The sequence below is a fragment of the Cynocephalus volans genome, chromosome 4 (genome assembly GCF_027409185.1).
Source record: "Cynocephalus volans isolate mCynVol1 chromosome 4, mCynVol1.pri, whole genome shotgun sequence".
Classification (NCBI taxonomy): Eukaryota; Metazoa; Chordata; class Mammalia; order Dermoptera; family Cynocephalidae; genus Cynocephalus; species Cynocephalus volans.
The window spans coordinates 100754322-101305477 of NC_084463.1; the positions used below are offsets into that span (position 1 = coordinate 100754322).

Genomic DNA, 551156 nt, shown 5'->3' on the forward strand with positions numbered 1-551156 from the left:
TTTTTTAAGTAGTAGCCATCCTAATGGGTATGAGGTGATATCTCATGGTTTTGATTTGCATTTGTCTGGTGATTAGTGATGCTGAGCATCTTTTCATGTATTTGTTGGCCATATGTATGTCATCTCTGGAGAAATGTCTATTCATAGTTCTTTGATCATTTTTTAGTTGGGTTATTTGATTTTTTTGTTCTTGAGTTCTTTATATATTCTGGATATTAGCTCCTTATCAAATAGATTTACATTTTTAATATATAGTATTGAGTATAGAGTGAACAGATTTAGCAAAGGAGTCAGAAATCTTATTAGAAATTTTCTATGTATTTTATTGCTGAGAGCTAAACAGATTTGGGGGATTGCAAAAATATCCTTACTTTACCTCCTGAAGTATAAGGAATCCAGTGGTAATAGGTATGAGAAATCAAAGACAGGATTTCTTTAAGTGTTTGTATGAAATTGACCCCTATGCTTCATTTTGTCTCCCCTCTCCTCAGCGCAAATCACATTGCTTTGTGTATCATTTGCCTATAATAAATGTTGAAACACATTAAAAGATGTATAGAGAACTGAAGATAAGTTCATGGGTATTTCTTGTACTATTATTAATCTTTTGCAAATAATTTATAAATACATATTCTTTGTATCTAGTTAGTATTTATTAAAGAACATTTTTTTTTTTTTTGTCTTTTTCGTGACCGGCACTCAGCCAGCTAGTGCACCGGCCATTCCTATATAGGATCCGAACCCGCGGCAGGAGCATCGCCGCGCTCCCAGTGCTGCACTCTCCCGAGTGCGCCATGGGCTCGGCCCAAAAAACATTTTAAAGTCAAAAAAGGGCTTACAGTACTATGCAAACTTAAATTACCCCGTGAGTTTTTTGTTTTTGTTTTTCTTTAATGACCAGAGGATAACTACTCTTTTGTTTATTTGGCCTCTAGTTATTCTATAGAATTAGATCGTACTTCTCACCCTGTTCTGTTTTTTTCATTTACGTATTACTTCAGCTGGCCTCGGTTCTTTTGTTACTGTTGGATCCTGTGCCTAATGTGACCTTCAAATAATTACCAAAGTTTCTTTCTACCATAAAGAGTTTTTATAATAATCCTTCCAAAGAACTTTTCTTAACAGTTAACATGAACATTAAAACTCCTTTTTCACCGTCTTCAATCAGAATAAAAAGAAATCATACCTGTGACAATGACAGTATATAACATGAAGTATTATTTATTTTTACTTTTTTGAGATATAATTCACATAACATAAAATTCACCCATTTAAAGTGTATAATTCAGTTTTTTTTTCTTTTTTTAGGATAGTCACAGTGTTGTGTAACCATCACCTCTATCTGATTCCAGAACATTTCATTTTTCCAAAAAGAAAAGGCTAATATGTAGCCTTTTGTGTCTGACTTCTTTTACTTAGCATAATGCTTTCAAGGTTCAGCTATGCTATAGTGTGTATTAGTACTTCATTCCTTTTTATGGCTTAATAATAGTGTATTGTATTGATATACCAGATTTGTTTACCCATTCATCAGTGGATGGACATTTGGGTCATTTTCACTTTTTGCCTATTAGGAATTATGCTGTTGTAAACATTTATGTACAAGTTTTTGTGTGACCTATGTTTTCAGTACCCTTGGATATATAGCTAGGAGTGGAATTGCTGGGTCAATTTCTTCTAAAAGATGTTTAGTAACAATAGAAGGTAGCATATGATTAGTGCTCAGTGAGGGACTGGCACAAACTATAAAAATTAAGGAGTAATGGAGAGGGAAAGATCACTGTGGCTTGGCATGAAGCTTTTCAGTACCTTAAAAAATTCCATTATAGGGGCTGGCCGGTTATCTCATTGGTTAGAGCATGGTGCTGATAACACCAAGGTCAAGGTTTGGATCCCCATACCAACGAGCTGCAAAGAAAAATTCAATTATACTTAATCAAAGTGATATATGTACACAGCTTTATAAGGTCTAACAGTGCTAAAATGCTATTTATATTTGCCTAGTTTTTACTGCACTTACTAGTTAGTTTTTCTTTACTTTTCAGTTGTCTCTTAACTCAATTTCCTTTCTTTCCTTTTCTGGGGGGGCCGGGGAGGTGGCTGGCCAGATCCAAACCACAGACCTTGGTGTTATAATACCATGCTCTAACCAGCTGAGCAAACCAGCCAGCCCCTAACTCAATTTTCTATATGGCCAAATTAGCCTTCGTTTTTCTGCTACTTCTGGACTGATTACTCTCTAGACTGGCTGTAAAACTCCTTTTTAAAAAATTATTAAAATTTTTTCTGGCCTCCTCTCAATTTTATTTTTTAATCAAACATCACATATGTTTAAATTTCTCCAGTTCTTCCCCCCCACCTCCTTTTTTTCTTACAATTGATTTGTTTATATCAGGATCCAAAGTTCTGCTTGTTGCATTGGTTGCTATGTCTGGTTGTAAAACTCTTCCCTTGTGACTTTTTTTTGCCTTTCCTGGAATTCCTTTTTCTCCTTTCTTGTATAGGATTTACTATTCCTCGATCTATAATTTCTTTATCTTTACTTTAGCTCCTTGTTTAGTTATTCAGATAGCTTTTTGAAAAAGAGAATATGGGAGGTGAATTTTTGAGACCTTGCATATCTGGAAATATTTTTGCTCTACCACACATTTAAATAATAGTTTGCCTGGGAATAGAATTCTAGAGTTGAAAATCCTTTTCATTAGGTGTTGCTTCATTGGTTCCACATTTCTAATGTTATTATTGAGGAAGTTGATGCCATTTTGGTTTTCAGTCCTTTCATTATGTCCTGATTTTAATTTCTGGGAACCTTTAATAACTTTTATCTCTGATGTTGTGGAATTTCATGACAGTGCAACTTGATGCGAGTCTTCTCTTATTTTTGCTGAGCATTTGGTATATCCTTTCAATCTGGACACTCATGTCCCCCATGTGGGGAAATTTATTTGTATTATTTCTTTTATAATTTTATCTGCACTAAAGTTTTCTTTGTTCTCTTGCTATATAATTTCTGTATTTGTATAATGGATCTCCTGGATTAATCCTAGATAATTTTCAAATTGTCTAGTGTCCATTTCTTAGATTTTTGCTATATTTTTTGGAACATTTTCTAATGTTATCTTCCAGCTCTTATTATTTTTAAAATTTGGCTATCATTTTTAATTTCTAAAAAAGCCTGTTTTTGTTTCAGTGTTCCTTTTTCAAAAATGTTTTTCCATAAATACAATAGCTTTCCTCTTATAGACCTTCCTAATTGTTTCCTGCTTGTTTTGTTTTCTTTATTTCATATTGGAGATCTTTCTTTAATATTTGGTGAACCTTTAGAGTTTGTTCATATTTAATAGTCAACAAATGTATTGTGAGTGGGGTGGCATTTATTGATTAGAGCGGTTCATTACAGGATGATTTGGTAGTGAATCGGCTATTTTATTGAAGGACCTCTATGTTCAGAATTTATAGGTCCTTTCTCTGGGATGTTTATCTAGAGAAGAATCTTTTAGTCTCTTTTTTGGGTGTATGAGACTGGCTGCCAGTGGTGTGGGAGGTGCTTGGAGAGAGATGATTGGTTATCACTCCCCTTATCTTCTAGCATCACCTCACCCTGGTACTCTACTGTGCCTGGTTAACTGAGCCTAGAGCCTTTTGTGTTCAGTTCCTCCATAGAGAAGGATGGATTTATAACTGCTGTTTATACAGTCTTTGATACAATTCCCTTGTTTTTGGCCCTTGCCTTAACCCTACCTTATGTTGGCACCTGGTGTTTCACATTCCTGGGCCTTTCTGGGGTTCTGCTTGACTGATTGGCTTGCTTCTTTTTACTTTCTCCTTCAGTATGCACTTTCTAGGCTCTGTTTAATCAGTTACCACAGCTCCATCTTTGTCTCCCAACTTAAAATATTATGGCTCTGGGTTAGAGAAGTCAAAGCTAAAATTTGCATTTTAATTTTTTTATTCTTGTTCTGAAATGGCTTCAGAAAAGGAAGGAGACAGGAACATCTTTAATCTATCTCCCTAAAACTGGAGGTTTGTTCATGTTCACTCGTGATGTTGTGTCATATCTCACTAGATAGTTTGAGCTACAACTTCTATAACGACCTTGACATCTTTTGATTTTTATATCAAATAAAGTCCTTAGTCACCTATGCTATTCAAAAATCTGAAATGTGAGGGGGCAGGGGAAGGAGGAATTAGTAAAGGGGCACGGAAATCAACTACATTGTATACTGATAAATTTAAAAATAAAATTAAAAAAAGATTAGTTCCCCCTAGAATCTATAAACAGTCATGTAGCACAATATACATTAAAAAAAATCTGAAATGTTCAGATAGTTTCTCTTGGCTTCTTAGACGAGTTACAATTTGGCTATACAGTCTGTTGGTATTTTAGTCCAAACAGTGTTGGTCTCACTTTTCTGTCCCAAGATGCTCTGTTCTTTATATAAGCAGAAGTAGAATCAGTTGTTGTCTTCTACTTTGAGAGTGATTATCTCTTAGTAGCAAGTGGAGTGATTCATTCTTCTGTACATTTTAGAAGAGACTTTATTTGTGGGGGATAGAATGCAGGGAAAGGAGAGCTCCAGCAATGTGTCAGGTATTACACATTCTGCACTAACATGAAAAGAAGCAACTTCACCCACGGCAATTTTGAAGCTTGGAAGTAACACCCCACTTATAAGTCTCTGATAAATCACATTATTCATAACAGGGATCATGATTCACATGAACAGAACAAAATGGAATCATCAAAAATAGATTCTGTAGATCAATCTGTAGCAAAAATATCTTCTGACTTAGGTATGAATTGGCTATAATCGCAGGAAGGACCATTCCATTTATGTCCTACAACCTTCTCCTCCACTTTGACTGAATAATCTTTATTCCTGGCCCATCATTATAGATCAAGGTACTTGGAAAACAAGATTTTTGTTTGTTTGTTTGGTTTGTTTTATGGCTGGCCAGTACAGGGATCCAAACTCGTGACTTTGGGAAAACAGATTTTAACATTAGCCTCTCCCTCCCTTTTTGTCTTGTGGTCCTTTTAAAATGAAACTTACTTAAACATACCTTGTGTTAATTGTGCTCATTTAATTGGTCGCCTTGAATTATTGAGCATTTGTCATTTTTATGCTTTGTATATTGACCCACTATTATTTTTAGTAGCAATGATTATAAATAACATGCAGAGTGGGTTAGAAGGGCTTCAAATTTGATGGAATTTGAATTCCTGCCAGAGCTATTATTTGTTTCAAATATGAGCAATATGATTTCAGTCCTTTTACCTAGACAGTTTTTCTCCTTCTATTGATTTCTGGCCTCTCCAAAAGTAATGAGTCTTTTTTAGGAAGTAGGAAACAGAAAAAGGCAATTCCAGTTTGATAACGGCTACATAACATATATACACACATACTATTGAGTGCCTAATGTTCAAGGAACTGCACAAGGTATTTTGAGGGATCTAAAGTTGCGAGGGCTAGCTGGTTAGCTCACTTGGAAGAGCGTGGTGCTAATAACACCAAAGTCAAGGGTTCAATTCCTATTGGCCAGCCACATTAAAAAAAAAAAAAAAAAGAATGTCAGCTGCAAATAACAGTAACAAACAAAGACATTTATTATTTTACAAAAAATAAATCTAGAGAAAAGCCAGTTCCAGGGTTGGTACAGTGACTCAGTGTTTCCTTTTACCTTTCTCCTTAGCCATCATCAATGAATTGGCTTTTTTTCTTCAGAATTATGTATTAATGTTCACAAGAGCTGTCTTAGCTCTTAATATTATGTCCTTACACAACTATATCCAATGCCAGAAAAATAGAGGAGTTTTTCCTCATCTTTCCCATTTCATCGAGGAAGAAAATTTATCACAGAAGCCTCTAGAACATTTTCTTCATCTCCCATTGGCTCAGATCGAGTCATGTGCCTATACCTTAGCTGAAGGGAAATTGGAAAAATATGTCATCTTCAGTATCTGAGGTTACTTCAAAAAGTTCAGGAAAGATTTGTATTACCTTTTAATTCTATTTTCCACAGACTTTTTGAGGTAGTCTCATATATTGTGGAAGTGTGTGTGTGTGTGTGTGTGTGTGTGTTTGTGTTTGTTATGTTTGTATTGTCAGATAGGCAACCAATAGTGTCTGCCACTACGGATAAGATGAAATCTCCTCCCTCGGGAAGCTTCTTGTCTCTCAAGGCAGAGACAGCACTAATTTTATTACAATTTCTATGTGGCAGGTTCCTGGACACACCCATGGGCTTCAGATTAGTGATCTCCTTTAAACTGATCAAAGAGAACTGTTCTAGGTACTTTGAATTTGGAGCTGCCAAGTCTGTCCTCTCCCATTGTTTCCCATTTTTTATGTATGAGATCTGTTCTAGGCATCTTTTTCATAAGTAATGTTTAGGGGTGAAGTATCAATTTATATAACATGTTTTTGGGTGATGTTATCTTTTTTCCAAAATGCTCTTAACCCTTCCTTCTCCACATGTTTGAATCCCATTCATCCTTTGAAGATAGCGAAAAACAATTCCTCTCATTTATTTCAATTATTCAGCAAATATCTTTTGCATGCTTAGTATGTAGCAAGCACTATTCAGTTGAGAATATAAGACATGATCTTTGACCCCATGCAGTTTACAATTAGGTAGGTAGGACTGACAATTAACTATAACAATTAAGTAATGGGGAAGAATAGGGTACAATAGGAGGACAGGTGGGTTAGTCTGTTTCTGTTGCTTATAACAAAATACCTGAAACTGGGTTATTTATAAAGAAAATGAAATTTATTGCTTACAGTTTCTGAGGCAAAGAAGTCCAAAGTCCAGGGAACAAAGCTCGTGAAGTTCTCCGTGGTGGTGACAGTAATGGTAGGGTATTACACTGTGAAAATGGCAGAGCAGAGTGAGCAGAGAGACAGACTCTCCTCTTCCTTTTAAAGCCCTCAGAACCACACTCCTGACCACCATTTTTAATGCATTCACTACTGCATGGTTCTACAATCCAATCACCTCTTCAAGACTCCACTTCTCAATTACCATAATAGGATTTCCCGCCCTCTTAACAGTCACAGTGTGGGCTGTTTCTAATACATAAAACTTGGGGACACAATTCAAGCTTCAGTGAGTTTTGGGGGGACATACTCAATACAGTACAACAGGCAAGAGTACTTCCACTGTTGCTGGGGATGGGAGCAGACAGGGAAGCCTTCCTGAAGATTTCTGCAGTGGATTGAATGTTTGTGTCCCCCCCAAATTCATATGTTGAAACCTGATTTCCCAATGTGATGGTTTTAGGATGTGTGGCCTTAGAGAGGTGAGTAGCTCATGAGGGTGGAGCCCTCATGATTGGGATTAGTGCTCCTGTAAGAGACCCCAGAGAACTCTCCCTCTCTTTCTGCCTTATGAGGACATAGCGAGAAGATGGTTGTTTATGAACCAGGAAGTGGGCCCTCACCAGATGTGAGGTGATCTTAGACTTTCCAGTCTCCAGAACTATGAGAAATAAATGTTTGTTGTTTAAGCCACCCAGTCTATGGTATTTTGTTTTAGCAGCCCCTAACAGACTAAGACAACTTCTTTCAGTGATAACTGAAGGATGAGTAGGAATTGGGGAGAGGGAGATATTGGGAAAAGTACTCAAGGTAAAGAGGTGTGTGTAGGAAGTCATGGAGGTGAAAATGTTGGTGAAAGTGTCCTTTAAACAGTTCTCTCTAATTCTACTTTCCTCCAAGTAAGTTTTTCATTTGCTGAACTCTATGACACTTAATGTGCAACTTTTGGACCATAAGCTCTCTTAAGGCAAAACATATGACTTACACAGAGTACTTAATAAATACGAAGGCGTCAGAGGAGAATGAGGCTATATAAGTGTCAACATAAGATGAAAAGCTTAAAACATTAAAACATTTAAGGTAAGAGGTGGACCAAACCACATCTGTCTTCAAAATGATAGGGAACAGCCCACCTGTGTAGGTGACTGCAGAGACCAAAGTGGCAGGGAGGAATTGATTCCTAAAGTTCTGGAGGAAGGTCAAAGTATTTATATAGTTCCAATCTTCAGAAAGAAAAAATAGCCAATCACTTTTGTTTGCAAGACCTTTTTAGAAATAGTTTCTTGGTACTTTCTGTTCTTTGTGTGCACCAGGGTTCTGGGTTCTGGGTGGTTAGAGTGCTACCAGAACTGATGAGCTACTTGTAAAATCAAATATTTTAAAAAATGTATCAAAGGTCCATGTCATTACTCAGTTTTTAACCATTTCACTTCAAATACTTGTTCCAAAATCCTTCTACCACTTGGCTGAGAGGAATCAGAAGGGAATAAATTTTGATAGACAAGGAGATTTGAGGATACACTAGGTATTGCCTTGACAGGCCAGAATAGATGATATTTTAAGAATCTCAATTCCTGCCTTTAATTATCTTAGGTCAGTAATTCATCTCTGGGCTTGAGAAGCCACTTGTTTTATCATGTCATTTCTATAGCTAAGTAAATAATAACCCCCAAATAATGAGAAAATGTATATAAATGTGTTTTGTAAATGATAAGACACTATATACAAATGTAAAGACTTATTTTTTATTATTAACTTGGGAAGTATTTTTGGTTCCAGTTTTTGAGAGTGTCCTCTTCAAGAGCAGGGATTTCTTTTTTGGATCCTGTCCCACAGAAAGGTGAGGTGTGGCTGAAGTTGTGTGGATGCCATATTCTCAAATTCGATGGTTCTCAACCTTTTATCTTTTATTAATAGACTTTAGTTTTTAGAACAGTTTTAGATTTACAGAAAAATAAGTGCAGAAAGTTTCTATATACTCCCCCTCCCAGTTTCCTCTATTATTAACATCTTACATTAGTATGTATGATACATTTGTTACAATTAATGAACCACTATCAATATATTGTTATTAACCAAAGTCCATACTTTATTCAGATTTCCTTTGTTTTTGTCTAATGTCCTTTTTCTGTTCCTGGATACCATTGAGTTTAAAACTTATATTCAGTTGTCGTGTTACTTGTCATGTTAGTTAGCATTGTATTAGTTAACATGTTATGTTAGTTGTCCACATGACATTTAGTTGTCATGTGTCCTTAGGTTCCTGTTGTCTGTGCCATTAAACTTCATTTATTTGGATTATGAACCAGGTTGAAACTCTTATGAAGGCTATGGACCCTCTCCACAGAAAAAATGCACAAGTTTCAGACAGCTAATATAAAGGAGGTCCACCCATAGCACATTCAGAAGCCCTGCTTTAGCTGTGTTAGGAGGAAAGGGTGATCTTTAATCCCCTTCCCCAGATTTGGGCTCTAGTTCAGGCTTTCCTTCTAATTTGTCATGTGACCTTCCGCAAAGCTGTTTTCTATGTGGGTCCTCAGTTTTATCATACGTGAAATGAGGGGTTTGATTTACACCATGTCTAAATCCTTTTTTAGCAAGGTAGAAGGTGGGCGTAATCTAGAGCTTACAACATCTGAGGAACAAGGCCTGGTTAAGAGAAGACCAAGCCAGGTTAGGCCAGGGAAGTGAACGGGCTTATCAATAAGCAGGTTGCAGAGGAGAAAATCTGCGTTCCACTTTATGGCTCTGCGGATTTTACAAGTCATTTCCTCCCTCTGGACTTCAGTTTCCTCATCTGCAAAATGGGGAGGTCCTGCTGCTGGCAGTTACGAACCTCTTGGGAGCAAAGAAGAACGTAAAAGGTAAAATGCAGTGAGAGAATTCTCATAAGAAAATGGAGAAAGTACGGTGGGTGCAGAGCTGAAGGATGGTTGTGAGTAATGTAAAGCAGGGCTGAGGGATCAGGAGAGAGACACCTATCACACACCTTAGGGCTTTCCGACCCCACCCGCACTTTGCTGGGGTCATTCCACCTCTGTCCCAGCCCCACCTCCGCCCCTCTCCTCCGGCTGAGACGCGCCGCGCTTCCTATGGCTGCCACGGTGCTCCGCTCTCCACCGCTCGAGGGCCGCGCGCGCTCTCGCGCCGCCACATCAGTCTCGTCGCAGCCCGCCCTTGGCCTCTTCCGATTGGCTCAACACGTAAGTGACATAAGTGCTCCATTTTCCACCCCCTCACCTACCCCTAGCTCTGCCCCGCTTCCTCCTTGCTTCTCCTGACGCAAGCCGATACCCAACCTGCTCTGGTCTCCGTTGCGCCGCAAAAGCCAGGAGAGAGGGCTGAACCAGGAAAGCGGTGGCGCGCACGCACGCACGCACGCACGCCGGCGGTCGGCGGGGCGGCAGTCTCGCGCCTGGGCTCGCCCCGCGGCGCGCCAGAGGCTCGCGCACTCAGCAGGTTGGGCTGCGGCGGCGGCAGCTGGGGGAACTGAGGTGCTGCGTGTGAGAGGTCCCAGAAGCGTCTGCGGCTCCACCTCCGCACCCTCCGCCTCTCCTACCCCAGTCCCCGTGCGGAGTGCTGCGGAAGGGAACGGCGATAGCCTGGGGGACCCCGAGCACACCCGTGGCTGCTTCCAACACCGCCCTACTTCCCTTCCCAGCCGCGGGCCTCGCTTGGTGCTAGGCGACTCTGCGGGGAGGCGGCGGTGACGGCTGCCTGTCTTTGGAGAGACCTGCTGCCCTCCGGCCTTGCTTCTCCGCCGGGCCCTGCAGGGGCCGAGAGAGCTCGGCGCCCTCCCTTCCGCTCGCCTTCGACTGCCGGTTGGAGCAGCGTCGGTCCGGGAGGTCTCTGGGCTGAGCCAGCGTCAGCTCCTCCGGCTCCAACATGTCCGCGGGCGGAGACTTCGGGAATCCGCTGAGGAAATTCAAGCTGGTGTTTCTGGGGGAGCAGAGCGGTGAGTGCACGGCTCCCCCACTCCTGGCAGCTGGCCGCGGCGGCCTCCCGCACCGCCCCCGGTGCGGCTCTTCAGTCCGCGGAGGCTCGCTGCTGGCTTCGCGTCAGCGTTCCGTCCCACCCCAGCCCTTCCCCGTGTTCTCCGACCCCTCCTTGCCACCGGCTCCTTGTCTAGATCCGTTGGTCGGATTTTTTACTCTAGTCTCCTGGCCCTTCGGTCCCCGACTCTTCCGTCCTCGCAGCCTGGCCCTCTCCCGTCGCACTGCCCTCCCTTGCCCAGTCCTCACCCCGCCCAGCCTCCTGTCCATCCCTTTCTTCCTCCGGTCTCTGTCGTCTCCCTTACCCCAGCCCCCTTTCTTGAGCTCCACCCTTATTCTTTGCTCTTTTCCCGGTTCGTCAGCTCTGTGAGGCCCACTCCGGAAAGCCCCACTCCTGGCACTGGGCTCTTTTCAACCTTGGGCAAAGAGGGTGGGATATGGGCGTTGTTTTCCCCAGAGACTTGACCATGAGAAGTGCGAATCTCATGGAAGGTGGGAAACGGTGGTTGTAGGAAAAATTCTTGGATGATTTCCCCCTGGCTGGGGAGTAAATCTGGGTTATTGAAGAAATATGTATGAATTGGGGGTGACTTGAGAATGGGTGGTGGAGGTGAGAGGAGTGGCGTCGGCGGTGGCGATTTTAGCTCCTTGGGTTGAGCTGTCTTTTCGGAAAACCTCATTTTCGAATCTTGACTTTCATCACTGACGATTCTTTTGGCAGTGTTGATGCTTTTTCGATCTCTGCTAGATGCTCTGTCATGATCATTTTACTTGGAATTTTTCACATTTCACCTCCCCTTTTTCTCGTTTCAACATGAAGCAGTGTCTGATTTTCATGGGGGTGCAAACAGGAATTACTGGGGATATGTTACTTATTCGTTTCTTCTTGAGTATATTCCAGTTATATATTTAGGATTCATGTGGGAGAAGGCTTAGAATAACGAATATCTTTGTTTTGTAGGATTTCTTTTGGGTGATGGAATAGAGTAGGAATAGATTCATCATCTAGTTATCTAAATTAGATTTAAATACCATTTGGGCCAAATGACTGTTTTATGCTTAATATTCCATACTATCTGACGAATGAAATTGTTATGTCATTTACTTGGTCAGGTTCTTCTGTCTCTGTGCTTTGTATTAGATACAAGATCCTAATTTTGGGGTGGTTGTCTCTAAGGTTACTTCTTCTACAAGAAGTAATTATTCCAGTTTTATGCTGTATTATGCAAACTCGTAACTCGACAGTTCAGAGATTATGATTCTCCTTTGTTTTTCCCACGCTTTATATGACCGTCTTTAAAATTCAGACATAGAAAATTAGTTCCAAGTCATCAAACATTGGGTACCTACTAGATGTCTTAGGAGAGGTTATAGAAAACATTAGTTTTGACTGGAAGACATTTAACTTGATATAAATTCGTAGCATTTATTACTGCCTTGAGTTGTTCATACTAAGTCGAGTGATATTACAGTAAGTTAATACTAGTTGCAAAATTGCCTCCAGTTGGGCCTGGGGAATAATTTTTCTCCTTTCATAGGAAAATTATCTTCCCCTCCTCCCTTACCAGGCAGAAAAAATACAATCCCTCTCCTCTTTGCTTATGGATTTTCCTGAAGTAAACATGTATAAGTTTATTTCCTTATGTGAGTAACTTGGTAGAACCTGTGAAGTTGATCCTGGTCTGGCTGTTATGTGGCAATTTCACGACAGTGCCATACATAAAATGTAGCTTATTGGCTATTATCGATAAATAGGATCTAAAGTGCTTATTGTGCACTCTGGGGATGTTATTGCCTGCCTTATGTTGCCTGCAGAGCTATTTAGTTTGCATGAAACACCCATTAATCTCTCTGTCTAGGAGGATTTTAGCGTGAATAGAGATCTTAACTTCTTAGGTTTCTGCAGGTTTCCTTTGAATTTTTTGAGTATTCACGTGGCAGAGTTTTATGGCTTCTCATATCTTACTTTCTTTAAGCCTTTACTGACTCTCCCTCCCCCCAGGTAATTCCTGAAGCCTTGTTAGATTTTTATTAAAAAATTGATTTTATTTTTTAGAACACTTTTAGATTTACAGAAAAATTGAATAGATACTGTGGAAATTCTCGTATACCTCAGTACCCAATTTCCGCCATTATTAACATGTTACATAGGTACGGTACATTCATTACAATTACAGAATCCAACATTGGTACATTAATATTAACTAAAGTCTGTAGTTTACTCAAATTTTCTTAGTTTTTACCTAATTTCCTTTTTCTGTTTCAGCATTCGATTTCAGGATGCTACATTATTAGTTGCCTTGTCTCCTTTGGCTCCAATTAGATGTTTTTGGGGGATTGTTTTATACATGCTTTTCTCTATGTGGAACTGTTATGTTAATTATTTTTTGAGGCTACTATGTTGCTATGTAATGCCATCCAATATCTTTGGCAATGAAAGATTGATCTCTGTTTTCATGGTCAGTGTCTGTAGTTTCTTATGCATTAGCAAAGGTCTGTAGAATCCATGTCATCTTGATGTAATTCTTCATGAATTATTTATTTTTAGGTCTATTAGAATTCCACAATTCGGCTTTCAAAGACTGTAATCTGTGGCAAAGCCTTGTTTCCTTGATAGCATTTGCTGCATTTATAATTATTTTGGTTTTTGTGTGTTTGTCTGTTTCCCACAGCAGAATGCAAGTCCCATGAAAATAAAAGGTATTACCTTTTTTGTTCATTGTATCCCCATTACCTAGCATAGTGCCAGGCTCATGGTAGCTGCTCAGAAGTATTTGGTAAATGAATGATGGTTGAATATAGTAGTAACTGAAGCTAGTAACATATGTTACACTTTTTGCTATGGAAAAGTCTACATTTTTATTTTATTTTTTTTAAGGATGACTGGTAAGGGGATCTTAACCTTTGACTTGGTGTTGTCAGCACCACGCTTTCCCAAGTGAGCCAACCGGCAATCCCTATACAGGGATCTGAACCCATGGCCTTGGTGTCACCAGCACCACATTCTCCCAAGTGAGCCACAGGCCGGCCCTACATTTTTTTTTTTATGCAACTAATAGTTTAACGATAATTTTTTATACTTACATCATTTTAGTGTATATAGGGACACTCCAGATGTTCACTGGGGCAAGGAAACCAATAATTTAGGGGCCTAATCATTCATTTTGTACTTTTTTTGAGTTTAGCAAAATTAATCTTGTTAAAGCTGTTGTCAAATTATTTGCTCTTAATATAACACGTAAAAGTATGTCAAGCTATATTAAAGGTGTGTTAATGGGACTGATTTGAAATTAGGTACATTGTGTTTATTTAGCTTATCAAGAATTTAAAGTACTATGCTCCATAATGAAGGTGAATTGTTTCAGCACATGAAACAGATTAAGTGACATCAGCCTTGATGATCTTCGTATAAACTCTTATGGTTTTTTTATATTTCAGTAGTATACTGGTTTATAAAGGAATGTTGAAATATACAATTTGAAGCTTCCTTGAGGAGTCTCTCTTGTTACTACCTCTGACTATTGTCTTGAAATACAGAGGTATTTTTAGGAATGTCACTCAGTGGTAGTAAAAGATTTTATTCTATACAAGTATTTTTGATTATAAATTAGGAATTGTAATGACAGGGAGGAGCACATAATCTAGCCTAGTACTGCTTCTTTTTTCAATTTATATTAACTTTTTAAAATATCAATTCTTTGGAATTACAATATGCTATGCAGAAAAAAGTGTTTTACTGTCAGAGACCAGCAGTACTGAACATGCCAAAAAAGAAAAAACCCACACAAAAAGTCATAACATATGGTAAATGGATTTAGTCTCCTTGTTTTTAATAGTGTTTGTACTCTAGCCCTCAATTGTATTTTGTATTTCCTACTCCAGAAACCTTGTTTTCCTTTCTCAACAGCATAATCTTGCAATCTCTTGAGGTGAAGGAGGGATCTGGCTATGTAGAATAGAGGAGGGGATGTAAGAGGGTGTCAGTCTACCTGTTATTTTTTTTTAAACTTTTTGTTGCAACATATTGATTGCATGTATTTATGTATGGGGTACAGAGTTACCTTAATACATGTATGCAATGTGTGGTGACCTTTCAGGGCAATCAGCATTTTCGTCCTTGCAAAACCCGATAATTACTTTGTGATGTGCACATTTAATCTCTCTTCTAGTCATTTGGTAAAATGCAGTAAATCATTGTTAATTATAGATTCCTGGGTTGACTGTACACCAGTAGGACTTATCTTTCCTATCTAGCTGTAATTTTGTGTCCATTACCCAGCGTCACACCATCCCCTCCCCTCTCTCCCCACCACAGTTCTTTTCTCTCCATTTTACAGTTCAACTTACTGTTTATTTGTTTATTTTTGTTTTATTCTCTTTTTTAGCTCCCACATGAGTGAGAAAGTGTGGTATTTCTCTTTCTGTGCCTGGCTTATTTCACTTAACATCAGTCTACCTGTTAAATAGACTTTTATCCATTCCTTCTGTTTATGGTTCCATCTTCCCCCTTACTTCTAGATCTATTTGGTGCCAACAATTTTGGAGCCATTTGGGGTTCTGGGGCACAAATCAGAATGTTTCTCAGTTTTCCCCATTGTCAATTTAGAATCAGTCTTCACATAGTCTGTTAGGTCAGTTACCACTTTTCCATTTGCTTTCTAACTTCTAATTTGGCTAATTTAGATTTTCTGAGAACAAACATTTACGTTTAGGCATTTTGAATTGCTTTGGGTTTTCAGAGTTTTTTAAATAAAACTAAAACTAACTCATTTACACCCCTGTTCATAGTAACATCATTCACAGTAGATAAATGGTAGAGGAAAACAAGCGTACATCCACAGATGCATGGATAAACAAAATGTAATATATACATACAGTGGCATATTACTTAGCCTTAAAAAGACAGGAAACGTGCTATAACATGAATGAAACTTAAGGACATTATGCTAAATGAAATAAGCCAGTAACAAAAGGACAAATACAATATATATATATTTTAATTTAAAAAAAACAACAGAACCCTTTATATATAATTTCTTTTTTCTCTCTTAGAAGGAAGTCCACGGTTTTTCCAAATGATCTGTGTGGCCCACATTGCATTATGTGGCTCCTCTCCATCTGTTCATTCTTATCTTGACCATATCTCCCACCTTCTCTCTCTGTTCAGCCATACTGGCCTTTTTTCAGTTGTCAGAACTCCTTCCTGATCTCCATCTTGTTACATATCTGCTCTTTCCCTTAACTTGATTAATTCCAGCTTATTTTAGGTTTCATCTTCAAGTCACTTCTTCAAAGAAGCCTTTGCCAACTTCCTCAGAGTAGTTTAGATTCCTCTTCTTTATATTCTGAGTACTCTGCACTTCTTCTTGCTGTCTTTAATACAGTTGTAATTATTTACTTATTTATTAAAATATTTGGTGTTTTTTTTGGCCTTTAAGTTCCACAGGGATAGTGTTCATGAATTTCTTGTTCATTGCTGTATTTTGAACACATTGCACAATGTTTGGCATATAGCAGGGGCTCACTAAATATTTTTTGAATAAGTGAATGACTTATGATTTTTACCCTAGTTTCCAAAGGCCTTGAGTTAGCTTATGATGATAAATACACAGAAAAGAGGATACTTAAAAGGAAAAACAATGAAACAATGTAAAAAACTAACCTAGGAGGAGAGAGATTTGCTGTCCCAAGTATCTGAGATGAATCAGTGGCTCAAGTTGAGGAAGATTACTACTCAGAAAAGGCCATTGGTTTTATTGAGAGCTATTGATAATTTTTAGAAAGTAGTTTCAGTAGAATTTTGGGGAGTCAAGAAGGATTCAGAAGTAGGCACAGGTATAAATGGTATATGAAAAGTGAATTTGTGATTTAACTAAATTTTATGCTTTGAGGTTCTTTTTTTTTTTTTTTTTAAAGATGACCGGTAAGGGGATCTTAACCCTTGACTTGGTGTTGTCAGCACCACGCTCGCCCAGTGAGCGAACCGGCCATCCCTATATGGGATCCGAACCCGTGGCCTTGGTGTTATTAGCACCACACTCTCCCGAGTGAGCCACGGGCCGGCCCATGATATGAGGTTCTTACAGATACTTTTAAACTCTTTATTATAAGAAATTTTAAACATATAAAAAAATACAGAGAAACACCAAGGTCAAAGGTTCAGATCTCTGTACTGGCCAGCCACCAAAAAAAAATTAAAAAGATAAAAAGTACAGAGAATAGCATCATCAACCCTCATTAACTGTTACTCAGCTTCAACAATTATCAACTCATGACTTAGTTTTGTTTCATATATATAGTACCCCCTACCTCCATACCAAAATAAGTTATTTTGAAGCAAATCCCACATATTTTATTGTAAATATTTTGGTATGGCTGCTAAAAGATGAAGACTTTCTTATTGAGTTATTATATACATTTGTGTGTATAATTGAGGCTTTTATTTTTGGGATACTCTCCATTTGCATGTTTTTGAGACTTACTAAATATTTCGGGATGTCTAGATTAGTGCTGTCCAATTGAACTTTCCATGACGGTAGAACTGTTCTATATCTGTGCTTTGTAATATGGTGATGGTTAGTGTGTCTAGGGAACTGATTTTTAAATTTTATTTAATTTTAATTACAGTAGCCTTGTGTGGCAAATTAATCCTTTTTCTGGCCTTCACTCTTCTCTTAAAGAAGAATACCCTTTTGGAAATTACATAATCAAGGTGAATTAAGTTGAATATAATAGAAAAATAGGGATGCAATGACTCATATGTTTAAATAGATTTTAGGCCACCTCTGGATTAATGATACTTTGATCTGTAGTATTTAAGGCTACAAAAAAAAATTCTACCTTTAAGCCTTTTAGATCTCTGTTCTTGGTGTCTAGCATAATGACTGTATACGCAGCCATTAAATGTTGCATCTGTGCAGTCATTAGGAAGCTGGATAAATAGGTCTTTCTTTCTTTTTTAAGGTGGTGACAGATGCATCATCGTATTGTCATTAAGTAAATAGGAAAAGACTAGATGGCTGTTGAAGTGATAATGATAGGATATTGCTCTTCATTTGTAAACCTTTTACGTTTATTTATCAAGTAGTTTATTATGGAGCATTTCTTTCCTTTTGCCTATGAAACATTTATAGTTATTATGATATGGAGGGAAAATACTGAAGTAGGAGTTAGGAAAACTGAACTCGAGTCTTTCCTCTGAACTTATAAATTATGCGCTCTTAAAGAAGTTAGTTTAATCTCTGTGCTTTGGTTTCATCATATGTAAAATGAGAAGAATCTTTTTTTTCCCTCCCATATAGCATGGCCTGCTTAGGTGGTCCTCTGTAGGCTCCTCCCAGGGACTTACTGTCAACACCATCTCATATTCCTACCTACTTAATTCTCATTAAGCTTTCAGCAATTGAAAATACATCCATTCTTAACTGTAGCTCAAATTTTGTACTTCACTCAAAATTCTTTAGTTGGGACTAGCTGGTTCTCTCACTGGATTAGAGAGTGGTGTTGGTAACACCAAGGTCAAGGGTTTGGATCCCTGTACTGGCCAGCCCCAGAAAAACCAAAAACAAATTATGTGTTCAAAATCTCTGATATTGCAATAATTATAGTCCTGCAGTCTAAATACTCACTTCATCCGCAATTTGATCAATATTGTCCTGAATACTGTGATAATTTATTTTTATTTTTCACAATTTTTACATTTGTCCTTGTTACGCATTGACTTGTGTCCCCTCCTAAATATTGGAAAACAAACTTAAAAAAAAAAAAGACAACATTCCATACTTCTGACACCAAATATAGGGGTGTTTTTTTTCCCACATCAAGCAATTCTCTAATTTTCAGTGGACATTGACTAGGTGTCCTGCGATTTAATTCAGTTATAATACTAACTGGAGTTAGTGCAGACCCCACAGGTTAAGGGCTCAGTCTTGCAAGACTTCAGTTCAGATACAGTTTGTAAGTAGTGGGTCCCCAGATTAATCATAACTTGTTTTTTATTTTATTTTTTAACCAAAAGAACTTCAATAAGCTTTTATGGCACTGCAATTAGAGGAACATTAACCCATAACATGCAACAAAAATGATTTTGCTTTTTGGAACTATTTAACAAATAAATTTGACATTACAATTAACAGCAACATACTGTTGTATTTTTTTTTTTTTTTTTTGAAAGATGACTGGTAAGGGGATCTTAACCCTTGACTTGGTGTTGTCAGCACCACACTCTCCCAAGTGAGCTAACCGGCCATCCCTACACAGGGATCCAAACTCACAGCCTTGGTGTTACCAGCACCACACTCTCCCAAGTGAGCCATGGGCTGTCCCAACAGCAACATATTCTACTGAAGAAAACAAACGCAACTTATTTCAGCTTTCAGATTAAAAAATGTATGTTCTTTCTTCAAACTCAAGTAGCATTTAGAAAGTTTGGTTTTCCCTTTCTAAGCTCTAAAAGGCTAAAATTTTTAACACAGTTGCACACAACTATTTTCACATTGGAAATGATCATGAGGAATGGACAGGTTTAGTCTAATTAAGATTAATCACAGCTTCTGTCTGAGCTGGCTACAAATTGGAGGTTCCATGACTTCCTCTTTGGGTTTGAGCATTTGCTAGAATGACTCTCAGAACTCAGGGAAACACTTTACTAATATTTTCCTGTTTATTATAAAGAGGGGAACAGCCACATGGAAAAGATGCATATAGGGCAAGGTATGGGGGAAGGGGCGTGGAGCTTCCATGAGCCTGGAGCATCTTGTGATGGCAGAAAGTAAGGAGGTGCTTAAAAGGATAGAGTCATATTGAAAGGGCACAAAAACCAATGTGAAAGAGTTCCCAAAAGGGAAAACTGCAGTAATTCGAGCAACAAAATAAATAATGATAGTGTTGGATTATAATCCATAGAATTAAAATGTCCGTGAATATGTACTAATATAAATAAATAAATAAGGGACAGCTCTTCCTTATAAAAGAATTTAATTAATAAATGTTGACAGAATGAGGTAAATAGAAAATCACCATTAGAACGCCACAGTAATAATTGCTGCAGGTAAAATCCCTTTGATGAAAGCTCAAATTAGTGGGCAAAAGTTTGAGAACAGGATATTTGCATAGCCTCAACGTATGTCTCCCAAGATACTTATTATTTACAAAGGGAAAAACATTACCTTTATGGTAGAGAAACCCTGTAGACATCACCAATAATCAAGTGATCAAGGTTAACATCACCAAAAATAAGACATTAGTATGACATCTCGTACCCATTGCTGTCATGTACCTGGAAGAAAATGGTCAGTTGTGGTAGTTTTGCCAAAAAAAATACATGACTTCAGTCTAATCATGAGAAAACATCGGACGAAGGTACATTGAGGGACTTTATGCAAAATAACTGACCAGTATTCTTCAAAAGTGTCCCTCTCAGGAAAACAAGGGAAAATGGAGGTTAGAGGAGACAAAGGAAGCATGAAAACTAAATGCAATGTGGGATCCTGGATTGGATCTTGCAACAGAAAAAGGACATTAGTAGAAAAATTGGTGAAATACAAATAAGTTCTGTAGTTTATTTAATAACATTATATCACTGTTAATTTCTTAGTTTTGATGATTGGTTAAGTAAGATATTATGTTAGAGGAAACTGAAAGGCATATGGAATTTTCTGTACTACTTTTATAACTTTTCTGTGAGCCAAAAATTACTTCCAAATAAAACGTTTAAACAGTCCTGTAGGTACTACTGTTATTCCAATTTTATCATGAGGAAACTGAGACACATAAAGGTTAAGTAACTTCTTATGGTTGCATGGTTAGTAAATAGCCAAGCTGGGATTTCAACTCAGTAGTCTGGTTCTAGAGCTCAGGTGCTAAAACACTAAACTATACTACCTTTTCTTTTCTTTTTTTTTTTTTTTTTTTGTCGTTTTTTCGTGACCGGCACTCAGCCAGTGAGTGCACCAGTCAATCCTATATAGGATCCGAACCCGCGGCGGGAGGGTCGCCGCGCTCCCAGCGCAGCACCCTACCAAGTGCGCCACGGGCTCGGCCCTATACTACCTTTTCTTGATAAAAATTTTATGTAGGTGGAATATGTGCAGAAAGTACAGGATACTTAGGTGTTCTTTAAACCTTAAATGTGAAAAAAACTGTAATCACCTCTGGAAAGCAGAGCTATACTAGCTAAATCTGTTAGAAAAGGTAAAATCTGTTGAATATTTCTCAGATACTTTGCAGTACTGGACTTTTGTCATTTGTATGAAAAAACTTTTTTTTTTTTTTTTTTAAAGATGACCGGTAAGGGGATCTTAACCCTTGACTTGGTGTTGTCAGCACTACGCTCTCCCAAGTGAGCTAACAATCCATCCCTATGTAGGGATCTGAACCCATGGCCTTGGTGTTAACAGCACCACACTCTCCCAAGTGAGCCATGGGCCAGCCTGGTTTTTAAACTTTTAATTACGTGTAATTTACAGTTAAAAGAGTAAGGTGAGCAACATTATAGTTTTTAGTAAAGTTCAATGGCTTTGATAAAATTTGCTTGTCTTACTAACTCTAATACTGAGTTATCAGAAACATATCAAAATGCTGTCTCTACAGAAGGAAAATAATAGATTTACTTTATTATGGAATTAAAATGTAATATTCAAATGAGAATTTTTCAGTTTTGAAGAGAAGGCAAAGGGGCAACTGAAAAAAATCTTTAGATTTGTAATGATATCTTTTAACAGAGAAGATAATAGCTGGTGACTTTGCAGTTCTGAGATGTGAACAAGAATAGAAAGGCTTAAGCTGAAAACTAGTGAAGTTAAGTCAGATATATGGAAGAATTTCCTGACTGAAAGGGTTGTAGAGATATTAGAGTTAGTTATGAAATCACCTGAAGAGTATTTTCTTTTTCCAAATAGAGAAATGATTTCTTGGAAGAGCTAGAAGTGCACAGACGGAACCAGGAGTATACATATGATACTTAACAGATCCTATATTGGGTTCTATAGAATCATATTTGTTTATGATTAAATATTCTTGTTTGCTAGGTTTAGTTGGTCTTAACTTGTCTCAGTATAGGCTTCCTTTTTATCAGAACTTCTTAATGATTCATTTTATTTATTCGATATTACATAAATCAATTTATTATATGGTATTGGTGGGATAGGAAGAAAAACATTAGAGCTTATTGTTGTATGATGTTTGTTTGCAAAGGGTAGTAGGGAAAAATATAAAAATATTGAAAAAAAAACCGAATAGCTACAGTATCCAGGATAAGATTAGTTAGGCTCTGATTTAAATGATCATTTAAACTTCTTTATCTAGGAGAATATAATTAGTGCACTATTACAGATTTTGAAAACTGACAATATGTTGGAGAGGAGAGTAAGCTAAGGAACTTTGAATGAATACAGAAGAGATGCAAATTATGTTTGTTTATTTTTGCATCTGGCCCAGTACCCTGGACCTTGGTGTTATGAGTACCACACTCTTAACAAACTTAACAAACTGAGCTGACTGGCCAGCCCTGCAAATTATGTTTTAAATTTAGATGAATAAATGAATGAATAAATAAATAAACGTGTCTAATCTTTCTGTGAAAAGGAGCTATTTTAATTTCTGAAAGTCTTGCGATTGTAAGTGGGTAAGAATATGTGAAAGGAAGCTAATGTATTGAAAATACACTGTAAAGGGACCGAATATACACTGTAAAGGGACCATTTAAGTGGACTTTTCTCTGGAATTTTGGGGTAATCTAAATACAAGGAGGAGACACTGGCTTTAATGCTGACCAGGTAAGACATTGAAATCCTGATCTACTATTTGGAGAGAACTTTAAAACAAACAAACAAAAAAACTACCTTGAACTAGTAGAACAATTTATGCTCTATGCCAAAGTGATATATATCTATATTTTAACGTGTTTATTGCCAATTTTAAACTCCGTGAGAGCAAAGAATCTCATTTACTAATTTCTTGCGATTTTGAAAAACTTGATGTGTAAAATTTGTTGTTTTGCTGGAGTTCGAGGGAGAATATTTTCAAGCTTTGTTTTTCTTCCTTCTTGGGTTTTAAGTTTTGATTACTTCATTATTGTAATATCTAGAAGTATTTTTCCAAAGTCAGAAATTATTTGCTTAAAATACTCCATGGGGAGAAAATTTAAGGTACACGTAAAAGAGATGGCAGTCATGGTTTTGAGAAACAAAAAGTTTTAATCCATTTCACAAATAAGCACTAAGTGGTTGAGTCTTGTACACTGTTGCTTCATCCTCCTCCAAAGCTTGTATTCAAAAAGAGAGATGGTGTTTTTTACTGAACAGACCAACCTATGCTTTCTTTATTTTTTCACTCTCAGTGGCAACTTCTTCATAAACAGAATATGTTAAATTTAATATAGATAAATGTATCAATCTTTTATCTATGGTTACTGATTTTGTCCTATTTTAAGAAGCTTTTCCATAGCCTGAGTAATGAAGGCAGTCTCCTGTATTATATAATATGTAGGGTGTTTTTGTTTTGCTTTGCCTTTCACATTTAAGTTTATAATTCACCTGAAATTGATTTTTATGAACTAAGAAGTAGTCAGATTTTGTTTTTTTCAGTATGGATATGTAATTATCTTATATCATGTATTCAGAAGACAGTGCTTTTCCCCACTGCTCTGTCATGTCAGTTTTGTAATAACCAAGTGTATACGTAAATTCATTGGGCTGGTTCTGGAATTTCTATTCTGCTAATCAGTGTATCCTTGGCAACAGTACCAAACTATCTTACACTATAACTTTATATCAAAATTATTGATTTCCCAGAGAGCAAATCCTTTTTTATTGAAGAGCACCTTGGCAATTCTCATCTTTTCACCACCATGGGGAAGGTTTTTAAATTAGGGCTTCAGTTTCTTTAGTAGACATAGGACCAGTAAGATTTTCTTTTTCTTATTTTCTTTCTTTTTATTTTTCTGGGACTTTGTACATTTCATCTAATATTTCAAATTTATTAGCACAAATTATTCCTATTACTCTTATGTTTTTATGTCTGCAGGATCTGTAATGATACCTTCGTTATTTTTTAATACTGGTTATTTGTCTTGATTAGGGTTGCTAGAGGTTTATCAGTTTAATAGTTTTCCAAAAAACTATTGATTGACCTTGTTTGGCCTCTCTATTGTGTGTTTTCTACTTCATTGTTTTCTGCTATTTCTTTTCTTGTTTCTTTGGGTTTATTTTGTTGGTCTTTTCTAACTTCTTGAGAGATATATTGTACATAGCTCATTAATTTTTAGCTTTTTTCCCCCCTAATATATGCAATATATAACTGTATGTAATTGTATAAATTTCCCTTTAAGTACTACTATAATTGTATTTTGGAAATTTGACATGCAGTATTTTTGATATTCAGTTCAAAGTGCTTTCTAATATGTATTGTGATTTTTCCTTTATCCCATTGGTTATTTAGAAGTGTATTGTTTTATTTCCAAACACTTGGGAACTTTCTAGTTTTCTTTATATATATATATATATGTATATATGTGTATTATATATGTATATATGTATGTATGTTTGTGTGTGTGTGTATATATATATGTGTGTATATATATATATATTTTTAAAGATGACCGGTAAGAGGATCTTAACCCGTGGCTTGGTGTTGTCAGCACCATGCTCACCCAGCGAGCTAACCGGCCATCCCTATATGAGATCCGAACCCGGGTCCTTGGTGTTATCAGCACCACACACTCCTGAGTGAACCATGGGCCTACCCGTAGTGTTCTTTATATTTTTAATTTCTAGTTTAATTGCAAGAAAACATAATTTTGGTGTTAAAATTCCTGAGACTTTATGGTCCATCTGTCATGTCAGTTTTAATGACTATTCCATATTTGCCTGAAAATAATGTATTTTGCAGTTGTTAGGTGTAGAATTCTGTATGTGATTACTTAGGTCAGTTTTGTTAATAATGTGGTTAAAATCTTCTGTGTCCTTATTGAATTTTTGTCTGTTCTGTTACTAAGAGAGTATGTTAAAGTCTCCCGTTGTGGTTGTGGCTCTGTATGTTTATCCTTGTAGTTCTTTCCATTTTTATTTTATGTGTTTTTGAGACTTTAATATTAAATGTATACAAGTTTAAGATTGATATATGTTCTTCATGAATTGAACCTTTCATCAAGTGTTCCTCTTTATTTCTAGGAATGCCTTATGCCCTACAGTTTACTTTGACATTAATAGAGGTATTCCATCTTTCTTTGGCTAATGTTTGCATAATATTTATATTTTTCTGTCTTTTTAATCTTTATATGTTGTTAGGTTTCAGGTGTGTCATAGTAAACAACATCTAGTTAGGCTTTAAGTAAGTTCAGGCTGTGATAGTCTGTTTTAAAAATTGGATCATTAATACATTTACATTTAATATAATTACTTATATATTTGGATTTAAAAATAAATCCATCTTATTAATATGCTTTCTTTTTGTCCTGCATGTTTCTTTTTCTCTCCTTTCTTACGTTATTTGGATTTATAGTCTTTTAAAAAGCATTTTATATCCTTTATTAATTGGGAAATTATTTTTTTTCCTTTTAGTTAGTGGTTACCCTAGAAGTCGTGTCATGCATTCTTGACTTATCAAAGTCGACAGTTATTGACACCTTTACCCTTCTGGACAATGCAAGAACTTTAGAATGGTTTAACTCTACTTACCACTCCTCCTCTTGACTTTACTATTATGCATATAAATTGTGTGTATGCTCATGTGCTGCGTAAAACCCCACTAGACCTTATTGTTTCAAATGGTGATTATTTAGATTTTTTGTGTGTGTGAGGGAAACTTTTTATTGAAGTATAACATATACATATGAAAAAGCATACAAATCATAAATGTACAACTTGAATCAGAAAATTTTCTCATCCTTACAAAAGTTATGTCTTACTGTATGTTAGTAAATTTGACCTTCTGGTTTTATACCTCAGCTTCTTGAACTTAATTTTATAAGTATGTTCCTATGAGAACTGTATCTACTTTCATTTTTCTGAGAATGCAAGGCTGTTGTAGGCTAGACTTTGGACCACATTAACTGTCTAGGAAATTAATAATAACTACTTGGTGTTGAAGTTTCTCTTTCTTAATTAACTAAGTAATTCAGTGCCAGGAAGGGACTGACACTGAGTATAGCTATGAACAAGATAGATAAAATTCCTGTTCTTCATCTTACCATTTGTAGTGGGAGAGGTAAACTAGTAAATAAATGCACAGATAGGATAATCTGAGATAGTGTTAAGCATATCTTATTATATTGCCAATTTAAAAAAATTTTTCCCCAAACGGAAAAGCAGACCATGCTTTTCTTTAACTTTCTACACTTACACTTCAGTTTTTGAATTAAGTAATACTAGTAAAGTGAGTCTTATGCTAGTACTTATTTTAAACTTTTCATTGGACTGTTCTTTGAGGGTATAGATTGTTTTGACTCATCTTTTTATCCTTATGATACATTTGTAAAAGTATGTTGACTTTGCTGTAGGAATAAAATAAAAGCCCTGCTGCCGTCTAAAATAGTTGTAGAGAAACAATCTTAGGCCAAATGTAATTTTGAAAGGTAATTTCGTTTTTCTTCCCTTCAGGCTGAACCATATCTGATATCAGATTTATAAGCTCATAATGTAACCAGGAAAGAAAAGTTCCACAAAATTATATTACATGAGCAAAGGCTCAGAGGCTCCAAAGTGTGCTCCATGGTATGCTTGGAGAATAACTAATAGCTTTCCATGATTGACAGATGAAGTTATGTTTGTCAAGGGTAGGAGATAAGACTAGAGGCTAGGCTGAAGTTTTATTGTAAAGGTCCTTGAACACCTTCTAAGGGTTTTTAAATTTTATCTTATGGGTACTGGAGAACCTTGGAATATTTTATAGATTGATGAAATATACCACTGGCAATATGGAGGTTGGACACTGCACAGTGCTTCCTTCTCTTGTTCGTTCTTTTATATGTGTGCATGTTTGTTTCCGTTAGTAGGTTGTAAACTCATTTTAGTTCAGGGCCTTATCATATTTGTTTTTGCATTCTCATCCCCCAACTTCCTTATTCCTAGCATTTAGTAATTTTGGAATGAAGGGAGAAATAAATAAATAGTACCCATCCAAACATTAACATATTTATTTACTTTTTATTTATCTTTGGTAAGAGTAGCCAGTGGGTCTTTGCCTTTATGTATCTTTCTTGTCTTCAACGTTTATGTAGTAAAAAAGTTTTTTAAGATTTATTTTTAGATCAGTTTTAGGTTCACAGCAAAATTAAGAGGAAGGTACAGAGATTTCTCGTATATCCTCTGCCCCACACATGGTTAGCATGACATCCCCCGTTATCAACATCCCTCCCAGAGTGGTACATTTGTTACTACAATCAGTGAACCTACATTGACACCTCCTCGTCATCTAAAGTCCATTGTTTACATTAGGATTCACTCTTGGTGTTTTACATTCTATGGGTTTGAACAAATGTATAACAACGTGTCCACCAATATAGAGTCATATAGAGTATTTTTACTGCACAAAGCATCCTGTGTGCTCTGCCTTTTTATTCCGCACCTCAAACCCCTGGCAACACTAGTGTTTTTACTGTGTCCTTAGTTTTACCTTTTTCAGAATGTCGTATAGTTGGAATCATACAGTATGTATGCCTTTTCAGATTGGCTTCTTTTAATAGTATGCATTTAAGGTTCCTGCATGTCTTTGCATGGTTTGATAGCTTATTCCTTTTCAGTGCTGAATAATATTCCATTGCCTTGGTATACCACAGTTTCTTTATTCACTCATTTCCTGAAGGACATCTTGATTGCTTCTAGGTTTTGGCAATTATAAATAAAGCAGCTGTAAAGATCTATGTGCAGGTTTTTATGTGGACGTAAGTTTTCAGCTCTTTTGGGTGAATACTAAGGAGCATGATTGCTGGATTGTATGGTAAGGGTATATTTCATTTTATAAGGTAAATATTTTTTCTTTTTACTTTGAATGTCTCCATTTCATCTTCCTGGAAACTCATATTATAGATCTAATAAATATTATTGTAAGGAAGTAAAGCACCTTTATTAAAAACAACTTCTGAGCCTTGGATGTGAAATTATTTATTTCAACAAATATGCTATACAGTAATACTCTCTTATTTGCAGTTTTGTTTTCCAGGGTCAACTGAGGTCTGAGAAAATAGTGAGTACAGTACAGTAAGATACAGTGTTTTGAGAGAGAAAGACCACATTCATAAAACTTATTACAGCATATTGTTGTAATTGTTCTTTTTTATTATTATTGTTTTAAATCTCTTACTGTGCCTAATTTATAAATTTAACTTTACCATTGGTATGTATGTATAGGAAAAAACTATATATTGGGTTTGGTACTATCTGCAGTTTCAGGCATCCACTGGGAGTCTTGGAATGTGTCCATGAATAAGGGAGGCTACTGTAAAACCGAACTCATTCTCTCCATTTAAAAATATCATTGTTCAGGGCTGGCCCGTGGCTCACTTGGGAGAGTGTGGTACTGATAACACCAAGGCAATGGGTTTGGATCCCTTAGCTCACTTGGGAGAGCATGGTGCTGACCAACACCAAGTCAAGGGTTAATGTCCCCTTACCGGTCATCTTTAAAAAAAAAAAAAAAATCATTGTTCAAGTGTGGTTGTTGTTTGTTGTTTTTTTTTTAACTTTAGGAGAAACAACATCTTTATTCAATTTAGGTCTTTAGAGAAAGGCTACTAGATTTTTAAACTTTGGTGTTATTGACTAGGTTAGCTAATTGAAGTAGCATTAGCTTGGTTTAATAGGTTTTCTGTTTTGCTATAGAATTGCATCAGCTAGGTGAGATGTCCTTGGATATGATATTGCAGTGAGATTTGATTGCAGCTGAGCTTTTCTGCTGTGATCCCTAGGTCCCTTTCTCCTCTGTCGTTGTTACCATAATGGAACAGTGAGTACGGATAGTGGTTTTTTCCTTAGCTCTGTTCTTAAAATCATAGCTTATGATTTGAGCTACTATTATCATACCATATTAATCTTTTTTAAAAGTGGCTTATTTTTGTGGAAAAAAGAAAGATAATTATCTGATTAGTCTGATTCAGTACTATCTGGCCAATGTAACTGAACAAGAATTATGAAGCAGGTCATAACTTGTCATATATTATATAGGTTATATAATAATTGAGACTTCTCTTTTTATGTAAACACCAGTCTTACATTCTTTGAATCCCAGGTATTTTTGAAGAGTTTATTATATATTATGTGAGGAGTTACTTTCCCTCTTATAGAAATTATCTCCTAAATTAGTATCCCTTGGTTTTCTAGAGGCTGAATAATTAGTTGTAATAATCAGCCTTTTTTGGCTTTCCTGTTATCTTTAGTTTTCCAATATTAGTTTTTATTTTTGTTTTTGGTGGCTGACCAATACAGGGATCCAAACCCTTGACCTTGGTGTTATCAGCATCACGCTCTAACTCAATGAGCTAACCAGCCAGCCCCCAATATTAGATTCTTTTAAAAATCTCCCATAATTTTTTGCTATTGTTTTTTTTAAATGTTGTGGTAAAATATACGTAACAAAATTTACCATTTTAGCCATGTTTAAGTGTATAGTTTAGTGGCATTAAGTACATTTACATTGTTGTACAACCATCACCACCATTCATCACCCCCATAAATTTTTAATAATAGCTTTATTGAGATAAAATTTGCATATCATACAATTTACTCATTTAAAGTGTACAATTTAATGTTTCTTTAGCGTATTACAGAGTTGTGCAACCTCCAAAAGAATCCCAAACCCCTTAGCCATCACCCCTTAATTTTCCCACCCTCCACAGTCTTAAGCAAGCATTAATATACTTTTTGTCTCTATTTGCCTATTCTGGACATTTCATGTAAATGGAATCATATAATTTGTGGTCTTTTGTGACTGGCTTCTTTCACTTAATATAGTGTTTTCAAGGTTTATTCTTTTTGTAGTATGTATCAGTACTTTATTCCTTTTTGTGGCTGACTAGTATTCCATTGTATGGATAAACCGCATTTTGTTTATTTGTTCGTCAGTTCACAGACATTTGGCTTGTGTCCATTTTTTGGCTATTATGAATAGTGTACGCCATATCTAATAATAGTTTTATTATCATTCAGTTCAGATTATCTTAAAATTTCTATTGTGATTTCTTCTTGAATGCATGGGTTAGAAGTGTATTACTTTATTTCCGTACATTTCAGGAATTTCTAGATATCTTTTAATTATACATTTCTTGTTTAGTTTCACTGAGGGAAGATAACATTCTGTATGGTTTCAAACCTTTGAAATTTGTTGAGACTTGCTTTATGGCCCAGCACTTGTTTTTAGTTAGGGGATACTTACATCTAGAATTATCTTTACTCTTCCAGTGAAAACATAGCTTGTTACAAAGAGAACTGTCTTCTAAAATGCTTTCTAATAATTGCCTACTACATTCACTGAGTATGTCCAATCATATTAACCACTTTATATGTATTAACCACTTTGTGAAATAGAAATTATTATTGACCTTATTTTATAGATGAAATGGTGGGCTGGAGAATAGGCAAATCCATAGAGATAGATGGTAGATTAGTGGTTGCCAGGGTCTGGGGAAGGGATATGGGGAGTGACTGCTAATGAGTATGAGGTTTCTTTTTTGGAGTGATGAAAATATTCTGGAATTGCTAGCGATGATGTTGCACAACTTTGTGAATATGCAGTCATGTTCTACATAACAAAGTTTTGGTCAGGATAGAGTGTATTACATATACAGCAGTGGTGCCAAAAGATTATAAAGGAGCTGAAAATTTTCTATTGCCTAATGACTTCATAGCCCTTTCATAGTGCGATGCATTACTGACATGTTTGTAGTAAACAAACCTTCTGCAGAATATGATGCGTAGGAGTACCTAGTTTATCTACTGGGTGACTTTCCCAAAAGTAGCTCAGACCTTTAAGACAAAAAGCCAAGCAGTTGACACATTAGGTCTGACCCCAAGTGAAAAGGTTGTTGTCTGCTTTAGAATTATTGCATTTTTAAAAGATGATCTAACCCACCGCCATAGCAAGATAATAGTTAATAACAGTTTGCTAACATTCACTGAGTGCTTGCTGAGTGCCAAGCACAATTCCTACCTGCAATTTAATTTTCATAACTTTGTGGGGGTTGTATGATTCAAATTCCATTTAACAGATGAGGAAAGGGTGGCACAGAGAGACTTAGTAATATAATTAGAGGTTCCACGCTTATGCAACTAGCGGCCAGTATAGATAACAGAAAAATTCATTGTTGTTCTTTTTCATAATACATTTTTGCACAATGACAAAATCCCTTAATGATGCATTTCTCAGAATTGTTAATGATGCATGATTGTACTAAAAAACAATGAATTTTATGCTTTAAAAGGGTGAATTTTGTAGTATGTGAATGATATCTCATTTTGTAAGAAAGGCAGGGCTGGGATTGTAACCCTGAAACTGCCTCCCTAAATATTGCTTATTCACCCAGTAGACTTTTGAGTTTGGCATAGGTTCAATATTAGAAGTAAAATCCCATCAGAGAGCCTGTAACGTGAGGGTTATAACCTGTATATGATTCATTACAGATTTGCTTTTCTGGTTTGTTTTTGAAGAATTCAGGTAATCTCATATGTAAGTAGAGTTACATATTTAAATTTCTTTTTAAATGTATTCTGTTGGTTAGAACGCAACCTTATAACACCAAGGTCATGGGTTCAGATTCCTGTACTGATCAGCTGCAAAACAACAAAAAAAATGTATTCTAGATAAGACTGGAAAAATAAATTAAGCTCCATAAGGAGCTCTCTAACACAGGGTAGCTTATGGTGCTTGTTAAAGGCCTAAGATATCATCTTCTCTGTCTCTTTTAGCTAACCTCTCCTTCATATCTCAGCTTTAAAATTGTTTTTCTCTGGGAAGTTTTTCCTTACCCTTCCTGCCTCATTATAGAAGACTGTCCCTAACCACAGCATACTTCTGCTGTGCTTTTTATCACACTGCAGTAATTTTTTCTGTCTCTCTCACTTAAACTTAACAGGGACAATATTTTAGTTGTTTTTATATCCCCAGCATTCTTTCAGTCCCTGGTATTTAGTATGTGCTCATTAAAATGAAGAAATACAAATGGTGTAGGATCATTGTTCTGTTTCAAACATATAGTCCTATCATTTGGATTAGATTTTATATCTATGTTGTTTGCCAGTGGTTGTTAGTACAGTAAGATGGAGTAGGAATCCCACTGAAATCATTGTCATGCCTTCATAGAATTGCAAGAGGTTATATTTAGCATGTTGCAAATGGTCCAATTTCAGAAATGTTATAAATGTTGGAACTGAGCTAGAATTTCTACTTTATTTCTGGAAGTGGCATTAAGGCAGTATTGTGAATGCCACTATAGTTTTTTTTTTAGGGATTATTTACAAATATATGCATAAGAAGGGGATATTTAACATTTCATTACACTCTGCTAATCTAAAGTAAGCTATTCAGTTAGTTGTTTTTTGAGTAAAGTACAGCTTTTTGTACTTGAAACTATTGCCTCTTTATAAAGGAGTACAGTAGACATTAATGTTGATAATTTATTGATCAACCAACCAAAAGTCATGTAATGTGGAATGATGACAAATTGTACCTACTTTAAACATCTTATTTGAATTAAAACATATAAATGGGCATACATTTGCTAATCTGATGTTGGAACAAAATTTTTGTTTCTTCCTTGGTCAGTGATTGCATTTCAGAGTCTTAATTGCATAAACCTTACCAGTTTTAGTTTCTTTTAAGCAGAGTGCATGTTTAACAGTTAAGGAAAAAATCAGTGCAGATTTAACTACCTTTTCTGCCAGTATTTTATAATTGTCTTGGTCCTATGTAATTTTATTGAGAGAACTGTTCTTTCAGTTTTTTTCTGCTAACTTTTAGATTTTTACCATTAGAAATTGTTTTGCTTTTGTAATTTTTAATTGATTATAGCTATAGTTTTTCTTGATTATGAACGATGAATAGATATTTTTGCTTTAGCAAAATTGGAGTAATAAAATTAGACAGCTTTTTTTGGCTTGATTTTTACATTAAAATATTTTTACCCATTTCCTTTTGCACTAAGATTTCTGTAGCAAAACTTCGAATACATATATAATATTGTGGACCTTATGAATCCATCATAATTTATATAACCACGGCCCTGTTGAATAGTAGGCTTTTTCTTTTTCTTTCTTTCTTTTTTTGACTGGTAAGGGGATCGCAACCCTCGGCACAGCGTGGTCCACACCACGCTCAGCCATTGAGCGCACCGGCCATCCCTATATAGGATCCGAACCTGTGGCCTTCGCGCTACCAGTGCCGCACTCTCCTGAGTGAGCCATGGGGCCAGCCCGAATAGTAGGCTTTTATAAATAGTGTTACAGTGAACAAACTTAAATTTATTTATTTTATTTTACTTTTTTATTATTATTATTTTTTTAAAAGATGACTGGTAAGGGGATCTTAACCCTTGGCTTGGTGTTGTCAGCACCAAGCTCTCCCAAGTGAGCTAATTGGCCATCCCTATACAGGGTTCTGAACCCGTGTTCTTGGTGTTATCAGCACCACACTCTCCCAAGTAAGCCACGGGCTGGCCCAACAAACTTAAATTTAAATCTTTATGCACATCCTTTGGATCCAGACCCATGACCTTAGTGTTATAAGACTGTGTGCTAACCAACTAAGCTAACTGGCCAGCTCCTGGATACCTGTTTTGGTTAGACTGCATGTTGAATCTAACTGCATGTTACTGTTTTGATAAATACTACCAAGTGGCCTGAAAAGTTGTTCCAGTACAAGTTTAGACTCCCACCCAAGGAGTATGAGTGTGTCTATTTTCAAGTAGCTTTACTAACACTGGAATTTGAAATAAAACACCCAAAATGCTTCTCCTGTTTTAAATGACAAAAAGTCATTAGATGACCTAACACTACACTTACAGTTTAGAATTCATTGCCTTTGTTAACACAGTCAGGGTTGTTCTTTCATTCATTGTGCTTCTTGGGCTGTGGCAAGATAACTCCAATCTCTGCCTCTATCTCACATGGCCTTCTCCTCTGCGTTCCTTCTGTGTTCCTGTGTCCAAATCTCCCCCTTAAAAGGACAGTAGTCACTGGGTTAGTAACGCCAGCACAACCTTATTTTAACTTAATTACAGTAACTTGAAATAGGCAAGACCCTATTTCCAAGTGAGATGGGTTCTGAATGGACATGAATTTTGAGGGTATAGTGTTAAACAGTTTGGTAGCTTCTTGGAGAGGGAGGAGGGTGAAATTGGGATGTTTATGGGTTTTGGGATCTGATTTAAAATGGCTGTTTAGGGGCCAGCCCCGTGGCGCACTTGGGAGAGTGCGGCGCTTGGGAGTGCAGTGGCGCTCCCGCCGCGGGTTCGGATCCTATATAGGAATGGCCGGTGCGCTCACTGGCTGAGCACGGTGCGAATGACACCAAGCCAAGGGTTGCGATCCCCTTACCGGTCACACACACACACACACACAAAATAAAATAAAAAATAAAATAAATAAAAATAAAATGGCTGTTTAGGATTGGGTAAGGATTGTGTCGCAACAGTTTAAGACTTGTGGGCATAACAGAATGAGGGTTTTGAGGCAGGGTTGAATGAATCTTGGATAGTAAACTGTCATTTGATGCTGTCCATTGACAGCATGAACAGTTTTATGTTCATTTGAATGGGCTTTGGGAATTTCCTGAAAGGAACAATAAAGTTATTTGCAACATTTATTTTCTTAGACAAGAATTTCCTGGGGTATAAAGTCAAGTTGATAACACTAGAATGATAAAGTTATGTTTATATAGACAATAAGCTTTGTGAGTGTAATTAGTTTTGGTTGGTGTTCAACTCCTGAATAATGTCACAGAGCTTCACTTACCAACATTTTGCCAGTTTTTGTTTTATTTTTCTCACCCACTGCCTCTCTGCTACTCTGGATTAGTAGCCAGCCAGGCAGCTTCTTTCCCCCCTTTCCTCCCTCCTTTTTTCACTTTTTTTTGCTTCCCTTTCCTGCCATAAAAATGGACATTTATTAACCATTTATTAGCAAACAGGCATAGAAAAGTTTATTATGTAAGCTTTCTGATTTTTATGGTAATCCTACCCAACTTGAATGAAAAGTTTACTTGGGCAGATAAGTATACTCCAAAGGCAAGACACTTTTACCCTTATTGTTGGTACCAGGTAATCAGAATCTTCTGACCCACTGTTTAGATATACAAGATTATTTAGGGATGAAGTCATAATATAGATATGGGCTCTGGGGATTGTCAGATTTTTTTTTTTTTTAATTGAGGCACGACATACATAAAGTACATGAATATTTTATGTTTATTATTTAGGGATATTGTACATGTAGTAATGCACTTTAGTTTTATTAATAAACTTTAAATTTATAGAATGGTTGCAAACATGGTGCAGAGCTCCCATAACCCCTCATTTAGTTTACCCCTTAGTTAACATCTATATTACTATGCTACCTTTGTCCAAACTAAAAACTGACATTATTACATTATGCTTCTTCTTCTTTTTTTTTTTTTTGGTGGCTGGCTGGTACAGTACATTACTGTTAACAACCAAACTTCAACCAACTCCAAATCAGACTTTATTTAGATTTTAACAGTTTTTTCATTAATGTCCTCTTTCTGTTTCAGGGTGCAATCCAAGGTACCACATTGCATTTAGTCTCCCTAGTTTCCTCTGATCTTTGACGGTTTCTCAGTCTTTCATTGTCTTTCATGAACTTGACAATCTTGTGGGCAGGTATCCTGTAGAATATCCTCAATTTGGGTTTGTCTGTTGTTTTTCTTGCAATTAAACTAGAGTGGACTATAGCAGAGGTGAAGTGCCTTTCTTGTCACAACAAAGCAGGGGTACATGATAGCCACATAAATATACACTTTTTATTGAGAATAACATATATACAATACAGTGTTTTATCCTTTAAAAAAAGATTTTTTATTGAAATATAACATCCAGTAAATAGCATAAAGTAGACACATCTTAAATATATGTCATGTTGGAAGTTTTATGTATAGATGTCCTGCCGTATTGGTGGGAGATGGGTTCCAGGACCTCTCACAGGTACCCAAATCTGAGGATGCTCAAGTCCCTTATATAAAATGGCATAGTACAGTATTTGCAAATAGCTTATGTATATCCCCTTATATACTTTTTTTTTTTTTTTTGTCTTTTTCGTGACCGGCACTCAGCCAGTGAGTGCACTGGCCAGTCCTATATGGGATCCGAACCCGCGGCGGGAGCGTCGCTGCGCTCCCAAGCGCTGCACTCTCCTGAGTGCGCCATGGGTCCGGCCCCCCTTATATACTTTAAGTCTTTTGGGGGGGATGGGGGGGGGCAACTGGCCAGTATGGGAATCTGAACCCTTGACCTTGGTGTTATAACACTTGAGCTCTAACCACCTGTGCTAAAAGGCTAGCCCTTTCTCCCATATACTTTAAGTCATCTCTAGATTACTTATGATATCTAATATAATATAAATGTTATGTAAATAGTTGTTATACTGTATTGTTTAGGGAATAATGATAATAAAAAGAAGTCTGTAAATGTTCAGTGCAGATGCATTTTTTTTAAAAAATATTTTTGATCTGCAGTTGGTTGAATCCACTGATGTTGAACCCATGGATACAGAGGACCAATTGTGTATTCTTTTGTGTCTGGCTTCTTTTACTCAGTGTAATGCCTGAAATTTCTCCATATAGTGTTCTATACAAGGATACTTCAAAAAGTTCATGGAAAGATTTTGTATTATCTTTTAATTCTGTTTTTCACAAAGTTTTTGAAGTACCCTCATATTAGTAGCTTATTCCTTTTGCCTGTGTAATGTTTCATTATATGACTATACCTCAATTTATCCATTCTTTTATTGATAGTTGGATTGTTTCTGGTTCTTGGCCATTATGAATAAATCAATTACAAACATTCTTCATGGGTTTTTTTTTTTTTTTGGTTTAAATACCATAGTTTCTGTCTTTTCTTGCTGAGTTTTAGTAGATTTCCTTGAGTAAATGTTTTGTCTTTTTTTTTTTTTTTTTTTAAATACTTTTAGGACTATTTCCAGAGACTTTAAGTGTTTGTTTTTTAAAATATTTTTTTACCAGTTTCACTGGGAAGTGCATTTGCAGCTCCTTACATTGTTAGGCTGAAACTATTTCCTTTGTCAGATATTTCCCAATCTGGGTTTGCCTTTTCACTTTCTTAATTGTCTCTTTTGATGAACACAAGTTCCTAATTTTGATAAAGTTCAATTTTTAAGTTTTTTCTTTTATAGTCAGTGTGTTTTGAGTCCTGGTTTAGAAATCTTTGCCTATCCCAGATTATGAAGATAGTATTCTGTTATTTTCTATTGAAGGTTTGGATTTCAGCTTTTACAGTTAAGGCTGTGATTCATCTCCTATTAATTTTTGTGTGTGTGAAGTGTAGGGCTCATGGTTCATTTCTTTTCCATTCAGATGTTCAGTTTATCCATTTTTTCCTCACTGAATTCCAGTGGTGCCTTTGTCATAAATTAAATGGATATGTGTAAGTGTGTCTGCTTCTGGACTATATAATGTTCTATTGGCTGTTTGTCTATTTACTGTAGCTTGTAATAAATCTTGAAATTTGGTAGTATAATTTCCCCAGTTTTGTCCTTCAAGATTGTCTTGGCTGTTCTAAATTCTTTATTTTTCCAAATAAGTTTTTGTATCATTTTATCAGTTTGCACTGAACAACCAAACCAAAACCCTGATTTGTTTTGACTGAGATTGCATTGAATCTTTAAGTCAATTTGGAAAGTATTGATACCCGAAAAATATTGAGTCTTCCAATCCTTGAATATGGCATCTCTCTCCATTTATTTCTCTGAGTCGTGTTATTCAATTTTTAGTGTAGAGTTCTTGCATATATTTTTTGTTAGATAGATAGCTAGGTATTTTGTTTTTGATATGGTTGGTCATAAGTGGAATTTTATAAAATTTCAGCTTCCAATTATTGCTAGTATATAGAAATAGTTGACTTTTGTATGTTGACCTTGTGTTCAGGGTCTTGCTAAATGTACTCATTAATTTAAAAATCTTGTAGATTCTTTTGCATCTTAGGTCATGAGTAATTGGCCTATAATTTTTCTTTTTTTATACTATTGTCAGATTTTTAGAAATCAGGGTTAATGTTTGAAAGTTAATCATTCTAATTCACTGCATTAACACAGTAAAGGAGAAAAACCATGGAATTATCTCAATAGGTACGGGAAAGGCATTTCACAAAATTCAAAACCTATTTGGGATTAGCTCTCTAAACCTCTAAAGCAAAACATTCTAAATCTGAGAAAAAAAACCCCAAAAAACTGAAAACACGCAACAAAACTACACATAACATCATACTTAATGATGAAATATTGACTTCTTTTCGCTTGAGTTTAGGAAATAGACTGTGATGTCCAGAGGAGTATTTTAAAGCCCTGAATTCTATCTACTGATTCATTCTATCAGTAAATATTTCAGCAATTAGCTTGTAGAACAGTGGAAAATACCAGAGTGTATTATCCATAGTAAGCTAGTTTCATAAAACTTGTATTTCAGTTATATAATTGTGTACTGATTTGAGATTTAAAATGTATTTCTTATTTTGGCATTATGGGTCAGAAAACCTAGCAGACCACTGTCCTAGAGATCAAGTGTTTTAGAACTTTAAATAGTGGTGTCTTGAAACTTCACTTAAATGAAATCTATGCTATTTGTCTTATTGAGGCCTTTTTGTTACAGATTTTTTTATATCACTTTGGTTGAAGAATAACTTACATACAATAAACTGCATCTATTTAAAGTGTACAATTCAGTGAGTTTTGACATTGAAACATTATTGTAAGATGAATGACATTTTCATCATCCCTGAAAGAGTTCTCCCTTTGCCTTCTAGCCCCAGAAAACCAATAATCTGCCTGTCTGTTTTGATTTTTTTGAAGGGTATATTAATATTGAATATATGAATATAAAATTTTAAAATAACTTTATTTTTTAGAAAAGTTTTAGATTTACAGAAAAATTGAGATCATGCAGAGTTCTCATAAATATGTACCCAGTTTCCCCTACGTCTTTCTTTCTTTTTCTTTTTGGCAGCTGGCCGGTATGAGGATCCAAACCCATGACCTTGGTGTTAAAAGGCTGCAGTCTAACCAGCTGAGCTAACCAGACAGCTCCTAACATCTTTCATTAATATAGTATACAGTATTTTCATAATTAATGAACCAGTATATTAAACATTAATATATAATAATAATAATAATTAAACATATTATTATTATTAAGCAAAGTCCATACTTTATTCAGATTTCTTTCATTTTACCTAATTTCCATTTACTTCTCCAGGCTTCTATCTGATATCTTAATATATTTAGTCATCGTGTCTCCTTAGGCTCCTTTTGGTTGTGACAGTTTTTCAGACTTCTTGTTTTTGACGTTGACAATTTTGAGGAGTACTGGTAAGCTATTTTGTGGGATATTTCTCTACTGGAATTTGTCTGATGTTTTGTCTTATGATTAGACTGTGGTTATGAGTTTTTGGAACTGATCTGCTCGTCATAAAGAAGGGTTCTTTAAATGTGGATATAACGTAACTTCTTAAGGCTGGAGTGGCTGTGAGATGAAAAATAGTCCTCAAAAACTATTTTTTGGGGGAAGGAGGGAGGGTGAGTGGGACGGGGAAAGATTGGACAAGGGGAATAAAGAATAAGTATGATTTGTAACACTGAATATACTAATAAAAACTTTTTGCATCATCTCACATAGCATAATATAGTGGGGGAAAAGTTTTTTTATAATTTCTGCTTGCTTCATAGGCACTGCTCATTAAAACGTTTTAATCCCTTTTTTTATAAAGACATTTTACCTGCACCTTACTAAGTTTGTTTTAATTATTTACATAAAATAAACTTATCTTAGGCCCTAGATCTTATTACAGTTTTAAAGGCAAACATCCACAATTAGAATATGATGTTTAATTCTACATGCGGCTTTCATCAGTGAAAAGAGTGTTTTTATTTTCATTTTTTAATTTTTAAAATTTAAAAGAAAAATGATGCAGCTGGCTGGTCCAGGGGTCTGAACCCTTGACCTTGGTGGTGTAACACCATGCTCTAACCAACTGCACTAACCAGCCAGCCTCTCCAGAGTGTTTTAAAAGAATTGAGGCAATAAAGAAATAAAGCAACTTGAGATTTTTCCTGAAATTTTTTTTTTTCCTATCAGTGAGAAAATTTCCCTTGTTCGGATTAACTGTGTAGTATTAATCCCATCCCAGTGCTACTTTTCTCTGTTGTAAAATTAAAGATATTTCTTAAACAGAAGAAGTTGACAGAAAAGAATTAGTTCTGTACCTCACTGATTTTGGAAATGTTAAAGATTAGGATGAAAATTCAGATTACTTGAAATTCCTTGTGATATTCACAACAGTATATCATTATTGTGGAGATGTTTGCTTGGGAATAAAATGTCATAATTTCATTTTGGGAAAATTGTTCAGTTACAACTCTTTGTTTATCAATCTTAATTTTCTTATAATATCCTTGAGTTGCTAATATGGAAGAAAAAATGATAATTGTTCTGTGGCCCTTTTGGAGTGGAATTGGGTAGAGGAAACAGAGTTTTGGTTTCAGAGAGGTGGGGGTGTTTAGTCAACTACCTAGAGTTTTGTCTGTTTCTGGACTTTATTCTGTTCCATTAGTTTGTCTTTAATCCAGTGCCACACTATCTGGATTCCTGTAGTTTTATGGTCAGTTTTGAGGTTGGATACTGTAGGGTTTTGAGATTTGTTCACTGTTTTCAAACTGGTTTTAACTATTCTACATTCTTTGCATTTCCATATAAACTTTAGAATCAGTTTGTCAGTCTTTATTTTAAAAAGGCTGGTGGGATGATGATTGGGATTTTGTTGAATGCATAATTTGGAGAAACTTGACATCTTAATATTGATTCTTCTCAACTACTTATATGGTATATCTATCCATTTATTCAGACTTTCTTGATTTTCCGTCACAAGAGTGTTTCATTGTTTTCCATGTAGAGATCTTACATATCTTGTTAAGTTTATTTGTAAATATTTTATATCTTTTGATGTTATTTTATATGGAGTTTTGTTTTGTTTTTTTAATTTTCCAGTTGTTTGCTTCTCATATTTAGAAATGTAATTGGTTTTTGTATATTGACCTTCTGTACTGAGACCTTGCTAGACTGACTTACTAGTTTCAGTTAGATTTTTTGTTTATTTAATAGGATTCTTCTCCATAAGCATTTATGTCATATAAGAATGGCAACAGGGTCATTCTTTGGGCCTTTTATTTCTTTTTCTTATCAACATTGCACTGGCTAAGACCACCATGCCGAATAGAAGTGATAAGATCATCCTTGCCTTTTTCCCCTTCGTTGGAAGAAAACATTTGGAGTTTGACCACTACATGTGATTTTAGGTGTAGGTTTTTCATGATGACCCTGATCAGATTAATGAAATTTCCTTCTATTCTGGTTTGCTGGTTTGCTTACAGTTTTTATCTTAATTAGATGTTGAATTTTGCCAAATACTTCATCTGTATCTGTATCTAAATAAGGTGATCATTTGGATTTTCTTCTTTATCCTGAATTGTGTTAATTTATTTTGTATAGTTAAACTAACCTTTTATTCCTAGGATAACCCTCACCTGCTTATGAGGTTTCTTTTTTTATGTATATAGGTGGATTTGATCTAATATTTTGTAAAGGAATTTTGAGTCTGTGTTGGTGAAATATTTTTCCATAATTATTTTCCATAATTTTGTCCATAATTTTCCTTTTTTGTAATGTCTTTATCAGATTTTGATACTAGGGTTATGCTAGTCCCACGTTAGGAGTTAGAAAATGTTCTTTCTTTTTTTCTGAAAGAGTTTGCATAAGATTGCTGTTACCAGGGTAACAGGGTACCTTTTTTACTTCAAAAAGTTTGTGGAAAGATGGTATTGAAAGATAATACTAATCTTTTCATGAACTTTTTGAAGACTGCTCCTATTCCTTAAATGTTTGATTAGAATTCAGTAGTGAAAACATGTAGATGTGGAGTTTTCTTTGTTGGGAGGTTTTTACATTCTTCTACTTTTAAATTTCTTTCTTTTTATTTAAAGTGTATTCTTAGAGCCCGTAAATAGTTGTATATTGTTTTCATATCCAGTCTGACAATCTTTGTCTTTTAATTGGAGTTTTGAAATCTGCTTTTTATATACTCTACATATTGATATGACTGGATTTTGGTCTGCCACTTTGCTTTGTTTTTTATTTGTCTTAGTTGATTTTTCTTATTTTAATAATCCATTTTGATTTCTCTATTAACTTCTTAGCTATTCCTTTTTGCATATTTTTTAGTAGTTTGGTAGGGCTTAAAATATGCATCATTAATCTCTCACAGTCTATACTGTAATAGACACATAAACTGTAGAAACCTTGCAGTAATATAGTTGTGCAAATCTCTTCCGCCCTTTGTGTTGTATTTGTCATATATATATGACATCCATGTATGTTACAATCATCTATATATGTTACAAACTCTATAATACATTACTTTAATTTTTCCTTTAAACAATTATAAGTCAAATAAATAAAAAATGTAGCAGATTTTTTTCTTTCAAGGTATTAATCTCTTTGTAAATTTCCTCCTTCATAGTCTGGATTTTTTTTTCTTGTTTCATTATGTTGTCTGAGTCTTCTGTATCTCAGTGAGTTTCCTTAAGATTGATGCTTGGAATTCCTTTTCAGTCACTTCAAGGGTTTCCTGCTCTATAAGGTCTGAGAATTTGAGTAATTTGAGAATTACTGTATTCTTTTGGTGGTGTCATATTTTCTTGGATTTTTGTATTTCCAGTATCTCTATGTTGATGTCTGGTCATCTGGTAGTAAAGTAGTTGCTTCTACTATTGCTCTGGAGAGGGATTTGAGAAGAGACATCATCTTTTTCCGGTCTCTATTGGTGACACTCCTTGTGTTAGTGCACTCGAATGTCTGGTGGGCTGCCTGCACAGTGGCTGTGGCTGGAGCTGTGGCTTCAAGCTGCTTTTGCGGTAGCCATGGCTGTGGTGGATCACCTGCATGGAAGTGGTGTTTTTGTCATGCCCCTTGCCTATTTCCAGGCAGGCGATGCTGCCCTTGGCTCCTGCTTAGGACCCCGGGCATGCTCAGCTGCTTGCCTGCTTCTGGATCAAGGGGGCCGTTGCCCTTTCTCCCTGTCTAAGCCCCCTGGGCCTGCTCTGCTGCTTGCCTGCTTCTGGGCAGAGAGGGCAGCTTGAAAAAATATATAATCTGTGTTTACCATTTACAGTTACTATATGGTGTCATTTCATTTGTCTTCAACCTGAAAAAGTCCTTTAAGCTTTTTTGTAGTACAGATCTGGCAAGGAATTCTCTCACTTGTTTATCGGCAACAATTGTTATTTAACCTTCATTTTTGAAAGGTAATTTTATGGGAAAAAGTATTTTGGGGTTGAAAAAGTTTTTTTATTTCAGCAGTTAAAAAATGTCTTTACATTGTCTTCTGTTTGTTTTCTCTGTGGAGAAGCTAGTGAAAATTTGTATTCGCTCTCCCTCTGTGTCCTCCCTTATCCACCTCCCCATGAATTTTGTGTTTTCTGTTGGCTGTTACCAAGGTTTTCCCTTTGTCCTTGGGTTTTAGCAGTTTCCCAAGGTGTGATTTTCTTCATATTTATCTTGCTTGGAGTTCATTGAATTTCTTGGATCTGTAAATTCTTCTCTTTCCTGTATTTGGAATGTTCTTAGCTGTTATTTCCATGAATGTTTTTTCCTCATTTTCTTCTGTCTTATCCTCCTGGAACTTCAGTTATACAAGGGTACTTCAAAAAGTTCATGGAAAGATTCATATTACTATTAAATTCTGTTTTTCCATGAACTTTTTGAGGAACCCTCATACGTATGTTAGACTACTTGATCTGTTTTTAACTTCACTTAATTCTTTGCTCTGCCATCTCCAGTCTGCTAAGTCTAAACAGTTATTTTTTTTTTTGTCAGTTATTGTAACTAGGTAGTTTACATTTTGTTGGGGGGTGGGTGGGGCTGACCAGTTCTGAGATCCAAACCCTTGACCGTGGTGTTATAACACTGAGCTCTAACCAGCTGAGCTAACTGGCCAGCCTTTACATTTTTGTTTTCTTCATTTCTATTCCTATATGTGGAGATTTCCTTCTGTTCATTTCTTTTTCTTTCTTTCTTTCCTTTTTTTTTTTTTTTTTTGGTGCTGGCTGGTACAGGGATTGAACCGTGGACTTTGGTGTTATCAGCACCACTTTCTGACCAACTGCGCTAACCGGCCAGCCCACTTCTGCTCATTTCTTATGCATATATCTTCCTTTAAGTCATAGAACATATCTGTGGTAGCTTTAAATCCTGTCTGTTTAGTACAACATCTGAGTCATCTTGGAGCCTGGTTTTTACTTTTTTTCCTTGAGTATAAAATATATATATTTTTTTGTTTGTTTGTTTCTTCTCATATCTACTAATTTTTGATTGGATATTGAACATTATGAATAATACATACAGAGACTTTCCAAAGAGTTACTTTTGTTCGAGAAGGAGGTTAACTTGCCTAGATTCAAACACCAAACTTCCTTTTGGAGGACAACAGACTCTGTCCAGTTCTTTCAACATCCAGCTGCTCCTTTTTTGCTGGGAACCCTGAAACCGCCCCAACATGTCCTCATAAATAGTTTAGAAAATCAGCCAAGGATTTGAACATATTTTAAAAGCAGATTTTATAATTCATCCTGTTTGTGATGTCCTCCCTTCCCTTTCCCCAGTCTTTCTAACTGTTCTGCAAGCCCTGAACTTTGTCCTCTGACTACTCAAGATTGTTGTCCTTTGCTTTCGGAGGCTAGGTAGTGTTTTAGGCATAAAATTACAGACTTGCAAATATCACCCTTTGCCATTTTCTCTTCAAAGATATACTCCCCTTTCATTTTCTGTTTTCTTATAGTCTGTGTTCAGACTGGGTAGGTAATGTAACGTAGCTCTTCTGCCATTATGGCTGTGCTGCTTTAAAAAATATATATAACCTTTTGTTATTTTGTTAAATATATCCAATATACTTAAAGAAAGTATACTGAGAAGAACATGATCTTTGGTTAAAAATGGAATGTAATTACATCTTTGCAGAGAACTAACTGATTAACCTTGGGCAATTTACTAAACTTGTCTGAGCTTGTTTCCTTTTCTTGAAAAATGGAAATAAAATTTCCTCTCATGTGGAGTTGTCAAAAACACCTAGTGACACTTTAAAAAAACATGAGAGGTTTTGTTTTTCTTTCCCATTATTCTACATGGAGATCAAACCCATAACCTTAGCCTTACAAGCAAAGAGAAACTTAATGTGTAGTCCTTGTATTTAACAGAAGTCATTGTCATTGGTCATCTTTTAAAATATAAAGTATATGACTAATTTTATTGTGTATTATAATAGCAGTATGTTTAATAAAATCACTTTAATTAAAAATAAGATTTACTTTTTAAAAGAAACTATTTTATTAATGTTATTTCTTACATTCTAAGATGTTGCAGAGCAGGTGGGAGGGAAGGGGAGAGGGGAAAGGGAAGGAAATGGGATGGAAGAAGGAGGAAGGAGGAGGGGCGGGATCGAGGCCTGTGGCACACCCCTCATTCCCACAGGGGAGACTGGGGGCTTCCAGTGGTGGCTTGGTCATTGCCAGGCTGGGTGCAGATGTCAGGGGGTGTGGCAAAAGCCCTTGCCCCCTACCGTCCCAGCTCGGGAACCCGGGGCCCTTCTTGCTGTGGCTTGGTGGTCATAGCTGGAGTATTTACTTTGAATACTCCTAGATATATATTTTTTACCTTCTGAAAAAGTGTTTGTTGTCAATTCAGTGAACATTTGTTTTTCACTTAGTATAATGTGCCAAGCATTGTGTTAAGTTCTGATGATATGGAGTAAACAAGACAAATATGGAGCATATAGTCTAGCATAGAAAACAAACATTAAGTAAATCATTATCAGTTTGCATGCCATTAGTATAGTATAGGTATCAGTTTGCATACCATTAGTATAGTAGGTTTTGGGGTGATCAATAATAAATTTTTAAGGACTCCATATTGAAAAATCATATTCAAAATGCATAATGTTGCATTATTAACCCTTTGAATCACAAACTATTTTAACAAACATTTTGAATTTCTTCATTTATATTTTATATGCTCCTTTGCTTTTCCCACATTTTTTTCCTCCCCATGAAATGTACAATGCTTTTTATCTCTTCATATTTGCAGATTTACTTTTTACAGAATGAGATTAATGATAAATAATAGTAGTATGTATATTGTTCCTGACTTTACTGTGAATGGTTCTAGAGTTTTGCCTTTAAATACATGTTCTTATATGTAAAAATATTTTGAAAAAACATATGCTGAAGTTTTAACATTGGTTATATGTGGGTAGTAGTACGTAAGTTATTTTCACTTTGTTCTTGATCTTTTCTGTACAGTCTCCATTTTGTTTTTTTATGTAAAAAATTGGTATTTTTTAAAACCAAATAAGAACTGTATGTGTTGTTTACTAGTGAAGACGTGTATAGGTCAACTCATTGCTCTGTAAAGGAGACTTTTTTCCAACATGTTTGCTTTTGACTAGTGTCTAGGGAAATTAGCTCTTTAACCTGCTATTTTAGGCTCTATCCAATAAGACATTTGGGAGTAGGTGATTTTATGGTACACTTCTGTGTTTGGCCCAGTGTTTTCCTCAGGTTTTTATGTGAAAGGAGAGAACTGTAAAGGCCAGGATCTGGTCTCTAAAAATTGGGTTGAAATCAGAAGTAACTTTAAGTTCATACTAAAATATAAATGAGTAGGTACAGTTTTTATCCTCTCCAAAAGTATTTACATTTTCAGGAGCATTAGGGATGTTCATTTTTAGTTTCTTTCTAATTGATACAATTTCGGGCCGGCCCGTGGCTCACTCGGGAGAGTGCAGTGCTGTTAACACCAAGGCCCCGGGTTCGGATCCCATATACGGATGGCCGGTTCGCTCACTGGGTGAGCGTGGTGCTGACCACACCAAGTCAAGGGTTAAGATCCCCTTACCGGTCATCTTTAAAAAAAAAAAAAAAAAAAACTAATTGATACAATTTCTTGCATTAATTCAGTGCATATTGAGTCTGTGCCAAGCTACTGGAGAAATAGAAAAATAATTAGATATGGTTTGTGCTCTTGAAGAACGTGCTCATTGGTAAGGAAATTGTCAGTATTCCACTGTTTTTGGCCTAGAGGTACTTTCATATGGATTAACTTAAAAATATCAATACTAAGTAGAATTGTGGATCTTTAGAATTGCCTTGCCAGAAGTGGAGAGAGCTGATCCTGAGATGAGTTTCAAAACAGCTTCTCATGTCCCTTCTTTCTCACTCTTCAACACTTTAGTTCTTGTAACCCTCATACCCCTATTAGGACTTGCTCTCTTTTGTCTTTCTACTTCAAGGGATTTTACTTTGATTCACTAGATGAAGGCCCTGAGCCTCCATTAACTCTTTTTGTTAGAGCCCAAGGAAATATCAGCTTGGCCTTTTGTGAATTAAGGATGTCAACATAATTGATTGTTTTCCTTCATCCTGTCTTTTCAGTTTCCTCAGCTCTTAACTAAACATTAAATACTCTTTACCCCTGCTCTTAATTTGAAAGATTGTTTTTTGTTATTAAAGAAAGACATGTCAACAAACTTGGGGCTATGTAGTTTTTAATTATTATTAGTAGAACCATTGCAAATATTTCCCATTGAATTTAATTGCAGTTCTCTGTAGAAGAATTGCCTGAGAACTCAATGTAATGTGCTCACTGAGCAAATCTTTTTTCTTTTCATTTCAGTTGGAAAGACATCCTTGATCACCAGATTCATGTATGACAGCTTTGACAACACCTATCAGGTATTTTGTTTTTGCCATTCTATTAGTTGTCTATTTTGTGTTAAAAATAATATTTAAGATATTTTTAAAATTTCATTTATTTCCATGCAGTTGTGGACATGGAAGCACTATCTGTAATCTGTAAATTGCTGTATAAGTGCAAAGTATAAATGATTTTGCCCACAGTCCTCAACTTTATCTTTTTTTTTTTTTTTTTTTTTTTGTCGTCTTTTCCAAAGTCTATTGAAAGATTATTTCTGATACTGTCTGGGAAGGAATTAGAAGTGATGGTGGATATTCTCTTATATTTTGTCCCAGTCTAGGATTCTATAACATTCAATCTACACTCGAAGTCAAGAATAAATGAGTAATGAAATTAGAAATCATATACAGAAGGAAATTTGAGAAATTTACAAATATGTAGAAATTTAAAAATACACTCCTAAATAATAAATGTCAGATGAAATCACAAGGGAAATTAGAAAGTACTTGGAGATGAATAAAAAAACACACATACCAAAACTTACGGGATACAGGTAAAGCGGTGCTATATAGAAAAGAAGAAAGACATTAAATTAATAACTTAATCTTCTACCTTAAGAAACTGGAAAAAGAAAAGCAAACTAAACCAAAGCAAGCAGAAGGAAGAAGCTATTTTTAAAATACGCTTTATTATTATTCAGGTATAATAAGGCCAATAGATCAGGAGATGATTGCCATTGAAAAGATAGTTTGTTATACTCACACATCTCAAGAGGAGAGGGCATGCCGTGCTATGGAGGGGCCACATGGGGAAGCACCAGGGTCAGTTAGGAGGCAGGGGGTTGGGGAAATGTAAGCAAGAGCCTTTATTGTGTTTTCTGTGGGAATGAACAGGTAAGACATGGTCAACAAATTTAGGATTGGCTAGGTTGAATAGTTTTAGAGGCTCTTATGTTGAGAGGCTGTTCCTAGTTGTCTGGTATCTGGCCCTGGGCTGGTTAGGACAGGGTAATGATGGCTCCCAGTGTGATGTGGTGGGGTATTTACTCTGGATTGGTTGGTTGGCATGTGAAAGGCATACTCACAGGTCATTTTACTATCTTCAGGGAAAAGGTTACCTGAGGGAAGGGGAGTCCCTCCAGTGTTAGCAAGGCCCCTGTATTAGTCCATTTCCTGTTGCTTATAACAGAAAATCTGAAACTGGGTAATTTATAAAGATATACAACTTATTTCTTCCAGTTAGGAGGCTGGGAAGTCCAAAGTCCAGGGAATACATCTGATGAGGGCGTTTTTCTTGATGGTGACTCTCCACAGCAACACAGGGTATCACATGGCAAATAACTGAGCAAGAGAGAGCTAACCTCCTCACCTGCTCTTTGTTGAAAGCCATCAGAACCATGTCTGTTATCACCCACTAAACTACTATGGATTGATTAATCCATTCGCAAGGGTATGGTCCTTAGAGTCAAATCATCCCAAGAGGCCCCACTTTTCAGTTACCGTGATAGGATTTCCCAACCTCTTAACACTGTTACAATGGAGATCAAGTCTCCAACACATGAACATTTGGGGGACATATTCAACCCACAGTAGCCTCTGATGTAAAAGCATCAAAAATACAGAAAATAAAAAAAGTGCTTATTTTTAAATACGGAAGCCAATAAAGGTTACAACAGAAGTGTATGAAAGAGAGAACAGAAAAACAATGGAGATAATAAATGAAACCAAAAGTGGAATTTCTAAAAGATCAACAAAATTGTCAAACTATAGGCTAGACTGATCAAGAAAAAAAGAGGATTCAAATACAAAAATCAGGAGCAAAAGAGGGGACATTGCTACCAACCACACAGAAATAAAAAGGATTATAAGGGAAGGCTGTGAACAATTATATGACAACAAAAAAGATAACCTAGATAAAATGGACAGATTCCATGAAAGACACAAACTACTAAAATTAACTCAAGAAATAGAAAATCTGAATATATCTTAAGTAGAAAAAGAGAATTAGCAAATAAAAAGCTTCCCACAAAGAAAATCCCAGGACAAGATGGTATCACTGGTCAATCCTATGAAACATTTAAAGAACACCATTCGTGGTCTTTTGTTATTCCATATAAATGTTAGGATAGTTTTTTCCATTTCAGAGAAAAATGTCATTGGAATTTTGATGGGGATTGCATTGAATTTGAATATCACTTTGGGTAGTATGGACATTTTCACAATGTTAATTCTTCCAGTCCAAGAGCATGGGGTATCTTTCCATCTTCATGTGTCCTCTTTAATTTCTCTAAACAGTGGTTTGTAGCTCTCATTGTACAGATTTTTCACATCCTTGGTTAACTTTATTCCTAACTATTTTATTTTTTTGGTGGCTATTGTAAATGGGCTAGCTTTCTTGATTTCTTTTTCTGCGCATTCACTATTGGAGTATAGAAATACTACTCATTTTTGTGTGTTGATTTTGTATCCTGCCACTTTGCTGAAATCATTTATCAACTGTAAGAGTTTTTTTTGTAGAAGCTTTAGGCTGTTCGATATATAGGATCATATCCACAAACAGGGACAGTTTGACTTCATCTTTTCCAATCTGGATGCCCTTTATTTCCTTCTCTTCTCTGATTGCTTTGGCTAGTACTTCCAACACTATGTTGAATAGGAGTGGTGAGAGTGGGCATCCTTGTCTAGTTCCTGTTCTTAAGGGAAAAGCCAAAGCAATTCTGAGGAAAAAAACAAAGCTGGAGGCATAACACTACCTGACTTTAAACTGTACTACAAAGCTATAGTAACCAAAACAGCATGGTACTGGCATAAAAACAGACACATGGATCAGTGGAATAGAATAGAGAATCCAGAAATTAACCCATACACCTACAGCCATCTGATCTTTGACAAAGGCACCAAGTCTACACACTGGAGAAGAGACTGCCTCTTCAGCAAATGGTGCTGGGAAAACTAGATATCCATATGCAGGAGAATGAAACTAGACCCATTCCTCTCACCATACACTAATATCAACTCAAAATGGATTAAAGAATTAAATGTATACCCTGAAACAATAAAACTCCTTAAAGAAAACACAGGGGAAACACTCCAGGAAGAAGGATTTGGCACAGACTTCATGAACACAACCCCCAAAGCATGGACAACCAAAGGAAAAATAAACAAATGGGATTATATCAAACTAAAAAGTTTCTGCACAGCAAAAGAAACAATTAACAGAGTTAAAAGACAACCAACAGAGTGGGAGGAAATATTTGCAAAATATACATCTGTCCAAAGGATTAATATCCAGAATATACATGGAACTGAAACATCTTTACAGCAAAAAAACAAGTAACCCAATTAAAAAATGGAAAAAGAAGCTAAATTGGCATTTCTCAAAGGAAGATATACAAATGGCCAACAGACGAATGGAAAAATGCTCAATGTCACTCAGCATTCGGGAAATGGAAATCAAAACCACACTGAGATACCATCTCACCCCAGTTAGGATAGCTAATATCCCAAAGACTGAATGATAAATGCTGGTGAGGTTGTGGAAAAAAAGGAACTGTCCTACACTGTCAGTGGGACTGCAAAATGGTGCAGCCTTTGTGGAAAATGGTTTGGAGGTTCCTCAAACAATTGCAGATAGATCTACCATATGACCCAGCTATTCCACTGCTGGGAATATACCCAGAGGAGTGGAAATCATCATGTCGGAGGGATACCTGTACTCTAATGTTCATTGCAGCACTCTTTACAATAGCCAAGAGTTGGAACCAGCCCAAATGTCCATCATCAGATGAGTGGATACGGAAAATGTGGTACATCTACACAGTGGAATACTACTCTGCTATAAAAAGGAATGAAATACTCCCATTCGCAGCAACATGGATGGAATTAGAAAAAATTATATTGATATAATTCAGGTACAGAAAGAGAAATGCATGTTCTCACTTATTTGTGGGAGCTAAAAATAAATAAATAAATACACAAACAAACAGGGTGGGGGAGGGTGGGAAGAAGACACACAATCACAATTCCTTGAAGTTGTTAAGACAAGCTAACAGATAAGATGTTGATGGGCAGGAAGGGAGAGAGGGAAGTGGGGAGGGAGGATTCGGTAAAGGGACACAAAAATCAACCACATTGTATATTGATAAAAATGAATGAATGAATGAATGAATGTGAAGAACACCGTCAATACTTTATCACCTCTTCTTAAAAAAAAGCAGAAGAGAACACTTCCCAACTCATTCTGTGAGGTCACTATTACTCTAATTCTCAAACCAAAGACATCAGAATTAAAACTAAAGACCAATATCTCTTGTGCATATAGACACAAAAAAACCTCAACAAGGGCCGGCCCGGTGGCTCACTCCAGAGAGTGCAGCGCTGGTAGCACGGAGGCCGTGGGTTCGGATCCTATATAGGGATGGCCGGTGCGCTCACTGGCTGAGCGTGGTGCAGATGACACCGTGCTGAGGGTTGCGATCCCCTTACTGGTCAAAAAAAAAACCTCAACAAAATATTACCAGACTGAATCACCAACATATAAAAAGGATTATACACTATGTAGCAAGTGGGATTTATCCCAGGATTACAAGGTCGGTTCAACATACAGAAAGCAATCAGTGTAATACACTATATAAATAAAGGACAAAATCACACGATCATTTAAATAGACGCATAAAAAGCATTTGGCAAAAATCCAACAGCCTTTTGTGATAAAAACACTCAACAAACCAGGAATAGACCTTCCTTCAACATGATAAAGCATGTTTGTGAAAATGGCACAGATAATATCATACGTAATGATAAAAGGCTGGATGCTTTCTCTCTAAGATCAGAAACAAGACTAGGATGTCTGCTCTCATAGCTGCTTAATTGCAAAACAAAACAAAAAAAATTAAAGCATAAACAAACTAAAAAGCATAAATTAGTAATCTTACTAGTTTATTAGGAGGCCCTAAGCACATTGTAAATCTTTTTCTGCATTAACTTTTTGAAATGTTTTTGTTAAAATAAAAAAAATTAAAAAGGCATCTTTAGTCTACTTATCCATTTTGCATCTGTATTTATGAGTTGGTAAAAAACTTCAATTGCTTTGTCTTAGTAATCAAATGTTAATCAGATTAAAGGAATGGTTAGTTTTCCATAGAGTTATTAACTGTCACTGCCTCAATTATTTTACCAAACCATTTTTATTTTTCAGGAAGCTTTTAGTATAAATTTAAAACCTGAATCCTTTTTTAGTATGTATTTTCCCACATTTGAAATATTTACTTTATTTCAGGAGTATGCTTTCTGAATTGAATCTTCTTGAAAAACTGAAAATTTTGGGCATTTCCTTTCTGCAAAAGCCATATAAGGAGCCTGAGATTTGAAAGGACCTTTATTTACATCTTAGTTCTACCATTTAGTAGTTGGGTGGTTTTGGACCAGTTATTTAATTTTTCGGAGTCTGTATTTTCACATGTGTAAGTGAGATTCATAATCCCTATGCAAGGTGACTACTTGCATTTTGGAAAAAAAATCCTATTCTTTTGTGCTTATTGTCATTTACCATTTAGAAAAACATTGATTGTTTTTATTTACTTCTTTCCTTGAAGACTTCAGTACTTGTTTAATAGTATTCCTTTCCATTCTCACCTGTTAGCATTTTAGGCAACTGTAATATTCCCATCAAAGATCTGCTAGCCTCCTATACTTCCATTTTTATGATCTTAACCTTCTATAAAAATCATTGGCTCATATATTTTGTGCTCAAACCACAGTCTTCTATCCTTCCAGTTTTTAAGTTTAGGTACCCTCACTATAATAGTTTCTACTTTAGCAGTTCAAATCAAAACTCTTGTGGGGCGAACGCACAGAGGAATCCAAGACCGGTGTCAGTGTTGTAGTTTTATAGCTCTTTATTTTAGTGTTGTAGCTCTTTGTTCAGTGTTACAGCGCCTCTTTTTGCTTGTAAGCAAGGAGAGCACTGGGGAGCAAGAACTCCTAAACCAATGTCTCCCAGAACAAAGGAAAAGACCTCCTTATGCAGCCTAAATTCCTGCCCTTTTTCCTCCCAGGTTCCCATTCAGGTCCTCTTATGTAAATGAGGGATTCTGTTCTGCTAATTTGGATTGGCTGATTGTGGGACACAGTCCCTTGGTCACTTTAGGAGCCTAATTTGCCTCTGCCCCTGGGGGTGTGTGAGACTGCTGTTATCGCATAGAGGGTAGGCCCAGGAAGCAAGCAGGCTAAATCGCAGGGGCCAGAGTCTGCAGTGGAGCATAGTTTCTAAAACAGTTTCTCAAGTGGAAAAGAGAAAGGCTTAACATTTAGAAAACGCTTAGGGTTCCCTGCAACAAAAACCTCAAATCCATTAACTCCCCCATGTTATTTGTAAATATCAGGTCCTGTGTCTGGTGTCTTTCTTTTCTCCTTTTCTAGCTTAGGCTCCATTAGAAATAGCCTTAACTTTCTAGCCTTTCTTCAGTTCAATCACATCTGCCTGGCAAAATTCATATTATTGTTGAACCCAGCCATTTCATTTCTCTTCATCTGTTTGTGACTACAGCAGCATTGCTAGTGTCAACTAGGTTATTAGTTTTACCAAGCACCCTTTGGGGTAACTATTTCATGGTTATTCTGTATTCCTTAAACCTGACCTTTACCACTATTACCACTCTTCCCTGACTCTTACCCTGAAGACCTTGCTGCTTATCTCAGAGAAGTGGAAGTTATCAGACAGTAATACCTTTATATACTTATTTTCCTTACCACATCAGCTGTGTACATGTCACTGTGTTTATACCAATCCTCTCTCAGTGTAAAATAATAAAGATCCTCTTTCTGTCAAAAGCCAGCCCCTAACTGTGCTCTAAGTCTCATTTTTTCCGGCATTTGTCATTCTTAACTGCTTAATTATTCTTGAATTTATTTCCTGGACTTTTCGTTATATGCCACGCACTATTCTACATCCTGGATACATAGCAGTGAACAAACAGACCAAGCCTTGCTCTCATGGAATTTCTAGTGGGGAGAAGTTGGACAATTAATCCAACAATTAATCGGACAATTATCAATTTATCAAATAATTTATTCGCCTAGTCAAAAGTGCTATGAAGAAATAAATGCCCTTAACAAAAAGTGATCACAGCATGATAATGATTGTTGGACAATTAATCCAACAATTAATTGGATAATTAATTATCAATTAATCAAATAATTTATTCATCTAGTCAGAAGTGCTATGAAAAAATGCCCTTAAAACGTGACCACAGCATGATGATTGTGGTCTTTATAGTATCTAGCTGCATAACTTACAAGTCACAGTTTTTTTATTAAGGAGGGAGAGGTACTGCTCTTGACTAGTATGTATTGTAAAATTTAGTTAATTTTATACTGTTTCGTGTGCATATCAATAAATGTACTTTAATGTTTGAGTTCATATATCCACCAGTGAATATTTTTGTCATGGAAGAGAAATGAAGTGTTTAGAGGGGTATCCTTTTTTTTTTTCTTTTGAAACACCTTTTGAATTACTGTTATTTTGCATGCTTACGTAACTTCGTGAGAGTGGACTTTTTACAGCCCATATTCAGTCATCCTATATTTAGTCAAAGTAGAAGAGAAATGCGTAAATATTTATATGGAATTAGAGAAACAGTCCAGTTTTTTCTTTAAATACTTATTTGTTAAAAATACTTATTTACTATATAGGAATTGAAATACATAAAGTTTGTAGGATTTTGTTTATGTAATTAAAAAACAAAACATGAGAAAAGCAGGATGCAGGTTTAGGATATGTATATAAGTAGGTGAGGGTGGGGAGAGTCATTTTCTTAGAATTCATTGAGTATCCTGTCTAAAAATATCAACACCATACCACTGTATTTCCTATTGCCCTTTCCTTGCTTTATCTGTTCTTTTTTGTACTAATCTCTGAAGTACTGTATATATTACTTAATTAGCTTGTTAATTGTTTGTCTATCTTAGTAGAATGTAAACTCTGCAAGGGCATAGATTCTTGTCTGTTTTTTATTCTTTTACCCATGAATCCTCAGCTCCTAGGGATGGTGCCTAATAGGTGATCAGTAAATATTTCTGATGAATGTGAACAGATTTACATGATTTTAAATGTCTTGTCTTCCAATTTGGGTAGGGACCAACTGCATCTCTGTTTACCAGTCTATCTGTAGTATCTAACACAGTAATTGCAAATACGTGCTTAATAAATATTTGATGAATGAATAAATGTAATATATATAAATTGGCACTTAGTAGGTGATCAATCTCTTGAATGTAGGTAAAAATATGTGAAGACTTACTAATGTACTGGTTTGCCATGTAAAGATAGTATCTTTAGTAGTTTGGAATTGCTTGAAATCTTGATTTTGTCCTGTTTATAATTAGTTAAGTCTCACATTTCAGATACTAATTGCAGAGTTGACTTTTTTGTCTACCAGTCTTAAAAGTTTTTGAAAGAAAAAGCATTATTCTTATTTGTTGTAAACCTTTTCCTGCATATTGATGTGATTAATTTTAGAATTGATGGATATTCTTATGCTGTGTAGGAATTCTTTATTTCATAAAGTCATCTGTCAAAAACCTGGCGAAAGACTGACTGCTTTCTCCCTAACATCAGACAGCAAGGCAAGGATATCCTCTCTTGCCACTTCTAATTAGCATTATACTGGAGGGTTTAGCCAAGCTAATCAGACAAGAAAAATAAATTAAAGGTATTTAGATTGGAAAGGAAGAAGTAAAACTTTCTTCATTCTCAGATGACATGATCCCATCTATTAGACTATCCTAAAGAATCTCTTTTTTAAAATATAGAATATGAGTTTAGTGAGGTTACAGGGTACAAGATGAATATACGGAAATCAATTGTATTTTTATTTATACACTACCAATAAACAATTGCCATCTTAACAATTTGGCAATTCTTTCTATAAAGGACTTGATAGGGTCTCTATTAAAATCCCAGGAGACTGTTTTTCAGAAATCAGTGAGCTGATTTTAAAATATATATGGGGGGCTGGCCAGTTAGCTCACTTGGTTAGAGCATGGTGGTGTTACTTGTATCCACCAGCTACCAACAAACTAACTAAATAAATAAAAATAAAATATATATGGAAATCCAGAGGACCCAGAATAACCAAAACAATGTTGAAAAGAATAAAATTGAAGGACTTATATGTCCCAGTTTAAAAACTTACTATAAAGCTTTGACATTCAAGACAGTGTGGTAGTATAAGAACAAATATATACATCAGTGGAACAGAATTGAGAGCCCAGAAACAACCATACATTTATAGAAAATTGATTTGACAAAAGGACCAAGGCCATTTAATCAGGAAAGGATAGTCTTTCTACAGTTGATTGCAGGAACAATTGTATATTCACATGTGAAGAAATTAGTTTAAACCCTTACCCTATACAATGTATTAAAATGAACTCAAAGTGGATCATATTCCTAAATGTCAGAGCTAAAACTGTGAGATTTCTGAGAAAAATTTAGGAAGAAACTTTATGATCTTGAGTTAGGAAAAAATTTCATATGACACCAAAAGCATGATTCTAAAAGAGAAAGAATTGGTAAATTCCACTCTATCAAAATTAAAAATGTTTGGGGCCGGGCCCGTGGCGCACTTGGTAGGGTGCTGCGCTGGGAGCGCGGTGACGCTCCCGCCGCGGGTTCGGATCCTATATAGGACTGACCGGTGCACTCACTGGCTGAGTGCCGGTCACGAAAACGACAAAAAAAAAAAAAAAAAAAAAATTAAAAATGTTTGCACTTCAGAAGACTCCATTAGGAAAATGAAAACAATCCGTGATTTATGAAAAAATGAATAAAAAGAGAAAGCTACAAAAACGAGTCTGATTTTCACATTTGGGGACAGCTGGTTCATCAACTCCTTACTATGAAATTGGGAATTAAAAGGAAAGAAGTATCTATATGAATTTGCATTTTCCTGTGCAAACTGTACTTTAGGGTAACAAAATAGCTCTGCTTGGTAAATTCTGTATAGAAGAATTCCATCGAGTAAATGTACAGGAATGACAGAATTTGGAAATTACTGTTTTGTAACTCTAAAGAAATAATTGATTGAGATAACTATTGTCATGGAATCCCATGAGGTGAAAAGTTAATGGGAAATTAGGTATTTGCAGGATCCCAGGTATCATCTCATAGATTATTTGTTGATCATGAGTGAAAAACACAACTTTACAATGGAGGAATCACTGAACTCACTAATCAATGTTAGCTGCACTAAGAGTGGATATTGTGTGCCTTACTGTATGGATTAATGTGATACAATATGAAATATCCAGCATTTCATACAAACCGAGAAAATGTTGAACCTAAATCTGACCAAGCTTTATAGCTAATTCGTAAGAAATACAGAGGGTAGAACAAATAGACATCACAAGTAAGAAAGAAGATAATTTTGGAAAATGGATCACTCTGTAGGACAACTGACTCATCTCTTCAAGTCAGTTGTGTGGGGGAAAAAAGTGGGGGCAGATGAGATATTTCACAAAAGATTCTGATGAGAAAAACAGCTAAATGTAATTTGTGGACCTTGTTATATTAAAAACCATAAAAATGGTAGTTGAACAGAGATGACTAAAACAAACCTGACATTTAGGAAAAGCCACTTAAAAAAATGAAAAACTTATGAATATGTACTGTATATATTATTCTGAATATTTAGACTCTACAGGTCGCAAAGACCTAGGAAAATTCACTCAGATGACCTTTTCTTGTTTATAGTATTTTGAGTGAGCAATGCTTCTGTTACTCTTCAGCCGAGGTGCCAAAAATACCAGTCTCAGGGACTAAAAAAAGCATTGGGGCTATTGAGCCAGATGTGGAGAGTTCCTGAGGGTGTAAGCTCAAATCTTTGAGCTTATAGTATGAAAGACCACAGTATAAAAAAATCTCAACAAGAGGGTCGTATGCTAAAGAATTATGAACTACAGACCGTAGAGTTCTTTGCATTTTTTAAAAAAATTATTTCACGATTTATTAATATTCAGATTGAAAAAGGAGCCTTAGAGCCACAAGTTAAGGTAATTGGCACATTTGTTTTATTTACTTATTTAAGACAAACTAGGTTTTTGAATTTTTTTCCTTTTTGTTCATTCTATCACACTGAAAAGGAGGAAAACAAAAATGGTCTTTGGTTGTATTTAAAGTACTTTGTTACACTCAAGTTCTCTGTGAAACTGAAGAGCCCTTTCAGGCACACCTGAAAGTACCATTGCTATTTCTTCATGCACTGACACTATTGCTTCTGTGTAGTCAGAAAATAAGGTCAGTGATGCTACTGATGGGGTGAGGTTATATGGAATTTGACAGATAAGGAGAGATTTTGATTCTTTGTGGAAAAGTCATTGCTAATGAAGCCAAATTGATAGTGTGAGTGCAGGTATTTGTAAATAATTAGGTACAGTCCTAGATCCGGAGATAATGCTCTATCAAAATTTGGATGATGTGTCGCTCCCTACATTTTTACTTAGAAAAATTGGCTTGAATGTATGTCAGGTATTATCTTTGAATATGAGGAATTGACCACGTGGTTAGCTGCCAACTTAGTTATCAGGTGAAAAGTTCTTCAGTGAATCATTTGAATTTCCACTCCCCCATACACACACAACAGAAAGACTTCTGAAATGAATAATTAAAGAGTGCTAGTCTCATGTTAGAAGTTTATTACTGAATTTATATGAACCATGTGTAATCTGGAACTTAAAGTGAAGTTTTATTTCACACACAAGAAATGATTTCTTTGCATTGAAATAATTTCACTTAAAAAAGAAGAAACTGGAAAAGTCCTTAATTGGCCAAATTTTTAGGTATTATCTCCAAGTGAAATGAAAAAACTAAGTTACCAGAGAAACTGTTCTTTCTACCTAGACTCTAGAAGTGATTCCCTTAAGTTGCTCTTGTTTTTCATAGTTCTTCTTTTTCCAGTTATAAGCACATATATTTTGTAGGAATTTTTTAAAAAATTTTTGTAGCAGTTTTAAATGTGCCAGTTTGAACCATATTTTTACCATTTTTATAATTCAAAAATGGTAGAATTATGGCGGTTTTGTATAACTCAATTTAAATAAGCTCAAGAAAGATTCTCATGGTTGGGGTAAATCCTTTTTTTTGGTGGCTGGCTGGTACGGGGGAATCCCTTGTTCTTGGTGTTACAATACCATGCCCTAACCAACTGAGCTAACAGGCCAGCCAGCCCAGTAAATTCATTCTGTTATTTGAAGAAGATAATGTTGCTCAGAGTAACTTTTGAGATTACTTTGAATTTAGAGAATTTCTTATTACTTGTTATTTCTTATTGTTTGTTATTGTTACAATTTGACAAGAAACATAAGATGGCATAGATAAAACAGTGGGTTTTAGGCACATAATAAATTTGTCCACAGAGATGATGGTAATTGAATACATCCTTAAGTTAAAGCTGTAGATTATGATACACAGAATTATAGTTTTATAAATAAAATCCCCAAAAGGATGGACCACTTTTCTATCCAGTGTTTGATTTCTTGTTTTATAATATTCTTTAATTTTTAATGTCTTGTTTTTTAAACTCCAGACTGTACCTTGTTTCTGTCCTAAGTAGTGTGGTACAGAGATATTTCTGGGGACAAGGGGACTTCAAAAAGTTTGTGGAAAATGGAATTAAAAGATAATAAAAATATAAACTTTATTTCTCAACATAAACTCCATCAAGTTTAGGACACTTGTAGTAATGATATCAGCTATTTAGTCCTTCCCTAAAGAAATGAGTGTCCTGGGAATTAACTATGTCAATGCAATCTTTTTTACATTATTAACTGGAGAAAAATGGGTGTCTTTTAAAGATTTTTTTTTAAGATTAGGAAACAAAAAAGTCAGAAGGAGCCAGATCAGGATTGTAAGGTGGATGCCTAATGATTTCCCATCAAAAATCTTGTAATATTGCCATTGTTTGATGAAGGAATGAGCAGGAGCATTGTCCTGGTAAAGAAAAACTTTCTGGTGAAGCTTTCCCAAATGTTTTTCTGGTAAAGCCTTGGCTAACTTTCTCAAAAGTCTCACGTAGGAAGCAGATGTTATTGTTCTTTGGTCCTCCAGAAAGTCAAAGGCAGAATGCCTCAGAGCATCCCAAGAAACTGTTGCCGTGACCTTTGCTCTTGACCAATCTGCTTTTGCTTTGACTGTGGACCACTTCCACGTCTTGGTAGCCATTGCTGTGATTGTGATTTGTACTGGTAAAGCCATGTATCATCTCCTGTTACAGTTCTTTGAAGAAATGCTTCCAGGATCTTGATCCCATTTGTTTAAAATTTTGATTGAGGGCTGATCCCGTGGCGCACTCGGTAGCGTGCTGCGCTAGCAGCGCGGCTACGCTCCCGCCGCCGCGGGTTCGGATCCTATGTAAGAATGACCGGTGCACTCCCTGGCTGAGCGCCGGTCACGAGAAAAAAATAAAATAAAATAAAATAAAATTTCGATTGAAAGCTCTGCACTTATCTGCACCTGATCTGGGTGTTTTTGCACCCATTGAGCTGAAAGTTTGCTCAACTTTAATTTTGCAGTCAGAATTATGTAAACTGAACCAGTTGAGATGTCTGTGGTATTCACTATGTTTCAGCTGTTAATTGTCAGTCCTCTTCTAGTAGGGCAAAGACAGGATTGATTAATTTTTTCTTTGCAAATTGATGTGGATGGTTTGCCACTGCTGGCTTCATCTTCAACATTGTCTTGTTTTTTTTGTTTTGTTTTTTGTTGTTGTTGTTGTTTTTACTTTCTGGCCTCTGGCTGGTACAGGAATCCAAATCCCGTGACCTTGGGGTTATAAGGCTGCGCTCTAACCAACTGAGCTAACTGGACAGCCCTGTCTCATCCCTTCTTAAAACAAGTTATCCATTTGTAAACTGCTGATTTCTTTAGGGCATTGTCCCTTTAAACTTTTCGTAAAGCATCAATGATTTCACCCAAGCTTCACCATAAATTTGATGTTCTTGCTTCAATTTAAGCAGAATTCATGTTGCTCAGATAGGGGCTCTTTTCAAACTGATGTCTTGTCCTTCTTAGTGCCTCAAACTAGATTCTGTTCAGACATTTTATAATGTTAGTACAAGTTTCTTTGGGTACAAAAAATTTTTGCAATACATGCATAGTTTTTTTTTGTAATACTCATTTTCCATGACCATTTTGAAGAACATTCTTATAGGATGTACACACACAGAGATATACATAAACATTTATTAATTGGATGATTAACCTTCTAAAATAGAACTTGCATCAGGATTCTCTTTCCAGGGTCCTTTGCCTTCCATTTTTAAAATTTATCTCCCATATTTAATTTTGAATTCTTCTTTAACTTATTCACTTTTTTCCTCCTTTATTCTAGTCTTTGCCTTCTTTTAGACTCTCTTATTATTTTTCCATTTTCTCTTGCTAGGGAAAGCAGCAACCAGGCAACAGAACTTTACATATTTTTGGACCATAGAAGGAAGCTGATTATCATGGATTGGTACAGAGGAAAACTTATTTTCATTACCTAATTACTTTTATTTTATATTGGAAAAATCATATTCCTTATGGAAAATCATGATGTTTGTGTGTCTCTGGATATCTGTGGCATCAGGACAGTTGACAAACCACTATGTAGGAAATCAGGCAGAATGCCTATTTACATCAGCAGTATTTTATAAAATTGCTGTTGGGGGTAAGTAAGCACCATTCTTAGTGGGGGAATATTCATATATTCAAACTAAAGTTCAAATACAAATATTTAAATATTCAAATACTGATATTTAAGCTAAAGCTCTTATTATCTTGTTATCTATAAAATGAGGAAAATAGGGATGAATATAAGGTACCAATTAGAGATGATCATATAAAAGGCTTAAAACAATCCCTAACACAAAGCAAATGCTCAGTGTGTGGAAGCCATTATCAGTGAAAATTTTGTTTGTTCTTTCTTGGCTGTGGTGGGTTTATTCATTATTTCTTCCACAATCATAATTCCCATTTTGAATCCTAAATTGCCGGCCACCATTAAACTGTTACTTGTTAACTTCTTTGTTTTGTTTTACAGGCAACAATTGGCATTGACTTTTTATCAAAAACAATGTACTTGGAGGATCGAACAGTGAGTAATGTTTTCAGTGTACAATTTTCTGCAATACTCAGGATTAGAAAACTATGATCAAAGATATAATCAGGGCCGGCCAGTTAGCTCAGTTGGTTAGAGCATAGTGCTGATAATACCAAGGTCCGAGGTTTGATCCCCATACTGGCCAGCCACCAAAAAAAAAAGCTATAATCAATGATTGTCATCATAAGAAGTACTTAGCAAAATTACCAAAGTTAGTTTAGAGGCCTTGAAAAATACTGTTATTACAGAGTGAGCAGTACCTAGCACTGTCATTTCTTATCCCCAAGTGAGATCCAAGGGTGGAGAGAAAGCCAAGTTATTTGTAAAACCCTGATATCCCTAGGCTTGTTAAACAAAATTTGTTGTTTTGATTTGGAAAAATAACAGATATCTGTAAGAGAAAATTAAAAGAGAATTTTCATGAAGAAATCAGAGCTGCTGACGATCTTTTAATGCCACACGTGAGGCATTCAGAAAGATTTCATTTGAATGTCAGATAATTTGTGAACTTCAAGATATTCTTGTCAGAATAGGATGTATACCAAAATGACTGAATAGAAAGAAGTAATGTATATTTATTTGTTGTATTTTGTCTTCTGTCCTTTGGAATGTTCCCTTTAAATACAATGTAAATTCTGTATTCTAGCCTACTACTCCTTGAAGAGATTACTGTCACCTGAACAATGAGTATCTTAAAATGCACTATTTCAGGACCTACACCCTAAAAACATTATTTTATCTTACAAGTATATGAGTTTTTTCTTTTGGATGTTTTTTATTTTCTAATATATATCCTGCCATTTCTTAAGATTTGAAAGCTTGGAAACTTCTTTATAATGGTAAGAGAACTTGAGGCCTGTTTTTAGGCATTTTTTTCCTGTAATACAGATGTGAGAAAGTAAGTAATTTTCATGTATGGTTGCAAAAGGATATTTCTCCTTTTTGTTACATTTATATACAGTATTCTGGGGAGAATCGTATGGGAGAAACATAAGCACAGTAGTCAGAAGACCTAATTTCAAAGTATTCTAGACCCAATAGGAAAGAAACATTTTAGTTTCAGAGAGGCTTTCAAAGAAGCGTTAATTCCTTTACTGTGCATTGACATTTACCTTAGTTTTTCTTTTATGCTCAGTATTTGATCATAAACAGTCTACTTTTTGCCATCTGGAAGGCATAGGGATTCAAATAGGAAGGGAAAAAGAGACGCCATATTTCTGTTTCTCTGAAATCTTTCTCAGTGGCATTTTTCCATCATGTACCTTTAGAGCCAGCAAATTTTTGTATTACTCCTTTTTGAAAAATGAGTTTTGTTATTTTCATTCCTCACCCCCCTGCAACCTCTTGCATGAGTCTGTTTTGTACTTCCTTTCCACCCTCCCCCTTTTCAAAAACATTATTTTTTTCTTTTTAGTATTAGTTTTGTTTTTGTTTTTGTTTTATTTATTTTTTCCCATCCCGCAGATCAGGCTGCAGCTGTGGGATACTGCGGGTCAGGAACGGTTCCGTAGCCTCATTCCCAGTTACATCCGTGATTCTGCTGCAGCTGTAGTAGTTTACGATATCACAAGTAGGTATATTGCAACGGGTTGACCTTTCTTATTTTTCTTGCTTGTTTGACTGATTTTGTTGTTAGGTACGATTGCAATTATGGGACACAGCAGGTCAAGAGCGGTTCAGGAGCTTGATTCCTAGCTACATTCGTGACTCCACTGTGGCAGTTGTTGTTTATGATATTACAAGTGAGTGGGGGGAATTATGCATTTCTCATCTTCTTTCAACCTTTAGCTAAGCTGCATGCATGTTCTTGTCTTGTGCTTGTTTTCCTTACTGGCATGTAAAAATAAGTTATATCGTAGCAAACCTTATCACAGACTAGCCAGCTCAGAAATATTTGCCTGGATGTTTGTTATCGATATGCTCTATTTCTACTGTGCCAGGTTTTTCATCCCAGAAATTTTCTTTCAGGTCCAATTATGAATCCTCTTCAAGGCTTTCTTAATATCCTAAGCCATACCATAATTATAGTTGGAAGAATATCTTCTTTTCATTTAATTTGATCTCACATTTCTCCATAACAAAGTACAGTAATCTGCATTTTAAGCCTCTTGCCAAGTTTTTCAAATTCTCCAAGGCTTCTGTTGAGGCTATTAAAAGCTTCCGCTAGCCAGCTTTTCTCTGCTTTCCCCTTCCAGCCATTCCCTCTCTATAGAGGAAGACAGAGAAAACATGATGTACAGCTTCCTATTAATCATTTTTATTTGAGTCATATCTGGATTCTGTGACTGACTGTTACTTTGTTGCTAACAAAGTAAACTTTCATTTCTTTCCTCGAAAAATCTAAAATTGGAGATAAAAGAAGTAGTGATTTGTCTTTTTCTTTTCCCCAAAGACTGAATAATGCCTTTGGCCTTTTAAGTGACTCTCAAATTTCCGTGGAGCATTGGTGACTGACAGGAAAGTGCTCTCTGATTGAAATTCTTTGTAAATTGGTTTATAACATACATTAGGCAACATTAAACATCATTACATATAGTGGTTTATAATTTATAAGAAATGATATGTGTATGTATCTTGGACTTCTTTAAAAAATCTTAAAAACTGTTGATTTGACTTAATACTATTACCATACATATTTGCATATCTGCTCAATCAGAGGTCATATCTAGTAAACAGTAATTGCAGTGGCAAAATTAGAAGTTAGATGATTGCATTCAGGGACTCTTTGATAGATGCTATATGCAGTCTTTCTTCTCGCAGCTTTACTTCGGGTTGCTACTTGTTTTTTAAAAAATGTATGTTTGTTATTGTGCATTGGCAAGTTTTGTAGCTTTAAAATGTTTGTGCTTACTTTAACCAAGGCAAATGAAACCTGGTGTATTATTCTTTAAAAACTCCAGAAATTTGGTTAAAATATTAGTAAATTGTTTCTTTTAGCTGCTGTAAAAAGTGTTGAAGTACTCAGAATCCCATGCTAGAAAAGATGTATTTTGTTACAGGTGATTCTTATGCGTTAAGCTAATAAACTTCAGGTTAAAGTGATCACAAACTGAGTAAGCAATGCAAACAGAGTGGTGTTGAAAGCTAAGGCTTTCTGGATGTGTTGGGACTTACTTGGCTGACATACTTTTGGAAATGCTTTCTTTGTCGTGTTTGGTATGTGTAAGTGATCAAAAAAGCATCGTGGCAATGTGACACCATATTATCTGCCATAGCTGTCCTTATATTTTAAAAAGTTTTGTTTTTGTTTTTTGTTTTTTTCAATTGCATAGTGCGTTGCACTCATTTGGTCATGTCCAAAAAAATTTAAACTGCTCTAAACGGAAACTTGAGGATTTTATTCTTGTGATTTGTTTAGACCACTGACAGTTGTAGTCAGATAAAATGGAGTTATGTTGCAGGCACATTAAAAGTGAGCTCCTAATGTGCCAGACCCCTTCCAGCATCTAGGTCTTTTTGGTGGGGTGTGTCCATCACTTGGGGGAGACATTTTCAGTAACACTGATCTCTCTATCCACCCTCCTATACCAGATGTTAACTCATTCCAGCAAACCACAAAATGGATTGATGATGTCAGAACAGAAAGAGGAAGTGATGTTATCATCATGCTAGTAGGAAATAAAACAGATCTTGCTGACAAGAGGTATGGAGTGATTTTGTGTGTGAAATGTTTGGTTTCTGTGTTAAGCAGTCTTGTTATTTTTGTTCTGTGAAAGATTTTTTCGAAAAGGAGTCATGTTTGATCCTTAAATTTATATCCCCCCTTTCTTTAGTGTGGGAACCTGAAATATAATTGTAAACATTAAACCCAGTCCTTAAGAGGAAATAAGTTTTATTTTGTATAAGCCCATGTGTAAATAACTCTTGTGCAAGATTGTTTACACATGAAGCCAGTAAATATTTTGTATTTTTTAGGTCTCATAAGCATTAGCTGTGTTTTGTTAAACAGCAAACCATTTTAGAAAACACATCTAATCTTTAAAAATTGTTTATGATGATTAAATGCACACTCTTTTCTTAGTAGTCTTCTTGTAAACATTCATTGTAATTCAGTGGTGTAGAGTTTGGTTTTTTTTTTTTTTGGGGGGGGGGGGGTTAATTGTATGGTTGAGCCAGACTGTGTAGATGAGCTGAATAGCTTGATTGTGATACCTTAGTCAAATGAGCAAAGCCTATTCAGGTCACAGGATGCAAAATGTGTTAACATTCACTGTAGAACCCATGGCTTGAATATCTGCTTTCAGCTTTCTTAACCAATCTACTGCATATTGTTTCTGTTTTAAATGGTCTTGACCATACTACTTAATAATAAGAGCTTTTGCTATTTTATTATTTGCTCATTCATGACTTTGGACATTAAAATTCATATAATGAACTTGTGGTATTAATTAAAATATTGCAAAGAAATCCAGTGTTCAAATGTTTGTGGAGGTGTTAAGCCCATTTCTGCCCATGGAACCACAGTTAGAATTGTTAGTAAAGTTGCAAAAGAATCTTTCTTAATTTAAAAATAAATTCAAAGTATGATTTCATCTTTTCTTTATGAAAATTTGTTTGGACATGAATTGCTGTGATATAAATTTTCACTCTTTTATTTATCTTCAATTTGAGAATTTGAAAAATTATATTGGTATATTCACTCCAGTAGAGTGCATAGGTACCTTTATTTTTAAATAGAAAAGTTGTATATCTGAATTACTTCCCTTTATAGCTAAAGTTATCTAAGGAGGATGCCTATAAGCATCTGTTCTTTTATTGCTTAATATTTCAATTTAGTGCACAAATGCTAGAAACTTATCTAAGTTATATTTACAGTAATTTTTCTTTAAGGTAATATGTATTGGTTGCTTTGGAATTACTGTCTTTCTCAGCAATTTTTCCAGACTGTCACCTCTAAGCTATTCATATTTAAAAGATTAGAGCTTGTTCATTTTACTAAAATAATTTTCAAATGAGTAAAAGATTTAGATGCTTTTTAAAAAAAATATTAAAAGAAAATCATTCGGTAATAGGTGGTCTTTTATAAGCATGACATAAAATCCTGAAACCATAAAGGGAAAGATTAATAAGTTTGTATATATAAATATAAAGAGCATATTCACCTATTCAATTGGCCAGGATTCATAAGATTGATAATATACAGTATTGTCAAAAGTTTGGATAAACAAGAGCTCTCATACACTGAAAATGTAACTATATACAATTTTGGGGGAAAACAGTTTGACAGTATCAGAAGTTTTAATTTTTGCTTTCTTGTGTTTTGCTTTTTTGATGGCTGGCTGGTACAGGGATTGAACCCCAGACCTCGGAGTTATTAGCACCATGCTTTAACCAAGTGAGCTAACTGGCCAGCCCCCTGTATCAGAATTTAAAATACTTATTGACTCAAATCCACCTCCAGTATCCCACAGATATGCTCACAGGAATGTGAAAAGATGACCATACTGGAATGTTTCTTACAACATTATTTGTAATACTAAAAAATTAAAATCAGTCTCAGTGTCCCTCACTAGCAGATTAGATATATAAATAGTATTTTATAAACAAAATACTTTGTAGCCACTGAAAAGAATGAGAAGAATTTATTGATGTGAGACCAAATGTCTAATGCATGAAGCTTAGAAAAGCACTTGATCAGTGTCTATAGCATGCTATCCTGACATTCTAAAACCAGGAAGGATTTCTGCCTGTAATCTCTCACGTGTAGGGTTTACAGGCTAGTGTTATACGTATAACTTTTAAGTCTTAAAAGAAAATTGTCAAAAAAAATGATAAAGACATTTAACTTTGAATTTTTTTGTTTTTATTAAAATATCCTTTTCTGATTATAAAAGTGCTCAATTTAAAAGATCAATCAATAATAAAATTCTTTCTATTAAAAAAAGATGGCAGAAATATATTTATTTGCTTAAAACAAATTCGGATATGAATACATGAAATGTAACTGTGGTTATCTTTGGGAAGGGAGTGGGATTATGGAAGATTTTGTCAATCCACAATTGGGACCATTGCTATAGCTAACCTTCAGCCATTTTATTAGGATGACTTATGGTTACCCAAGTGAAATACTCAGGATTCTTAAACCAGGAAGGATTTCTGCCTGGAATCTTTCACATGTAGGGTTTGCAGACTAGTAATCTTTCATTCGATAAGTATTGGAGGCTGGCCAGTTAGCTCAGTTGGTTAGAGTATGGTATTATAACACTAAGGTCAAGGGTTTGGATCCCATAACAGCCACCAAAAAAAAAAAAAAAGTTATTTATTGAGTTTCACTTATGTTCCAGATGCTGCTGTTCTGTCATAGAGTAGTAAACAAAAAAAGACAGGTCTTAAAAGAGCTTTTATTTCAGAGAGTGACCCAGACAGTAAGTCAATAAAATTTATAGTATGTTAGATAGTGATACATGCTAAGAGGAGAACATAAATAAAGCAGGGAAAGGGGATATGAAATGGCAAGGGTGGGTTTGAAATTTTAGATGGTTGGCAATGGAAGACCTCATTGAGAAGGTAACTAGTGACTTTTGAGTAAAAATGCTAAGGAAGTAAGAGAGTTAACTAGGTATTGGGAAAGTTAACTAAGTAACTATCTTGAGGGGGAAGAGGTTCTAGGCAAAGGGCTCAGAAAATGCAAAATCCCTGAGTCAGGCATACACTTAACTTATTCGAGGAACAGCAAGGAGGCCTATATAGCTGGGTAGAGAATGATAGTGTGGAGTATGCATAAAGCAAATGTACTTCACAGGGCCTGGTTTTCCTGAACCTTGCAGTTTCAAATATTGGCCTTGCAAAGGACAGGAAATTTTCCCCAGGCTATAGTCTCTGTTGTAAGGTAAAGAATTGTAACACAGCAAGATTGCTGGCTCAAAGTCAGGTTACTGATTGATATGTAAAGATATTGGGAAATTGCCGTAAGAAGAGAATGCTTGCTAAGGTCAAGCTTATGTTGGTGGATCAACTTACTTCTTAAAAATTGCATTACTGAATGTCACCTTTGCTTGTCTTACTGAATGTTACCAGCTTCTATTGTTAAACTTGTTAAACTGCACTTAGCAAAAACTCCACCTATGTTCTCCTGTAATTTCCTGGTCTGGAGAATAAATGCAGGAAGAGAACCGCAATTTGTGGTTAACTTCCCAAATGGAAGGAATGCCTCTATCTTGAGGGTTCTAAGAGATTAACCCTTTTCGGGGCTTCTCACTGCTCAGAAGAGGTGAGCTTTGAGTAATCTTTGGCAGCTCCGTCACCCAGGAGGAAAGGGGTGACAAATCTGTGGGAGGCAAAGCAACATGATAGAGTAGCAGGCAATGAAGTCAGAAAAAGATAATGAGGGCCAGATCATGTAGGGCAAAGTAAGGACTTTTTCTAAATGAGATTAGAGGGTTTAAATAGAAGAATAACTTTTCATGGATCATGGTTTGCTCTACTGAAAATAAAGGGCTAAGGGTAGAAGTAAGGAGACCAGTGAGGAGTCTAATGCAGTCCATAATCCAAGCAAGAAATGATGATAACTTGGACCAGGGCTGGTGTAGCCTATATGGTGATAAGTGGTTAAATTCAGATATATTTTGAAGATAGAGCTGTCAGGATATACTCATGCAGTGGATGGAATACATATTGTTGGGTGGAATGTAGGGTCTGAGAGAAGGAACTGTTGAGGATGATACCTAAATTTTTAGCCTAAGTAACTGTCATTAACTGAGGTGAGAGAGACTGCCTAAAGGACTGATTTGGGAGAGAATATCATGACTTTAGTTTGGTCATGTTAAGTTTAGAATTGCTATTAGATATCTAAGTGAAGATGTCAGGCAGTTGGATATATTAAAGTAACGGTTCAGGCCAGATATATATGTTTGAGAGTCAGCATATAGATGGTATTTAAAACCGTGAGACTGCATGAGATCACCAAGGGAGTGATTGTGGGTAGAGAAGAGATCTAAGGAGTACATTTTAGGGCATCCAATATTTAAAACAAGGTTTCTCAACCTTGGCGCTATTGACATTTTGGGCCAGATAACTTTTCTAGTGGGGGACTGTCCTGTGCATTGTAGGATATTTAGCAGCATCCCTGGCTTCTGACAAGTACTAACAGTAACACACACACAACACCAGGTTATGACAACTAAAGCTTTCTCCCAAAATTTCCCGAACCACTGATTTAGAAGTTAAGGAAATGAGGAGAAACTGTCAAAATAAACCAGAAGGAGAAATTGGCCACAAAAGTAGGATGAAAACCAGTTAGAGTGTTCTGGAGGCCAAGTGTAATAAATGTTTCAAGAAGTAGACAGTGTTTAATTGCACCAAATGCTCTTCGAGGTCAGATAAAATGAAGACTGAGAACTAACCATTGGATTTAGAAGTTTGGAGATTATTAGTGACATTGACAAGTACTTACACTGTAGTAGTGGGGTTGAAAATCTGATCGTAGTAGAGTCAAGATAGAATGCCCCCTCCCCTCTGAAGTTATAAAATGACATTATTTGTAATAGCAAAAAAACCCACTAGGCATAGCTATAACATATACTACTCAAAACTCACGCAAGGATAACTATAAAACATTAAGGGCTCAGTATAAATTTGAACATATTGAAAGACATATTATGTTCTTTGATAGGGAAACAATATAAAGATGTTAGTTTTCCCTAAGTTCATTTCTGATTTAACAAATCCCAGTAACCAAATGCTACCAGTTGTTATTTGTTCCTAGAGCTAGACTAATTTGAATCAAGAATAGCCATTAAAACCCTGAAAACAAAGAGCTCTGATGAACTCCTGGCCCTTTCAGATAAGACATATTATAAAGCCTCTGATTAAAACAGTATGATCTTGGTGCATGAATAGTATACAGAAAAATACAACAGAGTAGAAAATCTAGAAATAGACCTGATTGTATATGGAAATTAAGTATAAAGATGGCACTTGAAAGCAATGGAGAAAATGAACTTTGTAATAAACTGATTGGGATAATTGATTAACTGTACAGAAAAAGATAAAATTGGTTCAAGTCCTTATACCACACTAGGACAATTCCAGAGGGATCAGAGATGTAAACATAAAAACAAAATAAGTACTAACTGAATTCTGGTACTTAATAAGATAGTTTTTAACTATCTGAAAAGAAGCTCAGTCTTGTGCTTACTGAAATACAAATAAAAACTACACTGAGAAACATTTTTGCCTCTCAGATTGTCAGAATTCTAAGTTTGCTGAAATCTTCTGCTAGCAAGGCTGAAGGAGAAACAGGTACTGTGATAAACTGTTGGGGCAGTGCAGAATAATATAACCCCTGTGGGGGAGAGAGGGTGAATTTTGGCAATATCTAACACATGTTTATCCTTTGATGTGAAAATCCCATTTCTAGGAATCTCTCCAAGATGCATTGGTAAGAATACAAAAAGACATATACAAGACTACTTGCTGTAGCATTATTTGTAATATGTAATATCTAAAGACTTTAAGCAACCCAAATGCCCACAAAAGGGAAGTGATTTGACAAACACATACATCCTTGTAAATGAGTACTAGGCAGGTGTAAAAAGGAATGAGAAATATGTATATTACTATGGAGTGAATCTCCAGGGTATATTTCTACGTGAAAAAAAGTGAGGTGAAGTAGTATGTAACATATGCTACAGTTTATTTAAGAAAGGGAGATACAGATGTATGTACATATTATTAAAAACAAAATGAAAAGACAAATTATAAGTTTAAAGAAAATGTTTATCTATGGGGAGAGGGAGAAATTGAGGTGGAGTGACAGAGATAGAAACTTGTTTTGTAGATTTGACTTTGGGATTGTGTATTATAATTTTTAAAAAATTAAATAAAATAAAAAGCTGTTGCTAAAAATGAAAGTGAAACTATTTAAAGTAACCTAAAAATAGTACACTGACTATACATCCATAGAGATCTCCTGGGATAAAAAGAACTGCAAAAAATCTTAATTGTTTTTTGTAAACATGTTGATGATATTGTTGAGTATTGTTATTTCAAAACTGCTGTGTGTATTCTGCATAAAATAAATGAATAATTTGTTTGATTATATGTCTTTGGGAACTGCGATTTTGGGCATGGGAGAAACATACAGATCATTAAAGTTAAATAAAAACTTGTAGAACTGAATGTAAGTAGTAAAGTGTCAGTATGAATTCATGATTTTTTTAAGCATGAAAATACTTAATATTTTCTAGCTTAATCTACTAAAAAGACCCAAACTAGGATCAGTGAGCCTAGACTATATCTAAATACCATTTCTCTCTAATGGAACCAAGACTTCTTGAAGAAATGACAAATTTGGAGCCTGGGCTAGAAAATGTAAAATATAAGTCTGGAATATTTTGTCACACCATAAATCAAGAAAGTTATTAAAAACTTATTGGGGTCTGTCAAAGAAAGCTCTACTGGTCAAAGTTACGAAAATTTGAGAATCAGTAATTACAAAATATGTTTAAATCCATGAGTCATAATGATATTATACTTATGGGGAAAACACATTGGTGACCCTTGGAAGATACCAGAGACTGACTTGAACTTTATTCTCCCTTTCCCTTCCTCCCTTCTTTATTTTCCTGTGTGAGTACCTCAGATAACCAAGTAGTTGAGAAAATTTCTCTTTAAAGAAGTATTTCATTTGCAATAAGTGACATTTTGGGATAAGTGACAGAACCCAAATAAAATCTATAGATTCAATGATAATATATTTATGTTAATATCCGAATTTTAATAATTGTACTGTGGTACAATGACCTCGTTTTTAGGAAATTCACACTGTGGAAATATTTAGGGCCTGAAGGTCTACAGATTGACCGTTTATTTTCATACTGTTAAGATGTGTTTTTAAGAATTTATGTATACACATATACAGAGAGAACAAAAGGATAAAACAAGCAAATGTAGTAAAATGTTAGCAGTTGGAGTGTTATGTAAGAGAATGTCCTTGTTTTTAGAGAGTGGAAAATTTCTAGAATATCTAGTAGATGAGAAAGGAATGGGATCTAGTATGTAGGAGTAAGGACAATTCCTTTGTAGTAATGGGATTAAATGCAGAATATAAGGGCACACATGCAGGTAGATCAGTAGATAGATGTGATGGAATCTTGTGGAAATTCTCTTCCATTGCTCAATTATCTGTGTGATAGGAAGCAGGGTTTGTCAGCTGATAGTTTAGATCTGTTTAATTAGAACATTTGCATATATGTTGTACACATGTGTACCAGCTAGGCACTAGGAATGCCAAGATAAATGAGATAATCTTGTACTTGAAGAGCTCATAATTTGAAACGCACTGCTTATTATAATGTATCACAAAATGTCCTTTAAAAGAAATGTTAAAGTATTATTATTTTGTATTAAGAGGCTTTACCATACATGTTTTTCACTTACTTGTTCCACTTATAGAAACCTATAAAATCCAACCCAAGGAAATAACCCATAGTGGACAAAATATTAAACACAAAGATATTTACAGTAACATTTTATATAGTAGTGTAAAATTTGAAAACAACTTCCATTTTGTAGAGATGGTTATCTAAATTATAGTAGCAAATCAACAGATTGTCATACATAAAAATTATTTTACACAAAGTTTTGAATCACAAGACTAAATGTTTATGATCTAATATTAAGGGAAAGAAGCAGGCTATTAAGTTTTTAGGAGTAAAAAAATTACCGGATGAGCTCAGCCAAGTAAAAGCAAATCAGTTAAAAATGTCTTTTAAGAAAATTGTTTAGTTAAGTATAACATACACACAGAACAACACAAAAAAATAAGTGTTGTAGATTAAAAAATTTCAAACTAATCTTGCCTGTATAATCAGCATCTATATTAAGAATAGTTATTTTCAGAATTTTGTTTATAATCTTTACAATTTAACTTTCAAAGATGAAAATTATTCATTTATTAATAATTCATTTGTTTATCTTTTTTATTTTTCTACAGGCAAGTGTCAATTGAAGAGGGAGAGAGGAAAGCCAAAGAGCTGAATGTTATGTTTATTGAAACTAGTGCAAAAGCAGGATATAATGTAAAGCAGGTAAGTAGGTTGAAGCCAAATTGAAAAACATAGCATGAAATAATTGTATGAGTGTTGTGTGAGTATTCTGTTTTCTAGTGTAAGGTTTTTTTTCCAATTAGCAACACCAGGCCTCATAGAGTAGCAACATGTTTGAACAGTGAAAAAATGTAAATGTGGTATATTAGTCTGTTTCTGTTGTTTATAACAAAATACCTGGAACTTGGTAATTTATAAGAAAATGAAATTTACTGCAGTTTCAGAGGCTGGGAAGTCCAAAGTCCAGGCAGGGAACACATCTGGTGAGGGTCTTCTTTGGTGGTAGCTTCACAGCAATGCAGGGGTGTCATGTGATAGAAAATAGCAGAGCAGAGACAGAGAGACTCTCACATGCTGTCCTTTTAAAGCCCTCAGAACCATGCCAATGAACTAGGGCATGGCCTTCACCTTTCCAAGGCCCCACCTTACAATCATAATAGGATCCCCATTCTCTCAAGACTGTCACAGTGGGGACCAGATTTCTAGTACCTGGAACTTTAGGGGACACAATTTAAGCTTCATTGAGTTTGGGAGGGACACTTAATCCACAGCATTCTGCCCCTAGCCCCCCCAAACTCATGTCCTTTTCACATACAAATACATTCATTTAGTCCCCAAAGTCTTGTTTCAACTCAAAAGTCCAAAGGTCACAGTCCCATCTGTGAAATCAAAACGAGTTATCTACTTCCAAGATAAAATGGTGGAACAAGCATAGGGTACATATTCCCATTCAAAAAGAGGGAAATAGGGCAAAAGAAAGGTGTAAAAGGTCCTAAACAAGTCCAAAACCTAGTTGGACAGGCATTAAATATCAAAGCTGATGAATCACATACCTTGATTTTGTGTTCGATGTCCTCTGCATGTTGGTGTGGGGTTGGGTCCCCAAGTCCTCAGGCAGCTCTACTCCCATGGCTTTCCTGGTCTGAAGCCGTGCTTCAGCTCACGCAGGCTGGCATTGCATGCTGGTAGATTCACAGTTATAGGGTCTTCATGGTCGTCTTGCTCCCACAGCTCAACCAGGCATGGCCTTGGTAAGATTTTTCTGCTGCAACTCCAGCCCCCCATTTCCTCTCTGCATCGCTGTAGTGAAGACTCTATGCTCTGACTCCGCCTCTGGGACAGATCTCTTCCTGGGACCCCAGGCTTTTCCATACATCCTTTGAAATTGAGGTGGAGGCTTCTAAGCCTTCACATCTCTGGCATTTTGTGAGCCTGCAGACCTCATACCACATGGACACTGCCAAGGCTTCTGGTTTGTATTTTCAAAAGCTGCAGGTCCAGGCACACTTGGAGCCAATTTATTCACAGCTAGAGCAGCCAAAGCAGCTAAGGTCCTTGTATGGGGAACAGTATCCTGAAGTGGCCCTGGGCAGCAAGCCCATGGAGGGCACCTCGGGCCTGTTCCAAGACCATTCTGTCTGCCTAGGCCTTTGGACTTATAATGGAAGACACAACCTCCAAGGTCTCTGAAATGCCTTCAAGGTCTTTTCTTCCTTCTCATAGTCCCTATCTTATATACTCATCTCCTTAGTAAAGGGTCCCTGGATACACCCTTGCTTTTGTGGCCAGGCTGAATGTTTTCCAATTTTTTGTTCTCTGCTTTTGAATTATAAATTCTGGCTTTACCTCATGCCTTTTCTGCCATAACTCAGCATAGGCTGTTGTAAGTAGCCATGCAGCTTTCTTAATGCTTTGCTGCTTAGAAATTTCTTCTGCCAAATACCCTGGTTCAGTTCCACATTCTATAAACCTTTTGGGCATGGACAGAATGCAGCCAAGTTCCTTGCTAGTTCATAGCAAGGGTGATCTTTGCCCCAGTTTCCAGTAAGTCCTTTCTCATTTACATCTGAGATCTCCTCAGTATGGCCTTTGCTATCTGTATTTCTATCAGCATTCTGCTCACCATCATTTTACCAGTCTTTAAGAAATTCCAAACTTCCCCTGGTTTTCTTGTCTTCTAAACTCTCACCAGCAGCTAGGCTTTTTCTAGCCTGCTCCTTCAAATTCTTGCAGCTTCTCCTCAACACCCAGTTCCAAAGCTGCTTCCATATTTTCAGATATTTGTTATAAGCAACACCCTACTTCCCTGGTACCAATTTTGTGTATTAGTCTGTTTCTGTTGCTTATAACATAAATACCTAGAACTGGGTAGTTTATAAGAAAATGAAATTTATTGTTTATGGTTTCAGAAGCTGGGAAGTCCAAAATCCAGGGAACACATCTGGTGAGGATCTTCTTTGGTGGTGGCTTCACAGCAATGCAGGGGTCTCACATGGCAGAAAATAGCATCGCAGAGAGATAGAGACTCTCATGTGCTGTTCTTTTAAAGCCCTCAGAACCACACCCATGTACTAGGGCATGGCCCTTTCAGTCCAGTCACATCTCCAAGGCCCCATTTTTCAATCCTCACAATAGGATTCCCCACTTTTTCAATAGTGTCACAGTGGGGGCCAGATTTTCAATACCTGGAACTTTAGAGGACACAATTAAGATTCATTGAGTTTGGGGGTGGTGGGCATTCAACCCACAGCATGTGGCATTGTTTTTAGAAAAAGAGAAAAGACTTGTCAAACTTTTCAGGTTATACACAGAACAGCTATTTCGTTACAATTGCAAGATTTATGGTTGCAAATTTGTATACTTAATATTTTCATTACATTCCTACCGCATTGTTTTAAAGGTAAATTTTCCTTATTTCAGAGTTTGACGGCAAGACTGTGATAAGTTAAACCAAGTATTTGCAAGTATTTGTTGTCAGTAACGGTGTTTTGCTTGTCGTTGTGAAAGTACATCCTTTTTACTTTCTCCTTAATATACTGCTGGTATTTGAACAGTCTTTATAACAAGTGTTTTGTGGGGAAAGAGGGCAGAAAAATATCAGGAGATCTTGCATTATCAGACTGTTTTCTGCAAGATGCATCAGCCAAAAACTCACCTGATTAATTCTTCAGGGCTACATATACAGTGTACTGGTCCCAGATTTCTAGGATTTATAGACCAATAATTATTTTTAAATTGAAGGTGACCAGCATAGGGTTAAAGTAAAATCCTTTATACTTTATAGCTCACTTGGTTAGAGTGCGGTGTTAGTAACAACAAGGTGAAGGGTTCAGATCCCTGTACCAGCCAGTCACCAAAAAAAATAAAATCTTTTAAATAAATAGAGCTTTATGAAAAGTTCTTTATATTTTTTCATTTTGTCACCTTATTTCCCATCCATTCTTGCCTTGAACCATTATGTAAGTAGTACTGAGGTGTCACTAATTCCCTCCTCATAACTTATTTCATGGTTCCCTATCTTTGCTCATGCTATTGTTGCTTTTGCTTAGAATACTATTTTTTCTTTTCTTACTAATTCCTATTCCTCCTTTTAAAGTTTCAGATTAGATGTCAGCTCTTCAGCAACATTTTCTGTGACGTTTCCCTCACTACCTTCTGGCTATGATAAATGACTCTCTTCAGTGTTTTCACAGACTCCCAACCACTGTGAAACCAGTGTCATTGCTTACTGCAGTATATTGAAAATGTCTCTCTCTCTGATCAAAATTATTTATTCCCAGAACTTAGCAATGTGTATGGAATGTAGTAAGTTGATAAGTAACTAAACCTATAGGAACCACAGATGATTATATAATTTGAGTAACAAGTTACTACAGTATTATCATAAGCCACTGTTACAGGACAGCACAGTGGGTAATTCATCTGGCTTTCTCTATTAGAGACAATTTGATAAGGGTGTGAGCTAGTTGCTTATATGTTCTGTTATAGAGTATCTTTTTCTGGGTTAATGTCTGAGAAAGCATTGCTGTGGCCCCCTAGTCCTGACACTAAGCAGTCTCATAGATTTGGAAGCCCTAGAATCATCAGATAGCGTATAGTGAGCACTACTGTTGGCTAGTATCTTCATGGTGCTTAATTGCTTTCAAGTTTAAATAACTCCTTGGATGTTGAGAAAACACAGTATGTCATTCATTTACTATTTTATAAGCACACAATTTTTTTTTTTTTTTTTTTTTGTCTTTTTCGTGACCAGCACTCAGCCAGTGAGCGCACTGGCCATTCCTATATGGGATCTGAACCCGCGGTGGGAGAGTCGCCGCGCTCCCAGCGCAGCACTCTACCAAGTGCGCCACGGGCTCGGCCCAGCACACAATTTTTTAACTGCTTTATTGAAGTATAATCATACCATAAAATTCACTTGTTTTAAATGTACAGTTCAGTTATTTTTAGTAAATGTAGTGAAACCATTACTACAATCCAATTTTAAAACATTTTTTATCACAAAGCGCATAACTTTTTCCAAAATCCTGACCTGTACACACAGATATAGCTAACAACTTATGAGAGATTTTTTTTACAGTACAATCTTGTCCTGAATTCAAAAACCATTTGCTACTGAACATCTGATTTTGCTGAAGTTCATAATTCTATTGAGATTTGATTTTATTATCTTTTAAATATAAATATAACCAAACTTACTATTTTTAATTTTTGTAACAGAGCTACCATTTAATTTTTTTGTAGGTTCCTTAATTCACAAAAACTATCATAGCCATCCCTCAGTATCCACAGGGGATTGGTTCCAGAAACCCCTCAGGTACCAAATTCTGTGGATGTTGAAGTCCCTTTTATAAAATGGTGTAGTATTTGCATATAACATCCACACATCCTCCTACATACTTTAAATCATCTCTAAGTTACTCATAATACCTACTACAGTTGTAAATTCTTTGTAAATAGTTGTACTGTATTTTTTATTGGTATTATTTTTTGCCGCATTGCTAATTTTTATTGGGTTCCCCTTCTTCCCAAATATTTTTGATTCAGGATGTGGGAATTCATTTGGAGGGCCAATTGTGCTCATTTTTTCATTTTATAGGGAGTACCACAGTATATTAGTTAGGATTTTCAGTATTTAGAGACCATATTTTTTCAGATCATATAATTCAGTCAAGGAAGAAAAATCCTGGAATCCACAAATGAGGGGAAGAAACCAAAAACTAATTAAAATCTTATGTTAATAAGCACATTTAAATAATAGGTTAAAATCGTCTCTGTTCAACTGGCAGTAATTAGTCATGCAGAATATATTTTTGTCGTGTTGGAAAATGACTTGCTGATTTGAAGTATTAGCTAAGAAATACATATTTTTTAAGGATTGTCTGTTGAATTTTTTTATTAAAATGTTTTTTATAAAGAGCTTCAGTACTAATCAAGTAGATATCGTTTAAAAAACATAATTATTTAAATAACTGGAAATGAGGTGTTAGTTGCATTACAAATCATCCCAATATTTAAAAAATTATAGCCTTTGATATCACTTGATATGTTAGGTGTATAGATAAATTCAGATTTTTTCTAAGTGAAATCTGTATCAAATCTACAAATTAATTCCTGATTCTGGACAATGTACCTCATAATGGTTGGAGTTCAGTGCTTCTATTCCAAATCTGATATTTACCATGGCACTGGAAATTTTGGTAATGGGAAAAAAATGACAAAAGTTTTCTATACAGATATTTCTGTAGCCATATAGTTAACTGTTGAGGCTAGGAATGTATTTTTCCTTCACTCTATTATCTTAGGGAGAGAGTAGAATATCTAATATCCAAACCTAAGTAAGAAAGGACAGAGGTTTTAGAATGGCAAATTGTCCCTAAGAAGAGGATTGGGGAATTGTTTAATGGATCTAAACTTTTACGTGAAAAGTAGTTGCCTGGAAGTTTATTTAAAATACAGGTTTCGGGGTAGGGTAGTGTCCTAATATCTACATTTTTAACAAGAATTCCAGGGGATTTCTCATGCACATTATACTTTCAAAAAAAGACTGGTATAAAGCATAGGGATAGATCAGCAATTGTGTCTGTTCTGTTCAGTTTGATAGTTGTTTGAACAAGCATTATTTCCCTAACCCCTGCTGGATACAGAAGACAAGCTTCCTAAACTCAAACTGCTCAGTCTTTTGTAAGAACCAAGTTTTACACAAGAAATTAAATAATTATGATGTAGCCAAATGCCAAAATATGTCTCTTGGTGATGAAATCTTTCAGCTTTCACTTAGCCAGAAAGGCCATTTGAAAGATAATTTTGAAGATTGCTTTTTATTGGTTATTAGATTTTTTCTTTTTCAGATTTTTTTCCCCCCAGTATTTTAAAGATGCCACTCCACATCTATTGGCTTTCGTTGTTTCTAATGAGAAGTGAACTCTCATGTGTATATGTAATGAGTAATTTTAAAGTATTTGTTGGCCCTATTTTCTTCTTTTTTCTCCTTCTAGAATTCCAGTGGCATATCTCTTAAACAGCTTGACATTGTCCCACTGATCACTGAGGCTTTGGTTATTGTTTTTGATCTTTTTTTTCAGATTGGATAACACTAATCTGTCTTAAAGTTCACTGATCCTTTTTCTGCCATGTCCATATTGCTATTAAGTCCATCCAGTGAATTTATCTTTCAGATATTGTACTTAAGTCTTAGATTATTCATTTTCTATTTTGTTTCTATTTCTCTGTTGAAATTCTCCATCTGTTCAATCATTATGATCATTGTTACCTTCAAGTTCTTGAATATATTTATAGTAGTTGCTTTGAAATTCTTGTCTGCTGATTCCAACGTCTGGGTAATCTCAGAGTCTGTTTCTATTAACTACTTGCTTTTTTCTCTTAACTCTTGGTTAGATTTTCCTGTTTCTTCACATGCCTAGTAATTTTGAGCTGTATGTTTGGCATTGTTATATATGTATGGATTCTGGTTTCTGTCATTTTTCTCTGCAAAGTACTGGTTTTTATTATGGAAGGTTGTTATATTGGTGGCTATTCATTTAGAACTTGTAGAGCCTTAATATGTTTGTTTACTGGGATTGGTAGCCTGAGATATTTATCATGCTTTTCTGTCTTGGTGGGATTCAAACTCCAAACTGTTTGTGGGGCTGGCAGTAGCTGAAATTTCTGCTCAGTTCTTTCAGTCTTCTAGCTGTTGCTTTCTGATGGGCTCTTTGCAGTCTGTCCTACATATGTACCATTAAAGAATCAGCCAAAGATTTGCAGGAAGTTTATATGTAGATTTTAGGCTTCTTCCTCTGTGTCTATCTCCTTTTTGTTATTTCCTTCCTCAATCTAGCCATTCTGGTTTCAAGCCTATAAAAACTCTAGGTTTCTGCTTGAGTTCTAGCCACCCCATATTGCGCAGGCTAGGAAGTGCTCTCAGGGGAAAAGCTGTATAAACATGGATCTCACCCAGTGTATTAGGGTTTTCCAGAGAGACAGAACCAAAAGAATATATATAATATATACACACATACAGTCAGCCATCTGCATCTGCAGGTTCTGCATCAACAGATTCAACCAACCACAGATTGAAAATAAAAAACATTAAAAAACAACAGTATAACAACAACAACAAAAAATGCAGTGTGACAACTATTTACATAGCATTTACATTTGTATTATGTATTATAAGTAATCTAGAGATCATTTAAAGTATACTGGAAGATGTGCATAGGTTATATGCAAATACTGTACCATCTTATGTAAGAGACTTAAGCATTCAAGGATTTTGGTGTCTGCAGGGGTTCCTGGAACCAATCCCCCAGGGATACCAAGGGAGGACTGTAGATAGATAGATAAGTAGATGAAAGGGGATTTATTAGGGGAACTGGCTCACATGATTATGGAGACTGAAGTCCGATGGTTGCAAGCTGGAGACCCTGGAATGTGAGTAGTGGGGCTCAGTCCAAGTCTGAAATCCTCAAAACCCAAGCACTGGATGGTGTGATTCTCAGTCTTTTAACCTCAGACTGAGGATGCAGGGAGCCTCTGGTGTAAGTCCTGGAGTCCAGAGGCTGGAGAGCCTGGAGTTCTAATGTCCAAGGGCAGGAAAAGAAGAGTGTCCCAGCTCCAGGAAAGAGAGGAAGTCGCCTTGACTTTGCCATCTCTGTTCTATCTGGCTCCCCAGCGAATTAGATGGTGCCTGTTCACATTGAGGGTAGATCTTCCCCAGTCAGTCCACCAACTCACATGCCAGTCTCCTCTGAAAGCACCCTCACAGCTACACCCAGAAGTAATGCTTTACCAGCTCTCTAGATATTCCTTAATCCATTCAAATTGACACGTAAAATTAACCATCACACTTTTAGTTGAATTCCCTCCAGTTTGTATCTGCTTTTGGTTGCTCTGGAGAGTCTTCAAATTGTTGTTTTTTATATCCTATCCAGAGTTAATCATTGCTATCTGCAAGTGTTAATCCTGTACAAGCTACTCTGCCATTACCAAAACTGGAATCTATACTGAACTTAGAGGGGTAAAAATTAAAATATCTGATCAAGGAAATAAAACCGATTGTGATAAAATAATCTCTGGCCCCTTTTCAGTTTTTGCTATAGGTCAGTCACAATTCAGGAGTGGTGCTGATATTCAGAAATCTACCAGGTGAATTTCACAGTCCAGTCACTGTCTTAGAAAACATTGGGAATCAGTCTTCACTGTTAAATAAGCATTGCGTGTGTTTATTCAGCCATGTATGTTTGCAAACAAAGATGCTTTTAATCTTTCTGCATTGTACTCATTTCATTTGACAAAATCATGCCTTTTCACTAGACTGTACACAGAAGTCTTTCTATATATAGAGTAGGTGTATATCAGTATTGAAAGTATCCTTTAGTTGTACTTTCCATGAGATGTTTTCTAGCATTCTGCTAATCTGCTAATTGGACTCCTTCTCCCCATTCTCTCAATTACTAGGTTATAATGCACATGATGTAATAAAACTTAAAAATGGGCTTTCTCTGTTCCTGCTCTTTTTTTTTTTTAAACCACTCTGGGAGAGATTTCATTAATGAATCATTTAATGTCTGACTGTGGTTCAAGTGATTGGACCTCAGTACTCAAGAACCTTGGCTTAAAATAAAACAATTTATTCTACCCAATACTACTACTTTTTTAAATTTAAAAATGTAAGCTGGCTGGTTAGCTTAGTTGTTTAGATTGTGGTGCTGATAACAACAAGGTCTGGAATTCAGTCCCTGTACTAGCCAGTCACCAAAAAAAAAAAAAAAAAAAAAGTCTGGCCAGTTAGTTCAGTTGGTTGGAGCATGGTACTGATAAAAATGCTTAGCTCCTTCTGCTCTTTCTTCTGATTTAAGCACTTGACCCTGAAACCCTATTTCTTATAGAATATTGTTGTAGTTTTTAAAATGAAAACTATGAGGACTAGAACTAGAATAAATGGTAATATTTAACATGATCATTTGTATTATGTAGGATATTTGAGTAATGTTTTTCATTCCATCCAATATTTCATAAATAAAGCCTAAAAAAAGTACTTTTACCCCTTATTTTTCTAACTCTTTTTTTAAAATGCAGAATTATTGCTTGCTTTTTGGAAGTAGTATGGTTTTGAAATTGCTGAAGAAATGGTAATAAGGTGATTATTTTAGCCTTCACCTGACTTTTCATCTGATAATTAGTACATTCTTTTAGTGAAGTAATAGGTATATAGGTTTCACCTTTAACGTTATATTCTCTAATTTTACAGTACTGAAAAATGGAAAAAGAACAGGAACACTCGTTGACCTTTAGCTTCTAAAACTATCAGTATTTGTCAGAAGAAAAAGATTTGTTTGAAAGCGAGGAGAGGACTTTTGTGAGAAATAGTGGTAGCTGGTGGGCATCAGCTCAAACAGGTCCATGAAAGCTTGTGAACATGTTCAAAGTGGAATGCTATTGTATAAATACATAAAAGGAAAAATACTGGCTGAAAAAGCATATATATCTTAAGCATTAGTAGTGATCTTGTCTTTTCCATACCACTATATCTCCCCTGTCTACTACAGTTCTTGGCTCATGGCCAGTGTTAATCTTGGACTGTATCATGTACCTTATTCCACAGATGTCAAGTACAGTATGCAAGATCACTGTAGTTACTTTGGAAAATATAAAGTTATGTAATATATGTTTCTTGATTTCAAGAAACTTATGACATAGTTGGGAAGAAGAGTCACATTCTCATGAAGACTGTGTATAGTAAAGGATGGGTAATACATGATAAATGCCTAACAAATGCTAAAGACAGTAAGATCCACAGTAATTATCAAGAAGCAAAATGAATGCTGACAGAGGTGTATATCAGTGTTCGTTGAAGAAATGAATGAAATCACATACAGTTAGGCAAGGAATGGTTTGTTATAAAATGGCAGAATCTGAGCCAATTAAAGAATATACAATTAACCTTGGACAACACAGGTGTTAGGGGTGCCAATTCCGGTGTATTTGAAAATCCGCTTGTAACTCTACTTCACTGACTTGCGAGCTTCCCCCCAGGATCTCTGTGGAGCTGCACTGCTGGCCCCAAGCCTCCATAATGGCCCAAGTAATGAGGGGGCATCTCATTACTTTTAAGGTAGTAGTTAAGTATTTAACTACTTAAAGCTAATAGCCTACTGTTACGTAGTCTGCTTAAGTATCAAAAATTTTTTTCAGTATATTTATTATATAAGTGGACCGGTGCAGTTCAAACCCCCATTGTTCAAGGGTTTGGTGTATTTGACTTGGATAGGAAATAGACAAGGGATACTCCAAGGAAGAACAGAAATTAACATGTAATACAAGACCATCCAGCACATATAGTATAAATATTATGCCACAGATATTAACTTTACAGTGTTTGTTTACTGCCTTCCTACCAAGTATTTTATATACAATATCTAGGTGGTACTTACAAAAACAAAAAAGGAAATGTCTATTCAAGAGTATTGATGAAGAGGGTGATGATAGGAGGATACTTCAAGAAGTTTGTGAAAAAACAATTACAAGAGAATATGAATCTCTCCATGAACCTTTTGAAGTACCCTCTTATGTTGATGTTTTATAAAAGCTCGTAGGGGACAGCCTCTCTGATATGGTGATATTGGAGCACAGAACTGAAGGAATTGAAGAAGTGAACCATTAATATATATGGTGAAGAGCATCAAGTGCAATGACAAGTTCAAAGGTAATTGGCATGTTTAAGGAATAGTAAGGAGATCCATTAAGGTTAGACTGGCATTAAGGAGAGGGGAAAGTGATATAGGCAATGAGCTCACAGAGATAGTTCTGGGGGACAGAGGTTTAAGACTATGTAAACTGTAATAAGGAATTTGGGTTTTTATTCCCAATGAGATAGGAAGTTGTTGGAAGGTTTTAATCAGAAACTTTTCATGATCTGCCTTATGTTTTTAAAAAGAAATCACCGACTATTCTGTAACAATAGACTGTAGAGGGTAAGCGTGGAAGTGAGACCATTAAGAGCAATTGAAAAAAATGCAGGTAATAAAATAGTAATATCTCATTTAACAAATACTAAACTACCAAAGTTAAAATGGAGATCTAGCAAAAAATCAAAGTCAACAAATAATTTATTGAGCACTCATCATGTGAAAATTACCATGGTATGTAAAACATTCCCTTTCCTTACAAAGTTTACTTTCATAATGGAAGTTTTTCTAATAAGTTGGTCAGTTGATTAGCTTAGTTTGTTGTTTGAAGGATGGAATTTCCTCTTGTTTATAAAATAGTTAACTCTATAAGATAGGAAATAGTGGCAATTTACTTTGAAATCTACTTCCAGATGCACCCCTTTAAATTAAAAGTTTTATCCCTAAAATTATAGCCCAAAATATTGAGCTTGAAGATTTCTGCAGAGAGCCAATTTTCAGCTTGTCATCGTTCCTAGAACTAATTCCTGTAGCTGTCCCTGCAACTTTAACCTTTTCCGCCCCTAGGAATTTCAACAAATGAAATATCACACACCTGGAGGCAGGGTGGAATTGATAACATTTTTGCAGGGAAAGAAAATGTCTGGCAAGGATGCCCCAGAATGCCTTATAGAAAGTGCACCCTCAGTAAATATGTGTGCGAGGATTTTTTATTTGGCAGCTGGCCAGTAAGGATTTTTAAAAATTATTACCTGCTGTACTGGCCCCTTACTTAGTCAACTATGATTCCTAATATAGAAGAAACCTCTGTTAGCGTATCATTGGCATTTAAGAAATACATTTTCCTTTAATGTTTATTTAAAACAATTTAAACCTTTAGGGTTTTCTTTCCTTTCTGTCTTACATATATTTTTATAAAGGTAGAATTTGACTTTTGTAAAGAGTTTTCCTGGCCCATTTTGGGATGTCCTGAGTTGAGTGTAGGTTAGTGACACTGATTCCTTTAATCTTATTGGACTATTTTGGGGAAACACCAAGTTTGTCAAATATATTGGTTAAACTATATGTAAAATTTTTAAGTCATGAAAAAGGATCGAATTTGTATCTGTGTTGTTTGTGTATAATAGTGTTTCACAAAGCAACATTCTTGTACCCAGTATTGTTAGCTATTTCTTCATGTAGCCCTTTCCACAGTGCTTTGCATAGAAAAAGCACTTTCGTTTATACTGGGCAACATAATGTAGTATAAAAAACATGAACTTTAGAATCTCAGCTCTGCCATTTATTTGGTCTATGGCAAAGTCTTTCTTTTTTTTTTTCCTTTGGTAGCTGGCCAGTATAGGGATCAAACCCTGGACCTTGGTGTTATCAGTTCCATGCTCTAACCAACTGGCCAGTCCCAGCAAATACTTTATTAAGTAGCCTTAGATTTCTGTAAAATGAGGTTATTAAATATCTTCCTCACAACTTACTGTGAAGATTAAAAATGAGAAAATATGTAAAGATTCTGACAAAGTATTCAATATTAGCTCTTTTCTTCCATTATTTGATTTGATTGCTTCACACTCTTTTATCATTACAGCATTGGTTTTTAACCCTGGCTGCACATTAGAATCATCAAGAGATCTTTGAATAAAATGCTAATGGCCCAGCCCCACCCTAAGCCAGTTCAATGAGTTTTTGGGGATGGGGCCCAAGCATTGGTATTTTGTTTGTTTTTAAGCTTCCCAGGTAATTTTGATGCACTGTAGTTATTGAGAACCACTGGTCTAGAGAGAAGAGGGGCTTCACACATTATCTTCCAAGAAAGCTTTCCTGAAGTATTTCTTTCTAATTACTTTCAAAGGTAAAAATAAGGATGGGGCATGACCTGTGGGGTCACTTTAACCTATTGTTCTTCTCCGTAATATGTGCCACATATTTTTTAGTTAACAAAGGATCACGTATACAGTAATTGTCCCATAAGATTATAATGGCCATCCCATAATATAGGTATGTAGTAGGTTATACTATCTAAAATTTTGTGTAAGTATACTCTATGATGGTTGCACACTGATGAAATTGCCTAACAGTGCATTTCTCAGAATGTATCCTTGTTGCAACACATGACTGTATTTCTCTGATTAATGTATCTTCCAATTAATCCTCTGGTCTCTTAATTGTTATTACCTCCAGTTGTATTTGTTGGTGTTAATTAAATACTTTTTTATATTTGATTGGAGGTAGTGTTCAGTGACATTTGTTTTCTGTATTAGTCCGTATAACAAAATACCTGAAATTGGTTGATTTATAAAGAAAAACGACATCTATTGCTTACAGTTTCTGAGGTTGGGAAGTCCAAAGTCCATCTGGTGGTGGCGACAGTGACCCAGGGGTCTCACATTGCAAGATGGTGGAAGCAGAGAGAGCAGAGAGTGACAGTCTCCTCCCTTTTCTTTTAAAGCCCTCAGAACCATGCCCCGATCACCATTTTTAATCCATTCACCACTTCATGGCCATATTATCTAATCACCTTTTCAAGGCTCCACATTGCAATTACCATAATAGGATTTCCCACCCTCTTAACAGTCACAGTGGGGGCTGAGTTTCTAATACATAAATTGGGGGACACAATTCAAGATTCAGGGAGTTTTGAGGGAACATAATTTAGTCCACTACATTCCACCCCTGGACTCCCAAAACTCATGTCTTTTCACATGCAAAATACATTCATTTCATCCCCATAGTCTTAACTTGTTTCAACTCAGAAGTCCAAAGCTCAGTGTCCCATCTGTGAAATCAATACAAGTTATCTACTTCCAAAATACAATGGTGGGACAAACATAGGGTACATATTCCAATTCCAAAAGGGAGAAATAGGCCAAAAGAAAAGGGTAACGGGTCCTAAACAAGTCCAAAACCCAGCAGGGCAGGCATTAAATCTCAAGGCTGGTGAATCAGGTACCTTGATTCCATGTTTGACCTCCTCTGCATGCTGGTGTGGGCGTTGGGTCCCCAAGTCCTCTGGCAGCTCCGCTCCTATGGCTTTCCTGGTCTCAGGTGATGCTTTACCAGAGGTGTTGCATGCTGGTAGCTCCACAGATCAGAGGTCTCCATGGTGGTCCTACTCTCATGGCTCCACTAGGCATGGCGCTCGAGGGGTTTCTCTGCTGCAGCTCTGACCCCACATTTCCACTGGGCATTGTTCTAGCGAAGGTTGTCTGCAGTGACCCCACCCCTGCAACAGATCTCTTCCTGAGCCCCCAGACTTTTCCATACTTCCTTTGAAATCTGGGTGGAGGCTCCCAAGCCTTCACAGTTCTAGCATTCTGCGAGCCTGCAGACCTAACACCACGTGGACACCGCCAAGGCTTCCAGCTTGTATTTTCCAAAGCTGCACGTCCAGTCACACCAGGGGCCAAATTAGCCAACGCTGGAGCAGCCAAAGCAGCTGAGGTGCTGGTGTGGGGAGCAGCATTCTGAGGTGGCCTTGGGCAGTGAGCCCATGGAGGGTACTTCAGGCCTGTCTCCATAGACTTTGGGGCCTGATACGGAAGGATTGGCCCCAGAGGCTTCTGCAATGCCTTCAGGGCCTTTTTCCTCTTCTACCGTTGAATTTTTCTTCTGAAAATGCACTCTGCTTCTCTACCACAAGGCCAGGCTGCAAAATTTCCAAGTCTTTACACTCTGCTTTCCTTTTAAATTCTGGCTTTATGTTGTGCTTTTGCTGCCATAACTCAGAGTAGGTTGTTAGAAGTAACCATGCAGCTTCCTTAATGCTTTGCTGCTTAGAAATTTCTTCCGCCAAGTACTCTGGTTCACAATTCCTAAATTCCAAGTTCCACAAAGTCCTAGGGCGTGGACACAATGCAGCCAAGGTCCTTTCCAGGTCACAGCAAGGGTGATCTTTGCCCAAGTTTCAAAAAAACTCCTTCTTATTTCTATCTGAGACCTCCTTAGAAGGATCTTTATAGTCCATATTTCTTTTTTTTTTTTTTTTTGTCTTTTTTTGTGACCTGCACTCAGCCAGTGAGTGCACCGGTCATTCCTATATAGGATCCGAACCCGCGGCGGGAGCATTGCCGCGCTCCCAGCGCCGCACTCTCCCGAGTGCGCCACGGGCTCGGCCCTATAGTCCATATTTCTATCAGCATTCTGCTCGCCACCACATAACCAGTCTCTAAGACATTCCAAACTTTCCTTCATCTCTTTGTCTTCTTCTGAGTCTTCCAAACTCCTCCAACCTTTGCCTAACACCCACCAAAGCTGCTTCCACATTTTCAAATATTTTTTATAAGTAACTTCTCTGGTACCAATTTTCTGTATTAGTCCGTTTTGTGTTGCTTATAACAGAATACATGGAACTGGGTGATTTATAAAGAAAATGAAATTAATTGCTTGCAGTTTCTGAGGCTGAGAAGTCCAAAGTCCATCTGGTGGTGACGACAGTGACCCAGGGGTCTCACATTGCAAGATGGTGGGAGCAGAGAGAGCAGAGAGTGATAGTCTCCTCCCTCTTCTTTTAAAGCCCCCAGAATCATGCCCCTGATCACCATTTTTAATCCATTCACCACTTCATGACCCTATTATCTAATCACCTCTTCAAGGCTCCACATTGCAATTACCATAATAGGATTTCCCACCCTCTTAACAGTTACAGTGGGGGGGCTAAGTTTCTAATACATAAAACTTGGGGACACAATTCAAGTTTCAGGGAGTTTTGGGGGGACATAATTCTATCCACTACGTTTTCTTACCAAGTTTTTTTTTATCAAGTTGAAGTTTATGTAATTAAGTCAGTCTTCCCTCACTGTCATTCTCTTGTACCCATAAATTTCATATACTCTTTATACTTTTTTCTACAAAGAACTGAGTAAATTGATTTCTTTGTTGCCCTGTTTTTGGGGTCAGGAGGATTGAATGGACATAGATATTGCCAGATTTTCTTTCACTTGGTAAAAGAATAAGGTTTCTCAGGTCTGTGATCATTTGCTAAATAGTATCATGGATAGTTATACCTAAAGTATTATTTGAGAATTCACATTCAATATGTACTCAAACAGCTAGCAGGTAAAGGCACCGAGGTCAACTATTTGTACTGTGCTTTATGTTTTCTAATTTGGTTTTGCACCCATTAGTCACTGTTTAAACCAACATTTAAGAAAATATCTTGCATGTCAGGTACTAAGATAACAAAGATGAAATGAGAGCCTTGCCCTCCAGAAATTTAGAGGGAAAGACAGAGAAGTAAATAAGCCATTATAATCGGTGCAATAAATGCTCCGAAAGAAAAAATGCAAGGTGCTATTGGAGTTTATAGAAATATTTTATTAGATAGGAGGAGGATGGGATTTAAGGAATCAGGGAATGAGTTAGGGAAGCTTTTTAAGGAGTTGTCAGAGAATGAATCCGAAAGGATAAGTGTCAGCTAGGCAAATTGCACTGGGAGCTGGGGAGGATATTCCAAGGAGATGCAATATCATTGTGTTCTTTGAACTTCATAACTATGTCCCCTTTTTATTATAGAGAGATTAATATTCTTGAGATCACAAAGCTGTTATAATGGGGGTAGTCACTACTAGAATTTCTAGGCTCAAATGCCATGCTTTCTATAAACATTAAATGCTGTGAATTATGGGAATAGGGAGATACGTGATATATAATAATACTTGCCCTGAAAGACCTCAAAACTTGTAGGCCTGATTTTATTCCATTTTCATAAGCTGTGCCCAGAAAGTAGCCAAACTTTTCCTATACCTCCCCCTTGAAAAAATTTTCAGTTTCTAAGCTAGCCAATAATAAACCTGGTATCCTTAGGAATCAAAAGATTATGCGTCTTGAACAGGCAAGCAGTTTAATAAATATTCCATGTCAGAAGCAAGCTATAAGATCATGGGGACAATTTCTGGATATTCCTGAGTAAGAACATTCCAGTTCTGATCTAATATTTTCAGAAGGTCTCCTTCAACCCCCACACTTTTCCCACCAGTTTTATTTAGTTCCTTCTTACAGCAGAATCAAGCCTGTGGGTGTTTTGCTATAGTTCTAGAATTCCCTGCAGAATCAGAAAACATTTGGAAAAGCTCTCTTTTCCCCAAGCCCATAGGACTATGAGTGTTTTTTGTTTGTTTGTTTGTTTGGTCTCTGGTAAAATTATTGTCTCTGGTAGAAACGGAGCTACTTTTTATTAAAGATTTTCTCTATATATAACAGGTTAGTCCTTAGCACTTTGCATGATTATTTCCCTTAATTTTCACAGTAATCTAGTCAAGTTAGTATACTATTATTTTAAGTCCATTTTACAGGTGAGGAAGCAGAGGAACAGAAAGATTATATGACCTGTCTCACCTAAGTGGCCTACCTAGAGTGCAAACACAGGTTGTTTAACTACTACCCTGTACTGCTATCCATACTTCACCTCTTAGTTTTTAAATTTTTGCCATCCTATCCCAATACCTTCCACTTTGACTGAGATTTGTTATGTCCTTGTAGTCATACTAAGACACTGGAATTATTGATAGGAGTCCTAGAGCAAACTACTTTTTTAGTGACTTTGTTTGCCCATAGGATACAAAGGAAGGTCTTTCTTAGGCTTACAGTACATACTAATCCTTTTACATATTTTGTGCTTCAGCTCATTTGGACCACCCAACTATTCTTAAATATACCTTGTGCTTTTCCATCTCTGAATATTTGTTCAGGTAGTTCTTTATTCTGAGATCTTCCCCACCTCTTTTCCATTGCCCTCATCTCTACTGAAATCAGAAATAAGCTGAATATACATTTTGGCTAGATGGCCAGATGTTAAAATCATTGAAGCCAAAACTGAATATCACCATTATAGGGTAAATTTCTGGGATACAAAAATAAATCTAAAATTTTATCCCCAAAACACTATCAAAGTTTGATATGGTGCCACATTTTCAGCTGCTAGGTTGTTTCTGTAGTCACTATACATACTACCCATTTTGTTTTCAGTTATTGTTGATAGGGAAACACATTTATTCTGCTCTCTTATTTTCTGTAAAATATGTTTTCCTTCATACTTTATACTCTTTATCTCTGGATCAAAGGTGATTTATTAATGGGTGTTGGAGTTTTTCCTGATGCATGAAATTTTGAGCCGACAAAGTTGGTATTGTGCTTTTAACTCACTGTCTCATGCTAATACACCAGAACTTCAAAAAGATTAGAATTGTGTAACCTTGTATTAATTAAATCTTAATGAACACTTGCTGTCTTAAAAAGGGAATAATACTTTTCCTGAAGTTATCTAATGTGCTCTGTCAATCTATTTCTCTGTTAACTTAGCTTTTTTAAGGTTTTAATTATTTTTATTCATAAAATTAATAGCTTTTATGGCCGTTGATTATTGCAGCATTTATTATATCTAGGATGTTTATCTATATTTGAAAGTGAGTATTCATATATTAATGCAGATGGACCTACCTTAAACAATTAATGTTATATTGATTTGATATGATGGTAATTTATACAGCTTCATGACCTTTTGATCATGCACAATTTCTGGCATACCAGAAATGATGGTATGGTAAGCATTCTGCTGATTTGGGTTGAATGTTAAGGCTAAAGCCTAACTTTGGTACATCTCTAAAATGCTACTAAACCTTATATAAACAAGACAATTACAGTTTTTCCCAATCATCCGTACTCCTATCCTATCAGGCTGTTGTCTAACAGATCAAAATTTTACAATTTGCTCCTTTCGTATACTTTTTCCCTAAACATACTACTTACAGTTCTAGCCTCATCTCTGTTCTGTTCCTTCTCAATTTAATTCAGCAACATTTGTGAAGCAGTTAAACCCTGAGTACTTTACACGATGTTTTTCTGCCATGTGAAATTTTAAAACTGCCTTTAAATCCCAACTCAGATGTCTCCTCCTAAAGACTTTTCCCAGCCTCCTGAGGAAGGCGTTCTTACATCTTTATTCTCATATCATTTTGTACTTCCTTGGTTTGTAACACTCATAACATTGTGACAGTAAGGCATTGTTTGAGTCTGTCTTGTCAGCCAAATTGTGAGCTCCTTGAATAAAAAAATTATATATTGTTCATTCCTGTGTCCCGAAAGAGCCTGAGATAGTGCCTCAGTAAACAGGTACTTGGTACAGTGGAGTTACATCACATGTGCAGTTAACTTATAGGACTTCTACACTGCATGCCTAACTGAAAGAGACATAATTGAAATAATAAGGCAGTTTCACCTGCTGTTCTACTCAGTAGGTGTATGCCTAAAATTGGGCACAAGATAAGAGGTGTGAATTTGTTGTTCCTTCAGTCGGTATCTGTTCCCACATTGTTCTCAACGTAAACATCTCACCAGGCTTGCGTGTGTTTCTCCTGTTGAAGATATTTTTCATAACATCACATCTTAAATACAAGTCAGCCACTTTCACTGGTACTCATTCCAATGATGGTGGAAAAGCTAGCTGTGTTGGACTTGAGAGGTGATGTGGTGTGTTGATCTCCAGCATAGTGCTTTTCTAAGGAATTATCAAGAGTAATTTTGACTAGACTGACTTTCACTATATATTATGCACTGACTTTGGAACCTAACCTTTTATGAAAACTAGGAATATACAGTTTTACTAAATGAACGATTTTTCCTTTCTCTGAGTTTCTATAGTACTTTATGTTTATGACTCAAATGATATTTTTGTTGCTTATTTCATAGTTGTTTGTTCATGTCTTATTTCACCAGTTGGAAAGCAGGGATAATACTTCTTTGTATTTGGCTTACCGCCTTTCATATATTCATTTATAGAATGAATAGACATTTTAATATGCTTTCATGGTGCTGATGTCTTAAGTGAGGAATAACCCAGAAGCCATGTCCTCTAACTCATCATCTAATGGTCATCCACCTTGATACCGTTTGCTAAATTTTCCCTCTCAATTATCGCGTTTCTTTTTCCCATAGCTCTTTCGACGTGTAGCAGCAGCTTTGCCTGGAATGGAAAGCACACAGGACAGAAGCAGAGAGGACAGTATCCTTTTTGTTTCTTCAGAAAAGTTTAATGTTAACACTGGTATTTAGATCCCCACTTGGTTGGCTAAGGAATATCGTGCCATTACCTTTTATAGCCAGGAATTGATGGCACAGGGGCATAGAAACTCAGAGGTTTTCTATAGCAAATGAGGTCTAGTTATTTACAGCCTGTTGCTCACTACAATCAGCGAAAGGGTTTTTATTTGTTTGCTTGCTTTTTCATGATCAGGAAGCTCTTAGAATCCCAGTCCCCTGCTTCTTCATTTTGATTCCCATTGGCTTTAGGCATTTTCCCCACGAGATATCATTTTTCTTTTCCTGTTTTTTTTCTAACAATTGAGCTTTTTACTTGGCACAGGCAAGAAATAACTCAGAATGGAGCTTTATTGTGGACTCTACCTTCAGAAACAGGACGTAATGAAGCACATCTGATATTATTTCCAAGGATTTTGAATTTTGTTTTCATTGTTTGTATTTAACTCCTAGTATTTTTCCATATACAGACATTTTTTTATTAAGCCATAGAGTTCATAGCATTTTATATTCAGCGACTTCCACACTTCTAAATGTTTTCTATTTTCCATGCTTTTATTTCTTTTTCCTTTTCTTTCTTTCTTTCTTTTCTTTTCTTTTTTTTTTGGCAGTTGGCCAGTAAGGGGCCAAGCCTTTATTACTTTTAATGTCATAATGTGTTTTACTCAGTTGAGTTGAAGTCGTCATTTATTAAATTTTCCCTGTTGTTGGGACTGTCTTGTAGGCTATTTTCAGGTTTTTATTAGAGATAATTCTTTAAGGAACATCATCTTAATATGGTTTCTTGCTCCTGTAGAATAATTATCTTAAGATTGCTTCTTGTGAATAGAACTTGTACCTCATTCTGACCCTTGCTTTGTAATTATAAGCAAGTTTATTTCATTTGAACACCTTGTATAGTAAGTTAGCTATATAGAAAAATAGTGACTGTAATCTGTGAATCCAAATAGGAATATGAGGGGCTTGCTAGAGACGTCAGTGTACAGCAAAATTGGAATTGTATTTTCTTGTTTACAGCTCCTTAACTTTTGTTTCAGTGATTGACATAAAACTGGAAAAGCCTCAGGAGCAACCAGTCAGTGAAGGAGGCTGTTCCTGCTAATGCCCCATGGTATCTTCAACCCTTCTTCAGAAGCTCACTGCTTTGGCCCCCTTACTCTTTCATTGACTGCAGTGTGAATATTGGCTTGAACCTTTTCCCTTCAGTAATAACATATTGCAATTCATCATTGCTGCCTGTCTCGTGGAGATGATCTATTAGCTTCACAAGCACAAAAAAAGTCAGTGTCTTCATTATTTATATTTTACAAAAAGCCAAAAGATTCCAGCATATTCCAGTGATAACTTTAAATATTAGATACATTTTCTTAACATTTTTTCCTTTTTTAATGTTATGATAATGTACTTCAAAATGATGGAACTCTCAACAGTATGAGTATGGCTTGGTTAAGGAACAATATGTTCACAGTAGCACTTGCCTACCTACTTGATCTCTCCCTCCTTTTCTCACCTCTCCCTTATCCCCATCCCTATTGTTACCCTCCCTCCCTTAAAACAAACAAAAGGAGGCAAAGCAGCAGTCAGACCAAGCCCACTGGAAGTATCCTTCACTTTTACAGATACCACTTTCTGTAGGCCATGGGGCTAAGATGCCCAAAATTATTCTTGAGCACTGATATAAATTACTTAGACCTTCTTTGAGGTCAAAACTCAGCTATTATGGTGGGCAGTGCTTGAATGAGAAAAGGGTTCTGGTTCATCTTCAAAATAAGTCCTAATGAACATTCTGAATACAAGTAGAGGAACATAAAATGTATTTCTGACCGAAACAAATGACCCTTTCACGTGTGCTTTATTAGACTCCGGGAGAAAAGAAAAACCAGGTACTTTAGAACAGATTTTTAATATTTAACTCTTCATGATAAAATTGTATAGTTCTAATGAACTGTTTCTCCCAAAATTTTTAAATTGTCAAGATAGGGTTATTCTGTTTGTTTAAAAAGAAAAAGAGCCTTTTTAAGCAATAGAATTCACTTTTTCTTTCTTTTTCAAAAATGCTATGCAGGCAAGGCAGTATAAAAGTCTAATTTCTTTAAGAAGAGCCAGTGGAAGAATTTAAATTTGGTACCATGATCAAAACTACTGTAACTAGTGGAAATAATGATATCTAAAGCTTACCAACAGAAGAACCCTCAGCAGAACAGCAAATACTTTGCTCTGGACGTTTGAGGTCAAATTGAGGATGGAAACAGCTTTCTTGTAAGCCCCTGGAGGCAGATCAGAAAAAGCATACATAGAAGAGGGAAAGAAGAGAATGGAAATAAAACTCAATATTATGCAGATTTATGCCTTATTTTTTAACATTTTTTAAATGTTGGGTCTTTCAGGCTGGTTTTGCTTTTTATTAGATCTGTATAGTTTGGCTAATTAACTAGTGATTTAGTTTTATATTTAAGCTACAATTAATCTTTTTTCTTTGGTGATATTTATTTCTCTGCCTTTTTTAAAAAAACTACTTCAGTTTTTAGATGTTTTGTTGAATCTGTTTAGAGCTTCATCACCATGGCAATATGTACTTCCCTTAAAACACTGCAAACAAACATACTAGGAGTGCACCATTTTAATCTTTACTAGTTATTGTGAGATTGCTGTGTAAGTTAATAAACACATTTGTAAATACATTGTTTGCAGGAAGAACATTTCTGAGTTACAGCTCAGGAAAAGCCTGCTGAATTTATGTTGTTAGCATTACTTAACACAGTATAAAGATGAAAAGACAACAAAAATATCTTCATACTTCCTTATCCCCTCATTGCAACAAAACCTTTAACTGGGAGAACCTTATTCCCCTCTCTTTCTTCTTCCTCCTCCACTTCCCAGTTATTGTCATCTTGTAATATTCAGAGAGCACCTGGATTATGGACCTGAGTAGAGAAATGCTTTCAGATAATCATTAGCCCACATACCAGTAACTTATACTCAAAGATGGGATGGAGTTGTAAAGTGCTTTTATAATACAATATTGTTGTTAAAGGCAAGGGTTCACTCTTTTGTTTTATTTTGACATGGCATGTCCTAAAATAAATATCAATTAAATATGGCAAATGGGTCATATTCTTTATTTGGAAGAAGTTGTGATTTCTGACAAGGGGGTGATTGTCTTCCTACACTGTTGCATTTGATTCTTTTTATGTATCTTTAAGAAAGTTATGCTGCTTTTAATATTGGTCTTTTTATTTGGGTTGGGGTTCTTCAACTGAAGCAGTGAAGTGTGTTCATAGTGCAGATTTTTTTCTAATAAACACAATTTTGCTGCTAAAGCTATATAAATAAAACACAAAAGAAAACAATTATTGACTTGGTTTCCCATTCCTGCAAAGGTGGTGAATTAGCATGTGCTTCTTACTGCCTCCATAGAAGAATTACAAAGGGACCATGGAGTCCAGAAAAATAACAAAACAACAACAAATGTGAGAGATCCCTGGGGGGTCAGAAGACTTTTCAGTTATTGGAAGTGGGAGAGAGTAGCTGCAACTTGAAAGACAGGGCCCTGGTAGAGGTAGTAATAGGATAGATTAAGAAAAGTAGTTTAAAGTTCTGCTTTTGCCTCTTCACTCCTAATCAAACCTTGCGTTGGGACGGGGGCCAGCAAACTAGGGCCCTCTCACCAAATCCAGCTTGCTACCTGTTTTTAAAATTAAGTCTTATTGGAACTGAACCGTACTTTCTCACTACAAAGGAAGAGTTTAGTAGTTGCAACAGACCTTGTGCCCAACAAGCCAAAAAAATTTACTATATGGCCCTTTGCAGAAAAAAGGGCAACCCCGGCATCAGGACAAACATAGCTGACCCCCTTGCTGGAGAAATTAAGGCCACAGGCTAGAATACTCAATGCAGGTGTTTACAGGGGTAATATCAGGGCAGTGCAAAAGCCCTGATAAGGAGTTGATGAAAATAAAGATAAGGCCCTGAAATGAGATGTAGCTTTGGGGGGATGATACCAAATGGGTGCAATTACATGTAGTCTTGTGGTTCCTAGAAATCTTCACCCCAAGGTTTGTCCCCTCCCCTCCTTGACAGTCTGGTCTTTGGCCCTTGTCCAGTTTACCTTCACAGACTAGTAGCCTATACACCAGGGAGAATTTGAACTCACAAGCCAGTGTAGTGGATACCTGAAAACTGCCTCAAAAGAAAAAATGAGTATCATCTGTCTGCCATTCACAGCAGTATGGATGAGCCTGTAGGAAATTGTTAAGTGAAATAAGCCAGACACAGAGAAATACCACATGTCCTCATTAAGTGGGAACTAAAAAATCAACTATAAAGAACAACCGCTATAATATGCTGAACTTTCAGAAGGTGAGATCAGAACTGTGGTTACTATAGGTGGGAAAGGGAGGGGGATTAGCAAGAAATTGGTTAATTGACACAATGATTACATTTTTGTAATGATGAATATACTAATTATTTTAATTTGATCACATTGTACACAAGTATTGGTATGCAACTCTGTACCCCACAAATATGTATAATCAATTGTTTCAATAAAAATTTTTTAAAAATTAGAAAAAGTGAATACCATCTGAAGCAGAAATACTTCCAGAAAGACAACCAGTGATTTAAAGATGACATAATAAGTATCAAGGAGATAAGCTATTAGCAATATGGGACAAGAATAAAACATCATAAGATAACCAAAATAAGTGAGAAAATGTAATAGTTGAAATAAGGAACACATAGAAGGGATAAATGGGAGAATGGATTCCGTTGAGTGAATTAGTGAGTTGGAACATTAAACTGAGGAACTCATTTCTTAGAAAGCAGAGAAACAAGAAAGATAAGGAGGATAATAGTTTGAAGTGACAACATCCAGTAGCAATTCCAGAAAGACTAAACAGGAAGAATTCAAATACTAAAAGAATTCTGAACATGGTATGTATAATAGGCATCGGCATATCTTCTGAATGCAGCTTCTGAAATGGCTCCTGATCCCTGCCTCCTGGTATTCAGGCCTTTGTATTATTCCCTTCCCTTGAGTATAGGCTTGACATAGTGACTTGCTTCTAAGGAATGGAATACAGCAAAAGTTATGAGATGTCACTTCAAAGATTAGGTTATGAAAGACTATATCTTCTGTGTTGTTCACACCATCTCTCTAACGCTTTTCTCTTGCCTCTCTATGAAGCAACCTGCCATGTTTTATGCTGCCTTTGGAAAAGCCCATGTAATAAGGAGCTGAGGGTGGCCTCCAGCCAGCAACCGATGAGGAACTGAGATCCTCAGTAAAACAGCTCTCAAGAAACTGAATGAAAAAAAACGATGGATGAGAAAATATTTGCAAATCTATTTGATAAAGAGCTGATATTCAAAATATATGAAGAACTCTCATAATTTGGTAGGAAAACAATCCAATAAAAGCAGGTAAAAGATTTAACCAGACACTTCACCGAAGAATATAGACAAATGGCCGAAAAAAAAAAAGAAAAGATGCTCAACGTCATTGTTCTCTAGGGAAATGTAAATTAAAACCACAATGAGATTCCACTGTACACACATTAGAAGAGCTTAAATTAAAAAGACTAACTATACCAACTATTGGTGAGGATGGGAATAATGAACTCTCATGTACTGTTATGTGATTTTGGAAAAACAGTATGACAATTTCTCACAAAGTTAAATATGTACTTATCATACAACCCATCCATTCCATGCCTAAGTATTTACCCATAAGGAATGAAAGCATGTGTCCATATGAAGACTTGTACACAGATGTACACAATAGCAGCTTTATTTCTATTGGCTAAGAACTGGAAACAACACAAATGCCCATTAAAAGTTGAGTTTATAAACATGGTACATTCATACTATGGGACACTGCTCAGAAATAAAAGGAATGAACCATTGATACCCACAACAACATCGATGAGTCAGGAGAACTATCCTTAGTGAAAAAAGTTGGGCAAAAAGTACGTATTTTATGATTCCATTTATAAGAACTTCTAAGATATACAAACTATAGTGACAGCCGATCACTGGATGCTTGAGGATGCAGGAGATTCTAGGAAGAGTGGGAAAAGGATTACAAAAGGACATGGAGAAATTTTGGGGGGTTATGGGTATATTTATTACTTGATTGCAGTGGTATAGTTTCATAGGTGTGTACATATGTCAAAAGCTATCAAGTTGTACACTATAGATACACTAAATATGTGTAATTTTATTGTATGTCAATTGTATCTTGGTAAAGCTGTTAAAGAATATATAACTAACAAGCTCATAGAGGAGGGAAAATTGAATAATAAAACAACTCATCTGAAGACCATAAATAAGAAATTGACATCCAAACACTACTGATTCTTCCAATTCACATACATGGCATATTTCTCTTTTTATATAGGTCCTCCTCTAATTTTTCCTAGCATCTCAATAATATTTGCTGGGGTCTTAAGCAAATTTGTAAACTTATACCTAAATAGTTTGTTTCTTTTTATGGTAATTAAAGGGACTTGTGTTTTGTGCTTGTTTTTAGTTTCAGTTTCCAGTTGCTTGCTACTGGTGTAGACATACAATTGATTGCTGCATATTGACTTAAACTTGCTCAACTCATTTATTAGTTCTAGTAGTTTTTAGTTAATTCCTCAGTGTTTTTTTACATAAACAATCATCTCATCAGCATATCTTCCTTTCCAAACCTTATGCTTTCTATTTTTTATTTTTTTCTTGCCTTATTGTATTGGCTAAGACCTCCAGTACAGTGCTGAACAGAAGTGATGAAAGCAGGTTATCTTTCCTGTGTTCTTAGGGGATGACGTTCAGCATTTCAGCACTTATTAACAGCACTTAATGTGTTAGCTCAGTGTGTGTTTAGTAGATTTAATGAGATATAATTTACATAGCATATAATTCACCCTTTTAAAGTATACAATGTAATAGTTTTTGGTATATTTAAAGAGTTGTGCAATCATCACCACTAAATTTTAGAACATTTTCATCACTCAAAAATGAAACCCTGTACCCATTTGTAGTCACTCCACATTTTCAACCAACCCATGCCAACCACCACCCCCAACCCTAGACAACCACTAATTTATTTTTGGTCATTATTCTGGACATTTTATGTAGAGGGAAATCATGTGATACTGATATATGGCCTTTTATGACTGGCTTCTTTCACTTAGTATAATGTTTTCAAGGTTCATCCGTGTTGTAACATGCATCCGTACTTCACTCCTTTTTATTGTATGGATATACCACATGTTCGTTTATCCCTCAGTTGGTGTATATTTGTTTCCACTTTTTAGCTATTATGACTAATGCTGCTATGAACATTTGCTTATAAGTTTTGTGTGAACATACGATTTTATTTTTCTTGGGCATTTACCTAGGATGGGAGTTGCTAGGTCATATATAACACTGTTTTGTTTTTATGATAGACTTTTTTTTTTAGTACTATTTTAGATTTACAGAAAAATTGAGGAGAGAGTTCCCATATACCCCACACCCAGTTTCCCCTATTAAGAAATCTTTCATTAGTAAGGTACATTTGTTAAAATTACTGAACCAAGGGCCAGCCCCATGGCTCACTCGGGAGAGTGTGGCGCTGGTAGCACCGAGGCTGCAGGTTTGGATCCTGTATAGGGATGGCCAGTGCGCTCACTAGCTTAGCGTGGTGCAGGCAACACCAAGCCAAGGATTGCGGTCCCCTTACCGGTCAAAAAAAAAAAAAAAATTACTGAACCAATATTGATACATTTTATTAATAAAAATTCTTACTTTATTTAGATTCCCTTAGTTTTTAATTTCATATCTTTTTTCTGTTGTAGGACCTTATCCAGGGTACCACACTACATTTAGTCATATGTCTCCGTAGTCTCCTTGGGCTGTTAATAGTTTCTCAGATTTTTCATTGTTTTTGATGACCTTCCTGGTTTAGAGTAGTGCTGGTCAAGTATTTTGTAGGATACTCCTCTATTGAAATTGATGGCTGTTTTCTCATAGACTGAGGCTATAGGTTTTTGGGAGGAAGACCACAGAGGTAAAGTGCCATTTTCATCACATTTTGTCAAGGGTACATACTGTTAACATGATTTATCACCTGGCTTGTTGACCTTCTTCACCTGGCTAAAGTAGTGTTTGTCAGGTTTATCCATTATAAAGTTCTCTCCTCTCCACCTCCAGCCTTTCCATATGCATTCTTTGAAGGAAATCCCTGCGTGCAGCCCACACTTAAGGAGTGGGGATTTATGCTTCTCCTTAAGGGGGTAATATCTGCATAAATTATTTGGGATTTTGCAAGGGAGATTTGTCTCTTCTTCTTCATCTATTTATTTTTTCAATATCAGCATGGACTCATGGATATTTATTTTATACTTTGGTTTATAATACAATACAGTATTGTTCTGGCTTTGGCCATTGAGAACTCTTTCAGTTGGCTCTTTTGTGCTTTTGACATACCCCCATCAATGTGGATTTGTTTTATTTTTCTTTTGTTTTTGAGCACTTCCTTACTTTATGGCACCACAGGATGCTCCAAGCTCATCTTGTTATTTCCTTACCCAGTTCTAGAATCAGCCATTTCTCCAAGGATCCCTGGCTTCTTTAATTGGAAAATTGACATTAGAAATTTTGTATTAAAAAACAATGTGTGCGTGCTTATTTCTACTGGGGTGTTTCTTCTAGGCCCTCTCAGCTGACAGAAGTAGAAGATACATGTGTGTGTACTAACATGGTGTATACCCATATCTGTAAATATTTCTATATGTAGCCATCTGTCTATTAAGGTAACGATGAATTCATACCGATGTCTCCAACCCTAATCCATTACCACACGGATCATTCCAGCCTCCTCCACTCGCTTTTCTGTGAATTCCCGCTCTACCAACAAGAAACCTGGACCCCAGTTGCTCTAGGGATTCTTTTTTTTTTTTTTTTTTTTAAAGAAATTAGCTTTCTTTATTATTATTTTTTTTTTTTTCTTTTTTTCGTGACCGGCACTCAGCCAGTGAGTGCACCGGCCATTCCTATGTAGGATCCGAACCCGCGGCCACTGGGAGCGTCACCGCGCTCCCAGCGCCGCACCCTCCCGAGTGCGCCACAGGCTCGGCCCTGCTCTAGGGATTCTGATGTGCATCTTTGACTTAGTTTGTACTTAATATTGTACCACTTCACATAAGGTACAGGAAACTTACAACAGTATAGTTCTATCTTCACACCCGTCCTCCCTGTCCTCTGCTATTTTTTGTGATTCATTCACCATTTTGCATATACTTATCAATAATGAATTCTCATTGTTAAATATTCCGTTTTATAAATGTACCAATGGATTCATCTTTCTAGAATTTGAGTTGTTTACAGTGCTACTATGAACACTTGTGTACCTATTTTTTGGTAAATATAAGTACACATTGCTGTTGGATGTACCCTAGGAATAGAATTGATTAGTTATAAGGTATGCATATGTTTGGCTTTACTGATCAATTCCAAAGAAATTGTACCAGTTTACACTCGTTCCAGCAGTGTATGAGATTTCTAGTTGTTTCTCATCAGTACTTAATGTTGTCTGTCTTTTTCATCTTTAGCCATTTAGGTGGAAGTGTAATGCTACCACATTTTAATTAAAAACTTTAAAAAAACAATGTGCCAACCAAACCAAATGATAGATGGGCCAGATGTGGTCCGTAGGCCCCCTCCAGATCAGACTGTATCGTCTATGAAGATTAATGTTTGTCTTAATACATTTGTGTAAATAATTTTTAAATTGTCTACTGGACAGCTGGAAGAATAAGAAATTCATTTGGCAATCCTACTAATGGAGAGATTTGCAGCAAACTGCATCTGGAGCATCCGTTTGCACTGTTACTGCTCTGTTCAGTGGGCTGAGTTGAGAGCACCATGGCAGAAGTGTGGAGAGATGCTTTTGGGGAAAGCCAGGACAGAGGACAGGGAGTAAAGTGAGGAAGTAGTGACTTCTGCAAGTGGACCAAAAACATATCCCTTTATAGGGGATAAAGGGTAATTTAGTTTTGTTTTTTCACTTCTTTCTTTCCTTTTTGGTTTCCTAACCAATTTTTTTTCAATTTTGTTTGTATTTATTTTTGTGGGGTACAGTATGTTATTTCAATACATGCATATACTTAGGGTAGATAGCATATTTTATACCTGTTAGTTCACCTCTTCACCTCCCCCCTTCTCCCTCCCCCATCCCAGCCTCTGGTAACCATTTATTCTACACTCTACTTCTATGGGAATCACTTTTTTTTTTCTTAGATTCCACATATGAGTGAGATCATGTGGTATTTGTCTTTCTGTGCCTGATTTATGTCACTTAACATGATGGTTTCCAGTTCCATCCATGTTGCTGCAAATTTCTTTTTATAGCCAAATAGTATTCCATTATTTATATATACCACAGTTTTTTAATCCATTCATCCATTGATGGGCATTTAGGCTGATTCCATTTCTTTGCTATTGTGACTAGCATTGCAATGAACGTGGGAGTGCAGGTGTCTTTTTGATATATTGATTTCATTTTCTTTGGGTATATACCCAGTGTATGGGATAGCTGGATTGTAAGGTAGATCTATTTTTACTTCTCTGAGGAACGTCCATGCTGTTTTTTCCATAATGGCTGTAACAATTTACACTCCCTCCAACAATGTAAGAAGGTTCCCTATTATCCACACCCTTGCCAGCATTTGTTATTTTCTGTCTTGTTGATAATAGCCATCCTAACAGGTGAGTTGATATCTCATTGTGGTTTTAATTTGCATTTCCCTGATGATTAGCGATTTTGAGCATTTTTTCATGTCCTTATTGGCCATTTGTATGTCTTCTTTTGAGAAATGTCCACTCAGGTCCTTTGTCCATTTTTTAATTGATTTTTTGTTGTGTTGTCATTTTGGTGTTTTTTGGTGTTTGTTTGTTTGTTGATTTTTTTGAGGTTTTTCCTGTTGAGTTCTTTATGTATTCTGGATATTAGCCCCTTGTCTAATGTGTAGTTGCAGACAATTTCTCCCATTCTGTAGGTTGTCTCTTCACTTTGTTGATAGTGTCCCTTGCTGTGCAGAAGCTTTTTAGTTTGATGGAGTCTCATTTGTGTATTTTTGCTTTAATTGCTTGTGCCTTTGTCGTCTCACTCAAAAAAGCGCTGGCCACTCCCATTTTGTATAGCATTTCTCCTATGTTTACTTCTAGTAGTTTCATAGTTTGGGGTATTAAATTTAGGTCTTTAATTCATTTTGAGTTGATTTTTGGTATGGTGAGAGATAGAAGTCTAGTTTCAGTCTTCTGCATGGGGATATCCAGTTTTCCCAGCACCATTTATTGAAAAGTTGGTCCTTTCCCCACTGTATATTCTTGGCATCTTTGTCAAAAATTAGTTGGTTGTAAGTATGTGGGTTTGTTTCTAGGCTCTCTGTTCTGTTCCATTGGTCAATTTGTCATTTTTATGCCAGTACCATGCTGTTTGGATTACTATAGATTTGAGGTATATTTTGAAGTCAGGAAATGTGATGATCATATGATTTCTTTCCTTCATTCTGTTGATGTGATGTATCACATTTATCAATTTGCATATGTTGAACCATCCTTGCATCCCTGGGATGAATATCACTTGATCGTTTTGAATGATCTTTTTAATGTGTTGTTGGATTCTGTTTGCTAGTATTTTGTTGAGGATCTTCCCATCTGTGTTCATTAGGGATATTGGTCTGTAGTTTTCTTTTTTTTGTAGTGTATTTTTCTGGTTTTGGTATAAGGTTCATGTTGGCCTCATAAAATGGGTTTGGAAGTATTCCCTCCTCTTCAATTTTTCAGAAGAGTTTGAGAAGAAATGGTATTAGTTCTCTAAATGTTGGGTAGAATTTGGTAGTAAAGCCACTTAGTCCTGGGGTTTTCTTTTTGGGGAGACTTTTTATTACTGCTTCAATCTCATTACTCATTATTGGTCTGTTTAGGTTTTCTACTTCTTCATTATTCAATCTTGGTAAGTTGTATGTGTCCAGGAATTTATCCATTTCTTCTACATTTTCCAGTTTGTTTGCATATAGTTGTTTGTAGTAATCTCTTATGATCCTTTGTATTTCTGTGGTATCAGTTGTAATGTCTCTTTTTCTATTTATGATTTTATTTATTTGGGTCTAGCTAAAGGTTTATCATTTTGTTTAATCTTTTCAAAAAAACAACTCTGTTTCATTCATCTTTTGTATTGGTTTTTAAACCACTGATTAATTTATTTCTGCTCTGATCTTTGTTATTTCTCTCCTTCTACTGAATTGGGGTTTGGTTTGTTCTTGTTTTTTTAGTTCCTTAAGGTGTAATGTTAGGTTGTTTATTTGAAGTCTTTATTTTTTGATGTAGGCTCTAAACTTCCTTCTTAGAACTACTTTCATTGTATCTCATAGGTTTTGGTATATTGTGTTTTTGTTTTCATTTATCTCCAGGAATTTTTAAATTTATTTTTTGATTTCTTTTATGACCTATTCGTTGTTTAGGAGCATGTTGTTTAATTTCCATGTATTAGTACAGTTTCTAGTGTCCCTTTTATTGATTTCTAGTTTTATTGTGTTGTGGTCGGACAAGGTAGTTGATATGATTTTGGATTTTTAAAATTTGTTGAGGCTTGTTTTGTGACCTAACATATGGTCTATTTTAGAGAATGTTCCATGTGCTGCTGAGAAGAATGTGTATTCTGCAGCTGTTGGATGAAATGTTCTGTATATGTCCATTATGCCCAATTGGCCTAGACTAGAGATTAATTCTGATGTTTCCTGGTTAACGTTCCATCTGGATGATCTGTCTTGTTGAAAGTTGGGTGTTAAAGTCCCCAGCTATTATTGTGTTATAGTCTATTTCTCCCATTAGGTGTAATAGAAATTGCTTTATAAAACCAAGTGCTCTGGGGTTGGGTATATATATATTTAGAATTATTATATTTTCTTGTTGAATTGATCTCTTTATTATTATATAATGACCTTCCTTATCTTTTTATACTTTCCTTGGCTCTATTTTATTTAATATAAGTATAGTTACTTCTGCTCTTTTTTGGTTACCTTTTGCATGAAATATCTTTTTCCATTCCTTCACTTTCAGATAGTGTGTGTCTTTATAAGTGAAGTTTCTTGTAGACAGCATGTTGTTGGTTCTTGTTTTATAATCCATTGAAGACTCTGTGTTTTAATTGGGGCATTTAATCCATTTACATTTAGAGTTATTGTTGATATGTAGGGACTTGTTACTGCCATTTTGTTACTTTTTTTCTGGTTGTTTTGTTGATTCTTTTTTTCTGATCTTAATGTTTTCCTTTGTGATTGAGTAGTTTTCTCTGGCAGTGTATTTTGATTTCTTACTATTTATTTGTAGTATGTCTCATAAGTTTTTGTGTTGTGGTTACCATGAGGCTTATAAAAAACATGTTACAGTTATAACAGATTTTTGTAGACTAATAACAACTTAACTTTGATATTTAAGAAAAATGAAAGAACCAAAGCCAACTCTACACTTTGGTGTCATTTCCCCCCCAACTTTTTGACATTTTGTTGTTCCAAGTCACATCTTTTAATATTGCCTATCTCTTATATTTTTGTCTTGTTAGGTTTGTCCTTTAGTCTTCGTACTAAGGATATAAGCAGTTTATTCACTGCCCTATGACATTGTTGTATTTTGAGTTTGTCTGTAAACTTACTGTTTTCTTGCTGCTCCTTAGTGTTGTCTTCTTTCAGACTGGAGAACTCCCTTTAGCATCTCTTGTAAGGCAGGTCTAGTGTTGGTGAATTCCCTTAGCTTTTGTTTGGGAAAGACTTTATTTCTTCTTCATACTTGAAGGTTAGTTTTGCTGGGTAGAGAATTCTTGGCTGACAGTCTTTCCTCCAGCACTCTGAATCTATCATCCCATTGTCTTCTGGCCTATAGGGTTTCTACTGAGAAATCCACTGAGAGACATATTGGAGTTCTATTGAATGTTGTGTTTCTTTTCTCTTGCTGCATTCAATATCCTTTCTCTGTCTTTCGTTTTTAATAATTTGATTATGATGTGCCTTGGGATGTTCCTTGTTGGATTCAATTTGATTGACAACCTTTGAGCTTCCTATACCTGGATGCTGTCATCTTTCTCCATATTTGGGAGACTTTTCAGCTGTTATTTCCTTGAATATGCTTTCTATATCTCTTCCTTTTTCTTCTCCTTTGAGTATGCCAATTATGTGGAGGTTATTTCACTTGAGGAAGTCCCATATTTTCTGCATTTCTGTTCCAGTTTTTTCTTGTTCTTTCTTTTTGCTCCTCTGATTTGATAATTTCAGGTTTTCTATCTTTAAGCTCACTCTTTACTCTGATGAAGTCTGCTGTTGGAGCTTTCTATCAAGTTTTTCAGTTCAGATAATGTATTCTTTATTTCTAGAATTTCTGTTTGTTTTTGTTGCTGTTGTTTCTTTTAATTGTTTCAGTTCCTTTGTCAAGTTTCTCATTTTGCTCCTGGACTGTTTTCCAGATATCATTACGAGGGTTATTCTGAATTCTCTGTCAGACATTTCATAAATCCACTGTTCCTCTGGGTCCCTTGCTGGTGTTTCATTTGTTTCCTTTGTTGGTGTTATATTTCTCTGTTCTTTCTTGATCTTGTGTCTTTAAATTTTTGCCAGGGCATTTGAGGAGGCTGCTACCTCTTCTAGGTTTTATAGGTGTTCTTTGTTGGTGTTAGACTTTAATTGATTAATATCAGATCTGTGTCTCTGATCTGTGGGTTGTTTTGTTTTTTTCTTTTCTTTTCATATCTATGTTGGATTATTAGCTACCCCCATCATTTAAACTCTGCACTGCAACTAATGTTTTTGTCCTTTGGTTAATTCCAAAATTGTGGGAACTTCTCGTGGGGACCAGTACTTGAGTCCCGTGGTTGAGCTAAATTGCTACTTTGTTGCTGATTCTCTGCAGAAGGCTTTCCTGTGGCTCAGGTCTTAACTGTTTGCCTTTTAATCACTTCCTGGTCTTTTGAGATGAGATACACCTGGGCTTTGTGGACATTCTAGCCTGGGACTGAGTCTTTCCAGAAAACTGTGCCCCTGCAGTTCTATCTCCCTGACCAGCCTCCATTGAGTGAGCCTGTCCTGATGGGAAGGCAGATGTGTTGCCCTCACTGTGCCCCAGTGCTTCCCTAGTGGGCCAGCCTCCCCCCACACTCCAGAAATTCCTGTGGGGTGGACCATGTGCTAGTCCCTTGAGATGACTCACCAGCCTCTAGGTGGCTCCTTTCTTTGGTTGGCTGCAGCCCCTTGCTTGTATGTGGGTTCATGGGAACGTTGTTAGTGGTCTCACTGGCCTGAGTCTGGTATGGTGAGCTCTGAGGCCCTCTTCTCCCTTATAGACTCCAAGCAACTTCACATGAAGGGCACAGCTGCAGCTTTTGTTGGCTTCTGCCCCGTGTGCTACATCTTCCTGCCCCTCACTGGGGCTGGCCCTGAAGCAGCCGGTGCTCAATATGGATGGAGTGGTCCTTTGTTTCTCTCACTGTGACTTCTTTTGCCTTCAGCAACTCCACCGGTCTCTCCTACTCTTCCCCCTAGCTCCAGCAGTCCTAGTTTGGCAGTCTAGGCTTTTTAGTAGTTGTTAACTGATTGGTTGTGGGAGAGAGTAATGCAGGAGACCATCTATTCTGCCATCTTGATGACATCTTGTCTACCCAGCCATTTTATAAAGTCTGATGCACATGTCTCGGTGATGGGGCCAGTAATGATATGGAGAGTGAAAAGCTAGGGCAGTAAAGAGAAACCATCCCACACCAATCCCTTTCCTGGTGCCCGGGTGGAGAGAAAAGGCATCCATTTAAGAGAATCTTGCCAAGATTTTCAAATGGTGACAAGTGGGCCCAGGCAAACTGAGGTGTCGGGGGAGAGCAGCTGGCCAGTGGAGAAGCTCTCCTGCCTCCCATGACATACTAGAAAGTGATTCCCTTGGAGAAGAGAAGGCACACATCTGCTTTGTACCTGTAACTCTTTCTATATTCGGCATGCTTTCCCTGCCTTCACATATCCTGACCTTAGCTTGTTGCTTTTCATTCTCCATTCCACAAGGCTGGTGACCAACCTAGAAAAGGTCAAACCTCAAGTTTCTGTGCTTCAGTTTTGGGGGAAATGGACTGGTTAGAATGTGACTCTGGAAATGAAGACTCCAGGGGACCACTTAAGATGTCTGCAACCCTCTGTGGGAAGTTCTAAGGCTGAGGAGTACTGTGTTCTGAGGCCCATATGTAGAGCTGGGACCAAACTCCTAGTAGTTCTTGAGGCAGATCTCAGCTCAAGCTGAGAAAGGAGGTCCCACAGGCTGAGCTATCCCACAGGGAAGGAGAGGGAAAGAGTAAGTGAACTCCCAGTTCTTATGGGTGGCAGAAAGCTTTAGAGTGGTCCCCATCTGGTGGAGGAGTCATCAGTTTTAAAGGACATCTAAGGTCCTTTCCAGCCAGGTGTTTGGGATATCAGTATCTCTAGTTCTGAGGTTGAGTCATACACTGTTTTGGAGAAGTACTTACTACCAGGGCACTCAGAGTGCAACAAACCCTCACTGTCTATAGAATCTCCTCTAGTAAGGGGCTGATGGAGGTGAAGTGGTCTCAGGAATGGACCTGGAGTGCAGAACCCCCACTGAGCTGACCGTGAAAAACCAGGCAGTGCCTGGGCTGCCCAGACAAGACAGTTTGCAGAGACGGTTTTGTCTGAGGTTAGACTGTGTTGTCTGTGAGGATTATTTGTCTTTGTGTGTGTGATTTTTATAACTTCCAAGTCTGACCACATCCTTCACTTGCTTCAGATCTTTTCAATGCTTTCTGTGGCCCTTTGTACGTATAGTTCAAGCTTCTTCCATAGCATTCAAGGCCCCTGGTGGTCTGACCTTGCTGATCTCTTTCTCCACCATTAATTCTCTCTGCTGCCTGATCACACTGCAGATCTGGCCTCACCCAGTGAACCTCCATCACTGACTGAGTGAGTGCTGCCTTAGTTTCTTGCTTTCTATTCACTTAAGTCAACAGCCCCCACTAGAGCATAGCTGGAAGAGTAGTTATGTTTTAAGCCAGCTAAAAACAATTCCTGCCTCATCTTTCTCTACCTCACTTCCTTTCACACCTGGATTAGGGACTCCTTTGTCTGTGCTCCTATGACCCTCAGGGTTGTCATTTGCCACAGCGCTGATGACACCATGTTGTCAAGTCTGTGCCCATGTCTGAGACACACACAGCTCCTTGAGTGTAGGGCCCAGCTCTCATCTATCTCCCATTACCCACCTCCCAGCCCTGTCTGCCCACAGAAACCTCTTGGGAAAGGATTTACTAAAAGAAAAGAGAACTTTGTGCTATATGACTGACCCATGGTCCTAGTCTCCTCTCTTGGAATTGTTTTCCTGCCAGGTAATGAGCCACACAGGATTTATAGTGCAGAAGCAGTGTGGTGTGGTGGACAAGGTCAAGTGGCCTGCATTTGAATCCAGATTCTGACACAGCATGCATTACCTTGGACAATTTACTTTCCCTCTCTGCATCTATTTCTTTGTAGGTAAAGTAGGGATAGTAGCACTTGGCCTGTGGGGCTGTTGTGAAGATCTATGAGATAAATAAAGGGCCGGCCCGTGGCTCACTCGGGAGAATGTGGTGCTGGGCAGGTTCGGATCCTATACAGGGATGGCTGGTGCGCTCACTGGCTGAGCGTGGTGCAGACCACACCGACCATGCCGAGGGTTGCGATCCCCTTACCGGTTAAAAAAAAAAAAAAAAAAAATCAAGGGAAGCTCTGGGCAGTGAATGTGAATACCTCCAGGTCTGTTTGGTTGAGACATGCCCAGCCAGCTCCCTGATCCTTGTTTAACCCACATTCATGGGAAGGACTCTGGATGGTTTGGGCTCTTCCTACATATTAAATTGACTCTCTAAAAGCCCTGAGCCTGAGTACCAGAGAGCAGGCCCAGAGGAAAGGTCATTCCCAGAGCCAAGCTCAGAGTCCCTGCAGGGGTATACAGGTCACCCTCTAATGAGATGGCTTAATGGGGAGATGCCACTAAAGGAGAGAGGGTAACTGGGCAACTGTTAAAAAATTAAGGCTGATTTCCCAAGGTGTGGACTGGGTCTGATCCACTGCTGGGTTGTCAGAACACAGTATAGGCCTTGGGACACACAGGATGTCTGACCTCTGACTAAGCAAATGCTGACATACTTTCGGATTTTTTTTTTTTTGCTGGCTGGTACAGGGATTAAACTCTGGACCATGGTGTTATCAGCACCATGTTCTAACCAACTGAGCTACTAGTCAGCTTGGCTTCTTAAGAGGCTCTTTCTTGCATACATCCATTTGCTTATGTTGGTGCCACTTCCTAGATTATGCCCTATACTGACTAGCCTGGCCCATGAGCTTCTCTATAACTTGCCCCACCTGCCACCCCTTCTCACCATGTGACCTGCTGTGACATGCGACTGGCTGCTGAACTTCACGGTACTCTCAAGCCTCTAAGGCCTTTGCTCATGCCCTTTCTTCTGGCTGTTCTTTCGATGTGGAAAGCTCTCCCTCCCATCTCGGACTAGTAAACTCCTACTCATCCTTCAAGGCTCAGACTAAATTTCTAGTTCCTGTCCCAAAGCTTTCCCCACTTCAGATATCTCCTCCTCAGAGCCCCCACTGCACCGTGTTCCCCTCTTACCTCATTGAATCACTGCCATTTGTTTATATGCCTTCCCTCTAAGTTGGTATCTCTGGATATATGGCTGAGGTGGACACCTGATATTTTTGCCAACCAGCTCTCATTTATTCATCCTACTTCTGAGAACAGTGCCCTAAATTTCCTTTGTGACACTATCCCCCACCCTCCCCCACCCTCCCTGCTGTAAGCTCTGTTGTTTTAGACTATCCTTTTCCAGACCACTGTGATTGATTCAGGGATGGCCATAGGACCCAATTTGGGCTGATGTCCAGCAGGCCCAGAATTTTTATTCACACTGTTGGAGGAACAGAAATTCTCTTGGTTGAACATGAACCTAAGAGCTAAACATTACTGCAGCCTCCAAATGAGCCAGCCCAGTGACTGTAAAGATGGAAACAAAGTCTAAGTAACACTGTTGAGCCCCTGGACCACACAGTTCTTGGACTTCTAAGTTGTGTGATCCAATGTTTTCCCTTCTCTGGCTTAATTCAGTTTGAGCAGGAGGTTTCTGTCACTTGCAACCTCAAGAGGCCTGATGCAAGATGGTTGTATTTTCTTCCTTGGCCACCTGGTCACTGTGAGAAAAATTCATTAATTCAAATCTACAAGGATGGGAACCTACTGAAAAAGACTCCAACACCACAGGACTCTCAGAAAGCAGGCAGAGCCCTGCCTGGATCATCCATCAGCTCAGACAACAGAGACTTGATGCAGCCTCTCCTATCAAGTCCTCAGGGATGGCCAACTTCAACCTGCCATGTTATGGGTAAGGAAAGCAAGTCTCAGAAAAGTTAAGTGACTTGCCCCAAATTATTCAGCTAACTGTCACCAGTTCCACCTGACCTCAGAATCCACACTCTTCTCACCATACCAGAGAAGGCACTAGTAGATGCTGGGTCATATACATGTCCAGGTAGACAGAGCCTCCTGGAGCAACAAAGCAAGCCAGAGCCAGCACTAGAGCCAACCACATCTTTATTAGTCTCTGCAGCAGAGCCAATGGAGCCCCCATATACAGGGGAACTTTAGTGGGCTACTCTACTAGGCAGGGCGTTAGTATTTTACATTGGTGATTTGGACAGGATGGGGGAAGAGACTGGAAAGGGAGGGACCAAATGGGGAGACTGCTGGGCCACCTGCAGGCAGGTATACAGGGCTTCCCAGGCTGGTACAAAGGTGGATCAGGCCCCAGAGGGGAACACTGCCATCTCTTCCAGAGTGAAGGAAAAGACAAGCCTGAGATGGTGACTGTCACAGCTATGGACAGAGGACAGAGCTCCAGAGATCAGAAAGGCATTTCTTGATGGAGGCAACTTCCTAAGGCTGGAAAACAAACAGAGCTCACCTGCCCTCCAACCAGGGTCCCCCAGATTCAGCTCAATTGCTGTCATGGAGAACAGGGATGCACGAAGCTGTTAATGGGAAGGATGGGACTGAATTCAGGGAGTGTTTGGTGTATGGGTTTGTATGTGCCAGTTTAACAAAACAGGCAATATATTATAGGTGCAATCATGAAACTTCCCTCCATGAAAATCTCACATCTCTCCTTACCCAGCAAGCTCCTTAGCCTGGAAACCCACCATGATCTGGCCCTTGCCTCCACCCCATCCCAACTGAACTCCTTTAATTCCCTGGACATGCCATGACGTTCACAGCTCTGCATGCCAACCGTACTACCTGCCTTGCTCCCTGCTCCCACATGTCCCTGTCAAAGGACTGGTAACTCTGCAGTTTTGTCAAGTGTTTGTTTACTCCTATTTTTCCCACCAGGCCTGGAGATCCCCAAGGAGAGAGCAGAGAACCCAAATCATGTTGTCTCCAGAGCCTGGGGAACGTGATGCCAAATGAAGTTGTGTTTGCTGTGTCCAGATGTGTTTGGAGGAAATATATCCATATGTCTAGGACTTCTGGGTGTCTGGCAGTAGATGAGAGGATTCCGAGCAATGTTTGTGCTTCTTTGTGTGTGTGAGGTGGGGGGTGGGGGGGGTGGAGAGACGGGTGGGGGGGCGGGTAGGGTGTGGGAGGAATGGTCCAAGCCCAGAAGAAGCTAATGGGGAGAAAAGGGCCAAAGTGGGACAGGGCATTGATGGGAGGGTGGGGTCCAGAAGGAAAAGGGGTCTAGCAGTGTACGCGCAGGGTCCAGCGCTCAGAACCAGCAGGGCGACCACATGAGCGAGCCGAGCGCGGCGCCTGTGGCGGCTCCCGCGAGCATGCCCATGGCCAGCGGGGCGCCCGCACTGTAGCAGGGATCCTCCCGCACTATCACGTGCGTCACGCCGGGACCTGCGGAGAGAGCCCGTGAGGATCGGGAGGAGTAGAGTGACCTTGCTTCCCTTCCTGCGTGACTCCAGCCCAACCTAGCTGGGGAAACCGAGACCGTGATGCAGGAGGACTCCAGCCCACGTCTTCCAGGCCTTGGATCTGCTCCAAACGTTCTGGGACCGTGCGACTAGGGCGGGGCGGCCAGAAACCCCCGGGGTCGCTCAGTACTAACGCGCTGCACCTGAGGATGTAACGCGCTGCACCTGAGGATGGGCGGTCACTCCCGCCAGGCCCTGGAGTCAAGAGGCTGCCGTTTCCGCATCAGCCACCAGGGGTCGCCACCGGCTCAGGCATGGGTACTGGGGGCGGCCCGGCTGGGTAGGGGCGGGCCTGGAGAGGTGAGGTCAGCTCTGGAGTGGAGAGCGATTGAGTCTCAGGATGGGGAGGGGCCTGCGGGGTGTCCTGCCTGGGAAAATCCGTGAACAGTAAAAGGGTGAGAGGCCTGGTCCTGACTGACGGACTGTGGGCGGGGCCTGGTGCTGGATTGAGGTGGGTCGTGGGGCTGGCAGGGGACCGGGAACTTACCTGCGTAGGGCGGTCCGTAGTAGCTGCGGACATATGTGGCCTCGTGTGCATTGGGGGGCACCACCTCGTAGTAGTCCTGGTATGGGCTGTAGACGCGCACCTGGGGAGCCCAGCCAGGTCAGCTGCCCGGGAACTCTCTGCCCCGGGTTTGGTACCCTACTCCCCATGCTGGGCTCAGGCCCCACTGGGCCCCAAGGAGCCTCCTCCCCAAGATTAGAAATAAGCCACCAGGCACCAGCAAGCTCCTGGAGAAAGGTCCTGCCTCCCTACAAGGTCCACGGTCCTTGTCCTCTAAAACTTCAACCCCTACATCCATCTCCCAGTGGTGCCCATTCTCCTGCCCTGGCCTCCTACCTAGCTCAGAAATTCTCCACGGCTCCCAACTTCCCTTCATAGATAGTCTAATATTTGCTAGCAGCTCTACAATGGCTCCACTTGGAGAAACCCAATGAATTTCTCTACTCTTATTCACAGGGAGGGGAAATGGCCAAGCCCCAGGCCCTGGAAATAAACAAGGGTTGGGGAGGAAGGAAGGGAAAGGAAAGGTAGGGATGGGAAGTAACTAAAGTAACTATTATTGGGCAGCCACTATGTTCCTCGTCCTGAGGGAAGTGCTCATGTATGTCACTGCCTCCAATCCTCAGGGAAGGTATTATTATCTCCACATTGCCACAGAGTTGAGGACTGAGGTTCAGAGAATGGTCAGTGTTCTCTCCAGAATGTACTCCCTGCCCTCCCCTCTCCCCCATTAGATTTCTACCAACCCTTCAAAGCCTAGCTCAAAAGTCACCCACTCCAGGAAGCCCTCCTTTCTTTCTTCCTGAGTTTTCTGTGGATTTTGTGCCTCTCGTTGCTATCTTTTCTCCTGGCCTTTCATACCAGCACCTCAAAAGTGAGCCACCTATGGGCAAAGACTCTTGATTCATTTGTTTCACCAGCAGGGCTAATGTATAGCAGGAACCAATAAATATAGTCGTATGTGGAATTAAATGGAAACTCCCAATCCAACCCCCTCATTTGACCCATGGGGGAGCAGACCTGGAGAGGGGGCAGGATCCCCTTCTCTTCGGTATCCTTCTGCTTAGCCCCTTCCACCCTGTTCTATTCACACCTGAGTAGTCTGACTCCCCTTAGGGGTCCAGTTGTCTCAGACTTCACTGGCATTAAGGTGATTGCAACATCTCTCAATCCCCCAAACCTGTTCATCTTCCTGTAAATGGTTGTCTCTGTAAATCCCACCACCATGCACTCAAACCAAGAAATTAAGTTGGACCCTTGTCTTTGCACACTCGCCTTCCATGTCACATCAGCCACCAGGTCTCATTATTTTAACCTTCTAAGTATGTTCTTCTGTCCATCCTCTTGGCCAATGCCAAGACAATAAGCCACTGATTTTAGCAACTTGGAAGTTATGGGTGTCCTTGGAAAAGCACTTCAGAGGAATAGTTGGGGGAGGGAAGAAGCCAGACTATGCGGGGTTGAAGAATGGTTGAGAGGTGAGGGATGGAATCAATGTGTCATGACATCTCTTCCAAGAAATTTGGAGTTCTCCAAGCACACCTTGTGATTTCAAGTCTCCATGCCATTTCCCTTTGATAGGGATGCCCTTCTCACCTTTTCTCATTCAACCACCTAACCTGTCCTTCAGACTCAATCGAATTATCCCTCTCCCTGAACCTCAGGTTCTGTTGGGGTCCCATCTGGACACCCACAGGCCTTGGACTTCCCTCCATCATAGCACCGATCACACTGTATTGTCACTGAGTCCCTGTGAGTGTGTGTCTCTCCCATCAGACCTGGAGACCCATGTAAGGGCAGAGACTGGGTCTAATCAGAACTGACTAGAACATGGTGAGTTCTAATAAATTCTTACTGAATTTATCTCAAGTGAATCAAATACAGAGCTGGACTGGAACTAAGGTCGCTGAACTCTGAGTTCAGTTTCACGTTAGAGAGAACAGTCTCAGGGCAACACAGGGGGCTCAGACAAGCAAAGCTATAGGTCCTCAGTCCCAAGTAACCTTATTTGATGTGCTCCCTCCTAAAGGGTGATCTTATAATGCTTTCTGGTGGGGGGTGGTCAGGAACTGGGCTCCATGACCAGAAGGAGCTGGAGGGATCTAAGCACTCAAATCCAATTTTAGTGGTAGGGAAGTTGAGGTCCAGAGCCTCCACCTGCCCTGCAGCTGCAGAGTGAACCAGTTGCCTCATGAGGCTCTGGAGGGGGTGGAAAACACCACCTCATGTCCCTCTGGGGCACCTGTTTCTACTCTCCAGGTCTGGGAGGCCCCAAAGTAAACTCATGTAGGTTACCTGGCAGCAGGCAGGGACACCCCAGAGAAAAGGACAGAACCCGAGGGTTTGATCTCTGATCCTCTCCCTCTTTGGATGCCCAGCCTCTTTGGGTAGGGACAGTATTTGCCAATCAGGGGATCACATGCAAATGACTCCTCTCAGATAAGCTGTTGTGTACTTAGGATTACAGTCTTTTAAATCCTATTTTTAGACATCCCCACTTTAAACAAACTTGTATCCTAGTCTGGGCATGGGGAATGCCTCAGAATGATGCGCTGGGAGTCCAGGGCCTCCACTGATGAAATGAGTGACCCTGACCAAGTTAGGTAACCTCTCAGAACTTCTACTTTCTCATCTGTAGACACAGCCCACTCTCAGAGTGCTATGAAAGTCCAGAAGAGCCACATCTACACAACCTGGTGGCCCAAGCACTGCCAGACTCGGTGGTTCTGCACACCAGAAGCATCAGAAGCAACCTTTTAAACTACAGGCTTCCTGGATCCACACCCCACATCTATGAAATTAGAGCCTCCAGAGGTAGGATATGAACATTTGTTGTTGTTCTGTGAGTCCCTCAGCAGTTCTCATGCACAGCCACACTGAGTACCGCTGTGCAAGAATTCACTGCTGACTCTAAGACCACAGCTACTCTAACTTAAGCCCCCACTGCCACCCACCCTATGACAGGCCCTGTGCTGAGCACTGTGGACAGAGGAGGGATTCAGACCCAAATCCTGCTTTTGAGAAAAGTTCAGGGCAGGGAGAGACAGCCGCAGACTAAATTGTAACACGCAGTAGTCCTGCCGCAACAGGTTTTCTCTTTCTCCCTTCATTCATTCGCTCATTCAGTGAACATTCCCTGAGGCCTACTTGTGCCAGACCCTCATGTGCTAGGAAAGAGGAGGGTCAGAATAGACTGTCCCATCACTTGAGCATTCACTGAGCACCTGTTGTATACCCAGTCCTGTGGCAGGCTCCATCAGGGCAGAGCTAATCAGACCTCATCCTGGCCTTGGAGAAAGCTCCAGGTTTCACGGGAGACTAGACAGACAGGAATAAACTGACTCAAAGCAGGTAGAATGAAGAAAGTACTAAACTTTAGTGCCACTGGGCTCTGGGATGGAGTGACAAGGCCTAAAGGGCTGGGAAGTCCTCACTAAGGGGGTGGCCGCCTTTAAGGTAGCCTTAAAGAATGAGCATCAGTTTGTCAGGTGAAGGAGGAAACTAAGGCAGCAGAGAGACCAGCATGTGCAAAGCGTGGAAGAGGGGAGAGGTCAGGTGTGGCTGGAGGCAGAGGGATGAGGGGGATGTGGCAGGCGAGACTGGCCAGACCCGGAGGGCCCTGAAAGCCGGGCTGTGGTCAGTGTCCCATGGGTGATGGGGAGCCGTGGAATATTTGTAAGCAGGGAGGGGATGTGACTGGCCTGGTTTTGGAGGCTCATCCTGGTGGCCAGTACGGAGGCAGGGAGGGCTGAGCCAGCACTTACCCAGATCCGCCTCTCAACCTTACAGGGGCTCCACGAGCGGGTCACACACCTGACCTTGGGGCAAACTCGGCGGCTTCTGAGAGGGATGGTGGCTCCAGCCTGGGCCTGCTCATGCCACAGAAACCCGAGAAGGGGGAGGGACGGAGGGAGGGAGGCATCAGAGGCCCTCTACACCTAGAGAGACTCAGAGCTCTTACCAGGCCCCACAGGAGCTGGGCTGGGCAGGGGGATGTCCTCTTTCTCCTCAGCCCATGGTAATCAGGGCAGGCTCAGAGAGGGGTGGTGACTGCCGAAGTCACACGGAGGAAAAGGACCAGTAGTCTCTTTCCAGAATTAGCCCACCCTCACCTGTTTCATGCAACTGGGGCTCCCAGTCTCCAGGGAGGACAGGACAGCTCTGATCTGTCATCCTGCCCACCTGGCCCCTTCCACCACCACCCCAGCCTTGCCCCTGGCTGTGTCCCCAGGCCCTGTTTTCCCTGGTACAGCTGGGGTTAGGGGCTCTTGCAGCCTCCACCCAGGGTGGGGTATGAACCCACAGCGTCTAGAAGGACAAAGCACAGGTCACTCCTACATAGGCGCTAGAACAGAGAAGAGCCCACAAACACAGACATGAACGTGCAGAGAAAGGCAGACATGGGCGCAAAGACACAGAGGCAAACACTCGCCCAGTTTAGTAAGCCCTGGGCCCTGAGGGACGTGTGTATGTGCAGCAGTGGGAGGTAGAAGAGGTAGAATCGAGGGGCAGGAGCAGAGGGAAGGGCTGGGCAGAGCAGCAGGAGGCTGGACAGGCAGAGGAGGGTTGAGGCAGCTTCATAGAGCCACAGAGTGCAGAGCGGTCACCCTCACCTCCTTCCACCTCTCTTCAGTGGGACGGATTTGACCGGCATAAGGGGGCTAGGAAGCTCAGAGCCAGGTTAGCCCAACCTGTGTCCCTCCACCTTGCTGACCACTCCTGCCTCCTCACTTCTGGCTTCCTCAACCCACCTGCAGAATCTGCCCCCAAAGTCTGACCACAGCCCTCCCTGCTTACCACCCTCTATTGTTCCCCACAACCCCCAGGAAAAGTCCAATTCCTCCAAGAGGACTTTGAGGCCCTTTGTGACCTGGCTCAGAGGACCTAAGAGGTCATCTCTCCAGTTCGTTCGCTCCGTGCAGGCCAGCCTCTGGGCCCTTACCACACATGTGCATACACACACACACACATGCCAACCCCCATACAGCTCCTTCTGCAGTAACGCCCTCCTCTCAACATCACCCTGACCTAGGTTCCGATATGGCCTCCTCCACGGACTTAAGACTGTAAGCATTGGGACAAGTCACTCCCTCTCTCTGAACCTCAGCTTCCTTATCTGTAAAATGGGACTAATAATACCAACCCGCACCCTTCCCCCTGCCAGTGCTGTTGGAAGATGAAATGATGTAACCAATGCCAGGGGCTCAGCACAATGCCTGGTCCTCAGCAGGTGGATGCTCAAGGGGGTTTCTAAATACATCCCAGTCTTCCCTCCTATTTCCCAGTGGACTTTCTCTCTAGATGAGAGGGGTCTCTGCTGTGCCACAGATAGAAGGAGCAAGCAGAGATTCTGGAGCCAGGCATATGCGGGTCAAGACCAAGCTGGGCCTTGGGCAGCTCGTCAAACCCACACCTTCATCGGTCACTAAGCTCTGTTGACTCCATTTCCTAAATATGTCCTATACACATCAGACTCTCTGCCAGCAAGGCCTTAGTCCAGACCTCCAGCCACCCCAGCCTTCCTTCTCTTCCTCGATTTGTAAGCATCTTAACCCCTCTCAGGGCCTTTGCACATGCTGACCCCTCTGCCTGGAAAGCTGGTCCCTACATGCATCACCACCCCTTTTACCCAGTCCATTTCTGTTTATCCTTCAGTTCTTTGCTTAAGCCTCATCTGAACAAAGGGGCTGCACACGCACATCTCCATCAGAGTAGTGACGGCTATTGAAATGGAATCATTAAATAATTAGTTGTTTCACATCTGGCTGCTCACTAGGCTGAGTCTGGGAGGGCAGGGCCCACATCTCCTTGGTTCACCTCTGATCCCTGGCACTTTGGCACAGCACCTGGCACATAGTAGGAACTCAGTAAATATTGGTCATATAGATGAATGAACCTCAGTCTTACCATCTGCAGAGAGGGAATAATAATCCCAACTTCACAGGACTGTGGTGAGAAGTAGCTAGAATCACACCCGCACCACGCCTGGCACATAATAGTTGCTCAATAAAAGACAGTTCCTTTTCCCCAGCTCACATGCTATCCCTTCCAACAAGACTTCACGGAGGCTTCTTTCTCTGAGCACCAGTGCCTTTCCTCTATCCTTTTCCACTTGGGACTCAGGGTATCTGAGTCTGCATAAGCCTATCCACACTACATTTAGAACTCTTGGTGGTTGGAGACCGAGTCTGAGTCACCCATGATTCCATGGCACAAGGCGGGGGTGGGGTGGAGAGAATGGAGTGCTCACCGGGGTGGAGTTCGCCTCCAGCAGTGCTGTCTTCCATGCTCTGCAAAGCAAACCCCACCAGACCATGAGGAGGGAGTTTGAGGGAAGGGGAATTGGGTCCCCACATTTTAGATTTTCTTCCCCAACCCAGCCTCTAGCCGCAGTCTCTTGTGAAGGGGGAGATCCTCTTGACTATTTCAGGTAGATGAAAGTGATCCCTCCCCTGCCCCAGTCACATGGATGGAGCCCTAAATTAGGCTAATTTGTTCTTAGTCCATAGTCTCTTTCCCTCTAGAAGTTCCAGTTTGCCCAGTTACACAGTGGAAAGTTGGGCTTGGGTGGGCTATTAGGGGCCGTCAGATTCTGAAATGCCTGGGCAGGTGGTCTAGCTGCAGCCCACCTCCACATCCCAAACCAACAAACACAATTCGCCAAAGCTCTGACCCCAGAGCCCCGGGAAGGCCCAGTGGACACCGGACAATTAGGCCTTTGTTGGTTGCCATGGCACCTGGCTGGGCTGGACAAGGCAGCTCTGTGCTGTCTGCCCGGAGCTCTGCTTCCCCCACTCCTACACACCCATCTCTCTCCCTCTCCTCCAGTGCAAATGCCAAGTGCCCCTCAGCCAGAGGGTAGGAAGCGAAGGAACGTGAGGGGGTGGATGATGCCTGAGGAGGACACACACAGGCTCGCAGTGTGGCTGTGCTTCTGACCTAGGGGTACCCCTGCCTGGGACACATCGGCTGCCTCTGCAGGCAGATCTGGGTCTACCCCTCAGATCAGATGCCTCCATCAGGGCATCTTCTCAGAAGGGAGTGGGAGGGAGTGTGCCCAGGCAAGGGCTCACCTCAGAGGCTGCTAAGTACCTGATTCCGAATGACCAGGGACCAGGTACCTGAGGTAGGTGTGCACACCTTTCCCTCAACAATCCTGAGTTCATCGTAGACCATGAGAGTTTACTGTGTACCATGCCAATCACCATGAGCCATTCAAATCCACTCTTCCTGACCTCCAGTGAGGCAACCTTGCTGACTGGTCTCAGGCCCCACTTTCTCTCTCAGAGTACCAGAAGGCCCAATGAGGAGGGAGCATCTGGTCACATTCCCCAAGACCCTACCCAATCCTCTCCTGGGAGTGACTCACATGGCATCATCCTGGGTCTCTGCGCACAGGTGCAGGCGGGAGCCCTCCCGTAGGGTCACGGTCAGCAGACCATCTCGGCTCCGGCCCTCTGGGGGCTGCACATCTGGAGGCAAACACACATATATGAGCACAGGCCCCAGGTTCCCCCAGTAAATCAGGAACAAGACTAGAAACTGACTGCTCTAGGTCCTGTTCACTGGCATTGCCAACGTCCTCTGATCCCGCACACTTCCCTTGGCATTCTGCTCTACTTCAAACCCTTTCAACCTTTCCAGATTGTCAGCTTCCCTAGGTACATCTCCCAGTTACCCTGTTATACCTGTGGCCTGACCCTTGGTCAAAAAATTTGGAGATTGGCTGTGTGACTCTGGGCAAGTCACTTAACTTCTCTGAGCCTCCTTATTTTATTTCATCTTTATCCAGTACCTAGCGCCTAGAGGGCAGGAACTATGTATGACTCACCTCCATGACACAGCTCAGGGTAGGGACCAATATCTTAACTCACACCCAACAGAACTGGAGTTGTCAGAGGCTCAGAAGCTCTCTGAAAGCTGCTAAGAGCCTTCCAACCACAGATATTCTCAGACACAGTGGGAGAGCCCTGCCTGTGGTCACAATGCCACAGAGGAAGGGGCTTCTGCTCACCATGGCACTCTTGCCCGATCTTTATGTCACGGACATTGAAGTGGATGAGTACTCGGTCCTCCTCGTCTTGCGCGGTCTCATCGTGGTAGTAGCCCAGGGTCCCATCCAGCCACAGGGCAAACCAGTTCCGCTTCCAGCGGCGGAGGATGGAGCCTGTGCAATATTCCAGACCCACCAGACAGGCTGATTCCAGAGCCTGCTGGGGATAGGAGCCCTGGATGGGCTCCAGAGGCCTCTCAGCCCCAGTCCCCAGTGTCATACCGCCTCTTCCTTGTCCATCTGCCCCCTGAAATGAGGGCAGATCCTCCTTCTGTCTCACCCCCTGCCTCCCACTGGGCCCAACAAATATGCTGAATGATGACCAGACCCACTGCTTGGGAGCTTCTAAGGCCAAGCCCCAGTCTCTTCAAGGGAAAGACCTCTCTCTGCCTTGAGCTCCACTTATCTCTTATCTCTGACCTGTGTACTGCCTGCCTCCTCTACCAGACTGGGGGTCAGCAGCTCACCCAGCAGGTCCTGTGTTCAGTGTTTGCTGAACTGAATGAACTGAGAATGAACAGGGGGCAGGGGGCATGATGACCCAGGATGGCTCTTGTTGAGATCATGACTCTGCTCAGAGGTGGGTTGGGAATTTTGAAACCTAGCTTCAGACATTTTGCAACTGGAAATCTTAACAGGAAAGGGCAAAAACATAAGAGAGCTTCTTAGAGCTTTACAAATTCCAAAGCACAGAGGGATTTTTCATTTTGTTCTGTGTCCAGCTCATGGCTGGGGTGGTGCCGTGGACACACAAAAGTTCAAACCCAGTCCCTGCACTTGAGGAGCTTAGTGTGGGGCCAGTAGGAGGTGGGGGAGTGGGGAGACAGATCCACCGGTAAAGACAGATCTGTTATAAGAAGTTCATTATAAGACATTGTGGGAACTGAGAAGAGAGCCTGTGTAGCTTGGTGCTACACAGCAGTGGTGGCATGGGGGTTAGAGGAAAAGCTGGAGAAGGTCCTCAAAGAAGTGGACACCTGAGCTGGATCTTGAAGAATAAATAGAAGTTTACCAAGCAGTCAGGAATGCGAAGAACATTCAGGCAGAGGGAAGAGTATGGACAAAGGAGGGAAGGAGAAAAAGGTCCTAGTCTCCTGGGAGAAGGCTTCACTGTGGTGGGCCCCACAAGCCACTTTCCTCTCCCCTGCCCCAGGACAAAGTGTAGGAATGGACAGGGCTTGGCCCGGGATCACTCACTCTGTCTCCACAGCCAGCCGCCCCTCACCAGGGCCATTTCTTCAAAAGGACTTTCCAGGGCGGAGTCAGGCGGAACCTGTCAGAGGATTAATAGGACACAGAGGCCTCATCAGCAGCTCCAGAGCAGCTCCCTGGAGAAGCCCCCAGCCCTGTCCTCCCTGGGGGAGCCACCGAGGAAACGTTTAAGGGAGTGTTAGTAAACAAACAAGGGCAGGCAGCCTCGGTCTCCTCCCCATTTTCCTCTCCAGGCAGAGAATGGGAGCCCTGTCCTTGTGGGATCAGCAGGGCAGCCACCCATTATGAGGACGGGGGTGGGGATCAGGAGCCTGGATTCCAGTCTCAGCTCCATAACCTGGGCTGAGTCCCTTCTCCCTGATCCTCCAGTCTAGTCTCAGTTTTTAGATCTGTAAAGGTGAGCCAGGTAGAGGTTAGAGTGAGGAACTCTTAAAATACCAGAAACCCTGGAATTTTAAAATGCTGGTAGCATAGCATGGCAATGAACGAAGGACTTCCATGATAAGAAGAGCTTCCTTCACATTTGGACCCCAATGGAGTTGTTTACAAAGTTCATACAATACTAGTTTAACAGCAGCTATGTTAACAGGCACTATGTACCAGGTATGCTTCTCAGTGCTTTCATCTATTATCTCATTTAGGCAACCCGACCATCCTTGTTATTCCCATTTTAGAGGTGAGGAAACTGGGGCCTGGAGAGGTGCAGGCACTTGCACAGTTCTTTTTGATTAGTAAGCAGTTGAGCTGGGATTCACACCTGGTAGTCCTGGTGTCAAACCAGTAGGAGCTTTGAAAACTCCCGATGCACAGGTCACAGCCCATACAATTAAATCAGAATGTCTGGGGTTGGGAGGCCAGCACTGATAGTCTTTAAAGATGTCCAGGTGATTCCAGTGTGCAGCAAAGTTTGGGAGCCACTGCTCATACTATACTACCTCACCTTGTCCCCATAGTAACTCTGTTAGGTAGGGATCTTATTTTACTATTTTACAGATGGATAAGCTGAGGGACAGCAAATGACTCATCCATGTATATGATGGAGCTTGGATTGGAATCCAGATGCCTTCTGTTCCCGAGGGCGACTTACTTGCCAGCAGGTGCCTCTGCCCCTCCCCCACCTGCTCACACCTGTTGCTGCGTAACAAGGGCCGGCACACCTGGGCTGGAAGGCCTGGCTTTGTCTCTATTTCTCCTGTCGCTCCCTCCCTCTCCAAGCTCTGATACAGGTCAGACAAAAGAATCAGGTGCAAACTTCCTTTCCAGCCCCCCTTGATGCACCCACCTGTCTACACCTGTTGCGGATGCTGCTGGCAAGTCTGCTGCTACTCGATGGTGCTGCCACCCAACTCGCTGCGCCTGCGCTTTGTGAGCCCCAGAGCGCCTGGGGCATTTCACTCCGCAGGCAGCGCAGGGCCTTGCTGCCCCTAGGCCCCGCCCCACCCAGGGAGGGGGCTTGGCGGGGGGGGGGGAGATGCTGGCCCAAGGCATGTTGGGACTTGTAGTCCACAGCCCTAGACGAGGACATCAGCTGCCTCTCCTGGGCAGGTCTATACTGACCCGAAGCACCAGTGAGAGGACATGCCTGCGATTTTATTTTTTTCTTAAGACATCTGTTCACTCATCATGAGATACTTTTTCTTAAGAATCTGTGAGCTCATGTTCTAGAAGAAAAGTAAAGTTTGCAAGGAGAAGCCCGGGTCCTAGTTATGCATACTTTTTCGATGCTCAGTTTGTGCCAGGCACTGCACTCGGCTCTAAAGCAGCATCTGACACGACCCTTGTAAATGTAAACACACAATTAGAGCACCGGGTGTGATTTAACAATGAGAGAGGAGTCTGACTATCCCCAAGAGAGAAGGCTTCCCAGAGAAGGCTGAAAGTGGTCTTGGAAGATAAACGGCAGTTTCCCAGGGTAAACCTATAATAACCAAAGAATGTACTCTGACCAGATCAGCTAAGTTATAGTGCCTTGGGAGATTTGGGATATCAAATCTCCCAGTCACGCTCACCTGGCCTAAGAAACGTTATTAAGACCATTTTACTTAGAAGCAGCTGTAATGGCGCCAGAAAGCCATACAGTAACCTAGAATTCTTATTACCTGTACTTACATCCCCGCATGTAGGATTTAACCTAGTAAAATCACAAATCTATGTCATGTACTACCAATAGAAAACCTGATTAAGTAGTTAGGCAAGCCTGCCTTTCTCTATCTTTTGACCCTTCCCTCTTCTTGTGATTATAAAATGGTAAGCTCTGCTGGCCCTCTTTGGACACATTTTCAGTGCTACTTGATCTATGGGTCTTCCCAGTTGCAATCGTCATATTGGCTCAATAAATCCTTGGTCTTCGTGTCTTTTTAGTGACATCTTGGTGACCACCAGCGAGAAGGGACTCCAGAGCAACTTTCCTAACTGCCCAGCATTTCCTTTTGAGTTCGAGTTTGCGGTACTGGCCAAAAGAGTACCCTTGTACTTCAGGGCCTTCCTTGGAGTGGAAGGGGTGAGGTTCTCCCGGATTCCGTATCTCTCTTTTTGGTTGAGATCAGAGGATCTACTAAGCTGTTTTTTTGCCAACCCTCTCTTTTCCCGTTGAGAACGAGGGTTTCCGTCTCTACCCACAGGAGTTCCAGATAAATGTGCTGCTAATTTCTGCTCCCCCTGCACTGTGGGAGATTCTAGGTTTGGCAGCTGTCTACCTTTTCGGGTGGGAGGTGGGAGGTGGGAGGGAAAAGGGGAATTCTGTCATTCCAATTTCTGCCGCTAGGTGGGGTTATTGGATCACGGTATTGGCAAATATGGCACCGGTATATTTCAGTTTTTCGGTCAAGAGAAAATTACATAGCATGCTTTTAAAATAACAGCTGTTTGGTGTTTTATTTCGCAGATACTTAAAAAACGGGACCATATAACTTGAGGTGACCTCAAAATTACAATGGCCAAACATGGATCCTTTAAAATAAATCAGTTATGTTAAAATATATATGTATATATATTTATGCTTTTTCTACAACTCTCATCTTAAACAACTGTGTTATAGGTCCTTATGGGAAATGGAATTAACAAAACAGTCTTTTAAACGGAGATTAGATTTAAAACAGTTAAAAGTGCTTTATACCTGCCACAAAATTCCTATAACTTAGGAAAAAAACTTTATAAAAATTAATTTAAATTGTTTTAAAATTATAACTCTTTTGTCCTCCATTCCCTAATACAACTTCTCGTCATCAATAACTTGGTTGGAGTTCTTCCACAGTTTTTTCTATGTTGTCATATAAAGACTTCGTGGGTCTTATCGTTAAGTTATACTTGACATTTTTCTCAACATGATTTATTGGAAAATGGTCAAAATGAAATATTGCATAAAATAAGGTTGTGTTGCTAAAAAAAAAAAATTATGACTTTTTTTGTCTTTGGCAAGTGGATGGTAAGTGGACCCAAACCCTTGACTTTGGTGTTATCAGCATCATGCTCTTTCAAAGTGAGCTAACTGGCCAGCCCTAAAATTATGACTCTTAACCTTTTGGGGTACACATTTGTGATACTTCTACCCCATAGACACCCTTTTTTTTTTTTTTTTGAAGATGACCAGTAAGGAAGGAGATCTTTTTTTTTTTTTTTTTTTTTAAAGGTGACCGGTAAGGGTATCTTAACCCTTGACTTGGTGTTGGCAGCACCATGCTCTCCGAAGTGAGCTAACTGGCCATCCCTATATAGGGATCCGAACCCGTGGCCTTGGTGTTATCAGCACCACACTCTCCTAAGTGAGCTACGGGCCAGGCCCCCCATAGACACCCTTGATTTCCAGTTTATCTTACCAATGGTTTTTGGTTTTCCTCCTATAGAGACACACAGCAACTTTATGTAGAGACTGCCAGCTAGGAAGCTGAAAACCTAGATACTATGGCCAAACAAAACGTGGGTTATAGCAAACAAAACTTCTACTTTCCTCTTTAAGTTGTCATTAAAAAGACTCTAGATCGTGAAAGGGTATAAAATTCTTATTTGTTTTGGATTTTTGAGTCATTGTTCAGGTATATCTTTAAATCTAAAATTTGGTTTATAGGATGTTAAAAATTTTTGTTCAAATATACCTATTTAAAACAAGTAAATTAGGTAAATGTGACACAGATAAATGTTTATGTATAATCTTGTCATAGCTTCAAAAAAATCTCTTCAGGGCCAGCCCGTGGCTCACTCAGGAGAGTGCGGTGCTGATAACACCAAGGCCGTGGGTTCGGATCCCATATAGGGATGGCCGGTTAGCTCATTGGGAGAGCGTGGTGCTGACAACACCAAGTCAAGGGTTAAGATCCCCTTACTGGTCATCTTTAAAAAAAAAAAAAAAAAAATCTCTTCAATAATTTAAAATCTTCAAGTGATGTTATATTATTAAATTAAGTAGTAGGTAATCATAAGATATTTAAGTCATTTCTAAAGTATGTTAAAATACTAAAACATTAATTATTAAACATATGTTTAAGTTCATATATTTCAACATCTTATTTTTATGGTATAAAATAAGACTAAATATATTTAGATCTATACAAAAACAAAAAACAAACAAACAAAAAAAAACCAAAGAAAACACCAAACTGCCTTTTCAAAAATTAGGAAATCAGGGGCCAGCCCGTGGCTCACTCGGGAGAGTGCGGTGCTGATAACACCAAGGCCACAGGTTCAGATCCTATATAGGGATGGCCGGTTAGCTCACTGGGTGAGCGTGGTGCTGACAACACCAAGCCAAGGGTTAAGATCCCCTTACCGGTCATCTTTTTAAAAAAAGAAAAAGTTAGGAAATGGTTTCCATCTACAAATATTGATATAAAACAGTTCAAAATTGCTTGCTTCCTAGGTTTTTCCACTGGAAGTTAGGGTTACTAACAGTTACGATTATAGTTAATATATGTAATTAAAACTAGTAGGTATAAGAGAAACAATTCTATATACAGAATATTTAAGGAAGAAGGGTATAAGGAAAGTAGAATATGTTTTTGGTAAAGGTTATAAAAGGGCATGAAGATGTGGTGCGGTTTTTGTTAAAGAAACAGAAAAAAATCGTTATTCAGAAAACTAAATGGATAAGTCGGGAAAATTTTAAGAGGTTATAAAAAGTTTATAAAAGTCTCGTGTGGTCAAAACTGACTGAGATTGGATAGATTTAAGTTTTTATTGAAATTAGCTTTAGTATTAATAGTATACTGGTACAAAAGTGAAGTTTGGTTTTCCTTTTAAACAGGATTTTCCTATGTTGATTGATTGAACTACAACAAAAAAATTTTAAAAATAAAAAGAGGAGAGAGGGGAGAGAGTGAGAAACAGATTCTGTGTCTTGAACCCTTGACCTTGGTGTTATAACACTGTGCTCTAGGGGCTGGCCCGCGGCTCACTTGGGAGAGCGTGGTGCTGACAACACCAAGTCAAGGGTTAAGGATCCCCTTTCCGGGTCATCTTTTAAAAAAAAATAAATAAATAACACCTTTCTCTAATCAGCTGAGCTAACCGGCCTGCCTAAAATCTTATTTATTTTGGCGTTGGCCAGCCCAGGAATCTGAACCCTTAGTGTTACAAGGCGGTGTTCTAACCAACTGAGTGTTTTGTTTTTTCAAAACCAAACTATTTATTTAATACCTGCTGTTCTCAAAGTTCAGTGGCAAGCACTGAGGTTTCACCTTCTAACCAAATTCTTTTATATAGTCCCCTGTCCCCTCTGTCTGTCACCAAATCCATAATTCTGTCACAGACAGCTGGCTTGAGAATCTTTTCCCTGAAAGACAATTAAGCATGGAGATTCTGTGTCTTTATTAGGTCTTTTTATTACCTAAGAAAACTGAGTTAAAGATGCAAGGTTTCTTTCAAAAATATGTAACTTCATACTTGTATGGATATGTTATTAATGTATGTTCCAAAATTGTATAAAATTCTGAAAATTCTGATATGTCCTAGTATTTATCAGCCCTAATTATGACTATTACATAAAGTTGTTATAGGCCATAAAAATAACCAAATTTCTTTGTCAATTGTCTTGATTGTTCACTGTAAATTGCTTTATTTTGATGGTTTTCTTTCTAAAAGCTCTTCACAAATCCTAAACTGTGATGTCTTCAAGGAGGTTATGGAAAGGACAGGAAGACTAACAGGTACTCTAAAATGCAGGTCTCTGCTAATGACTTTGAGATCATGCAATTGCACTGGGTAAAAATTTCAAAACTCTAATGGAAAAACCAAATTTGTAAGGTTGCTAACCTAATCTTAAAAAAAAAAACCACTAAGAATTCATTAGTTATAATTATTTATATGGGACTGAACTAAAAATGGATTGAAATGATTTTTTGTTTTTTTGTTTAAAACATTGCTGGTTCTTTTTGTGTTTTGTTTTCCAGATTAAAAAAAAAAAAACTTCCCTTGGGCTATTTATGGATTTACATCAATTTAGCAAAGTATACTTTAGTGAACAATATTAAACATTTACTTTTCTTACTACTTGACCCCTCCATGATTTAAAACTATTCATGAGTATTCTCATTTTATGACAATATAGTTATTTGCATAAATTCAAAAAGAATCTGTTCTTCTTGAAACAGGACACAACTAAAAACACTGATTATTTTACCAAGGTTTTGACTGGAATGTCATATCTTCAGATATGACCAGATTGCTTTAAGGGAATGAGATTGACTTTATAAAGCCAATAGACTTGGAGAAAGAATGGCCTGGTACCTTGTCTACAAGATTCCTGGCTTCAGGGTAAGTAAAAAATGTCATTTCTGCCAGGAACCTCCAAAAGTGGAATACACCCAGTTCATACAGGTACAATCTAAAAGCAATTCAAATCCTTGGCTTGGCTTCCTAAGCCTTGAGAGGCTTTTAAGAGTCTAATCTGAGATACCTTATAAAAGTCCCAATAAAGCCAATTTAAAAAGAGCCTATATGATAAATCACTATTCTTACTGCACTCTATGCAAATAATAAGGCCAGAGACTAAACTTATTTTACAAATAAATGAGTCTTGTAATAAATATCTTTGGTTAAAAGATGGTACTGGAAAGAGAAAAATTATGTATTAGAAAAAAAACCCTGTAGTACACCTGTTATAAGATCCTAGCCCTGCCCATTTTTTGTTTGTTTTGTTTTTGTTTTTATTATCTAAACTAAATCCCGAATTTTAACAAATATCCCTTCCAGGGGAGTTCTCTCTGGGCTCTATAATGATCAAAAGATATGGGCCCTTTACAACGTATGACCAAAGGCTCTTCCATTGGTATTGCTTAACTTGCATTCTAGCCCATTTCAAAAATATCAGATTTCTCCCTTTGAAAGAATGACTTATGTGCCTAGGTAAATGACTTTATGGATTAGCTCTTCTAAAAGGTGATATTCTTCATTACTGTCAAAGCCTTATAAGGCACCTCACGAAAAATTCTAATTAATAAAGGATTCTTTCCACAGCAAGCTCCCAGGAGATAAAAACATCAAAAACCATGGTCTCCAACCCACAGACTTTGTTTATTAAAGACATCATCAAATAAAAGGACTCCTTCCAGCCCCAATAAAAGGGACCAGATCAGGTATTGTTAACCAATCTCTGTGCAGCTAAGCTTAAAGACTTGGGCCCATGGATTCATGTTTCTCTCTTAAAAAAGACAAATTCACCTGAGTGGACCTCCTCCATTGCTGGAGATCTTCTACGGAAGCTAAGCCATAGCCAGACACCGTGCTCTTCCAACCAGGGCGAAAAAGACGGCAGCTGGGCAGGCAGCTTTACCCAAAACTCCAGGCCTGACCTGATGACAACTCCATGATCAACGTTGCTGAAACTTTTGGACTTCTACTCTGGGGAATTCTTCTAGTCTTAGGCTTTTGTCAGACTAGCTCTCATCTCTTGGTTCCCGTTCCAACCAGGCCATATGGCTCAAGATTACTTACAAAGTTAAGCCCTCACTTTACTGTTCATTTTCCCAGGCCTATGCTAACTTAAACTTACCACCTAGTTTAAGTTGTAAAAGTGCTGTTAATTTTTTTCTCTCTCACTGTTTTTTCAAATACAGCCATCTCGTTCTTCAGGTTTGCCAAGAATTAAAAGATCTGATTACTGTCCCATCCCAACTCCATGTTGCTTAAAATTTGAATTTAGACCTAAAGGCCAGAGCCCAACTTCTTCCCCTGCTACGTGGACATGACTTTCTGGGAATAAACCTTCTCGGCGACAAGGGACCAAAATGTCTCTCGACCTTCTGGAAATGAGCCTTCTCGGTGACAGGAAACTAAATTGTCTACCTGAGTTGATTATCAATGCTTTCACATGAAAGATTTTTTGATAAAAAGGGGGAAATGATAACCAAAACAATCTGCCTTGAACTTGGAAAATCTGAGATGTCAGTAGACTCGTCCACCTGTCCTGGGAAACATTATCATAAGACCATTTTACTTAGAAGCAGCCATAATGGTGCCAGAAAGCCATAAAATAACCTAGAATACTTCTTATTACCTGTAGGATGTAACCTAGTAACAACCCCAAATCTACATGTCACGTCCTACCAATAGAAAGCCTGGTGAAGTAGTTAGGCAGGTCTGTCTCTCTCTCTACTTTGACCCTTCACCCTTCTTGTGATTATAAAATGTTAAGCTCTGCTGGTCTTCTTTGGAACACATTTTCTGTGCTACCTGATCTATGTGTCTCCTGATCTATGTGTAATTGTCATGTTGGCCCAATAATCCTTGCTTTATGTATTTGGTCTCCGTTTCTATTTATCTCCACACCTAAGAGCCCCACATGAGCACTGGTCAGGAAATTCGAGAGCGTCCAGCATTTCCTATATTTGGAAAATAGAGTGCAGGGGTGGGGAGAACGTGGGGAGTGGCAGGTGAGAAAGCTGCAGGGTTGCAAGGAGATAACACGAAGGCCTTTGGTAACAGGCAGGCTAGGAATTTGTACATTATAACATAGTGACAGGAGCTTGGGGGTGGGGGTTTCACGATGAGGAGTTAGGTGGTGCGATTAGGGTGTTGGATAGGTCCGTCCAGGGCACAGTCGAAAATGGACTGGAGGGGCCCAACCGGAGAAGGAAAACCGCTTCTGTGTCGTCACCTCGGTCTGCCCCTCCAGGATCAGTCCCACATACCCCCACCTAGGAGCGGACAAGGATATTATTCAGACAGCAGGGGCTGTCAGGACCTCCAAGGCTCCTGGTCCCATCTCCCCCTGTTTGGGAAGGGCGCCCACCCTGTCCTGGGCCCTTCCTCCTGTCCCAGAGAACTCTTCCTTACCGGGGCTGCAGGGCTCATGGTTCCTGGGCGGCCAGGGCAGCATTTCCCAGAAGGCTCCAGCAGGGGGGCATTTGCTTGAGCGCCTTAGAGATAAGGGGATCAGGAAGGTGCTACCAAGTGGGAACTTGAAGGGGGAGGCACGTCGCGGGCACACAGACACCAGGGAGGTCGTCTTCTTTCTCTCAGAGATCGACTGATCTCCGGCTCTGACGCTCGGAGCCGGGGAACAAGTCGTCCGTAATTCGGAGGTGGTCTTGGCCTGGGATCGCCCAGATCCCCTCTTCCCGGGGCTGTGGGAGGGGGTTTGCCGGAGAGGAAGGGGCGGGGCCGGGGCGGGGCTCAGCCTTCACTCCGGCCGGCGGGGCCGCGCCGCCCCGCTCCTCCAGCCTCCGTCTCGCTCCCGGGTCTCTGTAATCCTGACCTCGAGCCACCCCCGCGCTTCGTGCACTGCGTGCCTTGCTGGGGGATTCGCCGTGGCCGAGCTTCTTAGCCACTGAGCTCATCCCCTCTTAGCAGCCCTGGGAACCAGCTCTCCCGAACCACGCGGTTTTTCATCCCTGTGCCTTTAATCACGTTCTGGTCCCTGGAAAGTCCTAGCGCTGCCTTCTCCTGGCTAAATTTTTCACCCCCATAGCGGAAGAAAGGAAGGAGGGAGGGAGGGGACAGAAGGAGGAAGGAGGGAAAGGAAGAAGGAGGGAGAGGTGGAAGGACAGAAAAAGGGAGGGGATGACAAAGGAAGGAAAAAGGGAACGCAGGCAGGCAAGGCTGGAGCTGGCCTCAGAGAACCTGGACCCAGACGCGGCCCCTCTCCCAGCCTCCCCAGCAATCCCATTCCTCATGGGCAGTTGGGCCTCCTTCATAGAGTGCATGGGGTGGGGGCAATGGTGGGAACATCGCCTAGATTAAATTCTCCGGATTTAGCAACCAGATGAAAAGGAAAGATTTTCCAGCAGCAGCATGGAATTCAGGGGAAAGACCCCAGCACCATCCTCCCACAGAGAGAACGCTATGACTAGAAAAACGGGAAAGGATGCTGGGCAAACTAAAACCACAGACGCTGCTGTAGAATCTAAATGTAGCCGGACCTGGCTTGTGTCTCTAAACTGTTGGCCAATGACCCTCTTTGAGAAGCTAATAAAAGGTGTAGACTCATCCCAGGAAAAAAAATGCCCACACAGCCCACAGCATTCTGCACATAATTCCTAGGAGTTCATAGACCCTGAAGCCATGATGATCACTGTTGGATTGTTTTTAATCTACAGAGCTGTGTAGACAAGTGGAAAGAGAGTGGATTGACCAGTGAAAGGTATGAGAGCATAGCAGGAATCCCAGCTCCAGCAGTCCTGGCTGTGAAAGACTTTGTTCGTTTAATCAACTGAAACTCATGGAGACCAACAAGTCAACAAGTAATTGCACGTCCTCTATAACTGGTACATAGAACTATTGGCAGAGAGAAAAGTATTTTGCTATTTCAAATGCCTCTGGTGGATGAACAGCTCACAGATGATATATTGTTTATTTATTTATTTATTTTTTAAAAAGATGACCGGTAAGGGGATCTTAACCCTTGGCTTGGTGTTGTCAGCACCACGCTCACCCAGTGAGCAAACCGGCCATCCCTATATAGGGATCTGAACCCGTGGCCTTGGTGTTATCAGCACCGCACTCTCCCAAGTGAGCCATGGGCCGGCCCCAATTGTTTAGAGGCTAGTGGACTGGTTCATCAAATTCAAATTTACTACTTACATTTTCTAGAGAGTATAATAAAATGAGAATAATTTATATTATCTCTATTTACTAAAAAAAACTTGATCTTTATATCAAGATGCAATTTGAGCAAAAGTAAAGCCACTTACATAAAAGTTATTAAGTAATTTCAGTGAGATATATAATTCACATACCATAAAATTCACCTTTTAAAGTATATAATTCAGTGTCGTGATATATTCACAGAGCTGTGCAACCATCACCATTGTCTAATTTAAGAACATTTTCATCACCCCAAAAAGAAACCCTATATCCTTTAGCAGTCACTCTCAATCCTCTTTCCCCAGCCGCAGGCAACCACTAATCTGCTTTCTGTCTGTATGGATTTGCCTGTTCTGGACATTTCATATAAATGGAATCATGCAATGTATGGCCTTTCATGACTGGTTTCTTTTACTTAGCATAAAGTTTCAAGGTTTATCTATGTTGTGGTATCAGTACTTCATTCCTTCTTATTAACGAATAATATTTCATGATATGGATATGCTATGTTTTATTTATCTATTCATCAGTTGATGGATACTTGGGTGGTTTCTACTTTTTAGCTATTATGTATAATACTGCTATAAACATTTGCATATAAGTTTTTGTGTGGACATATATTTTCATTTCTCTTGAGTGAAATTGCTGGCTCATATGGTAACTCTATGTTTAACATCTTGAGGAACTGCCAACTATTTCCAAAGTGATTCACCATTTTACAATCCCACCAGCAACCTATGAGAGTTCCAATATTTCCACATCCTTGTCAACACTTGTTATCGTCTGTCTTTTTTATTATAGCCCTCCTAGTAAGTGAGAAGTGTTTTCTTTATTGTGGTTTTTATTGGTCTATTTCCCTAATGACCAATGATCCTGAGTATTTTTTTCATGTGCTTATTAGCTACTTGTATGTCTTCTTTGGAGAAATGTTCATTCTAATTTTTTGCCCTTTTTTTAATTGGATAATTTGTTTTTTATTGTTGCTACAAAAGGTTTTTTAAATTAATGAAATACATAGAGGGCTGGCCAGTGAGCTCAGTTGGTTAGAGTGCACCGTTATAATACCAAGGTCAAGGGTTCAGATGCCCACACCAGACTTTCATATATATATAATTCAAAAATAGTTCTAAAGAAAAAAATAAGTGAAATGACTTAAGATCTTTGTGGCATTTCAGGATTTTGAGTAGAAAAGAGTCATGTGGAGACTCAATTAACCCAGAAAGTAATATACTGCCACTTTCTGGATGGGGGTATCCAGGGAAAAAAAATAACACATGAGGGACAGTAAGGAAGACAAAACTTCTTGGTGGAAAGACATCTCAGGGGGCTTTTTGGAGCAGAGGGTTAGTTTTATGTGTCAACCTGGCTAGGCTGTAGTACCCAGCTATTCAATCAAACACTAATCTAGGTGTTGCTGTAAAGGCATTTTGTAGATTTGAATGACCTATACAGATGAGTTTGGTAAAGGAAATTATCCTTGATAATGTGGGTGGGCCTTATCCAATCAGATGAAGGGACTGAAGAACAAAAAAACTGAGGTTTTCCTGAGGAGGAAGAAATTCTGCGTGTGGGCTCGACTGCAGCCCCAGCCTCTGCATGAGAGTTTCTAACCTCCGGCCTGCCCTACAGATTTCAGACTTGCGAGCCTCCATAATTGCATGAGCCAATTCCTTGAAATAAATTTCTTTATATGGGTATATATCTCCTACAGTTTCTGTTTCTCTGGAGAGCACTGACTAATGCAGGAAGGAAGAGGACACTTTTCCGTGAACTCCCCATTTGCGTCGATTGGAAACACCAGATTTGGGAATGAAGGACAGCTTGACAACCAAGGAGAGGGTCCAAGGACAAGGTGTTGAGGGCCTCCTGTCTCAGAGGAAACAGCACCCACCCCCAGAGATGAGCGTGGTGCAAATGCTCCCTGAACAGTGCTCCAGCTGGATCATCAGATGCTTGAGGATCCACTTCTAGAAGCCCAAATTTAGCCACTGTTTCCTTTATTCTTCGTCTCATCTCTGCAATCTCTTGTTTTTAGATGAGGAAGTTTCTTTCAGCTTCCTGCACTCTCAATCAATGATCATGAGCTTTTAGTTCAAGGGAAATAATTTGGCTTTGAGCAGAACAGCTGATCCTTTTAGCTTTGCTTTAAGGCTTTTGACTTGCTTTCTGAATGTCTTTGGCTCTTCATTCGCATGTTCATCTTGTCATTTGCTTCAGAACTTTCCTCTTGCTCCAAGTAATGATCTTCCTGGACAGGCAATTTCTCAAGAGACTCCATTTCTTTCTCCTGACAAAGTTCAGTCACTTCATTTCCTGAAGATTTTGATCTGCACTTTTAATCAAGGTTTGCTCAGCCTGAAGACTTTTTAGATGATGTGTCATGTCGGCTTTTCTGTTTTCTTCTTTAGCAGTGTTGATGTAGAATTGATTTTTGTCTCCATCTTGGTGTTTAAATGCACACTTGACTTTTCTACATCAGTCAGTTTCCTCCTGACTCCTCTTGTCTGTTTATAAATACTGTCTCCACCTCCTGATTCTAAGTTACTACCCTTGTTCTCTTCTCCAAGGGAAGCTGTCAGATCATTCATCTTTAGCCAACGCTCCTCCAGAGACCTGTCCCAACTCTTCACACCTTGAGTCCTGAGTCTTTCTTCTGTTGTCTGTAATAGTTTTAAGTTTGTTTTTGCTTTTTCCATTGTAGTTTTATGGATTTGGTTTCTCCTTCTAGAAATAATATCTTTCCTCTGGTACAAGAGAATAGCTCATCTTGACCTGAGTACTGAATTTTTTCTTTTTTCAGCTGGTTTGCTGTTAAGCATAACATGGACCAAATCACAGGGTTAGAAATGTCCAGGGCAACAGGTACTTCTGGGCTTTTATTGACAAGAGCTTTCATATTACTAGAACTAGTGCTGAATTGTGAATGGCATGTTCTTGACTCTTTGTACAGAATTTTTTTCCCCACTGACTGAAAAATTCTGCCTAAAAGAGAACTGTTAACACACCTACTGTCACAGCACACATGCCTCTCTCCCAGTGACCCCAGGAATGTGCGACTTGGTCTCACATTGTCAGGTACTTCTGCATAGAACTCTGAACATCTCCCAAGTTTGCCCACAGTTCCGATTCGTGGCAGAATGAAGCACCTCCATTATACCCAGGCTACACAGAGCCCCCTGCTGTTGCCAAGTCCAGCTGGGCCAGGATACACTGTGGAGGACACTGAGCAAGGTTCTACCCAGAACCAAGTTTGCATCGGACAACTGGGCAGACCACAAATGGAGAGGACTGGCGGGGACAGGACTGATCCAACAAAGAATTCACATAACTTAACCTTTTCTGGGGCTGCTGCTTTTCTCTACTTGAACTTCTCCTTCTGTGGCTCTAAAGGTCTCATCTTATTCTCTGTTCACGCTGTTCCCTCTGCCTGGAAAATGCTTCCTCTTGCTGCCATGTGGAGCAAGTCCCATCCTGTGTTGGGCCTCCTCATCCCTGTGTCCCCAGTGTCCAGGGCAAGGCCTGGCACAGAGTAGGTACTTGATGCTCCACATGTTTGTGGAGAGAATGAATGAATGAGTGAGCAAAAGGAGGAAGGACAATGCCAACATTACACTTGCCATCTGTGAAGATTCACACATAATGCTCTGTTGACTTGGCAGATGGTTCCCTTCAGAAAGCTTCAAACTCCTTTCAGGAGTCAGTGTGGGATGGTGGACAGAAGAGGAGGTGGTGGCAGCTCTGGCCTGGGTTCCTCTTCACCCTACTGCCCCTGCCCTTGCCACCCCCACTGCGAGGCTTTGCACAAGTTGCCTAACCTTTCTGAGTCTTCTCTCTGCATCTGTAAGTGGGGGGAGCACAGCCCACCTCATGTGATTGTTGTGACAATTAACATATACATATATGTGTGTGTGTGTGTATATATATATATATATATATATATATATATTTTTTTTTTTTTTTTTTGGCAACTGACTGGTAAGGGGAACTGAACCCATGACCTTGGTGTTATAAGGCTTTTCTCCAATCAACTGAGCTAACTGGCCAGCTCATAAGTGGCAGTTAATATGAGGGTAGATGCAGAGCCCAGCAGGTAAGGGGCTCAATACATTTTAGTGAAATTCTGGATTCCATTATCCAAGGTATTAGCAACTCCTTGTGTTAATCAGGTTTTTGGTTATTGCACCCAGGTTCAGCAAGAGTATTAAGATAAGAAAATAAAATAGTTGCTATAAACTTAAGGAAAAAGAGATAAAATTCTTTTTACTGTTAGAATAGTATGTCTAGGCTGAGCCCGTGGCGCACTCGGGAGAGTGCGGCGCTGGGAGCGCGGCGACGCTCCCGCCGCGGGTTCGGATCCTATATAGGAATGGCCAGTGCACTCACTGGCTGAGTATCGGTCATGAAAAAGACAAAAAAAAAAAAAAAAAAGAATAGTATGTCTAGCAAACATAGAAACTCTAGTAAATAGTACTAGAATTAACAAGAGAATTGGGTGAGGTAATTGTATATAACATAAACATAAAAAGCAAAAGCTTTTCCTTTCCTTTTTTTGTTTTTTTTTTAGTGTCCAAATTTTATTTTGTCAATATACAATGTGGTTGATTATTGTGGCCCATTACTGAACCTCCCTCCCTCCTCCCTCTCCCCCCTCCCTCGCTACAATCTCCTTTCTGTTTGCTTGTTGTATCAACTTCAAGGAATTGTAATTGTTGTGTCTTCTCCCTCCCACTGTTTTTTTTGTGTGTGTATTTATTTATTTTTAGCTCCCACAAATAAGCGAGAACATGTGGTATTTCTCTTTCTGTGCCTGACTTGTTTCACTTAATATAATTCTCTCTAGGTCCATCCATGTCATTGCAAATGGGAGTATTTCATTCTTTTTTATAGCTGAGTAGTATTCCACTGTGTAGATATACCACATTTTCCTTATCCACTCATCTGATGATGGACATTTGGGCTGGTTCCAACTCTTAGCTATTGTAAATAGTGCTGCGATGAACATTGGGGAACAGGTATACTTTCGACTTGATGTTTTCCATTCCTCTGGGTATATTCCTAGCAGTGGGATAGCTGGGTCATATGGTAGATCTATCTGCAATTGTTTGAGGAACCTCCGTACCATTTTCCATAGAGGCTGCACCATTTTGCAGTCCCACCAACAATGTATGAGAGTTCCTTTTTCTCTGCAACCTCGCCAGCATTTATCATTCACAGTCTTTTGGATATTAGCCATCCTAACTGGGCTGAGATGGTATCTCAGTGTGGTTTTGATTTGCATTTCCCAAATGCTCAGTGATGTTGAGCATTTTTTCATATGTCTGTTGGCCATTCGTATATCTTCCTTAGAGAAATGCCTATTTAGCTCTTTTGGATTGCTTGTTTTTTTAATTGGATTGCTTGTTTTTTTCTTGTAAAGTTGTTTCAGTTCCTTGTATATTCTGGATATTAACCCTTTGTCAGATGTACATTTTGCAAATATATTTCTCCCACTCTGTTGGTTGTCTTTTAATTCTGTTAATTGTTTCTTTTGCTGTTCAGAAGCTTTTTAGTTTGATATAATCCCATTTGTTTATTTTTCCTTTGGTTGCCCGTGCTTTTGGGGTCGTATTCATGAAGTCTGTGTCCAGTCCTACTTCCTGAAGTGTTTCTCTTATGTTTTCTTTAAGAAGTTTTACTGTTTCAGGGTGTATATTTAATTCTTTAATCCATTTTGAGTTGACTTTAGTATCTGGTGAAAGGTATGGGTCTAGTTTCATTCTCTTGCATATTGATATCCAGTTATCCCAGCACCATTTGCTAAAGAGGCAGTCTCTTCCCCAGTGTATAGGCTTGGTGCCTTTGTCAAAGATCAGATGGCAGTAAGTGTGTGGGTTGATTTCTGGATTCTCTATTCTATTCCATTGATCAGTGTGTCTGTTTTTATGCCAGTACCATGCTGTTTTGGTTATTATAGCTTTATAGTATAGTTTAAAGTCAGGTAGCATTATGCTTCCAGCTTTTTTTTTTTTTTTTTTTTTTGCTCAGCATTGCTTTGGCTATGCGTGGTCTTTTGTTATTCCATATAAATGTCTGGATAGTTTTTCCATTTCTGATAGAAATGTCATTGGAATTTTGATGGGGATTGCATTGAATTTGTATATCACTTTGGGTAGTATGGACGTTTTCACAATGTCGATTCTTCAATCCAGGAGTATGGGATATCTTTCCATCTTCTTGTGTCCTCTTTAATTTCTCTCAACAGTGGTTCGTAGTTCTAATTGTAGAGATTTTTCACATCCTTGGCTAACTTTATTTCTAAGTATTTTATTCTTTTTGTGGCTATTGTAAATGGGCTAGCTTTCTGGTTTTCTTTTTCTGCATGTTCACTATTGGAGTATAGAAATGCTACTGATTTTTGTGTGTTGATTTTGTATCCTGAAACTTTGCTGAAATCATTTATCAACTCTAAGAGTTTTTTTGTAGAGGCTTTAGGCTGTTCAATATATGGGATCATGTCATCTGCAAAAGGGACAGTTTGACTTCATCTTTTCCTATCTGGATGCCCTTTATTTCCTTCTCTTCTCTGATTGCTCTGGTTAGTACTTCCAACACTATGTTGAATAGGAGTGGAGAGAGTGGGCATCCTTGTCTAGTTCCTGTTCTTAAAGGAAAAGCTTTCCACTTTTCCCCATTCAGGATGATATTGGCAGTGGGTTCATCATATATGGCTTTAATTATGTTGAGATAATTTCCATCTATACCTAACTTATAGAGGGTCTTTGTCATGAATGAGTGTTGAATTTTATCAAATGCTTTTTCAGCATCTATAGAGAAGATCATATGGTCCTTGTGTTTGATTTTATTAATATGGTGTATCACATTTATTGATTTGCGTATGTTGAACCAACCTTGCATCCCTGGGATGAATCCCATTTGATCGTGGTGAATAATTTTACATATGTGTTACTGTATTCTGTTTGCTAGTGTTTTATTGAGGATTTTTGCATCTATATTCATCAAGGATATTGGCCTGTAGTTTTCTTTTTTAGTTGTATCTTTACCTGGTTTGGTATCAGGATGATGTTTGCTTCATAGAATGAGTTTGGGAGATTTGCGTCTGTTTCAATCTTTTGGAATAGTTTGTAAAGAATTGGTGTCAATTCCTGTTTGAATGTTTGGTAAAATTCTGCTGTGAATCCATCTGGTCCTGGGCTTTTCTTTGTTGGGAGCCTTTTGATAAGAGCTTCAATCTGCTTTATTGTTATTGGTCTATTCAGATTTTCTACATCTTCTTGACTCAGTTTGGGGAGCTTGTGTGTGTCCAGAAATTTATCCATTTCCTCCAGATTTTCAAATTTGTTGGTGTATAGTTGTTTATAGTAGTCTCGAATGACTCTTTGTATTTCAGATGTATCAGTTGTAACCTTTTTCATTTCTAATTTTTCTTATTTGGGTCTTCTGTCTTCTTTTTTTAGTTAGCCATGCTAATGGTTTGTCAATTTTATTTATCTTTTCAAAAAACCAAATTTTTGATTCATTGATCTTTTGTATTGTTTTTTGGGTTTCAATTTCATTCAGTTCTGCTCTGATCTTAATGATTTCTTTCCGTCTGCTAACTTTGGGTTTGGATGTTCTTGTTTTTCTAGTTCTTTAAGGTGAAGTGTTAGGTTGTTCACTTGCCATCTTTCCATTCTTCTGAAGTAAACATTTAATGTGATAAATTTCCCCCTTAGTACTGCTTTTGCAGTATCCCACACGTTTTGGTATGATGTATCATTGTTTTCATTAGTTTCAATAAATTTTTTGATTTCCTTTTTGATTTCTTCTTGGACCCATATGTCATTAAGTAGAATGCTGTTTAATTTCCATGTGTTTGTATAGTTTCCAGAATTTCATTTGTTATTGATTTCTAATTTTAATCCATTGTGGTCTGAAAAAATACATGGGATAATTCCAATTATTTTGAATTTGTTGAGACTTGATTTGTGACCTAACATGTGATCTGTCCTGGAGAATGATCCATGTGCTGATGAGAAGAATGAATATTCTGAGGTTGTTGGGTGGAATGTTCTGTAGATATCTGCCAAGTCCAATTGGTCTAGTATGTTGTTTAGATCTTGTGTTTCTCTGCTGCTTCTTTGCCTAGATGATCTGTCCAATATTGACAGTGGGGTGTTCAGGTCCCCTGCTATTATGGTATTAGTGTCTTTTTCTTTCTTTAGGTCTAATAGAGTTTGTTTTATAAATCTGGCTGCCCCGACATTGGGTGTGTATATATTTATGATTGTTATGTCTTCTTGATGGATCAATCCTTTTATCATTATGTAGTGGCCCTCATTATCTCTTTTTATGGTTTTTAGTTTAAAGTCTATTTTATCAGATATAAGAATAGCTACTCCAGCTCATATTTCTTTTCTGTTTGCATGGTAAATCTTTTTCCATCCTTTCACTCTTAGTCTATGTGAGTCATTATGGGTGAGGTGGGTCTCTTGAAGGCAGCATATAGTTGGGTCCTCCTTTTTAATCCAGTCAGCCAGTCTGTGTTTTTTGATTGGGGAATTTAAGCCTTTTACAATAAGAGTTGTTATTGAAAAGTGTTGATTTAATCCTAGCATTTTATTGATGATTGTTTAGATGTCTTAGGTGTCTTTTGTTCCTTCCTTTCTGATTTATTGTTTGTTTTCTGTATTTGTTAGTTCCTTGGGTTGTAGATAGCCTTTTTGTTTTCTCTTCATGAATACCATTTTTTTTATACTCGTGGGTTTTGATTTTTCTTGGGTTTTTATGGCAGTGGTAGTTATTTTTCAGGTACCAAACCCCAGTACTCCCTTGATAATTTCTTGTAAGGGTGGTTGTGTCATAGTGAACTCCCACAGTTTTTGTTTGTCTGAGAAATATACTATTTGCCCTTCATTTCGGAAGGATAGTCTTGCAGGGTAGAGTATTCTTGGCTGGCAATCTCTGTCTTTTAGTATTTTGAATAAATCATCCGATTCCCTGGCTTTTAGGGTTTGTGATGAAAAGTCTGATGTTAGTCTGATTGGGGTTCCCTTATAGGTGATTTGACGCTTCTCTCTTGCAGCTTTTAAGATTCTCTCTTTGTCTTTGAGTTTTGCCAATTTGACTATAAAATGTCTTGGAGAAGACCTTTTTGTGTTGAATACATTTGGGGATCTTTGAGCTTCCTGGATCTGAAGATCTGTGTCTTTTCCAATAACTGGGAAGTTTTCTGCCACTATTTTGCTGAATATGTGTTCAATGCAATCTCCTTTTTCCTCCCCTTCTAGAATACCCATGACTCGGATATTTGAGCACGTAAGGCTGTCTGATATCTGTCTCAGATTTTCTTCAATGCCTTTAATTCTTCTTTCTTTGCTTTTCTTTTTTTTTTTTTTTGTTTGCCTGTATTATTTCAAACAGCCCATCTTCAAGGTCAGAAGTTCTCTCTTCTGCTTCTGCAAGCCTGCTGGTTAAACTCTCTGTTGTGTTTTTTATTTCATTGAATGAATTCTTCAGCTTGGCAAGCTCTGCTACATTCTCTTTCAGGGCATTGATTTCCTTGTACATTTCTTCTTTCAGGTCCTGTATACTTTTCCTCGTTTCATCATGTTGTCTAGCTGAGTTTTCTTGTATCTCATTCAGTTTCTTTAGAAGTATCACTTGAAATTCTTTGTCAGACATTTCAAGGGCTTCTTGTTCTATAGGATCTAGAGCTTGAGAGTTATTACCCTTTGGTGGTGTATTTTCTTGATTTTTCATATTTCTGGTATCTTTCCTTTGATGTTTAGTCATTGTGGCAGGATGTTTCACAGTCCACAGGTTTGACACGATTGTCTGGCTGCGATGTTGCTGGGGTTGCCAATTTGGTATGGCTACCTCATTGTCTGCTCAGTTGGCCAGTACCTTGTGTGTTTGGTTGCCTCAGGTCTTGGGCCTCTCCGGGGAGCCACCTCTCTGGTCAGCATGCACTGGGCCAGGCTGCTGGGTCGCATGGCAGCACCGCAGGGCATGTGATCTCTGCAGAGCTTCCGCCTCCCCTGCTGGATGTCTCCCTGCTCCGCACACACTGGGCTGTGCTGCTGGGTCACCCGCTGGCACCACAGGGTGTGTAGCTTTTTCTTTTTTTAAGCAAACTTTACCTTGAGGTATAAAAAGCAGCTGCAGACTGTTAGCTCCCCTTTCCTCTCTTTGCTCCTCTGGAACCTTGGCCCCTGGGCTGGTTGCTTCAGCAGCCCTTCAATGCTTGTCCACATTTGCTTGGGGCAGGGAGGTAGGGGCCGTGTAATCTGGCTTTCCTAGTTGTTCTCAGCAGCAGCGCTCACTGCCAAAGGCTGCTCTGTCATATTTGGAAGCAAAAGTGTCAAAATCTTTTTCTCTACTCTTTGAATGAATGCCTAGAAACAAAACTGGGGGGAAATTACATTTATAATAGCAACCAAAACTATAAATGCTTTAAAATACATTTTCTTCAGGAAAGTACAGAACCAATAAAAGAAAACTATAAAATCTTATTAAAAGATATAAATTGAGATTTGAATGAATAAAAAGACATAGCATGTTCTTGGCTGGAAAGATATAAATTCATAAAAGTGTCAATTCTCCAAAATTGCTATATAAATTTAATGTAATTCCCCCTAGAATACTAACAAATTTCTTCTTCTTCCTTTTTTTTTTTTTTTTTTTTTTTTTTTAGGAATTGCCAAAGAAAGTATGAAAAATGAGAAGAGGAGGAGACTTGCTTTCTAGAAATCAGGATTGACTAGAAAGCCACTGTAGTCAGAGAGGCAGAGACTGCTGGTTCACCACCAGTATTCATTCTTCCTTAGTGGAGCCTTAGATTTACATCAGGGCACACAGCCACTTGGAATAAAGGCCACATCTCCCAGCCTTTCTTCCAGCTTAGTGTGGCCACGTAAGTAAGTTCTGGCAAATGGGATATTGGCAGATGTGTCCTGTGCAACTTCAGGAAATGTCCTTAGAGGGAGAGACACATGTTTCTTTGTCCCTTTCACCTCTGTTGGTTGAAAAGCAGCCATTGGACTAGGGGAACTTGAGCAGCCATTTGGACCAGGGGAGGAAACTGTATATTGAGGGTGATAGAACAACAAAATAAAAGCAGCATGGGTCCCTGAAACTGTGGATGGCCGACCAGTTCTAGCTTATGTCTCTCTGGACTTCATTTATGTAAGAGAGAATAAACTTTTATTTAGTTTAAGCCACTATTATTTATTTTTTCTGTCACTTATAAGTAAACCTGATTCTAATTGATACTGAATTTGGTATCTAGAAATAGAGTATTGCAAATGACAGAACCTAAGTCCTTAATTAATGAATGCATTTGGGTTACAGATGGCCAAGGACTCAGACATTGGTGACTGGAAAGCTTGTGGCCCTTGTTATACAGGATCCAAACATTTGGTCAAAACCTTGTGTCTTAGTTACCTATTATCATGCGGTAAACCACCTCCAAACTTAATGGGTTAAAACAATAAGCATTGTATTTCCTCTCACCATTCCGGGGGTTGATTGTGATCAGCTAGGTGGTTCTTCTGAGTTTCACGAAGGTCTTTGTGAGGTTGCAGTCAGATGGTGGCTGGGGATGGATATCCAAGATGGCTTTATCCACGTGTGTGGCACCTTGACAGGATGGCAGAAGACTGTGACCTCTCCGTGTGGCATAGCCAGGGCATCTCTACATGGTGGCTGGATCCCAAAAATGCAAAAGTAGAAGCTGCCAGATGCTCTTAAGGCTTACTCCCACACTGGCAAGTGTTACTTCTTCCAAATTCTATTGGTTAAAGTGAGTCACAAGGTCAGCCCAGATTTAAAGGGAGGGCACTACACAAGGCTGTGAATACTGGGAGATGTAGTTCATTGGGGGCAATCTTCAGACATCAGCTACCTCGCCTTGGAAGGCAGATCATGGGCTGACTGAGGGTGTGGCAATGCAATGTAGAAATGGCAAGATAATTCAGAATGTTCCTGTTTTCTGGCTTCTTCTTGCTACTTTTAGCAAACTCCTACGAGAGAGAAAGATATGGAGAAAAATCAAGTTAAAGTTAGCTACTCTGTGCAGCTTTTCTAAGGAAGGAAACCTTTGCTATATCCTATAATCTGGGCTGACTGAGAATCCTGTAATTTTGAGCTTTGCAGAGTTGAAAACGCCATTGCTCTGCACTGAAGCGGTTGTAAGTGGTAACTGCAAAGTGGCAGCCTTAGCAGGAACTAAGACAAGTGCCCTCTTTAGAAGAACTGTGAGCCTGTTGGCAAAGAAGGAATTAAGGATGGTATTTTCCCACTCAAGCCTGTTGTTTCAGATGACCTGAAGAAAACCATCATTAAGTTGAGGGAATGGCTAGAAGTGAAAAATCAGTCTTCAGGCTTGAAAACCATGTCTAGATAAGATCTTTGGCTGTGGTTACTCACATTGGAACTGACCAGAACAAAATAGACCAAAGGTCTACTAAATTTCTGAAGCAATTGTGCTGTCAGTGAAACCCCAAGCCCCACCTGTAAGAGCCTCTTAGTGCTCAATCCTCAGAACACTCCTTGGGCCCTCGAACCTGCACCAGCAGGAAGTGGACTTGGATGACTATGAATTTCCCAAGAAGGGTGTGCTCTCTCACATCCTTTACCAAAGTAGCCATCCTGCCTTGGGCTTGTGTGCTGCTTCTCAGCAATGTGGCCTATCTAGGAATTACGTGGGGACTGAAGACTAACTCATTAGTGTAACCAAACTTTTCCAAATGCTTCCATGTGCCAGATGTGGGATTAGTGCTGTGTATGAAGGGAGGAGAGGCAATCGAGAGTCCAGAAGTTCTGGTAGGACCTCCACTTGCTCAGACTCATCCTCCGCAGCTGTCTCCTCAGGGATCCAGAAGTTCCTACCCCCGTCCCTGCTGGTGATCTCACTGCTCTGTTTTGACTGCACCAACTTCCTTCTATGTCCTGGATAAGTCAATCTTGTTGGATTTTCCCAGCTCATCTTCATGTCTGGGTCTGCCGTTGACATTTGCCAGTACTCTGGTTATATAGGTTGTAGGGGCTGGAAGAACTCATGACCTAATGCCCTCAGACAGAATATCCCCTGTGCAAGACAGTGGCTTGCAACCTATTACACCATGGCCTTTTTACGCAGTGCCCAACACTGCACTCTAACCAACTGAGCTAACTGGTCAGCCCTACTGTAACATTCTTGACTGAGCTAGTACGGAGCCTGGAAGAAAAGACATCAAGGGCCACAAAGTCTCTCACCATAAAAAATATCAGAAACATATGCCTTGGTTCTGTTATAGTTCATGTCTAGAGTTGGAACAGTCCTTCAATTTTGAGGGAAATGAAATTTTCATTAAGGATTAATGAATATAAAAATGTAATTTTTTTCCCATCCAAGTTCACAGGCCCCATGAATTATATGGGTCTGTGGATCCCAGATTAAAATACATTTTTCTAGAGTTGGTGCTTATAACTACTATGGCATCTGCTCCAACTTGTTAAACCCTGGTCTCCTGCGTTGTCTAGCATCCCAACTACCCACAGCCAACATACTCATATGCATCTCTCTGAACACAGCTCGAGTGCCACCACCTCAGAAAGTCCTCTCTGACCCCCAGACTGAGCTATGAGCTTCCTCCAGTCTCCCATATTCAAGGGTTTCCCTCTATTATACCACAGAGTAATGTCACTGTCCACATCCTCTTCAGTCTTCATGCATTTACTGAGCCCTCGTTATGGACCAGATGTTGTACTAGGCACAGGGGGTCCATTAATGAAAAGGCAAAGTCCTTACATTCTGGAAAGAAGAAAGAGGAAAGATACCAAAAAAGCATTATCAAGCAATGGGCTTGCTGCCTGATGTACACAGAAAGTCAAGCCCTGTGACACCAGCTTTTGTGAGAAGAAAGAACTTTATTGCATGGCCAACCAGCAAGGAGACAGGAGGCAAACTCAAATCTGTCTCCTTGATCTGGGGTTAGGTCAAACTCTTACAGGTTAGGGAGACAGGTTGGTGTGCACAAGCGCTGGTGGGGCAGGTTTTGATGGGCTGGGCTTCAGCACCAGATCTGCCTGGACAGTGGACCCCTCACTTTTGAAAGGACTCCAGCATTTCAGGTTCCAGTCATGTCCTTGCCTCCTTGGTTCCTCAGGAGGATTGTTGGTTCCAGGTGTTATTTAGAGGTCAAGGCTTTTTCTACTGTGCATGCCTGGGCTGCATGACTTGCAAATTTTGGAGCAAGAAAGCTTAAGTAATGGTTAAACAATAGACCTGGTTGGTCACACAGTTACAAAAGTAATACATAAACAAGGTAATATGATAAATACCAAAGTAGATAAATAGCATGTTGTAATAGAAATGATGGTATAGTTGGCAGGGGGAATTTTGGTCAGGAAAGCCCTTCTCAAGGAAGTCATATCTCAGCTATGGCATGAAAGAGAAAAGGAGCCAAATCCCAAGAGGGAGAGCAGCCCAGTCTGAGGAAACAAGTAGTGCAAAGGCCATGGGGCAGAGAAGAGCCTGATTTATTTGAGAGCAGAGAGGCTGTGCCTTAGTGAACAAACAAGGGGAGAGTGATAGGGGATTGTTCAGAGAGGAAGACAGGCGCAAACACACACTGAGTGCAATGGAAGCCCTTGGAGAGTTTTCAACAAAGAAATGACACAATGTGATTTCAGTTTGTAAAAGCTCACTCTACCTGCTGAGTAGAGAATGGCTTCAGGTGTGGCAAGAGTGAAAACAGGGAGACTAGTTAGGAGATCGTGGCAGGCAGGAGATGGAAGTGACTTGGAATGGGGAAGTGGCAGCAGAGATGGTGGGAAGTGGATGGATTTTGCATGCATTTTGGAGATTTTACTAACTTGCTGATGGACTGGGTGTAGATATGGAGGGGAAGGGAGAACTTAGGAAAGATTCCCAGGTTTCAGGCTTGAAGTGGAGCCATTTGTGTGTGTGTGCACGCATGCACATGTGCATTTAAATATGTACAAAATATTTCTAGAAGGAAGTGTTATAAGATACTCCATGGCAGGCATGGTAGATTGCAAAAGATAGCCACAAATTCCTCTCAATTTCTGTATACACAGTTTTTTGCAATGTGACTTTGTTGCTCCTCCCTTCAAGAGGTGGAGTCTATTTCTCTCCACCCTCAAATGCAGCTGGCCAGGTAACTTGCTTTGACCAATAGAGGCAAATGAAGTGATGTCAGAGTTCTGGGCCTAGCCTGAAGAGGCCTTGCAGCAAGCACCTTTTCCCTCTTGCTACCCTGAGGCTGCTTTGTAAAGAAGTCCAGGCTTGCCTCCTTGAGGATGAGAGACCACAGGCGAGAGGGGCCCAGCAGACAGCCAGCCTGAGCAGCCACGCTTGAGAGAGAGGCCATCTTAGACTGTGTAGCCCCAGTTGATCTACCAGAGGACTAGAGCAGCCTGGTTCACCCCAGGCAAGACCAGCAGAAGCACCCCCCAGCTCAGCCCAGCCCAAATTGCTGAACCACAGAATCATGAGCAAATAAAGTGGTTGCTTTAACTATTAAGTTTTGAGGTGGTTTATTACACAGAAAACCATTATGGGAGAGAACTGAGTGGCTGCAGAACAGGAATGGGAGAGATCTTAATTCACCATTTTGTATCATTTGGATTTTGAACCTTGTGAATGTATTACCCATTAATTCTCTCCAAAAAAATGTATGCCACATTCAGTGCATAAAATAAATCTCTTACTTTGAAGATAAGGAGTATAATTTTTAAGTGATCCATCACTAGCATTGATTTTTCTTTTTCTTTTTTTCCCTCAGGGCCCATGTACTGACCTGACTATTGATTTTTTTATAAGCTTTTCTTGAAGCAAAACATACCTTCAGAAAAGTACACAAATTGTAACAGGGCAGCTCGATGAATTTTCACAAAGTGAACATACCTATGTAACTAGCACCCAGACTGAGAAACAACACCACCAGCCTCTATTTCCCCTTCCTAGATGCTACCCACAGGGGTGTAAATACAGTAAATGTTCGTATATATTTACATATATCTATTTGTAGTTATTGTTTTTCATTTACATATATTGTATTAAAGGAAAAGCCGTTTCTTTTCGTCCCCACTAAACGCAGTTGAACAAGAATTTGAAGAATGTCATTTTAAAAGCACATCAAGTTGTTTGCCTTCACTAGGGCACCTGGATCTCCACCTGGCCCCCTGCTGTATCAGGATAAAACCAGCTGTTCCTGGTTGAAGCCAAATTCCTGCCAGTGGTGAGAGGACTGCCGCCTTGTGGTCATGTTTGGTTACTGCATCCATGCCAGGCACCTGGCAGGTCAGGACAGGACTTAATGCTTTAGCCAAGGTGAAGAACTGGGCTCTGCTCTGGGCTGGCATTTTAGAGCAACTACTCTAGCTGAGGTTACCTGACAGTCTCCAGCATGCGTAGCACTATACAGTTACTTCTGTGGCTTTAGATGATTTCCACCAGCAGCTCGTCCCTCATGGAGAGGAGATGGGTTAGAGTAGGGAGTGGGGAGAAGCAGCTGAAGGTTCCTCTGAAGAACAATCAGCTATTAGAGACTGGCCTTGGCATTCTCAGAACACAGTATTTGAGAGGACCCTGGGCATGCCCATATGGCTGAAGCCCTGAAGTCCAGCTTCTCCAGAGCTTCTCCTTCCTCTCAGGTCCTGTGGGAGAAGGTGTCATATGTGTGAAGCTTCAATAAAAACCAGGGGCATTGGCCTGAGGATACCCTGGATGTCACAGGCTGTCACCCATCACTGTGAGCAGGCACAGGGGAGAAGACAGGAGCAAACACATACTGAGGGCAATGGAAAGTCTTGGAGAATCTGACATGATGTGATTTATGTTTTTAAAAGCTTACTCTTAGGGCCAGCGTGTGGCTCACTTGGGAGAGTGCGGTGCTGATAACACCAAGGCCACGGGTTCGGATCCCTATATAGGGATGGCCGGTTAGCTCACTTGGGAGAGCGTGGTGCTGACAACACCAAGTCAGGGGTTAAGATCCCCTTACCGGTCATTTTTAAAAACAATAACAACAAAAAAAAACGCTTACTGTTTTGGGAGGTGGGAGGGACTGGTGATTTCTTGAGATGAGACCTGGTAGATAAAGGGCCATGGAGAGTGGAGGGCTGCAGACTTTGCCACTACCCCTGTCCCCCAACAGCCAGATACATGCATCCTGAGGATCAGGTCTGGTTGAGAGGACAGAGCAAATTGTAATCAGTAGGTATTGACATTGATCTTTATAGTCTACGTCCAGAACACTTTGCCATGTAAAGAGGTTATGAAGGCTGGCCAGTTAGCTCAGTTGGTTAGAGCGCAGTATTGTAACACTGAGGTCAAATGTTCGTATTCCTGTACCCACCAGCCAAAAACAAAAAAAGAGGTTATGGGACACATACTATTAGCCTACCTCAAGAACACAGATATAAAATAGGGAATAACAGGGAGAGATGTACAAGCAGAGAAGTAGGACACAAGTGACCCGTGGAACTCTCATTACCTGTGCCATGGCCAGGGTCCCAGTAGAAAAGGGCCCTGTTCCAGCAATGCCGAAATGGGGAAGGACATATTTTGCTGACACAAATGATAGAAAAAGGAACTTTTAAATATGCTGGACAGGGGGAGGGAACAGCTATGTGACTGTCACATTGGAAGCTCCCCTGTAGAGGAAGTGGCCTTTTTAGAAGGGGGGTGGTGGGAGGGGATAGAACCCAGTGGTTAATAACACCAAACAGTTCTTCCACTGGGCTCATTCAGAAATGCTGAGCTAGCAGACTGGGGAGATGAAATGAGCCATATGTCTCTCCTCACACTAAAAAAATTGTGTCGATTAGGATGTTTTCAACTGTAACGATTCTTCATAACCCAAAGTGACTTGAACCATACAAGTTTATACCTTGCTTAACAGGAAGTTAGTAGAATAGTCCTTAGATTGACTCAGTGGCTCAACCTGTCATCCAGGGCCTTGCCATCTCTCGCCTCAGCCACCCACCTTGGCAAATTCTTCCCTCAAGGTTGCAAAATGGCTGCTTCAGATCCAAATGTCACATCATTATAGGACAATGTCCCCAGTCTGGAAGGGAATATTAAAAGAGCTTCCCCCCTTGTATCCTCTCTTTTTTCTTTTTTGAATAGCTAGGGAAACCTTTCTTAAAATCCTTCACCACCAGCAGACTTCCTTTTTCATCTCATTGATCAGAACTGGGGCACTAGATTCCACTAAATGAACCATAGGGGAAGAAGACTATTACCAGGGCTGACGTGGACCATTCATGATTCATGCTGTCAACAGGAAAGAAAGAGAATGCCTGCTGGGAAGTCACTGACTGTGTGTCTGCCATAAAATTCTTTGTTATTTTCTCTGATTGGGTGTTACATGTACCACATTGCAAGAAAGGCAGAAGCAAGAGAGTGAGCTTCTGACATGGTCTACTTTCAAAGCCATCAGAACAACACCCATGAAAACCATTAAACCATCAATGGATTAATCTATTCACTAGGGCATGGTCCTCACAATCTAATAATGTCTTCAAGGCCCCACCTTTCAATCACCATAATAGGATTTCCCACCTTCATCAGTTACAGTGAAGATTAAGCTTCAGTAAGTTTGGGGGGACATTCAATCCAGAGCATTTTGCCCCTAGTCCCCCAAAACTCACGTCCTTTTCACTTGTTTCATCCTATAGATCCAACGTCTTAACTTGTCCCAATTCAAAAGTCCAAAGTCCCATCTGTGAAATCAAAACAAGATATCTACTTCCAAGATACAATGGTGGAACAAACATAGGATGCATAGTCCTATTCCAAAAGGGAGAATTAGGCCAAAAGAAAAGCGTAACAGGTCCTGAGCCAGTCCGAAACCCATCAGGGCAGGCATTAAATCTCAAAGCCAGCAAATCATATACCTTGCCTTTATGTTTGACATCCTCTGCACAGTGGTGTGGGAGCAGGTCTCCAAGTCCTCAGGCAGCTCTACTCCCATAGCTTTCCCGGTCTGAGGCCATGCATCAGCTCTCACAGGCTGGCATTGCACACTGGTAAGTCCACAGGTCTGGGGTCTCCATGGCAGCCCTGCTCTCACTGCTCCACTACACATGGCACTGATGGGGATTATCTGCTGGAATTCTGACCCCATGTTTCCACTTGGCATCGCTTTAGTGAAGGCTGTATGCAGTGACTTCACTCCTGTGACAGATCTCTTCCTGGATCCCCAGGCTTTTCCATCCACACTTTGAAATCAAGATGGAACAGCTCTGGCATTCTGGGATCCTGTAGACATAACATCGCGTGGACGCCGGCAAGGCTTCCTGCTGCTTATAGCTTCTGAAACTTCAGGTCCAGATACACCTGGGGCCAATTTGGCCACTGCTGAAGCAGCCAAAGCAGCTGGAGTGTAGGGAGCAGCATCCTGAGGTGGCCTGGAGATCAAGCCTGAGCCCGTGGAGGGTGCCTTGGGCCTCTTCCCCAAGACCATCCTGCCTCCCTAGGCCTCTGGGCCTGTGATGGGAGGACAGCCTCAAAGATCTCTGAATTGCTTTCAAGGTCTCTCTTCCATTCTCTTGAAACTCCCTTTCTTTTGAACTAATTCCTTAACAAATGGTCGCTGGGCTACACCCTTGATTTCATCTCCCAAAGACACCTTTTCACTCTTCACATGGCCAGGCTGAAAGTTTTACAATTTTTTGCTCTCTGCTTTCCTTTGAATTATAAATTCTGGCTTTACATCATGACTTTTCTGCCATAACTCAGCATAGGCTGTTGTAAGTAGCCATGCAGCTTCCTGAATGCTTTGCTGCTTAGAAATTTCTTCTGCCAAATACCCTGGTTCAGCACCTTTAAGTTCCACATTCCATAAAGCTTTTGGGCATGGACAGAGTGCAGCCAAGTTCCTTGCCAGTTCATAGCAAGGGTGATCATTGCCCCAGTTTCCAATCAGTTCCTTCTCATCTACATCGGAGATCTTCTTTACTGTCCGTATTTCTTCCCCCATCCAAGTACTAGCCAGGCCTAACCCTGCTTAGCTTCTGAAATCAGATGAGATCAGGTATGTTCAGGGTAATATGGCTGTAGACACCATTCATATTTCTGTCAGCATTCTGGTCACCACCATTTAACCAGTGTCTAAGATGTTCTAAACTCTCCTCACTAGCATCTAGGCTTTTTCTAGCCTGTTCCTACAAATTCTTTCAGTCTCTGCCCAATACCCAGTTCCAAAGCCACTTCCACATTTTCAAGTATTTGTTATAAGCAAGACCCCACTTCTCTGGTACCAATTATCTGTATTAGTCTGTTTCTGTTGCTTATAACAAGAATACCTGAAACTGAGTCATTTGTAAAGAAACAATATTTATTGCTTTCAGTTTCAGAAACTGGGAAATCCAAAGTCCAGGGAACACATGTGGTGAAGGCCTTGTTCTTGGTGGTGACTTCAGAGATGCAGGGTGTTACGTGTATCACATTGCAAGAAAGGCAGAAGCAATAGAGAGAGAGCACTTCTGACATGCTGTCCTTTTAAAGCCATCAGAACCACACCCATGACTACCATTAAACCATCAATGAATTCATTGATTTACTAGGGCATGATCCTCAACACCTAATCACCTCTTCAGCCCCACCTTTTAATTACCGTAATAGGATTTGCCACCCTCAACAGTTACGTGGGGATTAAGCTTCGATGAGTTTGGGGGGGGGCATTCAATCCATAGCACTCCCCAATAACCTTTTTTGTTTTTTTTAATATAAGGTTTATTGAGAAATAAGTCATATACTGTATAATTCATCCATTTAAAGTGTACAATTCAGTGGTTTTTAGTACGTTCATGGATATGTGCAACCATCACCACAATCAACTTTAGAACATTGCATCACCCCCATTAAAGAAAGCTTGTATCCTTTAGCTGCCACTCTCCATCTCCTCCTAGTCCCCTGTATTAGTTTACTAGAGTTGCCATAATAAAGTACTACCAACTAGGCAGCTTAAAACAACAGATATTTATTCTTTCACATTTCTGGAGGCTAGGAGTCCAAACTCAAGGTGTCAACAGGGCCACCTTCTCTCTGCAGGCTCTACAGGTGACTATGTTCCTTGAAGTTCTTTTAGCTTCATGTGTGGCTGGCAATCCTTGGTGTTACTTAGCCTGTAGACACATCACTCCAACTGCTTCTGTCATCACATGGCATTCTCCCCTGTGTCTTTGTGTTTTCACATAGCATTCTCCTCTGTATGTGTGTCTCTCTGTCTTGTCTCCTCTTCTTATAAGGACATCGGTCATATTATATTAAGGACCCACCCTACTCTAATATGACCTCATCTTGATTTACATCTTAATTAATATCTGTAAAGACCATATTTCCAAATAAGCTCACATTTACAGATACCAGGAATTAGGACTTCAACATATCTTTTGGGGGGACAATTTAACCTACAACCCCCTCATTCCTAGGCAATCACTAACTTACTTTCTACATTTATGGATTTACCTACTCTTGGCATTTCTTCTAAATGGAATTATGTAATATGTGGTCTTTTCTTACTGTTTTCTTTCACATAGCTTAATGTTTTCAAGGTTCATTCATATTCTAGCAAGAATCAGTACTTCATTCCTTTTTATTGGTGAATAATATTTCATTGCATGGATTTACCACATTTTGTTTACTTATTCAACAATTGATAGACATTTGGGTTGTTTCCACTTTTTGACTATTATAAATAATGCTGCTGTAAACATTCATACACAAGTCTTTGTGTAGACGTATGTTTCCATTTCTCTTGAGCGTACACCCAGGAGTGCAATTGCTGGGTCATCTGGTAGCTCTGTGTTGAACTTTATGAGGAATTGCCAGACTCTTGTCCAAAAAGCTTCATCATTTTACACTCTCACCAGCAATGTAGGAGATATCTAAGTTTTACAGATCCTCGTCATCACTATTGCCTATCTTTTATTAGTAGTATTATTTGTCATCCTAGTAATAAAACAATCATTCACTCCCCCTGCCTGCCCCAGGCCTGAGCCTGTGTCTTGGGCTCTGCCTTCAAGGAGCTCATCTGCTAAAGACACAGACATGGACATACTTGGTGACTGCTCAATGCTGCTGTAAAGGAAAATGCCAGGCCTCTCCATCCCTGGGAACAGGAGGAGGCTTCTTAGAGCTGAAGATGGCTGAGGTAAGTCCTGGAGGATGAGTGGGAGGTAGCCAGGTGAAGGGGCGGAGTGTGTGGTGGTGCTCGACAAATGTCTTAGTCAGAGGGACAGCTTTGTATTAGTGATGATCTAGGTTCAACTGCTATGACAGTGATCCTATGTGACCTAAACAGATAGAATTTCTTTAACAGTTCAAGTGTAAAGAGTTCAGGTGAGAATATTAATGATCTATTTTTGCATAAGAAATCCCCAAAGCTTAGTGGCTTAAAACAATAGCCATTTATTGTTTCACATAGTTTTTGTGTTGGCAGGAGGTCTTAGTTTCTCATCACATGGATTTGTCCTCATGACATGGCAGCTGGTTTCCCCAGGAATGAGTGATTCAGGAGACAGTGAGGCAAAGCCACCTCACTTTTTATTACCTAGTCTCAGAAGTCACACTCTGGGGGCCGAGCCTGTGGCGCACTCGGGAGGGTGCGGCGCTGGGAGCGCGGCGACGCTCCCAGCGGCCGCGGGTTCGGATCCTATATAGGAATGGCCAGGGCACTCACTGGCTGAGTGCCGGTCACGAAAAAGAAAAAAAGAAAAAAAAAAAAAAAAAAGAAGTCACACTCTGTCAGGGGACATCTTGGAGGCTGGCTAACATAATCTGCCCTCTTGACCTGAATAATTTATATTATTCCTACATGCAAAATGCTCTCACCCTTCCCTATGGCCCTCAAAAATCTCACCCTATTACAGAATCAACTTGAAATCCAGAATTTCATCATTTTAATTCAGTTCAGGTGCAAGGAGGCTCCTCAGGAGTAGTTCCTTAAGTATTCTCATCAAGAACAATTCTACTTTATCTAAACAGCTATGAATGAGAGACAAGTTATCTGCTCCCCTCACACTCAGCATAAAATGGTGGGACAGGCAAAGGATAACTGTAAGATGCCTTCCTGTTCAAAAAGGGATGATGCGGGCCGAGCCCGTGGCGCACTCGGTAGAGTGCTGCGCTGGGAGCGCGGTGACGCTCCCGCCGCGGGTTCGGATCCTATATAGGAATGACCAGTGCACTCACTGGCTGAGTGCTGGTCACGAAAAAAAACGACAAAAAAAAAAAAAAAAAAAAAGGGATGATGCAGAAGGCCCATAGGAACCACGGGTCCATAGTATTTCTAAAATCAAGCAGTTCCACAAATCAGATCCAACTTAAGAATAATTCTCTATAAACCTTTGTTCTGCCCTCTGAGACATCCTTGCTTTTTCATGAAAGGTAGCCCATGTTTGCAGCTGAATAGTTTTCTCAGCCTGTTTCCTGTTTGCACGAGTTTAGGAGTCTAAAGCCTTCTCCTAATTTTATATTGTCTCTGTCCCTTTTAAATGTAGGCTTTTGAGTTTGTGACACATCATGTAGACAAAGGTCTTTGTATTAGTCAGGGTTCTCCAGAGGACCAAAACCAACAAGATATATAGGAGAATATACATATATGTATCTTCATTTGTTATAAGAAATTGGCTCATGTGATTATGGAGGCTGAGAAGTCCTCAGGTCTGCTGTCAGCAAGCTGGAGACCCAGGAGTGCTAATGGATAGTTCCAGTCTGAGTCTGAAGGCCGAAAACCAGGAGAAGCCAATGTTGTAAGATCCACTCCAAAAGCCAGCAGGCTCAAGATCCAATAAGAGTCAGTGTTTCAGTCTGAGTGCAAAGTTGGGAAAATACTAATGTCCTAGCTCAAGTAACCAAGCAGGAGGGGTTCTCTCTTACTTAGCCTTTTTGTTCTATTCAGGTCTTCAATGGCTTAGATGAAGCCTAACCACATTAGGGAGGGTAATCTGCTTTACTCAGTCTACTGATTCAAATATTAATCTCATCCAGAAACACCATCACAGATACACCCAGAACAATGTTTAGCCAAATGTCTAGGCACTCTGGCCCAGTCAAGCTGACACAAAAAATCAACCATCACAGTCTCATAGGCTAAAACAAATTAGGTATGCAGGGAACTTCAAGGAGTTCAGTATCACCAAAACATTGGATGTTCCCTGGGTTTCTCTCTGCCAAAATGTCTAAACATATACTCACAGTTATTGTCTATTTATGTGTCAGCCCTCACACTCAACTGTGAGAGCCTCCAGGGCAGAACCTATTTCTCAAAGAGAAATAGACAAATACATAATTGCAGTGGTAGATATTAACACACCTCTCTCAGTTACTGATAGAATATGCAAATTTTAAAAAATCAGTAAGGACAAAGAAGATTTGAATGACATATTTAACTTACTTGACCTAGCTGACATATATGAAATGCTACAACCAACAACAATAGAATAAATGTTCTTTTCAAGTGCATATTGAATATCTATCAATATGAAAGACTCACCAAATCTCAAAAGCTGAAATCCTATAGGTTTGCTCAAAGACCACAGTTGGATTATGCTAGTAATCAAGAACAAAAAGAAAACTAGAAAATCCCAAAATGTTTGTAAATGGAGCAGTATACTACTAAATAACCCATGGGTCAAAAAATAAACCACAATAAAAAATTTTTAATATTTAAATTAAGTGATAATGAAAATACAATATGTAAAAACTGGTGAGATGCAGTTAATGCCACACTTTGAGTGAAATTTATGAGTTTAAATGCAGATATTGGAAAGAAAAACATGGCTGAAAATCAGTTATATAAATATCTATCTCAAGTATTTAGGGAAAACATCTAAAAATTAAGTCCAAATAAAGGAGAAGGATGAAAATAATAAAAATGACAGAAAAATTTAATAAGGTAAAAAACAAAGATATGAAAGAGAAAGTCAACAGAACCAAAAGTTAATTCTCTGATAAGACTACTAAAACAGATAAATTCCTGGCAAGACTGATGAAGGAATAAAAGAGGAGACACCAAAAAAACTATTACTTTTGAAATGAAAAGAGGGCTAGGACTACAGATCCTACATTTGTTAAAAAGATAGTGAGAAGATATTATGAACAACTATATCCTAGAAAAGCATAGCTTATTATAACTGCTACAAGAAGAAGTTGAAAAACTGAGTAGTTCTGTTTCTACTAAAGAAATTGATTCTGTCGTTTACAAAAATCTTCCCACAAAGAAAACTCCAGGTCCAGATGCTTTACTGGCAAATTCTTTCTAACATCTCAAGAAGAAATAACACTAACTTTACACAAAGTCTTCCAGTGAACAGAAGAAGTGGGAGTACTTCTTAACTCATTTTATGTGGTCAGCATTACCTTGACACAAAAACCTCACAAGGACATTGTAAGGAAGAAAAATAACTGGCTAAAATAAGATGCAAAAATTGTAAACAAAAAAATCAGCAAACCAAATCCAAAGATCTATAAATAGGATAATATGACACAACCAAGTTGTGTATGTTTCAGGAATACAAGGTTGGTTTAACATTTGAAAATTAATCACTGTAAAAAAACAAAAGGAAAATTAATCATTATAATCCACCACATTAACAAAATAAAATTAAAAAATCATAGGATCATCTCAAGAGATGCAAAAAATCATTTGATAAAATTCACCATTTTATTATAAAATTCTTTTCAAGCTAAGAATGGAAGGAAACTTTATCTGATAAAGGTTGTGCATCAAAAACCTACATTAAACATCACACTGGTGAAATCTAAAAATCTTTTCCTCTGATATGGGAATGAGAAAAGGTGCCCCCCATCACCACTTTTATTCAACATTGAACCAGAGTTCCTCTCCCATGAAATAACAAGAAAAAGTGTAGGACTAGAAAGGAAGAGGTAAAACTGTCATTATTTGAGAGCAGGGATTTGAACTGATTCCTCTGCCAAGGCCTGGCACAGAGTAGGCAGTTGCTGAATATCTGCTGAGTAGACAGATGGAGAGACGGGTGGACAAAAGGAGTCTGAAGTTGTGGGGCCCTACGACAGGGACCTTTACTAGGTAGGCACTGACCACTACATAATCAACAGAAAAAATCAAACTTAAAACAGTGAAATTGCACGCAGTGAAAAACTTTTGAATATTTTAATTTTATTGATATATAATAATTGTACATATTTATGGGTACAAGTGACAACTCGATACATGTATATAATGTGTAATGGTCAAATCAAGGTAATTGAAATATCTATTACCTATACATTTGTAACTTCTTTGTGTTGGGAACATTCCAAATCTTCTCTTCTAGTTATTTTGAAATATATAATAGATTATTAATTATAGTCACCCTACTTTGCTCTCGAACACTAAAACTTACTTATTCAGAAATATGGAGCGCTGCTGTCAGTATGGATTTGGCCTTCACATCTTGGGCACGAGGGGTGACAATCAGCTTTGTGTCTCATGAATATTTATAACCAATTAAAAAACAAATAAATAAAATAGAATATGGAATACTTCATGAATTTGCATGTCATCCTTGCACAGAGGCCATGCTAATCTTCTCTGTGTCATACCAATTTTACTGCCAAAACAAGCACTGCAGTAAAATTTGTTAATAATGAAAAATTGAGGGAAGAATCAAATAAATCTTTTTGACAAAACATAAATCAGGAAACGCTTGGCCACTGCCTCCATCTGTGTTTCCCCTCTGTGAGCTTCAGCAGGGGGTCAGGATATTTGAGCCCCTCTTTGGCCCTAAATATGTTTTTGTCTTGTATTTATGCATACAGACATTTAGATGGAATTATATATTTTTTTGATAAAAATATTTACCAGGACAAATGTCATTAGGTCTGTTCAATACCTTTGATTTTTCTACGTAGCCTATTCAATCTGTTTCTAATTTATCCATTTCCACTTAATTGAGCTACAATTATCTTCATCTGAAAAATAATTTTCCACAAAAATTGTATAATGATGATTGGATTCATCAGTCAATCTTAAAAATCCACATCACAGTTTAATAATTGTAGCTCCTGCCATGATAAATGATCCTTAGTGCTCATTATTTTTATCTTCTATCAGGTCCACACTTACTGGGACAAATTTTGCAAATCTACATTTTGTCAAGAAGATTTATTTGATTTTTCCATCGATTTTAGTCAACAAGTAATTTGTGTGTCGTTTAGCACACACTTAAGTTTTATTTTTTCTACTGATATGTAGTGGGTATGAATCTTATGCCACAAACTTAGGAGAGTAAGAAATAACGTATTACTTTATTCGTTTTAAATCAAATTAAGCCCAACTCAGAGTTTACATCTTGGACGTTATTTGGGCTCATTCCACTTCAGGGTTGTGTAAAGGATCTGGGGTATTATGTAGAGAAAAATATCTGGGGAGGGCCCTCCCATCCTTAGTGGATGCCAGTGTGTTCCTGTCTGCCATGTGCTGTTCCTTCCTCACCTCCAGAGAGCACAGCCCATGCATGTCCAGACCCCAGACCTTCCCAATTCTGGGAATCTCCTCTCTTTCCCTACTCTCAAAGGCATTAGCTTTCTCCCCACTACCTCCAATCTTTTCATGGCTTTTCCAGAAAACAGCCTCCCAGGCTGTCTTGTGTGAGAAGCAGAGAAATTTCTTTTCCCTTAATTCGTCCAGGTTAAGATAGGAATATTTCAAGTTAATGAGAAAATAATACCTAGAAGAAAACATGACAGCTGGAAAAAATGGATTTGGTTTAGGAGCACAGATTTCTTATCCTCTTTTAAAATAAGTTTTGACCAACAAAGAGTGATTGTTCACAATATATAAAGACTTTATAGAAATAGAGAAAAAAAGAACAACCTTTTAAACCACAATGAGATTTTACTGCATATCTATTAGAACAGGTAAAAATTTTTTTCAAAGTGATAACACCAAATTCTGTTGAGGATGTAGAGAAATTGGATCATCATACATTACAGGTGGGAATGTAAAATGGTGCAGTCATTGTAGAAAACAGGTTGGTAGTTTCTTATAAAATCAGCATGCACTTATATGACACAGCAATCATACTCTTGGGCATGTATCCCAGAGAAATAAATACTATGTTCACACAGAAACATGTACATGAATGTGTATAGCAGCTTTTTTTTATTTAAAAAAATTTTTTTAAAAAGATGACCGGTAAGGGGATTTAACCCTTGACTTGATGGTGTCAGCACCACACTCTCCCAAGTGGGCTAACCGGCCATCCCTGTATAGGGATCCGAACCCGCAGCCTTGGCATTATCAGCACTGCAGTTTCCTAAGTGAGCCACGAGCTGTCCCTTTTTTTTTTTTTTTTTTCCCCAAATGCTAAATCATAGGAAGGCTCTGTGCCTTTTTGTTTTGTTTTGTTTTTGGTGTTTTTTTTGGTGACTGGCTGGTACAGGAATTGAACCCTTGACCTTGGTGTTAGAGTATCATGCTCTAACCAGCTGAGCTAACCAGCCAGCAGATTTATTTAATTCATAGTAGCAAAAAACTGGAAACAATCCAAATATCCTTCAATGACTGCATAGTTAAATAGACTCTGATATACCCATGTGATGGAATACTATTCAACAATCAAAGGAAACGAACTATTGGTACATGTAACAACTTGCATGGATTGTTATGCTTAGTAAAAAAAGTCACTCTCAAAAGGTTTCAATCTCTAAATGACAAAACTAGAGAGATGAACATATTGGTAGTTGCCAGGAGACAAGGAGAGATGCGTAGCACAAGGGAATTCCTTGGTAGTGGTGGAACAGTATTGTATCTTGATTGTGGTCATGGTACCTGAGATAAAATTTCATAGAATTATATGCACGCACACATACACACACAAATGAATGTATGTAAAAAATGATAAAAACTGAACAAGGTCTGTAGTCTAGTTAACAATATTTTACCAATGTCAGTTTCCTCATTTTGATATTGTACTACCGTTATGTAAGATGTCACTATTGGGGGAAGGTGGGGAAAGGGTACATGGGACTCTATGTACTATCTTTGCAACTTACAGCAAGTATGTTATTATTTCAAAAACATTTTTTTTAAAAGAGAGCAACAATCCATTAGGGAAAATGGGCAATAAATACAAAGAATTTATACAGAAAATGCAAATAATCCTTAAACTTTTATAAAAAGATGAATAACCTTGCTCATAACAAGAGAAATGCAAATTAAAACTATACTGAGAAACCATTTCTTACCAAATTAGCAAAAATCCAAAAGTTTGTCAACATACTCTTTGCACATATATCTATAAAATGAAGTACTATACAGCTATAAAAAAGAACAGGGACTATCTCTATGTATGTCTGTGGAGTGATCTCTGGGATTTATTATAAAGTGAAAAAAGAAAGATGGAGAAAACTGTGTGTAGTATGCTACTGTCCAGCTAAAAGAGGAGAAGAATATGATTATACTTGTAAATTTGCATATATTAAAAAATAGTGGTATAAACCCAAAACTAAGGGAAACAAAGCTTACCTACCTGTAAGGTAAAAGACAGAACACGGTGGAGAGAGGAATAGAAGCCAGACTTCTCTGAAGAATACTTGTATACGTTATTTTGTAAATTTAGAGTTGGACTATGTAAACATTTTACATAATTATAGGATAAATTTTTTAAAAGAAAAAAATCCCCTCAAATCAAATGTGAAATGAACAAAACCATGCATCAAACCAGAGAGAACTATTTTAGGTGACTTTAAAACACATCCTGAGGGAAATACTCAAATGACCAAAAGTGCCACAAAAATCCTATATATTTTCAACAATTATTTTGTTAGCAATAACACTATATTAGTAATCTGAAATTATTATGTATTTGCTATACATGCACACAAATATATACACATACACACATATATACTAGGACTAAGTAAATCAGTAATTATGTTAATATTGTTAGAAAATAAAATTTTCAGAGCTGCAGCAGACCCCCACCCAACAGAAGGCAGGAGCATGCCTAGGGACCTCAGCCCCTGCTACTGCTGCAGATACTGCTTCTGCATTGGTGACCTACCACAGCCACTGCCACTGTAACTGCCAGTGTAACAAGGGTGGCCACTGTACAGGGGGCCTGCTGACCACTTGACTGCATTGACACAAGGAGAGTCACCAGCAGAGTCTACAAAAAGAGGAGAAAGTCTCTCTCCTGAAATCACCCTCCAGAGTCATAGAAGAAGCAACTGTTGTGCCAGATGACCAGACATCAACATAGGGATACTAGAAATAGGAATAAACAAGAAAACATGACACAGCCAAAGAAATATAGTTAATTCTCATGTAACAGACCCCACAGAGCAGGAAACTCTTGAGATGACTGAAAAGGGATTCTGAGCAACAATGGTAAGGAAACTTAAAGAGACATGAGAAAACTCAGTTAGGAAATGTGAAATCAGGAAAAGAATGCAGGATATAAAGGAGGAAACTTACAAAGAGATTGATATCTTTAAAAAGAATGTAGCAGAACTCCTGGAATGGAAGGAATCCTTTAACAAAATAAAAAAACAACCAAGAACTTAATCAGCAAGTTAGAGCAAGCAGAAGAAAGAATTTCTGATCTTGAAGACAGTCTTTTCAAAATAACCCAGGTGGGGAAAAATTTTTTTTTTTTAAAATGAAGACAATCTAGGAAAGCTAGAAAACAACCTTAAGGACACAAACATTTGAATCATGTGTGCTCTGAAAGGAGAGAAGAAAGGAAAAGGTATTGAAACCTATTCAATGAAATAATAACAGAAAACTTACCAGGTAAAGGGAGAGATGTGGACCTTCAGATCCAGGAGGCTCAAAGATTCCCAGACAAATTCAATCCAAAAAGATCCTTCCTGAGACATGTTATAGTCAAACTGGCAAAGCTCAATGACAAAGGGATTATCTTAAAAACAGCAAGAGAAAAGTGTCAAGGCCCCATCAGACCGACAGCAGATTTCTCAACAGAAACCCTATACGCCAGAAGAAAATGGGATGATATATTCAAAATACTAAAAGAAAAAAACTGCCAGCCAAGAATGCTATCCCCAGCAAGGCTATCCTTCAGAAATAAGGGAGAAATAGAGTATTTCACAGACAAACAAAAACTAAGGACTTCACCACCACATGACTCGCCCTACAAGAAATCCTCAAGGTAGTCCTGCATCTAGAATCTGAAAAACGAAAATCACTACCACAAAAACATAAGAAAGAACAAAACCCACTGGTAAAACAAAAATGCAAATGAGAAATAGAAAGAAACTAAATCTTACCACCCCAAAAAACCAACACTGAATACAATAAAAGGAGAAGAAAGGAAAAAAGAGATTTAAAACATCCAAAGGAAAACTTACAAAATGCCAGGAGTAAGACAGTACCTTTCAATAACAACCCTAAATGTAAATGGATTAAACTCCCCACTCAAGAGACACAGACTGATTGGATTAAAAAGCTAGATCCAACTATATGCTGGCTTCAAGAGACTCTCCTCACCTATAAAGACACAGAAAGACTAATAATGAAGGGATAGAAAAAGATATACCATGCAAATGGAAACCAAAAATGAGCAGGTGTAGCTATTTTTATATTGGACAAAATAGACTTTAAACCAAAAACCATAAAAATAGACAAGGCCACTTTATAATGAGAAAGGGATCTATCTAGCAAGAAGCCATAACAATCATAAATACATATGCAGTGGCTCACTTGGGAGAGTGTGTTGCTGATAACACCAAGGCCACAGGTTTGGATCCCTATATAGGGATGGCCAGTTGGCTCACTTGGGAGAGCGTGGTGCTGACAACACCAAATCAAGGGTTAAGATCCCCTTACTGGTCATCTTTTACCAACAAACAAACAAACAAACAATAAATAAATAAATAAAAATACATACGCACCCAACACTGGAGCACACAGATATATAACACAAATGCTATTAGACTTAAAGAAAGAGCTAGACCCCCATAAAATTACAGCTAGGGACCTGAACACCCCTCTGTCAGCCTTGGACAGATCATCTAGGCAACAAATCAATAGAGAAACGCAGGATTTAAACTGCAATTTAGATTAATTGGACCTGACAGATATCTACGGAACATTTCATCCAACAACTACAGAATATACATTCTTCTCTTCAGCACATGGAACATTCTCCAGGATAGACCACATGTTAGTTCACAAATCAAGAGTCAACAAACTTTAAAAGATTGAAATCATTTCGCATATCTTTTCAGCCCACAACATATTAAGACTAGAAATCAATTACAAGTGAAACTCTGGAAACTATACAATTACATGGAAATTAAATAGCATGCTCCTGAATGATGTATGGGTCTAAGAAGAAATTAAACAAGAAATCAAGAAATTTATTGAAACGAATGGAAATGAAGACATATCATATCAAAACCTGTGGGATACAGCAAAAGCAGTACTAAGAGGGAAGTTAATTGTAATAAACACTTACCTCAAAAGAACAGAAAGATTTCAAATAAACATCCTAATGCTACACCTCAAAGAACCAGAAAAATAAGAACAACCCCCAAATTAGTAGATGTAAAGAAACAATATCAGAGAAAAACTAAATAAAATAGAGACCCAAAAAACAATACAAAAGATCAGCAAAACAAAAAATTGGTTTTTTGAGAAGATAAACAAGATAGACAAACCCTTATGTAGGCTAACTAAAACAAGAAGAGAGAAGACCCAAACAACAAAAATCAGAAATGAAAAAGGACACATTATAACCTATACCACAGAAATGCAAAGAATCATTAGAGACTGTTGTAAACAACTATATGCCAAAACATTTGAAAACCAGGAGGAATGGGTAAATTTCTGGACACATACAAACTACTGAGACTGAACTAAGGAGAAATAGAAAATCTGAACAGACCAATAACAAGCAATGAGACTGAAGTAATGATCAGAAATCTCCCAACAAAGAAAAGCCCAAGACTAGATGCCTTTACTGCCAAATTCTATCAAATATTTAAAGAGTAATTAATACCAATTCTTTTCAAACTATTCCAAAAAATTGAAACAGAAACCATTTTCCCAAACTCATTTTACGAGGCCAGCATCACCCTGATACCAAAACCAGACAAAGTTACAACAAAAAAACTACAGGCCAATATCTCTGATGAACATAGTTGCCAAAATCCTCAACAAAATATTGGCCATCAGAATACAGCACCACATCAAAAAATTATACACCATGATCAAGTGGGATTCATCCCAGGGATGCAAGGATGTTTCAACATACACGTCAACAAATGTGATACACCACATCAACAAAATCAAACGGAAAAAACCATATGATTATCTCAATAGATGCAGAAAAAGCATCTGGCAAAATTCAACATCCCTTCATAATAAACTCTCAGCAAATTAGGTATAGAAGGAAAGTATCTCAACACAGTAAAAGCCATATATGACAAACCCACCACCAGTATCATTCTGAATGTGAACAAGACAAGGATGCCCACTGCCACCACTCCTATTTCACATAGTATTGGAAGCACTAGTGTAGAACTAGGTCTGGGTCTGGAGCTCACAGACCCCTTGAGCCCATTGTCCAGACTGGGTCACAAAACCCTTCACATGCAGGTCTATGAGCTAGGTAACCAGAAAAAAGGTCCTTGGAGACTTGGTTGAAGAAAGAGTAGTCTTTATTCAGCACACACACATCTAAGAACTAAACAGTCCAAAGAGAAACTCAGAAACTCAACTGCTACTGGCAAAGTCCACTGAAAAACTGAGAACTCAACTGGCAAAGTCCAAAGTAAAACTGAGCATCTGCCAGCAGAGTAAACATGCTCTGTTTTTAAACAGAAGCACTGCCAAGTTGCTGCTGCTTCACAAATTGGAGAACACACAATTGTAACAAACTAAAAAGATACATTGGCATGCATGAGCACTAACTCAACCCACACACAACTTGTTTACAGAGAATGTGCTGCACCACCCCCAACTGGACCCAAGGCGAGGGCTTCTGACTAAATTATTCTATTTTCCTCACTATCCACCCCTTCAGGGTCCCTCACTGCACAATCTACATGTTTAGGATATTCCGTGATGTCCCCTTAGTGAGGATAAATGACCCTTACATTTATATAACCTATTGTCTGTTCAATATGCCTTAAGCCTTGTCCTTAAGGCTTGTCCTGTAGTTTTGTCCTTTAGATGCACATGTCTGGTTAGTAGTCATCATTGGTGTGATTCTCCATGCGAATCCTGCAGTCATAGTGATGGGAAGTTCAATGCACATTCAGTAAATGATCACACCAACATATGTATGTACCCGGTCAACTCTCGTACAGTGCCTGAAGTCAGAACACTATGGGAGAAAAGACAGAAGAGTTATTGGTACCAATAGGGGTAGTTCTTGCCCCTCTGGTAAGATACATGCCAGTTTGCCATCCCAAGAAAGGATGGCTGCAGGGATAGGTATCTAACCTTGCTTATGATACCATACTTTATCTGCTAACACTGTTGGATCTGTAGGTAACAGTATAAGGGAACTCATAATTGGCCATAATGATAATACAAATATGCCATTTAGAATAGGGCACCTATCTGTTCCAGGCCATGTTACTTTTACTCGAGGAGGCCAGGTACTTGTCACCCAAGGTGAAACTTGCAAGCCTTTCTCTAATCCTTGCCCCCAAGGCCCTATTAGACCTACCCAGCATATATGGGGGGCTTCTATTCTCCAAGGCCATTCCCATTGTACTGTCTGTCCCTGTTGTAAACAGGTTGGGGCCGGTAAGAGAATATTTCCATTCTTGCCATATCCTGGCTTCAAAAGCTCGTCTTTAGTAGTGACTTGCAGTTGTATAGGTGCTGCAGCCCCATGCAACAGAGCTTCCACTGGAGAAGGCCTGCCTTTGTGGGGTCTCTCATTTAGAATCCTGACTGTCGGCCATAACTGCCGTGTCCACCCCTTCAGGGATGGGGGTTGGGCAGATAGCCTTACTCCCTATTTTAAAAGGCCATTGTACTGTTCAATCATTCCTGCTGCCTGGGGATTATATGACACATGTAACTTCCTCTGAATGGACAACTGGGAGGCCCACTTCTGAACTCCATGTCCAGTAAAATGGGTTCCATTATCACTCTCTATGACTACAGCCTGGCCATATATGGCAGTAAGGCTATTCAGTGCCTTCACAGTCTTTACCTTGTCTAGGGCCTTGCAAGGCCACATCAACTGAAGACCAGTAGCCGTATCAACAGCTGTGAAGATGTATCTGAAATTCTCTGACCTTGGCAGTGGTCTGACAAAGTCCACTTTCCATTGAGTCATGGGCACCCTTCCTCGAGTTATTTGCCCATCTGTATGGGGCACCCACCGGGGGTGTGGACTCTCTTGAGCACACACTGGACCAGCATGACAGGCATTCACTACATCTTCCCATTTTATAGGCAAGACCCATCTTTGAGCCACCATCCACATGGTTTTGCAGCCAGCATGCTGCATTCACCTATGTAACCACTGGGCTTCATCAGTAGCTGGGGCTCTCTCCAGCTGTCTTACCTTAGCCAAGGTATCGGCTTCATCATTTACTGGACTGGCTAAGGGGAAGTTTCCTGTGACATGGAAAAGAGTTACTTCTTTCTCATGTCTCAATTCCCATAATTCTTGCCACATGGCTTGTCCCCACAGTGGTCGGTGGCCTACCATCCACCATTGATATTTCCAAGTAGAGATCCAAAGGGTTAAACTTTTGAACACGGCCCAGCTGTCAGTACAGATAGTTAATGGCCCAGGCTCATTTTTTAATCACCATCCACACTGCTCTCAATTCAGCCCATTGACTGCTTTGCCCTGTGCCATTTTCATACCACATGATATCTGTTAAGGGCTGGATAGCAACAGCTGTCCCTGATGCTGATGGTCCCATGCTAAAGCCATCTGTATCTCAAGCTTGTTCTGTGATAGGTCCCTGTCCCTCATAGAAAGGTGTAGCTTCCACCTAGATGGGTGAGAGTTGCGCCAAAGTTTCCTCCACAGCCTCTACTGGGCCTAGCACAGTTTGCAACTCTTTGGACAGAGGACTCATTGACACAGTGCTTCTCTATTCTATATATGCTCCCCATTTAGACAGAGTGGGAGTCTGAACTATGCCCGTTTTAGGATTGGTTGCCCACGTGTGCAGCCAACCTGTTATGGGGTATGTCATCCTTACTAGGACTTTGAGAGTTCCTGTAATAGCTTCAGTGGCTATCAAGGCAGAACACACAGCTGCTAACTGCTTTTATATTAGGGTATAATGCACTTCAGCGCACTTCCAGAGCTGAGACCAGAATCCTACAGGTGTTCGGAATTGGTCCTGTCTCTGCCACAACCCCATCCTAACCCCTCTTGGGTTATATGTACATCTAACTCAAAAGCCTTAGTGGGATCAGCCACTTGTAAAACCTGTACTTGCTGTATTGACCTTTTTGTAGCTTGGTAAGCCTGTTCTACTTCCTCAGTCCAATCCTAGAGGGCTCCTTTCTTTGTTAATGCATATAGTGGGTGTGCCATTTGGGCCATACGGGGTACGAAAGCTCGCCAATACCCCTAAAGTCCCAAATATGTCTGTAGCTGAGCTACAGTTGTGGGTTAAGGGTATGCTTGTATCTTATCTACAATAGCTTCTGGAATGACTCTCATCTTACCCGACCAGACCACTCCTAGGAATTTGACTGATAGCCCAGGTTCTTGCACCTTAGCTGTGTTCACGGCCCACCCACTTTGTTCCAAATGACTTAGCAGTGTTGGAGCTTCCTGGGTTAAATCTGCAAGAGAATCAGAGGTTAGTAACACGTCATCAATGTAGTGAAACATTGTAACCATGCTGGGCCTAGTCCACTTGGCTAGGTCCCCAGCCACCAAACCATGACAGATGGTTGGGCTATGCAGAGAACCTTGGGGCAATACTTGACAGGTCCACTGTCTCCCTTCCCACGTGAAGGCAAAATGATCTTGGCTATCAGCCAAGATTGGAATAGAGAAAAAAGCATATGCAAGGTCCAATACATAATGGTAGGTCCCCAGCTGAGCGGTCAGCTGATCCATCAAGTTGTGAACTGAAGGCACAGCTGCATGCAAAGGAGGCACTACTTTGTTTTTTTTTTTTTAAAGATGACCGGTAAGGGGATCTTAACCCTTAGCTTGGTGTTGTCAGCACCATGCTCAGCCAGTGAGCGAACCAGCCATCCCTATATAGGATCCGAACCCGAAGCCTTGGTGTTATGATGCACTGCACTCTCCCGAGTGAGCCATGGGCCGGCCCTACTTTATTTAGTTCTCAATAGTTTACAGTCGTTTTCCAGGTACCATCAGGCTTTTTCACTGGCCATACCAGAGCATTAAATGGGCTATGAGCCGGATGAATAATGCCAACTTTCTCTTATTCCAATATAGAGACACTTATCGCTGCATGTTCTCCTGGTAGGCGATATTGCTTTACATTAACTACACGACTTGGCTTGGGTAACACCTGTGGGTCATGTTGAGCATATCCTTGTAACACAGGCTTTACTGTCTGTATTCACAGCTGAAATTCTTCAACTGTTGTTTGCAAGTGCAAACCATAAAGTACATCCATACCCAAGATGTATTCAGCTACGGGAAATATATATACAGTACATACGTGAAGGGGTAATCTTCCTATGCCCAATGGCAATGACACAGCTTTGACCTCAGTAGAATGTCCTCCATAGCCATCTATATGAACTGTGGCCCCTGGAAACTTATCTGGATTTCCATATATCAGGCTACATTCTGCACCTGTATCCACCAATGCCAAAACATGCTGCACATTTGTCCTCAACAAATATATTTCCAATTCAACATGAGGCCTCCGGTCCTTGTCTGCCCCCAAAAGACGAGCACCTTGTCCTGCTCCCTAGTCAAAATCGAGCAGTTTGTCCGCCTCCTCAGGAGCAACCAAAAAATCTTTTAAATCCACTGAGCATATCTTGCTACCTGTTTCCAAACATTTGGTGAAACGCTATTCAGGGCACAATTGCTGCCATAAGGCAAACAAAACTGCACTTGGCTGCCAGTCAGTTTTCTTGCTATCAACCCCTGCTGCAAGCAAGTCAAGCCACATCTGCTTACAGCTAGTCTTGCTTGGTCCCTTTGGGATAAAATCTAAAGCATTTCTTGGGGGTTTGGTCTTAGCCACCTTTTAGACCCCTTTTGCTTGTCTCCTATCCTCTACTTCACCCAAGCTGGCTACTGTGGTCATTTCTTCATGTATAGGATGACCAATGTATGGGGCCACTATGGGCATCAGTGACCCAAAGGATGTTGACAGGGCATTTTGCAGCACTATGTTTCTCATGCTGCCTGTAAAATTTTCATCATCCGGGCCATGAATGTTCACATTAAACATGGACTGCCACATCCCCAGCTCTCAAATTATTTGAACCAACTCAGCATACATTTGCCATTTATTAACAATCTTGGGCAGTTCTCCAGCATTTGCCTACACAGTTTGGGCAGCTGCATTCACCCAGTCCATGAAGGAGTGATTACCTGGCCCTTGTGCGTATCTGCAGCTATTCTGTAGCCACTGCCTCAGGGATGGCTGCATGGTGATGGAGCCAAATTTTTCCATCTCCTCACCAGAGCACATCACACTATCCACCCGTAGGTCCCATAACCATAACAGTCGGGCAGCCGGGGGCTCCTCCTGTTTCTGCTGGAACTGTCTCCCCAAGTCAACTAATTCAACCTAGGTATATGGGACATAGGTGGTGAACTGGGTCACCTGTGGATTGCCCAATTGTTGTCCACCTGGTTCCATAGGCTGCTCATGTTTCAATTTCTCATGCACAACAGGCCATGCCTGGAGATGCATGGTCTCCCCCAACTCACCTTTGGGTTTGTCATCCTCCCTGGTGTGAGAGTCAGGAGTGGCTAGTCGCTACACATTATCCTCCAGGACAATCATCCATGCTTCCAACAACTCTGCTTTCTGCTTCAAATCTCCATCAACTTGCAGCATGGTGAGCAGTAGCCAGGCTCTGGTCAGCAGAAAAGTGGCCACCGGGCACCACATGGTCAGGGACAGCCACACTTCCTCCCCTTCCCAAAGGGTTCTCTGCTGTAGTGATTGGTCTATGCTGCCTTGCAATATAGTGAGCAGCAACCAGATCCCAGTCAACAGGAAAGTCGCCATAGAGCAGAACATATTCAAAAGTAGCCACATTTCCTCCTTCTTCCAAGGGCTTTTGGCTCCTGTACTGGCTCAAAATCCTGCTACAACTAGGCCAATTGTAGAGCTAGGGCTGGGTCTGGAGCTCATAGACCCCTTGAGCCCATTGTCCAGACTGGGTCACAAAACCCTTCACATACAGGTCTACAAGCTAGGTAACTGGAAAAAAGGTCCTTGGAGCCTTGGTTGAAGAAAGAGTAGTCTTTATTCAGCACACTCATATCAAAGAGCTAAACAGTCCAAAGAGAAACTCAGAAACTCGACTGCAACCAGCAAAGTCGACTGAAAAATTGAGAACTCAACTGCTACCAGCAAAGTCCAAAGTAAATCTGAGCAGCTGCCAGCAGAGTAAACATTCTCTATTTTTAGATGTGAGCTCTGCCCAGCTGCTGCTGCTTCACAAAATGGAGAACACACAATTGTAACAAACTAAAAAGATACATTGGCATGCATGAGCACTAACTCAACCCACACACAACTTGTTTACAGAGAATGCTGGTTAAGACACCCAACCGGACCTAAGGCGAGGGGGCCTGACCAAATTATTCTATTTTCCTCACAACTAGCCAGAGTGATCAGGCAAGAGAAAGAAATAAAGGGCATCCAGATTGGAAAAGACAAAGTCAAACTGTCCCTGTTGGCAGATGACATGATCCGATATAAAGAAAACCCCCCAAAAAGTCTACCAAAAAACTCTTAGAGCTGATAAACAATTTCAATAAAATTTCAGGATACAAAGTCAACTTGCAAAATCAGTAGTATTTTATACTCCAACAACAAACTGGCAGAAAAAGAAATCAAGAAAGTAAGCCCATTTACAATAATCTCCCCTTCCCTACTCCAAAGTACCTAGGAATCAATTTAACCAAGGAGGTGAAAGATCTCTACAATAAGAACTACAAATCACTGCTGAAAGAAATTCAAGAGGATAAAAAAAGACGGAAAGATATTCCATGCTCTCGGATTGGAGAATCAACATTGTGAAAATGTCCATACTATGCAAAGTATTCTACAGATTCAACGCAATCCCCATCAAAATACCAACAATGTTCTTCACAGAAATAGAAAAAAACATCCTAACATTCATATGAAACAACAAAAGACTCCAAATAGCCAAACCAATCCTGAGCAAAAAAAAAAAAATAAATAAAGCTAGAGGCATAACACTACCTGACTTCAAACTAAAACACAAAGCTATAGTAACCAAGACAATATGGTACTGGCATAAAAGTAGACACTCAGACCAATGGAACAGAATAGAAAACACAGAAATTGACCCACATACTTACAGCCAACTGATCTTCAACAAAGACACCAAGAACGTTCATTGAGGAAAAGACTGCCCCTTCAATAAATGAGGCTGGGAAAATGGACATCCATATGTGGACGAATGAAACTAGACCCGTATCTGTCACCATATGTACCAAAATCAACTCAAAATGGATTAAAGACTTAAATGTAAGACCTGAAACTATAAAACTACTAAAAGAAAACACTGGGGAAACACTTCAGGAAGTCGGACTGGGCAAAGACTTTATGAATGATACCACAAAAGCATAGGCAACAAAAGAAAAAATAAACAAATGGGATTATACCAAATTAAAAAGCTTCTGCACATTAACAGAGCAAAAGACAACCTACAGATTGGGAGAAAATATTTGAAACCAATCCATCCAATAAGGGATTAATATGCAGTATATACAAGGAACACAAAAAACTTAACCGCAAAAAAAAACAAACAAACCTGATTTTAAAATGGGCAAAGGAGCTAAATAGTCATTTCTCAAAGGAAGATATACAAATGACCAACAGACACACGAACAAATGCTCAACATCACTAAGCATCAGGGAAATGCAAATCAAAACCACATTGAGATATCGTCTCATGGCAGTTAGATTGGCTTTTATGAAAATGACAGAGAATAACAAATGCTGGTTAAGATGCAGAGAAAGGGGGACCCTCCGACACTGTTGAAAGGAATGTAAATTAGTGTAGCCACTGTGAAAAACAGTATGGAGGTTCCTCAGACACCTACAGATAGAGCTGCCATATGATCTAGCAATCCCACTGCTGGATATATACCCAAAGGAATGGAAATCATCATGTTGAAGGGATACTTGCATTCCCATGTTTATTGCAGCTGTATTTACGATAGCCAAGAGTTGGAAACAATCTAAATGTCCATCCAGGGAAAACTGGATAAGGACACTGTGGTGTATATACACAATGAATACTACTCTGCAATAAAAAAAAAAAATTGAAATTCTGCCATTCACAGTGGCACAAATGAACCTAGAGAAAATTATGTTAAATGAAATAAACCAGGCACAAAAGAGAAATACTGCATGTCCTCACTCATAAGTGGGGGGCGGGGGGAGAGAGAGCGAGAGAGAGAAAGAAAGAAAGAAAAAAGAAAGAAAAAAGAAAAGAAAAGAAACAGTCACAATAATTCATTGGACTTTGAAAAGGAGAGAACAGAACTGAGGCCATCAGAGGTAGGAAAGGGGGATTGAGAGGGGCAGTTAGCAAGATATTGGTAAAGGGCCACAAAATATTATTACATTGTATAATGTTTATTATACTAATGGGCATTATATATTGCACATAGGTATGGATATTCAGAGCTGTATCTCACACATATGTGCAATCAATTATATTTCAATTTTAAAAAAAAAGAAAAGAAAAAGAGAAAGGCTTCATGTAAGAAAAAAGTCCTGATGTGCACGGTTTTCAAGATGGCGGTGGCTGCGGCGGTTGGTGTGGAGTAGCTGAGGTGGAAAAGGCGGCCACTGGGCCTCAGGCAGCCGGGAAACTTGTGGACCTTCCTCTTGCCATCTCTTAAGGGAGGACCGCTGCTGATGGCCGGTCATGGGGGGTGACCGCCACTTTGCTGCCTCATTTACAGGCAACAGCTTTGAAGTGTGGAGCAGGAAAAGAACTGTTTCTTAGCTGCAAAAGCGAGTCTCTAAACAGGGAATACGGCGCCAGGGCTGCTGTGGATGCAGACAGGATCCCGGAGGCCAGGGCCGCGCTGAAGGCGGCCAGCAGCCCTATTCAGGATTCGAGGTTTCAGGCCGGCATAAAAGAAGATTCCTGGGAATGCCCGAGCCGCGCCGCAGGACCGACTGAACAGCCCGAGGTGGCAGCGGCTGAGAACGGGGAAGGCAACAAACCAGAGGCAGAGAGTGAGCGCCCGACTTGGCACAGCCCTGTGAGTGACCCCTGGCCCAGCCCTGCTCGGGGGGCTGACGCCCACCCGGCTTCCGCCTGCATCACCGGTTCACTCACTGCCCAAGGGCTGCCTCCATTTTCCCAGGTGCTGGCAGCTCCGGCCTGGCTCCGCTTGGTTCCTCACTGAGCCTTCCCACTTGCTTGCACCGGCACAGGGCTTCCCAGCGCCTGCAGGCCGGCCTCCCCTCCCACTTCCTCCGTGGTTCTCTGGCGGGGATGGTGGCATGGGGCGTCTCCGGCCAGTGTTGGGAGGGCAAGGAAGTACGGGCGGGGTCGACTGTCACTCCACCACACCCTGGACTCTGGCCCCGGTAAACTCCCTGTTACTGGGAGGCAGATACCATCTCTGTGGCCACCTGTTCGGAAAAACGCCTAACCAATTTCTGGTTGGGAACAGTGTGGTAGGAGACTTCCCAAGTCCGCTTGAACCTGCTGGAAACCTGGCTGCAGGCGGGCGCTAGATTCGGTCCATACCGGGGGGATACAAAGGTGAACAAGTCCTGAGAAAGATCTACACAGTGCTACAACGGCACCCAGAGAGACCGGTCGTCTGTGCCTAGCAGAAACCTGGTAGACTTCCTGGGCAAGGCGGTGCCGAGCAGGGTCTTGAAGGCCCAGCTGACAGACGAGGGTTGCAGAAGACACGTCCCAGCCCAGCACAGTGCGCACAGAGTGGGGAGATGTGCGGCCAGGGAGGCGGAGACTTGACAGAAACCACACACCCTGTGGGGTCACCGCTGCACGATCCAACAGCCTGGGCCAGAGCACACGGAACAGGGAGAAGTCCTGCATGGGAAGTGAAAGCTCAACAGAGATCACACACCCTGTGGTACGTGATCCAGAAGCCCAGCAGAGTCCAAGCTGACCAGAAAGGTGGCTCACTGGAGAGACCCAAGACCCGAGGCAAACATACACACAAGGCACTAGAGGCCAACTGAGCAGTCACGGAGGTAACCATATGAAATTGGCAACCATAGCAACATCTTAGTTAGTCAATAGTCTCAAACCGGTGGACTGTGAAACCCCCGGCCACAATGAATAAACACCAAAAAAAAGATACCAGAAATACAAAAAATCAAGAAAGTACACCACCAAAAGTTAATAAATCTCAAACTCTAGATCCTATAGAACAAGAAGCCCTTGAAATGACTGACAAGGAATTTCGAGTGATAATTCTAAGGAAACTGAATGAGATACAAGAAAACTCAGCTAGACATCATGATGAAATGAGGAAAAGTATACAGGATCTGAAAGAGGAAATGTACAAGGAAATCAATGTCCTGAAAAAAAATGTAGCAGAACTTGCTGAACTGAAGAAGTTATTCAGTGAAATAAAAAACACAATGGAGAGTTTAACCAGCAGGCTTGTCGAAGTTGAAGAGAGAACCTCTGAACTTGAAGATGGGCTGTTTGAAATAACACAAGCAGACAAAAAGAAAGAAAAAAAATCAAGGACATTGAGGAAAATCTGAGAGAGATATCAGACAACCTTAAGCGCTCAAATATCCGAGTCATGGGTATTCCAGAAGGGGAGGAAAATGGAGATTCCATTGAAAACATATTCAACAAAATAGTGGCAGAAAACTTCCCAGGTATAGGAAAAATCACAGATCTTCAGATCCAGGAAGGTCAACGATCTCCAAACGTATTCAACCCAAAAAGGCCTTCTCCAAGACATGTCATAGTCAAATTGGCAAAACTCAGAGACAAAGAGAGAATCTTAAAAGCTGCAAGAGAGAAGCGTCAAATCACCTATAAGGGAGCCCCAATCAGGCTAACATCAGACTTCTCATCACAAACCCTAAAAGCTAGAAAGGAATGGGATGATATTTTCAAAATACTAAAAGACAAAGATGGCCAGACAAGAATACTCTACCCTGCAAGGCTATCCTTCCAAAATGAAGGGCAAATAGTATATTTCTCAGACAAACAAAAACTGCGGGAGTTCACTACCACACGACCACCCTTACAAGAAATCCTCAAGGGAGTACTGGGTTTGGTTCCTGAAAAATAACTACCACTGCCATAAAAACACAAGAAAAATCAAAACCCACTAGTATAAAAAAAAATGGCATTCATGAAGAGAAAACAAGCAAACAAAAACGCTATCTACAACCTAAGGAACCAACAAACACAGAAACCAAACAGTAAATCAGAAAGCAAGGAACAAAAGACACCTAAGACAAGCAAACAACCAATAAAATGCTAGGAATAAATCAACACCTTTCAATAACAACTCTTAATATAAAAGGCTTAAATTCCCCAATCAAAAGACACAGACTGAGGGCCGAGCCCGTGGCGCACTCGGGAGAGTGCGGCTCTGGGAGCGCAGCGACGCTCCTGCCGCGGGTTCAGATCCTGTCTGGGAATGGCCGGTGCACTCACTGGCTGAGTGCAGGTCACGAAAAAGACAAAAACAAAACAAAACAAAACAAAAGACACAGACTGGCTGACTGGATCAAAAAGGAGGACCCAACTATATGCTGCCTGCAAGAGACCCACCTCACCCATAAAGATTCACATAGACTAAGAGTGAAAGGATGGAAAAAGATTTACCATGCAAACAGAAAACAAAAACGAGCTGGAGTAGCTATTCTTATATCTGACAAAATAGACTTTAAACTAAAAACCATAAAAAGAGACAATGAGGGACACTACTTAATGATAAAAGGACTGATCCGTCAAGAAGACATAACAATCATAAATATGTATGCACCCAATGTTGGAGCAGCCAGATTTATAAAACAAACGCTATTAGACCTAAAGAAGGAAATAGACACTAATACCATAATAGCAGGGGACCTGAACACCCCACTGTCAATATTAGACAGATCATCTAGGCAAAGAATCAGTAGAGAAACACAAGATCTAAACAAGACTCTAGACCAATTGGACTTGGCAGACATCTACAGAACATTCCACCCAACAACCTCAGAATATTCATTCTTCTCATCAGCACATGGATCATTCTCCAGGATAGAATACATATTAGGTCACAAATCAAGTCTCAATAAATTCAAAAAAATTAGAATTATCCCATGTATTTTCTCAGACCACAATGGATTATAACTAGAAATTAATAACAAACGAAACTCTGGAAACTATACAAACACATGGAAATTAAACAGCATTCTACTTAAGGACATATGGGTCCAAGAAGAAATCAAGCAGGAAATCAAAAAATTTATTGAAACTAATGAAAACAATGATACATCATACCAAAACCTGTGGGATACTGCAAAAGCAGTATTGAGGGGGAAATTTATTGCATTAAACGCTCACTTCAGAAGATGGAAAGATGGCAAGTGAACAACCTAACACTTCACCTTAAAGAACTAGAAAAACAAGAACAATCCAAACCTAAAGTTACCAGACGGAAAGAAATCATTAAGATTAGAGCAGAACTGAATGAAATTGAAAACCAAAAAACAATTCAAAAGATCAACGAATCAAAAAGTTGGTTTTTGGAAAAGATAAATAAAATCGACAAACCATTAGCATGGCTAACAAAAGACTCAAATAACCAAAATTAGAAATGAAAAAGGCGATATTACAACTGATTCATCTGAAATACAAGGAATCATTCGAGACTACTATAAACAACTATACGCCAACAAATTTGAAAATCTGGAGGAAATGGATAAATTTCTGGACACACACAAGCTCCCAAAACTGAACCGTGAAGACGTAGAAAATTTGAACAGACCAATAACAATAAAGGAGATTGAAGCTGTTATCAGAAGGCTCCCAACAAAGAAAAGCCCAGGACCAGATGGATTCACAGCAGAATTTTACCAAACATTCAAAGAGGAATTGACACCGATTCTTTACAAACTATTCCAAAAGATTGAAACGGACGCAAATCTCCCAAACATTCTATGAAGCAAACATCATCCTGATACCAAAACCAGGTAAAGATAAAACCGAAAAAGAAAACTACACGCCGATATCCTTGATGAATATAGATGCAAAAATCCTCACTAAAATACTAGCAAATAGAATACAGCAACACATACGTAAAATTATTCACCACGATCAAGTGGGATTCATCCCAGGGATGCAAGGTTGGTTCAACATACGCAAATCAATAAATGTGATACGCCATATTAATAAAGTCAAACACAAGGACCATATGATCATCTCTATAGATGCTGAAAAAGCATTTGATAAAGTTCAGCACTCATTCATGACAAAGACCGTCTATAAGTTAGGTATAGAGGGAAACTACCTCAACATAATTAAAGCCATATATGCCAAACCCACTGCCAATATCATCCTGAATGGGGAAAAGCTGAAAGCTTTTCCTTTAAGAACAGGAATTAGACAAGGATGCCCACTCTCACCACTCCTATTCAACATAGTGTTGGAAGTACTAGCCAGAGCAATCAGAGAAGAGAAGGAAATAAAGGGCATCCAGATTGGAAAAGATGAAGTCAAACTGTCCCTGTTTGCAGATGACATGATCTTATATATCAAACAGCCTAAAACCTCTACAAAAAAACTCTTGGAATTGATAAATGACTTCAGCACAGTAGCAGGATACAAAATCAACACACAAAAATCAGTAGCATTTCTTTTCTCCAATAGTGAACATGCAGAACGAGAAATCAAGAAAGCCTGCCCATTTACAATAGCCACCAAAAAAATAAAATACTTAGGAATTGAGTTAACCAAGGATGTGAAAAATCTCTATAATGAGAACTGCAAACCACTGCTGAGAGAAATTAGAGAGGATACAAGAAGATGGAAAGATATCCCATGCTCTTGGACTGGAAGAATCAACATAGTGAAAATGTCCATACTACCCAAAGTGATATACAAATTCAATGCAATCCCCATCAAAATTCCAAAGACATTTTTTTCAGAAATGGAAAAAGCTATCCAGACATTTATATGGAACAATAAAAGACCACGCATAGCCAAAGCAATGCTGAGCAAAAAAAGTATAGCTGGAGGCATAACACTACCTGACTTTAAGCTATACTACAAAGCTATAATAACCAAAACAGTATGGTACTGGCATAAAAACAGACACACTGACCAATGGAATAGAATAGAGAATCCAGAAATCAACCCACACACTTACTGCCATCTGATCTTTGACAAAGGCACCAAGCCTATTCACTGGGGAAGGGACGACCTCTTCAGCAAATGGTGCTGGGATAACTGGATATCCATATGCAGGAGAATGAAACTAGATCCATACCTCTCACCGTATACTAAAATCAACTCAAAATGGATTAAGGATTTCAATATACACCCTGAAACAATAAAACTTCTTAAAGAAAACATAGGAGAAACACTTCACGAAATAGGACTGGACACAGACTTCATGAATACGACCCCAAAAGCACGGGCAACCAAAGGAAAAATAAACAAATGGGATTATATCAAACTAAAAAGCTTCTGCACAGCAAAAGGAACAATTAACAAAGTTAAAAGACAACCAACAGAGTGCAAGAAAATATTTGCAAAATATACATCTGACAAAGGATTAATATCCAGAATATATAAGGAACTCAAACAACTTTACAAGAAGAAAAGAAGCAACCCAATTAGAAAATGGGCAAAAGAGCTAAGCAGGCATTTCTCTAAGGAAGATATCCAAATGGCCAACAGACATATGAAAAAATGCTCAACATCACTCAGCATCCGGGAAATGCAAATCAAAACCACACTGAGATACCATCTAACCCCAGTTAGGATGGCTAAAATCCAAAAGACCCTGAACGATAAATGCTGGCGAGGTTGCGGAGAAAAAGGAACTCTCATACATTGTTGGTGGGACTGCAAAACGGTGCAGCCTCTATGGAAAACGGTATGGAGGTTCCTCAAACAATTGCAGATCGATCTACCATACGACCCAACTATCCCACTGTTGGGAATATACCCAGAGGAATGGAAATCATCAAGTCGAAGGTATACCTGTTCCCCAATGTTCATCGCAGCACTCTTTACAATAGCCAAGAGTTGGAACCAGCCCAAATGTCCATCATCAGATGAGTGGATACGGAAAATGTGGTACATCTACACAATGGAATACTACTCAGCTATAAAAACGAATGAAATACTGCCATTTGCAACAACATGGATGGACCTTGAGAGAATTATATTAAGTGAAACAAGTCAGGCACAGAAAGAGAAATACCACATGTTCTCACTTATTGGTGGGAGCTAAAAATTAATACATAAATTCACACACACACACACACACACACACACACACACACACACACACACACACGCAAAACCGGGGGGAGGGGGGGAAGAAGATATAACAACCACAATTACTTGAAGTTGATATGACAAGCAAACAGAAAAGACATTGTTGGGGGAGGGGGGAGGGAGAAGGGAGGGAGGTTTTGGTGATGGGGAGCAATAATCAGCCACAATGTATATCGACAAAATAAAAATTAAAAAAAAAAATAAATAAAATAAATAAATAAATAAATAAATAAATAAAAATAAAAGAATAAAAAAGTCCTCATTTCCTCCAATGTTTATATGAATTCCCTTCTTCTCAAAGTGTTCTTTCAATCTCCTTTTTAATTAAGAATATGTAATAAAGAAATAAAGAAAATAAAATTCTCATATGAAAAAATATATAGATCTGATTTTATATATATATATATAATTAAAAAATGCATATATATAATGAAGTAAAAATAGTATGAACCTAGAATTGAATTGGAAGTATCATTACAAACTCATAATACATTTTTATTTTAGAAAAAAAAATGTATTTCCTAGCTTTATCCACTAAAACGAAAAGCCTAGAATTAATGACCAACCAATTTAATAAATTACTCAGTCCTAGACTTTACTTTCTTTTTTAGCTAATTTTTTATTGTAAAATATACATAACATAAACTTTATCATTTTAACTTTTTTTTTTCTTTTTTTTGTGGCTGGCCTATATGGGAATATGAACCCTTGACCTTGGTGTTATAACACTGCAGTCTAACCTTCTGAGCTAACCAGTAAGCCCCATTTTAACCATTTTTAAGTACACAGTTCAGCAGCATTAAGTACATTTACAATGTTGTACAACCATCACCACCTTTCATCTCCAGAACTTTTTCATCTTCCCAAACATAAAATCTATACCCATTGAACACTAACTCCCAATTGCCCCATCCCCCCAATCCCTGTACACCATTCTACTTTGTCTCTATGAATTTGCCTACGTTAGGTACCTCATATAAATGGAATCATACGGTATTCATCCTTTCATGTCTGGCTTATTTCATTTAGCATAATGTCCTCAAAGTTCAACCATGTTTTAGCATGTGTCAAAATTTCCTTTTTTTTTTTTAACCTCCATCACCTCAAACATTTATAATTTCTGTGGGTTGGTAATATTCAAAATCCTCTTTTTTAGCTAACTAAAAGTTTAGAATGCATGGTTGTCAATTATATTTTTTTCTGGCATTTCAGAGTCATTATTGTTAGTTATAGTCACCCTATAGTGCTATAGAACACCAGATCTTATTCCTCCTATCTAGCTGTGACTTTGTATCCATTCACCAGCCTCTCACTATCTCTCCTTCCCTCAACCCTTCCCAGCCTCTGATAACCATCATTCTACTCTACTTCTATGTAATCAACCTTCTTAGCTTCCACATGTAAGTGAGTACATGAGGTATTTCTCTTTCTGTTCCTGGCTTATTTCACTTAACATAATGTCCTCCAAGTTCATGCACGTTTCCACAAATGACAGGATTTCACTCTTTTTTATGGCTGCATAGTATTCCATTGTACATGTACAATCACATTTTCTGTATCTGTTGATGGACATTTATTGGTTGGTTCTATATTTTGGCTATTGTGAATAGTACTGTGAAAAATATGGGAGTGCAAATATGTCTTTGATATACTGATCTCCTTTCCTTTGGAATATATGCAGTAGTGGGATTGTTGGATAATATCGTAGCTTTATTTTCAGTTTTTTTGAGGAAACTCCATACTGTTTTCCATATCTCAGTATTAATTTACATTCTTACCAACAGTATATAAGATTTTCCCTTTCTCCACATCTTTTTTTTTTTCAGTTTTTCAACAATTTGAATCAGTCTATTTCTTTTTTTTTTTTTAATTTTATTTTGTCGATATACAATGTGGCTGATTATTGCTCCCCATCACCAAAACCTCCCTCCCTTCTCCCTCCCCCCTCCCCCCCAACAATGTCCTTTCTGTTTGCTTGTCGTATCAACTTCAAGTAATTGTGGTTGTTATATCTTCTCCCCCCACCCCGGTTTTGTGTGTGTGTGTGTGTGTGTGTGTGTGTGTGAATTTATATATTAATTTTTAGCTCCCACCAATCAGTGAGAACATGTGGTATTTCTCTTTCTGTGCCTGACTTGTTTCACTTAATATAATTCTCTCAAGGTCCATCCATGTTGTTGCAAATGGCAGTATTTCATTCGTTTTTATAGCTGAGTAGTATTCCATTGTGTAGATATACCACATTTTCCGTATCCACTCATCTGATGATGGACATTTGGGCTGGTTCCAACTCTTGGCTATTGTAAAGAGTGCTGCGATGAACAACAGCAAAAGAAACAATTAACAGAGTTAAAAGACAACCAACAGAGTGGGAGAAAATAGTTGCAAAATATACATGACAAAGGATTAATATCCAGAATATATAAGGAACTCAAACAACTTTACAAGAAGAAAGCAAGCAACCCAATTAAAAAATGGGCAAAAGAGCTAAGTAGGCATTTCTCTAAGGAAGATATACAAATGGCCAACAGACATATAAAAAAAATGCTCAACATCACTCAGCATCCAGGAAATGCAAATCCAAACCTTTCTCCACATCTTCACCAGTATTTGTTATTTTCTGTCTTTTTGATAATATTCATTCTACCTGGGGTGAGATGATATTTCATTGTGGTTTTATCAGCACCGCACTCTACCGAGTGAGCCACGGGCCAGCCTTCATTGTGGTTTTAATTTGTATTTCCCTGATGATTAATGATGTTGCACATTTTTTCATATATCCGTTGGCCATTTGTATGTCTTCTTTTGAGAAAGGTCTATTCAGCTCATTTGCCCATTTAATCAGATTATTTGTTCATTTGTTTGCTGTTGAGTTGTTTGAGTTCCTTGTACATCCACCTTGTTGGATGCATAATTTGAAAATATTTTCTCCTGTTCTGCAGGTTGTCTCTTCACTCTGTTATTGTTCCCTTTGTTGTGCAGAAGCTTTTTAGTTTAGTATGATCCCTTTTGTTCATTTTTTCTTTTGTTGCCTGTTTTTGAGGTCTTCTCCATAAAGAGCTTTTGAGGTCTTCTCCATAAAGCTTTGAGGTCTTCTCCATAAAGTCTTTGCCCAGACCAATGTCCTGAAGGGTTTCTTCTATGTTTTCTTCTAGTAGTTTCATAGTTTCAGATTTTACATATAAGTCTTTAGTCTATTTTGTATATGGTGAGAGATGGGGGTATAGTTTAATTCTTCTGTACATGGATGTTTAGTTTTCCCAGCACCATTTATTGAAGAGATTTTTCTTCCCCCAATAAATATTCTTGGTGCCTTGTCAAAAATTAGTTGGTTGTAGAAACAGGGCTTTATTTCTGCGTTCTCTATTCTATTCCGTTGGTCTATGTGTCTGTTTTTATGCTACTACCATGCCGTTTTGGTTACTATAGCTTAGTAGTATATTTTGAAGTCAGGTAGTGTGATGCCTCCAGTTTTGTTCCTTTTGCTCAGGATTGCTTTAGTTATTTGGGGTCTTTTGTGATTCCATATGAATTTTAGTAATTTTTTTTTTCTATTTCTGTGAAGAACGTCATTGGTATTTTGATAGAAATTGAATTGACTCTATAGAGTGCTTTTGGTAGTATAATCATTTTCACAATATTAATTCTTCTAATCCATGAATATGGGGTGTCTTTCCATTTCTGTGTGTTCTCTTCAATTTCTATCATCAGTGTTTTTTTTGTTTGTTTGTTTTTGTTTTTTGTTTTTGGTGGCTGGCCAGTATGGGGATCCAAACCCTTCATATTGATGTTATAATGCTGCACCCTCTAACCAACTGAACTAAGCAGTCAGTCCTTTCACTGGTGTTTTATAGTTCTCCTTATAGAGATCTTTCAACTCCTTGGTTAAGTTTATTCCTTGGTGGGTTTTTTTTTTTTTTGGTAGCTATTGTAAATGGGATTGCTTTTTAAAAATTTCTTTATCAAGGGCCGGCCTGTGGCTCACTTGGGACAGTGTGGTGCTGAGAACACCAAGGTCACGTGTTCAGATCCCTATATAGGGACGGCCGGTTAGCTCACTTGGGAGAGCATGGTGCTGACAATACCAAGTCAAGGGTTAAGATCTCCTTACCGGTCATCTTTAAAAAAATAATAATAATAAACCCCCCCCAAATTTCTTTATCAGCTTGCTTGTTATTGGTATATAAAAATGCTACTGATTTTTGCATGTTGATTTTGTATCCTTCAACTTTACTAAATTTGTTTATCAGTTTTAAGGGTTTTTTGGTGGTGCTTTTAGGGTTTTCTATATACAGGATCATGTCATCTGCAAACAGTTATAATTTGACTTCCTCCTTTCCAATACGGATGCCCTTTATTTCTTTCTCTTGCCTAATTGCTCTGGCTAGGACTTCTTGTACTATGCCGAATACGAGTGGTGATAGTGGGAATCCTTGTTTTATTCCAGTTTTTAGAGGAAAAGTTTTCAGCATTTCCCTATTTAGTATATTAGCTGTGGGTTTGTCATATATGGCCTTCATTGTGTTGAAGTACATTCCTTCTATACCTTATTTGTTGAGGGTTTTTATCATGGAGGTTGTTGAATATTATCAAAAGCTTTTCCTTCATCTATTAAGATGATCATATGATTTTTGTCCTTTATTCTCTTGATGTGATGTATCATGCTTATTGATTTGCACGTGTTGAACCATCTTTGCACCCCTGGGATAAATTCCACTTGATCATCATGAATGATCTTTTTAATGTGCTGCTGGGTTTGGTTCGCTACTATTTTGTTGAGGATTTTTAAATTTACGTTCATCAGGGATATTGGCCCATAGTTTTCCTTTTTGTTGTTGTGTCCTTGTCTGGTTTTGGCATCAGAGAAATGCTGGCCTCATAGAATGAGCTTGGAAGAATTCCCTTCCCTTCAATTTTCTGGAAGAGTTTGAAAAGAATTGGTATTAATTCTTCTTTAAATATTTGGTAGAATTCAGCAGTGAAGTCATCAGGTCCTGGGCTTTATTTTAGTGGGACTTTTTTTGTGTTCTTGTTGTTTTTATTGATTCAATCTCATACTTGTAATTGGTCTGTTCAGGTTTTCTATTTCTTCTTGGTTCAATCTTGGTAGATTGTATCTGTCCAGGAATTTATCCATTTTTCTAGGTTTTACAGTTTGTTGGTGTATAGTTTTTAATAATAGTCTCTAATGATCCTTTGTATTTCTATGGTATTACTTGTAATGTTTTTTTCATTTCTCATATATTTATTTGAGTTTTCTCTCTTTTTTTCTTGGTTAGTCTAACTAATGGTTTATCAATTTTGTTTATCTTTTCAAAAAAACATTTCATTAATCATTTGTATTTTTTTTAGTGTCAATTTTATTTCTGCTCCAATATTTATTATTTCTTTCCTTCTACTAATTTTGGGTTTGATTTGTTCTTGCTTTTCTATTTCTTGGAGATGCATTTTTGGGTTATTTAAAAGTTTTCTGCTTATTTAATGTAGATGTTTATTGCCATAGCCTTCCCTCTTAATACTGCTTTGGCTGTGTATTAGTCCATTTCTGTTGCCTATAACAAGATACCTGGAAATGGGTAATTTATAAAGAAAACAAAATTTATTGCTTACGGTTTCAGAGGCTGGGAAGTTCAAAGTCTAGGGAACATATCTAGTGAGGGTCTTCTTTGATGGAGGCTTTACAGCAATGTACGGGTCTTAAATGGCAGAAAATTGTGGAGCAGAAAGATATTTCCTCATGCACTCTCCTTTTAAAGCCCTCAGAACCATGCTCCTGACCACCATTATTAATCCATTCACTACGGCATGGTCCTATAATCTAATCACCTCTTTAAGGGCCCACTTTTCAATTACCATAATAGAATTTCCCACCCTCAACAGTTACAGTGGGTATTTAAGTTTCTAACATATGAACTCAGGGGGACACAATTCAATCAATCCACAGCATTCTGTCCCTGGCCTCCAAAGTTCATGTCCTTCTTACATGTAAATACATTCATTCCATCCCCAAAGTCTTAACTTGTTTCAACTCAAAAGTCCAAGGTTCAAAGTCCCATCTGTGAAATCAAAAGCGTTATCTTCTTTCAAGATACAATGGTGGGACATGCATAGGGTACATATTCCTATTCAAAAAGGGAGAAATAGGTTAAAAGAAAGGTGTAACATGTCTTAAGTAAATCTGAAACCCAGCAGGGCAGGCATTAAATCTCAAAGCTGGAGAATCATGTACCTTGACTCCATGTTTAATGTCCTCTGCATGCTCATGTGAGGTTGGGTACCCAAGTCCTCAGGCAGCTCTGCTTCTATGGCTTTCCTAATCTCAGACCACTTCAGCTCTCCCAAGCTGGTATTCAACTCTGGTAGCTCCACAAGTCTGAGGTCTCCATGGTGGTCCCATTCTCATGGCTCCAGTAGGCATGGGGCTGTTGGGGCTTTTCTGCTGCAACACTGACCCCACTCCTGGTACCAAAATCTGTATTAGTCAGAGTTCTCCAGAGAAACAGAGTCAATAGGATATGTTTTAAATATATGAGAGGGCATTTACTAGAGGAATTAGCTCACATGATGGTGAAGAGGAGTCTCACGATAGGCTGTCTGCAAACTGGATGCCAGTAGCATGGCTCAATCCAAGTCCAAAGGCCTCAAAACCGGGGAATCCAATGGCATCCTTGGTATAAGTCCTGGAACCCAAAAGCTGAAGAGTCTCATGCTCTGCTATCCACAGAAAGGACAGAAGAGTGTATCTCTGTTCCAGTGGATAGAGAGAGTGATTCACTTTTTTTCTCCTTTGTTTGGATGATTCCTGCCCATATTGAAGACAAATCTTTCTCACCCAGTTCACTCAGGTTCTCATGATAATCTCTTTTGGAAACACCCTCATGGACACACCTAAAAAGATATCTTCACTAGATTTCTTGGTGTTCCTTAATCTAATCAAGTTGACACCTAGAATTAACCTTCACAGGCTGTCTCCCACATATTTTGGCATATTGTGTTTATGTTTTTATTTTAAATTCATTTTAATTTAAGAGATTTTAAAATTTTCATCTTCATTTCTTCATTGACCCATTGGTCATTCAGGAGTATGTTATTTAATCTCCATGTATTTGTACAGTTTCTAAAGTTCCTCTTGTTCTTGATATCTAGTTTTAGTCCATTGTGGTCACAGAATACGATTGGTACAATTTCAATTTTTAAAAAATTTGTTAAGAGTTGTTTTATGGCCTAACACATGGGCAATTCTAGAGAATATTCCATGTGCTGATGAAAATAATGTGTATTCTGCAGCTGTTGAATGAAATGTTTAAATCCAATGTTTCTTTGTTGATTTTCTGTCTAGAATATTAAGAGTGGGGTGTTGAACTCCCCAACTGTTATTGTATTGGAGTCTATCTCTCCCTTCATTTACTTATTTACTTTTATTTTTTGGTAGCTGGCCAGTACAGGGATCGAACTCTGAACCTTGGTGTTATCAGTACCACACTCTAACTAACTGATGTAACCAGCCAGCTAACTCAGAAGCTGGAAGAAGGCCTTGATGAGGCTCCAGGTACAAGAGCCCTGACTGCCGTAGAGCCCAGGTGACCATGGACAGAACAGAGTAGGGGACAGAGCAGGGGAAAGGACCCATCTCTCCTCTTTTGAATGGAATCTGGTACTTTCCTGGAGTCTGAGGTCGAGCTAAGGGAACATCAGCACAGGTCATAGGGGAGCTGGGCCAGGGCCAAGGGAGCATAGGGGTTACACAGTGACTTTTATGTTCCCTTAGAACAAAAAATTTTGTGAAGCCTTGTCTGTTTTGGCTCAATACTCACAATCCAGCATGGTGTCTGGCAAATGATGGGTACTCAGTAAAAGTTTCTTGAATGAATGAATGAATGTGAGATCATACCTGTGGAGGTAGGAGGGGCTTTGAGGGTTGGGAGGTAGTGTACAATTGACTAAATTTATATTCATTCACTTGACAAATATTATGGAGTGATTGCTATGTGCCTGGAAATGTTCTAGTGCTGGGGATACAGCAGTAAACAAAATAGACAAAAATCCTGGCCTTTATGGAGGTTATATTGTCTTGAGGAGAATCTGTAGGTGGCAACACTGTGATTATACCTGACCCTTGACCTGGGTTTGGTGTTCCCTCTGGGTTCTCACAGCCCCTCGCTTTCTTCCGCTATAGCATGGATCACACTGGCATGTAACTGTCTGTCAGAATGTTCCTCTAGACTGTGAGTTCCTTGGAGATAAGACCATGTTTGATTCACCCTCAGGCTCCTGGCACCAGCAAAGGACCTGGTATGAAGCAAGGCTCAGTACCTTAAGCTGAATGAATAATATAAGTGTCCAGTGCTATTCATCCCTTCTGTGGGTCCATAGACCCCAGCTGGAGGAAACTCAGCTATTCTGGGAATAAAAGTTCCTTTGTTCTTACCCTTTTTCTGGAAGGCTTTCCCACCTTCTAGCTGAAATGAAAATTAGTGGCTCCCTCCTTCCCCTCTCCCACCACCCAAACATACATCCGTCCAAATAAAACAAAACAAAACAAAGTTATGAAATCCTAGGTCAGGAACTGGGTTTTCCACAGATTAACTCATTTTACCTTCTGAGATAACGTTAGTCACATTTTACATTTAAGGACAAAGAGGTCCAGTAAGGAGAAATTATTTTTCCAGTGTCATAGCCTGTAAGTTACTGAGCTGGGGTGTGAACTCAGGTCTGACCTCCCTATATCTGTGCACTTTGTATGACATCAGAGTTCTTCATAGTAAGAAGTATTGGCCATCCCAAAAGACAAGGCAAGAACTAAGAGTGCAATAAGAGTTAAAAAGAGAAAACGTACAGATTCAAAGACAATGACTGTTATTAACATCAATTTTTCATAGCTGTTGTTAGAGATGACAAATTACATGGAACTGATGAACATTTATCAAAATAGGCTCCTCTGAATCTACTTGGAGGACTTAAAATATTTGCTGTTTACTTGATTACATGTGTTTTTAGCTTAATTGGTGTTATTAGTTTCCTAAGACTGCCTTAACAAATTACCATAAACTGGGTGGCTTAAAAGAACAGAAATTTATACTCTTACAGTTGTGGAGGCCAGAAGTCTGAAATCAAGGTGTTGCAGGGTTGATTCCTTCTGGAAGCTCTGAGGGAAAACCCATTCCATGTCTCCTAGCTTTTGGTGGCTGCTGGCAATCAGTGTTTCTTGGCGGGGGCTGCATGACTCTAATTCTTGCCTCCATCCTCACATGGCCCTCTCTTCTGTATCTCAGGGACACAGAGCTTTCTCTTATGAAAACACCAGTCGTTGCATTTCGGGGCCATCTAAATCCAGGATGGTCTCATCCCAAGATCCCTACTTAATTACATCTGCCTAGACTCTACTTCCTAATAAGGTCACATTCATAAGTACATGGGTTAGGACTTGGATATATCTTTCTCGGAGACACAATTCAACCCCCTACAATTGATATACTTTTTTTTTTTTTTTTTAAAGTTTATAAACTTGAGCAGTTTTATGTAAAGGATCCTGCTAAACTTAAACTCCAACCACTTCCCTCCCAATTCTCTTCTGGCATTTGTCAGTATCAGTCCTCACTCTGTCAGCTCTTCATACCATGCAAGGCATCTGTTACCTTTGTTAACTCTTTTATCTGCCCTGGGAGGTGGGCAAGGTTGAGGAAACAGGCACAGGTGGGGAAGTGACTTGACAAGAGGACACTTAGCTGGGAAGTATCTGAGGCTGGAATTGAACCAGTCCTCTTTCCTTGTACTGTTGCTGCTGCATAGAAGCCTCGATGGCTGTAATCAGGTCATGCAGATTAATTTGTGAGTTACTTTTGCCCTTAGTTTTTTCCTTGTCATTCTAATTGATTATCTATATCGTCTATATACTTGCCATGTTAATTGATTGGTTGATTCTTGAATTCAGCTACCATTTATTGAACTCCTACCCTGAGCTGGACTGAGCTCTGGGCCACAGAGATGAACCGGGCCACCATGGACAGTCAGCATTGAGTGTGAGCAGACTCTGAACCTCGCCAGGGTCAAGAGAGGCTTCCTGATGTCTGAACTAGGTCTTGAAGGATAGGTAGGATGCAATTTTATTCCTTTAATATTGGCTATTAGAATTAAATATTAGGATTGGTATTTGATACTCTTCTATTGAACGTTAATGGTCTGTTACTAGCTTTCTAACATTCTGGCAAGCTGGCATAGCAGGTTTATGTAACAGCCTTCAGCACAAATGGCAGTTATTTCCATTTGCCCAGTGTTGGGCCATTTACAAAACATTTTCACACTTCTTGTCTCATTTGCTGTCACAAAAAGCTCTTTGAGGGTGCTCTGTTTATATTCATGTGATTTCTCTTGTTTTATCCCTTTGCTAAACTCAAAAATTCTATTTAATTTTTCAACAAGATAATTGCAAAAGCTATAAATTAAATGAGATAACTTTGGAACTTATAATCATTCAAACTGCACTAAGTAAGAATTAAACCGAGGCCTGGTTCTAATCCTAGCTCAGTCAATCCCTTCCTTTCTCTGGGTCTCAATTTCCTCTGGTATAATAAAATGGGCATGTGAAGGAAGTTTATGTTGAAGGATTTAATGAAATAATGGATCTTAGACACCTGCACAGCACATGGCTCATCAAAGATCGTTTCTCCTAACATGATCTCTAACGTCTATTTTCCTTTGATTCTAGAGCTATACTTTTAAAAAAAAAAATTTTTTTTTTTTTTTTTTTTTTTAAAGATGACCAGTAAGGGGATCTTAACCCTTGACTTGGTGTTGTCAGCACCACACTCTCCCAAGTGAGGTAACTGGCCATCCCTACATAGGGATTCGAACCTATGGCCTTGGTGTTATCAGCACCACACTCTCCCAAGTGAGCCAGGGGCTGGCCCTTAAAAATTTTTTTTATTTTAAAGAAATTTATTTTTTAATTTATAAAAATGTAGAGATCGCACATATTTATGAGGTACAGAGTTATATTTTAATACATGTATACAATGTGTGATGATCAAATCAGGGTAATTTGCATATTTATCACACAACTTTATCGTTTCTTTGTGATGAGAACACTTGATATTATCTCTTCTAGCCATTTGAGAACATAGAATAAATTGTTGTTTATTATAGATGCCTAGCAGTATTGTACATGACTAGAATTTATTTTTTCTATATAGCTGTAATTTTGTGTCCTTTTACCAATCTCTCCGTATCCCCTCCCTACTTCTAACATTTCAACTTTTTTATTTTTTGAAGCTCCTACATAGGAGTGAGAACATGCAGTATTTATCTTTTTGTGTGACTTATTTCACTTAACATAATGTCTTCCAGGCTTATCCATGTTGCTGCAAATGACAGAAATTTCATTCTTTTTCGTGGCTGAGTAGTATTCCATTGTGTATATACATCACATATTATCTACTCAATTTGTTGATGGATACCTAGGTTGATTCCATAGTTTGGCTATCATGCATAGTGCTGCAATAAACATAGGGGTGCAGATATCTCTTCAATATGCTAATTTCCTTTCCTTTGGATAAATACCCAGCAGTGGAATTGTTGGATCATATGGTAGTTCTATTTTCCGTTTTTTGAAAAACCTCCATACTGTTTTTCATAATATCTGTACTAATTTACATTCCCACCAACAGTGTATAAGAGTTCCCTTTTCTCTGCACCCTCACCAGCATTTGTTATTTTTTGCCTTTTTGATGATGGTCATTCTAACTGGGGTGAGATGATCCCACATGTGATTTTGATTTGCATTTTACTGATGATTAGTGATGTTGAGTATTTTTTCATATACCTATTGGCCATGTGTATGTCTTCTTTTGAGAAATGTCTATTTGGATCATTTTCCCATTTTTAAATCAGATTTTTTTTTTTTTACTGTAGAGCAGTTCTTAAAGTAAAGCCCACATGTGTGCCAAGGCTCCCAAAGAGATGCTTTGAGAGAGAGCATGCAAAGAAGCTCATTAACACAGCTGGGACAAAACCATTCCAAAAATACAAGTTAATCAGACAGTAACAGGCAAAGGATAGTGTTTTGACACGGTCATTTTGACTGAGTTTGTTTTGATGCTGTTGCAGAAAAAAATAGATATCGTAGAAATAATGAACACAAAATAAAACTGACAATGGCTAAAACTACACATGGCAAAATTTTTTATGGATGAAAAAGCAAACGGAATGATGCCATCTTTGTTTGGTAACATCGAACACTGCGAAGTTGACCCCTGGGGAAATGCTATTTAGTAGAAATAATCAGCACAAAATAAAACTGACAATGGCTCAAAATGCTCCCAGAAAAATGTGTACTTGGTAGAAATAACGACTAACAAAGAAATTTGGTGGCTGAAGCAATAATCAGTAAAAACTGATAAAGATAAAAGATAACGTATGAATCAAATCTTTTTTGAAAAATTGATATAGAAAAGAATATATCTTGATGAAAACTCAGTATAGAAAAAAGATCTTGAAGTTAGAAATTGTTTAACTGTGCCATATAAATTTATCAAGGAATTAAATTAGCTTAATGAAGTTAATTCCTTGAACACTTTTATAAATTCATTAATGTTGATATTATTCTGAGTAAAATGTTTATATGACATGAGTTGGCAGGGATTTAGAGAGAGAATTCTCAAATTAGATGAAGGTTTTGGACTGTAAGCAGCACTTTACAGTCTTCAAAGCACTCTCACACCCATTGTTTGGCTGGATTCTCCTAATAACCTTATGAAGTGTCAAGGCAGGAATCATTCCTTCTATTTTACAGATGTAGAAAATGAGGCTTGGAAAAGTTAAGGGACTTCCTAAAGGTCCCCAGCATGTTTACAGCAAGGTCTAATTTAGGATCTGGTTCCCAGATTGCTAGTCCAGTAAGCTTCGTCATAGCTATTTATCCAACTCAGATAATGCTTTACTCACTGGATAGACCAGAACCTTTCTAATTTTGACCACCCAGCCCCCACTTTCTGCACTAGACGTGGGGAATTGGAAGAGGAGAAGAAGTGAAGGCAGGGTTTAGAAGTGGGCATAGCCAATGCAACACTGAGAGAGGAAGGGAACTTGCTTGTCACAATGTCAACATGTCACAGGAACCTTTGTCACTATTCTCAGAAAAGGGAGCAGAGGGGCTGAACTTAAATGCCTTAAAATGGCTGGGAGAATAGGATGAAAGGAGATAAGCAGTTTGAAAAGGCAGTGACTGATGTATTTGGGGAAAGAGGGTAAATAGAGTGAGGTGGGGTGAAGCTAGAGAGATAGGCTGCTGCAGGACTGTGAACTAAGTTGTCCTCTGAGCTAAGCAATCTGTGCTTCTCCTGTAGGCCTGCAGTTCTTCAGTTCTTCTTGCAGTTCTTACAAAACACCAAAGAATAATGACACATAAAATTGAAAATACTGTAATTGAGTACATGATTTATGTTAAATCAGAGATCATCTGATACCATATTCCGGATTCTAAAAAGCTGGACACAGATGTAAGAAGGAAAAAAAAAATTTAAGTGCAAGACATTTATTCAGTCTAGGTAGAGCTTTATAGGCACTTTACAATAAGTCTGTTCCTCTCTCCTTACTCACCTTCCCCACAGTGATCTCTGGCTTACAGATTAGAAACCACTGCTATAAGAATTCAGATACGTGAAGGGTTCGGGTTCCTAGATTGGCTCTCTGACAAAAACAAAAACAAAAACAAACTCAGATATTAGGAGAATCAGTGTGCCTAAAACATGTTCCAGGTAAGGTAGAACTCTGACTTGAGTTTGCAGCATGAGTAGGAGAAAAGCACAAAATGGTTGTAGAAAGACCAGAAAGAGGAAAATTTTGAGAAGATGCACTGAAATTGAGAAAATTCTTCTTGTTAACTTAATGTTCTTTTATGAATGGGAAGTGACCACTATTATTTGTTTTAATAGTAGAACTGTTGCTCTCACAGAGAAACAGACAGGCATAGTCCTGAAGCACAGCTGAGGCATGGGGAACCATGGAATGCTAGGCAGCAAAGAGAGGTTGTTGAATTTGGAAATCATTCTTTTTAGAAATAGTCTTACAGTTAAAAAACAAAACAAAACAAAACGATATGTGCTCCTTTTAAACAATTCAGGAAATATGAAAATAAAAATTACTTGAAAGCTGACATCCTTTCCCCCAAAGTAATCACTGGTAATATTTGGGGAAACTTTTCTGAAATCTCTCTATGCTTATAGAATATTGTCTCAAACTTCACATAAATCGGACCCCTCTAAACATGCTGCTCTTTAACCAATAAATATATCTATATCATCGTTTTAAATGGCTGCTTAGTACTGCATTGTATGTATATATCTCAGTTTATTTAACCACCCCTTATTGATGGACAATTACGTCCCCCCGATAATCGACATTTTCTAAATTGTTCGATAATCTTTTCCGATAAATTCTTAAAAAAAACGAAGTTGGGTCAAGAAGTATGCCCTTTTACATCTGGACTCAAGTTACCGAGTCGTCCTCAAATTTGCAGGGAGACCAGTGAGGAAGCTGCTGCATCAGTGCTGGTGTGAGACAGTGGCAACGGGGATGGCGAGGAGAGTACAGAATCACAGGTGATCTAGCCCATCTAGGCCTATCTTAGGTGGGTTGGCATATTCCTTCCCCTTTTTCTCTCTTTCACTTCTTTTTCTTAACATGGAGGAAGAATCGAGAACTGCATCTCCCAGACTTTCGCCGGGACCACACGCTGGGAACTGTAGTACCGGATCTGAGAAGGGCCCGGAAGGAGGATGGGAGGCTGTGGGGCATGCTGGGAGATGTAGTCCAGCGGGCGGTGGCACGGGTGTGTGTGGGGTGTCTGTGTGTGTCCGCGTGCGTGTGCGCGCGCGTAAAAAGATCGGAGATGCTGCGAGCATTGCCGCTTGGAGATGGGGCCTCGGGGCGAGCTGAGTTCCCCCACAACTGGGCTTTCAGTCTACAGAAGCCTCCCGCAGACGGCTGGCTTTATTCCATTGTCTGTGAGCTAAGAGGGTGCGGCCGCTCGGCAAGTGGGCGCGCCGCTGGAGGCGCCGGCCGCGCGCGGGCCAAAGCATGGCATGCCGGGAATTGTGGTCCTGGCTCTCTGAGGCTGTGGGACGTGTCGCGGCGCCGCGCCCGCTCCTCCTTCCCCGCCCTTCTCAGCAGTCCCCCGCCCCCTCCCTCTACCTCCTCCTCTCTCGCCCGCAGCCGAGTGTCCCCTCCCCCACCCGTTGGGCTCTCGGCGGCTACTGCAGAGGATTCAGAGCCGAGTCGCTGAAGAGGAGGAGGCTCTGTCCCCGTGCGCCATCCACCACCCTGCTGGACACGGGCGAGGGAGCGAGAGCGTCGCCGCTGTAGCCTCCAGAGAAGACAAGGGCATCGCCGTCTCAGCCGCCGCCCCCGCCGCCGCCGTTTTCGCCTGCAGCCGTTCGCCGGTGAGGAGACCTCCCCTCGCCACCCGGTCCGCTCGCCCTGAGCCTGGGCCGGTGTTGCTGGGGAAGATGAGAGTCGGGGCTGCGGAGCCCCGCGCGGTTTGGGAGGAGGGGGTTGGGGTCGCTATGGAACGGCAGGCTGTCGGGGGAGGCTTGTCCAGGCGCGGGCTGGGGGTGGGGTGAAGGTGGGACCCAAGCAGGTTGCGGGGGGGGGGGGGGCGGCGACGAGGGTAGCGGACTTTTAATGGGGAATAACCGGACCTGAGACAGGAGTGTGGGGTCGGGGCGTCGGGATGGAATTTGGGATGGCTTGGGGGCGAGGTGGGAGACGAGACTGGAATGGGATGGTTTTTAGTGGGGGAGGGGACTGAATGAGGGTGATGATTTGGGGTTGGCCTGGAGTAGTTGACAGGTTGGGATCTGAGCCCGGGTTGGGGGGTAGAGGGATGATTTCAATAGAGAGTGGGTGTTCAGGTTTGGATAGGACCCTGAGGAGTGTTATTTCAGGAGAGTGAAATTTGGGGTGGACGTGGGGCAGGCTGATGGAGGTGGCAGGAGCTGGGGGTGAAGGGCTTGTCATGAGTTGAGACCTGAGCTTGAAGTGGCGTTTGTCATCTGGGGATGGTGGAATTTGTGGAGACTTATGGAATAGCGTGGGTTAAGATAGAGCAGAGGAGGTGGAATTTGGGGTTTTTCTAGGATGGGCTGATGGAGGTTGAAATAGGAGCTGGTCGAGGTGGGAATTTCAATGAGGAGAGTGTGATGGCAAGCAGGCAGGAGGGGGGTAAATTGGAAGTTAGGCCCCAAATGGGAGGACAAAGATTGAAATTGGGGGTGGGGCACAGTGGGATAGGATTTAGGGTGATTTTAGAATCACTGGAAGGGACCCGGCAGCTCCTGGGGTGCAGGAGTGAGGTAGAGGGCACATAAGATACGGCTGGGCAGTACTCACTGAAAGAATAGTGGCAGGTGGAAAGCAACGTGGGGGGATGTTATCTTGAAGAAAATGCCCCTTGGCCAAGGAGACAGAGTGTTGGAGAAGGAATGTCTGAGATGAGCTGAAAGGCCTGGAGAGGTGGTTGCGGATGGTGGAGTGGCAGAGGGGAAATTTAAGAAGTGGGATACATGGAGTTTTTGGTATGAATGAAGCAGAGAGGATGGAGAGGGGCAGTGAGCAGTGCTGGCAAGAAGAGGGTTAGATTATTCTGGAGAGGGATAGGAATGGACTCCAAGAGACGCAAGAGGGTTTAGGGGTGGGAACACTTAAATGAATAGCTTTGGGTGACTGTGGTTGGGGGAGGAACTGTAATCAGAGGTTGTTAGGGGGGACTTTGCAGAGGACAGGGAAGGTACATTAAAGACTTTCCTAGAGGATGTCTTAAGTTGTTAGTTTGATCTTTTTGGTTGTTTGTTTCATTTATATTAGTATCATTTGGAAGTAAAGTTGTGCAAAAGGTAAAGTTGAGAGGGGCTTCAGTTAAGGTAGAATTAAGGAGGACAGAGTGTCTTCTATTATTCATATATCATTAAAAGAAAGTTGGGGGGAAAAACCCACTCCCAAACTAAAGGTGAGAGAGGATGAAACTAGAATGTGATATGTATATTTCTATATGATGTCTGCCTTCTCCTTTCCCCTTTCTCCCTGCTGCATTTAAAAACTAGTCCCGGAATTTGGAATTTAAATATATTTGGTGAACTGGAGTTTGTTAAGGGTGCATTCCTTGCTTGAGAACTGATGAATGAGACTGAAAAAATATGAGGCTAGGCAGGCAGTATGCATGTATGCAGAAAGAGCTTAGGCCTCCCCACCCCCCACTGCCTTAAAATTGATTGCTTGAAGACTCCATTTATTGGTGTCCTGGTTTGCAAGGCAATTAGGCCCATCATTGTATGCAGGCTAATAATCCTGAGATGAGTCTTGGCACTACCGCTTTATGTAAACAGAGAGATGACAGGAAATATGGAAATGTCATAAATATTCATTGGTGAGATGGTTTGGTACTGATGGAGTTTTTTATTTGATTCTCTTTTGACATCGCTTGATAAGATTTAAAATAATTGGACTGTTTTTCTATAGATTGAATTTTCTTCTAAAGGAATTCAGGTGATCAGAATTCTGTCAGATATGGATAAATAAAGCATATAGAGTCATTTTTATTTATTTTTTTTTAGGGGATGATGTTAATAAAGGTACATTGCATTAACTGCAGAAACAATATCCTTCTATTCATCAGAAATTTGATTTAAAGCTTAGTGATATGCTCACTCTTATAGCAAAATGGTGATGATGGAAAGTAGAGAAGAGTAAATGGAAGGAACATCTTTAGGGAAACAGTTTTCTGAACTTGATTGCATTAACTATGATATGTTAAACATGAAGTGGTTGTTGATTAGGGTACAGACAGAAAAAATGGGAAAGACCTAAAAGAGGATAAAATTGGCACCAATGGGATTAAAATAATTCTTTTTGTTTTTGTTCAAGCTTTAGAGTTCAACTCCAAATAAACCATTTTCCTTGGCTTCCACAGTTGAGCACATAAAAATACCCATTTAGAATCTTTTTTTTTATTTTTAAAGTACCAAAATGGGCAGAGTGATGGAAAGTTGGACTTACCCTTGGAACTGAAGGCATTTTGTTATGAGGAAGCTTTCTCTATTAAAATAAAAATCAGGTTTGAGCAATTACCTGTATTTCAATGAGAGTATAATCTAACTAATGCAAGCATTTCTTCTCATAACTTTACTCTGGGGTCCAGACATTGCTTTTGTGGACCTGCAGGTTTAGTCTTGAGGTGGGATGTTTGTATTAAAGCCCTAGCTTTTGAAAGCTCAAATGAAAAGTAACCACCTGGGAGAAATGTGTTAGTTTTTTGTTTTTTTTTTTTTCTTCCTGCAGCTGTGGTCACCTGTGCAGTAGTAATGTGTGTTTAGTATCTTTACCCCATTTGATCCTCGAGATATTCTGGTGAGAAGGGGAGAGCAGATGGAAGTATTGATACCATGGTAGAATGAAGAGCCCATGAATTTAGGAGTAAAGAGTCCTGGCTTCATATCCCAGTTTTAAGTTGAAAGCTGAGTGATTTCAGTAAAGTCATTAAAAGCCTTTCATACTTAGTGGTAATGGTTGCACAACATTGTGAATGTACTTAATGCCACTGAATTGTAAATTTAAATATGGTTAAAATGGTAAATAAAACAGAACAAAACAAAACAAAAAACCTTTCATACTTCACAAGGCTGCCAAGGGGAGCAAATCAATGCATGTCCTAAAACACTGTACATATGTAAAATATCTCTTCACTATTTATTTGTTTGTTTATTTATTTATTTATTTAATGCCTGCTAATTTAATGCCAGGGGAAATTAGAATGAACCAAAAGCAGTTGTCAAGGAGCTTTCAGTGTCATGGGAGAGATAGACAATTTAAATGTAGTGAGAGAAATGAGGCAAAACGAATGCAGTGGTTGAGAGTGTGGGTTCTGAGGTCTGTCCACCACTTATTACTAGCTGTGTGACCTTGCGCACAATGGGCTCATCTGTAAAGTGGGGATAATAGAACTAATCTCATAGAGTTTTGTTTGTGTTTTGATGGCTGGCAGTATGGGGATCCGGGGATCCGAACCCTTGACATTGGTGTTAGAAACACCGTGCTCTAACCCACTGAACTATCAGGCCAGTGTTTTGAGGATTAAACAAAATAGTCCATGGAAAGCATTTAACACAGTGTGTTGTTACTTAGTACACATTTAAAAAAAATACTATTTGGTGCCATTATTATTAGATAGGTAGAGGCTAGAATGGTGTATAGTATTGTGTGCCCTACCAATGAGTTTTTAGTATTAAAGTATTCTATTATTTATTAAAAATGTATTATTTTGTATTATTATCATTTCACAGTTTATCTGCACATTTGCATGTTTGTACTGCATATTTGCAGTCTGGGGACTTAAAATAGCTCTTTAAACGCCAAGATAAGTACTAAACAGATGTTAGCTGTTAGCTTCCTCATCTATAAATTAAGAGGAAAAACTGTGCTCTGAGAAGTTAAGAGACTTATTTAAGGTTACACAGCAAGTGGAAGAGTCTGGGTTACTGCTCCTAAATTCTGATTCTTCAACCCTGTTTATGTCCTACTTTTTAAGTTGTGAAGTAAGCCATATGCATAAAAGTGTATATAACATAAATCCACAATGGAAGGAATAATAAATTAAAGACCTGTGTACTTACTACCCAGCTTAACATAAAGGAGATTTCTAGTAACTTTAAAGCCTCTTGTAAGGCTCTGCCTGAGTGAATCTTCCTCCTTCCCTTAACTTCAGAGTTAACCACTTCTTTGAATTTTATGTTAATCATTCCATTGCTTTTCTTTATACTTTTACTAAACATATGTGTATCCCTAAACAATATATTTTTTACCCTTGCGACTTTATATAAATAGAATCATAGTGTAAGTATTCTTCTGTGATCTGCTTTATTTGTATTTATTCTTGTCATTTTTTAACTTTAAAAGAGTTCATTTTCTTCTACCATTAAGTAATATGTGCTCAGATTCCCATACTGGCCAGCCGCCAAAACACAAATAAAATAAAATAAAATAAATAAATAAATAAATAAATAAATAAATAAAATAATATGTGCTCATGATAGAAATTGGAAATTACAAGGAAGTCTAAAATCCCCTTATCGTGTAACACTTTCTTTTATCATATGTATGCATATACTGAAGGATATGAGTAGTCCAGGTAGCAAGAGGAAGCCAGTTTGCCCTTATGGATGATCAGATTACCTAAATGTGATTCAATCATAGCTGGAAATAGGAATGAGAGTGGGTAGTAGTGACTTTTGTGAGCTCTGAAAGAGCACTGTCTTGGAATGTTTTTCTCATAGGCAAGAGTTCTATACATACTGGATTCTAATTCTTTGTTATACATGCTTGGAGCTTCATGGTATATTTTGGCAAGTCACTTAAGTCTTTTGGTCAGAATTTTTATGCATCTTTCTTTTTGCAGAAAGGCAGTCTGGTACATTGGTCCTTACCTGATTGTGCAGGAGGGTCTGTCATCTGATGTACAGACAGTACCATAAACAGGAAATCTTCAGTCATATATATCAGAAGCTTAGCAACCTAAATACCAAGAATTTTTTGTGCATGAAATTTGAAATCCAGATTCATTAATATGTTGGAACTTCAGTTTACTTATGTGTAAATTGGGGCTCAAATGAGATAATAAATGTGAACATAACTTTTTAAACTGTAAAGGACTATATAAATGTTGCTTTTTTTTTTTACTTCCTAGTTTACAAAACTGAGATCAGGGCACCCTCCACGTAAGTAAAAAGCTTGTCACTTTTGGTTTATTGCCTTTCTGAAGGGTTCTTTTACCATTGGAGGAGGGGATACATGAATGTCAGTTTCACACTTTCTTCCTTGAAACCTGAAGATTGTAGGTTATAGTGGAACAGAGAAGGTGCTAGGGGACTTTCTTCCAGTGTATTTATGGGACCTACTTCCACATTAACTGTGCTGGCTAGCTCAAATGAAACAATTGAGGCTTTATTGAAGTGGAAAATGGAGTATAAACTGCTCTCCGTTATCCTGGCAAATACAGTCATTTCCCTCTTAGCAATCTACCTGTAACTTATTACAGAGGCAGTGTAAAGTGAGGATAGTACATATGTAAAAGGGAGATAATACTCCATTGTTGGGTTGATATATGGATTAAATGAGAGAAGAAGAATAAAGTACCTGGAATACTGACTGTCACATACATAGTTGGTGCTTAATATAGTAGCTATTACTATTTATATTTTTATTTTACTTGTGAATTGTTTAGAGCTAACTTTTCCTTCAGGAAAAATTGTTCATTTGTAACTTTTGTGTTGTTGCTCAGTATTTTCCTGGGTTTCATCTCTCCTTACTCAATTTACATTTGGAATTTAAAATTATTTTAATATTATAAGTAAAGCAAAATAAACAATGTAAACCTATAACTGTAATATATTCTGAGGCCAAGGAGCTAGTGGTTTTGTGCATGACAGATAGGTTTAAGACATCTGTTCAACAAATATCTATCGAGTGATTATTAGATGTCAGGCAGTAAGGGAGTGCTAGGAGTCTGGGATACAAAAATTAAGATTCCTTGCTCTTAAGGAACTTACAGTTTAGTGGGGAGGCATACATGTCAACATAACTATAGCATAGTGGGATAAATGCTACAGTGGAGGCATGGACAAGGGATATGGAGAGGGTGGGGGTTGGCACAGCCTGATCTGCCCAGGGAGCAGGGAAGAGAGATATTTAGAGGAGTTAATGCTTGAAGTGAGACCTGAGGTATATGTAGATGTGCTGGGGAAGGAGAGGTTAGGAATGGTTCATCTAATGATCACACACAATCTTAATTGTTCCCTCCCTATGATCTAGGAGTTCTTAGTTTGTACTTCTCTTTAAGGCCTTTCTAGCATGTGAACCAACTGTAAAACCACATAAGCCAATCCCCAGTCATGCTGTATTGTCATGCTCTTATTCTTTTCCTATGTTGTTCTTTTCATCTGGAAAGTCCTCTCCCTACCAAATTCCTTATTTCTCACTTTGTCCACCAGATGAGCTATACTATTGAACATAGTTAATGGTTTTTGCTCTTCCCAGTTTGTTTAGCAGGAAGAGATTTTTGAAGCTGTGAAAATAGTTAATATTTAAGATGTGATCTATTGTTTCTGCCTTCTCAGTAATGCTGATATTCTTTAGGATTGGCTCCTTGGTACACTGGATTTTTTAGATTCTTACCTTGAGTAGTCTTGCCATATGATCATGACTCTCAAATCTATATCTCTAGCTCAGAGCTCTCTTGAGCACCAGACTTGTCTATGTCACTGGCTACTATCTGCCACCATAAAACATCCATTCCAATGGTCCTCGAGTTCAGTATGTCCTAGACAGAACTCATTTTCCCCATCTACTTCTGACCTCTCCCTCCCTGCATGCTCGCCCTCACAAAAAGTTAAAATCATCTCCTTGTAAAGGCATTACTGTCTATCCAATCATTCAAGATAAAATTCTCTGTCATTAGTCTTTTCTTCCATATTTCTCATAGGCAAACATAAATCCTTCTAAATATTTCTGGAACTGAACTCTCCATTCCTGCTGTTACCAACTTAGAGCATATCCTAATCTCACCTAGACAAGGGTAGTAGCCTCCTAAGTGGTCTCCGGATCTCCCATCTTGTAAACCTATCTTTCACCCAGCAACCAGAACATCTCCCCAAAAGGTGTATATGTCTGTGTCACGCCCCTGCTTACATTCCTTCACTGGCTCCTTAACATGACATATTAGGTCTTCTGTGACCTGTCCCTATATACTCCTCCTGCCTGATCTACCATCACTGATAATACTGAGTGTTGTATAGTTTCTACAGACATCTTGATGGTTCATACCTTTGCTCATGTTATTTCTCTTTTTTTTTGATCCTTTTGGGTTATGTGTATTGTCTCCACCAAGAAACCTTTCAGAACCCGTAAGGTTGTCATAAGCAACAGTGTCCGCATTTTGTTCCCCGGGAGCATCTACTCCTTGCCTCTGTCACAGTACTTACCCTGTTATAGGAAAATTTACTGTTTCTGTCTGCTCCTTCACTTACTATAAGGTTCATGAGAGCAGGGATTGTGTCCTACTCATCTTTATATTCCTAGCTCCTGGGGTGTGCCTTGCAAGTAGTGAGTGATTAGTTTTTTAACCAAATGAAGATAGATAACAAACTAGTAATAGTTTGTAAATAGTCTAATGAGGAGTAAGATGTAATTTTTTCCCCAGATGTAGGTTTTTATTTCTATAGCATGGAATTTAGAATTTAATTGGATTGAGGGCCGGCCCGTGGCTCTCTTGGGAGAGTGTGGTGCTGATAACACCAAGGCCTCGGGTTCGGATCCTATATAGGGATGGCCGGTTTGCTCACTGGCTGAGCGTGGTGCTGACAGCACTAAGTCAAGGGTTAGGATCCCCTTACCGGTCATCTTTATTAAAAAAAAAAAAAGAAAGAAAGAAAGAATTTAATTGGATTGATAAAGGCTTTGATGATGATGATGTATAGCACAAGGTTCAACAATAACAGACAGCAAGCTGGTGTCTTCAGGGGTTGGCATATACTTTCTCTAAAAAATATTTTGGCTTTGCAAGCCTCATATGGTCTCTGTTGCTCCTCATCCTCCTGCCCAACTCCCTTCTTCCTTCCTCCTTCTCTTCCTCCCACCTTTCCTCCTCTTCCACCTCCTTCTTCATCCCTGCCCCCTTTTACGTGGTTTAAGAATGTAAAAACCATTTTTAGCTCACAGGCCATTCAAAACAGGCCATGGGCGGTCCATAGCTTGCCAATCCCTGGTATGTTATGAGAAATCAACTGAAAGTTGTAGAATATTGAAGAGCAGAGAGACTAAAGAAAGTTCATATTTCTTGCTTTATTTATTTCATAAAGTTTATTTCTTGGGGCAGTTATGCATATCTTTAGTATTGAAAAGAACTTTGCAGATTTTTTTTGGTCAAACTATGTTTATCTAAAAGTTTAGCATTTTATTAAATTGGCCATTCATTTCTGTATGAAGATGCTGTATGAACACCTTGGTTTGTAAAGCTCCAGTACAATTCCTGCTTCTCCCACCATCTACGCAGGTGTCTTTTAAGAATATGCCTGTTTGCATGATGATATAGGTTGTGCTTTTTCTTAGACATAGACATTGTGAATGCTGATAGATTTTTCACAGTAAACTTCAGTTTGTGGCTGATTTGAGATTATGATCTTGGTTTGCCTTCTGATCATGTCCTTCAAGTTTGACAGTTTTTGCTGATGCTGATATTTCTAGCCTCTGTTTTGTGATTTTTCTAATTTAACCTTTATAATATGTCTTCCTCCCTCTTTTATTTTGAGTTGATAGCAAAAGTTCCTAACTGTAAATATTGATAAACTATTTATACTTATGCAAATATAATTGTACTATATTATTTGATCTATAGTGCATAGGTTGGTCATGTGGCATTCTTTTCATTTTAGAGATGAGGAAATCAAGACTCAAGAGGGTAAATTTGTCTCAGGCCTTAAGACAAGTGGGGGATGAAGATAAAAAGACAAAAGGGACCTGATATCTGTGTATCTATGGTAGACGATATGATGTATGCTTTTCTTTCCCTTATATAATTTAATTCTCACATTTCCACTGTGTAATTAATCGTGCCCATTTTACAGAAGAAGAAACTGAAACAACTGAGGCCTATAAGGATTAGTATAGGGATTGCATTCGGTTACATAACTAGTAAGAGAGGAAAAGCTTGTATTAAAAACCTGATCTGCCTTTCTTCAAAGCCCTTGTTCTTTTTTTTGTACTGTGTATAAAGTTCCCTGGTTTTAAACTGTTAGATTAGTAGTCTTCAACCTACTTAGACAAGTTGTATCTTGGTTACTCATTAGAATTGCCTGAGGAGCTGTTAAGAAAAGAAAGACATGCCCCAGCTCTACTGTGCACCAGAGCTAACAGAATTTCTGTAGGTAAGCCTAAGGCAGGTGTGTGTATTGGTTTATATTTATATAAAAAATATAAATTAAAAAGAATTGTATTGAGGTATATATAGCATATGTAGAAAAAATACACAATAAGGGTGATCAGAACTGAGATCAAGAAAGGGATCTCAGTTTTCCCTCCTCCAAGGAAGCTAATATTCTGACTTCCAATACCATAGATTATTTTTGCCTGTTTATGCACTTGCATTAGGTGTAACTGGACTTTTGTACTCAACATTATTTGTGAGATGCATTTATGTTTTTGTGTGTAGAAATAGTTCTTGCTCATTGCTATATCTTACCAGTTCTCAGATATTTTGGTGTCTTCACGTTCTTATTATTGAGCACCCCAAAGAGCTTTTGTTTGTGGGTTATATCTATCAATATTTACTGTATTAGAGATTAAAACTGAGAAATTTAAAGTGTTTTAATTTATTATAAAAACGCTTATTACATGTTAGCACATTTTTATGAAAGTAAGTGTATTATCTGAATCCAAAAAATTAGAAGGATGATTATTTTACATTTTTCCAAATCTTCTTAATGTCTGACTGGACTCATATCTGCTTCTGTATTGAGTCTGTTGCAATTGGTTGTTTTGCTTGGAGTATACAAAGAAAATCAAGTTCCACATAGATATGAGGTTGGAAAAGAAAGGAGGAATGTTTTAATTGCTTTTTTTTTTTAAGTTGAATAATTTTATTTGTTTGTTTGTTTTTGGTGGCTGGCTGATATGGAGATCTGAACCCTTGACCATGGTGTTGTCAGCATCGTTGTCTACCAACTGAGCTAACCAGTCAGCCTTAATTGCCTTTATAGATTATTGTGGATATTGTTCTTTGATACTACCAGAACTTGACAGCTAGTAGTTTCTTAAGGTCCATTGCCTTGTGGAACATGAAGCCATATCAGTGAGCTTTTCATACTCTGATACATTAAAGTCTATTGGTCTGTTTTGTGTGAGGAGTCTTCAGAAAGTTCATGGAAAATGCGTATAATGAAAAAACTATGCATGGATTGCAAAATTTTTTTTGTACTAAGATAAACTCATCTAACTTGTTATAACATGTCTGAACAGGATCTAGTTTGAGGTAGTAGGAAGGATAAGTCATCAGTTTGAAAAGAGCTCCTATCAGAGAAACATGAATTCTGCTAAAATTGAAGCAAGAACAAACATCAAATTTATGGTGAAGGTTGAGTAGAAGAATGATGAAATCACTGATACTTTATGGAAAGTTTATGGAGATAATGCCTCAAAGAAATCAACAGTTTACAAATGGATAGCTCATTATAAGAAAGGATGACAAATTTTAAGACGAAGCCTGCAGAGGCAGACCATCCACATCAATTTACAAGGAAAAAATGCATCTTGTCTGTGCTCTAATTGAAGAGGACCAACTATTAACAGCTGAAACAATAGCCAACACTATAGACATCTCAATTGGATCAGCTTACATGATTCTGAATGAAAAATTGAAGTTGAGCAAACTTTCTGCTCAATGGGTGCCAAAACAGTTGCACCAGATCAGCTTCAGACAAGAGCAGAGATTTCAATTGAAATTTTAAATAGGTGGGATCAAGATCCTGAAGTATTTCTTCAAAGAATTGTAACAGGAGATGATACATGGCTTTACCAGTACAATTCTGAAGACAAAGCACAATCAAAGCAATGGCTACCAACAGGTGGAAGTGGTACAATCAAAGCAAAAGGGGACCAGTCAAGAGCAAAGGTCATAGCAACAGTTTTTTGGGGTGCTCAAGACATTATGCTTGTTGACTTTCTGGAGGGCCAAAGAACAATAACATCTGCTTATTATGAGAGTGTTTTGAGAATGTTAGCCAAAGCTTTAGCAGAAAAACACCCAGGAAGTCTTTGCCATAGAGTCCTTCTCCACCAGGACAATGTTCCTTCTCATTCCTGTCATCAAACGAGGGCAGTTTTGTGAGAATTTTGATGGGAAATCATTAGGCATCCACCTTACAGTCCTGATTTGGCTCCCTCTGAATTCTTTTTGTTTCCTAATCTCAAAAAATCTTTAAAAGGCACTCCCCCCTTTTCCCCCCCAGTTAATAATGTGAAAAAGACTGCATTGACGTGGTTAAATTCCCAAGACCTTCAGTTCTTTTAGGGATAGACTAAGTGGCGAGTTATCATCACTTACAAAAGTGTCTTGAACTTGATGGAGTTTATGTTGAGAAATAAAGTTTATATTTTTTATTTTTATCTTTTAATTAATTAATTAATTAATAGATCTTTTACCCATGCATGATTTTGTAGCATCATGCATTGGTCATTTGGAAAACATTGGTTCATTGAGTGTCTTTAGTCTGCTCATAACAAAATACCATAGACTGGATCACTTAAACACAGAAATTAATTTTTTTTACAGTTCTGGAGACTAGAAGTCCAAGATCAAGGATCCAGCATGGTCAGTTTCTGGTGAGGGCTATGGCTACATTCTCAATGTGTCTTCACATGGTGTGGGGATCTTGGGAGGAGGGTGCATGGGAGTTGGAGGGTGGGGAGAGGAAGGGAGCACTCCAGCTCTCTGGTGTCTCTTCTGATAAGGGCACTAATCCCATCATGGTGGCCCCATCCTCATGACCTCATGTAAACCTAGCTATAAATAATCTAAACCTGATTATCTCCCAAAGGCCCTGTTTCCAAATACCATCACGTTGGGGGACAGGGCTTTCACATGAATTTTGGGGGGCATAACTCAGTGTATAGCACTGAATTATGCAGATCTTATAATGTTGACATATTCTATTGCATAATGTCAAAAAAGCACATTTGTTAATATCACCACCAATCTCACCAGACAAATCTTTTGTCATTTTAACTTGAAAGCTCAAATTTTATCATTGGCAATAAATACTGACAGTTGTTTTCTTTGAAGTGACAGTCTCACATCATTCATTTTCAAAAAAAATCTGCTAAACATCCAAGTCTGAATAATCATAGTTTGTCTGCCAGCTGTTCTTTCAAGTAAAAATGGTGTTTTATAAGAAAAAGCAGCTAGTTCAGCTTGCAACTCAATTGCACAAGTGCTTTAGTGCTTTTCCTTGAGTCAATTTTTGTACTTTGATATATAGCAGACATGCTTTATGTGTACATCCCATTTCATCAACAGAATATTAAAAAGATGCTGCTATGGGTCAAATGTGTTCATGTATTATAAACTTAATGTCTATTGTAACAGTGTTAAGAGGGTGGAAATCCTATTAAGGTAATTGAAGGTGGAGCCTTTAAGAGTTGATGAGATTGTAAGTACTGTTCCCTTTTGAATGGATTAATCCATTGATAGTGAAATGGGTGGTCATGGGCATGGTTATGATGGCTTCAAAGGAGAGTGAGTGAGAAGCTTAACTCTTTCTTGCTCAGCCCATTCTCGCCATGTGACACCCTGGTCACTGTGGGATTCTGTAGAGTTCCCACCAAGAAAAAGGCCCTCACCAGGTGTGTTCCCTGGACCTTGGACTTCGCATCCTCCAAACTGTAAGAAATAGATTTCATTTCTTTATAAATTACCCAGTTTCAGGTATTCTTTTATAAGCAACAGAAAATGGACTAATACAGATGCGTAGTTAAGGACTGAGATTTAATAAAATTAATAATTTTTATAACTTCATCAAGAACATTCTTAAGTGAAACTGAAACTAGCTTAAAAAATTTTTTTTGTATGGTCATGAAGAATGCAGTGATGCTATTATAGTTTGGTGTCACTGCCTTGATGCTGTATAAGATAATATATATTTTTTGTTAATATGAGTATGTTTCTAGGCTTTGTTTATTTCTTATTGGAGGAATAGGTGGTTATGTCAAACCTTTACTAAAAATACTGTTTTGAAAGCCAATATGAATGCAGTGGTTTTTCCTTGGCTTAGTAGAGCTAAAAAATTAAGAGTTGAGCAGTTTCACAACTTTGTCAGGGTGTTAGAAAATCATTGGGCTTGGTGCTTATTGTTCTGCATCTTGTAGTGAAGAAAAGGTGTGAAGTGGCCTTTAGAGAACTGTGCATAGCTATGCGTAAAAGTGGTTCTTTAGGTATGTTAGGTTTTTATACCCTTAGTCTGGAGTATTTACAGTAGAAAAAGAAAAAGATGCAGATGAAGCCACAGCCAAGTAATCTTCTGTAATGACATTGGTTTTTCACAGTGATTGGGCAGAGGAGAATGGTGAAAGAGATAGGTAAGACAACTCCTAGTTCTGAACATTATTTTACCTTCCAGTTAGCACCTTCTATACAGCCTGGAACCTTAGTTCTGGGATCGAGGAACTAACATTCATTGTGTACCTACATTGTCCCAGGCCCTGTTATGTAATTTAAACCTCACAATTTTGCTGTAGGGTGGTCATAATTATTTTATTTTACATATGAGAAAACTTAGGCTCAGAGATGTTGAGCCTGTGCAGGCCCATCAGCCAGTAAGTGACTAGGGTGGGATTTATTCCTAGACTTTTTTGCCTCCGAGCTTATGAGTGCCCTTTCCTAAGTGCCATGCTGCCTTCAGGGGACAGTGTCTCACTGATTATTTGTTTATCTCTGATAGTTGGAACCTAGCATGGGCTTAGTACATTTATGTTGAAGAATTGAGTCAATGCAAAATGAGTGAGCCAGTTTTTACAGAGTAGGATGTCATCTACCTGCTCTGTGCTACTCAGTATATTGGTGCTAGCTACAAAGAATGCAGTGACACAGTGTTTTTGTACAATAGGATCTGGTTATCATTTGTTGCTGTGGGGAAAGGGTCAACCTTCTTAATGATAAACTCTGTGAAACTATTTAAATAATTTGCATGTTTAAGAATCGAAGGGATTTAATGGGATGAATTTTCCTTAAATTATTAAGGATCTCTTTAGAATATGTAACACATATATTTTGTTCTGGCTTACCCCTTACTAGCTATGAGACCTTGGACATGTTTACTTTTCTGTCTCATTTTTTTCATCTTTAAAAAGAAAATGGTGGTAGTAGTGCATAATTCCTAGGTAGTTGTGAGGATTGAATGAGGTAATTTATATAAAGAACTTATCATAGTGCTTGGCATATATTAATTACTTAAAAAATGGTAGCTATTATTTATTTATATTGTCCTTTTAGAATGGAATTATGGGATTTATTGGGACTTTCCGTTTGTGAAAAAGGAACAGTGTTTTGGGCTTTTAGAACATCTTTATTAGAGAAATAAAACACTGAATTTATTTGTTTTTGTACTTTGGGATTTGTTTTCTAGTTGTAGCGTACTTGGTCTTCTTGGCAACAAAGCTCAAATTTTGGCTATTTGCCTGAATTTCTTGGTGGACCAGTGCAGGTATGTTATGACCTTTGACTCTTCATCAACTTCTTAAAGTTTGTGGTATGGATTCGGGTTGAAACAGATTGCATTGTTCTGGAGAGTTTACTGATGTTGCTAGTTCTTTCTCAATTAAAAATGTCAGTGAATATTAGAAATACCTTTCTAAATTTTTTCTAATTATACTAGTTAGTCATCACTGAGGTGATCCAATATTTCTCCCAGAAGCAAAGGAGGAATTTTAAAAATATTTTTCTACACTTATTTATGTTGGTGGTAATATTATCCTTATTTTTGAGATTTATGACTCTGATGGTATATTTTGATCAGGTTGTGGAATTATGGAGGGGAAAACCAACTACGTTCTAAATGAGCATATCTGAAAGCCTGCCTTTCAGCCAACCATCATTGTAGGGACACTGTCTCCTAGATGGGAGTTAGTATGAAACTCTTGAATACTTAAAACCTTTGAGATGAGATCCAGGTTCCCTAGTATGGTATCTAAGGCAGGTCAGGTCAGTATCCTCTCCCTAATTTCCTTACCAGTGTCACTCATTGTTTGTCTCTCCTCCCAGCTTGTACATTTTACCTACAGTACTATGGTAGTGGGCATTGTACTGTGCTTGCAGTTCTTCAGATGTGCCGTGCCTCTTGTCTCACTGTTTTTTTGTGTTTTTTTGCACCTGCTCTTATCTTGGCCTACACATCTTTTTGTTACTCTTAATTGATCGATCTACTCTGACTCAGCCTTTAAGACTCAGCTTAGGAGTTAACATTTTCCGGAAAGTTTTCCTTGGCTTTCCTAGGTTGGGATTTGGTGCCCCATTTCTGGGCTTCCCTGGATAATTACAGAATTTCATTTTCCCCATCAGTAAGACAGAGAAAAATAATAGTTACTTTGTGGACTGTCAGTTAGGGATAAATTGGGTAAAGTGCATACCACTAGCCTTAATCAGTTAAAAATTTAATTTATGGAATATTTAAAAACTTTTTCTTTTCAATGTACTAGATGTCTTTAGAGAAACTTGCTCTAAAAAATGGGGGAGAGCATTCTATCATTTATACTGTGCTGACACTGATAGTATTTTACCTCCTTCATCAAGTTTATTCCTCAGAGTAATTTTGTAAGGTGAATTTAAATCCCAGATGTTGCACTTACTTGCTGTGCGACCTTCAAAGTTACTTAATCTTTCTATAACTTATTTTCTCCATCTGTTAGATGGGTGTATAATGGTATTTACATTATATAGTTGTTGGGAGGATTAAATGAGATGATTAAACTGCTTAGTTCAGTGTTTGGCACTTAGTATGAATTCAATAAATGGCAGTGCTATGGACTGAGTGTGTGTGTCCTCCCCAGATTCATATGTTGAAACTCTAATCCCCAGCGTGATGGTATTTGGAGATGGGGCCTTTGGGAAGTAAATATGTTGTGAGGGTAGAGCCCTTGTGATGGGATTAGTGCCTTTATAAGAAGAGACAGTAGAGAGTGTGCTTGCACTCTTTGCTCTCCATCATGTGAGGATACAATGAGAAGAGGGTCATCTGCAAATCAGAAATCAACCCTTACCAGACACTGGATCTGCTTGCACCTTGACCCTGGACTTCCCAGCCTCAGACCTGTTAGAAATAAATGTTTGTGTTATTCTGTTACATACACAGCAGCCCAAACTGACTAAGACAGGTAGCACTGTTATGATCACTTTCATTTTATAAATGAGGAACTGGATACGTATTTAGACATCTGACTAGATTCACTGGTAAGAATCAAGGATGGGATTCAGGCCATGTTTGTGTGATGCTAAAGCTTTTACTATTTATCCTTTTACCAGGCTACATTTTATAATTAACATTTCATTTGTATGGAAATGTATTCTGAAATGCTTTCCAGTGTTTGGAAATAATTTGTTTTTCTTGGATATTTAAAACTTTCAGTGATGTTTTACTAACAGTTTACATAAACTTAAAACTCAGTAGGTTAGGAAAAGGACTTTTTAGGCCTGGCTTCCCTGTGATAGGACACAATTTAAGGGCAGATATCCTGGGGTGATAGTCAGTGGTTAGTAAAAAGAACAGTGTTGCTCCCAAAAAAGCTTTCTTATACATAAAAACAACATACAACAGACGACACAAACTTAATGTACAGTTTGCTAAGCTTTGACATATGTATACACCCATGAAGCCATTACCATAATTCAAACAGTGAACATATCCATCACCTCCCAAAACTTTTCTGGTGCCCCTTTGAAATCCTTCCTTCCTGCTCTCTTCCCATCCCCATCCAAGCAACCACTGATCTGCTTTCTATCACTATAGATGAAACAGTGGTTCTGAAGTCAGACCAGTCAGGATTCAGTCACTTCATCTTTCAACCTTAATTTACTCATCTGTAAAATAGGGATTCTACCATCTGCCCTGGGGAAGATTAGAAACAATGTATATAAAGAGGCTAGCATAGTGCCTGACGCATAGTGGGCCCTCAATCCCTGGAAGCCAGTATTACCAGTCAAGCTTTCAGTTGGTAGTCCAGAGTACGTGTAGGAGTTCAGAGCTCCAAAATTTGTTTCTATCTTCTAGAGCTCAAGTCCTTTTCCACTGAATGATCTTCCAGTGTTTTTGAAACAGGAAAGTCTAGATTTAGGCAGCTTGAGGCCCTAAGGGGCTTTCTGTTGCTCCTTCCTTCCCACCTCCGTGCCCAATGTTCCACATGCTATTAATTATGAACAGATGTTCCTCATAAATAAGCAAAGAACTCCAAAGCAGATTTTCGAGTTCTTTATGTCTGTGTCTACGTCTAGCATTGTGATAAAGATGCATAAGCAGTGAGCTTGTAGTCAAAGGTTGGGGTTTTAGTTTCCTCAGACAAACCACAAAATCTTCTTCCTGAGCCTCAGTTTTCTCACCTATAAAGTGGAGGAGGATCATCCCTCACAAGTTTGTTGAGAGGATTAAAGGAGAATTTTAAAGTGAATTGTATGATGAAGTAATAGTTCATCTGCATCATCCCCTGACTGCTTCACAGTGTTAGAACATTGTAAAAGGTCCAAGTTGCATTGAAATCTTATAGTTTTTTGGGTTTTTTTTAAAAAGTTTTTTTTTTTAATTAGGTTACACTAATAGGTAGAACAAAATAGCAAAAACGAAAGGTAAAAATGCTTAGGCTTTAAAGTTGGAGAAACTTTAATTTAAATCTTAGTTTAGTAGCTGTGTGACCTTGGGCAGATTATTTAATTTCTCTGAGTCTTAAATTCTCATCTTTCAATAAGGGGTGTCTGTATTACCTCAGAGGGTTGTTGTGAGGATTAGAAATAATGTGTGTATAGTGTGTACATCTGCATATAGCAGATGTGCAGTGGTGCGAGTTTCATTCCTTCCGCTTCGAAAATTGGTAGATTTGTGGATCCTTTTTTTTCTTTTTTTTTGGAGGCTGGCCAGCACAGGGATCGAACCCTGGACCTTGGTGTTATCAGCACCACACTCTAACCAACTGAACTAACTGGCCAGCCCTGGCTTGTGGATTCATTGAGCTATTACTACTGAAGAGATTATTTTTGCCTTCCCCATTCCATGATGCAGTTCAGCACACATAGCTGAGGTAGTTTCTCGGATTTCCCATTTATATCTGTAATGCAGCGCAAGGTTGACGATGCTAGCAGTTAATGTAAAGACTTTTTTTTAAATAATGGGAGGAGCCTATGCCATACTTTTGTACTTTCTCATTAATTCTCATTGCTGTAGCTGGAGGTACTTTGTATAATGGGAGTCAGGGAAACCAGAGTCCATTTTCTTGTCTCTTTTATCTGTGTTTATTTGGTTTGAAGGATTGTCTAAAGGTTTCCTAGTGAGTGAAGTGGATTTGCTGAGTTCAGATTCTTCTTCTCAACCTACTGGGGAGAAAAACAAATAGAAAAAAGCAGGGAAAACTGGTGAGTTAGTTCTGCTGATGAAGTTGTCGGGATCTTTGAGTTTGAGGGCAGGTGGAGAACAGTTGATTCTACATTTCTCCCTTCCCCTCCAGAGCCTATAAACTTCCACACAAAGGGAGCTTTAAGATAGAAGTCTGCATTGTAATTTCCTAGAAATTACTGCTTCTGTAACAGTTTATTCAGTTTGCACCTCTTTGCTGCAGTGGATGAAACAATAGGGACAATAAAACCATTTATCTGATAGCTGTAGCCTCAATGGGATGTTTGTTTTAATAATGGTATAATTTGCAGGGCTCATAAATTGTGATTTTATTCTCATGGAAATAACTGCCTGGTGGTATTTGGATTCTCAGGTCTCCTGTTGTGGATAATTTCACTAACATTCTGGCTGACAATTGTCTTTATTCCAGACTTTGTTTTAGATTGTTCAGGCTGGTTGGGTAATTAGCCCAGGGAAGAGCCAATTTTCTTTAGTCTGGGCCTGGCAGGTGGTTACTAGGTAACTAGAGGATCTTCTGAAGGGGGAAGAAATGCTGCTTAGGGGTTCAAGGCAAATATCCAGGTTTGTTTTGATTATGTGGGATTAAAAAAAAAATCTATCCAATGCCAAAACAGCTGATGAAATTTAAAAATTTAAATCATCTGACTATTTATTTTGCCTGGTACCAAACAACCCATTATATTTGAAATATCATATGTTTGAGTTTTTAATTTTCATCTACATGTTTTGGCTGGGAATATCCACAGAGGGCAAAGATGTTAATAGCCCTAGGTGTTTTATATACACTGTTTCTAAATCAGTGAGAACCCTGAGAGATAGATATTGTTTCCACTTTACATATGCAAAAACTTAATTAAGTTATCCCAAGCTACTTGGGATCCCAATTAAGGTATCTCAAGCTACTTAGTGGTAGGCAGTTTACCAGATTCAAAGCTCATGGTCTTCACTTCCAGTGTAAGACATTATGAAGATATGTTCAAATTTCTATTAAACTCAGATATTATAGCAGTTGGCTCAATAATATATTATGCATGAATTAGTACCTGTCATTAGATATGTATAGCTGATTATTCCTCCTGTCATTTAATTTTGTATTTAGCAGTAAGTTACGTGATTATCTTACCAAAATAAAAGGACTTCCAGACAATAATCCTCTGTTAAGAATTCTCTTTTTTTTTTCTTTTTCATTTGGTTTTTGGTGGCTGGCTGGTAAGGGGATCTGAACCTTTGACCTTGGTATTAGCACCAACTCTAACTAAATGAGCAACTGGCCAGCCCAAGAATTTTTAAACGGCTCCAAAGCATGGTGTAGTCACTGGAAATAGCCTTGGAGTTTGGGGAATGAGTTTCAAAATCTTGACACTAAACCTCCATGGTGCAAGTGCCACGGACCTGGGACTCAGCACTGATAACTTAGATTCGAATTCGAATCTTTCACAGAATACATTAGACATACACTAGAGACACCTTGTAGTATTTTAGGAGCAAAAAAATTATTTTCTCTTAAGACTTTTTTTTTTTTTTTTTTGAGTGTACTCAGCCACCTGAGACATCTGGGTCTTTATTACAATATTAATTTTTTTTTTTTTTTTAAAGGTTTAACATTTTGTTACATGTATTTTTTTCACATTGTTTTAAAGGAAAGTTAGAAAACAAGGTATTACTCTCATGGACCGTCATTATTGGCATTGTCTTTTTTTTTTTTTTTTTTAAATTTTATTTTGTCGATATACATTGTGGCTGATTATTGCTCCCCATCACCAAAACCTCCTCTTAAGACTTCTTGAATTGAAAACGATTTTTAAAAATCTTTCTTAGCCTAAAAGACAGTTTTCTTTGGAGCACATAAGAACAGTGCAGTAGCCATTTGTGTTTTCAAGCAAACATGCATGATGAACCTGAGGGGTGATAGCATAAGAAGAGTATATTTTGTTATGGATGGTTACCACCAAGCTTTTTTCCCCTTGTGCGTGTGGTTCAAGTGTGCACTGGGAGGAGGCTGAGGTCTGTGAAGCCAACCATTTGCTCCTGCCTTGCACCTCCTATAGGTTTTATTTATTTTTTAATTAATGAAAATATGTAATATTAATAGTTATTATTTATAGGTACAGATGGTTGACATTTTCCCCTGTTTTCCTCACTTTATGGAAGAATTTTTTAAAAGAACATTTCTAAAACCAGAGGACAAAATTAATTTTACTTAAAAATTACTTAAAAATTCTCTCACTCTCTATAAATGTATATTAAAATACCAGTTTTTTTCCTCTGGGTGCAATGATATTCATTCTTTAAAAATGTAAAAAAAAAAAAAAAATTCCTCTTTCCTCCCCTCAAGTGAACTTTTGTGCTCCATAAAATTTTCTCTTCCATAAGTCTGAGAGTAAAACTTCAAGTATTAAAATAACTTGTACATGTGGAGAGAAAAGTGAAATTTTCAAAATACAGGGGCAGCTGCCAAATAGATGTATTATATATTGTGGTTTCTGTTTCTTGAAATAATTTTTTCATGATTTTTACGTCTAATAAAGGAAAAAATTAAAAAGAAGGAACAATTCCATTGGGATAATTTTAACATGAAAAATGTCCCTGGGATTTCTTCTTTGTTTGCTTTCTTCCTTCTTACCCTGCCTGCCTCCCCCCACCCCTTCTTTTTTTTTTGTACCGGTAAGGGGATCGCAACCCTCAGCATGGTGTGATCAGCACCACGCTCAGCCAGTGAGCACATCGGCCATCCCTATATAGGATCCGAACCTGTGGCCTCAGCGCTACCAGCGCGGCACTCTCCTGAGTGAGCCACGGGGCCGGCCCCCCCCCACTACTTCTTTAATACTTGAAAATAAAAAGCAAAAACCCTCAACTGTTGTAAATCATGCAATTAACATTTTACTTATTACTTACAAATATGAACTTTGGGTCTCTGTATAGACTGTTAAATTTGATTTCTTATTACCTATTGTTAAATAAACTGTGTGACAGAAGACAAAAACAAAAACAAAATCTTGGCTCTGCTACTTCTTGGGTGATCTTGGATAAGCCTCCTAACCCTTATTGGATAACCCTTAGCCCTTGGATAAGCCTTATTTTGCTTATCTGCAAAATAGGTATATGATACCCACTTTACAGGGATGTTAGGGTTAATATGTGGTAGTGTCTAGTATTTGTCTATAACATAGTAGGTGCTCAATGAATATAGGTTTCCTTCTTTCTTTGATGCTTTCATCATTGTCCACAGGATTTATTAAGAGATGGCCAACTTCTAGTACCATTATGTTATATTTTCGTGCTGATAGTGTTAAACTAACAGAGTTTATTTTTTTCTAGGAACTTGCTGTCTCAGCTAGGTAATTTGTTTAAGAGACATTAGGTAGCTGGTTCATTGTTTACACTCTTTTGGTCAAGAGAGTGAGTGCATATGTGGACAGGGCATTGGATGTGATCATACAAACTTGGTTGGAGTTACAGCTTTGCTTCTTACCAGCTGAGTTTCTTGGGACAACTGACTTTCTCTGTCTGAGACTTGGAATAAAGATAATAATAGCTGACCTTCCCATCCTCATTGTGAGGATCAAATGAGATAATGGATGTGAAAATGCCTTTTAAATTGAAAATGTTGGCCTGTGGCTCACTTGGGAGAGTGTGGTGCTGATAACACCAAGGCCACGGGTTCGGATGCCTATATAGGGATGGCCAGCTGGCTCACTTGGGAGATGTGGTGCTGACGACACCAAGTCAGGGGTTGAGATTCCCTTACCAGTCATCTTTAAAAAAACAAAAAATTGAAAAATGCTAGGCAAGATAACTATTATGTGACTTTTATAATTAGATTAGGTGGGGCTTAGTGAGAGTTTGCTACCATTTTAAGAGGGAAAGTTAAAATTTCACCTGAACTATATAAAGAAGACATTTTGATGAGTTTTATGGTAGTGCTTGGGGACAGCTGAAGAGAAGAGGCCAGAATGAGATCCTGGGTAGAGAAAGTATTGAATGAATGATGGACATGAGAATGGAGTGTGGGTAGGGGTACAACTATGAGGCAGGCCATGGGGACTTAGGGAAGAATTTAGATTTGAGGTTTGGATCTTGGTCTAGCCTTGATCCATAGAAAAAGGAAGGCTCCTTGATTAGAAAAACTGAGGACACTGGACAGTGTATGGAGAATTGGTGGAAGGAGTAGGGATGGAGGTAACAGCTGTGGCTTCCTTCATGAGGACACTTAAGTTGAAATCCCAGTTTTAAGTCTTGGAGGAATATATACAGAAGTTAAAATAGATTTTGTTTCATTTCTAACTCTCCCTATCCTCCAACAGGTCACTGTGTCTATTTTTGGGGGGAAAGTTCCAAGTGAGTCTTGTGATTATTGTACACGAATCCAGTGGTGCCTCTCAAGTGAGCACATTGGCATATCTTCATTTAAAGAGGTGCAGGTGCAGATCTCTTTACCGACCAGCCATCACAAATAAAAAAATAAAAAAAAATAAAGAGGTGCCGGTGGCTAGGCAAGTGGGTGATCCGCTTCCACAGACTAGAAAGCTTAATTTTATGCAGTCATATTAAGGTTATCTCTTACCTGAAAATTGATTCTGTCTATAGCATTTTAGTAATGCAGATGATATTTTCTCTTGTGGAACAGCAACTCACATTTTCAATGTATTTAATTATTGATGTATCTGGATGCTGTAGTGTATTGATTAAGGATTTTTCTATATGAAGAAAGCATTCTGAGTCTGGATTTTGGTACTGCACTAATTTTACTTACTTTTGTTTCTGGGGGATGTTGGTTTTTCTTTACTACTAGTGACTGTTATGTTGTCTGGATCATTGCCTTCTCTTTTGATTAGGGTAAAAAAGTTGTAGAGGAAAGTCTGCATATTTTTTGATTGTAAGAACACCTTTAAGCTTTTTCCTACCCTCTTTGTCTACTGGTATGAAGGTGGTGCAGTGATTAAGGAATGGGACAGGTTTCCATAGGCCCCACTCAGAATCATTCTGAGTTACTTTATCATATTAACTTCATATTTAATAAAGTTGATTGATATTTGCATAATTCTTTCTTTGTAAAGTATTTTTATGTTATTTAAAATTTTTCTTTTTACCGATCTGTTTCTCATACTAGATTGGTAGCTCTTTTGGGGTAGGACCAAGTTTTTTTCCATCTTTGTACTCACTTTATTCAACACAGAGCTAAGAATGATAATGATGCTAGCTAATGCTATTTTATATGCCAGGCATTGTGCCAAGTACACTATTTGTTGTAATTCTCATTATCCCCATTTTATAGAAGAGAAAACTGAGTCTCAGAGAAAAGAATTTACCTAGTCTCACAGTTAATGAAGGATGCAGCTGTGATTAGAACCCAAGCAGTCTAACTTCAGAGCCTACATACTTAACCACTACACTCTATTTTCTCAGAAACAACTTGTATGAATATATAGGTATATACGAAATATATCATCTATCTTATTTGAGCCTTGAAACTCTATGAAGCAGATATGATGCTTTTTGTATCCATTCTATAGGTGAGGAAAGTAAAGTGAATTAATTACGAAAGGTCATGAATTTTCTGATTAGCAAAATGTAGACCCCCAATCCCAGGTCTTCCGACTTCAAATCTCATATTTCCCCCGCTCTACCATACTTTTAGCTATTGGTTAGAGCTTCACATCTATTTTCTTAGGAATGTACAATAACCTTTTTTGATATGGAAAATAGGTTCTTTCATCTAGACAAACTGAAAGGAAGAGACAGCCTTAAAAAAATCTTTCTGTGCACCTTTCTTTTTTATATCCAAGGAGCAGAATTCCTTGGTAGATAGAGTGTGAGCGCTATTTGAGAGTTGATAGGATAGAAGTGTGTACTTGTTTATGTGTGTATGTGGTGTGTGTGGGGAGGTGGGGGGGTGGGTCAGTTATCTCAGTTTTCCTAGTAGCTGGCACAGAGTATGTTTCCCATAAAGGTTGCTAAGGGAATGCATGATTGAAAAAGTCAATTCTGAGTCTAGTTTTATTACAGAGTGATGATACTAAAATCGCTAGTTTACTTTTATATCCAATGCTTATATCCTGATTGCTTCGTTCTTGGTCACCATTTTATTATGTTTGAGAATTACAGTAACACTAATTATAGTGGCATTTAATATAGTTGAGCCAGTATGTGGTAACTGTTTATAACAGAACCTACATGTGAGAGAGGAATTGCACTTAAACATTTGTAGTACTTGAAGAAGTAATTTTTCTGAAGTAATTTTTAAGAGTGAACTTAATTGTACTGGACTCTTTGATTTCTTTGTCAAATTTCTTTTATATTTCTATAAAAAAGAAATGACAGTGGCTTATTTTGCTTAAGTATGCATTGTAAATAAAGAAATTGAAGTAATACAGTATTCTATGACTTCTTTTTTATGTGGAAATACTGGCATTAAAATAACAGCAGATTGTTTTAATGTGAGAAATTTTACAAACTTTGGAATTCCATAGAGCTGAAAGAGACCATCATCTGCTCTACCCTCTCTTATATTACAGATATGGAACAGAAGCACAGAGAAATCAATTGATTTGTTCAAGGTCATATAGTTTGAAAACGGAGCACCTGGGACTAGAACCTAGCTTTCCTTCTGTTTACCGCAGCACACTCTTTTTACTTTGAAAATTGTTTTCTTACTTTGGCAGTTTCAAAGCCAGATATTGCCCTAAAGGTGATGTCACATGGCCAAAGTTACAGGCTCAAGTGTTTTGGCTCATCTGTTCTGCAAATGTATATCATATCCCTTTTATTTAAAAAAAAAGGAAATTGTGTGACTTTTGGTAGGAACAGCTCAGCAGTAACAAACAGATTAAGGAGCTAATTCCATGTATAGCCTTCTTCCTGGCCCTTGAGAAGAAGCTGCTTTTTCTGCATTTAGCTTCTAGGCTAATATTATGTCCAAATTCAGTCATGTCATAACCTAGCTACTTGGTTTTGCAGGTGCCCTGCCCTGCACTATTTTTCTGTATGATTATAGTTTGAAATATTTGAGAATTTCTAAGCCTCTTTTCTTATTTTAGTCTGAGATGATTGTTTATTCAGGTAAATTACCCCTCACCTAAGAATGTTATAACTGATTCCATTGTTCCAGATTGTAGATTTGAGTGTCAGGTTGTAATCTACATATTACTGGATCTTTTAAGAGTTAGTTGTTTTAATGTGGAAGGTGTATGAGGTAAAAAAATTAGAATTTTCAATCTTGATTAGTTGGCTACAGCCCTGAGCCTGTTCTGTCATTTGGCACACATCAACCCAACTGTTTTCTCATTTTATGTCAACGAGTGCATATACGCATATGTACTCATGAATGTTCCCCTTTCCAATCTTGAAAGTACTACCAATATGTAGTAAATTTAAGGCCCTGAAACTTGTCTCTTTCAGTTTCTTTGCAGATTTTACAAGTTTGGAGGGTATATATTTAGAGAAAGCGTAGCTGCTGAAAGAGACCCAAATGTTCAGTGGCTTAAATAACATAGACATTTATCTCTTATGTAGCAGTCTACAGGTAGATCTGTTATGACCACAGTGGTCTGAGGTTCCTCCATGAAATCATCTGGGGATTTCAGGTTCCTTCCATCTCGTTGCTGATGCCCTCATCCGCATGTTCAAAAACAGTTTGTTAACACGTCCACCTTCTAGTCCAAGAGAAGGGAGAAGAGAGCGGAGGGCACACAGTTACCTTTAAAAAAAAAAAAAAAGTGAGCTGGAAGTTCATCAATTCTCCTGGCCTCTCATTCATTATACTTAGAAACGAGGCATGCCTAATTGTAAACAACACTGGGAAATGTAGCTTCCAGGTGGGTTGCATGTGCTCGGTTAAATCTTGGCAGAGGGTGACGGTAGGGGAAGTGTCTGTACTAAAAGGAAGAAAGGGAAAATGGATACTATTGGCAGTGTGTTCCACAGAGTCATAGGTAGAAGGTAGTAATATAACCCTTCTCCCATCCATTATCTTATTTAATTCTCACCACAGTCTTTGAGGTAGGTGGTATTATAACCATTTTGCTAACTGGGAAACTGATTTTGAGGTATTAAGTGACTGGTTTAAAGTCACAAAGCTGGGTCAAAACTGAACTCATTATCTTCTTCCTCAAACCTTCTTCTCTTCGTGTTTCTTGTCTCAGTGAATGACACCACCATTCTGTTAGTCACCCAAACTGGAAATTTGATATTTCCTTATCTTCCCATACTCCTTCAGTCACTAAGCTGTGTAGATATTACTACCATAGCATTTCTCCAATCTTTGCCTTTCTCCCCATCCCCACAGCTGTTGTCTTAGCTCAGACTTTCAGCATCTTGTGTCTGGACAGCAGCCTCCATTCTTCCTTTGCTCTGCTGCCAGGATCACCTCTAGTGAGTACCTCTTCTCAGAAATCATTTGCAATTCCTGAGACTCACCATATGCTGTTATACTGCCAAATCTTTATTCATGTTGTTTCTTCTATTCAAATGGTCCTTCTTCCCCTCTCAACTTGGCAAACGTGGCCTTTTTATTTTTAAAAATCTAGCACCAACATCACTTCCTCTATAAAGCTGTTGCTCTCTTTTCCAGGCGTAATTGAATATTTTCTCTTTGTGCTCCTCCTGTGTTGATACCTGTCATAGAACCTGTAACACTTTATTGTACTAATTTGTTATGAGTGTTCCTTTAATCATCAGTACTCAATACTGTGCCTGATAGAGAGCAGCTACTCAATAATTGCCTGAATGAATGGAATATGTGACGTTCTGGTACTTGAATCCAAATCCTGTGTTTTTCTTATAATAATGACTCATCGTGTGTAAGTTTTTGTATGTTTCTCAGGAGTTGCTTCCCATCACCAAATTTGGAGATCTGACCTTCTAGGAGCTCTTTTCTTTGGCAGTTAAGAGTAGCCCTGCTTGAAAAGGGCTATTTCGACAAATGACTGCTTTTGTGGTATCATTATTTCCCTGTCATGTGTTCAGAGTTCAAACAAACAATTTAATTGACAATTTTAAGAGTTTACCTCTTTGAAAAGTCCACTTTGACTTTGGAATAGTCAAATTTGTGGGGAAACTATTTTTCCATTTGAATTTTGGGGTGTGCTTTATTTGGCCTCACCCCCCCAACAAGTCTTAGTATATTTAAAAAGACTAAGATCATAGAAACTATGTTCTCTGACCACAATAATAGAAGGAACTTCAGAGAATTCACAGATGTGTGAAATTAAACAACACTTTCCTAAATAAACTATGGGTAAAAAGAAAAAAACCACAAGGAAATTAAAATTAGAGAGTACTTCAAGATAAAAATCAAAGTGCAACATATCAAAATTTATAGGATGCAGGGCTCGTGCAATGCTTAGAGGAAGATTTATACTTGTAAACACCTATATTAAAAATAAGAAGAATCTCAAATCAGTAAACTTCTACCTTAAAAAAAATAGAAAAAGAGCAAACTAAACTGAAAACAAATATAAGTAGGAAATAACAAAGATTACAACAGGTACATGAAATAGGGAATTAAAAAAACAAAAGAGAAAATCAAGAAAACCAAAAGTTGATTCTTTAAAAAGATCAACAAAATTTGCAAACCTTTATGTAGACTGACCAGGAATAAAAGAGAGAAGATTGAAATTACTAACATCAGAAATAAAGCAGGGTCGGGCCGGCCCGTGGCTCACTCGGGAGAGTGTGGTGCTGATAACACCAAGACCACGGGTTCGGATCCCATATACGGATGGCCGGTTCGCTCACTGGCTGAGCGTGGTGCTCACAACACCAAGTCAAGGGTTAAGATCCCCTTACCGGTCATCTTTTAAAAAAAAAAAAAAAAAAGAAATAAAGCAGGTTCATTATTACATTGTCATTATGGTTTTTTGTGGTGGTAAGATTTAGTTTCTCTTTCTTGTTTTCATTTTTACTCTACCAGTGGGTTTTGTTTTTTCTTGTGTGTTTGTGGTAGCAACTGAAGTTTTTTGGATTCCAGATGCAGGACTTCCTTGAGGATTTCTTGTAGGGCTGGATGGTGGTGAACTCCATGGTTTTTGTTTGTCTGGAAAATACACCATTTTCTCCTTATTTCTAAAGGATAACCTTGCTGGGTATAGTATTCTCAGCTGGCAGTTGTTTTCTGTTAGTATTTTGAATATATCATCCCATTTTCTTCTGGTGTGTAGAGTTTCTGTTGAGAAGTCTGATGTTAAAAAAAAAAAAGATGTTTGCTGTTAGTCTGATAGGGGCTCCCTTATAGGTGACTTGATGCTTTTCTCTTGCTTCTTTTCAGATTCTCTCTTTGCCTTCGAGCTTTGCCAGTTTGACTATACTGTGTCTTGGAGAGGATCTTTTTGGGTTGAATCTTTTTGGGGATCTTTGAGCCTCCTGGATCTGAAGGTCCTGTACCTGGGAAGTTTTCCGTTATTATTTCATTGAATAGGTTTTCCATGCCTTTTTCTTTATCTTCCCCTTCTGTAGCACCCATGATTTGAATGTTTGTGCACATAAGGTTGTCTTCTGGCTCTCTTAGATTTTCTTCATTTTTTAAAATTCTTTTTTCCTTTATTATTATTATTTTTTTGTCCACTTGGGTTCTTTTGAAAAGACTATCTTCAAGATCAGACATTCTTTCTTCTGCTTGTTCTAGCTTGCTGTTTAAGCTATCAGTTGTGTTTTTTATTTCACTGAGTGCATCTTTCAGTTCCATGAGTTCTGCTACATTCTTTTTTAAGGTATTAATCTCTTCGTAAATTTCCTCCTTCATATCCTGGATTTTTTTTCTCATTTCGTTATGTTATCTGAGTCTTCTTGTATCTCAGTGAGTTTCCTTAAGATTGTTGCTTGGGATTCCTTTTCAGTCATTTCAAGGGTTTCCTGCTCTATTGAGTCTGGTATTTGAGAATTAGTGTATTCTTTTAGTGGTGTCATATTTTCTTGGGCCTTTGTGTTTCTAGTATCTCTACATTGATTTCTGGTCATCTGGTAGAGCAGTTGCTTCTTCTAGTACTCTGGAATGGGCTTTAGGGAGAGAGATGTCCTCTTCTTTTTCTGGTCTCTGCTGGTGATTCTTCTTGTGTCAATGCAGTTGTGTGTCTAGTGGGTTGCCTGAACAGTGGCTGTGGCTACTGCTATGGCATTGAGCCACTTTTGCGGCAACTGTGGCTGTGGTGGGCCACCTGTGTGGAAGTTCTGTTTTTGGTGTGCTCTCTTGCCTGCTTCTGGGCAGGGGTGCTGCCCTTGGCTTCTGCCTAGGACCCTGGGTGTGCTGTCTTGCCTGTTTCTGGGCAGAGGGGGCCGCCCTCAGCTCCTGCCTAGGACCCTGTGCATGCTCTTTGCCTGCTTCCGGGCAGAGGAGGCTGCCCTTGGCTTTATTTGGCTTTTTATGCAGTTGCTGCTAAAGCTGTTGTCTGTAATTTGCAAAATAAATAAATGTTGGATATTTGGCTTTAATTTTTATTGTTTACATCAAAGGACAAAAGAGATTTGCTTTACATTTAGGAGGAAAGGTAGGCAAATTAGAAAAAAATACATCACGTTGAAGATGGTTTTATTCTTAACATTATTTACAAAGTACATGAAAATGAAAAAGGGTAACTTCAATTTGCAATAGGCACAATTTAGGTAAACATAACATCTCAGTGATGAGTGTAAATACAACTTGGCTATTATCATTTCTCATCACTGAAGCTCACTTATTGTGTGTTTAAACCATCTGTTTTGGTGTTAATCCTTTAAAACTCAATTGGTAGATGTTAACATGATAAAAGGTAATAAAGCTTGAAATACGGCAGTCATTTGGTCTGGTTTACTTTTCAACTAATTGCGTGCAAACCTAAGTGTCTTTGGGAGAAAGGAAAGGGGGAATTAATGCTGTAGTTAACTATTTTGATCTCAGCTTGAGTTCTGCACACCTGTCACTGGCTTGTGGAAGTTTTCCTCCATAATTAAGAGCTCCTTTCTCATGTTATTACTTAATTGGATGCCACAAGAGCCTGGTGGAACAGTGGAATCCTCTTAATTGCATACCAGCTTTTAAAACAAATCACCAGTGCTTAATGTGGTATTGTTTTTATAAGCCTTTTCTGGAAACAGTTTTGATTGCTTCAAGTCCAAAAAGAAATGTAGTCTCTATGTTTTGGAGCATTGCAGATTCTAAGAAGCTCTTTATAAAAGTAGAAGTCATATTCTGCTTTGCAACACCTCTCCTCAAAGAGATAAGGAGCGTAATAACTAATGTTGACATGATGCTTTACAATTTCACCAGGTTCTTTTCCTTGCTTTATCTTGTTTTAATTTCCGTAGTAGCTCTAAGAAATGTATTATAATCAATCATGTTTCCCATTTTATAGGTGAGGAAAGTGAGGGTCAGAAAAGTGACTTGCCCAAGGTTACACAATTAGTAAACAGTGGAGATCAAGGCAAACCTCAAACCCTACATCCTTTTTGGTACATCATGCTGTTTCAATGAGCATAAACTACATGTGTGGAAACGTGGGTTTTTTAAATTTTAACTTTTTTTGTCATAATGTGGTCTCAATTTAGCTTAGTATGTGTGGTACTTTTCTCTTTGAGCTATGACCCTTACATATGGAAAGAGGCAGCCTGGTAGATGAAGAAACTGCAGTGCAGGGAAATGACAGCATTGCCCATTGTCATGCCTTTATCATGACTGTATCTAGTTGAAACATCCTTCCGTAAGATTGGCAGTTTGTGGTCCTACTGCTTGTGCAGACAAGGCCTTTACTGTGTATTTTAGTGCTGAGCAGTTGTGACTGACAGCTGAATGAGCTTCTGTGACAATCACCTCCACTGGGGCCCCAGAACACATTTTCCTCTCCTACCATTGGAACCTAGTAGTGGTAAGAGCTCTTGACAGGGAACTAGGAAACCTTGATTTTACAGTTGTTGTTGTGTGATTTACTAACTGACCTGTTCTCTTCAGGGCTAAGTTTGGTCAATGCCATCTCTAAGAAGACTTCCCTGAAGTCTTAGGTGGCCTTAGTGCCTTTTTGTTTCTGGATGCTATGACACATATCCATTGTAGTACTTATCACATTATTCTGTAATTATGTGTCTTTCTTTCTCACTAGAACTCTGTAGCCTCTAACCCTTTTTTCTACCAGACCATCTGTACTTGAGAATCATTGCCCTAAACTGTATATTCTGTGAAAGCAGTGACAGGGTTCCTTGTGGTGGACATTTCTAGTTTACTTCCTTAGATTCCCCTTTATTTCAGCAATGGCTCCAGATGTTGATTTTAGGAACCACACTTTCTCCCTAATTTGTCCCATGTGGTTTGGGTGGGAATTTCTTTGGTCTGGTGCTATGTGAACCAGACCTAAGCTAATGAGGACACCACCTTCCAGTGGCCACAGTGTTGGTTTAAGGGTAAATATATGTTCTAAGCTGGTCAAAATCTAATGTTCAGGCCTTTTGTGGGAGCCTCTACAGATGACCTTCTTCCAGGCCTGCCAGACTAGAAGGGTGTGTGGCTGAACCTCCAACAGCCAGTTTGCTACCATAACAGGAGAGTTTGACTCATGATAAAACCAACATTGAGGAAGTGAGGCTAAAGAGATGGAGATGGTGACTTTGAGCTCTGAATTGAAGCTCTCCCTCAGTCTACCCTAATCTTGGGCTTCAGTTAGTTAAATCAGTAATTAGGGTATTTGCTTAAACTAGTTTGGGTTAAGTTTTCTGTCATTTACAAAGGAATGAGTCCTAACTGATCTATTCCTATTCTGCTCCTAGCATAGTTCATGGCCTAGAATTTGTTAAATGCATGAATGAATTAACCTTATGAATTCTTCTTTCTTAGTTTCTTTTTCTGTAAAATAGGAATAATAACTTCTGCCTGCCTGGCTTAAAGAGCTGTTGTGAGTTAACAGAAGAGAAAGCTTTCTGATCTCCTTCAGCATTTAGTGTATCCCAAACAATTGACCATTTAATTATATAAATATATATATATATATCCATTATATAATGGTTAACTTTTTTCTCAACTAGATTATATACCCCCTAGGAGTGGGTTTGCATCTTACAAACCTATTATTTTCCCCTTAGTGCTCTAATGTTGGGAGAATAGTAGGCATTCATGAATACTTATTAATGATGACAATAGCAGCTACAATTTATTGCATACTTTTTTTTTGGACCAGACAGTGTGTAGGCATTCTACATAAATTATCTCCTAACCTTACTTAGTAAATGAGTTGGATGGCTGTTAGATAAGTAATGTTGTCCTCAGAGGCTGGTTATATAGTTAATAAACAGGAGAGCTGAAATTGTTGATGATGTTATGATGTAAAGTAACTGTGATTGAGCCTTCCAAAGTATGTACCAGGAATGTTTGAGGGATCTACCTTAGGTGAATGATAGAGGTGAACATCAAGTAAATACCTGATAGGGATGAAATCCTGGTCTGGAATTGCTTGAAAAGCTACCTGTGAGTCTTTTCTTCGCATTGTTTCATTGATTGCACCAATCCATTGCATACTATTAAATAATGAAAAATATAGAGAGTAGTGTCATTTAAAGTATGGTCACAGGAGTTTTGTATAGTGATACCCCATTGAATATCATGGTGAATGCCTCTTCCTTGGAGCCCTTGTGAATTATGCCTTGCTAAATATGACTGACTGGTACCCAGGGAATGCTTTGCTCAGGTTCAGGCAGAACCACCCTATTAGTAGGTAACCTTTTGTTCTTTATTGAGCTTTAAAGTCAGGTTCCAGAGTAAGCAAGAAATCAAATTTTAAAAAGTCTAACTAGCATTGTAGACTTCATTCTATGATGGAAAACACTTTCACCTTGAAACAAGATATCTGGGTTGTAGGCCATGGTCTGAATCAAATTTATTGAGGACCTGCTAGATGATTTGCCTATATTATCTTATATAATCCCACAAGGAAACTTTCAGGATAAGTATTACTGTCACCATTTATGATGAGGGTCAGAGAGATGAAGAGAGGTCAGACAGCTGTAAATATTCCCCTGTAATGTTCTGAACCATAGTCCTAAGATTGCAGCATCGAACCTCAAGATCGAGAATCAAATGGGAGAAGAGGATGTTAAAATTATTCAAAAATTTATATTTATTGTCCAAAGTGAGTAAAGTGTCACTTTTATCCCTTAGTTAAATGATACAGATGTAAAAATAAAGTCATTTCAGTAAAAGAAGGGGACCTCATAAAGATCTTAGTTTATGGATCTTTAAACAAGTGAATGGCTATGCCATTTCTAGTTCTCTAGGGCATAATTTTAACATACTTATTAGGGGTATAGTAGGGATTACCAAATTTGTGTTGTCTTTGGTATATTCATTCCTTAAAGCATTGAGAGTAGCTTACAAAAATAATCTAATAAAATACTAATAAAATAACATAAAAAGATCAAGATGGCAGAATAGACCGTACCCAGCATCACCCTCTCCCACAGTCAGCCGATTTACAACTATTAAAAAGCAATAAATGCCAACCTGGGGCCACTAGAGCTTAGGAGGAGGAGAGACCTGTGGAGTTCATGAAGGCAGGAGAAGTTATGATGAGAGAAAGAAAGGACCTTTCTGACTGTTTCGAGCCCTGGCCATTTCAAGGCTGGCACTGGTGAGCACACAGAGCAAGAGCTGGCAAAGCAGCAGCTATGCCCTTCATATGAAGTTGCTTGGAGGCTGCAAGGGAAAAGAGGGCCTTGGTGGTCCCAAGGCCAACAAGACCACTAGCAGAGTTCTTGTGGACCTACACAGGAGTGTGGGGCCCCAGACAACTGAAAAAAGGAGCCACTCAGAGGCCGGTGAATCTCCGCAAGGGACTGGTGAGTGGCCTATCCCATGGGAAGTGTTTGGAGTGCGGTGGGGAGTTGACTGGGGGAACATTGGGGCACAGCATGGGTAGCTGATCTGCCCTCCAATCAGCACAGACCCACTAAATAGAGACTGGTCAGGAATATAGAACTGCAGGGGGTGTAGTTTGCTAAAAACACAAAGGCCCAGACCAGAGTTTCCATACAACCCAAGTGTATCAGACCTCACAAGACCTGGAAGTGCTTACAAGGTCAACATTTAAAACCTGAGCTGCACTAGAAACCTTCCCCAGAGAATCAGCAGCAAAGCAACAGTTTAGCTTAACCACAGGGATCAAATGCTGGTTCCCACAGGAAGTTCCCCCATTTTAGAAGTAACCAAAGGACAACAAATTAGTTCCAGTGCAGAGTTTAAGTGGTAGGAATAGTGAATAATCCAACACAGAACTGAAAGAAAAAACAAAAACCCCACAGATCAGAGATAAAGTTCTGATATTAACCAGTAAATGTCTAACACCACCAAAGAACACCTACAAAACCTAGAAGGACTGGAAGCCCCTTGGGCTCCCAAGCCAGATTAGGGGGAGGGCTGAGGGTCTCAGCCATGCCCCCCTGATGTCTGCATCTAGCCCAGTGATGACCACCAGGCTGCTGCTGGAAGTGCCCTGGGCTCCCAAGCCAGAGTGGGGAGATGCCGAGGGCCTCAGGTACATCCCCTCACCCCATGTCCACATCTAGGCTAGCAACAACCGCCAGGCTGCCACTGGAAGCACCCCGGGCACCTGAGCTGGGGCAGTGGGAGCTGAGGGCCTTAGCCACTCCCCCCCAGCATCTGCATCCAGCCCAGTGATGACTACCAGGCCACTGTCAGAAGTGCCCTGGGCTCCCAAGCTGGGGTGGAAGGATGTTAAGGGCCTCAGCCACACACCCCCATCCGCATCCGGCACATGTGATGACCACTGAGCTGCCGCCAGAAGCCTGCTGGGCTCCCCTGCTGGAATGAGGGGGTGCTATGGCCCTTGATCATGCCTCCCCTTCCTCTTCCTTCTACCCTCTCCCTCTCCCCCTCCCCCTCCCCCAACTGTTCTGCAACAGCATCTTAGAATGAAAAAAAAAAATAAAATAATGAATGAATTAAAAAAAAAAATATATATATATATATATGTCTCCCCAGTTACTGTAGGTGAGCTACAGATTTACCTCTGAATTTCCTGGAAGCCTAGGAGAGTAGGATGACTTTTTTTTTTTTTTTTTTTTTTTTTAAATTTTTATTTATTTATTTTTTTAATTTTGTCGATATACATTGTGGCTGATTATTGCTCCCCATCACCAAAACCTCCCTCCCTTCTCCCTCCCCCATCCCCCCCAACAATGTCCTTTCTGTTTGCTTGTCGTATCAACTTCAAATAATTGTGGTTGTTATATCTTCCCCCCCCCCAGTTTTGTGTGTGTGTGTGTGTGTGTGTGTGTGTGTGTGTGTGTGTGTGTATGTAATTTATATATTAATTTTTAGCTCCCACCAATCAGTGAGAACATGTGGTATTTCTCTTTCTGTGCCTGACTTGTTTCACTTAATATAATTCTCTCAAGGTCCATCCATGTTGTTGCAAATGGCAGTATTTCATTCGTTTTTATAGCTGAGTAGTATTCCATTGTGTAGATGTACCACATTTTCCGTATCCACTCATCTGATGATGGGCATTTGGGCTGGTTCCAACTCTTGGCTATTGTAAAGAGTGCTGCGATGAACATTGGGGAACAGGTATACCTTCGACTTGAAGATTTCCATTCCTCTGGGTATATTCCCAACAGTGGGATAGCTGGGTCGTATGGTAGATCTATCTGCAATTGTTTGAGGAACCTCCATACCATTTTCCATAGAGGCTGCACCATTTTGCAGTCCCACCAACAATGTATGAGAGTTCCTTTTTCTCCGCAGCCTCGCCAGCATTTATCGTTCATAGTCTTTTGGATTTTAGCCATCCTAACTGGGGTTAGATGGTATCTCAATGTGGTTTTGATTTGCATTTCCCGGATGCTGAGTGATGTTGAGCATTTTTTCATATGTCTGTTGGCCATTTGTATATCTTCCTTAGAGAAATGCCTACTTAGCTCTTTTGCCCATTTTTTAATTGGGTTGCTTGTTTTCTTCTTGTAAAGTTGTTTGAGTTCCTTATATATTCTGGATATTAATCCTTTGTCAGATGTATATTTTGCAAATATTTTCTCCCACTCTGTTGGTTGTCTTTTAACTCTGTTAATTGTTCCTTTTGCTGTGCAGAAGCTTTTTAGTTTGATATAATCCCATTTGTTTATTTTTCCTTTGGTTACCCGTGCTTTTGGGGTTGTATTCATGAAGTCTGTGCCCAGTCCTATTTCCTGAAGTGTTTCTCCTATGTTTTCTTTAAGAAGTTTTATTGTTTCAGGGTGTATATTTAAATCCTTAATCCATTTTGAGTTGATTTTAGTATACGGTGAGAGGTATGGATCTAGTTTCATTCTCCTGCATATGGATATCCAGTTATCCCAGCACCATTTGCTGAAGAGGCAGTCCCTTCCCCAGTGAATAGGCTTGGTGCCTTTGTCAAAGATCAGATGGCAATAAGTGTGTGGGTTGATTTCTGGATTCTCTATTCTATTCCATTGGTCAGTGTGTCTGTTTTTATGCCAGTACCATACTGTTTTTGGTTATTATAGCTTTGTAGTATAGCTTAAAGTCAGGTAGTGTTATGCCTCCAGCTTTATTTTTTTTGCTCAGCATTGCTTTGGCTATGCGTGGTCTTTTATCATTCCATATAAATGTCTGAATAGTTTTTTCCATTTCTGAGAAAAATGTCTTTGGAATTTTGATGGGGATTGCATTGAATTTGTATATCACTTTGGGTAGTATGGACATTTTCACTATGTTGATTCTTCCAGTCCAAGAGCATGGGATATCTTTCCATCTTCTTGTATCCTCTCTAATTTCTCTCAGCAGTGGTTTGTAGTTCTCATTATAGAGATTTTTCACCTCCTTGGTTAATTCAATTCCTAAGTATTTTATTTTTTTGGTGGCTATTGTAAATGGGCAGGCTTTCTTGATTTCTCTTTCTGCATGTTCACTATTGGAGAAAAGAAATGCTACTGATTTTTGTGTGTTGATTTTGTATCCTGCTACTGTGCTGAAATCATTTATCAATTCCAACAGTTTTTTTGTAGAGGTTTTAGGCTGTTCGATATATAGGATCATGTCATCTGCAAACAGGGACAGTTTGACTTCATCTTTTCCAATCTGGATGCCCTTTATTTCCTTCTCTTCTCTGATTGCTCTGGCTAGTACTTCCAACACTATGTTGAATAGGAGTGGTGAGAGTGGGCATCTTTGTCTAGTTCCTGTTCTTAAAGGAAAAGCTTTCAGCTTTTCCCCATTCAGGATGATATTGGCTGTGGGTTTGGCATATATGGCTTTAATTATGTTGAGATGCTTTCCCTCTATACCTAACTTATAGAGGGTCTTTGTCATGAATGAGTGCTGAACTTTATCAAATGCTTTTTCAGCATCTATAGATATGATCATATGGTCCTTGTGTTTGAGTTTATTGATATGGTGTATCACATTTATTGATTTGCGTATGTTGAACCAACCTTGCATCCCTGGGATGAATCCCACTTGATCGTGATGAAAAATTTTACGTATGTGTTGCTGTATTCTGTTTGCTAGTATTTTAGTGAGGATTTTTGCATCTATATTCATCAAGGATATTGGCCTGTAGTTTTCTTTTTTGGTTATATCTTTACCTGGTTTTGGTATCAGGATGATGTTTGCTTCATAGAATGAGTTTGGGAGATTTGCGTCCGTTTCGATCTTTTGGAATAGTTTGTAAAGAATCGGTGTCAATTCCTCTTTGAATGTTTGGTAAAATTCTGCTGTGAATCCATCTGGTCCTGGGCTTTTCTTTGTTGGGAGCCTTCTGATAACAGCTTCAATCTCCTTTATTGTTATTGGTCTGTTCAAATTTTCTACGTCTTCATGGTTCAGTTTGGGGAGCTTGTGTGTGTCCAGAAATTTATCCATTTCCTCCAGATTTTCAAATTTGTTGGCGTATAGTTGTTTATAGTAGTCTCGAATGATTCCTTGTATTTCAGATGAATCAGTTGTAATATCGCCTTTTTCATTTCTAATTTTGGTTATTTGAGTCTTCTCTCTTCTTTTTTTTGTTAGCCATGCTAACGGTTTGTCAATTTTATTTATCTTTTCCAAAAACCAACTTTTTGATTCGTTGATCTTTTGAATTGTTTTTTGGTTTTCAATTTCATTCAGTTCTGCTCTGATCTTAATGATTTCTTTCCGTCTGCTATCTTTAGGTTTGAATTGTTCTTGTTTTTCTAGTTCTTTAAGGTGAAGTGTTAGGTTGTTCACTTGCCATCTTTCTATTCTTCTGAAGTGAGCGTTTAATGCAATAAATTTTCCCCTCAATACTGCTTTTGCAGTATCCCACAGGTTTTGGTATGATGTATCATTGTTTTCATTAGTTTCAATAAATTTTTTGATTTCCTGCTTGATTTCTTCTTGGACCCATATGTCATTAAGTAGAATGCTGTTTAATTTCCATGTGTTTATAGTTTCCAGAGTTTCGTTTGTTATTAATTTCTAGTTTTAATCCATTGTGGTCTGAGAAGATACATGGGATAATTCCAATTTTTTTGAATTTATTGAGACTTGATTTGTGACCTAATATGTGATCTATCCTGGAGAATGATCCATGTGCTGATGAGAAGAATGAATATTCTGAGGTTGTTGGATGGAATGTTCTGTAGATATCTGCCAATTCCAATTGGTCTAGAGTCTTGTTGAGATCTTGTGTTTCTCTACTGATTCTTTGCCTAGATGATCTGTCTAATATTGACAGTGGGGTGTTCAGGTCCCCTGCTATTATGGTATTAGTGTCTATTTCCTTCTTTAGGTCTAATAGAGTTTGTTTTATAAATCTGGCTGCTCCAACATTGGGTGCGTACATATTTATGATTGTTATGTCTTCTTGATGGATCAGTCCTTTTATCATTAAGTAGTGTCCCTCATTGTCTCTTTTTATGGTTTTTAGTTTAAAGTCTATTTTGTCAGATATAAGAATAGCTACTCCAGCTCGTTTTTCTTTTCTGTTTGCATGGTAAATCTTTTTCCATCCTTTCACTCTTAGTCTGTGTGAATCTTTATGGGTGAGGTGGGTCTCTTGCAGGCAGCATATAGTTGGGTCCTGCTTTTTGATCCAGTCAGCCAGTCTGTGTCTTTTAATTGGGGAATTTAAGCCTTTTACATTAAGAGTTGTTATTGAAAGGTGTTAATTTATTCCTAGCATTTTATTGGTTGTTTGGTTGTCTTAGGTGTCTTTTGTTCCTTGCTTTCTGATTTACTGTTTGGTTTCTGTGTTTGTTGGTTCCTTAGGTTGTAGATAGTGTTTTTGTTAGCTTGTTTTCTCTTCATGAATGCCATTTTTATTATACTAGCGGGTTTAGATTTTTCTTGTGTTTTTATGGCAGTGGTAGTTATTTTTCAGGAACCAAACCCAGTACTCCCTTGAGGATTTCTTGTAAGGGTGGTCGTGTGGTAGTGAACTCCCGCAGTTTTTGTTTGTCTGAGAAATATACTATTTGCCCTTCATTTCGGAAGGATAGCCTTGCAGGGTAGAGTATTCTTGTCTGGCACTCTTTGTCTTTTAGTATTTTGAAAATATCATCCCATTCCTTTCTAGCTTTTAGGGTTTGTGATGAAAAGTCTGATGTTAACCTGATTGAGGCTCCCTTATAGGTGATTTGACGCTTCTCTCTTGCAGCTTTTAAGATTCTCTCTTTGTCTTTGAGTTTTGCCAATTTGACTATGACATGTCTTGGAGAAGGTCTTTTTGGGTTGAATACATTTGGAGATCATTTAGCTTCCTGGATCTGAAGATCTGTGATTTTTCCTATACCTGGGAAGTTTACTGCCACTATTTTGTTGAATATGTTTTCAATGGAATCTCCATTTTCCTCCCCTTCTGGAATACCCATGACTCGGATATTTGATCGCTTATGGTTGTCTGATATCTCTCTCAGATTTTCTTCAATGTCCTTGATTCTTTTTTCTTTCTTTTTGTCTGCTTGTGTTATTTCAAACAGCCCATCTTCAAGTTCAGAGGTTCTCTCTTCAACTTCGACAAGCCTGCTGGTTAATCTCTTCGTTGTGTTTTTTATTTCGTTGAATAACTTCTTCAGTTCAGCAAGTTCTGCTACATTTTTTTTCAGGACATTGATTTCCTTGTACATTTCCTCTTTCAGATCCTGTATACTTTTCCTCATTTCATCATGATGTCTAGCTGAGTTTTCTTGTATCTCATTCAGTTTCCTTAGAATTATCACTCGAAATTCCTTGTCAGTCATTTCAAGGGCTTCTTGTTCTATAGGATCTAGAGTTTGAAATTTATTAACTTTTGGTGGTGTACTTTCTTGATTTTTTGTATTTCTGGTATCTTTTTGTTGATGTTTATTCATTGTTGCAGGGGGTTTCACAGTCCACCGGTTTGAGACTAATGACTAACTAGGATGTTGCTGTGGTTGCCAATTTCGTATGGCTCCCTCCGTGACTGCTCAGTTGGCCTCTAGTGCCTTGTGTGTGTGGTTGCCTCGGGTCTTGGGCTTCTCCGGTGAGCCACCTTTCTGGTCAGCTTGGACTCTGCTGGGCTGGTGGATCCCAGGGTGTGTGATCTCTGTTGAGCTTTCACTTCCTGTGCAGGACTTCTCCCTGTTCCGTGTGCTCTTGCCCAGGCTGTTGGATCGTGCAGTGGCGCCCCCACCGGGTGTGTGGTTTCTGTCAAGTCTCCGCCTCCCAGGTCGCACATCTCCCCACTCTGTGTGCACTGTGCTGGGCTGGGGCGTGTCTTCTGCACCCCTCGTCTATCAGCTGGGCCTTCAAGACCCTGCTCGGCACCGCCTCGCCTAGGAAGTCTACCAGGTTTCTGCTAGGCACAGACGACCAGTCTCTCTGGGTGCCTTTGTAGCACTATGTAGATCTTTCTCGGGTCTTGTTCACCTTTGTATCCCCCCAGTATAAACTGAGTCTAGCGCCTACCTGCAGCCTGGTCTCTGGCAGGTTCCAGCGGACCTGGGAACTCTCCTACCACACTATTCCCAACCAGAAATTCGTTAGGCTTTTTTCCAAACTGGTGGCCGCAGAGATGGTATCTGCCTCCCAGTAACAGGGAGTTTACCTGGGGCCGGAGTCCAGGGTGTGGTGGAGTGACAGTCGGCCCGCCCGTACTTCCTTGCCCTCCCGACACTGGCCGGGGACGCCCCCCGCCACCAGCCCCGCCAGAGAACTGCGGAGGGAGTGGGAGCGGAGGCCGGTCCGCAGGCTCCGGAAAGCCCGGCGCCGGGCCAAGCAAGTGGGAGGGCTCAGTGATGGCCAAGCTGGGCGGGGCTGCCCGCACCTGGGAAAATGGAGGCAGCACAGGGCAGTGAGTGGCCTGGTGGTGCAGGCGGGAGCCGCGTGGGCATCCGCCCCCTGAACAGAGCTGTGCCAGGGGTCACTCACAGTGCTGTGCCAGGTCGGGCGCTCACTCTGTCTCTGGTTTGTTGCCTTCCCAGTTCTCGGCCGCTGCCGCCTCGGGCTGTTCAGTCGCGGCACGGCTCGGGCGCTCCCAGGAATCTTCTTTAATGCCGGCCTGAAACATCGAATCCTGAATAGGGCCGCTGGCCGCCTTCAGCGCGGCCCCGGCCTCCAGGATCCTGTCTGCATCCACAGCAGCCCTGGCGCCGCATTCCCTGTTTCGAGACTCGCTTTTGCAGCTAAGAAACAGTTCTTTTCCTGCTCCACACTTCAAAGCTGTTGTCTGTAAATGAGGCAGCCTTTCCTGCCGGGGGTAAAGTGGCGGTCACCCCCCACGACCGGTCAGCAGCAGCAGTCCTCCCTTAAGAGATGGCGAGAGGAAGGTCCACAAGTTTCTCGGCTGCCTGAGGCCCAGTGGCCACCTTTTCCACCTCAGCTACTCCGCGCCAGTCGCGGCAGCCGCCGCCATCTTGAAACGAACCTCTCAGGATGACTTTTGAAAAGAGGAAAAAAGACAGTTCCTCTGGGAAAGCAGTTTAATATTTAACTATAGGGAAAAGCATGGACATAGCCATATTGGTGTGCAATCTGAATCAAATGATCTTTGTTTACATGTTTTATTTCATTTTAGTACAGTGCCTTTTGGTAAGGTCCCATTCATAGGGAAGGTAGACGAAAATTAAACTATATAATGTACAGTTTAATGTATTAAGCTCAGTTGGTAAAGCATGATGCTGAGACACCAAAGTCAAGGATTTGTATCCCTATATTGACTACCAGCTATCCCCCTACCCTGCCCCTGCCAAAAAAAAAAAAAAAAGCATTATAGGGTATTATAGGGTAAATTCCCTGAAATGGGACTTAATCTACACTTCTGTGATAGTAGGCACTAAGTGGAGGGAGAGACCAAATTTGGCCTGGGTAATCAGGAAAGACTTTCCAGCAGAACAACTGGTATGTTGGGAGTACAGCAGGTAGACATTTTAGGCTAGAATGGGAACTTAGTGTAGGAGCCCAGACCAACCAAAAACATTATAGTTGTTCAGGATGTCATAGTCAGCTCGGGCTGTGCTATGGTTTGAATGTGTCCCCCACTGTTCATGTGTTGGAATCTTAATCCTCAATGCAACAGTCTTGAGAGGTGGTACCTTTAAGAAGTGATTAGGTCTTGAAGGTTCTGTCCTCATGAATGGATTAGTGTTATTGCAAGAGAGGGTTCATTATCACAAGAGTGGGTTTGTTATAAAAGCGAGTTCTCCTCTTCCCTTCCCCTGCCTCATATGTACGTGCACTCTGTTGCTCTTCTGCCTTCTGCCATGGGATGATGCAGTGAGAAGCCTTCACCAGATGAGGATCCCTTGACCTTGGACTTCCCAACCTCCAGAACTGCATGAAATAAATCTCTGTTTTTTATAAATTACTCAGTCATAGGTACTCTGTTATAGCAGCACAAAACAGGCTAAGATAGGCTGCTATAACAAAATACCATAGACTAGATGGCTTAAATAACAGTCATTTATTTCTCATAGTTCTGGAGGCTGGGAAGTCCAAGATCAAGGTGTCAGCAAATTCAGTTCCTGTTGAGGGCCCTCTTCCTGGTTTGCAAATAGCCACCTTTTCCCTATATCCTCTTGTAGTGGTGGTGGTAGGAAAGAGCAGGCTCTGGTCTCTCTTCCCCTTTTTATAAGGACACTAATCTTGTCATGGGGGCCCCACCCTGATTTCCTCATCTAAACCTAATTACCTCTCAAAGGCCCCAACTCCAAATACCATCACATTAGGGTTTAGGGATTCAACATATGAATTTTGGAAGGATGCAAACGTTCAGTCCATAGCACAGAGACTCCTGTTGCAAGATAAATTTCAACCACTTTCCCCTTCTCAGGGAGTCAGAGGCTTCTCATTTCTCTATACCAATTATATACACTTTCTGCCAAGGCTCTCCTTTGTAGTGTGGTTTAGTCCCACTTCCCAGAGTGGGTATACTTTGAGGAATTGCTTTTGCTCCTATCCCATTAGATGCTTAAACATACTTGCTCTTCTTTCAGTGTTTTTTTTTGTATTTGTTTTTGTTTTTTACTAAATGCCTTTTTAATTTTTTAGCTCACATATTTCTGCACCTCTCAGGCTCTTCTTACTGGAAAAAGGAGAGCCGGTGAGACATTTCTGAGCTCATGATACACTTGTTAACGGTGTAAAAACTGTGCTTTGGCATGTACAAGTAATAACCCACTTAAGTATGTTAATAATAAATTTAAGGTTATGATAGTTGCTATATTAAAGAAAATAGTTAACACATTAACTTCAGCAAAAAGTATCTTAATTTTTAAAGTGGATAAATTAGGAACATCAAAATTGAAAAAAATGGTTTTAGATAACATTATATGATTTTTTTTGATGAATAACATTCAGTTATAGAATGTAACACTCGTACAGTTTTTGACATTGTTGATATTCAGTAAATGTTTGTTGTATTATTCAAAAAAAGCCACTTTTTATTTTGAAATAATTATAGACTCACAGGAAATTGCAAAAAATAGTACATAGAGCCCTGTTTATTCTTTTAGCTTCCCGCAGTGGTGACGTCTTAGGGACAATATCAAAACCAAGTAATTACATTGGTAAACTACTGTTTAGTAGACTACAGACTTTATGTAGTTTTCACCACTTTTTATATGCATTCATTTTTGTGTGTGTATAATTATATGCAATTGTATCCCATGTACAGATTTTTGTAACCAACCACAATCAAGATACAGAATTGTTTCATCACCACAAAAGAACTCCCTTGTGCTGTTGCTTCATATTTGTGCACACCGCTCCCTCTACTAACCTACCCATTCCTGTCCCCTGGCAACCACTCATCTATTCTCTATTTGTATAGTTTTGTCATTTTGAGAATGATACATAAATGGGATCATATATATGTAACCTTTTGAGACTGACTTCGCTAAGCATGCCCTTGAGATCCATCCAGGATGTTGCATGTATCATTATTTTGTTCCCTTTTGTTGCTGAGTAGAATTCCATCACGTGGATATACAAGAGTTTGTTTAACCATTCACCTGTTGAAGGACATTTGGGTTGTTTCCAGGTTTTTGCTGTTACGAATAAAGCTGCTGTGAGCATTTGTGTACAGGTATTTGTGTTTTTATTTCTCTGAGATAAATGCCCGAGTGCAATTGCTGGTGTATGGTAAGTGCATGTTTAGTTTTACAAGAAACGCCAAACTAATTTCCAGAGTGGCTGTACCATTTTACATTCCGATCGGCAATGTATGAGAAATCTAGTTTCTCTGTATTCTTGCCAGCATTCAGTATTTTCACTGTGTTTTATTTTAGCTGTTTTAATAGGTGTGTAGTACCTCTTTCAGTTTCTCTCTGATTAAGCTACGTTTGTTTTTAGCATATGGCAGATTGATAGCCTTAGTCAGTTAGCCTTTCAGATTTGTATGTTTGTATCTACTGCATTTAAGTTTGTTCTTTTTTTTTTAAATGTACTTTACGTTCTGAAGACTTGCAAAGTTGCAAAGCTGTTGAAAACTTTCTCAGTATTTTAGTGTTCTCCTAGTTTCTGTGTGTCTCCTGCATCCCAGCAACAGGTACCTTCATGTACCTTAGCAAAAGTGCCTTCATCAGGCTATCCTGAAGTGAGACTAAATCTATGGACACAGCTGCTTGGATTTATATAATGCTGTAGTAGTGGTACAGAGAATTTGGTTTATGTTCTTCTCATTTGTGACAACTCCTTAGAGCTATTGTTTTCTTTTCTGCTGAGAATCAAGAAATGCACTGCCATCTGTTTTGGTTACAATTTGGGCAATGGGAAGAAAAGGTAGTAACTAATTTTGAGGTGTGTGTGTGAAGGGGGTGTTCTCATTATTGATTGAATGATTGATTGAGGTGAAATCCAGATAACATTATTGAAGTTAACCACTTTGAAAAAATCCAGTGGCATTTAGTACATTCCCAGTGTGTGCAACCACCACCTCTATTTCCAAAATCTGTTATCACTCCAAAAGGAAACTGTACCCGTTAAATAATCATTCCCCATTTCTCTTTACCCCAGCTCCTGGTCACAGCCAATCTGCTTTCTGTTTATATTCTGGATATTTTATATAAATGAAATCATACAATATATGGCCTTTTATGTCTGGCCTCTTTCACTCGGAATAATGTTTTCAGTGTTCGTCCATGTCATAGCATGTATCAGTATACTATTCCTTTTTATGGCTGAGTAGTATTATAGTACATGGATATGCTACAGTTTGTTTATCTACTGATGGACATTTGGGTTGTTTCTACATTTTGGCTATTGTAAATAGTGCTGCTGTGAACAGGTAAGTAGATGTATTTGTTTACAGAATACCTATTTTCAGTTCATTTGGATGTATACCTAGGAGTGAAATTGCTGGGTCACCTGGTAACTATGTTTAACTTGTAGAAGAGCTGCCAAACTCTTTTCCATAATGGCTGTACCATTTTAACATTCCCACCAGCAATGTACAAGGGTTCAAATTTCTCAACATACTTGCTAACACTTGTTATTTCCTTCTTTTTTAAAAAAATGGCCATTTTAGTGGGTGTGACATGGTATCTCATATGGTTTTGATTTGTATTTCCCTAGTGATTAAAGATGTTGAGCATCTTTTCATGTACAGTTGTCCCTTGGTCTCCATGGAGGATTGGTTTCAGGACCTTCTGTGGATACCAAAATCTGCAGATGCCCAAGTACCTGATATGAAATGGTGTAATATTTGTATATGTACATTCTCCCATATACTTTAAATCATCTCTAGATTACTTATAATACCTAATACAATGTAAATGCTGTGTAAATAGTTGTTACACTGTATTGTTAGGGAATAATGACAAAAAAAAAAAGTCTGTACATGTTCAGTATAGATGTAATCTTTTTTTCCGAATATTTTCGATTTGTAATTGTTGAATCCATGGATGTGGAACCCATGGATATGGAGGATTGACTGTACTTGTTGGCCATTGGTACTACTTTGGAGAAATATCTGTTTAAGTCCTTTGCCCATGTTTAAGTTGGGTTGTTTGCCTTGTTGTTGTTGAATTGTAAGAGTTCTTTATATTTTCTAAATACCAGACCTTTATCAAATACAGTCATGTGTCGCTTAATGATGGGGATGCGACATTAGGTGATTTTTTTTGTTGTGCAAACATTGTAGGGTGTACTTACACAAACCTAGATGGTATAGCCTACTGCACATCTAAGCTATATAATATAGCCCACTGCTTTTACATGAGCAGTGCATTGCAGTTTAGTGAAGGATACAGACATTGATCTACAGACATTGATCAATTAATCATGCACATAAACCGTGTAAACTTATAACTATGGTAAGTACAATGAACTAGTGCTTCATGTTGCTCTGAGCAAATGTCACAGAGGGATCTAACTTAGTGTGGGAGTTCTGTGAAGGGTTCTCTAAGGAAGTGATATTTTATGTGGATGAGTTAGAGTTTTCTAGGCAAAGGCCGAGGGGGTATGGTGAATAGAATCTTCTACTCAAAGGAAACAAAGCCTCTGTGACAGAAAAGAGATTAGTATATTTGAGAAAATGAAATAAGGACAGCATGGCTACAGTGCCTAGTGCTCTAGGGGTGAGGGACAGGAGTAAGAAATATAAAGGACCAGATGTTTGATGTTTTCCTTTATACTAGGAATAATTGGAAGACATTAAAGGGTTTCATGCAGGGGGGGAATAACATGATTTGAATTTAGAAAACAGCACTTTGCTATCTGTTGAAAGGATTCTAGAAGGGTTCCAGTCAGTTATAGTCAATGCAGGGAGGTTTTTTTTTTTTTTTTTAATTGAAGCATAATTGATTGTACATATCTCTGGGGCACCATTGAATATCAACACCTGTGTGCAATATGTGATGCTCAAATCAGGATAATTATTTATCATTACACAATGTAAACATTTTCATGCCCCTTTTATCAATTTCTTGCTAACTCCTCCTCCTCCTCTCTCATCTCTGGTGGCCTCAGTTCTGTTCTATCCTTTTGAAAGTTCAACAAATTATTGTGATTATTGTATCTTTCTTTCTTCCTTCCTTCCTTCCTTCCTTTCTGAGTGATGGATTATATATGGGGTGGGGGGTGGTAAAGGAGAAGGAAGTGATAAGGAGTTCCTGGCTTAATAACTAGAAGGTAGATGATGGTGCCTTCTACTGAAATGGGGACGCTGGAAAAGGATCAGTTTGGGGATGAAATATTATGAGTTCGATTTTGGACATGTTGAATTTGAAGTGACTTTAAGACATCCAAGCGATAATGTTGAGTAGGCAGATGATAAACATGTCTGGAACTTAGAGAAAGATAAGGACCAGAGAAAATTGGTTATGTACTTGGCATGTAGATGGAAAATAAAGTCATGGGTATTGGATTAAATTGTCTAGGAAGAGAGAATAGAGTGAGAAGAGAATAGGGGATATAGTACAGCCTTGGGGAACATTTAATCATTGGGTGGAAGAGGATAAGCCTGGAAAGCTGACAGAGAGGAGGGAGACAAAGAGGCAGGAGGAAAACAAGAAGAATGTAGTGTTCAAAAGCAAAGGAATAAGGAGAAAATGAACAACAGAGCCAAATGATGCTGAGAGATCAATAGAAATATAAACTTAATGTCCATTGGATTTATTATTGTGAAGTTCATTCATAACTTTAGTGAAATACAATGACATGATTAGTGGGGGATTGTTCAGCTGATCTTTTTCATTGAAAGATAGAATGTTAGTCTGGAAGGGATATTAGTAGTAGTACTGTTATTATTATTTAATTTATGGCATTTTGCTGTATTTATTTATTTTTTTAAAATTTATTTTTTAAAAAATAAAGATATAACAATCACAGTAATTTGTTGAACTTTCTAAAGGAGAGAGTGGAAGCCACCAGAGTTGGGGGAGGGGAAAGAAGAGGGGGGTTAGTGATAAATTGGTAAAGGGCCACAAAAAATTACATTGTATAATGTTGAAAATACTTATTATCCTGATTTGAACATCACATAATGCACACAGGTATTGATATTCAGTGCTCTACCCCACAGATATATACAATCAATTATGTTTCAATTAAAAAAAATGTAAAATTATTTATTTTTAAATTAAGAAAATTGTATATATTTATCGTACAATGTGATCTTTTGGGGTATGCGTACATTGTGGAATGGCTAAATTGAGCTACACTTAAAAAATATGGAACACTTCAAGAATTTGCATGTCATCCTTGCACAGGGGCCATGCTAATCTTCTTTGTAGCGTTCCAATTTTAGTATGTGTGCTGCCAAAGGGAGCACTAAATTGAGCTAATTAACATATGTGTGAAAGGGGTATTATTAATCATCTAGTTTAGTGAATTAAAACAAAGAAAAAATTTTTTAATCACTAGAACCCTTTTCCTACCAAATGTTATATGAAAGCTCAGTACAAACTGATTAAATGGGAGCTACTCTGGTTAAGTGGGGATACACTGCTCCTTTGTATCCCCTTCTACTTACTGTGGTCTTGGTCCTTTTAATAACCCCCAGTTCTATGCAGAACAGTTTAGAAACACTGATCTAGGCAGTCTCTTGTTATTGAAGGAGAAACTGAAGGTTGGGGAGAGCTGATGCATTAGCAAAGCCAACCTAGTAGGCTTTGATTTAGGACTAGTATTAGTATATACTGTTAACTAAAACTAAGGTCTTCCAGAGCATTTTCTCCAGACTCTGGGACGCTGAGGAATGTCTGTTTCCCCTTTCTCAGGCTAGCAGTTCTGATTACCCAAATCTTCAAGGTCCCTATGACATGAAGGAAACATTTGGGTCTGGAAATAATCTGCTTCTCTCATTGTTCCAGGTCTGTGTCTTAGAGGTGATGGGCACTGTAATTGTCGTGTGTTTGCCAACTTCCATTCCACTCCAAGGAATTAGTTTAAGTCAATTAGTCATGGTAATTCGTCCTATGCTCCTTGCCAGCGAGTGATTTTGGAATGGGTATATGCCCAAAATCTGGCTAGTGAGACACGAGAGGACTGCTACCAGAAGCTTCTGAGAAAGGTTCTTGGCTTGAAGAAACGATACAAAAAAGGTGGCCTCTTTTTCTGATGGATATTTTCCATACTTATTTATTTACTTTGACCAAACAGAGTCAGTTTAGTCAAATGAGATATTAATACCTACCTCTCAGAGTTGTTATAAAGAGTAAACGATTTGGGCCGACCCCGTGGCGCACTTGGGAGAGTGCGGCGCTGGGAGCGCAGCAGCGCTCCCACCACAGGTTCAGATCCTATATAGGGATGGCCGGTGCACTCTGAGCGTGGTGCGGCCGGTCATAAAAAAGAAAAAAAAAAAAAGAGTAAACAATTTAATGTGTGTGGAAGTATGTAAGAACTACAAATAATAGTTCTTTCATTTGATACTATGTGTCAACTAGCAGGGCTAGGTATAGGAATGGGCCACAGGATTGGAATGTTTTGAAAGGTATATGAAGGCAGAAAAGATCTTTAGATAATCCTTGAAGTCAATGGTGGTGGGGGTGGTACAGATAGGAGTGAGAGAGCCTGAGGGAAAATGGGCTACCAGACAAGTTGGTAATGATTTCTAGGGCTGGTCTGGGGGAGGAAAGGGAGTGTGAGGGCTATTAATCAGTGAAACAGTGTTAAGCAGCAGTAATATTTTAGGCAATACAGGGGAGTATTTGCCTTCTTGGAAGAAACATTGTTACACATATTTGAAGTGTCTATGTCCAGTGCTTACTGCTTAGCTCACTTGGTTAGAACATGGTGCTGGTAACATCAAGGTCATGGGTTTGGATCCCCATAGCAGCCAGCTGTTAAAGCAAAACAACAACAAAAAAGATGTCTGCGTCCTGTTTTGAATTTGGAGTCTGGAAGATCTGTGGCGAGCCACTCCTCTTTCCTCTTCCCTAGAGGCTCAGTGCATCCTCATCTCTGATCTTTGGGAACTGTTTAGACATGTATTTGGTTATGGCTCAATTTTGGTATGCCCAACTGGTAACTTTTAGCAGCACTGGAGGGGAGGACAAGTCAGGAGGAGCCTAGGCCTTAGTAGTTGCACAGAGAGGAACCTGGTTGGGGAGGATGATAGCCAATTCTTTTGAAATAACAGTTGATCACTCCTCAAGGGTTTTGAATAATATTCTTTGTATATATACACCACATTTAAAAAAAAAAAATTTATTGAATCAAAAATTACTTTTGGGTTCAACATTGAGATATGTTGATCAAATCAATATTACTAGCATATATATTGTTACAAATTGTAATTATTCTTTATGCCCCTTGTCCAATCTCTCCTCTTCCCCTCTCCCTCCACCCTCCTCACTCTAATTATCCTAGATTTCTTTTCTCCTTCTGAAAGAATAATTGTTACTCTATTGATTTTTTTTTTTTTTTAAAGATGACCAGTAAGGGGATCTTAACCCTTGACTTGGTGTTGTCAGCACCACGCTCAGCCAGTGAGCTAACCGGCCATCCCTATATGGGATCCTAACCTGTGGCCTTGGTGTTATCAGCACCACACTCTCCTGAGTGAGCCACGGGCCTGCTCCTACTCTGTTGATTTGTTGCCTAGATGATCTGTCCAATGCTGAGAGGTGTGATATGATCAGGTCCAATATTATCACAGAGCAGATGCTTCTTCTGTCATTCTGAAATGGGCTTTATGAAGAGAGACATCCTCTTCTTATTTTTATTTCTGCTGGTGACTCTCCTTGTGTCAATGCACTGCAGTGGCTGGCAGACCATCTGCATGGTGGTTGTGGCCTCTAGCTGCTTTCGTGGCAGCCACGGTTATTGTGGTGGCTGTGGTGGGCAACATGGAGGTGATATTTTTGGCATGCTCCTTGGAGCTGGCAGTGTGCCTGGTTGTGGGGAGTGTCTAGTCCCCAGATCCATGCCTTGGGTCCCCAGGTGTGCCCCAAAGTGCTGGCACGGTATGCCTGGTTGTGGGTGGGTGGGTGGGGGTCTGATCCCTGGCTCCATGCCCCAGGCCCCTGGGTGGGGCCCTGAGGCTTTAAAGGTGTGCCTGGTTGTGGGAGAGGGGGTCCGGTCCCCGGCTCTATACCTCAGGTCCCTGGGTGGGCCCTGAGGTGCTGGCGCAGTGTGCCTGGTTGTGGGTTGGTCTGGTCCCCTTCTCCATGCCTTGGGACCCCTGGTGGGCCCTGAGGTGCTGGCACAGTGTGCCTGGTTGTGGGAGGGGAGTCCAGTTCCCTTCTCCATGCCTCGGGTCCCCAGGCAGGCCCCATGGTGCTGGCGCAGTGTGCCTGGTTGTGGGAGGGGTGTCAGGTCCCTGGATGCATGCCTTGGGTCCCCGGGAGGGCCCCAAGGTGCCGGCGCAGTGTGCCTGGTTGTGGGAGGGGGGTCTGGTTCCCTTCTTCATGTCTTGTTTCCCCAGGAGGGCCCCAAGGCTCTGGTGCAGTGTGCCTGGTTGTGGGAGAGGGGTCCAGTCCCCTTCTTCATGCCTTGTTTCCCCAGGAGGGCCCCAAGGTGCTGGCGCAGTGTGCCTGGTTGTGGGATGGGGTTCTGGTCCCCTTCTCCATGCTCTGGGCACTACACCACATTTTTTTGATCCATTCATCCATCAATGGACCCTAGGGTTGCTTCCACCTTTTGGCTATTGTGAATTACCCATTGCTTTCTTTTCTTTTTTTCCCAAATTTTAAAATTGTGGTAAACTACATATAAACTTTACCATCTTAATAATTTTAAATGTACAGTAGTATTAAATACATTCCTAATGTTGTGCGACCGTTACCACCATCCGTTTCCAAAACTCTTTCATTTTGTAAAACTGAAACTCTATACCCATTAAACAATAACTCCCCATTTCCCTTTTCCCCCCAGCATCTGGCAACCACCATTCTACTTTCTGTCTCTATGATTTTGACTACTCTAAGTACCTCATGTAAGTGGAATCATACAGTACTGTATGTCTTTTTATGACTGGTTTATTTCACTTAACATACCCATTGATTTTTAATATAATAGCTTGCCCCCCTTTCTCTTTTTCTTCATAAATATTTATAGAGCAGCTTCTTTGTGCTCACTATTTTTAGTATTGGAGACATGGCAGTGAACAAGACAAACAAGGTCTTTGGAACTTACATTCTGGTGATGAGAATAGTTCCCTCTTTGGAAGCCTTTCAGGGACTGATTCCCTGATTTATGGAGCTTGTGATCAAGCGAGGTACCAATAGTGTGTTACCATCTTGGATGTTGCTTTCCTTAGCCCCATTTTTCCTTTGTGCTTCAACTTTGGCACATTCTCTCAGAGGCCTTTTATGGAGACCCCGGCTGAATTGGGTGCTCCTGCTCTGCTCAGACCACCCATCACTTATCTTTACCATAATGCTGCCCAACTCTCTCTTCTGCTGGAATGAGCTCCTGGGTTGGTGCCCTTGTTGATTGACTCACGTGTAGCTGCTTGGCTTTTGGTAGACCAGGCGTTCGTGTCCTCTGGGACAAGCCCCTGATGACTTTTGCAACTACATTTTTCATCACTGCCTTCCTTGCACTTTGCACTCTAGCAACACTGAAATAAATGCCATTTCCCCAGGCATGTTAAGCTATTTCTATTCTTTGGACCATCCTTTTTTCCTAGAATGCCTTTCTCTCCTTTTTCCAGGTTAATATCATTCTCCTTTAAATCAATCATCTTCCATGAAGACTTCCTTGACTCTCTCTAGACTGTCTTGCCACAGTCCTGCTGCTGCCTTTCATCATGACCTTTATCGCACTGTATGGTAATGGACAGGTTCTGTACTCTCAAGGAACTTACAGATTTTAGCAGTAGGTCTTAGCTAAATTTCTGCCATCATCTTCACCCATCAAACTTCATCCCTCATCTAACTCATTGAACTTTGCTTTGATGATGACAGACATTCTGAAGTGGAAGTGACTTCCTGAGAATCTGGTGGGATTTCTTTTTATTGCTCTCCCATTGTGTTTCACCCTTGCATTTGTGTCAGTTCTCACCAGGACTAATATAATCATTTTTGTATAAAAATAGTATGCGTTTTATATCCTTCTTACCTAACAGAGATCCTAATGATCTTGGTCAATCCTGATGGCATTTTGTATCCTCATTTTTCATCCTTAAATCTCTTCCACCTTATGTTTTTTTGAAAAATGCCTATTATGGAAAATTTTGAAAACTTGGCATATAATATCTCCCTATGTTCTATTCTCCCTATGTTCTACCATGCAGAGATTAACTTTTAAAACTTTCAGCATTGGGGCTTTTTAAAAAAGTTTTTTTAAAAAATTTATTTTGTACAGTTAAGATCATACTGTAGATAGTTTTGTGGAGTGCTTTTTAATTTAACATTACTTTGTAAGCATTTTCCAGTGTCATTTAAATTTTTATTAAGCATCAGTTTTAATGGCTGTATGCTGTTGCATTGCATGACATGATTTATTTAATCATAATCTTATTATTAGCCATTTAGGACATTTTTCATTTTTTGGATAATGTAAATAACGTTGTGAAAAGCATCTCTGGTCTCAAATTTTGGTCCGTATTTTTTGTTAGCCTTATTAGGACAAATATTTAGGAATGGGGTAAATGGAATAAAGCTATAAGTTTTTCAAGGCTTTTAATGCACACTTTGAGTTATTCTCATGGTTCATTGCAGGGTCTAAATATTTGTTAAATGGAAGAACGAATACTCCCCAGAAAGGCCTAGTCATGCTCTCTGCAGGAGGGACCCCCATACTGCTTTTCATATTTGACCTTCTCACAGTATTCTGTTCTCATTTGTTCATAGGTAGGGCTATATCCTCTTGTTAATTTTAGACTTAATTGCTTTCTGTATGCTCAGGCCAGATGAAATCAGGTCTTTATTCCTTCTCTGCCAAAGAAGTTCTCATTTGGTCATGTTCCTTCTTCACTCTTCCATCATTCATTGGCAGTATCTTCTGACTCAGAAGGCCTTTCTTGATATCACAGAGATGTGAAAAACTTGACTGATCCCATAGGTAACATTTAAAATATGGAGAGAGGGCAAGGTCTAATTGAAAAAAATCTAAAACGAGTGTCTGAGAGACCAAAGGGGATCCTAGTTCCTACCCTATGTGAGTGACCTTAACCTTTCATCTATCTGGGACTCTTGTTTATTATCTGTAAAACAGGCCAACAATAATACCTCCCTGAATTATCGCATAGGCTTGATACTATTATTCAATTCACAAAATAAAAAATTCTTATTGAACGGTTACTGTGTGAAGATTATGTGATAAATTTGGAGTGGTATTCCTCTTGTCTGTGATATCTTCAGTTCATTCATTTAACCATTCTTCCATTATTTATTCAGCTGATCAACAGATATTTATTACCTATTTTGTGCAAGGTTTTATGCTAAGTACTAAAAGGGGAAGAAGATAGCAAATAAAGAAATTGCAATTCAGTGCGAAACATGTTATGACATTGGTATCTAATAGTAACAACAGCAACAGCAACACTTAATGATTGCCTTCTATATGCCAGGTACTGTTCAAAGCCCTTTACTTGAATTAATTCATTTAGTACTTAAAACCTTAAAGGTAGGTGCATAATTACTGTTAAGTACAGATTGTAGTGGGGTACAAAGGAGAGTATTAAAATATTACCATTGGATGAACTTAGAGAAAATTATGTTAAATAAAATAAGCTAGGCACAGAAAGAGAAACACTACATACATATTCTCACTCATAGTGGGAGCTAAAAAAATAAAATAAAATAAAGAAAGAAAGAAAGATACAACAATCACAATCATTCCTTGAACTTTAAAAAGGAGAGAATGGAACTGGGGCCACCAGAGGTGGAAAAGGGGTGTTAGTGAGAAATTGGTAAAGGGCTACACAAAATGAATACATTGTATAATGATAAATATAGTAATTATCCTGATTTGAGCATCACATATTGCACACAGGTATTGATATTAAATGCTGTACTCCACAGATATGTACAATCAATTTTGTTTCAATAAAAATAAAATATTATAATTTATTGAATGCCCATATGAGTCATGTATTCTACAGATACGTACATTTTCTTTCATCCTCACATAACTCTGCAAGGTTAGGTATTACCGTTTTACGCAGGGGGAAATGGAGTCTCAGGAAGATTAAGAAATGTGCCCAAGTTCCCAGTTTTAGTCCTGTTCCAAAGCCTTGGTTCTTAGGATTTGTTGGTATAAGGCAGGGGGGTAGGTAAAACTCTGTAGGCTAAGGAACTATGGGTTCAAAGATATGAAAATCAATAGCCTTTTAAGAGAAGAGGAGGTAAAACTGAAAAATACTTCTTTAAAAATGTGAGATCATTTCTCCCATTTCCCCATATATCCCTTCCTCTCCAGGATAGACTAAGAAATCCTCTGATACCTGCATGGGCATGTAAGTACTTCCCACGTGCTGTACTTGCAAGGCTGTTGCTGCTGAATGGTAGTTCTAAATGCTTTAGCCAGTGCCTAATAACTGGAAATACATTCAGGGTAGCTGCACTGTGCAGCCAGATGGGATTTTAAAAATTGGCATGTTCATATAAAAAAAAAAATAACTTAAAAATGTCAGTTTGCAACCTGATGCTGCCATGTTAGAATTTTCTAATTTTTCCCCCATAAAGAATAGGAAATGTTTTATTAAGCTCCTGTTAAATTGTTTACACTTGTTGCACACTGCGCAGATGTGCTCATCTGGCTGAAATGTTTTTCCAAAATAGTGTTCAGTGGAAAAGAGAAAAATGAGCAGTTTTGTTTGAAGTCCAGGATAGCTATTGAATAAAGGAGTGCAGTGACATTTTTAGAATTTATGGAATTGACTTTAACAGTTGCTTTTGTAGTTGTGCTGTATAATTGAATAATGGTATTAGAGTTTTGAGAGGCATAAGCTAATGGAGAGACACTCATTTAAAGTAGGCTCCGTTTAAAACTATTCGCATCCAGTAGGCCCTGTCTCATCACTTTTGCAGTAACTTCCTGACTGGTGTCCCTATCTACTGTCTCACCTCCCACAAATCTGTTCTCCCTATTGCTTCTCTCTGAGCTTTGTTAAATATGGATTGTACTCCTCTTCTCTGCTTTAAAACCTTCAGATGTTTCGCATAACTTTGAGGGTAAAATACAAACCCTTGCAAGGGTTTTGAAAGAGCTTGCCAGGCTTTTTCAGGGTTTGGCCTCTGCCTCCCTCATTAGCCTCATATCCATTCTTTCTCATATGTTGTTCTAGACAAACTGAACTATTTGGCATTTACTGACCAGGTCTCATTACTGTACCTTCATCTATGCCATTTTCTGTATTTGGGACATCCTCCCACCCTTTTATCTCCCAACCTCTTAATTACCCTTTAAAACTTAGTTTGGGTTCATCTCTGAGCAGCCTATCTTGTGGGTTCCCCCACCCTGTATCCCATTTCACCACTGGGTTCTTACCCTCTCCTTTGTGCTCTTCATAGTTACTTGTACTACACTCTATCATAGAGCACTTCAAACTTTCTGTTATTCCAATTTAAGTTTCCGTCTGCCACTGGAACTTATTTATTTCTCTTTCTTTAGCATCTAGCCCTTAATAGTTCCTTAGAAAATGTGTGTCAAGTAACCATTTTTTAATATAAAGAGAATACTCTTTATATATATTCATTCATAGAGTCCCAAAAAGTATGATCAATTTCGACCAGTGTCTTCCTGCTTTTATTTCTGCCGAGTGTGAGATTGTTCCAATATTTAAAAAAAATCTTTTTAGAATCACCTGCAATTTAATTATATGCCAAACCTGAAACAAGAAATAAGCCTGCTTCTTAACCAAGTCTCGCGTTAAGCAGAGGATTTTGGTTTGAGGAGGGGTTTCAAACAAAGACTTTCTGATTGCCTCTATCTGTTGTGGTTCCTACCTCTTTCCACCAGTTGGGATGATGGTGGGTTATTCTGCTGATTCCAGCCTGTAAGGGGTATTGAACTTTTGGTCAGAGGTTCTTCGTGGTGTGTGTTTAAGGTAGAATACACTCTGTGTTACTCAACATCATTCCTAAGAAACATTTACTGGGGATTTACTAACGGCTGGTCGATTTCTGGGATACAGGAATGAATTAAGCATAGCTTCTACCATACTGCCTGCTAGACCGTGTGTACCTCAGGGAACATACACAATCTAGACATAGAATATCCAATAGAAATTTCTGCAGTGATGGAAATGTTCTATATCTGTGTTGTCCAGTATGGCTGTCACTACCCACATATAGCTCCTAAAGTGCTTGAAATATGGCTAGAGGGACTGAGGACCTGAATTTTAAATTTTACTTAGTTTTGGTTAACTTAATTTTGAATTTAAATATGGTCATGCACTGCATAATGGTCAATGACAGACCACATATACGATGGTGGTCCCATAAGATTATAATGACTATACCATATAGCCTAGGTATGTAGTAGGTTGTACCATCTAGGTTTGTGTGTACTCTGTATGATGTTTGCATGCCGATGAAGTCACCTAAGGATGCATTTCTCAGAACACATTCCTGCTGTTAAGTGACAAATGCCTGTAGCTACAAATGTCTAGTGACTACTGTATTTGAAAGCACAGATCTAAAGGGGTACATCAGTGGGGAGATGGACATGTAAATAAGGAAGTATAATTAAGCATAATAGGTGCTATGATAGAAATATATGTAGGGTTCTCTCTAGGATTAAGTCAGATATATCTGGGGTAAAGTGGAACCCAAAGGAAAAAGTAGATTAGTCAGTTCTGGGAGTAGGGAGAGGGATTCAAGAAAAGTGTTATATAGCTTTATGAGTCTTAAAAGATGAGTGAGTATAACTGGTTGTCACATATGCAGCTTAAAGAATTACACTGTCTTAGAGCATTGATAAGTTACCAGTTTTCTAAGAATCAAGATATAATAAAGTTTAGTTACTTCCTAAACCTCATTGTACACTATGTAATCTTATTTTATCTTTGATTCAGAAAGAAATGTAGGAATTTGTAAATATTTCTGGTTTTTATTATTAGAGCATTTATTGTATAAAATTGATGAGAAAGCTGGTAAGTTGAGAATTCCTTTTTTCTGAATAATAATAATAGTAATAGTAGTAGATAGTGGTTGGGACTTGCACTTTGAAACGGAAAAAATATTCAATTTTTGCATGAACAAGCAGCACTTGCTAGATATAAGCCAGTTTTTGAGCCACGGACAATAGTAAGTATGTTCTTGCTATTATGAGGTTTACTGGTTGGAGGAGCACACTATACCCTGTGTCTATCTGTATGTGGATGTGTGTCCTCTATATAAAAATAGCAACAAGGCATCATTGAATATAGGATGAGTTTTATGGACACTACCACCTTAAGTCAGGAAAGGAAATGAACAATGTATTCTGGGACAGTTATGACAGATTTTATAAAATAAATGGGACTTGAGCTGTTCCATGAAAAGTGGCTAGAACTTAGGAAAACCTAGGTTTTGGTGGTGATGAGTCTCATGGGAACTGTGGCAACTAAGGTACTGAAGCAGAAACACAAGGTATATTTAAGGTACAGTGGGTTCATACTTGGCAGGGGCTCTGAGGTTCTTGCTTTGCTATATTTGGAAAGAAAGGCAAGTATATACCAGTTAAGGTATATAGACTTTATTCTGAAGGCGTGAGGAGTTTGATGGTTTTATTTGGGATTTGCTATCACTCATTTTCAAAAGCAGTTGTGGTTTATATAGAACTCTTGGGGAAATAGCACAGAGATGCACTGTGCTCTGTATGTGTGTATGTATTTATAAAAAGTTATGGGTGGCTTGATAGATGATAATAGTGCCTTCCTTGTAGTACTAGCACACAGTGGAAAACACGGAGAAACCCTCTCAATCTGACTTTATTCATTTATCCATTCAGCAAATATGAGTGCCTGTCTGGGTCCTAGAGATCTAAATGTAAGTTATAGTTTCAGTCCTCAGTTCATAATCAGACTTTTGTCTGGTGTGCGTTCTTGTTGCATAGATAAGGGGAACTCAACCCATCCATTTTTAGATATTCTCTAGTTCCTGTCCCTTGGTCATGATGCCTTTTCTTCTCTGGTGGATGCTTATTTCTTCTCTCACATTGCCAGCCAGAGAATTCTTGCTTTCTCTGTAGCCTGCTGCCTGGTTAGAACACTGTTTCTTTTTCTATTTCTGTCATTCTGTGTTAAGTTAATTATGGCTTTTTAAAAATGTTCACCTGCATGTGAGTGTCTGAGAAAGAATAGAGGAGAGTAAGTAGTCCTATGCAAGTCCCTGAATGTAAAAAAACTCTGCTGCAAGCATCCTGGCTGATAGATGAGCCAGAAATGCTCCCAAGGTACCCCATAGTCATGTCATGTCATGGACATGCTTGTGAGGACCAAGACAAAACCAGTTAATAAGATAGCTAAGGGCTGACTGGTTAGCTCACTTGGCTAGAGCATGGTCCTGATAACACCAAGGTCCAGGGTTCAAACCCTGTACCAGCCAGCCACCAAAAAAAGAAAAGAGAGAGAAAAAAAAGGCTAGCTAAGAAAAATAAAGTGTCAACTTTAAAAATTGCTGTATGTTTGGAATAAGCCAACAAACCAGGCAATTCAAGCATGAAGGAAGAAGAGAAAAGAACTTAATGTTTATTGAAGAGCAGGCCCTGACATGAGTGCTTTGCTTTGCATGTAGTTTCTCTTGTAATTTCTAAATCAACTCTTGAAGATGGATATTATTTCCGTTTTGTAGAAGAGGAAATTGAGGTGCATAGGGGTCAGATAGAAGGTTTGAATTTGAATCCTGACTCCTCTTCTTTTTATCTTTGATTTTTAGTTATGAGACCTTTGCAAATTATTTTAACTATATGATTCTCATTTTATTTGGTGGTTAAAGAAAAGAGGAAAGTAGCAGCCAATAATACTTAATTCAAAGGATTCTTTTTGAGGATTAAATGAGAAACGTCTTACGAAGAAATCCATTTCAGAAACATAGTAGGTGCAAATAAATATGGGGAATTAGGAAATGTGGCCTAGGGTGTAATAAATACATTTAAAAGTCTATTTATTATATAGCATATTATGTTTATTTGATAGAAACTGTAGGAGAGAAAGGAACTTGTTCTGAGAAGTCTTCACTGACCTTCCTTGAATATTAGGGAATGTTACACAGAAAGTCCTCTTTTCCATATTCAGACTCCCTCTTAGGCCCCTATTTATGTTGTTGGCACTTTAGTTTGGCTTAGTGTGCTCTTTTTAAAAAATAAGTTTCTGCTTTTCAGGTAAATAAACAAAAATGAATATACCTCATAAACTATGAAGTATGAAGGAATAAATAATTCATGTGGCAACAAGGGGGATTTGTGTAGTACTGGACAATGGAGTAAGTTCTAGCATCCATTTGTAGGGTAGAGATGCAGAGGGTGATGTTTGTTTTTGCAGAGCCTTGGGCTGAAGGGGAGAGTCCTTTGCTCAGAGAAAATATGAAAACTACTCAGAAGTCCCAAGTGTCATCAAGGGAGGCTGGTGGCACTTGCATTTGGCAGTATTGGAGGGCAATATTGAAATTGGGCTGCTGGAGGCTGTGTCTTAGTAGGGGTGTGTGTGTGTGTGTGTGTGTGTGTGGTGTGTGTGTGTGTGTGTGTGTGTGTGTGTGTGTGTGTTTCCTGCCTGCGTGATGATCTAGAACTGTTAGTAGTTTGACCTTTCTTTTATGGGTTGGCTTGGTGCATGGTTCCAAAGGGAGATACTATGGGGCAAGCATTTACATATGTATATTTTTTACAAGAACAGTCTTGTTGCTTCCAAGAGGCTTCTAATCTGCTATATTGAGTGTATAATGTGTCTGCTTGTAATGTGAATTTCTTCAATTGGAAGCTTAGGTTATCAGGACTGGCCTGAGTAGTTAGCTTTGTGAACTTCTATCTATAGTATTTTATGTAGCATTTTATGATGTAGTATAGTGGTTAAGGACCTGGGCTTTAGAATCAGATTGACTGAGTTTGAATTCAGTTTCAATTACTAGCTATGTGATTTTGAGCAAGTGACTTGACCTTTTTGTCTTTTTAGTCTTCTCATCTGCAAAAGAGAGATCAGAACAGTCCCCACCTTATAGGATTATGATCACAGTTGGGTGAGATAAGGGGCTTGCTCACAGTAAGCACTTAGTAACTGTTAGCTATTATTGTTGTCATTTTACCTCCTGTCACATTACCATGAATGCCCAGCTTATTTATTTATTTAAATACTTATAAATTGTGGCCAAAAAAACATAAAATTTACCATCTTAACCATTTTTAATTGTACAGTTCAGTAGTGTTAACTATATTCACATCATTGTATTACCAATCTCTAGAACTTTTTCTTCTTGCAAAACTGAACTATACCCATTGAACAACAATTCTCCCTTTCCTCCTCTCCCCAGTTCCTGGCAACCGCAATTTTACTTTCTCTTTCTGTGATTTTACTACTTTGGATCCTTCATATAAGTAGAATCATGCAATATTTGTCCTTCTGTCACTGGCTTATTTCTCTTAGCCTAATGTCTTCAAGGTTCATCCATGTTGTAGCATGTGACAAGATTTCCTTCTTAAAGGCTAAATAATATTCCATTGTTTGTATGTACCGTGGTTTCTTTTTCCATTCATCCGTTCATGGACATTTGTTTTGCTTCCACCTCTTGGCTATTGTGAATAATGCTGCAATGAACATGGGTGTGCAGATATCTTGGAGATTCTGCTTTCAATTCTTTTGGATATATATCTAGAAGCAGAATTGCTGGATTATATGGTAATTCTATTTTTAATTTTTTGAGGAACCTCCATACTGTCTTCAGCAGTGGCTACACTGTTTCACATTCTCACCGACAGTGTTATGAGGGTTCCAATTCTTTCATATCCTCACCAATACTTGATATTTTCTGTCTTCTTTTGTTTTGTTTTTTCAGTAGTGGCCATCCTAATGGATATGAGGTGATATCTCATTGTGGTTTTGATTTGCATTTCTCTAATGATTAGTGATGTTGAGTGTATTTTCATATGGTTGTTGGCTTTTTGCATATTTTCTTTGGAGAAATATCTATTCAAGTCCTTTGCCCATTTTTTAGTTGGGTTTTTTGTTGTTGTTATAGAGTTGTAGGTAACTTATTTTTTAATATCAGGCTTTATTAAATTTTATTTTTAAATTAACAACAGTAACATTGACTTGTAAAAAAATTCTATGAATTTTAACACATGTATAATTTGCGTAAACACTACCACAGTCAAGATACAGAACAGTTCAGTTCCATCACCCTAAAAAACTTCCTGTCACAGCTAGCTTTTCAGTATTGTTGTTGAGAAACTTTCTTATTTTAAGATTGGTCAAAGTCAGTTGTGAATCAGTCCGAAGTGCTTATGGCTCTTGGTTGGTTTCCTGGTGAATGCTCTGTGAATGCTTTTTCTTTTTTTTTCTTTTTTCCTCCACATAGGTAAACTTGGGAATCAGACCTAGCCCCTTCTTTTCCTGTAGCAGAACACTGTTGACCAAGTAATTAAATGTAGGGATACTAGATTTTATGATATACAGCTTTGGTAATTATTCTCTTAATCTATGGTTATAAATCTGTTTTTTTTTTTATCTTTTAGTTCTTGGTTTATTAATTCCTAGAAGCTTTTATGAATAAGTGCCACAGCCAGTTCTTAATTATGCTCACTAGTAAGAATTGGGGGGTGGGAGCTGAGAAAGAGCCCTAGATTTGAAATAGTGAATGCAGGATCACCTCCTGGCTCTGATAACTTCCTAAAAATCTTAAATCATTTAATTTCTATGAGATGTAGGTGTCTTACCCGCAAAATGGTGAGTTGATAACACCTATCTCATAGGCTTTCTGGTTGTGAGTATTAAGAAAAATAAAAAGGTGAGAGTATCTAGCATTCAATAAATGTCAAGTTGAATGTGAATGGGAAGAGTATTGATAAATGGAAATTATACTAAGCCCTAGATTACATTTTTAGGGTTTTTTAAAAATAAGAACTTTATTGAGAAATAATTTATATGCCATACAATTCACCCATTTAAAGTGTACAGTTCAGTGGCTTTTAGTATATTCACAGAGTTATGCAACCATTACCACAATCAATTTTAGAATATTTTCATTATCCCCAAAAGAAACTTGTACCCTTTAACAGTTATCCCCAGTTTCCCCCATATCTGCCAGCTCTTGGCAACCACTAATCTATTTTCTACAGTAGATTTGTCTATTCTGGACATTTCATATCAAAGGAATCATACAATATGTGGCCTTTTGTGACTGGCTTTTTTTATTTAGCATAGTGTTTCCAAGGTTCATCTAAGTTGTAGCATGTATCACTACTTCATTCCTTTTTATTGCCAAATATTTCATTGTATGACTGCCACATTTTATTTATTCATTCATTAGTTGATTGTTACTTGGGTGGTTTTCATTTTTTAGTTATTATGAGTAATGTTGCTATGAACTTTTGAGTACAAGTTTTTATGTAGACATAGGTTTTTATTTCTCTTGGCTATACACCTAGGAATGGAATTGCTACATCACACGGGAACTCTATGTTTAATCTTTTGGGGAATTCCAGACCATTTTCCAAAGTGGCTGCACCATTTTACATTCCCACTAGCAGTATATGAAGGTTCCAGTTTCTCCACATCCTCGCAACCACTTGTTGTTTGTCTTTTTGATTTTAGCTATCCTAGTGAATGTGAAATGGTATCTCATTGTAGTTCGATTAGCATTTCCCTGATGGCTAATGATGCTGAGCCTCTTTTCATGAGCTCATCTTGATACTATTTTTATGTATTTCTTTTTTTAAAAAAAACTATTTTTATGTATTTCTTTATGCTCTACTACCTAGCTTGGTAATTTCTTCTTTAATGGGATGGCGCTCTGCACCCAAAAGTGCTTTTTTTTTCTATCTCCAAAGATGCTTATTAATACTGATTTGTTAGCTGATTATAAGAGAGTCTCAGAAGAAAAACCATTGTCTCATCTTATTATTTTTTTTCTTTTTTAATTACTTCTATCATGTTGAATTGAACGTACTCAGTGAGGATATCTAGAAAAGGGACATTTTCAAAGAACAATCAGTCTGTTTAGGGGAAGACCAGATTGAAGACTTGAAACGGCTGAAATTGGTTACAGTAGACCTTCCTTATCCACAGGGGATATGTTCTAAGACCCCCAGTGGATGTCTGAAACCATGGATAGTACCAAAACCTATATGAAGGTACTTCAAAAAGATAGTGGACAAATAGAATTAAAAGATAATATAAATCATTCCATGAACTTTTTTGAAGACCTCTCATATGTACTATGATTTTTCATATACATACATACCTGTGATAAAGGTTAATTTGTAAAATAGGCACAGTAAGAGATTAACAATAATTACTAATAAAAATAAAACAATTATAACAATATACTGTAATAAAAGTTATGTGGATGGGTCCTCTCAAAATATCTTAAAATTTTCAGATTGCATGGAAAGTGAAGTGGAGGGTAAATGGGGACTAGTGTACTAGTATTGATTATAGAGCACTTACACTTTGATCTTGGCACTGGGGATACAGCAGTGAATAAAATAAAGTCTGTGCTTTCAATTGTGTTCTAGTGAGTAGAGAGAAAAAAAAATCAGGCATGTATGAGGAAAGAGTGATTGAAAGGGAGGAGCTATTTTAGATGTTATCTGTTAACCTAACCTGTCATCTGATGAGGTGAAATTTGGGTAGAGGATTGTAATGAAATAAAGGAGCAAGTCATATTGATAATTCAAGGGAAGAATGCTAAGGCAGAGAGAACTATAAGTGCTAAGTCTTTGCGGTGGAGTTGTGCTTGGCTTATCAAGAAACAACAAGAAGGGAAGAATGTCCCTGCCATTCACGTTATGGATCCGAGTCTTGCATGTTCTTCTTGGTCTATGCTTTTGTCCACCTCAGAGTGGTTTCTGAACAACACAAATGTTTGTGATAACATTTAGTTTAACTCCAGTATGGAGCAAGGAGAAGAGTGGTAAGTATAATGATCAGGGAGGAGACTGGTGAAGGGTAAGATCAGATAGATAGAAGGGAGCTAGATTGCAGGTTGTTTTATATGTCATGGTAATGACCTTATAATTTACTCTGGGTAGGACAAGATGTTATTGCAGGGTTTTGAACAGAGTGGAGTGACATTCTCTGAATTAAATTTAAAAATCATTTTGGCTTTTCAGAAGAGAGGGGCAGGAGATAGACAGATGGCAAGGGCAGAAACAAGGGGTTCAGATAGGAGGCTGTTACACCAGTTAAAGAGTGATAATGAAGGCTTGAGCCAGAGTGGTAGCAGTAGAAGTGGTAAGAAATGGTTAGACTTGGGATATATTTTGAGAGTAGAGATGGCAGAATTTGATTAGGTGAAGATTATGAAAGTAAGAACGCAGTAAAAGATGATTCTGAGATTTTTGCCTTGAGCAACTATAAGATTAGAGTTGCAGTTTACCAAGATGGGAAAGACTGGGAAGAGCAGGTTTGTAAGGAGGGGTCAGGCATTTGGTTTTTGACACAGTACATTTTAAGATGGCTATTAGATGACCAAAAGGAGATGTCAAGTAGGCAGTTGGATATATAAGTCTGAAATTCAGAGAAGTCCAGGTTGGGTATATAAATTTTGGTGTCATTAGCATATGTAAAGCCATGGAATAGATGTGATCACCTAGGAAAAAAGTGTGTAGGCAGAGCAGAGAAGGATCTGATGACTGAGCCCTGGACACTCTGACACTGGGAAGTTGAGAAGATGAAAGGAGTGGCTAGTGAGGTAGAAGAATCAAAAGAGAGTGGAGTACCAGAGGCTAGGTAATCTTTGAGGAGTAAAAGATTGTCAGGTGTCCTAGCATGGTCACCCGCAGTCCTAGAGTCTAATCATGGTTTGGTTCTAAATAACCGTGGGAAATAAGCCAGGCACAGAGAGAGAAATATCATATGTTCTCACTCATATGTGGAAGCTAAAAAAGTTGATCCCATAGAAGTAGAGAGTAGAATAGTGGTTCCTAGAGACTAGTAGGGTGAAGGGGGAGTGGGAGTTGGGGTGAGGATGGCTAGTGGATACAAAATAGTAGAGAGACAGGAAGAATGGCATCTGGTGTTCTATAGTAAATATAGGGAGACTACAGTTTAACAACAAAGTGCTGTGTATCTTTGAATAGTTGAGATGATGTTGAATGTTCCTAACACAAAGAAGTGACCAATGTTTGAGGTGATGGATATACTAAGCACTCTGATATGATCATTGCACACAGTATGAATGTACACAAATATCCTATTGTACTCCATAAATATATACAATAAAAAGAAATAATAACCGTGGGACACTGGATAGTTCACTTTACCTTTTTGGGCCTTGGGGTGATCTCTGAAGTGAAGGGCTTGACAAGAATGTCTATAAATTTTTCCCCATCATTATAATAAATATTTCTATAATACTTATAGTTTGCACCAAGCATTTTCAGGGGTTTATCTCATTTACTCATTATAACAAGTATATGGGACCATATTTTTATACCCATTTTACAGATGAGATTGAATAAGTTTAGAGACTTGTCCAAAGTCACACCGTCATAGTCAGTGAGAGACCTGAAGTGAGGTTTGACTGATCTCAAAGCCTGTACTCTTTCTACCACATAACAACTACCTTTTTGCACTAATATTCTAGAGCTCTGTGATTCTGGGTACATATAATTAATTCATTGATTCATTTATTTAATGAATATTTGATGAGAACATGCCATACCAGAAACAGTTCTAAGTGCTGGAGATACAGTTGTGACCAAGACAAAGTCCCTGTCCTCACAGGTCTTTCATTTTAGTGCGGGAGACTGACAGTAAACAAATGAACAAACTAATAAATAATAGAATGTTAGTACCATAATAAAAAATAAAGCAAGATAGGAAATAGTGTATGGTGGGGGGATGATCAAGAAAAGCCTTTCTGAAGAGATTGCATTTGAGCAGAGACCTGAATGATCTACAGGAGAAAGCCATGAGAAGATGAGGTAGAAGGGAGTTTCGACCAGGGGAAATAGCAAGTAGAAAGATCCAGAGGTAGGAATGAACTAGGTGTGTTTGAAGGACAGTGAGAAGGCCATTGGTAGTACAGGAGGCTGACAAACAAAATTCATAGAGCTTTGGAGTCATTTAGCCCTGGGGATGGGAATGAGGGTCAGTTCTGACTTCCATCAGTTAATTTGGTGTGTGACTCTGGGAAGAGTACCTGACTTTTCTGAGCATTAATTTCCTTATCTATAAAATGGAGATACTAAAATAAACCCTGTCTTGAGAATTAAATGAGAGAATGTAAGTAAAACACCATTCTAGGTATTTTACCTACTTCTTTCATTAAACATACATTTCCTTCACATCTACTATTATTGGTAGTGTCCTAGGCATTCATTCTACTGTCATCAAATAAGTTCAGTTTGTTTTAAAATTTGTTTAAAAACAGATGTTAAAGTTCTTGTTTTGTGCCAGGGCTGTAGTGGCACTCTCCGTGAGGTGACCTTTGGGTTGAAATCGAGAAAGGAAGTATTAGACTGAAAAGAAAATGATTTAGAAGTTGATGAGTAGGTACAAAAATAAGAGCTTGGGATTCTGGTAATTGCAGCCTCTGATATACTAATTTATTGTGGAAAGAAACTGCATGTGCATTTCTGTCATCTTTCCTCATCACTAGATACTAGCTCTGCTCAGGTACTTTGTAGGCAGGCTTCCTGCTGATCCAAACCTGCTTGCCTTAGGAAAATCAAATAGGAGCCAAGTCCTCCATCCTTATAAGACCATCTGTTTTCAGGCCCACAGATGCTGGCTTTATAATTGCAACCCCGCACAACTGGAATGATTTATTCATTTCCAGGTAACATTTATGCACTAGCCTTCTAGCGAAGTACAGTATCAGCTTTATACTTAATGAAGCATCCAGCACAGGTGGTGAGCTGCACTGTAAAGGACGCCTCTGGCTTAGAAATGGCTGATGGACAGACAGGTGGAGGTAAGCTGTTAGTCCTGAGAGTGTAGCTAGAAGAAGCAACTAAACACTGGCAATAAGAACTTCTTTTCCATTCTTGATTATGTATCTTAGATTCCTGGAGTGTTTGAGATCGTTTAACTTAACTGATTCTTTAAGCTAAATGTTGTACCACTGTTAATTTAGGTGAGGAAATTAAGACCCAGAGAAAGGAAGGGACTTAAGTTGCATAGCAATTTGAAGTGCACAGCCAGTTTAAGCATCTACCTTGTGCCAGCTCAATTTTCAGGCTCTTTTCTTATGTAATCTTATTTAACCTGAAAAGTTCCTTTCTGTCTCTTATTATTATATTGAGGATCTAATTAGTGTAATAGTACTTTTCTTCTATGACAGAATCCTTTGATAGTCAAATCTTCATAACCAAATACAGGTGCTGCAAACAAGCAATGCTTACTTTCAGAAATATCTAGAATGTTATTGTGAACCTGTGGCAATATCTAGGGGTGAATGCAGCTAGAGCTAGTCTGAATCTTGGCCTCTACCTCTCCTACAAGGTGTTCCAGGGACCCTGTGTGTAGAAGGCAAGTCATGACTATGACAACATTCTTTGTCACCTCGGAGAGGCTTGGTTTCCCTTTTGGAATGTTTGGTTTTAATAAATTGCTTCCTTTTCACCTTAGGTTTTAGGCTCTTTGACAAGCCATCTGCTTCTCAGAGCAGCAAGGGCTTCCTTATACCAGCAAGGGCTTACAGGCATTTCAGATGGAGAACAAAAGCTTTCTCCAGTTCCTGGTGGTTTTGTAAGAGTGGGAAGGCAGCAGGGAGAGATTGCATCTGCTTATTGGAATTCATTTGTGATGTGTGCCTGACTAGGCAGTATTTTCCCAGGGACTCTGCTGGGCTGGCTCAGGAGGAGATAAAATTCTGGAATGGAGGTCTATCAACATGCATTTTGGCTATTTCAGTTCTTGCCAGTGTCAGCTAGGGCTCTGAAGAGCTTGTTGGGATTGATGTTGCTGCTGCTTCTTTATAAAAAAATTTTTAGTACCTGCATCTATTGTTCAAGTTTTTAATTTGTCCTTTGTTTTTCTGTTTTATTGCTTTTTCTGGTTGCTGATCTGTTCAGTGAGTGGCTTAGTATAATGCAATTCAACAGACTGTGTTGCGTGGAGATTCAGTAATGAATAAAACCTGATATGAGGTGGTGGAAAAGTGGCTTCAGATCTCAGCTTTGCCTTATACTGGCTCTGTGACCTTGAGTAAATAATTTAATCTCTTTGAGCCATTGCTTCAAAGACACTCAGTTTATCCATATGTAGAGCTGTTCACAACAGGTATCTTTGGAATCAGAAAAATAAATGCAGATACAGTGCAATATCTTGCTGGCTCAGCAAACTTTATTTTATTATACCTTTTGCCCGTGACAGGTGATTTTCTTGACTGAAGTCCATTGGTAAATTTAATGACTATTAGCACATTAGGTAGAGGCACGCACCAGATGACTAACTTACATGGACTGATGGAATGAATAGCCATCAGTTAAACAAACCACTACATTTGAAAAAAGCTATTTATTATCAGGTTGATGGCACAGGTTCATCTGGTCTGATTTTTTGATCATTGACAAACTTTGACTAAGACAAACATAATTACTATAGTTATGCTTTCTTTCAAATAACTTTTCCTTTGGATCCCCAAGTTTCTTCTGATATAAATAGGATCTGAATTCTGTCTTTCATGTTGGAGCTTTCCTCAGATATCTGGTGATCCGTGGTTATCTGTTCATATTTAAAAGTGAGATACTAAAGAGCTGATTATAAGTTTTAAATACATGGGTTGGGGTTACTGATTATGGACTTCACTGTATGGTGATCTGCCTGGCCTGTATGTGGAAACCTACAATGTCAGTATCTTTAGGTCTTTCCACTAGGGCTGGTCAGATTCTTTGGAAGAATCCTATAGTCTCCTTCCTAGAAGTTATAGGCCTGACTGCCAGTGGTCTGGAAGCTAAGTGGGAGAGGAAGGCTACAGGTAGGTCATCAATGTTCAGTTCACTTACACTCTTTTTTTCAGTATAGTATTCTTGCACTCAACTCTGCCTGCTATTTCCTTGTCTAGAGACTTTGTTTTTCTAGAGGGGAAAGAAAACCTTTAGTCTTCTGGAGTTGGGGAGGCAATCTGGGTCTTTAACTGCTTCTCAGACAGATTTTCAAGTTGTCAATCCTCCTGATTTTAACATTCTTTCTTTCTAGAAGTACATGGTGCTGCCAGTCTCTGAACCTTGTTTACAGTGGGGGTGGGGGTGAGGGCTGGGGGGAGGTGGATGTGTCACAGGTTAAATTGAGTTACTGTTTGGTTTTTCTCACTGCTGACTTAGTATTCATCTTTCTTGGAGCTAAGTCAGTTACTGCTCATTCATCTGCTTTGTGTCTATTAATCTTCTCCATTTATCTTTATTTTTATGGTTTTATGCTTTATAAGAAAAATCTGAAAGTAGGGTCTAAGGAGAGGACATTTATTCAGTTTATCAATTTTATCCAGAAGTCTGTCTCAGAATTTCATTCCTATTTGATAAGTGAAGAAATCATTTATTACCATGTTTGAAGGTAGCTGTTAGCACTGGGAAGAGTATGGGTTTTTGATTTTTGAGAGGCTTGAGTTTTGAATCCATTGCTAATAAGCTGAGTGACCTTGGGACACCTATCCAGAAGGATATATCATTATGCAGTGTGGCAGTATCAGATGAGTCTGTATAGCAGCACTCACAGTCACTCACCTCCACATCTTCAGGCACAATCTTACACAGTATGGCCTAGCAAATAGGTGTGATTTTCTTGACTAAAGTCCATCAACAAATTTAATGTCCATTAGCAAAGTAGAGGCACCTACCAGATGACTAACTTACCTGAACAATGGAAACTTTACCCCTTTAAGTACCAAATTAAAAAAAAAAAGAAAAGAAAAGAAAGTATACTGTTTTGAGTGGATATTTCCTCTAAAATACATTATACACTCCTCTATTCAGAATAAACAGAATATTATTGAATCTTTCTTGGGATTCATTTATTATCAGTTATCCTACTTTTTTATGTTGCAGTTGTGCTCATGAGAGCTATTACATTCTACACTAAATACACTGATGCTAGAAAACAAAAACAAAAGGTAAAAGCCACTTTTTGTGTATGAATGCTATGCTTTTTACATTCTTGTTGTTGTTTTGAATTATTTTTGTGCCTTTGCTCCTTGGTGTTTGTGAAACACAACAGAGAATATTGTTCTCCTTTCTTACTTGGTCACTTCTCACTTGCTATGTGTGGTGCTTCCAAATTACTGAGTTTATCAGATGTGTTTTTAAAGGAAGAGCAAGGGCCTAGAGACTCTACAAGTAGTAATGTGTGAGGAATTAAAGACAGTCATTTTGGCTTTGGAGAGGCCTTTTTTGCTTGCTTCCTGGTTCTCTGTGTGTTCCAGAAAGACAAGATAATCGGATTGCTGTATACAAGTGAGGTATTATAGTGAAACCTCATGGTTTGTCAAATAGATTGCTTTCCTCCATATCATCTCAGTTTTCCGAAGCTTCATGGTGATTCTATAAGGTGAGTAGGATAGGTGGGATTATTCCCATTTTATAGACAGGGCAATTTGAGGCTCAGAGAGATTAAATGACTTCTCCAAGTTCACCTGGAAAAATAACTTTATTTTATTTTATTTGGCGGCTGGCCAGTACAGGGATCTGAACCCCTGACTTTAGTGTTAGCAACACTGTGCTCTAACCAACTGAGCTAACTGCCCGGCCCCTCACTTGGAAAAATAAAGAGTGGCAGAGCCTGGAACTTGTTCTCTTCTTTTGACTTTGACCCTTACTTTGTGATTGCTGTGCATGATACATCTTCCCTCAATCGGAATGAGCTGCCAAAAGAAAAAAATATGACAGCAATGGTTTGAACTGTTAGTAAACAACCAAGTCCTCTAACCTAGGAAGGTTTTAACTGATTGAAATTCTCATTCTATTCTTCCAATTTATGTAAGGGAGGAGGATAAAGAACTGTGTGTTTGGACTTGCAACAAACTGATTCCTTTAGCTGAAGCTCTGAAGATACACGGTTGCATTGCCAGTTTAGCACAAGGAAATAAACTCTCAAGTAGAAATATTTACTGAGTTTCTAGTACAGCCTAATTGTTCCAGACCCCAGGAAGGATTCATCATGAGTCAGGGAATGTTAGGGCTCCAAGATCCATTCATTCTCAGGCTTAAAGGCTGAGTTTATCCAGTCAATTCATAGAACAATTCTGTATGCATTTACTGAGCTCCTGCTGTGTACTAGGAACAATAATAGGCACCGGGAAATGTCCTGCTTAGGAGTCTAATGATCTGGTTGGGAAGAGACACACAAATAATTACATTACAGTATAAGAAGTGCTATGATAGAGAGATTTAAAGAGCACTGAACAGGATATTATTAGTTCTGCTCAGGTCAAGTGTGGAGGGAGTGAATGGAGAAAACCTAACAGTGAAGGTGATGATTGGTTTGTGCCTCACAGGATGGGTCAGATCTTTAGACAGAAAGGGAATGGAAGGCATTGTAGGTGGAGGGAACAGTATGTGCAAAATATCAGAAATATGAAAGAAGTTGTTGTTTGAGGGAAGCAGTGAGAAGCTTGATTCAGCTAGAACTGGAGAGCAAGATAAACGAGACTTCTTCTCTGGTCTGGGGCTCTCAAGGTCTCTTCCTATTATGCTGTCATAGGTATACTCTTCTTCGTATGCAAGTACTCTCTGAAACAGGCTGCATCTCCTCTGCAGTCTTGCTAACATTCTTCAGAGTTAACATAATAATATAAGGGTACTTCAGAAAGTTTGGGGAAAAATAGAATTATAAGACAATATGAATCTTTCCATGAACTTATTGAAGTACACTTGTATTCTCCTCTAAAAAGCCTTCCAAGATGCTCTGGCCCACCTGATACCTATTGCCCTTTGTGAACCAGTGCAATTCACCTCCTGAGTTAATACTGACAGATGTTCATCCAGAATGTTTCTGTATTGTTTCCTACTCTAGAAGGATTTGCTATTAGTGAAACTTCTCGTTATGCCCAGAGTGGAGGCTTGTTGTTTGGTTACTTGCATTTCTTAAGCCTTGGTTACAGGTTTATTTTGAGGTTGTTGAACTTACCATTCAGCTCAGGAATCTATCATGTTGGGGAGTAAAGTATGGTGAAGTGAGACTCCCTAGGAAGTCTTCTCTGACCCTCCCAGAGCTAGTAATTCATTTTTTTTTCTTTGTCTTAGTGCTTATCAACCTGCCCTAGAACCCCCTCTTGTTTCAGTGTCTGTCTCCCCAACTAGATAAAGGGCTCTCCTGAGGGATTTGGTGTAGTTTATCTCTTGTGTTTTCAATAGTCTGGACACAGAGTAAGTATTTGTTACATGTTTATCATTTGTTGAGAGTCAGGAACAGGACTACTAGTCCCAGATCTACCATTTTGTGACTTTGGGCAGGTCACTTCCAATCTCTGGAATTCCAATTTATCTGTAAAATATGGAGGTTGAACTCCATGACCAGTCTAATAGCATTTATTATGCTTAGATCAGTCAGGATCTAGTTGAGGAGGCAGGAATCACACCAATAATTTGAATAGGTAAAATTTAGTATAAAGAATAACTAGGTAAAACATAGTTAACTACTAAAAGAGATAAAAGAAAACTATAAGGTATAATAGAGGTAATAATTGCAGAAAATGACTTCCATCCCTAGGTCTGAGGAAAAAGTGAACAAGGAAGGAAATTAGGAACTTAAGACAAGAGAGCGCCACAGGGCTGAGATTCAGACCTCTGAAGAGAGTGTATGGCTGCTGTAGCAATATGCTGTTTGTTGCTATGATGGAGAAACTGGCTACAGGGTGCTTGCCTCAGAACCTGGAGAGTCACTGCATTGAAATCTACCAAGACTCTCCTGCACACTGATTTACTTGCAGTCTTGTAGAAAACTGAACACTGGAAAAAGTCCCTTCTTTCTCCTCTCGCCTGTAGTCTCCTTTCAGCACCATCTATTGGCAGAACCTAACAGGCACTCAGCCAGGAAAGGAGAAATGTTGTCTGTAGTCTAGTTTGGTATTACAGAGCAGGGCAATGAAGAATTGGTTTGAAACTGTAAGGCAATAAATTAATAACCTCTGTATTGTAATTGTGTGTGTCTTCCTCACTGCATCATGAGCTTGGTAGTAGTTAGAATAGTGTCTGATTTGTCTCTGTATCTGCATTGCCCCAGAAGGGGCCTGACACTAAAGAGTTGCTTAGTAAATACTGTTTGAATGAAGGAATGTCTCTCTAAGATAGCGAAAGTTAGGTGTTTCTTCAGGTTGGCTTAATTCTGATTATTCTTGTAAGGGATTGGGACTGGACTAGGTATCTTCCCTAGCAGCTCTGTTATTCTGTCACTTAAAGCCCTATTCAGTGTCATTTGTCTTGTGTCTGTTGTGTGCATAGCTTATGTTAGATGCCAGACTGAGGACAGAGAGAACATTCTACTGTTGGTATTCATATATTCTGTGATATTAAACATATCCCCTTTCCTAAAGGGTAACAATCTGAAATACAGAGTAGATGCTTTGCATACATAAGTGTATTTTTCAGAAGGGCAAGGAGACTAGCATATTATGTGTCATGTACAGTTAGTTCATTTCATCCCCACAGTCCATTGTTTTATATCATTTTACAGATAGAGAAACTGAGGCTCAGAAAAGTTGAAGGACTTGACCAAATTTACATAGCTAGTAAACAGCAAAGCTGAGACATGAGCTCAGGGTGACTGTTCTAAAATTAGAACAGGACAGCACCTCCCTTTCTCCTAGCTCGAGAGGCAAGCACAGTGTTTTTGTTAGCTGATGGTAGTAGAAATCTGTGGAATCAATTTCTCTTTCTGGCCGTTTGGGGCTGGGCAAGCAACAACAGAGCAAAATAGCAGTACTTACAAGGCTGCAATGATAGTGTTTTCTGATCATTGGCCTTTTAAATAAGCCAGGGTGAGCCTGAGCTTCAGACACCTGATTTGTGAAGCAGTTCCTATCCAGCAGCAGGGCAGTTTTTTTTTTAATCCCACACTAGCAGCTCACAAAAGAATTCTGATACATTCTCTACAACTTAAGTTTCTCTTTTCTTACTCTTACAGGTATCTTTCCTTTTCTAGGGGCTGAAGCTAGATAGACTACTCAATTATTATGAAGGAGTAAAATTTATAAGGCTTGTGTTTGTTGCTCCTGGGCTAGCTCACGCAGAGCCTCTAAGTAAATTATTTATCATTGGTAATCAGTTATTCCTTTCTCAGGTCATCATCAAAACAGATTTGGGGACTCTGGTCTGATTGCTTGAAGGATCAGAGTATAGCATGTGGCGTGAGAGAGGTAGTGTTTTAAGAGAGGCTTTTCATTAAAAGCATTGGATGAGGCCACTAACGGCAGGGTTTGCTATTCAGGTTACTCAGCTGGTTATTTTGTGATTATCCACTGGATGGCCATGGAGATTGACTGATGTGGGAGTATGATTTCATCATGAGAGTGAGAAGTCTTTGGACCAATGTTGTCTTTCCTTAGTTTCTTTTGGTACTGTCATTAATGAGGGAATCTTAGGATTGTCACCTTCCCCTTTGATTTTCCTGGCTATAAATGTTGCTGCTTAACTGCTTTTCAGAAGTGATGACATTTATTCTTTGGAAGGAACTGCAGGAAAAAGTCTGTACATGTCATTTGCTTTTAACTGCATACTCATAGTTGAAATCTTACTTTCATTTTGTGGTTTAGCATAGAACAGGAAAGGTGGCGTACAGGCTTTAATAGCAGAACCACCTGGGACAAAACCCCATTCTGCTACTTAATAGTTATAAATGCCTTTTGAGCCTTAGTTTCCTCATCATTAAAATCATACTAATGATAATAATGACAATAGTTACCAATGACTTTGGGTAAGTCTGTTAATTTCTCTGAACCTCAATTTATCTGTAAAATGGAGGCAATAATTCTTCAACAGTAAGTTTGGTTTGAGAAAGAAATTGGCTGATGTAAATGGAAGTGGCTTGTGGCATGTCTGATACATAGTGTTTGTGTGTGCTAAGTGCTCAGTAAGTGGTTTTTAGGAGATCTGAAGAGATCCCTGAGGGTATGTATTACCTATAGGATGGGTCAGGGCTTAATATATACTTACTGATTAATTTTTTTGGTAGCGAGCTCTTGTCATTTTCTATAGGGACAGTTTTATGTGGTCTGCTGGTATTCACATATCTAAACAGAACCATGGAGTTGTTTCCCCTGCGTTTCCTTCCAAAGGTGTAGTCCTGTTTCTGCTGTTCCAAGTTGTTCACTATAGAGAAAGTAGAGCACGAAGGCCCAGTATGGTTCAAAACCCTCCAGTACTTTGTACTTCTGGGTCCAGTCTTCTGTCCACAAGACCAAGGAGCATTTGTCATAGACCTATAAGGAGGTGTGATCATGTTGTTATTTTGCTGTTTCTTGTATAAGCCATGAAAGAGGTCTGGCCAGTCAAAAATGTTTATGGACCGGTAAACCGGATGTCTCTGCAAATCTGACCTACAATCTACTTAGCTTCTTTAGGCCAGAGACTGGCAAATTTTTTTTTTTTTTTTTCTTTTCTGACCGGTAAGGGGATCGCAACCCTCTGCACAGTGTTGTCTGTGCCACGCTCAGCCAGTGAGCGCACCGGCCATCCCTATATAGGATCCGAACCTGTGGCCTCGGCGCTACCAGTGCGACACTCTCCCGAGTGAGCCATGGCAAATTTGAATTCCAACTGTTTCAGTACAAAAGTTTCATTTCTCTTTTTCCTCACAATTATAGAATCCTTGGAAGTCTTCAAAACCCAAAACAAAGAGATTAGAGGACTTGTTTAAAGTCATATGGTGAAACCAGAACTTAGATTTTTTTTCTTTTAATTCTCTTCCTGCGGTTCTTTGTGAAAATTAGCTGTTTATTTCATAGGATGTTTAGCCAACAATAAGCAATTTATTTTTGAGAATACTCACTGGTTTTCCTTGTAATAAATACTACAGGATTGTATTGAGCTGTAAAGTTTCGTGGCAAGTGTTGCATTTTTCCTTCACATATTCCTTCAAGTTAGATACTGTTCAGTGATTTTTATTTTTTATTTTATTTTCATTTGTTTGTTTTTAACTGATGAGGAAATTGAGGCCCAGAGAGAGGAGGTGGTTTGTTCAGAGTCAGCTTAGTGAGTCAAAGGCAGGGTTGAATTAGAACTCAGGAGCAAGGAAGTTCTTTTATTCTTAGGTTTCTGATTATCACTGGGAACGTTGTCACACCTTGGACACTTTGCCAACACTGGGTATTATCACTGTCTATAATTTTCGCCAATCTGATGAGAGAAAAATATCTCATTGTTTTTATTTTTATCACCCTAATTACTAGCGAAGTTAAATATTTTTTTCATGTTTATTGGCATTTATAGTTGTTCTGTGAATTTTGTGTCATTGCACATTTTATACTGGCTTCTTTGTCTCATTATTTTGTGGGGGGGAACTCTTTATATGTTAAGGGCATTAATCTTTTCATATACATGCTGCAAATATTTTTGATGTTTTATTTATTAAACTTGGTGCTTCCTTTATACTGGAATAACTATTAAAAAATAGCATACTAGGAGTTTTCAAGATGGCGGTGGCTGCGGCGGTTGGCGCGGAGTAGCTGAGGTGGAAAAGGCGGCCACTGGGCCTCAGGCAGCCGGGAAACTTGTGGACCTTCCTCTTGCCATCTCTTAAGGGAGGACCGCAGCTGCTGGCCGATCGTGGGAGGTGACCGCCACTTTGCCCCCGGCAGGAGAGGCTGCCTCATTTACAGGCAACAGCTTTGAAGTGTGGAGCAGGAAAAGAACTGTATCTTAGCTGCAAAAGCGAGTCTCGAAACAGGGAACACGGCGCCAGGGCTGCTGTGGATGCAGACAGGATCCCGGAGGCCGGGGCCGCGCTGAAGGCGGCCAGCTGCCCTATTCAGGATTCGAGGTTTCAGGCCGGCATTAAAGAAGATTCCTGGGAGCACCCGAGCCGCGCCGCGACTGAACAGCCCGAGGTGGCAGCGGCCGAGAACAGGGAAGGTGACAAACCAGAGACAGAGAGTGAACACCTGACCTGGCACAACCCTGTGAGTGACCCCTGGCCCAGATCTGTTTGGGGGGATTACGCCCACCCGGCTCCTGCCTGCACCACCAGGCCACTCACCGCCCCGGGGCTGCCTCCATTTTCCCAGGTGCTTGCAGCCCCGCCCGGCTCGGCCGTCACTGATCCTTCCCACTTGCTTGGCCCAGCACGGGGCTTTCTGGAGCCTGCGGGCCGGCCTCCCCTCCCACTCCCTCCGCGGTTCTCTGGCGGGGCTGGTGGCGGGGGGAGTCCCCGGCCAGTGTCGGGAGGGCAAGGAAGTACGGGCGGGCCGACTGTCACTCCACCACACCCTGGACTCCGGTCCCCGGTAAACTTCCTGTTACTGGGAGGCAGATACCATCTCTGCAGCCACCAGTTCGGAAAAAAGCCTAACGAATTTCTGGTTGGGAATAGTGTGGTAGGAGAGTTCCCAGGTCCACTTGAACCTGCCGGAGAGCAGGCTGCAGGTGGGTGCTAGATTCAGTCTATGCCAGGGGGATACAAAGGTGAACAAGCCCGGAGAAAGATCTACACAGTGCTACAAAGGCACCCAGAGAGACTGGTCGTCTGTGCCTAGCAGAAACCTGGTAGACTTCCTGGGCGAGGCGGTGCCGAGCAGGGTCTTGAAGGCCCAGCTGATAGAAGAGGGGCACAGAAGACAAGCCCCAGCCCAGCACAGTGCGCACAGAGTGGGGAGACGTGCGACCTGGGAGGCGGAGACTTGACAGAAACCACACACCCGGTGGGGGCGCCACTGCACGATCCAACAGCCTGGGCCAGAGCACAGGGAACAGGGAGAAGTCCTGCACAGGAAGTGAAAGCTCAACAGAGATCACACACCCTGTGGTACGTGATCCACCAGCCCAGCAGAGTCCAAGCTGACCAGAAAGGTGGCTCACCAGAGAAGCCCAAGATCTGAGGCAACCACACACACAAGGCACTAGAGGCCAACTGAGCAGTCACGGAGGGAGCCATACAAAATTGGCAACCACAGCAACATCCTAGTTAGTCATTAGTTTCAAACTGGTGCTCTGTGAAACCCCCTGCCACAATGAATAAACACCAAAAAAAAGATACCAGAAATACAAAAAATCAAGAAAGTACACCACCAAAAGTTAATAAATTTCAAACTCTAGATCCTATAGAACAAGAAGCCCTTGAAATGACTGAGAAGGAATTTTGAGTGATAATTCTAAGGAAACTGAATGAGATACAAGAAAACTCAGCTAGACATCATGATGAAACGAGGAAAAGTATACAGGATCTGAAAGAGGAAATGTACAAGGAAATCAATGTCCTGAAAAAAAATGTAGCAGAACTTGCTGAACTGAAGAAGTTATTCAGCGAAATAAAAAACACAACAGAGAGTTTAACCAGCAGGCTTGTCGAAGTTGAAGAGAGAACCTCTGAACTTGATGGGCTGTTTGAAATAACATAAGCAGACAAGAAGAAAGAAAAAAGAATCAAGGACATTGAAGAAAATCTGAGAGAGCTATCAGACAACCTTAAGCGCTCAAATATCCGAGTCATGGGTATTCCAGAAGGGGAGGAAAATGGAGATTCCATAGAAAACATATTCAACAAAATAGTGGCAGAAAACTTCCCAGGTATAGGAAAAGTCACAGATCTTCAGATCCAGGAAGCTCAACGATCTCCAAACGTATTCAACCCCAAAAGGCCTTCTCCAAGACATGTCATAGTCAAATTGGCAAAACTCAGAGACAAAGAGAGAATCTTAAAAGCTGCAAGAGAGAAGCGTCAAATCACCTATAAGGGAGCCCAATCAGGCTAACATCAGACTTCTCATCACAAACCCTAAAAGCTAGAAAGGAATGGGATGATATTTTCAAAATACTAAAAGACAAAGATTGCCAGACAAGAATACTCTACCCTGCAAGGCTATCCTTCCGAAATGAAGGGCAAATAGTATATTTCTCAGACAAAAAAAACTGCGGGAGTTCACTACCACACGACCACCCTTACAAGAAATTCTCAAGGGAGTATTGGGTTTGGATCCTGAAAAATAACTACCACTGCCATAAAAACCCAAGAAAAATCAGTACTCACTAGTATAATAAAAATGGCATTCATGAAGAGAAAACAAGCAAACAAAAACACTATCTACAACCTAAGGAACCAACAAACACAGAAACCAAACAGTAAATCAGAAAGCAAGGAACAAAAGACACCTAAGACAACCAAACAACCAATAAAATGCTAGGAATAAATCAACACCTTTCAATAACAACTCTTAATGTAAAAGGCTTAAATTCCCCAATCAAAAGACACAGACTGGCTGACTGGATCAAAGAGGAGGACCCAACTATATGCTGCCTAGAAGAGACCCACCTCACCCATAAAGATTCACACAGACTAAGAGTGAAAGGATGGAAAAAGATTTACCATGCAAACAGAAAAGAAAAACGAGCTGGAGTAGCTATTCTTATATCTGACAAAATAGACTTTAAACTAAAAACCATAGAAAGAGACAATGAGGGACACTACTTAATGATAAAAGGACTGATCCGTCAAGAAGACATAACAATCATAAATATGTACGCACCCAATGTTGGAGCAGCCAGATTTATAAAACAAACGCTATTAGACCTAAAGAAGGAAATAGACACTAATACCATAATAGCAGGGGACCTGAACACCCCACTGTCAATATTAGACAGATCATCTAGGCAAAGAATCAGTAGAGAAACACAAGATCTCAACAAGACTTTAGACCAATTGGAATTGGCAGATATCTACAGAACATTCCACCCAACAACCTCAGAATATTCATTCTTCTCATCAGCACATGGATCATTCTCCAGGATAGATCACATATTAGGTCACAAATCAAGTCTCAATAAATTCAAAAAAATTGGAATTATCCCATGTATCTTTTCAGACCACAATGGATTAAAACTAGAAATTAATAACAAACGAAACTCTGGAAAGTATACAAACACATGGAAATTAAACAGCATTCTACTTAATGACATATGGGTCCAAGAAGAAATCAAGCAGGAAATCAAAAAATTTATTGAAACTAATGAAAACAATGATACATCATACCAAAACCTGTGGGATACTGCAAAAGCAGTATTGAGGGGAAAATTTATCACATTAAACGCTCACTTCAGAAGAATGGAAAGATGGCAAGTGAACAACCTAACACTTCACCTTAAAGAACTAGAAAAACAAGAACAATCCAAACCTAAAGTTAGCAGATGGAAAGAAATCATTAAGATCAGAGCAGAACTGAATGAAATTGAAAACCAAAAAACAATTCAAAAGATCAACGAATCAAAAAGTTGGTTTTTGGAAAAGATAAATAAAATTGACAAACCATTAGCACGGCTAACAAAAAAAAGAAGAGAGAAGACTCAAATAACCAAAATTAGAAATGAAAAAGGCGCTATTACAACTGATTCATCTGAAATACAAGGAATCATTTGAGACTACTATAAACAACTATACGCCAACAAATTTGAAAATCTGGAGGAAATGGATAAATTTCTGGACACACACAAGCTCCCCAAACTGAACCATGAAGACGTAGAAAATTTGAACAGACCAATAACAATAAAGGAGATTGAAGCTGTTATCAGAAGGCTCCCAACAAAGAAAAGCCCAGGACCAGATGGATTCACAGCAGAATTTTACCAAACATTCAAAGAGGAATTGACACCAATTCTTTACAAACTATTCCAAAAGATCGAAACGGACGCAAATCTCCCAAACTCATTCTATGAAGCAAACATCATCCTGATACCAAAACCAGGTAAAGATATAACCGAAAAAGAAAACTACAAGCAGATATCCTTGCTGAATATAGATGCAAAAATCCTCACTAAAATACTAGCAAACAGAATACAGCAACACATACGTAAAATTATTCATCACGATCAAGTGGGATTCATCCCAGGGATGCAAGGTTGGTTCAACATACACAAATCAATAAATGTGATACACCATATTAATAAACTCAAACACAAGGACCATATGATCATCTCTATAGATGCTGAAAAAGCATTTGATAAAGTTCAGCACTCATTCATGACAAAGACCCTCTATAAGTTAGGTATACAGGGAAAATATCTCAACATAATTAAAGCCATATATGCCAAACCCACTGCCAATATCATCCTGAATGGGGAAAAGCTGAAAGCTTTTCCTTTAAGAACAGGAACTAGACAAGGATGCCCACTTTCACCACTCCTATTCAACATAGTGTTGGAAGTACTAGCCAGAGCAATCAGAGAAGAGAAGGAAATAAAGGGCATCCAGATTGGAAAAGATGAAGTCAAACTGTCCCTGTTTGCAGATGACATGATCCTATATATCGAACAGCCTAAAACCTCTACAAAAAAACTGTTGGAATTGATAAATGATTTCAGCACAGTAGCAGGATACAAAATCAACACACAAAAATCAGTAGCGTTTCTTTTCTCCAATAGTGAACATGCAGAAAGAGAAATCAAGAAAGCCTGCCCATTTACAATAGCCACCAAAAAAATAAAATACTTAGGAATTGAGTTAACCATGGAGGTGAAAAATCTCTATAATGAGAACTACAAACCACTGCTGAGAGAAATTAGAGAGGATACAAGAAGATGGAAAGATATCCCATGCTCTTGGATCGGAAGAATCAACATAGTGAAAATGTCCATACTACCCAAAGTGATATACAAATTTAATGCAATCCCCATCAAAATTCCAAAGACATTTTTCTCAGAAATGGAAAAAACTCTCCAGACATTTATATGGAATGATAAAAGACCACGCATAGCCAAAGCAATGCTGAGCAAAAAAAATAAAGCTGGAGGCATAACACTACCTGACTTTAAGCTATACTACAAAGCTATAATAACCAAAAACAGTATGGTACTGGCATAAAAACAGACACACTGACCAATGGAATAGAATAGAGAATCCAGAAATCAACCCACACACTTACTTCCATCTGTTCTTTGACAAAGGCACCAAGCCTATTCACTGGGGAAGGGACTGCCTCTTCAGCAAATGGTGCTGGGATAACTGGATATCCATATGCAGGCGAATGAAACTAGATCCATACCTCTTACCGTATACCAAAATCAACTCAAAATGGATTAAGGATTTAAATATACACCCTGAAACAATAAAACTTCTTAAAGCAAACATAGGAGAAACACTTCAGGAAATAGGACTGGGCACAGACTTCATGAATATGACCCCAAAAGCACAGGCAACCAAAGGAAAAATAAACAAATGGGATTATATCAAACTAAAAAGGTTCTGCACAGCAAAAGAAACAATTAACCGAGTTAAAAGACAACCAAGAGAGTGGGAGAAAATATTTGCAAAATATACATCTGACAAAGGATTAATATCCAGAATATATAAGGAACTCAAACAACTTTACAAGAAGAAAACAAGCAACCCAATTAAAAAATGGGCAAAAGAGCTAAGTAGGCATTTCTCTAAGGAAGATATACAAATGGCCAACAGACATATGAAAAAATGCTCAACATCACTCAGCATCCGGGAAATGCAAATCAAAACCACATTGAGATACCATCTAACCCCAGTTAGGATGGCTAAAATCCAAAAGACCCTGAACGATAAATGCTGGCGAGGTTGCGGAGAAAAAGGAACTCTCATACATTGTTGGTGGGACTGCAAAATGGTGCAGCCTCTATGGAAAATGGTATGGAGGTTCCTCAAACAATTGCAGATAGATCTACCATACAACCCAGCTATCCCACTGTTGGGAATATACCCAGAGGAATGGAAATCATCAAGTCGAAGGTATACCTGTTCCCCAATGTTCATTCGCAGCACTCTTTACAATAGCCAAGAGTTGGAACCAGCCCAAATGTCCATCATCAGATGAGTGGATACGGAAAATGTGGTACATCTACACAATGGAATACTACTCAGCTATAAAAACGAATGAAATACTGCCATTTGCAACAACATGGATGGACCTTGAGAGAATTATATTAAGTGAAACAAGTCAGGCACAGAAAGAGAAATACCACATGTTCTCACTGATTGGTGGGAGCTAAAAATTAATATATAAATTCACACACACACACACACACACACACACACAGACCGGGGGGGGGGGGAAGAAGATATAACAACCACAACTACTTGAAGTTGATACGACAGGCAAACAGAAAGGACATTGTTGGGGGGGGGGGAGGGAGAAGGGAGGGAGGTTTTGGTGATGGGGAGCAATAGTCAGCCACAATGTATATCGACAAAATAAAACTTAAAAAGAATAAATAAATAAATAAAAAATAGCATACTACTACCACCATTAACACTACCACTTAACGTTTATATTCTAAGTTTTCTAAGAACTTTCATATTTTTCATGTCTTTTGTCCTTTCAAGAACTTAATGAGGGGGGCTTATTAAAATAAGATGGATTGAACATGTACATCTTATCTCCTTTGTAAAACTCCATTGAAGTGGAACAAAATTGGTGTTAATGCACAAGGACTAAGAGAATAGGAGAGAAGACAACAGTAAATGGGAGAGCAACATTTTGGAAGATGGAAAAGAGTAACAAGTGGTGAATGATATAGCGGATTACAGAAAGCAGATAACTGAGGCTGCAGAGGGACATCAATATGAACAAAGTTATTTCGTGGTACAGACCCTTAAAGAGCCCTAGGTATTGGAGGTTCTTGGCATCTTAAATGTTAGGATGATAGCTGAAAACATGAGGATTACTTGAAAGGTTATATTAAGGAATAATTAAAATCTCAAATTCTTTCTCTATTTCAGCAGAACATTGGAGGTTTATTCTATGGAGAAATAAAATCAGGGAGTCTCTGGACTTGGGGATACCAGACTTAGCCAAGAACATTCATTCGGAGAGGTGACTTCCCAAAACAGGAATTAAGTGAAGGTTTCCATGCAGTTCTTAGTTCCCAGACATAGATAGTCAGGCTTATTCTCCTCAGGTAGGAGATTGGAGGATTTTTCTCTGACAAACTGAACCACAGACATTTGAGTGCTGCCCCCCTCCGAAAAAAATGTTGGCATTTTGTCTTGCTACAGTGAAGCATAGCAGTTAAAATGCCCCACTGCAATGTGTCTCTGTGTGCTTTACTCTTAAATATGAGAGTAGGTAAAGATCACCTGATATTTGAGAAAAACCTCTAACATGAATAACAAAAACTAAAATGAACGGATAAAAGGAACCCCACTCCCCAAAAAAGAGAAAAGTGGAGGCGGGAGGTAGAGAGAGGGAAAGCATGCGAGCACAAGAAAAACAATGTAGGGAGCAAAAATCACTTTGCATAAAACAGATCAGAGAAGATATTGCCTAGTAAAACCAGAATAGGATCTTATAAATAAAAGGAATAGGCAGAGAATAAGAAAGAACTTTTGGACACTGAAAAATATAATATCAGAAATGAAGTAGAATGAAAATAAAGAAGTACAAAATAGGAGAGGAAAGAAATTAGAGGATCAATTTAATATTTATTTAAATTTAAATTTAAGAATATCAAATTAATTATTTTTTGATGATTTCCTTCTCTCTAGTTTTTCTAGTTTTTTTCCCTTCAGATCTCTGGATCTCCTCATAGTAAAACGTTGGATCACAGAGTGAAGGAAATAATCAAAAATATTATATAATTTCTCAGAATTTAAGTATGTGTGTAGGTCATGTGTTTAGGTCCAAAACCCCATCAAGTGCTCAGTACACTAAATGAAAAAAGAAACACATCACAATGAAATGTCAGAACACTGGGCACAATGAGAATATCATAAAAGCTTCCAGAGAGAATTAGTACACGTACAAAAGCATTAGACTTCTCAGAAGTGGTGTTGGAAGCTGGAAGAAAGTGGAGAAATTGCCTTGCATTCTGAGAGGAAATTATTTCCAACCTAAAATTCTACACCCAGTTAAAATTAACAATCGAATATGAGAGTAGGGGAAAAAAGACATATTTCCAAATATGTGGTATCACAAAAGATTTATCTCCCATCTATGCCATCTCAGAATACTTTGTAGTTTTATCTACCAAAGTGAGGTAGAAAAGAAAGAGGAATGCATGAAATCCAGAAAACGGGAATCCAACACGCAAGAGAAAAGCAAGTAGAAATCCCAAAATGATGATTAAGGAGTATTGCAGGACCATGGTACAGATGTACCTTAATATTTATCTAACTATGTTGGTAGAAGGGAAGCATATGTATTTTGTGTATGGGTGTGTGCTGTGTGATGATGGTGGTATAAAAGAGCAAATTCTCTTCACAGAAAGACAATAAAAAGTGACTAAAGTTAACAAAATAAAAAATATCGTACTGTATAACTTTTTTTTTGAAATAAAGATAAATACTAGGAGAAACAGCTAAAGGTTGAAAGTGATTGCCTTTTGGAAGCAGAAATGGGATAAGGGGTAGGGTACTGCTGCTTTTTTGTTGTAAGCCTTGTAATATTATTGAATTTGACTTGTAAAACTATGTATCTGTTAACGTAGTTTTAAAAAATTAGCTTAAATTATAACATGATCATTATGTCCTCCCCCTCCCCAAAAGCATATGAAACATACATGGAAATAAGGCCCAGTTAGGGGGCTGAGGTTTTTAAAATGAATAACTAGACAAGCTGAGATTCCAGCTCTGGCTTCTGACTCTCACCAGTGCCCTTTCTGCTCTACTCTGCTTTGGGGTGTTTGCTGGTGATGTTCATATGGGTGAAAACCTGTGATCCCAGCAGCACCCTCTCAATACATTTTATGTTGGCTATTACAGCCTCTGCATTTGGGATACTGCAAAGTGCCTGACACAGCAAATAAGAATCTTAATGACCCAGTTTCTGAATGGCTGATGCTGGGGTAATAAATTATCAAAAATGCCAGCTTGGGCCGGCCCGTGGCTCACTCGGGAGAGTGTGGTGCTGATAACACCAAGGCCCCGGGTTCGGATCCCATATAGGGATGGCCAGTTAGCTCACTGGGTGAGCGTGGTGCCAATAACACCAAATCAAGGGTTAAGATCCCCTTACCGGTCATCTTTAAAAAAAAAAAAAAAAAAACCAAAAATGCCAGCTTGGCAGCCATATCCTTTTTTTGGGGGGTGGGGTGGGGTGGACTAGGCATAGCTCTTTTATAGGAATTGCATTTCAATTTAAAAATCGATTTGTTGGCCCCTGACAAAATGCTTCCGTCCTAAGAGAGAGAAGTTACAGCCTGAGATTGAGAGTCAGAGAACTTGAACACAAGTGATTGCTTCACTACTTTGTTTTTTCCTCCTTTTAGGAAAGTAGTATTCCTTCTTTCCTAAGCTGCAGTTTCAACTTCCTTAAGAATTCCTTCCTTGATGCCTTTGTTGAATTCTAGTGTTCCCAAATTTTCTGTGCCTCATATAGTCCTTTGGGTCACTCCTGTAAATGATTTATCACTCATCCATCTTGTGTGAAAATTTGATTCTCAATGAGTAATCCTGTTGTCCAGTGTTGTGGAATCTTCTTTGCCCTCATGTGCCAACTACAAGCTTCAGGCCCAGGGTGAGGGCCTCAGGATGAGTCAGTACCCTAGTGATTTACTTCAAATATCAAGTTGTCCCCTTCTCTATTGCTATTACCATTAAATCATTTTTGTCCAAAGACATTATCTACAAGCTCCCTGGGTTTTCTTTGTTTACCAGTGAGGATACTCTGGGTGGTTTTATCCAGTTAAAGACTAATTTCCTAATTCTGAAGATGAAATTAAGAGCAGTTATTCCGCTCCTCGCCCTCCACCAGAGCAAATGTCATGACCAGATATGAGCAGAAACAAGAGCAGAACTCTATTATTCTATCTCCTTCCACCCCAGGGCTCAGCAGAATGGAAGAGGAGGACCCTCAGCCTGGTCAAATGCCCGTTACTGAAGGGTGGGTAGTGGTAGGTTGTATCTCAACCCTGTTGCCCCTGAGGAGCAGTCCCTTTGGAGGGTTCCACGGGTGTTGCAACAACAGTGCAATAGTATAGTGTGCATGTCTTGTTATTCAGACTTCCTTGGAGAGGGGTCCAAAGGGATCCTTTTATGTGGCTAACTGGATATAATTGTGGCTCTTACTGAGGGTAATCAACATTCCTAGGCTAGGTTGCACATGCAGAACAACCTACTGATCCTTTAAAATTATGAGAGTAAAATCAGTTGCATTAAAATAATAGCATATATATTTCCTGTAACTGCTGTACCATAATAATAATTTTATCAGCTCAGTTATAACTTGGAACCTACTGGTTTCAACCAATGTAAGAGACAGTCTTGTAGACCAAAGGACCTACCTTGCTTATAAGGTAGTGTTTGTTGAGAGGTTTCAGCCCTGTGAGGTAGTTTCCTGGGAACCGTTACCAGTAATATTTTTTTCCAACTGATTATTTCAATTGTCTTGGTGCTTGGTCAGGTGTTTGACAGTAGTGTGAAATGATAAATAACTCCATCTCTTCTTTTTCATGGGCTTGACACCTGATGAGAGAGGACAAAGCCATGGGGAGAGGGTATATAGGGAGCCACTTTGTTCTAAATTCTATAACGTGGTTAAGTTTCATTTTAGACAGGGCATCCTTTGGTGATAGGCGTGATCATCCTTTTTATTTAAGGATTATGATTTCAGTGAAACATTTTGTGATGATGGCTAAAGAAACTAGGTCAAATCAGGTATGATTTATGAAATGCACCATTAATGAAGCAGTGAGAAATTTAGTTCTGTCTTTCTGTGTCCTGAAATTCTAAAAAGGTTAATTACAGGAAGCCCTCCAAACCATATGTTCCTTTGTCTTGGAAACAGTCCCATTTTTGCATAGTGTGCTTTCTATGTGACTACATCTAGTTATACAGTATTCAGTACCAGTATTTATTACTTATTTTGTTTTATATCTGAAGTTATGTAAAACTGGCTTTAAAATAATCTTTAAATTAAAATTTTAAGATGTCAATCTGTTGATATGCTACACTTAGTGACCTATGATTAACCTAGCAGTATTGCTTCAAAAATCTATGCTCAGGTCCTTATGCCACTCTTCCCCTTGTTCACTGTGTTCTAGCCACACTCATCATCTGTCAGTTCCTCTGAGAGCTTGTCAAGCTCTTTTCTGCTTCCGTTTCTTTGCCCATGCTGCTCTTTTTCCTAAAGTGTTTCCCTGCTCCTCGCTCCACCAGGGCTAAACTACTCTTCTGTTATGGCTTGTTTAAAGGTCACTACCTTGAAGTGTCTTTTCTTGATTTGCTGTTTTTGAGCAATCTTTATGTTTACTTCTTTATGAGCATCTCTTAGAAGTTGTAATTATAGGACATATTAATCTGTCCCACCTGCCCTTCATCTCTTTCCTCCTCTAGAATGTAAACTCTGTGAGGACAAGGTCAGTGGCTGAGTGTTACACCATTGTGTTCTCAGTGCCTAACACAATGTCTAGAGCCTGACACATAGTAGGAACTCAAAATAAGTATTTGTTGAAAGCATGAATGAAATGAAGGGCCTTCTTAAATGCTCCCTAGGAGGCATCTATGAAAAAAAATTTAAGAGAGCTAGACAAAAGCTGCATTCTGTTGGTTGTAAATGATTCATGAGGCCAGACCGTCCTAGATCTAAGGGGAGGAGAATTAGGTTCTGCCTCTTGGTGGGGCTGTGGCAAGATCTCATTGTAGAAGGGCATGTGGGCTGAGAGATGTCATTGTGGCCATTTCTGGATAATACAATCTGTTACAAGAGATTGTTCCTAGCTGGTTACTGGGTATCTTCTCTGGGAAATGGATGTAGCTCTTTATAGGCTGTTATACTACTCTCTAATATATAAGTATAGACACCCCTAGAGTCTAGAGAATCAGGGTTCAGATCCTGGTTCTGTCACTTACTAGAGAGAGAAAAAGAAAACCTATCAAAAAATGTAAGAGGTTCCTTTATTCATTCAAGTTTTCAACAAATGTATTTTGAGTAGTAATATGTGCCAAGACTATGTTAGGCACGGAGAATGTAATAGTGAACCAGACAGCGTTTGCTCCTGCCTCCCAAAGTACACAGTCAATATGTGGAATCCTGGGACTCTCACCTCTTTTTTCTTAATCCCACTGCCTTTTTTAAAATAAACATTTACATCTGAGTTGTGACCCATGCTGAAAGGAAGCCTTCTATTTCTGTAACTTACCCTAACATGAATAGCATATGCTTCCTATTATATGTTGAAAAGCTATATTATCTGCCTTCATGTTAAAAAACACTCAAGGGCATATCAGCTACTGGCTGGGCATCCAAATCCAAAATGCTCCAAAATTTGAAACTTTTTGAGCACCAACATGATGCTCAAAGGAAATGCTCGTTGGAGCCTTTTGGTTTTTGGATTAGGGTTGTTCAACTGGTATGTATTCTGCAAGTAATCCAAAATCCAAAAAAACCTGAAATCTGAAACACATCTAGTCCCAAGCATTTTAGATAAGGGATACTAAACCTGTATTTCAAAAAAGTAATTTGTATCCCTGAGCCAAAAACCAAATGTTGTACAGTATAAAAGATATTTCTGAGTTGTTTTCTCCTGATCCCCTTGAGGGACAGAAATATTTATTTCTGCTTGTTAGGATTGTACCTTCAGAGGACAAATGGCAAGCACAATCCACCATGACATATATAAGCCCCCCCAAATAGACAGTGCTCATTAACTGTTAATAATATAGCATCCTTTTCTGTTAGATTTAGAAATCTATGAATGGGAACAGTAAATAGAGCAGTACCCTCTAGCAATCAGGTAATCTGGGGTCTACACTAGCTACATGAGGGGTGGGGGTTTGGAGATTGGGATGGGGGAGATTTTTTTACTTAATAAAAAAAGTGTGTAAACTCAGTGGCGTTGAAAGTGCCTTACAGCTGTAAATTTTCTGTGACCACATGCTCTTGCCTACTATTAGCTCCTCCCCATAGCAATCTGTATTTAAAAAAAAATAATTTAGTAGTATACTTCTAATTATTTGTTCTAGATCTGTCTTCCCCACCAGATAGTAAACTCCATGAAGGCAGGGATTATGTCTGTTTTGTTCATTGCTGCTTCTATAAGATTCAGCACCATGCCAGGCACATAGAAGGTACATGATAAATATTTTTGGATGAATGAATGAAGGGTTTTCTACCATGCAGACATTACTCAAAGTATCAGAGACCCATGATACTTTCATCAACAGACATTTACTGCTAGGCATTAAATTAGAGATGAATTGCCCATGATCTCTGCCCTGGAGGCACTCAAATCTATTAGAAGAGATGGACATGGAAAAAAAATTATACTTGAAGTTTGTATGAAGTTCTGCAGAAGCCTAGAGAAGGGGATAAAGAATCTGTATTTAGAAGTAAATCTCAATTGGCCTTAGAATTTGAAGTATATTTATTGGAAATGTAACAGTATTCAATTCCAGCAATAATTTCAAAGTTGGTAGGAATGGAGGGGTGTTAATCCCAAGGATATTCATTTTGAGATGCATCTCAGTCTCAGTTTATCAGGCACCTTCTTAATAATTTCTCTCATTTAATTCCTTCGAAAATCCAATAAGGTAAGTGGTATTATTCCCCATATTACAGATGAGGAAATTGAGATCAGAGAGGTTAAATAACTTTCTTGAGGTAACACAGGTGGTAAAGGACACAGCCAGGACACATTTAGGTCTTTTGGCTACCAGCTCAGAGTACTTTGTATTTTATTATAGGTTCATTTTATAGAGCTCTCAGATGTTCCCCCAAAGGGCCAGACTTCTTGATGCTTTTGAGGAGTTTTTGAAGAAGATTCTAATTTTTAATATCCTTAAGACTCAGCCAAAATGCCACCTCTTTCATGATACTTTTCCTCTGAGAAATGATTTCTTCAACCACATTTCTTCTATGGCACTTTATTTTTATTCTTCTTCTGGCATTTTAAACTTTTTTCATTACATCATAGCTATATGTGCCCAGGTTTTATCGTCTTTCCTATTTATAAACCTCTTGAGGGAAGACAGTTGTTCTGGATATTTTTGTATTAATCAGTCAGCACATATTAGTGATCCCTGTGTTAGCTCATGGGATCTTATAACTTATATAGTATGAGTGATTATAGTTTTTTATAGAATTTCTTTTGTTAAATAGATTGAGAGTGGTACTTTTTCTTTTCCTATTTTTTAAAATTAATAGATATTTATTTGTTTATAAGAACTGATGTGTTAATAGTTGATGTGTTATCCCTTTCTGGAATGAATATCTTAATGAAGGAATTTTAGGCACTATAAATAGGCCAGATGGAGCTATTTTGAGGCAGAGCAAATTATGGTATCTCTTTATCACACCTGGAAGGGATGTTGGGGAGCTATTGACAGGTAAGTACCTTTCCTTTCTTTGGCTTTACAAGGACGCTGTTCTTCTCCCACTGACCCCTACGTAGGTGTAGTAGATTTTGTGGGTGTAAGCTTTGGGAGTTTGTATTAATCTTTCTTTTTTTTTTTGGCTGCTGGCTAGTATATTAATCTTTCTTTGATTAGGATCTTTACCTTACCGGCCTCTTGAGAAGATCAAATGTAGCAATGTACAGGAGGTTATTTTGGACATATAATGTGCTGTGCAGACAGGAGTATGGGTTTGTTTGTGTTTTATCCCGGAGAAACCAGTCACTGCTTTTTCTAAACGAGTTAAAGCATAATTTCCCCCTAAACACTATGCCCTTTCTTACTTTTGACAATATTGACTCCAATGAGAATTTCTCAGCCAAGTATCAGATTCAGTCTCACATTTTTTTCTCAAGGGCAGTTGTATTATGCTAGATGCTTTCATATATTCCATTTAATTAATCATCACAACGCTGAGAGGATGGTGTCACTACCTCCATTTTTTAAACATTAATTAGTATTATTATTTTTTACATTCTAAGATGTTGTGGAGCAGTTATGGGGGAGGGGAGGAGGGGAAGGGAGAAGAAGGGAGGGTGGCAGGAGGAGGAAGGAGGGGTGGGTATGGTCGAGGCCCATGGCACCCCCCCTCATTATGGCAGGGGAGCCCAGGGGGCTTCTGGTGGCGGCTTGGTGGTCGTCACTGTACTGTGCTGGATGTGGACATGGAGGGACATGGCTGAGGCCCTCGGCCCCCCACTGCCTTGGCTTGGGAGCCTGGGGGACTTCCGGTCCTTGTAGGTTTTATAGGTGTTTTTTGGTAGTGTTAGACCTTTACTGGTTCATATCAAAACTTTGTCTCCGATCTGTGGTTATTTTGTTTTTTCTTTCAGTTCTGTTGGAATATTCACTGTTCCCACCACTTAAACTGTGCACTGGATCTAATTTGTTGTCTTTGGTTACTTCTAAAATGGGGGAACTTCCTAAGGAAGCCAGCACTTGAGCCCTGTGGATGAACTAAACTGCTGCTTTGCTGCTGATTCTCTGGGGAAGGCTTTTTGTGCAGCTCAGGTTTTAGTTGTTGATCTTGTAAGCACTTTGGGGGTCTTGTGAAGTCCAATATGCCTGAGTTGTGTGGAAACTCTGCCGGGGCCTGAGTCTTCAGCAAATTGCACCCCCTGCAGTTCTATATTACTGACCAGTCTCCACTGAGTGGTTTTGTGCTGATTGGAGAGCAGATCATCTGTCCGTGCTGTGCCCCACTGTTCCCCTGATGGGCCTATCTCTCTCCACTGCCCGCACTCCAAACACTTCCCATGGGACAGACCATGCGCCGGTCCCTTGTGATGACTCACTAGCTCTGAGTGGCTTCTTTTTTCAGTTGTCTGTGGCCCCTTGCTCCTATGTGGGTCCACAGGAACCCTGCTAATGGTCTTGCTGTTCTGGGGGCCACCAAGGCCCTCTTCTCTCTTGCACCATCCAAGCAACTTCATATGAAGGGCACAGCTGAGGCTTTTGCTAGCTCTTGCTCCGTGTGCTCACCAGGGCCACCTTTGAAGTGGCCAGGGCTGGAAACAGAGCAGTCCTTTCTTTCTTTCATGGCCTCTCCTGCCTTCATGAACTCCATAGGTTTCTTCTCCTCTTCCCCTGAGCCCCACCTTGGCTGTTGTTGCTTTTTTATGTTGTAAATTGGTTGATTGTGGGAGAGGGTGACTGGGTACCGTCTATTCTGCCATCTTGACCAGAAGTCACTACCTTCATTTTAAAGATGGAGTAAACTAAGGGCCAGCAAGTTCAAATAACTTAGGCAAAATAGTAAGTGCTGGACTACAGATCTGAATTCACATAGTCTGGGTTTATTTCTTGTTACAGTTATATTAGTCAGGACAGGCACAATTATGCTGTGGTGAAAAATTGGCCCCCAAATTTCCATGGCTTAATATTACAGAGATTTGTTGGATTCTTGCTCATGAATTCCAGTGCATGTCAGGGAACTCTGGAGGGCAGTTGTCCTCTAGGATGTGATGAATAGGGTAGTTAGGCTTCAGTTTTGTGATTCTACCATCTCAACCTGAGACTTCCAGGGTGTTTTTGTAGAAGAGAGCTGGAGGCAAATACACCAGTTCTTAAATACAGTCAGCCTTCTCTATTTGTGGGTCAGCATTCTGGGTTCAACCAACTGCAGATTGAAAGTATTTGGGGAAAAAAAACCAATAAAAAATTACAATACAACAGTAAAAAATAATGCAATTAAAAAATACACCGTAACAACTATTTATGTAGCATTTACATTGTATTAGGTATTATAAGTAATCTAGAGATGATTTAAAGTATATGGGAGGATGTATGTAGGTTATATGCAAATACTGTGCAGATTTTTGAATCTATAAGGGGGTCCTGAACCAATCCCCCTTGGATATTGAGGGATAACTGTCTTCTTCCTGGAAGTGACACGTGTCACTTCCATCATGTCACATGGTGCTACCTAACTGCAAGAGGTCTGGGAACTGTGGGGAGCTCATGGGTAGTCAGTGAAAATTAAATATCTCTGCCAGACTACTTCACAACAAATGCTTCCCTAGGGAAATTATTTTTACATAGTACATGTTTCCTTCTAGCTTAACATTAAGGGTAGTTTGCTAACATGTCTGGACCACACTTTATACTGATGCCTGAAGTTAGGAATTAAATTAATAAATGAGCTTATTTTTCAGTGCAATTCAACTAAATATTGAACACCTGCAATTCCAGGCCTTGTTTTCTTTCCAATATCTATAGCATCTGTCTATCTGTATTATATGTAAGTAATAACAACTAGATAGTAATAGATTTTAAGTTCTTTTAGGGCAGAATATAAGGGTGGTTAAAAGCACAGATAGTAAAGGTCAGAATTCAGGGTCTGTCACTTCCTCGCTGTCTGACATCAGGCAAGTTTTGGGTTTTTTTTTAACCACTTTATTGAGATATAATTCATATACCATAAAATTCACCCTTATCCACCCTTTAAAAGTACACAGTTCAGTGGTTTTTCAGTGTATTCACAGACATGCATATATCACCTCTATCTAATTTTAGAACATTTTCATTATCCCCAAAAGAAACCTTGAACTTATTAGCAGTCACTTATTTACTTTCTTTCTGTATGAATTTGCCTATTTACTTTCTTTCTGTATGAATTTGCCTATTCTGGACTTGGGCAAGTTATTTAACCTTTCTGTGCCTCAGCTTTCTCATCAACAAAGTGGGGATATTAAATAATACCCTTTAGGTTATGTAAATGTGATATGGGAACAGACTTAATTTAAAGGGCTTAGAATTGTGCCTCACACAAAGTAAATGGCTATGTGTTTGTTGTTTTGTTTTTATTATTTTGTTCAACATTATCATAATCATTATTTTGTTCTGCATATAGAGCCTAGGATAGGACTATGTAGGCACATTCATCTGATTTCCTAAGGCTGCTACTAGGGGTGCTGTTTCAGGACATCTTGAAGATAGATTAAAATGTTGTCCCTGAATGCAAATCAAAACCATACTGAGATATCATTTCACCCCAGTTAGACTGGCTATCAAAAAGACAGAAAATAACAAATGCTAACAAGAATGTGGGGAAAGGGGAACTCATCTACTGTGTTGGTAAGACTGTAAATTAGTACAGCCATTATGGAAAATAGTATGGAGGTTTCTCAGACAACTACAGATAGAACTACCACTTGATCCAGCAATCCCACTGCTGGGTGTGTACGCAAAGGAATGGCAATCATCATGTCGAAGGGATACGTGCACCCACATATTTATCGCAGCTGTATTTACAATAGCCAAGAGTTGGAACCAACCTAAATGCCCATTGACAGATGACTGGATGAAGAAAATGTGGCATATGTACTCAATGGAATGCTATTCAGTCAACAACATGGATGAATTTAGAGAAAATTATGTTAAGTGAAATAAGCCAAGCACAGATAGAAAAATACTGCATGTCCTCACTTGTAAGTGGGAGCAAAGGAAAGAAGGAGGAGAGGGAGGCAGGGAAAGAGGGAGGAAGGAATATATTGAACTTTCAGAAGGGGAGAACAGAACTGTGGTTATTCGAAGTGGGAAAGGGGGAGGAGGAAGGTATTAGGGAGAAATTAGTTAATGGACACAAAGAATGATTATGTTTTGTAAAGATGAGTATGCTAATTACCCAGATTTGATCATCACATATTATATACAAGTATTGATAGTCAACTCTGTACCCCTCAAATATGTATAATCAATTATGTTTCAATAAAAATAAAATAAAATATTGTCCCTGTTCTGATGCTGTTCACAATCTCATGGCAGAGACATAGATAATGAGTATATGAATATACTGATACTTTGTATATAAGGGTACTTCAAAAAGTCCATGGAAAAACAGAATTAAAAGACAATATGAATCTTTCCATGAACTTTTTGAAGTATCTGCATATATATACGAGATATATAGAGAGATATATAAGGACAGTAAAGTAGGGTTAATGCCATAGTAGAAATAAATACAATGTGGTATGGGAATAGGAAGGGAAGAACTCACAGAGTGAAATGTGCTTCTTGTATATCTTATTTAATTCTCAGGCTAATCCTGTGAAATGGGGATTCTTAGTCACATTATTACAGATGAGGAAACTAAGACTCAGAGATGTTAAAAAACTTGCCAAAGGTCATCGAGATAATAAGCTGGGATTTGAACCTAAATCTGACTGACTGCAAAACTTGTGTTTTTACTATTTCTGTTGATTACGGAAAGAATCTGCTGCTAGTTCTCTAAATTTTAAAATAAGTTCTGCTAAGCAAAAAATATGTTTTTGGCTAAAAGAGCTTGAGATTCATTACATATTTTGAAAAATTCAGCTCTACTGGAGCCTGTTGCTCCCTTTACCTGCTCTGGCAAGAAAAAAACCTGAGGATTGAGAAGGCCCAGGATGCAGCCTCAGGTCTGGGCAGTATGGGCTTTGCCCCATTTAGCTTTGTCCATTATTGGTGTTGCCAGGCTTCTGACTGGTACCTCTCTTTCTGGGCCACAAGGCTCTTTTTGTTTGTGAAGGGAACTTTGGACCTGAATGGAGGGCTTGTGCAGAGCTTCCTGTGAGTGAGAAGTATTCCTGTGATTAGCCATAACCTCCTACCCGCAGGTGCATTCATCATCTGGCTTCAACTCTCCCATCCCCACTTTGAGTTTCCCTTGTTATTTTCCACAGAAAATCAAAGCTGGGTGGGCCTCTAACTCCTGCTTGTTTTACAGAGGAAAAAAGCTGAGTCCCAATAAAGGGAAAGTACTTACCTAGATCACACAGATTCAGTGGCAGAGATGAGACCAGGACCCTGATGCCTTGACTCCAGGCCAGTTTTTCCCCCTATCAGACTCTGCTACCTTCTATTTTTCTACTCATGTATGATCATAAGCTCTTCCAGGACAGAGATCATGCTTTAGGTACTTTTTCATCCCTCAGAGAGCCTAAGTTATTAGGTATGCCTAATACTCTCTCAGGTTTGTTAAATCAGTGGTTATTATCTGGTTTTACATGTGGTGGATGTGTTGCCTAGTTGAAAGAACTGGGTGATCCTAGATGGGAATCTTGGCTAGGAATTGATGGAGCCTAGTTCAGATATTCTGAGTCTGAATTGTTCAGTCTTCTTTCTCGTATACTATAACTGAATTGGTATGATGTTGACAGGGAAGAAACAGTCCAGACAGAGCCAATCTCCAGAGGCGGCTCTACTTGGAGAGGCCTCCAACTAGGCTGATGTGGCCAGAGCACAGGTTGAATTAAGTGAAGGGGGATGGGAGAAAGGCAGTGAGAAATGCTGGGGAAAAAAGATGAAGAGTTCTGAGCCAAAGAACACAGACCACTTTAATGTGGGCTTTTTAGAGAAAGCTTCAGGAGGTGGGAGCCTTGAGGTGGGCCTGAAGGATGGTTAGGATATGAATTTACAAGGATGGTACAAGGTTTGTGGAGGAAAGTGAGCATACACTTTTCTTCCTCTTTAAACAGTTAGAAAGCCAAGCACCTGTTCAATTTGCCTAGAGCATTGTTGAGTAGTAGAGAGTGCTGGAGAGTGGAGGTTGGGGCTAGGTTTTTAGAAGTTTAGAATTCTAGATTTGGGGATTTAATTTTTGTTTTTGTTAATACCACTGCGGACGTGCTCCCTCTACGAAGGTGAGTACTGGGAACCTTGGACAGCAGCTGGGTAATGAACTCTGCCTTTTTACCTTTTACAAATGGGGCTTTATTTTAGATATTTCCCTTTAATGAACTTTCTGTATGCAGCTTTGGCTATTCTTGAGCAGCCTCAAAGGTCCATGACATGTCATAATTTCCCATTTTCCTGAGATGAGCATTTGAAAAGCATTTGATGAGGCAGTGGTGGATGGGAGTGATTTACTTAGCTAAGGAGTGACTCCCACTTATAGTCAGTGGCTTTTGTAAATGTGGGGATTCTTAAGCTATCCCTGGAGATTTGTTCACAAATAAGGTTTTTAACAAATTCCCTTCCTGCACACTTTATACTCAAGTCCATAGTCAACCTAGTCCTGAGTTCTGATCCCAGCTCTGATCCTTGACTTGCCCATGTGATCATGGATAAGCTTCTTTCCCTCTCTAGTCCTTAGTTCCTGCATCCATAATAACAATGATGCTGGACTGGATAATTTCTAAAGACCCTTCTGGTTCTGATATTTTAGGATTCTATATATGGAACACAGATCAGCCTTTTCTTTGACCTTCATCATGTACACAGATCATAATGGAATAAAACATAATTATGTCAGTGACTGCAAAAATACTAGATTATACCTATGCACATGAAATAGTTGCCATTGGTGATCATACTACACTGGCTTTTTGAGTATTTTTCTTCTGTCCTGTCCTTTTTATGTTCTCTCCTGCCTTCATGTTCTGGCTGTACCTCCTGTCATCCTACAGAGCAGGCCATAGACCCAGAGACACCACTGTGTTCTAGTAGTATCATTAAAAAAACAAACACAAAAAACCAACTGATTTAATTTAAACTGGCTTTCCTGGCAGCTGTAGATTATCAATTCCTGCATAGGCAGCCTGCAGGGCTAGGAGGAGAAATGGCAGTTTTTTTCCACCAACCTGACATTTCCTGTCAGTTGCAAGTGCATAGCTCGCATTTCCACTCTCGCTTTACTTTGCTATTGAAGATGTTGGAAGGAGGCTGGAAATGCAAAAGACAAATGTACGGAACTGTATTTAGAAAAATGTTGTTTAAGACATTGTCTTTTCCTCCTGTATTTAAAATGTTTTCATAAACAACCTAGAGATGATGCTACTTTTGAGTACTTACTATGTGCCAGACACTATGCTAAATGCTTTTCTTGTATTATTTCATTTAACTCTTACATATCACCGTTTTAAAGAGAGGAAGACACTAAGACCTGAAGAGGTTAAGTAATGTGCCCAAGGTCACATAGTTAATATTGAATATATGATGAAGCTATGATTTAAATTCAACAGTGCCTGGCTTCACAGCCGATTCTGTTATCTCTGTGAGATATAGCACTGTATCTTCATTTACAGATGAGTAAACTATCAGTAATAACATGGCACATATATAGTAGATATAGGACTTACATTTTGAACATTTGATTTAGAATTTACTATGATTTATTATGTCCTAGATGATTTTTATTTGTTTTTATCTTTAACTGTCTTATTTTTATATAAGATGGACCACTTCACATCCTTTTGGGTTAGTTTTGGTATGGATTATAAATAATTACCAAAAGGCAAAAATAAGATGTTGGATCTGTTCTCAAGGAACTAATGGTTGATTAAGGAAAAGATATGAACACAATTAGAGGTGCTCCCACTATATAGTCTGTGGGGGGAAAAAACACTAAATGAGCAGTTCAGGTTATGAGTGATTTTAAGACAGGAAATGTCAGTGTGAGCTACTTTTAACAGGGAGAGTTTCTGTTGTGTTGTGTGTGTGTGTGTGTGTGTTTTGAGGATTGTTAAATATAGTATATAACAAAAGGTAAATAACACCTTTAAGTGTGATTAAAAAAACAGTATAGAATCTTGAGCCAAGTTTTGTTTTTAGTAGAAATACAACTCTGAAACGTTTATATATGTGAGTGGGAAAAGCAGTATGTGTCAGACTTTTCATGAGTTTGTCATTTAGTATATTTGTGTTTTCAATGTCCAACTAACTCAGTACTCGGTAAATGTTTATTGGGTGAATTAATTTTGGGTCTGAGTCTGAAAGTGCGGGGGAACTATTTCATTATTAAAATAGTGTGCTATATAGGGCTAAAGAAGGAAATCTTTAAGGAATATCTAGTCTAGCCTCTAGTTCTAACTAATAAGGGAACTGGGGCCTAGAAAGCTGAAGTGACTTTTCTAGTAGGTTGTAGAGGAGGACAAGAATCCACTGTTCTTGGCAGCACTAATGATTTTCTGGAATAGACTGACAGTGTTTTCACAGGTATTTTATGAGCACAGGTATACAGAAAATATATTGTTGAAAGTATTTTGAATCACTTACTTCCTTAAAGATAAAGTGAGGATATGGAGTTTGTTTTTTTCCCATCCTTATTTCTACAGATCTTGTGTACCAAGGTTAGGTTATGACAAGTTCAGTAGGTTGAACCCAACTTGTGATCATAATTTCCCCACAGTGCACATCTAGTGGAGCTTTTTCCCTCAAAGGCCTGGTTGGAAGCAATGGCCTTTATTTCTGATGTATAATTTCCCTCTCCTTCCTGGTATTTGAGGCTTGTTGGTCTTGATAAATGCCTGTTTTTTATGCACAGCTTGCGGTTCACATGGAGGTTCTGGTGTGGAACTGCTTAGGAAGTGGTAGATGAGAGTGGGCAGGTGGGTTAATGGCCTGTGCCTTTTAAGTTGTTTGGTTAACCCATTAACCCAGAGAGCTTGTGTAGTCATATTGAACCTATAAATCTCAGTGCCAGAAGGGGAAGTTGATGTGAAAAGGGTTCGTTGGTCTTAGTTCTCTACAGAAAGGAGTGGATGTCAAATAGTGGAGAAGAGATTGTGGTCAGATAGTCCTGGATTTGACTTCAGGTTTAGTCATTGATTACCCATATGACCTTAGGTTTCTTAGTCTGGACCTCGATTCTCCCATCTATAAAATGGTGTTAATAATACCAGGTACCTCATAAGGAGGTTAAATTCTTCCCCAGATACCTGTGTGGTTTGTTCTCTTTGGTCCTTCAGGTCTTTTCTGAGGTAGCACCTTCTGAGTGAGGCTTTCCCTGACTTTCCTCTTAAAAATTGAAACTCCTCTCCTCTGACACTCCCTGTCCCGTTATCCTGCTTTGTTTTTTTCCCATACCACTAATTGTCCTTATTTTTTTGCTATTTGTTAATTGTCTTGCTCCCCTCATAATTATAGCAACAACAAAAAATGATAATAGTAACATCTAGTTCTTATATGTTGAGCACTGTTCTAAGCATTTCGTATATGCTAACGAAATTAATCCCTATGGAAAGAAACCCTGTTTTACAGTGCTATTATTACCCCCATTTTACAGATGAAGTAACTGAGGCATGGAGAAGTTATGTGATTTTCAAAGAACACATAGATGGTTAGCAGTGGAGCCAGAATCTGAACATAATTTCTCTGGCTCCAGAGTTCTTGCTCTTAACTGCTATACTATTCTGCCTCATTAGAACATAAGCTACTTGAGGGCAGGGAGGTTTGTTTTGTTTCCTGCTGTTTCCTCAGTACCTAGAACAGTACCTGGCAGCATAGTAAGCAATTAATATTTGTTAATGAATGTACATCAATAATATGTGAGAAAGAAGTTACGTAGAGTTGTTTTGAGTTTTTACCATGCCCTGTCTTTTTCTTCTGAGAACTTAACTATTGCTCTAGTCCTGTGTTGTTTAATACAGTAGTCAATAGCCATATTTCAAGAGCTCAGTAGCTACATGTGGCTAATAGCTACTATATTAGACAGCACAGATGTAGAACATTTTCATCATCATAGAAAATTCAGTTGGACAGCACTTCTCTAGTATCTCCTGGGGTCCTAGGCCCGAGGGCAAACAGTCTGAGGCCTGAGGAGGAGCAACTGGTAAGGATGGAGAGGTGGATAGGGAAGAGGTCATGGAGGCTTTGGATGCTAAAATAAAGTTTCGACTTTATTTTGAAGCCAGTATTTCTGAATTTGGTCATTTATTAGAAATACCTGGAGAGTTTAATTTAAAATCCAGTTCCTGGATGGTCTGATCTAGTAGGTTTGGTATGGGATCTAAAATTCTTTTTTTTTTTTTTTTTTTTTTTGTGGTAAAAGAATACACAACATAAAATTTACTATTTCACCCATTTGTAAGTTTACATACAGTGCAGTAGTGTTAACCATGTACATGTTGTTGTGCAGCAGATCTCTAGAATATTTTCATCTTACAGAACTGAAACTATACCCATTGAATAACAACTCCCCTTTTTGCCCTCCCCTGAGTCCTTGGTAATCACCATTTTACTTTCTGTTTTTAAGAGTTTGACTACATTAGATACCTAATGTAAGTGCAATTATGCAGTATTTGTTTTTTCTGACTGGCTTACGTAGCATAATGTCCTCAAGATTCATGCATATTGTAGCATATGACAGATTTCTAAGGCAGAATGATATTCCAGTGTCTGTGGGGGAGGGTATGTATAGGGCTTGTGTGTGGGTGTGTACATCACATTTTCTATTCTTTTTTTTTTTTTGACGGCTGTCCAGTACAGGAATCAAAATCACATTTTCTTTATCCATTCATCTGTCAATGGACATTTAGGTTGCTTCTACCTCTTCGCTGTTGTGAATAGTACTACACTGTGTGTGGGTGTGCAAATATATCTTCAAGATCCTGTTTTCAATTCTTTTGGATATATACCCAGAAGTGGGATTGCTAGATCATATGGTAATTATATTTTTAATTTTTTGAGGAGCCTCTATATTGTTTTTCATAGTGGCTGCGCCATTTTGCACCAACAGTGCAGAAATGTTCCAATTTCTCCACATCCTCACCAACACTAGTTATTTTCTGTTTTTTTGATAATGGCCATCCTAATGGGTGTGAGGTAGTATCTCAGCATAGTTTTGATTTGCGTTTCCTTGATGATTAGTGCTGTTGAGCATCTCTTTATGTGCTTGTTGACCATTTGTATATCTTCTTTGGAGAAATATCTGTCCTTTGTCCATTTTAAAATTGGATTATTTGTAAAACTCTATGTTTTAAATAAGTGCCCCAGGTGATTCTGATGGAGGTTAGTGGTAAGTGGGCCAGCAGTGGTGATGGAGAGTGAGGAGGCTTGGATTACTGAAGCTGCATTATTCCTGGTTGGGTTATTCTTGGCGTGCCACACTCTCCAGTTTGATTTTTTTGTTATGTCTATACCATTAAGCCTCAAATTAGACGAGTGCTTCCCTGGAGAGTCTTCACTGAGTCCTGAAATTACCATCTCTTCCATTTCCTGAGCCTTTAGCTTCTTCTAATAGAGTTCCTTCTCAATGTTGGTGCTGCTGGGCAGGAATCTACCTCTTCATTGCTCCCATCCTCCTTTTCCTCTGGTTTTTCTTCTGTTTCATCACAATAAAACTCTTCCTGATTCTGTGCCCAAGCCTGAAGCCCAGACGATTCTGGGGCTTTGCATCAAACAAGGGTGGTTCTGCCAGGTTTTTCTGAGCCCTTCTGTCCTGAGACAAAGGATTTGGCCTGGTATTCAGAGTGTCAACTGTTTGGAATGCAGCAGTTCCTGATTCAGAGCTTTAGACCTCCCACTGCAAGGACCCAGTAGTCTTTGAACTAACCAGTAAGGGGAGGAGATCTCTTGTGCTTTGGGTAGAAGAGCAGCCTCATTGCCACTCTTCTAGCTGGGAGTCTAGAGGCCCGAGGTCCATTTCTGGGTCTGTTACTGACTTGCTCTGTGACCTTGAGCAAGTCAGTTGGTCTCTATTTTCTCAGATGCAAAATGAAGGACTTAAAATAAATGATCTTTGAGGTCTTACCAAGCTCTAACATTCTTTGGTTCAATTCAGTTAATCAAACTGTTTACCTATGATGTGGCAGCTCTGTGTTAGCCAGTGGGGAATTGCATAGGTTAACAAAATAGCCTCTGCTGTCAGAGCTCATAGTTTAGGAGGGAAGCAGTCACATTAATAACTAGGTCTTCTAACTTGAAGACAGTCTAGAGTAGAGCTGTTGCCAAGTGTGTTTGAAACAGAGGACAGTGATTAGTTCTAGCTAGAAAGATCTGTGAAGCTTCATATAGAAGGTAGTATTTGAGCCTTTGGTCCTGTCTTCACCTCTGTTCTGCTGTTCTTCCCTCTCTCCATCCCCATTTAAGTCCCCAAGCCTGTTCCCTTCTTAAACTCTGACACAGTTTACATTGTAAATCATATTCCTCCTTTAAAAAAACAACAACGAAAAAACCAAAGCAAAAAACTTTAAAAACAAAACCCTAAAAACATACACACAGTCACAGTGAGCCTTTCCTCCCTTCTCTAAACCCCTGCAATAGCTGTATAGGTGTATATGTTATCTGAAAAATTCATTTAGCTCTTCATGTCTTGCCCTTCTCTTATTATTTGGAACTGTGAGTTCAAGCTGTTTCTCTCATTTTGTCTGCCACCAGGATTTTAAGCTCTGAGTGTTTGGATCTCATTTATGCTTCTAGACAGACTGTCAGCTCCATAAGGGCAAATAGTATAGCTTATTCTCTCATTGTATATGCATCCTCCAAGTGGTTTACATAAGGAATAATTCAGAGCAGAGTGTCACTATATGTGGGTTTGTTTATTTTAAGCCAAGTCTCTTGTTCTGATTGTGAATGTCATATTTGCTTATTTTTTCAAGATGTGCTGTTTATGTTGTTAAGTGGTTAATTTATAATGTGTGACAGTCTTTTTGTCAATCTTGATCCTCCTTTCTTCCCTCAGCTGTCTTCTTGGCTCTAAGAAATATAGTGAACATTATGACATGATGGAGAGAACACTGAACTTGGAGTGTGAGGAATCGGGGTTAAGTCTAGGCAAGTTGCTTCTCTTCTTTTGGGTTTTTCTTATTCGTAAAGGAGAGGCTGATCACAGCCCCGATCCCCATTGAGTTGTTAGGCAGTGGAAATGCTTTGGGAGGTCAAAAAGCAAACTTTTTTATTTCTTTGACTTTTAGCATTTTTAATTTAACAAACATTCAGAAAGTGCCTATGATGTGAGAAGTTGTGTGCTAGAAGAATAGAAGGAAGAATCAGATGTGGCCTTTGTCCTCCATGGACTTTACAGACTAATTGGTCAGGCATATATGAACACAAAAGAAAAAGGAAGTAAACAAGGGGGCAGATAGGGAAAAAAATTGGGGAAAATATTTAAATGTCGAACTTGCCAGCTTATGGGGGTCAGTTTGGGGACTTGGCTTGCCTTGTGAAGATCCTTCCTGTGACACCTTTTTCTCAGAATATAGCTGGGGTAAAAGATCTACACCCCACATACGAGATGAGGTTGGAGACAGGGTCAGTGTTCAACCAACGAATGTCATTTTTATATAACAACAACAGCAGCAACATTGTGGTTGAGGTGAAAGAATAGGAACCCGAGTTTCATTTAGGAAACTCAATGGGAACCTGGTCTGTCATTTAGCAGGTATGCATCTTTGAGCATGTTATATAATGTTGCTGAAAGCTCAGTTTTATCATGAGTAAAAACAAAATAAGTACCTCAAATAATTATTCAGTTCGATTCAACAAACATTATAGGGCTCTTCTGTGTGCTAGATGGATCCTGAAGTTGTAGAAGTGAAAGGACAGTCTCCCAGTAACTCTCAGTCCAGTGGGAAGAATTATACCACATGAAAGGGTAGAATAGAAGCCATGTAAGAGTATCCCTTGATTATGAGTGCTCTGTAAACATGCAGGCTTGCACCATGAATGACCAAACTTGTCTTCCCACTGGAATGGTATTAGCCTAAGTAACTTAGGAAAAAAAAGAAAGAAAGAAAACAAATGAGACCCCCAAATGAAAAGGAGGAGGTCTTTTCTGATTGTGGTAAGATTATTTACTTTTATTCACTTTGGTCTTGCTGGTTAAAAAATAATCTATCACTCATCAGTGTGGTTAATATAAATTTATTAGCAAATGTTAAAAACATTCTACTTTGGAATAGGAAATATTTATAGATGTATTATAAAAACTAGACAGTTGCACACTTGTTCTCCTGCAAGAAAATATGTCTGGCTATATCAGAGCAGATGAGTAGCATATTCTAGGCATTAATCTTCTTTATTCAAACATTGGTACTACATTGTCTTTTTTATTGAGGGTCATTTTGCTTCCTAATGAACATGTTGGAATTTATTATCAGAGTAGCGGGATGCTTCATCTAGATGATCTATTTAGAAATACTCATTCCAGATTACAAATTAATCTGGAAATCTCAGTGGCACTGGAGAGAAAAAAATTCTACTGTGAGCTTTTGATTTTATCTTGAAAAAGCTAATAAATCGTTGTCAGAATAATAGTTTGTGATCATCTTTATCAGAAATGGGAAATCTGGAATGTTAATAAAAATCAGTTTTCATGCTACAACATGGATGAACCTTGAAGACATTATGGCAAGTGAAATAAGCCAGTCACAAAAGGACAAATACTTGTATTATATGATTCCTCTTATATGAGGTTCCTAGGATAGTTAAATTCATAGAGACAGAAAGTAGAATGGTGCTTGTCAGGGACTGGGTGGGGAGGGGCGAATGGGGAATTAGTATTTAACGGGTTGAAGAGTCAGGATAGGAAGATGAAAAAGTGCTGGAGATGAATGGTGATGATGGTTGCATAACAATGTGAATGTATTTAATGCTACAGAATTATGCACTTTAAATGATTAAAATGGTAAATTTTATGTTATATGTATTTTACCACCAACAAAACAAACAAAAACAAAAATACACAAACAAAAAACCCCAATGTTTTGAGTATCCAGTGCCTACAAGACTGCTTGTGTAAACTTTGGTCAGCCATACTCACATTGTATTGCAAATAATGATTCCCCTTTCTCCCAACACTTTACATTTGAATAGTAGGTAGAAAAGAATAAATAAGGAAATTGATTCTAAGGGACTTGCCTACTGGTGGGCCAGGGACAGAGATATGTGAATAGTCCAACATGGTGTAGTTCCAGAACCTCTCTAGTCATAAATGTGGGAGCTAAAAACTCGAAGGGGGTGGGCTTTGAAGAATAGAGCCTCTGGCTGCTCTGAAGCAATACAGTCAGTCCCTCCATAAGATACCCTCTTTATTAGAGCTCAGAGGCAGAATAGTTAAGATCTTCACTGCTGACTTGCACATGGGACCTGGTTTGGCTTCAGACCTTCAGCAGGGCATACGGGCAAGGTAAAGAGACTGATTACACCATTTTCAGTTAAATTGATTAAATTCTATATATCCATCATTTTTTCCTAGAGAAGGTAGTTTTTAAAATAGGCTTAATATAATAGGATCAAAAATAAATAGATTAGCAGTGAAGGGGGAAATAGGATAACATAGTATATGAAGCCAGGGTAAATTTAGTACCAGAAATTCTTGTTCATTTCTAAGGATTGATAGCAGATTCAGTGCTAAGCTTCCCCAAGACTAGAGCAAGGCCTGGTCCAAGATTCAGAGTGTCCATCATTCAATCATTTATTTTTTCAACTGATACTTTATTCCTAAGTGTTTGAATAGCCAAAAGACACACATGTCTCTTGTTCTAACATCTGAAAAAAATAGAGCTCATTTAAATAGTAGATGACATTAGTGGTTGCCATAATAAACTTGATGACAGGGTCTGTGTCTGATTTATTTGTTTCTCCTACGTCTAGCACCAGTGATTGGCTCAGACTGAGTACTTATGGATTGCTGAATGAATGAGTAAGAAATGATTGCTTTTTAGGATCTGATGTAAAAACTTGGACAATGAATGACTATAAAAGTCATTTTGATGTTCAGCAAATACTTTTGGCTTTCCATATCTGCGGATTCTGCATCTGTGGGTTCTGTATCCATGGGTTCAATCAACCATGGATCAAAACATTTGGGGAAAAAATGAGTCTGTATTGAACATGTACAAACCTTTTCTTCTTATCATTTATTCCCTGAAGATTATTTACATAGCATTTACATTGTATTAGGTATTATAAGTAATCTAGAGATAATTTAAAGTATATAAGAGGATTTGCAGAGGTTATGGAAATACTGTTATTTTAAATTCAGGAACTTGAGCATCTGTGAGTTTTGGTATCTGCAGGGTGTGGTAGGAGAGGGGTCCTGGAACCAATTTCCCACGAATGGGGGGCATGACTATACTGAATACCTGTAGCATGTATTTGGTCCTTTGCTGGATCCTGTGGGAGATAAAGACATGAATAAATTATGGCTTTATCCTCAAGGGGTATTTTTTAAAAATATGATGATACAAAGTACTGTGTAATGATATAAAATAATTTGTAAGGACTATGAGAGCTCAGAGGAAAGAGTTCATTATGTACTGGGCTGTTCAGTTTCCACACTCATAAAGTATGGATAATAAATAGGACCTACCTCATAGAGTTGTTGTGAAAATTAAAGAAGTTAACACATGTAAAGCTCTGAGATAAATGCCTGGCTCATAGTAAGCATACCATAATTGTTAGCTGATAATGATATTCAAGGAAGACATCCTAGAGAAAGGGGTACTCAGAGTTAGGTTCTATAGACCCCATGCTCATCTCTGCTGTAGCACATTGCTGTCCTTATATGACTCTTTACATGCCAAATTTACCTGCCCCTTCTCAGGTAGCTCCGAGGTCCTTAAAAGCATGTATAATCACTTATTCATCTTTATTTATCATCAGTGCTGATGCTGGGCCTACTATGAAATAAACACTCAGTAAAGGTTTACTGATGGATGGAAGGAAGAAAGGATATTGGGAACCAAGCAGGCTTCCTTCTTTAATGACTAAGAAGGTCCTAAAGACATGCTTTCTAGGAGCCCTACTCAGCTCTGAATTACATCTGACAGCATATTTTGCTGTGCTATTATTCTTCCCCCATATAACCTTCAATCCTTATCGCCATTATACCCTCGCTGGACTACTTCTGCTAACCTCTAAGCAAATGAAAATAATGCTTGATGAGTAGTTAGTTCATAGCAGTCATCATCTCCCCAGTCAGTATTTCCAGATTCCCGGGTGTCCATTGGATATCTTTGCCTCCACTTGTTCAAAATGAGCACCGTCTTTCAGTGCTTAGCCTAAAAACCCCTTACTTTCCCCTCTTCAAGCCCTGCATACAAAGAGTTTCCAAATCTTATCAGTTCTGACTGCAAAATTCAGTATTTCCTATACTCTTCCTTCTTTTCTGTTTCAGCTCTAACTTTCTAGTTCAGACCCTCATTTTCTTAACCTGGATAGCTGCTGTAAGACCTTCTTTTTATCTTCTGCCAATCTGTCCTCCATCTTCTCTTGAAATATCACTTTAAAACACAGATATGATTATGTTACTTTGTTACTTTCATCCTCCATGGCTCATCTTCATAGTAATTCTTTATGTTAGGTGGTACTATTTTCATTTTATACATGAGGAGGTAATCACCTTCCTGTAGTAGATAGCCTCAAGGTAAAATTAACACTCCCCTTACTCTTTTGATGCTCTCTAATTACTCTTCTAAAGCTCTAGACCTGCAAAAGGGCCAGTCCAAAGTCTTGGGTCCCTACGGACATTGTAGGTCCAGGCTATTGACAATTGCATGTAATGAGGATGTTTTCTCAGGTGAAATAATGATAAAGCCATCATTTATTGTGTTTACATGTGCTCAGGCAGGACATACATTATCTCATTTATCTTCTCAGTAATCTTATGATATACGTACCACTAGTATTCCCACTTTACAGAAGAAGAAACTGAGATTAAGTTATCCAAACCTCACAGCTCCTAACTGTGACTTAAAAACCTATGTTCTTAACCATTATATGGCACTTTGCACATATTGCTTCCCCAGGGAAGGGTGGTGACTTTGTGTGCTATAAACTTGCTGTGAGAATTTCCAGTCTAGTGGTCCTCGTGGGTTTGCTTCATGGAACTAACATTCTGGTAGAACACCTTGACTGTATGGGTTCTTCAACAAACACCTGAAATTTCTCCAGATTCTCTCAGCCTGTGTGTCATGACAGGTGGATCTAAAATGCCCAGGAAGGCTTATGACCAGCAAAAGGCAGGGAGGGGCTTTACTGAGACTGTGTTGTCATATAGCTTATTTGATTTGTTCGTTTGTCTGTTTTCATCTCATTGTTTGTTCATCTGTCCATCCAGAGAATGGTATCAAGGTGGTATAGTAGACAGCCTCCAGTCTGAAGTCAGGTGGCTTGGGTTTTGTTTAGAGCCTTTTCTAAGACTCTGACTTGCTATGTGTTTTTAAGGTAGTCCTTTCCCTTATCTGTGCCTCAGTTTTGTCTCCTTTAAAAAAAAAAAAAAAAAAAAAGGCTGTTGGATGTTGTCTTAGTTCATTTTGTGCTACTAAAATAAAATACCTGAGACTGGGTAATTTATAAAGAACAAACATTTATTTCTCACAGTTCTGGAGGCTGGGAAGTCCAAGATCAAGGAATGTTCATTGTCTGCTTCCAAGATTTGTGCCTTGAACACTACATTCTCTGGAGGGGAGGAATGCTGTGTCCTCACATGGCAGTAGATGGAAGGGCAAAAAAGGACGAATCCCTCCATTGAGCCCTTTGATAAAGGCATTAATCCATTCATGAATACAGAACCTCCCAAAAGGCTTCATCTCCCAACAGTGTTGCATTGGGGATTAAGTTTCCAACACATGAATTTTGGGAAACACATTCAGATCATAGCATATACCGTGCCATGCCATAGAGCTCTTTCAACTAGATCCCTGCAACTAGAGAGATGGTCGGTAACATGGCAGTTGTGCTTTTGAAAAGGAGTACCAGTATTTTATACTGTACCACAGGCCTTTATCTAAGAAGATAAAAATCTGGCTTATATATTTGCATTGCAAATATAGCATCTAGTAAGTAGTAACCATCAAATAGGGACTCTGAGGATTGCTGAAATTCCTGATCACTGTTTCTTGTATCTGGGGGTGTTAATAACAAATCTGCCCACAGCAATCCATTTTCAGCAAATTATGACTTTGCTTCAGAGGTATGTGATAATTTAAGGTCATTGTATGATGTGGTTGTGTCTGACTTGGTGCTAAGTATTAGGGATAAAACTCTGATCAAGACAAATCGCTGCTCTCATGGGCTGTACTGTTAGGATTGGAATACAATTATATTATAGTATGATAAATACTGTAGAAACTTCCCAGAGAAAGTAGCATCTAATTGAGCCCTGAAAGAAGAATAAGAATCATCCAGAATAAAGGATAGGGGACATGAGGGAGAACCCAGAAATGATGGAGAAGGGTGGTATTGCAGGCAAAGAGAACAACATATCTAGACTCAGAGGCAAGAGAGTATATCATGTTCAGGGGAACTCAAAGAAGATCAAATCTGCTGTATTGTAAAGAGTGAAGGCAGAAAAATGCTATTTTGAAATAACAGCCATTTTAGGTATCACATCTGGATTGTTGAACAACATGATGTCATGGAAAAGACACTGCACTTGGGGCCTGCAGACCTACTTCTGAGTCCCTGGCTTTCTACTCTCTGTGGGACCTTGAGCAAATCGTCTAACTTCTGTTTTCTTACCTGCAAAATGGTAGTTGTTAACTCTTTCACCTTCTTTATAAGCTATAAAAGTACTATACCATAGAGCACGCCCATGGCTCACTTGGGAGAGTGTGACGCTGATAACACCAAGGCCAAGTGGTCAGATCCCTATATAGGGATGGCCAGTTAGCTCACTTGGAAGAGCATGGTACTGACAACACCAAGTCAAGGGTTAAGATCCCCTTACCAGTTGTCTTTTTTTTTTTTAAGTGCTATACCATGAAAGCTTTCTTTGACCCTTCTGCCAAGAAAAATGACATCCTCTCTCCGTTTCAAGCACTTTGTTCTAATATAGCACCTTGTATTATAGCCAATCTTATATACAATGGTTTCCCCACGAAAAAGGTGAGCTCTGTTAAGGGCAGAGAACTGGCACATAGTAACTCCAAGGTACTTGTGTGGCTTAATGAATAACTGGATTCTATATTTAGGGAGGTTTCCTCTGAAATTTGTTTGTTCTTAAAAATAAATATTAAAAAAAAAAACCTTGAGAAGAAATTTTACATTATTTCCAAGCATTTGCTTAAGATACAATTTTGTTGTTTTTGATTAGCTAAAAAGTGTCTTTAAAAAACTATTTTCTTAAAGCTATTTTAACGGGCTGAATTTGCTGGTGGTTGAAATGTGACATTTTGCAGATGAGCATCTCATTTATAGGCAGGCATGAAAGCTGGTTGTTGAGCTTTTGCATAAAAAGGTCTTTCTCTTAACTGTGGAAGTCTTTCAGATATTGAGATCCTCTTTGGCAGATTCCTAGAAATCAGAGTTCTCCTCCATTTCATCTTTAAGTTGAAACATTTTCTGAAATAAAATGTTATATAGTATACAGAATTATAAAATACAGAAATCTAGTGTGCAGTCTGATTACATTTGGCAAACAGTATAAAGAAGCAGACAGCTACTATAAAACTTGGGTTTCTTTGTATCATACTGTTAGAATTAAGAAAAAACCCACTGAAACTGAGTTTTTAAAAATATTTTTGGTAACAAGTTAATTTCTGAAGTGAAATTAAGGTGTTGAATTCCAATAAAAGATTTCTTCTTATTCACCTATTCATTCATCATTCATTCATTCATCTAGTCAGCAAATGTTTACAGAACACCCTGCTTTTATATACCAGGCCTTTTTCTAGGAATTAAGTAGTAAATAAAACAGATATGGTCCATAGACCTCATGGTTCTTAAAATGTAGCAGGAAGAATAGAATTGGACAAGCAAATTACAGCTGCAATGAGTATTTATAACAAAGTTCAGAGAGCTCTGGGATTATAAAATGAACTGGCTTTCTGAGATCTTTCATTAAAGCTGAGTGGACACAGTTGAGAAATGGGACAGGAATGATAATATGCCTGCCACGTTTTTCCTCAGATTCGATGCTCCAACCTTCCAGAATTACTCAATGTTCTCTGAATGTGTCCTGCTCTCTCATAGCCTTTTCTTCTCCTTCCTTCTCTGTAGAATTCTGTCGTCCTTCAGAATATATAAGGGGTTTTCAAAAAGTTCATAGAAAATGCATATAATGGAAAAACTATGCATGGATTGGAAATTTTTTTGCACCAAAGTAATATCCTACTAACTTGTTATAACATTTCTAAACAGGATCTAGTTTGAGGCACTTAGAAGGATAACACATCAGTTTGAAAAAAGCTATCAGAGCAACATGAATTCTGCTAAAATTGAAGCAAGAAAAAATATCGAATTTATGGGAAGCTTAGGTGGAAGAACAGAGAAATCATTAATGCTCTATGAAAGGTTTATAGGGACAATGCCCCAAAGAAATCAACAGTTTACAAATGGATAACTCATTTTAAGAAAGAATGAGACATGTTAAGATGAAGCCTGCAGTGGCAGACCATCCACATCAATTTTCGAGGAAAAAATGAATCTTGTTCATGTCCTAATTGAAGAGGACTGATGATTAACAGCTGAAATAATAGCCAACACCATATCTCAATTGGTTCATCTTACACAATTCTGACTAAAAAAATTAAAGTTGAGCAAACTTTCTTCTTAATGGGTGCCTAAATGATTGCACCCAGATCAGCTGCAGACAAGAGCAGAGCTTTCAATAGAAATTTTAAGCAAGTGGGATCAAAATCTTGAAACATTTCTTCAAAGAATTGTAACAGGAGATGGCTTTACCAGCATGATCCTGAAGACAAATCACAACCGAAACAATGGCTATCAAGAGGTGGAAGTGGTACAGTGAAAGCAAAAGTGGATTGGTCAAGAGCAAAGATTATGACAATAGTTTTTTTGGCTGCCCAAGGCATTTTGTTTGTTGACCTTCCGGTGGGACAAAGAACAATAACATCTGCTTATTATGAGAGTGTTTTGAGAATGTTAGCCAAAGTTTTAGCAAGAAAACACCAGGGAAATCTTCACCATAGAGTCCTTCTCCACCATGACAATGCTCCTGCTCATTCCTCTCATCAAACAAGGGCAATTTTATGAGAGTTTTTGATGGGAAATCGTTAGGCATCCACCTTGACTCCCTCTGAGTTTGTTTTGTTTCCTAATCTTAAAAAATCTTTAAAGGGTACTCTTTTTCACAGTTAATGATGTGGAAAAAAATTGCATTAACATGGTTAAATTCCCAGGACCCTCAATTCTTTTAGGGATGGACTGAATGGCTGGTATCATCACTTACAAACATGTCTTGAACTTGATGGAATTTATGCTGAGAAATAAAGTTTATATTTTTTATTTTTATCTTTTAATTCCATTTTCCACGAACTTTTTGAAGTTCCCTTATAGATCAAAAGACACGTTTTTGAAACCTGTATTTCTCCACCCAGTTAAATAGGATTAGATTTGGCTACATATAACAGAAGTCTAAAATAATAGTAGTTTAAAGATATAAGGTTTTATTTTCTCTTGTAAAAAGAGTACAGAGGTATGTAATCCAGGGCTGAAATGTTCCATTTGGTTTAAGCCTTCCATTTTTAAGGTTGCTTCATGGAAAAGAAGGCTGCTGAGCTCCAGTCGTCATGTTCTAATTTCTAGGTAGCAGAAAAGGGTAAAAGGGAGAGAGAAGAGCAAGAAGGAAGGGCACCTTCCCCAACTAACAGTTTTCTTTAAACAATCTTCCCAGAGGTTCTATACAGTATTTCAGTTACATCTCATTGAGCAGAGCTAATCAGATAGCCACACCTAACTTCTGGGAGGTTGGGAAATAGAATTCACTAACTGAGCATATTGCCACCTGGTGGCAGTCATAGTAACCCTCCCCCCGTTTAGTTGTTCTTTCTTGAAATTCTAGTACTAAGTATAATAATAGTACTATATTGTCATTAATTGCCAGTTTCCATGGAAGTCTCCTCATAAAAATACCCCAGGAACAGAAATTGTGTCCTGCTCCCTCTGAATCTGTAACACCTTGCACAGGGCCTGGCACAGGAAGTAACAGTTTATGTGTATAAAATGAGGGTGTTGAACTAAATGACTTAATCCATTTTAGTTTATTAAAAAACCTGTAACTATTTCTTGAATCACCAACTTGTGTTTTTACCAGCTTTATTGAGGCAAAATTTGTATATGATAAAATTCACCCTAAGTGTACAATTCAGTGTTTTTTAGTAAATTTACGGAGCTGTGTAACTATTACCAAAATCCAGTTTTAGACCATTTTTATTGTCCCAAAGAAATCTCTTGTTTCCATTTGCAATCAATCCCCATTTCTACTTCCAGTCTCAGACAACCAAAAGTCTACTGTCTTCCTCATGGATTTGCTTTTTCTGAACATTTCATATAATTGGACTCTTATAATTTATGGTCTTTTGCTCTGGCTTTTCCACTTAGCATAATATTTTTAAGGTTAATCCATGTTATGACATGTATCAGTAGTTTGTTCCTATTTATTGCTGATATTGTTACTTTTAAATTTTTAAATTTATTTTCTTAGTGGTTGTTTTGGAGATTAAATATGCATCTTGATTTATTATAATTTATTGTATTTAACACAATCTACTTGAGATACAAACCAACTTAATTTCAGTAAAATACAGAAACTTTGCTCCAATATAGCTCCATTCTCACACTCCTTTACTTTGGACTTGTTTCTGTATAAATTACATCTTTATATATTGTAAAACCAACAATACAATTTTAGAGTTAATTGTTTTATGCAGTTGTCTTTTAAATCAATTAAGAGAAAAAAATTCATGCTATCTCATATATGTATCTACATAATCACCTTTATTGGTGCTGTTTGTAAATTTGAATTATTGTCTAGTATCACTTCCTTTCAGTCTTAGTAATTCTGAAGTATGTTTTGAAAGGCAGGTTGCTAACAATGAATTCTTTCAGTTATTTATCTAGGAATGTGGTTATTTTGCCTTCAGTTTCAAAGGATGGTTTTGCTGGGTTTAGAATTCTTGGTTGACAGGCTTTTTTCTTTCAGCACATTGAGTACCATCCCCCTGCCTCCTGGCTTTCATTATTTCTGATAATCTTATTCTTGTTCCCTTTTATCTGATGATGAGTAGTCTTTTCTTTCCACTGTTGAAATTTTCTCTTTGACTTTCAGTAGTTTTACTATGATGTGTCTAGTTGTATATCTTTTTGTGTTTATCCAACATGGAGTTCATTGTGTTTCCTGGATATATAGTTTAGTGTTTGTTTTTTGTTTTGTTTTGTTTTGTTTTAGTCAAATTTGGGAACTTTTTGGCCATTATATCTTCAATTTTTTTCTTCCCACTTTTCTTTCTCTTCTCTTTGTGGGAATCCCATTACTTGTATGTTGGTTTGCTTGATAGGTTCTCATGAGTCTCTGAGACTGTTTATTTTTCTTTATTTTTTTCTTATTGTTTTTCAGGTTGCATAATCTATGTTGATCTGTCTTCAAGTTCAGTGGTTCTTTTTTCTGCCAGCTTAATTTTGCTGTTGAATCCCTCCTGAATGTTTCATTTCAGAATACAGTTTCCACTGGATTATTTTTTATAATTTGTATTTATTGATATTCTCTATTTGATGAGTCATTGTCATCATACTTTCCTTTAATTTTTTAAGTATAGTTTTTTTTTTATTTTATTTTTTATTGGGACATAGTTGATTGTAAGTATGGTTTTCTTTAGTTAATATTTATAATAGCTATTTTGAATATTTAACTGTTGATTCTAACATTTGGGCCCCCTCAGAGACAAAATCTATTGTGTCCTGGTTGGTTTTTTTACCCATAAACAGCCCATAGTTTATTGTTTCTTTGCATATTTCATGATTTTCTTGTTGTTGAAAACTACATATTTTAGATAATATATTGTAGCAACTCTTGATTCAGATTCCCTCCATCAGGGCAGGTGTTATTCCTGGGGTTTTTTGTTTGGCAGCTGTTTAGCCTCTTTTGTAGAGTCTGTCTCCTTTATAGTGTGTGACTGCTGATGTCTCTGGTTATATTTTTTGAATTTTTGTTTTAATTTTAAAACTTGGTTTCCTAAAGTTCACCCCAGGGTCAGCACGGATTAGAGGTCAGCCAATGATTGGTCAGGGTTGGGCTTAAACTCTAGGCCAGAGGGCTGGCACATGGCTTACTTGGGAGAGTGTGGTGCTGATAACACCAAGGCCATAGGTTTGGATCCCTATATAGGGATGGCTGCTTAGCTCCCTTGGGAGAGCATGGTGCTGACAACACCAAGTCAAGGGTTAAGATCCCCTTACTGGTCATCTTTTTGAAAAAAATAAATAAATAAAATAAACTCTAGGCCAAGAAGGTCTCTACTCATTGCTGATGGATCTGTATGTGGTTTAAGAAATGCATTCAGGGCCGGCCCGTGGCTCACTCGGGAGAGTGCGGTGCTGATAACACCAAGGCCCCGGGTTCGGATCCCATATAGGGATGGCCGGTTCGCTCACTGGCTGAGCGTGGTGCTGACAGCACCAAGTCAAGTGTTAAGATCCCCTTACCGGTCATCTTTAAAAAAAAAAAAAAAAAAGAAATGCATTCAAAGTTCAGGCAATTTATAATTCTGCTCTAGCTTTTAGTTTGGTGTGTTCAAGGCCTTACATTCATCCAGGGTCAATAGATAGCAAGGACCCCCTCTAGTTTCTTTTTAGCAAGTGTGAAACCTTAGAGACCACTAGGGATCTCATGAAAGCTTATCAAAACCCACTATGGCTGTCTTGTTCCTCAGAACTCCCTTTTAAATTTCTGGCTTATCCACAGGTCTATTGCCTTACTCCAGCTAGTATTATGACCTCAGAGTAGCTGCAGTAGTAGCCTTCCTGGATTGTTTGCTGTTGTCCGCCAGATTGTCTCACTATTGTTTTTGACATTGACTCTGGGCATGGGATTTTCTGTGCTCAGCTTCAAATTAAGTCATCCCACTCTGGTAGCTATAGTCCTCTTGGCCTGTTTTGGCCTGTCCTTGTAGAATTAACCCCAGGGAGCTGGGAGTTGGGGAATAGGGGAGCCCCAAGCTAAAATGCCACAGACTCTTGTTCTTAACATGGCTCAGTAGTTTTTCTTGAATAAACATTTCTCACTTTGATATATGCCTTTGGTTAATTTTCAGAGGCCCAAATGGTTGTTCTGTCCAGTTTTATTTTTGCTTTTTGGGGAAAGGGTTTGCTGAGCAGTTTGGCTGTTCCCGAAGTTCCTCCCCTCTGTATTAATTCTGACATTTTTATTTAACTTTTAAAATTTCCCACCCAGTCTTCTTTGGGCACATACTATCTTTCTCCTTTCCCTATAGTATCCACCCCAGAAGGCATTAAACCTTTAAGCTTTAATTTATCTGTCAAATGAACTTAATAATCTTTCCATTGCTTGCTTCAAAGGATCAAGTGAGATAATGATTAAAATCTCATTGTATACCTTCGACTTGATGATTTCCATTCCTCTGGGTATATTCCCAACAGTGGGATGGCTGGGTCGTATGGTAGATCTATTTGCAATTGTTTAAGGAACCTCCATACCATTTTCCATAGAGGCTGCACCATTTTGCAGTCCCACCAACAATGTATGAGAGTTCCTTTTTCTCCGCAGCCTCGCCAGCATTTAACGTTCATAGTCTTTTGGATTTTAGCCATCCTAACTGGGGTTAGATGGTATCTCAATGTGGTTTTGATTTGCATTTCCCGGATGCTGAGTGATGTTGAGCATTTTTTCATATGTCTGTTGGCCATTTGTATATCTTCCTTAGAGAAATGCCTACTTAGCTCTTTTGCCCATTTTTTAATTGGGTTGCTTGTTTTCTTCTTGTAAAGTTGTTTGAGTTCCTTATATATTCTGGATATTAATCCTTTGTCAGATGTATATTTTGCAAATATTTTCTCCCACTCTGTTGGTTGTCTTTTAACTCTTTTAATTGTTTCTTTTGCTGTGCAGAAGCTTTTTAGTTTGATATAATCCCATTTGTTTATTTTTCCTTTGGTTGCCCGTGCTTTTGGGGTCGTATTCATGAAGTCTGTGCCCACTCCTATTTCCTGAAGTGTTTCTCCTATGTTTTCTTTAAGAAGTTTTATTGTCTCAGGGTGTATATTTAAATCCTTAATCCATTTTGAGTTGATTTTAGTATACGGTGAGAGGTATGGATCTAGTTTCATTCTCCTGCATATCGATATCCAGTTATCCCAGCACCACTTGCTGAAGAGGCAGTCCCTTCCCCAGTGAATAGGCTTGGTGCCTTTGTCAAAGATCAGATGGCAGTAAGTGTGTGGGTTGATTTCTGGATTCTCTATTCTATTCCATTGGTCAGTGTGTCTGTGGAAATCATCAAGTCGAAGGTATACCTGTTCCCCAATGTTCATCGCAGCACTCTTTACAATAGCCAAGAGTTGGAACCAGCCCAAATGCCCATCATCAGATGAGTGGATACGGAAAATGTGGTACATCTACACAATGGAATACTACTCAGCTATAAAAACGAATGAAATACTGCCATTTGCAACAACATGGATGGACCTTGAGAGAATTATATTAAGTGAAACAAGTCAGGCACAGAAAGAGAAATACCACATGTTCTCACTTATTGGAGGGAGCTAAAAATTAATATATAAATTCACACACACACACACACACACACACACACACACACACACACACAAACCGGGGGGGGGGGAGAAGATATAACAACCAGAATTATTTGAAGTTGATATGACAAGCAAACAGAAAGGACATTGTTGGGGGGGAGTGGGGGAGGGAGAAGGGAGGGAGGTTTTGGTGATGGGGAGCAATAATCAGCTACAATGTATATCGACAAAATAAAATTAAAAAAAAAATAAATAAAAATAAAATGAAAAAAAAATAAAATAAAATCTCATTGTAAACTGTAAGACACTTTGTAAATGGTAAAATTCTTTGAAAATTCCAAAATGGTTTTAATTAATTTAAAAGTAATTTTAATTAGTTAAAAAAAATGTTTTTTTAACACTGCAACCTATTGTGCAATTGATACTTTTTTTTTCTTGTCATTTTATGCTGATAGATTTTGCTGCAGTGTATTCCAGGTGTTTTGAGGGCAGCTGGAAGCCACTTGCAGAACAGTGGGTAGAAGTCTGGGAGTTAAAACCAGCTTCATCAGGAGGGAAGTCTTTATCACTTCTGTTTTCCTCTCACACATCACCACTGCTTGTTCAGTCCAAGATGAGCTCCGAAGAGAGGCTTCTGAGCATTGGAAGTAGATGCTGGAGAAATGCAGAGACAAGTAGTTCATTGGGATATGCCAAGAACTACCAGGCACCTTAGAGCTTTTTACATAGTTGTCTTTTGGAGAAGCATGAAGGATGGTTTATTATTCATTAAACTACTATGTATTTAGTGCCTGTATGTGCCAGGTAATATTCTTTGCACTGGGGATACAAGACAAAAATAAACAGAATCCTTTTTCTTATGGAACTTACTCTAATGGGGGAAAGATTAAACAAATAAGCAAGAAAATATATCAGACAGTGATAGATGTTACTGTGGTTTGAATGTTTGTTCCCTCCAAAACTCATGTTGAAATTTAATTGCCAATGTAATGGTATTGGGGTATGGGGCCTTTAAGAGGTAATTAGGCCGAGAGGGCTTTCCCCTCATGGATGGGTTTTATGCCTTTTTAAAAACGGCTTTTGGGAGTGGTTTCTCTCTTTTCCTTTCCACCTTCTGCCATAGGATGATGCAGCAAGAAGGCCCTTGCCGGATGCATACCCCTCCGTCTTGCACTTCCCAGCCTCTAGAACTGTGAGAAATAAATTTCTGTTCCTTACAGATTACCCAGTTTCAGGTATTTTGAGAAATGTACTAAGACAGGTGTCAATAGGAAAAGTAAAGCAGGATGAGAGGACAGAATAACAGTACATGGAGGAGCTATTTTAGGTTGGTTAAGGGAGGCATTTCTGATAAGGTGACATTTGAGCAGAGACTTGAATGAAGTGAGGGAGCATGCCATTTGGATATCCAGGGAGAACGAAGCATGAGCATGCATGGTGTGTTCAGGGAACAACAAGGAGCTCTTTGTGATTGGAGTGGAGAAAACAAGGGGATAGTGGTAGGAGTTAGAACCAGAGAGGTAGGCATGCAAGGCCAGATCATATAAGGCCTTGTAGGTTTTTATAAGAACTTTGGATTTTATTCTGAATAAGATGAGAAGCCATTGCAGAATTGTGTTTTCTGGTACAAGTAATGTAGACTACTATGGTTCAACTCCATACTTGACTCTGGAGAGGTAGATAGGCAGGACTTGCACAGTGGAGGTTCCACTAAGTTTATCTCACTTTTAAAATGAAGTCAGGTTAAATGAGTAGCATATGGCAGCTAAGATTCTAGGCAGCTGGCAGGAATAGAAAGCAGACAGGCAATGCTTTTACTGTCTTATAACTGCCCAGGTATGTCCAGTAGGTGTCAGGTACTGTGGTGGATATGAACTGCTTCTATGGTGGTATCTATCAGGGTCCAAGCAGAGCACAAGGTCCCCTGAGTTGAAGGAGGATTTAAGGCCTGCTGTTTCAGAGAAGAATCTAGTGCTGGGCTGGAAGACTAGGGACACTGGGAGACTCATCTAGTACAGTGGAGGTAGCTTGGACATTAGAATCAGGCAGACCTGGGCTTGAAACTGACTTTTTCTCACTTCTTAGTTATGAGACCTTGGGAGAGTCACTTCATTTCTCTGGACTTAAGTTGACTTATCTGTAATATGGTAAAAATAATAATACCTATTTATTACAAGGCTATTATGACCTTATGAGACTTATGGGGACTTAATAAGTCCCTAGCATAGTACCTGTCACATAGTAGGTGTTCAATAAATGATAGCTGCTGATAGTAGAGGTAATATTTATAATGTTCCTAATATTGAACTCCTATGAGTGTTTATTGTATATCAAGCATAGTTCTAAGCAGAATTCTTAGGCATCTCTAAATCCAAATCCAAATTTCAGTTCTTCACCCAAAACCTGCTCCTTCATAGTTCTCATCCCAGTAAGTGGCATTTTTATCATCCCAGTTTCTTAAGTCAGCCTTGGAGTCATCCTTGATGTCTTTTTTCCTCTCTTACTCTTTCTTACCCTGTATTCAATCCATTAGCAATTCCTGTCGGCTTGTTCTTCAAAATATACCCAAAATATGACTACTTTCCACCACCACCATCACTGCTGCCACCCTAGTTCAATCATGATCTTTGATCTGGACTATTCGAATAGCCTAACTGATTGCCCTACTTCTCCTCTTGCCTTCCTGCTGTGTGATATCAGCACAACAGAGTAATTTTAAAATGATGTTAAATCATTTCACTCTTCTGCTCAAAATATCCCAATGGTTTCCCATCTCATTTAGAATAAAAAACAAAGCCCTTATAGTGGCCTACAAGGCCCTGCATAATTTGGCTCTCATTACATCTGATTTTACTTCCTAGTCTTCCCCTTCATTCACTCCACTCCAGCCAATCTGGCCTCTAAACCATTCTTCAAACAGGCTTCCATTTCAGGGTGTTTGCATTTGCTGTTTCCTCTACTTGGACAGTTTCCCCTCAGAGACCTGCACGGCTTGCTCCTTCAACTTAATTTAGGTCTTTGCTCAGCTGTCACTCAGTGACACTTTCTCTAACCATTTTATATAAAATTGCAGCCTGTGTTCTTGGCACTCCCTGCTTACCCTCAGTGGATTTCTTTATAGCATTTATTGCCATCTGATATACAATATATTCCATTTTTTAAAAAATTCAGTCTCTTCCTCACCCCTTCCAACTAGAATGTAAGCAGGAATTTATTTTTATTTTTTATTTTTTTTAAAAAGATGACCAATAAGGGGATCTTAACCCTTGATTTGGTGTTGTCAGCACCACACTCTCCAGAGTTAGCTAACCGGCCATCCCTACATAGGGATCCAAAACTGTGGCCTTGGTGTTATCAGCACCATACTCTCCCGAGTGAGCCACGGGCCAGCCCTATAAGCAGGAATTTCTGTTGTTCTTGTTTACCACTGTATCTGAATTCCTGTATCAAGCTTGTATGAGAGAAATGGCATTTGGGAAGGGAAGTCTAAGGCAGTGGTCCTCAAACTGTTTAGGCATCAAAATCCCCTTGGGAACTTAAATACATAGATTCCTGAGCCCCATCCCAGATAGAGCATGAAGAGTCTTGTATACCGTGTGAAGGAGTTTGGATTTTATTCTCAAGGCTTTTGAGGAGAGTAATACCCTTAAATCCAGTTGTGTTTTAAGACATACTATCAGGGTGAATTGGACTTGTTATTATCTGTCTTTTTGATTATAGCCATCCTGTTGGATGTGAAGTGATAGCTCATTGTGGTTTTGATGAGCATCTTTTTATGGCGCATCGTGGCCATTTGTATATCTTCTTTAGAGAACTATCTATTCAGATTTTTTGCCTGTTTTTAATTGGATTATTTGTCTTTTTATTGCTGAGCAGTAAGAGTTTTTTATATATTCTAAATGGAAATCCCTTATCACCTATATGATCTGCAAATATTTTCTCTCATTCTTTGAATTGTCTTTTCACTTTCTTGATGGTGTTCTTTAAAGTACAAAAGTTTTTTGTTTAGATGAATCCAATTTTATCTATTTTCTTCCCTTTGGTTGTTTGTATACTATTGGTATAATATCTAAGAAACCACTGCCAAATCCAAGGTTATAAAGGCTTATGCCTATTTTTCCTCTTTCTTTTAAGGGGTTTTTATTTTTAGCTCTTACGTTAAGGTCTTTGATCCATTTGGGGTGCTAGTTTTAACTCTGTCCATTGCTTTGTGACCTTGGACCATTCATTTGCCTTTTCTCAGCCTCACTTTTTCATCTGTAAAATGAGGAGTCAGTTTATTTAGCTAAATTTATGGTTACTTCCAGTTCTAAAATTCTCTTATCTGTGGTTTGTGAAATGATATAATTAATTGGAAGCCCTTTGAGAAGTATGAGGTACTTTCTGAGTGTAGTTGAATGTTATCTTTGTAAAATATATGTGTAAAATATATATATTGAAATACTGTTTTTTCTGAATAAAATGTGCTTCTGAATGAATGGTAGCATGTAACTATTTAAATTTAAATTAATTAAAATTAAACTGAAAATTCACTTCCTTTATACCAGCCACATTTTAATTGCTTAATAGGCACATGTGGCTAATGGCTACTATTACATTGGAAAGCACAGATATAAAATATTTCCATCATTACAGAAAGTTCTGTTGGGCAGGACTGCTCAAGACTCTCCATCTGGAAATAGATGAAAATACAGGAAATGTGCAGCCCGATCTATTTTTATGATTATTATGCTTTTTCTCAACAGCTCATTTTAATCTTATCTGAAATAAGAATAATAATAATGTCCAGTTATTTAGTGTACGAGGATATGTGCGTGTGTCTGTGTATGTGTATGTGTATATTCCTTATAATAACAGAAAACAGATCAGTGGTTGCCAAGGGCTGGGAATCAAGGGGAGAGTATTGATTATGAAGGTATAAGAAAACTTTTTGGTACGATGAAAATACTTTCTTCTTGATTGTGGTGATATTTGTACAACTGAATATAGTTTTCAGGGCTCATAGAACTGTATACCTAAAAGGGGTAAATTTTACTATAAGGAAATTATACCTCAATAAACCTGTCATTAAAAAAAAAATACCTTTACAAAGTATATGCTATTCTTTTCCATTTTGGGGTTAGAGAAATCTGAGACTCAGAAAGGTTAAGAGACTTACCTGTGGTCTCACAGTTGGTATGTGGCAGTTCCAGGATTTGAACCTAAATCTGCCTGATTGTAGCACTTGTGATCTTCCTACTCATTTTTAGCTTATCCCTGAAACTACTGAGAGTGTATAGATTCTGTCATAAAAGGCTGACCTTCCTTTAGAAGCTGGAAACCCTGTCTGCCCTCGAGTAGCTCCCCAGAAGTGACTGTCATGTTCTTATTCCAAAATTTGAACCCCTGGCAAATCTCATTTCTGTCAGTCATTAGTTGGGATTGGAATTGATGTTGCTATGGAGTGCTGCCGCAGGCATGATCTTGTGTGTGTGTGTGGCCCTCATTTTTGAGCAGCAGGATACTAGTTTCAAAGCTGATGAGTTTGTTTGATTATGAAAAGCAATTTCATACTTGATCCAATCAGCAACACAGAATGCCTTTTCAGTAGGAGAGTTCTCACATGTTTACAGGGCCAGTTGTGCTGCTTAGCACTTGTCTTACTCCATTCTGTGCTGCTATGACAGAATACCACAGACTGGTTAATTTATAATGAACAGAAAATTATTGGCTCACAGTTTTGGAGGCTGGGGAGTCCAATATCAAGGTGCTGTCATTTGGCAAGGGCCTTCTTGCTGCATCATCTCATGGAGGAAGAGGGGAAGGGCAAAGAGAGAGCGAGAGGGGGCCAAACTCATCTTTTTATAAGGAACCCACTCTTGCCATAATCAGCCCACTCCTGCAATAATGGCATTAATCCATTCATGAGGGCAGATCCCTTATGGCCTAATCACTTCTTTAGTTCTTACCTCTAATACTGTTGCAATGGTGATTAAGTTTGTAACACATGGATTTTGGTGGACACATTCAAACCGTGGCAACAGTCTTCCTCACCTTGGCTTATTGGGCAGAGAACCAGTTAAATAGAAGTGAGATCCAAGGTAGGGAAAGTGTACAACCATCAGCATCATTATCACATCATCACTGTTTACATCTGCACGTCACTTTACAGTTTGCAACTTATTTTAATGTCTATGATCTCTCTTAATTCTTTCAGTACCCTGTGAGGAGAAGGCTTATATTTAGAGCGTTATTTGAGAGTATTCTTAGATAGCTCTAGCTATGAGAATATTTTTTCCTTGTGTTGAGCTGAAATATATGTGCCTCCTTTAATTTTCATCCTGAAGTTGCTCTTCTTTCAATTTGTTGTCGATGGTAGTTTTATCTAGCCTCTTGCCCTGGGGTGGTTTGCCAGAGCAGCACATTGGATACATTTCAGGAAGTTCTATCCTCTGAAATGGACCAGTGGCATTTTCCCTTTTGCCTGTCTGATGGCCCCAGCTTCCTCTCCTTGGGAGCTCGTATTTTCTCCACCTTTTATTCCAGAACCCTGGACAGACTAATTAATCACAGAGCAGTTGTCATCAAGCCAGCTGTTCACTGCCTGCCTTCAACATTTGACTTGTTTCCTGTCTTGAGGTGGTACAGGAGAAGTTAATGGCCTAAAAAATTGCCCATCTATCATGTGAACCTAGTTAGGAAGGAATTGTTTGGTTTGTATGAAGTATAAATAGTATATTTGGAGGCACGTTTTCAAACATGTGCCAGGCTATGTGTAAGAAATGGCTCCCTAAACAAGGTGGGACCAATTGGCTAGCTAATAGAATGTAATGACAGATTTTCCATTAATCATAATGAAGAATGTTCTTCATTAAGATAATTAACAAAGCACTTGTGCAGGTGATACTTATTGCACAGAAATTTCCAAGTTTATTTTTTGCTCTTGAATAAATTTGGAAAGATATCCTGGCGACATTTCCTTGTTTGCTTTAAAAATGATTAGTGGCAATAAATTTCTCCCCCCTTTTTTAAAGCTACTAGTAACTGGTATTTTGTCCTCTGCAAGTGCAAGGAGCAGATGAGACACTTGCTGTGTTTCCTTCCAGCAGTCTGTGTGCTCATCACCAGGCACCTTGGCTACCTTAGTGAACTTAGAAGTGCATTCTTTTCCAGCTCTTGTACTTGCATCATTAGAATTAGACGGGACCTCAGAGATCCTAAACTAATTCATTTTACTTCAGGACACTGAAGTCCAGAGAAGGAAAGTGACTTGGCCAATGAATGTCACACAGTACTGTGGTGGCAGAGCTATCTTTGGGATAGTGAGACTAACTGAACTGAGAGCCAAAATGCCTGGGTTGACATTAGGCAAGTTCTCTGCTCCTCAGTGTTTTCATCTGTAAGATGGGAAAAGTATCTAGCATAGAACCAAGTACAAACGAATGGGCTCTTTATTTTGACTTGGCCTTCCTTCCTTCCTTCCTTCCTTCCTTCCTTCCTTCCTTCCTTCCTTCCTTCCTTCCTTCCTTCCTTCCTTCCTTCCTTCCTTGCTTCCTTCCTTCCCTCCCTCCCTCCCTCCCTCCCTCCCTCCCTCCCTCCTCCCTCCCTCCTCCCTCCCTCCCTCCTTCCCTCCCTCCCTTTGTTTAGTCCTCTTTGCTTCTCTTTGAGCATAAACAGAAAATTATAGAGGAAAAACTGATGTCAGGGAGAATGAGCAATCAATAATCAATGCTGTTTTCTTTGTTTTCTTTGTAGGATCCTCAGTCTTCCACAATGAACCCTGTTTACAGCCCCGTGCAGCCTGGGGCTCCTTATGGCAACCCTAAGAACATGGCCTACACAGGTGAGTGGCATGAGAATGGCTCTCATATTGAGAAATGGTGGTTAAGGATGTTACCAAATAACTTGCTGAATGACTTCTGGTATACTACACCTCCAAAAGTCCTGGTAAAGCTTGGGAACTTAGAAAAGATATGTCTGAAGTCCGGTAGAGATGGAAATAACATTCTTGAGGGCTGGACAGTTAGCTCAGTTGGTCAGAGCATGGTATTGTAACACCAAGGTCAAGGGTTTGGATCCCTGTACTGGCCAGCTGCCAAAAAAAATCTTGAGACTAAGGGACATTGAATTGTCAACTAGTTGGAAGGAAGGGTGGTAACATTTGTTTACTGAGTACTCACCATGGGCCTAGCCTGTGCTGGGCACTGTCACATACCTTATTTCACTTTAACCTTAAAGCAATTCTGCACAGTACAGCTTATTATCACCATTTCACAGATGTGAAGATCATAGTCAGAGGCCACAAAACAACAAAATTAGATATTTGAACCCAGGTCTGGTTATTCTGAAGGCTGATCTTTTTCCTGAACTGTATACCAAGCTGTTTTCTACTTCTCTGCCTTTATATATGTTGTCCCTCTGTCTGGAATGACATTGTCCCCTGGTAACTTTGCCTTATTCCTTAAGAACTCAACTCTGAACTCAGCACTTTTCCAGGAAGCATTCTCTCACTTAATTGCTTTAGGCAAGTTTCTGACCTTCCAGAGCCTCAGTATTCTCATGTATAAAATAAGGGCAATTACCCTATTTCATAGGGCTGCTGTAAGAATTACATAAGCTACTGTAAGACACTCAACATATAATACCTGGCACAAAGTCAGTGATTAATAATGATTATTGTTATTTACAAATAAGTAAAGATGAATAGGATGTATGGCAATGGAAGCTAATGAGAAAACGTAAATTGTCTAGCATGGTGCTTAGCACATTATAAGCCTTCAAAAATATTAATGAATATAAGTCAAAGTGGAGATACAGTAACGGTATAAACAAGCACATGGAAATAAGTTATAGTCAATTCTTGACCTTACAGGATCCAGTCAATACTTGAGCTTAGCTGGAGTAAGGAATAGAAAAGGGAAAAAGTAGAAAAGGAGGATCGAAAAGTAGATTAAGGTCTTGGTGGCAGGATTAGGGGTGGGAAGATGGGGGAGTTTTGCCCCAGAAAAGAGTCAATGGCAGTGAGTGGAAGCTGTGGAATGTACCAGTTCCCCCTTATAACTCCTCCTTATGCACTTTGCTATGTATGCTGTATAGCCTTCTAAGACGAGAGTGGAGGGATCTCAGAGAACTCATTGTCTGGTTGTTTCCAAACATTGCTCTACAAGAATGGTAGGAGAGTGTTTCAGAGAGTCCTCAAATATTCAATTTGATTATTTGAAAATATTGAGAACTATTTTCATAAAGCGCCACATACATGTAAAAAGATCAGGGTGTTAACTTACACTTCTAAGAATGCATGTTAATTTTTTCTAAAACTTGCTACCATTTGCAGCAGCTTATGTTTTAAATCAGGGTTTTCTCAGTGCCGTGCTACCAAAATAACATTCAGAAATCCATTGGAGTTGAGCCTGATATGTCTGTAGCAGTTATTCCTAACTTTCAATCTCGTATGTTGTTTTAATGACAACAGCTTCATTGTCCTTATTATTTAAGCTTAGAAGTAAATATTTTCTGTTTGAACTTATATTGTATATTTATTCTAATAAAATTAATCCAGTAACCAGGACCCATGGGACAGTACCCCACACCCTACTAGCTCAGGGAGCTTGTTGCTTTCCCCGGTTCCGAGCATTCTAGCAACCTGAGTTTCTTTGCCAGAGGTGACTGATTTGCTTTGGCAGACAGAGCCCAGGGGAATATTGTGGGGCTTTGGTTTCCTATTTGCTGTGATCCTGGCTGCCTTCAGTCTTACTAGATTTGCTAAACTTGAGATGGAAGAAAACAGTTGCATTTATCTATTGATCTGCACAAAGAAGTTTAGGCAGTGTGATATACTGGAAAGGGAACAGACCTTATCTCTGCTTGGCACTTCGTAGAACTTGGTAATGTGTTTTGACTGAATGAACAACAATCTGGTTCAAATCCCAGCTCTGTCAGATAATAGCTGGGTGACTTTGAACAAGTTGCTTAACCCCCCTAAACTAAATTTCTTTCATAAACTGTTATAATATTATCTACTTCATAGGACAGTTGTAAGAATTAAATGAGTTGTTTCCTCTAGAGGGAGGGAGGATTTTTTTTTGTTTCTACTAATCACCAAGGAATATTATCAGCCTTAACTATGTTTTAAGTTAATTTATCTTCTGGAGATTCTAGGACCACACAGGTAGTATAAACTTGACACACGTAGTATAAATTCAAACTTTACACAGGCCAAAGTTTCAAATTCATAGGGAGACTTTTTCTTTTTTAACCAAAGCTTCCCTGTTGTATCTCTGTACTTTGGGTCAATTTTGTTTTTAAAACTGGCAATATGACTAAGATCCCAGCTTTATACAGGGGAATTTGGGTTTTAGCTCTTGGCCTTTCCAGGGCCCAAAGCCTTATCTCCTACCCTGTTGGCTATAAAAAGCAAGCCCTTTGATTGCCCAGACCGAAAACCTTCCTAGAACAGCCAAGTGTCAGGTCACTGCTAAGACTTCCTGATTTTTAGTTTCCTCTTCATTTTTTGACCCCTGGGGATTCTTTTTTTTTTTTTTTTTTTTTTCTTTTTTAAGATCTTAACTCTGCCTAAGAATAAGATGTTTGTTATACTTTATCCAGCTCTTCTAGATATTGTGCAGTAGGCAGATTTTCAGGTTATCTTTTCTTCTACATTGCTGGAAATGGAAGATCAAGAGAGATAATTTGTAAACAAATGCCAAATATAGTGCATTAGAGTAAACATTTTTTATTATTGTTAGTAACTAGTAACAGTAATGGTTATGTTAAAAAGTATTAGTTAACACTGGCAAGCACATGCTAGGTACTATATATAATCTTATTAATTATAAAGTACTATGAAGTACTCTTCTTTTACAGATAAAGGAATTGTGGTGTTTTAATTCAGGTTATGTGACTTGGCCAGTGTATACAGCTTTTAAGAGATGAGGAAAGATTGGAACTCAGGTCTTTATGATTTCAAAGTATATGTGCTTTCTATTATAGCAAGCTGATCTGTCTTAAAATATGTGCTCCTTTCACTACTCCCAGTGATATGCTAAGCGAGAAGGTTGTCTTTTTAGTTTCTAGGACTAGGGAACCTTCCCTCTGAGGAGCTAGAAGCCTGCTCCTGACCAGCAGTTTGGGGTAAGTTCAGGGGGTAGAAGTAGAGGGGGTCAAGTCTATTGTGGTGTCGTCTGCTTCACCGGCAGCAGAGTGGTGGCTGTGGGAACAGAGGGGTTAGAACCAATCCTGATTTGAAATTCTCTCTGATATCTAAGATGGTAAATAAAATCTAGCTTTGCAATACAGTGTAGTCCAGTGAGCAGTTATCTCCTAGCCAATTGACAGTGTTCTGTCTCTGTCCTTTTTAAAGCTCCTTTACTGAGTACTTACTGTGTGCCAAAAACTGAGCTCAGTGTTTTACAGACAGTATCTTACACTTGCAGCAATCCTATGGCATGGTTATTTATAACTAGCTCCTTGTACATCTTGGAAAGTGAATTTAGAGAATATAATATGCCATATAGTCATCCATTGATGTCCATGGGGGATTGGTTCCATAGATTGTGTTACGGACTGAATGTTTGTGTCCCTCCTAAATTCTTATGTTGAAGCCCTAATCGCCAGTGGGATTGTAATTGGCAATGAGGGCCTTTGTAGGTTTAGATGAGGTCATGATGGTGGGGCCTTCATGACGGGATTAGTGCCCCTATAAGAAGAGGAAGAAATACCAGAGCGCTCTCTGCCATGTGAGGAGACAGCAAGAAGGTGGCCATCTGCAAGCCAGAAAGAGAGCCCTTACTAGAACCTGGCCATTCTGGCACCCTATCTCAGACATTCAGCCACCAGAACTGTGAGAAATAAATGTCTGTCATTTAAGCCACCCAGTCTATGGTATTTTGTTGTGGCAGTCCAAACTGACTAAAACAGATAGTAAATACAGTGACTACTTGAATACCTTTCACCTAGATTCACCATGACAATGGGCTCTTTAAAGACTGGAGCATTTCTTTTTCTGAAGGCCTCAGAAAGCTTTCTCTGCTAGAATTTTGGAATATAGTCAAGACCTAAGTATTATTATTTTTTTCCTTTGCTTTCCTTTTCTCTTTTCTTAAAATGTTCTGATGGTGTCAGTATCCAAGCATCACCCAGAGGTTTGGTATGTGTTCTGGAAAGAGAACAGGTTTTAGAATCTACCAGATCTGGGTTATAATCTGGGCTCTGCCACTAACTAGCTGTGGGACCTTGGTTGAGTTATTTAACCTTTCTGAATTTCAGTTTCCTCAGCCGTGAAATGGGATAACAACATATATATAGAAGGTTGGTTCGTGGGTCCATGAAAATGTTTATAAAGCCTCTGTCACTGTGCTTGGTTCATAGTTGACACTCATTTAATGGTTGTTATAATATACAGCAATGAGTATAGCTCTATAGAGAAAAGAGTATGGGATATAGAGTTAGTGACTTAGATTACAGACCCAATTCTGCCGCTTAAGAACTGTATGACATCAGTTATTAAGCTTCCTGGGCCTCAATATATAATCTATGAAAAAAAAAAACTATGAAAAAGGGTTAGAATTTCCTTCTTCACAAGACAGCTGAGAGTAATAGATGTAACAGGGCCAGCCATTGACTTGTGATGAAGTTTCCAAAACCCAATTAGAAAAGAATTCTGAAATGTGAGAATGGATGAAGCCTTTAAACTAACCCATCATTTTATCGGTAAAAAGATGGAGGATAAGAAGTGTTTTGCAGAAAGTGTTGGAGCTGAGTCTGGAACCATTCTGAGCCTGTGTATTCATTGTCTCTCTACCACAAAATAACATGCAGGGTTTCACCTGCCCTTCCCTACATCTTGTCCTGACCACTTCCTACTCCTCTGCTGGTCCACAGAGGACCAGGTATGGTTCCTGACTTCTGTATTGGGCCTTTACTGAATTTGCTGGTTTTAACCTGTAGCAAATATATGTCCAAACAGTACAAATACCCTAGCAGAAGATACAACTATCCAGGTTAGAAGGCTAACCTTCTGTTTGAAGACTTCATTTTTTTTCTCAGCAGCTTTTTTTTTTTTTTTCTGGAACGCTTCCTTTGCTTAAAAGAAAAGTCAATTTAAGAAGCAGACTTATTTGACGCAGCAATTTATCAACTAGAGGACCTGGATAATTAATGAAGCTGATAGCCTGCAGATATAATGAATAATTTGATACATCAGTAAGATTAAAAAAATAAAATCTGGGGCCCGACCCCGTGGCTCACTCGGGAGAGTGCTGCGCTGGGAGTGCAGCGGCATTCCCGCTGCAGGTTTGGATCCTATATAGGGATGGCCAGTGCGCTCACTGGCTGAGCGCGGTGCGGGCGACACCAAGCCAAGGGTTGCGATCCCCTTACTGGTCACACACACAAAAAATAAATAAATAAAATAAAATAAAATCTGGGCTGGCTGGTTAGCTCAGTTGGTTAGAGCGTGGTTCTGGTAACACCAAGGTCCAGGGCTCTGTCCCTGTGCCGGCCAGCTGCCCAAAAACAAACAAATAAAAATCTTTCTTTTCAGTGACGCAATCCCTGCCCAATTCACTTTCCTTTGAAAGGATCACCTGGTGGAGGTTTTAAGAGTAACTGACATTTGTACTTTGTTTATTCTTTGAAAAGAACTTTTATGGGTTTTTCTCCTCACTTTGTTTATTTTAACAACTCTGGGGAGTTAGCCCTTATTTTCCAGATGACATGACTAAAGATCAGCTTCCCCAAGGTCACACTGTATAGCAGAGCCCAAACCCCAGATTTTCTGAGTTACACAGTAAGTGCTTTTACTACTCTAGCATATATAGCTGTATCTGAACGGCACAGTGATGACCTGGAAAATAGATTCTGATTCCTGAAACTGCTCTAGCAAAACACCTTTGATGTTCGAACTGATCTCCTTTCCTCAGAAAAGACCTCTCAGGTCACTTAATTATTTTCTCTCCTATGGTTGAAGAGAGCATCTAAAGAGAATTCTTAACTGTTTTCACTATAGTTACGAATAATCTCCTTATTGTTAAATCCAATGGACCAATAATCTCTGTGTTGTTACTCCAATAGATGGTTTTCAGCCTTTAACCTAATGGGATACCTCTATATCATTTGTCACCCCAGAACCCTCCTTTCTTGAAGCAAGCTTTGCTTGCTTTTCATGGACTCCACCTTAATTTTTCTGTTTGTTATTTTTTCTGTTTGTTCTTCCTTTCTTCCTCTCCAGCTGTTCCTGAATCTCAGTCTCCTTTCAGGATTTTCTTCCCCTGCTCACCCATTAAAAGTTGGCATTGCCCAAGTACCCACTTTCTTTTCTTCCTTAGCCTCAGCTATGTGGGGTCTTCAAAAAGTTCATGAAAAGATTCATATTATCTTTTAATGATATTTTCCATGAACTTTTTGAAGTACCCTCATACTATCTATAGGCTGATGATTATATAAACTCAAGCTCTGCGGCAAACTAGCTATCTTCCAAACATCTCTTCCATGAGTATCTCCTACTTCGCTCAGACTTAATCATGTCTAAAATGGAGCTTGTTATCTTATCTTTTCCCTGTAACTCGTTTTTCCTTTTATCAATTTGTGATTTGGTACCACATCTGCCTATTCCTTCAAAGTAGAAAGTATCATTCTTGATACCGTTTTATCTTTCGCCTTTTAAAGCTGGCCATTAAGTCCTGTCTTTTCAAAAAAATTGTGGTAGAATATACATAACATAGAATTATTTACCATCTTAGCCATTTTTAAGCGTACAGTTCAGTGGCATTAAGTACATTCATATTATTGTGCAGCTGTCACCACTATCCATTCACAGAATGCTTTTCATCTTGCAAAACTGAAATCGTATCCGTTAGACAATACCTCCCCATTCTGTCCTCCCTCCAGCCTGTCAGCCACCATTCTACTTTCTCTTTCTATGAATTTGAGTACTCTAGATACCTCATATAAATGGAGTCATACATACAGTATTTGTCCTTCTGTGACTGGCTTATTTCACTCAGCTTAATGTCCTCAAGGTTCATTTATGTAATAGAATGTATCAGAATTGCCATCCTTTTGAAGGCTGGATAATATTCCAGTGTATGTACAGTTGACCCTTGAATAACATGGGTTAGACCTGCATAGATCCACTTATACACAGACTATTAAAAATAAATTACAGTACTTTACTGTAAATGTCTTTTCTGTCTCTTAGGATTTTCCTAATAACATTTTCTTTTCTCTAGCTTACTTTATTGTAAGAATACAGTATATAATACATATAACAAGCAAAGTATGTGTTAATCAACTGTTTATGCTGTCAGTAAGGCTTCCGGTCAACTGTCGGCTATTACTAGTTAAGTTTTGGTGTAGTCAAAAATTATACATGGATTTTTGACTGCACGGGTGGTCGGCACCCCCATATTGTTCAAGTGTGAATTGTATATAGCATGTTTTATTTATACATTTATCTGTCAATGGACATTTCGGTTGCTTCTACCTTTTGGCTATTGCAAATAATGCTGTGAACATGGTTGTAAAAATATCTCTTTAAAATCTTGCTTTCAGTTCTTTTGGGTATATATCCAGAAGTGGAATTGCTGCATCATATAGTAATTCTATTTTTAATTTTTCTGAGGAACCGCCATACTGTTTTTCTAATGGCTGCATCATTTTACATTCTCTCCAGCAGTGTACAAGGGTTCCAGTTACTGCACAGCCTTGCCAATGCTTATTTTCTCTCTTTTTAAATAATAGCCATCCTAATGGGTGTGAAATGTCTTTTTTTAAAAAATAACCAAAAAACCATCCTTTATATTTCTTATTTTAGACCTTTCTTTCCTATCTTTCCCACCTTTTTTCTTCAGGCTATTATTACTCTTTCTGAGATTATTTAAGTTGCCTCCTCCTTGGTCTTCCTATCTCTAATCATATACCTTCTCCCCAGTCCATTTTTTACATAGCTGCCAGAATCACTTTTCTCACCTGAAAATTTGACCTCATCACTCCAGTGCTTTAAACCTTTCAATAATTCTTTACTGTCCTTTGGATAAGGTCCAAACTCCTTAGCTTGCAATAGGAGGTTTTTAGGACCTGACCATTCAGATTCCAGCCCATCTCCTGCTCATCTTATTTATCTATATTCTCAGTCCAGCTAGTGGCTGGTATTATGTTTTTATTTAGAGTTATAAAATTATTAGAAATCATCAAATCTAATCCTCTTCTCAGGTGAGGAACCTGAGGTCTAATAAGTACCTAAGGAAAGCACTTATTACGACTCACAATTAATTCAATATCTGATTTACTCCTGTATTTCTAGTACCCAGCACAGCTCCTGCCATGCCATGAATATTGACTAAATAGTTTTTTAACAAATGGATGGACAGACAGATGACAAAGCTGGTAGCAGAATCAAACTTAGGCAGCCAATCTATTTCTCTTTCTATTTATGCTGCTTTTTTTTTTTTTTTTTTTAATTTCCAAGACACTTAGATTTCCTTAGATAAGGTAACTCTATCATCTTCTTAGGTCATTTCCCACCTCTCTGAGTGTCCTCTATAAAATACAGGTAATAGTATCTACCTACTTCAAAAGTGCTTTGAAGATTAAGTGATATAATATGTGTAAAACATCGGGTATGTAGTTAGGTTCTTATTAGGTACTAAAGAATTACCAGTCATTGTTAGTAATTAGTCATCCTTATATCCCTAGCACCAGCACAGGGACTGGTACTGAGCAGGCTCTCAGTAAATTTTGAAGGAAGAAAGGGAAGGAGATGGGACTCTAATGAGTGAAGGAGGTCACAGCAGAAAAGTATGAGATGGGGTTGAGGAAAAGACTCCTGTGATCTGGCTGTCCTTGCTAATGGGTAGCCCTCTGAGACAAGTAGCCAGTGTGGGAGAGATGATCCTGCTTTGTAGGTGAGTGAAAGTTTTATTTGGATGATCTCTTGTGACTGGTCAACCCCCCTGGATGGACTAGATGTAACAGGAGGATTTTTCTGCTTATGAGTCATGTAGAGACAGCAGAGATTCTCAGAGAAAATGAAAGGGGATCCTCTCCCCCTGCTTACTTGGTTTATAGCAAATATTCTTTTTTTAGAACAATGGTAGTTGAAGTCTGACTGTTCCTTTGAGCTGCTTAGAAGTGAAGAGCTGTCTTCAAACCTCCTCTGTTACCTATTCAGTCAGCCTTGCACTGGCTCACTTTGAGTCATAGCTTCTTTGCTAACAAAGCCAGATTTGACTTTTAGAAGCAAAATTTGACACTCCCATGATAAATTTTCTCTGAAGCATGAGAGTACAAGAGTCCATGAAACCCCGTATAATAATACATAAAAAAATACAGTACTTTATGACTTTAAGTTACCATTTGTGATCTAATTTAATCCTTACAGTAATACTGTGAGATAGGAATTTCTATTGAAGCATCCATTTTACAGATGAAGACTCAGAAAGGTTAATAAATGTATACAAAGTTATACTGTTAGTAAATGGCAAAAGCAAGATTAGAGTTTAGGCTCACTGGACTCCAACTTTAAATCCAATGTTCTTGGGCCGAGCCCGTGGCGCACTCGGTAGAGTGCTGCGCTGGTAGCGCTGCGACACTCCCGCCGCGGGTTCGGATCCTATATAGGAATGACCGGTGCACTCACTGGCTGAGTGCCGGTCATGAAAAAACGATAAATCCAATGTTCTTTCCACTTCACCAAGGTGTGGGGGCAAGGCCTCTCTGGGTTTTGGAGTGAATATAAGCTGTGAGTGAGTGTGTCTATATCTGATACTCTGTGTGATGCTCAAACAGAGAACAGATGGATTAAACTTTGTCTGGACAAGAGTCATGTATATTAAACTGCATTGCTGTTTGCTTGTGACTGACTTACTTTCCTGGATCACAAAATGATTTCCCACCTCTGTAGAAAAGAACAACTGTTTTTCCCTCCGAAGAAAGAAGTGTTGATGGTGTTGGGTCATTATTCCCATGCTCCTAAATCCTTCTTGACTTCATGTTCTCCACAGGAGTGTTTATTTGTTTGCATGTCTTTCTTGACTGTGAGCTCCTTGAGTGCAGGAGTTCTATACTTCCAGTGCCTAGAACAGAATGGGCAATTAGTTACTCATTGAATATATTTTAAAATAAGTTATTATTAATTATGTTGTTTTGCCACTAGTTATTATAGTAATAATTACCGTTAATGACCGTCAGTGGACTGCGTGTACTTTACAAATATTGTCTCCAGTTCTCATTCAACTTTCTCAAGGTAATATAGCTTATAAGCGTTGCCTTAAATGAAATATAGTATACTTAAAAAAATAAAAAAGGTAGCTTGTCATGGTAAAATATATATAACATAAAATTTACCATCTTAGCCATTTTTAAGTCTATAGTTCAGTAGCATTTAGCATTAAGTACATTCAAAATGTTGTGTAACTATCCCCATTATTTCTAGAACTTTATCATCCTAAACAGAAATTCTATATTCATTAAACAATTATTCCCCTTTCCTCCTCCCTCTAGCTCCTGGTAACCCCTAATCTACATTCTGTTTCAATGAATTTGCCAATTCTCGATACTTCACATAAATAGAATCATATAACAATTTTTTTATCCATTCATCCGTCTCTTTAAATTCCCTGGAATCTGCTTTAGCCAATAGAGGTTGAAACCACACCACCTTTGTGAGCCTCTGTGGGGCTTCTCAGTGATCAGAACACGTAAATAACCCTGATATTTGAAGGACAAGGTCCTTATTGCCCACCTTGGCTCCACTAAGCTGCACCAGGCACTGGGAGGATAGTAGCCGCTGGGCAAAAGGCTGAAACCTACTGGAATTATGATGGATCTTCATCAAGCTCTCCCTTGGCTGCTGCAAGTAGATTCCAGAATTCCAAACTCCAGAGTTCCAAAATACGAGTACAGTCATACATTACTTAACAACAGGGATATGTTCTGAGAAATGCATCATTAGGCAATTTCATCATTGTGTGAACATGAGAGAGGGTACTTACACAAACACAGATGGTGTAGCCTACTTCACAACTATGTGGTATAGCTTATTGCTCACCAGGCAACAAACCTGTACCGCATGTTACTATACTGAATACTGTAGACATTTGTAACACAATGGTATTTGTATTTCTCAACCTAGAAAAAGTATAGTAAAAATATGGTATTAGGTCTATCTGTGACTGAAACATTGTTATGTGGCACATGGCTTAGTTACTTCAGATAGTTTCTGCTGGCTCAATAATTGTTTAGGTGAAGAGGCAGATCCTGGAGCTTTCTATTCAGCCTCCTTCTACAGTCTCACTCCCAATATGAGTATCCTTTTTAAAAAAAACCTTTGGTGTCGTACAAAAAGATTTGTTACTACTGTGTAAAAGAAAGTATTAGGTAAGGATTTTTTTTTTTCTTTTCTGTGTAAAGTCTTGCTATATCACATTATTCTTTGTAAATAGACAATAGCCATCATCCCATATAACAGTAGGAGACATATAAGCATGTGTTCATTCACAATGACAGATTCTCACAATTAACTGAAATCATATCAGTCATTGGCATATTTCCATAAAATGATGGAAAATCATTCTGTAGCTCAGTTTCTTACCTGTCTTCTGCTCTGGTGGGGGAAAAATCTTTACTCATTACCATGCTGTGAGCTTTGAATTAAGATTTATGTGCCTACTTATATCTGGAGCTATTTCATGTAAGTTTTTACATTAAGGTATTTCAAACATGTTTTGCCACCCTCCAGGGTGCTAGTGGTCACATCTTTTCTCTGGAAAGCCATTCTTTAATGGTAGCAGGTTTGCTGACCAGAGCTCTGGGGAATACTAGGTTCCAGCCCTGATTCTAGTAATTCTGTGATGACTGTTTATTGAGTACCTGAGTTGTACAGGCATGAGCTGGATACTTTATATATTTCATCTCATTTAATGCTCATACATCCCTAGAAGATAGATATTACTGAGTTTTATAGTTGAAAAAACTGATACAGGGAGGTGAAATGACTGTTCCAGGGTCATAGAGGATGTCCTTCCAGTTTGTCTGGCTCCAAAGGCCCTACTTTTTTCTCTGACACATGCTGAATGAAGGGAAGACCTACAGTAACAAAGTTTCATTATTTGGGCTCAGTTTCCTCACTCAGAAAATGAGGAGATTGCTCCTTCAGATGTTTAAGAGCTATTAAGAGAGCAGGGGTAAGCCAAATAAGTGATCCCTTCCCCTTCAGTAGAGATCTGCCCATGTCTGTTTTATGTATTATGCTTCTAGGTGAAACTTTGATAAAAATGACCTAAATGAACTGGACTTGATGAATTCTGAGCTTCCAGTTTTGTTATTTACTCTGTTCTTAAAATCATTAAGATTATCAGTTTTGTGAAGACACACACATACCATGACTGTGTGTCCTTTGTGTATATGGTCCCTCCATATACTCCCCGCCTTAAGCAGCACAGAAATGGAAAGACACAGGTGTGTAAGGAGAAAACAGTACAGTGAGACAAATGCTATCTCAGAGGGATGTGCCACTATATCCCAAATGCCTAACATAATAAATATATGTACCAATTGCTGTGGAAACATGTTATGTATGGGGAAAGGGCTGTAGCTCTGTCAGGATGGTGTCAGAAGGCTTCTGAGAAGGCAAGTATGGAACTAGATCTTAAAGCATGAGGAGAGGAGTTCTAAGTTCCAAGCCTAATGCTGCTACTAATGCCCGCAAGACACTGGACAAGTTCTACCTGTTTCTCTTGACTTCACTTTACCATCCAGGCTATGAGGGGCTTATATGAATTGTTTAGCCATTTCTCTTCCAGCTCTAGCATTCTGGGCATTAATCTTTAAATATTTCTTAGATCTCTTTTATTATAAATCAATGGGCTAACTCTTTCCCTTAATCTATTTATTTTGCCTCTTCTTGAATGCAATTTTCTGTGCCCCTTCTTGGAATCCCTGGTGTTAATGGAAGGTTCAAAAGCAGGTAAGATGAGGTAAGCTCAGTACCCTTATTCAGAGTCCTCTCCTATGGTGATGGTAGCTTGTGTCAAACTAGGACTTCTTTTCCCAGACCTCTTGCTGTTCTTGGGCAAGACCAATAGGAAACCATGAAAGCCTTTTCACAAGTATCCTCCTATGAAAGGTCAGATATAGTCATAGCCACCACCAGTGAGTGAGTTTCCTTTTCCTACTAATTAAGCTCATGCAATTTAATTTAGTTTTTTATTAGTTACTTATGGTTCTCAGTCAATGGTAATACAATTTTTGTGGCCCTGAATACAACTGAAAATCATTGAGACATTGACAAAGAACTTTGTGCTGTACAGATTCTCATTGGAGTGATGTCTGTTGCTTAATGTAGTAGGGAGAGCTACACTTGAAGTAGAAGACCTGAGTCTGACTCCTGGCTCTGCCTGTAATTAAAAACTTGAACACCCAACTTCACCTCGGCCTCAAGCACAACCTAGCCTATCTATGGTGGGTCACCAGCAGCCAACTCCAATTTATACTCAGCCTGTTTGTTTTGCACCAAATATGATGTATCCAACCAATCCCAGTGAGCCTAGGCATGCAACCTTTATACCCAGTACCCATGACGTTCATGCCAGTGAATCAAGCCAAGACATATAGAGCAGGAAAAGTGTGAAATATGCCCTAACAGCAGCAAGAACAGCATCATTAGAGCCATTTACCACACAGGGCTTGCACCAACCCCAACTTCCATGACACCTGCCTCCAGTATGCAGTCACCTCAGAATAGTTTCCCATCAGCACAACAGACCATCTTTATGACCATTCTCTCATGTTCAACTGGCATATACCAATCCACCCCACATGACCCACATACCTCAGGTAAACCATCTTTAGACAACTTTCTGTGAAAACCAAGTAGAATATGAAAGTTATCAGATAAACAACAAAGAGCCAGATGCTCTCCAAGCTAGGAAACCCTGTGTGTGATGCCATTTGCCTGTCTCCCTTTCCCCACTCAAATACACGTGATCTGGCCCCAAATGAAAAAAATATATAAATATAAATAAATAAATAAATAAAATAAAAAACGAACTTAAGTCACTTTACTTTCAAGGGCCTCAGTTTCCTCCTCTATAAAGGTAAGGGTAATAATACCTACCCTATCTGTCACTTGTTTGTAAGACTTTAAGGAGATAATATAAATGTAACACCTTTTTGGTTTGGTTTGGTTTTCTGCTGGCTGGTACAGGGATCAAACCCCAGACCTGTTGTTATCAGCACCACACTTTAACCAAGTGAGCTAACAGGCCAGCCTTGTAAGAGCTTTTTAAATGAGACAGAGCTAGTCATGGGTGGAGCTGCATTGATGATTAGACTAACTTGTTATCCTAGAGGTTAACCCCACTTTATGCATGCTGAGGTCCCTGGTGAAGACAAAAAATGTTGTTAAGATTACCAATTTTACTAGTACTGAAATATCCTTTTTCTGTGTTTTAAAGAAAACTCCCCAGAATTGGTGGCAGAATTGGCTTCCTGGAGTTCCACCTCCCATGGAATCACAGGGCTTCTGGTCAGGAACTGGAGAGATCCAAGCTTAGAAAAAAAAAGATATCTGGGTAGAGAGGACCCCCTCCTATGTCCCAAACACCAGAGTAAGTTTGTTTCTCCAGTGGATGTGTTAACAATAACAACTATCTGTTATTAACAATAATGGTCACTATTTGTTGAGCATCCTTTGTGGACCAAACAAAGTGTTTTTGGAAGCTTTTCTACCGAAGTGCTCCTGACATCAGAGGAAAATGAATTTGTCTCTGGATCGATGCAGGAGTGAGTAGCCCACAGCATCTACTCCAGGGTTAGAATTTATTTGAAGTCTTTGTCTTGTCTTCAAAATTCATATGAATTTTGCCTTAAGGCACTGTTATATAGTCATCTTTGTTTTCTATAAAACAAGTAGTTTAAATTATTTACCATCAGGCAAAATTAACACTCAGGAAGGTGCACCACTTATTCAGTGCTTTCATGTATCCTCCAGCATATTGTCAAGTAACCACAGGGTTCCTGTACCCAGTTTGAGAACTATGTCATCATTATTTTACTTAATCTTTATTATCCAAGTTTTAGTAGATATAAACATAAGTCAAGAAAGATGTAAAGACTTGTTTCTGTCACAGAGCCAGGAAGTAGTGAAGCCAAAATCAAGCCTGAGTTTAGATGTTCCATGCTCTTAACCACCAAGCTACATATAGTCTACTGTGTTATTTACTGCCTTAAAGTTGTTTATATTTCTGTAATACCCACTGTTCTTGCAGGCAATCATTGTGTCCTTAGTGCTTAACACAGTGTCTAACGCAAAGTAAACTCTCAATGAATATTGGTTGGTTGAGTGAATAAATGACTATATCATCAAGCCCCTGATGATGAAGCCTTTTCAGAGGTCCTTAAGTGTCTGGCAAATTGACTTCAAAGTTTTGGAATAGTCTCTAAAGCAGGGATTCACATTTAGCTCTAAGCCAGTGCTTCCACAGAGAAAATGATATTTGTAGGGAACTCTGGCTAAATAGACAAAGCTGCCTACCTCCTATGCCCCATCTCCTTCCCAGACACCCTAAGAGCTTAAGGAATCAGTATCTCAATTCACTTGTAACCCTCTGAGAGCTCCTAAGCTACCATGAAGGAGATCTCAGAATTATCTGGTATATGTTTGTCTTCCCACCCCCCAACATATACTTATACACTTTCGCTATTCTCCATCCTTACACCTATTCACACCTGATCATTACTATGGTGAGCACAAGTATGCTGTGGGAAAAGGTGGAGAACCATTCTTTTAAAGATTTTTTTTTTTTTTTAAATAACAGCTGGTAGTAGTATGTACACACTTGGGGAGATTGGAGGACCTCCACTGCTGACTTGTCTATTCTTCTGGAGTGTATTGTCCTGAACTTCTAGGAGACCTCCTCTTCTGAATTCAAAGCATGTTCTTAAAGAGAGAGATTTTCCTTGTGAAACCCATAGGCATTGCCCAGTGTCCTCAGCATTTGTAATCTATCTAGTCCTTAAAGAGAAATCTGTAGACACTGTCTCTATTGGTTTTTAAATTGGCTGGGAGTGGGGTGTGGGTGGGATTGGGAGTTTGTTTTGTTTTTGTAAAAAAGGGGGGGGGCTATAAGTGAGGTGAATATGCTGATATAATGAACCTATTCTTAGGGATGGAAAACTTTTCCAGCATTTGGAGATGCCCAATTTCTAAAGTCTCTATGGGTTTCTAAAGTCTCTATGACTAATAATTGATTTCTGTTTTACAGCAGTGGTTTTCTTAAGTGTAATCCCTGGGCTTAGGAACTTGGTAGAAATGCAGGTTCTTGGGCCCCCCCTCCCCAGACTTACTGAATCAGAAACTCTGGAGGTGGTTCCCAGCAAAATCTGTATTTTCACAAGCTCTCTAAATGATTCTAATGCAATATCTGCCATTTAGTAAATGTTCAATAAATATTCCTGCTCTTAATTCTGTGAGCTTGTCTAGGCATCTTGCCATCATGAATGTCATAGTTCCTCTGAGTTCAAAACAGCTTTAGAAACAAGTCGTGTCAGCTATGACAGGAGGGGTGGCTGGCCCCTTCTCAGACAGATTGGGTGGTCTTTGAGCAGGAAGCCCTAAACCCTGTACACAGAGATGGAAGCTACAGTTTCCAGCAGGATAGCCAACAGTTCTATCTTTCTCCTTGCACATCTTAGGAAAACTAAATAATTGTCCCCCAAAATTGGCTTTAAAAGGATTCATGTTGAGTAAGGTCAAAAGCGTGATTACTTGAAAATTGCTCAGCTGGTGGGGAAGGTACTTGAATTTAAGTGTCTAAATCAGATTTTTGCTATTACTGTTCTCAGCAGGTGAAAAGGCAGAAAAATCAATAGTCTTTGGTCTTGTTTGAGCTACAAAACCACACTGCTTATTACCTCCAAAGGTCTCTGTCTGCCAGGGAGAAGCTTTGGCCTCCACTTGTAGAGGCTTTGACCACAAGTGCTGTCACAATTTGTAAGTTTATGCTGAGTTCGTTGAACTCTGTTGTCTTATGCCTGCATGACAGGAGGCCCGGAATCTTTGTGGTACCATAAGATAGGTAGGGGTGGGCAGAGAGCCAAGACCTGACTCCAGACCTTTTCTCCCTCTTTATTTCTTAGGGTGGACCCTGAGTTGGCAGAACTGAATTGAAATGCAGACAAGAGGGCTAGGCACAGGGTCCAAAGTGGGGTCTGTTCCTGAGCAGCTCTGTTGTGATTTAGGCTACTGACAAACCTAAGTTTCCAGAGGAGTTTGGAGCCTTGAGGAGGTAGGCTGAGTGATTGATATCATTATAATCATTTTCATTCAGTACTCATTCTCTACCAAGTCCAGTGCCAGATGTTTCTTAGGTAGTTAAGTCGTGTAGGTTTGAATATCAGCTCCATCATTTGATCACTGTGTAGCAGTTATAAATGCCTGAAGATGCTATTGGAACACTTTACTAACAGTAGCTTAAATAAATAGGCAAATAGGAGGTATATTTTTTCACATAAAAAGAACTCTGGAGGTCAGTGGCAAGTGGCACTGATTTATTAGGTCAGCGGTTTGGAGACCAATGTCTCCATGACTTTTTTGGCCTTTCCTTCTTGATCTAAAATGGCTCCTATAACTCCAGGCATCATGTCTGTGATCGTGGTAGGAAAAAAGGAGTGTAGGGGAGCATCAGTAATGTCTGTCCTTTTACTAGGAAAGCAAAGACTTTCCCAAAATTCCCTCAGCAGACTTCTGTGTATATCTCATTGGCCATAACCAGGTCACATGGCTATTCCTAGGTGCAAGGAAGGCTGAGAAAGTGAGTATTTATCTTTCTCCGGCTTCAGTAGCGGAAGCAGGCAAGGGCACAGGGGGTTGGGAATGAGCATTGGATTAGCAAGCCCATGGTGTCTACCACAGTGACCTGAACAAGTAAATTAACTTCTCTGGCTTGTTTCCTCCTCTATAAAATACAGATAATAGTAGAATCTCCCTCCTGAAGGGGTTGTAAGGATTAAAAGAGATTAATGTAAAGTGCTTAGCATAAATACTTGACATAGTTAATTTTTTTTTTTGTATGGTGCATCTTTTTTCACACTTTTTCTTTCAACCTGTATCTTTATATCCAAAATGTGTTTCTTTTACATAGCATGTAATTGGCTTGCCTTTTTTTTTTTAGTTGAAACATAATTAATTGTACATATCTGTGGGGTATAGCATTGAATTTCAATACCTGTGTGCAATACATGATCCTCAAATCAGGATAATTACTATATTTATCATTACACACTTTAATCATTTTTTGTAGTCCTTTACTGGTTTCTCACTAATCCCCCACCCCCTCCTCCTTCCCCACCTCTGATAGCCTCTGTTCTCTCCTTTTGAAAGTTCAGTGAATTATTGTGATTGTTATATCTTTCTTTCTTTTCATAATAAGTAATATTGTTTTTATTATTAACATTACTAACGTCTCAACTTTGCACAATAATTATTATTCTCCCATTTTACATAACAGGTAGCTGAAGCTCAGTGAATGGAAATAACTTGCCTGAATTCACAGTTTAAAATGGCAAAACTGGGATTAGAGCCTATATCTGAATTTAAAGTCCACGTTTCTTTTTCTCCACTGGAACTTGAGTTAGCAGAGAAATGGTGGTCATCTGGTATGTCTGTTTTAGGCAGACCCAAGGCATCAGCCAAAAGGCTTGGTGATTAGGGAGGGAGAGGTACTGAAACAAACAGGTTTGGGCAGTGAGAGCCCAAGCAGAAGCCCCTATCTGAGACCATATAAGGACCACAACTTAGGGGTTCATCACCGGACTGATACTAGATCCACCAAAGTGGAGGATGAGTATTTGAGAAAAATGGAAATATAATTTAATAAAGACTATAAAAAAAATATGGGAGTAGCCAGAATGGACCCCTAATCTAGGAGGGAGGAAGGTCAAGGAAGACCTTTTGGGGAAGGAAGTGAAGCAGAGGGCAAGGGAAGGACTATCCAAGCATTGAGGACAGCCTGAACAATGACATGGAAGTGGAAGATTCAAATGGAGTATGCTAGAACAGCTGTGTGTTTGGTGTTGATGAAGTGTAAAATGCCAGGCCAGGCTTGGCAAGAGAAGAAATAAGACATCTGGATTATAGAACCCACACTGGGAGTGTCGTTATGCCATGCTAAGAAGTTTGGAACTTTGTCTTTGGCAAGGGGAAGCCACCAGAAAATGTCAGTCTTGATGGATAGACTGGCATTTTTGAAAGATCTCTCTGGATGCAGTGAGGAGTATGTATTGGAGAGAGAGAGAAAATGGAGGTCAAAAGATCAGTTAGGTGGCTCTTAAAGTAGTTTCGTCAAGAGACCTGAACTAGGGGTGTATTTGGGTTGGAGAGAAGAGGACATGTTTAAGAAATTTTTAGAAAGAACAGTGTCTGGCATACAGTAGACATTCAGTATTTGTGGAATGTGAATGAATAAGGTAGGACTCGATGTTAGATTTGGGGAGTGAGGGAGAAGGAGGAATCCCAGGCTTCCTCTGCCTTAGATGACAGGTTGCATGATCATGACTTTCACTGAATTCTCGGGAGTACTAAGGCCAGTGTGTATGTCAAAGGTCTTTCTTTTTAGATTTTTCTCAGGTAAGTTTCTCATAACCCTTGGGAAATCCCCCTTTTTTCTAGGACTGGACATTTCTAAATATACCTTGGTAATTGTGGGGCAAGATAATGCTATTCCCATTTTACAGATTTGGAAACTGAGGTGCAGAGTAACTTGCCTGGAATCATCCAGCTACTCAGAGTTAGGAAATGTTCTTTTCTCTAGAGCATGTTGCCTTTGTGTAAGACTCTTTAACTTCCTGTTGTAATTTCAACTGATTATAAGCCATAATAAAATGAACAATAAAGTTCAGATTAGATTGATCTAATTACTCAGCTGTTAGGATGAGGCCATGAGTTAATCATAATTCATTGTTCCTTCTAATTCAATCCAACAGAGTGCACAGTATGATTTGCATTATATAAGGAAAATTCTACAGATGCCTCCTTAATGTTAAAAAGAAAAAATAAAATAACTCATAGAAATAAAGTCAAACATTCCCTACCTTCACTCTCTTTTATCGGATAGATCTGGTTTCAGTGTTAACTATCACTTATATAACTGTGAGCAAGTTATTTAACTTCTCAGGGCCTTAGTTTTCTTACCTGCAAAACAAAATATGGGAGATGTTCATTTAATAATAGCTGTTGTTATTATTTTGCAGACAAGGAAACAGAAACTCAGAATTTGAAAAGGGCTATAAAGGTCTTGCCCAGGTTACATAGCAACCTAGTGGTAGCTCTGAACAAAAAAAAAATATGTTGAAATGGTATTATTTTCTAGGGATCTTTGACCTAAGACATGTTCCATATTTCACTTTACTCGATAACCCAGTCCTGATGTACATGTCACACATATTTTTTCACCTACTTTAGGACCTCACCAAAGGGTTGACAAAGTCTCTAGTAACAATAGTCCTTTAAATTTGTAGGGCACAATAAGAGTTTTTAAGGCAGTTTTATATGCATCTGGAAAATCTGGGTATTTAGATTCTCGTGCTGGCTCTGCCTAAAGAATGACTGGCAGTTATTTGGAATAGATGAAATGTCTAGCAATAGGAGATTAATTGAACCTGCCTAAGTGTCCAATAATAAGATTATTTTATGGTTTCTTTTGTGTTTTCCTTATTTCTAAAACAACATGTGCTCATATTAGGAAAATCAGAAAATATTGACATATGAAAAGAACATAAAGAACACTCAATAATTCCCTTGATCCAGAGACAATCACGGTTAACACTTTGGTATATCTGTTTTTCTAGATCTTTCACTTAAGAACACACACTTACACATTGTTTTCCAACAAAAAGGAGATTATATGGCATGTATTATTCTGTAATTCACTTTAATTTATTTAAGGAATTGTAAGTTGGGTCATTTAGACTTATTTCAGCTAATGCCCTGTTGGTGGACGTTTAGTTTGCTTAAACTTTAATCAGCAGTACAAAGCAGAAATAATAGATTGGAATGAATGAGAAATAAAAATGCAAAAATGTAGGGATACTTTCATTTACAAATTTTTCTAAGAGGGGTAAAAATATTTTAAGATGCACAAAAGATTGTAAACACACACAACAGTACACAAAAAATTACTGGTATTGAGAGAATAGTGACTGAGTATTCAATATTTCCACAAAAAGCCATGCTGACTAGAAGCTTACTTTTGTCCGGCTTGTGTCTGGCCCAAACTGTAATAGACCTAACCATCTGGAGCAACGTAACAGTTGAGGGAAAGGCAGGAGATAAGGCACATGATTGAGGATCTGTAAGATTTTCATTGAATAGTCAAATAAATCTATGGGCAAACACAACCATTTCCAACAGGGAACTTTAATGAAATGGGTATGGATGGGGAACTAACATTTATTGAAGAACCTACCACTCTGTGTCAGATATTTATGTGGGCATTTTACATGTTGCCACTTGTAAGTTTCTAGCCTGCTGTATAGTATATCCCTGTGTTCCTGAGGATCAGGTGAAGAGACTTGCCTACTATGATTTTATGTCTGGTAAATGGTACAGCTGGCTTTTGAATCCACATCTGCCTGCCTTCAGAGCCCAGTTCTTTCCTCTGGACTGTGATGGCTCCTCTGGGAGAGCCAAAGCAGGAAGCTCCTTCTCCTGACTCACGATAGGAATGTTTAGATGAGTCTTTACAAAGCGAGTTCAGGACTGCCTTGCTCACCTCCCTAGCCAGCTCACATGCAGATACAGAAGGAAAAAGGGGCACTGGTGCTAACACAGAGTAGGTACTCAAAAATTATTTACTAAATAAGTAAATTACTGATTGTGTTTATTTTTAAAAATATTAAAATCTAGGATCTGAAAGCTGAAGTGATTTGCCCAGAGTCACAAAGCTAATAAGTAAAATAGCTGTGATTTGAACCTAGGTCTGCTTTTAAATGAAGCTCTCGCTGTTGCAAAACACTGTACAGTTTGTCTCTGTTTGACACATGCTCTCAATGTCCACAACAATAGGGGAGGGTACATGGCCTGAGCACAAGGAACACTCTACTTAAGGTATCTACTGTCACTAACTTGGATTTGCATCAGCCTCTCCAATCCAGAAGCCAGACCAGATTAAAATTCTTTTTGTCTTTCTTCCCTGTTCTCCTGTAACACTTTGTCTCTCCTTCTGTGATGGCCTTTATCCCAGGCTGCCTAATACTAGGGTTACTTAAGTGCTTACGTATCTCTCCCATTGGATGGTGAGTTCATGGAAGGCAAAGATTATATCTTTTCATTTTGCATTCTTCATAGCACCTAGCACACATTAGGTGTTCAAGTAAGTATTTATTTAGTTGAATTGGCCAAAGTTTGGGTTCTTGGTTCACTTTTGAAGGCATTCAATCAGATATTAACATTTAACATATACACAATTCTTAAAAGTGTGGATTTCTGGTCTTCCGGCCCACAGCTAATTCTAAAACTGGGAAAGAGCTAGCTAAGAAAGGGTGTAGGATGCAGATTTCAGGGTAATAAAATGAGTGTAAAAATGAGTGTTAATAACCTGAGTATAAACCAAAGTGCATTTAGAGCTATGCCTCTAATTTCCTTCACTTTTAAGTGGGGAAACATGTCTTATACCTTCACTCAAATAAAAAAAAAAATTTCCCTGGATCCTCTACCTCTTCAAGCTGTTGCTTCCTCTCCTTTTCTTTTACTATCAACATCTTTACTCACTTTTTAATATAACCTAATGTTCCAGTGTCCTTATTTTATTTTCCCTGTATTGAATCAAAAGGTAGATATTGTCAGACTGGATAAAACAAAATAAAACAAAGATTTAACTTTATGCTATCCATAGGAGACATGCTTTAAATTCAAAGATACAAATAGTTTGAAAGCAAAAGGATGGAAAAAGATCATGTAAAAAACAACCATAAGAAAGTTAGAGTGTCTATACTAATATCAGACAGAATAGGCTTATAAAAAATCAAAAAATGTTGCTGGAGATAAATGGGTATTTTATAATGATTAAAGGGTCAATTGAAAATATAACTGTTACAAACATATATGTACCTAACATGAGAGCCCCAAAATTCATGAAGCAAAAAGTGACAGAATTAAACCAGCCCAAATGTTCATCATCAGATGAGTGGATACGGAAAACGTGGTATATCTACACAATGGAATACTACTCAGCTGTAAAAAAGAATGAAATACTGCCATTTGCAACAACATGGATGGACCTAGAGAGAATTATATTAAGTGAAACAAGTCAGGCACAGAAAGAGAAATATCACATGTTCTCACTTATTGGTGGGAGCTAAAAATAAATAAATAAACACACACACACACACACACACAAAAAAAAACTGGGGGGGGAGGAAGACATAATTGCAATTCCTTGAAGTTGATAGACAAGCAAACAGAAAGGACATTGTTGGGAGGGAGGGGGGAGAGGGAGGAGGGAGGGAGGTTTCAGTAATGGGCCACAATAATCAACCACATTGTATATCGACAAAATAAAAGAAAAGAAAAAAAAGTGACAGAATTAAAGGGTGAAAGAGATAATTCAACAATAATAGTTGAAGACTTCAATACCCTACTTTTAATAGTAGATAGAGCAACTACACAGAAGATTAACAAAGAAATAGAAGACTTGAATAACACTACACCAGCCACACGTAACAGACACATATAACACACTCCAATGACAGAAGAATATAATTCTCAAGGACACATTCTCCAGGACAGACCATAGGCTAGGCCACAGAACAACTCTTAATACATTTGAGGACTGAGTTCATACAAATCTCTCACCACAATGGAATGAAATTAGAAATTAGTAACAGAAATAAATTCATAATTATGTGAAAATTAAATAACACACCCATAAATAACCAGTTGGTCAAAGAAGAAATCACAAGGGAAATTAGAAAATACTTTTGAGGTGAATGAAATATGACACACCAAAATGTATAGGATACAACTAAAGTAGTACGTAGAAGGAAATTTATCACTGTAAATGCCTACATTAAAAAAGAAGAAAGATCTTAACTCAATAACCTAACCTTTCACCTTAATACACTGGGAAAAAAAGAGCAAGCAAAACCTAAAGCAAGTACAGGGAAGGAAATAATAAAGATTAGGACAGAAATCAATGAAATAGAATATAGGGAAACAGTAGAGAAAATCAGTAAACCAAAAGTTGGTTATTTTAAAACTTGACAAAATTGACTAACTTGATCAGTTAGCTAGACTGACTGATCAAGAACAAAAGAGAGAAAACTTTAATTACTAAAATCCAGAATAATATAGAGGACATTACTACTGACTTTACAGAAATAAAAAGGTATATAAGGGTATACTATGAACAACTGTATGCCAACAAATTAGATACCTAGCTGAAATGGACAAATTCCTAGAAAGATGCATATTACCAATACTGCCTCATGAAGAAATAGAAAATCTGAATAGATTTATATCAAATAAAGAGAGTTAGTAATCAAAAAGCTTCCCACAAAGAAAAGCCCAGGACCAGATGGTTTCACTGGTGAGTTCTGCCAAACACTTAAATAAGAATCAGCAACAGTTCTCTACAAACTCTTCCAAAAAGTAGAAGATGAAGGAACACTTTCTAACTCATTCTGTGAAGCAAGTATGTTACCTTGATACCAAAACCAGATAAAGACATAAGAAAGCTACAGATGCATACCCCATGTGAATATAAATACCAAAGTCCTCAACAAAATACTGGTATAGTTTCAGATCCTTCCCAACACTTGATATTGTTAGACTTTAAAATTTTTGCCTGATAGGTATGAAATAATATTTTATTCCATTTGTATTTTGCTGATTACTGTTATGGTCGAACATCTTTTCCTTTTCTTCTCCTTTTCTTCTCCTCCCTAATCAACTGAATGATTTCTTCTGTGAATTGCCTGATTCGATTCTATTGGCTTCTTTTCATTTCTTGTTGATTAGTGTGAATTTTTTATTCTGGATACTAGTCCTATGTTATATGTGTTACAAATGTCTTTCCTCTCTCTGTTCCTGTCTTTTAACTTTGTTTATGGTATCTTTTGTCACACAGAACTTTACATTTTGGTGAGTTAAATTTATCACCCTTTTGTGGTTCTTCTTTAGGTCTCATCTAAGAAATATTTCTTAATTTCAAGGTTATACTGATAGTCTCCTGTTTCTTTTTCTAATAGTTTTACTATTTTATTTTATCCTATATTTAGGCCTTTGGTCTTCTGGGATTAGAGAAGTGTGAGGTTGGGATCTAATATTTTTTTTTTACGTGGAAAACAAGTGTCCCAATATATGTTATTGGATCTGAGCAAGATTCTTCCCTTTACCAGATCTCTTTAAACAGAATAATGAAATAACAGAGAAAATTGACCTGGGAGGGAAAGGGGATTCATGGACCAAATCATCAGTTTGCAGAATTTTACTTGTTCTTTTATGTTTACAGAAGATAAATGCACAGAAGTCAGGGACCATTTACCAAACAACCTGTAAAATGTTGAGTACTTCCTGAGTGCCTTATAGATGGGGGGGGCGGGGGGAGGAGCTGGAGAAGAAGAAAAAGAAACATAGCACACTCCTGGAGTGGAGATTGAGACAGAATAGGCGATCTGCTTTCCATTAAAATTTCTCCCATACCAGCAGATAGGGAGCTACAGAGACATTTTGAAAGTGTTAAAGAATTTTTTTCCTCTGAGGTATAGCACACACTTGACCTTAAGTACTTACCTAGGAGTAATTATATTCTTAACATCTAAGTAACATTTTCTTATCTTTTGTTGTTGTTGATATTTTTTCTACACTAAAGACATATCAAGTGAAGCCTGCATCGATTGTAGCAGCCTTTCTCTTCTAGAGCTCAGCCTAGAGGAATGAACCAGAGGTTGCTGGCCTTTAACTTGGTTGTACATGCTTTCCCTGAAGAAGCAGCACAACTTGGAGCACAATTGATTACTGGGTGTCTCCTCCTTTCTTATTACTTCAGAGGGAGTTGCCTTGCACTGTGAACAGTGCTTCACTTACAGTTCACACCCTTTACAAGTCCCTGGGGCTCACCAATGGGAGGCTGGGTGGGTGGGCCTTGAATTCAATACACAGGCTACATCAGATTCAGGTCTGGCAGGCAGACCCAGAGCCCGCACTATAGAATCACTGCCTGCTTGGGTTGACCTACATTCTTGCCAGTAAAGCACTCTCAGCAGCCAGGCCTCCCAACTAGTAAGAGGAATTCAGATTCAGGCATTTTTCTGGAGCTAACAGATTCAAGGGTCCATTTAATTTATTTTCTTTCCTTCTACCTATTAAGGAAAAGAAGAAGTAGGGTGTGGGGGGAAGCCTATAAACCCTGCAGTTAGAACGTTTCCCGTCTTACTTTGCAGTTTCTCAGCCCACAGCACTAAAAATGAAGTTTTGCTACCAAGATCAGATTTTGCAGGCTCTATCTCCTAAAACATGTTTGTAGTTCCCCCTTTTCTTCATTGTATTGCTACTGTTCTAGCTTTTCCTTTGGGCTACTGCAATAACTTCCTATCATGTCCCCCCTTCTCTGATCTTACCCACTCTGAACCCCTTTCCACACTACTGCTAGAGCAGATTTTGTAGAGCATATCTGAAACTCGCCAGTTTAAGAACCTTGTAATGATTTCCTATTATTTACTAATAAATTCCATCCCTTAGCCTGGTATTCAAATCCTTTCACAATCTGTCTCCCAGTCTACTTTTTTATCTTCATTTCGTGCCACCCCCCCCACACACACACTGTAAACTCCTAACCATACTGAACTATTTGTCATTTCCTTAATATGGTATGCACTTTCATGCCTTTGTGCATGGAATGAATATATATTTCTTTGTTTCTGCTCCTACACACCTCCAACAAACTCCTTCCATTCACTGTTCAAGGCCAACTAAAATGTTTTTTCCTCTGAGAAAGCATTCCCAACTCTCCCAGATTTGTTCTTCATTACTTTTTCAGCATTCTGATGGCAGCCCAACATTCTCTGATTATATATTATATATATTGCCTATAAATTAACTTAAATGATCTCTGTTATTTCCCCATTAAACTGTAAGCTGCTATGTAAAGAACTAGCACCATGCTTAGCACAGAGTAAATGTTTGCTAGATGCTAACTATTCTGATGATGATGATGATGAAATCTGCATTAAGTCACTTTAGGCCTTCACTGACCACCATCACGAGAGTGTTTTTATGTCAGTCCACTTAAAGCATTTTATACTCAGCCATAAAAAAAGAATGAAATTCTGCCATTTGCAGCAACATGGATGAGTCTGGAGAAAATTATGTTAAGTGAAATAAGCCAGACAAAGAAACAGAAATACCACATGTTCTCACTCATAAGTGGCTGCTAGGAAAGAACGGAGGGAGGGAGGGAGGGAGGGAGGATAGGAGGATGGGAGGATGGGAGGAAAGAATGAAGGAAAGAAAGAAAGAAAAGACCACAACAATATGTTGAACTTTCAGAAGGAGAGAACAAACTTAAGGATACTGGAGATGTGAGGGAGGGAGGGAGGGAGTTTGGGAAGTGATAGGTCAGGTAAAGGGCATAAAGAAATATCATGATTTTTAAGAATGAATATGCTAATAATAAATTTTAAAATTTAATTTAAAAATTACAAAACACATCTTTAAAAAGAACTGTTTAAAAATTAGGGGGGAAAATCATCAGCAGAAGAGTGAACAAGACAGGAAGAAGAAATTGAATTGTTTTAACAGAAGGGGATTTGTAAATTCAAGTCTGGTCAGAGGTGAGCATTCGGGATGGGGGAAGGTTGAAGGAATTGTGTCTGCTGGATTTGGACAAAAGAAAATTCAGGAAGAAGAGATGTATTCACATCTGTGGAGGGCTGTCCTAGAGCAGAGGGAACAGACATGTTCTGTGAGGGTAGAACTAGGACCAGTAGCTGAGGTATTCAGGGTAAGATTCCTTATAAGGCAGATTTTTAGCTCAGCATGAAGAATTTTCTAACCTCCAGAGCTCTCCAACAGGAGCTTTGACTAACTGAAGAGGTTCTAAGCATACCATCATTAGAAGGGTGTGCTAGCAGAGGCTATATTACTAGTCATGTGGGCCACTATAAAAGGTATTCCTGGGGCCAGCCCGTGGCTCACTTGGGAGAGTGTAGTGCTGATAACACCTAGGCCACGGGTTCGGATCCCTATATAGGGATAGTTGGTTAGCTCACTTGGGAGAGCGTGGGGCTGACAACACCAAGTCAAGGGTTAAGATCCCCTTACCAGTCATCTTTTTTTTTTTAAAAAAAAGGTATTCCTGTGCGGAGTGGCAAATTGGACTCAGTCACTTTAATATCTCTTCCAACTCTGTAATTCAGTGCCTGTGTGATACTTTTCAATAACACGAGCATGACCTGCATTAGGACACTGTAGTGGATTGAATTATGTCCCCCCAAAACTTCCTGAAGCTTGAATTGTGTCCCCCAAGTCTTATGTATTAGAAACTTAGCCCCCACTGTGACTGTTGGGAGGGTGGGAAATCCTATTATGGTAACTGAAAGATGGAGCCTTGAAGAGGTGATTGGGTTGTAGGACCATGCAGTAGTGAATGGATTAAAAATGGTGGTCAGGGGCGTGGCTCTGAGGGCTTCAAAAGAAGAGGAGAGTCTGTCTCTCTCTGCTCTCTCTGCTTCCACCATCTTGAAATGTGAGACCCCTGGGTCACTGTCTCCACCACCAGATGGACTTTGGACTTCCCAGCCTCAGAAAGTATAAGCAATAAATTTCATTTTCTTTATAAACCACCCAGTTCAGTGTACTTTGTTATAAGCAACAAAAATGGACTAATACAGAAAATTGGTACCAGAGAAGTGGGGTGTTGCTTATAACAACTTGAAAATGTGGAAGTGGCTTTGGAGCTGGAAGTTAGGCAAAGGCTGGAGGAGTTTGGAGGACTCAGAAGACAAAAAGACAAGGGAAAGTTTGGAATGTCTCAGACTGGTTACGTGGTGGTGAGCAGAATTCTGATAGAAATATGGACCGTAAAGACCCTTCTAAGGAGGTCTCAGATAGAAATAAGAAGGAGTTTATCAGAAACTGGGGCAAAGATCTCCCTTGCTGTGAATTGGCAAGGAACTTGGCTGCATTGTGTCCGTGCCCTAGGACTTTGTGGAAGTTGGAACTTCGGAGTTGTGAACCAGAGCATTTGGCCAAAGAAATTTCCAAGCAGCAAAGCATTAAGGAAGCTGCATGGCTACTTCTGACAGCCTATTCTGAGTTATGGCGGCAAAGGCATGACATAAAGCCAAAATTTAAAAGGGAAGCAGAGTGTGTAAAAATTTAGAAAATTTAGGGCCGGCCTGTGGCTCACTCGAGAGAGTGCAGTGCTGTTAACACCAAGGCCAGGGTTTGGATCCTATATAGGGATGGTGAGTTAGCTCACTGGCTGAGTGTGGTGCTGACAACATCAAGCCAAGGGTTAAGATCCCCTTACCGGTCATCTTTAAAAAAAAAAAAAAAGTTTAGAAAATTTGCAGCCTGGCCATGTGGTAGAGAAGCAGAGACCATGCAATGGTGCAGCCCAGCGACCATTAGCTAAGAAGATTAGTACAAAGAAAAGGGATTATCAAGAGAATGGGAAAAGGGCACTGAAGGCACTGCAGAAGCCTCTGGTGCCAGTCCTTCCATTTCAGGCCTAAAGGCCTAGGGAGACAGAATGATCTTGGGGAACAGGCCTGAGGTGCCTTCCACAGGTTCACTGCTCAGGGCCATCTCGGGAAGCTGCTTCTAGCACCTGTACTCCAGCTGCTTTAGCTGCTCCAGCTAAATTGGTCCCAGGTGTGGCTGGACCCACAGCTTTGGAAGATACAAGCTGGAAGCCTTGGCAGAGTTCACGTGGTGTTAAGTCTTCAGGTTGGCAGAATGCCAGATTTCAAAGGCGGTATGGAAGAGTCTGGGGGCCCAGGAAGAGATCTGTTTCAAGGGTGGAGTCACTACAGACAGCCTTCACTAGAGCTATGCCAAGTGGAAATGTGGGGTCTGAGTTGCAGCAGAGAAACCCCAACTGTGACATGCCTAGTAGAGTGGGACCACCATGGAGACCCCAGACCTGTGGAGCTACCAGAGAGAAACGCCAGCATGGGAGAGCTGAGTGTAGCCTGAGACCTGGAAAGCCATAGGAGTAGAATTGTGCAAGGACTTGGGGACCCAACCCCCATACCAGTGTGCAGAGGACCTGAAACATGGAATCAAGTTACCTGATTCGCAGCTTTGAGATTCACTGCATGTCCAGCTGGGTTTCAGACTTGTTTGGGACCTATTACACCTTTCTTTTGGCCTATTTCTCCATTTTGGAATGGGAATATGTACCCTATGTCTGTCCCACCATTGTATCTTGGAAGTAGATAACATATTGATTTCACAGATGGGACTTTGGACTTTTGAGTTGAAACAAGTTAAGACTTTGGGGATGAAATGAATGTATTTACACGTGGAAAGGACATGAGTTTTGGGGGGGCCAGGGGTGGAATGCAGTCGATTGAATTATGTCCCCCCAAAACTCCCTGAAGCTTGAATTGTGTCCCCTAAGTTTTATGTATTAGAAATTTAACCCCACGGTGACTGTTGGGAGGGTGGGAAATCCTATTATGGTAACTGAAAGGTGGAGCCTTGAAGAGGTGATTGGATTGTCGGACCATGCAGTAGTGAATAGATTAAAAATAGTGATCAGGGGCGTGGCTCTGAGGGCTTTAAAAGAAGAGGAGAGTCTGTCTCTCTCTGCTCCCTCTGCTTCCACCATCTTGCAATGTGAGACCCCTGGGTCACTGTCTCCACCACCAGATGGACTTTGGACTTCCCAGCTTCAGAAAGTGTAAGCAATAAATTTCATTTTCTTTATAAACCACCCAGTTCAGTGTACTTTGTTATAAGTAACAAAAATGGACTAATATAGACACTGACTGGGAACAGAATAGCTTTGTTGTATTTGATTCTTTTTTCTCTTAATGGAACTATCTTTGACCAAATTGACTCTCCAGAGCAATTTCCTGTTTTCCCTGGTTTTGAAGATGAAATAAAAGAATCTTGGCAAAGTAAATGGCAGTCAAATCCAGAGGTTTACACTGAGTAGATTGATGTTTTGAGGAGAGTTAGGGAGGTTGGTGGGAGTGGACTTTATCTCACTCAGCAGGCCTGGGTTCTGTCTTCACTCTACTTATTAACTGTGTGAGTAAGGTGAGTCTCGATGTCCTCATCTCTAAAATGGAACTAAATATATTTTGTGGAGTTAGGGTGAAGATTAAATCAGATACAGAGGTGCCTAGCATAGTGCCTAGAGTTTAGTACAGATTCAAAATTAAATCCTTCTTCTTGCCCTCTTCTTTTTTATTCTGAGAAAATATTTTCTTGTTTTACTTTTGGTCATCCTGGCATGGTTGGGGGGCGGGGGGAAGCTTTATTTTTAATCATGAGCTTCCGTTTTAAAATGTCTTTATTGCCTAAGTGTCGCCCTGCTCACAAAGAAGTAAGCCTCTTTGTCTTCCTGAGCCAGGGAGTTAGTCTTCCACTAGCCTTTGATACTCTGCTATTTTTAGCTCCTAAAGATCAAGTAGTTTCATAGTCCCCTGATTTCTGTTAGAAGTAATTTCTAATTTCCATATTAATTAAAAAATAGCTTTATATTTCTTTAGTCCTAATCCTAGTAACAACAAGAAAAAAGGATTAGATTGTATTGACATCTGTAAAGCAATTAAAATGTACACATCAAAATCTCAGGAAAACTGATCACTATACTACTACAACTTTTGGGATATAAAGGGGAAAAGCTCACTTAAATCCATTTATTCTCATCACTCTTGATCTTCAAAAATATAAAAACAGAAGGGGCAGATTTGTTTCCAAAGACCAAGTCACAGTTATTTGGTAGGAGTGGAAAAGGCATTGCTTTTAGGATTCCCTCTCCGGTTCTACCACTGACTTGCTGAATAATTCTAGCAAAAAGTCACTTCATCTCTGAGCCTCTATTTGGTTATCTACAAAATATAAGAAATAACATTAGGGTTGATTTTAGATTTAGATGAAAAAGCAGGTGTGAAAATATCTTTTGAATGAGCAATAGGTGAAATATACATGGTATGTTGTTTCAACTCCATATACTTTACCTCTGATGAGCTTTAGCAGATCCAGTCAATCTTGGAGGGACTAGAACCTAGAAGGAACTCTTCTCACTTGGCTGGGGTCAGATCCCATCCAGAGAATCTTTGGAGTGTGCTGGGAGGAGACTTCTAGCAGGGACTAGCCACAGACTAGCAAGTGCTCATGGGACTGGAAGCTTACATTCTAATGGTAGGAGACAAACAGTGATCACATAAACAAGAAAATATATAACATATAAGGTGGTTTAATGCTTAAAAGCATTCTTTGAAGAAAAGCAAAGGAATATAAGGACTATGTAGCAAGGGATGAGAGACAATAGTACTGGTTTAGAAAGAATGTAAGGTGACCTTTGAACAGAGTTCCAGCAGAGTGAACAGAAAAGGTAAAGGCTCTGAGATGGGAAAGTGCTTGACACATTTGAGGAACATCAAGGGGCCATTGTGGCTAGAGAAGATTAGCAAGGGGGCAAATAGTAGGAAAGGAGGTTAGAGAGGTAACAGGGGCCCAAGTGGGTCATTAAAAGGATTTCACTGTTGTAGTCACGGGAAGCTACTGTGGGTCTTAAAGAGAGGAGTTATATGATCCTACTTAATGTTTTAACAGGATCACCCTGGCTGCTGTTGGAAATAGACTATATGGGATCAAAGGTAGAAGCATGGAGATCAGTTATGAAGCTGCTGGAATAATCTGGGTGAAAAATAATGATGACTTGGACTAGGATAGAAAGTGTGTAGGCAATGAGATATGGTCAGATTCTGAATATGTTTTGAAGATGAAACTGAAAGGATTTGCTGATGTGGATAGAAGAGAAAGAATAGAGTCATGGATAACTCTGAGGTTTTTGGCCTGATCAGCTGGAAGAATCAATTGTCATCTACTGATGAGAAAACTGCAGAGAACAGGTTTAGAAGGGAATGAGAGAATAGAAAGTGAAAATTTATTTTAAAAAATTTTGGGGCAGCTTGCCAGTAATGGGGATCAAACCCTGGACCTTGGTTTTATCAAACCATGCTCAACTGACTGCGCTAACCAGCCAGCCTCCCCAAAATTTATTTTTAAGTCTTACATGTTTGAAATAATAATAGCAGTAATAGCTAACTTTTTGAAGGCTTAACTATGTACCTAGCCCCTAGTGCTTTGGAATCTTAACTAATTTAATCCTTCTAAAATCCTGTTATATTAGGCAAGTAATATTATTAGTCCTATTTTACAGATGGGCACAAAGAGTTTGTGGCCCAAGATCACACAGTGGTGTGACTGGGATTCAAACCTAGGCAGTCTGGCTACAGAGCCCACATTCTTGACCACTTTACTACAGCCATGATATCTAGTAAACATCCAAGTGGAAATGTCAAGTAGGTAGTTAGATATTATATGAATCAGGAGTCCAGGTGAGAAGTCAGGTCTAGCAATATCAAACTTGGGTAAAATTAGTGGACAGGTAAGCTACAAAGGAAGGTTAGGGCAAACCACCATAAAGGGAGACATGGTCACACGAAGACGAAATGATGAGATCAAGCCCCCAAAAGACAAGCTGCCCTCTCAGATTTGGTTAACCTATAAGTCCTGCTTCTCAAAGCCAAGAAGGGCACAAGCCAAGCCACTTATGGATGCCCTCAGAATGCTACTCCCCATGCTTCTGCCTGGAATATCCTCCTTCTTTTTAGTCCACATCCAGGGACACCTAGTGTCCAGCATAATCCCTGGCAGCCAATAGGTACTAAATAAATGATGGTTGATAAAGACCCCTTCTGTGCCCACTCTATCCCTGTCCTGGCACTTTTCAGAGTTTTTTCTAACTGTTTACTTACCTTTCTCCCTCATCAGTTGGTGACCATCTCAAGGCCAAGGACCCTGCTGGATTTGTTTCTTTTGTTTTTGAACCACTCCTAGCTCCAGAATACAACACCCCTGGTATTTCTTCACTGGGTATCTATTCTCTGCCTCATCTGTGCTATATGCACTAGAGATGGAAACATCATCATCAATAGGAGCAGCAAGATGAAAAATATCAGTTGGGAACAAGGAAACAAAATAAACAAAACAAAATGAAAACCAGAAAAGGAGTGGGGAAGAAGCCCAGATTACCTATGATGCCCTTTTCGGACAGAGAAAATTGGTGGTGGGGAAGGGATATTTTCTATTGGTCACACAGGCTGTCAGCCACCCTGCATTTGAGAAGCTCAGGTACTTGCTGTCCGGCCTGAGAGGAGGAGTAGGGTGGTGTGCTGACAGAGTAGGAAGTGAGAAGGAGGAACTGACCAAGAGCTATTGTGTACAGGCAAATGAGACATAATTGTACCTTCAAGAAGCTTACAGTTTGGGGAGAGGGGTGCAGGATAGGAAATCTAAATAAACTGTCGAAGTGTACAGTGTGTGAAGTACACTGTGATGAGATAATTGGAGCACGCCTGTGTCTTCAAATCTGTTCTGTTCTAAAGGGTAGAAACAACAAGTAGTCAAAGTTCACTGCAGAATGAGAAGGCACTTTCAAACAATCAGCTGAAATGGAGTGGGGGTCTCAGGAAAGGAAGGAGTTCACTGTCAGTGGAGGTGTAAGGTCTGGGGTGAATGTTCCATGAAGATGTTGTAGCAGAGGCCCTAACCCTAAATATGAGGTTGGGCTAAATGGCCTTTAAGGTGCTCTCTAACCTCAACAATCTGTGACCTTAAGTCCCTTCCCTTTTCTGGGCCAAGGGATGTCAGCTATAAAATGAAGAAGGGTGGACCAAATAAAGCTCCCTCTAGAGCTGCCATTCTATAATATATGCCAAATACAAGTGAGTTAAGAATAATTCTGCTTGGAAACATTGGAGGAAGATCCTATAATTGCCCCTAAAATAAAAGGTATCCAAAATGACAAAACAGGGATGTGATGATTACCTGTGGCTGCACAGTCTTTCACATGAAGCTGAATACAGATTTCAGCCATGAGACTAGATCACTTGGCTTCCCAGATTAGACCCCTGACTTTCTTCTTGAAAAGTGACATACTTGGGCCGGCCCGTGGCTCACTCGGGAGAGTGCGGTGCTGATAACACCAAGGCCCCGGGTTCGGATCCCATATACGGATGGCCGGTTCGCTCACTGGCTGAGCGTGGTGCTGACAACACCAAGTCAAGGGTTAAGATCCCCTTACCGGTCATCTTTTTTAAAAAAAAAAAAAAAAAGAAAAGTGACATACTTCCAGATTGCTAATTAAGTGACAACAAGTTGTCTACCTCAGTTCTAAAATCAGAAAATGATTAGGGATAAAAGAGAGATGAATTTTCTTTGGAGTTGTAAAGGATTTAGGGAAAGGCATATTAACAAAGATACATTATTAAAGCTCCAATATTTACAAATCCCAAAGAAGCATTTAGGGATTTAGGGATTTAATCTTTGACTTTTAAAACCAGCTTTCCATTGTCAGTCAAAATGAGCATTTAAAAATTGCAGGGAGCAGTGAGAAAGGCACTTACTAGTTCAAATACAAATTGACAGTCTTGCTAGAAATCAGTGTGGCAAAGTATGTGAAGACTCTTAGCATGTCACTTCTCATCACCTCCACTGCTGTTGCCCTGGTCCGAGCCCCATCATCTATTGCCAGGGGTTTGCAATAGTTTCCTAGATGGCCTGGATGCTTCTCTACCCTTGTCCCCTTACAGTCTGTTTTCAACACAGAAATCAGAGTGACCCTTTCAAGTATAAGTCAGATCATGTTATTTTTCTGCTCAAAAGCCTGTGATGCCTTCTCATTTCATTCAGAATAAAAGTAGCCTGTAAGAGTAGCCTGTAAGGCCCTACATGAACTGACCAGCCCTTTATCTCTCTGACTTCCTCCACTACTTCTGTACCCCTCAATTGTTCCACTCTAGCCAAACTGTAAGTATGTAAGTATGATTTTATGTAGGTATGATTCTACTTAACGTAAAATACCTAAAACAGGCAAATTCAGAAAGACAGAAAGTAGATTAAAGGTTACCAGGGTGAGGATTGGGGTTTAGGGAGTTATTGTTAATGGTTACACAGTTTTAGTTTGGGGTGATGTAAAAAGCTTTGGAAACAGATAGGGATGATAGTTGCACGACACTGTGAGTGTAATTAATGCCACTGAATTGTACACTTAAAAATGGTTAAAATTACAAATTTTATGTTATACAGTCAGCCCTCCATATCTGTAGGTTCCACTTTCAAGGATTCAACCAACCATGGACAGAAAATATTCGGAAATAAATAAACAAGCAAACAAATAAATAATAGCAATACAACAATAAAAGATAATACAAACAAAAAGCAGTACAGTATAACAACCACTTATATAGCATTCACATTGTATTATATATCATAAGTAATTTAGAGATGATTTAAAGTATATGGGAGGTTATATGTAAATACTGTGCCATTTTATATCAAGGACTTGAGGATCCTTGGATTTTGAAATCTGCAGGGAATCCTGGAACTAGTTCCCTGCAGGTACTGAGGGACAACTGTATATACTTAACCACAATAAAAAATTTTCAAAAAAATAAAACTGTGTATAATATGCTATGGTGAGCTGGGCTGGCTTATTCAGGCTCTTGAGAACTGATTGTGAGTATCTCTTTCCAGCTATTCATTCAGTGATGTTGGTAGCTTCAATCTGGCCATGGTGGAAATATTTACACCATAGCAATTGGCAAATGCTACAGAACAGCCCCCACCCCCAATCCCTTTAAGCCAATTATTACATACTTACCAACACACCACTCATATGTGTATAGAAATGCATAGAAAACTATCTGGAAGGATGGATGCCACATTGTTAATGGTGTTACCTCTTGGGAGGAGAATAGTGTTATGGCAGCAATGTGAAAGTAAACTCACACTCTTTACCATATATACTTCTGTATTGTTTCCATTTTTTTTTTACAATGAGATATAGACATATATCTCGTGTCACTTTTTAAAAATAGACCAAAAAATTTGCATATATTGGTAAAATCTGGTAGTGGTGACTTTTCTCTTGAGAGGCTGGTCACATATTCTGTCTGAAATGATCCATGCAGAGACTGAAGGCCAGGCCTGGGACTTGGAATCTTTTGTTTCAGAAATCTACTTTTTCCCTGTACTGGTCAGCTGGGGGGGGGGGGGGGGGAGTACTACTTTCCCTCTTGCCCAACTAAATGAGGCTTTTCTTGTCTCTGTAGGTTACCCCACAGCCTACCCGGCAGCAGCTCCTGCCTATAATCCCAGCCTGTACCCCACCAATAGCCCCAGTTATGCACCAGGTAAGAAGAAAGTGGAAGCAGCAGTGGTGAATGGGGTGGGAGTTGGGGTTCTATTTGGAAAAACAAACCCATCTGCTGGCCTTTCCCTGTCCTTAGTTGCTCTGGGCTCAGCCTATCCAGGCTTGATTTTCCTGGGAGTACCTTCTGGGAACTGGGGCAGATAGATAAACCTCAGGGTGGGGGTAGAAGTAGACTCTCCTCCATTCTCCTTGGGACTTAAGGTTGGCCCATATTTTCTATGTGGGAATGTCTGAGACATGCATCTTCCTCACAGAACCTTTTCTGCTCTCCCAAGCAATATCCAAGTCCATTCTTTGCTCAGTTTCCCCTGAGGCTGCCATTGGGAAATGCACACGTGTGCACACACATAGCAGACTCCTGGGATGTGGATTTGGAAGAAAGTGAAAGACTTGCCACCATAGGGTAAAGAGATGAAACAAGCTACTTATTTTTGGCCAGGAGCATTGCAGAGGTCTTACCACTGATCTTATCCCCCATGCTCAGCTGTTGCTTTAACACTCAAGAGCAGGAGAAAGAGTATGGGCTCTGCAGTTAGAAAGTCCTGGGTTTGAACCCTGATTACCTAGCTCACTAGTTGTAAGGACTTAAGCAAGTCACCTCACCTCTCTGAGATGCAAGTATAACTACCTACCTCAGAGATGTAGATGGTTTTATGTAAGTTTCTCTTTATTTACTCAACAAGTATTTATTTGTTGAATGTCCTCCACACTGGAATAGAAAAATTAAAAGATGCCGTCTTTGCCTGAAGTAGCTTACAGTCCTTATGGGAGCCTGGCATATAAACAAATTCATTGTAGAACAGTGTGATAAGTATTGTAAAAGATACATGTAAGAAGAGAGGCGAGAACAACAGTCTGCTTGGGAGTGAAAGTGTAGGGGAAACTTCACAGAGGGGCTAGCAGTAGAGACTTGAGGGAGAAGTAGGAGGTATGTTTTTATGCACACAAAGGAAGAGTGGGCATTCCAGGTGGAGTAGTGCATGGGCAAAGGCATGGAGATGTGAGAATATGGGGCTGTGAGGAACATAGAAGGAGCAGGAATGGTTAAAGCATAAATTGAGAGGGGGGCTAGATGAATCTGAACTACAGATGTGCAAGGGCCAGACTTGGAAAGGCATTAAATGTCATAATAATACCTTTGTTTAGTAAGTATTATTATAGAATTAGAAAGCTTGAGGGGCCAGCCCGTGGCTCACTCGGGAGAGTGTGGTGCTGATAACACCAAGGCCACGGGTTCGGATCCCATATAGGGATGGCCGGTTAGCACACTAGGTGAGCGTGGTGCTGACATCACCAAGTCAAGGGTTAAGATCCCCTTACCAGTCATCTTTAAAAAAAAGAAAAAAGAAAAAAAGAAAGCTTGAAAAGACCTCAGAGATCCTCCATTTCAATCTCTTCTCTTGACAAAGGAGATCCAGAGAGAAGCAGTGTTTTGTCCCACGTTACCCAGTGAATCATCAATAGTATATGGACTAGAACCCTTGGCAGATCTCCTGTCTCTGAGTCTCATGCTTTTCTGTGCCAATCCAGTACTCATTCTACCGTCATTCCCTTTCTTCTGAGATGTTTAAAGGAGAAAAGAACATGGGCTATGTCCGAAGACCTAGATTTGAGTCACTTTCTACATCAGCAAGCCTAAAGTCACCTGACCTCTCTGAACCTCAATTTCCCCATCTCTAAAGTAGGAATCATATAATAATCATATTATAGACACACACACACAATGAGGTTATTAGAAGCCCCTCTTTTTTTGGCAAATAACTATTTTATGCAAATAAGTTAGGTTAAGCCCTCAAGTGCTTACATAGATGTGTCATTCCACAGACATTTATTTTGGCCCTGATGTGACTGAGACACTCTGGAAGACACTATAGGTGATTCAAATTTGAGGAAACTGTAGTCACTGCCCTCAAAGAGCTTATGTGACACATAGGCTATAAATATATAATGGTGTTCTCAGCATTGATTTTATATTTACTTTTAATCAATAAGATATATATTTCCCCAAAATCTATAATAGGAGGCAGAAACAATAAGAACTACAGAAATTCTCTCTGATAAAATATTTCATCAAATTTGATAAGTTCTATTTTAAAAACTGTGGTGGATTTGATTATTAAGTGTATCACAATATATAAATGATTTAAATCAAAGCGCTCTGAGATCCATGAATTGGCTTTGTCAACTATCTAGTCTAAGACAGAATAAGTTGAGTTGTTGCAAAAGGTCAGGTAAGATCAGGAATGAAGAAGATTCATTGTCTTTATAGTCAAGAGACCATCAGTGACCTCATCAGAAGCAGTGTCAGTGAGGTGGTGAGGCTAGAAACCAGAGTACAGTTAATCAAGGAGTGAAGAAGTAGATTTAGCAGATATAGCTTACTCTTACAAGAAACTTGGCTACCAGGGAAAGAAAAACAAAAGGGCATTGACTAGAAGGGAATGTAGGGTTGAAGGAGGGGTTTTTTCAGAAATGAGCATGGTAGTACTAATGAGGGAGCAGTACAGAGGACAAGTCAGAGATGTAGGTCAAGACAGATCCAAGCCTCCAGGAGGTGGCAGTGGGGGTGGGAAATCCAGAGCTTAGCACTCCTTTTGTTTGGGGGAGTTGAGTGGCGGATGGAGGTGGGGTGCCTCACAAAGAAGGGCAGCTCTCCCCTCAGACTAAAGAAAAAGTCACCAGTGAATTTATTCTAAAATAAATTGCCCGATGAAAGGGGAGAGTTCTTGTCTAATGACCTTGATTTGCTGCAACGGAGGTGAGCACGAGAAAGAGGGAGGGTTCTCAAGGGGAGAGGTCAAGGTGTGAGAGCCTCACAGGAAGGAGTGGGAGCAGAAACTACCAAAAGATAACATGGCAAGATAACATTGGAGGCCCGCCTGAGGTGGAAGCTGTGAATTTATCCAGGCTGTAATACCCAGGACTGGGCTATTTTTTCATAATGTTCAGCACTTCTGGTGATAGATTGCGTGTTTGGTTTTAGGATCAGTTTGGCAAGGAAATGGAAGGACAGGGAGTAGATAGCTACTATTTATTGAATGGTTTCTATATGCCAGGGATTATTTTCAGCTATTTATGTATATTAACATGTTTTATATCACAGTAAATCTCTGAGGTCAGTACTGTTGTTGTTATTCCCATTTTCCAGATGAGAAAACAAAAACATAGAGAAATTAGATAACTAGCCCAAGATCCAAACCCTGGTATCCTGCGCACCATGCCTGCATGGTGCCTCTTAACCACTACATTGTAGTTGAGGCAGTGGGCCAGAGAGAAATTAAGGTGTTAGACTAGATAAACCAGGCTAGAGAGGGAAGGGAGTTCAAACAGGAGGAGCCTGAGACTGTGGGGGAAAAAAAAAAAATGGAGAGATTGGAAAGCTCCTGGCACGTATATTAAGTATTAATTTTTAATTTTTAAAACAAAAAATAAGCCCTCATCTCACTTGATTTTCCCCAATTTTATGTTTTTAAAAGTCAACATATTTCTAAGCTGTGACTAAAAGTAACTCATTTCCTTAGAAACCCACAAAATCCACAAGAGAGGGTAGTGCTAGTGCATTGTGTTAGAAAGCTCCAAACTGGGAGTTGGAAGACCTGGATTGTAACACTAACTCTGCTTCTGATTTTGGTGTGGCCTTGGGAAGATCCTTTTTCCTTTTGAGTTAAACACACAGCACAACTGGATCTTTTTCATATTTTTGGATGCTGGCCTCTGTATTCACAGGTCTTCTGATTGCAGTGGGGGAGTTCCTGCCATGGAGGAGTTGGCTCAGGGTCAGAGAGGACAGTGTAGGTTACTCTCAGCTTCCTGCCAGATCCAGCTGTTTGTGATGCAGAAAGGTGCCTGCTGGAGTAAAAGCCTGCAAGGGAGCCAGGTTCTCTGGTTTAAATTTCCTTCAGCTGCTTCAATGAGACCAAGAAGTTGCTTCAGTGAGAGCTATTTTTAGCAGCTCTGAGTACCCTAAGATATCATCTGTCCAGGATGCAGGGAAACATTTCACTCTCATTGGTTCTGAAAGCAATGTGGATACTTGGAGCTTTTCTCCAAGGTCTTAATGATTTCAAGGATCTTATTTAAAAACTATTGGCCCCATAGGAAGCAGGAGTGAACCAAGACTTGATTTTCAGAACAGAATCTGGAGACCAAAGGTTTGTCATATTAATGGTACTCTGACTCGAAAAATGAAGGGAGCATTAAACAGGATAACTAATATAAATGAAAATGAAATACCTCCTCATAAGAATCTGTTTACAAAGCATTTCTATCTATTGTCTTATCTGAATCATAGTAGCCCTATAAAGTACACATATATTATTCCCATTTTGCACATGGCCAACCTGGGGAAGAGTAGGGGAAAGGAATTTGTGTTTTCTGAACACCTACCGTGTTCCTGGCACTGTGCAAGCATATTACACATGTTCATTTTTTACCTTAGTCTTGTGCAGTAGAGACTCTTGCCTCCAATTTTGCTCAGAGGGGCTAAATAAGTTGTCCGAAGTTAGACAGCTAACAAGCAATAGAGCTGGGATTCAAGCCCAACTTGTCCGACCCCACAGCCTGTACTCCTTCAAAAGCACCACACTATCCTCAGGAACGGCATGCCTCTGCATCAATCCTACCTCTCTGGGGTTTTACAAACAGCTCTTTAGAGGCCCAAGATGGTGATATTGTCCCTGAACCTTCACTTCTTCTAACACATAAAGCCTCTGTCAGGTGTGAAGTCCCTCTGCAGTTCTTGGGAGAATTGAAGTGTATTCTTACTATGAACAAGTGAAGCATAGGAGCTTGGGCTTATTCACATCCAGGCAGCTTCTGGGTCAGCTGTGTGAAAGATAACATGGCATCCAGGGAGGTGCACCTCCACAATGAATGGACTTTCCGAGATGGCAAGTCTGTCACCCTCTCCAGGGTAGAGGCACTTTGCACCCTCTACATTCACTGTTCCTTGTGCAGCCCAGGGGAAACTGCCATCGCAAGACAAAGTCTGTTTATGTAACTGCAATGTGTACAACTTTGTACAAATTCTTAGTGGTAATTTCAACTAACATTTCTATCCAACAGAGTTTCAGTTCCTGCATTCAGCTTATGGTAGGAGAGCTATTTTTCCTCATCTGTATTACAGCCTATGAATGTGTTATCTCATAACAATGGTAGATCCCCTCTCCTTTCCTCCCCAAATCCTACCCCCTAGGCTTGGGCTCCCCCCAGGTGGCTCAACAGCAGTTCCTAAAGCATGCAGGAACATGTCTGATGGTGCAAAATCATGGGTTGGAGACACACATGAGCCATCCCCTAGGGCATCAATGAAGGATCATGGCACTAAAAGACATCTCTCACCCAACCTGGCTGCCGAATTGAAACAAACAAATGAACAAAAATTCCAGGGCCTGTATGTGTCTCCTCTGTTGGCTCTGTGGCAGCCTCTGTGAAGGAGTACCTGCATTATGCCTATTAGAACCCAAAAACCAGTCTGCTCCAGGATCAGATTTTCCATCTCCATTGGCAGTCTGACATGTTTGAAGACCTGGTTGACTTTAGATACAATCTGTTCCCTTAGCCCAGATCTTGAGCTTTGGGCTCATTTTCAGGGCATTTTTCTGGATGGTGAGAGGTGGGGGGTCAAGAGTGCTAATGAGTGAGGAACCAGTACTGGGTTCTCTGGGCAATGTGGACTCCAGGCCCAAGGCACCACGGGAACTTCTGGGCACCTGTGAGGGTCCCAGCAGTGTAACTTGACCGGGTCCTTTTTGTCATAGACAGGAAGGGACCATGGGAGGGACTTGCCACCTTCACCACCCTCACCTGAGCTGCTCAGGATAATGTTTTTGTAAAATCTCTTCATAACTTTCAACCTTGAATTATTTGGATGTTGGAAATTGGATTTGTGTGTTGCACATCTTTCAGGAGATGAGCTGTGAAATTTCTCCTTGCCACTGCTGTTGGCTGTGTGATCTGGGCAATTTGCTAATGTCTCTAGGCCACAGATAGTGTTTCATTCCACATGATCTCCAAGGTCCCTTTAAATGCTAACACTCTGTCCTCTTATAGTCTTATTATTTCAATTTCGCTAGTCACTGAACTGTTTCTGTTATCATTTATGGGGAGTTATTTTTTGTTTGCCTCAAGATATATGAACTTGGACAGAAGATTCCATAAAAAGTTAGAGAAGCTCTCTTGCTCCCTTACCCTTCCAGTTTTAGCATATGAAATGGACATGCGTAAAGAATATGGATGGAGCTCTTCACTTCACAAAATATTCTGTGCCAGGCCCTAAGCTGGCCCTTTGAAGATACAAAGCCCAGTAAGACAAGGTCCCTTTGCTCAAGGAGCTTACAGTTTAGTGGGGAGACAGACAAGCCATCTAGTACAGGGCTTCTAAGAGTCATAGGGACTGGGATAGTCAAGTATATGGGGTGCGTGAGGGGGTCGTGGTCAAGGGGTGGGAAGAAGAAAAGACTTCACAGTAGAGGACAGTCTTCAGTTCGTGACTGATTGATTAATAAATGTTGACTAGGTAGAGTTTGGGGAGAGACATGCCAGAAGAGCTAACAGTGTGAACGAAAACACGGAGATGTGAAGCTCCTTGGCAATATTCTGGGAATGTGAAGCAGTTTGTGTGGCTGTAGTGTGGGTTGGGAGTGAGAACAATGAGTTTAGAGAGATCATCAGGACTAGCCCATGGGGGTCCTTGAATGCTGCACAAGGGGTTCAAACTTTAGGCTATAGGTAGTGGAGAACCATGGAATGTTTTTAAGAAAGAGGGTTTTGTGATTAGGTTTAGGTGTTAGATACACCACTGTTACTGCAGCTTGGAGATTGGAGGGGCAGGTTTAGAAACAAACAGAACAGTGAGGAAACAGTTGCAATAGTTCAGGGGAGAGATGAGGAGAGCTTAAATTAGAGCTCTCCACAACTGTGAAGATGGACAGATGCCAGAACTGGAAACTGTGAGACTGGATGACACTTTATTTTTGACTCTCACATCAATACTATGAAGCAATCAGGGAGTGATTATTATTGCCATTTTAGGAGATAACAAAACTGAAACTCAGAAAGGTTAAGTGACTTGCCCAAGTTCCCACGGCTAATAAGTGGCAGAGCCCAGGCTAGAACTCAAATTTCCTGACTCAGTATATTGTTCAGGATGATGGTCCCTTGCTGCCTTTCTTCCTTGTCAGTGTGCTTAACAGATTGTTCAAGTGTCAGAGGGCGTGAGGGCCCCGTATCTAAGGAAGTGAACAACCCAGCACCTGGATGTGGGCAGCACGCTGTGACTGGGCACATGGCCCTTCACTGCCAAGGGTTCTCTCTTTCTCTCTCTCTCTGTCTTTTTTAATTAATGGACAACACATATATAGTAAAGTACATAAAGTACAACAGTCTTAAATGTATAGCTTAATAATGTTTTTTCATATGGATACATCTATATTTAACTACCACCCAGTTCAAAATATAAGATATATCTAGGAAGTGGTACCCTTCAGGTACCCAAGAGCAGGCATGCCTGTTAGAGCAGCCTTCTCTCTCAACATGCCTCTAAAAAGCTTTAGTTGGGATTGTCTTCATTCCACAACTGAGCTCTGAATTTGCTACCTCCAACAGAATGGGTTACTTCAGAAGTGTGCATGGAGGAGCAAGATCATATAGAACAACTAACTGATGAAGAGGTTAAGTTGACAGCTAATATTAGTTTTTTGTTTTTAATTTTCATATTTATCCAATTATTTAAATGATTAAATATTCAAATATACAGAAAAGTGCAGAAAACATGATTTTTTAAAAAAATAATAAAACCAGAAGAAAATACCCCTTTATTTAGAAAAATGTGCAGTTTAGTTCACATGATCAGCTGGAAAGACAATCAAAGGTACAGTTGCACTTGCTTCTTTCCTGGTTAATCTGGAACATTATTTTATTGTGTATAATGCTGTCTTGTTCACTCCCTGGTTGGCGTGTGGCTGTGTTGCATCCCCAGCTAGACCATAAGTACCTTGTGTGCAGTTGCCGTGACCCACGTGTGTTCCCGTCCACCGTGGTGCTCCCCTCAGTGCTGAGTGCAGTGTAGGCCTCATCACTGTTGATTAATTTTGATTTGCTTAATTTAATTGTCACACAGTCCTTCAGGCTAATGTCAGACTTTTGGCTTATGATGAAAATTATGGTAAAGTATGCAACACTTGGAGGAAAAAACTGGAATGGAATAGGACCTTCAAATTCTCCAAATTCCTACTGCCAAATTTAAGCCTCCTGCTCTCTGGTGGAATCCCCATGGGATCTTGAGGGCACAGACTTGCTCTATCTGACTTTTCAGAGCTACATGTTTCACTTTTGAGGGAGCTGTTTTGGGTGGCTATGGCTGTCCCCACCACATGGAGTGACAGGTTCTAAATTTGGAGACATCTTGATAAGATTTTTCAACACTTATTGGATCCTTTATTAATCCCCCTCCTACCCTTTCTCCCAAAAAGAAACCCAAGGTGATTGTTTAAAATGGACTCCCCTCCTGCATTGTCTGCAGAGCCATGTCTTGATGTCTAGCAAAGGCTCTGGACTGTACATGGAGTTCTGCTAGCTCTCCATTTCTCTTGCCAGGATTCTCCTTTTAGTGTCACTTTCCTGCCCATGATTTCCTTCTCATTTCTCAGCATCCGCTGTATATATTGCAGGCCATTAATGTGAGCGCAGAGTCAGCCTACAACAGCTACACTTCTAGCCTTGGCTCAGCAAAAATAGAATCCCTGACCTTCTCTGGCCCCAGTTCTTCTGTGATTGAAGGAACCAGAGTCATTACCTGTTACCCACATGGGCAGAGGGGGTTATGGATCTCTCTGGAGATAGAATATCCTCGTCCTGGTGGAATTAGAGAATATGTAGGCATACTTTCTTCTCATACCACACCCTGTCTTACCTTAGCCCCTTGTTAAAATGTTTCAAGTATATTTGACTGTTGCCAATGCAGCCCCATCTCCTGCTAATATACTTTAAAACATTCCATGTCCATGATTCACAAGATCTTGAGTAGAAAAGATATTGCTAAAATCATTCTTTTTTTATCATAAGTAGAAATTTGGGTCAAGAATGTTTCTCCTCTAGTGTTTGAAAGTATAGTGGGGAAATATCTAAAAAGTGAGGTACCTCCCCTCATTGGAACCCTGTTTCATCTCTCCTTCCCCTCAGGATACCATGAAGGTAAGTAAATTTTTGAGTCTCTCCCCACTTCTAGAACATATGAAGTATCATCCTTTAAATTTCTCAAGCTGAGCTTTGAGTCAGCCTGGGACGTCTATGCAGATCTCAAACTGAGCCTTATCTCTATTTCACACCAATCCTAAGTTTGACATTTATTTTCTTAATGGCCCAAAGGATTATCGCTAATTCATAAGGAGATATCTCAGGTGACATCTCAGCAGGAGATATTCAGGGGTATGCAAGAGGTATGTCTATATGACCCCTGCCAGGTGTACAGGAGAAAGAGTTAGCAAGGAGTGCCCCACTGGATAACTAGGTTTAGTGCAGCCGCAGTGCCCTGTGACTTTTACACTGCCATGCCCACAGCTTAGTCCCTTTAAAAGAGATGGCAGACCAGCAAGGTTCATGTCATGTGGTACTTGTTCTTGGGTCTCTTTTTGAAAGCAACTTACTAAAAACACCTATAGATGAGATTTCAGACAAAAAAGAGTGCTCAGTTGATCTAGCCCAGTACACAAAGGCTCCCAAGTTGCTGCCCATTAATGAAAAAGTACCTGAGGAATATACCGAGCCTTAGGCCAGAATGTCACGTAGTAGGAAGTGGTATTCATGAGCATCTTTGTGGTTTTAGAACTGGTTAGAAAATACTAACTCTCTTAGTATATGTTCACAGTTCCTCGGTTTCAAATCATTTGAAAGCACACTTCAGCATTCCTCCCAACCCACTCACCCATCTCAGAAAAGCTGAACCATCCTGTGTGTCTGAACAGGCCCCTTGGGTTATGTTTCCATCCAGCACAAGACCCTTGCTTTGTGTCTGTGATTGGTGGTGCCCACTTCTTATTTCTGCCTAATGCCATTCTTGTGTCTTCTCTTAAGCAACTCTGCTGATGAAACAGGCCTGGCCACAGAACTCGTCTTCCTGTGGCACTGAAGGCACCTTCCACCTCCCAGTGGACACCGGGACGGAGAACCGAACTTACCAAGCATCCTCTGCGGCTTTCAGTAAATACAGTCTGTCTCCTGCTTTCCTTGTTCCCCTTGGTTGGGACTGATTTGTTTCTTAGGAAGAAAGGAAAGGGAACTTTTAAAAATGACATTTATAGTATAAACACTGTTTTAAGAGGTTCTCCTACTCATGCAAGAAATTGGCCCTCCTCATTCAGGAAAGGTCATTCTCTTTGATCATGCATGCAGCTTTGGGAGACACAAAACAGCAAAGGAGGGAGAAGGAAGTACTCACCTTGCCAACAAGTTTGATTAGGGAAGGACAGTTACTGCATTTCAGAGGAAAGGACAGAGGGTATATTTTGAAGGCCTATGTGTCTTTGGACAGAGAAGGCTCCTCTCCTAGCCCAGGGTTTCTTAACCTCGGCATTATTGACATCTGGGCCTGATAATTCTCTGTTATGGAGGCCATCCTGTGCATTGTTGGATGTTTAGCAGCATCCCTGGCCTCTACTCCATAGTAAAGGCCCATTGTGACAACCAAAAATGTCTCTAAAACATTGCTAGGTATCCCCTGGGGGGACAAAATTGCTCCCGTATGAGAAACACCACCCTTGAGGAAGCTACACTATGGGAGCAAAGTATGTACATGGAGTCCTCAAGGAGGACAGAAGTCAGCTGGCCAGTCAAGATTGGTCATATTCATCTGGAGGCTCAGTAACTGGTGCTGTCACCTTCACATCTGATTTTTAACACGAAATGGTTCCACTGGGGGAATGAGGACCAGTGTTTAGCAGTTACTAAGTGGCATTTTGAATCTGTATAAGCAAAAACTTTGTGCCCTGTTGGAGCTGTCCAGTAGAGGAATGACTGACTTTGGATGTGGTGAGTGCTTATCTTATAAGTTGTGCCTGCAGGGGCTGGACAAGCCATCAGAGGGATGTTACAGACTAGGCCTGACAGTCTGTAGTTTAGTGAATTATTAATCTACTAAGTAAGTAGATTACAAGAATTCATTGTATTTTTTCAATTCTTTAAAACATCCAATGTCATTTTCTCCTTAGTTATCATTGTCCTTAGGTGTCAACATCAGCTTATATTTTTACAACATTAGTCACCTTTTGGAGAATATGCTTTCATAATCACCCTCTCATTTCATTTACACTACAGTCCTGTAAAGATATTTGGGTGGATTTTTCATCCCAGTTTGAAAACTGAGGCTCAGAAAGGTAATATGTCTGATGTTGTCCAACCAGTTAAGCAGCACAACTGGAAAAAGGTATCATCCAGGTTAAGATTCTGTTACTATTGTCATGTGATTGATTTTACTCTGCAAGAGAGAGATGGCAGCTATAGGGAGTTTTTCCAGATACCTCAGGTAGAATTTAATGGACATATATAAGGTTATATATGTAAATTGGCATATACATATTCTCACATCTACATATATGGATACAGATGCATATAGGCACACCTACTGTGGTGTAGCAGAAAGAGGCCTGGAGTGGAAGCCCAAAGAATTGGATTCTAGACTTGATTCTTTGTAACCTTGGATAATTCATACCCATGTTTTAGACCTTATTTTTTCCAACTGTAAAATGAGGGGCCTAAACCATGTCATTTTTAAGGTTCTCTTTAGCTATTAGACTCCTGATTCTCTCACCTTGTCACTGTGCACTCAGTATCATCCACCCCAACAGGGACCTCCAGTCTAGCTGCCCTTGCCAGCAGCTGGCCAACTGCCTTTGCTCACATGTCTCCAGGGATGGAGTACTCATTCTTTCAGAGGCAACCCTTTTCACAGTTAGAAAGTCTGAGTATTAGAAGATCTTGCCTTCTCCTGTGTTGAAATCTTCCTGAAGTTCCATCTAAATGTCCAAAGCTACATCCCACTGTCCCCTCCCAGACAGGCTGTCACAGTCCCTGGAAAGGACCAAAATGAACCCCTCTCTTAATCAAGTAATGCATAAGCCTCTACAATTTTTTAATAGAGTTGGATTGACTGACCTGCTCACACCCACAAAGGTTCCTCCTAGCATTCACATTTTGTGGCTTCTAGTGCCACAGAAAATTCAAGGCACTTTGACAAATTCAGTTCAATTTCACAAACATTTGCTAAGACTGTTTATAATTAGGTCTCCCTCCTACTTATTCAGCACTCTCTTGTTCGGCTGCCAACAAGGAGACTTAGAGGTCAAGGCAAGATTCAGACATAGAGCTTTGTTTTATCCAGACACATAAATCTGATGATCAATAAACCGATTAGTCTAAAAGGCATCCATGATGTAAGGATCAATGCCTTTGAAGGTGGTAGGGGCTCTACAACTGAAAAAGGTTGATGACAGTGAAGAAGGATTGAAGAGAGGGCTGAAAAGGTTTTATCTTGCTAATGTATACACTCTCTTTATTATCCTGTTTGATGGAGCCTAAAATTATGGCTAGGAACCTGAGAGAAAGAACAGGATGTCATAAACAAAGCTTTTTTATAAGGCAGAGCTGGGACTTCTAGTCATCGAATTCCTTTTTTCTCTCATTATATTGCCTTTAGTAAAATGGGGACTCAAAGGCCAATATACCAAATATCCATGGCTGGACTACAGAGACCTTTAACTCAGAAAGAGCTCTGGGCCTGATAAACCCTGAACTGTGAACCCTGCTCTGCACTGATTTACTGTGCAATTTTGAGAAAGTCACTGCCTGTCTGGGCTCCAGGTTCTTCCTCTGAAAAGAATAGGGTTGCATATAAGCTTCTAGTGTCCTTAAGGGCTACCATTCCAAAGTCTTCATTTTGTGACCTTCAGAGTTAGAATTCCTTTCAGGATGGCAGGTCTCCAATGAGTGAAATGAGTCTGAGTTCATCTGGGTAAAATCCATGAAGTTTTTTGCAACAAGTGCAATAGATTCTTTTACTTAGATGCACAGAGTAATAAACCCTGATTTTTGTGATACTCAAAGTAGCCCAGGTTATAGCCCCAGAGGAATTTTCTGTGTTCTTCAAAGGTATGGACAGGACCACCAGTCAGCTGTAGAAAGTCCTCTGCAATGATCTCCTCATGAAAGTCTTACCAAAATACTCAGAAACTTAGAATGTCAGCACTAGAAAGGCCTTCTGATATTATCTAGTCCAAGTGGAGATATTCCCTGAGAGAGGAATTGACCTGACTCACTGATAGAGCCCGGATGAGGGCCCCAGGCATTTTCTGCAGCCTCATATAAGATCCTCCCGACACAAATGATAACCTTGAGAACCACTGTGGTTAGAGGAAGTAGCAATGAGTCCTGAGTCCCTGTGAGCAGTCGCTCTCTCTTTTAGCATCTATTCGTTATTTCATCTGTGAAATGTTTATGTTGGTTTTAATGACCTCTAAGATCTCTTCTAGCTCTGCAATTCTGCTTCTCCCATCTCAGTTGTCTGGACAGACAAGCAAGGCCTTGTTCTGCAGCATCATCTCTTCGGCTGCCAAGGGTGTTTTGGCTACTGATTTGTATTCTGAGTATGTGTGTGTCTCATTTCATAACATGAAGAAAGGGAAACATTCTCAGACAAGGTTATTCTTAGATGTGGAAACCAAATTCTACTGCAGTTTCTTGGAGCCTTTTGGTTTTACTCAGATGGATAGTCTCAACACTTTGTAATATGCTTGTCCATGTGGCATAGAGGGGGTAGTGTGGCTTCCCCAGGGAAGATAAAAATTCCAGAGCACCTTCTCTAGGAGCTTAAAGGAAAGTCGTCAGCATCGTTGGCTTGTTAACTTTAAAGAACCTATAAATCATGGCATTTTAACCACAAAATTTTAGAATCTTAGAATCCTGGAGTTTGTGTTTCAAATTGGAACAGACCGTAGTAGTCTCAGTTTAACTTCCTATCTCCTATAGTCTTTCAGACCAGTCTCTGCTTGCATACCCCCAGGATAGTAAACTTAGTCTCTGTCTGTATAGTGAGAGAGAAAAAATAATAGCTAACCTTTCTGAAGTGCTTTAATATGTCAGGCATTGTTCTAAGTGCTTTACACTTATTAATTAATGTATTTATCACAGGAATCCTATGAAATGGGTACTATTACTCTCCCCATGTTACAGATGAGGAGGCTAAAATATTCTATAGCTGTTAAGAAGAGAGCTGAAGTTTGGACCCAGGCAGTCATTCTGTCTCCAGATTGCTCATAAACACTACTCTGTGCTATAGAGTTTTCAGAGACAGGCATCTTCTGATCAGTGGTATCCTGTTTTCTTGCATAGAAAAGAGATGCTCTCTACTCTGGCAGGACTCTCCAAACCTTGTTTTATTCCTTTAAATCAGGGGCTGACCAACTTTCATGTAAAGGGACAGGTGGCAAATATTTTAGGCTTTTCAGGGCATATGGTCTCTGTCATAACTACTATTGTAGCAGGAAAGTAGCTGTAGTCAAAACGTAATTGAATAGCCATGGCCATGTTACAGTAAAACTTTATTTACCAAAACAAGCTGCAATTACAAAAACCACAGGCTAAAGTTTGCTTGTGTTAATAGTATGAAAGATTCTGTGGTAAAATAAATTTGGGAAATACATTCTCCTACATATCCCTGTCTTAGAGATTCATAGTTCACCCTATCATTTTAAAAACTTCTCAGGGTTATGGAATACAAAAAAAAACCCCAAACCTTTTTATCTCTATTTTACATTGCTGCTTTATAAACTTATGGGACCATAGAACTCTTCATTTTTATCCTTTCTTTTCTTTTTTCTTTTGGCAAAAGAACTATTACGATCCCTTGGAATTGATAGTCTGTTGTACACACTTGGGACATGCCCAGCCTGAGAACCCCCTTTGTTTTATAGATAGGTAAACTGTCTGCAAGATAAAACACACATTGGACAGCTCCTTCTAGATTCTGCAAACCTAGAATCCCTGTCTTCCCTCACAGTATCTGCTTTTCCTCCTATGACCACACCTTATAATTAGCTCCACAATCTAGAAACTTTGAGGAATCTGCTCTAGACTTCTCTCTCAACTGATTCCCACTCCCACTTCCAGTTAGTTTCTACTTCTTTTCAGTGCTACCCTCTCTTTAATGTATCCTTTCCACTCCATCCTCGCTGCTACTTATTTCCCAAGCATATTTGAACACAAAACCAGTTTTTCACAGAACAAACAATGGATCTACAAGTGGAAAAATAAATAACATGATTCCAGGGGAGAAGACAGGACACCTTTTGTGGCAACTGAACAGCAGCTCTCATCTCCTGAGTCATCAGGGGCAGGGGGGGCACCAAGACAAAGCTGTGATATGGACTGAGAGAAATGTGTGGCCATGTGGTAGCCTGCTTTTACTTGGGGTTAGAGTAAAAGAGACCCAGGATCTTTAGAACCATAGAGTTTTAGTTTAGGAAGAGATCTTCATTCTTAGCCTCCTGGTTTTATAAAATAAGAGACCAAGGCCTACAGACTTGGCAGTTGTCACTGCAAAATTAGGGGAAAGCCAAGACTGAAGCCTAGAACTCTTCTCTTCCAATAAAGCACCATCTCTACTTTGCCCTCAGTCCCTTCTTACAGAAACAGCACCCCGGAGCTGAAAGAGTCCTTGGTAAGTGTCTTGTAGGTGAAAGAGCTGTAGCCCAGAGAGGTTCAGTGATATCAACCAGACCCACCCAGGATGGGACCACAGAGAAGAAGCCTCCCCAGCACCTCCCCACTGGGACTTCAAGGCCAAGGTCCCTTCAACTCAGAAAGAAGAGTCTTTAGGAGAAGTTCCTAAGAAGATTTGCCCTTTCTGAGCCCTAGGATCCCCTGTGTAAAGTGAAAGGGTTGGGGCTACTTAATGACTGCTTGGGTTTCATAGAATGATTCCATTTTGTGATTCGATAAGGACACAGCCTTGTCCCTTAGTGACTCATGTTTCAAGTTTTTCCTGTGAATATAGTATCTGACTCTTTTCCAGAGGATTCAAAGGCAGCACAATTTATTTACATAGCCAGTTGTGAGCTTCTTGGGGCCTGACTTCTCAGCTCCAGGTTTTGTCCATTCTGCTGAGTTGCAGACATGGCCAGAGTTCCAGGTCTACAGGAATCTTTGTGATCCCTGACTTCAGGACTTTCAGGCAGAAGGGGCCCTCCCCCAAGCACCAGGAGGGGAGGAAAAGCCAGCTCTGTAAAGTTTTTCAACATCCCAGAAGAGCGGATCTCTAAATGGCGTTTTGTTACAGGGCTTTCACTTCAAACTTGGTGGGGAAGAGGGGGAACATGATGGAGGGAAATCCAAAAAGGGAGCGAGATATATGGAACAAAAGAAGTAGAGTGAGAGTCAGGGGGAAAGCAAGACAGAGAAGGACAGAAAGCAGCAGAAGATACCCTGGACACAGAGTGAGGAGATAGGAAAGCAAGAAGATAGAGAGTAGCAATAAAGAGTGAATAGGCTGAGGGGCTTCCATCTGTGTGCACCTGCCTCAAACACCTCAGAATTCCAGGCTGTCAGAGCTGAAAGGGTCCCATCCGTTTCCAGTGTCTTATTTTATAGATGAGAGCCCCGAGACTCAGAGAAATAAAAGATGTCCTGAATCATACATGCAGCCCTGTGCACCAGGACTGAGGGACCTGCCTCTGGGGCCAGGGCTCTCTGGGTGGAGCCCTATTCTCTGTTCTCATCTGTGTTTCCAGCCTGGATTCAGCCCATCCTTGTCTGGGAAGTCGTGACTGGGACCTGCTGCCTTCTAGCAATGCTGTTCTGCCAACTAACTGGAAGTTTCTCTTATTGCCTTGGTACAGGATATACTGCAGGGACACCATACAAGGTCCCACCAACCCAGAGTAATACTGCTCCGCCCCCCTACTCCCCATCACCCAACCCCTATCAGACGGCCATGTATCCAATCAGAAGTGCCTACCCTCAGCAGAATCTGTATGCCCAGGTAGGTACATAAGGCCCACCTCTTCTGGAGGTAGAAGAGCCTCCAGCCTGGGTGGTGTGGGTTAGAGGGAAGAAGAGTTTATGGCTCTGGCCAGCCATCACTGTTGTATCATTGAAGCAATAGCCCTGTAGTCTGCTCACTCCCTTACTCCACCTCAGCGCCCAGAGGGGTGAGGCACAAAGTCATTTAGATTAACAGAGCCCAGAATGTCAGAGGGGCAAGGGCCCTTAGAAATCATCTAGCTCAACTCAAGTGGGGAAGCTGAGACCTAGAGGGGAATGACTTGTCCAAGGTCACACCAGTGCTCTGTTGGTTGAGACAGGATGAGACCCCATATATCTGGTCTTATCTCACTAACTCCTACATCTACTCTTCCTTCAAAGTCTCTGAGCTGAGTGGGGAAGAGAAAAGTGCCCAAGCTCTTCCCCAGTGCACTCTGTGACCTTGGGTGAATTATTCTCTTTCTGTACCTTATTGTCCCCTTCTGGGCCCCTTCAACGAGAGAATGTGTACACTCTGAGGGGATTGGCATGAGGCAGGAACTATAGGAGACCAGCATACCCATGGAGTGACAATTCTATGTGAGGTGTTAAGTGGTGAGGAGAAGACTTTTAGTTTAAAAAACAGCTAATTGTAGACTAGAATGCCAAACCTTTAAAGAATAAAACAGGAGGCTTGAGATCAATTTTTCTCATTTATGGTAGACTGCTCTGGACTATGCTCTCAAACCTCTGGGGTTACAAACCCACATTCTGAGGTTCATGTCATTATTGAGTAGAAACATTTGAGAATTTCTAGATAAAGATGATCTCAGAGGTCCCCTGTCTACTTTCCCCAGAGGTCAGCAGGAAGCACACATGTATGTGATCCAGGTAGTGGGAAGCCACTCCAGAGTCTCCATCCTCACCTTTTTCTCTAAAAGGAAATAGATAGTAAGAGACATCCTGGGAAATCCTATCCATTTGTGACATTTTTTCAGTATGTAAAATGCCAGCATTTGTACCAGTGTGATACTACTACTACTAATCCTTCAGTGTTATATGCACAGTGCTCTGGAGTTCACCAGCTCCGTTCACATGCTTTGTACCTAACTAATTGTAGCCCCTACCTTTAAGTTTTAGGCAGCTTATAAAAATTCATTGCAATGAGATACAAACATTTTAAAATGCTAAGACCAGGGTTGAGGGAATAAAGCTCTTATCCCATTAGACCATAATAGCAGCCCTTGGAGCAAGGTGGGACAGGGTTAGGGTCTTATTTTTTAGACCAGAAGCTCAGCCCAGCACGGAACTAAGACAGAAGCAGAGGCCTTAGTAAGACAGAAGGACTGGGGGCCAGTCCTTGTGTACCTGGGCCAGTGCTTCTCTTATCCAATCCCTTAGGGTCCTGGCAGAACAGAATTCAACTCCCCTTCCCTCACCTCTCTTCCTTTCCATGTCCCGCCCCATTTCTCCAAAAGCCTGTGTGACCTCAGCCTCTTTCCCCTAGGGAGCCTACTACACACAGCCAGTGTATGCTGCCCAGCCCCATGTCATCCACCACACCACGGTCGTCCAGCCCAACAGCATTCCCTCTGCCATCTACCCGGCACCTGTTGCTGCCCCCAGGACCAACGGCGTGGCCATGGGCATGGTGGCAGGCACCACCATGGCAATGTCAGCAGGTAAGGGCACTGTCTGCATCAGCTTCCCTTTCCTCCAGGGACTCAGGACAGAGCAGAGAACACAGTCATGGAATCAAGTGCAGCATAGCATGCAAAATCCTGTGCCGGAGGTGCCAGGAATCCAGAGGAAGGACCCTCTAAGTCTGTCTGCAGAGATGAGGAAGATTTCACCCAGAAAGGCATATTGAACTAGGCCTTAAAGGGTGAGCAGAAGCTAAACAGAGAGGTGAAAGAGGGAAGGGCAGCGCAGGCAGAAAGAACATGAGGATGGCATGTTTACAGAATGGAGATGGTTCAAGGCACGTTAGGAAATACGGGTATGAAGTTGGAAGGGTGGCTGGAGCAGTTGGCAAGGATAAGATGGTGAGAAGTCTTAAATACCTTTAGGTAACAACTAGCAAAGGAGTTTAAGCAGGAAGGGGTAGGGTTGGGTTTAAACATTCTCTCTGGCTGCAGGGTAGAGGCAGGATTAGAAGGGGAGAGGCTGGCAGCAAGTAGGTCAGTAAGGAGGCTTTCACTGTACTTGAGGGGAGAGATGATGACATGAGGACTCTGGTAGCAGCAGGGGACCCAGAAATGAGGGCGCAAGGGCAGTGTTCCTTAGCAGGCAGGAGCTTAAGGACCTGTCCAGTAATTAATTGTAAAGGATGAGAGAAGCAGGCATCCCTGAGGAACCCATTCCCATTTCTGGCTTATGCCAGAAATCAGACCAGAGCGCTGCCCTTAAGGAACCTTGAAGATGGCGGTTGGAGAGCAGGTTTTGGGAAGTCTTTGGATAAATTGACACCTAGGGAGAAATATGGGCATTCCCATGAAGAATGGGAGAAGAAAAGAGGGCTACGAGTGACCTAACTTCTAAAGAACCAGCTAGGTCACCATCTGAGGGAAGAGGGTATGAGGGGTAGAGTGGGTGTTTGGATTATATCCTGCCCCTAATGTAAGGGGATTCTTGAGGCCTCTCACTCCCAGATCTAGCAAGCAAGCTATTGGGTATCTGCTCATGCCAGCCTTGTTCAGTCCTGGGGACCAGACATTGATAGATCAGAACAGAGCCCTCCCTTTAAGGAACACCCAGGTCAGGGTGGGAAATTTAATCATGTACCCCAACAGTTACTACTCAGTGTGATGTTTGTGCAGTAAAAGCAGCACACAAAGAAAAGTAAAAGGAGGTCTCCAAACAATGGTGAGTGACTCTGTCCTCAAGCATCAAAAGAGGTTCCCTTCAGGAGTGAAGACTGGCAAGGTGGAGAAAGTTCCAGGCAGGCAAGATATGTGGCTGAGGCAGGGGGAGCAGCTGTGCAAAAGACCATGCTTCACCCTCCTCATGCCTGTGCCCTGGTATTAGGTATACTTTTCTCTCTCTGGATGCTCAGGTACCCTGCTGACTACACCCCAGCACACCGCGATTGGGGCACACCCTGTCTCCATGCCAACCTACAGGGCCCAAGGAACCCCTGCATACAGCTACGTGCCCCCGCACTGGTAAAGCCTGCAGCCCATCCAAGTGAGTGGGTCCAGGGTGAGATAGGTGGGAGGGGGACACATACAGGAACCACCTCCAAGCCCCTAGTTTGAGTCGAGCACAGGTGTCAGAAGGGGCAGGTGGCAGTTATCAGTTGCTTTCTTGCTCCAAGGGCCATAATATCACTCTTTCTAATCACTATCACTTTATATATGTTATTTTGTAAACCTTACAGTAGCTCTGTGAACTATATCTATTTTACAGATAAATATGTAGTTCAGCACAACTTAGCCAGTAAAAATTGAGCTGGGACCTGAACCTCAGTCCTCTAGTACTAGATTCTGTTCTCTTTTCCTTATGGTCTCTAGACTTCTTTAACTCTGGGTCACATTTTTGAAATGAAATCATACTAAGTCAGATGTTAGCTCTGGTTGGAGCCAGGTGGAGTCTTTGGGCCAACTCCAACCACCAGCTTCCTTACTGCCCTTGGCAGCTCCTGCGCTGGTGCCACTGAGCCACAGTGCTCCAGGGATGTCACTTTGAAATCCTCTCTCCTGCCACATCACCTGTGCTGCCCTCCACCTCCTCCAGGGGCTCTTGGCACTAGAGCACTACTTCTGTGGGTGGGAAGCAAGCAGCTCCACTAGAAAGGCACAGAGGGCTCCAATTAGGGCTTCCAAGTCAAGCGGAGGAGTCCAGAGGCCTCCTGAAGTGGCCTCTGGAATATCACTATGGCTAATGGCTTTCCCCTTCCTCCCCCAGATCTGGAGTCACACATTGTATGCAACTACTCAAGTCTTACACCGGTGCTGGAGCAGTTCCCTAGCAGCACCACTTCTATTTGCAAGAAGAAACAACAGAAGTGCAAGGGTCACTTTATGCATCTTTAATGGTTTTGGTTTTTATTTTTGGTTTTTGTAAAAGCTGCTTTTTTTCTAATCTCCTGCCTCTCCCCCACTATCCCCCACTTAGCCGCTCCCCTTCCAGCTCTACCCTCTCCTCCCACCTGACCAGGCCAGGTCTTCTCTGCTCTTCTTCTTTCTTCCCAAGCATCCTATCCCTGGGGATTCCAGTCTAGTGGTAAGCAGAGAGTGGGGTTTATTGCAGTGGTCATCTGAAGGCTCAACTTCATTTTAAGAACATAAACAGATGTGGCCCTCAGGTCCAGGGTGGGAACTCAGAGCTGCTGAGCAGGCCACATCTCTGGGGGATTGTTCCTTTTTTGTTTTTTCTTAAGCAACATTAATTCAGGACATTACCATGTCCTGATACAAATGAAGTGTCTTCTGAGAACCATTACAACAGACCAAGAAGAAAACCACCTGATTATGTAGGAGTGTTATTAGCTTAATACCCCAGGCCAAGAACTTGGGGAAACCGGAGTCTTTCTTTGGGAGATTTTGGGGGAGGGAGGGGGGAGGGAGGGCACTGTGGGGAAGGAGAGGGAAGAAGGGGAGAGAGGTGCTTGCCTGATGGCTTTGATTTGAAAAGTCTCTGGCCAAATTGTCTGGACCTGGACCTTCTGATTTGCACAGTGATGTTAACTGACCTGGCACTTCCTCAAAAGGTGATTTTGACCTCTGACCTGCCAAGCAGCTGCAGGGTGGTGGGATCCTAGCATCCAGAGGCCTTGGAAGGCCAGGTACCCTGTGTAATACAGACCTCAGCCTCTGAGCCCTCCTGGGCCCACTCTGATGAGGAGCTTCCTCCTGATTAGAGTGGGAAGCTATGGCATGTCTCTCTTTCCCTTCTGCCTTTCCCAGTGCCAGGGCTCACCCGTCTGTCTGTGAGACTGGCAGGCAGGCCAAGCTCTTGGTTACCTTGTGCCATTCATGGCCAAAGTGAAGGAACCACATTCCAGGTCTCTAAAGGTCAGGATAGTGAAGGAAAAGCAATAGCAATAAACATTTCATAGACTCATGGAACTGAAGGGACCTTAGCAATCATCTCATCCATTCCCTTATTTGACAGATGAGGAAACTGAGGCCCAGAGAAGAGGAAAGGGCTTCCCTAAACCTCGCAGTAAATTAGCATTAAATGCAGCCTTCCTACCTAGTGGATGTTGCTTAGAAAAATTTACATAGGGATGGGTTGGCTTGGTTTTGTAAAAATTAAGTCAGCAGCACTCACACCTGGTGAGCTCTGGAGTGGTCTCTGGGCTCTTGTTTCTGCTCTTTTCCTCCAAGGACTCCAAAGGTGGGGGTTGAAGACTGGGCAGAGGCCACTTGGGGGCAGATGGCAGGAACAGAAATTAGAAATGAAGAAATAGCATTTGGAAATTCTGTGAAGACATCTGGAACTTTTGTCCTGTACCTGACTCCATCTCTAGGAAAAGGAGCAGGTGGGCTGGCTGAAAAGGAGAGGCCATGTGTTTAGGACAGTAGCCCCTCATCCTGAGAGGAGAGAAAGAGAGGAAAAAAGTGGGAGCCATGAGGAGAGAAGGACAAGGATGAGGCCCAGGAGACACAAGCTCATCTGGGAGAAGAGGGACCCCTGAGACAAGGACACCCCTGCTAGTCTCAGCCAGGAGCCTGGATTGCCCAGCACTGCTCTCCTGCACCCAGCGCTTGGCTGGGCCAGCAGCCCCTCTGGGGTGGGGCAGGAACATTTTAATGTAAAAAATGGGATCACTGACAACGTTTGGGACTTATAAACTATTTTTATTTTAAATTCATGCATACTTGGATATACCCCTCCCCCTCCATCCCCTATCTCCCTAAAGGAGGAAAAAACATCAAGAAACCCTTGGTCCTTCCTGAGGAAGGACCTCAGAAGCTGTCTTTTGGGGGCCTACCTTCCTGGCCTTCCAGGGAACTTCAGTACTAGTAAGAAAAAATCCAGCTGTTCTAAAGGGTCTGTTCTGGGGTGCTGAGGAGGTTTCATTTAAAAATTTCCAGTGTTAACCCCCCCCCTTTTTTTTTTTTGCAAATACCTTCTCCTACCCTCTTTGATTCTGTAAAGGTGGGTGAAGGTTGTTCTAGATTATGTCATACGTGTTTGAAAAATGCCAAAATAATAATAATGATAATAATAATAGGAAACCTTTGCATTTGTCAGGTGCTTCATAGATTTCAAAGCACTTCACAGCCTTTAATTTACTGGTCCTGAGAGAGAGACAGGGTCAAAGTTATTACACCCATTTGACAAATGAAGAAACGGGTTATAGAAGGAGATGGAATGAGCCCAAAATGTGCAGAATGCTGGCATCCTGACAGGCTTCCCGGCACCCTGCTGCCTCCAGGTGGGCTAGGGTGGAACTACAGGGAGGGGGAAAAAAAAGGAGAAAACCTAGAAATGACCTTGTAACTTTTGTTATTTCTATACCAGTGAGTAAAAACTAACATCTGTACCTTGCAGTTTGCAGAGCTTAACATACATCATCTGGTTTAACCCTGTGAAATAGAGATTATTCCTCCCATGAGATCCACGAGGAAACAGGTTCAGAAAATTAAAGTGACTTCCTAATAAGTGACAGAGCCACTTCACTCCCAGGCTGTCTGCTATCTCTTTCCCCTCCAGTCTGACCTACACACAGGCTCACATACTGAAGCGTATGTGTGCATTTATGCTCTGCACCCTGTCTTAGCCCCTGATATGTAATTCAAGATCAAAGGGAGGCCCCAAGGTGAAAATAAGGTGCTGAGAGGCTGTGGTCTGGAAAAGCCCAGGCACAGCACCCCTTTTTCAGTATGAGCACCAGAGCTCCAATTCAGCTGGTCTCACCCTCTTGCTTTGATGGAGATCCACAAGCCTGGCCAAGCTTGGGGAGTCACTGCAAAGGGACTGAGCCCAGGAGAGCAGAGACAGTCATGTACCTCTGGTAGGATGAGCACAGCTCCTGGTAAGGCCACAGGCATCTGGTGGGAGGTACCGTAGGTATCAGTCAAAGATTCTGGATGGCCCAGTGATCAAGCTGGACAGAAGGTCAGAGCTGGAAAGACCCTCTCATTATAGGAAGGTAGGTAAGCCAGAGAGAAGGACAAGGGATGTGCCCATGTGCCATACCTGTAGTGTTGGTACCAGCATGCAAACCCACATCACTGCCTCTCCTCAGGTCTAACACCTTGGTGGCCAGGGTCATGGGTAAAGGTGGTAAAAGTCACCAACCAACCCCTCTTGGCTTCATCCCTTGCTATCTAACTCCCTCTCCTCACCAGCCTAGGCCCAGGAAGTTTGAGTCTGGAAGCTGCATTGCCCCCAAATAGTGAAAGCTTGAAACAATCTTTTGCCACATTTTGAAAAAAATACATACTTAATTTCTTCCCCATGAGATAGAGCAGTTTCTGTTCTTTCTCTTTCTCAGCTGGGAGTGACTCTAAGGTGTACATTCCCTTCCCTAAATATTCAATAGGGACACAGACACACACATGGACACACACACACACACAGCTTTTTTGGTATGCAAAGCACTTTGCCAAAATCTCCATTTTATAGATGGAAAAACTAAGGCTCAGAAGGCTTAAGAGACTTGCCAAAGGTCACACGGCTCATAAGTGAGAGCCAAGATTTGAACTCTTCAAATTCTCTGCTCTTTCTGTTGCCACCTGCTGGGTCTCTGAGTGGCAAGCATGAAGAAAGGAGGGGCTACCTGCCTATCCCCAAACAGAGGAAGACTTTATGGAGACCTGGGAATCTCAGTCCCCTCAGCTGAGCAGATTTTTATGAACTTCTACTTTGGGCCAGAACCTGGGCCCTGGAGACCCAGAGGCATATCCAGCTGGCAGCACAGGGAGGATGAGAATTTGCTGCAAAAGGCCTAACTTGAACAAAACATTTTGGGGGTCACGATGCCTAGGACTGAAGACATGTTCAAGGATAGCACTAGGCTTCTTTCTATTGAAAGACCCATGTCCCTGGGAAGACTGCACACCCTCACTTTCTGACCCCTGAGAGACTGCCCACTGTCCAGATCCAAAGAATTGGCACTTCAGGGGGACCTGGTGTAGTCTTGAATGGCCAAAAGCATATCTGGACTGAAGTCCTTGGGCTTGCTTTTCCCGTGGGAGGAACCAGTACCTAGAGACAGAGCAAGGAGGCTCCATACATCCTGATCCTTACCCTTGGCCACCCAGATTGTTCCACAGAGGGACTGCTTTGCCCTGAATGGCATTCAGAAATGATTCACACGGAGCATAAAAGTAGGACAGGCCCCTTGGTCACCAAGTTCTGGCATCCTCATGCAGACAGGACTCGTGTAGGGTCCCAGCGAGGCACTCGCTGAGCCAGGCCTGGAGCCTTGCATATCAGATATCAAATTCCTTGGCTCTGCTCTGGTCAGAGGGGACAGGCCCCACTCTGGGCCCTGTGGTCTTCATCATAGCATTCTGGCTAGATCGGTCATTTCTATATCACCATGCCTCTTCCTCAACTGCAGTTGAGTGAAAGTATGTGGATGCTCTGCTTTTCCATCCTGTATTCCACCACATCACTACTGGGTGTGTGGCCCCCAGCTGCTTGCCAAGATTGGAAATCCAGAGAGGGGCAGGTTGGGCAGTGGAGTGGCCAAGTAGGAAGCAGGCTTCAGGCTAGAGTGCAGCCCCTGGGGAGTCCAGGCACCACCCATCTCTGAAAGGAGGATCACCATGGAAGAAACCCAGCTAGGTTAACTGATCAGATTCCATACCTGAGCCTCTGACAGCTCAGGCTTTGGTGGGCATACCAGGCTGGTTGCAGGGTTTGCCCTTTACTTATCCATGTCCCCCTCTCCTAGAAAACTTCTTGTTTCTGAAATTAGCCATTACCTGGATACAGGGCCCAACCTGCAAAATTCCTGGCAGACCAGTTTCAACATTCCATGGCCAACCTTGCCTGAGCCAGACTTGGGTACCATGCCCTCAGTTTCTCCAGTGGTATTTCCTGTCTTTCATGCTGTTGAGTCTATCTCCCAGAGGCCAACTGAGGAACCCAGGAGTTGGGACTGACTGCCACAAAGCCAGAAGGGGACATGACATCACTTGCTTTCCTGTGGCTGTGATATCCTTGTTAGGGCAGTGAGGCCCTATACCCATTCCAGCCCCTGGTAGAGGGGGGATCTTCCTTTCTGTAGAGAATAGATATAACAACTTCGCAGATAAGTACCAGCCCAAATGGAATCAAATAGTGACAGCACCTTTGGGCCTGACCCCAGCAAGACCAGCATCTCCAGGCTCCAGCATTCCTCCTTATGCCCAAGAGAGTCAAGGAGAGAGTGGACTGGCCCAGAGACCTCCTTGGGTCAGCCAGATTGTCTGGATCGATGGTGCGACTCAAGCTCTTCCTTACCCTAGAGGAGGTAAGGACAGGCCTCTAGCATCTTGGAGTTGTCTGCAGTGATCTAAAGGTTCAAAGGCCTGTCTGCAACCTGACTTCAAGGCATCTGCATCCCTGTTTCATACCACATGACAGAGAAACCTGTTCTCATGGCATGTAACATCCCTGTGAAGAGAGCGTTGTATATGATTTTGTATTTTTTAATTTTTAATCTACAGGTTGGAATCTAATTTTTAAATTTTATTGGAACTCACATTTTAAAAATAAAAACATTTAAAATAATAATAGTAATAATAATAATAAACCTTTGACCGGTGTCTTCCAAGTAGTTTGATCAAAGAATTTATAGGTGTTTTGAAAACACAGCCTGGAGTGTAAAGATTGGAAATCCCCATGGCCTCGCTTGTGTGTATGAAGTATAAATCTGGTTTTGTTTTGTTGTTTTGGATTCTTCTGGGTTTTTGTTTCATTTTGTTTTGAAGACCAGATAGTGATCACTCTGAAAAATTGAAGCCAAGAACTTGTAACTATAATATTTACTGTAAGCTGTAGAACATTCAATAACTATTAAAAAAAGTTTCCACAAAAAAAAAAAAGAAAAAAAGTCCTAGGTGGCTAGACTGAGTGGTTCTTGGGGAAGGGAGGCACAGAAGGCCAGAAGACCACCTCCTGGGCCAGGCCCCAAGTTGATTCTAATAGCACACACAGCAGGGGGACCTACCCTCAAGGTCTCACAGTTGATGGGAGCTATGAAGTGGCTACTTCAGCACCTGGACTAAGTTGTGTGATACAGGATCCCAGTGAAGCCACTAAGACCTGATATCAGTTGGGTGCCTACCATGTGGCTGGTGCTTGCTGCTCACTTTATGCTTGTTAACTTCTGTAATCTTCGTAATACAATGTGAGGTAAGCCCTATTGGCCCCATCGTAGACGGGGCAGTTGAGGGTAAGTACCTTGGCCAAGTTTACAGAGCTGGTGAAGGGCAGGGCTGGAACTCACAGTCTGGCTCCAGAGCCCAGAAGCTCCATGTTCTCCTGCCCATCCCTGAGGAGGCAAGCCCTGGGCTTTCTTAAAGGGTGGATTTGTCAGATGGGAAGCCAAGGGGGGCTTAGTGGTTTGTAGTTACAGAAGAAGGACAGTTGAGGGAGGCCATGTGGCTTCCACTCAAAGTCATTGAGTGCTGTCAGTTTCACCTCCTAGGCTTCTGAATCTCTTGTCTCCCCTCTGGGCAAAGCCACTGCCATAGTCCAGGCCCAAGCTTCTATCCCTGGGTCATCTGTCCACCAATCCCTCCAGGGTCTGGCCCCTACAGTTCATGCTCCATGAGCGCATAGCTGTACCTCCAAAAATTCTACCTCAACTGGATAGAAAAGAGGCCAAGCAACTTGGCTCACACTGCAGCTGGAATTAAAACTCAGGACTCTATTCTCCAATGCTTCCCACCAAACCTCACTCTATGCCTCAGTGGCAACCTACCCAGCCTCCTCTCCTGTCCTTGACCCAAATTGAAACCCACCTACGGGAGCGGGGGCATACCTCTGGCCACAGGCGTTGCTGGTGCTGCGTTATGGCAGTTTCTCCAGGGCAGGAAAGAATTTTTTCCCAGGGGCTCAGCTCTAGGTCACAGTGGCAGGGCTGAGGGCCCAGAGCAGGCAGGGAGGCAGAGACCTGGGCCTCAGCCCCTACCATTCTGGCCCATGGGGGTTGGGGGGAGCAGAGTGAGAGGTCAAGCTCAGAACTCTCCCTCAGTAGTCAGCCCAGAGCCCCACCCTGTCCTCCAGCTCCCACCTCTGCCAGTGGCCTGGGCCTATCTCAAGAGCTGGCAAGGCTGCAGGAATTTGTGGGGTGGGTAGAGAGATGGCCAAGCCAGGAAAGCTTCCAGGTGAGGGTGGGGATCTTGGAGGCCAAGGACATCAGACACACCCCTACGCGATCCTTCATCTCTTCATCCTACTCTTGGGACCTAACTTCAACACCCCAAGGGACAGGTGAAGAAACTGAGACCAGGGCCATACCTTTTGGCAAGCAAAATATTGGCGAGGGGGTTCTGGAGGGGAGAACAGATCTTAATGTGGTGGGGGTATCCTTACTCAGCCTGGGAAACCGGGACCCAGCCTCGGTCCCCATCCTGGCTCCCATCTGAATGTTCCTCTCCCAGGTTGGGGAGAGAATCTGGAGACCATGGTCCAAACTTCCCCAGGAGAAGGAGGCCAAGGCCAGAGTGGGTGGAACCCAGCCTGACCCATTCACCGCACCCTAGTGTGCCATCAAAGTTCTGGGCAAAGTGGGGTTGGTTGGCTGGCTGAGGGCCAAGTTTGACAGCTGGCAAACAGGGACTCCAAGCACATCCCAGCAGTCCCATCCCAGTGAACATTTCCTTGGGTGCACTGGTGATGCCCGCTAGTCCCCTACTAGGGACTAGACTTTGGCAATCTTTGTTGTTCCATAAAATTCCTGATGTCCAGCCTCCCTGTCTCCTTCCTTCCTCTTTCCTAGCACAGGTGAAACATTGTCTCCTGGGTCCTCAGAGGTGCCCCTATCTTTTTCCTGCCCACCTGAGAAACCCCAGAGAAAGGAGCCCAATGCACTATGTATTTAGGGAGAAGCAGGGAAAGGTCAAATCTCAAAGCCCAGCCTATGCCCAGGGTGGGAGTTTTCTCTGCAGCTGCTAGGCCAGCCCCCCACCTTGGCTCTGCCCAAGAGACAGGCCTCCTGCAGTCCCAGCATGGCCACTCCATGCCCTCTGCAGGCTGGCCTCCCCCACACCTCCCCAGTTCCATCCAGTGTCACTTTCTAGTTCAGACTTTGATGGAAAGGGCATTAGCATTCAAATGTGTTGTCCTCTTCCATCTTTAAACGTACAAAACACCAATAAGATCCCAAATTAAAACCCCATCTCTCTCCAGAACCAAAGGCCCCACTAGCCATAGCTTCTGCTGGGAGCTTTCTCCCTCAATCACTTGGACCTGGCTCTGCTCTTGCCACTCCCTTGAGCTGATGCCCATCAAGTCTCTGTCCACTCACCAGGGCATGTGGCAGTCCTCCTGACCCTGCAGCAGCACCTGGCCTTGCAGCCCACACCCTCCTCACACTTGCGCCCTCCTCTGGCTGCCAGGACACTGCTCTCTCCTGGTTTTCTTCCCCTCCCCGGCAGTGCTTTCTCTGCCTTACCCCAGAGCAGCCCAGAGAGCTTCCCTGGGCCCTTTCCCTGGAACAGGTTCCCTCCCAGCCCAGTCCTGCCATAAATGCCCACCTGAGTGCTTGGAGATATTCTTGTCACCCAGGTCTGTCACCTGAGATCTCCAGGTCTTCACATCCAGATGCCTCAGGACACACCCATGGCTGTGTCCCAGGCATCCCCAGGACCGCTCCTCCTGTTGCCCAGCTGGTCCTAATCCCTTGACCCACATCCCATTACTGAGCCCTAGCAGCTCTGCCCTAGGAATCTCTTGGATCCACCTGTTTCTCTCCATCTTGCCTGGACAGCTGCAACCATTTTCTCGTGCTACCCCTGCTCCTGTGGCTCCTCCACACTAGCCAAAAGGGAGCTGACAAATCATGCTTTGAAGTCTCCTTGGCATAAGACCCACGTGGCCAGCCTCTCCAGATGTCTGGCCTTTACACATGCTCTCCCCTCTCTGTGGAACACATTTCCCCTTCCTACGTTCTCCAGCCCCCAATATGTTTTCCTTACCCCCATTCATCTCAAGCACCACATGGCTGTTGCTTCCTCTGGAACTGCATTGTCCAGTACGGTAGCCACTGGCCCCATGTGGCTATTGAGCCCTTGAAATATGTTAGTTCATACTTAGAAGTATAAAATACACACCACCCCATACTGGCCAGCCACCAAAAAATACATATAAACACCAGATTTCAAAGCAAAAAGAACCCCCCCAGAAACAGTCCATTCATAATTTTTACTTTGATTTTATACTGAAAAGAAAATACTTTGGATATACTGGGTTAAAATATATATTATCACTATTATTAAAATTGGGTTCACCTGTTTCTTTCTACTTTTGAGATGTATGTGGCTCCCACTATATTTCGGTTGGACAGCCCCATTCTAGGGGCTTCAGTGAGAACCAGATGAGGTGAGGGCTCCTCCTACCCCTGCTTCCCGCACTGCTGAGGAGCAGGCGCTGCGAGGGGAGAAACGGCCTGTCCAGCATGCGGCGTGGGCCCAGAGGTGTGTGCTGAATAGACAGACGGCCTGGGGAAGGGGCAGAGAAAAGATGCTCCTCGTGACACCACTTTCCTACGTTTTATTATTCAACAAGTGGACAGGGATGGAGGCACAATGACAGGACAACAGCAAGTTTCAATAAATAAGAGAAACGGGGACAGGCAGTGGGCCCGCGCCTGCACGGCCCCACATAAATAACCAGGTTGCTGAGCCAGAGTGGAGATAAGGGCTGGGCACCACAGGGACACGGAGGCCTGCTCCCCAATGCTCCTCTCCCCCAGGCTCCTGAGATCTTGAGGGTGGCTGGGCAGGCTGGGCTTTGCACTACAGTCCTGCCCAGGTCAAGTCTGTTTTTCCAATTTCATTGAAAACGGCAGAGTGGGAGGCAGGCACATGCATTAAGCCCCTTAGGCAGAGCCATGGATGGACAGTCCATGTGGGCCTTGAAGGCAGAGGCCCTGGAAGCAGCAAAACAGGGCCAGATAAAGCTACTAATGGGAGGGGTGGCAGAGTCAAGCTCTTGCCCCATACCACCCAGCCCAGAGTCTGCAAGGAGCTGGAGAGGCCCTGGGTACTAAGACGTCATTCTCCCTATATCAGTCAGAAAAACTGGGACCTGGCAATGGCCAGGGACATGCCTTAGAACCCAGGAACTCAGCCTCCAAGCCCAGGGCTTTTTATGGCCCCTTCTCTTTACAGAACCAGAAGAGGAGGGGGAGGCACATCTGCTGGAGGGCCCTGTAAGGGTGGGGGGGCTAATTACCAAGGTGTGGGGCCAGGGGAGCCAGGCGTGGGCCCCTCCACTCTGCCAAGCCCAGCCTTCTGGTGGTACAGAGTCCTGTGGGCTCCTAGGATCTGGCCCAGGCAGCCACAGGGGACAGGGCCATCCTGCAGGGGGGAACTGGGGCAGCAGGGACAGGCACGGGGCTCAACCTGCTTCTGCACACACTGCCCGCCGACCTGCCTGCCTCCTCACTGGGGTGGACGCTCCCACCTCCAGGCCTTGGCCTTTGTCGTTTTGCCTGCTGGGCCATTGTTTCGTGGTCCTCACAGTCCCAGCTGCAGCTCTCCCTCTTCCAGGAAGCCTTCACAACCTCCTAGGGAAGGCTTCAGTGTCCTCAGACTAGGCAGCCCCTCAGATGACCAGGTTGCTCTCACTTAACCGGACCACATAGCGGTTCTCCTGGGGGGCAGGGGTGAGGGGTCAGAGCTGAGTCCAAGGGGCTTCTGATCCCCAGGAAAGTGGCCCCCACACCTCCACCCTTGTCCTGTCTTCAGTCCTGGGTTGGCCCAGGTACAAAAGGGACCTTCCCCCTGGCCCTTACCTCAGCCTTGTTCTCTGCTGGGGGCTTCAGCCACTTCGTATGGCTTCCACCACTTCCCAGCAGTGCCCGCTGCTCAGGGGGGAGGCCAGGTTGTGGGAAGTTGGGGGGATCACTCCCTGAAGGTGTGGCCTCTGTGATGGTCCTCACCTCAGATGCTGCTGAACTTGCCCGCTGCTCGGGAATTCGAGCCACACGGAACCTGTGAAGTGAGGAGGTGGTACAGTTGTCCGCATTACGGGGTGCCCCAGTGCAGAGGACAGCACCTGCCAGGGCCACACAGCAAGCTCATGCATCAAAGCCTGGCCTATTGACACCAGAGCTTAAGCCCTTCCCAGCCCCCTCCCATGCACAGACAGGGGCTTCGCTCTGCTATGTGAACCCGGCCCTCATCCCTCGAACTCTAGGTTGCAGGTGGACAGGCCTAAGAGGCCCCAGGTGCAATGGGGGCCAAGACCCTGCCCTGGGGACCTAAGGGCTCCATGTGAGACACAGCATAGCTGGGAAATCCTGACTTCTCTCTGGCCACCCCCACTCCCCAGAGAGGCCCAAGAATGGCAGGCCACCACTGAGCAGGATGCTCAGGGCTCAATCTAAGGCCCTGCCTCCTTCCTGGGCTGTCATATCTTTCCCTGTCCCTGTTGTGTCTGTGCCCACCTCACCTGCCCACAGACAAGATGGTGATCTCGCCCTGGCGTCCTGCCTTGGGAGCCCTGGCCGAGTTGGGGAGGAGGCTGGGAGTAGGAGTGGTGGCAGCTGCAGCCTCAGGGGACAGCAGAACCTCAGGCCACTTCTTCTGGCTACAGCGGGAGCAGCAGGAGCCAGAGAGTGAGGCCAGGCCCTGCACAGTGTGGAGGTGGTGGCCATGTGGGCAGATGTGTGGCATTCTTGAGGGGGCCGGTGGCAGCCTGCAGAAGGGTACAGGTGGGAGTGGTCACTAGGGCAGGCCAGGCCTAGGGCCAGGAGACCACAGCAGGGATTGGAGGGGATCAGGGTGACAGAAGAGGGAACATACCCGAGTGGTGAGTCCTCAGGAGGTGGGCTAATTATCTGTGGGTTTGCCCCCTGCCCCACTCCCACCTGCCCACTCACCTGGGCACAGGCCGGTAGTTTGTCTGCACCAGCTGTTTGCTGTGATACTCTTTCAGCAGCTCCTCCAGGGCCGCCGCGTTCTCTGTGGGCAGCTGCAGTCAGAACCCAGCTCTGGCCATAAGTGGCACCCCCCATCCCGTCCCAGCAGAGACCCCCTGTCTACCCATTACCCCTCCCCAGCCTGGCACGTGTGCCTTTTCCTCTCTCCTTCTTCAGGCAAGAACAGGAGGCAAAAGGGCAGCACAACAGGGTCAGAGAGCACCAGGCCCTTCGAGGCGCAGGCTGTGGGAGGAGACTCTCCTCTCCCGGGCACTGGGGTCGGGTCAGGCCCTCTCTCACCTTTCTTCTCTGTGATCAGACGCACCAGGACCCCTATGGTATCCTCGTTGGCGTCATCAGCCCGGTAGGCGGGGTTGATCCCTGGGGAAGAGAAGAGAAGGACCATGATCACAGGGAAGAGGAAGGACTCCAGCCACCTGCGCTACACCAGGATCTGCCGGCAGAGGGAGCCCCAGGCCTTCCTAAGAGTCATGGCAGAGTCCTGCAGGTGGACATGCGTGTGTGTAGGTGCCAGGGCCCTGCAGCAGAGCTGTGTGTCTGCATGTGTGTGTGGGTGTGTGTGTGTAGGTGCCAGAGTCTTGCAGCAGAGCCATGTGTGTGTACATAAGTGACAAGAGTACTTAAGCAGAGTCACGTGTGTGTGCATGCATGTGTGAAGGTGTGCGTGGGTGTAGGTGACAGTCCTGCAGCAGAGTCGTGTGTGTGTGTAGGTGACAGGGCCCTACAGCAGAGTCGTGTGTGTGCATAGGTGACAGAGCCCTGCAGCAGAGCTGTGTGTGGGTGTGTGGGGGTGTGTGTGTGTGTGTAGGCAACTGAGCCCTGCATCTACAGGACTCTAGGCTCAGAGAAACCCATCGTAACCTTCACTACTCAACATTACTGCTTCCTGCACCCAACAGCCCCAGGTGCTTAGAGGTTTCAGGGCCATCTGAACTCCTCAGTCCCTATTAAGTAAGTGGGGGGCATGGTATCAGCCTCTTCTGGTCCTGCACTGTTCCCTCCTCAGCCTCAGAGAGCTGTGGCTGCCTCCTTGCCCAGAATTCTCAACATTTACATTTAACTCTGCCATTTCACGCCCATTACCTGCCTACATCCCACCCTGACTATGTAACTACTGTATTTAACTGAGGGCCCTTGCTCAGCTTTAGGCCCAAACTTCAAGGGCATGAGAATGGGCCATTGTGATCAATCCCAGGCCCAGCAGCAAACAGAGCTCCCACAACTTGTACCCAGACAGCAGCCAGCAGTTAAAGGAAGTCACTAGGCCAGGGAAAACAAGTGTGGTCCCAGGCAAAATTGTGCTGAGTTGCCACCTTCCATCCTGTCTGTCTAAAGTTCCTGTCCCCTTCCTGCCCCCTGCAGACTTCAGGTCAGGAGTTAGAAGTGGCAACCTGAGGTGCTGGCCCGGGAGGTGCCGTTTCACTCTTGACTTGGCCACAAGGCTCCTGTGGGCCCAGGGATGTGCATGTGGGGCACCCTACCCTTCAGGGCACAGGAGTGGGGGTGGAGAAGAAGAAAAAGGGGCCCAGGGCTGGGAGCACACATGGAAGAACGTGCCTCTCCCTCTGGTTCCAAGACTTGTAATTCAAACCACAGCCTGGAGCTGAAACCTGAGCCCCTTGTGGTGCCCGCCCAGGACAGCCACACTGCCAGCCCTCCTGACGCAGGGCATTCCTACTGCTCCAGGCCAGAGGTGAGAGGTCACCTTGAGTATATCAAAGGCTGTCCGACTCTTGAACCACAAACACATCTGTAGCCCCCAAGGAGTCTAGAAGCCCACGGCAGGGCAGGGCCTTACCCAGGGTGGGAATCCCGCTGAAGCCACTTGATCATCTGTCCTGCTTCTGCCCCACCCCCATTGCCACTCGGCCCCCTTCCCCTTCCTCCCACTTGGTCAGTCTGCAGCTGTCTCCTCTGTGGTCCCTCTACAGCAGCTCCTCCAGGAAACCCTCCTGATTATTCCTCTGTAGGCCTCTCCCTGTCAGACCCACCCCAGGCCAGGAAGGTTCCCTTGACAGCCCCCAAGCTGAGCTGGGGCCAGGCTAGCTGTGCCTTCCGGCCTCCCCACCAGGACCCCAGGCCGGGCCTCACCGCTGCCTCCACCTCCAGGGCCAGGCCCGACCTCCTTGTGGGCCGTGCAGTGGTAGCCCTTCCGCTTGAGCAGGTTACACACCAGGATGCCCAGCAGCCCCATGAGGCAGAAGACGGGCACGATGGCAATAACCGCGTACTGCGCAGCCGTCTCCTCAGGGCCGCCCGCCCGCGTGCCGTTCCCAAGCTGCCGCGTCTCCCCACGGCCGCTGGCCCCTGCTGCCACCTCCACGCCACGTCGGGCCCGCCGCCCCCACGCTGAGCACCACAGAGGATGAAGGCAAGACAGAGCAGAGACAAACACAGGGAGGCAGAGAGGACCAGAGGGAGTTAGTGTGCGGTGGGGGGAGAACTGATGTGTCCAAGCAGCCCACTCCCCACCACACTGGGGAAGCAAAGGCCAGCTCACTCCCCTCTTTTTTTCCCTTTTGGCCATCTGATCAGTCATCCTGAGCAAGGATGCCTCAGGACAGCCAGACCCTCAGTCCCTGTCCTCCCCTCGTACTGGGGCCAGAGGGGTAAACGGACAGCATAGGCAGCACATGCCTGGGCACAGGGACACAGGATCCTGTCTTCCCATGGCCTGGTCCCTGAATTAGCTGCTTCAAAAGTGAATAGTGGGCTGGCCAGGTAGCTCAGTTGGTTAGAGCGTGGTGTTATAACCCCAAAGTCAAGAGTTCAGATCCCCATACCTGCCAGCTGCCAAAAAAAAGAAGGTGAACAGCCCAGCAGCGAGAGGAGTGCAGGTGTGTGTGAGCATGTGCATGTGAGTACGTGCGAGTGCGTGTACTCATGCATCCACATGGGCATCTTTGAGGGGATGGGTACAGGGGACCAGTCAGGATGTGAGCCCCCCAGACCCCAGCATGGCTACCACCTGCCACTCAGAAGCAAGATGGGCAGACACAGCCAGTGGAGTGACTGACCACATCTTGCCAGACACCCTCCAGCTGCACATCCTCCCCTGAGCTGGGAGGAGGATCTCACTGCCCCCACATGGACAATGCCAAGGCTCCTGGGCTCAAGTTCATTGGACCCCTCCCACATACACCCCCACCAGTCCTAGCCCAATGTGCCACTCACTGTCACAGCCATGAGTACCCAGAGGTGCCCAGGAACACAGCTGACATGGAACATGGGGTACCTCCAAAGGGCCAAACCACCTGCAGGGAAGGAATATGTCACCGAGGCCTGAAATTTCCCTCAGAAAGTACCCTTAAGTGAGGCTGGATCCCTTCCTACCAGGCACCCTCATTGGTCCTGCCTCATCCCATCTCACAGATGGGAAGACTGAGGCCCACTCAGGTGGGGTGAGGCTGGGACCCCAGGATCCAGAGTCTTGGTCACCCAGCCATGACCCCCCATCCCCGTGGCTCACCCAGACTGACATCCTCCACATAATGTATCTTGAGTCGCTGTGCCCACCTGGGCCTCCAGCCTCCTTTGAAGGCTGCAGCGGGTATGGGGCTGGCACGGGCTGGAGCCCCATGAGGCTGAGAAGGTGCCCAGGGGGCAGGACCTGCATAATGTGCTCTGCCCCGGGTCCTGTGGGAGGGAAAGAGTGAGAACAAGGCCAGGAGCCAGGCCTGAGGTCCCTGGGGAGGCCAGGTGTGGGACTCCACCCCCTCCCCCCAGGAGTCATCCCAGGGCAGGGCGGATGGGCAGCACAACGCTCACCAGGTTGGGCTCCTCTCCGGGTGGGCACTGCCAAGGGGACATTGATGTTGGAGTGGCCAGAGGCCAGAGCAGCAGCTGGAAGAACAGCAGGCAGGAGCATGTTGAGAGAGGTGGGAAGTGCTAGGCGTGGGGTTTCTGGGGTCATCTGTACACCACCTGAGGCCCCCAGGGTGGGGACCATGAACCACTCAGGGCCACCCTACCCCAGGCTCCAGAAACACTCTTCTAACCTCAATCCCTCACGCTGTGAGGAAAACCTGCTCTGCCCAGGCCTGTTGCATCACCAGTGCCTGGGTAGGGAGAGAACCACATCTGCTTCCGGAACATGCTAGAAAGCCCCATACAGGACCAGATCAGGATCTCAAGCCCTTGGGTCTCTGAGTCATACCTCTTCCAGCTAACCAGAAAAATAAGGAGGAAATGCTTCCGAATTCCTCTCAGATTCCAGTCCCCCTTCTGCTAACTTGGTCCCCTCCTACCTTCCACCCCCATCACAGCTGGGCATGTCATTAATCAGCCTCTGTTTATCATCCTGGAGCCAAGTCTGCAGCTGGTGCTTCCTATTCTGGGCCCTCAGCTAAGTCTTCAGGACTACATCCTCCTCTGTGACCTCCCCATGTGGCAAGGCCACCTCATTCACACCCTGCATCGAAACAGGGCATGACATATTCCAACAGAAGGATCTTCTCAGCGTGTGTCCTGCAGCCCATTTCACTGAGAGCTCCCTTTGCTTCCCATTCTCAGGTATGAACTGTCTGCCCTGAATCCCTCCTGCTGTGGGATGACCCCCCACATCCTCTAATTTGGCCCAGGCTGGTTGGGCAGAGCCAGCTGCCCTGGAGGTGGAATGTCACACAGAGGTTCTCGGGACTTCCTTAGAACTGCTAAGACTGGGAGCCTCCTGTACAAGGAGCAGGCCTCGGAGATGCCCAAGGCCAAGTCTTGTCCTCCTTGAGCTTCCAGCATCACAGCAGAAAGATGGACCTCAGACCAGATTCTAAGACACAGCCTGAGGCTGCAAGCAAGTCTGTAATCTGGAGTCACCAGAAGCTCTAGGCAAGCAGTTGTCCTGATTCTCTGATTATGGGACCTGGAATCTGAGGTCCCTAGACCAACTCGGACTCCATCATCTGAGGTGCTAAGGTTCTCAGGCTCCAAATCCCAGGCCTCTTTTGCCCTCAGCCATGCCTACCTTGCCTATAAACACCAGAAAGTCCTCCCCTCTCCCCCCACTCACACTAGGCCTGGGTAGACATGGCTTGGGAAAGCCATGTGTCCCCTGTCTTGGGTGCCATGAGTAGAGGCAGCCATGGCCTCCCCTCCTTGGTCACCATCTCGTGCCAGGGCAGGCCAGAGGTGCTTCAGAGGGTCTGACTACCCCAGATTCTTCACAGGAACAGCTAAGTAACCAGCCCCACCCCAGCAGGGGTTCCTGAGCAGCATCTGTGCCTGCTCCATGGAGGGCTGGGTGCGGGGCTCAGGATTCGGCTTTTCTGGCTTCCCCCAGGCCCATCCCCAACTTACCACAAGGAGGCAGGACAGGGGCCAGCACAACGGGCTCAGCTTCATTGTCATCAGACCCTGGGTGGTCACCAGCCTGGGGCAGATGGAGAGGAGGCTCAGTGGGCAGCAGGAACAAGAAAGTAGCGGCCGTCCCCCCCTGCACCACTTTCAGGGTGACAGAACTTGGCAGGGAATTGGCAGGGTGCTGCTGAGCAAGCAGAGCATGGACACTTTGCCCTACACCCCCTGGTGCCCAAGGAGAGTATGGCTGCCCTGTCTGGGAGTCAGCCTTGCAGAGCAGACTGGAAGGGCAGGCGAGGGCTTTGCAGGCTGGGGAGGCTTCCTACAGGAGGAAGGGCTTCCTTCCCCTTCCATAAACAGCCAGGTGCCCAGTGACATCGGCAGGGGAGGCTGGGGGAAGGAAATGTGAACGGGCTGGGGGGATGAGAGGGCTGTGGCGCCCCCAGCCCCAGCCCCTCCACTCTCATCTGCAGAGCTGCAGGCTCCGGCCAGCAGAAGCCTGCGTAGCCTCTCATGCTCCTCTGCCTCCACTCCTCCGGGTCTGCTCCAAGGAAGGCCCTTTCCTTCACCCTTCAAAGCCCATTGCAAAGGCCTCTCTTTCTTGAAGCTTCTCTAGAAGCTTGCCCCCAAATTGGATCTGGCTCCCACAGCTGCTGTGTGACCCACCACCCCCTCCCCGTCACAGTCCTGTTCTCCCACATGGCCACTGTCTACACCCTCTGACTCCTGCAAGGACAGCTGGGACGTGTCTGATTCCATCTTGGCCTCAGTGCCATGGGCAGAACTATTGGGGGGTGGGGGTCCTGGCAGCCAACCTTCAGCCTTACACCATCGCTCCAGCATCTGCTATGCGCCACACACTGCCCTTGGCGCTAGGGAAATAGGCATAATGAGACAGCCGAGGCCCCGTCCTCAGGGAGCCCCATCCCAGGGGAGACCGACAGCAAACAGACAAACAGAGAGCGGTCTCCCTGCCAGTTGGTGGGAAGTGCCGAGAAACGAAACAAAGCAGGGAGAGGGCACAGTGAGTGAAGTTAGAAGTATCAGTGGTGGCTCTGCAGACCACTGGCCTGAAGCTGAGGCCCCCGAGGCCCAGACTGTGGCCTCTTCTAGAGAAGTCTCCGGCCAGCTTGAGACAGCAGGAAGGATTCGGATGAGACAACAGAAGGGACTGCAGCACAACGAGGAAGTTCCATGATGTATTTCCCAGAGGCCTGCTTTAGGTCCAGGGGGCTGAGGGAAGCTGTGCTGGGCCTCAGCAGGGCTGTACGTAGCCTCAGAGAGCCCGGCCACTGGCCCAGGGTCCCCAGCAGGCGGAATCCCGACCTGTCTGATGTCAAGCCCAGCGGGAAAGGCACCACATGCAGTAGGTCCCAGGTCACATGACAGCCCCTCTCCTGAGAGGCAGCCCAGGCTTCCTGCCTGGAAAAGGAGCCGAGGAAACCGATCCACCCGCCCGCATGACATCGTGGCCTGGCTTGGCACAGACCTTGGAGGGGCCAGGGGTTTGAGTTTCACCCAGGGGAGGGATAAGGGCAGCAGTCACATCATCCTGGGGACTCTCCAGGTCACTGGCAGCTGCTCTCAGCCCCAGCTCAGGGGAAAACCAGAGACAGAAGAAGGCCAGCCTACAGAGTAGGGTGAGGGCCACACCCGGCAGTCAATAACCAACAGATGGCATCCCCCGAATCACCCCCCCACCTGTCCCTCCTCAAATGTGGTCACAAGTCTTGCTTCCAGTTTCTGCCCCAAAGCATCCCTTCCCCCTGCCCAAGCCCAGTTCCCACCTCAAGCTTGTCCCCCCAAGGCCCCCTCCCCTGTCCTTCAAGGGATCTAATCCACAGAGCTGATCCCAAGTCCCCAGGATGTCCCCACAGCCCAGAGGGCTGGGGCACGGGGTGAAAAGCAAAAGGCAAAACAACCACAGAGAGAGCCCTGGAGCCATTCCTGACCCTGGGTGGCACCTGCTGAGTGACCTGAGTCCACAGGGAGAGGCTGTGCAGCTGCTCATCTGCAGACAGACTTGGAGCTCGTGATCTAGAGGCTTCCAGGAGGAGAGTGAGGGTCCAAAGGCCCAGACACAAAGCCAGCCAGGGCCCGTTCCGGCACATTCAGACACCCGCGCCGGGTACCCTTGTGCCTTCTAATTACACACCTTCAAATTAGCTCAAACTGGCACTTAACACCAGTCTGGCCGCCCCGGCCCCACACTCAGCCCAGACTGAGCCACCACAGGACCTGCCCAGTCAGGCAGGAGGCCCACGCGCGTGCACGACAGAGCTACACCGGAGCCCTGGAACGAGGCCATGAAGCAAGTTCAGACAGAAGCCCCTAGGCTGGAAGGGGTCCTGCAAAGACCCCATCCAGACCGCACTGGCCTGTCCTGAAGGCCAGACAGCAGTCAGTCAGTGACCTCCCACAGCCAGCGCCTCCTGAGGGCTTCCTGTAGGACAGCTGTCAGAGCCAGGACACTGAGGCCCCAGAGGGCCAAGGGCGGCGCTCTCCAGCCCCAGTGCACCTGATGGGAGACCCACCCCGGCCACACTGGATGACGGGCCCCAGGAGGCTTTAGCGCAGAAGGAAGTTGGCTTAGAGGCCACTCCTTCCCCACCGCCACCAATCCCCTGTGAGAAGCCCCTCGCCCCACCTCACAGGTCAGCTTCCTCACCTGCAAGACGGGGCTGTTCACCTCCACGGCAAGGCTGTGGTGAGGTTCACATGAGGTAATGGGCCTAAAGTGGGTCACAGGATTTCCTCCCATATCCCTTCCTTTCCTCCGCACCTGGGGAGGGGGGTGATTAAGCCGTGTCAGCCCATCCACTTGCCCCTGCTCCTGGCAGACAGCGGCAAGGTCGGGTGTCTGCTCTGTCACCACAAAGCCTGCTCCTGGGGCCTCCACCGAACAGGCTCATGAGGCTGGGACAGCTTCCTTAGACTGCCCTCCAAAGAGTGCCCAAACAATGTGAACCAGAAATTCCCTGGGTAAAAGCCAACTGGCAAAGCCGTGAGCAGAGCCCAGGCTGAGGTGGAAGCTGGAGGCTATATAGCCCCAGGGACGTGCAGCCCCGGAGGCCTCAGAAAAAGGGGAAGCTGTGCCTCCCGCCCAGGCCTCCGGCAGCTTCCCCTTTCCCTCCTCAGCTGTACATTCCCCAAGATCTCCCAGGGCCTGTGCCCACCCCTCCTGCCCCCAGTCCCCTCCCTGGCCTCCAGGGCAGGCCCACCCTGTAGCCCAGGTGTCTTGACACTGAGATCTGGCCCTGGCCCTGGGCCAGCTCCCACCACCCTCAGGATGGCATCCCATGCGCCCCTACTAATCCCCCACCATATGCACACACAACCACCCTGAGCTTCCTGGTCCCTGCCCCTCAGACACACCATACCTGTACCCGTACCTGCCGTTTACCCAGACACTCCTCCCATCACCTGGGCGACACCAACCACACCTGCTCTTCATTCAGAGCTCAGCTCAAAGTCACTCCCTCCTGGAAGCTGTCCCAACCATCACCTCTGGTCAGCATTAATCGCCCTGTGGTGAAGATCCTGTTTACCCAGCCCCCTCCCACCATGAGCTGCCCTCCATGTCCAGAGCCAGGCTGAACAGGTGGGGTGGGGAGGCAGAAAAGGCGCTCCCAGTAGAGGGCCCAGCTATACAGGGTAGGGAGGGCAGAGCAGGCTGATGGTGAAGGAGCCCAGAGGCTGGGCTAGGCAGGGGGGTTTCTTCACTGGCTTGGTGGCTGTGGACCCCCTGAAGAGGGCTGTGGAGAGGGTGGAATGAGTGATCGCACATTAAGTACTCAGCACAGGCCTGACACAGAGTAGGCCCTCAGATAAGCATTCATCACACTTCACTGTGCCTCAGTTTCCCCATGTGTAAACTGTGGAGGAGGAAGGGCACACATCTGACAGGAAGGTGTGAGATATACTTGAGATTCTTTTACATTTATGTTCAGTACCTGGTACACAGGAGGTGCCCCATTAGCCATGGTGAGAATCTGGGGGGTGGGAGGGCATAGGGGAGGAGTCTAGAAAGGTTGGTGACAGTGCCCAGGTCACACCAAGCTCAGCTGAAGGTTGAGAAACTTGCACTTTCCTCCAGGGCCTATGGAAGCCTTGAAGGGTTAAGCAGGGAGAGGCACGGAACAGTTTGGTCTCAGCAGGCTCACCGGGCTGCCTGAACTGGGGGAGTTGGAGGTGGGAGCAGGTGACCATCGGAGCAGGGAGGGTGGCTCCAGGGCCTGTGGACTTCCTTTCAGCTTCCAGAGGCTAGGGTTGCCTAGAAACACAGCTGGACACAGGCTTCCCTCAGCGGTGGTCGCACCCGAGGCAGGAAGACAAAGGCCACCCATCAACAGAGAAATCCAGGTTAGCAAGGAACCCAGTGGTTCCCTGGCAACTGGGGCTGAAGTAGGGCAGAGCCCACATGGAGTGGCAGTGAGGACAGCTAGGCACTGCCTGCTTCCCTCCTCCACCTTGGTGGGGAAGGGAACTGACTCCAGCCCAGCGCAGGCCAGACTCTTGTCCTGGGTCACCTCCACTCACAGGATAGGTATACTCCGGTTTCACATCTGGGTAAACTGAGGTCAGGGGAGGTCACTTGTAGGAGTCATACAGCCAGTAAGTGGTGAGGCACGGATGGAGCCCAGGACTGTCTCATTCCTGCCTCCCCTCACCCTGCATATAGCAGAAGTTCTAGGAGGGTATGCCAACCTGAGTAGCCCACAGTAGGCAGTTCAATTGAGCACCTATTAAAAGGCCCCAGGCAGGCCCCAGGAGGAGGTGCTGTCCCCACTTGGCAGTCTCTTGGGCCTCTGGGATTTGCCTGTATCCATACCCATTTGCATATTGTCCTAGTCTATGCCAGCTCTGGTTGGAAAGGACACTGGGCACTGTAAAAAGCAGAAAGACCAGGGAAGTCTGGGAATTCCCAGAGGAGGAAGAAGAGGTCCCAGGGTGGAGACCCAGCTCCCTAGGGCTGCTACTGGGGCTGGGAGCCCAGAGATGTACAGAGGCTGGCTCAGGGCCCCACAGTGAGAAGGGAACCCCCACTCCCACTCCTTCCCCCTGTCTTGGGCAGCCATGATCTCCTGGTCACCACCCTGGGGTGATCACTCCTCGAATGCTGGACCCCTAATCTTGCACTGCACACAGCCAGGAAGCAGCTGCCCCCTGGCCCACCCCCAGGAGCTGGGCATGGTTCTGCCCCTCAGCCCTCCTGCCTGTTACCAGGCCTGGGCTTCAGTGGCTCAGGTTGGTGAGGTGGGCAAGTTGGGCTGAGCAGCTAATTGGCCCCTTGAGGCTAAGAAAAGGGCTGAGGTGTTCAGACCTGGCTCACCCAGCTCCTTCCAGGCTGGGTATGGGCCAGATGCAATCCCCTCCCCCTTCCCAGGCCTAGTCTGGGGCTAGGGGAGGAGGTGTCTGAGACCAGGGAGTCATCTCTAGGGCAGAGGTGTAGCTCCCTAACGCCTCCCAAACTAAGCGCCTACTGCATGCCTCATTCCTTCTCCGGGCTGGGTCTCACTGAAACCCTCAAAGACAGGGTTCCATGCTTCACAGTTGAGGAAACAGGTTCAGAGAGGGGAAGTAGTAACCTGTAACAACTTGGTCTCAAAGGGGACAAGGTTTACCCACCCTGCAGCAGGCAGCCCTTGCTGTGCCACCCTGGCCTGGCATTCCTGTTGCTTCTGGCCCACCATCAACCCCTTAGCACCATGGGCCAGCCTTGGGATGTCTCCCCCAGTGCCAAGACAGGACAGCAAGGGGCCTGGGAGGGGCTGGAGGACAACTCTCAGTAGACCCCGCTCATGCTACTGCTACCTCCACCTCTGAGAAGCCACCTTTGCCTCCTGCCCCCCCATACAAGACATCTGATTCATCTCAGACATCTCATATGTCTGGTACCAAGTCACTAAGGTGCCAGGGTCTGCTCAGCACAGGACCTACCCCTATCACCCTAACCTGGCCGACTTGGTTAGAGGCTTGGGGAGAGACCGAGGGGAGACCATAGCCCTAGCCTGGCCCATTCTCCATCTCCTCCAGACTCAGGTGCTGGGGAAAGAGGCCGCCCGGGGCAATCCCAGGTCAGGTCCTACCCAGCGGATCTGTGCTGAGGACAGTGATAAGGCTGGGAGGAGGTGAGGCTGGGCTCTGTAGCAGTCCACCCAGGTTCAAGTTCTGGCTCTGTCACTTAGTGGATCTGTGACCCTGAGCAGGTTACTCATCCCCCCTGAGCTTCAGGGTCCTCCTCTGCAAACATGGCTGCTAGTCCCTGCCTCACGGGATGCTGAGGGGATAGGTGGAGCCACTGTAAGTAGTGCTGGCAGGTGCCTGGCCCAAGGAGACATCTCTTGAGTACTGGTTCTCACCACAGTCCTATGAGGACCACAGGAGGAACCCAGGCTCCGAACCAAGCAGTGTCCAGCCAAGGTCACACAGAAGCTTGGGTAGGCAAGGGTGCTTTAGGAAACCCAATGTAAATCCCAGCAGCAAGGGTGGAGGGGCCTTGGCCTCCCTGGGAGGACCCTGGGGGCCCATTTCCCAGCCCCTTTACAGGTCTGTGTCAAGCTGCTTCCACACAAGCTGAGGCCAGTCAAGAAGGTGGAGGGCTAGGGACTGGCCAGTTAGCTCAGCTGGTTAGTGTGTGGTGTTGTAACTCCAAGGTCAAGGGTTTGATCCCTGTACTGGCTAGCCACCAAAAAAAAAAAAAAAGGTGGAGGGGTACTGAGAGGGAATGGTTTGGCAATCAGGACCCAGCCCTACCTCTGCAAGCCTCAGTTTCCCCTCTGTAATTTAGGTCAATTTTGTGGCAGAGGACCGAGAGTTCATAGGCGAACAGAGGCTCTTCTTACAATCAGGCCTTGCCCAAGCAGCCCCTCCTGCAGGACCCCTCCCCAGGCTCCCAGTCAGGGGGGAACCCTCCCCTCTCCAGGCTCTCTTAACCATCAGTTTTCAGTCTTCCTTGACCCCTGTCGGGAGTGGGGCGGCTCTGGGAGTAGAGGGGAGGCAGGGGAGTGCACGCTGGAGGCTGGCACAGAGCAGGCTCTGCTCTCACTGCTCCTTCTCACAATGAAGATGTGCCAGGCCAGGCTTAGGGCCTTGCTTCTGGAAGCCCTCCTTCCTTCTCTCACCAGCTGCACACTCAGACCCTGCCTCTAATTGGCTGCAGAGGCCCTCTCCATCCCCCTCGGTCTGTGCCTACTAGCCAGGGCACACGCTCACAGCCACATGGGCAGTTTATTTATAGAGCTCTCATCTTTCCCAGGGTGGCCTAGGAAAGAACTCTGGCCTTCAAGGCCACAGACCTGGGTTTGGATCCCAGTGACACTAGGATCTTGCAAGTGCCTTCCCCCTCTGAGCCTTGATTTCCCTGCCTGTGCCTGGAGGGACTGATGATCCCCCAGAGCATGAGACTGAGGATGTGACAGCCTCAGGGGTCCTAATCCCAGGGCTGGGCACACAGTAGGGATGCAGCATTGGCTCCTATCCTCTCTGCCACTCCAGCCCCAACAAGTGGCACCAAGCCTAGGTACAGGCACACAGTGGCTGCTAGCTCTGCACAGAGACCACATCTCAGTGTCCTCAGTCCTAAGTGGGGGATGGAGCCAGACAGTTGCTGGTGGGTGATCTCAGGCAAAACCCCTCCCTCTCTGGTCCACCAATCCTCATGTCCTGCCTGGAGAGCCGGCTGGGGGCTGGTGCAGCACAGACATTTGTGTCACTGGAACTACGGCTGCTCCCCTATGCTGAGTCTCAGCTCTCCTGTAACAACTTGGAAAGGAGGGGGCCCCCACCGCTGCTGCTGAGAGGAGATGCTAAGCCCAGGGCCTGGCACATAGCAGGGTCTCGGCAGGGAAGGTCTTCTCTGCTGGCCCTGAATAAAGGCCTCATCTGAGGAGGACCATGGCAAGCACCAAAGCTGCCCCAACCCACAGGGATGGCCTTGAGTCTTTGCCCCTGACCCCTGGTACACATTCCACCTCAGGCGGAGCCTCAGAGACCCTGTACCTCCTGGCACACAGGTGCTGAGATTCTGGGGCCATTGCCATTCCTTCAGGAAGGCCTCACTGGCACAGATGTGGCTGCAGGAGAGGGCAGGCTTCAGGGCAGGCCAACCCGCCGAGCTGGTCATGCAGTGCCCACAGGTGCCCCACACCTGTGCTGTTCCCCAGAGGTGAGGAGGGACATCTGGCAGGGTTGAATGGCCAGGAGGGTTCTAGAAAGAGGGAAAAGACAGGGCAGGACCATGGCATATGGTAGGGCGAGACGAGGGTGAAGATGTAAAGTTGGAAAGGTCTTGGAAGGAAAGGCCTTGATGACAGCATGAGGAGTTTGGACTACATTTTGTAGGCAAAAGCAAGAGTTACTTTAGGGAGGTCACTCTGGCATTGTGTGGATGAACTGGACATGGAGGCACAGAAGTTGGCCCAAGAGTCTGGCAAGCATGGCTGGCTAGGGACGAAAGCAAGAGGTGGCCAACGTGGAGGTGTGTCCATTGCTGGGGAACATGCAGCAGGACGGAGGGCAGGCACTCTGTCTGGAGGGTGAGAGTCAGAATATCACAGTCCTGGGGAGCCTTGGGTAAGTTGTTGCAATCTTGGAACCTGTTTCTTGCTCTGTAACACGGCCTGGGCCTGCTGGCTCTGCCTCCTGACCCCACGAGCAGGGCGGTGCTGACTGCCCCTCAATGTCTCTCTTCTCCCTGGCCAGACAGAATCTCCCTCCAGCAACTGTCATGCCACAGCCAACCAGGGCCACAAGTGGAAACCCAGCCTGGCCCCACTGTCATCCCTAGAGGCCCAAGTTCCCAGAACTTGGGCAGGGCATGGAGTGGGGTTGGGGGCCTCCATCGAGGCTGGAACAAGGAAAGAAGGTTAACCCTTGGTGACCCCTTCCTCTGTTTCTCCCCCTCCCAGGCCCTGAGCTATTTCCACCTCTTTCTGGGGACGGAAATAACTCGAGCTCAGTCCCTGGAGACCAAGACAGCTATTTTCATCAGTCCCAAGAAGCACAACTCCAGTCATTCCAGAGAGGGCTGAGGGAAACCCTGATCCCCAGCCCCAGATCTCCACCCAGCGGCAGCAGTGGTCAGAGCTAGAAGGGTCCTGAGAAGAATGGTGAAACAGATGCCCAAAAGGGTGGGGCACCAGCCCAAGGTAAACTGCAGTCTGCTGCCCACCACAGCATGTGGGTGGAAAATGCCTCTGCAGCAACTGCCAAGAGGGGGATGGGGGTCTCTCAGGTATAGTGAAGGTCACCTGGGACTCTCAATTATCTCTGCCATGCCTGGGCTGTGCTGCTAACTCCAGATGCTCTTCAGAGTCCTGTGGACACTCCCAAGGCCAGGTGCAAATTCTAGAAGTTAAGAGATAGGCCTTTCTGGTGACCTCTGGCTAGGGCTGAGGGCTTCAGGGAGGGAGCAGGAGGAACAGGAAGATCATATAGCCTACCTACTCCCAGTGTTCCAGACATGTTGTACACACACACATCACAGTCAGAACTCACAATGGAACATCCTGGCAAAGCCATGCCTGCCAGCCCAAGTTTGAGAGACAGAAGCCCAGGTAAGCCACGGACAGTTATTAGTTAGGTGGGCAGTCCCCTCCAAGCATCTCACAGGGCTTCAGGGTCAGAAGACCCAAGTTCCAGTCCCGGCACTGTCCTGACTCTGCATGACCTTGAGCAAGTCACTTTTCTTCTTTGAGCCTCAGTTTCCTTCTCTGAAAAACAGTCATCACATCTTGAAACCACTGTGAGGATCCAACAAGACTGCACCATAAAGTGTTTAGAATAGTGCCTGGCATTGTGTCCCCTAACCACCAACCCCCACACACCTTTCCCCAGAATGCAAGGACAGCAGAAGACAGAATTTCCAGATCCTACAGCAGATGCCACCCCACCACACCATCATCTCCTGGGCTAGGGAGCCCAATTACCACCCACCTTGCATGAATCTCATAGACCCTCATGTGGGAGTAGGGGCCTCAGAGGGGTCTTGCCCAGATGGTGAAGGGGCCCTGCTCCAGCTCTCCAGCAAGAACTTAGCCTCCCAGACCAGAGACACTCCTAAGGAAAAAGTCCATGCCCTCTCTCCTCCCAACTACGAAACTGAAGAAAGGAGACCTGGACAAAGAAGTCAATGTCTATGGATCAGGATTTGGGCATCCATATTGTCTATGGACCCATTTCAGGACCAAGGACTAGGCAGCCTTTGGGTGGGAGGCTGACGTTTCCTTGACCAGTGTGGAGAGGGCTGTGCTTCCAACCCTGTCACCAGCACCTGGGGGCACCCCCCAGGCCCCTGTGACCCCAGCAGAAGCCTGCCCCCACCCCCCACTGCAGTCTTTTCTGCCTGAAGGAGGGAAAGAGTGAACAGAGGCAGTTGACCCAAAAACAATGGAGAATCCCAAAGTGATGATTCACAGTCATTCACAGCCCAACACCTTAGTGTGCAGACAGGGAGACTGAGGCTTAGAGTGGGCAGTGTCTGAGAGCAAGACTGCCTGGACCTACTGCGAATACAGGTTTCCAGGGGACAGAGATTTGCCAGGTGTGGGGACTTCAATGTGTATGTATGAGTATGTGTGTGTGTCTTTGGGGGGTGAAGCCTGAGACTACCTTACGGCTGCCAGAGGTGCCACCCCACCAGATGCACCCTAGCCTTGACCCACTCTCCCTCTGCCAGGAAAAGTCCCTCGGTGTCCTTCCCCCTCACTAAACTGAACTCCTGAGGGATGCTCTCTTGCGGACAGCCCTGGAAAGACACTTGTCCCCTGGCCCCCCAACTTCCTCCTTATCCCCCATCTGCTGGAAGGTATCTGAGGTCCCTCCTCTTTCTGCCTCTTACTCATTGCCCTGAGACACCCCTTACACACTGTCCCTACTTGACCCTACACGCACCCTCACTGCGGTCCCGTTTTCAGTCACTTGGGGTTCCTCTTCCTCTGTTTCACACTTGCTCACATTAAGCAGTGGTCCAGGCCCTGCTCTGGTCACACCCCAGGCCACACATACTCAGTGACCCCAGTGACCCGGGGTCTCAAACACAACCACACGTACACACTCTGCCTGTCTCAGACACACAGAGTCCCTCTGTGTCACCCGCTCGGCCCGGCGTCACCGCCCAGTGTCCCAGCCACACGTTCGCCCGGGCCAGGCCGCCTCACGCGCCGAGTCACTCACAGTCACGGGCTGACACCGTTCAGACTCCCCCCCCACCACGATCGTCCGGCGCCTCAGCCTCACCGAGACACCGCCGTCGCGTCCCGCAGCCGGTCCTGGTCTCGTCCAAGTTTCCCCGGCCGGGGGACGGCTCGAGCCAGGTCGGCCCCTCACCCTGCAAGTTCCGCGGCTTCCCCTTCGCTCACCCTCTGACAGCCCACCGCGCAGGTCGGGCCAGGAGTCTCGGGTGGAGGACGCGCAGGTCCCGGGGCCGGTGCGCGGAAGGCGCCGGGACAGGACGCGGATGCGGGGGAGCCGCGAGGACCGGGTTGCGGCATCCTCCGCGCGGGCGAACTTCCTCCGAGACGCGGGGAGGCAGGGGGCGCCACTCGGGTCCGCATTCCGCTGGCCCGGCCCGGGGAGCGGACCCCGGGATGGGGGCTCCTCGCGCCCTTCTTACCTGGCCGCGCCGCGGCAGCTCCAGCTCAGCGCCCGGCTCGATGCGGCGCCCGGGCCCAGCTCGGCCAGCAAACTGGCGGCCACGCAGCCTGCGCGCCTTTTGAATGAATCGCCGGCCGGCCCGGGAGATGCGCAGCCCCGCCCCCGCGCGTCACGGCCGCCGGCCCCGCCCCCGACGTCAGAGTCTGGCGGGCGCCCCTCGCCCCCCACCCCGAGAGCCGTGGAGGGGCTCGTGTCTCTCCCGCCGGGTCGCACTGCCCTACGTCGCCATCTCTCGCGCCCCCTGAGAACTGCAGGGGGCTGCGCGGGACCGGGCGGCGGGACCCAGGGGGCATCAGCCCCATCAGGACTCCACACAAGAAAGAAGCGGGGCGCGATGCAAGATGAAGAGACGGGAGACTTGGATGCTCCTCGGGTCCTGCCACCATTGCCGGTGTAACCGGGGCCACCGCTGCTCCTTCCTGGGTCTCATATTCCTCCTGGAACTGGTGGCCAGGGAGAACGACCTCACTGTGCCTTCTCAATGAGACCCAGGCCCCCCTTAAAAAACCCCCACTTAGTTGGTGAGAAAAGGCCCAGTGAAGGTGAGTCTATAAAGGAAGCCCACCTTGTGGAATCCTGCATATCCCTCAGGGCCCCGCCCAAATCTCCTTCCTTAAGGAAGTGGTTCCTGTCGTCACTCCCCACCCGTCTCTGCCAGGGTAATCTCTCCCTCCAGCAGAATAGGTGACAAGCTACTCTCTCCCTGTTACCAGCTATCCCACCCTGCTCTCTCTCTATGTAGAAGGAACTGGGGTATAGAAGGTCCAGAGTGCCCAGCAGGGCAGTGACTAGGGCCATGGTTGCATAAACTCCAGGGCACTATTTCTATTATATTCTTGGCTCTGTAAATCGTGTACCCTGGAGTTGTGGTGTGCCAGGACTGGACCAGGATTTCCCCCACTTAGTACCACCCAGGGGTTCTCAGGTGGCTCTCCCAGGACAACAAGGCTGGGAGGAGACTTAGACAGCAGGGAGGGCTAGTGCTAGGGATAGGATAATTACAGCCCCTGACAGAGGTAGAGGAGGGTGAATAAATCTGTGGGGGATATGTGGGCTGGGGGTGGGGTTCTAAACAAACTAAGTCATAGAATCTGAGCCTAAGAGGACAGGAGAGGTCAGGTCCCCAGAGCCCAGGAGTTTCCAGGAGGAGAACTGGACACCCATGTGGGGAGGGGGGCAGGGGAAGGATTTCCATTTCCCTGGGCCATGCCCAGGTTGTGGGGGAAGGGCAGCAGGAGCTCCAAGTCACTGATGTCATGGCTCCAGCCCCTGTGCGTCAATGGAGAACTCCAGGGCTGGCAGCGATTATTCCAGGGTCCTACATCCCACATCCCAGCCCATGGAGGGAGCCCAGAGAGGTTCCATGCTGGGGACCAGCAAGGGGAACAGAGCAGCCCAGGGTGCCCTCTGCTCCCAGAAACGTTTTCTTTGAAAGGGGACCTTCTATACCCCAGTTCCAAGTCCTGGAGTTCAAATGGTGGCATTTCAGGTGCCACTCAATAAACCAAATGGGGATATGCTTTTTAGTCAAGGAGCACTGGTATTAATCAAACATCCTAAAAAGTGTCCAGGCCCATCTCTACTGCCATCTGTCTGTGAGGCTTTGGTCAGTTCCCTCCCCACAACTCAGTTTTCCCATCTGAAAACTGGGTTGCCAAACTTGCTGCCTGAAGGCCATTCTAGTTCTCTGCAGAAGGAGGCCACCTGCCTGCATGGCCACAGCTGCATAGAGCATGTCTCCCGAAGCCACAGCCCACACACTTGCCACCCTTGCACTCCTCACGTTATGAGGGAGCATAATTATTATTTACTGCTGGTTGGATGGGCCAGCTCCTCCTCTAGCTGACTCTGACTCTGACTCCCAAACCACTACAATGGGCCCCTTCCCGAGGGTCTGGGAGCCTCTAGCTACTCCACAGTCAGGAGGCAGGGAAGGAGTTGTGGAGGCCACAGGACGATTTAGATTAGCTTTTTATGGAGCTTGGAGAACCATAGGTTCAAGAACAAAGGCTTTCTAAAATTCTGGCTTCTCAGATGAACCCATGGAATCTTAGTATTAGAATCCCTGAGCTCAGGGACCTCAGAGACCATCTGAACCTCGCATACTGCAGCTGGGCAAGTGAGCCCCGAGCAGGCCTGTACCTCATTGTAGGTCGCGCAGCACAAGGCCCCAGTAAGCTGGGATGAGCTGTGATGGTGACCTGGAGGCAGGGGCATGGGCTCCATGTCCCAGTGAGGTGCTGCCTGGGATGGGGATTCTGGGGCACAGGATCAAAGCCACTTGGGTGTGGTTATTCGCAGGGTATCTGAGCAGATGGCTGCCTCTGGGATTGAGGACCAGAAGTCGTGGTGCCCCCTGCTGGTTGTACTGGAATTCCAAAATGAATTACAAAACTGGAGGAATTGGAGGGTCAGACTTAAATTTCAATGCTCTGACCAAGGCTAACCCTCAGCCGGCCAAGTCTTACCCCGAGAGAGGGTTTGCTGCTATTCTGTGTTTAAGCTGAAGCTCTTGGGGAGGGTGGGCTCAATCTGAGGAGGAACTCGGGCTAGGAGGCCAGGGTGGGGCTCAGCCTGGGCCAAAACAGGAGCTGAGCTTGGACTGTCTGGGCCTGAGAGCTACATTCAGCCTGCATTTAGGTCCAGACGCTGGCCTAGGTCTGGAATCCTACTGGGGTCGGGTCTCATGTCCTGACCCTAGCCTCACTGGCTCCCTCATGGGTGATCCATTACTCTCAGTTATATCCATCCCAGGCTTGGGCCCTATTGGCTTACCTGAGTGGTGTTCAGGAAGGCAGGTTTGGGGTCCTCTCGGTCCCATGGTTGGTCTAAGAGGAACCCCGAGCCAGGAACTGCAAGCAGTGGGGCTGGTGGGGCCCCTGCAGACTGCCAGGTCAGGCTACCCTCTGGGCCCACAACATGAGCAGGTCAAGAGCCAGAGGGTACAATCATTGGGTGATTTTTAAGGGGGGAGTGATGGCTCTTCTTCATGAAGATTCTATGGGTATAGCTCCCACCACCCCAGGGAGGCATGTGGCTTGCTGAAGCATTTGACGTTAGGAGCCTGGAGAAGAGAATTCTGGAGGAAATGGAGGAGTACATGCTTTTAGTGTCACACAGATAAGGGTCAAGTCCAGTTCTGCCATTGCCAGGCTGTGTGGCCTTAAGCAAGTGACTTCACCTCTTTGAGTGCAAGCTCACCACCCAGGGTGTCACAAGGATCTGCAGAGACCCCAAGTGGGTGGCGCCACGTCTTACAGGCCACTGGGCTCGGGAACTCCCTCTCTTCCCCCTTCCCTCAGTGTAGCCTGGCCTCAGGGCCTCTGTGCCCATTTATCCTGATGCCTGCTCACTATCTCCCTCCCCAGTTCAGTTCTGCAATCACGCCGACCCAGCTTGGGATGCCCATTCACTTGCCTTCATCAGGCAGGGTGAAATTGGGCAACAAACTCCAATCTCTTCTAGCTATCCCCCTCACCCCATTCTGGGGCGAAGTGGGGGAAGAGGGGTAGCTAAAGAAAAACCGCTTGACCAGGCAGGATGGGCTGGATTCCTGGGAGTAACAATAATAAGAGTAGAGTTGATTAAACAAAGTTCCTTAGGCTAAGACTTGATCTGGAGGTCAGGACATTTGCTACTTAGGCTAAAACTTGATTTGAAGTTTAGAGTGTTTGTTCCTTACATAACTGCCTTATGACTTAGGATAACATCTGTAATGCCAACCTCGAGTTGTCTTCACAGATAACAACTAAAAACCTGCTTTGAAGCGCACACACCTTGGACCCTAAAGTATCATAGAAAATATCAGTTAAAATACCAGACCTCACCACTTACCAATCAGATTCACACATGACTCCTGGGAGGCCCTCCCACCCATTTATGCTGACCTCACCACAGGCCAATCAGATTCACACATGACTCCTGAGACCCCCCCCCCATTTACACTGACCTCACTGTGGACCAATCAGATTCACACACAACTCCCAGAACCCCACCCCCACCCCCACCCCATGTTTTTGCTCTATAAATGCTTGTGATTCTAAGGTATCTGGGAGCCTGGGGTCTTAAAAGCTCCCTTGGCTACCACAGTCTCCTTTAAATGGCATTCGAATAAATGCTAATCTTTAACACTGCAAACTTTGCTGTGAGAGATTTCTTAGATATGTGGGCAGCGGATGAAGGACCACTCTCAGTTCAGTAACAAGGGCTCCTCATTGGCCATAATTGGGCCCAAAATAGCACTTCTCCTTACCGCTTCCTGCAACCTGGCCCGAGGCTTCACGTCTGTGAGGACAGAGGCACTTGGTGTTTGGCAGGCATGCAAAAGATGTGAACGGCTCTCAGAGGTCACCTGGGTCCAGAGAGGGGCAGACACCTGCCTACGGTCACACAGGAGGGGCTGGTGCTTGAGTTCAGACCCCTGGGTCACCCCTCCTCTCCTCAGACCCTGCCCAGAAGCTCTAAGGCAGGGCCTTAGCCAGACTTGCTGCTCTCTCTGCCAAGCCCTCTGGACCTACAGATTAGTGCTGAGGCTGATCTGAGGTGTGCCACGGATCCCCTGGAGGCCAGCTAATGTAGCCTCCTCTGGTTTATAAGAGTCATTTCCTGACTTTTCTCACCATGGGAAAGCTTTCTGCCTGGACTCTCCTTCCTACGTACCCCTAGCCTCAGTGCTGCCTTACTGTGTGACCTCAGGTACACTGTACCTCTGTGCCTCATCTTCACCATGAGGTAGATGGTCTAGCTAAACACTGCCCTCTGTCCCTAGTCCAAGGGACGACCTGGAGAACCCCCTTGAAGAGGAGATGGTCTTTGGCCCTGACTCTCTCCCGTCCTCTGGGGTCAGGACCCCCTCCCCAGGGCTGGCCTATGGAACATGACCCAGACACCTCACGAGTGACTCGATGTGGCTCTGGCTGCTCAGGCTGTCTCTCCTGTCCTCTGTGCAGTCCCCTTTCCTCTCTCTCAAGAGGCACAGAGCCTGAGCATACAGGTCAGATGTGAGTCCAGGTTGTACCGCTTAGTGGAACCTGCAACTTAGTAGGTGGTTCTACTGCCTTGAGAAAGGCATTTAACTTCTTTGAACCTCAGAATTTCCTCATCTGGAAACCTCCCAGGACCACTGTGAGGATTAGAGCTGATCCATGCTCCTGGCTTGCAGCAAACACTCAACAACTGGAAGCTGAGGTTACTGTTTTGTGGCATTCAAGAAATAGGGTTGGATCTCAACTGAATTCTACAGATTTAATTAGACAAATATTTATTGAGCACCTGTGTGGATCAGGCGCTGCAGCAGACCTGGGGATGGAAAAAAGAACAAAACACAGTCCTGCCCTTGTGGAGCTCCCACTCTAGCTCCCTGCTGCCTTTTCCTCTTTCCCCTGTTCTACCTGGGCCTATGCCAGGGACTCCTCGCACCAGGCTCCTCCACCTTTCCTTGCCTTGGCTCAAGATATTCCCTCAACATCAAACCCAAGCCCCACTTTCTCCCACCCCAGTGGCCAGCTGTAGCCATGCCCTTTAAAGCACTAATTCTCCAGCTTGGCTGGCAAAACTAAACCATGGTGTCAGAGCCAGGGTAGTGGTTACCCTTGGAGGGTAGACTGGGAGGGGGTATGAGGGGAAGTTTTTTTTTTTTTTTTTTTGAGGGGAGTTTTTTTAAAGTCAGTCATTTAGGTTGGAAGTATTCATACATGTGTTCAGCAGAGCCGAGCTGAGGCACGATCTTCCCTTTTTCAGTGGTGGTTGTCTTGAGTTCTCCAGGTATGCTGCAGTATGAAGGGCTCTTTGTATCTGCACGGAATGGCCCCATGTAGGTGGGCCTTTGCATTCTTGTCTGATTTGTTGACATAACTCTTTAGACTAGAAATCAGACAGATCTGGACTCTTTTTTTTTTAAAGATGACTGGTAAGGGGATCTTAACCCTTGACTTGGTGTTGTCAGCACCACGCTCACCCAGGGAGCTAACCGGCCATCCCTATATGGGATCCGAACCCGTGGCCTTGGTGTTATCAGCACCACACTCTCCCAAGTGAGCCACGGGCTGGCCCGGACAGACCTGGATTCTACCCCTTGTCCAGACATGGACAGACCCGGACTCACCTTGGCCTTTGCCAGGGTTCCCCTGCCATGAGGCTTTGCTGGGAAAGTTTCCTAGAACAGCCTTGGACAGGCTCACTGGTGCGCTGGGTGTTAGCTTGCAGCTTTGCAGTCAAATGCTCTACCCCTGAGCTATACCCCCTGGCCTTAGCTTGCAGCTTTGGATTTCTAAGCCCCATCCCAGACCCACTGACTCAGAAGCTCTTGAAAGATATATGAATTATACATATCTAATCTATGTATTACATTTTACATTTACATATGTGATCTGTGAGGGATTCTAACATGCAGCCCTGGTTACAAAGCACTGGACTAGCACCACCCCTTTGGCTTACCAGTGAGGAAACTGCAGCCCAGACAGGGGCAGTGCCCTGCCCAGAGTAATGCAGCAAGCCAGTGGCAGCCTCTCCATCCCATCACTCTTTGGGTCTCCAAGGCCTCCCTTCTGCACAGTGAGTGGTGTCGGGAGGCCCACGTGGCTGGGGAGGCAGAGCCCTGCGGGTGCTGGCAGAAGACCACTATGGCCACCAATGGGGAGCAGTTGTTTGGTGTTTCTATTTATTGACTCTTTAAACTTCATCATCCAAGGAGAGTTAATACATGACTGTTTGGTAGCAAGAGAAACATAACCTAAGACCGCAATGACCCACCCACCCCAAATGAAAACAAAACCAAACAGAACAAAACAAACCTCATCTGAAACCAGACCTTTGGAGTTGTAGCTAAAGAAGCAGGGGACTGAGGGTCAGATGGGGTCCCTGTAGTCCAGGGGCCAGGGAGAGGATGCCCTCAATGGGACCCTTCCCAGGTGAAGAAGCTACACCCAGCCCTCAGTTTTGGGGGTCTTTCCTGAAGGGTTGCCCCTGGCAGAGGGGGTGTGAAGAGAGGGATTCAGTGGTCAGAGTGAGGGGCTCTTAGGTCTGCCCCCAAGGTGACCATATGTGCCAGTGCATGAGACACAGGGAGGCAAGGGCTGGGGCTGGGGGCGACTGTGAGGAGAGCAAGGGCCCTTTTCTCTTACCTGAGAAAGCCCTGTCTAAGACCCCAACGGCGTTCCCAAATTAGGAAACCACTAAAGGCACTGCCAACAAACTGGGAAATGCCAAAGCCTGAGGAGGTCCCCCAGATGGGAGTCACTGCCCCCTAATAGTCACCAGCTTGCTCTGGATGACTAAGGGCACTTGGTCCTTGGCTCTGGATAATCAGGATGGGGCATTGGAAAGTTAATGTTATGGCGCAGTGTTTTAATGCCCTGAACATGCAGAGAGAGAGAGAGAGAGAGAGAGAGAGAGAGAGAGAGAGAGAGAGAGAGAGAGAGAGAGTGTGTGTGTGTGTGTGTGTGTGTGTGTGTGTGTGTGTGTGTGTGTGTGTGTGTGTGTGTGTGTGTGAGAGAGAGAGAGAGAGAGAGAGAGAGAGAGAGAGAGAGAGAGAATGGGGGAGAGGCACATTGGTCCCTCCAGGAAGGCTTGGTTAGGGTCCCAAGGTGGCCTACAAGGCAGTAATAGGTCTTTTTTTCCTCCTGTCATTTCCTCAAATCACCCCCTGCCCCAGGTCATTGCATAAATAAGTGCTCGGGAAGGTACACATCTAAAAAGGAACATAAATACTGTACATGGGAAAGGATTCTGTCCCCCAGCTTTCCCATTGCCCCCAGAAAACCCTCCAAATATTGCACATGGCCCTCCCCAACCCCATGGGGTCCAGGCCCAGCCATGTCTTTGGTAGAAGCTCCAGGGACAGAGGTCCTGGGCAGCCTGCATGCCCCCTGCCCCCATCATGACTGGGAGCACTGGAGCAGCCACAGGGTCAGGAGGGGCCCTGGCCTTGCTAGCCAGCGGGTGTTACATCAGGAATGCTTCTGCAAGGATGAGACAGAACCCACACGGCACATGCGTGCCCCTGGTCAGCCACTCCTGGTCACAGTCCACATGTGGGCTAGGAAGAGACAAGCAGGCTGAGGGCAGGTGGGCGGCGAGTCCTGGGCCATCCGGACAGGGTCACACCCTCCATAGGAGGAGGTGGTTTGTGCTGTCGTCTCGGCCTACGGTCTCACTGCTACCGCCACCCCCACCGCTGAGTCGGAAGTCCTCATAGCCATCACCTCCACTGATGACCAGCATTTTAGGCTTGGCTGAGGCAGGGCCTCGGTGCCGAGGGGAGTCCCGGTGCTCCAGTGATGGCAGCTTCTCGGGGCCTGGGGGTCAGAGGGGAGGCTCTGTCAGCCTGGGGGTGACTGGTGGCTTCAATGTCCCATCATGGCCCAAGCTCCCACACCCCAGAAGACAGAACGACATGCAAACTTCCTGAGGGGAATCCTATTTCCTGTTAGCTCAACACTTCTTATTTGGAAAGAAATGCCCGCTTCCTGGCAGCCAGATTTATCTCCCATTATACTTTCTGTCAGGAGTGAAGTAACTTTCTAGGGCCACCCACTTTCTATCTCTCTTGATTACTGATCATATAATGTCCTCTTCACTATAATTACATAATGTTCCCACTTCCAACAGCCCTTTTCCCGTTAGGTAGTTTAAGTCCTCTCTGGACCCAGACAACTCCTGACCAAGGCTTTACTGTGTCCCAATCCCAAGGCCAGTTCCTCAGGGAGTATGTTTTTTTCTCCTGCCAAAGTAAGACTTCTAGTTTGCTTTTTGTTTTTGATGGCTGGCCAGTACGGGGATCCAAACCCTTGACCTTGGTGTTACAACGCCACGCTCTAACCAACTGAGCTAACCGGCCAGCCCCCAACGCAAGACTTTTGTGACTGTAGACTCCTGGATGTCTATCATCTCCTATTATTTCACTTCTGTCCTGTCAGCCACTCTGTGTTCTGTTTTCTGGTGCAATTTCTATTTCCTGCTCTGCACATCACTTCCTGATTCCCCTTCCTGACCCATTCGTTATTTCTAGTTGTCTTTCATTTCCTGTCGTATATATTTCATATTCTATCTGTGCCATATCCTACTTCTTTTATAGTTCACTCTCTGTCTCCCATGACACTTCTTTGGACAGAACTTTATACACACACACATGCATACACAACACACCCTATCCTAGTTGCTTTCATTTGGGGGTCTCCATTGTCTACTTCCTGTAATGTACGCCACTTTCCCTCCCTCTTGAAACCTCTTCTGGCAGAACAGTGGGGAGTCCTAGACCAAAGTCCAGGATCCCTGGGTGGGGGCAGGATGCACAGACCCACCTGTGTCTGGGGGAGGTGGTGGGGTTGGGCAGAGCAGGTTGAAGCCGTCTGGCAGCTGGACTGCAGCCAAGAAGCGGACATGGCCAGTGTGGCCCTGGCCTAAGCCAGCAGGGCTGAGAGGTGCCCGTGGGCAGCTGACAGTGCTGGGTGAGGTGGGCATGGTGAGCACAACACCAGCGCTGGTGCCCACCCACAGCAGCTCTTCACACACCAGCAGTGCTGTGATCCGCAGGCAGGCAGCCTTGTGCTGCCGGATGATGGCATCTGAGCCTGGATGGGAAACAGACCAGAGTTGGGCAGAATCCTGGCCCTGGATCAGCCTACTCAATAATAGGGGCAGAGAGGCTGTAAGGGAAGATACAATGGCAGTTTGGGGTCAGTACCTGCCAGCATCCTGTGCACGGGAGGGGTGACATCTACCTCTGCCAGCTGCTCAAAGGTGTCTGAATGGTAGAGACACACGTGGGCGCTACCTTTCAATGTCACCCACACGCCCAGGCTGGAGTCCACCATGCAAGCCACGCTGCGGCTTGAATCCTGCCCCACGTAAAATGTGTGCTGTGGGGGAGGGGAAGGGTAGAGAGCAGACAGGTCACTGGCAGGCCTGCCTCCACCAGCCCCTCCTTGTCTTGAGCATCACCAGTGCCCATGTCCCTCCCTCCTTACAACTCACACCAAACCTCTCCAGAATGCCCACCCGGATGCCCACCCAAATCGACAGCAAAGGCAGCCTGGTCCTTGGTCTGGATGATTAACCTTTCAAAGCTCAGCTTCACTGGTGCCTGCCCCCCCCCATTAATCCTCAGGAATTAAAATGAAGGTACCCTTCCCCCATGAAACTCGAGTAATTTAAGGATCAGAGAACATCAAACACGAAGGGCTTTAAGACCAGACATTAGCTTCTTCCTGCATAGAAAGGGATCCTGAAGCCTAAAAGAGAAAAGTAACTTGCCCAAGTCACAGAGCAAGTCAGTCACAGAGCAAGTCAGACACAGAGCTCGGGCCTGAACTCAGGGCTCTGGACTCTGGCCCAGCCAACGATAGAATAAGGAAGATCAGAGAACCTTTTGCCTCTGGATATCACCCAGGTGGGAAACCTCTGACATGTGTGTGCATGAAGCCAGGACTGAATGCCAGAGTCTGTCAAGAGGTGTTACCATCAGGAAGGACACTTGTCCTATCCCCAAAAGACCTCAATACCTGAGTTGAGAGATAGGGTAGGCAGGAGGATGAATAAGGATTCATAACATACACGGGGCACTTACTATATTCCTCACCGGCTAGGGAAGAAAAGAAACTGGCTCAGTATCACACAGTGGCAGGGAAAGTTCCCAACCCCTGAGCTGGATGCTTTTTATACCCCCCACGGCCTCATCTCCCTCTCACATGGTCTCAGCTCACCCCAAGTCACCAATTCCAACTTGGAGATGAACAAACCACTCCACCCAGCCTGTGCTCCTGTTACCTCCAGCTGCAGCGTGTCGGGGCTCAGGACAAGGACTCGGTTCTGGCAGCCACACCACAGCCGCCCACCCACAGACACCATCTTGGTGATGGGGCTCCCCTGGGCACCTAGGGTCACAGATTTGAAGTTCTGGGGGTCCCAGAAACGGCCTGGAGTGGGGTAAAGAAAACAGGAAATTCAGTCCAGTACCAAATTTAAACTTCACTCACCCCTGAAATGAGATGTTAACATCGTCACTTGTAAGTGAAGACACTGAGGCCCAGAGAGAGCCTGGGAGTTGCCCAAACCCACATCTCCCAGAGGCCCCAACTATGCCTGGGAGAGAGCTCCAACATCAGTAAGGGGATTGGAGCGGGGGAGGGGCGCAGGGGGCACTGACCTGCCTCCCTTTGGTAGACCACAAGTTCTCCATTGGCTAGAGACACAAACACCTGGTTATTCAGATACCTGGGCAGGGTAAAGAGGGAGGATTTCAGGGATTTCAGGAGGCCAAAGAGGGTCACCTGGGGCTAGGGGAATCATGGGTAGAATGGCTAAGGCTCCCAAGAGGCCACCTCCTCCCACCCATCTTTCTGCAGGCGAGAGGAGCCTGAGGCTGAGGAGAGGTAGTGACTTGCCCAAGCTCACACAGTGTGTAAGAGGTACAGCTAGCCTAGGGCCACGCCTCTGGCCTCCAGCCTCCACAGAAAGGAGAAGCCAGTAGAGCCGGAGACGCAGGTGAACAGAAAGAGGTGGGCATGTGTGGCTGAGAAGGGTCTGGATGGGATGGGCCACCCTGGGACCTTACAGGATGCAGGTCACAGAGGCTGCATGCTGGAGCTTCATGCTGTTCCTGCGATCACGGATGCTGTCAGAGGACTGGTACACGTGGACACTGTGGATCAGGGATGTGCACCTGTGACAAATGCTTTGGGCACAGCAGTCCCTGGGGTCATCTCTCCATCTCTGTGCCTCTACCAACATTCCCTCCACACCAGGTGCCTGCCCCAGGTACTGAGACCTCACAGCCTCCCTGAGGGTTTCAGGCCCACTGGCATGCCTGACTGGCAGTACCCCTGAGGTCTGACACAAAGCCTTCCTCCGTCTGCTTAGAATACTATACAATTTCCACAGTAGGGAGGTCAGGGTTCTGGCACTGTGTCCTCACCCCTCCCCTGTCCCTACCAGCCATCCTCAGTGCCCAGCCACACGGAGCTCTGGTAGGCCTCAGGGTCAACACTCAGCAGGTCCTCCAGGCTGCCCCGGGTGAAAGAGCCACGGCTGGAGCGGCGAAGAGCTCTCCCATCCATTGGGCTGGTGCTGCAGGGGCCACCAGGCCCAAGGGAACCAGACAGTGGCAGGAAGCCAGGCTCCTGCTCCTCCTCTGAGCTGGTCGTCTCTGCTGTTGCTTCCTTGGAGCTCGGGGTCTCCTCATCTGAGGGAGATGAAGGTCTGTATCCATTCCTCTCCACCAGGCCTGTGACCTATCAGGTCTATCTATCATTCTAGGCCTTAGTCTCCCCTCAATGTCTCCCTCCTTGCCATGCCCCTGCTGAGGGCCTCTCACAGCTGTTCCTCTCCACCCCCAAGGCATCTGCTCAGGTCTTGTTACCCTGCTCACTGACAGCCTAGCGCTGCAGACTCCTAATCCTAGCCTGGCCTTCTCCAACCCATCTTCCACAATGGACAGAAGAACCAACCACTCCACCCAGTACCCTATCTTCCTTAACTGGGCATTTCAGGATCTTCAGGATCCCGTCTGACTGTCCCACTGCCCTGTGGATCCTCGGTGGCACAGCCCCTGCCCACCTTGCTGGCCCCCCTGCTCCATGTGCTAACATCCTGAGATTTGATTCCAGGCTTTTTTTTTTTAAAGATGACCGGTAAGGGTATCTTAACCCTTAACTTGGTGTTGTCAGCACCACGCTCTCCCAAGTGAGCTAACCAGCCATCCCTATACGGGATCTGAACCCGCGGCCTTGGTGTTATCAGCACCGCACTCTCCCAAGTGAACCACAGGCTGGCCCTTAATTCCAGGCTTTTGCTTACACCCCTCCCTGGCAGTCCACCCTACCTGTCAGCCCCAAGTTGAACACTCACTGCCAAAGCTAGAAGAGATGGTGGACCTGCTGGCCTGGCTCTGCAGGGTCCCCGAGGGGCTGGGAGAAGACTCATCATCTGAGTCGCTGTCAAAGGGCACCAACTCGGGGCGGGGGTCACCCTCGGCGAGGCCTGCAGCCATCTCCAGGCCCGAGCCTGCAATGGAGATGTGCAGGCAGGGCTGGGGTCCCGGCTCCGTCAGCGTCGCTGCTTCCTCCTCTGCGGCGGCCTCGACGTCCAGTTCTGGCCCAGCGGGCTCTGGTGCCGTCTCGGGGGGACTCCTCAGCGATGGAGGCCGCTCCCTGCAATGCGCAAGCAGTGGGGAAGACAGCTGCTAGCCGCCGCCAGCCCTCCGCCCGGCCCCGCCCACAGGGCCCACCCACATTTGCCGGGCCCCGCCCACAACCACGTCGGGCGGCCTCAGTGTGTGCTGGGGGCAGGGGCTTCGTCTCCCGGGCGGGCCGCAGCGCGCCCACCTCGCCACCCGGGCCTCACCGGTGGCAGCGGCGCTGCAGGCCGGGCACCGCCCCGATGCAGAGGATGCGGGCGGAGCAGACGGCGATGCAGGCCTCCACGTCGGGCTCGGCGCGCAGGCTCAGCAGGCACACCTGCCCCACGTAGCCGTCGCTGTTGCACACCCACACCTCGGGCGTGGGCTCCGGGCAGCTGCTCAGGGTGGGGGCCGCGCACGAGAACTGCGGGAGGCGCCAATGGACAGGGAAGGTGAATGGAGGAATTGCTGCCAGCTGCCAGCTGCTCTACCAGGCGACTCCAGCAGACTGCATGGTTATGAATGGATTCCCTATACACCCCTCTACACACACGTGTACACATAACATCAAATGCACCCAAGCTTGTGTGATATGAACATCACCTACACCTGCATGGACACACAGTATACCCTGAATGTGGTAATGGATACGTGCATGTAACAAATATGACTGGTAACCTTTGTACATGTGTATGCAGACTCATACAAGAACATAAGTTAGCCATCTCACATCAATTGTATAGCCTTTGTTCACATGCATAGATATAGATAAGCATGAAACATACCCATAGACAGGTGACATACATGCAGTGTTCACACCCATGTACAGAGAGCTTTAAACTCAAAAACAGGAAGTGACGGTGACGTTCAAGACATGTACCCAATGTTGTGCACAAAACAAAAAATCATGAACATGTGTGAGTTCTGAATACACACAGCCTCATACATACACCCACCTGCATGCCACTGCGGGTTTTCATGATGGGGATGGCCTTCAGGAACTCAGGGTCTAGACAGCTTTTGCTGGATGCTGTAGTGGAGATGGACAGACAGACATGGGAACCAGGCAGAGAAAGACAGACCCTGTTTAGCATCCACCTTGCCCTGGTCCTCACCCTGCCCCATTTCCCTTCCTTCCTCAGGGTCTCTCTAGGGAGGGGACTGATCCCAGCCACACTAGCATGAGGTGGCTGTGGGTTATGCCCTGCTTATCCCTGGCCTCAGTTTTCTCATCTGTACATGAGGGTGTTAGACATAAAGGTCTCTAAGCATCTTCTAAAGCCATGGACCTTAGTCAATAGCTTTCCCTTGATCCAGGTTTGCTCAGACTGCGTGGGGGGCATGGGGAGGGTCTCAGCCATCCACACTCAAGATGGGGACCTTGCCCTATGCTGACCCTATCCATGGAATCCCCTTTCCAAAGAGGCCTGAGGAGGCCCCAGTAATTATTCAGTTCCATGTTTCACTGCAGTCCACCCTCCCGCCCGGCTGCTGGAGCACAGGACACTGCAGTTCTGGGATTTCTGGCTCCTGAAGTCACAGACAGCTGTGAGGTGCTGCCCCCTGTCCACTGCCTGGAGGTTCTGCAGGAGAGTACCAGAGTGCGCCTTGGCTCACCCAGCTTCCTCTTGGCCTCATCAAAGGCCTGTTCGAAGCCAAGGCGGGCATCGGGGTGGGGGAACTCAAAGATGAAGGAGTCGGTGCCCTCTGGCCGTGTGGCACACAGCTCCAGCTTGGTAGGTGGGAAGGAAAGCGCGTAGCACAGCGCCTGCTTCTCTGACAGGTCCCGGTGCATGGCAGCCGAGAGGTCCCGCAGTGCGTCGTCCAGGCTCTGCAGGGGAGAGGGCCCAGGCATCAGGCCCAAGCGTCTCACCACAGCTTGCACCTGCCCTTGGGAATGGAGGGGGGGGGGGCGACTGGCCTCTACCCTTAGACAGAAAGTAGGACTCTGTCTCCTCCTTTACCTTAGACCAAGAGGTAGCCTGGACCCCACCCCCACCCCAAGACAGGAGATGGGGCCTCTCTCCCCCTCAGATGGGGGTGTGGCTATAACTCCTCTCCTCAGATAAGTGGCAGGAATGTCTCTTCCCTCAAGCAAATGCCAAGGCTGTCTCTCTCTCAGGTGGGTCAGGGAACCCCCACCCCCTACCCCCCCAGCCTCAGGCAGATGGCACAGACCTGGTGGGGGAAACCAAGGCTCTCAGAGAGCTTGCTCATTTGGCCCAGGGTGGTCAGGTCCTCATCTAGGCGGCTGATGGCCTTCTGGATATTCTCCCGATTGGTGGCTTGGGTTGCCCCTGGTGGGGCAGAGGAAGGCCATGGACAGATACAGAGATAGACAAGGTCAGGCTTGGACAGACTCCTTACCTCACTGCACAATGTGCAGCTAGGCATGAGGAGTGGCCTGACAAACCGAGAGCTTATAAACCCCAAGCTCTCGGGAATAAAGGTGACAGGCAGCTCCTCACAGAGAAACTCCAGGCCTGACAGCAGGGGACTGGGAAGAGCACAAAAATGGCAGACGGCTCTGCAGTTACGCAGGCTCCAGCTGCCTCTGGTCTGCTGCAGTAGTACGGCTTCCCGGGGGGGGGGGGGGGGGGGGGGAGTCAGGCGAGCAGCCAGAGCCTCGGGCAGTCAAATTTGCTGACCAAGGGACTCACTTCTCCACACAAAGGAGAGAGCAATGAGCTGATGCCCCAGATTTCTTTGCTTCTGTCCCATACCTGCCCACTGCTATGTGGCTGGCCCTAAAGGCTAGCTCGGCACCTCCCATACCCCACACTGCCTGGCAGGAGGTGTACACTCTGGACCAGTGACCCCAAAATGGTGCTGTCCCTCCACCTCTGGGCCAGGACATATAAGTCTTGATATCAAGGGAAAGGATCTTTTTGCTTTTTCCTAAATGAGTTTTTCTGTTTTCCTCCAATCTTGTTTATATAGTGTTATTGGTATAAATAAATTTAGTCCCTCAATGGAGTCATGACAGCACTAGAAGAGAAACGGATTCTGAGACTGGCAAGCAGTATCTGAGATGGCCCTGCAACCTGGGGCCCTGTGAGGGTGAGGGCAGCCTGTTGAAGAGGGGGAGGGCACAGAGTTGTAACTCATATGGAATCACTCTGGACAGGAGTCTGTGGTACCATGTCTCAGGAAAGAAGAGCGTGTGCCGAGTAGACAGCAGTGGCATGTATAGGACAAGCCCAGGCTTGGAATATCTCTACTGTGGTCTGAATGTTTGTGTCCCTCCAAAACTCATATGTTGAAATCTCATCCCCATCATGTTGGTGTTAGGAGGTGGGGTCTTAGGGAGGTTACTAGGTCATCTAGGTAATGAGAGCAGAATGCTGAAGAATGGGATTATGCCCTTATAAAAAGGCCTGAGGCCACTCATGCCCCTCCTGCCAAGTGAGGACACCTAGAAGGCTTCATCTATGAGGAACGGGTCCCTCACTGTACACCAGATTTGCTGGTGCCTTGATCTTGGACTTCCCAGCTCCAGAACTGTAAGCAATAAATTACTGTGGTTTATAAATTATCCAGGCTGGGACCAGCCTGCAGCTCACTCGGGAGAGTGTGGTGCTGATAAATTATCCAGGCTGTGGTATTTTTGTTATAGCAGCCTGAACAGACTAAGACAATCACTTACTCCTTGTGAGAGAAATGGTTCCACCCCAACCCTCACTGCCTGGCAACCATGTTTTCTTCCATACAAACTGCCCCACGCCTGGCCACAGCTGATTGGACCAGAGTGGCCACCTCACCTAAAGGTGGTCATTTAGTCAACTGGCCTGTTCTCTAGTGAGATGAGTTGGAGTGATAATAATAATAATCAACTTGTGTTCCTGCATACGTGCTCCTGTGAGGCAGGCCTGGGCTCACCTAGGGGCTAAGCAGATCCCTCCCTCCCCCTTGGGGCCAGGTTCTAAGTGAGTTCCCCTGCAGGTGAGGCTGGAGACAGAGCCTGGGCCAGATCACTGGAGTTAGGAGGAAGCAGAGAAAGCAAAGAGCAACGAGAACAGGGCCAACGCCCAGCAAGAGGGGAAGAAAGAGAGTTAGAGGAGAGTTAGGAAGAAAGAGAGTTAGGAGGAGCAGCTCAGCTCCTGACAGGCTCAGCCCCAAAGAACATGGATTATCCCACTCAACCCTCTGCTTGTACTCACTTGAGTGAGTGTCTTTCTCTGTGTACAAAACCACTGAACCAGAACAGTGCAACATCATCTAATATTAGGCGCTTAGATGAGCTTGTACAGAGGAATCAATGGCTAATTAGTTATGTCTGCTTTCCCTGCACCACCCCCTCCACCTGCTGGCCTAGTCTGTGCCCTGTCAGAAGGGGGTGGGTGTGGACAGTCTGGTCTGGCTCCCCGGGCACCAACTGGTGTGGTCCTTCATGACGCCCTCTTGTACTGGATGGGAAAGTGAGGCCCAAAAGCAGAAAAGCACATGGACAGGCAGCCAGACTGGCTGGTGCTCAAGCCCTCCAGGAGGCTTCTCGGAAGAAAAGGCCACCAGCCAGCCCCACCTTTGATGATGGCTGCATCTTCCAGCGGCAGCTTCCACAGCATCTTGTACTTGCTGGCTGTGTCGATGACGCTGGCAGCCGTGTACCTGTGGGGAGCCAATGGGGCGCTCTGGCCAGGGTGGGGGGACAACTGCTCCGCCGCCCACTCCACCCCAGCTCCGCCCTGCCACTCACAGGCTCATGGAGCTGCGCCTCAGGGAGCCTGACTTCCGCTTCAGGGTGGTGCAGACGATGAGGTCCGTGAACAGGAAGAGGGACCGGTCCTTCTTGCCACTGATCGCCTTCTGTGGGGCCCGAGGCAGGATTCAGGCTGGGTGGACATGGTACAGAAGCCCACCCACCTGCCCACAGTGTCCAAGGGGACAGCGAGGCCCAGGGAGGGGTGAGGGCTCTCCCAGGTGCTCAGAAAGTCGGAGCAGAGTTGGGACTTGACCGGGACTCCTATTGGGGTGGAAGAGCAGGAGACCCGTGGGCAGCAGGAATGAGAAGAACGAACAAAGTGGGAGGTGGGGACAGGTGAGCAAACATGGGACACTTCTTACCACTTCAATGACCATCTCCTGCCTCAGGAACCGCCGCAGAGGGGCCTGGAGCTGTGGGGCAGAAGAACAAGACCTCTTGAAGGCTAGTTATTGATTCCTATCCCCTCCATAAATCCCAGTGCCCCTCGGGCCCACTCTATGGGGTGGGCCAGCAGAAGCAACATCCTGTCCACCCTCCCAATTGTGCTGCCAGGCCATGGGATGTGGTCAGAGACAGACACGGAAGAGGACACAGGGTGGAGATGTGTGATCACAGATGCCGACAGACTCAAACACAAACACACTGCAGACCCGCTGTGGACGCAGACCCAGCCACAACTCCATGTGACCACAGATGCAGACACTGAGGCTGAGCAGACACAGACGTGTGCGGGGCAGGGTGGGATGGGGCAGCACGCACATCCTCCATGCCCTCGATGTGTGCCTCGATCTCCTGCAGCACGCGGGCATGTCGCTCTGCCTCCTCAGCACTCCGCACGCCCTTGTTGATGCGTTCAGCCACCTGCTTGATGTTCCGCTGCGCATCCAGCAGGAGTGGGTGGTCCGGGTGGTCTGCAGGTGTGTGCTTCAAGAGGTCCTAGGGTGGGAAAGAGGACCAAACCTGTCTGCTTAGCTGCCCCTAGTACTGCTGGAGCAGGAGGGACTATGGGTAGACACCAGAGAGGGCTTCCTTTCCTACCTGACCCCTGGAAACCCTAATGCCAGGCTCAACCAAGCAGGGGCCTCAGAGCCCCCACTATCCCCTCAAGCCTCCAGGCTTTGCTCACCTGCCCACCCAGCCCCATGCCTACCTTCACAAGAAGCTCATAGCGTGGGATCCGCTGCACGGGCTTGATCATGAGGTCGGATAGTGCCTGCTTCTCCTTGTTCTCACGCATGCTTTGCTGAAACCCGAAGCAGGGTAGATAGGCACCCGTGTGAGAAATGACAAGCCAGGAAGGGTATATCCAGGGACAGGCCCCCAGCAAGCCCTCCTATTCAACCCGAGGCCAGAGGCTGGTCCACTGGCTAGGGCTATGGTGGCCAGGCTGGGAGGTCCTGGGTCCTCAAAGCTTGCCCAAGGTGAGGAGCACCTCCATCCCCTTGCCCTAGCCCACAGTACCTCCAGGAACTTGAGAAAGGCAGGCCTTGCCTCCTTAGCCACACGTACAGCGTCCTTTGCATTGAGGAAGTTGTCGATATAGGCGGAATAGATGTTTACCAGGACATCCTTGGAAAACTGTGGGTGAGGAGGCAGGTTAGGGACCCACAAGGTGTCCCTCACCCCACCTCACTCTGTCCTGGTTTCCACTGATTCATGAATCAACATCTTTTCCCTCCAACTAGAAATGATAGCCTCTAAGCGATTGGGCGTGGGCTTCTGTCTTGTGTCTCTAAGTGTGTACGTGTTGTTATATGTGTGACTGTGTGATTAGGCATGTGTGCATGTGTACACACATATATACAGGTGTCTATCTTATGTTTATGTACGTATGTATGTATGCCTGGGTGTGTCCTGTGAGCTCAGACCTGGTTCTCTCACTTCCAACTGGGCGTTTCAATCCACAGGTCTCCAACCCCACCAAGTCAAGCCAAGCACATTTCCCTCCTCCTCTTTGAGTGACACAGACTCATTCCAGCCACTTGGCCTTTGCTCATGCAATTCCCTCCACCAGGAATGACCTTCTCCCTCTACATCTCACCCTCAGGGCTGAGCTCCAGTTCTGCCTCCTTCAGGAAGCACTCCCTGCTCTGACCAGGGCTCTGCCTGATACTACCCCTGACCTCTGGCTCTCCCAATCCCCCAGGACAAGTTCTCCAATGAGAACTACCTCACCCACAGTAAAGCTTCATTCAGGGCAGGGTATACAGCTAGTGGCTGATCGGCTAAAGATGGAGATTCTCAGTCAGAAGCCTTGGCTGGGAGTCAGGATACCTGAGTTCCTGTCTCAGTTGTACCAATGATAGGCTAAGTGGTGTAGTGGTGTTTCTGGTCCCTCTGGGCCTCAGAGCCCCTGCCTCTCTAAGATGCCAAAGGTCCCTGGCTCTGGACGGAACAGGGAGGAAGACAGCCCTCATCAACCACCCCCGATCCTGGGACAGGGCATCCTGTGCTGACCCCTCCCTAGGGCTTCCACTGCAGCCCATGGTCAACATCAAGGTCTGGGGGGCCTAAGCCTGGTGACACTGAGGATGATGGGCTGGAGATGTCAGCAGGGACCTCAATCTGAGCTGGGGTCCCATCACCCCTGCCTGGTCACATCAGTGTCCAGGTCAGCAGGGACATTCTAAGTCCCTTTTAGGTTCAAGGACCCACCCCACATCATAACACATTAAAACACACTCACATTCCACAAAAATAGATAGGATTTTGGTTTTTGCTTGTAAAACTTTTTGGAAGGATTTTTATAATTTTGCTTTTAAAATTATGTGGCTCTGAGTAACCACTTAGTTTGCATTTGGCTATGATTTATCAGTCATCATCATGCATTCTTGGGAATTCTGGCCAAATAAAACATAACTTAAAGTTTTTCAAGTGTAATTATATTCTTATAAATGAACACTAAATTTAACATTGAAAGAAAATGGCATGTGTTGTTTTACAGACATTTAATTAAATGTTTACTGGTTTTGCTTTTGCAGTTCTTTTTGAATTTTGAGGCCCTTTTTAAAGGTCTTGATCATTACTGCAGGACCTTGAAAAGCTCACAGGAGAGGTCGGCCTGTGGCGAGAGGCAATGTGGGTAGGGTAGAGCCTGGGCGCTGGAACCAGGTTTCCTGGGGTCGAATCTTCCACCACTTACTAACCATGACTTTGATCAGGCGATTTATCTGTCCATGCCTCAGTCATCAATTTTAAAATCATGGCCATAATTACACCTTCCTCCTAAGTTTGTTCACACATATAATGTATTTAGAACAATGCCTAGCACATAATAAGTGCCAAATAGTGTTAGCTATTATTATTGAAAAACTTGATGGGGAAAAGAGCTAGTCAAGATAAGGCCAGTGTCAACATCAAGCCCAAGTCCAGGGTCAGGATCAGGGCAGTTGTTTAGATTCAGGTTAAGTGAGGGGTTGAGGTCAGTACCAGCATCCACTTGAGGTCTGGGTCAGCGTCAGCAACAGCCACTGGGGTTGGGTCCAGGATCAGGGTCAGTGTCTGGCTGGGATTGGGGTCCATGTCAGAGTCGGGCCAAGCTCTGGGGTTGAGCAGTGTCCAGGTTCACGTCCACCCAGGGGCTGGGGTCAGTGCCAATGTCTGGCCAAGTTCTGGGGTCGGATCTGGGATCAGAGTCAGTGTCCAGGTGGGTTGGGGTGGGATGGGGAGTCCACGGCAGCATCCAGCCCCTTCCAGGAGGGCCCCAGCTTATGGGGTCTGGCAGCAGCGGGCAGTGAGCCACTCACCGACTGGACGAGCAGAGCTCCCACCTTCTGCTGGGCATGCCAGGTCTGCACGCAGTGCCGCACCTGCTCCAGGAACTGTTCATGGTGCTCCAGGAGCTCGGGGATCTGGTCAAAGATCTCGTCCACCAGCGATGGGTCACAGAGCAAGGAGTTCTCCGGCTGCTTCAGTGGCTGCATGTAGCCCTGAGGGACCCACAGGGTCAGTGCAGGACCTCAGAGAGATGGCACCCCCGCCCCAGCTGCACAGGTCCCCGTGTGAGTGCGTATGGAATCTCCTGGGCCTGTGGCTCAGTGCCCTGCCTCCCGCATCTCCCTCTTAGACCAGGAGCTCTGGGAGGGAGATGGGAAGACTCATCCCCATGCCCTCACTGCCTAGCCCAGGGTCTGGCACAAGATGGAGTGAGGGGGCTCAGGAAAGGTTTTGGATGCATGAACAAACAGAGCTTCAGTGAGGAAAGCAAGAAGATAGGGCTCCCTGGGAGAACCCCACACACTAACTCAGCAGATATTTATCGAGCACTTACTATGTGCCAGGCACTGTACTAGGAACTGGGAGACAGCAAGGAACAAGAAAGACCCAAATCCCTACCCTGATAGAGCTTAGAATCTAGTCGAATGAAACACACAAATAAAAGAAGTTAAAAATAAAGCACCTTTCATCAAATCTGAGATGCACCTCTATTTTCATTTATCTTTAAGAAAAAAACTTGCTGCCAATTAATTATGATATGCTACCAATTGTAGGATGTACCATGACTTCACAGACGTTAAAATGTGAGGGTTGTGTGTCTTAGAATCAACTCCATGTGGAAATGACATGGTAAATTAAAAGGTGGCAACTGCTGTAGAGAAGATAAAGCGGGCAGGGCCGTGGGAGGCCACATGGGAAGTTATTTGAGGCTTTTAGTGACACTATCTGAACATTATTTTAACATTTTCAGATCTATGAGTCAGTCTAACTAAAAGTCCCCTCCAATCTGCATTCAGTGGTGTTCCTGGAGCCTGAATAGCCCAGCTCAGTGGCTGGCGCTCTTAGGGACAGGTCGCCCTCTATTGGTCCAAACTGTAATTACAGGCCAAAGAGACAGGAGGATGGTATTTGAAAAGCATATGTGATGTTACAATAACATTTATATTAAACATTTAGAAAATCTGGCTTGTTTTGTAAAACAATATTGAGAAAGTCAAGCTCAACAGAATCCTCTCGGCTGGTTGAGGATTCTGAAAAGGGCAGGGCTAGCGGTGAGGAGACAGGCCGGCAGCCTCCCCTGACAGCTCTCAGGCCAGCATGAGCCAGCGCCTCACCTCACCTGTGTCAGGCTTGTCTCCCCACAAGGAGCGGGAGCTAAACTGCTCTCCTCTAGGTCCCAACGCTGACACAGTGCGAGGAAAGGATAAACAGCAACCCAGAACCCTGTACAGAACCTGCTACCAGCCAATACCTGAATTCACTCAAGAAATGCTCACTGAGCAACCGCTGTGTGCAGGCCTGCTGAGCACTGGGGCTACACCGGCGGGCAGACAAACCCCTGGACTCGTGGAGCTGACATGTGAGTGGAGGAAGGCAGAAAATAAGCATAATAAGGGCAAGTAAATTATTATGCAATCTGCTAGAAGGCAGTAAGTACTATGGGAAAAAAGAGCAGAGTAGAGGGGCTCAGGGTGCTAAGAGAAGGGGTCTTGGTCAGGGTGGTCAGGGAAGGGGGATTTGTTAGCTGGGAGCGTGGGGCTGAAGGCAGGCCCAGAGGGTGAGGGTGACACTAAGGAAAGGATGTAGCCTTAGGACTCGGGTTCAAATCCCACCTCCTTCTGGCTAACCACAAATTACTAATCAATTTGTGGTGGCAGTGATCACTGGGAGGTCACATCAGGGCTTTTGGGTCTAATCTCAATTTGAATACCATTATGCTTCAGGCAGTGTAGACTATGGGGTGAGGACCTACAGTCAGACTGACCGGACTTCAACCCAGGCTATGGCCCTTCCTAACTCTGTGACCTCGGACACAATGCTTTACTTCTCTGTGGGATATAGTGAGGTTCATATTGACTGACTCATGTAAAGCACTCAGAACAATGGCTGGCATATATTAGGCACTCAATAAACGTCAGCTACTACCACTTACTAGATGATGACCCTGGGCAAGTTTCTTAACCACTCTGAGTCTCCATTTCCTCGTATGGAGAAGGGGATTATAATATACAACTCATAAGGTCAATACAAAGATTAAATGCAACTTTATTTTATCTATCTGTTTATTTGTTTGGGCAGCCAGCCAATAGGGGGATCCGAACCAGTAACCTTGGTGTTACAAGGCTATGGTCTAACCAACTGAGCTAATCAGCCAGCCCTAAATGCAACTTTATACATGCACACAGGTAGACTTGGAGGCAGTATGCTACGTTATACACATATCTTTCGTAATGTGCCCTCGAGGCAGATACATTATTATCCCCACTCTACAGGTGAGGAAACTGGGGCAGAAACTGGTTACGTAACTTGCTCTAGGTCACACAGCTGGTCCTGGCTCCAGAGTCATGCTCCAGACCCCTGCGCCACACTTCAGTCTTCCTTCCCACACTCCAGGGCTGCCTTAAGCGACAGTCCTTGAGTTCAGGTGACACTCTCCTGCCCACCTCCCCCCATTCCCACCCAACACTCTCTGTTTGGCTTCCTCCACCCACGCACAGTCCTGCACACCTTCCACGTGTGCAGCCGTGTGCTGGGCCGGGAGATCAGGAGGCAAAAAGACATGTCCAGGCCCTGCCTGCTCCCGGCTCCCAGGGCCCCCGCCTCCTGGCTGCAGACAGGCATGGGCGGCGTCAGTGCTTTTCACCTTCGCCCTGGGAGACAGGTATGATTAGTTACACTTTGCAGGCGAAACTGAGGTCCAGAGAAGTGAGGTGATTGGGCTAGTATCACCCAGCAAGGAGGCAAATGACTCAAACCCTGCACTGTCTGACCCTAATGCCTCCAAACTCTCAGCTAGGGATGGCAAAGGACCCCCTCAGGCCCCTGCGTGTCTAATCCTCCTGCCCAGTATCCTGCTGGTGTCCCTCCTATGGCTTTCTGTAAAGCTAGGCTCTGCACCTAACAGCCTTCAGGCCCTGTATGGCCTAGTCCTGCCCCCCACCCTGCAGCCACCCTCGCCACCTCTGTTCTGGTTTCCTCCAGCCTCGCAGACTTTGCTCCTGCTAAACACACTGCTTGGAACAATCCCCTTGGGGCTCCCTCTCTGCTGAAATCCTACTTGCCCTCAGGTCTTGGCTAAACACCCCAACCTCAGAGAAGCCATCCCTGACCTCCTACACACACCAGGGCAGGCCCCTCTTCTGTGTTCTCAGCTCCCCATGCACTTTTTACAAAAATAAAAGCAGTGCATTTTTTGTGGTAAAATATGCATAATATAAACTTTAGCGTGTTAATCACTTTTAAGCATTTCTAAGGTACAGGTCTGTACACTCACATTAAGTACACCCACAATGTTGTGCGACCATCACAACCACCCTTCTCCAGAACTTTTTCATCTTGTAAAGCTGAAACCCTGTACCTGTTAAACAATAACTCCCCCTTGCCACCTCCCCGGGTCCCTGACAACCACCATTCTACTTCTGTCTCTATGACAGTGCCTACAGTTCAGGTACCTCATATAAGTACGACTATACAATATTTGTCCTTTTGTGACTGGCTTATTTCACTTAGCATAATGTCCTCAAGGCTGTAGCATGTGTCAGAATTCCCTTCCTTTGTAAGACCAAGTAATACCCATTGTACGTCTGTACCCTCCATGCACTTTTACACCAAGTATGATCTGTCTGGCTGGTTACTGTCGGTCTCTGCCACAGACCAGGAGCGCCAGGAGACAGGCCCTTGTGCTCACTCCAGGAGACACTGCCTGGCACACAGAAGGGGCTCATTGTGGATTCATGGAGTAAATGAATGAATGAATGCTCTGGATGTTCCCTTTGCTCTCACTCTGCCCGGGTGGCCTCAGCAAACTCACCCTCACTCGCAACTGCCAGCCCCACTTCAGCTCAGATCCATGCTGTCTATCCCAGGCCCTAGACCTGCATGTGCATCCAGGATCCGGACCTTCTCAGAACCTACTTGTCTGAACCTCAACTCACCATCTTGCCCCAGATGCCCTCCTCCTCTCTGCCCCACCTTTCCTAGGCCAGGAGCCAAACATCATCCCAACTTCCCCACCTTGCCCCTCACATCCAACCAGTCACCATGCCTGGCCTGACCAGTCTACCTCCTAAGTGTCTGTACCCAGCTCTCTCCCTGCAGTCTCTGCCCTCGCCTTATCTCAGTGGCCTTGGCCTGCCCTTCTGCCTCCCACCTCCCCAGCAGTCACACAGACTTCATAAAGCCACACTTGTCCCTTGCTCAAAACCCTTCACTGACTCTCTAGGGCCCCCAGTAGAGTGCAAACCCTCCTCCCGGTGTTCAAGGCCCCACAGTGTGGACCCCGCTATATCACCCCCTTGTCCTCCATGCTGGTCACATGGACCTCTGGATGCGCTGGGTCCTCTCCTGTGCTGAGAAGCCAGCATTTCATCCAGGGAACCTTTCCTGACCTCATGCCCAACAGGTGCCCCTCGATGCTTCTAGAGTGCCCCATATACACAATTATGTCCCTCGCCGGACTGAGATCTCCTGCAGCAGGGGCTTGCCTCTCTTATTCATCCCTGTGCTTTCTGTACCTGAAGCAGGGCATGCACACAGCATGTGCTCAACGTTTAATTCCATCCAACTAATATTTCCCAGTCAATGAATGAAATGGAGGGGGGAACACCAGAGGAGGCTCGCAGATCTCAGCTCAGGTCCAGGGCTGCCGAGGGAGGTGGAAGGATAGTGGGGCAGGGACTCCTGCCCTGAGGTGGCTTGGCTTGGCCCATCACCATTCTCTAATGCCCTGGAGAGGGCTTCCTCCTCCTCTGGCTGGCCACATTGGGGTTCTCCGTGGAGTGGTAGTGTATCCCAGGGTCACAGCTCTCAGCCTCAGCCCCCGTCCATGAAATGGGTTTGCTCCTGCCTGTCTGACAGCCTTCTAGACTCAGAACGGCCACTGTCAGGGGCCTGGGCCATGAACCTCACCTGCATCAGGGTGCGCAGCGACTCCACATAGGACTGCTCCGTGTCCAGCAGAGTCATGGTCACGTGCTTCCGCATGTCCTATGGGGACAGGAGCAGAGGGTGAGTAGTGCCTTGTTCCCCTCAGACCCCGTCACCTGCAGCCACATGGGGCCCAGAGAGCTCATCCATACCCCCTCTCTGGCCTTCAAGGCCTGCCCTCCCACCACCCAGGGCTCCCGGCTGTTTCCCCAAAGCACCCTGGATCTCCACTCTGCCAGGCCTTCGCTCAGGTGCTCCCCCTGTGCGGTGGATTGAATTATGTCCCCTCAAAACTTACTGAAGCTTGAATTGTATTCCCACACGTTTTATGTATTAGAAACTTAGCCCCCACTGAGACTGTTAAGAGGGTGGGAAATACTATTATGGTAATTGAATGGTGGAGCCTTGAAGAGGTGATTGGATTGTAGGACCGTGCAGTAGTGAATGGATTAAAACTGGTGGTCAGGGCCAGGGGCATGGTTCTGAGGGCTTTAAAAGAAGAGGAGAGTCTGTCTTTCTCTCTCTCTGCTTCCACCATCTTGCAATGTGAGACCCCTGGGTCACGGTCGCCACCACCAGATGGACTTTGGACTTCCCAGCCTCAGAAACCATAAGCAAGTAAACTTCATTTTCTTTATAAATTACCCAGTTCCACATATTTTGTTACAGCAACACAAAATGGACTAATACACCCTGCCAGGAATGCCCTCTCCTGCATCTCAAACATGCCACCTCCCCAGAGCTAGGCCCTCATCCTTCACCCCCACTCCCCCCTGCTGTGAGCAGACCTGGAGGTCTCTGGTTTACTTCTTGGCTTCTCTGCTGGGCTCTTGAAAAGGACTCTTAAAAAATCAATAACCTATCACATCTGCAAAGGATGATGCCTCCGGGCCTCTACCCACTCCAGCTGCCAACTCTGAAAAGCCCCCCTTCAGGTTCAGAGCTGTGGGGACATGTCCCACCTGGCTGGGCTTTGCATCATCCCTGAGAATAGACACTGTCATCCCCATTACAGATGAAGACGCTGCAGCCCAGACAGGTGAAGCTGGTGCCAAAGGCCACACTTGGCGGTGTCAGGGTTCAGCCACTCTCAAGCTGGATCCCAATTCTCTCATTTACAAAGGTTAACTGAGCCCTTCTGTGTACCAGGCACTGTTTTAAGCATTATATGCTACTTAATACTCCTGACCACCCTGGGAGATAGATGTTATTATTCTCTCCATTTTAAGGATGGGGAAAAGGCGACCCAGGGACTGATGGGACAGATCCTGATTATCTGATGAGATGAATTAGAGTTCCCAGGGGATGGCCCAGCATCTGCACCCACACCCCCAGGGACAGGTGCTCATCCCTGTCAGGGCGAGCCATGTGCTGTGGGAAGGCTTTGCTGGAAGCCAGCCTAGGGATACTGCCTCTGTGTTCAGCCTCCTAGGACTGAGCTTACCTGCTGCCCGTCCCCATCAGTCTTTATGCCTCTGGCCAACTTCTCTACCAGGAAGCCTTCCCAGATGGCACCAGCCCCAACAACTTCTCTTCCCTGGCAGAGACTCCATTCTAGGTCTCCTTGCTGACCCCTGAAAGTCCCTGGAGTGATCCTGGGCAAGGTGCCTAACTCCTCCAGGCCCCAGATCTCTGGTTTATTCTCCCCTCTCTGCTCTCTCCCAAGTCTCAGCTTGGCTCAAGCATCTGTCTGGACCCTGCCTTGGGCTCAAGCCATCAAGGCCTGCTGGTTCAAGTAGACACTCTATACATGGCAATGCCAGGGTGGGTGTCCATGTCCATGGTGCCCCTCTAGTCCCCATCCCTAGGAGCCCCTCAGGGTAGGAACGCCACTAGTAGGGCAGCCCTGGTCAGTGCTGTGCCTGAGGTCCACGTCTGCTCAGGGGACCTGAGCCCTAGGCCTGTCCAGCCTGCCTGATTCAGCCACAGTTCCTCCTCATTCCTGATTCAGCCCTTCACTTGTGGTACACCCACCTCAGGTCCCTCTCCCTCTGACCCAGGGACTCAGGGGTCAGGCTTGTCCCCCAACGTCCTACGATGAGGCACACTCAGAAAAGTGGGCGCCCATGCTAGACACTCAGTGGTATGAGGTGTGAATGAACTCCCTTGGGGCAGTGGGGAGGCTGGCTTGCCCCACCCTTGCCAGCCCTGTGCTATGAAGGGTAAGAAGGCACGAGGCCCTGTCTTAGAGACCCCAGCTACAACCAGACTGTCCATCCTCAGAGCTTCTGAGGCCTTTAAAAAATCAGGCAGCTTCTAGTAGGAGGTGTGAACCGGTGCACCCTCTGATGGAGAGCTTGGGAGAGCATCAGGGGCCAGAAGGGCCTCCCACGGAGAGGCCCAGATGCCCAGTCCTGCCCCTTCCACGCCCCTCAGGGCCATCTCAGCATCTCACAGACATGGCCTCATTTCAACCTCACACTTACAGCTCTGTGACTCAAGTGCTATCATCTCTATTGCACAGATGAGGAGTCATGTCAGAGGGAGACATGACTTGCCCAAGGTCATACTGCCAGTGACCAGCAGAGCCAGCACTAGAATCTTCAGCCACCTCATGCTGAGTGTTAGGGCCCCAGAACCTGGAGTTCTCACCAGACTGACCAGGCAGCCATGGCCACAGGGTCCCCAGCTCTGCCCTTACTGGCTACGTGGCCTTGGTGGTCACGTGACCTAATTGCCCTGTTTCTACGTTCTCCCTTATAAAATCGGATGAATAATTGCTCCCTCCCAGCACTGAGGAAGCAAGGCGGTGGGAACAGAGCAGCTCTGTCCGCACACAAGGGGTCCTCAATGTCCACTCTCATTCTGTTCACTGAGACTGCACAGGGAGCTCCCGGACAGCAGGACCAGGCCCAGTTTGGCACTGGGCCCCTCAGCCATCCTCCCCCAGCCACGGCTGGGCCCAGGGGCGCAGTGAGGGCCACGGTCAGGGAGACTTCATTAGAGGCAGGGTTGGCTCTGGGCCTGACAGCAGAGGGCTGGGGTAACCCAGAGAGGCTGACTCTGCAATGCCGCCATTCCCAGCCTCCTCCCTGCTGCACAGCACAGTGGCTGTCACTCAGCTGTCAGGTAAAGACACAGAAAGCAAGGCCAGCTCCCTGTCACTGCATCGAGTACCCTTCCGCGCGTGCCCAGACACGGGTGTAGTGTATGTGGGGGTGGGGGCACAAGGGAAGCAGGAGACAGACAACGCAGCTGTCAACCAGATCAGCAGGCCCACCTGTTCCCTGCAGGCCTGGCCTCCCCCCAGCACCCCTCAGCCCTCAACCACCCCATCCCCAGACCTTCACTAGAAAGGGCACTGAGGTGGGGACCCAGGGATACAGCAAGAAGACAGAGAGGGGCCTCTCCTCCTAGTATATGTGGGGCATCACGACCCAAAGACCGAGACTCTGATGTACACAGCATGAAGACAGAGACACATGCACGCAGAAAGAGGCCATAAGGGCAAGACACCTGGCACAGAAGCAAAAAAATGCCTCCAAGTGACACAGCTGAAAGCCAAGCCCTCCAGCCCAGCTTGAGGCAGTGGAGAGACACACAACACAGCACAGGGAAAGAGGACAGAACCACAGCCCCTACTGGAGCCAGGAGAGTGGAACAATCAGAGTCCAAGCCCAGAGAGACACACAAAGACATAAAAAGAGCCCCTAGAAGCCTGCCTCTCCCCTGCAGGGGAGTGCACACTGAGCCAGGAATGGGGACACCACTGCTCCTACCTCGGCAGACCCAGCAGGTCCAGCAGCAGGGAGAGGATGGCAAGGGGGAGCAAAAAAGACTGGGACCCCCGCAGCACATACAAACATCGGGGGGGCTGCCTCTAGACTGAGAGGAAGGCTGAAGAACCTTCCCTTTCTGAGCCTGGGCCCAGGATGCCCCTGGCCAGCCTCTTCTTCCACACAGGCCCATTCTGCAAGCAGAATGCCACCAGACCTTGACCCTCAGCGCCCTGCGAGGCACACAACCCCCTGCTAGGGTTCCTCACCCACAATCTCCTGCCGCCATCACTGCTCATAGAGCCCCCAGCTCCATGGACAGGCGGTTGGAGTGCCTCATCTGAGGTCCAGGCCCTGTGGCCCCGCATCTGCCCATGCCTCCTCCAAGCTCCCGGGCGGGCAGAGTTCTAGGCCGTGGCCCAGGTCCCTGGCTGCCCCTCCCCCTCCCTGTACCTGGGCCTCGCCGGGCTCCTCAGCGTCAGCGCTGCTGTCCCCGGTGGGCTCCCCGGAGGCGGCGGCGGCCGGGCCCAGATCGCGCATGTCTTCCAGCGCGATGGTGAACTGGGCCAGGGTCTTCACCATCTGCAGCATGCGGCCGGCCCGCCGCCGGGGCGGGGACGCGGGGCGGCGGCGGGCGTCGGGGAGCCCCCTCGCACACTCGCTCCCTCCCGGGGCTCAGCCGGCCGGCCGCGGCGGCGGGCGCGGTGTCAGTTCCGGCGTCAGTCACTGCGCGGCGGCCGGCGGGCTGCGGCGCTGTCGCCTCCTCCGAGCAGTGAGTGCGCCCGGCGAGCCCCGCGCGCGCTGCGCCGCTGGGGGAGGGGGTCCCCGCCCTCGGGGCCCCCCCGCCCGCCCCGCCCCGCCCTCCCCGCGCCGCCCCATCTCCCCCAACACGCCCAGGGCGGCCGCACCTCGCACCCGCCGCTCCCCACACGCTGCGGACCCACCCCCCAGCCCCAGGACACCAGTCGGCGCACACGCGTGGACAGAGGCGAGTGTGCGCGGCGACACGCACTTTACGTCGGCATCTGTACACAACGCGGGCACTGAACGCAGATTCTCACCGAGGAGCCACGGAGGCACACACGGACACGCACAGACCTACACAGAACTGGCCGAGTGCATGCAAACCTGCCTTGGGGTCTTGATCCCGAAGCACACGTGGGCCAGAGCCAAGTGCACCCACATCCTCATAGTCCCATACACACCTGAACCCTCACACGCGAACCTGACCCATCGCTTCGCGCAGTGACGCATGCTTCCGTGTTCACACAGCTATGGCCAGGCAGAAACTGACACACATGCCTAGGCACAGATATTTAGGGATACACATCCCTGGAAACTCCACACTGTCCTCCTGCCCAAGGGGGGAACACCGGGGCCTCATAGAGGGGAGAGACCATGGAAAGGGCCCACCTTGAACCATCCCCGTCCCTTCCCCTACCCTACACAGCTTGGCCTGTGTTTTGTACCTAGGACAGTCCTGGAGGGTTCCAGTCCTGTCCCCCTCCAGCCCACCCTCACCCCCCCATTGGGGAGAGGTTCTGGCACTTAATCACCCCCCCCCCCCACCATGCTCCAGGATGTCTCCAAGTAGGATCCCTGGAACCTACTTCCTCAATCCCAGGATGACGCCAGAACCAACCCCAGACCCACTTAATCAGGACTGGGGCAGGAGGGGGTGAACAACTTTGTTTTCCACTAGCTCCCACCCCACTTCGGAGGGCTCTGATGCACCCTGCAGCTATGCCTCAGCCATGGATAACTCTAGGCCCCCTCAGTGTACTGAGGGCTCCCACACTCACCAAGCCCCCACTGACTCCCTCCCCAAACCTATTTTCCCCTGGGTTTCCTGTGCAGTGGGGACATCCTGACATCACTCAAGCCAGATCCATCTGTCTACCCACCTTACCCCTCACTTTATATGCTCCAGCCACTTGTTTTAACTTCTAGAAACAGACCATGCTCTCTCCTGCTCAGGACCTTGGCCCATGCCTTTTCCCTCTCCTAGGAATGTTGTTCCTTTTTCTTTAAGACCAGTCTCAGTGCAAATGTCACCTCCTCAGGGAAGCCCTCCCTGATCCTCAGATGAGGTCGTGTGCACCTGCTCTGTGCTCTCAGAGACTCTCAGATTTCCATATCTTAACCAGGTATCACAGTTTGTAATTATTCAGTTGAGCAATTACTAGATTGATGCCCATCTCCTCCCAGGAGACTACAGGTTCCCTGAGGTCAGGTCACTGTCCCTTTCACAAGCCAGGGCATTGTGCACACGGTAGAGGCTGGCTAATGAACAAGCCCCCAGTGACTCTTCCTCCCTTCTCCCACAAGCCCAGCAGTCTTGTGCTCACGCGCCTTCCCTGGCACCTCCAGGGCACAGGATCAACCCCTCCTGCAGCCTCCTGTGGACTCACTGGATTTCCTGGTCTGAACTGGAGGCGGAGAAGGGCTTGGGGCCCCCCTGGAGGACCTTTGCTTCTGCCACCCCAGGACAGAGGGGTGCTCTGCCCACCCCCCACTCCCATCCAGCTCTCAACCAGGAGGGTCCACACTCCACACCCCCATCCAAGGGAATTATTCCTCATCCTCTCCAGAAAGGGCAGGCCATGGGCCTGGGCAGCACTGGCCTCCTCAGAGAGTCTGAAACATCCAGCAGTAAGACTGTAACTCTCCAACAGACAATCCCCACATAGTCAGCAATGAAAACAGGCACAGAAAATTCCAAGACAGTAGAAAGATGAAAACCAGTGTGACCCCACAAGGCAGCCCATCCCAGAGCTGTGAGCACAACACAGACAGGAGGTGGGGACGCTCCCAGGGGCTGCATTGGGGAGTCACAGCCCTATATTTGACAAATGCTTGGTAAGGCTGTGTTGCATAAATGAATGAATCAGTGAATACCCTTGGGTCCCCACGGGGCCTGGCCCAGAATAATTGTTCAGTGAGTTTGTTGAGTGAAAGAATGAACTCAGGCATGACTGCATGCTCTGAACAAACCCCGCCCAATGGCCTTCAGAGGAGATGGATTATGGGCTTCCCTGGGGGCGTGGCCTGCTCCTCCTCTTCCTCCTTTCAGGGCTGGACATGTAGGGGAGGGTCTGGAATGGCCAGACCAGTTACCTGAGTGGTGTTTTGAAAGGGAGGTGGACAGCCCTGGGGTTCTGTCCAGATAGGCAGGTCCCATGGATAATGCCACACTAGGCCAGTGGTCTGGGGGCCCCACCCCTGGCCCATTGCTTTATTACTATAGCCACTTCACCCACATCTGCCTTTCTGTCAGCATACCTCCTCCGCCATCTGACCCTCTCTCAAGCTACATAAGCTTGGGTTTCAATTTCCTCTGAGTGGTTGGGAGATGGTGCGTAGCTCAGGATTGTTAGGTACAGCCATTCCCTCACTAGCTCCAGCAGACCGGGCCCTGCAGAGATCAAAAGCCACCTTTGCTGCCATCCAGGAACTCCCAGACAACACAAAGGGCTTCTCTCATAGGGTTCAGCAGAGGAAGTCACCTCTGCTTGGAGGGAAAGTATTCAGGGAGGGCTTCCTGGAGGAGGCAGGTCCTGAGGTCTGTCAAGAGATCCAAAGGCATGTGGGTGCCCAGAAGGCAGTTTACTGGAGGACCCTACCCATGGAAGAAAGCAGGACTAAATGCCAAAGGCAGTGCTTGCTGCTGTTGCTTCATTAAGGATGGCTAATTAGATCCAAGCCTGTAGCCATGGCAATGGGGGCAGGGCTAGTGGGGCAGGGAAATAAAAGGAAGCTCAGAGAAGGAACAGGAGCACACAGTCGCTGAGTCAGTGTCCCGAGGGATCGCCCCACAACAGCACAGGTATCAGAGCCCTTCAGGATGGATCCCAGGGGCACTCCTGTGCAGGTGTGGTTCTGCTGCTGTTCCTCTGAGCTCCCGTTTTGGGCATTGATTTCATTTTCCTTTTGAGTATCTGCAGTTGTTTAGAGTGGGTCTGGCTCAGAATAGATTTTGCAAGTATACAAGGTGGTTTGTGAAGGCCTGCCCAGTCCTCCTCTCTACACCCTACACCCCACCACAAATACTTCCTTCCCACTTGCTCCTTCATCAGGGGAAGGCAAGAGACAGAGAGAGGAAAAGGGCTCCACCCCACAAGATCACCACCACCCACCCCAAGAGAGGCAGACTGGGTGCCCAGCTCTGTGGAACCACCCTTCTGCCAGCCGTGGGGACCATCTAAACCTCCCTGCCTGCACCCTGTGTGCAGACAACTTCCCCATCTCAGGGAATCTCAATACCCTGCTTACCCACCTCTAGACACACCACCCACTCTAAGCCCCACCAAGACCTCCTGCATCTGGGCACTGCCCACTTGGGGAACACTTGGCCCTGCAGCTGGTGCTGGACCAACTGGGGGACCAGTGAGGAGAAAGGACAGACATATAGATGGGCAAATGGACGGATAATGAGTAATAGCTGAATAAATGAAAGGAAGAAAGGATGGAATGTTGATAGAACAAATAATAAATGGACAGATGAACAGAATGATGAATTGATGACAGATGAATACGTGAATGGATGCACAGGCACACAGTTCAACAGGTGAGTAGTTATTTGAATTTTTATTTTATTCATTTGTTGATTAGTTCAATCAATACTTATTGAGCACCTACTAGGTGCCAAGCACTCTGCTGGGGATTTAAGGGTAAAGGCAGGAGCTGAAAGAGAATGACAAGTGCAATGCGGGTGTGAAGCAGAAAGCCGGTTCTGGGACAGCAGGTCTCATTGGGCTCCTGTGGGGTGGGGAGTGGTCTCCAGCCTTTCCCATCTTCACAGCTCTGTATAAATATTTGTTAAGAAAGCAGTTGGGTCCTGGAGCTGCCCAAACTGGAGCACTGGGAGCACCATGATCTCAGACTCCTCACCATCACTAATGCTGTTTGAACAGTTCTCAGGGGCCAGGTACCCTCACTGCTTTACCAGCCCTGGCTCCTTTAATCACCACAGCAGTCCTCCTTTGAGGGCTGTATTATTGTTACAAAACAGGAAACTGAGGTTCAGAGAGCCCAGTTGGCTGCCTCCAGGGCCTGTGCTCTTAAACCCCACCCCCTCCTCTGGGGGGAGGGCCCACTTCCACCTGCCCTGGCCTCCTGCACTTAGCTTGGCTTCCCCTAGCCTGAGCTCCCCCTGCCTCACCTCACCTCTCCCTACCTCCCCTGGCTGCCTGAGATATCTTTCTCCAGCCTCATTTGTTTCAAGACAGTGACATGAACAGGTTCTCCTGACCTAGGAAGGTTTGGATGGTAAACAAAATACTGTTTGCAGGCAATGCTAAGATCAAAAAGGACCTTCTTCCCTGGGAACCCAGCCTGGCTAATGGCCCAGACAGACTGTCTGACACTCCTGACCCCACCAATGTCCACGAGCATGGAGTTGGTACTAGATGTTCCCAACCCAACGGGCTCTCCATCTCACTGTCAGATGCTGTCCTCCTCAGGCCCTCAGGTTCGTCAATGAGATGAAAGTTCCAAAAGAGGGACTTGTTGGTATAGAGATTAAGAGGAATGCCCTGGAGCCAGACCACTCAGGCTCAAATCCTGGCTCTGCTGCTTACTGGGGGTGTGACCTTGGGCAAGACACCTCACCTCTTGGGGCCTCAGTCTCTTCATCTGTTTGTGTCTGAGACCCCTTTCTTCTTTTTCCCATCATCCATCCCTTCTCCCTGCTTTCCCAGGTCACATCCTGTTCCCTGCAGACTCTTCCTTCTAGAAGGAGGAGCTTGTCAAGGCTCCACAGAGTTCCCAGGCCCCATTGGCAGCTGGAAGGGAAGTGTCCAAGCCACAGGGCTCCCTCGGGACTGGCTGCTCCGGGTGGGCCCCATAATTCTGGGGAATGTGCTTTGGGAATGGGAAGGAGAGTTCAGGACCTTTCTGCTACAGGGACACTGCCCTGCTTAGGTGGGTGTGCACCTGGAGGTGGGAGTGTGAGTGACACCACTGTGTCTCATCAGTGTGGACTCCTCCACGTGTCTGTGTACACCTCTTTGTCAGGACTCTTGCAGACATGTGATTGCACAGCTGGTGGGCGGGTGATGGCCCATGTGGTTCTGTGGCAGAGATGGAAAGTGGGCCGCTCCAATAATCATCAAAAATATCTATAACTCATTTACTGAGCACTTCCTATGTGCTAGGCATGGGCTAAGTACTCTACAGGACTGTCTCATTTTCTCCTCATAATCATCCCAGGTAGGTGTGGCAGACTGTACTTTTCAGACAGCTACCACAGTGTGTTCCATCCCGCATGCTCTTCTTCAGTGTGGTGTTGACACTCTCTATGAGTGATGAGGTCCAGGTCCCCTCCCCTTGAAACTGGGTGGACCTTTGCGACTGCCTTGACCACAGGGCACAGCAGAAGTGATACTATGTGACATCCAAAGCTAGGTTATAAAAATGCCATATACTTCCCCCTTGCTTTCTTGGCTTGCTCATTCTTAAAACACAGCCACCAGGTTGTGAGGAAGCCCAGGCCACATGCAGAGGCCATGTGTTGGTATTACAGCTGACGGCCCAGATGAGGTCCCAATCAAATGCCAGCATTAATTGCCAGATCTGTGAGCAAGGATGCCTTCAAGGTGACTCCAGCCCAGCCACAATCGCATGAAAGACTTGAGTGAGAACTATCTAGCTGAACAAACTGAGGCTCAGTGAGGGAGAGAAGCCATGGTCATGTAGGCAATAAGTGTAAGAGCTGGAATATGAACCCGGGGTTCTTCATTGCTGATGGGAGAAATGAAGAATTTCTGCACAAACCCAGTTTTCATCTACTGTCCCAGAGGGATCCAGCTGGGACCCCAACCCTAGCAGCACTAGAAAACCTCACCACCTGTTCCAGAGACCATCCCTGCTGGCTGAAAGGAGTATCAAGGTGGCAGCTCTCACTCCCCATGCTGGGGCTCAGACCCAACTTCTGGCTGCTGAATCCTGCCAGCCCACCTCTCAGCCCAGAAGAGATATCCCTCCCCACTGTCCTCCTGATCCCCTTCTGGACCTCTGGAATGATATGCATGCCCCATATCCTTGGTGGGGACTTCCTTCTACAGCTAGCTAACATTTAGTGAGGTGCTGTTTCTCATTTATTATCTCATTTAGTCCTCACACCAACCCTCTGAGTTATGGATTCCTGTCATCACCATTTTACAGATGAAGAAACAAAGGCTACAAGTGAAGCAACTTGCCTGAAGTTACGAAGTCAAGATGCAGCAAAGCTGAGATTTGACCCCAAGTAATCTACATATCAGAGAGGTTGAGTGACTTCACAAGGATCACAGAGCACATAAATAAGGAGTGAAGCCAAGCCCACAGCACCTTGAATTAGGAGGTGGGCAGCTGTACTCTTTTCCCAGATGGCTGGGAGACAGATGGAAATAGGAGGAAGGTCTCAATGTCTGCCCCTGCCCCCAGCTGCAACTATAAGATCCATAAAAGCAGAGACCAGGTTTCTCAACATAAAGTAGGTGCCACAATGTATATGTATTGATATATTGTAACTTTAGCCAAGTTCTTCCCCACTCTGGGATTCAGTTTTCCCCTGTGTAAATAAATGGGGGAGGAGAGAAGGAGCAGGTAGACTCTAAATTCCCCACCAGAGGGCCGGCCGGTGGCTCACTCGGGAGAGTGTGGTGCTGATAACACCAAGGCCACGGGTTCGGATCCCTATATAGGGATGGCCAGTTAGCTCGCTTGGGAGAGCGTGGTGCTGACACCACCAAGTCAAGGGTTAAGATCCCGTTACCGGTCATCTTTTAAAATAAAAATAAAAATAAAAAAATAAATTCCCCACCAGGCACCGTGAGGTCCTTCCTGTCCAGAGACAGGGGATGGACAACTTGACCTTCCTCCCTGATTTCCAGCATCAGGATCAAGCCTTCTGTCTTCAGGGAGGAAGGTTGGGCTCCGTGAGCTGCACTTCGGCCAGACGCCCGCAGGTGGTAGCAGAGGCCGCATGGCAGGGGCTGTGGTGCATGTGGTTTGAATTTAACTCCAGTCGTTTTGTCATGTGGGTTTTTTCCCTTTCTTTCTTCTTCTCTACCAATCCCCTCCCCGCCTCCCCCTCTCTTAATTTCAAGAAGATACAACTGGATCTTCCAGCCTGGGAAGGAAAAGTTTAACATCTCGGCCAGAAGCAGGCAGGAGGAAGAGGGGTTGGGGGGGCAGACGACGGGGTGGGGGTGGTAGGGTAGGTAGATGGATCCCAACAGATGTGAAAAGATGGAGTAACTCTGTTTACTCCATTTAATAGTAAACTCTGAATTTAATCATCTTCTCAGCCCAAGAGGCTGGGACTGTCACCCCTATTTTACAGACTGAGAAACCAAAACCCAGATCTTCTGAGTCCCACATCTGGGGAGGAGGAGACAGGGTTACCATTGGGAACCTGATGAAGCCTTAGTGTAGGATTTGCTATGTCTGGCAACCCCTACTTTAGGAGCTCCCAGGAAATGCACCCACCACCCCTAAGTACATTTATGCCCACATACTGGTCTGGCCTGTGGTCCTAGCCCTGGCTCAGAACTGTGGATGAGATGACCTCCAGGAGCCCTCCCCTCCCAGCTCTAAAAGTGATTTCATTCAAAATGTCTAAACCTTGCTCAGTAACAGAACACTGCACAGGAGAGTGGGCCCAGCACCACCACCTTCTGGCTGTGAACATCCCTTCCTTTCAGCCTTGGTTTCCTCACCTGAAAAAGGGGGGTGAACACCTCCTGCACTGTAGGTGCTCTGAGAAGGAGGGCTCCCTTCCCCTCCACTGAGTTCTCCAGCATGCAGGGAGGCTGGGGTGAGGGATCGTGGGAACGGAAGTTATCTAGGGTCTGTTTCCAGCCCCTCCTGTTCTTTCCCTCCCTCCCTCGGACCCAGGGACCCAGGCACAAGGCAGGGCGGTGGGGGAGGGGACCTCCATTTGTGTATTGTCTGCCAGGATGGGGTGTCCTGCCTCAGGGGCGGAAGATGACTCACTGGGTGTGGGCCAGGCACCCTGGGAAAGGCCAGGCCAGCATCAGGCCAGAGCCCCAGGGAGCTGAGAGGCAGGGAAGAGGGGGGGCAGGGCCTGCCTGAGCTGTAGATAAATCCTGGGGGCTCTCAAAGCCCCAAAGCCGAAAGAGGCCATCTGTCCCATTTACCACAGTGCCCAAAACTTTTCTATTCAGGCCACCAAAGGCCTGGGGAAGCTTGAGGTGTAGTCAGTTCCCACCTCTGCCTTCCCAGCCTCCACATCCAGTCAGGATGGTCTCTTCACTGTCCAGCACCAAGCTTGGCCTCGCTTGTCCACCTTTGTTCAGGCTGTTCCCCTGCCTGGGCTGCCCTCCTGGCTCTCAGCCCCTACAAGGCCCATCTAGCTTTTCTGCTCTGTCCCTTCCAGAAGTCTCTTTTAAATCCTCCACCCTCCCTGTCCTTCTATTCCTCAGTGACTATCCTTACTGCAGACCAGGGCACAAAGCAAACTGCCCCGTGATAACTCCCCAATCAACATTCTTCTTTCCAACATATCGTAGATCTACTATGTGCCAGCCTTGCACCTGGGCAAGAGAAGCCCACTCCCATCATATCAAGTGAGCTTAGGGTGTTCATGATGCCCAGGAGCAGTGACCATGCCCTGCTCAACGATCCCTCCACCCCTGCCTCCAGGGGCTGTCACTGGGCTTGGGCCATGCTGGCAGAAGTGGTCTCTGCCCCTGGCTGACCAGCAGCAGCTTGGGCTCCTAGGCCTTACTGTACTTTATCCATAACTGGTGACCAGCCCTTATGTCTGGGCAGCCATAGTCACTCGTGTGTGTGTGTGTGTGTGTGTGTGTGTGTGTGTGTGTGTGTGTGTGTGTGTGTGTGTGTGTGTGTGTGTGTGTGTGTGTGTGTGTGTGTGTGTGTGTGTGTGTGTGTGTGTGTGTGTGTGTGTGTGTACACAGTGGACAAGGTTCACAACCTGAGCCAGGTCTAGGCTCCACTCTCCTGAGGCCCCAGAACCAAGGCCACCACTTCCAGGAAGCCACTCTGATAGCCTGAGCTTCTGGAGTTGCAACCTTGAAACCCCAGGTTCTCTCTGGTGTTGTCATGATAATTGACAATAAGTGGCAGCACCCAGCATCGCAGAGTTTACACAACACTCGCAGGGCCTAATCTCATGAGACCCTACAGCAACTCTGTGGGGAAACCAAGGCTCAGTGAGGAGCCAAACTTGCTCAGGTTCTCGAGACAAAGAGGTGGTGGGGCTGGGGCTCAAATTCCCCCTCTGCCACTGAGCTGCTGTGGGACTTTGGGTAAATCACTTAACCTAGCTGAGCCTGAGGACAGGAAGAGAGCAAAAGCATAAACATAGCTAATACCTCCTGAGGGATTTCTGTGTGTGGCTTACTAAGTGCCTCACAGGGATTGATTTTAACCTCAAAATAAGTCTCTTGGGCAGGACCTATTGTTACCTATTAACAGAAGAGGATGATGAGGCACAGGGAAGCACCTTGCTCAGGTCTCTCATACAGACAGGGTTCCTGCCCCCAGGGGACCCCAGGAGAAGTAGAAATCAGGATATCTGCATCTATCCACAGTGCTGGGCGAGCGGGGTGCCTTCCAACCTAAGGGAGTGACCCCAGAGCAGCCCAGGCTCCCTGCATGAGGAAGATGCCCAGATGGGGCTTTTTTACCCCAGGGAAAACTGGGGACAAAACTGGTGACAACCTCAGCATCCAATACAGGGAGGACCCAGTGAGTCATGGCACTTACGGAGATCTTCGAAATGCTATGGAGAAGTGTTCAGGTGTAATATCAAATGAAAGAAGCAAGAAGCATACATACATTCTGCACCATCTCCACATCATTTGTAAACACACACACAGAGAGAGAGAGAGAGAGAGAGAGAGAGAGAGAAAGGCTGCAAGAAAATACACCAGAACACATTAACAGTGGGCAGGTCCCTGGAAAAAGGAGAATAAAGCCAGAGACCATTCTCCACTGACGGCTGCCCAACCTCCAGGAAGCCCACATCTGTACGACAGTTTCCTCACCTATAAAATAACGTAAAGGGCTTACTTAGCACAGTGCCTGGAACAAGGAGAACACTCAATAAATATTGGCCATTATGAATAACCAGAGACTCTCAGACAGGTCACCTCAGAGGTCGACTGGAACAGCCCCTTCACAGAGCAGACGTCCCGGCAGCCCTTCTTTGCTTACCCCCAGGGCTGACGAGCTCGCACCTTCCTGAGTGCCATGGCAGCTCCTTCCACTAGGGGCAGGTCGGCCTGGGAGAAGGCCCAAGCTGGGCCGGGCCCCTCAGTCTCTGGGTGGCCTTAGCACCAAATGGCAGTAACCTTGGGGAGGACCTTCCTTCACCTCCCATTCTAAAATCATTTGGTCTCAGACCCTTTTATGGGTGATTCTCCAGGTGGGAGGGGTAAAGTACTTTCTGGGTGGCTGTCTTCTGCCCAGCCCAGGTGACCACCTCTGTCCCTCCTATTCTCTGGCATAACAGAGTAGCGTTTGTTGACAGTACTTTGTGCCTTTTCCATTTTCTTCTTTGGAAAACAAATGAGAAACCAGCTGGGTCTGACCTCCTCCCTGCCCCACCCCCAACCCTCGGGTCCCTCTCCGCCTCCTCCCTGGACAACGGCCTGGTGGAGAACCCCAGAGGAGGGGCCCTGTGAGCTGGCTGTTGCCATGGCAATGGCAGCCCTGGAATTTGACCACTGGGGCCCAGGAGTGGGGGTGGGGAGTTGGTATGGGGCATGCTGGGGGAAGGGAGGAGGGTCCAGGAGCCAAGGGAAGCCAAGAAGAGCAAGGCAGGGCAGGGCTCCGGGGTCCCCCCATCCGTGGCCTCTAATACAAATTGGAACCTGGGTAAGCGCTAGGGTGGGGGAAGCAGCCAGAGCAAGGCCTATTGCCCCCTTTGATGGATAGGGACCCCAGGGGACAGGGACTTGCCCAAGGTCACACAGCAAGTCCAGTGCAGTGTCAGGACTAGATTCTGAGGGGTGTAATCTATATACTCTGAATCCCTGTTTCTCAGTAGGAGAGGACAAGGGTGTTTACTTCCTGGTGGGGAGAAGAGGACCTGTGAAGAAAGGCTAAGGCTGGGCTGGGCCCACTCTCCAAGTGCCTGCCCCCAGTAACCCCTGGCATTCCTGGATCCGGAGGGCAGCACAGGACCTACCGCCATCCCCATCTTCCGTGCCAGGCTGCAGTGGGTATTTTTAGGTGTCCACCCCTCTCTCCCTTCTCGCCTATACACTCCAGGAACACAATGAATTCTGCTGCCAGCCCTCCATCCACATCGGCCAAGCCTGAGTGGGCGCTAGATCTATGGCCGTCCTCTGGGACCCCACCTCCAGGACAGCCTCCTCTTGCCCAGCCACCTCCTCCCTCAAAGTTAGCCCTGGGATCAGGGAGATGTCCAAGGCCCCTTCCAGCTATGATATTCTAGGCCCAAAGAGGGGATAGGACTTGTCCAAAGTCACACAGCACAGATGAGGAGTTTGGGAATGCTGTGCCACCAGCCTGTGTCCTCACCTCCAAGTACCCACCTAGTTCTACTGGAGCCACACTAGGCCCTTCTCTTCATACCCCCGCCAGCCACAGCCTCGCTCCCCTCAGCTGACCTTCACATCCACCCGCAAAAGATACTCCGATTCTGAAACACCAGCCACTCAGGAAAAGAACAGAGTTGGAGCCATAACTCACACTACACACCAGGATAAATTCCAAATAGATCAAAGATACAAATGTAAAACAAAACAAGAAAACATAAAATGCAAGAGGAAAATAGGAGAATTGCTTTATAACCTTGGAGTGGGAAAGGCCTTTCTAACTAGGACTCAAAATCCAGAATCATAAAATAAAAGCTTGATAAATTATACCACATAAAAATAAAAGCTTCTGCATGGCAAATATAGACCATAAACAAAGCCAAAAGTCGAATGACAAATCAGGGAAAAATATTGCAACTCATAACCCAGACAAAGAACTAACCTCCCTAATATTTAAAAGGTTCCTAGAAATTGATAAAACAAAAGGCCAACAACCCAATGGAAAAATGAGCAAAGGATATGAACCATTTGCCGAAAAGGGAATCCAAATGTCTCTTCGACATAAGAAAAGATGCTCAGCTTTACTTATTATAAAACGAATGCAAATGAAAATACACTGAGATACTATTTTTTACCTATCAGATTGGAAAAATATCCAAAGGTCTGAATTGGTGAGATGGTAGGGAAACAGGCCTTTTACATGCAGACCCCCCAGGCTAGCATCAAAATGAGAATCACACCTACCCTTTGTCCCAGCAATTCCACTCCTAAAAAGTGATTCCACAAACAAAATGACCTACGAACAAGTTTGTTCACTACAGTTCTGTTTGCAACAGCAAAAGATGAAAATAACCTAAATATCCTTTAATATGTGGTTCCATACAGTTAGGTAACCTGTACATCAGCACGCCATCAAAAAAAGAATGGAAGCTCTCAAGGTACAGACAGGGCAAGGCGTGCGTGTGACGCTAAGCGTGAGGAGCAAGGGACAGAGCAGCGTGCACAGAGTGTTGCCACCTGGCGGGAAAGTGGGGACAGATGATGGATTTGCTGGTATCTGCACAGAAGGATTCACAAGAAACGTGGGTTACTGGGTGTCCTGGGTGTGGGGCAGAGTAGGTAATAAGCAGCTGGGTGGGAAGGAGACTTTTTATCCTTTTTGACTTTTCTTAACCAGGAGTATTTATCTATACAACACGTTAAATATGTCATGTCTCAACCCCAAACAGCCTTTGCGACCCTCATCTTCCTTCTGCCTCCTGGGTCAGGACCCTCTGGGCCCCCCAGCCTCAGGGCATGTCTGCCCCAGGCCTGATCTCCCCCTGGTGTCCCTGCGCATGTCTGTGCCTGCCTCCTGTGTTCCCAGCCTACATACAGGACCAGGTCCCAAGGCAGCTCCCAGTGAATGAAGACCAGATGGAGGAATGGGGGTGCTGCTCTGAGACCCTGAGTTTGCAGCCTTTGCCTTTGCTGTCTCCCTTGGTCTCCTCATTGATCTCCCCTTGGACAGTTCCAGCCTCATATGCGGTACTCCTCCAGGAAGCCCTCCCTGCCCATCTTGTGTCCAGAGAGGGGCTTGGCACTCCAGCTCTTTCTGCAGAGAATTGTCCTGTTCCTCCTTCAGGCCAAACCCCCCACCCCCACCTTCAGTTGAGCGACTCCAGGGCTAGGCTTCAAGCCAGAGCATGGAAATGAGTCCCCAGCCTGGATGAAGGCCGTAGGGTGAGAACTCACTGGGTGACCCCGGCAATCCTGTGAGCGGCATGGACTGGCAGGGTGGGAATTTCTGCCAGTGACAATCCAGCAGAGCCCCAAGCCCAGAGACCTGTTCCTCGGCACAGTGCTGCTCTTTTCCTACGCGCAGCTGCCTGGGGGTAAATTTTGAGCTTCTCTCAGGGAACCGATCTCATCCCTCTACCAAAGATGACTCTCCAGGCTGCACTCAGGGACACCATCCACTTCTCTCCATCCCTGGGGCCCTTCCTCAGCCAGGCTGAGTCACCTCCCTCCCTCCCCTTCCAACTTGCTTTATGGCCTCCCACTGATCCCCAGTGGTTAGGGGCCAGCCCAGCCACCAGCCATTATCGCATTTAATCCTCATGACAGCCCTACAGTAGGTGCCATCACCACCATCCTCATTTTATAGGTGCATAAACTGAGCCATGAGGGGTTGAGTACTCATTCATGGTCACACAGCTAAGAAGAAGAGTGGGATTTGAACCTAAGCCATCTGGCTCCAGTCTGTTCCACTCATTACACCAATCCATCTGGGTGCAGGATCAAGTCCAAGCACTTAGGCTGACCCCTGACACCATCAGTGACCTGACCCTTACTGACCCACCAGCATCAAATTTCCCCACCCATATCATGCTCTGGCTGCATCATGTCCTAGCCACAGTAGTTCCTTCAACCTGTCACTCTCTTACACCCTAGGTCTTTGCACATGCTCGTCTCTCTGCCAGGTGCACCCTCCCTATTTTTATGTTTGACCATTTCCTGCTCATCCTTTGTTTTTAGCAGTCATAGAGGTGAGAACCTAGCTGCATGGTGGGCCAGGCAGGCTGGTGCCTGAGGTGGGCAAAGCCCAGGTCCTGAAGGGCCTTGGACCTGCCAGCCTTAGCGCCCAGGCTTTCTTCCAAAGACACTTGGTCACACTCTTCATTTTCCTCACTCTAAACTCTGGGGAAGTCCTTCCTGATTCTAACCAAAATCACCTCACCCTAGAGGAGGTCAGGAGGCCAGGAAGATTCCTGGTCCTCTACAGAATGTGCCACAACCTGTCCCTGGTCAGTGTGACCTAGCTGGGCTGTGACGGTGCGTGTTCTGGGAGCATGGCTGGCTGCCAGCTCTTACCTCCCTCAGAGGGCCTGTATCTTTCCAGGTGGCAGCAGTGGGCAGACAGGGTGTTCCCACCACTCCAAGAGGTTGTCCTCCTGAGCAAGTGGGACCCAGCCCAGCTCAAGAGGCCCCATGTTGGGGCACTGTCTACTCATAGGAGCCCTAAGGACAGGTGGGATGCCCCATCAGCCTGCCTCCTTCTGGAGACCTGACCCCAGCAGTTTTCCCTGCCCAGGGAGCCTGGCTGGTTGAACTTCTGAGCCTGCAGAGAGGCTGAAGGGAGAGGTGTGTCCTGCTCTAAACCCTCCATTAGGGCTTCCCTCTGCCCAAGACAGGGATTTTTTGAGCAAGTCCTGGGGGGCTCCATGGAAGTACATGGGGGTGGGGAGATGTGGTCAAGGGACAGACACACCCTCAACCTTCACTTAAATCAATGATATTGACCTGTTTTATAGTTCTGCATCAAGATTCCTCTAGGAGAAAGGGTTCTGCTATTTTTAAAAGCTTGGAAATTACTGCCCTAGGATCAAGTCCAGATATTCGGGCCTGGCCTTCAAGACTCTCCAGGGCCTGCTGACCTCTCCAGAACCAGTGAGCTTTCATGGTACCTCAGACATACCAGGCTTCTCCATCACAGGCCTCTGCCTTCGTAGTTTCATCTGCCTGAAGGGCCCTGGCCCATTTGTCTCTGAAGGCCCGTTGGTCCTTTAAGCTTCTAGCCACTGCCCCAAGTTAGCCTCTCCTGCCCTCGCTGTCCTTGGCCTCCTCTGACCCCCAGTTCTCAGTGGGCTCCCCAGGGCAGGAACCCCTTCTCCTTCATCCAGCAGCCCCCGTGCTAATCCTATACACACAGGCACCAGTGGACCATGGTGGAATTCAGTTTTAAAGGTTACCCTGGGTTCCAAGACCCACCACCGAGAGCTTATTCCAGAGCTAATTACTTAGGGCTAATTAGAAAAGTTAGGAGCAGCTGTGCAGTCAGTGCTCCATTAACCCGCCAGTGATAATGAGCATCTCGGTTCTCAGTCAAATTGCTGGGCTTTCCCCATGGCAGTGAGGTCGTGCTCCCAGGCAAGAAGTGACTGAGGCCCTTTCCCCATGCACCAGGTCTGGTATCCACTGCCAGCTCTGCCCCTTGGTGGCACTCAGGGTTTCAGTGCAGGGACAAATTGCTCTGTTCACATCTCTCCAGGAGAATGCCTGTTTACATTATTTGCTGACATTTGGGTGTCCCTACCTACTCCAACTTTGCTGTTATCAAAGCTTGCTCCAGAGAATGTCGGGGGATTCTCAGGCTGGGGACCCACTTCTGATAACTCTACAGATGGGTTTAGAAATCTGGGGATTAAAAAGGAGAGAGAGAGAGAGAGAGAGAGAGAGAGAGTGTGTGTGTGTGGTGTGTGGTGTGTGCACATACCTATACCAGCTTTGCCCATGTTGGGATGGGGGGAGGCCTACTGTGAACTTCTCCCCCAGTGTGGGAATTGGTGGTTTTGGTGCATCTCTCCTCCAGCCTGCAGGCTCTGCCAGGCTCCTCTCTGCATTTATAACCCAAGCACAGGGCCCAACACTGGGCCTTTCTTCCCTAGTACCCACAGCCCAGGCCTGGCCACACAAAAGGCAACCTGCTGAGTGAGAGGAGGGGGCCACAGTGCTGCCTGAACCCAAGAGCAAAACTAGTGGGACAGGGCTCAGGGCTGGGGGCCCAGAGAGAGACAGGGCAGGAGGCCAGGGGTGGGGGAGTCGGCTAGAATTGGCTGTGGGTCTGGGCCTCTCTGGGCTCTTTGTCCAAATATGGAAGGTTTTTTTGTCTCCATTTGAGTCACGCCGGCCATGGCCCAAGAGATCTGCTTTCCAGATACTGCAGCAGGACTGCGCCAGCACTGCCTGGTGTCCTCCTCCCACTCCTCCTTCCCAGCCCATGGCCCATCTCAGCACCCTCCCAACCTCCCAGGTCAGAGCTCTCTACCAGCAGAGCCCAGCGCCCACCGCAGCCTCTCTCCAGCACCAAGAAAAGGGACCCTGGGCCCGTGAAGGGAGGAAACACTCATTCCTTCTGCCTGCCTGTCACTTCCTCTCACTCCCCGAGGGCTCCTCCAACCCAATTGAGCCATCACTAATATTTACTGAGGAACTACTATGCGCTAGTTCCAGGGGTAGGACTGCGGACTGTGAATCCAGTGGACCCACTATGCCCAAAGCAAAATCCACCCTTCCCTCCTGTGCCCACCTTGGTGATGGTACCAATCCCCACCCAGGCGATCGCTGGAAGCCAGGAGCCAGACCATCTGGGTTTGAATTCCTAACCTGAGCAAGCTACTTCCCAGTGCTGTACCTCAGGTTCCTCATCTGTAAAATGGGATAACAGTACCTGCCCACAGGGTTGTGGTGAGGATTAAGTGAGTTAATACAGGTACAGTGACTAGGCCAGTGCCTAGCCCGCAGGAAGAGCTTTATCAGCTGTGCCACCATTACTTGTGACGCTCCCTCTGACCATATCCACCCAGGTACTCTGGACTAGGCCTCCAAAGACTTTCCACTGTAATGATCTCTGCATTACACAAGGTTGATTCCCCAAGCCTTGGCGTGAAGGTAGCCTGTGTTCGAATATTACCTCTCTCCTCCTGGGCTCTGCAATCAGAGCTAAGCACTTCACTCTCTCTGGGCCTCAGTGTCTGTTTCCCTCCCCATCCCCAATTGGTACTCACTCAGGACAGTACCCTTTGCCCAACTTCCACCTGCCTAGTTCCCAGGGCAGAGCCAATATAGGGCGGAGTATGGGTGGTGGGGGGAGCTCAGAGAAGCCTGGGAACCCCCCCAGGGCAGGGCTCAGTTCTCCTCTTCCCGCCTCCCCCACATTATGTATTTAATAAATTGTATTGAGCAGGAACAGGAGAGCTTGGCAAAGGTGGGGCCACCTGACCAGAACCAAGCATTAGGTCACAGGGTGAACTGGCGACACCCACCCACAGTTCCAGAGCCCATAGCCTTTGAGGTCTGTCGCCCACGAAGTAGAGGGGAGTTGAAATAGCTGTGTGTCCTGGGGTGGGGGTGGTTCCTGACACCTGGGCTGGGAAGCCGAGGGGCCTCTTCTGAAGGCCTGTTCCTGGCCAGGGGCTTCGATCTGGCTCTCGAGGGAGACAGGGAGATACGGAGGGTCAGAAGAGACAAGACACAGACAGAAGGAGCAAGACCCGGGGAGGAAAGCAGGGTGAAGGACCAAGGAGGGGAGGAGAGAGGAAAGCAAAGAGCCCCCAGTGAGAGAAAGGCCTGCAGAGAGTGAGCAGAAGAAAGTAGATCCCCAGGAGGACAGAGCCCTCTAGCCCCAAGGCCCTGGGCCCAGGTGATGAGGTGGGGCGGGCAGGAATAGAGGCTTGGCCGCTCTTCTCCTCCTCCTCCTCCAGCCTTGGGGCCAGGCCCTGGACTATTTTTAGCTGGGGCTGAATTTAGCCATTCCCTCGGAAATTCCTCACCCGCCCCAGGCAACGCCCCCACTGGCCTTGGGGCGAAGCCTGGAAGCGGCTGGTCCTGGCAGAAGAGGAGAGGAGGGCGCAGGAGCAGCAAGGAGCTGGAAGGGTACTTATGCATGTGATGGGGAAACTGAGGTCTAGATCAGGCCCCAAACTGGAGCTACTCCTCTGCCTACAGCCCCTGCCCTACACACTCCAGGAAGGCCTCTGGGGCTGCAAGGCCACAGAACAGCCCTGGTCTCAGGGGTCTATGGTACCAATATCACAAAGGTTCTTTGTCTGACTACAAGACCCACTGTGAGCTCTGCTAAGAAGGCTGCCTGCCTGTCTACCCACCAGTCAGTCACTTTACCCCCAGCTCCTAAGAGCCTATGTATTTGGAGCTCTACTGGGCTCTGCCACATCTGGGACTCCCCCTTCACAGGTGGGGAAACTGAGGCAGAATGACTTGCCTTGGTCAACACCAGCAAGGCAGCACAGGTCTGTTTCTTCCCTCTCCCATATACTCCCTACACCAGGCCTCTCTCAGAGGGGCCAGATTGGGGGTGTAGCCTGGAGCTCTGCTGTCCCCTGGTTACCCCCTTGAGAGGCAGGGCACTTCCACTGGGGCAGGGGAACTGAAGTTAGACAGGAGGCATACTGGGCACAGAGGCAGGGACCTGAACTGACTCAGAGCCCCCTCACCCCTTCAGAATGCAGACAAAAGTTCTGCTCAGAGGCAGGGGGGTGACTCAGACCTGCACCCTGTCCCACTGTCACATTCTTTTACTAAAATAAGGGATGTGGGTCCCACTCCCTCACCCTAGTTCCTGATAGGGCCACTGAGCCTAAATTCAAGTCCACAGATTTTACCCCCACATTATCTCCGCAGTCAGTCCTCTGCTCTCTATCTCCACATCATCTGCTCCTCTGAGCTCAGGCTTCTCACTTCCTTGCTCCCTCTAGTTCCACTATCACCCACAACCAGAGGATGCTTTCTAATGTGCAGAGCTGGCGTGCTCCTCCTCTGCTCCTAATCTTCCATGGCTCCCCACTGCCCAGGCTGTTTAATTTGGCACTCAAGTTCTTTAACCTGGCTCCCGTTCACATCGTGCTCTCCCCATGTGCTCTAGTCAAAGCCAGATCTCCCTGCCCTCTTGGCCTTAAACATATACAGAGGCTTCCCTTTCCTGCTCTGGCTCAGACCAGTTCCCTAAAATGCCAGGTGAACCATGTCACCTCCCCTCTCAAGTACTTTGGTGGCCCCTGACACCCAGCGGTGCAGATCAGGGCTGGAGAATGGTGAGGTGCGTGGGAAGATTTCTGGGGCTGGTCCACTACTGCCCGGCCTTGGACAAGACCATTCACTTCGCTGGGCCTCAGTTTCCCCATGTGAATAATTCAGGGGTGAGGGATGGTTAGAAGACATAGCTGGTTTCTAAGGGTCTTTCCAGGTAGACCATCCCGGCATTCAAGGCCCTGGACTTCCTTCTCTTCCTCCTGCCCTCCCAGCCTGCCAAGAAGTTGGACATCTCACGAGGTCCCACCCCAGGGAGACAAGGAGAGACAGAGGGGGAAGGCGAGAAACCGGGAGTCAGAACTCAGTGGTACAGGCAGCCAGGAAATATGGAGTCAGCAGGACTTTTATTGGGGGGAGGGAGTCCCTTCCCATTTTCCACCCCTTTCCTTCCACATCTGCTCCTTAACCTCCAGAGCCCTGTCCTGGGAAAGGACTGAATGTTTGTCCATGGGGTGGAGGAGTGGGGTCTCGGCAGTCCCAAGAGGCCTGGCTGTGGGGCTGGCTGGCAGCCAGGAGCCTGGCCCTCCCTCCCTCCTGTTCCACAGAGCTGAGCGGGAGCAGGTCCTGCTCACCCCCTGGGAACCAATAAACAGGAAACAGACGCCAACCCTGCACTTGCTCCCTCGCCTGACCCCCTCCATCAGAGCCCTTCACTGCCTTCCTACTACCCAGGACCTGCTCGCCTCTCCTGACCCCAGAATCTCAGGACCAAGGATATCAGAACCAAGAAGTCACAATCTCAAAATCATGAACAAACTCAAGCTAAGCGGCCTGGACTCTTGGAAAAGAGCTCAGAACCCTTCATCTTGAAACCACAGGATTCTAGAACTCTGAGTGACAATCTCAAAAACACACACTAAGTGGCCACATTTCTGAGTGCTGACTAGACCTAGGGTCCTGGACTGAGGGCTGCACAAGCATTGACTCTTTGACCCTCATAACAACGCTTTTGTGTCCCCATTTTACAGAGCAAGAAACTGAGGCTCAGAGCTGAGGTTCATTGTTAAATATCACCCAGAGAGGGAGTCAGAGTCACAGTGAAGATTTTAATCCTTATCAGTGTGGCCCCAAAGCCCACCAGGCACACAGACTCTCAGACTCCCCATTTCGAGCCTAGAACGGGAGGCAGAGGGACTGAACCCCACTTCATGGGCCAGTTCCAACAGGTCTGGGGCTTTGGCCCAGAGAGGGCTCTGGCTTTGCTCTGCCTCCCAACCTGGGCTGAACTACGCCAGACATGTCCCAGGTTGGGGCTGGTGGCAACAAAAATAGAGGGGAAGCTTCAGAGAGGAGCAAGGACAGTGGACACCTGGCTCACCCTACTGCCTGGTCACTTTCCTGCCTCCTACCTCCAAAGGCCCAGGCTGCAGAGCCACTGACCCTACCCAGGTGTAGCCAGGGCCTCAACCCACCCTCCTGCCTAGAGCTTTGTCCTCTGCCTCATGTTGCAAAGAGGGGCCGAGAAGCTGAGAATCTTAGAATCCTAACATCTAAGCCTCTCAGTCAAGAGGGGAGGAAAAAACATTTCTTGAGCACTTACTATGTGCTAAGCCTTTGGTATTATTTCATTTAATCCTAACAATAATCCTTTGTAGAGTGAGGGGATACTGCCCTCATTTTACAGACTCAGGGGAGTAGGTAAGTACTTGCCCTGGGTCCCAAAGTCAGTCTAGGGGGAGAAGGCATCCTGGACAGTACTCTTTACCCTCCACATGCCGCCATCCTGGAAGCCCCTCAGACTCCAGGCATGAAGGGATCTGACAAGTCCTCCGGTCAGACGGCACCAGGGTCACCAATCCCCAACATGGAGCTCTGGGCACATGGAGATAGGGAGCTCCTTTCCACCTGCCCCAAGGTCCCATCTCTGCCCTGGGCTGGGACAGCCTGGCAGAGACGTGACTCCTGCCCTTTCCCTAGGCCCCCCCCTTCCCTGCTTGCCCTGGCTCTAAACTCTCCTGCCAACTGCCCTTCTTGGGAGCTGCTTCATCCCAACTTATAGTCAGCAAGACTAGGGCCAGCCACCCCTGACAACCAGGCCCATCCCCAAGGAACCCACTTCTGTCCCTACCCCACCAGGCCTGGGCACAGCTGCCCTCTGGACCTCATCCACCTCAGGGGGCTAGGACCCTTGTTGAAAGCTTCTGGCAAGCAGGGATGGTGTCCAGGCTTTCCCTGTGTGTCCCCACTGCCCATTGAGGCTCAATGATAATGAATGAATGAATGGCAAGGAATATGGGAAGAAATAAAGGCAGGATAAATGCAGTGGGCCTGAGTTCACGGGTCTACCCTGGGACCAGCACCAACTTGGGGCTCTGGACCTCAGAAGCCAATAGCCTGGTCCCTCACCCACCTGCGTGGTAGGCAGAATAATGCCCCCCCCAAAGATGTCCATGTCCTAATCCCCAGGACCTGTGACTATGTCACCTTACATGGCAAAAGGGGCTTTATAGATGTAATTAAGGATTTTGAGATGGGAAGACTGTCCTGGATTATCCAGGCGGGCCCAGTGTAATCCGTTAAAGAGGGAGGCAAGAGGTTCAGAGTGCGAGAGAGATGTAAAGATGCTGTGCTGCTGGCTCTAAAGATGTAGGAAGAAGCCACAAACCAAGGAGTGCCGGCAGCCACCAGTAGCTGGGAAAGGCAAGGAAACTGACTATCCCCTAAACCTCCAGAAGGAATGCCGCCCTGTTAGCACCTTAACTGTAGCTCAGTGAAACCCATTTCAGACTTCTGACCTCCAGTAAAATAAGAAATCTGTGTTGTTTTAAGCCACTAAATGTGTAGTCATTTGCTATAGTAGCAATAGGAAGCTAATATACCATCCATCTGCCAGCCTAGCCCTCTGGAATAAGCTCAGGCCCTTCCCACCTCAGAGGCTCTCTGTACTTCCCTCTCATCCTCTCCCTACCCAGGGAGGGTCTTAGAGCCCAGTGACTTTCCGGAGCCCCACGAGAAATAAACCAGAGGGAGTTTTAATGTCCCAGGAGCAACAGCACCACTGTTGGGAACAGGTCCCAGACTGAGTGCCAAGCCTGTCACAAGCGTGAAGAAAGAACCTGCGTGTGCAAGTGTCTGGAGGGGGAGCTACTGCAGCAACCAGTGGCAGGGGTGGGGAAGAGACCTGGGGAGCAGCCCTGGGTTTGAGTCCCGCACCACTCTAAGCCTGTCTCCACAGCGGCCTAACGGGGCTGTTAGTCCCCCACTGCCAGTACTTCAGTCTACAAGATGAGATCCTACTCAGGACAGATGTCACCTTTCCCAACAGCCCTAGGAGGAGGTTTTATCCTGGTGCTCAAGAGCATGGCAGAATCTGTGGCTCTGAAAGGGGAAGAGACATATTTAAGGACTCACAGCAGGAAAATGGGGAGACTAAGCTAAGACCCACGTCTCCTGACTCCTAGTGCTACACCAGACTATCCCTGGTGAACCCCATAGCTACTGGAGGACGGAGTCCTGGAAGCCCCTCCGGGGGCTCGGCCCTGCATGTCATGGGCTAGGGCTCACTCCCTGCTCAAAGCCCAGCAGCCTGGCAGTTTTCCTCTGCCTCTGTCCACCCCTGGAATGCCCCAGAGGCTCTGGGGGCTGAGAAGTGGAGGAAGGCATGGGGGGGGTCAACTCCCATGGGGTGGCATCAGCTCCAATAGGCCCCTGCTTCCCAGGAGACCTGGGGCCCCCATTTCAGGGCCTGCCACAAGGCGCCAGGCTGCCTGGGCACATTTCCCAATAAGTACGCCAGGGCTGCGAGCCTTTCTGGGAAACATGGGCTCCCTCTTCCCCCACCCTGCCACCACGATCCCGCCAACTCTGCTCAGTGGGAACTCTGTGTGGTCAACATATGGCCTGGGAGTCAGGACACCTGAGGCCAAATCCCATTCTAGAGCCATGGGGTCTTCTTGGGCAAACCTCTGTCAGCTCTTGGCCTACTTCTTTATCCAAATATTGGAGCCACAGCATGCCCACCTAGCTGGAGGATCAGATGGGAGGGACACGGCTGCCTTGGGTGGCACAAGGTCCCTGTCCCAGGAGACATGCAAGCTGGAGCTGGATGGGTGTCATGGTGGGATATGGCACTGACTCCTGCCCCACTGCGCTCCACCCTCCTAGCCTCTGAGCAAAGCCGATATAGGTCTGCAGGGGGTGGCCAATACAGCCCACAGCTTCGGTCCACGCTGGGGGCTTTGTCAATCTCCCCTCCCACCCTCAGTGACCCATGGCACACTGCCCAGCCACAGGAGCTTTGTGTGCACCTTGAATGCTGGGGTCTAGGCCCTTGCAAAGCCCTCTGGGCTGCAGTAGAAACCACCACCCCACCATCTTTGCGCCGGCCCAAGCCACATCACATCTTGCCCAGATTATTCCAGTGGCCTCCTGACTGGACTCAATGCTCCCACCCTGGCCCCTGCAATCTGCCCCCACAGAGCAGCCAAAGCAGACCTGTGAACTCCCAAGTCAGATCAGGTCATTGTTCTACTCAGAACCTTCCAGCAGTGCCTGCCCCATCTCAGTTCCCTAACCCACCTCAACCTTCCCTTACCTCTCTGACCTCTGATCTCCTACTTCCCTGCTCCATCCATACAGTCCTCCTGACTGTTTCTCAAACACCTCAGGGCCTTCACACTCGCTGATCCTTTTTGCCCAGAATGCTCTTCCCTGCAGACGGCCACCTGACCTCACTTCCTCCAGGCCTCTGCTCAACCATCACTTCCTCAGACAGGTCTTTCCAGACCTCTCCATCTAAAACAGACCTCCCCACCTTGTCACTCTCTACTCCCTTATCCTGCTTTTTCTCCCCAGTGCCTGACATATAAACAACATCTCCATTTATAGACTGTCCCCTGACTAGTCTGGAAGCTCCATGAGGGCAGGCCTTTATTTTGTTTGCTGCTGTGTCCCCAGGCCTAGAAGAGTGCCTGACATGCCTAGGTGCTCAGTTACTATTTGAAAAACGAATGGATGCGTTGCCCTATCGAGGGCCAGCCAAGCCTCTGAAACCAGCTCTTATTGTGCACACCTGCCATGCCCTTTCCCACCTCCTAGCCTCTTCTCAAGCTGAGCCCTCCTCCTAGAACCTCTCCCTCTCTTCTGGTTTTCAAGGACAAGGTCAGGCAGAGCCTCCGGGAAGCCAGGAGTCCCCAGGCTAGTCCCTCAACATCCCAAGGCCCTTTCAGTCTGCTTCCAGATTCTAAATTCTCTGAGTGTCTCAGCTCCCAGGCAGCCTGAGGGTGCCTCCGCCCCACTGCAGGATGACATGTGTAGCCTGAGAGATCACAGATGGGAGGGCGGGAAGCAGGAGGGGCAAGTCCCTACACTGGAAGAGGGGGCTGGGGACAGGATTAGCAGCAGCCTCCCAAACCCAGCTGGTCCCAGAAACATGGAGCTGGAAAATGTCAGACTCAACTCTGGTCCATCCATCTCCTGCTGGGGTAGACCCATTCCTGGACAGCATTCCCCAGCCCAGGGTCCTTAGGAAGGAGTGTCTGTGTGTTTGGGGGTGGGGGGACAGGACAGGGAATAAACAGAAGAAAGGGACAGCCCTTCTGCCCGTCCTCCCCCATCCCACCCTCCTCCTGCTGGGTGACAAGACATTTAATTATAGATATTTGGTACTGCTCAGAATTCCAAATGTCCTAATTGCCTCACCCCCTCCGCTCAGAACCAGTTTCCATGGAAGAATCACAGCAAAGAGCCAAGGAGGGGAAGGAGAGAACCCCCACCTCCGCAGGTTCCCTGCCAAGGGGAGACAGAAGAAAGGTGACTGGAAGAGCTGGAGCCCAGCCTTCATCAGCAGGGCAGGGGCTGGCAGGGAGCGGGGGGAGAATGAGGCTGGGTGCTGTGCTTGGGCCTGGCTCTGCTGGCCTCAGACCTAGCATCCTCTCTTTGCGGCTCTCAGAGTTCTTCCCACCCCAACCCCCAGGCACTGGTGAATTACATAACCACTCTGAAAGTTTTCAGGCTATTGGGAATGTGCAGGTGATGGCCCCAACTGTCCCCCAACTCATCCTCCCTACTCAAATGGCAGACCAATCCCACTGAGAAGCAGGGCCTTGGGCCCTTCAGCCCTTCAGCTCTAAGACACTGATATGCTAGGATTCGGGATGAATCTAAGTCTGCAATCTAAGTCCACACTGTAAGACAGCTACAGCTTTCACATTCGAAGAGTGAAACAGTGTCTGCAATACAGTAGGCACTTAATTGTTAGCCATTGCTACTGCTACTCCAATATGCTAAAGCTCTGTGACTTCATCCGTCTATGATTCTGAGACAAGTCACTTCCTGTTTCTGGGCTAAAGTTGTCGGACCTGTCAAAGGGGTGATGGTATCTAAGAGCAGAAGGTTGGACCCCCAAGACTCTGCACTTTAAGACTAGGGTTGGGGAAGCCCTGGCGTGAAGAGTCGCTGGTCAGCCAGGTTATTGTGGGCCTATATGGAAGTAACAAGGGGTGTTTGAGGGATGGGTCAAGGAGGCCCAGACAGCTCAGCCTCCTCACCTGTGAGCACACACGCAAGCAGGTGTTCATAGAATAAACAACCCATGAGCTGCCCCTCATCCCTTATGAACTCAGATTCTTACAGCTATTGCAGAGGCTGCTTCTCTCTCCCCTCCAGCCATACCTCTCACTCCTCCCATTCCCTTGACCACCCTGTAGGCTGAGTCTTTCCTACAGAGCCTCAAAGACCAGACAGCCTTACCTCCCACTGTACAGATGGGAAAACTGAGGCCCAAAGTGGATTCTGTCCGGGTGTCAGAGTGAATCATTGGCTGAGCTGGGGCTGGGACCCAGGCCTCTTGCCTCCCAGCAATGGGGGCAACACCACACGGGGTGAAAATGGGCTCTGGGCTGGGAATGACTTGAGTATGAGTGACTCCCCAAAGCCTGGGGTCAGGTCGGCGATCCCTGCAGCCCCCAGGGCTCCCCCTGTCAGGCCCTGGCTGGTTTCACACTGGTTTCTGCCCCATAGGCAGAGTGTGCCAGTTCCTCTCTTTCCTTCTTACTCTGGAGCCCACACCACGCCATCTCCACCCATGGCCCAGGGAGTGTGACTAGAGCCCCAGGCCCGAAACAAGAAAACATTGTCTCCCCAATGGAGGCCAGCAGGAGGGGGTGGACAGCTGCTCCCCATCTTCCTGGAGCCAGAAGGAAAGGGACAGCAGGAGGGACTTGGGCTAGCAGATGGGAGGCTTTATGAGAGGGTGGGGAATTAGGGGATGGTGAATCTCCTCTGAGCCTATCCAAGCCCACCAGGTTACACTGAGGCCTTGATACCCAGCCCTGTGCTCAGAAACCAGTAGGGGGCAGGGAGGAGAGGCCGAGCCTGGTCACTGAGAGGCAGCTGGGGCAGCGGAGCCTGTGTTTTCCCTCTCTCCTGCCCCAGGGTGGGTATGATCACACCACCTACTCACCATACAGGAGCCTGCCAGGTAGAGACCCTTACCCCCATTTTACAGAAGGGGAAAGTGATGCACAGAGCAGGGATGTGACAGATCCTAGGCCACACAGGGAACTGGCACTGCTCTTCTAATTATAGACTCACCAGTTTTCTCCCCTAAGGGAGAAGAGGGAACATCAAGCTAGGCCTGGAAAAGTGAGAGGACTGGAGTGGGCAAAGGCTTGGAGGCCAGAGAAAGCCTTTGTTCAGGGCAGGGAGAAGCCTGTGTTACAGCAGATCTGTCCCAACTTACAGCCCCCCAGGGGAGTGAAGGGGGCAGAATGTGAAGGGAGGTGGGAGCAGGAGTCAATTCTGCAAAAACTCCCACCTCCTCTCTGTGTCTCAGTGCCTCCTCTTAGGAGCACCCCCCCGACCCCCGCCAGTCTCCCTGAGTCTCTTGGTTCACCCCCCACCTTCCAGTTGAGCCTTCCAGGCTCCCAGAGGAGATAATTACATGGGAAAGGAAGCTGGAGAGAGGACTCCTGGCAGGAGCTGCCCCTGCTGTGCCCCTTATCCTCTTCCAAAGACAGAACTAGCAAACTAGAGTTCAGGGGCACCTGAGCTCCCCTAACAGGGTCTCAGAAGGAAGGACAGGTCCAAAATCCCCCCTCTCCCCACTCCCTGCCTGCTGGCTCTCTCTGCAGACTCCATGAGAAACACCAGAGCCAGGACCAGGGGCAAAGATAGACAAGGGAAGAGAAACAAAGAGAAAGAGAGTTCGGAGGGGCCGTGAGAGCGTTGGGAACGGGGAGTGACCAAATTAGTACAGGGTTTAGGATTTCCAGGCTTCTCACACAGTCAGAAAAAAAAAGTGGGAGTGCAGGCCACACTGGAAATAGCCCCAGGCCACCCCTGATCTCAACCCAGAACCCAGAGCCTAGAATCTAGCTTCCAACCAGGATGCCAGCCCATAAACTGCCTAGATCCCTCAGAACCCAAAGCCAAAACTCTAGGGATGGTTGAAGCCAGAAGTGGAAGTGAAGGCCTTAGGGACAGTGAGCTCCCTAGGCCCAGAGTCTGGCAGAGGTGGGGAACATCTCAGAGTCACCAGGAAGGTGGTAGGGGGGAGAAGACGTAAGCAGGCGGGATGGGGGGCAAGGACCCCCAGCCTGACCCAAAGGGGCAACACTGCCTGTGGATGCCCTGGCTGCTCAGCCTCAGCAGTCCCCTCCTTGCTGCCACCCTCCCCTAGAAGCCCCCATCTAGAAGCTCTTCTATGCAGAAGAGGCTCTGGCAGAACTCAGGCCCCGAGAGTGCCCCAAGTCAAACCCAGACTCTCCCAAATCTCCACAGTACCAGCTGGATAGAAACACAAGCACCACCTTCCACCCCCCTGATTTTACAGATGGCGAGGCTAAGTCACAGAGAAAGCCAGTGTCACACAGCAAGGACAGGGCTGGGGTTAGAATCCTGAGCCCCCTCCCCTACTCCATAAAGAACACCTGTACTTCCCTAATTCTCCCAGGTACAGGGACAGACGTACATTCTGACCTGCCACAGGAAAGCCACGAGGAAGGGCAAACCCATGCTAACTGTGGGGTCCCTGAGCCCAAACATCCTACAAGGCGTCTGGCCAATAGGGCAGCAAGGCTCAGAGAAAGGACTGAGCCTGTGCTGGGTGCCATCATCCTCAAACCTCCTGTGTATTTACAACAAAGAACCTCATGGGAATCTGGAAAACCAGTCTCTGAGAAACATCCAAAGGACTACATAAGAAACCTTTGTAACTATCACCCAGAACACCCTGGAGCAGACAGGAACCTTTGACATGAGCACCAGCAGAAGCCTGAAGCCTCTAAAGGGCCTGAGTAGACAGGAGCCCTGTGTCATTAACACTCTAAAACTGCCTGGGCACTTCCAATACCAGATAAGCTCCCTTGGACCTGGGCACTGCCCAATGAGCACACCCAAAAGGTTCCTGGTGAAGTTATTGGCCACAGCCCTCCTTTGGCCCCACCCTGAAGACCCCCCACAAAGGACTCACCACCTGTGGCTTGCTATAACACTTGCTGGCTGGCGCAGGCTCATCTGGAGCCCGGGCTGCCTCCAGGGGCTTGGCCTCTGCAGAGGGCGGTACAACTGGAGTCAAGCAGGGCATGTCCACAGGCACTGGGGCAGGGCCTTCGCCTGAGCGGAGGGTCAACATGTATTGCTTGGTGACATCCTCGAGCGATGGTGCCTGCCGTGTGGGGTGGGCTCGGGCAGGGAAGCCCATGAGCTCTGGCACAGCCACAGGAGGGCCAAAGGAAGTCCGTGGCTCAGGCACCACAATAGGAGTGAAGGTGGCGGGCACACTGGCATGGCGAACGTGTTTAGAAGAGGGCCGGGCCCCAGACAGGTTGCCAGTCTGGTCCTGATTGCCTTCTTCTCTCCGAAGCTCCTGGTGACTGCTCCTGGCTGGGCGCTTCTTGGAGCCTCGGCGGATGAGCCGTGGAGACAGCACATCAGCCAGCTTGGGGTCAAGGTGCAAGTCACGATGGGCAGTGGAGAAGGTGGGCAGGGCCTCAGGAAGGGCCCTCTCAGACTGTGCCCGGCCCCTGGCAGGACCAGGCTCTTCTGGCTCTGCCCGCTTCTCTGCAAGGATGGGCTCACTGCTGGAAGGAGGCAGCATGGGCTCGACCTCGCAAATGGGCTCCCCTCCAGGGCCCTCGAATCCAGGCCCTGCCATCTCCCCACGGCGGCTGGGGTCACTCAGAGATTTCTTCTTGGGGGCTTTGCCAGCAATCCTATCATCCACTACACGCCCCAAGGCACCAGGCCCCTGAACAATGCTCTGAATAACCTCCTGGTATCCCTTGTTCTCTTCACTGCCCACAGACCAATCGCTGTGGCCGCTGGTCAAGCCCTCATCCACAGGAGGGGTTGATGGAAGTCCTGTCTTGGGGTTCAGTGAGCCTAAAAGGTTGCTGTCCACGGAGAACCCAGAAGGCTCCTCAGGGGTGGCATTCCGGTGGCGCTGTGGAATTGGGTCACTCAGGGACCGGTAGGCCTCACCTGCCTCCCCATTGCTCAGTTCAGTCCCACCAGGGCCTGAAGGTGGGACTTTGCGTCGCCGGCGGAGAGCACCTGGTGTGGGAGGGGTCTCAGGGGCCCATCCACCCAGACTGTCCTCAGTCCTAGGGCCGTGGTGGTTCGTCTGGGCAGAGGATGAGGAAAAGGGTCGCCACACCCCTGTGGTACCCAGGCTGCAAAAGGCTGCAACAGGAGGCTCAGGGTCTGCCCCAATGCCCTCATCCGTCAGGCTGGACTCAGGGCCTGAGAGCTCCTCCTGGGACCGCTGTCCTTGGGTCACATCCCCTGCCCAGTCAGGGCTTCCAGGGGGGACATCGCCTCCATCATCCTGTTGGGCACCCATGCGCTGGATCTTCTCAAAAACCTGACGGGCCTCCTGCACATACTGATCCTGGACGACCAAGGGCAGTGGATCCTCCTCAGCACCAGGGCCTGCCAGCAGGAGCTCAGAGGAACTGGGCTTCAGGGCACTGGTGCAGGGTAGTCGGCGGGCTATGGGCTTCTCAGAGCAGGTAAAGGACTTCGCCCTCCGCAGGGTGGCAGTCAAGTCCTTGAGTGTGGGGCGGGTACTAGGTGATGCTGGGGTTGGGGCCGGCACGAGGCCGAGCTGCCCCACTGGGCCACCTGCAGATGGTGAGTCTCTGCCATCTAGGGGGCTGCTCCCAGGGTCCCTAGGACCCCCACCAGGCCTACGGACCCTCAGCTCTGAAAGGTCTGAGCACAGGAAACTGAGCAGCGTCAGCGTCTCTGAGGCGATATCCGGATTCGACAAAGACTTGCGCTGCCGGTTCTTGTCCAGCTCCAATCCTCCATCCCGCAACGTTCTGGTGGTGCTGACAGGTCCCTTGGTACGGGCTCGAGCCTGGGGCCTCAGGAGGAGCCCTTCCCCGGCTCCAAAACTAGGGGAGCGATACACGCCCCAGCCCCCAGAACTCCGGCTAGACCACGGGTCGTCGTCCTTGAGAGTCTCGGTGCTGGAATAACGGCTGCTACCGCGGGAGCCTGCCGGGCTGGCCAGGTACGCAGGAAAGCTCACCTTGGCCACACGGAAAGCTCCTCCCACAGTGTCGGACATAGGCCGCAGTCCTTGGGGACCTGGGACGCAGGGCGGAGAAGCAGCACTGCCCTCCCGGGGTCCCTCCTCGCTAGGGGCTCTTGGAGATGTTGGGGGCTCGGGGCTCCTGGCTCCCCCTGCTGAGTCCATGCTGCCCAGATTTAACCCATCACTGGCTGGCCTACAGTCCTGATCCAACAGGGAGCTCCCAGGCCTGATCTCTGGCCTGCGTCCCCAGTGGTGGCTGCCCTCACCGTCCTGGTCCTCGTCACTGCCCGAGGAGTGGCCGCCGTGGGAGGCCGGACTCTGCGCCCCAGGCGGCGGCGGCTGGCCCTCCTCTTCCTCCTCGCTGGAGCTGGCAGCCCCGCTGCGGCGGACAGGATAGGAGGAGGCGACGGAGGAGGAGGAGGAGCAGGAGGCCCGAGCCCCGGCCTGCGGTTGGGAGAAGCTATGCCAAGAATGTAAACCATCCGCCGGACGCTGCGCCCGCTCCTGTTGCTGCTGCTGCTGCCGCCGCCGCCTCCCCTCGGTCCCCGGACCTGAGAGTGGCCGCGCCGAACGCAGGCCCGCCAGAGGGAAGCATGTCCGAGGAGGTGGCGTCGGTGGCTGCCGGGACTCCCGCGCCGAGGGCTCCCACGCAGCACCGTCGGGGTTGGACGTCCCCGGGGCCTCAGAGTCGGCACTGGGCCGCTTGGAGCCAGGGCCGCCGAAGAGCTTGCGCATCTCGGTGACGCTGGGCCAGGCCCCGCGTGCGGCGCCCTCGGCCGCTTCTTCCGTGGCTCCGGGGGAGACGCCCCCGTCCGGGGCCCCAGCGTGGTCGTCGTCCGGACGCGGCGCGTCGAAGCGCCGGGAGAGCTGGCGCACGGACGGCGAGAGGCTGCGGAGCGGGCGCGGCTGCGCGGGGGCGGCCGGGGGCCCCGACGCCAGCTTGGACACGCGCCGGGAGGGCTGGCCCGGGACGGCCGTGCTCCGGCGGCACGAGGCGCGGCGCCGCAACCCGGGGGTATCCGTGTCCTCCTCCCTCGGCCCGGGCCCGCCGCTCCAGCGCTCCAGCAGCTTAAACGAAACGCTGCGATAGAGAGGGGACCGGGGCGCCCCGTCAGCCATGGTGGCAGCACTCACTTCGGGGGGGCTGGCCTCGGGGAGCCGCGGCCAACCCCCCCTGCACCCCCGCTCCGAAGAGCGCAGTGGCCGCGGTCCGAAGGCCTGGGTCCTGCACCCGCAGCGCTCGGGGGTTTGGGAGGAGGGCGCAAAGAGTTAATCTGCTGCGGCTCAAGTTTCTGCGGCCGAGGGCGGCATCGGCTCCATCTCGGTTGGCCCCTCCCGCCTCAGCGCCGACCCCCAGGCCCGGCCCCCGCCTCGGCCCGAGCGACCCGGGGCATCGCGGCTGGGCCGGTTGGGATCCCAGCACTCCGATCCTCGGCTCTGCGCCCGCCCTCCCGGCGGCCTGCCTGCCTGCCTCCCCTCCCGCTCCCGCTCCGGCTCCCGCTCCCTCCCCCTTGGCTGCTCACTCCTCTCTCCCTTTTGTTGCAAATAAACTTTGTGGCAGAGGAAAGGGGGTGGGGGGCGGGGCCTCGCGCCCAAAAAAGGGGGTGGGCTCCGGGTGCGCGCAAGTCTGGGAACCGAGTTGGGGGAGGGAATCGGGGAGGAGCCGAAGGAGAAACAAGACTGCTTGAACACTTGGAGACCAAAGCGACCCTCCGGAGAAGTCCCTGGGGAGCCCAGCGGGCCACGCTGCTCCCCAGGGACTCAGAAGCACGCAAGCTCTGAGCGTGGTCAGCTCCGCAGAAACACAGCAAGGGCGATGCACCCACCGCGGTGCAGCCGCTTTCACGCGGAAAGCACCTCCTGCCCGAGAGGCTCCAACATGGTAACCTCGGGCCCACGAACTCTGGTACACACCGACACTCAGGTACTCGCAGAAACTCTCCTGACCGGGAAAGAGGTGGTACTTGGCGCCAGGTGGAGTCTTGGGCGCCGCAGACCGACTTGGGCGATAGCTGCTCCCTGCTCCGCCCCTCACTCAGCTCAGGCTGCGCCCCTTACCCCTGCGCAACCGATCCTGCCATAACCACGCCCACGTGCCGCCCCTCACGCTCCCAAACACCCCTCCTGTCCCACCTCCCTGCGGCCTGTGCAGCCCTGCCTGTACCCAACCTGCCCAACGCCCCTCCAGAAGCCCCACCCTTCGTGACCACACCCCTACCTCCCTTTCTCAGCTGCCACGCCCCCCACCTGCCCCCGCCGTCTAGGCGGCCCTCTCCTCGATGCTCCACCCTACGCCGCATCCCCCGCTTTCTTCTGTTCTCTGGGGTACGCGGCTCTTGCGCCCTCTGCCGGCCTGATTCTCCCATCCCACGGAACCCTGGACAGAAAAAGCAGCACCCAATCCCAAGAACAGGAGAGTTAGGAAGACCTCACTTCCCTTCAGTCGTTTCCTGATCCCTTAGTCTTTTCAAACCTTCGCAGAGTGCGCTGCCCCTCCTTCGGCTTCACACACAACAGGAGCTTGGACGGGAACGCCCTCGACTTCCCACTGCCAAACCTACACTCCCTACCTCCGGCTGCTCCACCCTCCTGGCATGGAAGGTGCAGGTCGTTTCTCCTGCTTCACACTGATCCAACCCTTGAGCTCCCCTCCCGTCTCTGCCTCAGTCTGGCGAGTCTCACATGGTTCTGGGTACTGGGGTGAAATCACCTTCCCTACCGCCATCTGCCTCTGTTAGATCCCATTCATTCTCCTGGGTCCAGCCTAAACGCAGGATCCTACATCTGAATGAATGAATGAATGAAAATTTATGGAGTGCCTGTGATGTATGGGTAATATTTTATTTATTTTATTTAATCCTTGAACCACCCCTGGAGGGTGATATTATTGCCCCTTCTTATTGTCAAGAAGGAGAAATGACATTGACCAGTGTCAAAGTCAGGAAATGGCAGCTCTTGCTATGACTGAAATTCAGATTTAGGTGTTTCTAACACTGTGCTCCTCCAGACACCCTCCCTTGGTCCCAGATCCTGATGGAAGGAAGTTCTCTCTCCTATGAGCTCCCAGCAGCCTTGTCCTCCTCGTTGGGCCTGAGCTCACCCTCTAGGGAAACAGAAGATGGCCATGCACCCCTCAGCCCTGCCCCAAATCCCTTCAGGCCTGGTCAAACCTGCTGTGTCCCCTCCAACCCTCACCCGGCAGCAAGGCCTCAGGGAAAGACATGGTTAGGTCAGCAGTCTGTGCTTTACCCAGCCAACCCAATTGCCACCCCAGTCCCAGCCAGGGAGACTAGCTTGGCCAGACTAGGCTGGGAGGCCTGGTGGCCCAGATGAGGGGGGCGGGGATGGGGGTAGGGCAGGATAGTAGACACTCCAGGATTGCCTGACTATGGAATGAGAGAGGGAAGACTCAGCCAGGACCCCAGACCTGGCTTGCTGCTCACATAGCCCCCAGGGTGGGGAGCTCACTCTACCCTCCCTCGAGTAGTGGAAAATCTCTATAGGGAGAAAGGTCTTCCTTTCTAAGGTGAGACCAGTCTTCAGTGAGTCCCTTACCTCAACTTTATGTCAGCTCTGCCTCAAGGGGCCAATGAGTAAATCTCTCCCTCTTCACTGGGAAACTGATGGGCTGAGAGCCCTGCCAGGCCTAATGCCTCTCTGCCTTGCCTTGCTGTGTGACCCTGGGTAAACCCCTGCACTTCCCTGGGCCCCAACTGCCTCATCTGAAAGGTGAGGGGTGGGTCAGTTTTCCCCAAGGGTGCCCTCTCTGACTTTGACATTTGAAGTCAGACTTTGACCTCCTTTAGAGTCTTTTCTTTCCACTCTTTTGGGGCAAATTTTGGCTTGTATGTGTGTGTGTGGAAGGGGACTTTCATCTCAGGAGTCACTGTCTACCCCCATAATGATGTCCATCTGAAATTTGTACTTTTCCAAACTCCTTCAGTTTGGAAAACTGAGACCCTGTTAATTCTGCCTTCCCATCACCTCTGGGACAGAGGTCCTTACCCCACACCACAGATAGGCAAACTGAGGGAAAGGAGTGGAGACTCAGGTCACAGGCTCCTGGAGTCCTGTGGCTTGGCCTTGGGGTGAACTGGCTGGGGCCTTTGGCTCAGGAATCCCCTTGGTGAGGAGGGAGGGTGTCTGGGCCTCTGCCTGAAGGGAAGCTGACCTGATCGGAGAGTGGCTTCGCTGCTTCCAGTGCCTCCCATCCCCAACCCCTTATGATCCAGGATGAGACAGAGTCATCTTCCATGAACAGAGGCCTGGATGTTTTTGGCCCTGAGAAGATTCATCTGGGAAGGCATCAGAGTGGAGAGAGAAACACTGTGTTGTGATTTTGAAGCCAGGTCCACCGACAGAGGTGCCGGATGACCCACTGAAGTTCACCTGCTTCCTTTGGGCCTCAGGCTCCTCATCTACTAAGGGGGAAAAAATAACCCACTTACCCAGTGAGTCATGGAGACCCATCAAGGTCAGAGCTGTAGAATCCCTTGGAGAAATCAAGATGGGAAGGTTTTGATGGTCACAGTCTTCTTGGGCTTTGTGTACTTAAGAGGGAGAAAGATAAGGAGTGAGAAGACCACCAGAAGCAATGAGCTCCAGGAAGGAGAAGTTTTAGGGGGAAATCTGGCTCCTGACTCCATTCCAAAGCCAAATAGAAACTATCTTAGGTTGCCCCCTTTCCTATGTAATTAGACCTCAAATGAACAGGATTGGATGACATAATTTTTTGTTCGTGACACATTTCTTCAGTTATTAATTAACTCTCACCAAAAAACAACACAACTAGGACCTTTACAATAACCTACGTCTTCTCATTATAAGTTCCCTACCACCCGTTCCCCTGCTGTCCCGTCACCCTAGATAACCATCATCTCACATCCTGTGTTCAGCGTTCTCTTGCTTTCCTTTTTACATGGTTTCATTGCATCTACATGTTCCCTCCAACTATATATTTTCATTTTAGTTTTTTTAAACTTTATAGAAGGGGCATCTTGCTGTATATAATTCTTGAGACTTCTTTTTTCTTAACTTTATACCACTAAGATTTATCCATATTTTTGTATGTTGATATAGTTCATTCTGGCTGCATGAAATATTCCGATGATTGAATATAGCCCAGTATATTGATCCACTGTCTTGTTGATGAGCATTTGGGTGTTTCCAGGTGTCTGCTGAGCACTGAGCATGACTCCCTCCAAGTGCACATGGACATAAGTGCTCGGGCATGGGGCTTGCAACTGCTCAACATTAGGAGGTATCGTCAAGTGGGGATCAAACATCTCTTCTGTATTTTGATCACCTGTGTTTCCTTTTATATGAAGTACCTATTTGTGCCTCTTGCCCATTCTTCTGTTGGGTTATAGTATTCTCAGTATTTTATGAAATTTCTGCCCCAGCTTTTCCATCCTCAGTACCCCTAGTGGCTTAGGGAGGGCTGGTCATACTCATATTATCATTATTTTACAGGCAAGGAAACAGAAGCTCAGAGAAGTGAAGGTACTTGTTCAAAGTCGCAGTCTATTGCAGCCTTTCTGCACTGAGCTAATGCTTTCTGAGGCCCTCACACCTCAGCTAACAAACCTTCTCTGCCCCTTAAACTAGGTCATGGCCTCCCTGGTTCCCAGCATCTCTCAACCACTGACTGAGATTGATGACTTATGACTGATGATAAGAGCTTATCATCTCCCTAGTGAGAACTTCCTTGCCCCCTGGCCCTCTTTATGTTCTTCTTTTTCCTTCTTTTTCCCACCCACAATGGATACTTATTTATGTTCTGAGTTCTCCTCCCTGCTGCAATGATTCAAGTGTGTGTGTTTATTTCATTATCACCTATTTCCGCCATCAGACTGTGAGGGCCCTGAGTGCAGGGATCCATTGCTCAGCATGATGTCTTAGCAACCAGTAGGTGCTTAATAAATGTTCACTGGATGAACTGTTTCCTTGTCTGCACCCCCAGCCCCCTGGGTTCTTTCTGAGGGAAGGGTCTGGATCTAAGGTCATCTCAGAGGCACACAGAGAATGTGTGTTGAACAAATGAATGAGGTGGAAGGAGCCAGCTGCATCCATTGCTAGGACAGATCCAATGGCCCTGGGCTTTTCCTGCTTGGAATGGAATCTCCCCAAGACAGGTCCTGATTCCTGACTCTCTGGCTCCCTGTCCTCAACTGCCAACAGCCAGCACTTGAAGGTCTTTGTCCTGGAAGCTCCTTCCCTGGGCCTGGCCTCCTTCAAAACCTTCCTCTTTTCTTCTCCACCTACCACCTCCACTTTCTCCCCTCCAGCCCCTCCCTCACTCAGCTGACTCCACCGCCCCTTCATGCCACCATCAGTCAGTGAACTCCAGGCTCCAGCTTCCCTCCTCTCTGGCCCCTCCTCCTCCCCAGCCCCCTAATGTTGGAGTTCCCAGAACTCTATGCAGGCCTTCCTCTCTTCTCTCTCTGTCCCTTAAGAAGCCCACCTACCACTCAGCCTCAAGCCAATTTGGGGCTGACCCTTCCCCAGGCTTTGCACCTTTCTAAGAAGCCTTCCTGGGTGTGTCCAGACCTTGTTATCCACTAGCTCCCACTCAGGTTGAGGCCTCGCACCCAGCGTAGACCACCCCAGTCCAGGTCACTGCCTGGCCACCTAAGGCCCAACATCTCAGGATGGAGCTACAGTAAGGGGATTAGTTTTGGCTGTGAATAACAAAGACCCTCAAAAACTAGTCACTTAAAAAAATAGACGTTTATTTCTCTCTCATGCAAAAAAGTCCAAACTAGGATGGTTGGAGATGCAAGCTGCTTCTACCTTCCTGCTCTGTCAGTCCAAGATCTAAGATGGTACTGCAGCTATCACATCTATTCTTGTAAGGAACAGGAAGGGGTGGGGAAAAGGGGGAGGCAAAGACATCATCTGTCTCTTACAGACACTCCCACCTCTCTATATTAAATTGCCTTAGGGCACTTTGCTTTTACCCCATTAGCCAGGAGTAAGTTACCTGGCCATACCTAGCTGCAAGGGAGTCTGGGAAATGAAGTTTTTGATCCCAGGAGACCATGTGCCCAGCTAAAGGGGAAGAACTGATATTGTGGTTGGCACTCAGCTGTCTCTGTCACACCTTCTTTGGGTCCTCTGTTACTGGGACTGTGTGGGGAGAGGTGGGCACTTGGATGGCAGGTGAGGAAAGAAAAGGGAAGTGAGGGAGGGTGATGCAGGGGGCATCTAGTATCTGGGTTAGAGAAAGGCATATTCCCCATCTGTAATAGGGATTATGAAGACTAAATGAGAAACTGTATGTAAAACACATTGTGTGGTGCCTAGCACCCACAGGGCCCAATAAATGGTCACTGTTGTCATTATTATGGTGCCCCAATCTTCCCTGGACTGGCACCCAATCCCTTCACCCTTCAGCCTCATCTCTGGTCACAACCTCTCCTATTCTTCCTCCAACAGCCTCCAAGCCTTTGCCTGTGCTGTTCCCTGCACTGGAAGCACCTTTATCCTCTCTCCTTCAGTCTAGTTGCATTTGTCTTTCAAGACTCTGTTGCCCTGCTCCATCCCACAGGAAGTCTTCCTCCACCCAAGGGAGAATCACCTTGGACTCCCTGAACCTGCTGGACCCCTGGCCTCTCACCATACTACCTCCACAGCCCTGTCTGTGTCCCCTCTGTCTCCTACCCAGCAAGCAGAACGTCCCCAGAGTAAGCCCCCCCCACCCCATCAATGAGTGTGCTCTGGGTTAAAGTGAGGTGGGAGAAGAGGGTGGGGAGGAGGAAAGAGACAAAGAGAGGAGAGAGGAAGGGGGAATTCAAGCCCCTAAACAGCACTTGGAGTCCCTGGTACTGGCATGTAATAAATGGTTTTTCCTTCTTAAAGAAACAGATGAGTCACATGGATTATGGTCCTTATTCACAAAAAAGTGTGATGAACCTTTTTTCTTAAAAGACCACTGCCTCCCAGGTGAGAGAAAAAGAGAAGCAGTTGCAACCCCCTGCTTAGACCCCCTGTTTAGAAACCTACACCTAGAGGGCCGGCCTGTGGCTCACTTGGGGGAGCGTGGTGCTGACAACACCAAGTCAAGGGTTAAGATCCTCTTACCAGTTATCTTGAAAAAAAAAAAAGAAACCTACACCTAGAGACAGACCCTGGAGGACCTTTTGTCCCAAAAAGGCAAAATAAATATAATAGTAACATTCATTGCAGGGTTACTGTGTTTCAGGCATTGTTCTAAGTGCTTTGCACATATTAATTAATTTAATCCTTACCACAACTCCACAAGACAAATATCATTATTATTCCTATATTATAGTTGGGGAAGCTGAGACACAGAGGTTTGATAACTTGCCCAGAGTAACACGGCTAGCAAATGGCAGAGCCAAGATACGCACCCAGGAGGTCTGGCTCTGGCGTCTGTACTCTCTGTGCTATTCTAACTGGAGAAGGGAGGCTGGGAATGGAATTGACCTGTGGCCCATGATTTTCACTCCTGGAAAAGTAACAAAAAGGTTACAGCTCTTTGTAGTTGGCTGGGACAGTCATCTGGGACTCTATACGGGGCTCAGTGGGGCTGTGGGCAGAGGCCCTCTGTCTTCTGCTCTCGCTCTTCCCCTTCCCCCATCACAGGCAACTGGAAGGACTGATCTCAGGCTCGGAACAAGATGCAAGGTGGGTGCCATCTGCACCTCTTGGCATGGCATGGAATTGCATAGGAATAAGAGCCAGCCTGTCTTCTAACATCCCCTCACACCTGTCCCACTGTGCTCAAAAGAATCAAAGTGCCATCTGTCCAAATGGTCAGCCTCTCTGTCAAGGACACTTTGAATGGATTCCCAAGGTAGGTGGGGTCTGGCTTTCCCACTTCTTCAGCCAGCTGCAAGCACACCTCTGACATTGCTGTGGAGTTTAGCTCCTCCAAAGCCCTTCTCTGAATGCCCCTGCTGCCTAACAGCCTTGGGGACTAGGCAGGGCTAAAAGAAAAATATTGAATAAGGTATACAGTCCTTCCCCTCCCTGCTCTGTCCCTCTGCTCTTCTCTCTCCCAGCTCTACCTTTTAAAAAGGAAAATTCTCTTTGCCATGGCTAGTTCTTTTGCTTAGAGGTTGTATGTGGTGCACCAGCAGCGCACGGCAGGCTAGATTGTTCTGCATGAGAAAAACAGATCTAGAAGGAGGGAATAAGGACTGGAGAAGTAAGCTGTGGTGGGGCAGGGGGAAATGAGAAAAAAGAGCAGAGGGGATGAAGAGCTGCAGAGGAGTGGTGAGGGGAGGTGGTCAGGAGAGAAAGGGAGGAGGATTTCTGGTGGATGGGATGGGGGGTGTTGTGTGGTATAATTCCCCTTCACTGTTACCTCAGGGACCTTCAGTAATGTTGCCTTTCCAGGCTTTTTAAGGCTCAGATCTGTGTTTGAGATGCCTTCATATGAGATGGCCTCAAGGCAGCCCTTGGGTGCCCCCAGGTTGGAATGATGGACCTGAGAGGCCAGGAGTGGGACACAGCAGGGACGTCTGCCGTGAGATCAGCCAGCAGGCTTCCAGCGTGGGACCTCCATGTAGCAGCCTCCTGGTGGCCCTGAGTCTCCTCAAGCTGCTGGCTTCTCCTTTTAGAATGAAGCAATGTTGAAAGGCTATTTCCCCTCATTTGGGGCCTGATGCAGGGGTTCCAGACACCAAAGATACCCCAAACTTGAAAGAGCCACAGTTTTGAAGAGGTGGGTGAAGGAGAGGTGGGGTCTGGAGTGCCTCCTAGCATTTAGTGCTCTGGCTCCACCCAGCTCCTTTGCTGGCTGCTACCCTCCACAACCCAACACCCCGGGTTTAACTGAAACTCACTGTTGCTTTACAGCCATGCTCAGCTCATTTCTGCCTCTGGGTTTTGCACACACAGTGCTTGCTCTAGGAGCAGCTTCCCTTTCTCTGTCCTTTGAATTCCTCCCAGTTCAAGCCCCAACCAGTGCTCCCTGATTCTTTCCTCCCCTGACCTCCCACAGCCTGGAGCATCTGGCCAACTCTTGCCTTGTCTGGAGGGTGGCTGTGGGACAGCTCTTGTTGTCTCAGCTTTCACACACATGGGGCCACGTGCCTCCCACCCCAGTCCTCTGCCTGTCTGCCTCTGGGCAGAGCCCAGCATGAGGCTGGCCCAGCCTGCACCAAAGTGCTCCCCACGTCTGATTGCTGAATTCCCACTCAGCCTTCGACATCTGGTTCAGATGGTCCCTCCCCAGACGTCTTTCCTGACTCCTTGGTCTGGGTCATGGGCATCCTCTGGGCACCCCCTCCCCTCAGCCATGCTTCCCCTTTGTCATAGCCCTGATATGACTGTGTCAGTGTCTGTACCTCCAGCAATTGGGAGCCTGTAAGGTGCAGGCTGGGACTCATTCTTCTGGGGTCCCAGAACAAACCCAGGTCTGAGCACACTGTGTCAGTAAAGGTTTGCTAAGTGAATGGAATATCACCCCCCCACCCCAAAGAGCTCATATTCATCCCTGAAAACCCATCTGAAATGCCCATTCCCAGGAGCTCTTACTTCCCTCTCCCATCTTCCCTCACCCTCTTCATTGGTGACTCCAAAGTATGTAGCATACCCCTCGATTACAGTACATAGCACACTATAATTTTGTAAGCAGCTTAACATGGTTTCCCCAACTCTCCATGGCTGACTGGGAACTTCTCAAGGGCCAGAGCCTGGTCCAGGGAAGGGGCTCAATAAATAGTGGTTGGTGAGATTTGGGGGTCCATGAGGGACCTTACTCCATGGCCAGCTGCTCCAGGCGTCCTGCCCTGGAGAACTCAGTGACCCTGTTTGTGCACTTGGCTGTGAGTTTCCGTATTAGCTCATGTGGCCGCTGGCGGAACTTCTTCTGGGTGAAGTAGAAGAGGATAGGATCCAGCACACTGTTGGCACTAGCGAAGGGCCGTGTGCCTTTGTAGGTGGCTGCAAAGGCCTCCAGCACAGGGCAGGGGACACCTGACATAGAGCGCACCGCCAGGTAGGCTGTCTTGGTGATGTGGAAAGGCAAGAAGCTGATGGCAAAGGCAGCTGCCACCACCACAGCCATGCGGGCCGCCTTGCTACGCCGCTCCTGGGCCACAGGCCCTGCTGGGCCATCCTGGCGGCACAGGCGGCGGGCCAGGCAACAGTAGCAGGCCAGCAGGGCAGCAAAGGGTATCATGAAGCCAACAACTGTGAGGGCCATGCCATAGGGCATGTAGCGGGTGGCCAGGGCGGGTGGGCTCAGGTCATAGCAGACTGTACGGTTCCGCTGGATGCCTGTGGTGGCAAAGACAGCTGTGGGCAGGCACTGGGCTGTAACGGCCAGCCACACAGCTCCACACACAAGCCAGGCAGCCCGGTGGCCCCCACGCTTGTGCCAGGGTGCCAGTGGGTGGCAGATGCCCAGGTAGCGCTGGAAGCTGATGCAGGTAAGGAAGAGGATGCTGCCATGCAGGTTGGCATAAAAGAGGAAGCGCACCAGACGGCAGGCGAGGTCACCAAAGGGCCAGTGGTCACCTTGGGCATAGTTGTAGATGAGCAGGGGCAGGGAGCAGGCATACAGCAGGTCAGCCAGGGCCAGGTTTAGGGTGTACACGGCTGTGCGGGTCAGGGTCCGGCGGGACGTGCAGATCTGGGCAATGACGCAGACATTCAGTGGCAGGCCTGCTGCCAGCACCACTGAATACACAGGTGGCAGCAGCAGTCGCTTGAAGTCTTCACGGTAGACACAGGTGGTAGGTGGCAAGCCCAGGGCCTGGTCTGTGCTATTGTCCCACTCCATGGCTGCCCAGTTGGGCTTCCTACATTTGGAGAGGCTGGGGAAGCAACACACAATCCGTTAGTGACATGCTCACTGACCACCCAGTAGATCCTCTCTGGGCTTTGATCTCCCCAACTGAGCAATGAGGACACCAACTTTGTCATCTCTTATACTCACCACCCCATGGAGGCCCCACACAGCCTTCACTTCAAGGAAACTTGGAATACAATAAAGCTCAAGTGTGGGAGAAATCAATTCACTCACTTTTTATAGTACAGTACTCGCTTCCCATCAGCCTCCCTGGTGAACTTCTAGTGACCCTTCAAAACCCTGATCAAATGTCTCCTCTGTTAGTGGAGGTTGATGGACTTGGTTTTAAATCCCAACTCTTCTACTTACTAGCTATGTGATCTACCTTCTCTGAGTCTCAGTTTCCCCACCTGAGAAATGGGGGAATGATGCCCCCCCCCTCAGGGCTGTCATGAGGTTAGAAGCACCAAATCATGCTATGTGCAGGGCTTCCCCTGGGCTCCCTGGGGTGTGGAGATTGTGGTCATGTGGGGTCTGCCTGTCTCTCACAGACTGTGATCCTCTGAGGAGAATGCCAGATCTTGGTGCCTCTCTGTGTCTTAGAGCCCAGTCCCAGCTCCAGGGCAGAGGGGGCCCTGGTAACTCTTAGTTAAGCAGTATGAATGGTCCACACACCATGAGCTCACTGAGGACAATGCCCACTTCCAAAGCCATGGTCCCTTCTTTTGGCCACAGTCTTGTTATCTGTAAAACAGGGGAAGGAGTTGATTCAGGAGTTCTCAAAGGCCTTTTTCCACTTGAGGCTACGAAAGTGGGTGGTCTGGCAGAACCACTGACACCACAGCACCCCCTTGTGGTTACAGTGAAAACCGCTTCACTGAAGGCACATGGGCGAGGGACCAAGTCAACGGCTCACTATTACAGACACACTTACAGCAGGGATTGTTCAATCTTACTCAGTGAGTTAGAAGCAGGGCCAGAACCAGAACCCAACTGCATGATTCAGAGGAGGCAGCTTTGTGTAGCCCACAGACATGGGATGTAGAGGTTACAAGCCCCACTTGAGAACTAGGCAGGCCTGGACTCTCCACTTCCATGCTGTGGGACCCAGGGAATGCCACTTGCCTTTTCTGGGCCTATGTCTTCATCAGTAAAATGTGCCATGGACCTGGCATTCAGTAGGTGCTCAATAAATGCCATGCCATTGCATCCTACACCTTGCCCGCCTCTCATTTGTTTGGGCTGGGTTTTGGGGGAGCCAGAAGCACAATGTCTTAGGGGATTCCCTGATGTGGTCAGTCTGACTCCTGGATACTCACTTCTAAAATGTCTTTTCCATATTACTGGTGACTAGAGAGAACTTACAACTTAAATCCAATGGACCTGTAGGGCAAAGCCTTTGAGATAGTGAGTCTAATCCTCCCCTCTCCCTATGTTACAGATAGGAAAAACTAAAGCCCAGAAAAAATATGAAGTCCTGCCAATGCACTCAGAGGGTGGTGAAGGGTTGAGGCCAAATATATGGACTCTGGTCCAGACGCCCAGGTTCAAATCCCAGCTCTGCCACGTGTGAGCTGTGTGGCCTTGGTCAAATTACTAAACCTTTGTGCCTCAGTTTCCCTATCTGTAAAGTGGGATAATATAGTACCTACCTCATAAAGTTGTTGCGAGGATCAGTGCCTGACACAGGGTCAAGTGTTAGTTGTTTTGTTTTGTCTTGTTTTTTAAAATTTATTTTAATTTATCAGTATACAAGGTAGTGGATTTTCTTGTCCCTTTACCAATTCCTCCTTTCCCTCCTCCCCCCATCAGCGTCATATCTGTTCACTTGTCTTAAGTTCAAAGAATTGTTGTGATTGTTGTGCATTCTCTTCCCCCGCCGTTTATTTGTTTGCATATTTATTTATTTTTAGCTCCCACAAATAAGTGAGAACATGCGGTATTTCTCTTTCTGTGCCTGGCTTATTTCACTTAATATAATTTTCTCTAAGTCCATCCATGTTGCTGTGAATGGTAGTTTTTTTTTTTTTTTTTTAATAGCAGAGTAGTATTCCATTGTGTAGATGTACCACAGTTACCTTATCCACTCATCCGATGATGGACATTTGGGCTGGTTCCAACTCTTGGCCATTGTAAATAGTGCTGCAATGAACACTGGAGAACAGGTATACCTTCGACTTGATGATTTCCATTCCTCTGGGTATATTCCCAGCAGTGGGATAGCTGGGTCGAATGGTAGATCTATCTGCAATTGTTTGAGGAACCTCCATACCATTTTCCATAGAGGCTGCACCATTTTGCAGTCCCACCAACAGTGCCAGAGAGTTCCTTTTTCTCCGCATCCTCGCCAGCATTTATCATTCTCAGTCTTTCGGGTATTAGCCATCCTAACTGGAGTGAGATCATATCTCAGTGTGGTTTTGATTTGCATTTCCCAGATGTTGAGTGATGTTGAGCATTTTTTCTTGTGTCTGCTGGCCATTTATATACCTTCCTTTGAGAAATGCTTATTCTTGCTCTTTTGCCCATTTTTTAATTGGGTTACTTGTTTTTTTGCTGTTAAGTTGTTTGAGTTCCTTGTATGTTCTGGATATTAATCCTTTGTCAGATGTATATTTTGCAAATATTTTCTCCCAAATGTTAGTTGTTTTTAATGTAAATATACCTGCTAAGTAAGGTTATAGGATTTTAAAACTATATTAGAGCAAAACTTATTCCTCCAAACTTAAAATCTGATTTTGATGAAAATATTTTACCCAAATTCTGGGCAAAATGATAATGTTTGGATTCTCTAGTCGGCATCCCACAGCCCATACCACTCCCCTGCCTCAGGTGACTGGAGGCTCTTGCTGCTTTCTGCCCCTCCTACTCCCTGGTGACTAGTCCTGCAGGGACCCCCCTCTCCTCCCTCTTGTAAGGAAGCAGGGGGCTCCAGGAGGGGATCCAGGGAGTCGTCCTGCCCTCTGGGCAAACCTTCAGGGCCATGCCAGGAAAGGCAGGCCTGGCTGCTGCGTTGGCTTCCCCATCCACTCTGCCTCTGAGGACCTGGGAGGGCTGAGCTGTTCTCCCAGCTCCTGGCAGCAGCTGACATAGATTCTCACAAAACCTCCACTGCTTCTTGGGCCCTAAGCCCTGAACTAGCTCAAACCCCAGCCTCTTCCTGGGCTCCAGCTGCTCTGCCTGTGGCGGAGGGCTTTCTAACAGGTGGCCCTGACTACAGCCTTCCCTGCATCCCTCTGCCCTTTGGAGAAAAGCCCCCACCTCTCTCTTGACGTTCAAAGCCCCTGACAAGCCTTCCAGCCCCATCCAAAGGATTTGGGTTCACTCCACTCTGCTCCTCATTCCTGCGCCTTCCTCTCTCGTCACACTTTCTCCAAGACATGGAGACTGCCACAACCACTGGCAGCCACAGATACAGATTCCCTCTCTGGCGGAACTCCCCATCTTTGCTGTTCCCTTCATGCAAACTGCCATTCAACCCATCTCCATTTGTCAAAACCCTAAGTGCCATCAAGCACCAGATCCCATCTTGCTTCTTCCTTTTCTGATCCCTCAGCTTGGTGGAATCCTTTCCTCTGCACCCCCCACCCCCCACAACTCTGAGGGCCTCCTTCAGATCAGTGCTGGGCCAGGCTGCCTGCCCAAAGTCACAACAAGTCCTTGTGTCCAGCCACCCCCAACTCCACCCCGCACTGGCCATGGCCCCAAGATGCACTGACACTCACATTCAGCCTCCTGTCCCGCAGCATGTCGGTAGTCTCAAGTGTGTTGAGGCAAAGGGAAGCCAGACCCGAGGCTCCCACTCTCTGCTCTCAGCCAGGCTGCAACACCTCCGACGGGGCGGGCAGCTTCCTCTGTTTCCTGGCTGGCTGTCTCTGACTGAAATAGCCCCTGTGGGGGCCACCGCCTCCCTGCTGCCCCCAGCACCACTGCCTGGCGGAAACTGGGCCTAGCGGAGAAAGGAGGCGGAGAAAAGGCGTCCTTCCAGGAACAGCCAGGGAAAGAGGGGGATGAGGGGACAGAGGAGTGGGGAAGGACCAGAGGCTGCTGGTCAAAGGCCTGCCCCACAGACTCAGCCGTTTTCTTTCTCCTTGACCCTCCCTCAGTCTTCTCATCTGTCAAATGGGCAGACTGGTGATTAAAGAGTTCTTGGCTCCTCCTTAAGCTGTAACACCAGAGCCACTGGGTGTGCATTCATCTTCCAGTCATTCCATCCTTCCTTTCTTTTCTCATCCAATAGCTCATTCACCGACACATCCACCTACCCCTTACATACTTATTCAGCCATCTTCTCCCTGCCTCCTTCCCTCTTTTCCTTTTCTCCACAAACATTTATTGAGCACCTGCTGTATGTCCTCAGATCCTCCCACATTCCCCCGTTAGCAGCCACTGCCCCTTCCACACACAGGCACAGAGCTCATGAGGAGTGATGGTGTGGGTTGTGGGGACAGAAGAGATGCCCCTGAGAACACACCCAAGTGAGAGTCTTCCTGCCTGTGCCAAACCCTCCTCCCACCTCACCACCAAACCAGGCCTCACCTGTTAGGACGACCAGAGGAGATGTGGCTTTTCACTATCCCGGGAGGCCAACTCCAGGCCTGGAGGCAGCATTCAAGGAGGGTGGCCTCAAGGAGGTGGCTTTGGTTTGGAGCAGCTGGGGCAACTGGGGGAGGGGCCAGGATAGTGCAGGGACAGAGCACTGCCCTGGAGTTCAGGGCCAGGTTCTTGTCATGTCTTTGCCACAGCTCACTGTCTGTCTCTGGACAAGCCCCCTCCCCTCCCTGAGCCTCATGGTAGAATGTGGCCATACTGACTACCAGTGTGTTGAGAGTATGAACTGCCAGAGGGAGTTAGGATTCTTTTTACCCTGCAAGGTACTGAGGAGACTCCTAGAACCCAAGAGCACCAGAGCCAAAGGTGCCCTTAAGGGCACCGATCTCACCCCAAACCCATTTTACAGACAAGGGGATTGAGGAAACAAGTGGGAGCCAAAAGTCCCCATCATGCCTCATCCAGAGGACCCAGATGTGCAGATTTGGAGACCCTTAATCTCACCTCCTCTGTTCAGATAAGGGCACTGGGACCAACCTCGGAGGCGAAGGGAAGGCTCATGGGGTCCTACTTGACAGAGGAAGGAAGAAACTAAGGCCAGTTGCCCTTACCCCACCCTCTTCCCAGGGGTCCAAGGGCATCAGGATCTCCAGCGTGGCACTTCAACAACCACCAAATCCCCAATACCTGGCCTTTTAGTTCTTTGCCTAATTAACAAGATTCTGGGTTTGGGGGCCCTCGGGACCTTGGAACCATAGCATGATGGCCTTGGGATTTCAAACAATTTCAGGATAACTGAATCAGAGCAAAGGAAATGCCCTGTTCTCACAGGTCTTAGCTTTGCCCATGTACCTGGTGAGGCCTAGGGAGGTGCACAGGAGGGAGATCTCAGGTCGGAGGGGTTATAGGTGTACCTGGAAAGGGGGAACCTGGAAAACTCCTGGAGAAGGCCTGTCTGTTGCTGGGTATTACAGGCCCAGAGGGACCTGGACACATAAAAGAATGAAGAGGACATTCCAGGCAGGATGCACAGTGTGAGCAAGGGCATGGAGGTGGGGAATGAGCCTAAGCTGCGTGAGAAATAAAGAACCAGTATCGTAGCCAGAGCTTGGGATGAGATGTGCAAAGAGGGGGCCGGATGGGAGGCCTGAGGGGGGCTGGCCTGTCATGAAGCCTCCACAGTGGGCTTCCAGCCTCTAGAGCTATGCACCTGCTGCTTCATCAACCTGGGCTGCCTTCCCCCACCTTCCCCGACTAATTCCTACTCCTCCTTCCTAGTTTTCTCACCCATAAAATGAGAATGATCATTGGTACCTCCCACACGATGCTGCTATAAGAATTAAATGAAAGCATGTATGTGAGGTGCACTGGCACGCAGTAGGTACTCAACAAATATTTGTTAACTAAATGAATCAATCCTGGCCTAGTCGAAATGCTCCACTTTGGGCTCCCCTAGCCCACTGCGGTCTCTACTCATTTCCAGGCCCTCAGCACCACGTGTCATTTCTTCAATGCCACTCTCTGCCAGATGTTTTACCTACAGGTCCTGACAAGTGGTGGGAGATTATTCTCTCCATTTTACAGATGGCGAATCTAAGAAACTAAGGCAGGGCCAGTGAGTTTCTCAAGGTGTCCTAGCCAGGTGGCATTTCAACACGGTCTTTCTGGCTCTAAGGCCCCCTTTTCCAGTTTCCCCAAAACTGTGCTTAAGGCTCAAACCAGCGAGTTGTGTCTTCCCTGCACTGAGGGCCTGTGGCCATGAGGTGGCACTGGCAGACAGCCTGGGACAGCCACCCCGGGGTGAGAGCAGGGCAGGTGTGCACACAGCAGAGGCCTCCCCCTCTGGGGCTGGCACTGAGCAACCTCAGGACTGGGTTCCCAGCCTCAGTTCCTCCTGACCTGCTCCCCAGCCTTTCTTCTACTCACTTTGCCCAGGTAAGCTCAAGCCCTTGTTCCCAGGTCCTCACCCTGGTCAATGTGGCTCACAGGAGCCATTGGGAACACTGGCAGGGGTGACAGAGCCAGTGCTGAGCCCTGTCTGTTTGAAGTAAAGGCCCTGGGAGTATCTCCTGATACCATCCATCCACCACCCATCTCCACCCCAGGTACACCATTGGCAAAAACACTGAAATCCTTCACCCCACAGCAGAGACAACCTCTGCCAGTTTCCCTTTTTTTCAGGTCAGGCAACAACCTACAGCAGAAGCAATTCAGTTTAGACATAAGGAAGAACTGACAAGCATTGAAGCTCTTTAGGCTTCTTAAGTCCTAGAGAATCAGGATAACCTTCAGATGACCCCACAGACTCCCCCTCCCACCCAAGGCCTTCATATCTAGAAGAGATGAGAGGGCTTGTCGGTCAGAGGCAGGAGCTGGAAACCTGAGTCACTGCCTGACAGTCAGCCGAGCCAGGAACCAGCCCAGACCAGGCTGGACATGGGAAGAGGCTTCCCAACCTTGGCGGGACTGCCTGCTGGGAAACAAGGCCTGGAAACCCCCTACTGGGGCCCTGACCTATGAGTTTAGCAGCAAGGGCACAGGACAACCAGGGTCAACACCCAACTTCCTTCCCCTGAGGAGTCAGACCAGCTGGGATTCACCACCAACTTGCTGTGTGACCTGGGTGAGCCATCTATCCTCCCTGAGCCTGAGCAAACAGGACTAGTTATGGTACCTACCTTACAGGGTCATTATGTCCTCTGTGCTCCAGTCATTAACCCAGCCTTGACCCTGGGCAGCATCTGGCTTGGGACAGAGGTGCCCCTGGAGCCCACCTCAGGTCAGCCTGAAACCAGGTTTCTGACGCTGGTGACTCCCTGGCACCCGGGGGAAAGTGGGCAGGGGGCAGAGTCCACCTACCTGGAGGAATTCTGGTCCCACCTGTGGTATCAGGCTGGCCAAAGACGCAGGCAAACCTGGCAGGAGGGCATAGGGAGGATGGGGAGCCTACGTTCTCCTCTCCTTTTCTACTTCCCTTTCTTCTCGCCTCCTGCAATGAAAGCCGAACTGAAACAGCCATTTTGAGTACAGGAAGGGGAAGTTGTTGCTTTGGGGAATCGGGTTGAGGCTACTTCCTTTGGTTTCTTTCCAGCCTCTTCAGGCTGAGCAAAGAGGGAACTTGCACCTGCCGAGCCCCTACTCTGCTCCAGGCCCCAGCTGCCCACGAGTGCATGCACAGAATCCCCACCACAGCCTGGACCGATGTGTTTACTGAGCACTGACAATGCTCCAAGCATTGTGCAAAATGTTTTACATGCCGTACTTCATTTACTCTTCTCAGTTACTATCTGTGCTTCACAAGATTAGCAAGAGGTTCTGTCTTGGGAATGTGAATGAAAGGTGTTGGAGACCACAGCCACCCTGGTGGGTACAGGGTTCAGTGGTCACAGGGCAGCTCCAGGGCTGAGGAACCATGGGGAGAAAGGACAGAGGCCCAAAGAGCAGCAGCAGCAGCAGCAGCAGCAGCAGCAGCAGGGCCGCACCTGGGGCAGCTCCAGGGCTGAGGAACCATGGGGAGAAAGGACAGAGGCCCAAAGAGCAGCAGCAGCAGCAGCAGCAGCAGCAGCAGCAGCAGCAGCAGCAGCAGCAGCAGCAGCAGCAGCAGCAGCAGCAGCAGAAGCAGCAGCAGCAGAAGCAGCAGCAGCAGCAGCAGCAGCAGGGCCGCGCCTGGGGAGCAGAGGAGAGCCCTGGTGCCTGGCTTTCCAAGTGCGGCTGTGGGGCCACAGCGCCTCCCACCCAGCGCTCTGGGAGATCTGGTCTTGCAATAACCTTTCTCCCCTGGAGCTACTGTGACAGGCTCGCCTTCCTTGCCTGGACCCCGGGGCTGTCCTGTTTGTCTCCCTGTGGAGGAGGTCACTTGGATCTCCCTTCAAGAAGGAACATGCTGTTTAGCTACAACGAGCGCAGTTGGCTGACAGCCTCTGTAAGTGCCTTGAGGATCCGCCCATCCTCCCAGATAACCAGGCTGGGGAAGAGATGGCCCAAGTCCAGCCGTTTGGCCTGTGCTGCAAGCAGTCATTGTTCTGTCCCTCTGTAGCTTCTTCCCACCCAGTTCCCAAACCCCCTCTCATGATGATGCCCCACTCCCCGTTTTTCCTTTCGGGCACCCCATTCTTCTCCTAGAGTCTTGGGGATTTGGGAGTGGTGGGCTGCCAGTGAGAGAAGAGTGGGCTCCTCAGGCCTGGTAACTGGCTTGGGGAGAATGGGCCACCTTCACTGGGTGCCTCGGAGTCAATTCTGGAGCTTTTGCTGGGACTCTGGGAAGGAGATATGTTTCCCACTGGGTTTGCAAAGCTGGTAGGAAGCGAGGCTGGAGCTGCAGGAGCCAGCTGAGTTATGTGCCAGACACTGTCCTGGGCTCTAGAGATACCATCACCAGGGAGGAGACTCCAAAAATAAAGCCCAGGGATGGCAGAGTTGGGAGATGGGAACATACAGCTTCCTGGGAGAACCATTGAGTGCCTGATTCCAGCTATGCCTGAAGTTTTGCCTCCACTGGACTTTTTGGTGGTGTGGGCTGATAAATTCCTCTTCTGCCCCAGTCCACTTGACCTAGGATTCTGCATCACCGACCTCAGGAAGCACAGAACACTTGGAGTCCTGCCTGTAGATCTTCATCTCCACCTCCCCGTCCTCTCTCCACAGCTCCATGCTCACAGCTTTGGCCCCAGAATCCCAATGTCCCTGCAGGGGAGGCTGGAACTGGCCACATATCTGGAGGCTGCCAACAGAGGGGCCAAGGGACTGACAGGTCAAGCCTGATTCCCATGGGAGAAGCTAGGGAAACCCCAAGTTCATTTCCCATGAAGAGAGTCTTTCCCAAAGTAACTACTGTGTCCTTTCAATAGTCCCTGGCAGGAAACTGGAAAGCTGGAAAGCTGGGTTCCACTTCTAGATTTATCACTAACTTGCTGTGTGACTCTGGGGAGGTCACTAGACCTCCCTGAGCCTCGTTTCCCTGAGCTACCTCACTGCTACAGTTTCTTGGCTACTCAGCATGTGTCAGGCACTGAGCTAAATGATTTTGCTGCTGAATCTCATTTGCTCTTTGCCTTGGTGTTGAATGTCCTCCCAAAACTTAGTCTCACTGTGACGGTGTAAAGAGGTTGGGAAATACTATTATGATAATTCAAAGGTGGGGCCTAGAACAGGCGATTAGATTGTAGGACCATGCAGTAGTGAATGGATTAAAAATGGTGATCAGGGGTGTGGTTCTGAGGGTTTCAAAAGGAGAGTGCAGGAGGAGCTCTGTCTGCTCTTTCTGCTCTGCCATTTTTGCTATGTGATACCCTACCATCACTGAAGTCACCACAAAAGAAAGCCTTCACCAGATGTGTGCCCTGGACTTTGGACTTCCAGCCTCTGAAACTGTAAGCCATAAATTTCATTTTCTTACAAATTACCCAGTTCTGTGTATTTTGTTACAAGCAACAGAAAAGGATTAATACACTCTTACAACAGCCCTGTGTGGTAGGCCGTATTATTCCCATTTTACAGATGAGGAAACAGGCTTTGAGAAGGCTGGCGACTTGCCCATGGTGACACAAGGAGTCAGTGGTGAGCAGAGACTAGGATCAGATCTAAAGAGTGATAAAGTCTGTGCCCAGGAAGAAAGGTGACATTTCCCTATGGAAAAACTGAGGCCACAGAGATTAGGAAATTGCTCAAAGCACACAGTAAATCCACCATGACACTTGCCTCTCAGGAACAGGGTGGTCTGAGACAGATCAAAGAGATGGGAACCAAGAGTCAGAACAGAGAAGATGACCAGTCTGAGGGTTGATGTCAGAAGACTCCCTCCCTCTCTAAATTTGTTAGAAACTGGATACAAGGTCTGCTTTGCCTTTGAGGCCCCAGAAACCTGTACAGGCTCCAGCTCTCAAGAGGAACTGGGAAATGTTGGATAATTGAATCTAGTCCATAAAGATGAGCCACGGGGCTCTGTCCTTGGTGCTGCCTGGCTCAATAAAAATTTTAAAAAATCCTTGTCTTGACTGATGACAGAGATTTGTCAGGGAGAATGGAGGTCACAGATACAAGAGTAGTACCTCTGAGCCTGCTTGGGTCCCCATCCTTGACCCCAGGAAGGGCAGACCACCAACATGGCCTGAGTGTTCATTGTGGGTTATGATGCTGCCCTTTTCACAGACAGACACTGAGGCCCAAAGGTAGGCAATTTTGTCCACAACTCTCACTGGTGAGGTTTGGGTGTGAAAGGAGCCTTAGTGAACCCCTTACCTCCCATGAAAGGCAGTCCCCTGCCTTGGCTTCTGCTCTGACCATCCCCAGCACCTGCTGGGGCCTGAGCTCACCTGGCAGAGACAAGACACCCAACTGGACCTCCAGGGATTAATGACAAGGCTCCGAGTTCTGAACCCTTAGGGCCAGAGAGGCCTCAGACCATCTGACCCAGAGCTCCCCACCCCCTGACCCCCAAGAAGGAGGCTCCCTGAAGCCTCCTTGACAGGGCTTGTCTGGCCCCCGCTTGCATACTTCCCACGACAGGGAGCTCACTCCTCTCTTAGGCCACTGCATGCCACCTTGAGAGAGCTCACTGGGAGATGTGCTTTGTTACACCAAGCCTTGGGATCTGCCCCTATTCACTGCTTCCCTCCTCCCGTCCCGCCTGCCTCTGGGGCCACAAAGCTTTGCTGTCCCAGGACACCCTGCAGAAAATGTCCCATGACCATTTATCTGGTCTTCATTTGCCCCAGGAAATTCCAGTGCTCATGTCCAGACCCAGAGAAACCTCGTGGTGGAGCCCACAAACCAGGAATGAGACCAAGGGGTGATGACTGTTTTCATACCTGAAGCCAAACCCTTTACCACCCTCTGTCCTGTCTTATTCTCTGACTGGGGCCTGTGAGGGGAGCATGGTCTTTTCTTGACATTTCGAGAGGAGGAAACTGAGGCCCCCAAAAGCTTAGTCACTTGCCAGGGCCGCCAATCAGCCAGTGGTCTTCCAATGAGTAGGACTGCCTTCCACCAAACCCCAAATCCTCACCCTCAAATAACAGCTATGAGGGACTGGGACCCTATTTGTGCCCAACCCAGTGTGAGAGGAACAGGGCTCTGTGGTGTCTGAGGGGTAGCCTGGGGGGAGGAGCTCAAAGCCAGGGACAACTGCCTGGTTCAGAGCACAGTGTGGGAGGTGAGCAGGTGACAGGTGGCTCCTGCTGTGAAGTGTGCTGTTGCACTGGGTGTGTGTGAAGAACATAGACCTCATCTCCTGCAGGTGGTCACTCAAATGACACCTCCACGAGGCCTGCCCCCACCACTCTAGCACATGCACACAAGCGATTCCTACTCCTCTCTCCACCGTATTTTCTTCTTAGCATTTGTCATCTTTTAACAACTATTCTATTTATTTGTTTGCTTATTGTCTCTCTCTAGGGCAGGGGTTTTATGTTTTATTCACTGCTGCATCTCCAGTGCCTAGGACAGTGCCTGGCATATAGTAGGTGCTCCATAAATATTTGTTGAATGAATAAATGAATGAATTTCCAGGGGTGGCTCAAGAATGTCTACACAGAGAAGATGTAGGGGCAGAAATACGACTGGGGGCACAGGGGACCGGGCTCGAGGCTGTTTGAATAGTAAGCTGCAGTGTGTACTTACAGCCTCTGTCTGGCTGTGAACAGTCCCAGCTGAGAGTGGGGAGCAGGACATGGCCGGGTGGGCGGCCTGCCTGCATCCCCCTCCCGCCCTGGCTGGGGTCTTCCTGCTACTCTCACCTGCCTGATCTGTATCTCCTCCCACTGGCCACGCTTGCCACACCCTCCTAGAGTCTCCCAACTTCTAGCCTGCACATGATCCCTCTGTCTGCACTGGGGCCTCCAATTCAACCTCCCCCAGCCTAGCATATCCCCGGCCTCTCTCCCTTCCCTGGCCAGCTGGACCTCCACCCCAGCACCCAGGGCTCCTGCGAACAAGCCAGTCAGTACCCCATTCACAGCACTTGCAGCCCCTCCATCCTGCACTGTGGAGCTGAGTGTGGTTGGAGGATGTGACTCAGCCAAGCCCCTGAGGTCCCAGACCTTGTTGCTACCCCAGTTGGCTGGGTCCCCAACTTTTGTCTGTCCCCCGGTGGCCTCCCTCCCCTCTCCTTAGCCTTGGCCCCATCTTTCTTGTCAGCCCTGCACTCTCAACCCCAATAGCCTTGAAATTTCCCTTTATAGCAAAGAGAGCCCTTTTAGAGAGGTCGCTTTTAACTTCCTGCCACCTAAATAAACCCCGTGTCTGCTGTCTTCTCTCTTCATCCCCTGGCAGCCCTCCAGAGTCCCAGGCCACCTCCTTCTGCCCTCTGCTCAGCTTCGAGCCTCCCACACTGCACCCACCAGCTCCTTCTCAGCCTAGACCTCTCCACTCCTCGGTCTCTCACATCTTAGCAAAACTTTTTCTTGACCTCATGTGCCTCTCCAGCTGTGCCTCTTCCTCCTCACAATCAAGCTTCTGGAAGCGTCCTCCACATACTGTGCCTCCACTTCCACCCTGCACCCACTTCTCACACCCCTACAGTCAAGCCCTGCTCAGGATACAGCAGTGGGCACCTGTCTTCTAGGTGAGGCTGGAGAGACAGGACCGGGGAGCGAGTGACCATCTGAGCTCCATCACAAGGAAATCGCTGAAGCGATCCTGAAATAACAGGTCTTGAGGAGAAAACAGGCCACTGTGAGGTGACTTCAGGCTTGGCATCCCTGGCTGTGGCTGATGCAGGGCTGAGGGAGGGGAGCTGCCTCTGTGGCTTCCAGGAAAGGGCCTGGACTCTGCCCAGAAGGTGTGCGGGGCTCAGGGTGTCCAGTGGCACCTCCAGAATGTCTGTTTAGTGGAGGGTTGGGGGATTATGTGGGTGGGGGGAGGAGACTGGTTGGGATGATACCTTTGCATAGCTCATGACATCAGTTGAAGAAAACGTCAATGGTCTGTATCACAGAATAAAAGGAGCTGTTGACCATGGAGCAGGTGAGGGTGGGGGGCGCACAACTCCCCAAGCTCCCCACTGGCACCACCTTTGAGGACACAAGATGTGAGGATTCACTCCTGGAACAGGTCTCTCCTCAGAGCTCCCCAGAAAACCCAGAATTCTTCAAGCCCCAGCCCATGGAATTAGATCCAAATGCCCATTCCTGGCATTCACACTTCTCTGTTACCCATCACTTTTCCCTCTGCAAAGCTTGGCACCCAACAGACCTGGTTTTTGTCCTGGCTCTGCAGCTTACGAACAGAGTCTTTACCTGTCAGAGCCTCAGAGTCCTTAATTATAAAATATTATAAACAATCACAGCATTATTGGGGGCTCAAATGAAATAATGGATCTAGATCACCTAGCCCAGTATCTGGCGCACAGTAGGTACTCACTCAGTGGGGCTTCTATCATTGCTCATAATTTTATCACAGACCGGCTAACCTCGTGAGGAATGACCTCCCTTGCAATCTTTACTCACTCACCGCCCAATTACTCAGGCACTTACACACACACTCATTCATTCATTCATTCATTTGATGTGCATTTGCAGGGAGTCTTATAATGTGCAGGGACCTCTCTGGGCTCTGAACTCTGTCTTTTGAGGATCCCTGGCTAGTGGGAAAGACAGATGAAGATGGGGACCTAAGGGACGCCATGGGAAGACAAAGGAGGCCCCTATCCCTGCCTGGGGTATCAAGAAAGGTTCCTGGGAGGAAGTAATTCTTTGGTGGAGTGTGGATGAGGAAGAGGAGGGTGCTCCAGGCAGGGAGAACTGCTGGAGATGGAAGGGCAGAGTATCTGCAAGTATTGGTGTTCGCAGGTGCTGAGGGAGATGAGGCTGAGAAGTCATCAGTGCCAGGTCCCAACAGGCCTCAAAATGCCAGGCTACACATTTGGCTTCTGCATTATGGGTCTCAGCAGAGGAGAGCCCTCGATGGTTTCTAAAGCAGGGAGAGGCATGATCAAATTTGAGATTTAGGAGGTCCCTTAGGCTGTTGGGTGGAGGACAAATTGGTTGTGGTTAGCGTTCAGGTCAGAGAAAATAGGGCCTGAAGTGGGGCCCTGACTGTGGGACAGGGAGGCTCCAGAAACCAGCTGGTGGTAGGGCCAAATCAGGGACCTTGGCCACCAGGCTCAGAGCAGTACCCCAACCCTCCTCTACACACCCCTCCTCAAACCCTGACAGCTACAGTGCTAGAAAGACAAGTGTGTGTGTGTGTGTGTGTGTGTGTGTGTGTTTGTGTGTGTGTGTGGCGGGGGGTGATCATAGATGCCATACTCCAGCCCTCAGGTCACAGATGGGAAGCTGAGGCCCAGGGCAGGCAAGAGGATGCTACAGCCCTGCAGTGAGCTGGTGGGGGAGTCTCCTGTCCCTGTGTCCCACTCCAAGCCTGCTGCTCCAGCCTGGCTCTCCTCTCCTGGGGAAGGATGGGTGTGGCTTTACATGCTGGGGACTCTGAGGAGTCCAGAAGGATGACTTCTCCAGCTGCCAGGTCCATGCGAGCCTTCCCCACCTCCTCTCCTTCTTCACACCCATTTTGCAGTGGAGGTAACTGGGGCTAAGAGAGGAGAGGCATTCGGCTCCTGGGAGAAGCACAGCCATCTGGGCACTGAGATGGGTGTCAGGCATGGGAGACAGAATGCCTGGCTTAGTCTGGGCCCTGCCACTGGGCATTGGATTCGTGGTTTCTGAGGACACTTGGCTAGTGAGGGGTGGAGGCCCAATGGCACCAGTGTTCGGCCCCCACCCAGCCCTTGTGCCCAGCACTGTTTCCAGTGGTCACTTCCCTTCCATCCTAGCCTGTGTCTCTGCCAGGCATGGCTGAGGAGGACAAAACAGGTAGGAACCACATGTCATCTGCTCCAGGACACTGTGGGTCTGGGCTGGTCCCTTCCTGAGTGGAGGAGCCTGGGCCCCACCCTGCCCAAGGAAGCCAGATGTCCCCAGAACAGCTTAGCTGGGCCGTGACCCTGTCCTCAGCCCCACCAGCTCTCCCAGGGTGGGGTGGGTGGGGAAGCCTGGCTCCAGTCATTGGAACTTGCAGACTTGACCAAGCCCCGAGTGTCTGGTCTTGTGCTTGACTTGGACCCTACCTGGGGGTGGTGATGGTTGGGGGAGTGTATGGGACAACATGGGAGATATGATTACTAACTGTTTAAAACGATCAAAGCCAGGGGCCTGCTATCCTCCAATCTCACCTGGAGAGGCCAGTGGGGCAGGGCCTGATCATTGCCGTTTCCCTGGTGGGAAAACTGAAGTCCCACTTCCAGTCAATTACCAAGCCCTTTTGTGTTCCATTCTTATACCTGTCAGACTTCTTGCACCCTGTGGCCCTTCCCCAACCTAGACCTGATTCACTTTCAGTTCCTGGAACCAGTTGTTCTCTCCTTTGCTCCTTGGTCAGGCTGTTTCCTGTCCCCATCTGCAGCTGGCAGACTCCCCCGGAAAACTCAACAACGCAGGGGACCCAAGTCCTGCCCCGTAGGAGCTCAGTACAGAGAAGGACATGTACCTGAAGACCAATAATCCAAGGCAGATATTAACGCCCCAGAGCCCTGCAGGAGCCCAGGCAGAGAGGGGTGGTTCTGCAGTCAGGGAAGGCTCAGTGAGGAGGTGGTGGTGAAATGGTCAAGTGTATGTGGAGGCAAAGGACATTTCAGGCAGAGTGAACAAACAGCAAGGGCAGAGGCTGGGGGAAGCCCGTTGAAGGATGGCGAACAGAGCTGGAGCTGCCAAATGTGGTTGGAAAAGAAGCCTTAACTGATGATAATGATGATACAGTTACTGAACCCTTACTGTGTGCCAGATATGCATTACCCCATTTAATCCTCATAAGGACCCAAGGAGGTAGAACTGGTTATTATCTCCACCTCAGGTAGGGAAACCAAGTTGGCACAGGTAGGAAGAATGACTACTGGGCTATGAACCAGGCAGTCTGAATCCAGAATCCACATTCTTAGCACCTACAACACACTGGGGCTGGGGTAGGAAGGATTTCAGGTGGCAGGGAAATCCAGCCCCTCTACTGCTTTGATCCAACCTGCCTGGGGCTCAGCCTGCCAGCCTGCCCTGGGCTCACCCTCCCTCCCTCCAGTCAAAGGGCTCCATAAATGCTGCTTCCTCCAGGAAGTCTTCAGGGACCAACTAGAAAAATTCCCTCTACTTCTCTCAGGCTCCACATGGGAAATCTAAGGTGAGGGATCTCCTTTCAAGCAGTCTCCCAACCCTGGCTGCCCATCAGATTCCTGAACTCCTTCAGGGGAGGAATGTTTGCCGTCCAGCATTTCTTCCTATTGAGAGTCTCCTGTCCCATTCGGTGGTAATCTTCTTCATTCAAGGTGGTCACCTGGCCCAGAGCTGACCAATCAGAGCATCCAGCCAGACCCCTCCCCAAATGACTGGTTGCTCACCTCAGGAATTTTGGTCAAACCTTCATGAAAGATTCTCTTTTCCTCCTGGATTTAATTGTGAAGATCATGGAAGCCATGCTTCTGGAAAGAAATTGAATGAGAATGTGGAAACCCAGCAGAGAGTCAGGAGAAAGGATACAAAAAGAGCAAATGCTCATGGCATTGTTGTAATTGCTGGATCTAGCCACATCAGATCTAGGTCTACCTTGGACTTTTTATTTACATGAACTGATACACCTTTTCTTGCCCAAGCTAGTTCCATCTGTCACTTACAATCAAAACAGCCCTGACCACCATGATACCAAAAGCAACAACATAATGGATAAATTGGGTTTCATCAAAAGGACACCCTCTGGACCGGCCTGTGGCTCACTCGGGAGAGTGTGGTGCTGATAACACCAAGGCCACGGGTTCGGATCCCATATAGGGATGGCCGGTTTGCTCACTTGGGAGAGCATGGTGCTGACAACACCAAGTCAAGGGTTAAGATCCCCTTACTGGTCATCTTTAAAAAAAAAAAAAAAAAGGACACCCTCAACAGAATGAAAAGGCAACCCACAGAATGGGAGAAAATATTCGTAAGTCATATGTCTGATAAGGGATTACTATCCAGAATATATACAGAACTTCTACAATTCAACAATGAAAAAAGAAACAATCCAACTTTAAAACTGGGAAAGGACTTGAATAGACATTTCCCCCCAAAATAAATATAAATGGTCAACAAGCACATGAAGAGATGCTCAACATCACTAATTGTTAGGGAAATGCGAATTTTAAAAAATCATGTGGAACACTCTGTGATAAAAAACAAAAACAAAAGTGCAACAACCAAGAAGGGTTAATACTATAACTCACATATAGTAAGTGGAGAAACTGAGATTCAGAGTGTTGTATAAAGTGCTCAAGGCCATAGATGCAGACGGAGGATTAAAATCCAGGGCCATCTGTCCCTGAAATGAATGTCTTTCTCACACCATGGGGTACTCGTTCTACAAAAGATACCAGGCCTTAGAGCAGAAACACATATAATAAATAGTAAAATAAGAATGACAACATATAAAAGGAGTAATTAGGGAAATGAAAATCAAACCCACAATATGATAACAATTTACACCCACTAGGATGGCTATAATGAAAAGGACAGACAATAACAAACGTTGATGAGGATGTGGAGAAATTGGAACTCTCATATACTGCTGGTAAGAATGTAAAATTGTGCAGCTATTTCACAAGACAGTTAGGCAGTTCCTCAAAAAGTTAAACATAGAATTGCCATGTGACCCGGTAGTTCCATTCCTAGGTGTATAACCAAGAAAACTGAAGCATACATTGCACAAAAACTTGTACACAAATATTCCCAGCAGCATTATTCATAACAGCCAAAAAGTGAAAATAACCCAAATGTCCACCAATTCATCCATTAAACAAAAAGTGGTATATCCATACAATGGAGTATTATTCAGCCATAAAAATGAAATTCTGATCCATGCTACAACATGGATGAACCTGGAAGACATTATGCTAAGTGAAATAAGCTGGACACAAAAAGGCACATATTGTATGATTCCATTTACATGAAGTGTCCAGAATAGGCAAACTTACAAATGTAAAAAGGAGATTAGTAGGGGGAAGGGGAGAAAGAGGAATGAAGAAGTAACTGCTAATGGGTGTAGGGTATTTTTATGTGTGATAATGAACATGTTCTGAAATTAGGTAGCGACAATATTTGCACAATCTTGTGAATATACTAAAAGCTACTGAATTGTGCACTTCAAAAGGTTGAATTTTAAGGTATGTGAATTACATCTTAATTCTTTAAAGACCAGGAGCAGGAATATAGAAGGTTGATTGTATTACATAGAAGGTTGAGGCTAACATTGATCCTAAGGTAGGAGAGCAAGGAAATTGGGACTATGAGTTTCCTGGCAGCTGGAGTGAAAAGGGAGAATCAGCCTTCAAGAGGAGGAAAGTTTCAAAGAAATCAACTCTTCAGGGGCTTAGCTCTAGGGCAAGGTTCCCACACACCTGCGTTGGCCCACCACATCATAGTGAATAGTCAGAAATATAGGTTTCCTATGTCTCCCATCTGCGATTCTGATGCAAGGAGTGTCAAGAACTGTGAAGGGCCTGTGATTTTCCCATGCTCGTGAGCTAACAAGGTAGCCTGTTGCAGTTTCACAGATGCTGGAGGAAGACGTAAGACTCCTGGCTAGAGAGAAAGAACTTTGTTCCTCACAGCAATAAGAGTGGCCAGAATATCAGCATTTGTGCTGGTCCCCCAATTCCCATAGGACAATGCAAAGAGGGCCAGATAATACCTGCATATGTAATGGGTTGCCTTACAAGAAAGGAACCTGGAACTTAGGCAACCTGCATCTTTTATAACGGGCACTAAGCCTGTCTGACATTTGCCCCAGAGGAAGACATCATCTTTGTTATACCAGACAGTTAGCAAACATGTTTTTTGCTCCTGAGGAAGCAAAAAAAACATCTATAAAAATCCTTGAAAAGATTGTCTGGAACAAAGGTGGACCTGTCTGTACTCACAAAGTAAGCAGAAATCTAAGAGACACATGGAGAATTGTCTTCCAGTATGTAGATGTGCTCGTCAAGGCTGGTGTTTGCTTGCTTGTTTCTTACTGTGGTAAAATACACATAACAAAATTTACCATTTTAACCCTTTTTGAGTGTACAATTCAGTAGCATTAAGTACACGCACATTGCTGTGCAAACATCACACTCTCCATCTCTGTAAGTTTTTTATCATCCACTGAAACCCTATACCCATTAAACAACAGCTCCCCATCCCCTCTCCTCCCAGCTCCTCCGAGACGTCTGCTTACTGTCTCTATGAATTTGACTACTCTGGCTACCTCATGTCAGTGGGGTCATACAGTGTTTGTCCTTTTGCATCCGGCTTATTTCACTTGGCATGTTTTCAAGGTTCATCTACGTTGAAGAATGTATCAGAATTTCCTTCCTTTTTAAGGCTGAATAGTAATCTATTGTATTATGTGCCACATTTCATTTATCCATTCACCCATCGTTGCACATTTGGGATGTTTCTACCTTTTGGCTACTATGAGTAAAGCTGCTGTGAACACTGGTGTACAAATATTTGGTTGAGTCCCTGCTTTCAATTCTTTTGGCTGGAATTCTAGAAGTGGAATTTCTGGATCATATCATAATTCTGTTTATTATCTTCCCTTTTTTTTTTTTTCTGTTTTTGAGAAACTGCCATACTGTTTCGCACAGAGGCTGTGCCATTTACATTCCCACCGGTCTTGCAAAAGGCTGCGCATCTGCACATTCTCACCTACACTTGTTATTTTCTGGGGTGGTGTTTTTTTTGTTCGTTTTGTGGTTTTAATTTGCAATTACTGTAAGATAAATCTATACTAAAGTGCCAGTATGGGCCTGGCACAAAACAAGTCTTCCATGAATCTCAACAAATCCAGGAGTCGGAAGGGGAGATTTCTAGCTTGGTCAGGAGACCTAGGCTGGGGACTTCTATTTTTTTGACTATTATCTGCTTTATTTCAGCAACTTTTCACGAAAGAGGCATCCTGTGCTAAATGTTAGTCTCTCTTTGCCTCTATTTCCCTTCCATGACATGGAGGCATGTCCATAGAAGCATGGTGGGGACCAATGCGAGGGCATGAGAAATGAGACTGTGTACCGTAACGTCAGTTATTGGTGCATCTGTAGGGTAGACCCTGACATCTTACAAGTCTCGTCTCTTGCCTCAACCGTCAGACTGGCTGCTGTTTAAGGGAATTCCTCTCCCCTCAGATTAAGGGCTCTCCAGGGTGAGGAGAAAAGTGAACTAAGACTTCCTAAAAATCTACAAGTAATGTTATATGCATGATCTTATTTTATCCACCCCATGAACTGTTCAGGTAGGTTCTATTATCCCAATTACAGATGGGGAAACTGGGAATCTAAGAGGTTAAATAACTTGCCCAAGATCACGCAGCCAGCAAATGCTGATGCCTGTCATATCCAGCTCTGATTTCAAAATCTGATTTCTTTCCCCTGTGTAGAGTCTATCCCCACTGTGGCTCCGCTTCCCAATAGAAGGGACAAGGCACTCAGAAACTGTGGGCTGATCTGAATGTCTGGTTCCCATTCCTCCGGCATGACAGAGACAATGTTATCCCTCACTCTGAGCTGAGATCTGCCTCCTGATACCACAGAATAGCTCCCACTCCATCCCAGGCCATGAAAACAAGCACTGAACTGGAGTCAGAATGCCATGCTCTGTGTCTACTGCAGACTTGATCCTCTTGGGTTTCAGTACCCAGCCCATGAGTCCCTAAGGGGAGGGCTGGACCTATGAGCTCCTGGGTCCCTGGCATCTAGCATAGACTGTGCACAGAGGCCACTGACCCTGCCAAGTCCATCTCCATAGACCAATAACTTCATCTTGCACAGGCCCTGCCCTCCCATGGAGCTGTCAATGACAGGTTCTCCCTGGGGCAGGGGTAAAAGGAAAACACCTCCACATGCCTGGGCCAGGGCATTGGCCCTAACTAGACAAGCCAACAGTCACAGAGAAAGAGACAGAGTTTGGGCTGCCAGATCTCCACATCAGACTGAAATAGAAGCCCACCTCAGAGACAAATAGGGAAATAGCCCCAGGGCATGGGGTGTCATGCAGTGGGGCTCTGTGGACCTAACTTCCTAAAAATCTTGACTTGCCCTACATCCTCTGCTGGAACAGGCATCTGTTGCCAGGATCTGCTGACTCACCCCTCCTCTAGGGAACCAGAAAAGCCTGGGTTCAGAGCAATGGATCTGGAGTCTGACATATTATAATTGGACAAGATGCTTTACCTTCTCTCAGCCTCAACTTGGTCATCTGCAGAATGGGGATAACAGCAATCCTCGCTGCATTCACTTGTATGTAAAACACTTGGCACATCATAGGTGCTCAATAAATGACAGCCATTGTCATTACTGCTTAACCTTCTCTTTCAACTCAGTTTTTTTTTTTTTTTTGTCCTTTTTCGTGACCGGCACTCAGCCAGTGAGTGCACCGGCCATTTCTATATAGGATCCGAACCCGCGGCGGGAGCGTTGCTGCGCTCCCAGCCCCGCACTCTCCCGAGTGCGCCACGGGCTCGGCCCTCAACTCAGTTTTGACTGAGATATTCACTTGCTCTTTCATTCATTTACTCATACAGCCAACCAGCCAGCACAGGTCCACTAGGTAGACCACAGCAGTTAAGAATAAAGTCTTTGGAGTTAGGTAGGAGCTGAAACCCCAGCACTGCTGCTCGCTGGCTGGGTAACTGGGAAAACCATTTCCCCCTCACTGAGCCTTCATTGCCTTGCCTGTAAAATGGAGATAATGATAACATCTCTGGAGGGCTGGGATGTTATAAAGAGTCAATGGGACAATGCTGTAATAGCAGCCAGCACGGAGCCTGCCAGGGATGGGGGTGGGGGGTGTGAGCCACATGCAGGAGCCAGGCAAGCTTCTGGCCCTGCAGACTCAGCTATGCTGGAAGCTCCAGGCAGCTGGGTCTCCAGGGACAGCCACAGGATGAGGCAAGGGCAGGAGAGAAGAGTCAGCAGGCTCAGAGACAATTGCTAGGTTTCCGGACCATGGCCCCTTCCCTTTCTGGTAAACTAACAAAACAGTGAGGAAATGCAAAAAAAGACTGTAAAAATCTTAGGAGAGAAAAGCCCTAGCCAAATAGTCTTGGACAGTATGGAGTTACCCCCACCCAGCCAGGCCTGGAGAGCATGCCCAGACACACACATTGCACACACACAAGCTGCACGTTCTCATTCATGCATACACACCCAAGGGCCTGCACACACATACAGGTGCACCATCAGAGGCACAACGCTTTATAGTTTGTGAAAAGCCTTCTCATTTTTTATCCCATTTGATATGGAGGGGCTGAGAGACTGTCCCTGAATTGGCTTAGGACCCATTGTAGAACTGGCAAGAGATGTGAACCCCAATATCTTCTAACAGGCCAGGGCTGAACGCACAGGTTGTGCTGCCTGTTTTCCCTGTGGTGAATGGAAATTGAGATCCAGAAAAATTTTAATCCTGCTCCCCCAGATACACTTATTCGCCCAGCATCTCTCCCCCTTACAAGTCACACCCAGACTCAGGGACTCACTTTCCCCACCAGTCACATGGTGCCAGCTCCAGGAGGTCTTGAGATTTAGCTGGGATGGCAGAAGTAAGAGGCTTCCCAAAGGTGTCTGCTGTGGACTGCCATTGGTCACTTAATCCTTCCTACCCATCCCAACCACCAGGGTTCCTGGGGGGCTCTGAAGACAGGGCCCAGCCTCTTCCCTGAGGGACCCTCACCAGCATACTACACTTAACAGTTTTCAAACAGGGGGAGATCATTGCTATCCCCATTTCACAGAGTAAGAGATTGAGGCCCAGAGGGGAAGGTGTCCTGCACCATTCTGAATTCAAACCCAGACCTATGTGGCTCAGAATCCTGCCTTCAGTATCCCACTCCTCCACTGAGGCACAGCCCCGTCCCATGTCTGCAGCTCCTCCCCTCCTGTCCTGTGTGCCTCACCCCTCCACGCTGTGCAGGCTGAAGGTTCTAGATGCAACTAGGTGGAGGACAGGAAGAGGACCCCCATGCTGCAGCCTACCATAAGCCACAGTGGCTACACTCAGGAAGCTTCTAGAGGAGATAGGGGGCTCGGCACACCCAGGGCATCGACCCAGGAAACTCACCCAAGAGTTAGCAAGCACCCACCTGCAGGTTCCTGAAGTGCTAGAGCAAGTTCTGACTGCTGGAGCAGCCCCTACCGCTAGTCAGTTCCTATGCCTCCAACTGTTGCGTGCAATGTCTTGCTGAAGTCGGGGAGGCAGCCGATAAGAAATCCAAGGAGGGGAAGTAACTTGCTGCAGCACAGAGCTGGTGAGCAGCAGGGCTGGGACTCTGAGAACCTTCGAGCTCAAGCCCCTAACAGCAAGGCTGACTCAGTCACTACCCATCTGCCATCTGCAAGCAAGTCTCTTCACCCTCTCAGTTCGCTCACCCAAAGAATGGTTATCATCAATTTAGCCCTAAGGCTGTTGGGAAGATCAATGAGTGTGATAACATTTAAGGACCAGGGTCTGGCATGGGGAAGGCACTCTCCAATGACCATTTTTCAGGCTGAACCCATGGCGCACTCGGGAGAGTGCGGCGCTGGGAGCGCAGCGACGCTCCCGCAGCGGGTTCGGATCCTATATAGGACTGGCCGGGGTGCTCACTGGCTGAGTACCAGTCACGAAAAAGACAAAAACAAAAACAAACAAACAATGACCATTTTTCTCCTCCTCCCCCACCCGCACCCCAGCCCTCTCCTTTCCTCTCTCAAGTCTGGAGACAGCCCTGTTTCTGCTCATTGCTGCCACAGAAACAATTGACCTGGTTTTCTCAGCAGTGCCTGGAAGGTCCATTAAGAGTCTGAGACCTCAAGATTACGGGGTCTGTCATCTGTGGCTCTGACCCCATGGGTCCAGACACCCCCATCCTAGGAACTGAGGATGGCTCCACAGACTGAGGGTGATTCGGGGGAAAAGGCTGAGCCCAGGTTACCATCCCCTCCCCAGCTCCAACGCATCCTTGAGCTTGGGCTCGATGAGAAGGAAGCCAGGGTGGCTCTGCCTCAGGCCCATGATGGGCCTGCACCAGCCCCTCCCCATCTGTAAGATTATTCATCTCCCCCTCCTCCTCCTCTTCCTCTTTTTTACAAGCACTTATTGGGCACCTACTCTGTTCAGGTGATGTTCAAGACACTTGAGTGCCCTTAACAAAGTCCTCTGCCCTTCCAACCAGGGAGACTAGTTTATTTTAGTTAGTGAGTAAATACATAGCAGGTCAGGTAGCGATGAGAGCTATAGAGAAACACAAATGAAGGTAAGGGGCAGGCAGTCAGGGGGCTGCAATCTCAGATAGGCTGGGCAGACACCACCTGGATTTGCTAGATCCCCTTCTCCCAACACCACCTCCCGACTCTCTTTAGAGAAGCCTGCCCAGCCTGGAGGAGACCCTGCCCCAGGCCCTGAGCCACCCCTCACTCAGTGCCAGGCCCTGCCTTGGTGGATCTCAGCAGCAGGTCAGGGGCCAAGGCCAGGGCTCCCTAGGCACAGGCTGCAGCTCAGGACTGCCAGGGCTTTGTCATGGAGCATCTTGAGCTTGCTTTCCACTCTTGGCCCTGGGCAAGCCCTCTGCAGGCTCGAGAGGGAGCACATCCTCCAACCAAGCCCAATTTCCCATTGTAGAGAGGAGGGTGCTGGGCCCAGAGAGGGGCAGAGGCTTACCTGGGTCACACAGCAAGGTGGAGGTATTCCAGCTCCCTTCCTGCCCTCTCCTCTGACATGCTCACAAAGGTAAATTAGGGGCTGAATCTCACAGCAGAGTGCTGGCCTGTGAGGGTGCTGGCACGCCCTCAATCAGCTCCCGGTGAAGAAGTGTGAGGTGCTCTGGCATTGGGCCCACCTGGTAGTCCCAGCCTGCCCCATCCTCTCGGTTCTGACAGGCCGGATTCTCGTACCCTAAGCCCCAGGAGGCCAGAAGTACTTTTCTCCCAGCCCAAGCTCAGGAGAGTTTTGGTCAACTCAGCCTCAACTTGCTCTGCGACCTCTGTCAGGTCCCATCCCTTTCTGGGCCTCAGTTCCCTCATCTGTCAAATGGAGGAAATAAAAGCACCTAGATCTCAGGGATGTCATGAAGAGCAAGCAAGACACTGGCAAGGAGGCAGTTTGCAAACTTGCAGGCTCTCTCTAGGCAAAAGGGCTTGTTACATGCTCACACGAAAACCAGCCTTCTCACACTCATGGGGACCTGAGGCAGCCTCCAGAGCAGGCCCTTGACCCTTGATGGAAAATAAGGGGAAATTTCATGGAATCGGTTCTTCAGAATAGATAAAGCCACTTCTGCTCCCAACCAGAGGCAGTCAGCTGACAGGAAGGGCCATTCCTCTGTCCTTGGGGTGAGAAGGTGATGAGGGAGAGATGGGAAGGGACCAGGCTTGGAGGCCTGGGAAAGCTTGTTCTGTGAGGAGAAGGCATAGCCCTGAGGCAACTGTGAGGGCCACCCCTCCGCCACCCCCAGGCTCCAGCTGGGAGAGATGGGAAACTGTATTAGTCCATTCTTGTTGCTTATAACAAAATATTTGAAACTGGGTGATTTATAAAGAAAAATGAAACTTATTGCTTACAGTTTCTGAGTCTGGGAAGTCCAAAGTTCATCTGGTGGTGGCGACAGTGACCCAGGGCTCTCACATTGCAAGACAGTAGAAGCAGAGAGAGCAGAGAGAGCAAGACAGACTCTCCTCTTTTTAAAGCTCTCAGAACCACACCCCCGACCACCGTTTTTAATCCATTCACTAGGCATGGTCCTACAATCCAATCACCTCTTCAAGGCTTTACCTTTCAATTACCTTAATAGTATTTCCCACCCTCTTAACAGTCACAGTGGGAGCTAAGTTTCTAATACATAAAACTTGGGGGACACAATTCAAGCTTCAGGGAGTTTGGGGGGGACATAATTCAATCCACTACAGGAACCCTAAATGGATGTTGGGTACAAACATGTCTGTCTGGGGGCTTGTCAGCCATGTGGGCCTGACCTGGAAGATGAACATGTATTCACAGGGGTGCATGTGCTTGGAATCGCACCAACGTGTGTATGTGCACATGTGTGTCCACATGAGTGGCTGTGGAGTGTGTATATTTGTTCACACATGTGTTTGCTCGTGTGTGCATCTCGACATGTGCTGCACACTTATGCCCACTCCTGGGGAGCCCTGCAAGCTAGTCCACAGGCCTTGTTTTCCCAAGCTTGGCAATCCCAAGCTGGCCCAGATGCCGCAGGAGATTTGTGGGGTTCTTGGGCACTACAAGATCTCAATTTTCTCCAGGAACAAAAGTGGTTACATAAGAGGCGGTGGAAACCTTAGAGGATTAACTGTGGCTCAGGATCTCCTGGCTCAGCCCTGGGTGTAGGCTCCTGGTGGGAAGAAGGGACGTCCAAGGTTGAAGCCCTGCATCCCAGGGTGCTCAGACCCTCTGTTGCCTGTGGGCACTGACCCCTCCGCAGCCACCCTCCTGCCCTCAGTTGCCCCTGTACAATAAGACAAGTGCTTTACAGTTTATACCTTATACATCCATGTTGGATGATGCTCACCACAAATCAGCCCAGCCTCTGGAGGCCCTGCCCCCAGCATGCAACTTCTAGCTTAGTCTCGGGGTCCCCCCATCCTGGCTCTGGGCTGGGTTCACAGTTCATTACTGGCCACACTTTAGGTGGGTCTCACCCCTTTCTGAACCTGTTTCCCCAGCTATAGAATGGAGAAGCATTGCTCCTTGCTGCTTCCAGGAGCCACTGAGACCTGGGAGAGGAGTAGGAGCATGTGCTGGTGGTGCAATCCTGCACTCGTGCATGAACAGCACACCCAAACCCCAACACAGCTCCGTGGAACTCACACAGGTCCACCACATGCACATGCACTGCACCCAGGCGCTTGGGAGCACACCACCCACAGCATGCACACATGCATCCACAGAGGTACACACCCACATCTGGCCCAGCAAATGTGGGATTCTAGCTTAGCGCCACAGCAAGTTGCACGTGAAGAACTTTCAGAACCAGGAAGAGACCGAAGAGAAAGAGTTGAGTCCTCTGACGTCCAGGCCCTTCCTCTGCTCCTACCCAGAGAGGCTAAGGGCCTTTCCCAAGGACACAGCCGGGTTATCTGACCTACCCTCTCCAGCCACCCCACACATCCTGGCCAAAATACTCAGAGAAAAAAGGCATAGGTCCCCTTAGGAGTGTGGGCACCGGCATGTCCAGCCAGCCACCAGTCCTGTTTGTCACCAGCTCAAACTGAGGTTTCAGGCTAATCACTATGAATTTTGGTGCTCAAAGGGCAGAATATGGGATAGTGGGAGTTCTAGAGGGGACAGGGCCATTCCCAGGCAGAGGTCCCACCACTCTCAAGCCCTCAGTTCACTAGGTTTTTGGTCTATTCCTTCAATCTGTATTTATTGAGCTCTTCTGAGTGCTGGTGACTTAGTGGTGAACAAGAGTATCATGGTTCTTGTCCTCAGCTCAGCTCAGAGTCCAGCCTCCCTCGAGTTCCAGGAGGTACAAGGCAGGCACCAGACCTTGGCTCTTCCACTCCCTTCTGGATCTCCTCACTGGATCCCAGCCACAGCCCAACCGAAGTCCTCAGAGACGGTATAGATTTAAGTGTGAACTCTGCATCGGGAACACTAGCATCCCTTGGAAGTGTGTTCGAACTGCAGTCTGAGGCTTCACCTTGACCTACCAAATCAGATCCCCAAGTGATTTGTGTGTACATTGACATTTGAGAAGCACTGCTATAGAATATTCCATACAGAGCCAGTCCCTCCTCCTACTGGCCCTCGCAGGATGACTAAGGCCCATTCAGGCAAACTGGCAAACACACAGTGCTTACCACGGTCCAGGAACTGTTCTTAACACTTATATGATCTCATTTGATCCTTACAAATGAGGTAGATACCATTATTATCCCCATATTACAGATGGGGAAATGGGGCGCCCAGTGGTTCAACACTTACCCAGGGTTCATACAGCTAGTAGGAGCAGAGCCAGGGTCTGGACACAATGCTTCGAACCAATGCACTGCTTCACTCAGCAGTTGTGTCTCCATGCAAGCGCAGGAGTCAGTGTGGCCAGACAGGCAATAAACAAAAGTAAAAAATCCAAGGAGCCAGTGGACCTCCTCAGAAGAAGCTAGGAAACACTGGGTTTTACTCATTGATTGCTTTAGAATTTACAACTCTGTCCAGAAAGGCGTGGAGGCAGCTCAGACAATAGCCACATCTGCCACATGATCCTATTGGAGGCAGCACAGAATAAAAACAGCAGCTGAAACCTAGGCTAAGATGGTGACTGAGCTTCCCAGAAGCCTAAATAAAAAGAAAAACAGATTTATGGCTCTTTCTGTGATAAAAGAGAGCCAAATATTTGTCGTGGGGGAATGAATCCAATCACCGGGGTAATCCACTTTGGTGTTCTGTGAGCAAGGCTGAAGAGTGACAGTCCAATTCAGCAAGCATTACTGAGCACCAACTGTGTTCAGACCCTGGGTTTTAGCCCTGCTGGCCAGTTTTCCAGGCCCCGCAGCCTGTGCTGAGTTCAAACATGCTTGTGCATTACTGATGCTGCCCCTGCTAACTCCACTAAGGCACTTGGGAGAGTCTCTCAGATAGAACAAGGTTTGCCTTTTGGGATCTCTTCAGCCCTATTTCTTGTTCTCTCCCTTCTCCCTCTTGATGGCCCTTTCAAGTACCTAGTGACCCCATAATTCCCTCATCCTGAGGGGTGCCTGCAACCTAGGATCCAAACCTTTCTGTCCCCCAAGGCCACCTTTCCCTGAGAGCCATGAGCTACTCTGAGCACCTTGACTACCCTGATGAGGAGGGGTCTCTGGGTTCACTGTCATCCATCCCAGGGAGCATGTGGCCATTTTACCAAGGACTTCCCTTCATCTCAAGCTGGATGTGGGAGGAGGGGACTTTTCCTGGGGCTTCTCAAATAACTTTGCCGAAGTGACCTCTTGTGTATCTTCACTGGGAGTTTATAAGCTTGACAGAATCACACTGCCAAAGCTGGGGTCAGAATCCTTGAACTTTACTAAAATCAACTCAAAATGGATTAAAGACTTAAGTATAAGGCCTGAAACTTTAACATTACTAAGGGAAAATATAGGTGAGACATTTCAGGAACTAGGTCAGGGCACAGACTTTATGAACATGAGACCGAAAGCACAAGCAGCAAAAGAAAAAATAAACAAATGGGACTATATCAAACTAAAAAGCTTCTGCACAGCAAAGGAAACAATCAACAGAGTGGAATGACAACCTACAGAGTGGGAGAAAATTTTTGCTTACTATGCATCCAACAAGGGATTAATATCCATAATATACAAGGAACTTGAGCAATTACACAGTGAAAAAACAAATAACCCAATTAAAAAATGGGCAAAGGAACTGAATAGACATTTTTCAAAGGAAGACATACAAATGGCTGACAGGTACATGAAAAAATGCTCAACATCACTAGTCATCAGGGAAATGCAAATTAAAACTACATTGAGATACCACCTCACCTCAGTTAGAATGGCTATCATCAAAAAGACGGTGAGTAACAAATGCTGGCGAGGGTGTGGAAAGAAGGGAATGCTCCTGCACTGCTGGTGGGACTGTAAATTAGTCCAACCACTATGAAAAACAGTATGGAGGTTTCTCAAACAACTACAGATAAATCTTCCATTCAAACCAGCAATCCCACTTCTGGGTATATGCCCAGAGGAATGGAAATCATCATGTCGAAGGGATACCTGCACTCCCATGTTCATCGCAGCTCTATAATAGCCAAGACATGGAACCAACCTAAATGTCCATCGAAGGATGACTGGATAAGGAGACTGTGATATATATACACCATGGAATACTACTCTGCCATAAAAAAGGATGAAATTCTCCCATTTGCAACAACATGGATGAATCTGGAGAAATTTATGTTGAGTGAAATAAGCAAAGGATAGAGGGATAAATACTGCATGTGCTCACTCATAAGTGGGAGCTCAGAGAGAAAGAAGGAAGGAAAAAAAGACCAGGACCGACCCCGTGGCTCACTCAGGAGAGTGCAGCGCTGGGAGTGCAGCTGCCCTATGGCCGTGGGTTCAGATCCTATATAGGGATGGCCAGTGCACTCACTGGCTGAGCGCGGTGTGGGCGACACCAAGCCAAGGGTTACAATCCCCTTACCAGTCACACACACACACACACACAAAAAAAAAAAAAAAAAAAGAAAGACCACAGTGGTGCGTTAGACTTGCAGAGGGGGAGAACATACCTTGGGATACAAAGTGGAGCTGGGGGGAGGGGGTGGGGAAGGGAGGTTGGGGATAATTGGGTGGGGGACATGTGGTACAGATGCAATTTGTGGTAATGGGCATGCTGCCAGTATGGATCTGACCTTCACGTCTTGGGCACGAGGGGTGACAATCATCTTTGTATCTCATGAATATTCATAACCGATAATAATAATAATAAAAGAATCCTTGAACTTTTGAGCTGAAATCAGGGAATGTTACAGCTGGAGTGTAGAAAGCTGGAGTTTGAATTATAGACTCTTAGAATGTTTGAATAATTATAGATTCTTAGGGCTAGAACCATGTAATCATAAACAATGATAACCAGAATTATGGATTAAAGGAAATTAGGACCAGAAGTGACATCAACATCACTCGGTTCCACCTCCCTGACAGCTGAGAACAGAGAGCTGGCCTCATCACTCAGAAAGTCAAGGCTAGCCAGGCCCCTGCCAAGCAGGGCTCCATCCTCCAGACCTTGTGAACCAACATTCAGGGACTCTGGGGCAGAAGCACTCCTTGCTTGTGGATGGTGAGGACAATGGGGACAGTGGTCTGCTTCTGTCCCTGCCTGAGCCTCCCACCAGCCCATCACGGCACCCCGCCACCACAGGGGATATATTTAGGTGCCCTCCTCAACTATGTTTCCACAGCTCCCAACACTGCCTTTTATGTCCCCTCATCCTCCAAGGCCTCTGGGCACTTTCTCTAAACTGACCCGATGAAGTCACCAGGAACAGGGGCTCTTGCTCTGCCAATGCAAACGTTTTAGCCCCAGAAACAAAGCCTAGCCTGAGAGTCTCCTGCCCCTTCTGCTTGCAGCTCAACTCTGACCTCAGCCTCCCTGCCAGCTCCCAGGGCCTGTCTTGGCGCAGGGAACAAACATCCCTGGTCTTGCTCTTTTTGACTTTCCTCATTCTGGGCAGAGGGCACCCTGGCCCCTGACCCTGACAGTTCCCAGGTACCCCCTCACCCAAGTGCACAGGCCAGCATTTTTGGTTCCTCGGCTGTTAGTCAGGACAGAGAGGCCTCCATTCGAGCCCCGTGGGTGCCCCTGCGTTTCCCCCCCAACTTCTCTCCCACGCTCCATCCAGGCCTTGCCAGACACTTGCATCCTCCCTTCTCAGACTGCATCTTCACAGGAATCAGATAGTTACTGAGAACTCAACAGTGATGCGATCTGGGGACAGGAATGGATCCCTCAGACATACTCAAGTGGAGAGGGGGGTCTCAGATTCCCACCTGCCTGGCTCATTGAATCACTGGCTCTGTGAGAACTGAGGGTTCCTGGGGTGGGCAGGGACCCACTCATGTGGGGTCTCCATCATTATCTTAGTTTTGTCACCCGCTATTAAGGGCTTTATGTGCTGGAGCCTGTGCCAAGCACTGAGTTGTCCAGGAACTCACTTGGTCCTCACAATGCCCCTAGCAGGCAAATACTTATTAACATCTCCATTTTACAAAGGAAGAAATTGAGGCGCAGAGAGGTTTTGCCCAAAATCCTGCAGGTAAAGTGCCAGACCTGGGATTTGAACCAAGCCTGGATGACAACCACCTCAACAGTCCCAGGTGGTGGTCTGTTTTGGGAACCCCATTCTCCATGATCCCCTGGGGTTCTGCAGCCCCTACCTGCCCAGCCAATGGGGAAGAGGTGACAACCTCATTGATGGTCAGGGCTCCTCCTCAGAAGGCCAGCTCTCCTGCCCCTGCACTAGAAGTGACCAAGACAAACCTCCACACAGCACACAGCACACACCACACACCTAACCACACAGCCCTATTCCGTGGAGTCTAAGTCATTGCATGTCAGTCTGGGGGGCAGGCGGAAGATTCCTACCTTACAGGGTGCTGCTGGACTCCCACCACAGGGTAAACCCTGCTCATCTGCAAGCCTTGAGTCAGCTCACTGGATGGTAACTTATCAGAACAGTATTTTCATATTAAAACAAATGCAGAAATATCACAGACAAGAATGTAAAACCAATAGGAATTTTGAAGGTTAAAAATGCAGACTTCAGAGGAGCTTCTCCTGTGTGTGTTGTGAGTGGGTGCGACGGTGAGCGTGGGACCTGTCGTACTTCCCGGATCCGGGTGAGCTTTCACTCTCCCAAGCCCTCAGGGGTGCTGGGTGGAAAAGTCAGAACCTGCCTGGGGTCATGGAAAACATAGGGTCAGTGGGAACTGCTGCACAAATGCTCCTCATCTTCCATTACGTGGCTCGTGTGCCGCACAAAGCACACATCTCACAACTCGCACAAGACACCACCGCGCCACGGCTCTAGACGCACAGCGAACACACACTGTAGAACTCCCGGGTCACCCCGGCAGTCCCTCAGGCTATCCGTAGGTGCCATCCACACTTCTTGCAGGCAGACACACGTCGCAGTCCATCGGGCACACTCGGCACACCACGCACACCCCACACTAACTGCTCACGGGAAACACCCGCACACGGCCCACCCACCCCGCTCAGACAGGCAGGGGCTCGACCCCAGGAGCCCCGCGCCCCCGGCGCCCCCTGCCCCGTCGGTCCCCGCCCCGCGGGCTCCCTCACCTGCGCCGCCGGCTGGCTGAGGACGTCGCTCACTGGCCGGGGAGCAGGGAGCCGACCCCGCAACCCCCTCAGGCCCCAGCTGTCCCTGGCGCCCGGCGCAGCGAGAGCAAAGCAGCGGGGAGGGGCTGCGGGCGGGCGGCCTCGCACCAGCCCCGCGAGGGAGTCCCGCCCCGCCAGGAGCAGGCTGGGCTGCCCGCCACTGGGGGACGAGGGGGAGGCGGTAGAGTCTGGAAGAGGCCGCAGGCTTCAGGGGATGGTTCTGGGCTGGGACCCAGGACTGTCGGACTCCAGTCCTGATCCCGTCACGACTCCTACCCTTCCCAGGCCTCAGTTTCCCTCTGCGTATTGGGGTGTGTGTGTGGAGGGGGAGGATGTTACATGGTGACTTCTATTTTTTCAGCTCCGACATTCTACAGTTCTGGAACGGTGAGGGGAGTGGGAGAGGAATATTATTAAGCATTACTTCTTGAACACCTACTGTGTGCCAAGCACTGTGCCAGATGTCTTAATGATTATCTCATTTAATCTTCATAGTAATTCCAGAGGTAGTATTACCCCATTTTACAAGTGGGGAAACTGAAGCAAAGAGAGGTAAAGTGACTTGGCCAAGGTCACACAGCTGGTAATCGGCAGACCTGAGATTTGGCAGTCTGACTGCAGAGCCCAAGCACCCCTGAAGCCTGGGTGTGTGGTACTCACCACTCCATGCACTGTTTCCCGATCCTCATAACGATCGCAGGAGTGTGGTGTTGCCAATCCATTTTACAGATTAAGAAACTGAGGTAGGGAGATTAGCTTGCTCCATGTCACCCAGTTAGTCCGACATCATACTAAAGATGGGAATGGGGATGGGAGCAATACTAGGGATGATGAGTGTTGGGATTGTAATGGAACAGCTCCTGGCACATAGTTGATGCTCATCAATGTCAGCATTTCTCTTGACTGTCACTCTCCTTTCTTCTCTTCTTCCTTTTTACCTCTTAAGATCTGACTGGCGGACAGGGACCTTCAATTTCCCCATTTCTGAAAGCTTCCCTGACCTATAGTCCTTGTACCTATATGGTCCTTGTACCTAGATATAGTCCTTGTATCTATACAAGCCAGGCCCTCCTCTCAGCTATTGTTGCAGCTTTTATTCAACAGTACTGAGTTCCTACCATGTGCCAGTTTCTGTGTGAGGCACTGAGTGCACAAGAACAAAATAGTCCAGAAAGGGCTGGCCTGGGGGAGTTTGTAATCTAGTAGGGAACACAGTTGTTAAACAAATAGTCACACAATTGATATATACTTTGATAAGATGAAAAAATGAAGGACTAGATGAGAGACTACAATGTGGAAGAGGGGCATCTAATTTAAATTGGGAGATCTGGGAAGGCTTCCTAGAGGAAGTGACATTTAAGCTGAGAAGGAGGGGTAAAGGTGAGGGAAAGAGAATCCCAGGCAGAGGAAACTGCACAGAGTCCCTGAGACAGGAAAGATCTTCCCTCCATTGTCAACGTTCTTGGAGAAGTGTCTCCTCTGCAGTTCTCTGCCCATCTTATCTAGTCTCTGCTCTGAGGGTACTCACAAGACAATCCTGCCAAGGATCCAGTGACCTCTCTGCCTCTGAAGCAATACACGCATCTCAGTCAGTCACTCCATGGACATTCAATAGTTTTCTCTCCCAGTTCTTCTCCTCCTTCCCAGATTCCTCCCAGGGCTCTGTCCCACCCTTCTCTCTGCTGTCTCTGCACATACTCCCTGGCAGATGGCACCCGCTCTCCTTAAATTACCCTTTATGCTGGAGACTTATAGTGCCCACCTCCAGCCCAGCCTTTTTCCTGCACCCCAAACCTGCTCCCTGGACATCCTCCCTTTGATGATGACAGTGCCCCCTTCCCTACAATAATTTCCCCCATGTCCTCATGTCAGGAATGACACCATCAGCCCCGTCACTTCAATACAATACCTGAAGCACTTGGACTGATGCCAGCCCCTCCTTCAGGCTCCCAACACAACTGTTATTCAACAAATATTTATTGAATTCCTACTATGTACCAGGATTAAGAATAATTTCTTAAACAAAAACAACAAGAACAACAAAGAAAAATCATAAAGGAAAAGATTGATAAACTCAGGTATCATTTTAAAAGTGCAGTTCCTCCAAAAACACTAAAGAAAGAAAAAAATGAAAAAGACAGACATAATTGCAACACATATAATAGAAGAGGATTATTGTTTGGCATATAAAAAAAGTCTTACACACCAGTTTTAAAAAGTCAAACAACCTTACAAAAAAATTAGCAGAAAATATGAACAGACATTTCACAAGGGAGAAAGCAAGTTGGCCAATACACATATGAACAGATGTTCAGCCTCACTATCAACCAGGAAAATTTAAATTAAAACCACAATGAAATATCATCTCACAAATAACTGATGAGCAGAATTTTAAAAGTTTGACAACATCAATTTTGTTGAGGGATATCTGTGTAGAGAGATGGGAATTTTTGTACACTGCTGATGGGACTAAAAATCAAGCACTGAGCCATTGCAGTCCAAGGTATATAACCAGGGCAAACTCATACACATGCATAAAACTGTACATCACAGCATTGTATCTAATAGCAAGACATTGGGAGGAATCTAAACAGCCATCAACAGGAGACTGGGGAAATAAATTATTATTCAGATATTCTTACTATCTGAACTCTCGCTCTCCCAATATTTGTTATAATGACTTGCAAAAATTTTACTAGCAGAAAATCTGACATAACAAATCCGCACGTGCTCACCACACGAGTCTGGTGAGAAGATGCAGAGGGCGCTAAACTCAGCTCTTCTTTCCACAGGATCTATCTGATCGTGTCTCATGCTCCTGTCGTTTAAACTTACTTGGTGCGTAATTGTTGCAATCTTCCCCTCCTTACTAAGTGAAATTGTCTTCTAAGAAAGTGGGAAAGCCTGAGAAGAAAATAGGTAGGCTTGAGAGCGCTAGAAAAGCCCATACAGTAGAAGACAAGAGGAAGTGGTAAAGCTCACTGAGAGGGTGGACAGGGGAGACGTGAGCTTGGCTTGCATGGCAGATGTAGGAAACATCCTCATCCGCCAGCGCGGGGCTCTTCTATGTGTGAGAAAAACAAAGCTCACTCAGTGTTAGATAATGAACTTATCAGGGGTTTAAATGCTTCGGAACCTTCTGTGATGATGGAATTATCCTATATCTGCTGCCCAATATGGTAGCCTCTGGCCACGTGTGGCTATTGGGCACTTGAAATGTGTCCAAGGCAATGGAGGAACTGAATTTTTAACTTTAAATTAATTTATATTTAAATTTAAAGAGCCTTGTGTGACTAATAGAGACCATATTGGACAATACAGTTTTATGGTGTGCAGAAGTCCTTGACAAATGTTAAGTTTTAAAGAATTTTGATGATATTTGGGGGAAATTCTTTGGGGTTTTTGGATGGGCTGGGTGCATATTATTTTTCCTTGTTAAGATTCTGGATATAAGCTTTACTGTTCACACATTTGCTATCAGGAATGGACTATGGCCCGTGGCTCACTTGGGAGAGCGTGGTTCTGACAACACCAAGAAAGGATTAAGATCCCCTTACTGGTCACCTTTAAATAATAATAATAAAAAGGAATGGACTATATTTCTAATAGTAAGGGGTGGCTCTATATTCATATAAATGAATACTATACAGCAGAGAAAGTGAATGAACTAGAACAACATACATCAAGAAGGCTAAATCACACAAGCATAATGTGACTGAAAAAAGAAATATATAGAAAGATATACACGGTATGATACTATGCACATAAACTTTTAAAACATGCAAAATAATACTATATTTATGTAGAAAACATACAAAGACATGAGTAAGAATGACCAAATGTGTAAAGGTCACCTTTGAGGGAAAGGAGGGGCTGAGATTGTGTGGGATACGTGATACCTTCTCTTTCTCTCCTGACTCCCCAACTTCCCTGCATGCTCTGGGAAGGCAGGAGGATGGGCAGGGCCAGCACAGAGAGGAGGCACCTCTCCTCAGAAGCCTTCTCTGGCTCCCTCCCCACCAGACAGGGATGAGGGCCTCCTCTGGGCTCCCAAGCCCCTAGCATTGGCCTCTGTCACATCTTGGTCACTCTGATGTCATCTCTCCCAACATCTCTTCTCTGTTTGCCCAGAAGTTCTTCCAGAGCAGGCACTGTGTCTGTTGTTCATTAGCCTATTTTCCCCACACTTGGCACGGTGCTCTATAAATGTCTAAATGAAAAAATAAACATAGGATTCTTTGAAGATTTAGAGTCACTATCATCATTTATTTACTCTCTGATGCCTGCTGTGTGCTTAGTCCTGTACAGGGCACTGAGGATACCAAAAAGATGAATTGTTCATGGCTACTGCCCTCTATGAGTGCCCAGTATGGAGGGAGAATAGATCAGTGGTGGCCACTGGCACAGAGAGACATGCACTTAGGCATAGGAACCCAGAGGGGCCCCCGGCTCAGGCTGGAAGCAGGGAGAACAGGGGCGGCCAAGGTACAAGTGTGTCCTAGGCTGAGTGTTCAAGAGCAACTAGAATTATCTGGGTAAAGTAGGGGGAAGATGTTCCTGGGACGTAAATGGGGAGATGATTAGAGGATGGGTCTGGGGGACTTTCAGGAGGTAGAATCAGCGGGATTTTGGCAGACCGGATGTGAGTGGGAAGGAGAGGGAGGGGTGTCTTGGTTTGGGTTCCCCCAGAAGCAGACCCTGAAGCAAAGATTCAAGTGCAAGTAGTTTATTTTGGAGGTGATCCAGGGGAAATAAGGAAGCCAACTCAGGGTGGTTAATGAGCACATCAACATTCGGTCAATCCCACTGGGAACCTCTGGGAGACTGCATAGAACATGCCTCAGATGTCTCACCCAAGAGTCGAGAAAGCTGGAGCATTTGTTTACTAACTGTCCCTGTTATTGTTTAAAAGCTAATCTTCAAACTTTTTGGCACTTCTGGCCAAATGTGCTTCAAAGGCCAGAGAACACCCCCAGGAGAATATGAGGTTCCTGAAGTGAGAAGCTGCAGAGTTGTAGGGAATGGTGAGTGCTGAGGGTCACCCCACAGCATCTACTACAGGGTGAAAGAAGTGGCTCCCAATAGGCTGAGCTCTCATTCTTTAAGGTTGGCGGAGGAAGGAGTCTGTGTAGGAGTTGGGGGAATGAGGGGTGGGTTTGGACCTGTGGTCTGACTGCTCCCCAGCATCCACCTCTCAGCCCTCAGCCTTTCTTGTCTGGCCCATCCACTGTCCCCAGGTCCTTTTGGGTATGCAGAGTGTCACCCTGATTTCTGTAGAGACTGTGCTCCAGCCTCTAGAAATGCTCACTCTGATTAGCTTAACCAAGTGGTTTGATCCCTGCACCCACACCAAGGCAGAGAAATTTGAAGGCTCTTTAATAAAATCAAATCCTGTTACCAAGGGACTTTTTAGGACTTATCAGTGTAAAGTTTAGTCCTTCAGGCGATAGGGTGAGTGAGGTCATTTCTACTTTCTTTAGGTTGGAGCCATCAGTTACAGGAGGGAAGAGGAGTTGCCCAGGGGTGAGACTGAGGAGGAACAGCCAGAGCAGTAAGATGAGAAGCAGAGCAGCGTGGTGTCACCAAGGCCAAGGGAAAATGGGCTTGGAAGAAGGAGGGAGAGGGCTGCAGGCTCCAAGCTGGGCTTGGGAGCCAGGCCCATCCCCACCGGCCCCAGAGGCCCTGGCTTAAACTGTGTCTGGCGGCAAACTTGCTACCTCCTCCTCCTCTCTCTTCTCCTCCTTCCCCTCTCAGCCTCAAATGCTGGCCTCAGAAGTCTTAGCAGCTGGTAGGTATCCAGCAATACCCAGCACTAGATGAGCTATGTCTGGCATTGCCAACAACTCCTGAGACTTCCCCCTGCCCTGGTCAGCCCCCAGCCTTGACGTTCCTGCAGTCTCCTCTCAGGCAAGTGCTGCTCTTTCAGCTCCAGCCATAGCCCCAGGACGCCCAGCCCCCTTCCTAAGGCCCAGGAGCCCCTACATAACTCCTGTTTGCTCTGTCATTTGGGCAGCCGTGGCCAGCCCTCGTCCTGAACAGGAGTACCCCTTCCTGGAATTTGCCCCTTTCACATTCCCACCACGTTCCAGTTGCCCAACCATGTGTTAATTCACAAACTCATGACCCAGGAATTCTTGCCCTAGCAGCTCTTCCTCAGGGCTCTGGATTCCTCTTCTGTCTCTAAGTACACTGATGGGAGACTCCACATAGCTTCCTCCTATCAGACCCATGCCCACTAGAGCTACTCCCGGTACAAAAGTTAACATGCCCTCCGGCAGCATTAAAAGGGGCATAGTGCCTATGGCAAATGAGGTGGCAGTCCACAGAGTTCTACTGCTCAAACTGCCCATGGTAATGAAATCAACATGTGGAACAAGAGCCAAGTTAGTGAGAGTCAAACCTTGGGGTCGGGAGCAAATATTTCACTTGGTACCAACAGATCCCTTTTAAAGCAGACTTATTGAATCTGAGATTCAACCAGACATTATTATTTGGTAAAATAGTTTAAACTTCATAACGAAAAAGGTGATGTTTTCATTTATTTCAGCTCTTTAAGAAATCAGCAAATCAATACTGAAAGATTGGAAATGACCTACATGTCTATTCATAGGAACTGGTTAAGTAAATTACAGCTATTAGAACAAGGAAGCTTTCTATGTATTGGTGTAGAAAAACCTTCAAGAAATCCTCAGAAAAAAGCTAGGTGTAAAATTATGTATATAGTGTGCAGCCTTTTGCGTATAAAGGAAGAAAAAAAAGAACGCACAGCTTTTAGGGCTTGTATATGCATACAATTATCTGGAAAGATAAAGAAGTAACCACTAACCAGGTTACTTATTAGAGTCTTGAGAGAGAGACTCTTCATTGTTTACCCTTTAATATTTTTTTGTTTTTTACAGAGTGAACACATTATTTAGTTGAAAATTAAATTTAAAAGACATCATTTTCTTAAATCAAGATGTCACATTTAACAAAGGTGCCCCAAATGCTGGGGTCTGATAGTGTCCCATTGTTGGAAAAAATTGAAAGTTTTCATAAACGAGGATTGATATGGGGATTTACTGTTTTCTAAGTAGTTTTGCATGAATTGACATATTAACTTTCTTAAGCCTTATATAGAACAGTTGATTACTCCCATTTTTCAGAGGGGGAAACTGAGGCTCAGAGAGGTCAATGGCCTTGCCCAAGGTTTCCCACTCTGTAGTAAAGGAGTTGGGACTGGAGCTGGGAACCCAACAACAGGAGCAAAGGAGGGAGCAGAGCAGAGCCCGCACAGAGTGACAGCTGGGCCTGCACCAGGGTTGGGCTTTCCCTTTGGCAGGGGCAGGCCTTGGGTTTGCATCGCTGTGTGATAAAGGCAAGATCCTTCACCTCTCAGAGCTCTATCAGTTGTAAAACAGTCCATCCTCCTGAGTGGCTTGAGGATTAACTGAGATGGTGTAAGTAAAACGCCTAGCACAGTGCCTGGCACAAACAATCAAAACCGTTCTTTAACTATTGAAGTGTTTTATTTAAATCACAGAACAAGATGTTAAAATATGACTGATAGTTCTTGAACTCCCTATGTGTCTGCCACATTAATTAAGAAGGGGAGAAGCATTGGAGAACTGAAGGCTGTATAGGAAACCATCTTTGCCCTCGACCATGCTTTATGGTCCTACTAGTAAGACAAACTTTACATAGGCCCACACACCTCTTTTAGGAATAAAAGTTATTATTGTCAATATTCAGCATAATTTTCCATGCCAAACCTCATTGTAAAGTTAAAAAGCAGATGAATTATTTATCTAATTTTATGTGCAGTGGTTTTAAATGACAAGTGACAAAATTTATAGTAACAACTGTTACTTTTTCAAGATATTTGATGCCATTTTAGATAATATCGTATACAATTTTTATACTATCAGCCACCCTCCACCCTAACTGAGGCCCTGAGTAGATATCTAGTTCTCCTCTCATCATCCTGTATTAATGTTGTTTTTGGCATTAATGGTGACAAAATGGTGGTGATGTCATGTGTTCGCTCCATGATTTAATATTTCATTGTATTGACACATATGATATTCACTTGGAATTCTGGCAATTCACAGACCGAAAAAAATTACAAACAGATTAATGAAGATTAACGCTAAACTTCATTGAAAATTATCGTCTAAGAAACAGCAGACATTCCACAATGTATATATGCATCAGAACATCACATTGTACCTTATAAATATATATAATTATTACTTGCCAATTAAAAATAAAAGTTTAAATTAAAAAAAAGAAACAGCAGAACTGTTCTTTATGGTTATTCATTTTTTTCCAAAGTTTGAAAATGAGGGGATGTAATATGCATCTCAAAGGAAAAAGCTCTGACTTCCTTCTCTCTTTTGGAGAGGGCCACAGATGTCCTTACTCACGAGGGAGCTTGGTTTGTGTGACCATACCTCCACCTGCCACCACTTGGTGTGACTGGCAAAGGCTCTTAGGTGTTGTCCCTCTCAAAAGGGGACAAAGTCCAGAAGAAGAAAAGCCAGTGTAGTAAGGACAACAGTAGGAAAGGATAAGAGCTAGGTGGTGTGGGTCCACCTTGAGCTCTTACACAGATTGGAAGGGAAGTCTTTCATCAAAATCCTGCTGCCTCTTCCAGTAACAGAACTGACAAGAAAGAGAGACTTTCCAAAGTATTTGGCACTTCTGGGTCTAGGTAAGCAAACTGTGGTGTTCAGCTTTTCTCCGGTGACTTACGGACTCATAGTTTATGTTCAGGATTTGGAAAAGAGAAGAAGATAGAGAGGTACCAAACAGTAATGAAAAAGGTGCCTATGTCTCTTCTATAAACAACACAGTAAAACCTGTCTACGTTGAGAAAGCAAAGAACAAACCAAGATTACCTGTTAGGGAAGTGAGGAAAGGAGTCTATTTGAAGAAAGACTGAACATTCACTCATCTATAGAATGAACATAGTAAGGAACAAAATCCTGCCATGAAAAAACACCAATAACAATTTGGATCTTGTATTAGTCAGGACTCTCCAGGGAAACAGAACACACACACACACACGTGCACGCACACGCACACACACACACGCACACACGCACGCACACACACGTGCACGCACACACATGCACACACACGGGTACTTCAAAAAGTTTGTGGAAAGATTCATATTATCTTTCAATTATATTTTCCACAAACTTTTTGAAGTGCCCGTGTACATATATTTATTTATTATGGGAATCGTCTCACGTGACTATGGAAGCTGAGAAGTCCAATTATTACTTTCTGCAAGCTAGAGAACCAGGAGAGCTGGTGGTGTAATTCAGTCCAAGTCTGAAGACCTGATAAGAAGCGGAGCTGATGGTGTATATTCTGGATCGAGTCCAAAGGCCTGTGTCCAGGAGCGCCGATGTCCCAGGGCAGAAGAAGATAGATGTTTTCAGCTCAAACGGAGAGAGGAAATTTGCCCTTCCTCTGTCTTTCTCTTGTATCCAGGCCCTCAATGGATTGGAGGGTGTCCACCCGCACTGGAGAGGGCCATCTGCTTTACTCTGTTCGCCACTTCAAATGCTAATCTCTTTCAGAAACACCCTCACAAACACACCCAGAATAATGTTTTACCAGGTATTTGGGCATCCCTCAGTCCAGTCAAATTGACATATAAAATGAACCGTCACAGATCTCCTTTCATTATCCCCACTTTCCTGGATTTTAACCAGCAGTCCCTTTGCTTCTCAGGCTTTAAACAGGGCGTTCGGCATGGGCCCCAAGTTGGAATAGAAAACAGAAAACACTCTTCCCTGGTTCGTAGGCCTAGAGAAGAATGTTTAATATACATGAATGCTACTCACTCAAAGAGAAGAGAAATGGCATTGCTATGAGAGTTGTAGGTGCTGAAGGGTTTTGATTTGCCTTGAGCAGATTAAATGAAAGTGAAAGAAATGATAACTGGGTACTGTGGTATCAATGCCTACCAAATGAAAGCCACTACTTCATTGACATTGGTGTTGGTATAAGAGACTTAGAGGATCAGGAAGCTGTCATATCGATAATGGTTGATGTCCTCACCATTGCAGACGGTTGGCCTTAGCATGTGCCCTGTGTGGGCAGTGGCTCCAGAGAATCCCATCTCTCCGTCTCTCTCTCTCTCACCTGATGAGATGTGGTGGCCTCATACAATGATGAATCATACATGGCCACAAAGCAATCACAGGCCATTAACATCAACATCATTATACACATAGTATTCAGAGAGGACAATAAAGAGAAAGAAAAACAGCTGGGTTATGTTCCTGGCATAGGAAATGATGTTCTTTGATACAAAAGTCATCAGCATTTTGGGAGTGAAAATAGAACAACAGATTTGTGAAGGACTGGTTGAAGAGGAAATCTAGCACAGGGGTGTGAAGGTGAGAATTCAGGCTAATTAGAGGATCTAGGATAATTCCCCACCACGGGGACAACTTGTTATCCAGCAAGGGTAAGTTCAGGCCCTGAGAAGTCATTTCCACCATGCAACCCATGTGGGAAGATATACTCCAAGGAAATGCGGCTCCTTTATCCCCTATAACAGATCTGAGGATTCTCATGAGGGCCCACCCCACAGAGAAGTAGAGAAAAATGTTGTCCAGTCTCTTCTGTTTCAGATTTCTTCCCCATGTTCTTTTGAGTTGGCTTCTGGGTATTTAGGGAATTGGGGCCTCAAATCTTTGTAGCAGCGAGGGGAAATGAACCTTGGCTTTGACTTCCATTCTGATGTCTAGTTCTCCTCCACACTTCTTCTCTCTTTTTTTCTGGCCATTTATTTATTGAAGAAACCAGATTATTTATCCCATAAAATTTCTCAAATTCCGGATCTGGCTAATTGCACAATCATGTTGTCATTTAACATGTTTCTTGGCACCCTGTATTTCCTGAAAACTGGTAGTTGGATCTAGAGATTTGATCCAACTCAGGTTCACTTTTTTGCAAGAATTCTTTATTCTACGTGGTGGGTGCACTTCTTTTAGCACCTAACCAGTGAGACATATGTCTAGTTCTCTCTTTTTTGAGATTGTTAATATTGGCCAGTGGGTTTGGATGTTATGTGAGTGTTATACACACAAGCAGCCATTAATGATCGCTGCCCAGACCCGTCCAACAGAACTATAATGCAAGGCACATGTATAATTCTAAATTTTCAAGTAAGCCCATTAAAAAAAAAATTAAGGAGTCGATATCATAGAAGTAGAGAGCAGAACAGTGGTTACCAGAGACTGGGGAGGGAGCAGGGAGAGAGGAGGATGGGGAGAGGTTGATTAAGAGGTACAAAGTTACAATAAGATAGAAGGAATAAGTTCAGGTGTTCTATTGCACAGTAGGGGGGCTATGGGCAACAGTAAGGTATTGTATGTTACAAAATAGCTAGAAGAGAGGCTTTTGCATGTTTTCACTGTAAAGAATTGATAAATTCATGAGAGTGTGTATATGCTAACTGCCCTGATTTGATCACTATACAACACGTACATGTATGGAAATATCGCATTGTACCCCATAAATATGTACAATTACAATGTGTCAACTAAAAAAAAGAAAAAAGAAGCAGAATTTTAAAAAGTGGTAAATATACACAACGGAATACTATTCAGCCTTAAACATAACAGGAAATTCTGTCATTTATGACAACAAGGATGAACCTGGAGGACATTATGTTAAGTGAGATAAACCAGACACAGAGAGACAAGTACCATATGATCTCACTTATATGTGGAAACTAAAATAATTAAATTCATAGAAATAGAGGGTAGAATGGTGACACCAGGGGCAGTGGAGAGGGGGAAGGGGTGGATTGGGAAAGGCGAGACATTGGTCAATGTGGACATTGGTCAATGTGTACAAAGTTACAATTACAGAGGAGGAATCAGGTCTGGTGATCTATTGTGACTGTAGTTAATATAATCTACAGCATCGTCTATTTCACAATAGCTAAAGAGAGCGTTCTAAATGTTCTCACCACAAACGAATGATCAATATTTGAAGTGATGGACATGCTAATGAGCTTATTCTACAAGGTATGCTTGCATCAAAACATTACATTGTATCCTATAAATATATACAATTATTATTTGATAATTAAAAATAAAGTAAAACTTTAAAAAGTGAAATTTGTTTTAATAATATATTTTATTTAATCTATTATATCTAAAATATTAATTTCAACATATAATCAATATGAAAAATTGAAATATTTTACAATCTTTTTTTTTACTAAGTCTTCAAAATCGAGTGTGTATTTTACACTTATATCTCAATTCAGATGACCCACATTTCAACTGCTCAATAGCCACATGTGGGTAGTGGCTACAGTATTGGACAGCCCAGACCTAGATGCATTACTTTATTATGGCATGCAAAATGGTGATATTTAATTCTATCATTCCTTATTCATTTATTGGCTGGAATTCTTCTATGAAGAAAAATTTATCCTCATCAACTATTTGATTACTCCGAAATACAATTTGTATAGGAAAGACAAGATAAATGCTAGATTCTTTTCCTCTTATACTACTTTTCAGAGTAATACACTGATAAGCTAGCAATCTACAAAACTGACCTATGAGTTTGCTTGTTTGTTTGCTTTTAGTATAATTATAAACTCCTGGATTGAAACATAAGTTTCAGATTTGTATCTGTTTCAATTCATTGTGGGCATTATTCTTTTTGAAACTCAAAGTACACCAACTTTGGTCAGTGGAGCCCTTCCAAGTTGATTTCTGTGTCCTTTAAACACAACAGTAGTTTTGACAACTTGCTTTCTTCTATGACAAAATATTCTTGACCCATCTTATGTATTTCCTGCCTCAAACCTGGAATCAGCCAGTTCTCTAAGAAGCCTTTGTTCCCTTTAATGGGAAATGTATTTAGAGACTACAATGTGGGTACTAGGGATTATTCAACATTACTGAGCAAGTCATTGCTTCCAGGCCTTATTAGAGGTTAGAAACAGGACTTCTTTTTTTTCAAGAGAAAAAATGTATTATGAGTTTTTATTGGTACTTCCAATTCAAGTTTAAGACTACAGCAGTTTTTCTTTAACTTCCTTGATGTTGTATTTTTATCTCTTTTATGTTGAAAATCTTGCTTTCCAATGACATTGACATTATTACATCTTAATTACTTCCTATTATATGTAATAGTTTCAAACTAAAAACACTAATATTATTATTTATAATATGATTACAAATACATTTTAAGATTCCTTTATAGTTCTTTTTCCTTAGAATATATCCCTCTTAGGTACATACAGTGAGGCAATTATTAATTCCAGGAAAAACAAAAAGTTATACAAGAAAAAATGTAATCATAGAATGCTATAAGACGTTGCTGTGAACAATACTTTAGATGTTATAAAAATGTAAGCACTGAATATTTAACCAAAAATTGCAGCAGTAGGATAAGGGAGGAAAGAGAACTAAAGCCTCATCTTTCATATTAGGAAATCAGTAAATAACGTCTAAAATGGAAGAAACTAGTTTTTCTTAACAGTCTGAATTTGATACTGACATGAAACCATTTTCTCTTTCTCCAATCGAGTTTAAATTTCCATCTCATATCCATTATATGGATTTAAGACATCCTCCCCCTCTCCTCTCCTGCTCCTACCCGCACTTACTGACCCTAGCTCCCTGTGAGCAGGAACTAGAGGAAGTGAGATTGTGATTTAAATGCCCTTTAGGTGTCGCTCTTCTCCAGACAGCCCTGACTCACACAACGTCCTCTGTGGCAGGCCCTTCAAGGCAGGATCTCTCACTGGGCATTGTGTGAGTTCTCTGTTGAGGGAGACCAGCCAGGCCAAGGAGAGGGGTGGTGATAAGCAGGCTTCAACGAGGAGGGTATCCTGGGAGTGGGAGGCATTTACCAGGTGAGCAAGGAAGTGGGAAGGGCCCTGCAGACAAAGGGCAGCACAGGGGAAAGGCAAGATGCCTGGAATGGATTCTGCAATGTGCCCGGTGCCTGCGTTACTCCTCAGGGACACTGTTCAGATGCTCAGATTTTTCTGACAGCTCAAGACGTAGAGCCATTTCCTAATCTACTTAATAAAAGGAGAATAATCTGGTGTCTGCTCAGCTCAGACCATGGTCTTGGAAAAAATGGACCCAATTAAAAGGCCATCACAGGAGAATTCATGGGAAGAGGAAAAAGCTATTGATCAGGGCTGGTGTGTGGCTCTCTCGGGAGAGTGTGGTGCTGATAACACCAAGGCCACGGGTTTGGATCCCTATATAAGGATGGCCGGTTAGCTCACTTGGGAGAGCGTGGTGCTGACAACACCAAGTCAAGGGTTAAGATCCCCTTACCGGTCATCTTTAAAAAAAGAAGAAAAAAAAAAAACTATTGATCAAATCAATGCCCAGCTGCTCTAGGGCTGGTTTGTGACCAGCTGTGGCAGAGTCGTTCCTCTCACTCTGCCCAATCCTCTCCCAGGCATTGCCCTAGACCGAGGGACCTTCCCACCCCCATGCCACCCTCCATTCCCCACCCCATCCACTGACCAGCTGTGTGGCCCCTCACTAGACCTCCTCTAGATCTCAGGTTCACTGTCTGCAAAAGTTTTCAGGCATCCTCCACTCCCTTTCTTTTGCTACCTCCTCCCAACTGATCCTTCAAGAATCCTGTTGGCTGTCCCTTCAAAATACACCTGGCTTCGGTCCACTTCTCCCCACATCCACTGCTGCCACCTGGTCCCAGACCTGGCTGGAGCTCTCGCCTGGATTTCTGCAACAGCTCCTCCCTGCTGTCACTGCTTCTGCCCTGGCCTCAGTGTGGTCTATTCTATAAACAGCAGCCAGATGAATCCTTCTAAAATGATTGTATCTCCTGCTCAGAACCTCGCCATGGCTTCCCATCTCGCTCAATGTCCTACCAGATCTCTCCCACCTCTAACCTCCTCTTCTCTCCTCTCCTCTCTTCCTGGCCCACTTCACCCCAGCCACAGGCCTCCTTACACAGGCAGCCAAGGCTTAGGGCCTTTGCACTTATCGGTCCCTATTCTTGGGAGGTTCTTTCCCACTGGCTAATTCCAACACCTCCTTCAGGTATTTGCTCAAATACCCCCTTTTTGCCCTCTCCTGAGGTTTCACCTGATCATCCTATTTAAAATTGGAACATCCCTGCCCACCCAGTCCCTCTTCCTGCTCTATTTTTTCTCCCCCTCAGCACTTGTCACCTTTTAGCTCACCATATAATTTACATTTTATTATGTCTATTGCTTATTATCCCTCCCCTCCCATTAGGATATAAGCTCAAGGGCAGCATTTTTGTCTTTTTATTCACTCGTGATTTCCAAGTACGTAGAAGAGTACCTAGCACACAGTAGGCACTTGTTAAATATTTGTTGCATGCGTGAATGAATGAATCAATGCTAATAAGATTCCTGCCTCAAAGGGCCATTGTGAAACTTATGTGAAATAATTTATTTGGTTTGCTTTGTAAAGGAATTAACACATACTGAGTACCCACTAGTATTAGACATTCTGCAAAACAGTTTACACAGTTGGTCTTATTTATTCCTCACTATGAACCTTATTCATTCATTCATTGATTCACTCAACAAGTAATTGTTGTGCACCTACTATGTGCCAGGCACTGGTCTGGGCACTGGGGATAAAGCAGTGACCAAAACAGACAGAGAACCCTGTCCTCTGGGAACTTTCATTCTAGCAGGAGGAGACAGACAGCACAAATAAAATATGAAGGAAACTGAAGTGCCTTGATTGATCAAGGTCATCTGATTAATGAGTGTCAGAGCTGGGATTCAATGCAAGCCCATCTGACCCCCGGGTTTGTGTGCTTTCTATGCTTTGTGAATAAGGCGTCTGGGTTTAGATGGAGTAAAAGCCTGTGGATGAGAGGAGTGTACGTCTAGAGTGAGGATGTGAGGGTGGGACCTGGAGGGCTGGCTGAGACTTCCCCTCTCACCTTGTACCTCTCACTCTACCCCAAGGTCCCAGACTTTGGGCCTCCCCTTCGTATGACTTCCACATGTCAGACACATTTTACCTACAGACATGCTGGTGGGATCCAAATTATAGGCATTTCATGGGTGAATCCTTACATCTAGCGGGTGCAGTCACAGAGGGTGCTAGGACGACCAGCTGTGCTGGTCACACTTCCCAGGGGACGGAGTGCAGTTTTGAGGCTGCCCTGTGACAAGATATGGACTTCTAGAGCCATACAGAGGGCTGGGATCTCTGCTGGGGGTGGGGTCACTGGATTGGGGCCCAGCCTGGAGAAGGGTTATTGTTGTACCCTTCCATTGTTGCCCTGGGCTGAGAGGTGGATATGCTCTGTCCCTAAGGCTGCGCAGGGGAGGCAAAGGGCTCCTGTGAGGACAGGCCTCCCACAGGAAAAGGGATTGCCCAGGAGGGAACGCTGCCCATCCCTGGCTGGGGTGTGCAGAAGATGGACAGCATGGTTTGGTCAGGCACCATCACCTGTTTGGCAAGTCAGAGTATGTTGGCAAGTCACAGCATGCAAATTGTGTTCTCTTTCAATTCTCAGTCCTATCCCCACCCCCATCACTGCATCCCCCAACAGCCTGGCTGCCAGTCAGATCATTTTCTTATCACTCCACTGGCAAAGGTCTGGACCCCAGCCCCTGTCTCCAGCAGCTGCAGCCAGTTCTGGCCACCAGGGGGCAGCAGTGCAGCACCAACCAACCTGAGAGCCTTGGCCTAAGCACAGCCAGGGAGAGCACAAGGCTCACACTGAGAATGAGCGAATGGGGCTGAAGCTCTGGACTGTCCCCATCTGCCTCCCTTTGCTACCAGGAATTCTGGGAACAGGGAGCAAAAAAGGGAAGGAGATGGAGATTGGGGAGGAAAGAGAGGAAGAATGGAGAGTGAGAGAAAGAGAAGGGGCTCCACAGAGCTGGCAGCTGGATCTTCTCCCCTCTCCATCTCTTCCTGCCATCAGCAAGCCTGTCCACTTCCATCTCCTTGTCTTAGTCTGACCTCCTGGCAACACCTCCTGGCTCCATCTGACCTTCCACGTGCTGGCTGCCCACCTGTGGCCCTTCTGTCTCCAGGTATCTACTTGGTACCTTCCAGGACTGCCCCTCCCACCTCAGCATTCTCCCTCGAACACGATGTGATCATGCAACACACACACACACACACACACACACACACACACACACACACACACACACACAGACATTAGCACACACTTTGTGTCAACTTGTGCAGCAGGCCTTTATTTTCCTCCCCACATTTTACAATTGCTTTGGTCACAAAGGCTGGTCTAACAGTTTAATCCCACAAGGAAGGGGGACTTTTCGTGTGGCTGCTAATTTGGAATTTGGCTCTAGGACATAAATCTGAGGACATATGGGGTAAAATACCCCACTTTCTAAAGAAACCTGAAAACAACTGGGGTGAGACCCCCTTCTCCAAGTTCATTACTCCAACCCTCTACAACCCTCCACCCTGACTCTCCACACTGAACACTGGGCTCTGTGGGCTTGAAGGCATCTTTGCAGGAGAGAGATCTCACCCTAGTCTGGAGTGTGGGGCACAAAGGGGATCCCCAAGCCAGGTGAGGGGGTGCCCTAGGAAAACCACTCAGGGAGACTGGTGGTATCAATTGGAGTCCCATCAGGAAAGACGTGGCACATTTAAATCAAGTGACTTTGGAATAGTTTAATGAAGAGATTTTTTTACAAAAGTGTGGGCTGGCATTTGGAGGGTACCACAGAGAGAGGCACTGATAGCCAGGTTGTCATGGCCAAAGAAGCAGGGCCAGCCAAAGGGGGCTATGGCAGTACCAGGGTCCCCTTCCTCCTTATCCTGCCCCAACAACCGGAGGAGAGAGGGACAAAGAAGAGTAAGGAAGGTCCTCCCAGCACAGGGGAAAGAAGAGGAGTGAGCATACATTTAGTAGGGGATTGAAATTTTAAACCCGACTGAACTTTACTTGTTACCCAAAGTGACTCAGACTTTTGGAGTTTGTCAAATGTGGAGATTATGGATAGGAAAGGGAACTCACACACCCCTGAGCAGGGAGCATGGACATTTGTGCCTTACTGCATTCTCACTGTTGAGTAAACTGAGGAAAGAAGTATTATCAGTTCCATCTTACAGATGAAGAAACTGAGTTTGCAGTCACAGAACTGGTGATGGCTGAACGGGTCAGAACCCTGCTCCTGCCTCGCTGCCCTACATTCCCCACCCTCCACCTTTCCCCACAGCTGCTACGTGGTAACCCTGAGTTACCAAGCAAGCTAAAGCCACTGTCAGTTCAGGCTGCTGTAACAAAAAGCCATAGACTGGGTGTCTTATAAACCACAGACGTTTATTCCTCATGGTTCTGGAGGCTAGAAGTCCAAGATCAGGCTGCCAGCAGGGTCGGGTTCTGGTGAGGGCCCTCTTCCAGGTTGCAGGCTGCCGACTTCATGTACGTGTGCATGGTAGAAAGAGGGTAGGAGAGCTCTCTGGGGTCCCTTTTATAAGGACACTAATCCCATTCATGAAGGCTCCACCCTCATGACAAAATCACCCTCCAAAGGCCCCCACCTCTTAATACTATCACCTTGGCAGTTAGGATATCAAAATATAAATTTTGGGGGGACACATTCAATCCATAACAGCCACATTTGGTAAAAACGGGACTGAATAAGTCCAGGCCCCTGCATTGAGCTTACTGCTCCAAGGTTAGAACCCAACACACATCCCCTCCCATCCATGACACTCAGGTTTCTTTCCAGGATGCGCAACCTGGGCCTTGGAAGGTGAGCTCTCAATTCCAGGAGGCACAGACTAGAGCTAATGAAGGTGGCTGAGGCAGTGGGAGCAGCCAGAGGGCCCTGGGCTCATGTCTAGGCTCCACACTGATTGCTGTGGAGCCTTCTCTGAGCCTCCAGTCACACTACGCAGCCAAAAATATCCCTGGGGTCCCTGTCAGGAGGGAAAACTGGTTCCACCTGATTATGTCTCCCAAGGTTCTCACACACTGTTTCACAACAGCCGTTGGTAGTTAGCCCCAGGAAATGATGTCAGGGTGGGAAGGTGAGGAGCAGGGCAGGGAGGCCCAGAGGGTAGGGGCAGGGGATATTTTGGGGCAGGCGGATCCCCCATGTCACTGCTGGACAATGGTCTAGGGCAGTCATTGTGCTGCAAATGGAAAATCTTTTTCTGATTCCATCTGCAAGGGCTGAAAATAGTCTGAGATGGTGGGTGGAGCCCCTGGGGACAGGGTTTAGGGACGATGAGTGACCAGCCCCGCCTGGCCCATTGTTCCTGGCTGCAACAGAGCTGAGACTGGACACCTGGCTGAGCTGGAGCCAAGACAGAGGCAAGCCCAGGAATCCCCTACTGGAGAAAGAGTGGCTGAGCAGAGCCAAGCCCCATTGAAGATGGGGAAACTGAGGCTTGGAGAGGTGAAGAGACTCACTCAAGTCACATGGTGCATCAGGGCAGAGGAGGATGACAGTTTGACTCTGGAGCTCAATCTCCACCCCCACCCCCACAAGCACATCCCTCACCCTGCAGCCTGATCACTCCTGGCCAAGCTCTACCCTCCACCTCCCAGGAGGCAGAAGCATCAGACATTGTGCTGTGTGGCACTCTGTGATGGCAGTGGGGTCATTTCACCTCTCTGGTCACTTGATGCCAGGGGACACCCCGTGCCCCCACTCTAGTCTTCAGAAACAAGAGCCCAGTGGGTCTTAGGGATGCTGAGGGAGCAGCTTAGCTGTGCCTTTGATGAAGATCAAAGCAGCTGATACCTTAACTGAGGTAGGGAGAACTGGAACATGGGGAGCAACGTCTCCAGGCTGGCTCCAAAGGGTGGTCCAGAGAAGGCAGGCAGGTGGCCTCAGGTCAGACAGCAAAAGCTGCTCATTTGCTGCCTGCTCTGGCCCAGGTCCAAGCCGGTCCTCCCATCCTGGATCCTGGGGCTCATGGCTGAACCAAGGTGTGGCTGCAGACCACCATGGTCTGCAGGGAGAAATGGCTAAGCCTGCTGCCATGGGTGGATGGGAGTTCTCTAGCCTACACAGGCACCCTCCTCCACTGTCCCCTCTCTCTGCTGCCTTCCCATAGCCAGGCTCTTGGCAAGTTTCTGTAAACAACACAGGCCTATGTGCCTGAAAGCCAGGCAGGGCCAGGCTGGGCAGAGGACGGTCCCATGCCTTCCACCAGGATGGACCTGCTCCCCTCCTCTCACACCCACAGGGAGGCTCTGGAGACATCAGGCCCCCTATTACTCACTGACCAGGCACACTGTCCTCTCCTTCAAAGCATTTATTCCAGTGTGGTTACATGTTAAATGAAGTCAACTCCGTAAGGGCAGGGCCTACGTATCTCTGCACAGTGCTGGACATATAAATGCTTATCGCATGCCAGGCACTGTTCTAAGTGCTTCATGTGTAGGAACTCAGGTAAGCCCCCCAATGCCCTATGTGAGAGGTAGTATCTCATTTTAGGAATGAGAAAACTGAGGTGCTGCATGATTAAATAGCTTGCTCAAGGTGCTACGGCTGCAAAACTAGAAACAACATTCAACCCCAGCAGTATGGGTGTAGGATCCTCGCAATACGGCCTTGAATCATGGGTCACTTACAGACCCTCCTGCCCTGCAGGACACTAGAAAGGGAATCAATGTGGGCATCTGACGGACCTGGACTCAGTCTCAACTCACTCACCCACCCACCCACCCACCGTATAAGCTGGAGCTCATCTTCCCTTCTCACTCCCTTCTGTTTCCTCATCTGCCAAATGGGGATGATAATGTCTACTTCACAGGGCTATCGTGAAGAATAAACGATATCACATACGTGAGAGGGTTCCACATGGCGCCTGAGTCGGCACATGAGTTCCCTCCCCCTTATGCCTGATTCTAAACAGATCAGCCCAAATCTGCCATGACAAGAGTACCAGAGGGGTAGCTTTTGTGGCCTGACCTGGACCAAGACTGGAGCAACTACGTGTGGAGAGCATATTATCTAGGGCCTTTCCTAACCTTGCAGAGTGAGAGGGAGAATGTCCTCTGGGATGCCCCTTCCCTTTGGGTCCATAAGACACATGCCACCCAGGACAGAGACTCCTATGTGCCAGGGACACTGCCCTGGTTACACTGAGCTCTCTGAGCAGAGCTGCTGCAAGCAAGTCAGCAGGCTTTTGCTCCCCCACCACTTAACTTTCTACCCTCACCCTCCTCCTGTCCCCTGTCCCTGGCCTCAGCTCCACGGTTTTGTCCACCCTGGGTGGAAAGATCTGGGCAGTATGGTTGACAGCAGGATTCCCACAAAGGCACGAACCTGCACCAAAGGGGGCAGCACAGCCGCAGGAGCTGCCTGAGCCCCTGGCTCACATTCAGGCTCCAAGCTGACCTGCTGCATGACCTTGGGCAGGGCCCCACCCCGTTTTGGCCTTGGGTCTGCAGCTAGGCTGGATAATCCCTGCAGTCCTGTTGGGTAGCTGGGCCTTCAGGAGTCAACAGCCCCAGGAAGTGATGTCAGGTGGGGAGGGGGCAGGGAGGTCCAGAGGGTAAGAGAAGATATTTTGAGGGCAGGCAGGTCCCCCTACGTCAGGGCTGGACAATGGTCTGGTGCCGGGAGTGGAAAATCCTAGTCGTACTTGGGCTGAAAATAGCACAAGGCAGCTGGGCGGGGCACTGAGCAGCAAGGCCAGATGTCCATACTGAGGGCCAATCAGTCCAAATGGGGCCCAGAAGTGGGACCCTGGGCCTGTCCCTAGGGGAACTAGGGTCTCCATTTCCCACCCCCACCCACACCTGTTACAGGATTAGATGGTGAATAAACCTTTCTTGTCCCCATGTTAGGACAAGGAGGGAGCCCCAACTTGGCCTCCTGTGACCTGGAGGCCAGCCTCATCGCTGCCCTGAGCCTGGGTACTAGCTGCCCAGCCTGCACAGCTGCTCTCTTGCCCCCATGTCTTTGTCCAGGATATATCCTGCACTTGGACCTTCTCCTGGTGAACTGCTTTTCTCAGAAGCTACAGCTCAGGAGTCCCCGCCAACACACACTCCAGGAAGCCCTCCCTGATCCCCTGGCCCACAGCCCCAACCACTCAGCATTATCATCCAGTGCTGTGCTGGACCAATTTGGACGTGCCTGCACGAGCCAATTGTTAAATTTTCAGGAATTTTGCAAAGGTTGATATCACGCCAGTAGTTTGAAATTGGCCATGATAGGAGTATTTGCACCATGACAATTGGTAATGTTACAAATCCCCTCATCCCCCTGGAAATCCAGTTATAATGGTTTAACATGTACCAGTGCATGATGGTCATCCACTAAACTGGGGGATCGCAAGGACTGGGACTCCACCTGACTCTTCTCTGCCCAGAACAGAACCGGTCACAGAAGCCAACTGGCTTTAACGTGGGAGATGACCGGGGTGTGGAGAGGGATCCCTGATGTGAGACTACCCCTGAGACAGCTAGTGGGAAGGCAGGTGGCAGAAGAGAACAGGTTGGAAAAAGGATGCTTGTGTAGATGGTGAAAGTTTCCCAGGCCATATCCCCATCCTCTGACCACACAACAGGGCACACTTCAGCACGCAACACAACCTTTAGTTTAAGTTACAGCCTCGAACTGGCTCCCAGCCCAAGGGACCCTCCAGATGGTTTATGACATCAGATGTTTGTTTCTTGGGCTGGGGGTACTCCTCAGAGCTGAGTCCACTGTGGCACTCAGACCCACCCCAGCCCTGACTACTTACCAGGGTCCTCTGGTCAAACCCCACCTAAGGTAGCTTGGGCCCAGTTTCTGCTTGTGACCTTGGTAAGTCACCTTCCTCTCTGGGCCTGTTTCTTCATTTGACTTGATTAGGCTGGACTCCAACCTCGGTACCTTGGCAGGTATGGCCAGCTATTTGCGTGGGAGTCAGGCCAGGGCCAGCACTGGCCTTGACACTTGCCTTTCTTGAAACCTTATTCCCCAACTCACACACATAAATGCTGACTGAAGGTTATGGGGACAGGTGACTCTGCACCACAGAGAGAATCCTGAACCCCAGCCAAATGACAGAGTGTGGGGTAATGGCTTCCTTGATTATCCGCATAGTCACTGATTGTCCATATCTGGGGAGACCATCCCATTTGAACAAGTCCTCGTCCCCTACCTCTCACCCCCATATAAATTTGCACAAGACCAAGGGGTTCGGGTCTTACAGCCGGATGTCTTTAGTGTTCTCGCTACCTGCCAGTGTGGGTTCTATCCGCCTCGAGTTTTCACTGCTGGCCGACATATCTTCTGTCCTTTTGGCGTCAGTTCTGTCAGACCTGCGCATGCCCAGCCTGCGGTGAGCCTGGGTGGCAAGAGTGGGGTCTGTGGGTGGCTTGGCATCTCGGGCAAAGCGGACGAGCCTCTGACCAGCCAGGAAGTAAAGCACAGGGTCAAGGCAACTGTTGGCGCTGGCCAGCGGCCGGGTGATCTTGTAAGCCATGTTGATGGCGTTGAGGGTGTGGCAGCTGAGGTCAAGTGAGCGGAAGGAGTAATAGAGGGTGCGGGTGACATGGAAAGGCAAGAAGCAGAGGGCGAAGACAGCCAGCACCACGGCGATGGTGCGCACCGACTTGCGTTTGGCCCGCGGCAGGCCTCCCGAGGTCCCGTAAGCTGGCTGTAGCAGCCGCCGTGCCATGAGCACGTAACACACCAGGATGATGGCAAAGGGCACCGCGAAGAGCAGGCCCAGCATGACGGAGCTGTAGGCCACGAAGTGGCTGAAGAGCTCGGGTGCCGAGGTGTCGTGGCAGGTAATGCGAGTCCCGCGTGTGCTGGTGGTGACAAAGTAGAGCACGGGCGCCTGGCAGGCCAGCACCAGCACCCACACGGCCGCGGCCACGCGGCGGGCATAGCGGGCCCGGCCCCAGCGCAGTGAGCGCAGAGGGCGTAAGACGCCCAGGCACCGGTGCACACTGATGCAGGTGAGGAAGAGGATGCTGCAGTAGAGGTTGGTGTAGAAGAGGAAGCGCACCAGCTTGCAGAGCACCGTGCTGAAAGGCCAGTGGTCGCCGCGGGCGTAGTAATACACCAGCAGCGGCAGCGAGGCCGCGTACAGTGTGTCCGACACAGCCAGGTGGAACATGTAAGTGGTGGAGGCGTTCCAGGTCTTGAGGCGGCACAAGAAGACATAGAGTGCCACTGTGTTCAGACACAGGCCAAGCACGCACACCACACCGTAGGACACAGGCAGCAGCACGTACTTGAAGTCCTCGTTGAAGTGGCACTTGTAGCCCAGTTTATCCCCATCCGAGGTGCCATTGATGGTGCCATTCCAGGAGTCCAGATCTGCCGCCATTGCCCTGCAGGGAAGGGAGGAGTGGGAAAACAGCCATCAGGGCCATGGCAGGGCTCAGTGGGGAGACCTGGCACACCTGCCTGACCATGGCTGTGAGGGACCCCAAGTGCCCACAGGTCCCCTTGTTAAGATTTGCCTAACCACGTGCAGGGCCTTTGTCACCATCTGACCTGGATTTCTCCCTGGATCCAGAACCTCCAAGCCCTGGAACCTCGAGAATGCATGAAATCCATGAATATCAGGATCATATAATTCTAAAACTAGAATGGAGGTAGGTAACTCCAGCCCACCAGCCTGTTTTTGTAAATAAAGCTTTATTGGAACACAATGATATCCATCTGATTACAAAGAGTTGAGTAGTTGTGACAAAGATGATGTGGCCTTCAAAGTCCAAAATATTTTCTATCTGACTAAAAATGAAAAAGTATGTTGACCCTGCTCTAGAAACTCAGGATCACAGAGTTCTAGATCTAGAATTCTGACCTCCAAAATCTGAGACTTTGGGGGTCTCGGAGGGTTATAAATTCAGATTCATGAGAAGGGCTTTTGAGGCTGACTGATCCACTTCTCACCCAGTGTCCACTGCTTGCTAAGGCATTCCTGCCCAGTAGGCAGCCCATATCCTCCTGGAGGCATTACAGATTTCCTTCCTTTAGCTCATCCTTCCACTCTTTGGGGAGGCTCTGGTCCTGCGCCTGGTCTTTTGGTACTTGAGGAAGTATTTCCAAGGGTCTCCCTCTTAAGTCATTTATTCACTTGTGCAGCAATTTTTTTAGGCACTCCTATAACCTGGCACTTTCTACATCTGCAAAGAGCCATTCTTCCTCCCAGCCTGTGAGGCTACCAAATGGGACAGTAACCCTCCTGAAGAGTCCAGAGAAGTCTGGGGTGGATATGGGGATAGGAGGTAGAGGAGGACTTCTTCTGTTGGGCAAATTCAGCTTCTTCTGGGCCTACCCACTTTCTCTTTGCACACCACCGCTATCTTGTCCCTAGTGAGCGTATTACACACCCAGTGTGTCTGACCCAGCAGATGTAGTGACTGGAGAGCAGGTTGTCCACCTTCCTCCTGTCCCCACCCCTGGCAATGTGAGCAGTAAGAACTCTTTCTCAGCTGGGAGGCAAGGGACAGACATTCTGATCTGGAGGGCAAAGATGTGCCTAAGGGCCCAAAAGGCAGGCTGGAAATCATAGCAGGAATTCCAGCTGGGCAGTTTTGGGAAAAACACAAAGAATAACTTTAATAGTGTGAAGGGCAGAGGGAGCTGACATTTTTCAAGCCCTAGTAATATGTGTGCTTTATAAAAGTTACTTCGTTTTATCCTTACAACATGCTCTGGGAGCCAGATCATCATCCATCCCGTTTTCCAATCAGGAGGCTAAGACAGAGATCATTTAAGTAATTTGGTCAAGGTCACACAGCTGGGGATGGATTGCAATTCCTGTCCAGCTCTATCCCACAATGGACAGGGCTGTGGAAGGAAGCAGTGAGCTCCCTGCTTATGGGAGTGTGCAAACATCTCTCTAGAAAAGGTTTGTGACTTATGTGAGGTGTGTCTGGGAGGAGGGAGAGGGTGGATGGCATGTGGGTCCTTCTCATCCTGAGAATCTGGGCCTATACAATTCTCTTCATTTTGGATCCTGGGGTCCTGAGAGGCTGGGACTGTGGGACTCTGCAGGACTGGCAACATCTACTCCCTTAGGCCCCAAGTTTCCCATCCAGCCCTGGCCTCCCAGCAGCAGTTCAAGGCCTTGAGGTTGAAGTAAGGGGGGCTGAGGGGCACATAGGTCCCTCAGTTTCTCTTCTTTCCCCATGCCCCCCAGATCTTCCCCGTCTCCTGTTATCAGCAAATGTGCACCCAGGAGGAAGGGAGCCTTCATCCTTGACCCCCTGCCACAGGCACAG

General features: G+C 43.2%; 9 protein-coding genes and 2 non-coding genes across 26 annotated transcripts in view; 4 read left to right on the forward strand and 7 right to left on the reverse strand.

The window, feature by feature from the left end:
• The first annotated feature begins 10134 nt into the window (after positions 1 to 10134).
• On the forward strand, positions 10135 to 115783 carry RAB6A (RAB6A, member RAS oncogene family). Of its 5 annotated transcripts, none has more exons than XM_063092780.1 (8): positions 10135 to 10776; positions 47756 to 47814; positions 62853 to 62906; positions 64377 to 64482; positions 66444 to 66555; positions 74848 to 74941; positions 114337 to 114610; positions 115615 to 115781. In XM_063092780.1, exons 1-8 carry the CDS (start codon positions 10707 to 10709, stop codon positions 115680 to 115682), a joined length of 837 nt encoding a protein of 278 aa, XP_062948850.1. In that variant the 5' UTR covers positions 10135 to 10706; the 3' UTR covers positions 115683 to 115781. The 5 variants fall into 5 exon arrangements, with proteins under 5 accessions (XP_062948850.1, XP_062948848.1, XP_062948851.1 ...); XM_063092778.1 differs by lacking the exon at positions 64377 to 64482 and adding an exon at positions 64549 to 64654 and having other exon boundaries at positions 10144 to 10776; positions 115615 to 115778; XM_063092781.1 differs by lacking the exon at positions 64377 to 64482 and adding an exon at positions 64549 to 64654 and having other exon boundaries at positions 10148 to 10776; positions 115062 to 115783.
• Positions 114819 to 135525, reverse strand: PLEKHB1 (pleckstrin homology domain containing B1). The gene is made up of 7 exons (XM_063092784.1): positions 135239 to 135525; positions 125960 to 126035; positions 124724 to 124876; positions 124079 to 124181; positions 122960 to 122999; positions 116692 to 116791; positions 114819 to 116127 (listed from the first exon to the last, which is right to left on the reverse strand). The coding sequence occupies exons 1-7, from the start codon at positions 135254 to 135256 to the stop codon at positions 115991 to 115993; spliced, it is 627 nt and encodes a 208-aa protein (XP_062948854.1). The 5' UTR covers positions 135257 to 135525; the 3' UTR covers positions 114819 to 115990.
• A 27948-nt stretch (positions 135526 to 163473) lies between these two features.
• Positions 163474 to 163584, reverse strand: LOC134377420 (U6 spliceosomal RNA). Its single transcript, XR_010023467.1, has one exon. It is a non-coding gene; the product is annotated as a U6 spliceosomal RNA (small nuclear RNA).
• Positions 163585 to 200835: 37251 nt separating this feature from the next.
• On the forward strand, positions 200836 to 389311 carry FAM168A (family with sequence similarity 168 member A). Of its 3 annotated transcripts, none has more exons than XM_063094355.1 (9): positions 200836 to 201065; positions 330065 to 330152; positions 367661 to 367741; positions 372826 to 372852; positions 377833 to 377958; positions 384645 to 384787; positions 386276 to 386450; positions 387824 to 387954; positions 388675 to 389311. In XM_063094355.1, the coding sequence occupies exons 2-8, from the start codon at positions 330083 to 330085 to the stop codon at positions 387934 to 387936; spliced, it is 735 nt and encodes a 244-aa protein (XP_062950425.1). In that variant the 5' UTR covers positions 200836 to 201065; positions 330065 to 330082; the 3' UTR covers positions 387937 to 387954; positions 388675 to 389311. The 3 variants fall into 3 exon arrangements, with proteins under 3 accessions (XP_062950425.1, XP_062950427.1, XP_062950426.1); XM_063094356.1 differs by lacking the exon at positions 200836 to 201065 and adding an exon at positions 294444 to 294613; XM_063094357.1 differs by lacking the exon at positions 372826 to 372852.
• Positions 250383 to 250489, reverse strand: LOC134377405 (U6 spliceosomal RNA). Its single transcript, XR_010023453.1, has one exon. It is a non-coding gene; the product is annotated as a U6 spliceosomal RNA (small nuclear RNA).
• A 9099-nt stretch (positions 389312 to 398410) lies between the features above and the next one.
• RELT (RELT TNF receptor) lies at positions 398411 to 417834 on the reverse strand. 3 transcript variants are annotated; one of them, XM_063093799.1, is made up of 11 exons: positions 417732 to 417834; positions 406118 to 406190; positions 404594 to 404668; positions 404295 to 404461; positions 404000 to 404079; positions 402917 to 403174; positions 401105 to 401185; positions 400766 to 400847; positions 400336 to 400581; positions 399677 to 399875; positions 398411 to 399534 (listed from the first exon to the last, which is right to left on the reverse strand). In XM_063093799.1, the coding sequence occupies exons 2-11, from the start codon at positions 406166 to 406168 to the stop codon at positions 399487 to 399489; spliced, it is 1287 nt and encodes a 428-aa protein (XP_062949869.1). In that variant the 5' UTR covers positions 406169 to 406190; positions 417732 to 417834; the 3' UTR covers positions 398411 to 399486. The 3 variants fall into 3 exon arrangements, with proteins under 3 accessions (XP_062949869.1, XP_062949867.1, XP_062949866.1); XM_063093797.1 differs by having other exon boundaries at positions 417478 to 417822; XM_063093796.1 differs by lacking the exon at positions 417732 to 417834 and adding an exon at positions 414119 to 414898.
• On the forward strand, positions 415617 to 418169 carry LOC134376279 (nascent polypeptide-associated complex subunit alpha, muscle-specific form-like). The gene is made up of 2 exons (XM_063094879.1): positions 415617 to 415674; positions 417316 to 418169. Exons 1-2 carry the CDS (start codon positions 415617 to 415619, stop codon positions 418167 to 418169), a joined length of 912 nt encoding a protein of 303 aa, XP_062950949.1.
• A 6325-nt stretch (positions 418170 to 424494) lies between these two features.
• Positions 424495 to 480890, reverse strand: ARHGEF17 (Rho guanine nucleotide exchange factor 17). Its single transcript, XM_063094081.1, has 21 exons — positions 477702 to 480890; positions 444436 to 444513; positions 439338 to 439520; positions 437053 to 437169; positions 436742 to 436834; positions 436351 to 436527; positions 435951 to 436001; positions 435583 to 435692; positions 435409 to 435494; positions 433065 to 433183; positions 432504 to 432717; positions 431843 to 431916; positions 431111 to 431310; positions 430616 to 430917; positions 429701 to 429950; positions 429324 to 429410; positions 428916 to 428983; positions 428537 to 428685; positions 427455 to 427629; positions 427072 to 427341; positions 424495 to 426066 (listed from the first exon to the last, which is right to left on the reverse strand). Exons 1-21 carry the CDS (start codon positions 480888 to 480890, stop codon positions 425870 to 425872), a joined length of 6189 nt encoding a protein of 2062 aa, XP_062950151.1. The 3' UTR covers positions 424495 to 425869.
• Positions 480891 to 490316: 9426 nt separating this feature from the next.
• On the reverse strand, positions 490317 to 508546 carry P2RY6 (pyrimidinergic receptor P2Y6). 3 transcript variants are annotated; one of them, XM_063094304.1, is made up of 4 exons: positions 508463 to 508546; positions 495261 to 495484; positions 492211 to 492279; positions 490317 to 491560 (listed from the first exon to the last, which is right to left on the reverse strand). In XM_063094304.1, exon 4 carries the CDS (start codon positions 491524 to 491526, stop codon positions 490498 to 490500), a length of 1029 nt encoding a protein of 342 aa, XP_062950374.1. In that variant the 5' UTR covers positions 491527 to 491560; positions 492211 to 492279; positions 495261 to 495484; positions 508463 to 508546; the 3' UTR covers positions 490317 to 490497. The 3 variants fall into 3 exon arrangements, with proteins under 3 accessions (XP_062950374.1, XP_062950373.1, XP_062950376.1); XM_063094303.1 differs by lacking the exon at positions 508463 to 508546 and adding an exon at positions 498946 to 498985; XM_063094306.1 differs by lacking the exons at positions 492211 to 492279; positions 508463 to 508546 and adding an exon at positions 498946 to 498985.
• Positions 498568 to 500122, forward strand: LOC134376280 (uncharacterized). Its single transcript, XM_063094880.1, has 2 exons — positions 498568 to 498709; positions 499178 to 500122. Exon 2 carries the CDS (start codon positions 499499 to 499501, stop codon positions 500120 to 500122), a length of 624 nt encoding a protein of 207 aa, XP_062950950.1. The 5' UTR covers positions 498568 to 498709; positions 499178 to 499498.
• Positions 508547 to 547499: 38953 nt separating the features above from the next.
• The window catches only part of P2RY2 (purinergic receptor P2Y2), a 16086-nt gene continuing 12429 nt past the window's right edge, over positions 547500 to 551156 (reverse strand). For all 6 annotated transcript variants that reach the window (XM_063092607.1, XM_063092612.1, XM_063092611.1 and 3 more), the window contains exon 2: positions 547500 to 549254. In XM_063092607.1, the coding sequence (XP_062948677.1) occupies positions 548117 to 549254 (1138 nt within the window). In that variant the 3' untranslated portion in view covers positions 547500 to 548116. The remainder of the gene's footprint in view (positions 549255 to 551156) is intronic.

Coding starts and splice junctions, on each gene's coding strand:
- PLEKHB1 (XM_063092784.1), bottom strand. Junction 124,877..125,959: donor CGGCTGGCTGTGGAGACAGA/GTGAGTGATCCC, acceptor AATATTGCACAG/GCTCCATCCTCCGCCGCTGG. Junction 124,182..124,723: donor GATCGGGCAAGAGTGCCATG/GTGAGCAGAAGC, acceptor GTTTGCCTCCAG/ATGTGCAGCCCCCAGAGGGC.
- RELT (XM_063093796.1), bottom strand. CDS start 414,159: ATGGCAATGGCCCCAGAATCTCAGCACCTGTGTGCCAGGAG. Junction 400,582..400,765: donor AACTACCGGCCTGTGCCCAG/GTGAGTGGGCAG, acceptor ACCCTTCTGCAG/GCTGCCACCGGCCCCCTCAA. Junction 399,876..400,335: donor ACCATCTTGTCTGTGGGCAG/GTGAGGTGGGCA, acceptor CTCACTTCACAG/GTTCCGTGTGGCTCGAATTC.
- ARHGEF17 (XM_063094081.1), bottom strand. CDS start 480,890: ATGGCTGACGGGGCGCCCCGGTCCCCTCTCTATCGCAGCGTTTCGTTT. Junction 427,630..428,536: donor CCGACACGCTGCAGCTGGAG/GTAACAGGAGCA, acceptor CCTCCCCCACAG/CACACATTTTACGTGGGGCA. Junction 427,342..427,454: donor CGTGCACAGGATGCTGGCAG/GTACTGACCCCA, acceptor TTTCCCATCCAG/GCTCAGATGCCATCATCCGG.
- P2RY6 (XM_063094304.1), bottom strand. CDS start 491,526: ATGGAGTGGGACAATAGCACAGACCAGGCCCTGGGCTTGCCACCTACC.
- RAB6A (XM_063092780.1), top strand. CDS start 10,707: ATGTCCGCGGGCGGAGACTTCGGGAATCCGCTGAGGAAATTCAAGCTG. Junction 66,556..74,847: donor ACAGATCTTGCTGACAAGAG/GTATGGAGTGAT, acceptor ATTTTTCTACAG/GCAAGTGTCAATTGAAGAGG. Junction 114,611..115,614: donor TTCAACCTGCCATGTTATGG/GTAAGGAAAGCA, acceptor TTTTCCCACCAG/GCCTGGAGATCCCCAAGGAG.
- LOC134376279 (XM_063094879.1), top strand. CDS start 415,617: ATGGAACATCCTGGCAAAGCCATGCCTGCCAGCCCAAGTTTGAGAGAC. Junction 415,675..417,315: donor TTTGAGAGACAGAAGCCCAG/GTAAGCCACGGA, acceptor GACACCGTTCAG/ACTCCCCCCCCACCACGATC.
- LOC134376280 (XM_063094880.1), top strand. CDS start 499,499: ATGGGGAGAAAGGACAGAGGCCCAAAGAGCAGCAGCAGCAGCAGCAGC.
- FAM168A (XM_063094355.1), top strand. CDS start 330,083: ATGAACCCTGTTTACAGCCCCGTGCAGCCTGGGGCTCCTTATGGCAAC. Junction 367,742..372,825: donor TAGCCCCAGTTATGCACCAG/GTAAGAAGAAAG, acceptor TCTATCCAACAG/AGTTTCAGTTCCTGCATTCA. Junction 384,788..386,275: donor AGCAGAATCTGTATGCCCAG/GTAGGTACATAA, acceptor TCTTTCCCCTAG/GGAGCCTACTACACACAGCC.